Raw genomic sequence first — 542,992 nt, forward strand, 5'->3', positions numbered from 1 at the left:
TCGATCATTTGTAAAACAAGATTAGAAACACTGTTTTACTGGGCAATCCTATATCCACTTACTTGGGAATAAGCCACATTGAACTCAATGGGACTTACTTTTTAGAATTCATTATTACTTTTATACCCTGCCATTTCTGCAAGGAGTTCCAGGTGGCGTACATGGTTCTCTCCCTGCCTCATTTTTATCTTCACAACCCTGTGAGGTTAGTGAAGCTGAGAGGTGACTGGCCCAAAGGAAGCCTCATGACTGAGTGAGGATTTGGACCAAGGTGCCTTCAGTTGTAGCCAAATATGCTGATCACTACACTGGCTCTATACATCGCATATTTTATTATTATTTATTTGATGTATTAGTTACCTGTTACAAAACATCTCTCAGTAATTTACATATTATACATCTATATCTATATCACATCAGTATATGACCAGGATTGTGCTGTAATCTGTTACACCTTAAAGGACCCATAATTCTTTCTGAATATCTAGGATATTTTTTAAAGTTGAATAAGAGCTTCATGGTTGTTTTTTAAAACAACAACAACAATCTTCATTTCCAAAGTATTTTCACAAGCACACCAACAAAAACATTCCTGTCTAATTACAACTTTTTTTAAAAAAAAAGGACCCCTGACAGTTAAGTCCAGTCGCAAACAACTCTGGGGTTGCTGCGCTCATCTCGCTTTACAGGCTGAGGGAGCCAACGTTTGTCCGCAGACAGTTATTCCGGGTCATGTGGCCAGCATGACTAAGCCGCTTCTGGCGAACCAGAGCAGCGCACGGAAACGCCATTTACCTTCCCATCGGTGCAGTAGTTATTTATCTACTTGCACTTTGACGTGCTTTCGAACTGCTAGGTTGGCAGGAGAAGGGACCGAGCAACAGGAGTTCACCCCGTCGCAGGGATTCGAACCGCCGACCTTCCGATCGCAAGCCCTAGGCTCAGTGGTTTAGACCACAGTGCCACCCACATCCCTCTGAATATCTAGGATTCCCTTAATTAGTTTTTAAAGTAGAATCAGAGCTTCATGGTTGTTTTTTAAAACAACAACAATCTTCATTTCCAAAGTATTTTCACAAGCACACCAACAAAAATATTCCTGTCTAATTACAACTTTACCTCTTGATAAAATATTTTTTATAAGCAATTGGGGAGTCCACAATCTCAGCCCAATGCAGGTCTCGGGAGATATAATACGGCCTGCTTCTTCTACACAGAGATGTTCAGGAACATCCCTTCAGGCAATGCGTCCCCCCCCCAACCCATATCTTTGCATCCCCTCCTCCCCTCAACTTCAGCCCTAATTATGGCTAGCAAGGCATCCACACTGGCACTTTTGTTTATCTTTTGCTCAGCAGCAACTGGTGCCTGATGAAATTAGCAGGGCAGAAGGCAGGGAAACCAAAGTTGGTCAGTAGCAAACTAAAGATTGCAACCCTGGCTTTAAAATTGTGATTTGAACTAACTACAGTTGGCAGAAACACTGATGTATGCCTAGTGCTTACCATGGTTAGTTTGGAAATGGTAGAAGAAAGGGAAAGAAGGAGGGCTCATGCTTCCAGGATGCTCTCAATCTCCTAGCCATGGCTACAGTATGTCTGCACTGGGCCACAGAGTTAAACATGCTTAAGTTCCCTGAAAATAAATACAGCAGGGGTTGGAACTTGCAACAAAATGATATTATCTGCAACCCCTAAAGGAGTTCTCCCGTAGAGGTCTCCAGCCAGCTTGGAACAGGAGACATGGAGTGCCTTTCAGGGCTCTTGGTGAACTTCAGTTTAATTCCTTATCCTTTTGAAATATTCACCTGCTGTGCTGTGTTCTGCTGAAGGGCACAGGATCAGGGGCGGCTGCCAGTCTTGAACTTCAGCACTTTTGCTTTATAGCTGAAGGCAGGGAGCTTTTTAACCCCACTTCGTGCATCCCTCCCAACACTGTTTGGAATCATGTAACACTGATCCTTTTTGTGTGTGTGTTGTAGTCCAACACCTGGGGACCCAAGGATGGGAAAGGCTGTGCCCTGAGCATCACAATACCTCCCCTGCCTCTTGTTTCTCCGTGATTCCATCCCAGCTACGAACCTGTCGGCACATACCACCTATCTTTTCCATTAGAGGGAGATATGGTGGTTATTTGCTCCATCGTTTAAAACGGCCTTTTAAAATACGTTGTATTGTTTACATACACACACACACCCAAAGAGAGAGAGAGAGAGAGGTGACAAGCAATGACATAATTAAAAAAAAAAAGTAGTGAGACCACACAGTGATGCTAAAAGACAATCAGCCAGAGAGATAAGGCATGCCCGTTTTCTGAGGCTAATGTTTAGACCTCTATCTAATGATTCAGTTGTAGACCCAGAGCTCTGAGTTGTGGCTTTGCTGTAATATCTAAGGGTTAGGATCTCGTAGCACAGGAGCAGGTCCATGTACAAGTTTAATAAAAGGGTTTTGTTTTCAACCCGTTTTGTTGTCTCTCAGGTGTCTTATATCTTCATTTATGAGAGTATTAATAAAAAAAAAATACTATCTTGGCAGAAAGTGGAGCAACAAAGATTAAGTGCTGTTGGAACTTTCACATCCCCTTGAAATGCTTGATTGCTTTCTTGCAGTGTTTTCATCATTTTTTTATTATTAATTTATGGACTACTCTTCAATTTAAATATCCTCAGGACAGCTCACACAGTAACAATGAAACAGGTATCATAACAAGAACAGCAGATAGAAACTGGCAGCAATCTTTTTAAAAAGAAGAACAATTAAGAGCCTGCGAAAATAAAATAGCTCTTCACCTGGTGAGTCTCTCTGGGGAAAGTGTGTCTATAAATCGGATTGTAGTATCCTGTGGGTTTGGGAAGGGGACTCAACTGTGAGGAAGCCTTGAAGTGGGTCTGCCCTAATAGCAGGAAGCAGCTGCCTCCATCACAGCCAGATAAAGTTCAATAGCAGTATTTATTTGTGAATAACAGGTCAACCATTCAGCATAGCCACCAGGACTTGCTACATAGGTAAGATTAAGGGTGCATTCAGACAAGGGGATCAATACATTGGTTTTCCTGGTTATAATGATAGAGGTTCTGTGCCAAGTTCTAACTTTTCTTTTACACAGTGTTACCTGTTGCGTTGTGGAACTGTGGCTTTTGGATCAACATACTGCCCTGTCATTCACACCAGTGGTTGTGGTTTGGCACAACCGTAGACATCATCTGACACATCGCCACCACTTTTGCACATGCGCACGTCTGTTCCTTCATGATTCGCCCATGAAAATGGCAGGAAAGAACTTTATGCTGGAATACAACCCCAAAATTTGTCCCATAGTGTGATCAATGAAAGTCAGGCACCAAACTCCCATGACTTTCTAAGCTAACAGGGTGGGAAATTGATATATTTTTTTCCTGGAAGCAATTAACATATAAATGAGCACTAAACTTCCACTAGATTCTGCTGGAATTCCAGAAGTGTCACATAAAATGTGGAACTTATCAGGTTAAGGAAATGTTGGGAAAATTGAACAATGTGCTGTCTGAACGCAGCAAAAGATTCCTGCCTTGCAGGGGGTTGGACTAGATGACCCTCACAGTCCCTTCCAACTCTACAATTCTATGATTATAAGGTTCCAGTTAGTTCCCACTGAGCTATAGAGTGCATACCATCCAACTTTTTCAGATAAAAAACCGGGATGCACATCTTCCGGGATGCGCTCCCGGGCAATTCATGTGACCTGCACTGCGCTCTCGCCACCCAAAAAGCATCCGATTGGTGCTTACCCTAATGTAGGTTGTAAGGCTGGCCCCCCAGCAGGGGAAAGGCAATACAAGTGTGTGGGTGTTAGAGAGGGGGGAGAAATTTGATTCAGTTGGCATTGAAAGGTAAACCTACCTCATTTCACTTTCTGAAGCAATACACAAGCTGAACTATAGCCTTTCTCTGAATTTTTGCACACCTCCAATTTTTGCAGTGCAGTTCTTCAGCCAGGCAATGTGATCAAGAACGCAAATGCTCAGCTAACATGTGCATAGAAATGCACAGCTCAGTGGGGGGGGACCTGCAGGAATGCATTTGATTGGGGGGGGGGATATAAATATTTGCAAAAATGTTTATATTAGTAAAAAATGTGTGCTTCGGGACAAATTTGCCCCCAAAATGCTGGTGAATTTTCAAATTTACTTTTTTTTTTTTTTAAGTAAAGTAATAGCAAAGTGATGCATAAATGTGGAGAACTGAACTTAAGACTGAGATAAATTAAAACAGATTCACACATCCCTAGTGTGCGTGTGTAAGTGTGTTGGTGGGAGGGAGGGAAGGAGTACACATGTGTGTGCATGTACAAAAACAGGCATCAGAGGTGCTACTTGGGTCCCTGCAGCTCATAGCAGAAGAGCCCAGATGGCCAACCTCAATTAATCGAGACTATTTTTTTAAAACATGATCAAGCCATTAATCAGCTAATTGTGCCAATTAATCACTTTACACATTCTGTCCTAAAGAGAGCGTGTTAACAGAGCGCATGGCTCCTAGTGAGAGATTCACTGTGACTGTAAGTGCCATGATTCTGCTTATCTGTACAAGAAAAGGGTTGAGGGGGTCAGGCGGTATGGAGACTTTACATTCTAGTTCAGCGTTGTGGAATATTGGCGTGAATTAGATCAGCCGTGATGCTGGCAAGTGCAGCCAATGACTGTTCTTTTGGAAACCACCACCAGTCTGGGTCAGCAATCAATTCTCCCAGAAAGCCACTGTGAGAAAACAGCTAAGAGTGAAGGTGAACCCAGAGTGGTCATAAGGATATTCTGTTTGCACAGGCACCATACAGAGGGATCTGGTTTTTGCAGATTCTTAAATGAAAATTTACCTGACCCACACCTCTTGAACTAGAGCTAGCCAATGCAATGCCCTCCAGATGTTTTTGGACTACAACTTCCGTCATTCCCAGCTAGCATGATCAATGGTCAGGAATGATGAGAGATGGTACCTGGAAGACATCAAGTTGGCTACTTCTACAGCAGTTGTCTGGAGATTAAAGTAGGGTAAGCCTGATTCACTAGAGGTGTCAAGTCAGGAGCACTCCAGGCGATTTCAAGGCTCCAAGGTGAGACCTGGTGATGTCACAGGGGGTGGACTGCAGTTGCTATGAGCATGTCAAATAAAAAGTCTAACACATGAGCAAATATGCCACCAGTTGAAAATTAAGATACTGTATTTTTTGCACCATAACACTCACTTTTTTCCTCCTATAAAGTAAGGGGAAATGTCTGTGCGTGTTATGGAGGGAATGCCTACGGGTGGTGGGGGGGGGGGGATCTGCTGCAGTCGTGAGCAGAGGATCCATGGTTCCCCTTCCTTCCCTCCTCCGTGGTTCGCTTTGAAACAGCAAAGCGGGAGAAGAGCCGCTGAGTGGGGAGGAGAGAGGGACAGATAACCTGCTTCTTTAAAGGAGCAAAGTGGGAGAGAAGAGGTTGGTTCCTTTAAAGCAAGCAGGCTCTCTGTCCCTCTTTCCTCCCCACTCAGCTCGCTAAATAGCAGCAAAGTTTTTCAGCTCGCTAAGCCGAGGATGAGCGGGGAGGAGGGAGAAAAGCAGAGCCTGCTTGGTTTAAAGGAGCAAAGCGGGAGAGGAGAGGAGCCTTCTCCCCTTAAACCCCTCTCCTGCATTATTAGCAGCATCCTTCTCCACACACCCCATGCGTGCTCCTTGTCCCTTGAGTGCTTTTCCTTCCCTCCCCACTTAAAATGTGGTTACAAAGCACGGATCCACATGGATCCTCAGGATTTTTGCACTGGGTCACCCCAAATTCACCATCAGATCACATAGCATGTCCATGGCTACAGCCTGCACCAAAAAAATCACACACCCACTGTTGCCTGGGGCCACAGTGGTGCAAAAACGTGGTTACAAAGCATGGATCCACATGGATCCTCAGGATTTTTGCATTGGGCTACTCCAAACTCACTGTCAGATCACATGTCTGTGGCCACAGCATGAACCACAAAAATCATACACCCACTGTTTCATTTAGAATATTTTTTTTCTTGTTTTTCTCCTCTAAAAATTACGTGCGTGTTATGGTCGGGTGTGTGTTACAGAGCGAAAAATACGGTAGATACCTTAGGAGAGGGCATGGAGACTTCAGGTCAGCCCCGGGGGGGGGGGGTCTGGCAACCCTATGATTTACACTATGAGCTCATTGAACCAGGGCTGGGGAAGCTGATGCTCTCCAGACATTGCTGACACCAACTGCCATCGTTCCTGACCATTGTCCATTCTGGCTGGGGTTGATGGGCTTTGAGTCCCTTCATCTGGAGAGCTATAGGTTCCCTGTGTTATAGAATGAGTGTGATACAAATGTGCTTAATAATAACTCTCTTTGCCATGCTCTCCATCCCTCCAGTGGCTCCACTGACCCTCATTCACTTGGGTCGTTAGGGGAAATTGCTTGAAAGAGCATTAGGAGAAGTATATACTAAGATGTCTAATTTTCATGAGAGTTAAAAAAAAATATTGCAGACTGTTGTGGAAATGTGATGAACTGAATGTAAGCTGGAAAGATGAGAAACTGAGAGACACCGAAATCAACAGATTTGCTTATTCCCAACCAGTGCACTACCACGAAAGCATGGACATCTGACACCATTGTTGCAACAGCATTGTGTGCCTGTTGCAAGCAGATATGGAGACATAAATAGTAGTGTGGAAAAACCTGAATGCCAGTTTAGGATCCAAAATGAGGTGGATGATGAATAGTAAAGATCTTGCACTTGTCCAGTTTTAACACAATAATTTAAATGTTGTGAATGACTGTATACTGAGTTGGAAGAACAAACACCTAGTCTTCTATGACCCAACACTTGCTTGTTAAAGGATTACTTTCAGGGGTTTTGTGTTTTCATGTGTGCAAAGAATAAGGAACAATGTTCCCTAAAGGTAAAGGACCCCTGACAGTTAAGTCCAGTCGCAAACAACTCTGGAGTTGCGGCGCTCATCTCGCTTTACAGGCCGAGGGAACCGGCGTTTGTCCGCAGACAGTTTTTCCAGGTCATGTGGCCAGCATGACTAAGCCACTTCTGGCGCAGCAGAACACCGAAACCAGAGCAGCGCACGGAAACGCCGTTTACCTTCGCACCAGAGCGGTACCTATTTATTTACTTGCAATTTTGGGCGTGCTTTCGAACTACTAGGTTGGCAGTAGCTGGGACCGAGCAACGGGAGCTCACCCCATTGCGGGGATTTGAACCACCGACCTTATGATTGGCAAGCCCAAGAGGCTCAGTGCTTTAGACCACAGCGCCACCCGCAGTCGTGTTGACAGGCAAATGTCATCACACCAAGAGCTGCAGAACAGCATTGCTCTTTAAGGACAGTAAAATATCTCAAATGGGAAGCACAAAGGCTTAGTCAAAATATACATGAGATCAGAATGCGCAAAGGCAAGGGAAATACATCGGAAAGCCCAGGCAAAAGACTCAACTGGATGCCCTCTCGGTCTCTGCAGCACCCACACTTAAAGCCTCTGGACACTTCGCATAAACAGATCATTAGCACCCTACATTTCAATCGAAACAGAGAAGTATGCGAGTAAGAAGCAAGCAAGTGGATGTATCAGGAAACAAAAATGCCCTGAAGAGAATGCACAAATCCTAAGAGAAATCACGTAGGTACTGGCGTTTGGCTGCTTTTTCCCGTTTGAACAAATTTTGGGGTGGGCATTGTAGGGAAGAAGTGTGCCCTGTCTCACATTAGAAGAGACTAACTGCTTTCACAATTGACTCACCTTCCTTCTCCCTCTCCCCAAAATGGTCAGGGCCAGCCCAAACCATTTAGCTGCCTCAAGCAAAGGCCAAAATGGCACCCTCCACTCCACAAATGGCACCCTCCACTCCACACATACAGAAGCTGTCCATATACAGAATCAGCAAGGTCTGACCATCAGTCAGGTTGACTTCTGCATGTGGTATTGGACTAGGGGAATCTGGCCACTTTGGTATATCTCTCTGTTCCCCCCACCACACACACACACACACACACACACACACACACACTATCTCCACTACAATTTGCATTTTTGTGATAATTTCTCCTAACTTACAGTTTTCTATGCAATTTTGTATAATATACACGTTTTTACAAACCAATTTCCCCCTCGTATAATGCATTTTTGCATATTATGTTCACTGATGTACATTTTAATGCACACATTCTCCCCCGATGCAAGCATTTTTGCACATGTTGGAGATTTGCATTGCAAAATTAGGAAAAGTGTGGAATTTGAAAGGTGACTGTGTTTCGGTTCGCACATTGCTTTGGAAAGTGTGAATTAGGTAGGCTTGCCTTCAAATGCATATTGAAATGACTTTCTCCCCTACCCATGGGTGGTAGCGGAGGTGCCCCAGTCAGGAAAACATCTTGGGCTAGCGCTGAACAAGTACTTTGAAAAAATGCAATGTGTGGAGCAGCCTTTACCACCCTTCAGGGAGGCAGACTTCGTTTAAGGAGAGTACACTGAGCTTTAGAGGGAAATGGGCCAGCAAGCCAAGGCAGACACAAGGTAGCTGTGTGTGTGTGTGTGTGTGTGTGTGTGTGTGTGTGTGTGGTGATCATGCCTATGCCACCACCTGCTTCCCAACTGAGCGGGGAACGGGGAAACAGAAACATGAATCAAGTACTGTTCTGCAAAATTAACAGTTTCCACTCACACCTCTTTTCCATGTCTCCTTTCCCTATATAATTAAGCAATAAGACAAGTCATACTGCGAGCTGCCACCGATTAATATACTCCTCAGGTGCACAGTGAGGCACAAGGCAATTGTAAAACCGGTATTTTAGAAGCGGCTATTTTCTTTCTTTCCCTTTTCTTAATGTTAAGATATTTACAGTTACACACATGCTTTTCTAAACGGCAGTAAGTTCGGCAAACCTGTAGTTTGGAGTGGGTGGCATCTGCGTGAGAACATTTGGTCTCTTATGTTCTTTGTCTCGCGGAAAAGCTCCGCACACATTTAATGCAAGGTGGATATATTTGAGCCCATTCAGAGGAATTAGTCTAAATGGCCTGCAGCCTTCATTTTAGAATAGGTTTTCTTAGAATAGGAGCTGAAGAATATTTCCATGACGGCTGGCTAGTCCCAGATTCCCATAAGTGGACAAATGATGGAGGAGATCCATGATTGCATCTCTCGGCCCCCACTTTAAATTTTGTAAAAAGCAGTGGGTGCAAGTATTTATGGGAGAGGAGCCTGGACCAGAAGGGGGACCATGAGTAAAAAGCAGTGGAAGGAGATTATGTCACTGCTTGGGAAGGGTACATGTTAAACTATTGTCACAGGTGTATGCCAGCCAGTAATCACACAGTTCAAAGTTGGAGTTAACTCTTTATCAGCAAAACCACAGACTTGGCTGAGTGTCAGACCTAATGAGCTCATTCCCAGTAGTCTTACTCCATGAAAATCCGTTACCGAGACTGAAAGTCCCCACCTCTTCACGGGCAACTAAATCCCCTCCTCTCCAGGGCTTTCCCCAAGCAATCAGAGACTACGCCTGTGTGCAACCAACCTCTCATCTGCCCTTTTCATGCCTCTTCTAGTGCTGGGTGACAAGGATGGAGGGGAGCTTGTTGCAGCAGGAACAGGAGACAACTGTGACTCTTCAGCAGCTTGAATCATCTCTGCCTCTTGGCCCACTGGCGGAGGAAGAGGAGTGTGGGGGAGTGCACCACCCCCGGCAGCGCGATCCAGGTGGGTGCCATCATGGCTGCACTCTGCCTGTGCTGGGTGTCATGCCCCCACAGATGGCGGGGCGGCATGCCCCCGGGATGCATGCCAGCCCTGCCCCCGCTTGCTCTCCACCCCCCAATGCCAGAGCATGAAGCTCCGTGACTGTCTTGGCCTTCTACTCTCCTGGTTCAGCTTCTGCCTCTGATTCTGCAACTGGGAACTGTAGCTCTGTGAGAGGGTAAGCTGCAAGCTCCCAGGATTGGGGGGTGGAGGCTATATGCTTCAAATGTGCATGTTTGGTGTGGATGTGACCTATGTTCCTACAGTGGTGGTAAGAGGCACCATCGTGCCCTTCACCTCAAACAGGTTCTCATGCTCTCTCTCTTTCTCTCCCACACACTTGCTTTTTACATAAAAAGACGAGAAATCCCAACACACATCTCCATAATCACATCTTATTTGGCCAAATTTCCAGTTTTTTGCTGGACAGAAGCTCTGGACCCTTCACTGCTGTATAGCAAAAAGGAACCAACAGGTGAAAGCAACCCCTATGGCATCATCTTCAAGCTGTTAGTTCCCACGACTCCTGTGGAACTACTTCAGAGTAAGTCATTTGAATGAGGAAACTCACCTCTTTTCAGGGTCATCGTCTGACATCTCCAGTCAACTGGTGAAAGGCAGGCTTGGTGGAAAATCCAGACACGTTGCTGTGCAATTTGTGAAAAAGCCCACACCTATGAGTGGAGATGAAGGAATCTGTCAGTTTTGCTCTCTCTTCTTTTCTTATTTTTCCCTAATCTTAAATTTAGTTCTCCACATTTCCACATCAGTTTGCGATTTATTTATTTTAAAGCTCTCATGAAAATTCATTAGCAGATTTCTCCTAACATATACACAGTTTTGCAGGCACTGTTCACTCATGCAATGCATTTTATATGGTTTTTTTCTACAACTATAATGCATTTATTAAAAGTAAAGGTAAAGGACCTCTGGATGGTTAAGTCCAGTCAAAGCAACTATGGGGTTGTGGCGTTCATCTCACTTTCAGGCCAAGGGAGCTGGCGTTTGTCCACAGACAGCTTTCCGGGTCATGTGGGTAACATGATTAAACCGCTTCTGGTGCAACAGAACAAAAGCCAGAGAGCACAGAAACGCCATTTACCTTCCTGCATCAGTGGTACCTATTTATCTACTTGCACTGGTGTGCTTTCGAACTGCTAGGTTGGCAGGAGCTGGGACAGACCAATGGCAGCTCACACTGTCGCAGGGATTCGAACTGCCAACCTTCTGATCAGCAAGCCCCAAAGGCTCAGTGGTTTAGATTACAATGCCACCCACATCCCTAATGTATTTCTAGGCACATGTTACCCTTGTATATCTGTTTTTGTACACATTACTTGGCTAGAGTACTGCATTGCAAATTTCAGAGAAGTGCGAATTTAGAAGGAGGACTGTTTTTCGGTTCATATATTGTTTCGGGAAAAACAAACTTTTTTTGAAAAGTTGTACCTCGGGTAAGTATTTGATAGCAGCTATCATTTGTGCACTAGGAATCATATGCACAGCAGCTGCCATCATGCAGATTTGCAGATAGCCTCCTCATCTGCTCTGGAGCCCTGTGTGTTAAGAAGCTCTGCTTGCTTCAAGACCTCCAGTCTGCTTTTCATCCCAGATAAGTGCTCCCATTAACTGCAATGCGTGAACAAGCGCTAGACCTGAAAAAGATACTAAAACTGTTCTTCTAAAAGAAGTAGCACAGTTTCTGCACAGAACCATTTCTGTATTTCCACACACACACTTGGCATAAGAGGTTTTCATCCGTTAGCTCTGGATGGAAAAATCTTTTGAGACCACAAAGTGGGCAGGAAGATGGCTTTCCGTTAAATTCCTTGCCAACTGATTATCTTTGGAGTCTGTTCGAGGGTTTTTAAGGAAAACATTGTGAAATGTATTATTTATCTGGGTAACCTTTGAAAGTCTCAATCCAAATATGACCCATTGAGTTTTATCTGAAGGAGGAGAAGATGGTGCAAAAATGACAGGTGCTAGGTGCTGTGTGTGTGTGTGTGTGTGTGTGTGTGTGTGCAAGAGAGAGAATGGGAACAGCTATTAACCATCCATGTATTTCTTATTACAAGTGTGGCACTCCAGGCCAGCAGACCCAGCAAAGATCCAAGAGCTGCAGAGGGCAGGAGGCGTCTTACAGCATCAGGAGCCAAAGGGGAGAAGATCAAACAGCAGGAGCCTTTGCGAAGATGGAAGGCAACAGCAGGAATGGGAGAAATGCTGGAGGGGATAGAGAAGGCAGAACAGTCAGGGCATCCAGGGGGAACAGATAGGGGGCAAGAAGTCCAAAGCAGTGGGAGGGGAGATCAGAAGGAAAAAGGAGGCGAAGAAGAGATGGAGGACAGCAGGATAGGAGGTAGAAGTGCAGAGAAGCAGGGGGTAAGAGAAGGTCAAGGCAGAGCAACAGGAGAAGGAGGCAAAGAGGAGTGGGAAAGAGGTTAGGAATTGGAGGTGGGAGGGAGGGAGAGGCAGAGAGAATGAAACAGGAAAATGCAACCGAAACCAGCAGAAAGAAGCAAAGGAGCTGCAGATGCTAAAAGCCTGAAGGAACAACAGCTGGGGAAGAGAAGCAAACTCAAGTCATCCTGGGGGGGCACCTTCTTGCTCCATGCTAACCAATTCTGCCTGGGGAGTCATGGGTCCAGAAGGGTTCTCTCCCCCCCCCCCTTTTGCAGGTATATTCTATAGCATGTGACTGCCTCAATAATGATGAATTTATACTGGACCATCCATACATCAATCCACTTTACTAGTTGTTCCGCAGTGCTTCCCCAAGGTTATCATATTTTTGCTGTCTGGGGAGGCACTCTTTGTGCTACAGCATAAGAAAAGCAGGGGCAATCAGTGCATGCCCCATAGCTTCCTGCTGAAATACTGTAGCAAAACAAAAAACGCACTTTTATGATAACAAATAATATTCCAAAACAATGTATACAGCATGTATGCATCAAAACAGTATAGCCATTTATAGCAATGCATGATAACATCAAATCTCAAGTGCAAGCAAAGAGAAGGATTTCTAAAAATCATTTTTATACCACACTAATGTTCTGGTTTATTTGTACTGCTTTTGTTGCACTATAACCCAAGAGTGCTCCTCCAGAAAGAACTCTGGAGACTCAAAGAGCAGTACGGGTTGTCTGAATGTCCTTTTGCAATCAGTCTCCCGCTGCTTTTTGAACCTCTGGTTTTTGGCGGTATACGGAGTTGTGCAGCGCTGTTTGCAGACCCTCCCCAAACATCCCAGCACTGTGCTTTAAAAGTCCCCAAAACCAGGACATCAATGTGCAGCATCACCTGCCATCACAGTTACTTCAGGTGACTGACAGGTGGCCACTCACCTTGTCAAATTTGTGGGGAGATAAGGATTTGGCCTGCTGTCCAGTAAAGTTTAGTCACCCCTATTCTATAGACAATATGGATCAATAGACTGACTCTGTGTAAGTCAGGTTTGTGTGCCTGCACAGAATATGGATTTGGAGCAGGAATAGCACCACTCATGCCTTGTAAGAAAAGCTACACCTGTGGAAATCCTCTCTTCTGTAAAGCCAAGAAAGGCATAGGACCCCTATCCTCCTTTCCATCTGCTTACCCTCAGCAGCTGTTCAGAGACCCTTTATGCCCCCCCCTCCCTACAAGCCAGGAAAGGGATTTTGGCAGGTCCCTACAATGTCTGCTTTCTTGCTTTAAGACAATCATTAAAATTCCATTTGGAGAGGCCTGGATTGAATCTCTATTACCTCCACTCTTTTAAAAAAGATTCTCCTGGTTTTAGAGGAAACTTTCTGCATGTAAGAACTCTGAGCCACATGGATAAAACATGAGAGGCAGGCTGAGCAGAAGCCCTAAACCAGGGAGATAGATAATGTACTCCAGGAATGCAGGAGATCTACAGGAATCTGTGATCTACATTAGTTCCTTGCTTAAGGCCACCAAGCGAAGGAGCACAAGGCTAATCCTCCGTAGGCTGAGCGGCAGACAGCACCAGTCAAACAGAAAAACAACACATTGAAGGGATTAAGGGGGGGAAACAACCCACACACCCCACAGACAAAAACCAGCATTACAATTTTTGAAAAAGGGTGGAGGAAAATATGGCAAGCAAATAAAGAGCAAATAACTCCCATATTTGCTGAAACCGGCTCACACCGGGGGTGAGCACAAACATCAGTGTATTATGTATATGTGTGTGGTGGATCACCACCACTGTAGCAATGAGGTCTAACGCAGGAAAAGCTTCCTGTCCTTCTCGCATCATGGTACAAAGGCGATTTTTTTTCCAGGGGGTGCCAATGGCACAAGGGGCCCTAAATATGCCTCTCATGCTCACACACCATTTAAACAGAGCCTTGTATTCTAACCATCTCTCAGACAAGCAGATCTGGCCCTTCTGGCAAAGTGATGCAGATGCCTCCAGCAGTAGGTAACTGGGGGAAACAGAGTGCTTGCAAGGTGTTAGAGGGCATCAGAACATGAGGCCAGCCTGCTGGATCAGGGCTGGTGCAGCCGTTAGATGGGGGTAAGGCTGCCACCTCAGGTAACGAAAGACCCTGAGACGGCACCCCATGGGCACCTTACCACCTCTGCCGGTGGCAGAGAAGTGCCACAAAATCTTGCAGAACGCATGAGATCTCGCTTGAAATCGGCACCAATGCTGGTGCCACTTCTCCACCAGAAGTGGAGGTGGCGGAGCAGGTGGTACAGGCACCAGAGCAGCACTTCCTGTTTCACCTCAAGTGGCAAAACAGGATGTACCGCCCCTGCAACGACCCATCTAGTCCAACATCCTGTTCTCACAGTGCCCATCCAGATGCCCTAATGTTCTGGTCTGCCCTGACCCCGCAGTCAAGTATGGCACATGTCCAATAGCTAAGTCCTTATTGACAAAGAAATACTTACAGCAGCTTCCACGGTGCTCCGAACACACACACTTCTTATCTCTAGGCAGCTGTGCCCTGTGGAGCAGTTGCAGCAACAGGGGGACCATGCCCTTGTTGTAAGCCAAAAATGGCTTATCTCCTGGGTTTATGCCAATAAAAACCCAGAAGCTTGAGGAGTTAGGAGTCCAAGGTTTATTGCAAAGCAATAGGTTACAGTTGAATCGTTCTGCAAAACTGCAACCACGCCCAGTGGTTCTGGCAGTAGAATTTATAAAGTTCCAAACAAAGGATTTCAATTTTCACCAATGATGTACCTCATTACCTCATTTTATGTTTAATACACATGCGCAATAAGCACTGGCAATTTATGCTGATTCAAGTTTGATTCTCACCAATTTCTGTTGGCTAAGCTTTGATTCTCACCTTGTGCTGTTACATTTTGTTAGCATGCATGTTGCGAACCTGTGTTACATGTAGCCATTTGCACCATGTAGCAACTTATGTTCTAGCCTTGAGCTGCAACTTTGTGATTCACATATTAGCTGTATTTCTGCCCCAATTGGGGGGGGGCGACAACTTGCAAAATCATCAGCTTCATAAAGCAACAGTTTACCATAACTTCCCTATTAGAAGTACACATTATCACATTTATTGTGGCCCCTTGGCTTATGTACCCTCGTCTGACGGATGCACACACACAGCCTGAGGCTTGTCCTACACGGAAGTCATCTCTGCCGTTCCTCTTCAAACTCCTCCCGATTCTAGAAGACAGGGGGGAGGAAGATGGCGGGGAGCCTACTGGACCATTCCTTACCTGAACAGTCTCTTGCTCCACCACATCCTGAGCACCTCCCTCCATCTCAGACTGCCCCGCCCCTTCCTCCTCTTGCTGCTGTCCTGACTCCTGCCTTGCAGGGAGCACCAAACCCCATTAATTGCCATCACCCTTCCCTGGGTCATTCCTTTGCCCTCCCCACAACTCTTCAGAACCCTGCCAGTCCCTGACACCTAATAAGAAGCCTGCAAGTTGGACATGAAGCATGACTTGGGCCAGTCACTGTCTCTCAACCTAACCTGCTTTGCAGGGTTGCTGTGAGCTTAGAATGGAAAAGGCGGGGTGGGAGAAGAACCATGAATGTTATCTCGAGCTCCTTGGGAAAGATGGGATCACATGCAGTAATAAATAAATACAGCATGGCCTGTGTTCTAACACAAAGGTTGCAGCGTCATTCAAGCACATTGCTTGGCCCTGCAAATAACCGTTTTGGAGGCAGGTCCTGAGTGTGTGCCTTACAGATGACATTATAGCTCTTCCAACAGCAAAAAAAAAAAAAAAGTTGACGTGACTAAATGGATCAGAGGAGGCAGAACTCATGGTGCAATTATCATTAATAGCCTGTCTTCCGGTTCTTAGCAAGACTCTGGCGCTGCAGTGCTTTACCTGGGTCTCTTATAGATCCTTGAGCTGGGGGAAATCAATGGGACAGGGCTCTCTAATAACAGCAGGCTCTTCTATTATTTATTTATTTATTGCCGCATGAGGATCCAGAGATACTCCCCCCCCCCGCCCTGCTGTACCAAAACAAAGAGGCAGCTAGTTTTAGTCTGCTTGCCTGTTTGATTTGCCAGGATGCAAATAAGAGCGAGTATATGAGGAACCTTTGGCCCTCCAGATATTGCAGAACTTCAGCTCCCACCAAGGATGACGTGCATTGCAAGATGCTATTTGGATTCCTTAAAAGAAATTTCCCGTGGAAGAGGCACTGAATGCACTGGCCTGCGTAAAGTTGGGCTGCAATAATTCATCAGTCTGATTGAGAAACTTTTTATTGACAGTAGTCTGAGCTGTCCACCAGTGAATGAAATAAGTAAAAGAAGCCACCAGCCTCTTAAGGTGGTTCCTGGTTTCACCTAGCCTAAGAAAGGAGTGAGGAGTGTCCCGTTTAGTAAATCAAAGAAGCCATGCCAGTTTATTCTAGCATCTCTTTTCATTCTGGATAGTGATGTATGGTCAACAAAATTTCTAATGAAAAGTAGCCTAGTGGCGACTAAAATAAAATGGTGGTCAGTCTCCTAAAATAGTCACTTAGCCATGTTTTCTGCAATCAAATATGTGTATTTCCCCCTGGCAAGATAAACCCCTCCAAAGAAAGTTTCCTTGGAGTTCTACCAAATTCTTCTAGCACTGTCATTATGCTGAGAAAGAAAAAGATAGATTATGATGTAGTTCAACTTTAATTTCACTTTAGGATGAAACTTAGGGCTCCTTGTAGCCTTACCTGCAACCCCATATTTCAAAGACAAATTTTGTTTTTTGTTTTGCCTGCCCCCAAACAACAAAACAAAACAGCTTGGAGGAAACGCAGGAACTTCTCTGTGTTTTGTCTTGTCTTCAGTTTGTTAAAAAGAAGAATAAAAAGAGGTTCTCCGTGGCTTTCCTAAAGGTACAAATTCCTCAAGGGCATTGAAACTTCCGAGAGAAGCACTGTAGCTCGAAGATGTTACTTGACCTAGCATAGCACTCTGCCCACTGAGGCCGGTAGAAAGATTATGAAATTTTAATTTGTCTGAGAGCAAGATACAAGAATAATTGGAGCCCAAGTGTCTGCGGAAGGCTGAGAACCAAGAAGAGGACGGAATGCCGCAACGCTGAAGCTTTTCTAGGGCCACTCGGCTTCCCTCTGCTATAATATTAAACACAAAAGCCAGGTATTCCTCTTCAAGTTGCTATCTGGGGCGCCTTTGCAGAATTAGGAGAGGCAACCTGTAAGGCTATATACATGAATTCTGCCTCTCTTCAGGCCTGTGTGTCTTTCATTTCTCCACCCTGGTTTGAGGTTATTGGTGCCAACGCAGAAACAGAAAGGCCTTAAAAGAAAACCTGCGCCAGAGCTGAAGCAAGCAGAAAAAAGAAAACTCATCAAGGCCCATAGCTAGAAATCTTGTGCAAACCAGCTTAATGGGACAGGGAATCATCAAGCAGCCAGCATGTTAAGTAACATAGGCTGTATAAATACTATACCTTTAAAGCAAATCCAAAGCATAGTCTTACCCACAGAGAATTCTGGGCACTGTAGTTTGTTAAGGGTTGCTGGGACCTGTGACTCTAAGAGGGGTAAACTACAATGCCCAGAATTCCTTGAGGGATAGAATATGCTCCATTCCATCACCACCCCCAAACAGTAGGTGGAGCCACAGCAAAGGAGAGGCAGAACAGAAGTAATTCTAGTTTTGTCCCTAGCTACCTCTGCTGAGTTTAAAAGGGCAACACCAAGAAGGAGGAAACAGACAACCAGGGCCACCCCCTGGCTGTAAGCAAGAGTGCAGGAAGGTGGGGACTGGGCTGGCTGAGGACAGAATGATGTTGGCTGGGCACTACCCCATTTGCCCAAATGGATCAGCCTCCACAGCCACACCAAAGACAGGGTAAAACTCATGTGTCAAAACTGGAAGCTGTGCCCGACAGGCCCCTCCTAGTATGGCCAGCCAGGAGGGCCAATACAGCTCATTTTACTAAAATAAAAATAAAAATGAGTACCTCTGCAAACGGTCCCCCCCCCCCGCAAGCTTGCTTATACCTCCCTCTTGTGCATAGGTGGTATCATTTTGGCCACATTTAAATATCCACATTTGAAGAATGATTTCTGTATTAGTATACTGAGGTTGTAATTATATTTGCCTTACCTGCTTCTTGTAATTAAGTGGATTTCTTATTGTGACTGTTTAATTTGGGCAAGATTTAATTCTGCTGTATTCTGCTCTGAGATCAGTAATGATGAATGGAGGATTAGAAATAAACAAACAGGGACAAAGCCATAAAGCTGGAGGGAGTCTTGTAAGCCATTTATCACCATCATCTGTCTGATTTCTTGCTCACCCTTTGCCATAATGTTTCAGGGCAGGTTACAACAATATAAAAACACAAAGTTAAAATACATTCTAAAATGCATAATCAAGAATTCTAGCAAAGGCACTCAGGAGGGGAAGGCCCTGCCCACCTCTGCTCCCCTCTCCCAATTAACCTCTGTCTCCAGGACCCACCCTGTAGGTCTCAGGTTTGGGTCCTGAAATCTCAGGATCTGGGATGCTCCTGACTTGGCAACCCAAATTCCTAGTGGATATGAGCCATGCATCTGAGCCATGGGGGGGACCACTAACAATGACACTCCTGGAGACCCCACCAATTGGGCAAGGTTATAAGGGCTCAGGCAGTCCCTGAGGCATCCTGGGCCAAAGTGTTGGGCCAGCCCTGTCTAGAAGCAGGTAAAACACAGGCTCCAAAAAGGAAACTATTATATGGCTGGTTAAGCCAGGTGCTTGCTATTGTAATTACCATTTCCATACACCGTCTGCAGGAGCAGTAAATTAAGCAAGAACTGCTCCCCACAAGAATCCCAGAGGGAGCTGTAACATTCCAGGGCACATACACTGAACCTCCCAGGTGTGTTTTTTTAAGAGAGAGAGAGAGAGAGAGAGAGAGAGAGAGAGAGAAGGCAGACTTAATGAAAGGCAGCTACTCAGATGTAACTGTTCCAACCTCAGGATGGCAAAGCTGTTAATGCAAAAATATATTAGGAACATGGCTTTCCTCTTTCTGGAAACGCCCAGCCTAGAGTGCTTGGAGAGTGCCTGGAACAATAGACAGCATTATCTCCGCCAACCAACATGGAGGCCAGAGCTTTTCCTTTTCTTTTTTTAGGCTCAAGAATTCAATTTTGTTTGGATGATGGTGGTGGGTCTGGTTTGTTTCAGCATCGCAACAGTAAAGTGGGGAAAAAGTAGGAGCTGGAACAGATTCAGCTCTCCTGTGCCAAGGTGAAGTTTTGCTGAAGAGGCCGGCCGTCAGTCGCCTTTGATTTTACAAATGGCCTGTGATAGGAAGCAGGCAAACTTTGAAGGTAGGTAGGGAGATATCAGAGGCAAGATATCAAGCCCGCCCACATTAACCGTGAAGAGGGTTGTTTGTTGTGCTTGTTGACAGCTGGTGTAACACCGCAGCGGCTAATGTTGTGCGAGCTGTAAGGCGGAAAATCCCTGCATTAAAATCTCACCACAGCCACAAACAAACCTGCTACTATGCTTCATCTGTTGTATCTGTGATACGCGGATAACAACACTCAACTGCCTTTGCATCTCGTTGCGCAAATAGCAGAGATAGAATATGAAATACCTTAAACAATCTTAAATTCTAAGGGCAGCTTGAGATGACCTGCTTATTCAGCATTTATCCCAATTTGCCTTCCACAAACATGACATGATGGTTAGACTGTGTCTGGTCTTTGTTGAGCATTTGTGCAGATTTGTTTAAGGGGCTCTTTTAGGACAATAAACACTCATCCTATGTTCATCCTAGCTTGCTTGTGGAATGTCCACACCAGGGTCTGCCAGTCCATTCTCAAAGGCCTTCACTTTTGCCTGGAGCAGATACCTCAGACCCTGAGCTTTCTTTAAAAAATAAATAAGTTTCTAGTCTTCATAAGAATGAAGTTATGGGGCAAAATGCACAGGTACCTTCTAAGCGTGTTCTGTGAAATGAGAGTGAGTGTGTTGTGGCCACCTGGTATATTTTCCCCAGTATAATACTGAGGAATGTTGCCTGTTGCTCTTAGACAATCTCAATCTCTCTCTCTCTCTCTCTCTCTCTCTCTCTCTCTCTCTCTCTCTCTGTGTGTGTGTGTGTGTGTGTGTGTGTGTGTGTGTGTGTGAAATCAAAATTCACCATCAGGACATAGCTGACTTCCCATTGTAAGTATAACATTGTTGTGGATGCCTGTCTGATTTTGTGTCACCATGGCAGCCATTTTGGGTTATGCCATGATCTCCATCAGCCATTTTGTGACTGGTGTCCCCAGCACACACATTTGAAATGTGCCCTCTGATCCAAAAAGGTTGTCGACCTGTCAGTCAGTTTTCCTGTTAACCATTTTTTCATCCCACACTTTTCAATGCATTTCCCCATCACTTTCCAAACTGGGAAAGGTTCTTAAAACAAAAAAAGGTGGATTGTTACACTAGTCCAAATACCGCTTTGAATGTGTGCTTGAATTCATCCTATGAAGTACTTACAATCTGGAGGCATCCTTATTGCAATGATAACAAAACAAAAAGGCTGCAATCCTATGCACACATACTGTGTGTGTCAGTGGCAAATTTATTCAAATCTAGTTTTCCTGGCCAAATGGTGCTGAGAGCAGCTAGCAACATAAAATCTATTCATATCCAGTATACAATAATTTAAGTGACAGTCGTGACAATTACAATGTCTAAAAGTGAGCTATCTCCCTTCCAAATACAATGGTACCTTGGGTTACATACGCTTCAGGTTACATACGCTTCAGGTTAGACTCTGCTAACCCAGAAATAGTACCTCGGGTTAAGAACTTTGCTTCAGGGTGAGAACAGAAATTGTGCTCTGGCGGCGCGGCGGCAGCAGGAGGCCCCATTAGCTAAAGTGGTGCTTCAGGTTAAGAACAGTTTCAGGTTAAGAACGGACCTCCGGAACCAATTAAGTACGTAACCAGAGGTACCACTGTAGAATGAATGAACAAATAGAAATGCCTTCAAATTCTGCCTGAATATGGCCATCAAATGGGGTGGCCTGATCTCCCCCAGAAGAGAGTTCCAGTGGTAGAGTCTCAGTGTTCCCTAGCTATAAAATGGGACTTTGTGCTTAAAAGAGCAGTTTCAGCTTTTCTGTTTCATCCCAGCATATGGCTTATGGAAGTTACTTGAACAGTGCATTGCTTATGGGATCAATGCCCATCCCCTATGTATGACTCGTGGAGGGGTAGCTGGGCACCCCCTCAGCCATCATTTTGTATCTGGATTCACATCTTATGCCATGATTTAAGTCAATTTACCTCAGGGTTTCAGAACCCTACCACCCCCACCCCCAAAGTAGATCCTGAAAACCTAGTGTATTTTATTTATTTATTTATTTATGATCTAGGTTTATATTTCATCCTTCAAATTTATTAATGGGGCCTGCTCTTGATATAATCACCCTACTTATATCTGCTGTGGGAATTCTAAGCTAGGCAATGTGAGAGGAAAAGTCATTTGTACAGGAACAAGACTGGGCATGCGCTGCTGGTGAAGAGGTCAGGGACGGCTCTACCATTAGATAGAGTGAGATATCCACCTCAGAGCAAATAGCTCCTGGCTCCTAGCTGCTCCCTCTGCATCCCCTAGCTAATTCCCATTCACCTGAGCCAGTGCCCCGCTGGCAGCAATGGTTTCTTGTCACTGTTCTGAGGTAACTGAACATGTCAGGTCTAGTCATTTTCTCCTAGCATACCACACTTTTTAAACATGTAAAGTGATGCCCGTTGACACACAGACAAAAAGCATCAATTTCCTATTTGCGTTCCTGGGGTCCGAACTGGAGGTGCGTGAGTGTCTTGAATCCTTGGCCTACCTGGCAGCAAGTTCAGTATGCCAAATCCAAAGTTCAATCCACACGAGCAAAGTCCAGAGGTCAGGAAACAGAGTTCAGAGTCAAACCCGAAGCACTGCCCGTTAGAGGCATCCAAGTCAAGGTCCATCAACATGGACAGTTGAGCAGCTACAGTACCTCAGCTCTGCTTCTCTTTTGTAATTTGCATGCTGATCGCAGCATCTGGGCTTAACGAACCATGTGACCCTCACCTGTCCTAAGCCTGCCTCAGCTGAGGGATGACACGTGGTCCTTGCCTGCCTCAGCCTCCCAGAGCACCCCTCTCACTGCTTCCTACACCTCAGAGCCTGCTGTGTTCGTGGGGACAAGTCCCCTCTGGCTCTGGTGATGGGTCCTGCTGCTCTGGTTCCTGTGCACTGACTTCCATCCCCTGATCATCCTCCATTGCATTGTGAGTACTTCCTTCCCAATCCTTGTACCGTCTTCACCCCTCGCTGAGATTTTCTTCCTCCTCTCCATCGTCCTGCCAGTTCATGACAGTGAGCAAGGATGAGACATTGGAGACCTGACAGATCACTTGACTAAGATGTTGGCTGTCTGGTAGCAGCGGGGGACATAATCTTGTCCTTTGCCTCAGTCAGCAACATGCCTTAGCCCGACCCTGTGAGAAAAGCCACTTCTTTGCATTTTAATTGAACTCAACCAACAAAATAACTTTAGAATAGATTAGGGGGTTTCCAGGCCAGAGAGGCCCACCCCATCCCCAGGTGTTGTGGAGACCAGAAGCCAAAGGTTCATAACCAGGAAAGTGCAAACTGTACCTCCTCATTGATTAATACCATTCCTTGTCCTAAACGAGAAACTCTGAGGAAATCGGAGACGACGGGGATCACTGCTAGGTTTTATCGCTATTATCTTCCATTATTGCCAGTTCCCCCCTCCTCATTATTTTGCTCAGTAAGAAGCATGCTTTGCTTTTCCTTTTTTTTTTTTTAAAAAAAGGAGGGGAATAAAGACAGATTTAAATGAGTGTCTGCAAAACGTGGGTTACGGCGAAGCAATTCAAATAACAAGATTTTTTTTAATTGCAGAAATAAATGCTATTAATACCTCCTTTCTAATTAAATTCCTTCAGAAATAATACAGGGGTATTCTTGTCCTCCTGCTCGTTCTTCTCCCGTCATCTTTTGATTAACTCTCTTCATGCGCAAGGAATTAAGGCATGACCTCTAACTTTGCAAAAGATGTGCTGTTTTTAATATTAACATTGGCCAGCCCTCTTCACTGTACTTCGGAAGGGTGTTGGGAGCAGAAATCTAATTACACACAATGGGGGTATGATTCATACATTACGAGCTGCATTAGAATGATAGGCAGCGAAACATAACAACATAACACCTTGCCTATTGTCCTTTTTAGTGGATTACAGCACCCTTCCGACTCCATTACAAACCGTTCTCTCTCGAGCGGATATGTTGCACAGATCGCACAATATATATTAAAGCTGCCCGGAGATCCTTGGGGAAAGGCGCTCAATACTTTGGGGATCCCTTGTGCAGAAGCTTTCAGGCCATCTAATTTAAACTTACTCTGAAACTATATTTCACCCTGAAGCTCCGTCTGAGGAGCCAGGCTGCAGGATTCCCCACGGTACGCGGGGGGATGCAGGGAGGCAAGGCGCACCGTGACATATTTTCTGATACTTTCCCTGTATTCAATCCTTCTGGAGGGGGTGTGACAGACCAAATATTGCAAATTTCCTCCAGTGTAATCCCAGTGCTCCTATTAGGAGAGAACATTATGCAGTTTGATGTATCTGGGGCATCAAAGGCCCTAGTACATGCGTGACTTTTTTCATTTGGAGGAGCAGACCCCCTTGTCCTGGACATATTCTCTTTTACCAAAATAACATAACTGAGCAGTCTTCAGCTGCCTGGAAAGGTAAATTTAGCTTTAACAGTGAATGCTTTTAGAAAAACAGAAGGGTCTCCTTTTTATAAAAAAAAAAAAAACCACCACCACATACACCTGATACGTAGCCTTCTTCCTTTAGTTTAGACCTGTGTATCTATACGACTTTTGTAGTTGCGTATTAGGATTTCAGGACACAATTTTCACATATTAGCGTAGCAAACTATGATGCTGTTTAATTCAGCCAGTTTTCAGCATAATCTACCCCTAATTCAGGGTAGCCAGCATGGGGTGGCTGTTGGATGTTGTTGGATTTACAGTGCCATCAGCCTCAGCCAGCATGACCAATGGTCAGGGATGATGGGTAGCTGTTCCAACTTACTTAGTGTACTGGGTCAATTATCTGTGGACAGCACCCTCTCTACAATTCTATGATTCACTGCTGGTGGTCCATATTTTTTTTGGGGGGGAAAGGGCACATTAGCCCAATACAGTCTTGTGCTTTTCTACCAGATTTATTGATGCAAACATTATCTGATGCAATATTTTTGCAAAAGGCAATTATGGGCTTTAGTGATTTCTTTTTACACAATCAGTCTACAGGGAGTAACAGCACCAGGCTTAGCAATGCTTCCCAAGGGGTGGCGTCATGTTTGGGTGCTGCTGTGGTTGACTGCAAGCAACTGGGCGAAGTAAGAGCCATTGCCTAAGTTGAAACAACTCTCTAACTCAAGCCCACATAATATAAATGGGATGAACTGCGTCTAGTCCTTGACATCTCACCAGCTGCTTTGAAAGCCTGTTGAAAGCGTGATCTGCTCACATTTTAATATCCCTCTTCAGCAGAGGCTTAATGTACCTTTAGTTCCATGCCCTCGTCCCATTGATGAGAGGTTTAAGGTCAATGCATGGATAAATCCTTTCTGGTTCAGATTCTTAAAATGTGCAAACCAAATCTTTGGCACATCTTCCTTGTCAGAGGTTAGAATGGAGAAATATCAAGGTCTCAGAAACTTTAACATCTTCTGCCCAGGTTTCATCAGCATTCCTTTAGGTGTCATTTCTTGTGGTTTTGACATTTTCCTTTTAAGAGCTTCTAGTTGTTTCTTTTTCTCAATGTATGTGAATGCTATCGGAGCCTTAGTAAAGGAGGTTGCCTAGAAGTGGGTTTTTAGATTTGCTGTTCTGGTTACTGTGAAAAAGCATTATCACGTATCAATTTTATTTAAAGGGACGACTGATCAGAGTCTGAGAGCTGACAAAATAATGTTAATTTTCTTTAATGGATGGTTGATATCTTTTTTTTATGAGAGCTTAATTCTTAGAAGATGCTTCTTAATACAGTGGTACCTCTGGTTACGAACTTAATTAGTTCCGGAGGTCCATTCTTAACCTGAAACAGTTCTTAACCTGAGGTACCACTTTAGCTAATGGGGCCTTCCCCTGCTGCTGCACTGCTGGCACACAATTTCTGTTCTCATCCTGGGGCAAAGTTCTTAACCCAAGGTACTACTTCCGGGTTAGCGGAGTCTGTAACCCAAAGTGTTTGTAACCCAAGGTACCTCTGTTCAGGGATCTCCGGGGTATATTTGAAATGGGAAAGCCTTCAGAGTTGGGGGGAGCTGGATACAGCATACGAAACTAAGTGGGGGGTGCAGAGGAAGAAAACAAAAAAGAGAATTTGGAGACGAGAGAGGTGTACTTAAAGCTAGAAGCATCTCTCTGAGCATCTGATGGATCTGCTGCCTGTTTTAAGTGTGCCCAATGTTTGCATCCATTTATGCTCTACTTCTAAATTTGTGAATGAAGCAAATATTACCAATCAAAATGTACATCCAAAACAGTTACACAGAAACACAAGGGATGGTCACCCCAGCAAGTGAATAGCCAGTGCTATTTTTTCTAGAAAAAGAGGCGCTGGAGCTCACCACAAACTTCTCTCTTGTTCTTAGAATGGCATTGGTGCCCACCTGGGAGGTGCTGGAGCTCAGCTGATGTGAGCTCTGGCTGAAAAAAAACACAATAAATAGAACTTAGTTTTACACACTCCAAAAGCGAACCTTTTCAAGTATAAGGGTGAATCATGTCTCCATTATTAATTAAGGGAAAAAGCTGTACAGGTGACCCTTTGAAAGATAATATCCACAAGGCTCTTATTGACTGCATTTGGATGTGGCAATAAACCATGGCTTGGCATGATGGGAATGAGTCTAACTAAGCCTTAGGCTCGTGCTGCTCTTCTTCTCTGACAGAGCCATGTAGAGGTGTATGGAAGTGCTCCCCCCTTTCCTTTTTTATTAAGTACAGTTTGCTGTTTTGCCTCCCTTAACTATGGTTTGCCTCCAATCGTTTGACTTTACCCCCAATGGCGCACTCTTCCATTGTCTCTTGACACAGATGGATGCCAACATGCTAACATCTGTATATGTCTGTATAGCTGTCAAGGATAACACTTCACGTGTCTGATGAACTGAGCCTTAGTCCATGAAAGACCATGTATGTTGGTCTTTAATGTGCTACAAGACTCTTATTACATTTAAATTTTAACTGTGTAGCATAACAGTTCTGTTAAATGAAATTGGTTGGTGTTTCCTCTTTCCTGTTTAAAGGGGGGAAAGGCAAGGAAGGACCACCTATAAGAAAAAAAGAAGAAAATGTTTTTTAAAAACACTAATAAAGAATTATTTTTTTTAATAATTTCAAGCAGAAAATATATAGGATTTCAATTTTTAAAGCTATTTTCTGCTTGAGGCTATTACAATATTAATTATTCACTTGTGTGGTTTCCAACACTTTCTGTGGTGTTTTTTCCTTTTTTGGAAAAAAAACACCAAAACAGTTGATGCAGAATGGGAACAGGAAATTAAGTTTCCTTCATAAAAATAGGACCGTTTACTCAAGGTAACAGTCCACCTTCACCTCCAGAGCTTAAGGATATCTGATGGGATGAGTTCATTGGCCCTCTCAACTAGGCAATTGACTAGACATAGATCTGTTTTCTTCCCGCTACATGTATAAATATACTATCATGGAAAGCTGAGAAGAAACACCAGTCAGGAAGCCAAGTAAGAACTTGGTTGCCTCTCTTCAGAACAGACAAGTGGCAGAAAAATTCTGACACCACCCAGAGAAAACTAAGTCCAGTGCCACCTAGTGATTAAACGCCATAATGATACTATTCATTCATGCATCTTATGAGGCTTAGTGAGCGGCACTCAACCCTGGCTTCAGGCAAAGTTTATTCTTGGCCTCTTTCTTCCACCTCTCTCATCTTCTCCTGCTATCTCTTTCTAGAATGAGAAGATAAGGTAGACCCACACAATTTAAGGAAATTGAATAAGGGTTGACCTTCTGTTCCTAGGTCCTTTCATCTTTGACCCATTTATCAGTTGAAAAGTAGAAAACGGAATAAGCGACGTATCTACAGGTGGAGGGATTGAGATTGTTAAGAATGCAGAGAAAGGAGGAAGACAATCTGAGGTAGACCTCTTGCCACTTGGGTGAACATAGGTTACTTCCTGCTCATATTTCACAGCCCATGGTTTCTTCCTTCATCTTGACCTTCTCTTTTCCCATCCTGTTAATGTCTCAGTTTCTTACACTATTGGGAGTGGATTGTGTGCGGATCACTGTAACTTCTGGACAGGTCAGCCATCTCAGCCTGAGCGCTAACTACATGGATACCACTAATAAGAAGAAACGAATGCATCAAACGCACGACTCTCTTTATCTTCTCCTACCCCTCTCCATGGCACTCGGCTTTCTTCTGCTCTTGTTGTTCCTGCCCTTTCTTTCTTTGTCCTCTGATTTTTTCTTCCGCCCTTGTATAGATGGTTCTGTAACAAGGTAAGGATGGGAAGTTGACTTTTTCCAGGGCTTCGCCGACACTGCCTGAACAAAGTCTGTCTGTTGCTAGCAATTCAAAAGGGAGGAGAGAGAGAATGGCAAGTGTCAGATAAACAGGCATTCGCATGCACACAGGGTACAAAACTGTTCCCATTCTTTTCCTGCCCTGGCTCCTAGGTCAGTTGAAGGCAATGTGGAGAAATTATAAAGGGATGCACTTGTGGAATTTGAGAATGGCTATCTGAAAGGCGAATGTGAACCCTGAAGGTCCTACTGTGAAACTGAAAGCAATAGATGCAACACCGGCCCTACCATTTGGGAGCATGAAGCAGCTTCCTCAGGCGGCAGGTGCAGAGCAGAGCTGTGTGTACCAATGGTCCATGGCCAATATCACAAGGAGTTCAGGCAAGATACAACATGGCAAGACATGAAGACTAGACTTGGACATTAGAACCCAGAGTTATTGTTGCTTTCAACAACTGGAAGGTTCAAATGCAAGGCCTCATATACTCAGGCCTCCTAAACTACACCCTAACCACAGCTGCTGGCCGTGAAGGAGTACCTTGCTCACGACAGTGATGGGATTGCTTACTCATGAATAGACTGACAGCTCTGGGTTCACGAATGCATACTGTGCCATCACTCATGGGTAGAAGCTTTTCATACCCATGCTCAGAAGGGCTGGGCATGGAGATGCTCCACCTCTTCCTGTGACAGTTCCAGGAATTCTTCATTGATAACAACCTAGAAGGCCCCTCAAAGGGATCCTCAGGATTGGATCCAGGGTGCCCTTTGACCTGTGGAGTATCTGGTTCATCCTGTGAGGACTCTTAAGTCTGGTACCAGGTCAGGGCTGGGCATGACATTTTAATATGAAACTAACTATAGTAGACTTGCAACTTATGTGGTGTTTATGTTCTGGGGATGGCACATAAAGCCAAACTCACGTTTAGTCAAAACTGACCCCACATGAGCAATCTTACCTTCCTCTGCCTTGCCTACTAGGCTCTGGGAGGCTCCCATGAGATCAGAGCCTGGTGAGCTAAGCAGAGAGCTTAAAAGGTCTTTCTGTGCTGGGAAAACCAAGTGCTTAATTTGTACAATGTCAACTGGCCAATCACCAAGCGCATAAAGTTAAAATCACAAAAGTTAAATGCACGTAAGTTGCACGTCAGCTGTAATTCACAATTCATTACACAACATGTGATGTGAAACAGCACTATCCTTTGAAGATTTTGCAGTGCAGTTCTCTAATCAAAAGATGTTTAGGAATGTGTGTGTACTGGAGGAAAATATGCACACAAATGCATATACTAGTGAAAATACCATGCAAAAGTGCATTATCTTAGCAGAAATTGCTATCATAAATATGTGTGTATTAGGCAAAAATTGTGTATGGAAATCCGTATCAGGAGAAATGCACAGAATATACTGATGAATTTTCATGATGACTTTTTTCCCCCAATTAAAGCAAACTGATGAAGAAATGTGCCAAACTCTTCTTAAGACTGGAAAAATGAAAAAATGAAATTGACGGATTTGAGTCCTTGTCATTCCACCAACTGACCTCCCTCAATGAGGGCAAAACAGCACTTGCAGAGTTTTCGAAATCTCTTTAGACAACCTCCTGGGAAGGTTAGTATTGCAGCATCAATCATAGCCCTCTTCAAATTTTCAAACCATTTTTCTAATTATTTTGTTGTCTTATTTTTTTCCCTTTTCCTTTTCCTGTTTCTGAGTTAATTTGATTTCCGCCCTTTTTCCTCTATTATCAGAGCCACGTTTCCCTTAATTAATTTTCTTCTTTCTTTTGTACCCCTACTGTAATGGTTCTAGGGGTTGCTCGTGCGTAAGCCGGTGCAAACACCTGGCTGGATTGCCTGAGTGAACCTTTTCTGTCTGGACAGCCACTCACCTGTGGCTGTCTCAATCGCTGGCAGAATCCGTCAGTGGGCGTTTCTTAAACTTCTTCCAGCAAAGAAGCTCTTTGATGCCTAGTCTCCTCCTACTCTCTCTGCGTGAAAGCCTCCTGCGCAAGGAGGGCGTAGGCAGCGGAGGACCTCTACTCTCCCCGCTGGTCCCCGGCAAGGAGTCATGGGACCGCCTCGCCGCTTCCCCCATCTGCCCCCCTTCTCCACTGGTGCTATGCTGATTCTCTTCCCCAGAAGATGGGCTGCCTCTCCCACTCCCGGGACGCTCTCTGGAATCCCTCTGGATTTTGCTCTCTCCCTCCGGCACTGATGGCAGTTCCCTGACACCTACCTACATGGTATTAAATTTGATAGTGATTTACAAGAGATACAGTTTCAAACTCTAATACAACAAATTAAATATTTACCCAAACAATGAAGATTTAATTGCCTTCAAAGCATGACAGATATATTTATTCATCAGCAAATTAGAAATAAATTTCATATTAAAATACAGGGGCTTATAAGTAGATTTAAAAGCAGTATATATATTAACAAATTGTTCCGGACATTAGAAATGAATAATATTGTTTTTTATCTTAAAGTCCAATTGTTACTAAGTGCCACAACCCTGGCCTAGGCCTTAAACTCAGAAGAGGAACCTAGGAAGATTAAGTCTCCACCTGCACTCTACATTTAAAGCAATACAGTGGTACCTTGGGTTAAGAACTTAATTTGTTCTGGAGGTCCGTTCTTAACCTGAAACTGTTCTTAACCTGAAGCACCACTTTAGCTAATGGGGCTTCCCGCTGCCGCCACACAGCCGCCACATGATTTCTGTTCTCATCCTGAAGTTCTTAACCTGAGGTCCTATTTCTGGGTTAGCGGAGTCTGTAACCTGAAGCGTCTGTAACCTGAAGTGTCTGTAACCCAAGGTACCACTGTTTTATACATCCTTTGTGGGATCCTGGTTATTGCAGTTTATTAAGGGTGCTGAGAGTTGTTAGGAGACCCCTGTTCTCCTCGCAGAGCTACAGTTCTCAGAGTGGTTTAACTATCGATCCCTCAATGCAGGTAACTCTGGAAATTGCAGCTCTGTGAGGAGAATAAGGTAAAGGGTAAAGGGACTCCTGACCATTAGGTGCAGTCGTGGCCGACTCTGGGGTTGCGGTGCTCATCTCGCTTTATTGGCTGAGGGAGCCAGCGTACAGCTTCCAAGTCATGTGGCCAGCATGACTAAACGGCTTCTGGTGAAGCAGAGCAGCACACGGAAACACCGTTTACCTTCCCGCTGGAGCGGTACCTATTTATCTACTTGCACTTTGACGTGCTTTCGAACGGCTAGGTTGGCAGGAGCTGGGACCGAGCAACGGGAGCTCACCCCGTCGCGGGGATTCGAATCGCCAACCTGCTGATCGGCAAGTCCTAGGCTCTGTGGTTTAACACACAGCGCCACCCGCGTCCCATGAGGAGAATAGGGATCTCCTAATAACTCAGCTTCCCTAACAGAGTTATCAGAATTCTTTGGGGTGGGGGGAGCCATAACTATTTAAAGTGATATGATACTGCTTTAAAATGCATAGTGGAGATAGGGCTCAAGTCTGCCATGCTACTGACTGGGGAAATGGACCAGGATCCTGATACTGAACCTAAGGCTGGTGATTGAGACTGTGCAGAACTGGAACCAGGACCATCACAAGCACCTTCCCCTGCACCCAAGAATCTGAGTCCCTCTTGCACTTCTGCTCCTGTCCAAAAGCATCAACACGATTGCACTGGGAGAATGTTAGCTAGAGCCAAAAACCTACAAAAGATAGAGCATTGCCCCCGTGGCCCAACACGGACAGCAACGGAGGTGTTTAGATTTGTTCAGGTTGGGGCAGGTGGCTAGGATTCCTCCTGTGACTTTCTGTCTCAGTAACGGCAAGGCATACACCAGCCTAGTTCACACATAACAGTGAGTCAGTCTCCTACAGTGCAAACAATGCAGTGATCCTTAAGAGCATGTGCCCCCCTTCTCATTATCTTTCGTGTGCCAGAGGAGATTGGAATCTTCCCGGTTCTGTTTTAAACAAGGCACCGCTGCTTGTTACATCTCAGCTCAGGGAATTGTGATTTAGTTAAATTTAGCCCAAAGGTGGGGAATCAGTGGCCCTCCAGATGTTGCTGGACTCCATGCCCTAGCCAGAATGGCTGAGGATTATGAGAGCTGTAATCCAAAAATATCTGAAGGACCACAGGTTAAGCTCTAATTCTCCAGCTGTTGAGGAGCTACAACTCCCATCATCCCTGACCTTTGGCCATGCTCAAAGAGGCTGATGGGAATTGGAGTCCATCATATCTGGAGGGCACCATGTTGTCTAGCTTTGCTGTAGCTGGTGATAGCACATCGGGATCCAGCTCTGGTTCCTGACCATGTTTGCATTCTGGTTTTTTAAAACTAACTTCTGAGTCACAGCTGAGCAGGGATTTGAACTTAAGGGATCTCAGTCTCTTCTCTCACAGGCATAGCAAACCCTAATGACCTTTGATATTCCTTCCCCTCCTACAGTTCATCTGCCATATTTGTCAGCTATATTAATTATGCCAGTCTGGGAGCTTCCTAGCAAATGCTGCCACTTGGACGTCAGTAGTTCAGTAATAATGATGACTGACAGCAACCAGTTCCACTTCACACAGGCGGCCAAGTTCTCGTAAGCTTCATTTGACAAGAAAGCTGTTAAACAAATCAAAGGCCTTTATAACACCCCCCCCCCAATGTTCTAAACATCCACCCACCACACATTTATTAAGAATTCACTGCCATGCCATCATTGGATATTCAGGTGAGAATTTAAGTGAACACCCTGAGAGCCTTGACAGTAATTCAGTATTAGTTAAGCATTATTTGACAGCTGTACAAAGCAAAACCATTATCTGTCATATATTCTGCTGGGACCTCCCTTTAAAAAAACAGACCAAAAACACCTAAGACCAGACTATTGTCATTCTCACCCACTGAACTGCATCCCAGCAGGTGATCCAGGCTAGGAGCTGCCAAGAAAACAATTGGTGTCAATTATTCTAGCGTTGTTCTTTCTTCAGAATTTAGGGGTTCAAACTTCCAGGATAATTGTGGGGGGCGGGGGAGAGAATTGCTTGTGTACATGTTTGTTTCCATTTGCCTCTTGGCTTGAATTGTCCACTCTCTCCTCCTCTCTTGTCATGCACAGTGGTACCTCGGGTTACATACGCTTCAGGTTACAGATGCTTCAGGTTACAGACTCCGCTAACCCAGAAATAGTACCTCAGGTTAAGAACTTTGCTTCAGGTTGAGAACAGAAATTGCACAATGGCAGCAGGAGGCCCCATTAGCTAAAGTGGTGCTTCAGGTTAAGAACAGTTTCAGGTTAAGAACGGACCTCCGGAACGAATTAAGTATTTTTCGCTCTATAAGACACACCAGACCACAAGACGCACCTAGTTTTTGGAAGAGGAAAACAAGAAAAAAATATTCTGAATCTCAGAAGCCAGAACAGCAAGAGGGATCACTGTGCAGTGAAAGCAGCAATCCCTCTTGCTGTTCTGGCTTCTGGGATAGCTGTGCAGCCTGCATTTGCTCCATAAGATGCACACACATTTCCCCTTACTTTTTAGGAGGGAAAAAGTGAGTCTTATAGAGCAAAAAATACGGTACTTAAGCTGAGATACCACTGTATTCATATTTTCAGAATGTAACTCAATCCAGAGCTAAAATACAATCATAAACAAAGTTGTCATGTATTATTGGCTTTAGTAATGCATTATCAGTGGTTTTGTTGTTGTTGTTTCTTCCAGATGGATGTTGTAGAGATAGGTGTATTACATGATCAAAGTCTTAGAACAGTCCACTTACAACCCTAGATTCCAAATCCTTGCTTATGCTCCTTAAACTTCCTCTTTCTTCCTTTCTTCCTTTCTTCCTTACCTCTTTAATACACCACCCTTTCATCAAATGAGCTCAAGAACCCGTACACAATACGCCCCCTCCTCATTTTATCCTCACAACAAACCTGAGAAGCTGGTGAGGCTGAGAGGCAAGTCATCCAGACAGCATCATGGCTGAGTGGGGATTTGAACCACCATCTTCCCCAGGTTCAACACTCTATCCATTAAACCACACTGGCTCACTGGTTGTCGCTTGACTTGCCGGCGTACAAAATAGAGTTGTGCCAGTCCACAGAGAATCTGTATGTTTCTTTCCTTTTAAGAATGCAGTGATTGAGGGAGCTTTTTTGTTAAGTGTGATTTGCCACACTTTGGCACCATCTTGCTTTGTGACTAGGCTACCATGGGTGGAACAGAGTTGCCTGTGCCACTCTAGAAAACAGTAAGGCTGGGAGTGGGCAGTGGTGGTTGGTGCCCTGTGTGTGTGCTTTCTAATATTGCCATTGAAATACGTGTAATAGATTTTCCCATCGCAGTGGAATTTGTGTACTAAAGTAAAACAACACAGCAGCAGCATTAAGAGATTCCTGCATTGCAAAGGGTTGGACTAGATGACCCTCATGGTTCCTTCCAACTCTACAATTCTATGATTCTATGTACGTAATAAATTTATGAAATTCAGCTGCTCCCCACTCAACCCAAAGTTTCTTTACTTTGTGGTGCAGTTTTGGGCACTATACAGAAAGGAAATTTTAGAAATGGGGAAAAAATGCCTTTAATAAACCTTTCTCCAGCTTGCTTGCTCCTTTTTGTTTACTTTTACACACAAACTCAGTGGAACAAGAAAATCAATTAGGCAAAATTAGCTTGCACAGCTAAGCCATAACCGTTTATTGAACGGTTATGCTCAGAGACCTGAGTTCAGGGGATGACCTTGAAATTCCCAGTCTGTTGGCTAGTGGAAAGCCAGATAATTTTGGAGTTTAATGTGTTTGATTTCCAGGAGGATTAAAACACAAAGTATTTTCAGATCATTTCCTAGGAGTGTATAACAGTACTGCATGAATGCAGTTCTTAAAGAGGCCGCAACGCCTTTGGACTAGTTAATACTAGAGATGGTGGGGAAATTCGGTTTGGTTTGGTTTTTAACGTGAACCTACCTAATTCACACTTCCTGAAACAATACACAAACCAAAAACACAGCTATCCTTCAAAATCAGCACTTCTCTGAATTTTGTGATGCAGCTCCCCCCTTTAAAAAATGCACAAAAATATATATTAGAGGAAAATGTACATAAAAATAATTCATAAAATAAACTATATTAATTAAAAGTCATTGCAAAAAATCATATATAGGGCAGAAGTGAATGCAAAAATGTTGCATATTAGGAGAAATATGCACTAAATTGCTGACAAATTTTCAAAAGGACTTAAAAAAAACACAAATTCACAAACTGCTGCAGAAATGTGGAGAACTAAACTCAAGGGTGGAAAAATTATAAACTGGTAGTGTGTCATTGGACTCCGATCATTCCTCTCCCTTGTCTCGATGGAGGCTAGAGAGTGATATGTAGAAACTAGCTTACTGTAGAAAAGTAAAATTTATAAGTGTTGTTTCACCCAGTTTTTCTTCTGCCTCCACCCACTACTGGTATATTGCTCTTGGAAGGTTGCTCAGAAGGAAATGTGGCCCTCCGGCTAAAGTGGTGCCTTTGCCCCTGAGCTAGGCTCTGCTTGTATATTTATGAATAAATAAAATACTGTAAAAGACCGGTGTGTCTCCCATGAAGGAAGCCAACTCCTGCTGAGTGCTGGTTCTAGAATTTGCAGGAAAATGGGAAGACGTAACAGCATATAACTATTATGTAACTGATTGTTTAATTACATTGCTTGATTTGGGACGAGAGAGAAATCTGGTTCCATCTGCATTTTAATGCAAACCTGCTTCATTCGTGCTTCCCAAAACTATATGCGAACTAAATCATAACTTATCCTTCAAATAGCTATAAGTTCTGCAGTATCAGTTACCATCCCTTTCTACATTATGCTCAAAACCCATGCCTGTGAGCTGTGTGTGGCATGAGGAGACTTGAAGCACTGTCTTCAGAAAGGCCTGGCTATTTGTAACAGTGGGGTCTGGACAGGAACTCATTGAGTAGAGGTGCTGCATTGTCCATTGATGTGTTTTGTTGGGAGGAGACATGAGGCCATCCTGGGTGGGGGTATGCCCCTATTATTGTGAGCTCATTGGCTCCCTCCCTCTGTGGATGTTGTTACCACACCACAACAGCCCCTGAAATTTGCCTTGATCTGAATATTGCTTCTCCCATCAATGATTACAAAAAAATGCATATAGCAGGGGGCAGTATGCATAAAAATGAAGGCATTATTGAAAGCAATGTGCAAAAAAATGCATTAAAGGAGGGGGAATTGCTTGCAAAAATATGCACATTAGTAAAACTGCATTCAAAAACGTGTTTGTTAGGAGCAATAATGAATTTCCACAAGGAGTTTATTTAAAAAGAAAAAGGGAAAGGAAATTGCTGCAAAATGTGGATAACTAAATTTAAGACTGGAAAAATAATAAACAGAGAGAACTAAAATGGACATATCGTTCCATCCCTGTTCTGATGGGAGTCAGATGTCCAGCAACAGCTGGCTCTCTCTGCTGGATAGACTTGGGCTGTTGCACTAGTATCATGGTGGCACAATTCTCTCACCCCCTGTAAGATTCTCATCTGCTGGCAGCATTTTTGCCATTGTCAACCATTGGATTAAATTCACCCACAGCCATTCACCCCCCACCCCAAGTTATTGCTCCATGAAATAACAACATCCTCTCACCCTAGAAAGAAGATCTCCGGGAACCACAATTTCCTCCTTACCGCCATAGCTTAGTAATGTTTTCATGTGGCTCAATTTGCAGCTACAAATGGATGAGGAACTTACACTTGGGATGGGTACGAGTTTTTCTTGTACCGAGACACCGTAATCGCTTGCATCCCAGCGATGTCTCAAATTGTCTAAGTGATGGCGTCTCCGCCAGGCAGATGCTTTGAAGCATAGCAGAAGGTGATTCTAGTAAGATCTTAGCAGGCTTTGGTCTAGGAAAGAGAGGTTTCCAAGGGCAGCCTAAGAGGAGACAGAGTAAGTTATAATGAAGGAACTCCTGCTCTGGAGGGAAGGAGTATTCTGGGAGAAGTGATCCCCGCTGAATACAGAAGGAGTTTCAGACAGCTGTGAGTGCTGAACGAGAGAACTGATGGTTGTCTCTTCCATGACCACAGGGTCGTCTCGAAGGAAGATGCCGCTCATGGACAACCCGACTCTAAATGAGGCTCTCTCTGCAACAGCTGCAAGATGCCCCCAAAGAAGGGTTCAACTTCTCAAAACTCAAAAAGTGATATTTTCCATTCCCCTTTTCTCACCCACTCCTGCTTAGATTTTCATTAAAGAGGAAAACAGACAGGAGACAGCTTCTTTTCTCCTTTTTATATATTTTCTCCAGCAGCACTTGCCTATCAGCAGCCCCACCCAGGGTTGGCAAATGCAACTGTGTTTGTGTCTTAACTAGGGACTTCTGATAACTTTTGGCTAGTGATATTCAGTTCGTTAATTAATCCAATGATCGTGTTGCTGTCCTGCAGGCATTAGGAAATGTTTTCATAGGGAAGTCCTAACATTTATTTGTGTCAGCTTTTAAGAGAAACTCAAAATGCTCCTTAAAATAGTGGTCATTTTTAAAAAATAAATAATAATAAGAAGAAGAGTTTGGATTTGATATCCCGCCTCTCACTCCCTTTAAGGAGTCTCAAAGCGGCTAACATTCTCCTTTCCCTTCCTCCCCCACAACAAACACTCTGTGAGGTGAGTGGGGCTGAGAGACTTCAAAGAAGTATGACTGGCCCAAGGTCACCCAGCAGCTGCATGTGGAGGAGCGGAGACGCGAACCCGGTTACCCAGATTACGTGACTACCGCTCTTAACCACTACACCACACTGGCTCTCAAATAAATTGGGTCTTCCATTTGCATTTAGAGTATCACCTGCAAGTTTCCACAGGAACATAGAAATCTGACTTATACTGGGTCAGGCCATTGGTCCATCTAGTTCAGGGGTCAGCAAGGTTTATCTTGCCTGGGCTGGATCGGTCCCGCGTAGATCCCTCCGTGGGCCGTATCACATTCATGTGTGAGCACACATGCCCGCGATTTTCGGTGTCTGCGCATGCCGGTTTAGTGCAGCACGCAAGCAGGCAACTCGGTTCGGGGGTGGCTCGTGGGCCGGTCAAACGACCTCTGTGGGCTGCTTCCGGCCCATGGGCCTTAGGTTGCTGGCCCCTGATTGAGTTTAGTACTGTCCACAAAAACTGGTAGCATCTCTCCAGGGTTACAGCCTGGGGCCTCTCCCAGCCCTACATGAAGATGCTGGAGATTAAACAAGGACCATTGAGCTGTGGTCCATTCCCACAATGACATCACACTAAACCCGGAGGGGGAGCCTGCGGCCCTTCATATCTTGCTGGAGGACAGGTCCTACATGTAGGTTGTGTGGAAGCATCTGACACCAGTCTCTCTTCCCCTCCCTGCATCTACCTGAATTTCCTCAAAAGTTCATACAGTCCCTGTGTATTTTTTTCGAGGTCACCAACCCCCAAACTGTAAACACTTAGGGAACATAAAATCAAGTGAATGTGTGTAGAAGAGAGCTTGCTGCTGACACCCAGGGTCAGGTCACCCATGAAGTGGCCTGAGGCAGCCACCTCAGGTGACAGAATCCCATGGGAGGTGAGATCTCGCAGGAGTTTTGCAAGATCTTTCCAGAACAGCTGCCACGCGACTCTAGTAAGTGAGGGGCAGGGCCGGCACTTTCCTGTTTTGCCTCAGGCGGTGAAATGGGATGGACCAGCCCTGCTGCCAATCCTTCCCACATTTACTCCATGTGTTAAGATTCATGTGAGCAGCATCCCTCAACAGGGCTAAGGGCATCAATTACTTGTCTTAGAATAACCTCATTCCACATGAGCAGTTTCCCAATATGGGCACATAGGGGTAAATCTCCTAAGAGGAAAAAGTCCTATTTTGCCATGGAAGGAGGCAAGTCTACGATGGGAATGGCCAAAGAGTGGCTGGTTCCATCTGAACTGATGAAGATCCCTTGGTGTCTCCTTCTTCTTTGGAAGCGTACAGATGGAACAGCTGCTGATGGTGGCAGTTCTGGGATGGGGGATGTTAAATGGCAGTTGCAGGTGTTTGGTATGGTCAGCATGTTTGCTTGTTCTTTTTGGTATTGCTCCTTTTAAATGTGGTTTTAAGGTTGATATCAGTAAGATTCATACAACTTGCTTGTGCAGTGATCATGTCCATGCAGAACAGCATCATCATAGAATACAGAGGGCGTCCAATTCCAGTTGGCAGTTCCAGGGATGTCCCGCACCACCACTCCACACAAAGTCCCTAACAAACTACAGTAAGCCCAAACAAAAAAAATTCCTTCCAGTAGCACCTTAAAGACCAACTAAGTTAGTTCTTGGTATGAGCTTTCGTGTGCATGCACACTTCTTCAGATACCACTTCTTCAGATACAGTAAGCCCGCAACTTATGAGGAGATTATGTTCTGGGGATCACACCTAAAGCCAATATCGTGTATAGTCAAAACCCATTGAGTTCAATGGCAGATGGGATTGCCATAGTCATTTTTCCTAGAACCTCATCCCCTTTCCACCCATTTTAAGTAGTAGTAGTAGTTGTTGTTGTTCTTGTTGTTGTTTGTTGTTGCTGTTTTGCCAGGTGCATAAAGCTGACTGCACACAAGTTTAAATGAACACAAGTTGCAGCTTTACTGTACTGTAAACCCTTTATTTGTATAAATTCTGTAATATTACACCTGCAATCTACCTGGGAGTAAATTTCATTGAACTCAATGTTTTCTTTTGAGTAAACATGTGTGGAGTATTAATACTGTCAATGTGCTGTTTTTCAAAATTTCAGGCTGGTACTCAAAATGGATTTATTTCCTCCTAACATCTAAATGGATTATTTATGAAATACCTTTTCGGATTGCATATCCGTACACAATAGAAGGGAGGATGGAACCTGCTTTGTCCATTTTTATTCTATCTTCTATTTAAAAACAAAAAACCTCAATATATTGAAGAGATGTGTGCTTGTGAGTTTCAGGGTTAAATTTTGGAACAAATCTGCATCTGAATAGCCTATTTAATTCTCTCTTATGTCCTCATGATGCACACTGAGTCATCCCAAAGCATCCTCCTCCTTCATGTGAGGATTTGTGCAACATATCTAAGACCCCGGGGAAATAAAGCAGTAAGATCAGGGTGAATCTATGACAGGTTCCCAGGAGCAGATGCAATGCAAAACTGCTAAAAGGCTCTGCCTGAGGCCATCTGCAATGCACAACTCCTACAACATCTAAGCCCATTTGGCAGGAAGCAACTGGAAGCCTATAAACAAGTGAGAGTTTTAATTGACCACCATCTGAATGAAGTGAGCTTCTTAAAAATGCACCTTGGCCATAGTTAGGAATGAAGAAAACTGTCTTAGACTGAGTCCTTAAGTAGGATGTGGACAGACTGGAATGTGACCAGGGAAGGATGATGTCACGGACTGGCTGGACACAGAGGAATGGTGGGAGGAACCAGCTGGGGAAGAAGGCTCAGAGCCCAGGGATTGTGGGACGACAATAAGTGGTCAGAGGGAGAAGAGCGAAAAGATCCTGTCAGGTGTCAAACAAAATAAACAACTGACTTTTAGAAGACATCTGAAGGCAGCCCTGTGTAGGGAGGTTTTTAATGTTAGGTGTTTTACTGTGCTTAATGTGTTTAATTTGTTGGAAGCCACTCAGAGTGGCTGAGGCAACCCAGTCAGATGGGAGGCATATAAATAAATCATTGTCATTGGAGGAGGTGTTGGAAGCTGAAGAGGTAACAGGGTTTAGTGAGCAGGGAGAGTCTGTAGCAGACAGAAGTCAAGCATCAGAATCAGAGGCAGCTCAAGAGGCAGAGTTGGCTCAGGCTGGTGAAGAAGCCAGGTCCCCCCCCCCCAATTGTTGCAACAAGCTTCCCTTCCCTCTGGTCTCCCAGAACCAGAAGAGGTATTAAGAGGAAGGAGCAGAGACAGGTGTGTCGGCATAGTTTCACTTTGCTTGGGAAGGAGCCAGGGAGGAAATTTAGGCAGCTGTGGACCTTCAGCCTCCACAACTGCCTCATAAAGGCAAGACCAACCAAGAAGAGTTGCAGTACTCATTAGGCCTGGCACTCCTGAGCCAGCCATGCTTCTTCTAATAAAAAGTTAACTTCACTTACCCTGTGTTGCTGGCTGGCTCCCTGACAGATGACAAATATGGTGAAGGACTGGGAGACCAAGTTCTATGAAGAAAGGTTGAAAGAGTTGGGTATGTTTTGCATGGAGATGAGGTATAGGAGAGGTGATGGTAGGCATATTCAAGTAACCGAAGGATGATGGCCACCTGCTGTGATTTCTTCATGTGCGATTCCTGCATTGCATGGGGTTGGAAAGTACCCTGGGGTGGAGTGGGGTGGGGTGAAGGATCCTGGGCTAAACTGGCTGTTTGGGCAGGTTCCTGCCTTGTCTTCCCAGGTAAAGGACAATACACAGATGAGGACACATTAATAAAAGGAGTTGGAAGAATCTCAAGTAAGCTAGCTCAGTGTAAGGTATAGCTCCCCACAATATTATTCTAGGCCCTAGAACAATTGGAGAGAGGAGCAATTTACAATCTAGGGCAAAGGAAGAGAAAGGTCTTTTACCTGATGACTCTCTTCTGGCCCATCAGCCAGTTTTTCGATAGACTCCTTTCATAGTTGAAAATACTTAAGACAACTGCTTAGAGATTAGCAGAGACTCTATGTGCTGTATAGTTCCACATGTTTATTTCTATTACTTTAGCTTGTGAAGCAGTGAGAAATATGTATTGTTTGTATTTTAAGACCCTTGCAAACCATCTCTCAAGAGTTTTCTGTTGAAAAGCAGTTTATAAATAGCATGAATAAAGGCAGAAAAAGCATAATTGATCAGTTTAAGACACCTGATTTTATATACAAATCCTGTATCTTTGTTGTTACTTGTAAGTGCAAGATTACATATTATTCGTATGATGGTTGCTGGAACAGAAATGTCAGCTTTTCCTCTCATGCCTACTTTGGCAAATTCGGGGGAAATAGTTTTTTTCTTCTTCCAGTTAAAGGATGCCCCCTTCTGGAGAAAAGCAAGTGGTCCAGTAAGCTCAGAAATGCAAGAGGAAGAGAACATACCTTGTTTGTGATTAATCTTCAGGATGATTACTTGTATGAACTACAGCTCTTCTGTCAAACTAAGCTGGAACAGTTTGACAAAGCTGTATTAGACGCAATGGGAGCTGTAAAATACAATGCCAGTGATTCTTTAAAATGGAGATTGGCTGAGCTGTAAGTTCTGTTGGAAGGGAATTTCATGAGGGGAAGTGGGGGGGACGGACAGCCTTCTATTGTTATCATATGTAAAATGTAATCGCAAGTCCCTTTGGGATTTGCCATTTATTAAAATGGAGGGGCAGTGTGGCACCCTCATTCTTAATCTCTTCTAGGCATCAGCAACAGTGATTATGCTAGTCGCCTCCATACATATCACAAACCAGCAAGCCATATGTCAGACTGAATGCATGTACAACAGTAGCAACAATGCAGAACATTAGTGGTGGTAGCTCCCCAGCTCCCCACGGCAACAGATGCGTCTTGTGAGAAGCACTTCCTGCTACACTTCCAGGTATGTAGCTACCATTGCAAGGGGACATGTAGAAGTCCTTTCAAGTGAGGAAGGGTATGTAGCCAACAATCAAGTTTAAAAGCAGCCAGGTGTCAACCTTAATGCCGTGTCTGGTGCCCAACACAGAGAGCACAGAGAGCTCAACAAGACCACTGTCAGTGCAACATCCAGGGGTTATGTTCAGGTTGGAAAGTACTTTATAGGACATTAAAACATCATGATGTATGAAATGCAGTAGGACTGGGAATTAAGTGTGAAACAGAGAAAACTAATAAAGTGTTGACACTTGCAAGTGTCCTGTGAAAATTTACATTTTGAATGGTAGTTACCACCAATAGTAGTGCATCAGGAAAGAAAACTTGAATCAGCAGCCCTCAATTTGTTGAGTAGAGGTTTGGAGCAGTTTTTGTAATTTATTATTTTATTATCTTGTGTTTTTAAGCACTGAATGCATCCTTGAATATTGCAAAAGCAGCCCTAAAGTATTTGTTTGTAACAAACACTGCCTTAAAAAAGAAAAGGGGGGGGGGAAACACTGTTCCAACTGTTACCATTGGCCAAATATGTGATTTGTGTTTAAAGAAGGCAAAATAGCAAGTGGAATTAGAGTATATTATTTCCTGCAATGCTTGAGAGAGCAGTAATGCATGCATATATATTGTAATATAAAGCAAGTTGTGGCAATGTTTAGTTTTGCGACTCTATGGCTAAATGTCTGTGTGACAAGTTATTCCATAGTTTTTCTGAATCTTACAATGCCACATCAGACACAGTGGAAACTAATTTATCTGGATCTCCTGGAAAAGTATAATGAGTGGCCCAAAGGCTAGCAAAGTATTCATAAAGAGTGTTCAGGTCTGGCTAGGAGCTTACATATATAGAGGAACAAGTTTATCACCAGACAAATTATCTAAGTGGAGCTTAAGTCACAAAGAAATCAAATGACAAACTGTGGAAATAAGTCATTTATTATTGGATGATACTGGTTTATTTAAAAAATGTTAGTACTGGGAATCTACAATACTGATAGTTCCACAAACACCTATTTTCACTCTGCCACTTAAGTAAAAAAAAGAAAGAAAATACCCAGGAAAGTGTACAACAGAAAACAATACACATTTAAGCTTGTCTGGTGTACTAACACACATTTGTCAGGTGCTGCTGTCTTGCAAGAGGGATGATACAAGCAGGGACTGCCGTGTACTCCATTTAATCCAGGTGTCCAGTCAAGCTAGGAACTTTGGCTTGGGTACCCAATGATGCTGTGCCTTAGCAACTGTGAAATAAAGAAGAGTTAAGTGGTGAAACACTCTTAGCCTTTAATTTTTATAGAACATGTTTAATGTTCAAAGTGGCCTTCTACATGCGAGAAAACAGCCTCTTGTCTGGACTAAAATACAATGCAAAAAACCCAACCATTCCTTTACTTCAGAACTTATCAGTGCAAACTGGAAAACTGAAACCAGAATAGGACAGCTGTCACTTTCTGCATGCACTTGTTTTTCCTACAAGCCTCTCTTCCACTCTCCCGGAATCCTAAGGGTGCTGAATATTCAATGTATTTTCTCATTTAAATCAGTGTACTTCTCTCATTTATATTAGCTTGGACTCAGAGATAGAAAAACCGGGACAAATGAACAGTTATGGTTCAGTCACACTTGAGAACAGCCTAGATTGTGAAGGCTTGGGATCTCACAAAAGTTGCCAATGTGGACTTAAATTTGCACAATTTACTCCAAAAGTCATTTTGGGGCACTTCACAGAATTTTGAATGGATCTCTTGGAAAATGAGGTAGCATTGGGGAGGGAGGTGCGGATATGCTCCAAGAGCAGCAATTCCCCCATTTGACCTTTTGAACTTTAACAGACACTGCCGTGATATTTCTTGGCAGCCATGACGGCTGCAGGCATGGACTGCACACAGCCCTGGCCCACATCCACAGGACTGTACAGCTTGGTGTTCTCATACGCTACTTGATATGAAACATGAACTGCTGTTAGTGCAGTATAAAGAATATATGCAGGCAAAAAGAACTGGCTCCTAGCTTAGCTCATAAATGAAGTCTGCTTCAGTTGACAATTACTAAGAGTTCAGAGCTTTGCAAAGCTTTTGGACTCAGGAGAATATCTAGAGAAGCAAGAGCCATAACAAGACTGAATAATATTCATCAAGCCAGGGAACTGTATAACTGGATAAAAAGAATACCATAGTGGCCACAGCAATCCTGGTCTTTGAGGCTCCTTATTTTATTAATCTTAGACAAAAGTCATGAACTCTGAAAGAAGTGCCAAAGTGTGAGAAGGATTGCAAACTATTTGTTTAGCACCTCCCTCCACTGAGCTTCAGAATAGAATTTTCTTCCAGCTTCCAAGTGAACACAATTCTCTAGCCTGTAAATTCAAGGATTTACAGCCCTAGCTCAAGATTCCAATCATTATGAGGTAGGCATGAATGGAAAAAGAGAGGTCTACTTTCTCAAGCACTACCTCTCCCCAGTCCCCGGACCATGCAATCATCATCCGAGGCTCTGCTTTGTGTGCCCCTACCATGGGAGGTCCAGAGGGTGGAAATATGAGAATGGGCCTTTTCAGTGGTGGCTCCCCAATTGTGGAATGCCATCCCCAAGCACCACTGTTACATAGCTTAAGTGCCAGACAAAAACCATCTTTCGTCAGGCCTTTGGCTTTTAATTATCTATGGTCCTTTTATATGGATGGAATGTATTAATCTAGTTTTTAAAAACTGACTTGTCTTTTAGATTGTTTTTTAATGCTAGTTTTAATATGTTTGCACTTATATGTTTAAAAGAACTGCAAGTGGTTTCTAGTTGTCTTGGCAAAAAAGTGATCAATAAATTTAATTAATAATACCACTTTGAAAGTAGTACAGAAGTTTGGCTTTAAGGTTTTAAACACATACAAAAATAGTAGAACACCCTCCTTAGTCCCCAACGTGGGCCTCTCCAGATATTGCTGGTCTCTGAACTCCCTTCAACCCCAATCAGTGCACAGAGATTATGGTAATTGTAGTCCAAAACATCTGGAAAGCACCAGAAGACTGTCCTACAGCATCATGTTTGCAGTTGCTGAATTTTGCACACTTAAATTTTGCACGCATCTTCTGCAAAGAAGGTCGCCATTAACCCAGCCAATCTCATAAACATCTAGAAATGAGAAATCTACGTTTGAAGTCAGTTGTTCCAAATCTATTGGGCAAGGATGGGGAAGCTTTTTTGCTCAGATAAAGGGCCAGATCTTTATCAGAATTGCCCTCTCAGTCCAAATATGACAAGTGGGTGTGGCTGCCTACCAGTCAACACCCTTATGGTGTTCCCAAACATGCACCACTGCTGTGTGAAGAGCAAGAAAAAAATCTTTCCAGCGCTTCACATAGCAGCATCAGGCACTTGGGAACCCCACGAGTTTCCTTCTCACCCTTCCATTGGGGAGGGGTGGGGTGACAATGAAGCTTTCTTTCTGTCCTTCAGCTCTGACAAAGGAGGGAAAGCAACCTCTCCACGCCCCCTGCCCCCAAGCAGAAAGGAAAGCAACATAACAAGCTATAACATGTGTATAACATTATGCACCTCGTATAATGGATGGAACACTTTTAATGACTTGTTCACACATAATGCCAAGTTTGACTTGCGATCCTAGCTCTTGGAAAGGAAGTGCCAACTGTGATTTGCCAGTTTTTATGCAACAACATAATAGTTTGCTCCAAGCAGAAAATAGCAAATTGAATCGAAGGGCCAGGGTGGATGAAGAGAAGGGATGCTCAAGGATAAGGCTCCTTCCTGCAGTACCAAATGTGGGTCACCCAGGAGGTATTTGGACCCTTGGTGAAGTTCACCAGGCTGCCCACTACTCCATACCCCATTTCATGAATTGGGGAAATGTTTATTGGAAGTGCAAAATGACCACCTTTCATTCCTGTGCATTCAGCACCAAGCTTACCCAGCTCTCACCTGGTGTTGGCAGCAAGCCCGGTCTGCCACTAAGCAGTGGCCGCTTTGCAGGCAGATGTGGAGATGGAGGTAGGTGGACTGGTCTTTTAGCCGACTTTATCAGAAGTGGCGGAGGGTTGCCCTTTGGACCAGCCAGCCCTGTTTGGAAAGAGGGAAGAAGAAAGCATGGAATGGGGGGAAATGGCCAACATTTCTTTATTAATTGGTTACTGAACCAATACCCTAGAAATTCTTATTTAATTTCACTATGGTTGCTATCCTGCCTTTCCACAAATATGCACCCTATGCTGCTAACATATATCAATGATTAGTATGTAATAATATACCAAGAAGTTGCACAACTAGCAGCTAAGAAGCAGGGTAAGATAGAAACAGCAGCCGAGTATAAAGCACCTACTATTACCTACCACCAGAACATAATCAACTCAACAAGCACTAGGCCTGTCTTAATAAATGTTTTCACTTAATGGTCAGCGGTCAGAGAAGGCACCAACCAAGGTTCTCTAGGAAAGAAGTTCCACAGTGTAGGTGCAACCACTGAAAAGGCCCTCTCTCGTGTGCCTGCCCAACTTGCCTCTGGTGCTAGCAGATGCAGAGAACAGCCTCTGCTGATTAACTACAATATCTGGGCATGCTCATATTGAAGGAGGTAGTTATCTTCCAGTAGGCCTTATCCAAAGGATTTTTTGTTTTTAAAGAAATTGATTCAAAGAGTGATTTTACACTGCATATGTAACATGTATGTATGTACAATGCATATTTTAACATTTCTGGTGGACCAATTAAGTTTCACTGTTAGTTACCCTGGGTTTCTCATCTCACCTCAGGTCTTATCCCAGAGTTAACCATCAACCACACCCACCCTTCTATTTCCATTTCCCCCTGCTTCACTGTAAATCTTTAATAAAACATCAATACAATTAACAGGGTTACCAACCTGGTGTGGGAAGAAGACCTGTCAACGGTCTTTCACCCAACAAAGCTGGCTTAGCTGAAGATACAGATGACTGGCCTAACACAGAATTCCGGCCAGGAGTTGGAAGAAGGGGTGGGGGTTTGCTTAGAGTCTGGGGGAGAGCACTAGTGCTTGGCCGGACACTTGCTGGATACACCGTGTCTTCAGCTGCAACAGCTAAAGGGTCTGTTTCTGCAACAAAGCCTGGTTTAGGAGAACCAAGAGTTAGCAAGCAACACGCAATGATTAGTGAACACCCGATTTATTAAAAGCAAAGACTGTAGTTTGCCTCTGATTTATGGGAATAACACACACTTTAACTACCTAGTTTTTTCCCTCAGGGAAATACCTCAGATCTTTTAAAGACACCTCAAGTTAGATTTACAGACGTAAGTTTTATTTATTTTAAGGACTGAGCTTCTGAACTCTTCAGTTTGCAGAACATAATAAAGGGGTCGGGGGTCTGCCATTGTTTTCGCGAATATTAAGGTTTCACATTTTAATTTAATAACTTGTTATAAGTGTAATGTCTTTTTGCCACGTGAAATGTGATGGTTACCAGAGGGTGGCAACGAACAATGGAAGTGCTTGCTCTTTAAGACTGTTTTTCCACACTGGCCTGGGGCTGTTCCATGGAATACATCTTGCCACCCCATAATGTGGTCGCTGCTCCTTAAGTAGCTTAATTCCTGCCTTCCATCATTAAGAACTTAGCAAGCAACAGTAAAACCCCTGCCACACGATAAAAACACGCCGTTTCCCCCCGCTAGTGTATGAATGGGACTTTTAAAAACTGTCTTCTTGCACAGCAGTAACAACATGCTTTGAAGGCCTAGCTGGAAAAAAGGGTCACTGTGTAAAGAAGAGCTGTGTGGATGCGTGTCGTGTGATGTACATGTGAGAGTCTGGATTCGTTTTAACCACCAACACATACCCAGGCAAGACCTGCTGGAAATATTACCCACAAATACCACATTATAAAACTATGTCTACAAAGCCAAAAAAAGGGCAAGGTAGTTTTAAGAAGTGTTCACATTCCAGTAAGAAGTAAGATTTTATGGCTTGGGGATGGGGTAGGATTAACCTTTACATTCCATATTTTGATTATTTTTAATTAAGTTTTAACCAAGAGCCAGTTTTAAAATAGTGGGATTTATAGGGACATTCTTGGGGAACAGGTGGGAAAGTAATGAATACCTTCAAGCTTATTTCTCCTGGTCTTCAGGAAGTCACTTATTGAGTTCAATTCTTCCATATACAAATGTTTTCCCTCACTTAACAGAAAGAGGAGATGTCTAATGCCTAGAGGCACATGGTAACTGTCATAGAGATCCCGCTCTAGGTAGTCATTCGCCAGATCAGCTGCTTTGTGTGAAATCTCTGTGCGTTCCTGTTGTTCGCGCTCAGGACAAATTTTCTCAAACGCCTTAGCTATCAGAGCCAATGCATCCTCCATGGGCATATTACGGTGTACTATAGAGAAGAGAGATACCTTGCTTTTTAAAAGGTTACATCAAGACAAAACCAAACACAAAACTGCTGTGTTCTTGCACCATTATTCTGAAGTTCAAAGTCAACGTCTGTTTCAATACGAGCAAATTTATATTTTTAACTGAATGTTATATGTTCATGGTTCAACACAAACATGCTCAGTTCTATTAAGTGTAATGTGTACATTTAACTATTGAGATCTCATTTGTGTGTTCATTTAAAGTAAGTTAATTTCATGATTGGAACAATTTTACAAAAACTTTTCTAAATAGAAGAACAGTTCTAAGAAATTAGTGTTGAAGGTGGTTTTGTTTGCTTTTTAAGATCCAGAGAAAATACCCAATCCAATGGTTTACTTTACTGTTTCAGACAGAAGGCAAAATCTGAGAAGTATAAAAAAACACCCTCCAGTAAGATGAAATAAATTTTGCTCAGTGTAGAAAAGGTTTACAACTGTATGAATATTTAATAAATGTAAAAAGTGTTCTTCAGCACATTCAGCAGTTTTGTGAAGCAGTATTAATTTTCAGTTAGAAGTATTATTCCAACTTGTGACATCTTTTAATATTGTATGTGTGTTGAGGAGATCTAGATAGCATATTGTGAATGGGGACCGTTTCTGAATGAATCTAAACTTACTTTTGATAGACTGATGAAGCATGATTACGGTGCAAGAGGAAAGTGTTACGTTAGATGGTTCAACAAGAACACAGAATGGGGAACCATCATTTTTAACTTCTTGTAGGGCACGTGTAAGACCTGATTCAGATGTAAGGTATATCATTTCCACAACAAGGCCATGATCCTGCAACCGATGGCCTATGGCTGTTGAATATTCCCTTGAAGGAAAAAAAGAAGAAGCAGGTTATTTTACAAATAATTCCTCCCCAAATATTAGTGCCAGTGTTCTAGTCGCTGCCATTATGTGTGCACGGCGAAGACTCAAGAGTACCAGACTTGTTATGTCAACAGCAGTCCTTTGGGATTCAGGCAACCCACTGGTACTGGCAAGAGTGAGCATATCTGGTTTGGATGGTAGACTTAAACAATAACTGAGCAGTTGTTTATGCAAATGGAAGCTTCAGTGTGAACAAGGCCTATCCCAACTGGAGGGTATATACAGAGGTTACGGTTGGAAGCTATAATTGAATGTTAAGAGTGTCTGACAACATATTATGATTTTCAATTATACTTTTTAACTATATGCTCTATACTGGCATACACTTGTTGGTGAGGCAATATTCTTCTTTTCATTTAGTTTTCCCTTATGGGAAACACAGATTTCTTTATCATACCAAACTGAATAGCAAAGCCTTTGGTTGCCTGAGGAATCCATGCAAGCAAGGCTGCGTAGAGTCCTGGACTGGGATACATGGGTTCAATTTTCCAGTTACTGTTAAGCTGCAAAACCGCTTGGCGTCAAAGAACATTTGGACAAAATACACTTAAGTGTGGACTCATGAACACCTGTAAAATAGGAATTTGTGGGGTTTGGAAACAGGTGTGTATGGAAATTTGTTTATCACTGTGTGATTAATTGCACCATAATTGATAATGAGTATGTGAAGACATGTCAACTTTATATTCTGTTATTTTAAATGTATTTTTGAATCCAAATTGGTAGGACAGCAAGAATTAAATATCAAAGTAATTAGGAAAATTACCACCTGGTTACGGCATTACATGTATTCTTTGACTTTTACTAGCACTTTATAAACAAAAAACATATTTCGTGTTATGAAATCATGGCAATGCAACTAGGTTCCCAATCTGGGTCATTCCGTGCTAAATATGGACAGGAAATCAATTTCAAAGGCTTTACCGTATTTTTCGCACCATAGGACGCACTTTTTCCCTCCTAAAAAGCAAGGGAAAATGTGTGTGCGTCCTATGGAGCGAATGCAGGCTTTCGCTGAAGCCTGGAGAGTGAGAGGGGTCGGTGCGCACCGACCCCTCTCGCTCTCCAGGCTTCAGGAAGCTATCCGCTAGCCGTGGGAGACCCAGCTCTCCCACGGCTAGCGGACCGCTGCGCTAATCCAGAAGCTTGGGGCGTGCGGAGCACAGCGCGCCCCAAGCTTCTGGGTGCCGGCAAGGTCTCGCTAGCCCTGGGAGAGCCCCGCGACGTTGCGTGGCTCTCCCAGGGCTAGTGAAGCGCCGCGCTAATCCCGAAGCTTGGGGCGCGCGGAGCTCAGCACGCCCCAAGCTTCTGGGTGCCGGCAAGGTCTCGCTAGCCCTGGGAGAGCCCCGCGACGTTGCGTGGCTCTCCCAGGGCTAGCGAAGCGCCGCGCTAATCCCGAAGCTTGGGGCTTCGGGATTAGCGCTCCGCTCAGCTTGCTTCCCGGAGCGCCGGGCGCCCTGAAAGCAGAGCTCCAGGCGCTTCGGGAACACATCCGCAGCATGGGGAGCCTTGCAGGAATTCCCCACAGGGCTCCCCACGCTGCGGATAGCAGCCTGCTGCCTGGCGGGTGGGGCGCCCTGAAGCAGAGCGCCCCTCGCGCCAGGCAGACATCCGCAGAGTGGGGAGCCTTGCAGGAGTTCCCCACAAGGCTCCCCACACTGCGGATAGCAGCCTGCTGCCTGGCGGGTGGGGCGCCCTGAAGCAGAGCGCCCCTCGCGCCAGGCAGACATCCACAGAGTGGGGAGGCTTGCAGGAGTTCCCGACAAGGCTCCCCACGCTGCGGATAGCAGCCTGCTGCCTGGCGGGTGGGGCGCCCTGAAGCAGAGCGCCCCTCACGCCAGGCAGACATCCGCAGAGTGGGGAGGCTTGCAGGAGTTCCCCACAAGGCTCCCCACGCTGCGGATAGCAGCCTGCTGCCTGGCGGGTGGGGCGCCCTGAAGCAGAGCGCCCCTCGCGCCAGGCAGACATCCACAGAGTGGGGAGGCTTGCAGGAGTTCCCGACAAGGCTCCCCACGCTGCGGATAGCAGCCTGCTGCCTGGCGGGTGGGGCGCCCTGAAGCAGAGCGCCCCTCGCGCCAGGCAGACATCCGCAGAGTGGGGAGGCTTGCAGGAGTTCCCGACAAGGCTCCCCACGCTGCGGATAGCAGCCTGCTGCCTGGCGGGTGGGGCGCCCTGAAGCAGAGCGCCCCTCGCGCCAGGCAGACATCCGCAGAGTGGGGAGGCTTGCAGGAGTTCCCCACAAGGCTCCCCACGCTGTGGATAGCAGCCTGCTGCCTGGCGGGTGGGGCGCCCTGAAGCAGAGCGCCCCTCGCGCCAGGCAGACATCCGCAGAGTGGGGAGGCTTGCAGGAGTTCCCCACAAGGCTCCCCACGCTGCGGATAGCAGCCTGCTGCCTGGCGGGTGGGGCGCCCTGAAGCAGAGCGCCCCTCGCGCCAGGCAGACATCCGCAGAGTGGGGAGCCTTGCAGGAGTTCCCCACAAGGCTCCCCACGCTGCGGATAGCAGCCTGCTGCCTGGCGGGTGGGGCGCCCTGAAGCAGAGCGCCCCTCGCGCCAGGCAGACATCCGCAGAGTGGGGAGCCTTGCAGGAGTTCCCCACAAGGCTCCCCACGCTGCGGATAGCAGCCTGCTGCCTGGCGGGTGGGGCGCCCTGAAGCAGAGCGCCCCTCGCGCCAGGCATACATCCGCAGAGTGGGGAACCTTGCAGGAGTTCCCCACAGGGCTCCCCACGCTGCGGATAGCAGCCTGCTGCCTGGCGGGTGGGGCGCCCTGAAGCAGAGCTCCCTGCCCGCCGGACAGACATCGGCCAGCCCCACAAGCTTGGGGGACAGCAGGGAGGCGCAGCGCCACTATCCCGCTGTTCCTCAACCTGGTTCGGTTTCCCTGACCTGCTTTTGGGGGGGAAATAAAGGGGAAAATTTTTTCCTTTATTTCCCCCCAAAAAAACTAGGTGCGTCCTATGGTCCGGTGCGTCCAATCGTGCGAAAAATACGGTAATTTTACAACCAAGATAAAAAGATAAAATCATGTGGGCAAAATACCCAAGTTTATCCAGTTAGATGGCACTGAGTGCCAGCCAGGGTGATATAATGTGATTAACTATGGGTCCCCCAGCCTTTGTAATATACGTTGGTTCACATACCTGGAGCTTCAGCAATATAAAATATAGGTACTATGCACAGAACACGCACTGTGATGTTAAAAGTCTGTGTCCATGAAGTGTAAAATGAATTGCCAATGTTTAAATTAATAGAAAGTACAATATTAGAGAGCTTTAAAGACATGCATTAACCTCAGCTACCTGAGAAAGTATGAACAGTTGCTAACTAACATTTTATTACATTTGGGCAAATGTTTTAGTAAGTGTTACTTTGCAATGACTCTTCTGGATTTAAAAAGGCAGGCGGTCATTCAGCCAGAAAGAAAGGTGCTCGTATTCTGAAGATTGTAGGAAGAGGTCTAACGAGAGACCCAAATGATTGATATCTCCAATATATCCCGCTCTATGGACTCCCGAGATCTGCTAGTGATATTAGGAGCCCAATGGATGAAAGGCAGAAATGTATTCAACATTTCCATGTGCTACTGGATGGGAAATTAGAAGAGGTCATGGAGATAGCTTACTAAAGCAAAGCAAAAAATCTAATACAACCACCCTATATTTTTCTTATTAGTATAATATCCAAGGGAAAGTTAAGAATATTTAAGGCATGCTTAAACATCATCACGCAGATTCAATATACTTTCAGTGAATAAGGTGTTCAAATTATGCTGGTAACTCTTTCAGTGAAAGCCTACAGCTAACTGTGGCACTTTAAAAGAGATGGCCATTACTTTTTTGACTCAATATATGCTTGGCCATTATGTAGAGAATCAGAAAATAGTTTTCAGTGGGGTGGTTTAAGAGCAAATTAAGAAGCTCTTGATAATATTATAACAGACTGAAGAGTCAGGTTGGAATGACAAAGTGAGAAAGACTTGGTTGAAATACCATGGAAATTTCATTGCTTAGAAGCAGAAGCATATTTGTCTTGCACTGATAGACACCCTTTGTATCAGAAAATATTCCGGGCAGGGACCACACCAAAATGTTAAAAACAATGAAAGGTATTAACAAGTAAGTTGACTACAAGACTATAAATATGTATTTTGTTTTAAGAAGAATATAAAAGAAGTAAAAGCTATTTTAAGAAGCAACATAGAATGTTAAATATCAGGTGCTGATATGCTTATTGAAGTTCCTAGCATTCCAAGTCGGCTTACGTAAACACTCAGTACTCAATAACAGTACAATCTAATTGATTAAACAATCTTACAGGCTGCCAGACTACCAACTTTATGAATACCCACAGTCCTGTAAACCTAGAGTATGCTTCGTGAACAAGATTAATTCAGCTTAGTTTGTCATTCAAACGTTAATCTTAAAAAGTGTTGAAATATTGAGAAAGTGTGTTGCTGTTTTTTAAAGTCTAATTACTAGCACTACATTATGGGAAGATCAAATTTATGTTTGGGCAATGAAGGAAAAAGTGGGTTTATAAATGGAAATGTTAAGATTGCAGAATCTCTTAATGTAAGCACTTATAGTAATTAATATACAAAAAAGAGAAACTTATCTTGGTTCATATTGTACATTTAAGATTCAGAGAGGAGTATGGGGTGGGATATACATGGAGAATTGGTTTCAAAATTAATTATTAATTTCATAAAATTTATAGACCGCTTGACTGTAAAAAAAAAAAAAAGCCTCAAAGCGGTTTACAAAAAGATACAAGAAAATCCCGGGGGGGGGGGGGGGATGCATATATGCAAACTGCTAGTTGATGGATAAAGACTGTATTTACCGTGATACAAATTAACAACACTGCAACACTGTTTAAAGCGACCTTCCTGCTAAGTATAAACTGGTAATCAAAAGTAACAGCTTCAAGAAGCACACCAGTTAAGACCCAAACTGCACTGGATCATGGCAGGCCCACATTTTTAAATGCAGGTCTGCCACACTATACAAATCAGGGTTTTTTTGGGGGGGGGTTGTTTAAAGGGCACAAAGAGTGTGGGTGGTAGGAGCTGACCCCCATTACTTTTATCCCCACTGCACATACCACTAAGTGCTTTTCCCAGGGAGGCTCCAATACCAACACAGCTAAGAAGAAAAGAACCTGAGGGAAAGTTCTGGCATGTCCCTTTAATATCTCTCCTTACATGCAAATAAGGCAGGTCCAACTTTAAAGACACACCCCTGCTGCTATCCCATGTAGTACAGGCTTTAGGCTTGCATAACTGTCACAGCTGGTACCATTTCAGGTAAAATTTTGGTATGGAAGCAGAGAAATCCTAAAAAGATTAGCTGTATTTGCTCAAGACCAAATTACACATTAAGATGTTAGTTCACAGCTCAGCTCAAATCCTTAAGTACATCTTTAAAAACAAACTTACGCTTGATCCTTGCTGATGGAAACAATGACACAGTCTGAAGGTCGGTCTTTGTCGTACTCCTTCTTTAACTGCTGGTAAAACTGCAAGTACAGCTTGTCCCGAAGAACGTCCTTTGTGTAGTCATCATCTAAAGAGATACCCAGACAGGCTGAAGTGGAGTTGCTTAAAGCACTGCACCCTCTCCTTGTTAAGACAATTGCAATTTCAGGGTAGGCGAGTCAATACATTTTAATAGCTCCCAAGTAAACAGTCAGAATTTAGGAATACAGTGGTGCCTCGCAAGACGAAATTAATTCGTTCCGCGAGTTTTGTCGTCTTGCGATTTTTGTCGTCTTGCGAAGCACGGTGTCGGGAAAGCTTTGGAAATCACCAAAGTCTTTAAAAACCTCAAAAAAAGGCTACCACACCGCGTTCTATGAGTTGCTCCTCGAAGTCAAGTCGCAACTGTATTAACGGTGTTAAGAAAAAGGAAACAAACTTGCAAGACGTTTCCGTCTTGCGAAGCAAGCCCATAGGGAAAATCGTCTTGCGAAGCAGCTCAAAAAACAAAAAACCCTTTCGTCTAGCGAGTTTTTTGTCTTGCGAGGCATTCGTCTTGCGAGGTACCACTGTACATAACAGGCATCTTGGCCCACAGGACTGAGATACAGAAGCCAACAATATTTGACATGCCTATCACTGATCATCGGTGCAAGCTGCCAGAGAAACACTGTCTTACCTTTTTGAGAATATTGGTATCTCTCATAATTATCTTCATTCCCTGTTGATGGATGATACTGCTGCCCAAAGAGTTCTTCAAAGCTAACAAGACAAGACACAAAAGTGAATCAAGCAGAGTTAAAATAAAGCTTCCTGATATTGAAGAGGACTCTCTCTCTCTCTCTCTCTCCCTTCTCATATTGGGGCGTGTGATTAATGCATAATTATTATTCTTGATGAAGCACACTGTTGGTCACTTAGTGCAATGCTCCTATCAGTGATACAGCTAATTGGGACACCAGAAGACAAGGGCATAGTGGGGTGTCCTGGTAATATTGTTGAGGGAGGCATTTGACTGAACATTTGAATCAATGTTTAATAATACGAAGGTATAAAATAAAGAATAAATAAATCACATGGCATTATATATATATATATATAACATGTGTGCATGTTATGTGTACCTGTGGCTCTTCGGCTGCTGTCCCCCCCCCCCCCATTTGATTCAATTTGTTTAGGAGATTAACTGCTGGTATTTGCTTCAAATTGAATTGTAAATCACCTTCTAAACTTTCTAAGCTGAAATTATATAGTAAATAATTAGGTGCAAATTAAGAGCACAAGAAATTAGCTCATAGCAGGCAAGACTCAGATACTTATTTGTTGGCATCGTCTGATTGGCAGCCACTTTCCAACATCTCAAGACAGCAGTTTTACACACCAACTGCTATCCTTCCTTTTCTAACTGGAGATGTCAGGAAATGCCCCTGTGACCTTGTGCATGATGAGCATGTGCTCTACCACGGAGCTGTGGTCCTCCCAAATTTAGGGTACTCTCATGGCATGAGAAACTATCTTGTCAGTGTGGTGCTGGGCATGCTATGCAAAGGCCACAGCTTCACATGGAATCAGCGCCTGCCTAAAGCCACCATCAACTGTAAGAGCCATATGGGCTGGCTTTAGCAGTTATGCCCAAAGAGAGCTTGAGATCAGCCATTTCTAGCTGTTGGAAATATATGTATTATGGAAATTCAGCCTTTTCTAAAAGCTAAAAATAAAAGTGCATGTATGAACTTTTATATGATGTTATACCCTTAAAGTGAATTCATAAAGAGCCAAGTAAAAAGAAACCATACTTAAATCCTACATTCTAATTGAATACACTGAACTTTCAAAAAACTGTTACGTGCTGAATCCATTGGTCTGTATCTGTTTCAAAATAGTATATAGTCCAGTTTTTTCTGAAATGTCTCAATATATTTGATGAAAAGAAGAAATTTTAGGACATGAGCTTATTTGTTAACATTGGGTTTCACATCTTCTTTGAGCTTTGGGGATGGGGTCAGGTTATTATTCAAATAAGTACTGAGAAAAATCCCTCTAACCTGTTAGCATCTTCATAGTCCTTCGAATAACCCTCCGGAGACGAGTAAGAGCTCTTCTGAAAGGTTTTGTAAGGATTTATGCTGTAAGGCACAAAAATTGTAACATATTTAAGATGCTGGATTGCCATTGTTCACCTCTTCTGGAAAGCTCAGTTCTACTTTTACAATATAGTACAAGATTGCCAGGTTCATCTATGTGCAGTTATTTACCAGAAATCCCACTAGGTGGTTGATTCCTCAGCCAGCTTTGCCTGCTGGCAACTTATGGATACTCATGGAAATACAACCACACTTTGAAAAGAGAAAGTGTGATAGGCTAATGAGCTGCTCCACTGTACTGACTCTTTGCACAACTGGTATTGGCTTCCTATGCTTATTTTTCTACCCAAAAATGTGACTGCCAGAGAAATTGTGTACTCTTTCCCATCAAAACAGAACCACAAAGTTAAACTGACCTAGGATAACAAATGCTAGTAGGGTGAATCAGAGAAGAAGCTAATTCAAAAGAACAACAACAGCACAAGCAATGCCTCCTTTTTATATTTAAATGTAAAAAGACAACATAACCATCAAACTATTTGAAGGTTTTTTTAAAAAAGTATTTTAAATGATTAAAACATTGAGGATTACTTACTCTAGAAGTCGTGGAATCCATCCAGGTCTATGCCTAGACCCAAAGTGGAAAAAAATAGGTTAACTTATGCAGAAGATATGCTGCAAACATCTGTCATTAATTACATCACTGTAGAAGTAAAAGGTGCAAATTGTCTTAGAATATGAAGACCTTATAAATCCCAAATGCTTTAAGACAGAATGATAAGCTGAAAGGATAAAATATGAAATTATGTATTTTTAAAAATGGCTGTAGATCAGAAGCCAGTGTTGCCTGTATTAATATTCTTTTTTATTTTTACCTACCCTTCACCCTAAAAACACAATATTAAAAACATTTCTAAAAAACTTAAAATCAGAAAAATAAGGTGCATGACTCACATACACATAGAAGTTATAGAGCAACTCAAACATAATAGACTTTCAACAGTGTAAAGAAGAAACTATTTAACATCATAAAGATTAAGAGAAGAAAAATAATAAGAGATATGATGATTTAAGGAAGCTGCAGCATGCTACTCATGTCAATGAATTATGTCAATGATTCCCTTGAACCACTACAATGTAGTATTATATTTTAAGTCTAGAAGCCATATCACGGGGAAAGACACAAATAGTGCAACCACCCTTTCCTGCCCCCTTCCAGATGAACTCAGCGATCCAGCTGTGCTACACATATTTGTTTAAGCTGCTGGATTTGAAGTCTGCACAGGTTGGGTAGAGAACCCCATCCAAAAGAAAAAAGGACAACAGATGTATAGTCTGGAAAGTTATGTCAAGTATCAGAGACAGCATAAGGATGACAGCTGCTTGGTCTTGCCTCATTTGCTGTTAACTATAGCTAAAGGACAGATAAAAACAAATTCAGTTCTGATGAAGAAACTAGCTTAACTTTGAACATAAGCATCGTTCTGAACCCTTTACGCAAAGCTTCCATCTAAATACACAAACATATAAAGCCCAAGAGGCCAAGAAACTCGCGTGTTCATTATACTGCCCAACAATGTAATGGTACTAAATATAGCACACAACTCCAATCTCTTACTCCAAGTAAAGTTACTCTTCAAGTAATCCTTGTTGGTACAGAAGTGTCCCTCTGTGCAAGACATTTATTTGGCATGCGCTAGTTGATGTACTGAAGCAACTAGAAAACAAGGTGGGATAAACCCCCCAGGACAAGCAGTGTTGCCAAGGAATATGTGATAATAACAGCCATTTGCTGGTGCAAAGCAGCAACAGAGAGCTGCTTTTTCATGTAAGAAATATACTTGAGGAAACTACTTATGAGGTTCCATCTTAAAATGTCAAGGTTATCTCATCAGCGCACCAGTTGCTAGCAACGAGCTGAGAAAACTATTATTAGCTTCTAAAACAGAAGGGAAATGGTAGTATTATTCAGTAAACCCAGTACGGCAAATGCTTTTTCTTCTCACCAATAATTTATTTCAACTGCCTCAAATGTTTCTTACTAAGGAAAGAGTCTCATTTTTTAAAATTCCACTTGCTTTCCTCATCTCACTCAATTCTAGAAGAGGGAGTAGTTGCAGAAGGCCAAACACTGTTTGGTGGTTGTTTATAACCTCACTGTGTGGTTACCAGTAATCATGGCAACTGATCATGCTGTGAGATAAAGGCTTCAAGTGGAAGCCCTTTAAGTGAATCTGGCCTGTAGTTTCTAAAGGTTTTATAATTGTACTCACATTTACGTGCAGATTTCTGAATGACATCAACGGGATTATCTCTTGTATTATTAAATGTCAACTTCAAAGTATTTAGCAGAGCACTTAGAAACATATACTGTGTTGCTTTTAAAAGGAAATGATCATTAAATTGGGAGTAAAGCAGGGGTAGGGAAGTTCTGCCCCTCCAGATGTTGCTAGACCAGCTGTCATCATCCCTGAATATTACTCATGCAGGTTGGGGCTAATGGAAGTTGGCATCCAATAACATCTGGAGTGCCACAGATTTCCCACCCTTCGACTAAATAATTAAGAGCATTTTACTAACTCTGAAGTAGAAGTAGTAGTAAAACAATTTAACTACAGCTTCTGGGATTATTAAATTCCAACCAATCATTTTTAACTGTAGAAAAACAAACAGATAATGCAATTTTATTTTACCTCTTTTCTGGAACAGGTGTTTGTGCTTGATCCGTAGTTACTTTGACCCACGAAGACATTTCAGTTTCTATATGAGGAGAAAAAACTATTATTTTCATCAGGGTGAATTATTTCCAAAATAAAAATATTTCACAGACCTTCTCTTCACATGACAACCATTACACCAATAAAGACACAGTTAACCACATGTTTCCTTCAGACTATCACTTTATTCCTGAAATGAAACAAAGGCCAAATGTTCAAGACATTTTCTTACTCCAAATTAACTTGTTCATTAACTATATACACCTCTTCACTCACAAAAGAGTGAAGGAACTACAAAAAATATTACCAGGATACTGGGTCAAGTAGACTTGCTTTCTAATGTCATTTATTTTGAGGGAGTCTCCAGGTTCACATTCAAAGTCTATTGATATTTAGTATTTGAAATGTCTTTTCCCAAGTCAGGTTAACTGAAAGGTTTATGAATTTAGAAATTCCCCCATGGTATGTGACCTTCTTGAAACTATATTTTTATGTGTTTATGTACCACGATAGTCTAGCTTACATGGGATATTCTTTGGGGGTGGGTAGATCCCACCTAAATGAAGAGACAGGTTGTGGACTGAATTTTCTGTTCTTTTCCACTCCAAAAAAAAAAATTGCTTCTCCAATAAGGAATGATGCCTTATGTTTTTCCATCACAAGAGCGCAGAAAAAACACACTCTTACCCTCTCTGGGGAACTTCAGTCCATAAAATGCTGCATATAATTACAGGCTACCAGTTCAAACACGATTACATACATTGTGCAAAAAACACACAAAGCAGCGCAAATATAGATTAAGATAGCAGGGAGGGATTTGGAGATTCTTTGATTAAGCAGAGGAAGAGGACATGTAATACAAATTCTGCCAAATATATAAATATTGTTACAAAAGCCGGATGCCTGCCTCCCTCTCTCTGCCAATGGGTGGCAAGAGCCCATGGCTCACACCTGGGGCAAGAAGCTCTATTATATTTTAATGTCCTCTATTGTTCTCTTGATAGCCTTAGCTTAGCCAGGTAGGTTTGCATAAGCCAGCCCAGGAATTTGCTGTTAACAACTGTAATTAGTCCTACAGGAAAAAGCAAGGGATAGTATGCAGATGATCAGCATATGTAATGAGACAGAAATCTAATGTCTATATTGAGACCAGCTCTCCCCATAGTTTTCAGTTTAGGGGTAAGTTGACATTCATCAACTTCTCTTTCAAGTCTGTTTCTGAAATTCTTTTGTAATAAGACAGCTGCTTTGAGATCCTGTATTGAATGTCCTGGGAGATTGATGTATTCTTCTACTGGCTTCTCTGTCTTGTGATTCCTGATGTCAGATTTATGTCCATTTATCCTTGGATTCCTGTTCACTCGTTAACAGTCGTCAACAGGTTTACCATACCCATTGTCAATCACCCATCTCCTACTACGCTCCTGAGAAAAACCCCACCCCCTCACTATATATCAGGGTCTGGTGACTTCTGTTTCAGTGTATCTGAAGAAGTGTGCATGCACACAAAAGCTTATACCAAGAACAAACTTAGCTGGTCTCTAAGGTGCTACTGGACAATTTTTTTTTATTTTTTATATATATTTTGACTGTGTCAGACCAACATGGCTACCTACCTGAATCTAATACCTAGAAAAGGCAGCTTAAAATAAAAGTAGCAATGGGTGGGTGTTGGGAGGGAGAGTAGGAGTGGAGCGCTTCCCACTCTAAAGCCACAAGGGTCTTTTTGCCAAAATATTTTTTATTTTTTAGCCAAATAATTTCAGTATGGGTGTGGAGGAGAGGAATAGGAAATGGTTCACGTTGAGTTTCTTCAAAGGCTCATCATTGGGAAAGATTTGCAAGAGTCTCATTCTGTTTTGCATTTTTTAATTGTAGAGTATCTTAACAGTTTTGCTGTGGATTGTGTGTTTGTGTGCCTCCCCAATACCAAATGTTATTGAAAGCCAGCATGATGTAGTGGTTATAGCACTGGACCTGGGAAACCAAGATTTTAATCCTCACTGGGTGACCTCGGCCAGTCACTCCCTTTCAGCCTAACCTACCTAACCTACTTCATGGGGGGGGGGGAGTAAAAAGGGAAGGAAGAGGAGGCCTAGGTACACCATTTTGAGCTCCTTAGAGGAAAGCTTGGATATAAAGACTAAAACAAACAAATAATGAGCCGATGCACCGCTGCAGTTAAGCATGTGAGACTAGGAACAAGAAGACCCAGCTTCAAATCCCTACTCAAACCCATCGCCCCAAAAGCAAAAGCTCTCTGGGTGAGCTTGAGCCTGTCGCATTCAACTACCTCGCAGGACTGTTGTGAGAATAACATGGTAGCGAGGAAGGGAGGAGGAGGAGGACCATGTTATACCACCCCGAGTTCCTGGCATAAAGGACGGATGAAGAAAAACACAATGGTGATTATAAACAACCCGGGGAGTAATGCGGAACAAATATGCAATCCACTTCCCCGCCTCGAATCGCCGTCTTGCTACCCTCTTCCCAGTCGAGCCCCCACCCCCGTCCCAACTCACACGTTCAAGGCTTCACGAATCTTCTTCTTCCGCCGCCGCCGCCCCCCGCAACGGCCTCAACCTTTTCTCTCCCTTCCCGCAGATGAAACACAGTCAGGAGGAAACTGGGAGGGAGCGCGGCCGGGGCGGCAACAACAGCGGTGGCAACAACAGCGGCAGCGGCGGCGTGAATCAAAGGCAAACACGCTACCGCCCATCCCCGGCTCCTCCTCTTCCGCGGGGCGGAGCATCCTTCGTGCGCCTGCCATCCCGAGGGCCGAAAGCGAAGGGCGGCCTTTACACGCGCACAGCGCCTCCGGCGCCGCGGCTGAGCTAGGCCCAGGCCTGCTTGGTTTCCATGGCAACGGCACGGCAGTCTGCGGCGACTCCCCGGCCTCAAAACACATCCCTATGCACGCTTAGCTGGCTTGTTGATTCGAAATGTTCCTCAGCCGCCGTTCTTCCAGTGGGGCTTACAAAGGACAGGAACGTCATTCAGTCAAGAGTGCGAATACAGTACAATAACAACAAAGGATCTAATCCTGCCGCTTCTTCCCAGTCCTAGTCCAAAACAGTGTTAAGAAACTTACATATGAAAACTAGGAGCTAAATGGCACCTTAAACTTAGGTTGTGGGCGCAACAACGGAATGTCTAGGAGTGCTTTTTTCATAACAAGAATGGAAAGCTGAAAATGAATGAACTGCAGCTAAAATATTATGTTCATTTTTCACATGGTCTCTAGTCCTTCCCCTGCTCAGCCCCCTAATATTCTTAAGAGGGTATCTTCTCCAGTCTTCAGAGTAGCTGGAAGTGGGGAGGCAGAAAAAGGTCCCCCTTTCCTTCCACTCTGCAGTTTTAATCTGAAATCTTAGGCGCAGTACTGCGCCCAGAACTCAGAAGCTGCTCCCGCTAATGAAATTCCCTGTCGCAAAATGCCCCTAGAACAATGGGAGTTTCAAACACTGGTCCAAAATTATAAGCAACTAGAGGACATGGTTGCATGGCTCCAATCCTGTTTTTGCTTCATCCTGGGGCTATAAGTTCCAGTGAGGTTTATTTCTGAGTTAGAAGTAACTCAGTGTTGGTTTAGCCTGAGTTAGAACTTACTTTAGCATTAGTTTCTTTTTTAAAAAATTAAATTAAGATAAATAACAATTAAGCTATCAAACAATTCAGCATGACACAGCAAACCTCACAAAGGTCAAATCAGAGATCCCTTATTTTATAGTGAAGGCATTTAGTGCTTTTAGTGAAGACTGGCAAGGACTGTCTTAAATTCTTAATTTTTAAATAGTGCCTGGGTTTTTCTTTAACACTGTGGGATAAACAACGGCAGCAAATAATGTGCAGCACCAAGAAATCCAAGCATTGTTCCGGCTGTCTCTTACAGTAGTAGACCTGGCTAATAAGCATAGTAGTGGTGCTGATAGTGGTAATAATACCTTATAGAAGTTTAATGTGATCTTTTAGAATTTGTTTGCACTATTTTGTGAACCACCCTGGAAGTGCAAATATATAACGTTCATCGGCCAATTAACTGTCAGTGAAACCTCTGCAAAGACACAGCAGGAGCATAAGGATCTTTTGCAACACCTTTTAACAAATTCTAGGGACCAGACGCTGGGTGGTCGACGGCACAAAGGCTACTGACCGTTACGCATGCGTATTCTTCTTTGCCCTTTCCCTTCACCTCCCTTCTTCAGCCTCTTGCCCATACGTAGCCTGTCCAATGAAGACGAGGTTTGTTGGACGGCGGGCGCTTGAGGGGGAAGCTGCCCAATAGAAAGAAGCGACGCTTTCGTTGATTTGAAGTAAGTTCGAGAGCTTACGGCGCTACATGGAAGGGAGGAGGAGGAGGAAGAAGAGGAAGGAAACCATAGACTTTGCGTCTGTGAATGGTGTTAGTCTGCGAGTTCTCCTTCTTCCCTGCCCCTCACAATGAACTCCCTGGAACAAGCGGAAGGTAATTCGGGGTTCCCCTGAGGCGGGGCGGGGGGCGTCATAAAGGCACCAGCCTCCCTCCAGGGAAAGGACATTTTGCCTGTCCTGTATCCTCCTCTTCTTCCTCTCAGTGTCCCCAAACGAGTTTCTGAGGCAGTGAGCCGCCGCGGAGGAGAAAGAAAGCGGCTGGACTTGCCAAACTTAGTCTTCCCGATTAAATTGTCCTCCCGCTGCAGGGCTGACAACTATCCAACTGGCCCATGTGGTTGTGCCTTGAAACAGCAGACTGGTCCTTGAGAGACGAGTCGTACCGTGACAGTCTTGTTGGCATTGGGTAAGGATTAACAGATGTTGTTGCTGTGGCATAAGCTTTTGTGAAGTGGATTCAGGTCTGCGGAAGCTTACACCATAATAACATTTTGTTAGTGCTGTACCCATCAAAGCCAGTTTACCTGTGAGAGCGCCTCACCCCCATATATGCCCACTTGACCAGTCTGTGGTACTGGCACCGTTGCAGGTGCCACATAATACCCGTTCTTTCATTTATAAGATCTTTTTAGTGTAGCAGCACCTACACTTTGGAACTCCCTGCCTATGGATATAAGGCAGGCACCTTTCCCTATCCAGGCATGTAGAATGCTGATGTATGTTTTAATCTGTTTTTAGTTTATTTGCTTATTTTATTTTGGAATATTTTGCATAGTTGTTTTTAACTGTTTCTACTGATAATTTTATTTATTGTTTTATTCTAAACTGATTTGATTTTTTAAAAAATAAATAAGGTATAAATTTTGTGAAATAAATAAAATAAATAATATCTGTTTGGCACCAATTCATGATCTTCCCTTTCCAACAAGCCTCTTGAATTGAGGGTTTTGTTGTTGTTTTTAAATCCCAATCTGTATCCGTAGTGGAATTTAAATTGTTTTTAAATATAATTCCAATGTTAAATGACTTCCGGAGGTTTCATGGAAAATGATACATAGATAACATAAATAAGTGCTACAAAACACTTTCCTTTTTAGACATCAGTATAAGACAGTATTTTTTTTCTTATCTCCATGCCTTCAAGTTGCTCCTCAGTTGTTTTCTGCAAATCGTGGTTGTTAAAAGGAACACAAGCAAATCTGTAGAGTTTTTTTGAAGCCACTAGTAACTGAACTTTTGCCAAAAAGAACAAAATTACTGAAGGCAGGGTTTAGGGGATATTTCACAGATGGTGCAATATGACCTTATTTTAGACCTATTATTGGTACAGTTTATTGTTTTTATAGAGGTAACTATGCTGAGTGTTTTGAAAGCCGCCTCTTAATGTCTGCAAAATGTGCATGATGGGGGTAGTCAAACCTTTTTTCAATTGTGTGCTGCATTCCCTTTGGGTAAACTGTGGAGAGCTGTATGCTGGTGGTCAAACCTAGTGAATGTGTTGTTGATTAACTAATCTGGAATAAAGTCTGCCCTACTTCATATTTTTCACTAGTGTAAAGTAAATTTAAAACAGTCTAACACCACAATCCAATACTTGTCTACTCAAAAGTAAGCCCCATTTTGTTCAATGATGCTTACTTCCAGTAAGTATAGTATTTCAGCATAAGTCTAATTAGATGGTTGCCTTTCTTTCTTTCAGATCTCAAGGCTTTTGAAAGAAGGCTTACTGAATATATAGCTTGTTTACAACCAGCTACTGGACGCTGGAGAAGTAAGTCAAGCTCTCTAAGAGCAGTACAAATTTGTCTATAAATGCTTCGATCAAATTGTATCTACATAGTGTAGTATTAACATTTCAGTAGCTTTTATGATATATTTGTGATGCAAAATTCTGCAAAAGAAAAGAAAATATATGATAAATAATACTGTCTTACTGCCAAAGAGAACTATAGTACAGTGGTGTCCTGAACTTCTGAAAGCAATTATTTTTGGAACTAAGATGAGGACAGCAACTTTTTTTTTTAAGCATACCAACAATCCTATAAAGTAGGTTAGGCTTAGAGATACTTCCTCAAGATCCTTGTGATTCCTTTACAGCTGAGCAGGGTTTTATCCTCATTTCCCACATGAAAGATCTCTATTTATCTGCCTATGCATCTACTATGTGTTCACTGTGCGTTTGAACACCTCTTAAGATATTGCCACCAAAATTTGCATGATGATTCCTGAGATGAAGGAGCAAACATCTATATTTGAATACAATTGGATTCTATTTTGAACCAAGATGGCAGACTGAACCTTTCAAAACTGAACTGATTTTTTTATTTATTGGAATTCCACGTACAAGCCTGCTAGTTAATGAATACAGTCATGCTAATTCTAGAAAAACAGAAGTCCTCTTCAGACATTACTTGCGTGAAGAGGGGCAAACTGTTTCAGGGTGTAACTTCTGTAGCGGAGAGTCTGCTCTTTGAATGGAGGCATGCTTCTGTCTGTGGAGCAGCACTCAGTGGCAGAAACTGTGCCCCAACACATTAGGGATGGGGCTAAATGCACAACACTGCAGCCCCCTTTACTGTGCTTCTATTTTTCATGTGAGGAATGCCTGAATAGTGCTATAGTTAATGGATGCCTATGGAAGAGAGGTTACTTCTGCTCTGAATACCCATGTGTTGGAGAAGTATTTATTGAACTTGGAAATTTGCAACACATTTAAATTACTAGCTAACCTAATAAAAGGCAGTTCTTCTGACTTTTTGTGCCTATTGGAAATTGCATAGAATTACCTATTGATGGCTGTTCCTGTGCAGATTTTTTTGAAGGATGAATGAGGTACAGGAAGTGCTGTTCAATGAACTGCAGGTTCCACTTATTTTAGTGGAACATAAATCACCCAATTTAGTATGACTGTCATGTTCTTTAAGAATAACTAAGACCTTTTTTAGAAGTTATCCCTTATATGTTGTGCAAATATATTGCTTCTAACATTTTCCTTTTCCATTAGTAATACTTATAGTCGTATCAGTCTGTACAGCAACTGGTGCCTGGAACTGGTTAATAGATCCTGAAACGCAGAAGGTGGGTAGTAGCATTCTCAAATGTCTTGCTACTGTGTTGCTTTCCTATTTAATCTACTTGAATTTGTGGCATAAATTCATGCATAATGCTATGCATATATTAACAGGTTTTATAGACTGCTGGAAAGTTCCGCATGGTATCCTATAGCCGAACCTAGACATCGTGTTTAGTGTCAGTGCAGTATTTCTATCCTTCAGGGTGGACTAGAACAATGTTTGTGTCACAACCAGGGATCTGGGATTACATCATGATTTTTGGCTTGTTAGGTTATAGCTTAACCTAGTAGCTAGAATGTTCTTAAGATCATATCTATGTGCCTATTATTTGGGACACTGCCAGCCTTCATAATTGCAAAGGTAGGAAATTGGGACCTTTATGTCAGTCAGAGCTTATGAAGAGCCCTGCTGGATCAGACCAAAGATCTGCCTTGTCCAGCATCCTGATTTCACAGTGGTGAATGAGAGGGAAATCAAATCTGTTACTTTATATATTAATTTCTAAATTAATAATTTATTCCCCCCTTATATTAGTGTTAAAATTAGTAATTTGTTTGCCCCTCATTCTCGACTGTACAATATGCTTCTTTTAAAATCAAAACAACTTCTGTAGGTTGAAGCAGACTTGTGGACAGATGCCTTAGAGGTTAGCAGTGGTGATTCTTTAGCTGAGTATTGTGCTCTCCAATGAAGATTTAAATGTTTTAATTGTATTAATTTCAAGCTAATCATGTATTTATAAAGCGTTGTTTGGTTTTCTCCTAGGTTTCTTTCTTCACATCTCTATGGAATCATCCATTCTTCACAGTTAGCTGTATTACTCTTATAGGTTTGTTTTTTGCTGGAATACATAAGAGAGTGGTGGCACCCTCAATGTATCCTTTATTCAGTACCTGGCATATGTTTAACCATTATCACACTGGCAATAATTTCAATTGAATAAACTTGTAGCTACTGTTCTATTCTCTCTGAGAACAGAGTCAAAGAACAGAGAGAGTTTGAACAGTTTTCTTGAAAGGGGAATATGGACCTAAGCTCCTGTACTCCCTCTTTGTGGTGACATGTGAATAAGGTCATCTTCTCTCAGGGTGGCGCTTTTCACAACATTATGTGTGACCCTACAGCCACTCTGCAAAACAACTCTATGGTAATTGTTCCCAGGATATAGCTGGAGTGCAAGGATAGCCACAGAACTTTGCTACCTATTACTTTACTGATTAAAAAAATACAGAGCATACAACTTGGGTGGGGAATCACCACCCAAGGGCTGAATGCAGCCCGAGACCTCCCCTCTGACCTTCAGTGCCCCTTCTCTCTAGTGCAATCACTTTGCTTTGCTTTGCCCTGACTCTAGAGACTGGTATGTTTCTTTGATGTTTTCTGTTCAGCATAGCAGCGCGATGTCGAACAGTCCTGGCAGAATACAACATGTCCTGTGATGATGTAAGTGGCTTTGGTTTCCCTGGCTGAATGTGTCTCCTACCCTACTAATCTTCCGATACACATTGTCTTACAGCCTCTATTGTCTTTAAGTTCCCAGTTTACTCTATGTGCTTCTAGTTTCTTCCTCCCATCAGTGGGCTCGAGGTGGTCTATTCTGCATGGGACTAAGACATTAAGGATCTTTTTGCCCTATATCCTTCTATAAGAAGTGGCATAAATATTCCTTATAATGTTGCTAGTAGACAAACCTGAGTGCCCTCCTTATCTGACATGAAATCCTTAAATTATTAAGAAATGAAAGATCAATCAGGGTGAATATTGTGCTATCTTTGGTCTGTAGCATGCAAAAAAAATTAATTCTATAAATTCTGTAGATTCATTGCACAGGGGACTGGGAACCTATGATTGTAGTTTGCATATAAAAAAGAAAAGAATTATTCTACTAATAACTGACCAATTAGATTCATAATCCTTACAAACAAATTCTGTTCTCAGTTTCCACTCTTTAAGCTAGATCAGCCTTTGTTAACTTGGCTCTCTCCAGATGGCCATGCTGACTGGGGCTGATGGGAGTTGTAGTTCATAACATCTGGACAGCAAGTTGGCGTAGGCTTAGCAAGACGATGGAGAAGTACAGTGGTACCTCGCAAGACGAATGCCTCGCAAGACAAAAAACTCGCTAGACGAAAGGGTTTTTTGTTTTTTGAGCTGCTTCGTAAGACGATTTTCCCTATGGGCTTGCTTCGCAAGACGGAAACGTCTTGCAAGTTTGTTTCCTTTTTCTTAACACCGTTAATACAGTTGCGACTTGACTTCGAGGAGCAACTCATAGAACGCGGTGTGGTAGCCTTTTTTGAGGTTTTTAAAGACTTTGGTGATTTTTGAAGCTTTTCCAAAATTTTCCCGACACCGTGCTTCGCAAGACGAAAAAAATCGCAAGACGGCAAAACTCGCGGAACAAATTAATTTCGTCTTGCGAGGCACCACTGTAATCCCAACATAGCAGGAGTGTCTGTAATGTGAAAGTGATTTATTTCTTCCCCAGACTGGAAAACTAATATTGAAACCCCGGCTTCACGTCCAGTAACCCACCATCTCCCTTCAACTTTACTCGCTGCTGTGGAAATGTAAGAAAAGAACTTTGTTTGAGAGAGTGAGGCCAAATAGGATTGTGGGGTGTTGAGTTGACAGCAAAAGCGTGAAAACATCTGGTTTATTTATTCATAATTTCCTTGCATTTTCTTGTCTGTTTTATGCTTTCAATTCCTTCTCTGGCAGCAGTAAGCTGTAGCCTTCCAAATGCTGGGGGACTGCGACTCCCATCAGCCCCAGCAAACACAGTCATGGGTAAGGGATAATGGGAGCTGTAGTCCAATAGCATCTGGAGGGACACAGGTTCTCCAACCCTGCCAGACAGTATTAAGTATGTCTCTGGGGTATCATCATCAGCAAGGTGGGAACCTCTATTTAGAAAAGGACTCAATGGGTTTTATGATGTGCAAATCACTGTAAATAGAAAACCAGTATTTGAAGAGATACTTAAACCTGCCATTCACACAGCGTTTTACCATTAGATTTGTTCATTAATCATGGCTATCTCCCTCCCCACCCAACGCTGCATTTTATATATAAAAATTATTCTGGCAGAACTCTTCTTGGTGCGTATTACTTTGAATTTTGTCACAAAAGCTCCTGTTCTTCAGTTCCTTGCATTAGCAGTAGCCTATTTTCAGCAAATTCTATGTTTAGGCTTTTAATATTTTAAAACCTCTGTGTGTTTGGGGCATACAGTAATGATGTATTGTATCTGAAATTTACACTGTGGTAGTTTTGCCACGAAACTAGTATTGCTCAACTTCAGATTACTTGATAAAAAGAAAGTGCCACAAATGTAACAAAGCTCAAGGTAGATTCAGACTTTCCTTTGGGCCCAGTCTGGCATAATGCTGCCTGATTCCTTAGGCATCATTAGGCAACCTGCAGACCGTGTGCTTTTCCCTCTCAGCTGAAACTTCTTTTCAGTTTCTGAGCTAGCGAAAGTTACTACTTCCTTGGTGCCAGTGTTTTTGCTAACCACATTTGGTGCCAAGCCAGTTTGCAAGTCTGCTTCGAATCACTGCTGCAAACTGTGGTTTGACATTAGCTAGGGTTGGCAGAAATGTTAGCATAATGCATTAATTCACTATGCAGTGGAGCATAAGCTGCATTATTGATATTGCAAGAGAGGGTTAGATGCCCGGAGGAGGAGGAGTATGCGAAGCTGTAGCACGCTATCTGATTATATGAGCAGGCAGCATGACACTTAATGCAGGACCATCTATTTCCCTCCCTTTGCCCAGTTGGATCATCCTAATCAGGCATGACAAATGCATAGTAGCCACTGAGTCAAATTCTCTATCCTTAAATGCCTGTGGAACTTGGTGGGTAGGGGATGACAATTGAAATATCTTTGTGAAGAAGCAAAATCAGCCATCTGAATCTACCTTTATTACAGAAAAGTGTTAAAACTTAAAAGTGGCTGTTACGCATAGTATGACTTTGAAATACTGACACAAAGCAATTTAATTTTAAATCCTTCCTGTGCCTTTTTACAAGACCTGTTTCAAGCTATTTTAAGAAGAGTATAAAACTTTAAGAGCACAAAGCAACTGGCAGTGTAGGAAATGCTGCATCACAAGGAAGATTTTGTACATACAGGAAACCAAAACTACACTTGTGTCAATGTTTAATTCTCCTTTGAATGCTGCAATTAAATCCTGTGCTCTCGAAGTCTTCTCTGCATTTCTTGCTCCACCTGTGTTTTTAAGTGCTGTAAATTTTTGTAGGAAATGTGTACAAAATAAACATTTTATTTATAATGATATGTTTGCTGGCTTTTGTATTTGAAATTGCAAGTATATAAATGTTAGGAGTGCTGAAATCTATTAATTTCACATTTAATGCATCTCATGTTACCAACTTTTGAAAATTCAGTTTTTTAAAAAACTGCTTCAGATATATAGGGTAGGTCAGCTTCTGCAATTCTGCATCTACAGGACAGGTGTGGAATTTCATACAGTACTGTAGTTGTATTCCTGCAAAATTTCAGACAAGATCCAGAACAGCCATGACAGTCTTTAGCAGTCTGGGGCAACTTAGAGATGGATCACTTAATTGGATGAGAACTTTATCTAAATATAGTCATATGAGTTTTGTCATTAATGGTATTCAGTAATACCTTGGGCTTATTAGAACAAGTATTTGGTTCTAAATGCTGACCCACTGACATAACAAGTAAGAGAACAAACCAGAAAGTCTCCCGTTAACCATAGTTTCCTGTGGCTTCTGAAACATGAAACACTGGCTAAGGGGTTCAGAACAAGCCACTGTGGTTTGAAGTTGGTTTAATGTCTTGTCTTGTTCTGAAGCCATTACTAAGCAGTTTCCCAGTTTGGTGTAATTGGTAAGCTATAAATGTTAAGGGAAAACTTTCTGGTTTGTTTGCCATGCATGCAACCCCTTCATACAAGAAAACAATCACCTAAATTGGCAGTTATTAGATGCTTTGATACTGAAGCAACTAAAGGAGGACTTGATGCTTAGTATTACAGTACTAAAAATCTTTTTAATATCTAAATTACAGATCATGTGAAGATGTAAGACCTTTGAACATTGCATAAATCTCAATTTTTGTTTTTCTAGATCATGATAGGTTCTGTTTTTATTTAGTTTTAAGTCTATACAGCAATGTTATGTATTTGGGTTCATGTTGCCACCAGCTTGATTCCAAAAAATCTGCAGTCTGGCTTTCCTAAGTTGCAGAAACTTTCAAGCTGCAGAAATCCAAACCACAGCTGCCCTCCACAAACCTCTCCCCCCCCCCCCATTGATTAGGGCAGTCAGTATGAGTCTAAGGGATCCCCCTGGTTTAATTACTCAGCTTGACCACAGTAGTTCAGATATTGGCAACTTCAATGTTTGATTACTGCAATGTACTCTATGTGGGGCTTCCCTTGTACTTGTACTTGATCTGGAAATGGTACTTAATGTAGAATGCTGCAAGACAATTGCTGATGGGTGAGACCCTATCAATCATTTAGTATATCAGCACCTACTCTTTGGAACTCCCTGCCTGTTGACATCAGACAGAAGCCTTCACTGTACTCTTTGGCACCTGCTTAAAACATTTTTGGTTATGCAAGTCTATCCAGAAATGTAGAATGCTAACATGCATTTAATCTTTTCATGCTTACTGTTGATTTTTGAATGTTTTTAAATAGCTGTTTTTAATAGTCTTTTGTTGATAATTTTACTGTTTTGATTTTATCTTTCACAAACCTCATAGAAGTTTTATTACAATCAAACACCACATCAATATTGTGAAATAATAAACTTCTGAAGTCTTGGTGGGGGGCAGAATGTAACATTTGATGTATTAATACCAAATTATTAGCTTTACAAAGTGTTTATTCTTGTTTGAATTTTACGCTGTTATGATATAATGATTTTCATCAGAATCAGGTCCATGCGACCCCAGGGGCTAGTCTGGACATGTCTAACTTTCCGTAAGCATGTAAATGAACACTCCCCCTCCCCTTCTGGATAACTGAAACCGCCAGTCTTCCCCAGCCTTTGCTGCAGTCTTAGATTTTGAACTGAGACAATTAATGGAAGAGGAAACTTCACAGCAGGTAATACGTGGGAAAGATTCTCATCAAGACAAATATACTGGAGAACTTGGGGTATCATTTCTCCCCCTTCTGCGCAACGAAGCAATTTCCTGACAATTCCATCGATTTTCCCAAGACTGACACTGGCAGATCACCTAATATGTGGTATGAGAGACCTTTCACTTTCTAATTATTTTCTGTGGGGAACAGCTTGCATTTATTATTTAGGTGTTCGCTTTGCCGTACTGCATAAATAGAAACTAATGCTTCACTCCTGGGCTCGATTTCCTAGGAGTAAGTCCCAGTGAACTTGCTTCCGAGGAAATGTGCATAGCACTGTGCTGTAAGATATGCTTGAGGGGAACACGTGTTGTTTCACGGGCTTCTAAAACCTTAATAATGTGAATGTTTTTATTCAGTTTTAAGGTTATGCAATAGTGTTCTGCATTTGGGTTCATGTTGCCACCAGCTTGATTCTGAAAAACTTTGCAGTCTGGCTTCCCTAAGCTGCAAAAACTTTCAAACTGAGGAAAGCTAAACTATGGCTGCTGTCCACAAACCTCTCTTTTTTCTTTCCATTGCTTAGGACAGTCAGTATGAATCTAAGTTTTTAATGTGTGACATTTTAATGTATTTTTAATCTTTGTTGGAAGCTGCCCAGGGTGGCTGGGGAGACCCAGCCAGATGGACGGGGTACAAATAATAAATTATTATAAGGCAGTGGTTTTCAACTAATGTGCTGGGGCACCCCACGGTGCCTTGAATGATGGTCAAGGGTGCTGTTTGGCAACACTGGCCTCTGTCCCTCTTTCCTTCCCTCACATCTCTGAAGCCCTCACATCTCTGCCTTGCAAAGGCTTGCACAGCAGCTCCCCGGGCGAATGGTGCCTCTAGGGCTGACCAGAGGGTGCTTCCCAGGCCCTTGTAGGGCAGTGGAAGGAGGCATCTCTCTTTGGGGTAGGGTGGGCCCTGGGTTGCCTTCCAACTTTGCCAATCTAGGATCCTGTGATTAAGGCGCCAGGCAAAAACGCTTCTCTTCAACCAGGCATTGAGCTCAGGGTTATTGCTTTGGTTTTTGTTATGTATTTTGTGTTCTCGTTTTTATGTTGTGATCTTCAGGCGAAGGACAGTATACAAACTTAATTATTAATTAATTAAAGTCATTAAGTAACAGTAACAAATAATAATAATAATAATAATAATAATAATAATAATAATAATAATAATAATAATGCCACTTTGAACTGTGACATAATATTCCAAGACCCCTGAAATGATTACGTAGAAGCGGCTGGTGCTGTCTATTTGCAAGTCTGTGCATACAGTACAGTACTTACTTGGGAGCAAGCCCCTCTCAACTCCAACCAGCGTGCTGCGGAGCTAAGCACACAGCTGGATGAGCTGGGGGGAAAGGCTTTCCCCAGCTTATTCTAGCTAAGATGCTTCTCCCTCCGTCTCCCAGCCGCTTCAGGCTGCAGCCCGGCCCCCAGTGCAAGCGCATCCGGGGCGGACGTTTCCCGGGGAAGCAGCAGCAGCGGCGCCTGCGCCGGAGCCGCACACGTGGGGGTGAAGGCCAGGCCAACACGCCCCGTTTCCTCTCCTTGCTTTCCTTGCCGTGGAAGCGTCCAGGGTTTGCAAAGATCATGGGCAAAAGCAAGACCAAGCGGTTCCGCCACGAGCCGTTTTCTCCAGCGGGGACCCTGAGCGTGCAAGACGGGGAGGCCGGAGAAGGATCCCCGGCCGCGGAGTTGCTGGAAAAAGTAAGAGCGGGGCGGGGAGGGAGGAGGGAGAAACCGGATTCCGCCTCCTTCCCTCTCCGAGCCCGAGAGCGAAAGCAAACCGCCTGCATGCATAATCGCCCGCCAAGGGGTTTCAACTCGGGTTGCCAACTTACCAGGAAGGACCCGACCTGGTCTGCTCCTGCGCGCGCTCTAAGGTAGCCTGAATGGAGGTTGCCAACTGACCTGGCCTGTTCCTTCCTCCCCCCCCCCCCACCCCAGAAATCAGCGAGTGAAGCTTCTGATAAAGGGCGTGAGGCTGAAATGTGATCGCTTGCTCCTGCCCTATAAGAGAGCAAGCTCTTGATAAAGGCAGATACAGTACAGGGTTCAACTACGAACCACGAGGAACAAGACAGATCAGTCTCCCACCTACCTTTTCTTAGGGTGCTTGTTGCTGCTGCAAAGAATAAGTGCTTTATTCTGTTGCCTATGGTCTGGTAACCTCTAGGTTATGTTATTGTTGTTGTTTAGTTGTGTCTGACTCTTTGTGACCCCATGGACCAGAGCAGGCCAGGCACTCCTGTCTTCCACTGCCTCCCGCAGTTTGGTCAAACTCATGTTAGGCTGTCCAACCATCTCGTCCTCTTTCGTCCCCTTCTCCTTGTGCCCTCAATCTTTCCCAGCACCAGGGTCTTTTTCAGGGAGTCTTTTCTTCTCACGAGGTTATATTACTGCAAAGCATTATAGGCAGAGCTGCCTCTAAAGATGGTTCGGCTGGTGTAGAATTCAACAGCCAGGTTGCTCACCAGAGCAAGATGGTTTAAGCATATAACACCAATCCTGGCCCGACTGCACAGACTGTCAATAAGTTTCCAGACCTGATTCAAATTGCTGATTTAGACCTATGAAGCCTTAAACACCTCAGGGCTGCAATTCGTCAAAGTCCACCTCTTCTCATGAACTGACCCAGACCCTGCGATCCTCATCTGAGGCCCTTCTTCATGTGCCTCCTCCATGATAGGTCTGGAGGGCAGCAACATGAGAACGGGCCTTTTCTGCGGTGGCTCCCCATTTGTGGAACGCTCTCCCCAGGGAGGCTCGCCTGGTGCCTTCCTTCCATATCCTTAGGCACCAGGCAAAAACATTCCTCTTCTCCCAGGCCTTTGGATAATCAAATAATTCATGGCTTTTTAAACACTCTGTGTGTGGGGTTATTGTTTTTGTTTGTCACTATGGTGTGTATTTTTGAGCTTTTATATTGTAAACTGCCCTGGGATCCTTGAATGAAGGGCAGTATAGAAAATAAATAAATAAAATCTGTCGGCGTCTCCCACCCTGTAGTGTTCTAACCTCCCTCTGTGTGCCTCTTTCTAGCTTCAACACCCCAGCGCTGACATGCGAGAATTTGCCTGTGCCAGCATCTCCAAACTATTGCAGCAGAAACAAACAATCCCAGCTTTTCTGCAGAGGGATGTTGTCCGGTGTTTGGGTCCCATGCTGCTTGATCAGAGTTTGGCAGTTCGAGAGACAGCGGCAGGAGCTCTTCGGTGAGTTACAAATGGTGGCAAGCTGGAAGAGCAGACCACGAAGAAAGCAGTGTTTTGAAGCATGCTCAGGAGGGCATGTGGGTGGTGGGCTCTGAGAATTCATGAGCATCTTGTGTGCTGTTCCCCCCCCCCACACACACACTTAAATGCATAAGACCATGTCTTGTTCAGTCACACCATAGAGCCATCCAGATGCTACAGAAGGCAACCAAATCAGGGAATGGAGATAATGAGCCTTTCCCTGCTGTTGTCCTCAGCACATGGTATTTTGAGATATACTATCCCTGAACAACGAGGCTCCATTTAGTGATGGCTGTTAGCGGTTGATGAATCTGTATAATCCTTTTTTTAAAAAAGCCATCTAAGTGGCGATACATTTCATAGGCGAATCACACCAAGTGTAAAGAGTACACCCCTTAGGAACATAGAAAATTGCCTTCTACTGAATCAGACCATTGGTCCGTCAAGCTCAGTATTGCTTGCACTGATTGGTCTGGTTATACCAATATGTCCCCCGGACAGAAACCATTGTAGCCTGTGGTAGATAAGAGTATTAGATCACAGCAGTTGCTTTAAGGCAAATAGTCTCCATGCCCAGTGACAAGCACATAAGCCCATCCTTTCCCCATCTCGCTTCCCTTTTATACGCAATCTTGTTCCTTATCCTCCCCTGTTTATCATCATTCTGTTTCAAAAGTACAGGCTGCAAGCACTGTAACTAAAAGAGTAGCATTCATGGATAAAGGGGAGGTGCAAGCAATGTAGGAGAATTTTTGTAGAAGAGCAAAATAAACTTTTTGGGGGGAGAACCTCAGAAAAAACTTCCCAAAATGACCCAGTGAGACTGAGTGCAGTGTGGACAGACCGCCGACAATATGGGGGGCAGGGATGTAATGGAGGGGCAGGTACCCTGAATAAACATTAGACATTGCAGTATTTTGTTGCAGATCCCACTTGCCTGATAGCGAGAACCAGATTTTCTGTTACTTTGCAGAGGCCCAAGAGACTAACAGCAGCAGGATAGTTTGCCAAAGTTTAATTATTAGAATACTATTTTATTTCCAAATGTTTTGTACCACCCAAGTGACAATGTATGCATCTGTTGTTCAAAACTTTTGGTTCTTGTTTTAGTTGAAATTTCTCTGATTATGTATTGTTGTTGCTACAGATGATGATGATGATGATGATAAACCTTAATCCGTTATAACTTATTTTAACAAGAATCTGAACCCAAAGTTTTTTGCTATGTTACAGAAATCTCAGTGCTTGTGGAGGATTCGACGTCTGCGACGACATGGTCACTAAAGATATCATGACTCCTCTTGTAGCTCTGTTGAAAGAGGTATGTAGCCAGGATGGTGGTGAAAGAACTGAGCAGTGAGCCAGGAAGCTGCCATTTCAAATCCTACCTCCGCCATCAACTCACTAGGCAGCCTTAGGCTGCTTTCATACGGCACTGACCAAGCAGTGCCCATCTAGTCCAGCATCCAGTTTAGCACAGCAGGCAACTCGATTCAGGCGCCGCTCATGGGCCGGTCAAATGACCCGTGGGCCTTAGGTTGCTGACCCCTGATTTAAAACAACTTAAAATCAAAACATTATATATCTAAAATTATATACACCATGTGCTATGATACTATTTTAAACAGTCAAGGCTTTCCCCAAAGTATTCTGGGAGCTGGAGTTTGTTACCGGTGCTGAGAGTTGTTAGGAAGCCCCTATTCCCCTCCCAGAGCTATACTTTCCAGGGTGCCCAGGATTGGCTGTTAAACTACCTCAGGAATGTGGTACTATAGTGCTTTTAAATGTGTGGTGTGAACATGGCTCTAATGCCTTCTTGCCACTAGGTGTTTGCTCTGATTTCTTCTGCTTTTACACTCCCCTTTTTGTAACCCATCTTGGCCCACGCAGTGTCGAGCAGGACTTGAGGAGAGCAACGGCTCTCTGAAGGAAATCAAAGATACACACAAGAACTGTATGGAAGATATTGCCAACGAGGCTGTGAACCTCCTCTGGAATGTCTGGTGAGCGCCATCTTGAAATACTTGGTGTTGGAGCTGGGTCCAATTCTGACGGTCCCACTAGCTGTGGTCGCTGCTGTTCACTGAGATTGGTGCAGTGGAAAGCAAGGAGACCCACAGTAGGCAGAGCCAGAACCAGTGAGAGGCAGAGGCAGCTAATTCTAGTTTTGTATCCATCCTTGTCCCCTGCTGAGTACTACAAAGGTGCAACGCCAAGACCAAGGATAAACTGACAGGCAGGGCCACCCGCTGCACTCTTTGTAAATAAGAAGGCAGGTGGAAGGTTGGTTGGTGGGGGGCAGACTGCGCATGGTGGTTGAGCTATGGAACTCCTTCAGGAAGCAGTGATGGCCACCTATCTACATGGCTTTAAAAGAGGTCATGAGGTGAAGAGGGAGCGTACACACTGGTATTTCCTTGCAATGCTAAAATGTGGTTTAGCCTTACATTGCTTCCTTTGTTCCAGGACCAAAGAAACATATTTTTTTTAAATTAAGTTTTCAATGTGCTTGCCAAGCTGGTTTGCTAAATATCCTTTTGTGTCCTTGTTAGCGAATGTAACAGTACTGCAGTCTCTATATTCAACAAACAAGGTTGCTTGGATGTTGTGCTCCAGTATCTGAAGAGATTTCGCAAAAATGTGGACTTGGCTATCGCAGTGGGTGAGTAAAGGGACATGTTTATGGGAGGATTTCAGCTGCAGAGAGCCTCTGTCAGGTGTCTCTTACAGATATGAAACTCTCTCAGGTCCACTGGTTCTGGGGTTTCTGGGTAAACACATCCTCCAGAGCCTCTCAGCAAGCTAGTACAGTGGTACCTTGGGTTACAAACACCAGGTTACAAACACTTTGGGTTACAGACTCTGCTAGCCCAGTAGTAGTACCTCGGGTTAAGAACTTTACCTCAGGATGAGAACAGAAATTGCATGGCGGTGGCAGGAGGCCCCATTAGCTAAAGTGGTAACTCAGGTTAAGAACTGTTTCAGATTAAGAACGGACCTCCAGAGCGAATTAAGTTCGTAACCAGAGGTACCACTGTATTGAATCTCTGGAAGCAGCTTCGAGTGTCACAGGTAGAGCTGTGGTTGGCAGAAACCTGTTGCAGCTGAAGAAACTTACACTGTTTTATTTATTCTTTAGCAGCATTTGTATACTGCTTAATTGTTACAAACCTTTAAGCAGTATACATGAAATATAAAATACAAATATTAAAATTACTGATGGAACTCGAAAAGTAAAAACAAGTTAGGCTAATTCCCCCCAATATAAATAAAATCAACAGCTTAAATATATACATTATGAAATAATATGGTATATTAAAATACATGTAAGTCTCGCCTAAACAGACAAACAAACAAACAAAATATTTTAGGATGCTCCAGAAACAGTACAAAGAAAGCAGCTGCCTTATGTCATTGGGCAGGAAGTTCCAGAGTGTAGCTGCTGCCTCACTGAAGGATCAATTTCTTTACAGAATTCTTTGCAGAAAGAATGCTGTATGGCACTTGTAAAAGTGACAGTTCCACAGATTGAATTGGTTGAGTGGGCATATATGGGTAAGATTATTTTGACGCATGTGTTTTAATGAGTGACATCTTGGAATTGCAGTCTCAGTTTAAATGCTTTCTTCTATCTCCACAGCATCATGTTTACAGGCTGTGACAGAAGATAATCCAGACCTGCTGTCGTCCTTTGATTCTTCTGCACACCAAGTTCTGGAAATGATCTTATTATCATCAGAGAAAGGCATGGAGGATATTCTTTTACGGACTCTGGTGGCAGGTAGGTTTCAACTGGGTAATGAGTACTGTGTTGTGGCAGTAGCGTAATGGGAAATTCAGAAGTGCAGGGTCCCTTCATGATAGTCACATCTACTCTCCCTTCTCCTGAATGCCATTAAAGAGGAGGACTGCCTGATTTTCCCTGGGAGTTCCATAGCTGGGGTCCCACCACAAAGAAGGCCCTGTCTTGGCTCCCTTTTCTTGGAGCCATTCCTACCAATGAGATCACAAGCAGGGCCTCTCATCCCAGATTTCAGGTCGTAAGGTATGGGTGGAGGCACTTTCAAGGACTTGGGTTCCAGTTCACCTAAGGGCAAATACAATATTTGTACCTCATCTTTATCTTTCCTGATCTGCATATTCAGCAGAATGATGTGATAGCAGCTGTTCTTGGACTTGATTGCGTTCTGGCAGGTGGGGAAATTCCAAGTGTTTAGTATGTTCTCCAATGTGGGCACTCCCTGCATCAAGAAAATTAGAATGTCAGGGAGATAGCTAGCCTAGAACTCTTCTCCTGGGTGATTTTCTATATTCAAGGAGTTGTTTTTCATGGAGGAGCGCTTGCACTTTATTTGCTCCGCAGATACTATAACCAGGGTTTATGGCCTTTATCTATGTTAATCTCTTTCTTGTTTAAGGTGTCACTTGGAATATAAGGAACACTCTGCCATCTGGTAGCCAGGCGAGCACCATGAATGCCATCCTGAAGATTTTCTCAGAGTGCTTAGCCATTGATGCTGGTGAGATGATTATTCAGATGAAGGAAGCAGAAGTGGAAAGGTTGAAAAGCTCAGCTGAACCAGAGGCTGAGGGAAATCTGGACGATGGGGACATCTCAATACTTAATAATGATGAGGAGATGGAGGAAACTCCTAAGGGAGCCACCAAACAAGAAAGTGACATTTCAGATCTACTTCCGGTAAGTGTGACTGATCTTAGCCCTAGATGTTGCAAGCCAGACTTTCTCTGCTGGAAAAAAACACATACAAAACCAGTACTCTTTACATGATTTGGGTGCTGGGGGTGGGGGTGTTTCACTTTTCTAAAGGAGCTGAGTGTAGGGTGAAGGATGGTAATAATTTTTTTTTAAGCATCATCAACCTTGGCCAATTTGGTGATTTTATTAAGTGCTTTTTTGGGTAATATTACATGCTTTGTGGGTAATATTTCTGAATGATGATGGTGATTGGTAGTACAGTTTGCTGCTGAATGTGGGATTTGTATTGTGTTTCTTATATTGATTCTTTTTTGGGGGGGTAGAATTTGTAAACTGCTTAAGGATTTCTATTGAAATATGAAGGAGCACATAAAATAAATAAGTAAATCAGCCATACTGCCTGGGGCTGATGGGAGTTGTAATCCAACTGCATCTGGTAGGCCCCATGTTGGCTATGCTTGGAGGTAGGTAACTCAGTGCCAGATAGGGCCACTGTCTCTGTGACATATGAGTTGGTGGCACTGTGTTGCACTGGCATCGCTCCTTCCTATGGGTCCAGGTTCTAAGATTAGGGCCACATTCACACCATACATTTAAAGTGCCATGATACCACTTTAAACAGTCATGGCTTCCTCCAAATAATTATGGGAGATGTAGTTTGGTACGAGTGTTGAGAATTGTTGGGTGGCCTCTACTCCCCTTCAAGAGCTGCAATTCGTGGAGTTGTTTAACAGTCAGTCCCTCTTCACAGGGAACTCTGGGAATTGTAGAACTGGGGTGGAAATGGGATGGGTCCCATTAAACTACAGCTCCCAGAATTCTTTGAAGGGAAGCTATGACTGTTTAAAGTGGTATCATGACACTTTAAATGTGTGGTGTGGCCTCGCATTGAGGGAATTATGTGTCTACCCCATGGCAGTCGTACTGTGGAGTCCTGCAGGGCATTATTCTATGCTGAATGCTGTTATTTATATGCACATACACATGCTGTTATTTATATACACATACACAAAGCCACTGGAAGCAACCATCTGGCGATTTGAGGCTCTTATTTCTCCGTTACCTCTGAATCAGGCTGTTTTATTTGTTTTTATGCTATTTTTATTGGTTTTAGGTGGCATTTTTGTGCTAATGGATATTGTTTTTATACTGTACACAGCGTACACCATGTAGAGATTTATTAATTTTTTTACAGAAAGTTGTTTAGAAATGCCTTTAAATAAATAAAACAAATGGACAAATAGCATGACCTGGTATATCAAATATTTATTATGTTATTTGCTTTGTAGGGCAGTAAGCAGGAGGTGAAGCAGGTGGCAGCTTTACTCTTAGCTCAGCAGACAGCCCTGGAAATCATTGTTAACATGTGCTGCAATGAAGGTATTTCTGTTGCCCTCTTGCTCAGGTGGTATTTGGGCTTCTGTTTCCTTCCTCTTGTAAAAAAACAACAACAAAAACCCTCTCTTTCTGGCCCTGTCTGCACTATACATTTAAAGCAGTATCATGCCACTTTGAACAAATGATCCCGTTGAGATTTTTTTTAATGCCAGAACTGCATGTTTTCAGACCCCTCCGATGACGAATGGGAAGAGTTATCCAGTAGCGATGAAAGCGATGCCTTTATGGACAACTACAACGAAGGTGGGAAGCTTCTGTCACCCCTGTGCCTTTCGGCTGAGCTGCACACAGCACTCCGGAACCACCTTGTTCCCAAGAAGGTAGAGTCCTCCTCTTCCCTCCCCACCCCACCTGTGTGCCAGGGTCCAGATGATCATGCGACCAGTTAAGTTCTGTGGAGTTGCATTTCTGGAAAAGTGCTTTTGTGAAACTGGGATGTGGAGTTGTGGTTCACTTTTCATAGAAAGACGTCTACCTATGTATCTTTTGGTAAACTAGGTATTAGGAAGACAAAATCCCTTTTGGGGTGGGACTTCCCGCCTCCAGAAAAAGAAAACCCCAACAGTGGCTACAAAATGTTGGCTGGCTGTTGGAGGGGAAATGTAAGGAAGTATCTTGGATTGGAGGCAAGGAAGTATCCTGGATTGGAGGTTTTCTGCTGTTCCAGAGGGTAATGCCCAGACCAAAGAATTCAAATTACAAGGAAGGAGATTCTGACTAAACATGAGGAAGAACTTTCTGGTGGTAAAGCTCACCTTCATTCGTGTACTTTTCACTGGAGGTTTTTAAGCAGAGGTTGGCTGGTCATCTGTCAGGCATTCTTTAGTTTTGATTCCTGCAATGCGGGGGGTTGGACTAGATGACAGTTGGGGGTCCCTTCCCACTACAATTATATGATTGTAGTCCATCATCTTGTTCGCACAGTGGCCAGCCAGATACCTGTGGGAAACCTACAAACAGGATATGAGCACAAGAGCACTCTCTCCTCTGGTGGTTTCCAGCAACTGGTGTTCAGAAGCATTACTGCTTCCATCTGTAGAGGCAGAGCATAGCCTTTTCCTCCATGAATTTGCCTTTTAGAGCTATCAAAATTGGTAGACATTACTGCTTCCTGCAGGTGTTCCATTGTTTAACTATGTGCTGTGCAAAAAAGAACTTTCTTTCCCCTGTCCTGAATATTCCTTCCTGAAGTCAAGGATGCTAACATAACTGATGTGAAGATTATCAAGGCTTTGTGCAGTAAAGCCCTGAAATTCTGCATCAAAGCAAGAAATGCTCAATTCCACAACCTGTATGAATTACAAATTATGCAAAGCATAAAAATTTGCATATTTTGCATAATTTATCCTGCTATTAAAACTGTTGCCCAGGCACTTCTTTGCAGCCATAAGGACTGGAAACATCTTTTGTTTTTTAAGGAAAGCTGGTGTGCTTAGGAATTTGAATTTTGTACTTGGTGGTGGTGAAGCATAACAGCTTTTTTCTTTTCCTAGATACTTGAAAAAACTGGGTTTCCCAACAGTGTTGCTATTGATGTCTGCATGCGCAGTCCAGCTTGGAAGCCACTTATTAAAAAGTAGGAGTTAATTCACTTTTGTTATGTTTCCAGTCATATTATTAGGAAAGCAATGTGTCTCCTCATTTGTGGGGTTTCCAATGTGATCCAGGCTCACTGCTATTGAAAAAAAGAACTGGGACTAGACGGGCTTTATTCTTTTCTATTAAGACAAGAGCACTTTTGTTATTTAAGAACTGTCACTTGAACATCTGAGCACTTGCCTATTTCATGGTCGTCACTTTTTTATATATACAAGCAGTCTATTTCAGTGACCTGTATTGCTGCACTTCAGTTAATTTTTCCTTCCCCCCGCCCCACAACGCTTTGAAAACACTTGAGGTGGGGTGTGTTTTTTTTTGGGGGGGGGGAGATTCTTGAAATTTAGAAAAAGCATTTATGTATAACTTAATTATTCACTTTTCTATGTAGGGTACATAAAAACAATCCACAAAAATGGGACAATGAAAATTTATCATAAAACCAAGCACTACTTTAGCATGCCTGCTGGAACAAGCAAGTCTTAGTTATGTTCGGCAAGAAAGGTGCCTGTATAATCTCAATTGGGATGGAGTTCCACAGGCTTGGTTCCACTGCACAGAATGCAGGACATTGGCAATATATAAGGGGCTGCTCTTTTGCTCATTTCTTATTTGCACTGTCTCGCCCTTTCCTACTTTGAACGCATCCCTTTAAGCATGCCCACATTTCAGTGGAGGCCGGGGTTGGGCACCCTTCCTCCCATCTGTTCTGAATAGAGGAGGGGTTTCCAGAGCCCCCTGTGATTGAGTACAGCATTGTCCCTGAAGGGACAGACATCTCTCTCTCTTTTTCTTCTATTTTAGATGTGGCAACCATTATGCCATACCTCAATGGCAGCCATTTTGTGTTAGGACATGGCTCCCCCCAGCAGCCATTTTGTCGTTTCCCATACCTCCACAGGAACCATTTTGTGGCTAACACCCACAAAATTCCACTGGCTCAAAAAGGCTGGCAATCCATGATGGAGCACATAGCCATATGACCCCTAGGAAAATGGGGGTTGGAAGATCCATTCTTTTGATTGGGGGTTGTACTGTTGGTGTTCCTCTTCTCTGCTTTATGGCTCTTGATTAGGGGCTGTGCTGAATGTTCCATTTTCTTACAGGTTGAACATGGTCCAGTATAGAGCGCTGACCTGTCTCCACAGCATTTTGTTGGTGTCTGATGTGGAATGTCTTGGGGGTGCTTCAGTGCTTCAGTCGCTCTCCCAGCACCTGTCCCAGTTAATATTTTCTCAGCCAGGTGTGTTTCATGTGCTACGGTCATGGCTACCTCAGCAAATCTCTGCCCTTTCCCTTCATATTTCTCTCCTTTTGCTTCTCCTTCCCCCACCCCACATCCCTCTGCTGTTCACAGTTGCTACCAGCATCCCACTTTTATTGTATTTCCTTACATCGTGCTGGTTTACACATGGGCAGTATAGGGTTTTATTTATTTATTGACAGCAGGGTTTCTCAAACTGTGGTTTGTGAAGCTTCATTCTAGCAGTCCATGATGTATCTGTGAAGAACACTTAAAACTGGAATTCAAATGGCCGTACAATAAAATGAATATGAGAAGTGAAAGAAGCAAGAAAAGTAAAATTAAGAATCATAGACACACACCCTAAAAACAGCATAACACAGCAGGCAAACAATTCTGGAGGAAAACTGAGAGCAAGAACATACTGGATGGCAGCCAGATCAGAGTCCTGTTGAAGTCTGGACACTATCAAGGAGGAAGCCACACAGATGTCCTGGGGCAGGGAATTACGCAACCTGGGGACAACAGAACAGAAGAAGACCCCTACAAGAGAAGTCCAAAGGCCCAACTCTTGTTGGAAGGCAGGCCCCCATAGCCAATGTTGGTTAGGCATAGTTTTCTTGAAGACCTTGGCAAATGGTCGTCCTTTGAATATTTAAGTAGAGCTGGTGGGTAATTTGGGGACAAGATTGCGATGAGGTGGGGATGGCAAAAGTGTGTAGACAAATGCTGAACCTCTGTAATGTGGGGCGCTACTCAAAATAATTAAAGAGTGTTGAGAATCACCAACATTTCCCCAGATACCATATGTGTTTATCTCAATGAAATTTGCCTCCATGTAAGCGTGTGAAACTTCTTGGGTTTCAAGCCCTGAACAACTTCATTGGGATTTTTTCCTTTTGTGCAGAATTTTCAAAGGAAATGGAGTTCCTGGAAGCTGTAACCAGCGCCTTGCGAGCCCTTTTGCAAACGCTGGCGTCTAATAATATATCTCAGGTGAGGCTGCTTTTTTCCCAGGGGTGGAGGTGCCAGAAGGGGGATGAACTGAGAAAACTGGGTGAAGGAGAAGTATGGAAAGGCTGTTCTCCTAACATGCAGCCAGTGTCTCCAAACATGTACAGAGTGCTTTTTTTGTCTGTATCCGTTGCTTCTGTTCAACCTGTTTGTAAGTAGCTTGAGGTGCTAGCCCTCCACTTTTATATGTTTGATCCCTTAAACACTTGAATTAAAAAATGTTCTTTGGCATTTGCTTTTAAACAACTTGGAGGCTGAGTGTTTTATCTCTTCCCCTCACCAGTCCCAATTTTTATTCTTTTAAACAGAGCATGTCTCCTGAGCAGCTGATGACTTTATGTGAAGCCGGTATTCAGAATACCAATGTTAGCGTCCGAGTAAATGTGGTTAGCATTCTAGGAATTGCTGGCAGTGTGCTGGCCAAGGTGGAAGACACAGCAGAAACACTAAAGGTAAAACTTCTGTATGGAAATACCTATCTCTCACTTCTGGCAATGACATTACTGCTTGTAAGATCTGTAGTGATTTTTGGGGTACCTGTTTCTGTGTCATTTCAGATGATTGGGAAATTCCTCCTTGACGTTGCAACGAAGGATCCTTCCCTTGTGGTGGTGGGGGAGGCTCTGGATGCCCTCTTTGATGTGTTCGCTGACGGTAAAGAAGCCGAAAAGGCAGGAGAGCAAATAAAGTTGTTATATGCACTTAAGGAATTCCAGCCAGTTTTCAAATCGCGGGTAAGCCTATTTTATTCACTGTGAGAGGGAAGTACTTGAAACACTAATATGGTCTGTGACTTCACTAATGCCACCAGTTGGGAGAACTTGTCTTTCCAGCAGTTGCATCGAAGATTCATATTGAATACCTAAAAAAAAAATCTTGTTGAGGGGGAAAAAAAAGGGAGAGCAAGTTTCTAGTCCTCATTGGTTCAATAATATCTCTCCAAAGATGGAGGCAAGTCAATGTTGTGAAGGCAATAGAAGTCTTAGAATGCTAGCGGTGAGGAAGGAAGGTGTTTGGTTCCCCCCCCCTTTTTTTTTTTTGTTGAGCCCCGTCTGTCGTCATAGACCTGACCCAGCTCCTTGTCGGCATCTCATGAGAGCCGTTCTTTGGGTCTGTCCTTCTTCAGTGTCATGTTGCTCTAAGCCAAACTTGCCTAGCTTTGCTCAGATAATCAGTGTGTGCTTCTGTCACAGCTGAACAGAGATTATTAAAGATGATCAGGTGGTTTTCATTAGGTCAGGCCAGTGCTAGCTGTTTGGAATCTTGGAGAATTTGGCTTTTTGTGGGGATTAAATTTTAGGTTTTGAGGGGTTAATGCAAAGGCATCGGCTGAGAAATAATTGCAGTGCTGTACCTGCCAGCCCCAGAGAACATGTTGCTCTGGAACACAAGGAAGGAGCTTGTCTGCCAGCCTGGGAGACAGATGCTGCTTAGTCATTTCCTAGTCTGCCGAGTCAAAGTGTACTAGTGTGGGTTCTCCAAGGAGGAGAAAGGACTAAGGGGTTGAGTGTGCACCTATGTGTTCATCACTGAGGCGGGGGGAGTCACTTCTAAATACTAGTTGCTGGGAGCAACAGGAGGGGAAAGTATTCTTGTGCTGGGGTCCTGCTGGCAAGTTATCCTTAGGCATCTGGGTGGCCATTGTGAGATCAGAACTCTGGACCAGATGAGCCATTGGCCTGATCCAGCAGGCTCTTCTTATGTTCTTAAGGTCAAGTAAAGACTTGTGCATGTGTGAATGAGCTAGCACACATCAGCCAGCACTTCCAGACCTTTCCTATCAATTGACACCGGCATAATCAGTGGTGGGAGTTCACACATTCAGTTCACATCTAAACCATCTATTCAAAGCAGCAACATACCAATTCAAACCATCAGCCCCCACAAAGATTCCTGGAAATTGTAGCTTGTTTAAGGGTATGGAGAGTTGCTAGGAGACCCTGACCAAACTACAGTTCCCAGGGTTCTTTGAGGGAAACCATGACTGTTTAAAGTGGTATAAGAGTGGCTTTTGAATGGATGGTGTGGTTGAGGCTTTGGTTGCAAGTTATCTATGACAAAAGTAGCAAACAAGCCCTAGGATCAGCACATGGCAGCTGTTGAGGCCTCAGCATCCCTGTAGACACAACTCTGGTGCCTGTCCTGAGCCCTTCTTGAAACAAACAAACAAACAAACCCCGCCCACAATTGGCTACTGTAATCAGCAGAGACCAGCTTGGTTTAAAAGCTGTCGTTTTAATTTCCCATAATGCCTACACTAGGGCATTATGGAAAAAATTTAAAAGGCGGCTTTCAGCTGCCCAGTGCTGTCTGCTGCTGATGACATCAGATGATTCCACTAAGACTCACCTACACAGAAGAGCTCCATTGATTAGGAGGGGACCCAACAGAGGGCCTTCTACTATGGGCCTCCTCAAACCTGGAGCTGGTCCTGATATTTGAGCATTGTACACGTGTGAGTCTGCCGCTTGGGTTGTAGCCTCCTAAGAGGTACTGAGATTTGACCAACTTCAACTAATGAAAGTAAATCATGTGTGTTAACTTCAGTAGGTCTGCACTGAGTAGGACTAGCATTGGATACCACCTAAAGTGTTGAATTATCAGAGAGAGGGAGTGCTCACCAGGATTGTGATTATTATTTATTCCATGGTTTTATAGCCCACCTTGATCACTGAGATCATTTGACCATAACAAGAAACCAAGCCTTTAGTGCAGATCTTGCTAAATTGTGTGTCATGACACATTAGTGTGTTGGCTGCAGTGTGTTGGCGCGTCACACAAATGCTCCCTGCGCTCCTCCCGGGGCTGGAAAAGGGTTGATTTAACCTCTGGTTTGCTAGTAAAACTGAATTACTGTCTTGTGAAATGATACACATCTAGAAAGTGTATCACCAACGTGGAAAGTTTGGAAAGCTCTGCTTTAGTGTCATCAGCCCAGTCCTGTGGAACCCTTTGTCACTAGAGATTCAGCAGGCGCCTTCTCTTCCGACTTCTAAATGCCTGCTGCAAACGTTTCTGTTCTGTCGGATTTATACAGGCAATTGAGAATACATCTTTCCATAATAGCTGCTTTCTGATTTTTAACTTTTTGCTGCATGGTTCTATGTATAATTGTTGTAAACTGCTCTGATTTTTTTAAATGAATAGCTGAATAGAAATATTTTTAATAAATAACTATATCCCTGATGGTGGAGCACTGCCCATTTTAAGCTTGTGACCCGTAAACTACTATGATATCTGAGTGAAGATAATTTAGTTATTCTTCCAACTTGTTACTTTGGGCAAGAGACATCAATGCCCTGGTTTTGAAAGGACTGCATACAGCATCTCCTTTTGCAGAGGAGGACTGTGGGTTTTTGTTTGTTTGCTTGTTTGTTTTTGGATGGTTTAGGATTCCTCTCTTGTAGAATTTCAACATAATACATCTGTCTTTTCCCCCCTTTTGAATTGCAGATGCGGAAAGAAGGGAAAGGACAGTACAGCTCAGATCAATTATGTGTGCTTGACAATGTGAAACTGAACTTAAGAAGATTCATTGCCTATCAAGAGAAATTGGAGAGAAAATAATAATTTTTGAATAGGAAAAAAAGACTGTAAAGCTATATTTTTATTATTGTTTGTTAAATACTTTAGCTTGGGATTTTTCTATAGCACCTGGCAGTGATTGGTGGCAGGAGGAGAGTTAAGAAATTGTGGAGTCACGGAGCTGTTAAAATTGGATTCAGCATCTGTAAGTGCCGCACCATTTGATTTTGATTCAGTGTTGACAGTAGCCAGAATGTGCCCTAAAATACTGGGAAAAAGTATATGTCACCCATCAGTTTCTCAAGAACCAGTATCAGATTTTAGGAGTAAGCTCTGCTGAAGGCCTAATGTAATATTCCTAGTCTTCCAGCCATCATTAGAAGATTGGGAAGATCTTGCATTCCTTCCACTCTCCCTATTTCATCTGCACATGGCGTTCCTCCCTGCCCCACTTTTCAGAGATAATTGGAGGGTAGTGTTGGGCCATGGTTAGCTCAAACCAGAGTTTACACACCAACTTCTAACCATGGCTGCCAGCTCTGATTTGATATAATCATGGTTAATGTTAACACTGGTGCAGACATTAAAAGGGAAGTGAGGGAGCATGCAAGCCTGTGGAGTACTCATACTCTCTTAACCAAGGTTAAAAAATCTAGACTATTACATCAGTACTGGCTTGAAATCTCTGGATTTTATTTTCATTGTGTGGAAATATACATGCCTTCCATGTAGAAAAGCATTGTTCTGCAAAGGAAATGTGAATTTAATTTATGCTGGAAGACTATTAAAAAGGTATGCTTTTGTAGACTGCTCTGAGGGTATAATTCCCTGAAAAACCAATATTTGCTTTTAAGTTGATCTACTTTAATACACTTAATATTCTTGTGGATTAGACCCAAGTGGCTTTATCCTAGGGGTGGCTTTGTGCCAACTACATATTAGCTAACTGCACTGCAAAAACATACCAAGATTCTTTCAACCTGAAATATACTCTTTGCCATATGTATTAGGCTCAGACTAGCAGGTGGGGGAGCCCTCCCTAAGTACCAGTTTTGATCCTATAGGTGCCAGCTGTACGCAAGGTTGGAAAAATATTTCCAGCATCTCCTTTTCTAGCCAGCGCCTTGCTTGGGATTTTTCCAGCCTGGGCTATATAAATGATAGATTGCTATCGACTGCTACTGTTGAGCAGCTACAACAGGTGTGACTGTTGTCACTCTGCAAAGTCACCCACACCTGTCACCTTGAAATGTGTTTGCTGAACAGTTGGGGAAATATAGATAGCGCAAAACCAGCTCGAGATTTCCTTCGAGTCGATTAAGTGGATTGAAAGCAGGCATCAACAGAAAGCAGCAGGTTAGGCATGTTGAGCAACAGAGTCGTGCGGCACCTTTTGTTACCATAAATACGTGTATGTAGAATGTCGGCTTTCGTAGGCAAGTGACTACTTCCAGCAGCATCAGATGAAAAAGGGTATTTCCTTCAGAAGCTCATACAACAATATATTAGTTGGAGTATAATTCAGGCCTCCGTTTGTGGACGGGAGGGCATGGAAGCTCCAGGAAAGAGAATATGCTGTGCTGGCATTCTTCCTGCCTTACCCAGCTCACAGGGTGTCCAGCTTTAAAGCTGCCTCTTCTACCAAGGCATCAACTAGCACAGGTCTCATTCTGTGACGCAGTTCTGCTGGCTCCTGACAGGTGTGCAGCATGCATGTGTGAACATCCAAAGAGCCCTGCTGGGTCAGACCAAAGGCCCATCTGCTCCAGAATCCTGTTCCTACAATGTCCAACCAGGTTCCATGGGGATGTCTGCAAGCTGGATGCCACATGTGGTCAGGTGAATTAAGGTTTTGAGTGGCCATGCCCTGGTGTATCAGTCACCTAGATCCTCTGCACTGCACCCTCCATACAGCAAAGGATTGTACACATAGGTCTTCTAAGGTGTCAACTTGCAGAAGGCTTCCTGAGCAACACAGCTGAAGAATCCTCAGCATATTATTCTTTTACCATTTGTAGCATAGACTGTTGTCATATCACCTTGAAACTGTTATATACCGTATTTTTCCGTCTATAAGATGCCCCCATGTATAAGACACCCCCTATTTTGGGGGACTCCGATTTAAGAAAATGGGGGGAGATGGCCCCCGTGTATAAGACACCCCCAAATTTTGGACATTATTTTTTAGGGGGAGGACCTAGTCTTATACATGGGAAAATACGGTATACTAGGGTAATATACAGAAGCCAAGAAAATACACTATATTTTGTTTCTTAATATCCCCCTGCCCAAAAATCTATGAGGGTTTTTCTTTTTAAAAAATTGTGTATTGTTGGATAGAGAAAAAAGGCTATTTGATAGGCTACTTGCATAGAATAGGCAATCTGGTGATGTTTCAAATGGGTGGGTAAATGAGCCACGTCATAGTGGCTCACACATAGTTTAGTGTTTTTGCACTAAACTTGGATGCATATAAATAAATATTTTTAAAGTATTTGCAGTTCTACTAAAATATATATGTTGTGGAGATTACAAGTTGGAAAGTTGGAATGGTTCTGTTTAGTAAACCAAGTTTTAACTGAATAGTATTTTATTTGAAAAGTGATTCAGAACCGCTAAGTATTTGTCTTTAAGTTGTGGGGGGTGGAGGGGCATGGCATGAATTGCAATCACACAAAATACGTAAAATATTGGAAAGGCTGAAGCCCTGTAATAATGGGGGATTTCTGATTTGTGTTTCTATCCCTGGCTGACAATAATCACACGACTCCAGATCTAGGAAATAAACTATACCTCTAAAGACATGATAAACTGACCACCTTAGCCCCACTTTCATAGGGACATTTTCTCTCCGCAAACACATTGCTAGTTCTGCATGAGGGTGGCAGGAATCAGAGAGAAAATTCTTGGCGGTGATTGTTAAGGGTTTGCTTTCTCTGCTTTCCTTCTCTTAAACCTTTTGGGTTTTGCCATGGTATGGTGAGAAAGGAGTAGAAGTTGCAAGCGGTGTCTGTTGACAATATCAGACAAAGCTGTAGGTAGTGTGAAGGTGCCACCTGGAACTTGTTGCTCTGAAAATCTCAGCATCAACTTTTCTGGGATAAGAGAATCTCATGCTGAGGATTTACAGAGGCCATGCCTCTGTCTCTTCATATTGTTCTGGCTGATAGCACTTTCATGTTGCTAAATACAAACCACAATATAAACAGTACCTGCTGCTGGCTAATTTCCTGCATTGTTTTGGTGGGAGGTGTGACACATTTAGAAATCAAGCTTCCACTTAGTACATTTTTACACACCATCTGCTCAAAGCAATTTTAATCATGCATTCAGAGATGGAAAATCTCTGTGAGCCTTTGGTAAGCGAAACAATTAAAACCTTTTTTTATATACAATTAGAATGAGGAAACTCGAATGAAAACAAAGCAATCTCCCTTACCCAGTTAATTGAGACCTGTGTTTATTGCTTCACTACCTTTTGCCCGTTTGCCCTCCGACGAAGAAATGACCAGTCCATAATTTTAATGGTAGGTTTATTGTAGCTGTGAGAGACAGAATAACAACAAATTGCTTTGAAGCAATTTGATGTTATTGTTGGGGCAGGTTCCCTGGGAATCTCCATAGGACTGTACTTCAGCTTCCTTTTTATTCAGCGAAGTGTGTATGTATGAGAGAGAGAGAAAATGTTATAGTATCCAAATAATAATAACTCGCATCTCAGATTCTTATTTTGATCAGACTAGTTGCTGAGTGAAGGGTTTAGATGCTCATTTTGGGCAAGACGAAAAAGGTCAGTGCTTCTAGTGGAATATATTTGTCTTTTGCTACTGAGCAACACTAATGCCTTGGGGTGTGGGATTCACCTTACAATTGTCATGTGATGTCTTTGGCAATAAGTGTTTCCCCACCCCCCATTTGTAAAACAAATTCCCAAGATTTGGGTGTTCAACCATTCTTTATAGGTGCAGTTTTCTTCATAGCTATCTACAATTTCTGCAAATGCCAGATTAGATTGCTGCCAGGCAGGCCACTGTAGGTGGTATGGTCTAGCTCAGGCTTGCTCAACCTCTGCCCTCCAAATGTTCTGAGACTACAATTCCCATCATCCCTGACCACTGGTCCTGCTAGCTAGGGATCATGGGAGTTGTAGGCCAAAAACATCTGGGGGGCTGAGGTTGAGGAAGCCTGGTCTAGCTCAGTGAAGGGGAGTGTGGCCTTCTATATGTTGTTGAACTAAAGTTCCCATCATCCCTGACCATTGGCCATGCTGGCTGGAGTTGATGGGAGTTCGAGTCTAGCAACATCTAGAGGGCCACAGGTTCCCCATCCCTGTCAAGTGCAGAATACATTTGAGTGATAGAGGGACACAAGCTACAAGTAAATAACGTAACATTTTTTTGTTACTCCTTCAGATCTTTTCAACTTGACAAACTACTTTGTTTATGTGGCTTCATAGTGGTTAAGATTCTGTGAATTATTTTTGCTAATGGTTTTGATGAACTTTTGTTTGTGGAGGAAGGGGTAGCAAGGTGTTCTCCAGAAAAAGGACACTCACATATTTAGCATTTAGTATGCTTTTTAAGGCCTGAAATTGCTGACCTGCAGAAACTAGTTCAGGCCCTGAATACTATGTTGAACATTATTCTTATTCTTAATTTTTTATTGAATTTATATACTGCCCTGTACCCGGAGGTCTCAAACAAATGTGTTCTGAAACACATTACAGTGGTACCTCAGGTTAAGTACTTAATTCGTTCCGGAGGTCCGTTCTTAACCTGAAACTGTTCTTAACCTGAAGCACCACTTTAGTTAATGGGGCCTCCTGCTGCTGCTGCGCCGCTGGAGAACCATTTCTGTTCTCATCCTGAAGCAAAGTTCTTAACCTGAAGCACTATTTCTGGGTTAGCGGAGTCTGTAACCTGAAGCGTATGTAACCTGAAGCGTATGTAACCTGAGGTACCACTGTAAATCTCATCAGTTCTGGATCAACTGCAGTATTTTCCTGACTGTTTCAAAGTGCTGGTTTTAATATTTAAACCCCTGTACACTGCACAATATACAGGTACTATTTCTGGGTTAGCGGAGTCTGTAACCTGAAGCGTATGTAACCGAGGTACCACTGTAGCAACTATAGAAGTTTGCACTTGAACAAGGACTATCCCTTTAGTCAACCAGACAGTTTATCTGGTTATCTAATACATCTACCAGTTTTCTAATACATCTACCAACACTGTCTTCACTTACTTGCATGCTGTATTGCTGACCTCAGCTCTTTGGCTGCCCCCTCCCAGCATTTAATAAGTGTGTGTGTGTTTATATAACACACATTTCTCATGTTGATAATAATGGTTCAAAAAAAAGGGACCCGCAGAAGTCCCTTTTTTGAACCTGACCTTGTGATAGTGGAAAAAGGGTGCCCATTTATCATTTAAAAGATATTTGTGGGGGTGGTGTGGGGACAAAGAAGTAACCTCAATGGATGTTCCCATAGTAAGTCTCATTCTTTCACTGCCATCTAGTCTGGGCTATACACTTCTTTCACTTTTGTGAATAATAGCAAACATTTTTTAAACTACAAAATATGTGAACATGATTAATAAATCTGGGAGGAAAACTCATGGATAAGAGCAGAAAGGGAAGATAACCAAAGCACAACATGAAGAAACAATCAAGTATCTGAAAAAGGAAGGATCACTCTAATGGCAGTGAGTTTGAGGATGACCATATTCTATAAAGTGAATTAAAAAGCAAAAAAAGGTGGAGAAAGTCGGAGCCACTGCGTAAGTCAGAAAAAGGCCTAATGGTTATAAGCCAATCTACGGATTGAAAGAAGCTGGGGGAAGGTGGGAATCGGAAGATAAAGCTGGAAAGTAAAAGGTGCTGTGGTCTGCATTTCTGGAAGCAATGTTGTAAGACAAGCCTGCAGTGTGGTTGACCCACGCTGAATATAGCCTGTTAGTCCAATACTACAGACAGAAAGAGTTCAATAAAGCTTGCTTTCCTTACCTGCTTGGGATCGTAAAAATGAGACTAAAGGGGGAAATGGTGCACTTTTATCACAAATTAGTCTCATTTTATTGAATTTTGCAAAATTAGCCTCTTATTACCAGAGGCAAATCATTGTTTCCAGATGGAAGATAGAAAGTGGCTTTATATTGGTCCATGCCGCTCAGTATTGTCTACACTGATGGCAGCTCTCCAGGATTTCAAATGAATGTTTCCCAGCCCTACCTGAAGATGCTGGGCATTGAAGCTGGGATGCTTTGCTACTGAGCTGCAGCTGTAATATTACTTCCCATTTAATTAAATTATTTTGTCAGGCTTGGTTATTGTTCTGTCTTGACCAAGTCCTTAAATTTAAAACAAAATTGGGGGAGCTGTCAGGACCTGGGAATGTGAATTTGGCAAACTGTTATCTAATCCTATATGTGTTGGAGAAGCGTAGCATTAGCAGGTAAGTAGAGAGCTGAACAATGCGCTCTACTCATTGTCAAAGTGACTATCTTTAGTATTACGGTACTTCACAAGTTCCACAGAGGAGGCATGGTATGAAAAACCAATTGGTATGGTGGATAGAATGCAGGCAAACCTAAAGGAGAGATGAAGGAGAGTGTGTGTTGTTGTCTTCCCAGCAAAAGGTTTGCGTGCATGGAGGTATGTGAGAGGAGTAGGTTGTGAGGATAATGTACAAAGCCTCTTACAATGTAAAGTGACATAAATGAACTATTAGAGCAGGATGGTCTAACATGCAATCAGAGGGCCACATGAAGCCCTCAGTGCCTTTTTTGGCAGCCCTTGGAAACATTTGACACCCTCCCCACAGCTCTTGCACTGCCTTCCCAAAGCCGGGAAAACAAGATTATGGGCTTTGGGGAAAAGGTCATAGGGGCCTCTAGCCTAAGGTTACCAGACATCCCCGTTTCCTGGGGACAGTCCCCAGATTTACAAGTCCCCGCATTCATTGAAAAAGATCTGGTAACCTTACTCTAGCCTCCTTTCCAAAGCCTAGTTAAGGGAGCTAGTGTGGTGTAGTGGTTAAGAGCGGTAGTCTCGTAATCTGGTGAACCGGGTTCACATCTCTGCTCCTCCACATGCAGCTGCTGGGTGACCTTGGGCCAGTCACACTTCTTTGAAGTCTCTCAGCCCCACTCATCTCACAGAGTGTTTGTTGTGGGGGAGGAAGGGAGGGGAGAATGTTAACCGCTTTGAGACTCCTTCGGGTAGTGATAAAGCGGGATATCAAATCCAAACTCTTCTTCTCTTCTTCTTTCCCAGCTTTGGGAAGAACATGGGAGAGCTCTAGGACCCTGCCTGACCCTTGTGCCTCCTTTTCAAAGCTTAGTGCCTCACTTATCCCTTTGGGAAGGCAGCATGGTGGTCTGGTGGGGCGTCAATTTTTGGCCTCACCACCTCGCCCTCTGCACAACAAGGCAGTGTGCGGTTTGCAGGTTCCATGTTGAAGTACTATTGTGGTCTACTTGGTATGAGAAGTTAGACTGCCCTGTATTAAAACAATCATAGGGATGGTTGGGGTGACAGATTTGGGGTTGGGGTAGCATGAAGAAATAGCAGTTTGTCAACAAATCAATTTATTATTGTGTCATTGCAGGCAACTTCCCTATGAAGAAAGGTTGCGATGTCTTGGATATTTTAGTTTAGAGAAAAGATGAGAAAGAGGTGTCACGATCAGGGTCATAGCTAGGGGTGGTGAGGTGGGCCTCCGCCAGGGGCGCAAGCGATGGGTGTGTGCGTGTGCAAAAATATGTCCATAAATATAAATATTGATTATTGCCTCATAAGAAATGGTTTTCAATACAGAGTGAACTGAATGGGGGGGGGGTGGAGAGTTGGAAAGAAGAGCTAATTTGTCCATGGCTAGGGGGTGCAATCTGGACGGTTCTGCCAGGGGCGCAAGATTACCTAGCTATGGCTCTGGTTATGATAGAAGTTTATAAAAGTATACATGGCATGGAGAAAGCAGATAGAGAAAAGTTGTTTTTCCACTCTTGTAATAGTACAATTTGTGGACATCCAGTGAAGCTGAACAGTGGGAGATGTAGGACAGATAAAAGGAAGAACTTGTTCATGCAGCACATAGTTAAACTATGACACTTGCTCACATACACGAGGCAGTGATGATAGCCACAGACCTAGATAGCTCTAAAAGATTAGACAAATTCATAGAAGTTGGAGGCAGCAATGCTTCTGAATACCAGTTGCTGAAAACCACAGGAGGGGAGAGGGCTCTTGCGCCCGAATCCTACTTGCAACAGGATTCCCACAGGCATTTGGATGAACAACAGGATGCAGGAATAGTTGGGTCATAAATCTGATTCAACCGGAGCTTCTTTTGTTCTTACAGGAGTACTGTTGCTAGGATTTTTAATGTTCAAAGCACCAGCTAGTTATGGTGAAGCTTAGGCTGAACAGCCGAAGCACGCCGCTGGAGTAGCTCCCTGAAAGTTTCTGCAGCATTAAGTGAAGCAGTCCTTTTAAGGTGCCACAAGACTACATTTTGTGTTACACATATTTGAAATGCCTCGTGTGTGTGTGTGTGTGTGTGTGTGTGTGTGTGTGTGTGTGTTCTGATAAAATGGCCTCTAGTCCACAGAAGCCCATGCCGCAATAAAAATCAGTTTCAGCGCAACCCTGCGCCTGCCCCGCTCAGGAGTGAAGTCCTTTCCCGTTCAAATGGGACTCGCTCCCAGTTCAGCGCGTATACACAGGATGGCAGCCCAAGCCCTCGAAGGCGCCGAGAGGTCTCGATTTTGGCGCTGCCGTAACCAGGACTTAACATGGCTGCACCTCTGGACTCTTGCCATGATGGGAGTTGCGTGATGGCCCCTTTCACGCGGCGGAAAGAAATGGGACGCGGGGGTGGGGGTAGGACGACACGACCAGCCCCATGATCCCGGGTTAGCCCTTTTAAGGGCTCCCCCTTCTGTGACCCCAGAAACGCGCCTTCCCCTCCTCCGGAAGAACGCGGGAGCTTCTTGGCTGTGTCTGTGTGTCCCCCCACCCCATCCCAAGTGAAAGAACGACGTAAGAGCTATTGTTATATCACGAAATAACGATGGTGATGGTAACAGTAATAATCTCGAAAGGAGAAAAGAAGCGTGCGTGCTTAGTGTACAGCGCGGCCCGTCGCCACGGTGCGACTGCCATGGTGGAGGATGTAACTCCATGGACTGGAGCGCGCCTGAGGGGGAGAAGGACGACGACGACGAAGGCAGAGGCAGGCTGAGCCAGGCCGGGCCTAGCCGAGCCCTGAACCGCGCACGCTTTCGGCTGCCCGGCCACAGCGCGGTTCTCCCTTCGTCGTCGCCGCCTGCTCCTCCTCCTCCTCCGTCTTCCTCCCACGCCTTTATTACGCGCGGCCCGTGCGGCGGCCACCTCTTCGCCAGGGCCCCGCCTCGCTCGCCGAGAGGGGCGGGGGTTGCTGTGTGCTGGAGGCGGCGGCGAAGGAGCAGCGATAGTGGGAGCAGCCCAAGCAAGGAGGAAGCCACTCAGCGCCCGGCCGACCTCTCTCGCCCCGGACCGCCAGTCATTTCACTGGGCAGAGGAGGAGGGCGCCGCCGACACAGCGCAGCGGAGGAGAGTCTCCCTTTTCTCTCTCCATTGCTCGCCGCCGCCGCCGCCGCCGCCTTCGTCCGCCCGCCATTAGCGCTGCGAGCCGGTGGGCGCCGCCGCGCTCTCGGCCGGCTGGGCTGGGCCGGGCCGGGCCAGGCGGGGGAGGAGTAGCCGCCGCCGCCGCCCAGTCTCTCGAGGGCCGGGTCCCCGTTTGATGGATCCCCGGATCGCCTGGTTCCAGCCAGAGCAGCTCGGCCCCTCGAACCGCCTGTGGATGCAGATCTGGGAGACCACGCAAGGGGTCCGCAATCTCTACTTCCAGCAGCAGCAGCAGCACGAGCAGCAGCGCGCCCAGCAGCAGCAACAGCAGCAGCCTGCCTCGGCCGCCTCCAGCAGCAGCAGCAGCAGCAACACCGCCGCCGCCGCCAACCCCGGGGTCGGCCCGGCCTCGCCGCCCGGCATGTCCCGCGGCCCCCGCTGCGACCCTCAGCCCGACTTCCTGCCGCTCGAGAGCGCCAACTACCAGCAGCACAACCACCTCCACCGGCGGCAGGCCTCCTCGCCGCAGCCGCCGGCCGCCACCGCCTGGGCAGGCAGGCCCGGCGCCCGGGCAGCGGCTGCAGCCCCAGCGCCTCCTGTCGCGGCCGTCTCTTCCTCCTCCTCGTCTTCTTCTATTTCTTCTTCCACCGCCGCCGCCTCTTCTCCTTCTCCGGCCGCCGCCGCCGCCTCTTCGGCAGCTGGCCCTTCTTCGTCTTCCACTTCATCGCCGCCCGCCGGCTCGGGTTCTTCGGCCGCCAGCAACAAGAGGAAGCGCGACAACAAGGCCAGCACCTTCGGGCTCAATTACACCCTCCTGCTCGGGCCCGCCGGGGAAAGCGGGGTCCCGGCGCCGGGGGACGGGCCCCTGGGGAGGCCGCAAGCTGGCCCGGACGAGCCCGCCTACACCGGCACCCCGTGGAAGAAGGCGAACTACAGCCAAGGAGTGGTGGGGTGAGGAAACCAACATGGGGGTTAGGCTGGCGCTTCTTTCTCCCTCTCTCCCAACCCCCAGTATCTCTTTTTTCCACCGTGGAGAGAGGCCTCGGGAAGGGGATCACATCGGGGAGGGGGAAGTGGGGTTAGGGTAGGGAAAATAAAAGGGGCGGGTAGTGTGACTAGGCCCTAGTCAAGGTTATAAAACGGTGGAGCAGTTGCTTCCCGGCAATGTGTACTTAATGTATCGATTGGTAAGAGCAAGTATTCCAGGCAAAGGTTCATTCGTTCACTTTTCCTTTTACCTCCTTTTTTCTTTTTAAGTGTTTCTATACCTTTGGACCTAGAGGTAGGTCCCACAGGTCGAGTCCCAGGTGCCTAGGGTGTCAGAAGTTACTCAGTGGCCAGGCTGTGCTATTCCACATGTGCTGGCAGATTCTTCCTTCTTTTTTAAGGATCCTTTCACATTGAGGTTTCCATAGCTGTGCTCCAGTGCTGTTTGAGGGGCCCCCCATTGCTCGTAGGCTAGCATTGAGAAATACTGGACAGAAGTAGAAACTTGGCCCAAAACTCACACCTACATGCTGGGGTGAAGAACTTGGGGCAGTGATACCAATGTCAGGAAGGTGGTTGGGATGCTAGCTAGGTTAGGCTGGGAAATATATGGCGGAGTAGGTTTGTTGAAGGATTGTTCTTGGGGGCTAGTCTGGATTACATGATTGCCACTCTCAAGGCAATGCTGTTGTGCCCTTACTTTTTGGCATTGGGGCAGGGGACAGAGTTGTCTTGCTGCAGAGGTCTGAAAGGGCCTGGAGTGTGTTTGGGGATTGGCCAGATTTGTCAGCTGCTCAGGTTTGAATTTGACAGAATTTGGGGTGCAGTTAGCATAATGGCCATTGGGTGGGTGCATAGGGGAGAACATGTGGCCACCAAGACCCCTGTATTACTGTTTTATTTTTTAATCTGGAGATCCACAATAACTCATGAGTTGCGTATGTGAGATTCTTGTAGCATTTTTCATTTTATTCTGCAGCAAATGATGTGCTTTAATAGGGGGTGGTCTCTTTAAAATGCTGTCTGGCAATCTTGGCCCAGGAGCACATGGCGTGGGAAGCAAGAATGTGTTCCTGTTCCTATCTGAGATGCAAGTCAGTCTCTCTCTTTCTCTCTTCCTTCTCTCAAATTGGGATGTAGTGCACCCCTTTCTTTGTTTCCTTTGAATATGGGAATTCCTCTACCATTGTGTGCTATGTGCATCCAAGTTGAAATGCAGGAAGGTGGGGGGGAGCTTTCACATCTCCTGTTACGCAGATTATATATTTTTGCTGTGGTGTGCTATTTGGTCATTGTACATGTAAAAGGGTGGAGAAGCACTCGGGTGCATATTTTTTTCTATGGAGGGAAGAAAATTAGTAAATGCATGCTACTCATGTTCTTGAGTAGCACAGCAATAGGTGCACATGTGCACGGTATCAAAGGACACGCTGAGGATTGAGTCTTTCTGTGCTGTCGCAGCATGTGTTCCAATGCATGGTAGTGCGCGGGCCAGGAAGCCTACTACACACAGAGAAAAAGAGCATGGCATTCAGGGGCTATACATTTGGGTTTTTACCAGGGACTGTGTGTTCAACACATCAGGGAGGGGATGTTACCTCATCTATCGGCCTGTGCAAAGACTTGATTTTCTGTACAATCCACATTTTCTAAAGAGAATCTTTGTCACTCATAATGTTACATTATGCAAGGTCCCAGGAGATAGGTGCCTTTCTGAATACAAATGTTTTGCCTGTGTGCAGTACAAAGAGGGCGTGGAAGAAAGTCATCTGCGCAGTTGATGCACAACTCCTCCATGGCATGTTACACACACATTTGGTAAATTAAATGTAAGGTATTTCAATGTGTCTTAAAATGCCCCACCTGTGCACAAAGCCCCATTCTTGTGCCTCCATCTTATCCTGTCTGCTCTTTTTGCTTTTATTTTTCGACATTGCAAGCATTTTAAAGTTCTCTAGGAAGTAGCCATGCTGCCTGTTTCTTCTGTGCTTGGGAATTTTTTTAAAAACTGTAGTAGCATTCCACGTTCACTGTGTTTTAGTACACTTCAAATGATTTTTACAGCGATATGTAACATCTGTCAACAATGTGTTAGTGATGCCCATTTAGTTTAGGGGGTCTGCTCTGGGTAGAACTAACATTAGTTGAGTTTCAAGGTAGTTTGCAGCTTTTACTTGTTTGATTTGTGTATCTTTAATCGTAATAATCTTGTGTATATATGGATTTTTACCTCGACTTCCCATTACTTTCTAATTTTACAAATGCTGGTGCCATTGCAGAGTCAGCATTATTGTTTTTCATTGCAGGGTGGACACATTGTCCCATAATCACAGAAGGTTAGAATGTGTAGAAGAGAGAATATTTTAGCTGCATATTTATTGCTGGCATTGCATGTGGATTTATTCAGGTAGCTGTATATGTCTCTCTTAGAACCTGCTTCAAGGCACGTGGGCCCCATATGAACCTTTGCAGTAAATGTAATGTTACCTCTGGAGTGCAAAGTGTTTGCTTAAACTGAAGGAAAGAGTTCCAGTTAGAATTCCCAAACTTTCTGTTGACAAATCTTGTTTCAAAGAATGGAACTCCTTGTAAGTTTCTCCTGCAAAGCAGATTATGAAAAATCATTCCATCTTGCAGACAGGTGTAGAAGTCTTACTTTGCATTTTTATAATATAATATCAATTACTACTGTAGAAATTTGTAGTTTAATGGACAAACCTTTTCTTCATGTGCATTGTTTTCTGGGGAATCCTGTAATTTTGAGATAGGCTTGTACTGTACTTGAAAGTGGCTGAGGCTTGATTGTCTGTTAGATGTTGTTTTTGAGCATTTCTTTAAGTACTGTCCCCTGTTTTAGTGTGGGTATTAAATTCAGTAGTTTGATGCTCTGCGATAAACATAGTTTAGATCCCAAGCCATAGTTTGTGCTTCCAAACATGTAACCAAATCATGGTTTAGAGCTGTGTGTCTACTGTCATTTAGGACCATAGGAAACTGCCTTCTATTGAGTCAGACTGTAGGCCCTTCTAGTACAGTATTGGCTATACAGACTGGCAGCCATTCTCCAGGACTTCAGACCAGGAGTCTTTCCTATCCCTGGCTGAACAGGATTTTACCTGGGACATTCTGTATGCAAAGCAAATGCTCTTAACATGAAGCTACAGCCCTTTCTATCAGCTCATCGCTACTGTCTCTAGGCATAGCAGCCCCCAGATGCCAAGATGTAACTATAGTCTGTCCATTCATACATCACATCATATCATAGTTCAGCTCTTTTTCTGGGGTGGATGCAAGGAGGATATTGGAAGTTTTGCTTAGTTAACTGTGTTCTATTATTTATTTTATGTATTCAGGGGTATTTATACCCCACCTGCTAACCAAAGTTCTTGAGGTGCCTAAGCTCAGAATGTGGTTTGTTTCAACTGTGGTTGGGAAACAAGCCAGGATCATAAACCACATTTTGAATTTGGCTTGTTTCCCAAATAATTCCCTTCAGACTAACCATGTAAATGGAAATGAAAGCTTTTGGTCATGCCAGAGGGTAGAGCTAACAAGCCCAAGGGTCATGCACATAACTCTAAGCCATAGTTGAACATTACGTCCAAATGCAACCACAGTTGGGCATTGGGTGTTGAGAAAGCATAGGAAATAGTGTGTGCTACTCAGATGCATTGACTTGTGAGGTAAACTACGGTAATATTGTGCTCTGTAGTCACAGTCAGAATAAGGCTGCATAAAAAAAGCAACCTCAAGATAATCATCACCTCAGATTAGTAATCATTGCTCAAAGCAGATCTCATGATCTTTCATTTTGGCAACTCCTGTGTTGACCTAAGTGTTATAATGATGATCATTTAAAATGTCATCCTAACAAAAATATGATTATATTTATAATTTTATTCTTTGTTAATACACACTACATCTTCAAACCTTTGCGGATAGCTTTTGGATCTCAGAAAACTGGTCAGTATAATACTTGTGGACAAAATCTTCTGATGTTTTTGTTATGGTTGTAGAGAGCCTTGTAGGCCATCTATTCAAACTCCCTGTTCATTGCAGGAAATCAGAGCTTGAACATCCTGTATGGCAGAACCCACCATTCTCTCATGCGCTTCAGTGTTGAAATGTTCCAACTGTTGTGTATGTCCTAAACTCTAGTTTATCACATATTTATTATTACAGCACCTTCTTTCCCTAATAACTTGTCTATTTTGCAAAAATAAATTTCTTTCATGGTGTAGCATTATAGATACATGATTACCCACTGCTCTGGCCAGCACTCTGATCCCATTACAGTTAAAGATGCTTCAGGTTACAGACTCCACTAACCCAGAAATAGTACCTCGGGTTAAGAACTTTGCTTCAGGATGAGAAAAGAAATTGTGTGGTGGCGGCACGGTGACATTAGCTTCAGGTTAAGAACGGACCTCCAGAACGAATTAAGTTCTTAACCCGAGGTACCACTGTATATCTTTCCTGACTGCAGTGTTACAAGATGCTAGCAGTGCTGGCTACTTAACGTTTTAGCTTGCTCTGAGTAGTATTAGTATCTTCTGCTAGTGGTGCTCATCCAGTTTCAAGCTTTGGTTAAAGAACAGTCTTACATTGGGTCAGGCCATTGATCCATCTAGTCAAATGCTGCATTCCTTGACAGCAGTAGATCTCCAGCATTATGGGTATAGATTTATTCTGTGAACCACCCTGAGACCCCCAGGTATAGGGCGGTATATGAATTTGATTAATAATAATAATAATAATAATAATAAGAAGAAGAAGAAGTTTTGCTCTGCTATCTCAGATCCTTTTAAGTAGCAAGATCAGATATGGAAATTTGGACTTCACACATGTGAAGCATGTTGTACCCCCTCCCATTAAATCAAAACCATTTCCTACTGTACTGTTTCTCAAGCTGATCAGCACTACCGCTTGCAGTGGTACCTCGGGTTAAGTACTTAATTCGTTCTGGAGGTCCATACTTAACCTGAAACTGTTCTTAACCTGAAGCACCACTTTAGCTAATGGGGCCTCCTACTGCTGCCATGCCACCGGAGCACGATTTCTGTTCTCATCCTGAAGCAAAGTTCTTAACCTGAAGCACTATTTCTGGGTTAGCGGAGTCTGTAACCTGAAGCGTATGTAACCCGAGGTACCACTGTACTAACAGTCCTCCTCCAGCACTGGAATTTCAGTGAACTCAAGCAAGCTTAGCTTCCTTCATGGTCACCCATCAAGCTACAGGGTCTGATTTAGACATATGAAAGACATGTTGAGTTTAAAATAATAAATTGTAGGATTGGAAGGCCCCAGCCTTCAAAGCAGGGTCATCTCTTTGCCAAAATGCAGCTGAATTTACTGGCCACCGTTACCTGTACTTCATGGAGAATATAATCTTGCAGTACTTTTTTGCCCATAAAAGTATTGTACTATGTTATTTCACACCACCCATTTTAATAATTTTCATTTTAAAAATAGTTTTTCATTATGCTTTGAATTTATTATTGAAGGTTCAGAAATAAAATACATGAGACAGTAGCTGGTTTAGCAAGGTGCATCAACAAAATGCATGTCTTAAAATAATGTGTACATACCACAGAGCAGTTGAACCCATTCTGTATCGCTGACTAATGGAACAGCTGTAGACAAGGCGATAAAGTTCTTATACAGGGATATCCAGAGAGGCTCCTGAGTAATGTTATCCATTAGTTGTCTACCAGTAAATTGAAAGGTAAGACAGTCCATTTGAATCTTTGCACAATAATCCAGTATCAGTTTTCCTCACCTGTCTAATTGTATGCTTCTTTTCCACAAAATTGTTCCTCAAGCGGCTCACCACATATCAAATTAACAATAAGTATAACAATTCAAAAACATATTGGAAATGGTCATAATGTCAATAAGTAAACAAAAAAATCCATACAGCACTGTATAAAACAAGACAAGCTGAAAACTAAACAGAGAATGATGCCTAGCAGAGAGAAAATGTGTGTTGGGCGGGGAGGGGGAGAATCACCATTCCAAAAGGGTGTTTGTTCCACAGAGGTTCATTGTAACGAAATTGCATGCATTGGATGGGAACCACACTCTCATGTGTGGCAGTCGGTTCCTTCCCTGCTCTCATGTGCCTCTCCTCCCCTCTCTGAACATCCCCATCTTTCATTTAGGAAGGTAAAGATTGCAGCTGCTCCTTCAAGCTCCACATGCAGTCATAGTTTTAATACTGCTCACATTCTCCTACATCATACATTGCTTTCCAGGCACTTAAGAAGCCACAAGCCAAATTTGACCACCTAGACTTTTGCCTGATAGCGTGTTGCCCAAGGAAGCCCTCCTCCTCTTTGCCCTGCACTTCATACCAGCCTTGAAACTTTCCCTTAACAGCAACAGCAAAGAAAAGACAGTGTGGACAGGGATTCCCTATAACCATGTTATCCAGTAGTTGAGATCCAAATTTTCCAAACATCCTGGGGACCCAGCAGCATCTCTCATCTGGGATGATGCAGATGTTCTAGCTCTCACCCGGAGGGCCCTTATGCCTCCTCTTTTTGTAGGCTCTCACACCACATGGTGGCCAATAACTTTCACATTTGCTCATCAATTCAGGAGGCGGGTAGGGCTCTCGTGGTAGTCTTTGAAGTGGCAACACCACTTCCCTTAATTCCAAAAATACCTTCTAATCTAAATAGCTGCCTTAGTAATCAGCATTTATATTTTATACAAATTAGTGACAAAAATAATAATGATCTCACTTTATTATGGCCTGTTTCTGACATTCTATATGCAGAAATCTAGCAACATGGAATCAGCTGTCATGCTACTACATTTTGAAAACCCTTTGGGTCAACTGTATATATTTCATTATTCTCCAGAATGGTACGAGTAGCTATTAGGGTGATTTTTTTTGGTAGATTGGCAATATATGAAAAAGTTCACAGACCCATCCATTGATATTGCCTTGAGATTTATGGGTATAGGATGGTGTACAAATTTAATAATAATAATAATAATAATAATAATAATAATACCCGTAACCATTTTTTACCCAAATTAAATCACATTGAACATATTACTGCCCTACTCATTGTTTGATGACAGAGTACTTCAGCGTATTTCCCCAAATATATTTATTTCTTATTGTTAATTCTACCAAAGCACATCACCTTACTTTCTCTAAATGTAATAAAATTAATTTGCAATAACCATGCATTTTTTCCCCATCCAGAGTTCATTGGTGGAAATGAGCTAATTTTCCAGTATTGTAGTGCAAGTAAACATGAAGTTGCTATAATAGATTGGAGACAAATTCATCTTTCCTTCCTGTAGCATAGTTCAGCAAAAAAATCAGTCCACTTTGGGGAAATGAGATGGTAACAGTCTGAAATCTCTTTAATTTCCTCATTTTAAGGCCAAACACGTAAACTATATGAATATTTTGCTGTTTTTATTATTTGATCTCCAGTACCATTGGTATTAAACTTTTTTTTCAGCACTGAAAGAGGGAGACAACACTATGTGATAATAGCTTAGTATTCAGTAATATGAACGTGACTGTGAACAGTGTCAGAAACTGGGATAGGAAAGCTAGGAGCCAAACGTCTTCTGAAACCTGGATTGTGAGCGCCAAAACAGAATGTCTAATCACCATGGGGTGGGTGTGTCAGCAACACTTTTTATTTATTATTTTGATCAAAATGAATTAATACGCAATTCACTTAAGTGACACATTGTTAATATCACATTTTTAGCAGAAATTGTTAATACATGTTTAATTTGGTGTTTACAGTAAGAATATCAGTACCATACTTCAGTTTTCAAAACACTCTACTCTTTACTGTTAAACTCCTTAACATATTGTCTATCCTTAACATATACTTTGAGGCTTCAAAGAAAATACATTTCAGTAATTCTTGAGTGTTAGCCAGGTGCAAAAAATGGCACCCAGACTTTTGGAGGTACTCACAAATGGAGAATGTTTAGGCGCAAAATGCACCTGGCACCCTGCTAATTTCAAACCCTGCCTGTGAATAATCAAGAGGAGTAAATGATAGGGAAATCATTTCTCCTCTTTTAATGTGCGATAGGGCCCAGGCATAGAACTAGGACATCTGTGTCTGAATCTTCCACTGGAGTGTGTGCAATGGGTTCTCTCCCACTAAGCTATGAAGTCTCCCCTAAAATGCATACCTGAAGGTGCGCAGACTCTTTAATTCCTGCCCCTTCCAGAATACTTCAAACTGCTGAATGGGCGTGCCCCATCCACAGCTTAACTAGTCCTTTTAAGGGTTGATCTGTTTTAAGGGAACCCTTTATCTTTCCAATCCCTCTGTACACTTTTAAAGGAATCTTGAGCTGGAGGGTATTGTGGTCATGATGTACCCCATCAGTGTTAGGCTCCAGCTGCCATTATAAATAGTCTTGTGTTGTTCCTGCACTCTGCTGTCATGCTTTCAAAAGTTACAGGGCAGCTTTTGTCAGCCTTCCTTCCCTTTATCCTTCCACACCTCCTCATAGGTCTCTTGAAACCTACGTGTACACACATACACAACTTTTTCTGCATACCTGGAGTGCCTCTTGTGTTTGCAGGAACCTTTCTCTCTTGGAGGCTGAGTTTTGCTGTTGTACTGGTAGGCAGGGGCTGCCAACTTCACAATTAGAAGAAATGATGTTGAGGTTTTTCATCATTTCCCATATATATTCTCAATCTGAAGGGCTTTTGAATTAGCTACACTATTAACAGGGGTCAGCAGCCTAGGGCCCATGGGCCGGAAGTGGCCCACGGAGGTCATTTGACTGGCCCATGAGCTACCCCCGAACTGAGCTGCCCATTCATGCGCTGTGCTAAACCAGCATAGCACAGGGACTCGCTTCCGCAGTGTCATAAATCACGTCTGCGCATGTGTAGATGCTGAAAATCACAGGGGTACGTGCGCAATCCGGCCCACAGAGGGACCTCCGCGGGACCGATCCGGCCCAGGCAAGATAAACCTTGCTGACCCCTGACTATTAATTTTGCCTTTCTCCAATCCTGTTAACGTGTGGCAGATTTCTAGCACTGGCTAATCCATTATTGCTATCAATCTGTTGGTGCCAAAAAGTACTTTGCAGACTTTCACCTTCAAGCTAGCTAATTACCAGCAAATCTGATAATGCCACATGTCCCAAGCTAGCAGTGCTTTTCTTACTGCGTTTCCCATATAGAGTAACTTAAAGCCTTCAGATTGTCCCATTTTGAGTGTAAGCTTTTCCATAACTTTTATAGCAGTTACCTTACTCTTTCTGTGCCAGCTATGTATTTATATTCAAAGCTATACGTGTACCAGCCTTTCAAATAATTTTAAAGGCGTTATATATATTAATGAGATGTAAAACCATGAGAAATCCAATAGAAATAGTTTTTTTAAAAACCGAACACCATAAATGACACAGCAGTTGATAAAGTTGAAGCCAGAATTCAAATGTGAGCAGCAATAAAAGTTCTAATGATTGAAGGCCTGGGCAAATAAAAAAGTTTATATGACAACTAAAGGTCATGAAAACGGGTACCAGGTGAGCCATCCTGGGCGGGGGAGAAGCATTCTATAGCTGGGATACCAGCACCAAAGAAGCTCTCTCCCCAATACCCACTTGCCTCGGATCATTATAATTGTCATTCAGGTTCATGTGGTAGCAGATTCTGTATTCCAGGGGTCAGTAACCTTGATGGGCACATTTGGAATTTTGAGAAAGTGTCACAAAATGGATGCTATGGGGGTGTGGCATAATACAAAATGGCAGCCACATCTAAAGAAGCAGAAAAAGACAAATCATGTGAGTATTTCCTGCCCACCAGCACCCTTCCTTAACAATGGAAAAAAGGCAGCTATATCAGCCACCACTGCACTTGTTCACATGGAGAAGTTCTTTATACCTCTCCTCTGTTCAGAGTGGTATGGCAGGTGGATGAACAAACCTGGCATCCAGAGAAAAATTCAGGCATGTTTAAGAGTGTGTGGTCCATGTAGGAGAGGGCAAGCCAGTGCAAGGAGGAACTGAGCAGAAAGAGTAAACACTTTCTGGTGCATTGTTGATTTTTTGGGGGGTTATATTTACGTGACCCGGAAGTGTCTCTGGACAGCGCTGGCCCCCGGCCTCTTAAGTGAGATGGGCGCACAACCCTAGAGTCGGACACGACTGGCCCGTACGGGCAGGGGTACCTTTACCTTTACCTATTTACAGAGACCTTTTGCAGGTACCATAGGCGGTACTGACTTTGGTGCCTGCAGGTTCCATCTTGGGGACCCCGCTGTATATTATGCAGTGTACAGGGGTTTAAATATTAAAACCAGCGCTTTGAAATAGTCAGGAAAATACTGCAGTTGATCCAGAACTGGTGAGATTTATTTATTTTTAAAAAAATAAGATTTTATTGAAGTGTTTTCATAATACAGTGGTACCTCAGGTTACATACACTTTAGGTTACATATGCTTCAGGTTACAGACTCTGCTAACCCAGAAATAGTACCTCGGGTTAAGAACTTTGCTTCAGGATGAGAACAGAAATCGTGCTCCAGTGGCGCGGCGGCAGCGGGAGGCCCCATTAGCTAAAGCGGTGCTTCAGGTTAAGAACAGTTTCAGGTTAAGAACGAACCTCTGGAACGAATTAAGTTCTTAATCCGAGGTACCACTGTACAATAAGATAAAAGAAACCAATCTAAATAAAAACAAAAATACAGAGAAAAAGGAAACAGAAAATGCAGAGTCCTCTCTTAACACGTGTCTCACCCTGAAAGTGATAGACCCCCGCAGCTCTTACCTGGGAGCTTTCCTTTGCTTCTCCTAGTCTCTCATCCTGGAAGGTCTTCCCTTCCCTGCCTCTCATTCAGGGTCCTTCCACCAACCATCCACCGCCTTCATGTGTGTGTAATCCTTAGACCCCAAAAACGGCCCAGAGCAGGGGACACAAAAGGAAAACCTAAGAAGAAAATAAAAAGGACTTCTGATTTTCTGTCTGTCAGTTACATGCAAGAAATTATTCAAAATATCCACTTTACAATGACATCCAACTGATCTACTTTCTGTTAGGCAATATTTCCTCAATCCTCTGACCCAAATGTCTTGGATTATTTCCTTTTCTTTTTCACACAAATGTCAGCAATGGTTTTTCTCTTCTCAAACCTATCTGCTTTGTCTCCAATAACCTCGACAACCATTCCTCCATATTAAACAATAAGTCTTTCCATCTTTGTCCACACAAAAGTCTCTCTGCTGTAATCATATATTGAGATAATGTTCGATAGTTCTTTTCTTGTTATATAGTCTTTAATTGACACCCAAGAACTGGTGAGATGTGTTCCGACTGGCCAGTTACATGTTCTGAATCAACTGTAGTAGCCTAGTCTTCAAAGGTATGTACAACATCCATTAAATATGACTTGGATGTTTTAGCGTTATGGGTCACAATGACCAGCCGGGGTTTATCCAAAAGGGGCTGCAACTTGTGCTGCGACCTTAGCTGCTGAAAGGCCTTTTGTACCAGAGATGCTACTCAGACATTTTTGAAGATACTTTTGAAGCCTCTGGGCTAGTGTAGTGCATGCCACAGGCTCATAATGTCTTCCTTTGTCTACATAGGAAGGGGGAGTTGAGCCTGGGATCTCACAAGGAATCATGGGAGTGGCTCATCCCAATAGCTACCATTGAGGTGATGCTTTTGTGGCCAGTTACGTAACCTGATTTAGTTGTCCTATTTCACTTGACGGGCAATACTTTCTCCTGAAACGGGCATCTGTGCTGACAAGTATAGCCCTTTCGACAGAGAGCTCCAAAAAGGGAGTGATGAGGTACAGCTATCACATAAAATCAATGGTGTGATAATTATGGATTTTATGGTTTAGATTTCGTTAGTTTTTACCTGCTGATAGAATACTCACAGCAGAAAACTGCCTGTGCTGCACAGTTGTCATTGACTTGTCATAGTGTGGTTCCAGTTATAGAATGCATTATGCTCCTCTGTGACTTCTGCCATGTAAGCTACTACACTTGGATGCCAATCTGTCTGTTTGTCTGTCTCTTTGACTGTCTGTCCCATTCAGGCAGTAACTAGTCTCCTTTATTACGGTTTATTTTTGTGACTCTATTATTGTGAGTCCTCTTCCAAAAAAATGGGAGCTCATAATGTGAATGCAGTTGTACTTTTACACAGGAGCAAATTAAAAACAATTATAATGAAAGTCTGGCTACTTGTACATTGCTTTTTCAACAGATAGTGTGAATTATTCCTACAGATCCTGCTTCAGGAGATGGTTACTGCACCGGGGAAATGAAATTAACATTGCCTTATGTTCTAATAGGCTACAGGCCATGCCAGTCTTCGTTTGATTGTTTCCCTTTGCTGATAAGGAAATATTTATCAAAATCTTGATACTTTTGCATGTGTACATGGAGCAGGGCAGTTAATATTTGAATATTTTTCTTTATAGTAGCCTATGCTTTTGAAATCCACATCATGGCATGCTTTTGAAGACTGGATTCCTATTGAGCAAGTGGATTTTGCTCAAATGATAGCTGATAGCTGCTGAATATTGAATGCATGTGCCCTGGTGCAAAGATATTTGGTCAGTTGGCAACCCATATTTCTTATATGGTTGGTAGTATGAGGCCAGTCAACAGTGGTCTTCAGAAAGAAGGGCTTTTCCTTAGCTGTGAGGAAAACCCAGTTATTGTTGGCCTTGAAAGAGAGTAGTATTCTTCTGGGATACATTGTAATTGTCGTTTGAAATGTGCAACCATCTAGGTCATTTGTGCTGGCTGGTTGTGCAGTCATGGATACTGAGAAATATGTGTTGATTTTAGTTTCCAGATCCTAAATCAAGGGTAGGAAAAGGTTGGCCCTTCAGAAGTTTCTGAACTTCAGTTCCCATCAGTCTTAACCCGCATGGGCAATCAGGGATGATGGGAGTTGTTATCCAGAAGCACTTGTGGGCACGGCAGCAGAGGTTTTCCAGCCCTGTCTAAATGAAAGAAGTGGATTGCTGTCTAGGAAAAATGTGCATAAAGACTGATTTTATTTTTATTTTTTAAAAAAAGATGTATTAGATGTAAATCGATAAATCAGCTACTATGCCTGTGAACAAAAATACTCACCTGATTGCCTGTGGTGTAGAAATATTCCGGTGACTATGGTTGTCCCTAGTTTCTGACTGCACTTTCTGCTGCTCTTTAGGGCTGGGGGTGGTGGTGACAGCAGACAGGGAGAGAGAGCATGAGCACTGCAAACCCTGCTCTGTTTGTCCACCTGAGCAAACACAGTAGGATATCTTGGCTGCACTTTCTCTTCTCCACTGTTGCTCCAAGTATAGATGGACACAGAAAGTCCACTCCATGTTCATTCATAACAAGGAGGGCTAGCTCCTTCCAGCCTTTGAGTCTATAACCATAAGTTTGAAAGGGTGGAAAAGCAATTGTTGTTAGCCATGAAAACAATGTAGTACAAATGGTAGCTGTTGTCCTCGGACACCCCCTTGTTTATTTAGCTAGTCCTACTGATTAATGTCAATTAATTTCCTTGATTCTACTCTGAGTAGACGAAGCATTAGCTACCACCCTTTATTTTTACAAGGCAAGTTTTCTAATTTTCAAAGTACTTTATAGTCTTCATATTTGTACCTGTAGAAGTAGGGCTATTGTTTCCATTTTACAGATGGCAAATGTATATCATGGCAGAGACAGGAGTCAATCTCAGGTCTACCAGATTCAGATTTGCAATACTATCCACCCACTCATGTTTGTTTTCACTGTCCATTTGGCCTTTGACATTTTATTTCATGTTCAACTTGAAATTTGTGCCCTACAATGACCTTCAGGGCAAATTCCAATGTTGCAAAGTTACATAACTTTACAAGTGTGCAACTGCTGTTTTTGGGGTGTGCACATATGTACAGGGTTGCAAACGGAACGAAAAATTTGTGATCTTTTGACAAGTTACTCATGGAGATTTTAATTGCATTCTTAGATGCCCAGAGGAGAGATGAATAGCTCAAAAGTAATGCATACTACTCTCCATCATGTTTCTGCAAGTGGAAATATTTTCAAGCAATTGGCAAGGCATGGTTATAGAAACTTGGCCTTCCTATATTTGGCAGTACTCCTATCTTTGTTTATTACTAGAACTATATGGCTACTTATCAACACATGTTCCCTGGGTAGCATACGGGGCAGAGAATAAAATCAAGATAATAATTACAAGCATCAAGAAAGATAATAAAATGCAGCATAGAGCTTTTTAAATAGCTCAGTAAAATAAAACACACTTACACAATGAGAGCCCAGAATTTGCAAGTTTAAAATGCTAGGTGTTTAAAAGGCCTGGATGGCTATGAAGATCTTCACCTGCTGCCCAAGAAACAATAAAGTAGGTACTAGGAGGGCCTCTATTTGGAGGTTATTCTAAAGCAAGTGTTCTACAACCAAGAAGGCCGTCTTCCTAATAGTCACTTGTATCACTTTACAGGGGCACACAGACTCCAGTTCCATCAGCCAGCATGGCTAGTGGTCAAGGACGATGAAAGTAGGAACCCAACTCCATCTGGAGGGCCTCATTTTCCCAACTCCTGCTTTAAAGTTTCAAAACACCACTTTAAATTCAGCCCAGAAACTAGTGAAGCTGATAAAACACTGGCATAATGTAATTGAAATGGCCAGCTCCAGTTAATAATCTTATGGTCCTATTTTGAACCAACTACAGTTTCTAGATAATCGTTTAAAGGCATTGCAGTAGTTGGAGATTACCAGTGTGTCTGTAACCGTGGCCAAGCTATCCCCATCCTCATATGGTCATAACTGGTGTATCAGATGAAGGTGATTAAAGTTGTTTTGAACCACATAAGCTCCTTGTGCTTCTAGTGACAATGTTTGATTCCCAAACACTCCAGAATGGCAAACACTCTGATCCTTTGTGGGGAGTGCAGCCCCTTTCAGAACAGTTTGAACACCAACCATCAAGAAACACCCACCAGCAATACCTCCTTGTCTGAACTGAATATCAGTTTAACCCCTATCCAGTCCTTTACTGTACCTTAGCACTGCTTCTAGAAGTGATAAGTCAGTGTATGTTCTATGAATCAAGTGTTCACCAAGATTTCTACCCTGAACCATTCAAAGTCCTGCAGTTGCATATGACAACTCACTCCTTGGCTAAAAGCTATTCCAGACGAAATTTATTGACAGGCAGTATGTAGCTTGTTGATAATACATGGTTTAGTTTAGAAGGTTTCAGCAGTGCTTTGTCTTACTCATTTTTGATGATTTTTCTGCAAATTGAACATCTTTCTTAATCCTTCTCCTTTCCCAAGGAACTTGGCATTGTAAGAATGAAAAACTCAGCTGACTTATCCCGCTGGGCAACACACTGAGCTATGTAACCTTCCAGTTCTTACATTCCCAGGGATGAAATTCCTAAATGACCTTGTTAATTCTTTGAAATGAAACTTGATTACAATCTGAGCTTTGGTGTAGTATTAAAAGGCTTACTAGACTGTTTCAACATCAAATATCAGTTGATCAAGATTGCCCAAACATTTCTTTAAACTCTGCTTTTAATAATAACACAGTAAAGAAACATAGTTCAAAATAGCCAAAATAAGTTGAGTCTGTCGCCACAACCAAATATCATGGCTTAAAAGGACAAAATTGAGGTGCAAATCATGATTTTTTGCTTCTTTTGGCCATACAATTGCATTTAAATGCAACTAGGGATAATTGCAAATCATGTGGTCATTCTTTCTCTCTGGTAGTTCAGTATTAGTACAGGGGAATCCCTGCTTCCACAGGGGTTCCTGGCTGCCACACGTGCCAGTGGAATGGGTGCAAATCCAGTCCATCCCTCTCTGCTGCGTTCTGCTCCCACCCTGTTCCCTTTGAGTGCTGAACACGGCATGTGTGTCAGCAGTCATGCACATGCTGATCGCACGCACAGGGGGGAAGGTGCCTGTATTACTTAGGAGGCATGGCAAGAAATATTTTAAATCCTGTTATACCAGCATCAAATGTATAGGTGACAAGCTTACTACACAGAGATGATGACATTCATAAGCTTCAGTTCCAGGGATTTTTCCAGCTCTGTTGTTACAATACCAGTGCTATCTACTTCTGGTGTTAAAATTGAACATTGGTTGATCGTATCTATACTTTTGTCAGGAGTATGTACTGCTAATAACCATTAATTATACAAGGCCAGATTTTTTAAAAACTATTATTGAAGTTGCGTGTAAAAAAGATGCATTTAAAGATATGACTGTTGACTCAGTATAGAATTTATGGGGAAATCTGCTTTTAAAGTGGTGGCATTTATTTAAGCATTTCCCTTGAGTCTAGCTTTAATAAAGAAAAGATCATTCAAATGGAAATATTTTGTGAGGTAAGACGGTAAAGGTTAGAGTGTCGGACTAGGACCTGGGAAACCAGGGTTCAAATCTCCACTTTGTCAGGAAGCTCCCTGGGTGACCTTGAGCCAGTCATTGCCTCCCAGCCTAACTACGCCACTTTGAAGGTGTTGAAGAAAAAGGTGGGATACAAATGCAATGAATGAATGAACAGCATGATAAGAAAAACTATGCAAATAGCTTACATAGCAACTCTTGAAAATTATGTTTTGTTGTTGTTTTTTTGCTTAAGTTATATTAGAATTAATGCTGTAAATACTGTATTGGAATTGTCCTTCAGGTCGCTGATATGTCGATTTATCTGTTCTCCCATTGGTGAAAGTAATATTTAGAGAGCTGATTCTTGTCTGCTGAGACAAAAAAAAATTGACCCTTCTCTAGCTAAACTTAGTTGTGACTAAGGCCCAAAACAAATGTAATGGACCAGCCATGTTTGCATTCATGTGTGTCCCCTAGTCACACTTAAAGCAAATGTGTGTGTCTTTTCACCCCTTTCTTTATTATTTTTTGCATGAAATACAGTGTGTGGGCATGGGGAGCAAAATCACGCACCCCACCTGTCCTCATCTATTCAAGCAGCATTTTCACCAGCTTGACTCACTTTTCTTAATTACCGGTATGCGATGGGTTGAGAGAAAAGCACTTGAAGCATCAGAGCAAAGTAAAATATGGTGGACTAAACACATGGCTAAGCTTCATCCCCCCCCTTAGTTCCATTTCATGTGGATAAGGCACCCCGCTTTATACGTGAATAAAATTATTGCATTTGTCTGGTGGCATGCAATTTAGCCCCAAGTTCCATTGAAACCAGTGGAAAACCTTAGTTGCCACTATCCCATTATTTTTTGTAGGACTTTTCATTGGATTTGGGCTTTTAAGTTCAAGGTGTGTTAAAATGTGCTCCTGAGTTTGCAAAGGCGTAATACAAAAATAGAGTGCACAGCAAATTCTCAAGATGAGCTGTGAGTCTGGCTTCCTCCCAAACAGACATGAATACTGACAAATTGAATGCTGGCATAGCTGTCAGTCTTGATTCTTGCATGCTTTGAGTAAGCTATCTATATATTTTTTAGTGTAAAACTGCTTCAGGCACTGGCGGGGAAGGGGGACAGAGTTTCTTGGTGTCACTATAGGGATCAGGCAGTTGATGCAGTGTGTAGCCAGTTGCTGTGTTAAACTTCCATGACTGCTTTTTTTTTTAGAGCCTGACCCCAGTAACCGATAGGTGTGTTTGTATTAAACAAAAGCAATTATTTTCTAAAAATATCACACAGGTCTTTTCACTAAAAGTAAGAGATGCTTCTTTGTGAACGACAAATCTCATGGCCTTCAGTGAGTCTTTCATGTAATGATAATAGCTAGCTAAAGGCTTTGTAAGAAACTCTTACAGATTGCTCCAGAATTCATTTATATTCGGTATTCTTTAAACCCAGCATTGCCTTCAAAATGACTTGCAGGCCGCTTACTTTTCTACAGCTGTCTTTTTTGAGTTTGAAATAATACATTTATTGTGCAAACTGCACTAAGGGCAGCTTGGGGAACCTTTTTTGAAGTTGAAATAAATAAAAAAATTGTCCAGTAGCAGTTGGTCTCTAAGGTGCTAAAGGTAAAGGTAAAGGGACCCCTGACCATTAGGTCCAGTCGTGGCCGACTCTGGGGTTGTGGCGCTCATCTCGCTTTATTGGCCGAGGGAACCGGCGTACAGCTTCCAGGTCAGGTGGCCAGCATGACTAAGCCGCTTCTGGCGAACCAGAGCAGTGCACGGAAACGCCATTTACCTTCCCGCCAGAGTGGTACCTATTTATCTAATTGCACTTTGAAGTGCTTTCGAACTGCTAGGTTGGCAGGAGCAGGGACCGAGCAATGGGAGCTCACCCCATCGTGGGGATTCAAACCACTGACCTTCTGATCGGCAAGTCCTAGGCTCTGTGGTTTAACCTACAGCGCCACCCACATCCCCTCTAAGGTGCTACTGGACAATTTTTTATTTTTATTATTTATTTTGACTGCGTCAGAACAACACGGCTATATACCTCAATCTTTTATGAAGTAATACTGAAAGTATTCTAGAACACTTGTGTTTGAACTTCTATCATCTTGGAATTATATTAATTATGTAAGTTTCTTTCTTTTTTAAAAAGGGAAACCTTAAATTATAATGAATTATTATTAGTGAGGTAGCGGAAATAGTTGGGGTTGGTGCAAATGACCCTACAAGCAGGGCTCCACAGCTGCTGGCTGAGCTCAGAGCTCTCAACATCTCCTTGTTGGTTGGAGCTGCTGTGCAGCTGTTATAATTACTTTATTATTTATTGAATTTTTATACTGCCCTATACCCGGAGGTCTCGTGGTTGCCTCCTGTCTGCTTGCCTTTCTGTTGCAGGAAAGGCAACCAGATACCTTGCTGATTTGGCTACTGTGCAGCTGGAGAAGCTTCCTGCCTCCCTTTCTTGAGGAAAAAGAGGCATAACAGTTGCTACCTTGGCCATTCAACCATGCAATGGTTCAACCAAGTGCTGCCCTTTCCTGCTGGGTGATTGGGGAGAGGGTTTGTTTCTACATTGCCAGTGCACTCCAGGTGCCTCACCAATGCACCATCCAAAAAGACCCCGGCCTTCTTCCCAAGCATGGAGCTTGGGAGGGGGCTGGATATCTCCATGCACCTGTTGGGGCTGAAATTACGCAGCTCTACAGTTCAGGAGAAAAGCTGGGGGCTCACCATTCTTGCCAGACGTTTACAGCACACTTACCATGGTGAGGGAAGATGTGGAAGCACGATTGCTATGTTGTCCTTATCAAAAAGGCTCAATCCTTCTGATGAATTTTAATTTTGTTGAAATTAATCTTGAGAATTAAGACAATGTGCCACTCTTCCGTTTTCTCTACGATTCCAGTCCATGCAATACTGGCGGCACTGTTCTTGTTGAATGGGTGCCTCTGTGGCAGACATCTCTGACCAGGAAAAGGAACACAAGTAGCCATCCGTGTCAGAGATTGTTGCCTAGGACAAGCACTGCTGTCTCCATAGCCCAGCTACCCTTCATATTGAGATATATCGCTGGGTTTTTTGTTTTTGTTTTTAAAAAGTAAATTAAGAGGTGGCTGACTCCAGTGTTTCAAAAAAAGCAACAGCAGCGGCAGCAAAGGAAAGAACTGTTTGGTGAATTCTCCAAATTTACATAAACCTTAGATAACATTGTTCAGTTATAATATTGCATTAATTACATTTTAAAAATACATTGTTTCACAATAAAGGTTCACTAGTTCGTGTCTGTATCTAGGAGATGTAGCAGATCTGCTGATAATGTATCTTTTTTGTTCTAGCAAGAGGTAATGCTTTCAAAATACTTGATCAACATGTTAGGATGTTTATCTTTGGTAAGTTTTAAAAGCAAGACTGAGGGAGTTTTTTAAAAAACAACAACAACACACCAAACATTTTGATGTTCTGATTGAGGAAATAAAACACCCTAATCCTCAAGATTCCCTTCAGTCCTAGCCAGCATGACCAGTAGTCAGGAGTGAAGGGCAATGTAATCTTTGAGAGCATCTGCCTGGGTAGTGGTGCCTGCAACAAAAGTGAGGTGGAGGCTGAATCCAGCAACTTATCTGTAATTGATGAAGCTCATCATCATGGGTTATACAGCACTGCCTTGTGTTGAGGCAGAATACAGTAGTACCTCTGGTTGCGAACGGGATCCATTCCGTAGGCCTGTTCTCAACATGAAAAGAGTGCAACCTGCAGCGGCGCATCTGCGCACGCACGGGTTGCGATTCGCCGCTTCTGCGCATGCGTGTGGCATCATTTTGTGCTTCTGTGCATGCACAAGCGGCGAAACCTGGAAGTAACCCTTTCCTGTACTTCTGGGTCGCCACGGGACATAACCTGAAAGAACGTAACATGAAGCAGACGTAACATGAGGTATGACTGTAGTGTCCAATAGTAAACTAGTTTGCTCCCCAGAGGAAGTTCATTTTTCTGCCTTTGTGGGTGGTGTGCAGCAACATCTGGAGAACCACAGGTTCCCCACCCCTGCCATAATCCAGCCAAGTTTGACATTTTTGAAGGAATGTATACCATGCTAAATGACTGTCAGTTTATTGTATTTTATGCTGTCTTTTTAAAATACACATGTCCCCATTATGAGCTGTGCTAGAATTAGCATTTCTGTGTTCAACTTTGGATATAAAGATGTACTTTGGAAACTATAAGTGGCACCCAGTGCTAGTCCTACTTAGAGTAGACCCATTGAAATGAACAGACATGGGTAATAGGCCATCTGCATTTTGAGAAGATGACTTTCAGTCAGTAAACTTGCTGCCAGTGCAATCTCCATACTCCATGTCTATTATGGAATAAATTACTGTATTTTCCTCTCTATAAGACGCACCAGACCACAAGACGCACCTAGTTTTTGGAGGAGGAAAAAGAAAGAAAGAAAATATTCTGAATCTCAAAAGCCAGAACAGCAAGAGGGATCACTGTGCAGTGAAAGCAGCCATCCCTCTTGCTGTTCTGGCTTCTGGGATAGCTGCGCAGCCTGCATTCGCTCCATAAGACGCACACACATTTCCCCTTACTTTTTAGGAGGGAAAAAGTGAGTCTTATAGAGCAAAAAATACGGTATTTAAAGATAGGAACCTATCTGCCAGAATTAGGAGAGAAGCAAAATCACAAGATGTGGCTTTCTACTAACATGCATTCTTGGGCTGAAATAAGTTTAATGAGTAGCAACTTGAACTTTAATCAGTTGGGAGAAACTGAATGCTGAAAGAATAATCTTCTTACTGCTGTTGTGTATTGACATGTTTGAAAATCATATGTTTCTGGCTATTTCAGATTAACTATTAGTGCTGCTATGCAGGATTCTTGCAAGGTTTTGTTTGTTTGTTTGTTTGTTTGTTTTGTTCAAATACAGTTTGTGTTCATAGGTAGTAAAAAACCTAAAAGCTTTAAGATTTAAAAAATTCAGATTCATAGGCATCACCATCATATTTTTAGGCACCTGCAAAATATTTAGTCCACACCTTAAGACGTTTGACTAAAACCTACAAATTATAGAGGAGACCCAGTGGTTATAGCAAAAGCTATAAATGCATTTGAAAAATACACATCCAGGCATTTTGGCCAGTTGTGAATCCTGTGTGTTTGCCAACATTTCTTTTGTTAGTATTAACTTTCAATGCCAACCTTGTGTGGATGTGGTGAATCTTTATAGCTGAGCAGAGTGTGACTCTCAGGCATTTTGTATGTTCTTCAGGGTACTGGAATTCAGAGAAAAATTTACTGATTTTTGGCAGATACCCTAGAAAATGCTAGTTATTTCTGACCAGCACTGTTCAGCAAGGTTTCCTGAATTAAGAGTTGTACTTACTATACTTGAAAGAACCGTTTATATCAGTGGCTGCTAGTTTTGTACTCAGAAGTATTAAGTGGAAGTTGAAAAGAGAAGGGGGGGGGACTTGATTGAAACTGCTAATTGGATCTCCATTCCTCCATGTATCAATCCAAGTATTTATGACTGAACTAGGATATAGTTGTTTGTCCTACAGATTGTGGGTTCTGAATGTTGAAGGATGACAGAAGACCCAACTGACTTGTTATAGATGGTCACTTTAGGGCTTCCTTGGAGAGAGAAAGACTTACTCTATTGTTGGGAACACACTTCTACACTCTTCTTCTGCTGTTGCTAGTAGAAATAGGTTTTGACCCTTTGTGGTTGGTTTTCACCATAAATGCTTGCTGAAATCCATAATAACTCTTGTTTGGAATATGTGATTGCATTTGATGCCCTATTGTCTTTTGAAACATGAAGATGATTGAACTACTTTAACTTAGGAAAGCCAGTTAATTATCTAACCAGCTTTCCTGAGTTTAAAAAGGTAGTTAAATCCAGGTTGTCTACCCCAGACTAGAGCAATGAAATTTACAGTTTGGGGGAACTTAACACATATATTACAGCAGTTCCTAAAGAGGTAATCTTTTGTAAGTATCAGATCTCACATTGAACTGCTTTAATATTGACAAATGTCCCCCAAACTGCAGATTTCATTGCTCTAAGCAAGGAGCAAACAACCTGGTGCCCTCCAAATGTGCTGGACTACAACTTCCATTATCCTGGACCATTGTAGCCCTCATCTTCCCAGCTGTGACCCGCCCCCCAAGTCCCCCATGCTTATAGGGTGCAATATAGGGTGGAGGAGTAGGGTGAAGTGGGGAGCCTGGGCCCATGCTTAGTGCAGATGCTTAGTTGGCAACTCATACACTTGACAGTTGGAGCACCTTTAATAAAACAATTGCTCAAGTAAACTCTAAACGGTTTGGTTTTTTTTGGCTTAGTTCCATATCTTGATAATTCCCATTGTTTGTGTATCATGGTGACTTGTAACATTTTCAAAAAATAGAATACTTGTCTTATAAGCTTCTCTTTTTATTTGCATTTTTTCTTGATTCTGAAACTTTTGGAAAGCTTTGCATGTTTTCACTTATGGTGAAGTGGACCACATAGTGAAAAGGAAGAAAATTTGTTTTCTGAACAATGTGATACGTAACCTGTGTGGTTTTTTAAATTAACTCGGGAAAAGGACTCCTAGAAGAACATTGTAGACATTCCATAAATATGGCTAGTTAACTCAAGAGAAGTCTGCTTTTTCATCAAAAGGAAAGCAGTTAGATGCACTAGTTCTTGCTTGAGAAAGGGAGAATTGTGGGTTCTTGTGGAGTAGACAAGAAACAACCAACACTAACTTGGCCAGAATTTTTTGCATTCTGTATCCTGTGACTACAGCATCTCTGGATGTGTGTGTGTGTGGCTAACCATTTATATTTATCCCAGAGCCTGATGTGGGTGACTTCCATGCTCTTTACGCTCAACTTCTCCATAATTTTTAATGCTAATAATCGGGTATAGACTAAACCAGGGATGGGGAACCTCTTACCCTCCAAATGTTGGATTCCAGCTCCCATTAGCCCCAGCTTGTATAGCCAATGGCCAGGTAGGATGGAGCTGTGGTCCAGCAAACATTTTGAGGGTTCAACTGATGTTACACTGGCACAAAATTTATAGTAGGTCCCATTCCCTCTCCTTCAATCCTTTCATCACACCCTTTCCAGGAAAGTGTTCCTGCAGACATGCAATAGGTGTAAAAGCTGGCATATATTTATTTAACTTATTTCTAAACTACAGTTTGTATAATTACCTGGAACATAGTCAAGCTTTGAGTTACTGCTCAGAAATGTGATATAAAAAATGGCTATTCACCTGTTGTCGATAGCAGAGCTTTCCTCATAGGGATGACACTTCTTACTGGAAGAATCAGGCAGGGTCCTCAAAAGCCATTCGCCTAAGAAATGGCTGCCTTGGTCTGAACAGTCATAAAGGTTGGATAGTTGGTATGGGGTTGCCCGTATACTCTGAAACTCTGAATTGATACCTGGGGTGACACCTTTGCGGGTGGCGCTGTGGGTAAAAGCCTCAGTGCCTAGGACTTGCTGATCGCATGGTCGGTGGTTCGAATCCCTGCGGCGGGGTGCGCTCCCGTCGTTCGGTCCCAGCGCCTGCCAACCTAGCAGTTCGAAAGCACCCCCGGGTGCAAGTAGATAAATAGGGACCGCTTACTGGCGGGAAGGTGAACGGCGTTCCGTGTGCTGCGCTGGCTCGCCAGATGCAGCTTGTCACGCTGGCCACGTGACCCGGAAGTGTCTGCGGACAGCGCTGGCTCCCGGCCTATAGAGTGAGATGAGCGCACAACCCTAGAGTCTGGCAAGACTGGCCCGTACGGGCAGGGGTACCTTAACCTTTACCTTAAAAGCTTTTACTTTTTGGGGGGTGGGGAGTAGATCAGCTTATTTTTACAATTTTTATTTGTATTTTTAATGTGTGGTATGTTTTATGTAAACTGCTTAGATGTTTTGATGATTTAGTGGCACGCAAATCTGGTTAAATAAAAAAATCAGAAGGAAGTCCTGTTGAAATCTGTGGGACCAAAGACACAACTACACTTACCCAGCAAAGATAGGTTTCCAAGTGTGAATGTCTGGATGAGGGGCAGTTGTGGGTTACCTGTTAACCCCAGGATTGCCTCCTTTCAACCCACACCTCCTGCACGGCCTGCTTTTTATCTCAGAGCTTGAAAAAAATAAGATGAACATTGTCCAGTGGAAGGAGTTGCAGAGATGAATCTTAGGGTGACAAAAGTATTAAAAGAGCCCCTCCTGCCTGCCAGTATATCTCTGCAAATACTTCGCCTCAGCAGAGCATTTTGAGGCAAACACTAGTTTGTACATTTCCTTTTCACTTTATGAGTTGTAGGTCTGCTCTTATAAGTGATTTTAAATTGGTTGAGACTGTTATCCTTACCAGACTTGGGCTGTAATCCAAAGCACACGTAATGTGGATGCAAGTCCCATTGAACACAGTTGGACTTACTTTCAAGTATGCATGTACAGGATTGGTGTTAAAGATTACAACTGAGACACTGTTCTTATTTTAGTCATATTACTGTGTAATTAGTCTAACTCATCTCTCTCTTCTTTTTCAGTCTTCATGAAGAAATCATTGATTTCTACAAGTACATGTCACCCAGACCTGAAGAAGAAAGAATGCGAATGGAGGTGGTGAATAGGATAGAAAACGTTATAAAGGGTCTATGGCCCAATGCTGATGTAAGGTTAACAAAATTCTGTTGTACTTTACTATTTTAAATATTTCTATGTCTGCTTGATGATTGGGATGTTCCTCCCCCCAAAAAAACAATCCACAATTCCACAACTAGAAAATGTAAGCCCTAGAATGAAAAATATGTAAATGAGGCAAATATGAACAATTTCAACCTCAGTTGATATTAAGGTTATGATTTGTTGTGCACTTATTCTCAGACTCAGTGTGTTAGGAGCATATTAGAAGAAAGAACAAATTCCTGTACTGAATGGAATATCACTAGAGATTGGAAGCTCCAGCAGCCAAAGTTTAGCAGCAAGACTGATGCCTGGTGTTTTTGTGTACTAGGGGTTGTGGGTCCGCCAATCACCCCTTACATTCCATTTCACCACTTGCATGCCTTCAACTGCGTAGAAGGAAAGGGAGCAAAGGTAAAGGGAAGAGAGATAGATATGCCCCCAAATAATTGTAAAACAAACAAGCTGCTGAATTTTGGCTATGATGAGCTTTGGGTTTTATTCTGTAGCTGCATATATTCTGTGACTTAAGTGATTTGCAAAAGAGTAACATGTAAGCAAAACTTGGGGGACTGTTTAATATGTCCTTTACATAAGGTAGTGAAAGCATGCTCTGAAAGCTGGTTGAGAAATTCATTTAGTTGCTTACTGGCTTAACAGACAAGCCATCTTCGCTGGCAGGAAGAGCACCTGTACAAAACCTGCCTGCCCCTTCCCTCTACTCATTCCTAAATCCATACTTTTCCTGTTAACTTGATCCAGTCATACTTGCCGTCCACATCTGGACTGAAATGAAAACACTGCAGTCTTATATTCCATAGAAATATTTCCTGTGCCTGCACAATTCATAGAAAGCTCTTGAACCCTGCCTCCTTTTTAGGGAAGAGGATTCCTTTCTTTCTTTCAGGAGTTTGCGTACACTCGGTGTGTTTAAGAAAAAAGATAAAACAGGATCGATGGCATTAAGCAAGCATTTATTAAAACTATGCCTTTATTTATAGAAGCCAGCAATTGTGTCATTTGCTCTATTGCTCCAGGGAATGTGCTTAGACGGAAACATTCCTAGTAAGTGAGAACTGTTCTTGGCATCAGCTGGGCTCCACCATAAGAGTGGCTGAGAGAGGCTTTAATTATCCTGGGGTTGGGACGACAGCACAGCTGACATGAAGAGGAAACATGTTAGATTGGTTTTGAAAAAGAAAGTAAACCTTGTTAAAAAGAACAAACAGTACACCATCGCATTTTAAAACTCTAAATGGTCCTTAGCATGACGCCATGCAGTTTCCTGCATAGGAAGCCTGGCGCATGCTTACAAACACTGTTATTAAATGTGGGGTGGCTAGGAGGGTGTGCACATGCCAAGAATCTTTCGGCACCTATCACAGTGACTCTCCCATGTCCACCAAGGAGCCTTGGATCAGGAGCGCAGCTAGAGTTATGCCTGGATTTGCATCACAGAGTCCTCATAACTTAAAGGGATTTCTAATCTCTGCACACTAGTATTTACACTAAGTCCAGGATCAGTCTTATCACTGATCGTTTCTATATAGCTGGTTCCATTGAAAGAGAGTTTCAATTATAAGGTGACCCAGGGTCCTCAAAGCTGAGCAGAATTAGCTCTCTCAGATAAAACCATGTGTTGTTTTGACCACATTGACTTCACATTGTGTATTGCGTAATTACGATAAGAGTGTGTGAAAGTTCAGCACAGGAAAACCTGCTGGGTGAAAGAGTTTGGCCTCTGAAAACTGACTGGAGGAGCCATAGCTCAGTGGTTCAGGTCATGTTTTGCATGGAGGAGGCCTGTGGTTCAGTCCTTGATGCCTCCAGTAGCAAGAATCTGGTAGAAGGTAAAATATTTCTCATTGCCTAAAATCCAAGAGAGCCACTGCCAATCAGAATAGACAATCTGGGGGCGTTGTGCAAGATGGATGGATCCTGGCTTGCTTTGTTTCAGTAGAAGGAAGCTTCATAAATTGATTTGGCAAATACTGTGCTCCTTAAAAACAAAGGTTGAATACGCTTTACAACTCTTGCGGGAAAGGGGTGGGACATACGACTGGCTATTTGGATCCCGAAAAGCACTGGGTTCAGAATAATCCTGAAGGTCAATTCAGGTTCTGGGGAAAAACTTGTGTGCTGCTGTGGCCTTCCCCAAAGAGCACATCTTGTCAATCTAAATTGTAGTTTGGAGAACCTGCAGTTACTGTGATTTGTTTGTGCTGGAGCTGTTTTCACACACTGTGTGTGTGTGTGTGTGTGTGTGTGTGTGGTGACTGTGTTTTCTCTGTTCTGCACAGCTCAGCATAATGATGACACAAAATGTCTAGCTAGCCAATCTGTTTGAAGAGAGCTTCTAAATTATGGCACGTGAAGGATATAATTGAAATTCAGAATTTTCTTACAAATAGATGGCAGTAGGTACATTGTAGAAGGCTGGCATAACCTGGTCAGACTATTTGCCTACCTCAGTTTTGTCAATTGTAGGTGGCACCAGGTGCCAGCTCTCAGGCACCTGATATTTTTATTTATTTGAACCTGGAACCTCCTTCATGCAAAGCAGGTGCTCTCACTGAGCTTTGGCTTCTTACCATTTGTCCAGTCTGAGGGGAATGGATAAAGCTATACTCATCTCATTTTCCAAGTGTGGTCGAGAGCTCACTTTTTCTTAATATGGGCCCCATCTATGCTATCTAAAGCAGTATCATACCAGTTTAAACCAAATAATCCTAGGAAATGTAGTTTGATAAGGGCACTGAGAAGTGTCAGGAGACACTTTCACCTTCCAAAAGTCCCAGTTCTCAGAGTGATTTAACAACCAGTGACTTTTCCCAAGGAACTTGAGGGAATTGGAGCTCTAACAGCTCGTGGCACCTTCACCCAACCACAGTTCCAAGGATTGTGAGGCAAGCAATGACTGTTTAAAGTGGTATGACGCTGCTTTAAATGTATAGTGCAGATGGGGCCATAAACAGAAACTAGGTTTTGAGTTGTAAAGGCACAAAGAGGAGCGGTTTATTTCCCCCTCCACTTTGAATTATTTTTGTAAGGGTTTGTAAGTTTTAAAAATTGAGTATAGTGTTACTGTTCTCAATCATTACAATTCACATGGTATTTGGAATATAACAGTTATCTAATTTTGAAATAATTTTGTTAAAGTGCCTACTTAATAACATTACTTTTTAGAATTGGCAATTAGCTGCTATGGTGTTGAATATTCAGAGTTCAAATTCATGTCCTATATTATTCTTCAAGCTTTTCCAAAGTCTGCCAGTTGAGGGCAGCCACATTCAATGTTAATATTTTTTCCATATGTTTTTGGTGAAGGATTTTAACCTCCTACTTTCATGTTTTCCCCCCAGGTACAGATATTTGGAAGTTTTAAGACTGGTTTATATTTACCTACTAGGTTAGTAGTCTTTACTTGCCCCTTATTCTTACACTGAATATCACATTTTTCCTTCCCTGCTTATATTTAACTTGTAAGTCATACTGAAATTGCATAACAGCTGTTTTGATGTTATGGAGATGAAAAGTTATATAATTTCACCGGAAAGCAAATTTGAAGTTCAAGGGAGTCAAAGTCGCTGTCAACATCACTCTCCCTTTACCGACCTGGCTGTTGACAGAAGATAGTCCTGCACATTTATAAATTATTGTTTCTAATCATGTATTTCCAACCTTTACCAATGGAAATCTGGCCAATGTGACTTGCAAGTACAGTCAGAATACAATAATAAAACCGCAGTAAGATTTATTGAAGCTCATCAGAATCCAGGAGAAGAGAGTCTAGCTGGAGCAGACACCCGGTTTATCTTTTGTCTAGTTCCCTCAATCTCCTGTTCGTTTCAGCAGGACATTTTGTGATCCTGTGGAGAGGAGAAGGGGCAGTCTACTTGGAGTAGGCATTGGTTGGTATATTACTGTCTCTCACTCCTTTCCTCAGGGCAGCTTGTGTCAGGCAATGCCCTGAGTAGACACTTCAGAGACAGCTGCTTGAACTGTCATTTAGTATTTGACCTAGATGATGCCGTGCAATAAAATACCTACCTGCTTACCTACCTGGCCACCTACTGTGTTCTAACACCGGGCTGGTGATGCATTTAAGCTGGAGGATTAACTGATTTATAGATGCTTCTAACCCACATTTCAATCGTAAAACTCCTCGGGGCGGTTTAAAGTTAAAAATCACAATAATAATAAATTCCAAAAACAAACAATGACAGCGGTGTCAGAAAAGAATAAACACAGAGTAGAAGTAGCAAAATGAAACCATTAAAAGCCATGGATGTGAGTTAAAAGCTCAGGTAGGTAGGATGTCCTCAGCCTGGTATTTTAATGGTAACAGTGAAGGCTCCAGGCAAAGCTCCCGTGGAGGTAATTCCAAAGATGGGAACCTGCCATAGAAAGGGCCCTTTCCTGCAGTTGATACTCGCTTTATATCTGAAGACAGGGGAATTTGGAGAATGACCCCAGAAGGTTCACTTGGGTAATGATGGTATTTCAGGTACTTGGTCCCAGATTCTGTAGGACGGCACAGGGGGTGGGATATCTATGTTGGAGCTATTTGTGTCATCCTGTACCTTTGCTGTGGTTATGATTTTGTACATTCCCCTGCGCATTTAGTTGTATCGCCTCTGTGGCTGTGGTTCAGGGAGTCATAGTGTGTTTCCCGCCCCACCCTATCTTGGATCTTGCAGCTGAGAAACACTCTGTTTCTACAGATTTCCTCATAACCTGTGAGCTGCGAGTTATTTGTCTGAGAGACTTGGGGACTTCAGAGCCACAAGCCACCAAACTGCCAGGGATATTAGTTTGTATATTAGGAGGTGGCCATAGAGTGCCGTTTCTCGAACTCTCACAGCCAAGAAAAGTGTTTTGAGTCACTTCTGTTCACTTCAAAAATACATGGCATGAACAGGATTTTAGATCCCTGCCCTAGAAAAGCTTTGTGTCAAATTTAATCACAGTTCTGTGATTAAAAAGAAAGGTCTTTCTGAATTTACTTCATAGAGAATCGTCTATTAATTTGCTGCCTCTTAATTTCAGTGATATAGACTTAGTTGTGTTTGGGAAATGGGAGACGTTGCCGCTTTGGACCCTGGAAGAGGCTCTCAGGAAACACAACGTGGCAGATGAAGGTTCAGTAAAGGTTTTGGACAAAGCAACTGTAAGTTTTCTCTCTCTCTCTCTCTCTCTCTCTCTCTCTCTCTCTCTCTCTGCTTTACTAAAATTGGGTATTCTTTAACAAATAGAAAAAGAAAAAAGAAATACACTAAAGGAACTTTGTACTGTACAGCTGCCCTTGATCTCTGAAAGTTGCAAGCCGAATCAGTAAATTATTGTTGATTGCTGTTGCTTTTTAAATTCTCTGTATCTGTTAGAAGTGGGTCCTCACACATGCAAATAAGGCCAGAAGATTGAGGAAGGGGCAATAGAGTAAGAATGGGCTTGGTAAGGAAGGTTCTCATCCTCAGCAAAACAACTATGGGGGAGGCTGAAGAACACAAACCATGAATCTTTTTTCGTGGGCACACAGTTACTGCAAATGTTGCCAGTGGGACAATTTGCAGCATCCTTTTAAAAGAAGCCTTCCTTGCTTTATTGCTGTTCTTGCGCCAGAATCCAGAGAACCACACAACTGGTTGTGCATGCCCAAAGGAGCTTTGGGTTTGCATTTCCCAACAAACACATTATTCTGCACAGCAAAAGGACTGCCAAAACCAGTTTGGGAACACCGCATTGGGGGTTGTTGTCATTGGTGGTCTGCAGTCTGGTTTCAAAGGGCATCCTCAAGCCTCTGGTCACAAGTGTTGTTGCATTCTGGTCTCAGTAAACAGTTAGCCAAATAATCTAGACTTGTAAAAAATTTTAGAGACCAATTTCAAATCCTTGATGTACTTTAGCACTATGGATTTGAGTCTAGTTGCTATTGCTTTTTTCAATGATATTTCCTCAAATCCTTACATGTGAATTCAGCTCCTGATGATAAAGCCACATTTTCTTTCTGAAGTAACATGAGAAGCACCTCTGGGATGTGAATGGCTTGCTTCTTATGTCAGGCCTTATGTGAAGAATAGCTTTATTCTGTGGCCTCCTATCTCCCCCTGCTGCCTGTTCATGACTGAAAAGCAACTGCTTTGTGACTGGAGTACTATTGCATCCCCCCATGGTTGTATAAAGGACCTCTTGTATGTAGCAAAAGGCTGAGCTCTGTGAAGATTGTTTTGTTTTAATTTTAAGTGTGTGCTGTCCTTGTCTAACACTAAGCGTATAGGAGAAAGAGAGTTCACTCTTGGAGATAAATGTGTTGTTTTGCTTTTTCCTCAGGTCCCTATAATTAAACTGACTGATTCCTTCACTGAAGTAAAGGTTGATATCAGTTTTAATGTACAGAATGGGGTAAAAGCTGCTCTTCTCATCAGAGATTTTATCAAGGTTAGTTGATACATGGAAACATCAAAGAAGCATTTCAGTAAAACACATTGCAAACTTTGTATGAGAAATTGGGTGAGCAAAAACAGAACTCCACAGTGCCTTCTGGCATAAACAACACATATAAAGTGCCTTTTCTTTGCCTGTGTAGCTGAGGCCATGGCTAAGCTTCAAGAGGTGTAGGCAACAGGAGATTTGAGGCATGTTCTTGAAAATTCATGTTGTTTCTCCTCTCTCCGTTTCTTAAAAAAATACATTGTATTTCTGATGGTCTCCATATGTTGTCGGACTCCTTTTCCCCCATCAGCCTCAGCAAGCCTGGCCAGTGGTTGGCATAGATGAAACTGTGCAGTCCAATAAAATCTGGAGAGCATCAGGTTGGAGAAGGAGGCTGCTAGAAAACCTCAACCCAACCGTGTTTAAAAGAGTGAAAACAATGAAAAAAATGAGAGGGCCAAAGCATTTATATAGGGTATCTGCAATGGTAGATTACTCTAGTAGAAACTCTTGCAATCTGCCTGCCTTTCTTCAGGCCTTCCTACATCATGTTGTCTCCCAAAAGCTTCTCCTGATTGTTTGAGAGCTCTCTGGTACAGTGTGATCTGTATTCTGGTGAAAAAGAAGCCTTAAAATGGCAAATGGACTTAATCAGCCTGTGAGAAGTTGTATGGAAGGGATGGTGGTTCTGGGGTCAGACCTGGCCTACCCATGAGGCGGGGTGAAGCAGCCACCTCAGGCTGCGAAAGCTTAAGCAGTTGCACCCCATCCACCTCAGCCTTTTTGCTGCCACCGGAACACACACACCCCCGGCACAGTTTTGGGAAGAGGGAGGCGTCCTGGTGCATGACATTGCTGCTTGTCTTCCCCACCCTGGGAAACACCCCGTCATCTCAATGAGTTTTGGTAAGAGGGGGGCATTCTGACATCAGAAGAAGTGGGCGGAGTGGCAGCAGCAGGGGGCAGGAGGTGGCACATTTCTGTTTCACCTCAGGTGGCGAAACAGGATGGGCAGTCCTGCAACTACAACCAAGTTGAGCCTGCCTGCATGCCAAGGCTATTCACAAAAGAATAGAAATGGAAGTGTTAGCTTTTTGTTTGCCAAAGTGGTCCTTAGCACTCTGGGGCCAGTAAGAAGGGTAGTAGAGTCCTACGAGAGGGGCAGGTGGGGCTTGTCAGCCTGCGAAGGTAGCCCATCTAGGAGAAGGACAGCTCTGATCCTAAACCTCCACTGCCTTGTGGGATATCTTCAGGAGAAGAAAATGCCAAGGAGTAGACCCTACACAAATCTGGAGTAGAGTCCCTAAGACGTTTGAATGGCGCCTTGTACACCTCCTTCCAGCAACACATGCAGCTAAACTGGTGCCAAATGTATTGCTCTGCTTTCATTTGGACCACATCAGCGAGGCTGAGAGGGGCTTCTTATCATCTGGGCTGCCTAGCACCTCCTTACGCACTGCTCAAGCTTGCGTCCTGGGGAGGTCACTCCGGTGCTGCTAACGCAGCGGTTTGACTTCAACCCCGGAGGCACACTCCATTGTCTCTCAAGACAGAACACCTGAGCCTGAATGGTGTTGCTCCTTGTTTTTAATTATTATATCACTAGATGGCACCAGAGGATATGTGTGGATCTGTCTGTGTCTCTTCCCCAGTTAAAGTAGACTTTTTGAGCAGTCTTCCAGGTTATATTATTATTTATTACCAGATTTGATTGTACAATTAATGCAAGCGTTTGGTATCTCATTCTATTTCCAGTATAGAAAGCTTTTATACCTTTAGCGTTGGATGAGTTTCCAGAGGAGTTTTGTTTGTTATTAGACAGACAACCAACAGGTTGTACCTTTTATGGTGTGTCTGAGAGTGCCTGTAAGGTGGCTTAGGGCAATAAGTATGAAGGCTGATTTCACATTTTGTTAGCAAACTGGAAGTTAAAGTTCAGTGTGAGAAGGAATCTAGAAAAGGAACCATACAGGCTTGTCCACTGGTCCTGCTAGTCCATTATCTGTTGTTTCAGCAAGTAGCAAATCAGCAAATAAATTGGCAGGCCCTTTTTCTCTTGCAAGGTATCAATACTTTGAACACCACTGAGTGACAGTTCACCTATTAAGCTGTCAATATCTGCTGAGATCACACACCCATATTCTTTGTGGAATACAGTGGTAACTCGGGTTAAGAACTTAATTCGTTCCGGAGGTCCGTTCTTAACCTGAGGTACCACTTTAGCTAATGGGGCCTCCTGCTGCTGCCGCGCAGCCGGAGCACGATTTCTGTTCTCATCCTGAAGCAAAGTTCTTAACCTGAGGTACTATTTCTGGGTTAGCGGAGTCTGTAACCTGAAGCGCATGTAACCTGAGGTACCACTGTAAATGGAAGTCTAATTCCCATCTCCTTTTTCTCCCACAGAAATATCCTGTATTGCCATATCTAGTTTTAGTATTGAAACAGTTCTTGTTGCAGAGGGACCTGAATGAAGTGTTTACAGGTGGAATTGGATCTTATAGTCTTTTTTTAATGGCCGTCAGTTTTCTCCAGGTAAGTTGGGAGGAATTATTATGTGCTAGGTCATGAATGGCCTTTCCCTTCTTATATCACTTTAGGGTACACAACATTGTAGTCCACCCATTGGCTGTAATAAAATAATTACTATAAAAATTGCATCTAATGAAACTTAGTATGCTAACTAGTCCCGCAGTTAAAAAGTTTTGGGGTAGCAGAATAGCTCTGAAGTGGAACGAGCACTGATTTAATAATAGCAGTTCTAAAACATTCACTTGTTTAAACTAATTATTTGCTTTGAATTATTTTGTACCATTTCTGCCAGATGTTTTGGGGATATTTTTATCTGCAAACTAAAAAGGCAAAGACACATAAAGGAAAGGGTGTGGAGGGAAGAAGACAGAGGAGGGAGATCAGTGTGATAACATCAGAACAATGTGGTGAGGTAGCCTCACCCCAGATACGCCCATTCAGCTGCTTTGATCTGCTGAACTGCCACTGTTACGGGTGCTACATAATTCTTGTTCCGCATTTTGTAAGAAATTGATATTTTATTGTGGCAACACTTAACAATTTGGAACTCCCTTCCTATTGACATCCGGCAGGTGTCTTCACTGCACTCCTTTCAGCATGCCTGCTTGTTTTTGTTTAGGCAAGCCTGTCCAGATATGTAGAATATTGACACGTGTTTTAGTCTGGTTTTGCATATCCCAGGTCCCAACTTCAGCTCACTCACTATACATTGTGCTTCACTCACAATCTGGTTAGGTCTTTTTCGTGTGTTAAATGTGTATGTTGCAACTTTCCTTTTCATTCCTCCTTCAGAAGAATCCTGTGAAGGTTGATCATTTATTTTCTATTTTATAGATTTGGGGCAGGGGGCAGAGTAAGGTAATGACTTGCCCAGACACCCACAGAGTCTGAGTGGAAGGCTTGGGGCATTTTGCATTGGAAATAATTGAGTGATGGGATATGTGCAAATCTTTTTGTGTTTTGTTCCCTGAGCCAGCTTATTAAATTGGTTGATTCTTTAATTTCACTATTGATTTTAGTGTTTACATGGATTGTAAAGGAATCTGGAGATTTTTTGTAAATCGTTTTTTGTTCTTGTTTCCCCCCCAATAGCTACATCCCAGAGAAGATGCTTGTACCCCCAACGCCAACTACGGTGTCCTTTTAATAGAATTTTTTGAATTATATGGGCGTCATTTCAACTACCTGAAAACAGGAATCCGAATAAAGGACGGTGGCTCATATGTTGCTAAGGATGAAGTGCAAAAGAATATGCTAGATGGCTATAGACCATCAATGTTGTATATTGAAGACCCACTGCAACCAGGTATTTGGGCTTTTCACTAGGCCATAGGAAAGTAAACAATTTCTATGGAGACTTTTAACCCAAGGATGCAACAAAGCAGCAGCAGTTCCTGAATTGCGTACAATCTAGTTTCAGGTGATTCCCAACAAATTGGGGGTCTAAATGGTACAAAATGTAGTAATATAAAACTGGTATTAAAAAAATGATTTTATATCTCTCTCTCTCTCTCTCTCTCTCTCTCTCTCTCTCTCTCTCTCACACACACACACACACACACACACACACACACACATATATATATATATATGCAGGTTTTGGTGTCCTCGGGTATCTTCCCGTGTAAAAGTTGGGGTGTCTAGGCGACGTTTCGACGAGGTCTCACTCGTCATCTTCAGGCTGGTGCTTTCGGCTTCTTGTTACTGGAACAAGCTTCTTGTTCCAGTAACAAGAAGCCGAAAGCACCAGCCTGAAGATGACGAGTGAGACCTCGTCGAAACGTCGCCTAGACACCCCAACTTTTACACGGGAAGATACCCGAGGACACCAAAACCTGCATTCCTGTACCCGTGAAAATCTACGAAAGCATATATATATATATATATATATATATATATATATATATATATCTCACAGATGACCCACGAGGATGACTCTAAGACCAAAATGTGTCTGAGTTTATTTTAGAGTTGAGTAATTTCAGGTTATGTTTGTTTGGAATTGTTTATATTATATAGAGTTTTAGAGTTGAGTAATATATATACATAAGCCAAAAGTGATAGCACATATGTCTAAAAGTGACCCACCTTATATACACATGCTCACATATTTGTATACATACATACACACATACTCTCTCTATGTGTATAATGTGTGAAATTTGTAAATATCTATATTGTGTGTTTTAATATATTGCCATTCCATAGCTGCAGCTTGTACGGTAGAAGCTGGAAAGCAAAAAGCTGATGAATTATCTCTATGTATATGTATAGGTATAGGTATAGGTATATCCCTCACCTTAAGGATCACTGAGGAAGACCATAAAGTCAAAAAGCATTTGGGATTATTTTATTGAGTTGAATAGTTTCAGGTTATATTTTTAACTGTTTTTATATTTGTGATATAAAAGTGCAATATTTGTGTAATAAAATTGCTTATTACTTCATTTTGTATTATTGGGATATTTAGATCCCAGTTGATTGGTAAATTACCTTGTTTTGTTTTGTTGGGACTAATTTCCTTTTTGCAGTGTAAAATCATATTATATTCAGAGAAAATGTTTTCCCGTTACAATCACCCTAATGGATGTTTTCTTTTTTTAAGGTAATGATGTTGGCAGGAGTTCTTATGGTGCCATGCAAGTGAAACAGGCCTTTGATTATGCATATGTTGTTCTGAGCCATGCAGTATCGCCAATAGCTAAATATTATCCCAACAATGAAAGTGAAAGGTAAACATTATATGTCCCAAGTTGGATCCATTAGTGATGTCACTCTCCCCCCCATCCTTTAAAAATCCAGTTAACCTTTCCTTTCTCTTAAAATGTTCACAGTATATTAGGAAGAATTATCAGAGTAACACAAGAAGTCGCAACATACAGAGACTGGATATCAAAGCAATGGGGAATGCAGAATAGCACAGAGACGTCATGCAATGGTAAGATTTTCCTATATGTAGGCTTGCAAAACCCTTGCAGCCAAAAGTTCACTTTAGATCCTGGCAGGGAGGCCTGCAATATAGGTATAAAAGCTTCTTCCTATTCAAGAAAGTTTGATTTGCATTATGGACAGCGGCATAAAAAGCTTCAGGCATAATGGAGCTTGCTTCTTAGTAAACATATATAAGATTGCATGAACAGATACAGAAAAGCAGAGGCAAGAAGCCTGCAAGCATAGGTTCATGATCAAGAGAGAAAAAGTCGACTTGATAACTGACTACTTTGGTAGAAAGAACACAGGGAGTAATAAATAGTGACATTCTCAAATAGAATAGAATATAGGCTGTGGAAGTTCCATAAGCAGTATAAGATACTTTGGGTTGTATCTGGCAGATTTTTTTCTCAAGAGTAGGCTTGCTGAAGTCAGTGGATGTGATTTAAGTCCATTAGTTTGAGTGGGTCTACTTGAGTATGACATGCTGTAGTTGGGAGTTCTCATTTTAAAACAAGTTGTTAACCCTCATGAGTTGCAGACTGAAATGTTGACAGCAGAATCTGCTGAAGGCTTGATCTGGCAGTAGTCCCTTCTGTTGTCATAACAAGTCAAAAAGAAAACCAAAGCTGCATAAACTTAAATTGGCCACTCACTAAATCAAGGCCTGCTATTCCCAGATATTCTGAACAGCATAAAGCCTGTATGGAAGCATGCAGACTCTGATGATCCAGACTACGATATATTGAAAGCAGAGAACAGGAGGTAGAGGAGAAACTACAGTGTCAAAGATAGCTGAAGGAGGGCAGTTGACCATTCTTTTCAAACCACCTGTGGCTGATACCCTGTGCCCGTTTACTTAAAAGTAAGCCCCATTGAACACAGGAGTTGCTTCTAAGAAAACATGTTGGGTTGCACTGGAGGGGTGAAAGAACTGTTGCAGGCAATTTACTAAATACTCCTATTCAGCAAAGGTTGATTTGTTTTATTGATATAGACCTAGGTCCCAATTCTAAACACACTTACTAGATATAATGGAGTTTGCTTCTGAATAAATGTGCGTAAGATTGCACTGATGGACACAGAGAAGCAGGGTGGAGAAGCCTGCAAGGAAAAGAAAAATCATGGTTCAGAGAGACCAGAAAGGTTATTTGATAGCTGACTATTTCAATGTAAAGAACTGAGGAATAAAAATAAAAATGAATTGAGATAAATGATCATATCTATACCTTGACAGAGAGTCTCTGTTCTATACAGCATGTGTCAAAACATGAGTCTCTGAGGAGTGTGTGTTTCTGGTTACAGAGATAATGCCTTTCTCCCAGGAGTAGCATGTGTTATAGAGAACCACTCTGCCAAAGAGTTGTTTGTGCAAATCATGGATTTTAACAGAAGTTTTAGCAAATTCTTTTGACGTAGCATTAACTGAAAAGTTCCATGTCTGTAATAGACACTTGGAGCACTGTGTCTCTGACAGCAATCTTTGTTACGTCATTTATTAGTACCCATAAATACTTTATGCAACTTTCCCAAAAGCTCAAAAGTAGTGTACAACCAACAAAAATGCTCCCAAGTTTTAAAGTTTAAAACGACAACATTTCACTTAGCTTTCCATCATGTCATCCTCTTTCGGTTATGCTATGCCAGCCTTGGTGTGTCTTTAATGTAGCAAATCTTATTAATCTGTCCTGCCTTGCACAAGCTCTGTCAGGATGAAGCAAAGTTAGATCAGACCAATGCTTGGATAATTACCTATAATCTTTTAGAGAAACTTAACTGGATTCAACTAAATACCCCCCAATCCAGCTAAAGTTAGTAATGAAGAAATCCCTTGGGGAGTAACAGATCTACATTAGTTGTGTTCATTGTGTTAACACCGGTTTCAGTAGTACATAGACATGACAGAGTTATTTGGTTAAAAGCCACGGTCTCAGATATGACTGGATTGCTGCCCTGAATGCCATTTAACACCTATTGTCATTCAGGGCTTTGAAACAAATTAAACCCGTCTTGCATTTCATTTTTGCACTAAATGCATCTCAGCTGCAAGCATGATGCAAAAGTGGAAACTGATTTTCTTTACAACCCACTGTTGGTCTGAGAACGGAGCACAGTGTGTGTTCATCTAAACACAGGGGTGGGGAACTTGTGGCCCTCCTAATACTGCTGGTGTACATTTTCCCCAGACTATTCTCCATGCTGGGTGGGGCTGGACCACATATTCCCCCGAATCCAAAACTCTCTATACTGTTGTGAGCAACTTGGTTGTTGTGAAAGAATGCTTATGTGCTCACTATTCTGTACTTTTTAACAGGTAATGGGGTGACCTTGATAGACAACCAGCAGTTGGACAAATGCAACAATAATCTTTCCGAAGGGAATGAATCACTAGGAAAACCTAGAAGTAAAACAGAGACACCAAGCAAACACTCATCAAATTCTTCATCAGGCCCTTTATCATCGTCATCTTCTACACTCTCCAGCTCCAGCGACGTAGTAAGTATCATGCCCTGGTCACTATCCCATTGGATTATTGTAATGCACGCTAGCTTCCCTTGAAGCAGTGTAGTTACCCCACCCAGCTGGCCCAGAATATAGCAGCCAAACTTTTCTCTGGAGCTATATGGAAGGCCATATTATGCAATTCTTATGTTGTCTTCATTGGCCACTGTTACCCGGCTCAGTTTGAAGTGCTGTGGCTCTGGTCTTTTAAAATAAAAACCTACGTTGTCAGGGAACATGGTATCTTGGGAATTGCCTTGTCCCATATGAACCCATTCAGAAACATTGCTCGTTTTCTGAGGCCCCCCTTGTGGTACCACCACTGGCAGTTCAATTAATGGGAGCAAGAAAAATGACCTTTTGAAATTGTGGCATCCAGGTTATGCAATGGCTTCCCCATAGAAATGTGCCCACCCCTCCAGGAACACCAGCTTTTAAAAGGGCAGCCCTGGTTGAAGGGACATTTTAGTTAAAGATTTCAGACTTGGATAAGTTATTCCTTTTGTCTGTTTTGTATTGTTCTAATAGTCTTTTTTATAGTAGTATTCCCCCCCCCCCTTTGCTGCTTTGTCTTCATGCAGAGAAAGGCAGAATCAAACTGCTTTGCTCAGGAAAACTCCCTCCCACCACCACAAAGTTGTTTTGTGTATTTAGGGATGGGCAGCTTTGAATTTTCCTTGCCTCAAACAATATCCTTATAGCAAACAGTTTAAAAATGAAACAAAATTGTGAAGAGTTGCAAAAGCATATTTGTTTGCACTCAGTTATAAACTCATTCTTATCTTTTAGCTCCTAAAGGCTGTGCTTACATTATCAATTAAAACAAGACATAATAAAAAAATGAGATACAAACCTGTGAGAGGGGCAAAAAAGCATAGGACAGTTCAAAAGTTTGGCAAAACAGAAAAGCATGTAGCGAATTAATAAAAAGCCAAGGCAAAGGCTAGTAGTCTGCCTTCTTCAGAAGAAGTTCTGAAATCTGGATGCCATAGTCAAAAACGCCATTCTGCCAGTCCCAGCCACCTAAACCTCCAAGGCAGTGGGAGATGGAACATGGCAGTCCTCTGAGAAGAGTGCAGAGGGTGGTTAGTGACGCCGGGGTTTATATGAGTCTGATCTTCAAGGAACATGAGTTTTAAAATGAAACAAAACCATACAGAGCAAGCACCTTTAAGCATACTTTAAAGCAGCACTTTTGTTCATGCAGCCCAGCGATTATGGCAATATCTGCTTTTCTATTTTATGTTCTTAGAAACTATATATGTTAGTTTCAGTGGATGCCCTAAAATTTGGTGAGCATTGATTGCTCACATGGGAATTCCAAAAACCACAAGATGGAAGTTTAAAATGTCCAGAAAGGGATATACTTTCCCCTACTACTCATACAGTAGTGAATGCTCGCAATAATTAGGCAATTGTCAGGATTCCCTGGTGTACCCTTGCACACACTTAGCATCTCCCGGACTGTGATGCTTGTACTTCTCAATCTGGTTTCAATATGATGCTTTTGCTTCCTGTCTTTTGGGTTTGATATAAGCAGCATGTGCTTGTACAGCTGCACTTGTAACTGGCAAGGCATATAGCTCACCAGCCGTGTATGGTGGCCCAACAGAGACTAGGTGATTCTCCAGCTTTCACTGCCTGGGACAAAAAACCAACCCAATGGATGCTGAAGCTCCCAGCAGCCCTTAGTACATTGCTGGTGGGTCAGTAGTTGTGCAGGCCTAGCCTTCTAGATCTGGGTTTCCTGGAAAGTGTATTGGCATCTGCAGGATATGAAAGAAATTTGTGTTTGTATAGGACCTGCCTCCTTAGGCATTCCTGGTGCCAGACATGAGCCAAAATGATCAGGACAGCAAATATTTGCCAGACTTGCATTAGCCTCTGAGATAATTAAAAAGAGGGTAAACGGTGTATGAGTTGGGATTGTCTTAAAGAGCTCTCTCTCCTCTAGCCTCATGGCTTCCATAGAAGCAGATTATCCAGAAAATGCAAAAAGAGCTAATTCCTTAGGCCTCTCTAACATGATAAAAGCTAGTTACATAAAGAAAAGGCGGGGAAGTGTTGCATTTTATGCAGCTGTTGGTGGGTCCAAAATAATTAGATGGATGCTTGCATCAATCCAGCATTTTAAAAGCTCATTTTTGTGGAGAATATTTGCATAGTACATACATGAAATGTGATTTGGGAACATTCCCTTGGTACACATGTGATTCTCATAGGTCACTGGATCTGGGAGCAATAAAGGACCCTTATCGCGTCTTATTTTTAAGAGCAGTAGTCCCTTACCTGGTTGTAGTTTTGAAGGTGCTGACCATCTGAAAGAACTGGCCTCTCCTGTCTTTCCCCTTAACTGACATGTTCCTGCTGATGCCTGTTTCCCAACAGGAGTCTGATGGAACACCATGCAAAACCTCTAAACAGCTGGGCTGCCGCCAAACTACAGCAAACAGAATGGCTACTCAGGACATATCACTGGGATCCACGCAGTTGAGTGGGAAAATACCAAGTGGCCAAACAGTGAATGCATCCAGTGTTGTAAACAAGTCCCAGGTTGGTAGGGCATTGGGCTCAATCACCTTGGTCCCCTTCCTTCTTCCACTGCCAGCATTACTATCCTTAAGTGGCATCCCCACCCCGCCCAGGATTTCAGTACAGCATTTTGTTGCTTGCAGAAATTCTGTAACCTCAGGCTTACACAAGCTAGCATATTTTCCCATGAGGTTGAAATCTGGAGGGATGGGGTCTCTTCCCTCTGCCCCTGCCTCTTCAGAGATTGATGGTAATGAGGAGGCTACTAAAATAAGACTTCTCCAGCAATAGGAAAGGGATCTATAAAAGGGGTTTCAGTGGTCACAGAAGAAATGTAGAGAAGTACATTTTTAGGCCATCGTTCTGAGCAAATGTCTGTCCAGAGCGACGTACAATTGAAACCTAAGATAAAAAATAGTGCAGAATTTAAAACTCTAAAAGCTCAGCTATTGTAAGTCATCAGCACCTGACACAGAATGTTCTGCGTATATGCTTTGAATCGTTATGATGTGTTCACACACATTTTATGGGGTACCTGTGTAACATCCTAAAACGGTTGCCTTATTTGCTTCTTCAGTTTTTTCTAGGCCACAGAGAATCAAACGTATTTTGGGATCAATGGAACAGTAACACAGTCTCCGCAGGTGTAGATCTCCTTAGGGCTGTTGCGTATTTTTATTTAGAGGCGTTGTTTTGACAAGTGCAGTGGTGCATTAGGGTGAGGCTATTGTCATTCACCTATACCACAGCATCCCTTCATTGAGATTCCTGCATTGCAGGGCGTTGAACTAGATGACCCCTAGGGGGTCTCTTCCAACTCTGTGATTCTTTGATTATCTTTCCAGTGAACATCGTTATAGCTGTGTATTTTTTTCCAATCAAGTAGCTATTTTAATTACTACTTATTCGCCTATATTTTTTTTAAATATTTGATGGCGCAATAGCACAGAAATGAAAATGCATTTTCTAGAAATTATTTTAAAGGGATTAAAAAAACACTGCCTTTTGCATCTTTCCTGTCAGTGCCATGCCATTTTATCTTTAAAATGTGGATGTGCTTTTGCTCTTCCTCCTCCTCTTTTTATCATGATTGGAGTAGTTGCACAATAGTGCTGAGATTTTGAAAACTCCAAGCCAAAATTTTAGACATCACTTAATTGGTCAGTAGTTCAAAAAATGGCATTTGCCCACTAGCTTGGATAGCAAGTAATTGAGGTGTATTCAAAGAGATTCTATATATCCCCGAAGGGTGAGAAGTCTGTTGAGATTCCATATGTAGCTTATAATGCAAGATTAATTATAAAGCTGCTAGTAGCTGCTAGTTTGGAGTAGCCCTGGAAACTTCACATAAACCTTCCTGATCTGTATGTGACTTCATTCCTTGTGTGGAAGCACCATGGGCTGCTTGCCTCTCCGCTCATGTAACTGTGGCTCATGTGTTGCGAGAGCAAACGACCTGTACGTAGCAAGGATGCTCACACTGGCTTTCTCGTCTTCTTTGCAGCACGGATCCACGAGGTTATTCCGCACTTCTTCCAACAAAGGCTTCCAGGGTCCAGCAAATTCAAGCCATGGCACCTCGGTCATGAACAAACAGCACCAAGGCAGCAAATCACACCAGTTTTTCCACGGCAAAAAGAGGAAACACAAGAGGGACGTGGTCCTTCCAGACCTTTGTAGATAGTTCTCCTATCTGACAATTTTGACTGTTCTTCTGTGTGCAATGATCTCTCTCATGCTACAAGAGTAAGTTGGGACAGTGAATCCCCAGACCTCATCTGGAGTCTCAAAAGACTATGGGAACGTTGATTAGCAACGCATTTTAGTTTTTATTTTTTCCAGCTCGCCACGGAACAGATCATGAAGACTGATAACGGCAAAAGGGGGGGGAGGGAGGAGGGAGCAGCAAAAGGCCACTTATGTGGCGAGTTATATGCTACCACAGGGTTGTTTAGGATATAAAAGCTTGAATGTAAAATAAATATTTCCCATCAGCTTTTATGCTGACCTGTAGGGGGGTAGTATTCAGTGTGTTTAAGGGGTTGGTAATGAACTAAAATAAAAGGATAAAAAAGTGAAAAAAAATACTATATTTTGAGGGAAGCCCAAAGTTCAAAGGAGAGTAAATTCACGCATGATAATTTTTAAATTATTTTTGCATATATTTACCATTTTATTGTGTATCTCTAGACGACCATATAGGAAAACTGACATTTGTAATAGTGGATTTGTTAATACTTTTTACATAACATTGCCATTTAAACTGTAGAAACATCCCCCTCCTTTTCCCTCAGGACTAGCTTAAAAATAATAATAACCTGAACTGTCAGCTGAACATCGGACAACGTAGTGAGTTATATGGCTCAGAAATTGTGGTGTGCTTCCCCCACCCTCCTTAGCATTGAAATGATTTAATAGCACATTTATGTGTCTGTACATGTTACTTCTCTGAAGGAAAAAAGGCAGATAAGATGCAGGGGCGCAAAGACTTGTTTATAAAGTGTAAAAATGCATCATGTGTCAACTTGGAGCTTGTATTTCCTCTCGCACGAGTGGAAAATGAACTCTTCACCTTCTTTCTGATGTGCCATCTTCTCAGGCAAAAAGGGTTATTCCAGGTTAGTTTTCATCAGAAACCTTAGGGTTTTTTTTAATTATTTGATAGGAAACCAAGCTACTTGGGGGGGGGGCAGGGAAGGAAGCACTTTGCTACATGAAGGAAAACATCTCAAGTTCATTGGTGATGTCTACATTTTGGGACCTCCTCTAAACCTTATGTCTTTTTTTGTGCCTTCATCCCCATTTTTTTCTCTCCTTTACCTTGCAACTTTGTATCTTTTTCTTAAAAAAAAAACAAAAACTTGAGAAATGGAACTGTTAAGGCAGTTGGAAAAAAAAATTCCCTTGTTATCTCATTCCTTTTTCGGTATATTTTTAAATCCACTCAAAGAATTAAACGGTCTTCAATAATGGAAATAAATTTGTATTGCTGTCTAAAGAGCTGAAACCTTTTTCATATCCAAGTACTTCTTTGTCAAAAAATCTCCCACCCCCACCTTTTAAAAACATTTGAACATTTCCTAAGCTCAGCCATGCTGTGGGTTTTAAGACTGACAAGAAGTTCATGCGATGAATGCAAAATGGGACATGTAGGTTTGTAGTCACTTGCATTGTTTGCAAAAAGGATTTGGAGCACTTTAATTGATAGAATGTAAAGTGACTTTTACTGTAACATTTTTCTTTGAAGAGGAAAGTGTGTTTGCGTGAGTGAGTGAGTGAGTGAGTGAGTGTGTGTATTCAGTATGTAAGACTGTGTTCAGTGTATCCAGTCTGGAGAATGATGATGATCCTTTTATGAGGAATAATATTAGCTTTTAGATGTTTTCTTTTATAATTGCAGACCAACTTGACCTTTAATAAGCACTGATCTAGTGCAAAAGCTTTTTAAGTAAAATAATGCAAAACGACCAAAAACTGTCATCACTGAAAACTTAATAAAACACACACTCTTGATGGTAAAGCATTTATTTAACTTCCAAGGAAATGGAGGAGGGAAACACAACCTAGCCCACCCTAATGCTCAAAAACACTAAGCTTAAAGGAAAAAGAATGTTAACCTGTCAATGTTTTCAATTTTAGATCCATATTCTGTTCTGATCAGTTTTTATCAACAATATTTTTGTTACTATAATTTGCTGCAAGTACATTATGCATTATTGAAAAGTATTTATTTTGAATTTTAAAAATGTTTTATAACTGTGTAGGCCTACCTTCACTGCTTTGGGAACAAATTCTAAATTATAGTAATCCAGTATTACTAGCTGCTGTTATCAAACGCTGTTACAAATGTGTAATACATCGATCTGTATTACTTAACCACACTGAAGGGTTGTTGTTATTATTTTTATCATTATTTAATTTTTCTTCTTCAAAGAATCACCCTCATTGTTGGAAACAAATGTTCTGTCGGGATGCAGAGTTTGGTGTTCCAATAAGCATGTGATTATTTTAATGTGGTGGTAGCGGGAAGATAATCTTGATTCCGTTGGGAATCTTAGGTTTGCCTCAATTTATGGTTTTCATAAATTTTAATGGAAAATTAGCTTTTCCTGGACTGCTCGAGTTTCATTTTGTAAACAGTATATTTCTTAACAGAAGACAACATCGAAGAAAAAAAAGCATGAAGGAGAAATTGAGGTATTTACTTTGCCTCAGATTACCAGCATTGTATTCATGAAACACTGTATGTCTAAGCAAAACTTTTATTTAAACTGGACAGTTGAACTGTTCGCCTTTTTCAATCTGAAGTAAAAAGAAAATAGCTTCGAGTTTTGCCTGCTCATTTATCTTGTACATTTCATCTCTGTATTCAACTCAAGGCTAATTCCTTTTTTGAGTTTGAATACTTTTTTGTGAACATTTCGTGGAAATATATATAGATATAAAATAAATGTTTAAACACCCACATTTTAAAAAATCATTCGTGACATCCATTTTCTTTTGAAAGGCATGCGATTCCACTCCCACCCCCACCCCATATCCACATGCGCACAATCTCCAGCCACCCACTGCAAACTCCAAATGGCCAGACTACATAGGAGCATAGGAACACTGAACGAGACTCGGCTGGCCTGTATAGCTCAGCGTTGCCCACAGTGACTAGCAGCCCTACCTGGAGATGGCACCTTCTGCATGCAGAGCCGATGCACCGCCACTGAGCTATGGACCTTGCCCTAAAGACTACACAATAGTGGTGGTAAAGTTGGGGCTGAGGGATGGCATGGAACAATCCCAGGAGTTGAGTGGCAGCCGATCCCCTGGGCGTGAGTCCTGAGACTGTGCGACACGGCACATACCTGCATTTACCCCTGTTCACTCCTCTGCTTGCATGAACAGCAAAACAATTGCAGCTTCCTGGTTTAACACAAGCTTTCCATTATGTACAAACTGGAAGATAACAGTTAATGGAGGCAGGGTTTGGAAGCAAGCTTTAAACCACGGTTGGATCCTGGGTTTTTTGTCTCCCAAAATAGTTCTTGCTTCTCAGGAAACAGGAAGCTTGTTTGTGTGATTGCTCTGGTGCTCGTGAAAGGGGAAGAGTGAAGGAGCTGATGCTCCTGGGCTGATTGAGCCAGGATTTGATCTCTGAAACATGGCTGCTGTGCAAATCATCTACTGTAGCATATGTGACGTTTCATTTTGAATTTACTGAGACTGGCAACAGCACAGTACAAGAATGGCAGGTAGGTGTGTAGATCTTTTTATTATAGGGAAGCCCACATGCTTTTGACTTAGCTGTATCCACAAAAGCTACAGCAACCCCACGGCCTTCAAGTTGCCTGCTTATTGTATAGTACATTTTATTTCCCACTCCATCTCCTACAAGGGCCTTTATATCTGTTGACAACCTACTTTGAGTGCAGTAATTGCAGAAAAGGGTCTATAAATAGACCTGATTTTATTTGTGCCTGAATCCAAGAGGCCAGGGAACATTTCATAGCCAAACTGTCTCCTTCAGCCTTGCAGTTAATGGGTTGGCAAGGAAAGCAATTTTTGTGCATGTGTCACGCATGTGGCCCTGGTACAGCAGTTCCTTGTTGAACTCTACTGTGTGCACAGGGCCACCTATTAAGTGTATTTTTGCTGCTTTTTTGATGAAAAGGTGCATCTCTCTATGCAAGGAGAAGCCTCACCATAGGCAAGGAGGACTCTGTAAGCAGCGATATGTATATGGAGCAATAGACCGTGGTGGGGGTGGGGGCACTGTGTGTGATCAGAGAATCACCTGCAGAAACAAGTAAGTCGCATTATAGTTTGTGTTACGCTAGTTCTGTTTTTAACTATGGGTTATGCAAGGAAACAATTCTTTCTAGCTCAAGACTGAGTGCACACTATGTCTTTAAAGCACATTCAAAGCACATTTCCCCCCTCTAAAGAATTCTGGGCGCACTAGTTTCAAGGTGAGTGGGAGTTGCAGCACTGTCGGGGGGAAACTACAATGCCCAGAATTCTTTGAAGGGGGGGAAATGTGCTTCAAATGTGTTTTAAAGGTGTAGTGTGTACAGAGCCCAAATAGTTCATTAGGTTTCCACAGAAGGAAAATGATTTGTCTTTTACATGGAAGATGAGAGCTTGTTTTCGCTCTTCATTGTCTCTTACAAAATGCTAAAACAGTAAGAGAGAAATAAAAAACATGTAAATGACAAGAGCTAAACAACATGTGCATTAAAAATAGTCTCCTCTGGTCTACGGTGGCTTGTGGGCAGACTTACAGTTTGCTAAATCCTGGAAGTAAGTTGAAGAAAACATTGCATGAGGAGGTTGAGAGAGTGCATGAATCCCATGTTTGTTTTTCTACACTACAACATAATACCAGACCATGGGTTTGGAATCATCTAAATCATACCACAGACAAGTAGAGGCAAGAAGCTTGCAGATATACATTTGTGGTGTATTATAGAGTTTATAATAGATTCATAGGAGTTGGGAGGCACCCCAAGGGTCATCTAGTCCAACCCTCTGTAATGCAGGAATCACAGTTAAGTAATTCCTGACAGATGACTATCCAACCTCCGTTAAATCTCCAGTGGAGAGGCCACCACCTTCAGAGGTAGTCCATTCCACCATTGAGCAGCTTTTGATGTCAGAAAGTCATTCTTAATGTTTAATCAGAATCTCCTATCTTGTAATCTGAATCCATTGGTTCAGGTCCTACCCTCTGGAGCAGTAGAAAATAGGCTTTAGATATTTGAAGATCGCTATCATGCCCCCTCTTAACCTTCTCTTCTCCAGGCTGCATATACCCAGTTCCCTCAACCAGTGTTCAAAACTCGCATTGTTCTAGGCGCATTTTGTGACAGGGAATTTCACTAGCGGGAGCAGCTTCTGAGCTTTGGGCTCAGTTCTGCACCTAAGATTTCAGATTAAAACTGCAGAGTGGAAGGAAAGGAGGACCTTTTTCTGCCTCCCCACTTCCAGCTACTCTCTGAAGACTGGAGAAGAGACCCTCTTAAGAATATAAGGGGGCTGAGCAGGGGAAGGATTAGACCATGTGAAAAATGAATATAAGATTTTAGCTGCAGTTCATTTTCAGCCTTGCATTCTTTTTATTTAAAAAGCGTGCCTAGACATTCCGTTGTTGCACCCCTAACCTAGGTTTAAGGTGCCATTTAGCTCCTAGCTTTCATATGTAAGTTTCTTAACACTGCCCTCAACCCATCCTTCATAAGGCTTGGTTTCTAGACCCTTGATCATCTTGGTCCGCCCCGTCCCCCGTCCCCCGCACACATTCATTAAACCGGGGGCCAGGGTGAGAACTGGGCACATTACTCCAGGTGGAAATATTCTCTGAGGGTTGTCATTCTCACAAGGAACTGAGAAGTTATATAGGGATGGTAACAGTCTCAACACATGGTTATGTAAATGTTCATATCTAAGTGACTGTGGTGAGCCACGGAGGTGTTTCTGGTTAAAGAGATAAGTCCCTCTTCCTAGGAGCAGATCCCCTGCTTTACACTCATCTGAGTGTGCATACCATGATTAACAGAAGTTTTGGGAAATTCGCTTGACCTGGCATGAACAGAAGGTAGCTGTTTTGCCTCTGCATTGGGCACTTCGCCTGCTGCTACTTCTTAGATTAAGGGGGGGGGGGGAGTCTGTGTGTGTAAGCAGAACACAAGTGCGACATCAGTTCATGCTTTTAGTTACTTGCTCTGGCTCAGGATGCTGCGCCTGTATACATTGGTACCTCGGGTTACAGACACTTCATACGCTTCAGGGTACAGACTCCGCTAACCCAGAAATAGTATCTCGGGTTAAGAACTTTGCTTCAGGATGAGAACAGAAATTGTGCTCCGGCGCCGTGGCAGCAGCAGGAGGCCCCATTAGCTAAAGTGGTGCTTCAGGTCAAGAACAGTTTCAGGTTAAGAACGGACCTCCGGAACGAATTAAGTACTTAACCCGAGGTGCCACTGTATTGCCTTCTGAATCAAGTACAGTATTTATTTTACGTTCCCTGTAGTGGGGAGCCTGTGGCCCTCCATCTGCTGTTGGACTTTGACTCCCATCAGCGCCAGCACTTACAGCTAATGCCCACAGATGATGGAAGCTGTAGTCCAGCAACATCTGGAGGGCTGCAGGTTCCCTGCCCCTGTTTTACACATCACATCCATCCTAGATTAGCCTCCAAAACAGCTTGCAATTAAAATCCATACAAAAGAATCAACATAATATGCATACATGGTAGCATTTTTTGCTATCTTCTGTGGGCCACCAGGGCCGAAACAATGCAGGTGTGGATAACAAGCCGAGAGGAGAAAAGCTGTTGGAAGCAAGGCTTCCTTCAGAAAATGGGTGTCTCGTTCAAATTAAAACAAAGGACGAAGGCATTTGCAAAACTGCAAGCAGACAATAAGGGATGTAAAAGAGAGAATCTGAGGCATGTAGTAAGTTTTTAGCTTAGTATAAAATGGTTTGCTGTTCTGGTCACCTTGCCCCGAAAGAATACTGTACAGCTGGAAAAGGTTCAGAAAAGAGCATTGGAAAGGATCAAGGGGGTGGAGCAATTCACCTATAAGGAAAGGTTCCAACATGTTGGCAGAGACCCTGAGGGTCACCTAGTCCAGTGTTTCCCAACCTTGTGCCTCCAGCTGTTTTTGAACTACAACTCCCATCATCCCTGACTAGCAAGACCAGTGGCAAGGGATGATGGGAATTGTAGTCCAAAAACAGCTGGAGGCACAAGGTTGGGAAACACTGATCCTAGTCCAACCCCTTGCAATGCAGGAATCTCAACTAATGCGTCCAAGACAGATTATCATCCAAGCTCTGTTTAAAAATCTCCAAACAAGGAGAGTCTACCACCTCTCATGGGAATCCATTCTACTGTTGAATAGCTCTTACTGTCTGAAAGTTCTTCAGAACGTTTAGTCAGAATTTCCTTTCTTGCAACTTGAATCCATTGGTTTGGGTTCTAGCCTCTGGAGGAGAATGCAAGCTTACTCCATCCTCCATGTGACAGCCCTTTAGATATTTGAAGGTGGCTATCATATCTCCTCTCAGTCTCCACTTTACTAGGCTAAACATACCCAAACGTTCCTCATAAAGCTCAGTTTCCAGACCCTCGATCGTCTTGGCTGCCCTCCTCTGTAGACATTGCAGCTTGTCAATATCGTCCTTAAACTGTGGTGCCCAGAACTGGACACAGTATTCCAGGAGTGGTCTGACCGAGGCAGAGTAGAGCAGGACTATTACTTGCCTTGATTGAGACACTATATTTCTGTTGATGCAGCCTAGAATAGCATTAACTTTCCCCCACCCCGCTGCATCACACTGTTGACTCATGTTAAGGTGTGGATCCTTTTCACTTGTACTATGGGCAGTCCAGGTGTCCCCCATCTTATATTTGTGCAACTGGTTCTTTCTGCCTAAGTGCAGAACCTTAGATTTGTCCCTACTGAAATTCATTTTATTCGTTTCTGCCTAGCTCTCCAACCTGTTAAGGTCATCTTGAATCCCAAATCCAGAAGTGGCTTTTACATCATGTGAAAGCTCAAATATAATGTGGAAATTAACCATTCGGAAAATAAAATTAACTCCTTTGTGAATGCAGCTTTTGTTATTTGGGTAGAAAACATAAGTTTCTACAAAAAAACCTCCCACTCAGTGTCCTTTGGTTCTAAGAATTTTATTTGTGGTAAATGTAGTCTTCCTATTCTGCACGAACTCCACTTGCGACCCTAACAGCCTCTCAGTATTCACCAAACCCACCCCAATTTCCTGTGCTTTGTAATCTAATTTAGCCTAGTTCAAGTTTCGGGGGGGGGGGGGCTTCTAAAGGTTTTTTTGGGGCAGGGGTAACTTCCTGGATTTCTTCCTTCCTTCCTCCCTCGCAGTCAGAATATAAGCAGGTGTTTTTTGTTCTTAGTAAAAGAGTGACACTTTGTGCTTAAATTGCTTTTTTCTTTTTCACTAATCTAAACAAGCTTCATATGAATAAGTGCTTTGTTGCTACACAGCCATGTCTTTATCACGGTAATTGCACTGGGAAACTGCAGCTGAGCTGGCACCAGAAAAACCCAGTGTGAAGATAAGAACCATAGTTTCTTGTGTCTCCACCTTTCTTTGTAATTTTCTTGTTTTTGCATGCATGCATGCCCTCCGTGAACACTATATATCGCAACCCTTTCAGTGCTTCGTGTTACTTTGCCATTGTTTCACCCAGTGAATCCTGGGAACTGTAGTTTGAGAAGTGCATGGAAGCATAGAATTGCAGAGCTGTATGATTCAAGACCACTGGAGCAGGAGCGGCAAATGGCTGACCTGTGAGTGAAGTCTGGTCCCCAAAGTATTTTTATTTATTTTTTTGGCCCCCAGCAGTTTCTGCCTCTGTGCTGGTGATTTTAAAAACAAAAACACAGCACCAGCTGTATGTATGCAGCACTCTTGCCAAAAGCTTATTGTCTGCTGTGGCTGCCCAGATGGGGAAGCCAGATAGCTCAGTGGTACAGCATCTGCTCTGAATGCGAAAGGTCCTAGATTCAATTATTGGCATGTTCAGATAGGTTACATTTCTTGCCCTATGAGAAACCTTGAAGAGCTACTGCCGAAGGTCATCAGATCCACATAAGAACGTCACCCCAGGAATTTATTGGAGAAAAGAAGTACACCTAACAATAGGTTTTTTAAAATACTGCTCTTATAACACTCAAATATACTTATTAATACTTGCATTTAAATAAACTAAAAAGGCCCAAATGCTGTGACCTTTCTTCACTGGGTGGGGGGGTCGCTCCATCCCCCTGATCATTTTGGTTGCCCTTAACTTGATAACATCATCCCCAGCAAAGGGAGAGGAGAAGGCAAGCAACTTTTCAGGAGTACTATATTACAATAGCGCTTTACACTTAGCTGTGATTCTCAACAGCTGGTGTTCAGAGGCATACTGCCTCCAACAGGGTGGACATTACTGAGCTTATTGGACCAATGGTCTGACTTGGAAGAAAGCAGCTCCCAGTGTTCCTACAGATTTCTTAGCTAGATCACCAGAAGAGGGATGCTCTCCAAGCACTCTGGAAGCAGGAATTAGTGCTTTGATCTGCTCTCCGCCAGCACTTGGGAAACAGTGGAACAGTTTCATGAGCACTCCAATTTGCTCTGATCTCGCATCTCTGATCCGCTCTGCTCTGTTAAATGACTTGGGAATACAGCAGTGAGCTGGTCTCCTGAAAATGAAAGGCATGGTCTGGAAGTGGAGGTTGTATGTAGTCAAAGACTGTCAGAAGTCGCTGTTGCTCATCTTATCTGGGAAAGGAGGGAGGGGGCTTGATCCAATTTTTATTGGTACCTCTTGCCTTCCCAATGTAGAACTGCTGTCTCTTGCTTGATTGGTTTTTAAAAACCAATGCCTGTTTGTGCATGCACACACACTGCCAGAGCATGGGTGACCATGCCCAGTTTTTGGAAATCAAGAGCATCCTGTCCACCCTTCACAAAACTACAATAGCTTCCTAGGGTTCTCTGGGCAAAAGAAATGGCCGCTAAGCTGCTTATGCCTTGCCCAAACACAGACGGAAGTTGGCAAAAGGTCAGAGTCACAAGAGGGGGTGACGATGGTCACTAGCTTAGTTGGCATTATAGGGGGAAACAGACAAATCCATGAAGGATAGATCTATCAAAACTATTGCCTGTGAAAAGTTGAACATAACTGAGTTTCAGAGGCACTTTAACTCTGAACACCAGTTGCCAGGGAGTGACAACACAGGCGCTGCTGTTACCTTCAAACTGCTTGTGGGTTTCTGGAGGAATCTGGTTAGGCACTGTGGGAAGCTGCAGGCCAGACTAAAGAGACCTTTGGTCTGACACAGCAGGACTTGTCTTATGTGTGGCTATCAATACCACCTGCCTTCCTACTAAAGGGCACCTCAGGCAGGAGCAGTAGGGCTCAAAGGCAGTTTTTGTCTTTTTGCTTGGAGAACAGCTGATGAATGTTCTTTGTATTCCTGCTTGTATTAATGAAATTCAGAAGGCACTCTAGAGAAGATGATGTGTCACCGGTATCCGGCAACCCAGCTGACTGCCACATGTCCAGTGGGTGTCATTCTAAGGTCACGATCACACCAAACATTTAGCGCAGCAGTATGATATCTCTTTGAACAGTCATGGCTTCTGTCAAATTATCCTGGGTGCTAAAGTTTGTTATGGATGCTGAGATTTGCTAAGAGACCCTATTCCCAGCCCCCAGAGCTACCAGTTCCAGAGTTCCCTGGGAAGAGGGACTGATTATTAAACTACTCTGTGGATTGAACTCTTTGAAGGGGAAAGGGGGTCTCCAAGCAGCCCTCAGCACTCTTAATAAACTACAGCTCCCAGAATTCTTTGGGGGAAGCCACGAGCATTTAAAGTGGTATCACTGTACTGTACAGTGGTACCTCAGGTTACATATGCTTCAGGTTACAGACTCCGCTAACCCAGAAATGGTACCTTGGGTTAAGAACTTTGCTTCAGGATGAGAACAGAAATCGTGCTCTGGCGGCGTGGCGGCAGCAGGAGGCCCCATTAGCTAAAGTGGTGCTTTAGGTTAAGAACAGTTTCAGGTTAAGAATGGACCTCCAGAATGAATTAAGTTCTTAACCTGAGGTACAACTGTACTTTAAATATATGGTGTGGATGTGGCCTAATCTAGGAGACCAGGGTCAGGGCTGGCTCGAGATGTTTTGTCATTGTAGGCAAATTGCTCCAATGTCCCCAGCCGCCACATATCAGTGTCCTTGCCCCCTCCCTGCCCATTCTGTTGTGCCTGTGCCAACCCTGTCACAGCAACTGTATCCTCACCTGTGGTTGTGCCTGCACTGCTGCCACAATACAGCAGCAGTGGAGAGGGTAACAGCACTGTATCGGTGGTGTGGGAGGGGGGGTGCTGGGGGCTGGCGGTGGTGCAACAGAAGGGGCCTGAAGCCATGTCCTGAAGCAAATGGTTTCACCTTGCCACACCTCCTTGAAATAGGACGCTCAATAAGTCATCCCTGCCTACCTCTCCTGCCACACAGAAGAGTTCTGGCTTGAGAGATAAGGGAGGCATATGACCAGGTTCTCCAGAGAGCTGGGCTCTATTGATATATTGAGCAAGAAAATTTCAGAGCAAGATATTGGTTGGGTGTTTTTCTGTTTTGGGGTTTTTTGTTTTTTAAAAATGAAGCTGATCATGACTGGTTATCCTTTTCTGGGCATGGGAATGAATGTCTGCTACAGAAATAAGAGCTCAATCAGGTTGTGAAGGCCAGCAGATAAAAGGATTCTTTGTTAAATAGACACCAGCATTCAGTGGGACGAGGTTAACCTGGGGATGATATGAGCAGCTGGGTGTTTCTACTTGGATGCATTTTCAGAGGAAACGAAACCAAGTCACAAAAGGCCTGTAAGGCCTGGACTTAAATAAGTAATAATTATATGTTTTGCAGGGTTGGACAAGATTATTTAGAGGAGGTTTCACCAACCGGGTGCCCTTCAGATGTTTTGGACTACAATTTCATATAAATTGGCCAGAGATGATCTTAGGCAACGCACTGCAGGTGCTGAGTACCAGTATGATCTAGGCTTAACCTCAAATGACATGCTAGGACAGATGCAGAGGAGGGTGACTAAGATGATCAAAGGTCTGGAAACCAAGCCTTGTGAGGAAAGGTTGAGGAAGTTGGGTATGTTTAGCCTGGAGAAGGCAGCGAAGTGATAGGATAGGATACCTGTCTTGAAATACCTGAAGGGCTGTCACATGGAAGATGGAGCAAGCTTGTTTTCTGCTGCTCAAACCAATGCATTCTGGTTACAATGAAGGAGTAAACATTAGGAAGAACTTTCTGAAGGCAAGAGCTGTTGGACAATGTAAGGGACTACCTCAGAAAGTGGTCGACTATCCTTCAAGAGGTTTTTTTTATATAAAAAACAGAGGTTGGGTGGCCATCGATCAGGGATTCTTTCCTTGTGATTTCTCTGCTGCAGGGGTTTGGAGTAGAGGTGCCTTGGGGTCCCTTCCAACGATGGGCGTAGACAGGATTTTTGTTAGGTGGGGGTCAGACCGTCAGTTTGCTATGTATTTTTATTGATTTTTTAATTGGGGGCAGCTGCCCCTCCCTGGCTACGCCCATGCTTAAACTCTACATTTCCAAGCTCTCTAGAGACCCGCTGCGCCCCGACCCTCGTGCTCCCCCACCTCATTCTGCAGCTCCACGTGGGCTTATAGAAAGGGGAAGGAACGGGCTGCCAATCGCCAGGCGCGCAACGCGCAACTAGAGGCGGGGTTTCCCCAGGCCCCGCCTCTGAAGCACCTGCCTCGGTTCCCACCACGGAGGCAGGCGAAGCGCGCCTTCCCTCCGCTCTGGCCCCGCTGCAGTCGGGCTTGGCGAGGCGGGAGTGCGGCCGCGCCGCCGGGGGAGCCGACGCCACTAGAGGGCAGGGGCGGCACCCGCACGTCGGGCAGGCAGCGCCTTTCCGCTTTTGACTCACCCCTTCGGCTTGGGCTCTCCTCTATTTCTCGCACACCCACCTACGCACGCAGGCAAAACCCCGAGCCGAGGACAGCGACGAAGCCCTGGCCGGATAAGCAGCGGCGGCAGAGGTGAGTTTAGGGGCTGTTGGCTCCGTGCGCCCTGAGCGCGGCGGGCCCGGTACCTCAGACGCTTCGGACAAGTGCCCTTAACTCTCTCAGCGTCAAAAAGGCGGGGGGGGGGGCGCGCGAGGGCTTTGCGCACGCGCCGACGCCCCCTCCCAACTTTTGCGCGCGGACCTTCCTCCTCCGCAGGACCCCCCAGATATCTGGCCAGGTCGCTTGTTTGGTGGGTGTTCTTGCGCTCGGGGAAGAAAAAGAGGTTGCGCTGCGCTAATTGGCTGGTTGGGGCTTCCAGGGCAAAAGAATAAGGGGCTTAGGGAAAGGTAGCGTTGTCCCTTCCTCTTCCCCCATCTCTTTTTTTTAAGTCAAGGATCTGAAGACAGAAAACAAGTGTGCCTCTGAGCATGCACGGTCTGCAGACACCTCTAGCCCTCGCTTTGTCCACGTCTCCTCACAAAACTCTGCAGAGTAGGGGAGGAAGGCTTTGATCCTTGCATCTTTTAGTAGCCCAGGTGGATCTGCTTGGCAGCTGATGGAATGTAGCTGGGGAGATTTTTCTTTTCTTTTGTGAACTGTGGAAGATGAGGGGCATCCTTTCAAAACGTTTCGGACGTGTTGAGATTGTTTGTGTTATGAAATACACACAGAGACATATATGCATGTCTATGTGTTTATATATATATATGTGTGTTTATATATACACACACACAAATGTATAACACCCAGTAGAGTCCTATGCAACACTCAGGAGAAAGGATCCCTGTGTCTTCAATGGAGCTTACAGCCAGCAAGCTGAGCATTAAGATTGCGATGAAATTTGTCTCCATACTAAATTCTGAATCTTGGCCATTATCTGATGCTATTATGGTAATTGCTCAAATCAAAGAAACATTAAGGTTGTTGGTTGAGTTTAAGAACTTGTTTGATGAAATCTGCATGCTCTTGCATAGGAGCAGAAGAACGGCCCTGGTCCTTCCGTAAGGGGGGGGGGGGGAGAACATTCTTGGTTGGTTCTTCCATGGTGCATTTGAGGCATTCTCTCCTGCGTGAGAATGAAAGCAGAACCACCTCTCCTAAGATGGCACTGACTCTTCTTATAATTCACATTGAAAAATAATGTCTCTTTAAATAATGTGCTAACAAAGTCTCTTTTTAATTGACTTTAAAAAGAAGTTTTCAGTCAAACCAACTGATTAAAAATTTATAGCACTTATGATGTTTCTTTGCCTCTGAGCATATCCAGAGTGTTCTTCCTCTCTAATGAGCAACCACCAAAGAATCCTGGGAACTGTAGTTTAATCATTACAGAGCTACAAAAGTCAGGACCCTTAACAAACTACAGTTCCCAGGGTGTGGGTGTGCACTTTAAATGTATGGTGGGTACAGCAGAAGCTCTGTTGGGAAGATATAGGGTAGGTTTCAGGCAGTCTTCAATCCTGGCATCTTCCCTGTTCAATCTCTCCTCTGGGTCAATTGTATATGTAAACGTCCCTTATTTCAGAGTGCTTTATTTAAACAAAGATTTAGTCGATTGATCAAATGTTTGCATAAATAACTTTGAAGAAAAAAGCATGAAGTCTTCTTTTTAGATTTATGCCTTCAAATGTTTTGCATGTCAGCACTTCTTTTTAACTGGTCAAAACTAAACAGTACAGTTGTATGCAGTAGGGTGGCTACTGCATACATCTGTGGCCCACCAGATGTTGTTGGACTCCAGCTCCCATCAGCCCCAGCAGGTGGCAGAGATGATGGGAGTTGTAGTGCAGCAACATCTTGAAAGCTGCAACTTCCCCATCCGTGCTATACAGCATATTCAGAAGTCCCACTGTGTTGAGTAAGACTTACTTCCCAGTAAGGAAGGGTGCTAAGGTTATAGCCTACATCAACTGGGCATGTAACAGGTATCAAACATTGCAGGCATCCTACTCTGATTATTAGTACAGACATTGATCATATAGAGAGGGGGAGGGTTGAATCCAACTAAATTCTGCTTGACCTACTGAAATTAATAGATCTGTGGTTGAATTAGGTCTTCACCAAGTACATATAATGTTGAATACAACTCAGAGATGTTGTAGCTGAAAACCCTTAATCTCAGTGGTGCAGAAGATGCCAGTGGTTATTTAAGAGATATGCACTCTGCACACACTCAGAGGCACAGCTCAGCATTGTTTCCTGTGGTTAAATTGTTTCCTGGACTGTCAATAAATCATGGGTGAGGGGAGGGACACTATGACTTCCTTTGCTTGCACTTGGTCTCAGGTTCAATCATTGGCATCGCCAGTTTTTTAAAAGAGCCTGGTGGCAAATGATAAGAAAGTCCTCTGCCTCAGATGAGATTAGACTAGAGAGTTTCTGGCAATATTAGGCAAGAAAGGCAAGCAGCCTCACCTGCATTAAGGCAGCATCCGACATTATGCTATATCCATGAAAATCCTGGCATTACTTTTGGGTGTTAGTGAATCGCTTCTTCTTGCCTCTGGGTTGATGTCCAGAACCTTCAGGAAACTGTCGTTTATTAAGCAATGGGGCTTTGCAAATGCATTAACAGATGAGCAGCTCATCGTTACCATTTCAGCGGCAACCCTGAGATACAGGTGCTTCCCATTATTGGCAGCAGGGGAGGGCGGGGAAACCCCAAATGGTCACCGTGAAGCATATTCCATAATTCACAATTGTTATGCCCTCTTGCTCTCTGTTTACATTTGGTTTTTCTAGGAGTGAAAGGGAGTGACTGTTCTGACGGGCTGCATCTGTTGACCAATCTGTGCTGTAATCTGTTCAATATGGCACTGTTCATTTCCCTTTTTAAACTTCATTTCCTTTCGGTGTTGCAGTCTCTGCGTTTCGTAAGCCTACAGATATTGAGCGTGTCTCTAAACTACAGCGGAGAAAGGGTTTTTAATTTTTTTTTTTTTGTAATGCTTTTGTTAAGAGAAGGTGGGAAATTAGCCAACTGCAGCCAAAGTGTTCATTTTCAGAATAAAGAACAGCGTTTCATGGAGGCTGCTGATTGTCTGAACAAAATGTGCTCCTAGCCTTTCAAGACCATAGTTCTTATTGCTGAAAACAAGTCTTTCTTTCCTGAATGGAAATGATTTCCAAGAGCTATTTCAAGTTTGACAATTTTTCTCTCTCCACTGCTGGCATTGATTTATAAGGCTGTCACCCACTGGAAACAACAAGAATCGAAGAATCATGGAATTGGAAGGGACTACGAGGGTCATCTAGTCCAACCCCTTGCAATGCAGAAATGCATGATTAAGAGTCTCATGCTTTTACCGACTGAGAGTCTTGTATCACCTTTAAAGACTAACAGACTTGCTATGCCATAAGCACTGGAGGACTACAGTCCACTTCATCGGGTGCATGAAGTGGCAACCTGTGTTCCATGCAGATTTCTATTTGTACTTGTCCCCATTCAACAAACCTTCTAGAACAGTGGTTCTCAATTAGCTAAGTACTGCTGGGGGTTTTCGGAGTTCATCATTTGCTCTGTTCCAAGAAATCTTCATTACGAGCCTGTTTGGATCATAGAATTGGAGTTAGAAGAGGCCACAAGGGTCCTCTAGTCAAATCCCCTGAAATGCAGGAATCTCAACTAAAACATGCATGATAGATGGCCATCTGACCTCTGCTTAAATCCTCCAAGGAAGGAGAGTCCACAATCTCCCGGGGGAGTCTGTTGCACTGTCAAACAGCTCTTGCTGTCAGAAAGTTCTTCCTGGTGTTTAGTGGGAATCTCCTTTTTTGTAACTTGAAGCCATTGGTTCGAGTCCTACCCAACCTTTCATGTGACAGCCCTTGAGATATTTGAAGATGGCTACCATATCTCCTCTCAGTCTCCTCTTTTCTAGGCTTAACATATGGTTTCATCAGTCCATGCAACCTGTACAGTCAATAAAAGTGGTGCAGGTTCTCAGTGTTCTGAGATGAACTGCCTCATTTGAGTTTGTGCAGGCAAACCACATCTTTGCATATGTAGATTACACATGTGTTCATTTTGGAATTGTAGTTGTACAAACTTCATGTGATTCACAATCTATTTCATACACATTTCATCTATGCAGGAAGAACTAGGTTTAAGCTTCCTCTTATAGCAATTGCTTTCTCCGAGGGTACTAACAAGAACCCTTCAGTGTCAAATGTGTCCTTTTAAAGAATTTGTAGCTTTTACAGTAAACCAGATGGACAGGTGGTGAGTGATTCACGATGATGTATAAGCTTGTGAGGGTTCATGACAAATAACAGAACAAACTTCACCCAGGAAATCAGCATGGAGAGGATGTAATACTTGCTAGAACCTGTTTCCAAACGCAAGACTTGACCTCATGTTAGCCAATGTTAACGCAGTGGTTTGTGACTGGGGGCAAAAACTGGCCAAAGCTGTCTTGAGTTCATTGTGGTTCTGATGGTGATATGTTGCTCCCAAGAAACCTGAGATAGAGAATAAGATAGAGATGATAACTGTCTGAGTCAATTCCAGGTTGGTTTGCAAGGTGTTTACAGCAGCCATTGTGAGACTGGTAGATGAAATCCACCCACCCTCCCACTCACACCTACCTTCACCATCATAGTCTACAAAAAGGATCACATTCCACATCCCTCAGGTCATAGCAGCAGCTTCTGCTACTTCCCAATACCTTTTAAAGGTGGATTAAGTTGCAAGCTGGACATGTGCTGAAGGATGAGGATGTACCAGGAGACCCTAGGGATTGAACCTGTGACCTTCTGCATGCAAAGCAGATGTTCCGACCATTGAGCCTGTACTATAAAGTGGCTCTTCCCACCAAGCTGAAGGACCTGCAGCAACAGCTGTTAGAAGACCAGACCAACACTAAGTTTCTCTAATTTAAACCAGCCCTTTGATTGTGGTTAAGTTGCATCAGTTCACAGTCAAAGGATGGAAGTGGTTTATCATTGGGTGTGCAGTATCTAGGCACAGTAGATACCCATCAGTATCTATGGAGGTGGGGGGAGGCCCCCACCCATGTGCTTAAACACATCTTGCTGGAGTCTGCAGAGTTCTGAAGTGCACAGTTGTTGGCCTTTCTTCATGCCCACTTCAATATAAGATGATCCAAATTCTTGGGGAAACGTTGCAGGCAGAAAAGAACATGCCCTGTCCTTGTAGCAAGAACTCGCTTGTGGTGCAATATGGCCTTGTTGTCATTGTGCCATGCAGTATAGTTTAGGGTTAAAGATGCACTCCAGGTGTGTTAAGGTTGACTATGACGGTACTACATGTTATTGAGGAAATGTAGGCTGGTGCTAGCCATGCATGCTCGTAATGTCTGGTTGGACACAATGAGATGAGACTAGTCCATAACTAGTCACTAGATTCTAGTGTGAAATATCCTATTGGAGTGTGTTTGGTGTGCACAATGTAGAGATAATTGGGCAAAACGGCTTCTTCCCTGTTTTAGTATCCCTTCTTCAAATTTTAAATACCTCTCTTTTTAAAAAGCTGTAGTGTAATACGCAAGGTGATTAGAAACCCTTTTATAAAAGCTGAAGCAGGATTAATCATTAAACCAGCTTTTTTTAAAGTGTTTTTTTTAAAAAAAGAAAAGCAATTGCACAGCACAGTGTCACCTTGACAGCATCCTATTCAGTGTAGGATGGAGAATATGCAGATCTGGTTACAAAACTGCGTGCTTCATACTTGTGGGATAAGTTCCGTAATTACCGGTACTACTTCTTCTTTCTTTCTTTTTTTAAAAAAGCAGAATAATATAAATCGGTGTTGGAATGTGATAGGGAGTATGTTTTCTTCCATCATGCTCTAATTCATAAGCCTATTTCTATTATGCTAAGGTGGCTCTTCAATTCTCATTTTACTGAGTTAGGTTTGCAGTGGTAATATGGTGGTTAAGAAGAGCCTCTGCTTCAAGACAGGAAATTCTAAATAGAAATTTGCTGCCACTGTGAGCCACTGCAGTGGTTAGAGTGTCAGCCTGGGACATGAGAGACCAGGGTTCAGATACCCACTTGGCCATGAAGCTCACTGAGTGACCTTGGGCCAGCCACTGCCTCTTAACCTACCTCACAGGGTTGTTGAGGAGATTAGATGAGGAGGGGGAGGATACTGCCTTCAGCTGCCAAGTATCCTGCCTTGAGCTCCTTGGAGAAAAAAGTGGGATACAGATGAAATAAGTAACTAGCTAGCAAGGGGAGGTTTGGGAGAGTTGCCATGGGACCAAAAGTAAATGTTAAGTAATAAAAGTCACGTTCCACCTTATTCCAAGAGCTTAAGATGGCATAAATGGTTAAGTCTCTCCCCACCCCACCCCCAATTTATTGTAGTAGCCCTAAGGTGGGTTTGCCTGAGGCAGAGTAACTGGCTCAGTGTCACTGGGTAGGCTTCAAGGCTGAGTGGGGATATGAACTTGGGTTTCTATAGTGAGATACAGATTCCCCAGTCTGCAGAAGAATTGCGTAAGGTCCCAAGATGGTAATCCATATTCAGTAAATAGCACCACCCCCGGCAGCCCCTCTCCACAAAAATTCCCAGTTTGCAGGTTATAATTCTACAGTGAGGAACCTCTGGGGGCAGCAATAGGAGGGAGAAGAGGAGACACATTTTTTGAGTTAAAGGATTGTGTCTCCCCTTCCAAAGTTTCCTGCTGCTGTCTGCCTCCAGCTCTTCTCCCTTTGATGGAGGTGGTGAAACATGAGCTACTACTAGTGCGGAAACTCTGAGAAGAATCTGTGAATAATGTGTTTTGTGTTGCTGTGTGTGTGATTGTGTTTTCCCGCCCCCCAAGAGCCAGGATGCAATTCTGCAATTACATGGATTTTAGGGTGTGCATGGGACCAGGGTCAACTGAAGTTGAGTGGATCCTCAAGCTGATAATGTTCAGGAATTCAGTTTAAAATGCTATAGCGTCATTGCTCCACTCTTATCCTAAATGAGGGCTAGTTCTCACACAGCAGTGTTCTTGATGCAATAAGTTGCTTTATTCGAAAAAGGCTCTTGCAGATCAGATAAGCCCATCAGTGGGAGCACTGTAGCAACATCTGAAAGGAGGTGCCTGTGTCCCATCAATCCTATTTGGGACTATAATCCAATGTGTCCTTTTCTGGGTTAGGCTATTTTGCAACCTTTCTCTCTCTCTCAATTGACATGTTAATCAGCTTTGACTCTGATATGACATCTTGAATCTTCAGATTGATGGTGACAACATTTGCCATTGTTTCTGTGTTCCTAGTTGTGTTTCCACCTCCCCCCCTTTTTTTAAAGTAATGCTTTACCTCGCTCCCTGATTACTTGGTTTCTTCAGTAGCTAATTGTGAGGAGTTTGTCAAAGGCCCATTGAAAGCCTGAATAAATTACTCCAGCTGGTTCTCCTTTATCCTCTACTTCAACTGGCATTTTAGCAGCCTGAGATACTGTTTATCCTTTGTGCAAGTCTCACAATGGGAACCTTAAGGGGATTTTTCATCTGTGCGTGTTCACACAGAAGTGAGTCCCTCTGAATTCAGTGCGTTTTACTCCCAAATGAGGGTCTAGAGGGTTGCAGCTGGACAAATTTAATGTGTGACTTTTTCCTCTCTCCTTTGAGAGTGTTATGGCCTTAATCCAGGTGGGGATTGGCGAGAGCCAAAACACCCCTTTCTCTTCCAAATTCTGCCATGCAATGATCACGAACGAGTAGGACAGCTTTGTTGAAGGCCTTGTTCAATTAACCCGCTGTTGAGGATTCAAAGATGGCGAGGAAGAAGGAAGAGTTGGGGCAGGTAGAACCTCGTTGATCCTCGTGGGAAGAAGCAGAAAAGTTTAAATAATGTTGTCTAAGGCTGTGTACTCACTATCCCTTTCGAGTACATTCAAAGCACGTGCTTTCCCTCAAAGAATTCTGGGCTCCGTACTTTGCCTCTGACAGAGTTACTGTTCCCAGCAACCCATTAGAAATTACAGTACCCATAATCCTTTGAGGGAACGAAGGTCCTTCAGATGTGCTTTGAAAGGATAGTCTGCTTGCAGCCATAGCGGAGTCACTGTCTGCTGCCTTTTCCATGGATGCTGAGCCTTTCATGGAATGTGCCCTTCCATTGTTAGCTCTGACAGTTCCAGACAGATGGGTTCGAATCCTTTTCTTTTAAAAAAAGCCACCTTAAAGAGCTTCCAGAAAGGTAAGCATGTTTACAACACCAGAGAGCCTCGTGGCACATTAATACTACTGTTTACTATAGCCTGAGATGCAAAAGGGTTGAACACACTCAGAGAGAGAGAGAGAGAGAGCGTGCAAAGGGCTGGGGAGGCTAAGGCTGCTTCCCACCTCCTTGCCAGAAATATTGGTGAGCTGCAGTTTTAGTTCGTCTACTGATTTGGAGCTTGCTCTTTCTTTCTTTCCTTCCTTCCTTCCTTCCTTCCTTCCTTCCTTCTTTCCTTCTTTCCTTCTTTCCTTCTTTCCTTCCATTTCAAAGTCTTCCAAAACTTGAAGGAACCAACTGATTAGATATTTCCTTTCCAGCTAGGTTGTGGTGGTCAGAGTACAGTAAAATTTGTTACTTGCACAGTGCTTTTTTCATTGATGGGTAATATGGTGGACAGAATAAGGCAGGGCACACTGTAATAAAGTGGCCTGACTCATGGTCAGGAATTGGATTTTCTGGAGGAAAAACCCGAGCAAGTGGTGGTGGGTGGGCTTCAGGTTCAACTTTCTTGTTGCCTCTCATGGCTCTGACTTGGAAACTAACAAGGACAGAATCCCACAGGGGTTAAATTTGGCCCAGAGGTTTCCACTTCCCAATTCCTACTATAATGCAGTCATGACACCAAAGATACCTGCTTCCAGCATTTTTCACATACTAACTATGCCACAGTTATTTCAACAATGTCTAGACACTTAAAACCATCAACATGCCTTACAACCAGGAGAAGATTTGGTGAACTTCAGCAGTTGACCCCCCCCCCTTGGTTTGCATAGATTTCTGAGTATGCCAGGGAAGAAAAGAGTAATGGAGTACCTAGCACATTTTGCACAAATTCCAAAGAAACGTCTGAACCACAATGTCATGTTTTCAGAACCATTCATTGAGTTTCCCCATTACTGCAGACTCAAATCATTGAAAGAATTGCTAGGAAATTGGTGGGGGTTATAACCGTGGTTTCGTGTCTGTTAAATGTGGCGTATGGAAGCCTTATGGCATGGAGTCATTCATTATATGTTGGTTTATTTTGACATCCTGGAAAATTGTATCTGATTTTTTGCCTTATTAGAATAAACCTGAAAGCATGAACTGTCTTATAAACTTGTTTTTCTTAGAGAGGTAAAACGTTGTACAGCGGGTTAAGAACTTAATTTGTTCTGGAGGTCTGTTCTTAACCTGAAACTGTTCTTAACCTGAGGTACCACTTTAGCTAATGGGCCTCCCGCTGCCACTGTGCCACTGCCGCACGACTTCTGTTCTCATCCTGAAGCAAAGTTCTTAACCCGAGGTACTATTTCTGGGTTAGCGAAGTCTGTAACCTGAAGCGTCTGTAACCTGAAGCATCTGTAACCCGAGGTACCACTGTAGTAGCAACTCACTAAAATCAATGGAAGTATTGCTGCAGATTAAATGCACTGCAGGTTGTAACCATGCAGTCCCAAACTTTGCATACTTATTTGAGTTCAGTTATGTTTAATCTCAAGTAAGAGTGTCTAACATTGTAGCCATTTCCCTTCCAGTTTTGATTATGGAGAATGCATTGTGTACAAGGTCAACTTCTAAAGGAGATGTATAACTGCAATGTTTAAGTGTTCCTTAGAAATAACCAAAACAATTAGTTATGGAGGATGAAGGCAACAGGAACTATGGAAAGTGTGTTTATTCTTTTAATACACACCCACCCACCCACACCCACACAGTTCTTTGTTACTCACCTTGGGTTTATTTCTAAACAAGGAGAAATGGAAACAAAAATATCAATTAAAAAAAATACAGTAAAACAACCAAAGCAAAACAGTGGTCTTGTTTGCCCATCATTGTAAATCATAGTTAATGGTTTACTATGAATGTGGAGATAGTTTCTACTTTGTTTCTCCCCTAGCATAAGGGGGAAACCCCATGATCCCCAGCTTAATGTTATGTCCACGCCCTGGGATCATGGTTTGTTTCACTCCAAACAAACCACAGTTGGTAAGCCAATAGCGAAACGTGGCTTAACAATGTGGTTTGTTTGGAGTGAAACAAATCACACTGCCATCATAATGGTCGAAACAGATGGGAAATAAGAAGAGTCACCCAGCATCACAGAACGGCAACAGATGTCTTCATAACAATCACAGCTAGTTCCTAAAAGCATAGGCCCCAAATATCTGAAATATAGCCTCCTTCCCTACAGACCCTTTTGGGTGTTAAGATCAACCGAAGGGGGATCGATTTAGTAGTTCTACCTCAGGATATTTGTGTGTGTGGTGTGTGCACACACCCCTGAATAATCCTGACCCCATAGGGCACACCATGTTTTTCCCCCTCAGAGGGGTAGCCATGTTAATCTCTTGCAGCAAAAATAACCAAAGTGCCTTGTGGCACCTGAAGGACTAGCAAGCTTATTGCATGTGCTGTAGGGCGGACTTCCTTTTTATTTGCCTTGAATCTTCCAACATTCAGTTTCATTGGACGTCCTTGAGTTCTAGTGTTACAAGAGAGGGAGAAAAAACTCCTCTGTTCACTGCATAATTTTATAAACTTCTATCATGTCACTTCATACTCTCCTTTTCTTTAAATAAAAAGTCCCAAATGCTGCAACTATTTTTCATAGTGCTACACAGTTTTCAAACCATCTCCAGCTTGTCTCCCAGCTTTGGAGCTGGATTAATGGCAGGGGTTGCCATGAAGGAGCTGGGATAATGGTTGCTCTCAGCAGCTTCAAAGTTGGGGCAAAGGCTAGTTTGCTCATCATCCTTACCAGAGGTCAGCATCATAATGAAGTATAATTTATACTTAGGAAGACTAAGAAAACATCAAAATGAATGTGCAGTGAAATGTGCATTGTTTAATTTATTTCCTCCAACAATTAGGTTCTTTAAGCTTAAAGCCCCAAAGAGTCTAAAGCATTAAAAATTAAGAAGAAGAAGAAGAGAATGATCTTGAAGAACTAGAAAACCTTCAGAGTTTTACCCCAAAACGAACTGAATTCAAGTTCAGTTCAGCCAGCCGATATGCCTGGGAACCATTTACAGGAGTTGTTTGAACTAATTTGGTGAACTTTGTTAAACTGAACTAGTTTGTTCCAAGCACTGTATCTGCACAGTAACCCTGCGAGGCTGGTTAGGAGGAGAGTAACTGGCCCAAGGTCATAGCTGAGTGGGGATTTGAACCCTGGTCGCTCAGGTCCTAGTCCAGCACTCTGACCACTACACCACAGTGGCTGATTGGTAGAAAGAAAAGCTTCTTTTCCCTCTAGTGCCAGTTTTTCAAGCTTTTGGGAGTAATGGAAGGAAGAGAAAACAAAAGACAGTATCAAATTCCAGGCAGGTCAACTTTATGCTAACCTTGCCTTCCTTTGCCACAGATTGTGCCTATAAACCAAATTTAAACAAAGTCCAAAGGTGGTTGAAGCTAAACAGCTTTATCTAACTAGCACCAAGCATTTCTTTTTAAACATAGGATTAAACCTATCTTGGCTGCCATCCATGTAGGTTAGGCAAACGTATTTTATAAGACGATTCTGCTGTTTGGCAACAAAAGATAAAAGCTTTTGCCAAGGTTACAGAAAAGATAAAAGATTTGCCAAGACCTATCTCGGCAAGAGGAGAAAACGGAAACTACATTGCTTTTTATTTATTTAGCTGTTAACTAAATTTCTTCACCACTCACTTGGTAATGCACTCAGGGTGTTGTATGATCCAAAATAATTAGTTTAACAGTCCTGTTGACATGATGCAAAAGGGAAGAGATATGAGGAAGGCAGAGGAAAACTGACAAATGCAGGTACCAACCCTGACAATGTAAAAATCAAAATGAAATGAAATATTAGCCATGCTTGGGCTGGCATCTGTTTTGCATGCAGAAGGCCCCGGGGACAATCCCCAGGATCTCCATGTAGCATTGGGAAAGATTCCCTGCCCAACATCATGAAGAGCTGCTGCCAGTCAGTGTTGATAATACTGATCTAATTGGACCAAGGATCTGACTCAGTACAGGGAAAGTTCCTAAGTTTCTTCGCAGTATGCAACCTTTTCATTGATTTTATTGGGCCTGTTTCGAGTATGACTTAATCGGATATCACCCTTACACTTCTATTTTGCAAAGAAGGCTTAATTTGTGTGCTATTGGCGGTCATGTCTTCCTTTTGATCAATTTGATTTCTCCCAACACCATGTTCTGAGAGTTCAGGTGGGGTGGCCACAAACCTCCTATTTAGTGGCAAACTCTTGTGTTGCTTCTTAAACATTTTCATAACTGCACACAATATAAACAGCAATAAAAACCCTAATCTCTTATGTGCAAACATACAGTTTTCCCCAAGAGCAAACAGGAAATAAATGACATGTCCGTACTGAGGCAGAGCCCGTTTCTCCCAATTGGCTTCACGTGCAGAGTGAAGGCACAGAACAGGTGTGGGGAATCTGTGGCCCTCCAGAAGTTCCCAAACTACAACTCCCATCAGCCATGCTCGCTAAGGCTGATGGGAGTTGTAGTTCAGGGACATCTGGAGGGCCACAGATTCCCAACACCTGGCATAGACCATGAGAGGAGCCTGCTGGATCAGTCCAAAGGCCCATCTAGTCCAGCATCCTGTTCTCGCAGTGGCCAACCAGATGCAAGCAGGATACGAGAGCAAGAGCACTTTCGCCTCCTGTGGTTTCCAGCAACTGGCATTTTGGGACTGCAGGTGAGGTGGAAAGAAAAAAAGACAGGGCACGCTGAGACACAATTCTTGATGCTTTGCTGTGGAGTGTGTGTTCCAGTTCAGGTCTGAGTGAGACCACCCCTGCCTCCCTTTCGGCTAAGAACCTGCTGTCTGGGACTGTGCTGGGTGGTTAAGCCCCTTTCCCAAAGACTCTGTGTCGGCTGGTGTCTGGCTAGTAGTCAGCAGCTGTTTCTGATACATTGCTTTCAAACTATTATGTGTTTGCCTTGAACGGCATGGATTGTTCATTGAGTTGTTTGGCTTTGCCTTACTTATATGCTGTTGTATGTTTCGATGTGGTTATATTGATTTAAAGGCTATTTGTTAATTTTTGATGCTTTTGTGATAAGTGTGAGTCGCTTTGAGGTCAGTGTTGTTGTAAAAGCATCACACGCAGGGTCAGGCCGCACATTAGCCTCAGTGAGGCAGTTGCCTAAAGCGGCAGGCTGGGCACAGCTAGGAGGGGTACCAGATCGAGGGCCCTGAGGAGCGTGCCTGCCACTGCTTGCTCCTCTCTGGACACCTTATTTCTCTTCCACCACCTTCAGCATACCGGGGCTTCCTTGGGCAGCCTCCAGTCACCTCAGGTGGGGGCAAAGGAGGAGGAGTTGAGGGGCAAAAGTGCACCATTTTGTTTTGCCTCAAGTGGCAAATGTCTTGGGCCGGCCGTGGCCTTATGCATAGCAAATCAGATTTAGATATGCCAAATCACAAAACACCCCCTTTGATCCTCTTTCATCGTGTCAGAACAACCCCACCCCATGGAGTCTTTCCTTCACTGCCTGGGTCTGGATTAGGCCGTCATGGCTGCCACAGAGGTGTCAGGCAGATGTCAGGACCCAAGGCCTACAAAATATATCTTACGCAGGCCCTGAGAGAACATGTTATCTCTGGTACGTGCTAGTTTGCATCTTAACAATGGCATCTGAACTGTGTTGACAACATGCATTGTATCATGCATGGAGATCTCTGGATGGCGGGGGTGGAATAATTATCTTCCATGCCTTATGACAGATGGTGACAAAAGGTGGCTTTGCTTCTTCGCTCACTTAAGAAGGACCGCTCAGATCTATTTTTGGTATGCAATATCTGGCTGATCTTTTGAGATTTAATTTATAGGAACGTGTAAGTTGCTGCCTCATACTGAGTCAGGTAAAGGTAAAGGGACACCCAGTCGTGAACGACTCTGGGGTTGCAGCGCTCATCTCGCTTTACTGGCTGAGGGAGCCGGCGTTTGTCCGCAGACAGCTTCCGGGTCATGTGGCCAGCATGACTAAGCCACTTCTGGTGAACCAGAGCAGCGCACAGAAACGCCGTTTACCTTCCCGCCGCAGCGGTACCTATTTATCTACTTGCACTTTGTTTTGTTTTTTAAAATAATTTTTATTCATTTTCCAAACAAGTTTTATACAGTCAACAAATTATTTTACACTCATGCTTCAATTTTTTACTTCCCTCAGTTTCTCTGTCAATCTTTCGAAAAATTTCTATTTATTGACGCATTTCTAAACATAATATTGCCTTTCCCCACTCCTTTTCCTCTTACTCTCTTTTTTGCAGTATTTCTTACTATTTCACAGAGTCTCTTCAAAACCAACAAGCGTTGTCTGTGCATCACATATATTTTTCAGATATTCTGTAAATTTTCCCCAGTCCTCGATAAACTTTTGGTCTTTCTGGTATCGAATCTTCCCAGTCAATTTGTCCAATTCTGCATATTCGGTCAATTTCCTTCTCCATTCTTCCACTGTTGGAATTTCTTCCTGTTTCCATCTTTGGGCCAGAAGTAACCTTGCGGCAATCACTGCATATTGAAACAGTTTACAGTCTCTCTTATTGATTTCGTTTCCTACCATTCCTAATAGAAAGGCTTCTGGTTTTTTAACGAACGTATATTCTACTTGCACTTTGACATGCTTTCGAACTGCTAGGTTGGCAGGAACAGGGACCAAGCAACGGGAGCTCACCCCGTTGCAGGGATTCGAACCGCTGACCTTCCGATCGCAAGCCCTAGGCTCAGTGGTTTAGACCACAGCACCACCAGTGTCAGACCATTAATCTATCTAGTTTAGTATTGTCTACACTGACTGGTAGTGGCTCCTCAAGCTTTTAGATGAGAATCTTTCCTATCACTGCCATCTTAACCAGCAAGCTATGATTTCTATTTGCTCGCCTTACCAGAATTGCAAACCAGGATCCAATTCTGGCCAGGGTCATGGCAAAACGAAATGCAAACCCCTGTGACTTCTTGTTATCTCCACCCCACCCCCTTTAAAAGCAACTTGAGTGTGTACATAAGCAGTCCAATATGCACTGCCTGGACTGTAATGATCAAACCTTAAAAGCCTGGGTGTTCAATTGCTACCCCCCCCCCGGCATTCATTCTTTCCAAGCATGACAACAGATATTCAATAGTAAGTCTAGCTAGGAATGTGGTTGTACTTGTTTCTGTGCAATGAGTTAAACAAATTTGAGTTGTTGCATGTTGCAGATGCAGGGCTCTTCTGCCCTTCCTCAGGAGGAACAGCTCCAAATTAGTTTTAAGGGAAGTAGGATGGGTGATGATTGTCACCATGTTAATTTTACCTGCTTCTCGGGAATTGGTTAGAGCAGGGGTAGGCAACCTAAGGCCTGGGGGCCAGATGCGGCCCAATCACCTTCTCAATCCAGCCCGCGGACAGTCCAGGAATCAGCGTGTTTTTACATGCGTAGAATGTGTCCTTTTATTTAAAATGCATCTCTGGGTTATTTGTGGGGCATAGGAATTCATTCATTCCCCCCCCCCCCCAAAAAAAAATATAGTCTGGCCCACCACATGGTCTGAGGGAAGGTAGATCGGCTCACGGCTGAAAAAAGGTTGCTTACCCCTGGGTTAGAGAGACCCTCATAGTCAGAAGAACCACTTGATTGCAGAAGAGGACTCCTTCAGGAGTAGGGCCCTCTTCTGTCGAAACTTTTAATAGAATACAGGTGGGCCTGTGTTAGGGGGAGGGCAGATGGCTGTTGCTTATGAGCTACGAGAGCCGTTGGAACAACATCTTATTAATTTATTTTTAAAAATTCTTGTTCATAAAGAAATATCAAAACGGTTCACAACAACTGTGCATAAAACTGTACAATAAAAAAAAAAACCATAAAGAGTTGAAACTAGAAATCATGATAACCAAAGATGTATTATTGATTGCCTGCATAAGCCTGGTGAAACAAAAAAGTTTTCAGCAGGTGTTTAAAAGTTGGCACTGAAGACGCCCGCTTCTTCTCTATTGGCCCATTGTTCCACAGGGCTGGGCCAGTCACAGTAAAGGCTTGGTTTCTTGTTGTCAAATGAGCCTCAGTAAGGACCAAAGATGCTCCTGCAGATGATCTCAGTGATTGAGCTGGGATATGAGGTTTCAGGCTGTCCCTGTGGTACCCTGGATCTAAGTTGTTCAGGGCTTTGTAAATTAATACAAGGAGCTTAAACCTGGCTGCCAGCTATTACGTTTTGTACCTGATCTTGGTTGTCCGCTGACCTGGACCTCAGACTGCCCCTTGCTTAAGCCTTTGCTGGGACCTCTGCTTGCGTGGAATTGAACCTTGAACTGGCTTTGGATGTTGCTGCTGTCTGTGTCCACGATATCTTTCATTAAGTGAAAAATTTGCTGCAACCTGGGACACATCTAGGACAAGACAGGGCATTTCTTATACTCTGCAGACAAACTGTAGCTTGGAAACTTGTCTTAATGTTAAGTTTGGATCTCCTGGGTGCAACCTGGCCATTGTGTCCCTATCACCATGGAAGCAGACAAATTGCCCTCTGCAATATTCATTTCAGCCCAAGAGTATATTATTTTCTTGCAACAGGAAGCAGCCCTGAGCAACTTCCTTGTAATGGTTCCTCTTTTCTTAACATGTGCCTCTCTTAATTCAGACCAAGCAGTTTGGTAGCTATGGTTCTTTGGAGAAAATTATGTCTAGATGCCCGTGGGCTCTTGGGTGTTTCCTCTTTCGATGTGTGCTGAATGGAAAGTTTGTACTTAATTTCCTACCTTATCACTGAATCAACATCCATTTGTAACAGCTGGCACGGCTTCTGCCAATACGTCACAGTTAACGGAGGGGACAAGAAGAAAAGAAATAACCTTTCTGCATTTGCTTAAGCGACCTAATTGCTCTTTAGAAAAGCAATGAATTAGTGTTGCAATTCACAAGGAGGTGTGGTGGGAGAGAGCAGATCTCTACATAGATCTAGTAGTGGCTTCTGTTTTGAAAGGAAGCACTTTGAATTACACTTCCTCCTGTCACTTGGATGCAACCTCTCTTGCACTTTTTGTTAAGCAACAATTGTCTGTGCTTGCAATTGCAGAAAGGAAGGAAATGCTGCTATCTTTTTAATATACAAAATGAACTTTGACAGAATGCTGGTTACTCCATATTCTCCCCCCCTCTCCTTGTGTCAAGTATTATTTCTCTGGATATTTGTATGCCAACTTTCAGAGCTATACAACCCCCCCCCCCTGTTTGTATCATTAATTTTGTTTCGGTTCTAGATTTGTCATATGTTAAAAAGGGTCTTGCAGCACTACTCGTGTGTGTGTTTCGAGTGACATTGTGTTGTCACATCGGGCCAATCCAAAAGGTTCCTTCCTTCCGCCAGAGGAAGAAGCCTTAAGTTGGGGGACGGGAACTTTTAGACCAATATACTGCTTTGAAGATCTGCAAAAGCTGGTATAAAAACTTCAAGTTGTAACCAACTAAGGTATACTCAGAGGAGTTGTTGCTGTTGGCAAAAAGATAGAAGTCCACAGACACTGAAATAGGTCTATAGGTCTATTCTCCTTCTCCCTTTCTTCCAACTTCTTCTGTGATGCTGGCACAGCAACAAAGAGACGTGTGCCAGGTAGCCTGGGGGCAGGATTGAGCTACTCATGTGTGGTCATGGATGTATGCCAAGTGCTATTATTTTCAGTTTGCCCTTAAAATGCAACATTTTTAAAAGTGAATATGTGTATAAATATATATAGAAAAAGGGAGAGAGAGTCCTAGTCCAATTCTTTGGATAGTTTCTCAAGCTCCTAATTTATGTTGGCTATCCTTTGGCAGGTTTGTATTAATTAATCTGTTGATAAATCTTACCATCAGGGCATGACACTTGAGTAGGAAGCAAGAGGAACCTGAGACTGTGAAGGAGGGAATGCTGGTTGAAATAAGAGAAATTCCCACTCTTGCTGGTTCAAATCATACATAAGAACTTAAGAGGAGATGGCTGGATCAGGCCAATGGCCCATTTGCAGACTTCAGGATCTGCTCTCAACATCTACAGCTGAGCATTTGCCACAGAACCCCCCTGCTTTACATGTGTTCCTGGGTATATCTTCCACTGGCTAGACATACACTTGTTTACTCAGAGCACTAGACAAGTTTATTTAGGCTTCAGTAGGTAAACGGAAACCTTGTCATAAAACACTCCCAACACTACTCCGCAGCTAGCTGCTCATTGGAGGAGCAGGCATTAGCTCTGTGGGTGGAACACATGTCTGGGATGCAGAAGGCCCCAGTTTTAATCCCTGGCATCTCTAGGTAGTGATGGGGAAGACTCTTGGCTCTGAAACCCGGGAGAGCTGCTGCCAAGCAGTGTAGGGAATATTAAGCTAGATCAGAGTTTCCCAGGCTTGGGTCTCCAGCTGTTTTTGAACTCCAGTTCCCATCATACCTGACCGCTGGCCTTGCTAGCTGGGGATGATGGGAGTTGTAGTCCAAAACAGCTGGAGACCCAAGTTTGGGAAACTCTGATCTAGATCAATAAATAGCTGCCTTATACAAGTATACAAGGCCAATCTTCCTATTGTTAGGTGCTCAAAAATAGCACTTTCTTGCTTTCTCCATCCTTCCAGTTGCTGTCCTGCAACCTGCTTGTGTTACTTTTGGTTGTTTGTTTCTTTAGATTGCGTCATCCAAAGGGGGCATATCTTCGTCTCAGCTGCCTCAGTTCAGAAAACACAAGGAGCTTTATTTTCAGCTATTTCCTGGCTGTTCTGAGCAATTTGCCATCAATTTTCCTAATGGAAGAGTTAAATTAACTTTTATCACATTATTGCTTAGACCACAGCAGCACAAAGCAAAGTTACAAAATTTAAACCAGATGGCAGCAATTACAAGGACGTGCCTTAAAAAACAGAACAATACTCGCTATTTAAAGTTGATAATTAGCGAAACCGTTCATTGGATTTAATAAAATTAAAAGCATATATTAAAGCATTTTAAAACACATTCTTAAAATAACAGGCATTACTTATGCAGTGCAAAACATTATAAACTTGTATCAAGGTGCATTTCTCAGGTTTTCAAATCTCCAGGGCAATTTGCAGCAGTAGTACCATAGCCACATATTTTCCTCTACATATAGCAGGTTTCCTGCAAAGGTTGCAACGGTTTGTTCCACATACCTATTAGTTTTCCGGTAACGCTTTTAGCACCCCAAAATTTGCTTTCCAGTGAAAGAGTCTTGACTACACTGGCTGGTTGGCTTGACCAATAAGGAACTTTGAGCAATTCTTCCCTTAATTCCTTTCTACCCAAGCACCAAACTCCTTAGTTGCAATCAGATAACAAGCATATAAAACTTAATGCTTCTAATGACAGGGAAGTTGATATCAAGCAAGCTTGGCAATGCCTACTTTCTGAGGAAACCTCATTCAGCTTCCAAGGCAACCAGGTGATTCCAAGAACACCTGTTTGAAAGCCACAGGACAGGAGATTCATTACAGATTAATTTTATGTAGACAACCAGAGGAGTGGGTAAAAAAACCCTTCATTTTATCGAAAGCTGTATTAAATGGACATATGGAAAGGTGAAAGGTAAACCAGGGGCCTATTATAAACTCCCAACCCCCACCCCTTATTCGGCCAAGTTTTAATGTGAAATCTCATCTTTTGCATATTTACCTGGAGGTTAGTTACATTATGTTTAATAGAATGTACTCTCAGGTAATTCTGCACAGGATTGCAGCATTAATAAAAATGAATGCATTTTTGTGCCTGGCTGTTCCTAGTGTGCATATACGCATTATCTAATTTTGGCAGAATGTGAGCGCCATCAGTTCTCTGTAAATGGTTTTGGTGAGTATGGAAAAAACCAACCTCTGGCTGTAGCAGCTAGTGGGTGTGGGCCTTTGTCGTGAGACTTGTCAACTGTTCTCCAGTCAGAATGAAATTGGCTGGGTAAACTGTTGCCACGGAAATAGATGCCTGTGGTTATTGCTGTGTGCAGGAGGGGTTGGTGTGCTTTTTGAAGTCAGAAAGTTGCTTTGAAAGCATGGGCCCTTTTTATATTGCTTCCCCACCCCTAACTCCCTTACAGTACTTGCAATCAGCAAGGGGCAGAGCATTAGCAAATTGGCTTTTCCTGCAAATGACACTTTGCTGTTACGGAACGCAGCTTCTACCACAGTGCGTTGGTACCATTTATAGCTGCTACCTTTTTCAGCTGCACAACATTTTGATTCTGCAAAACACTTTGGATCCTTATCATTTGAGGGGAGGGGAATTAAAGCAATCTGGTAAAAGAGATTACTGCTGTCCCCATTTTACAGCTAGGGAAAGAAGGCTAACACATAGTGGGGCTGTGGCAGGGACTGTCAGGAGTGTTATCATTTATGTTGCATTCATACTCCATCCAAGGAGCTCAGAGTGGTGTACATGGTCATGCCCTGCCTTATTTAATCCCCACAGCAACCCTGTGAGGTTGGCTGAGAGGCAGTTACTAGTCAGCAAGTGAGCTTCATGGCTGAGTGGAGATTTGAACTCTGGAATCCCAGGTCCTAGTCCAACCACTCTTAACCACTACACTAAACTGTGTGGGGCAACACAGGCTCAAATGCCCACAACCATGATATTCACTGGGTGATGTGTCTCTTGGCCTGACCTCGTTGTGAGGGGCGGGGTGGGAGAGGAACTGTGTCCGCTGCCCTGATGGAGTAAGGGTGGAATAAACAATGTCATAAATATATTATGCGGGATAGTGGAATTTAACTTGCAGGGCAAGTGTTGGGCATACAGACTTGCTGGCGATAGTACTTTCAGGGAGAAATGTTTCTTGTGAGGGTGGGGTAATGGGACAGAGGAGCACCCTGTCAGCAAGCATCAAACTGCTTGCTGTTTCTGTTTTGCTTGAGTTCACAGAAACTTCCACATCTCTTTCAGCTATGTCTAAAAAGGGGAGGCTTTCTAAACTTCTGTTCCGTAAAAGGAGTCCTCAGATCTCTTATCCGTCATCCATATTAAGGTAGATCTGCTATAAATGCCCCCAGATGCTAGTGTTTAAAGCAAATAAGCCAGTGTTTGCTGAACATTCAGCAAGTATTGACCTGGTGTCAGCTAACAGATATAATCTTATAGAAAGAAGTCAATCTTAAGTCATTTTAGCACCCAGGGCAGAATGTGCAAAAGGTTCCTCCTCACAATAGCATGCTGGTTAAAGTGAGGAACCTCAGAGGCAGTGTCGGGAGGGTGTTTATGTACTGTGGAAGCCTGGCCCCTTTCAGACCCCCCCCCCCCGAGTTAAAGTCCTCTTTCTCATAGATGGGCAAGGAAAAGCATGTAAGCAATACTCTTATTTCAGGGGGTGCTAGCTATTATTATTATTATTATTATTATTATTATTATTATTATTATTATTAATTTATATGCCTCTTAACTGGCTTGACACCAGTTTGTGTAATTTCCTTACGTTATATTTCTCTGTGTTGCAGATTACTGGGGAAAAATTACATCCCTCAGGATTGGCATTCCCTAATGTAGCCCCGTGCAGCTGCCTGACATGTCTCTTGCCTGTGTTATTAAACATCTTGATTCAGGGGCTAATTTTCAGGGGGCAACTTTTCTCCATCATCGTACAATAAGCTTTTTGGTATCCTTATATGCTTCCTGTATTCTAGAATATGAGAGGTAATGAAAGGCTACCTCACTTTTGAGGACACTGTTTGCAAAGAAGTAGAATTTTAAAATAGGTCACTGGAAACTTAAAAAGGATAATTGGGGTTATTGATTTAAACAGTTGTTAAGATCAGTTGCAAGTTAGCTTTGGCTGGAGAAAAAAAAATCTATCCATGGGGCATAATGAGGAACCTGGTGATCATGAACAAATTGTGTATCTTAAGCTTGGAAAGGCACAAATTATATTTGACTCCCACACTGGTCCGATAGCCTTCAGTGCACCCTGGAGCTAGCTTGCTTATGAAAATCGTTGTTATGAAAGTAATGTTCTTGCCTGGAACAAATTGTGAAGTTACTAGGTTGAACAGTTTTCCGTTTGAGGTGCGAAGCTTACGTCCAACAACCTTGGCTGCGTGTAGATCGATAGAACCTTGATAGTTTGGTTTTTGATGGGGTACTCCCCGGGTCATTGCAGGCCAACAATGGCCAGTGATCACAAGAATCATGAGAAGAGCCCTGCTGGATCAGGCCAAAGGCCCATCTAGTCTAGCATCCTGTTCTCACAGTGGCCAAACAGATGCCTGTGGGAAGCCTACAAGCAGGACATGAATGCAACAGCGCTCTAACTTCCTGCAATTCCCAGCAACGGGTGTTCAGAAGCATGCTACTTTGGAGATAGAATGGTTCCTGGGCCATTTCAACCTGGGGCATCCTGCTATGAGCTGCACTCTGCCACAACACTGATGGATACTGCCTATTCCTGCTTCCTCCATGCTTGGGTGTCTTGACAGCAATAAGCTGAATGAGTCAAACCCAATCAAAAAGCCAGGAGGATGGCTGCTTATGAAATATACAACACATTTAATTGTGTGCTCTCTATTTTTTTTGTGTATGTGTGTGTGCTTGCTTTTTTGTGTGGAAATATATCTCCAATTTGTAATATATCTCTAATGGACCATAAAGAAGGTTGATCGCTGAAGAATTAATGCTTTTGAATTATGGTGCTGGAGGAGACTCTTGAGAGTCCCATGGACTGCAAGAAGAACAAACCAATCCATTCTTAAGGAAATCAGCCCTGAGTGCTCACTGGAAGGACAGATTGTGAAGCTGAGGCTCCAATACTTTGGCCACCTCATGAGAAGAGAAGACTCCCTGGAAAAGACCCTAATGTTGGGAAAGATGGAGGGCACAAGGAGAAGGGGACGACAGAGGACGAGATGGTTGGATAGTGTTCTTGAAGCTACTAGCATGAGTTTGACAAAACTGCGGGAGGCAGTGGAAGACAGAAGTGCCTGGCGTGCTCTGGTCCATGGGGTCACGATGAGTCAGACACGACTAAACGACTAAACAACAACAACAACAACAACATATCTCTAATTTGTAGTTACGTGTGTGATTATGAATTCCCAAAGTTACTGGTTACTAATAAAGTGGCAGACAATGTGAAATGTTGCATGGAGAATCATCATCTCGGGTTAATTTTTCTGTAGTAGTTACACATCTTTTCCTCCCCCTGTCCCACCTGGGAATGCGGGTGGGGATCCCCAATCATTAAAACAAAACACAACCCTTTATGGTGATATAATGCTGAGGTCCATGCACAAAACAAATCCATGGTTTTAAACCATGGCTTGGTGTTATTTGTGAATCCTGCCCATCAGTTTAACTATGGGTTGTTTACTGCTTACAAACCTTGGTTTTCTTTAGCTATGGTTTTGCGTTACATACAAACCCAGCACCCATCTTCAACCATGGCTTGCTTAGCCATCCCACACCAGACATTCACAGAGCTGAAAAGGTTCCAGGTAACCAGTAGTTGAAAAATGAACTAGATATTTTGGAGAAACAAGCCATGGTTTGTTTGTGGCGTAACCCATGGCTTGTTTAACAAACCATGGATTAGCTTTAGAGTGAGCTCGACCAGTATTTAATTTCTGAGATTTTCAGCTGATTGAACAAAAAGGATATTTTATACAAATACGTACATACATTCTTCACAGTAAATTTAACGGCTAGCCAAAAAACTGAAGGAAGATCATGTATTTGTGGACATCTCTTAATTTGACTGATGTGTTTCCTTTTGATCTCTTCTTATAAGAATTTTTTGGTCAGCATTAACCTTTGCCTATGAACAAGTAGAACCGCTGCTTTGCCAGTCCTGTGAAAACCAACATCGCATTTGAAGAATACAAAAAGGCATAAAGTGTGATGACCTGCTGTCTGCTCCATAGACTGCAAAGATGAGCTGTTAGCTGCTTTTCTGAGAACGATTAAACTTAGCAAAGTACAATTCCTTTTCTTTGTTTTACTTTCAGTTAAATTTGGATGGGCTTTTCTCTGCTACTGTGTCTGCACCAACACTTCATTTATTTATTAGTCCTCAACATCCCATAGCAATCTTGGCATATTTCCTGTATGTGCCCATTGTGTAAACGAAAATCTGTTTCTTCATTCAGTGCTTCCTTATTGGATCAGGAGAGATTCTGTGTGGGTTTTTTTTGTGGGTTCCAGAGCCTTGCAGTCAAAAGCCAGCTGTGCCTAAAGCAATCATTGGGCACTTGCAAAGGGAAAAGTTCTTCTCCAAGACCCTGATGAGGTCCCGTAGTTAAACTGTGGAACTCACTCCCACAAGAGGTAGTGATGGCCACCAACTTGGATGGAGGATAAGGCTGACAGTGGCTTCTAGCCACAATAGCTGTGTTCAACCTCCACTATCGGAAGCATTGTGCCTCTGAATACCAGTTGCTGGGAATCATAGTGGGGAGAGCATTGTTGCTTGTGAGCTTCCCATTGGGGCATCTGCTTGGCCTCTGTGAGAATAGAATGCTGGACTAGATGGGCTTTTGGTCTGATGCTGCAGAGCTCATCTTGTGTCCTTATGTGCCTTGTGTTTTAAACTGAGTCAAAGTTTTTTCCCCTGGTGTTGAAGATACAGGTTCTGTGTGTGACAAACAGGTGATTCCGCAAGGGGGCACTCTGCAAGGGTTATGTAAGAGGGCCACAGAGGGTCAAATTCAGCGTGAGTCATGTAGAAGCTGGTTATGTCGATCGGGGAAAATATTTGGTGTGATAAATGGATTCAAATGTGGGCTGGAAATCAAATTAAAACTTGTGGAGTATTGTATTTTGTCTGACAAATATACGAGGCATGTGGGGGCGAATTGTCTTGAGAAGGCCAGTGGCCTACTGAAATATGACAGCTCCCTGTGGTGCAAGAATAGTTGTATATTTAATTGCAAGAAAATCGATTGATTGGTTTTACTGAGGGTTTTGTCCCCTGGGTTAAGAAAAAGTACAACCCTGAGTCCAAGGTTTGTTCTTTCTTTCTGGTCATGGCTCATTAGGGAGAAACTCAAAGCCACAGCCTTGGTTCAGGTGTTACACTAAGCCAATCTTCATGGCAGCCTGCTCCTTCTTCACTTTATTTATTATTTGTTTACTGCGTTTACAGCTCACGTCTTCTCCAGTAAGCTCAAGGTAGTGCATGTGCTCCTTCCGTTTTCCATCTTACCCTCACACAGCTGCCTTGTGATGCAGCTTAGGCTGAGAGATGAACAGCCCCAGGTTACCCAGTGGGCTTCATGGCTGAGTGGGGACTTGAACCCTGGGCTCCCAGGTCCTAGTCCAGTGCTCTCAACCGCTACACCCACCTCACTGGTTCTCATTGTAAGCTTACTAATCATGGTTTACTGTAATGTGTGAACTCCGCCTCTGAGACTTCCCTTGAGAAGCTCAGCTGATGGGTAGGAGTTCAATCCTGCTTGGTCACTGTCTCCCCCTGCACCCAACTGGCCAACTGTGACAGATGGGTGGGACCAACCACTTGTCAGATAAAGATCTCTCCCACCAGGGCCCAAAAAAGGTTCCCCACCCCTATTTTCAAGTATGAAATCAGTCTGCTTAATTATCTGTCCTTGCCTATTGTAGGACTGCTTATTTGAGTGCCCAGGTGCAGGAGTCAAGAGTGAAGAGGGTCGGAGGAGGCTTTTCCCAGAGACGGAGGCAAAGGAGGCCTCTTACTTTCATCTTTTCAATTTAGTGTTGATAAATGAGCCTTTGGGTAACTAAAAACAAGGCATTGTAAGAAGATCAAGGCTTTTTTTTATTGCTGAAGGTCAGTAAGGCTTTGCTTTAATCAAATGTCAAAACATTTCACCAAGTCGGGTAACTCCCTCCCTGTACAGTCTGCTTCATCCTTGCTTATAAATAGCTGTTGTGTGGGCTCCTATAGTCTGAGGTCAAGAAGCTCCGAATGGCAGGAAGTGCTTCTGCCTGCAACAGCTTCATTTGTTTCAGAGGAGGAAGTAGACGCATGCATGTGTGGGACTCCTCTCTCCAGACATGCCAGGATTAATGCCGAGACCCCACACACATCCAGGGTGTATGGCCACATCCACACCATCCCACTTTGAAAAGCGCTATGATACTGCTTTAGGCAGTCATGGCTTCCTCCAAAGAAGCTGTAGTCTACTAAGGGTCCTGAGAGTTTTTAAGGGACCCTTATTGCCTTCACAGATCTACAGTTCTCAGAGTTCCCTGTGAAGGAGGGATGGATTGTTAAACCATTCTGGGAGGGGGAACAGGGCTCCCATCACACACCATTGACCATTCTAGGTAGGGGCGATGAGAGTTGAAATCCAGCCACATCTGAAGGGCACTCCTGGATGAGAGTTCATTATTCAGAGAGGAAGAGGGAGCCAAAACCCCCACTGTCCAAATCTTTGTGTGCACATAGACTAGGTTTCTGGGTCCTGACCAAGATCTTTTGTTTTCAGTTAAACCTCAAAACAATTGGTTCAGCCTTTAGGACTTGCCCTGTTGGGTACCATTGCTAACATCAGCAGGACTCATTGTGTACTCCTGCATATTTTAAGTAACCATTTTATCACTGGCAGATAACTGGCCTACATCTGGTTTTGCTTACCCGTTTTCTTCTGGGGCTCTCTTCCTATTGAATTGGAGCCAAGGGGTGCCATGGAGATGGATGTTTTGTACCAAAGCAGCTGCAGTTACAATACCAAGTCCTCAAGTCCTTCCCAAGCCATGCTTAGCCCTCTTTTTTCACTTGCCCCCTCCCTATAGATCACTTACTTCCTATAGGAAATCTTTCCTGATACTGGATTTCATATATTGACCCACTTTTGAAAGCCATTGGTTATTACTAGAGAACCGTAATTTGTTCATTGTCCATTGTTCATGTAATGCTGCTGTTGCCATGGAAGTAATTTTGCTCCCAGTGTTTGCATCCGTCAGCTTCAGGTTTTATATTTTGGGTTTTTTTAAGTCTGGCTATTCATGTCTGGTACAGCTGTGTTGGGGGGGGAACCCCACCCATCTTGGTTTTAGGCTTGTGAGTCAACTGCACATGTATGTTAATTCTGGAGAGAATACTGTTAGTGGACTAGGAACTGGGTTCAATATTTTAATGTGCTGTAGACTACAATCCTGTGCATGCTTTCTTGGGAGTAAGACCCAGTGGGACCAGCCTCTCTCTTTTGCGTACCGGGATGGTTGTTATAAACTGTGGGGTAACTTTAGGAAAACCTCAGTTCGCTCACTATGTAAATGGAAAGAATACTAGAAATATCCTCTCAGATGTCTCATTATTATTACTATTAATTACCCAGCCTTTTACTCTAAGGTTCCAGGGTTGATTACACCAATTAAAACGCAATGTTAGAAACAGTTTAAATCAACCTGCAATCACATAAATGAGGTGGGTCCTAAATATCTCGCATGTATCCCTGTATTGGGAAGTTTTTAATGTTTGATGTTTGATTATGTTTTTATATGTGTTGGAAGCCATCCAGAGTAGCTGGGGCAGCTCAGCCAGATGGACGGGGTATAAATAATAAAATTATTATTATTATTATTATTTCAAAAGCCAGGGTCAAGAAGTGTGTTTTCAGTATTCGCTGAAATTTGTATAATGAAGGTACCAGACCAGCCTCTGTGAGGAGAGAATTCCACAACTTTGGGGCCACCGGAGAATGCCCCCTCCCAGGCTGCCATTATCTGACCTCTGAGGGTAGAGGAACTAGCAAGAGGGCACCCTCTACCAGTCTTAGCACCTGAGGACGTCTGTAGGGAAGGAGGTGGTTTTTCAAGTATTCGCAGCCTGATTCATTTAGGGCTATAAACACTAACATGGGTGCTTTGAATTGGGCCCTAGAACTAAATGCTAATCCCATAGAAGAGAGTCTGTCTATCCCCTAAATTTCTAGCCCAGACTGGATAGTTAAAGTATGAAATTGTGAACTGTTGTGAGGACACAGTTGGCTGGACAGTATAGAAATGTCAGAACAAAATAGATGTAGGGCTTCAACGGTTATTTAAGTTTAGTTTAATCAATGCATTTTAGTTTTCTCTACCAAATACTAATACTTAAAAACAGCACACTAGAAAAGCTGCAGATGGAAAGCCCCATCTCAGAAGAGGCATCCTCCCTTCTCTTGAACACAGGATAAATCCCTTTTTGTTGATTATGTCTGCTATGAAACACCATCCAAAATAGTTATTTCATTGATTCGAAACTATTGTTTCAACACACAGAGAGACATTAATGGATAGACTTAAAACCACATGATTCATCAGTCAAAATTTCTTTAACCAGGTGACATCTCTAATACAGCCTTGGAACTCACCACAAAGTTTTTCCCCTTCTTCATTTTGGCTTCAGAGGAAGAAAAGAAGCATGTTTCACAGCTAGCATGGGCATGCAGGCTACAAGCTTCTTAAGTCGGCTAGTGAAAATATTTGCCTTCAGTCAAGCAAATTGGTGGAGGGCATTCCTCTTCCACCAGTTTGCTTGTCATAGTTGATCCTTCCTCCTTGGCCAGCATGGTCACCAAGTGGAGGAGGGATGGAATGATCAGTTTCTTCCTCCACTTACCTACTTACCTACTTGCCTTGGTCCAACTTTCCTCTGAATACCAGTTGCTGGAAACCACAGGAGGGGAGAGGCCTCTTGTGCTCGGGTCCTGCTTACGGGTTTCCCATGGGCATCTGGTTGGCCACTGTGAGAACAGGATTCTGGACTAGATGGGCCACTGGCCTGATCCAGTTGGGCTCTTCTTGTGTCCTTAATCCCTTGCCTGCATGGAATTGCTGGTTGCCTGTGACTACTGGGTGACTTGTTAAATACAAGGCTGCTCTAATATTTCCCACGAACCTTTTAACAATGTACTTGGAGCGGGTGGGGGTGGATAATGGCAGGATGAATGAAAAGGACTACAATACTGAATATTGCAGGAGAAAAACGGTTGAGTAATAATCATCATGCTGACAACAATGTTACAGTATTTTGTTACCATAAGACGAGCATCATGTTTAAAGGGATCGTTGTTGTGACTCACTCATCCTGAGAGGAGAAAAGGTGTGTGTATTTCGCCCTTGTTGTTAAATAATATTTACTTTATTGGGGCTGAGGAACATGCACTCTTCTTAGACAAAGACGCACCTGCTATACTTGAAACATTTTTTAAAATGCACAAAACCCTATCTCTCTCTGTCTTTCCTCTGCAGTTTGCCCCACAAAGCAGTAATCTGAGGGAATAACTGACAGCTTGTGCAAGATGTTTGAATGAACACGGCGAAATAGAAGCAGCCTCCCATCCGCAACACAAATAGCAATCAAGTCTGGAAGAAGAAGGGGGGGTGGACACCATGTGTGGAACTGTTGATGAGTAGCACATGGCTTGGGAGCGGAGGAGGAGGAGGGTGCTTCTCTTCCAATTTATGCTGAGATCTGGAGGACTTAATGCTTATAAGAAGAGATGCGAGCGCAGAGCGCGAGTCTGCTGATGTGGCCAAACAAGGCAGACCCAGCAGCTACTTGACCGGAGGTGGCTACTTGGAGCAGCGCAGACCTGCCCTGCCTATCGCGAGGGGGAGAGGCACCACCGTGGCCCAGCCAGAATTAAGATGCCAGCGAAAGGCAAATACTTCTTCAACGAGAATGAAGGCTGCAAGATAACAGACCCTTTGTACGAGAAGTACCGCTACTCAAGCCAACAGCATCCCCTCCTCTTCTTCCTGCTCTTCATCGTCATTGCCTATTGTGCGACCCTCATCGTCGTTCTCCTCACCCAGCATGTGAGTAGATATAGATGCCTCTCTTCTTGCTCTTCGGGCTCTGGAATGAAGTCCCGAAGTAATTTGCTCTAGGTTATAAAAGGGATCTGTAGCAAGAGGGGCACCAGATGCTTCATTTTCTAGTTGCGCTAGTTCAGGTCAGTGTGTCTTCATTCGTAGCAGCCAAAAACACCTAGAAAAACTGAGATCAGTACACAGGGGGAGAGGGAGGATTTGCTAAGGTGCTGCACATTTCTAAGGCACTTTAGAGTCCAATACCGGGCTTAAATCTAATTGTTACCAGAATACAATACTATCAGCGGGGATTGCTTGTGAATACCAAGTTGTGAATGCTTGAAGTATTTATACAATGTGAGGTTTTGTTGCTGCAGTAGGAGTTATACTTTTATCCTGGCAGTGGGGGATAGGTTCTCAGCTGCACTAACAGAGCCAGTGGGATTTCCAGTTTAAAAGTTGCAAAGCAGAAATGGAAGGATCTCCCAGTTTCTCATTTTTTCAATAGTCAATTCAGTTCTCCACATTTTGAAGCAATTTGCAATTTTTCAATTAAAAAAAAAATCCATATGAAAATTCAACAGCATCTAAATGTGTACTATTCCCTAATAGACACATATTTATATGCAATTTTGACTAAAGTGCACATTTTTAAAAGCAATTTTCTATAAAATAGTGCAGTTTTGTACGTTATTTGCACTGATATCTTCATTTTCTCATGCTTTCCCATTGTATATGCATATATTTGTAAACACTAGTTGGCTGGATAACTGCATCACAGAATTTGGATAAGTATGGATTTCGGAGGGTAACTATGTTTTGGTTCACATATTGTTTTGGAAAGTTCAAATTTCATAGTCTCGAACTGAAACGAATTCCTTCCCTTGTGACCAGGAATGATGGGAATTGTAGTCCCAACAACATACAGAGAGGGTTCTCTGCTTCTAGGGTAGATGATCAGATATACCAGGTCAGACAAAGGGAGCTTCTTGTGTTGCTAGTGTGCTTTAGTTTATGAATTTCTGATGCCTTTAAAAGTTTAGATTGTTGGGAGATTGTGCTATGGAAGAATGAGAACATGCATACAGTCTGTGGTGTGTGTTTTGGTGACTTTTGTTTTATTTTTTATCAGCCACCGGGAGATCATCTTGCCTACCTTATTACAGTCGGCACAGCACTCATAATTTTCATAGTCATGTATTTTCTGGTTTACTTCGAATACTTCTTTTGGTGTCGGCTGAAATTGTTTGCTGTTGTGATTTGGATCTGCTTGCTGGCCATAGGATATGTCTCCGTTTTTGCCGCAGGGAAGACTCCTCAACTTGCTGCATGGGAACAGGTATTTTAATTTTTATCTATTGATCTGTCATCTGCTCCTTCCTCCAGGCTGCTCATGGCATTGAATAGGGTTCCTTATCAGTCTTCCTCCAAAATCTTGGGCTGCATGCACCCCATATCTTTAAAGCACATTCCCCCCAAAGAGTCCTGGAAACTGTAGTTCGTTAAGGGTGTTGAGAAATGTAACTCTGTGAAGGGGGTACATTACAGTTCCCAGGATTCAGGGGACTGTATGTTGAATGTGCTTTTTAAAGATATGACATGTCTTTATCTAACCTCTCCCATGAGCCATTGATGAAAGGTCACCCAGTGAGCCTCATGGGTGAGCAGGGATTGCAACCTGGGTTTCTCTAGCCCAAGTCCAAATATTCTGCCCACTGGCTCTGGGAAGGGATGTGTTTCTGCTGTGTTTCTATACACTCATTTAAAAATGCATGCTTTAAAACAAAACACAACTGCCTTCAAATCTGGAGCTGTCTGAATATCCCCAGACACTACTCATTATGCAAATGGGCATGGCTAATCACCTGCAGTGGGGGGGGGGGGAATCATTTAATTATGACATCAATTTGCAAAATTAATGCTGCTTTGATTATGAGCAATTAGGGGCACCATTGAGAGTTACAGATGTGGGTGTGCCTTGGAGAAATGTTTCATCAAACTGGAGATAGAAAGGGAGGGAAAAGAGCAGGCAGGAAGATTTGATTGGTTGACTGCAAAGGGCATATACAAAACATTCCTGTATATGCCTGGGTGTGGTAAAAGGAGACATCTCTCTGGATCTTTGGAGAGCAGATGGGAGGGTGGGGTAAGAGAGGAGGCAGGCCCCCATCCCCCCGCCACGTGCAGTGAGATACTTTGGCCTATAATACACTGCCCATTAGATCAGAAGAATAACTGGATGGAATGCAACCCTATCCAGAATGCTAACTCCTCAGATAGATGAAGTACCCTTCATCTGTACCTCTGTCTTGCTGGGGTTGTGTCCCAGTTTATTGATTGTTGTCCTGTACGCGGGTGGCGCTGTGGTCTAAACCACTGAGCCTAGGGCTTGCTGATCAGAAGGTCGCAGTTCGAATCCCCGTGACGGGGTGAGCTCCCGTTGCTCGGTCCCTGCTCCTGCCAACCTAGCAGTTCAAAAGCACGTCAAAGTGCAAGTAGATAAATAGGTACCGCTCCAGTGGGAAGGTAAACGGCGTTTCTGTGCGCTGCTCTGGTTCGCCAGAAGTGGCTTAGTCATGCTGGCCACATGACCCTGATGCTGTACGCCGGCTCCCTCAGCCAATAAAGCGAGATGAGCGCCACAACCCCAGAGTCGGTCACGACTGGACCTAATGGTCAGGGGTCCCTTTACCTTTTTTACCTGCCTTTTACCTAGGTTTCTGATTAACACAGTGGTTTCCCTAACCCATTTATAGAAGTGGAAGTTGTGCTGTTCTTACCCAGTTCCCTGAAAGCGTTTTTGAGTACTGGTTCCTTCACAGCTTCCGTTGTTCTTTCGAAACCTATCATTTGTTCCGTAATTTTTGACAGGTGCTTGGAAAACATCAAGGATCTCGTTTCTTTTTAACAGGTGCCATTCTTTCTGTTCATCATCTTCACGGCTTATACCATGTTTCCCTTGGGAATGAGAGATGCTGTGATTGTCAGCAGCGTTTCAGCGCTCTCCCATATTGTAGTCCTGAGCATCGCTGTAGCGCAAAACAAGCAGGACTACCCGACTCTTCCACGGCAGGTAAGGCAAAGGTTTGTATATGTGATTGCAACATGTGCATTTTGATCAGGCAGACGCCGGGGACACCCAGTGGAGCTCAACACTGGAAGATTCAAGACAGGGAAACTAAAGTATACTTATCCATGCAACGCATAGTTAAACTATGGAACTCACTTCCGCAGGCGGCAGTGATGGCCACCAACCCTGATGACTTTAAAAGAGGATTAGAGAAATTCATGGAGAGGGCTCTTGATTCCCTTAATGGCTACTAGCCATGATGGCTATGCTTTGCCTCCACAGTTGGGAGGCAGCAATACTGCTGAATGTCAATTGCTGGAAGCCACAGGAAGGCTGTGCTGCTCTTTCCCTGCTTGTGCCTTTCCCTCTGGCATCTAGTGGTGCACCGTGAGAACAGGATGCTGGATTAGATGTTAACAAATGCTACAGCTGGCTGAAAAGTCATTGTGGTCCATTACCCGTGTGGTGGAATGATTAGAATGCTGTACTAGGACCTGGGAGACCCACTCAGCCTTGAAGCTCACTGGGTGACCTTGGGCCAATCGCTCCCTCTCAACCTAACCTACCTCAAAGTGTTTCTTTGAGGATTAAATGAGAAGGGAGAGAGAACCATTGAGCTCCTTGAAGGATGTAAATAGGATAAATACAATTGCTGAGGCTCTCAGCAATTTTCAGGTGGTCCATAGGGGTTAAAACTTTGATTTAGCTAAACGTATGGAGAAAACACAAAATTTCAGAAGCTAGAAGAATACTTTGTTATCAATGCACATGTGTGTCATAGCCCATATAATGCTCGAAGAGGTTTCATAAGGACTTCTCCAGTTTTTTTAAGTCGATCAAAATGTTTTTAGTCGGTCTAGTTAAGCAGTTAAAATACAACTTTATATTCACATTTGGTCTTATATGTTAGAAGAATAAGTGGTAGTTGGAAATAGCTGTGTTGTGCTTTTCTGTTGTCTTGGGATATAGTGTGTTGTTTTCTGGGTGTATATTTATTCTTTGTTGTTCTTCCATGTGGATATTGGCTGTTGCCCATTTGTTGGCTTCATAAAGCTGGTGGCATTCTTCCCAGGAGCCAGAAAGAATCTTGGACAAATTTATCAAGCAGTAAAACCAATATCAGTCTAGGAAGTCAGGCTGTAAAACTCTTTTTTTTTCTTCTCCTTCTGGTGTGTGTGTGTCTGTCAGAGTTACAGAATTTGGACACAGAGTACAGAAAGTTTAATCATGCACCTGCTGAATTGAATCACACCCACTGAATTTTTTTACCTGAAGTGACAATAAAATTGTTTTGGGAAGCAGATTGTGAAGTGTAGAAAGAGTGCACAAGTCCTGCATTTGTTTCTCGTTTTTTTTTAATTATTATTTTTCAGTTAAAGCAAAATGTTTCCTGCTGGGCAATCCAGAATCCTCTTCACAATGTTATAATTCATGATAAATACCAAGAGGGAATGTTTGGCTTTTCATGAAGAGGGTTGGGTGTGTTCCTAAATTACTTGGAAAAGGGAAAGAGAAATTCTCATGGCTTTGTAACACTGGTCTGTGCGCCAGTTGCACCCTTCCAGTGAATTTTCACAATTGCTTGGCAAGCACCAGGGGTCTAGTCATGAAGCTTTTGAAATCTGATAAACAGCTCGGTGTAAAGGGGCAAAGCCTCTCTGATTCAGGATCCACATAGTTGAGGTGTGTGCGTCATGTCTCGAAGGGTGAGGTAACCCATTTCCTTCCCCAAATGATTGCTACTTAGTGGAATGATGCAAGCCCTTCTTTTTAACACTTTGCTCTCCTTTCTTCTTTTTGACAAATCTCTTAACAATTTTTTTCGGGAACAATTTTCCTTTGAATTTTGATTACTTGCACATTTTGAGGCATCTCCTTTATATTAAATGCTCATTAGACACCCTGAATCACACTTGATTGACTTCAGTCTTTCGAAGAAATGGGTTCTAACAACAATTTCCTCCTCATTTCAAGATATTTGTTCCTCAGAGATCCATTCAGCAGGGGGGGCAGGGTGTGTGTGTGTGTGTGTGTGTGTGTGTGTGTCAGAATTCCAGGGAGATACACTGGGGGCTGATATTTGGAGAATGTTGGGGCTAAGTTGCACATTATGTAAGAGTTCTAAGATGGGATCTCCTGCCACATTCTGTTTTCCTTTCCTTATTTAATTTTTGCTTCAGTGCATGTGTACAGTGTTTGCCCTCCAGATTTGGCCAGGCATGTGAGGAGGAGGCTGAGGGTGTGTATAGTTCATTTAAGCATCCTGTCTTGATCTGAAACTTGTAGCAGATCCAAACCATACATTTAAAGCAGATGGCTTCCTCCAGAGAATTGTGGAAACTGGAGTTTGCTAAGGTTGCTGGAAATTGTAGCTCTGGGGAGGGGAGGTATACTACAGTTCCCATGATTATTGGAGGGAAGCTGTGTGCTTTAAATGTATAATGTGGACCCATGGTTGTTGATTAAGATGCCATGAGAAGCTATGGTACATTGAATTCTTCTGCATTGTATTCAGGCACATCATGTAGGGCAGGTATGGGGGACATTTGGCCCTTGAGGTGTTGCTGAACTGTAACTTCCACCACCCCTGGTCATCAACTATGTCTACTAGCACTGATGGAGAGTTTTAGTTCAGCATAGTCTGGAGGGCCAAAGGTTCCCCACTCCTAACGTAGGGAGAAAGTGCTTGCATGAGTGACCAAAAAGCTCATTCATACCTCTTCTTGTTTGCTTGTCTTAACTGGGCCAGTGCATGGCTATTTATAAGCCTTGGGTGGGTTTATTGTGTTGAATGCCTGCATATATTCCACTAGAGAGTGGAATGTGGTAGGAAGAACTGGTTACCGCTACCTGTATCCATATGTGAGAAATTCACGTATTGCTTAATGTGGCCTGGATCGGCAACTGTGGACTATTTAGCTTTGAATGCTTTCTATAAGCTTTCTTTAAGTTCCCTGGTCGTAGTTTTGGCTGGATTTCAAACCTGGAGAATGATGTGATTTTTCTTCTAAAACCAAATACATCATCGAACCACTAAATGCATGTACTCATTTGTTTAAAAGTTTTCTCCAGCCCATTCATTGTATAGTCATTCCGGGATTTAGAGGAAACATAACATCAAATAAAATAAAACATTTTCCTTTATAGTTGTTAGTAACCACAAATTGACTCAGTCTTAAGTCTACCAACATCACCCCTGCAGAGTTAAAGGGGCAGAAAGCACTTAGAATAAGCCGACATCTGAATGGCTGTAAGAATTGTTTAACTGTTAAAATGTTGTGGTTACAAAGTGGAGTGGGATTTTTGCTTGACTACACTAATATAGTGATCCTTCTTGTTTTGCTATCAGAGTTGCCTCTTTGATTTGCTAACAACAAGCCAGAGCCAGTCATGCTGGTTTTCCAGGGGGGGGGGGGGGAAGGAAAGTATTCCTTTGAAAATTTGGGTAATTTGCACAGAGCAATTCACAACATAGGGTGATCTAATTCAACATGTTTATTTTAGTAAGCAAAGTAACAAAATTTTGAAACTGACAAGCTTACCAAATTTTGTATTTGCCATTGTCATCCATTCATTGTTACTGTTGATCTTAAGCAATGGAACACTTTCCATGGTAAAAACAAAGCACGGGGGGGGGGGGGTTCCACCCCACACCAATGGCCAGATCTTGTATAGTCTTCTGCTCTCGATTGGTTCAGAAATCATGACAAGCCATAGTTAAGGACATTAAACTATGGATTGCAGTGATGTCAGAATTGCCAAACCATGCCCTTCAGTTGGCTAACAAGAATTGGAATCCATGGCTGACTAACCAACTAAGTTTTGGCATGATGTGTGGATTGACAAACCATGGTTGTGACCACCACTCTGCCTTCAGAGGCTACCGAAGGCACAGTAAACTTGTGAAGAGTAAACAAGTGAAGTAGAGTGCTGAGAGAAAGAGGAAACCAAGCAAGCAGTTTTAAATGTATTTATCTACTGAAGATTTCTCACTGGACCTTCATCACAAGTGATCCCAGCGACAACAGGGTACAATCAATATAATCACAGTAAAACAAAGGGCAGGTAAAGCAAGCCAATTGATCAACACTGCCAAACTACAACTTAGCACTCAGTCTAGATGCTAATATCCTGTAAATGCCTATGTAAAGAACCATGTTTTCAGCTCCTGTTGAAAAGCAAAAAGAGATGGCACCAGCTGTAACTACATAAATTGGGGGCAGGGGCGGCACCACAGATGAGCTTCCAAAAGCGTAGTTTCCAAAGGTTTAAGGGGGGGAAATCCACAGGGGAAGCTATACATTGCTACTCATCATGATGGCTATATGCCTCCTTCAGCATCAGAGGCAGCGTGTATCTGAACCGCATTTGCTGGGCAACACCAGTGGGAGAGAGTTATTCCCCTCATTGTCTGGTACTTGGCTTTTCAAAGGCACCTGACTTGTTGCTGTCAAAAGCAGGATGCTGGACTAAATTAGCCTTTGGCTTGATCCAGAAGGGTTATTTTTAAACCATGTTTTGAACTTCGCAGCACTATTCGTGCAAACCATGGTTGGACATGATGTTTGAACTGAGCCAAAGTGACAGTAATGGAAATGCTTGGGTTTCAAAAAATGCTTTTAGGGGATTTAAAATTAGCCCCACCGTAGTTCTATAAACTGGAGAGGAAGAGGAGAATTAAAACCTGTAGCATGTTCTCCCTACGAAACTGTAAATCACAAATGATGAATGTTATTTGACAACTTAATCTATTATCTAGATTAATAACAATTGGCACATGTTGCTAATTCCTGCCTGCTTGAGTGCTACAAGTCAACTCCCTGTTGCCAACTCTTTGACTGAAGGCAGGAACTGTCCGTTTCACAGCCCCTCCAGTCAACCTACGTGAATTAGGCAACGTGTACCACCAGCAAAGAAGGCAGGTTCAAACCAGAAAGTTTAGGATGACTTGTGAAAGAGAGCCAAGACTCATGCGCATACACACACACACACACACTCTCTTAAAACAACAACAGAACCAACCCTCCACTTGAGTTGCTAGCCAGTTTGACTTGCCTGGAGGAAAATTCATTCCTGGTCTCATAATTAGTTACCGGGTGCTAGCAAAACCCATAAATGAGAAGTCCTATGTGTACCTCTGTCATCCTTCCCCCTAGCTATTCTAGGGGATATTTTGAAGCCTTTGCATTCAAAATTCTGTAGCTACCATTGCTGAGCAACCTGCCGTCTGGATATACAGAATGGGCCCAGCTATTAGTAGCCTGCCCTCCTCCTTTATGCCAAGGACGCTTTTACAGTTTATGGTTTCTTCTGGGTTGCAAAAAGAGAAAAAGTTGTTCAACAGATGGAACAAGGAGGCAATGGTGGCCACCATCTTGGATGACTTTGAAAGAGGATTAGACAAATTGGAGGATAAAGCTATTGATGGCTACTGACCACAATGGCTCTGCTCTGCTCACGCAGTTGGAGGCAGCAATGCTACCAACTGCTGGAAACTGCAGGAGGGGAGAGGGCTGTTGTGTTCTGCTTTTGCTTGTGGATTTCTACAGGCATCTGGTTGGCCACTGCAAGAACAAGATGCTGGACTAGATAGGCCATTGGCCAGATCCAGCAGGCTCTTCTTAGGTTATTAAACCTTCCTTTGTAACATTTGCTATGTCATTTGTTTCTTTGTTGGTTAATTTCCCCCTTTGCTAACAGCATAAAAAGAGGGTGGGAAGAGAACCTGCCTAAGTTATTAAAATATGTAATTTCCTTTTTGTCTCAGTTACAGTGTATATATTGGAGCTTCATCAGAATACCGTAGTAGATGATTTAATTTCCTTAGGCTTGGATGTTGCTTCAGTTTGCTAATGTTGGCTATTAAATCATGGTCCTTCTCAAAGCAATGTTCTTGCTGCCTGACTGTTCACCATCACAAGTGCTTGCCTATATACACTCATTAATTTTCTCCCCAATTACCTTTCAACTGAACAAGCACAATCTCTTTCACAATTTCTAAATGAGTGTTGCGTTCGTACCTGAGTTCGAGAGGAAGCACACCTTTTCTACAAAGGGCTTGTTAAAAGGAAATAAACTTTGCCTATTATAGCCAGTCAAGGAAGAGAGTAGAAGTTTTTTTTTTTTTGTTTCAGGTTCAAATGGGGTGAAAAAATTACATCGCCCTACAGATATTGAAAGATTAAGGTTTGGCACATGGAGCAGATAGTTCTGATTGCAATATATCACAGAAGTAAGACAGAAAAACCCTAAAATGCAAAATTGTGGAGAGACAGTCCTGATATTTTTTTGCAGGCCTACTTGTTGGAATATTATATGTCACTATCCACACTCAAAACTTTTCAGGATCTTTGTTTGATGGGTAGCGGCATTATTGAGTCCATTGATCTTCCCTGATTCCTTCATATTCCAAGATCAATGCCTCTCCTGTGTGTCAAAACAAAAAAATTCCTTCCAGTAGCACCTTAAAGACCAACTAAGTTAGTTCTTGGTATGAGCTTTCGTGTGCATGCATACGAAAGCTCATACCAAGAACTAACTTAGTTGGTCTTTAAGGTGCTACTGGAAGGAATTTTTTTGTTTTGACTATGGCAGACCAACACGGCTACCTATCTGTCGTGTGTGTGTGTGTGTGTGTGTGTGTGTGTGTGTGTTTGTAGCGGGGGAGGCTTATCTAGGAAGCAACTCATGAAGTTTCTTTATATCAGATCAGACCTAGCCAGTATTGTCTACTCTGCTTGGCAGCAGCTCTCCAGCGTCTTAGGCAAAGGGTCTTTTTTCTCCATCACATGCTACCTCTTCTTCCTCTCAGCACTGCTCCTTGGACCTGTGAAAACCAGAGGCTTCAAAGAGCAGCTCAGGAATGTTTGCAAAAGGGTTTTTAAACAGCTCATGCTACATTTTGAAGTCCCGGCAATGGGACTTCAAAGTGCAGCATTGCCTGATTACACAGTAATATCGGATGAGGGACGGTTCCACCCACCTGTTAGATTTGGCCCAGCTGTGGTGGGGACGTAAGGATCTGGCTTGCTAGCAAGAAAAGGGTCCCCACCCCTGATTTTGAAGGATCACTTCCACTTCCTTTATGAACCAGCTTTTCATATGGTACCAGTTTATCTGAATAGCGGCCTGCACCAGTATTAGCCTGCTCGAACATTGAGATCAGCATTTGAGGCCATGTTCTCTGGTCCACTGAAGCAAACCATGACTGGTAAACAGAGATCAAACCTTGACTTTACATCATAGTTTGTTTGGAACAAAATGAATCATGATTCCTGGTTAGGACATACCACCAAGCCAGGAACCATGGTTTGTTGCTTCCCCTTGTGCAAGGGAAGGAGCGAAGCTAGAGCCCTTAAGGAGACTCACAGTTCACTATTAGCACCACATAGCACCACGTAGATACATCCAAGTAAAACAAAATAACCCCATGATATCTAGCTAACTTTGGGGGAAACAGCAGCTGGTGCAGTTGTATTGACTGGGTAATGAAACTTGGGCCAGGAGTCTATTGTCAAGTGCTGAGCAAGAGAACAGAAAATGAGCTCATTTAGCCTTAATAAAGTTCACAGATAATTTCGCTTATAAAATTTTGAGTTTTGTGATGTTGGGGCATTTATTTATTTCCTCAGGTGCTTGCCAATGCTTTCATTTTTCTCTGTGGTAACCTGATGGGTGCGTTCCACAAGCATCAGATGCAGGATGCCTCGTGGGATCTGTACAGATATACTTTAAAGTGCATCCAAGTCCAAATGAAGCTGAAGATTGAAAAGAGGCAGCAAGTGAGTGAATCGATGCTTTAAATACCTACACACTTTCTAGCTCTTTTAAAGTCATCATTCAGCCATACCAGGAGATCATCACTTTGTCAGCAAGTTCTGTAATGGGTCGTACTTAGAAGTATTCAGTTGTTCATACTCACCAAAGGACACCCATACATGTGCAAAAGGAGTTCGCAAAACGGCTGGAGTAAAACCACTGTAATTGAACTCATTCCAAAACTTCTATTGTAACAGAACATTGGACCATGTTTTTGGCTGAATTAATGAGCACCTTTCCGGCACAGCAATTTATTCTTTCCATTTCTATGACCCTCACCACCACTAACGCTGACGTTTTTAGTTTTAGTTTTTTTTAAAAAAAATTACTGTTACTTTGCATTTCTCAGAACTTTATGAGGTAGGCAATGTTTTTGTGGCGTTTGACTGCAGACCTTGACTCTCTGTCATTCTGATTCCTCCTTTTTTAAATGGAATTGTAAGGTGGGCATATTGTAAGGAGCCCCTTAAGTGGGCATAACATTTATAAACCACTTGATTCTTAAAAAGCAACAATCCTGTAAGCAGTTTACAAAAATAATAATAATAAAACAATGAAATTATCAGTAAAAGCAACTATTTAAAACACTTTTTTAAAAAATTAAATAAAAAAAAAGCTAAAACCAGATTAAAACTCGTGTCACCATTCTGCACGTGACTTTAAGAAAAAGTGTTTTTAGCAGGCGCTGAAAAGAGTACAGTGTCTGATGTCAATAGGCAGGGAGTTCCAAAGTGTGGGTGCAGCCACACTAAGATATCATTTTCTTACAAGTACTTGTAACACTGCTAGCTGCACAGATGGAAGTGCTTTAGAGGATGTATATAAGACAAGGCGCTCTTGCAGGTATTTACTCTTAAAGGGTGTGGCATAAGTGCTAATAAGGCAAAATGAATAAGACCTGCTCTTCCCTCTTAGGAAAGCTTGCTTTTATCGATACTGCCGGCTCATATCTCTATGGGAATGAAACTAGCCATCATAGAACGCCTGAAGGAAACCAATGACAGGAAGAAGCACGACAACAACTTCCACAGCCTGTATGTGAAACGGCACCAGAATGTTAGGTGAGCTGTGTAACTCGTCCTGGTTCTCTTCATAGTTCTTTCTGTTGCCCCAGCATACTAGAGACACAATCCGGTTCTTGCCATTTATTTGTTTGGCAACAAATTCTGTGCCACCGGCATTAAGCAAAACATGGCAGAGAACAGGATAAAATCGATAAAATTTCATGCATAAAACAAATGGAAAATATAATGCCAAAGTTATATTTGGGCCAAAGTTGTAAAATTCTTTTTTTTGGGGGGGGGGGGGAATTGTTGAGCTTTTTCTTTTTTGCAAAATATATATATAAAAAGAAGTTTTAAACCTATATTTTTAAGGAAAATTGCAAAAATCAACAACAAACCAACCAACCAACCACCACTTCTGATATGGGCTGCCATATACCCAGGTTTTCCCGGACATTTTTGCCGCTTTCCAAAAAATCCGTCCAGATGCTATTTTTGACATGAATCCTGGCTGTGTCCAGGATACTCCAGACATATGGCAGCCCTATATTGGATCAACACACTTAGATCACCCCTCATGGGAAAGCCTGAGTGAACAGGTGAGCTTCAGTACCATAGGTGCCTGCCTGATGTCTATTAGAGGAACATTCCAGTGGGCAGATGCTGCCACACTAAAAGCCCTAGTCTTAGTGGAATATGTGAAACTTCGGAGCATATATCACTCTTAAAGGCTGTATATCCCAACAATCAAAATGATGGACAGTTGATCTTGCGGGGGGGGGGGGGGGAGAGAGCAAGTGAGTTTTGCATGTGAATCAATTGCTGTCAGAAACCAGGGGAGCCATTTCCGTGAGGAGCAGAGTAGATGATTAAAGGGTTGTAGTCAATGTTGGTTTTGCCTAAGTTGGTCATCCATTAATTTCAATGGGCCTACTCTTGAGTGGAACTAACATTGGATGTAACCCATAGTTTGGTGCATATGTGTGCAGTTCTTAGCTAATGTCCACGAAGTTTAAATATCTACATCGCTGATGTAAAAAATGAAAAACAATTTAATTGATTTTGGCTTCCTTGCATAGCATCTTGTATGCAGACATTGTAGGATTCACTCGTCTGGCAAGTGACTGCTCTCCCAAAGAGCTCGTGGTGATGTTGAATGAACTCTTTGGCAAATTCGATCAAATAGCAAAGGTAAGCAACTTCTTGATAGATAGAGAAGCTTCTTGTCATTTTAAATATTATTATGTTTTCAATACCATATTTACTTGAATCTTAATGTGCCATCGAATCTGATGTGCACTTTAATTTTTGCAACATAATTTGGCCAAAAAAGGTGAGCATTAGATTTGAGTAAATACAGTAATTATAGATAAATCCTTCCAACTATTATTACACTAATAAGGTGTAGTAACAGTCACTGGTGAAGGAAGAGGAGTGCGGGGGGAGCGCACTGCCCCCGGCAGCGTGATCCCCAGGGTGCCATTGCGGCTGACACCCCCCCACACACACACTGGGTGCCCCACCCCCGCAGACAGCCCCCTGCGGGCGGCGTGCCCCGCCCCTCCTGCTCTCCGTGGTGCGAGAGCGTGAAGCTCCACCACTGGTAACGGTGCGATGGTCTGTTTCACATGTAAGCTAAATTGTGGTTGGGTTGGGGCAAACCACTGGCTGTATTTGGATGTCACACTGAACTATGGTTTAGCACCATGGGGAAGCTACAGGGAGCCTTGAGCTTGCATGCTCCTCCTCCTCCTCCCTCTCCTTCTCCTGTATGGCCAAGAGGACTTCATAAGATTCTCCTTCATGTTAACAGCAGCTTCCTTCATTATCCAAACCAGGAACTTTAGCTAACCATTGCTAATGTTATTTTCAACTAGCCAGTTTCAAAAGTTGAAGTTGACATATATGAAAATAACTTCAGTTAATGTTAAGCATTAACCCCAGTTTGTTAGTCTGGATAAAGTACAAGCTATAGTTAAAAGTGAAAGCGAAAGTTCCCAAACCCAACTTTCCTTGCTGCACAGGCAGAGGAAGGGGGCATACAAGCTCACGCCTGCGTGTGCTGAATCATGGTTTAACAGAATGTGTGGACACAGCCATTATTTGCTATTTGCACCCAGATTCACAAACTATGGTTTTCTCCAAATCTGACTGGTAAACTGATTTTATCCATTGGTTCCAATTCTGGTTCGGAGGACAAATGCAGAACTTAAGCTTGACAGTTTTGATTCCGTGGCAATGATGCAACCTTGGTTTGGCTGTTTCATCTGAAGCTTGTGTAAATTACTACTTATTCTGTTCTGTATTTTGCAAATGAAGAGAAATTATATTTAACAAGTTTTAAATCTCCCAAACTCTTACATTTATAAGAGTTAATAGCAGTTGATAGGTTGAACATTCCATTTTAGCACAAAGGAGTTTTCTGTGTCTGCAGAATCTCTGGCCTCAATCTTTATTATATTATATTCTTATTATATTATATTATATTTTATATTATATTACTTAGTAATGTTCACTGTACTGAGCGTGTGGGATTTATGGGTATGAGCATCTGTCTCTATTTATGGAAGGTTCTATTTCCAACCATTTCCAACCTATTAATATTATAAATGCTCATGATTAGGGAGTTATGGTCTAAAAGTGTTCTGTCGCTGAACTATCTCTCATTAAAGGCAAAGAAGCAATTGGGATGTTAACTTAATTAAGCCTTAATGGATGTGGTAGAATTGAATCACTAAACGTACTGAAACAACTTGTGTGCTAAAATGGCATAAATGCATAATTAAGATGTTTAAAGTTCTGTCTTCCTTTTTCAATTTTTTTCTTGTTTCTGATACAATTCCTTGCATGTTGGTTGTTAAACGTTTGCGGAGACTGGAGAAGGATGAGGAGGTGGCCTTGCTAAACTTCTGAAAAGATTTATATTGAGGCTAACCATTATGGGGAGGGATGTAAGGAGTCCTCATTTTCCATTCTGCCTTGTGTTCATCACACGCAGCGTTGCTTATGTTATCAGTATTTGTGGTTGCTGCTGCTTTCAGTCTGCGAACAATACAGGTGTCTTCCCATGTACACACGTGATCAACTTGTGCACAACCGTGTACATGCGTGGCGCCTGGAAATAAATAAATCGATTCTAAACTGTGAAAGCCGCGAAAACTGCAAATATAGCTTTTTAAAAAGCAAGAAAACGACTAAAGCAACCCCAGGACCCTTTGCAACTGCAATCTCATGGGGTTTTCAAGGGTTTCCAGGGGTTTAGAGGGTATTTATAGGCTTTTTAGGTGGTGTTTTCCTCTATACTTGATTTCACGTATACGTGCTACCCAGGAACATAACCCCCATGTAAGTGGGGAGATGCCTGTAATTAAGTGATTGTGTTTTCCCACTTGATCTGTCTTTCTTTTGCAGTGAAATGGGTAGAGTTAAATAACAAGGTGACAACATAATTTATATAATTTGTTCGTTGCAGCAGCTAGCGAGACAGATAATGTTAGTTTTGGCAGAAGACGAACTGCAGCAGAATATTCAGATTTGTTTCCCTTCCAGACATGGGCCTAATAAGCACACATTGGCAATTTCCACTGCCATTTCTGTTTTTGCTGGAATTCTCCAACATCCCTAATTATGTGTTGATTTTCAAGACCCATTTCCGTATGCACAACAGGACTTCCTTCTGGCTGAGCTTTGTAGGGGAAAACTGGTGATGGTTGACAACTTACATTTCAAAGAAGCTTGCCCACCATTACTGATTAGCTGTGATTCCTGCATTGCTGAGGGTTAGACTACATGGCTATTTGGGACCCTTCCAACTCTGTAATTTTATGATTTCTCATAGTCCCTGGAAAAAAAAACTCCTGAGGAGCCCCAGAGTTCCTCAGAACAGAGATAGTAAAACAGCAGCTCCAGATAAGGTCAGATTTGTTTGTTCTGCAAAGTAAAGCCTATAATTTGTGTTCCTTAAGATAGATACTTGCTAATTCATATTTGCAGCGTTTCTGATGACTCGCATGTTGTTGTTTTGCAGGAAAATGAATGCATGAGGATAAAAATTCTGGGAGACTGTTATTACTGTGTCTCGGGATTACCTGTTTCCTTGCCAGTACATGCCAAGAACTGTGTGAAAATGGGCCTCGACATGTGCGAAGCTATAAAGTATGTACTTAAAAAAAATGAGTTTAAATAATATTTGGAAACATTAACAATGAGAATAGGTTACATAGTAGTGTGCAAAGTATATTTCCCCAACATGGGGACAGAAAAAAGTGTTGCTGTCAACCGCCTGTTTTGTACATCACACTAAGCCAAACCATGGCTTAGCATTAATGGACAAGTGTGGGCTCTGGGAAAGGAGATTGTGCCCTCTTTATTCCTCTTCTCCAGTAGTTTTGCTGCTCCATCATAGTTTTGTTAAGCACAGCATCCAAACTGGGCTCATGGTTTACCTGTGCTGACAAAGCACAAGCTGTAAACCACAAGACAAACCTAGGTTACAGCTCATAGCTAGTCTGTAGAGAATGAGGCCATAGTAATTGGCCCAAAGTTGGGGAGGGTCCATAGCTTAGTGGTGAAGCATATGGTTTGAATGGAGAACGTATTGAGTTCATTCTCTGTTATCTCCATGCATAGCTGGTAAATGCTTTTGCCTGAAACTCTGAAGAGCCTCTAACAGTGAATGTAGACAGCACCGAGCTAGATGGATCAATGGTCTGGCTCAACATAAAGCAGTTTCCTGCATTCCTAAAATGACAATGGGCAAGCAGTTCTAAAGCATTATTTGAATCTGTGTTTAGAAGTTCAAACTATGGCTTGGGTTCTAAATGATTGTTATCTGCAAACCATTGAGCCACTGCATTTAATGTGTATGATAAAACAAGGGCATGTATTTAAAGAAACATGTGAAAGCATCAGAGATGATGGTTCGTTTCTCTCTGTATTCAATGCTCCTCTACTCATGAGCACAGACTAAATTGGCTGATGGTCTGGTTCAGTATAAGTCATTTCCCTATATTCCACTGTCCTCCATTGCTTGTATAGATGAAGGTTACTCCAATTCGTTTAAAACACTCGATCCATCCCACTTCTTCTCTCATTTTGGCTGTTGACTTGAGCACAGGGTGGACCACATCCCTAAATTTCACATTGGTGTTTGCAGTAATTAAGAGAGAATTAAAGCGCCAGCATAAATTTGTAGGCATTAAGATGGGGGAAGAGTAGGCACCTCTTCTAATCCTCTTCTGATCTGTTTTGCAGACAAGTGAGAGAAGCCACAGGAGTGGACATCAATATGCGAGTCGGCATTCACTCTGGGAACGTGCTCTGCGGTGTAATAGGGCTTCGGAAATGGCAGTACGACGTTTGGTCTCACGATGTCTCCTTAGCTAACCGAATGGAATCTGCGGGAGTTCCTGGGTAAGGATTCCCCAACCTGAAGGTGTAATTCACTTGGGAAAGAAGCCTGGTGAAATTATGCCCTTTTTGTCATGGTGCTGGAGACGTGTGGAATCTTCACAACGCTATGAGCAAAACTTGAGTAATGTGCATTGTACCACGCTATTCAGAAGAAGAGCTGTTTATTGCCTCTAAAATCTATGGATGTTCTTTGCTGGTTGATTTTCTTCCTTTAATGCATTTATCATTTGATGTCTTGTCGTGGTTGCTCGCCATATAAGCCACAAAGGCCACATCCAGACCATACATGTAAAGCACATGGCATGGATTTGACCATGCTTTTGATAGTTTGCATGGTTCCATACCATGTCTACCCAATCCATCATTGAAATGGCTCAGAACCATCCAGCCAGTGTGGTGTAGTGGCTAAAAGCGTGGACTCGTAATCTGGTGAACCGGGTTCACGTCTCCACTCCTCCACGTGCAGCTGCTGGATGACCTTGGGCTAGTCACACTTCTCTGAAGTCTCTCAGCCTCACTCACCTCACAGAGTGTTTGTTGTGGGGGAGGAAGGGAAAGGAGAATGTTAGCCGCTTTGAGACTCCTTTGGGTAGTGATAAAGCGGGATATCAAATCCAAACTCCTCCTCTTCTTCTTCTTCTTCTTCTTCTTCTTCTTCTTCTTTTATATATGAACATAGATGCTCTTCTGTCAGTGGATAATCCCCTGCCCCTCCCTGCCCCCAGATCCTGAGTGTTGGCATTGCTGAAGCTTTTCCCAGTGCATAAATAATAACAATTAACTGGCTGGAAGCTAGCAAGCAAATGAAACAGTTTAAGTAAACAAATGATCACATTAAGCAGTATAAGATGTTGATTTACATAATTAAAACAGTGTTGGCAACTCCCCCCGCGCTGAAGCTCAACTCTGCCCATGGACAAATTTATTAAAGAGTTTTATCAATCGCTTGATCAAAGAGCTCTCCAAGTGGTGTCCAAATAAGACCTGTAGGTAAAGCACAGGTCAAATCCACCAACCAATTAAAAAACACACACACAAATGCATATAAAACTGTTGTAATTAAAACACAGATAAAAATCAATACAGCTTTTGAAAACAAATATAGCTTGCTGATTATATATCTGGGTAGCTGGTTCCCTTTTGGAGAACAACTCTAACGATAGGAATGTGCAGGGAAGAAACTATTTAACCGAAAGAAGGTGTGTGTATATGTATTTGAAGCTTAGTGCATTACAGCTTGGATTGTTTCAGAACACTGCCTGAGAAACTGTGACGCTAGCCAGCTGAGTAAACTCTTGGATGGTTCTGCGTTGTGTAATATATCTAGATGTTGCCCTCGAGAGCTTCCAGCCCTTTTTGAGAGCCATTCAGCAACTTGTTCAGAGAGGGGTGGTGAAGGGAAGAGTGTTTTTTGGTAGAAATTTGAATTAATGTTGATGGCCTCCCCAAGCACACGCTAGCTGTCCTTGAAAATGAGAGTAGCAGTTTGCACAAGTATTGAGAGTGTGTATATTTTATAATGATCCCTAGGGCTACAGCTAATCCATGTGTGAGTCACTGTGCATATAATTAACGTTTGCTTGCATTAAATTCATGTGCGGTACTGAATGCTCCTGCATGATGGCATCTATTAATAATAATAGTAATCATATCGCCATGAATATACATAGTGCTTTGCAGACAAACACAAGGGAGGGGGAGACAGATCGGTGCCTTAAGAGGTTTACAGCCTAAATTTTGCTTGCCTCATTTTCCACACTGCTGAAAGAAAGGGTGCTACATAACGTTTGTTCCACACTTGCAAGGAAGCATTCCTGCCGCATGGCAACACCTGCACTTTGGTACTCCCTGCCCACTGGTACTAGGTAGGTGCTTTCTCTGTACAGTACTATACTGCTGAAACCTTTTTGTTGTCATTGCTGAAGGAAGCCTATCCAGACATGCAAATTGGGACATGCATTTTAATGTGCAACTTTTATTTTATAATGTGTGCTTTGAAAACTGCTCGTTTGTTTTGAAAATTTTAGGTTAACTTGCTTTTAATGTCTGATATTATCGGTGTTTTTAATGCATAATTTATTTAAACCACTTGGAGGTTTTGACAATTAAGCAGTAGATAAATCCTATATACCTTCCTTAATAACAGAAAATAAAACTGAAGGCACTGCACAAAGCCCAGTGAGAAATGCATGAACAATTGTGCTATGATGGATTGCAAATAAGCAAAGCTGTTAAACAGCAATGCTGCCAGGATCCTGGATTTGGCTTCCAAGGCGTGAAGCTGTTGAGAAGCTCAGGCTTGTCAACAGCAGCCATTGATATGGAAATGAATAACTTACAGTGACCTTTCTGCAAATGTTTCAAGTCTTTTGTGCTCCTGTCTCTTTCCTCTCTCCAGCCGTGTACACATCACAGAAGCAACCCTCAGTCACCTAGGCAAAGCTTATGAAGTGGAAGATGGGAATGGACACCTCAGAGACCCTTACCTTGAAGCCATGAATATCAAAACTTACTTGGTGATAGACCCGAGGGTAGGTGTGCTTTTACCCTAAGATACACGTGCATATCGCTTACAAGAGTGTGCACACATTTGTCTGCCTGGCTTATTATTATTTTTAGCAAGTTATAAACGGAATGTTGCCTGGGATCTCCCTCCCCATTGGCTGAACTGCTGTGACGTCATCACGTTCTCTGATTGTTTGGGAAATAGATGCCCGTGGTAAAATGTTTGCAAACGATGCTGCATCTGTGAATGAAGTGGAATTTATTTATTTATTTATTTAAAAGTTTGGCTATGAAGAACTTCATACTGGAATTGAGGGTATGATAACTGTGAGCTGGTTTTTTTTTCCCCCAGGAAGGAAGGAGGGGCAGATATAGAAATCCTGGGCAGACAAGGATAGCAAATGGAATGCAGGTGGTGGCAAAGCTAGATTGGGCAACCCGGAAGCAGAGTGGTTGAGGAAGCCCATGGGTGTGGGAGACTAAAGGACGGAGTAGTGGTGGGGGAGGGGAGAGGGGCTGGGGAGAACCTTGCATAGGGCAGGGATAGCCAATGTGGAGGCTTCTAGATGGTCTTGGCTACATCTCCCAGGGTTAATGGGAGCTGTTGCCAGTGAACATGGGGCACTACATTGGCTTATCCCTGGGGAGAAAAGGGATGGAAAATAAGAGCGAGACTCAGAACTGGGGACCAGTGAACCGTGCAGAGTGTTGATATGAGGGAGCCTGAATTTTCACATTGATTTGAACAAGCCCAATCTGCCTGCAGGTTTCTGGGGCACAATTGGGTTTCTGTGTGCATGTGAGCCTGCACATAATATACATCTGACAATTTTTTCTTGTGTGTGAGGGGGAGTCAAATAATTCGCTTTTTAGTTCTGCAGTCTGCAAAAAACAAAACCCCACACCTTGCATTTTTTAGCTGAAATAAGTTGAGCAAGTCTGCATGCTTAATCTTGGTCAAGCAACCCCTCAATTTATTTTGCATGGCTGTGCTTAGGTTTGTTAGTTGTCGTTGTTTTGCTTTAAGTTTCTCAAGCTAGGGAAAGGAGTTGTGGGGGGGTGTAGGGGGGGTGGGAATTGGGACACCGAAGGCAATAAACCACAAAGAAAGATAGCGACCGTGGACTGAGAACTGGGAGCACAGACTGTGGGGAGGCAGGGCTGCAATTGCATAACGAGGCTGAAATAAGTATTAGACATTCAGTTGCCAGGGTCCATGGATCCATGAAACAATGGCTTATAGAGTTCGGTCTCCAAGGAACACTTCAAGTATCCAGAAAAGGCTGCTCTTTAACTGTGTGTAATTAAAAGAATACGCTTCAAGCCTCCCACGTTCTTCCTTTAAGTGCAGCTCCACTGGCATTCTGAGAGAAAGCGATGAGAAAATAAAAGGTACTCCAGGGTGATCCAGTTTGTTCTGCTCAGCTCACAAATGAAACTGTGTGCTGGTTCCCAAGATTAAACGTGTGTTGAGTATATAGCGTGGATGTGGCATGAGACCTGTTGGACACACTCATCAGCTACCTCTGGATTGGGAGGAAAGGTCATAGCTCAGTGTGTAGATCAACGGTCTCCAGAGTGGGCTGTCCTGTCCCCTAGGGGGCACTGGGGTTACCTAGGGTGGCTCTAAGAGGCAAGCGGCTGATGGGGAGGGGGGGTGCTGGAGGTGTAAATGAGTATCAGTGGCATCAATGGCTCAAGTTAATCAAATCTGTTGAATCAGTTAAACTAAATGGTTTAAATTGGATTTTGAATAAACGCGCAATTAATTGTTGCTGTTTAGAATTTCATTGCGTTGGTAGCTGAATTGTCGTTATGTAGAGTTGGAAGGAACCACAAGGATCATTTAGTCCCACCTCCTTCAATGCAGGAATCCTGAGATTTAGGAGCTTCATGCTCTACCAACTGAGCTATCCCTCAGTGGATTGTGCAAATCACTATTCTGAAGAATGCTTTCCATGGAGTAAGGCACAGGGCACTGGGGTGAAGTTAATGGAACTGAGGGGGAGATGGCCTGAAAATGTTTGGGAACCATGGGTGTAGAGCATACACGCTGCATGCAGAAGTTTCCCCTATTCATTCACCTACATCTCCAGATGAAAGAGTCAAGTGATAAATGATGGGACAGTCCCCTGGCTGCCATAAGGCACTAGAGAGGCCTTGCAAGTCAGAGCAGGCAAAAGCTGTCTGAAGTCAGCGTTGGCTAACCTGTTGCCCTCCCAGATGTTCACGGACTCCAGCTCCCTTCAGCCTCCGCGTCAGCCAACATGGCCAATAGCCAGGGATGACAGGAGTTGCAGTCATAGGAAGAACCCAGCTGGGTTGGACTGAAGGCTGACCTCCAGCGTCCTCCTGTTTTCTCAGTGGCCAAGCTGACCCATGAGCAAGGTCTGAGTCCAGCAACATATGGAGGGACCACAGGCTCCCCATCTCTGGGTTGGGTAGTCCTAGGTTATAAGGTTATAAGGCTTCCTGTATCATTTCCTGTATAATTTCGTTTCACCATGTTTATTGTACCTGGCACCTGTTAAGACTTTTCCATAAGACTGTTCAGATGTGTAATCTTAACATATAAGTTTGTTTTAATGTGTATATTTCTTCAATAACTTCTGATTTTACTGATAAATTACACTGTTCACTTGCTTTTAACGTTCAGTTTTTAACCAGTATTTTTTAACAAATGTCTCATGTTTTATGGTCACCGCTTAGAACAGCCTGCACCAACCTGGCACCCTCCAGATGTTTCAAAACTCATTTTGGCTGAAGCTGGTGGAAGTTGTAGGTTTGAACATCTTAAGTATGATAGAATCCTACCGAGGATCATTGAGTTCAACCCTCTACTGCAATGCAGGAATATTCATTCAGCTGTCCTTTACGGGCATCAAACCGGCATCCTTGGCGTTATCAGCAGCACTCTCCAGCCAACTGAGCCATCTAGCTATCCAAACTGGAGAGTGCCAGTTTGGCTTAGAGGTTACGGATGAGACAGCAGTATATAAATTCTGTCAAATAAATAATTTCATTTGTTCGTTATATCCAGTTTTCTAAAATGTACGCTTGACTGTCTTGTTTCTCCCCGGGTTCAGTCTAAGCAGCGTGCTTCCAACAACCACCTCCCACAAACCACCAGAGTGCACGATGGCTTGAAGATGAGGGCCTCTGTCCGGATGTCGAGGTTCTTGGAGACCTGGGGGGCCGCCCGGCCTTTTGCTCACCTAAACCACAGAGAGAGTGTGAGCAGCGAGACAACTGCACCAAACAGAAGGCATAGGAGGGTGAGGCTCCATTTCTATTTCTTTCCAAAATCCTCAGTTTGGACTTGGTTGGCTTTTGGTTGTTGTTGCTGCTGCAAGGAGCCAGAAGTAAATATTGGAAACAAAGGGTAGAAAAAGGGAGGGAAGTCCTGTCCCTTTGCATCCCCCCCACACTTTACTTATGGGAAGCGGAGTTTGTGGCCCAGTGTGGCTATGGGGTGGGCGGGTACAGTCATTTCCCAGCTTCAGCATGGCAGTGGAAGGTGTTTTCCTGCATGGCTAGCTGGGAAATCCCATGAGACATTGGGGGCCAGTCTGATGGGCGGGATGTCAGAACGGACCTGGGTGAAGACTTCACCGACCCAGGTCCTCTCTGAGGTGATTTAAAGGGCTGGGGTCATATGTATTACATACATATCAGTTCTCCTTTTGACACCAGTCTCAGTCATAGGGTGTACAGATGGTCAACAAAAAGTAAAAATAATAATAATCCGGAAGCACAGTCCTTTTTTAACACCTTTCCACTTGTGTCTTATTTATTTTATTTTATTACGTTTTATTTTATTTATTTTATTGCAACAAAATCCTGTGTTAAGATGTTAAGGATGTTAAGAGAAAATATCACAGCGAAGAGCAGCATAAGAGCAACCATAAAATTACATTTAGAAAGCAAATATAAAATAGATATTTTCGAAGCAAAAGTGAATAAAGCTATAAATGTCAGGTCACGTAGGGCATCTGCTTCCTTACCAAGGCAGTCTTGCAAATGACATGAATCTTAGGTTTCTTCCCCCATCATGCCACTTCCTGAGAGGAAGTCAGCCCCTTACGTTACAGATGCAGAAATTTAGCCAACTGTTTAAAATATACTTATGGGAAACTCAGGGACGCGGGTGGCGCTGTGGGTTAAAGCCTCAGCGCCTAGGACTTGCCTATCGAAAGGTTGGCGGTTCGAATCCCCGCGGCGGGGTGTGCTCCCGTCGTTCGGTCCCAGCGCCTGCCAACCTAGCAGTTCGAAAGCACCCCCGGGTGCAAGTAGATAAATAGGGACCGCTTACTGGCGGGAAGGTAAACGGCGTTTCCGTGTGCGGCTCTGGCTCGCCAGAGCAGCGATGTCACGCTGGCCACGTGACCCGGAAGTGTCTCCGGACAGCGCTGGTCCCCGGCCTCTAGAGTGAGATGAGCGCACAACCCTAGAATCTGTCAAGACTGGCCCGTACGGGCAGGGGTACCTTTTATGGGAAACTCACAGGTCAGGGGCTCTTCTGTGCAGCACTGAACATATTTTGCTTGTTGAATTCATTAAATTATATTTACATTTGTTAAGAGGGAGGGTTGGGAAAGCATTAATCCCCTACCTTTTCTCTCTTGCTTAGGAGATAGCTCTGCAGTTGGTGAGCCGTCAGAGGACTACAGAGAGGCAAGTCATGCATGGTTATAACACATGTTAGATCCTTCTGTGTTGTGATGTCGGGTGTGTGTGTACAGTGTGTGTACAGACACACACACACATATATATACCCCACCTTCTAGAACTGTGATTAATAAGGCAGCTAGAAAGTTACTACTACTACTATTACTAAGCCAGAACAACCAACATAATATAAGATGTTTACAGTAAGAAAAGGCTCTGGGACCTCCCTGGAAGAGAAGCCCTTTTGCTAAGCATCTGAAAGGTCAGTGAAGATGGAGTTGTACAACTTTGGTGCCCCTGTCAAGAAGGCCCTGTCTTGTGTAGCACATAAATTGGTTTGCAGATCTTACTGAAGGCTCAGTAACTCCACTGCATGTGGTCTCTGAATCATTTTCTTTGGAATGTTCTTCTTATTCTGCGCAATATTCCTCTGTGACTTTAGCAGAAGTAGGCTGCATATTATTGTCTTGATTTTTGTATTAGATTTGGCTGATTCTTCTCTCTGCACTGTTTGACTTCAGATTTACTATTTTTAGCAGAGGAGTGCCCTCGTGAAGGTTTTCATGCGAGAAAATTATTATTTTTTAAAAATCACCCCATACTAGGGTTGCCACCTTTAGGATTTCCTCCCTAGACATTATCCTCCAAAATAAAACAAAGTTGTCAGGCGGAGAGTGAGCGGCTTAGAGGGAAAGGAGTTAACAGTGAGTTGTGGAGGGGTTAAGCACACCTCTCCTTAGCTGATTCTCCACTGAAAATCCACCCCGCTCCTAAAATAGCAAGCAATCAGTGTTTACTTCAATTACATTGCATAGTTAGGCTCAGAGATGGCTTTTAAAATGGTTAGAAAAATTCCTGGAAGATGAGGTCTATCCAATTTAGCTCTAATAGCTAAATGGAACCAAGCCCAAAGGCAGTATAACCCTGAAAATCCGGTGCTGTTAACAGGCAACAGGGGAGCGCACACAAGTCTGCATTTACCTGGCAAACTGTGGCAAACAAACTGCTGGACTAAATGTTATGTGCAGCTAGCTCTGGCAGAAGCAGGCAAATGTGTCTGAGGAAGTGAGCAAATGGACTTGGGCGGTGTTTTCCTCCTGTGCTCTTTCTTTTGCAAGCTGCACCCTTCTTTTCCATCTCTATTTCTATTTCTATTTCTATATTTCTATTTCTATATTTCTATTTCTATTATTTCTATTTCTATTATTTCTATTTCTATTATTTCCATTTCCATTTCCATTTCCATTTCCATTTCCATTTCCATTTCCATTTCTATTTCTATTTCTATTTCTATTTCTATTTCTATTTCTATTTCTATTTCTATTTCTATTTCTATTTCTATTTCTATTTCTATTTCTATTTCTATTTCTATTTCTATTTCTATCTCATACTCTAGACTCCTCAGCAGAGCCAGGCAGCAGAAGCATGAGTAAGGATGGAATTTTCTGAAAATCTCTACAGCTTATCTGCACAGATTTTTTTCTAATCACATCTTTCTCATTCATTTTGATTGGAAGCCTTCCCTCTCCCCCCCTCCCCCCGAGCATCAGCTATAAATCTTAACAGTGCTCATACACATTATTGTATATATACTATTATATGTGCATGTACTCCAGGTTTCCTGAAATAACTGGCACATAGACAAGTACATGCAAAAATGTGTATGTGTTAGGCAACATATTTGTAAAATTATGCAGGAGCCTTGACTTTTATGTAATATTTGTATTTTGTTTATATAGCTTCACATATATTTTGGGTTTGGGGGGGCAATGCCCCCAATATCGCAGAAATGGCTCTGATAACTACTGGCTCAATACAAGAGGCAATTTTATGTGAGCAAAGCTCAATCAGGCTGGAACCACCAAGTTCTGCGTATAAATTGGTTTAAAATGGATTCCTCCCTTCATCCCGTAGCATGAAATTATCTGTGAACGAATCAAGTGACATCAGACAAGGGCTGGGCAAAGAGGGGAAAACAGTGTCCTAGATCCTTCAGCTTTTTCTCCCAGCCATTCCTAGATCACGCACTACCTCAGGGTCAAAGGTTGCTCTGCAACATCAGATGTAGGTAGAGCTTCCAACTGCTGTATCATCTCAGGTGAGAAACAGACAGGTTTACTCCATGCTCATTAGTTACCTTGTTCACAACAAACAAATCAAATTTTTGCTTTAAAAACACGCTCTTGCACATTACTTTAGGACTCCACACTTTTTCAGGACGCAACACAGAGATTTCCCCCCCAAAAAAACAAACTTGAGATGTTTGCTTTTATTTTGTCCACCTTATGAAGACAGGCTGCTATAACATTAGTCTTTGCATAGGTGATTAATCTGATCATTTCTAATCAATGCATGACATCAAATTTCTCTCTCCTTTCTCTTTCCCTGTGTTTGTGTGTGTGTGTTAGTCTGGATAGGTCTAGACAAGAACCACTGTGTCCTCCTTCAGTTGTAAGCTATAAGTGAGTTTCTCTTTCTTTCTTCTGCTTTCTGTGTATGCCTTGTGCCATAGAACAACTGGATACTCCCTTGCTACTTTCTCCTCTCTCTGCACTATATCTATATCTAAGCAATACTTGAGATACCTTGGGGCCCCTTTATTTAAAATTGGCCAGCATGCATTTTCAGCTTTTGCTTCTGCAAAACGTAATTAAAAGGTATGTAATGATTACTCAGTGCACCTGTTCTCCTGCATTTTGGGGAAACGTTTCATCTGGACGATGTTTCTCTGCCTGTCCTTAGGAATACCTCTCAGAAAGGAAGGATGGAAGAAGAAATTAACGACAAAATGATGTCAACCATCGAAGGCCTCAGTTCAGCCAAGTAAAGGCACCACTCTTTTCTTCCTGTCCTTGAGAGAATTGCCTCATCTGCAGAAGGGGAGGGGCAGAGAAGACCGGGGATTTTCCCCATGCTTATTTTCAGTAGTATGGGAGTGCAGGCCTACTTAGAAATATCGCCCCTTCGTCATAAATGCGTGTGGAGAAAACAGATTGTGTTTTCTTCAGTGATAAGCAAACACACTCCTCTGCTGCTGCCTTTTCAGTGAACTGTAACATGGAAAACAGGTTATGGGGTTAAGCGTAAAGAACGCTGCACTTCTGCATAGGTTTCAGGTTCCCAGAATTGTAGTCCAAAAACACGGGTTTAAATAATCAGAATTACCCTGTGTTGAAAACACAGCTCACAGCTGTCTGACTGCTACAAAACTCTCGGTTGGCTCAGTTTTGAGAAGAACAAAAAAGTAGAAAACCAGAAGTGGGCTTGACAAAACAGGAAATTGAGAAATGTCCTCTTATGACATGACTATTAATTAGGAGGTTTATTACTCCGGCTCCTTAAGAGCACTTGTGAAATCAGGAAGCTTTTTGAGTTCAGAGTAAGAGTCTTCAGGTTAACACAATACAGATGTTAAGGGATTCATATGACACCCTGCTGCTTATTATCTCTGGCAATACTAGGTAATCCTAAGAAATGCAGCTTTTTGAAAAATTGCACAGTACAAACTTCAGATCAGAAGTACACAAATGGAATTCCAGAGTTCTCTGAAATATCTGCAAGGTCTCCTCCCACCTCTGCAGCCCTGGCCTGAATTCAGGGTTCTTCTGTGAGTTCAAGGGGTGCAAAGACCCTCACTTTTAGCAGGGATTGGCTCCAGTCGAGAACTCCTGAGTAGAGCCAATCCTAGCAGGACTTGCTTTTGGTGCCAAATTAGGTACATGCTGAAGGCAAACTCCACTTGCAGAGGAACAACCGGCAGCCCTTTTTAGGGCTCTCAGTTGTTTCTCCACAGATGTGTGTGGCCAGGGGTAACGATGCAGAAAATCACATTGAGGGCCAAATTAGGAGGCTGGAGGTTCCCCATCCCTGACTTAGAAAAACAGTGGTCTTAGAGCGCTGGTCTTCCACTGAAGAATTGGGGCCCACTACTGGGTCACAGCCACGCAGATGTATGCCAGGAGATTAAGAAATGGTCCCCGGATGTATGTTTGGCTTAAAAGTGGGTCCTGGGTTTGTAAAGCTGGAAGATAGCTACTCTAGGGTATTCATAGTGCTTTAGTTATTTTCACAACAATAATCTTGTAAGATAGTCCGTATAGCATAGATGTGGGGTGAGTCTTCATCTGGAATGGGGACCACGTCCCTAAGGCTGCTTACTGAGTTGATGGCAGTGTTGAGATCTTATTTATGGGTCTTCTCAGTTGTTTGTGCTTTGGGGAGTCCAAGTTCCCTCCCCACACGTACCTTTTTGCGGTTCCATCTTGCTCTGCATCGTTTTATCCTGCTCCCGTGCATATGTTTTCAACAAGCATTTCTTCTTCAATGCAGGCCGTGGTGTGGTAAAAAAGACGACTTCCGTGGGCTGTGTGGGTTCTTGCTGTGTTTTGTAGAAATGGAGCTTGAGAAAGAGGTTAGTAAACTAAGCTTTGTGGCCTTCCTGTTTGTAGAATCTCGGGGGTGGAAGGTGGCCGAGCCCCCATTGAGGCAGGAACTTCCATGCATCCATCCTCCATTGGCACCACAGAGAAGCAACCTGATTCTTCCTTGGGGTATCACCTTGTTACTCGAATCGTCGGGTCCTCCTCATCTTACCCTTTGAAAGGTTGAGCACCACCATAAACTCCTTTTGGGAAGTCTGAAGAACTACTTTTCTGATAAGGCTGCTCAGAGGATATGATTGCTAACTTTAAATATCTGAAGGTCTGTCACCTGGAAGAGGGAGCAAGCTTGTTTTCTGCTGCTCCAGAGGGTAGTTCCAGAACAAATGGACTCAAATTGCAAGAAAGGAGATTCCAGCTAAACATTAGGAAGACCTTACTAACAGTAAGAACTATTTACTGATGGAACGAACTCCCTCAGAAGGTGGTGGACTTCCTTCATTGGAGATTTTTAAACAGAGCTTGGGTGGCCCAGGGATCCTTTAGCTGTGGTTTTTGCAAATATAAAAAACCTACCTATAAAATGTGGTTGGACTAGAATGGTGATCCCAAGGGATCCCTTCCAGCTCTTCAGTTCTTTGATTCTGGATTGAGGAAAAACTACATTTTTTGTGTACTATAAACAGGCTAGTGTGTACACAGCCAAACTCCCAGCCTTGACCTAGGGAGGACTTAATTCATCAGAGAGGCCAAAGTGTTCACAATGCATACTCTCTGGCTCAATAAATCTGTCCTTTCTTACGCTCTGTAATCTCCCCAGAAAGCAAAGCTCACTTAGGTCTTCGTCATTTCTTGCAACTTCCACTCTTCACTGCCTCTGCCCCACTCCCGCACCCACTTGACTTTCCCGTCTTTCTTGTTCAAGTACCCGTTGTGTCTTGGGTGCACTGCTTGTCCCTGGTGTCACACCAACACCAATGCTCGTTTCTGAAATGCTGAGATGGTAAGACAACACTGGAACTTCGTCCTCCTACCCAAACCCTCACAGGGATAGTACAACAAACTGGGAGACAACATAGATTTTATTTTTGATCTTCCTCCTTTCTCTTCCTCACCATTCCTTTAAGAGAGGAGGAATAAGAACTATTCATTTAATTTGCCTTTTTTAAGTTGTCAGGTTCTAACATTCGTGTCTTCTTGTGGCTGTAACAAAGAACTTGTTTGATATTAGGCTCTTTTTGTCTAGAAGTTGCATACAGCACCCAAGAAACCTAGTCCTTATGAGCTGACCAAAATTATGTAAATCCAAATTAACGTCTTTGTTTTGTTTCCCCATCTCCAGTATCGCACAATCCCGATCCCCAAACTGAGGGGCTATTTTGCCTGCGCCAGCATTGTGTTGCTGTGTATGTTCCTTGTACAGATCTCCATAATGCAAGGGTAAGTCATCCCCCCCCCTTTCCTTTTTAAATACGTTGCATACAAATCTGCTACAGGGGAAGTTTAATGTAATACAAAGATTGAAGTAGTTAATGCTGCCCCCTGGCCCCAGACTGCAGAATTGGCACTGTTACGGCTGCTACGTAATAGACGTCCTCCATTTGTAAGAACTTGGATCATATAGTGAGGCAGCACCCACAGCTTTGGAACTCCCCGCCTATTGATATCAGCCAGGCTCCTCCACTGTATTCTTTTCAGCCCCTGCTAAAAACATGCAGGCAAGCCGAGGCAGTTGTTCCATATGCTCCAAAGCTAAGCATGTAGGAACACTGAAGATGCCAGGTGCTTCGGTTTCAAGAGACCGGTGTGCAAGTTCTGTTCCATACAGCGGAACTTCAAGGAAAACACAACTAAAATTCACTCCGACAGAAGGTACTCCAGATGGTTTGCTCATGTACGTGCACAGAAAATAGATCTAGCTGAAAGGAGATTTACATTGATCGCTGCAATGCATCCCTATTGATTGTTATTGCATTTTTAAACCATATTTTATTGATTTTCAGATATACCAGGACCAAGGAAACAACAATAATATTATTATTGTATAAGCTTGGAAGGTTGCATGATGTTAGAAGGGTGTGTGGCTTTGGGGGGGCATGGCTGTGAGAATCATGAAGAGACCCTGTGCTTGTGATTATTATTATTTTTATTTAATGAAAATTGTACACTGCTTCATTGTTAAAAAAAACCCCACACCCTCAAAGCAGTTTACAAAAAGATAAAAACCCTACCTTTAAAAGATAACAAAAGTTAAAATACTAAAACGGATTAAAATCAACTCAACTTTTTAAACAGCTAAACAGTAACGTGTTTAGCAGGCATCGAAAAGGGTATCGCAAAAGTGCTTGCTTGATCTCAACAGGCAGTGAGTTCCAAAGTGCAAATCCTGCTTCACTATATGATTGAGTTCTTACAAAGGTGGGACAGGTAATGGGGGGGGGGGGCCTCCTGCAGTAGTTCCACTTCTGCCAATTGAAGCAGTCGAGTGGGCCCAGGCCACTGCGTTACACTACTGTTTGCCACTGCACTGCTGTTACTGATTCAGTGCTGCCTCCTCTGGCCAGCAGTTGGCTCTTGAAGGTTTCAGACAGAGGTCCTTTTATATCACTTCCACCTGAGAGATCCTTTTAACAGCAGCCGCAAGGGATTGAACCTGGCATCGTCTGCTTGCAAAGCATGTACTGTTCCACCAGATTATGGTTCTCTGCCCAAGATGGGAGTCCAGATGGCCCCGATTAGCAGCCCATGTTCCCACTCTAGATGACAGGAATGAATAGAAAGATGGTATGTAACTGGAGATGCAGAACCAAGGAAATTTGCCTCCTTGTCTTTTTGGTGCTAGGCTGTTATTGCCTTGGGTAATATCCTGAACCACCAGCCTTGCTAATTGCAGGCAAATGTAATGCTTTAAACAGAGAGTGTTGGAGAGATTCTAACATTTCAGGTTGGGGGGGGGAGTGCTGCTCAATTAGCTTTGAAAGTCAGAAACAAAACCTGCAAGCAACTTGGCTATCAAAGGGATTATATATTCCCCCAGGAACTCACGACTATCGAAGCATGAATAACGTTTTTCTTTAGCTCTGCATCATCTGTTTCCACCCACCCCTTCCTCTCTTTCAGAACGTCAAAATTAGGGATTCCATTTGGGGTCGTAGCTATCATAATGGGGCTAATTTTGTGTGTGTGCTTCGCTGATGACTGTTGGGTAAGTAAAAAAGAAATAGAAAATAAAATGCCCAAAGCATTAAAAGAAAAGAAAAGAAAATTGTACTGCAAGATAGTATGTGTTTGCCTTAAATGCATTTGCATTGAAATTTGTTTATCCACTGGGGTAAATGTAATACCAGCTGTGCTTATAAAAATCTCCACGTATTATTTTTACCGGGGCTGTTGATCTGGATCCTAAGAACTGCTTAGTCTATGGTTGTGGAACTTGCTTTTTTTAACATGAGGGCCACATTTACAGATACTAATTTCAAGGTTGCCATAAAAAGGTAAAGGTACCCCTGCCCGTACGGGCCAGTCTTGACAGACTCTAGGGTTGTGCGCCCATCTCACTTAAGAGGCCAGGGGCCAGCGCTGTCCGGAGACACTTCCGGGTCACGTGGCCAGCGTGACAAAGCTGCATCTGGTGAGCCAGCGCAGCACACGGAAACGCCGTTTACCTTCCCGCCAGTAAGCGGTCCCTATTTATCTACTTGCACCTGGGGGTGCTTTCGAACTGCTAGGTTGGCAGGCGCTGGGACCGAGCAACGGGAGCGCACTCCGCCGCGGGGATTCGAACTGCCAACCTTTCGATCGGCAAGCCCTAGGCGCTGAGGCTTTTACCCACAGCGCCACCCGCGTCCCTAAGGTTGCCATAGCCAATATCTATCAGCCATTGTCTGCCCGGCTTAAGCGGGAATGTGTTTAGATTTCTCCTGAACATCAGTAGTGGGGGAGGCAGGCACACCTCACCAGGTAAGGCATTCCACAAACAGGGAGGCACCACCGAAAAGGCCCTGCAGTTGGGCAGCTGCTGGAGGAGACACCACCACCAAGAGGGCATGCCCTGCCTGCCAATCACAGGGCCCATTGTGGTTGGTATTGGGGAAGTTGCTCCTTAGGGGAAAGGACCTGCCTTCCCATTCATCTTGCACTGGAAAGCCACATGACCCCCTTCTGCTATACAAAACCACGTTGCTAGTAAACAATGACCTTGCGGCATTGGCAGCTGCTGGAGGGAGAGAAGTATGGCCATTTTAAGAACTGTGTGTAAGGAATCGCCTCCTGTAAACAACAGAAAATGTCAAACATTTGTTGCTGTAGCATGGTTATAGGGAAGGAGGTAAGAGCTGGTACGTTTATGTGTCATGCTGTGCCTCTGTCGTCTGTTTGCAGAGACCCTGTTCAAAGCAGTGGCCCCCAGCCCGCTATCTCCGCACGCTTTCAGAGAAAATGGAGACGATGCCAGCCGTGAGGCTCCCACTAGCCACTATTGCAATCGGCTCTCTGTTAATCCTAGCTGTTTCTAACTTGGTAATTCCTTTCACTGGTCTTTTTTTTCTTTATTATTTCATAAAATTTATACACCGCTTGACTCTAAAGGCAAAAGCAACCCCTGCCAAAAAAGCAGTTTGCAAAGAGAATTAAAAAAATGAATAGACTTCCTCAGCATTCTCTGCCTGCTAGCAGAAGGTCTCTTGCACTAGCAGACAGGTGAGTTTTAATATTACGCAACAGAGGAATTGCACAATCTGTTGTGCAGCAGAGCTACCAGCAACCTGCCTATGCATTCTCTTGCACAACAATGTTCTGCTTCTGCAGAATTTTAAACTATGCAGCACATAATTAAACTGTGGAACTCAGTCCCACAGAAGGCAGTGATGATCATCAACCTAGAAGGCTTAAGAGAGCCTTAGACAAATTCCTGGAGGAAAGGGCTCTCAGCAGCTACTAACCATGATGTCTGTTCTCTGCTTCCACGGTTGGAGGCAGTAATGCTCTTGAAAAGCAGTTTCTGGAAAGGAAGAGGGGTTGGCCACTGATCCAGCAAGCTCTTATGTTCTTAACGTTTCAAGTAAGACTAAGGAACTAAGTGATTTCAAGAGCTTAATTCATTGCCACAAGCTGTGATAATGACTAGTAGCTTCAACAACCTTAAATGTGAATTATACAAAAGGTGGGTAGATCTATCAACTGGCCTCAGCCAGTTCATTTGTCCACCATAAAGGGTGGAATTGCAGATTGTTTTAGCTAAGACTCTTACCCATCGGGTTGTGTCCTAAGTAGCACTAACTTGTCCCATCAGTGCAAGGATTTATAGTAGTGCAATATAATTCCCCCCTTCCTCTCCCAACGTGCCACCTAAATCTTTCTAGGCATTTTCGCAGTTCTCCAAAGCAGATTTGGGGAAGGATACGGGGCACACATGGCAGGAGGAGAGGGGGGAGGAGAAGTCCCACGGCACAAGTGGAAATCCTTTCACTGACTGGACGCGTTGGTGATAACTGCCATTGTTTTGTAATAAAGCTACGTATTTGAATTCCTAACTATCTTCTAATTTTTTAATTAGCACACAGACCAGACTATTGGAAACTGTACTACACCAAACCTGGTGAGTTTTAAAAAGCAAGTTTTGTTTGCTATATTAATAACCTTTGGTTAGTAGTCCAAGATTGGAGATCTATTTCTTATTTAAAATGCAAACTTTTTAAAAATTACTAGTGCTCTAACCATCTAGCTTTTCTATGACCTTTCTCTTTGCATTTCACTGTTACATTTTATTTCTCCTTTCATGTGTACAACAAAACAAAACGAGGTTTTTTTTAAAAAAATTACCCTAATGATTTATTCAGCTTCTAAATTGCTCATGTTCCTCGTGCAGAACCCTTGGCCCCCCAAAAAGTGTGGTGGTGTCAGCGGTCAAAAATAAATGAATGAAATTGACACTTGAGAGAGAGAGCCCACCTCACAATCAAGGCATGGAGAAGGGCCATTGCTTAGTCAGTGGTTCTCAACCTGTGGGTCCCCAGATGTTGTTGGACTACAACTCCCAGCATCCCTGAGCTCTGGCCTTGCTAGCTAGGGATGATGGGAGTTGTAATCCAACAACATCTGGGGACCCACAGGTTGAGAAAGGCTGGCTTAGATGGAAAGCATCTGCTTTGCATGCAGAAGGGCCCAGGTTCAATCCCTGGCGTCTCCAGGTAGGGAGAGACCCCTGCCTGAAACCATGGAGAGCTGCTGCTCATCAGTGTAGGCAGTACTGAAGAAGACGGACCAATGGTTCGACTCAGTATAAGGTAGCTTCCCATGTCCCTATGTTCATCCTTGAGCTGCTCCATTCTGAAATATGCATTATGGTTCAAGTCACAACAGCTCCATGTTTTCTTTAGCTAACCACCAGACAGTCTTGTCGATTAATCATTTTGCTCTGCATGTTGATGGATCCTGGCCTGCCATAGAAACAAACAATTGTCTCTCTCTCTCTTTCTCTTTCTCTCCTGCTCTAACAAAGCAGCAGGTGGGCAACAGTTCTTCTGAAAACAGCGACATGCTGAGAATTGAAGCTGAGACCTACTCAGTGAGTAAATTTGAACTTAAAATATGGGTTTAGATACATGCTGGAGAGAATTGCTCAAAAAAATACCAACACTTGTGCAAAAGCAGGCTGCTGGCTCTCTCTGCTTGGCTTCTGGCCACCGCAGAAAAGTGAGATTGCCTCGCTTTTCCAATGCCAACATTCCATTGTGCTCCAGCACGATCAAGAAACAACTCAAGTTTGGGCAGTGCAGAGAATGGGCTGGCTTGATTTCTAATGGATGTGGCCACTGGGTAGGGGTGGGGTGGGGGAGAAAATTTCATGTAAATATGTATGAATTTTCATGAGGACTTTGCAATTTTTAAAAAAAACAGATATGAAAATGTGGAGAGCAGAATTTAGGATTGGAGAAATGAGAAACTGATAGAAGCCAAAATTGACAAATTTGCCCTTACCTAGGACATGACTACATAGGCAATCAGTGTGCCATGATATTATTTATACACACACACACACACACACACACACACACACACATATATATATATATATATATATATATGTTTTTTTTTAAAGCCACTCCTCTTCTGTTCCAGTATTATACCTACTGCTGCCTTCTGGGTTTCATCGCCTGCTCTGTGTTCCTTCGAATGAGCTTTGAACTGAAGCTTATCCTTTTGTCAGGAGCCGTCGTTGGGTATTTCATTGTATTTAATAGCAACCTGCTTTTGTGCTCCAGCCGCAGCAATGTCAGTGACTCCACCACAAGGTACGGTATCTTGCTTCTCAATGGTAACAGCACTCTGTAAGCTGATGGTGAGCTTAGTGGAATTGCAAACTGCTGCTCCAGGAAGTGATCTCAGAGATTACAGTTTCTTAAGAAGCTGGGAACAGACTCAAAGTATGCTGCAGCATGGTGACATTAGCTGCATTAGGAACCCAGTGAAAAAGTTGAGTTATTGGGTATTGTGCGGATAATGATTACGCTAGTGTCGCAGTGCATTTGCTGTCACTGCAACATGTCGCACAAGACCTTCTTCCTCCTACCTGAAGCATTTTCAGATGTTTAAACCACTCTGCCATTTTCATGCAAACACAGGAAATTGCCTTGTGCCAAGTCAGACTAGAGCAGACACTAAATGGCCTCCTTACTTATCATTGTGTTCATCGGTGATGAACTTGGGAGGTCACCTCGTTGCTTTTCTCTCTTGGCCCACCTGCACCATACAGTTAAAGTGCTACAATATGACTTTAAATAGCCATGGCTTCCTGCAAGGAATCCTGGGTGCTCAGAGCATTAGGAGACCCCTATTCCCTCTCACAGAGCTACAATTTACAGAGTAGTTTAACAACCAATTCCTCTTTACAGGGAGCTCTGGGAATTGTAGTACTGTGAGGGTAATGGGGAATCCACTATTTTATGTTTACCAACTTATTCTCTCTCTGACATCCGTTCAAGATGGTGCATAATGTGGAATTTGCCCAATCAAATCTCAAACTGGAAAAAAAGCCCCATCAAATAATTTTTGTTTCATGGGCTGGAAATGCTGCAAGCCTGTCTTCCATTTTGACCTCTTGCCCTTGAGAGTAGTATTTATCCGAGTATCAAACTCAGAAGTGGATGGCAGTGGCGTTTACTTAACCCAACAAACTCAGGGGTGTTCCCCCCCCCCCCCCCTTGCAGGAGACAATATTTGACAGTAATTTATTTATTTTTTCTACCGTGGATGGGTGTCTTTGTGTCTTGTGAATGGTTCCAACGTGCAATCTGGCAAACTCTTGTTTGTAGTCCTCTGTATCGCTTGAAACTTTGAACGTTTTAGAGATGCATTTCCAAACATTTAAACATGGGTGTTTCACACATAGTTCCAAACCCTTTTAAAATGAATGTTTTTGTTTTGTTTGCTTTTTGCTTTAGGTTTTTTATGAAAGAACCAAGAATAATGACAAATTTATACCTGGCTCTGTTTTACATAACTTTGGTTCTACTGTCAAAACAGGTAGGCAACCCAGTCCTCGTAGGTGTGTGATTTGCCCAGAGCTTTCTGTCCTCAGTTTATTTGTGATGTGACATTCCGAACCTTTTTTCCTTCTTACTGTGGTATGTGGAAAGATTGATTGAATAAATAAGAAAAAGATTGAATAAATAAATAGTTCTCATGTGGTAGAATGGATGGTACCGTTTTAGTCTGCAGCTGGGGGGAATTTGTGTTGTTGTTTTTAAAAAATACTTCACTATGGGTATCCCTGCAAAATTACTTTGCGGTGTTTTCCGGATCTGCTGCATTTTGTAACAAATCAGACACGATAGGATTTGTTCTGAAGTGCCCACAGTCTCTCTATGCCTGTGAGTTGTGCTTCCTCCGTTTGGCAGTTGGTTTTGAACGGTGGAAAGTCCCACTTGCACGAAGATCAAATCTGTGAGCCTATTACTAGTGATGATGATGTCTTAACGACAGCTGAGGCAGGTCTGGGAAACACAGCACAATGATTTGGGATAAATAATTAGGTACGATTTAAAATAGAAACATGGCTTGTGGGAGCATGTTAGACAGTTAATGAATGCTGCACGTATACAGGAATATGGGCATTTGTTTGTGGCTTAGTACACTTGGCTTGCATGGGGAAGAAAATGTGTGGGGTGCAATTTGGGGCATCAGGGGTTAAATGCTTGGCTTATTGGTCAAGTCTCTCATTTTAAAAGATTTCAAGCTTTGGAAGGAGGAACAGTTGATTTCATGGACATTAAAAATGTCATGGGGCCCCTGAACCCACAAGGCATTAAACAAGTTTGCTGCAAGTACACAAAGCTTTTTTCTAGTATTTTCAGCTTGCTGATATTAAGGCTGAGTTCCATAATTCCTTGGTTTATTTGTTTTTTGCAGATAGACTATTACTGTCGTCTGGACTGCCTACAAAAGAATAAATTTAAACAGGAACACGAGTCGTTTGAAACCATGGAAAACGTAAACCGGCTGCTGCTGGAGAATGTGCTCCCAGCTCACGTTGCTGCCCATTTTATCGGGGACAAATTAAACGAGGTATAGAGCAATAAGATTCACATTGCTCCATGTGCTTTCGTTCACTCCTCTGCTAATCTTTAAGAGATCGCATGTTGAAAACAGCACGAGGACAAAGCAGTAGAAGCTCCATGGTCTAAAAAGCAAAATAAATCTTGGGTATCATTCACAATATACACCTGTAGTGCTCAACCACTTTAAAGTCATGGCTTACCCCAAAGACTTCTGGAAGCTGTTGTTTGTTAAGAGTGTCGTTAAGAGCGACAAATTTCCGTCACAAAGCTACAATTCTCAAAATTCCCTGGGAAGAAGGAGTGGTTGCTAAACCACTCTGGAAATTGTAGATCTGAGATTTCTGACACCTAGCGTACACTTACTTCTTTGAATTTACATGTGCTTAGACAGTGTTGCTTTAGTTGTATGGGGAGATGGGAGCGACTGGTAGCGAACAATGATATTGTTGAAACTGTTGTTGCATTTCCTGCAGGATTGGTACCATCAATCCTATGACTGTGTCTGTGTCATGTTTGCCTCAGTACCCGACTTCAAGGTGTTCTACACAGAATGTGATGTCAACAAGGAAGGGCTGGAGTGCCTTCGACTCCTCAATGAAATAATTGCCGATTTTGACGAGGTACCTCTTGAGGCTTGTGTGGACCTCTTGGTGTTGGGATTGGTTCTCTCTCTGCCCGCCCTGCCCCCCTGCCCCATGTTAAATAACCAGAAATGAGTATTCTCCTCCCCTCAAGACTTCAGTGTAGTGAAGAGAGATCTTCTTCTCCACAGAGGAGAGAATTGGCTTCTTGTGTCATGTGAGGAAGGTCCTTGGAGCCTGCTTGGCAGCACTTAAAAAATGTGACTGGTTGGATATGCAGCAGAAAGGTGTATCATAATTCAGTGAGAGAACACATGCTTTGAATGCAGAAGGTTCCTGGTTCAGTCCTTGGCATCTCCAGGTATGGATGGGAATCCCTTCTGAAACCCTGGAGAGCCAGTCAGCATGGACGAATATTGAGCAAAATGGACCCAATGTTCTGCTTCTGTAGGAAACAGCTTCCTATGTTTCAGGGATGGGGGAAACTGTGGTCCTCCCATCTCCCATCAGCTCCAGCCACCATGTTCAGTGGACAGAGAGAATGGGATTTGTGGTCCACCAGCAACTGTAGAAGGCCACAAGTTCCTGACCCCTGAGTAAGAAGGATCTCCAAGAACCTTGGAGAGTCGTTGCCAGTCAGAGAACACAACACTGAGAGTTCTTACATACTGAGCCTGAGAGTTCTTACATACTGAGAGCCCTGCTGGATCAGACCATCAGTCCAACTAGCCCCGCATTCCCTTCCCCACAGGGTCCAATCAGGGAAGCTCACATTCAGGACAGGAGGACAGCAGCCCTCCTTCACTCTTGTTCCCCAACAAGAGGCATGCTGGTTCTGATCCTGGATCTGATACTTCATAGTCATCCTGACTAGCAGCTATTGAGAGCCTTGTTTTCCTTCCAATTGACCTGGGTATAAGGCAGCTTCCTATGTTCCAGGGGGTTGGGTGGAGTGTGTCATATGAAGAAAAGTATCCTTGAACCAGAGAACCATGGTTTGATTTGCATGTTTGAGCAGGGTGACGCACCTACTTCTACAACCTTATCTTGAAAGGGTTGCCATCAAGGGTCAAAACACGATGAAAGGGGTGTGGGTGGGTGTCTTCATGCAGGCATATTAATCAACCTATTGGGGAAGTCAGAAACACACAACCAAATCTTAAAACCCACACATCCTTCCCATGTATTTTGTACTTGGTGATCGGTATGAAGTAAAAAAAAAATGTAGCAGGAAAACCAGCCCTATCTTGAGCAGTATAGCCTCTTCCCCTTGTCTAGCTTATTCCACTGGAAACTCTGGTCTGTGAGAAGACTGTAACAGGAAAAAGAATCATCCAGGTCCTGGATTTTAATTGTTTTCTCATTTTTTTCCCCAAACAGCTGTTGCTGAAACCTAAATTCAGTGGTGTTGAAAAAATCAAAACTATTGGAAGTACATACATGGCAGCATCAGGACTCTGTGTTACCCCAGGCCAAGAGAATAATCTGGTAAGTCACCTGCTGAAATACAAGCCACTTTGATAGCGTGGGGGAGGGGGGAGAGAGAGAGAGAAAGAGAGAGAGAAATCAGGGTTCTAATCCCCACTCAACCATGAAGCTCCCTGGGTGACCTTGAGCCAGTCACTGCCTCCCAGCTTGGCCTACCTCACAGGGTTGTTGTGAGGATTAAAGAAGGAGGGGGGAGAACCATGTGTGCCCCCTTGAACTCATTGGAGAAAAAGGTGGGATTTAAATGCAATAAAGAAAATAAAATAAATAAATAAATGTGAGTTTTGTTACCAGCTACTTTAAGCAGAAAAGGGACGCAGGTGGCGCTGTGGTCTAAATCACAGAGCCTAGGGCTTGCTGATCAGAAGGTCAGTGGTTCGAATCCCCGCGACAGGGTGAGCTCCCGTTGCTCGGTCCCTGCTCCTGCCAACCTAGCAGTTCGAAAGCATGTCAAAGTGCAAGCAGATAAATAGGTACCACTCCAGCGGGAAGGTAAATGGCGTTTCCGTATGCTGCTCTGGTTCTCCAGAAGCGGCTTAGTGTTGCTGGCCACATGACCCAGAAGCTGTACGCCGGCTCCCTCGGCCAATAAAGCGAGATGAGCACCGCAACCCCAGAGTCGTCTGTGACTGGACCTAATGATCAGGGGTCCCTTTACCTTACTTTAAGCAGAAAGAGGAATGTAGGTGTCCACTGACTTTACCTGCAGTTCTAGGATACGCCTATAATATATCTGCACTCCATTAGTGGGGGGTAGCTACCTCTGGCCATCAAGATGTCATTGGACTAAAAACCCCATTCTGGCTGGGGCTGATGGGAGTTTTGAGTGCCAAAACAACCTGGAGGGCCACAGGTTCCCTACCCCTGCACTAATAACTTAAAGCAAAGATCCTCTTAACACTCTCCCCCCTGCCCCAAAATATTGTTTAGGACCAAGAAAGACAGCATGCTCAAATTGGCATCATGGTGGAATTTGCGATGGCTTTGATGACTAAGCTGGATGGCATCAACAGGCACTCATTCAACAATTTCCGTCTCAGAGTTGGTAAGTTCAATCCACTCCCCCCACCAAAAAGCGGTGGGGCAGGCTGAATTATCTTGGGGGACACCACTGTATTTCTTCCATATTCAGTGATTTTTAAAATCACTACATCTTAGAAGAACATCTAATCCAGAATTCTGTTCTGATAGCAGCAAACCAAATATCTGTGGGAAGCCTGCAAGAAAGATCTGAGCACAAGGGTGCTCACCTTTCCGTTGTTTTTCGGCAAGTGGTATTTGGAAACATTACTACCTCCAGAGCTAGTGTGATTTACACTGTTGCTTAGGAACCACAACCAAAGAACATAAAAAGAGAATTGCTGGATCAGACCCAAGGGTCCATCTGGTCCAGAATCCTGTTTCCCACACTAGTTGATGCTTGTAGGAGGCCCACAAGCAGGGTACAGAAACATGAGGCGCTATGTTGTTCTCATTCAGACCACTGGTCCACGTAGCTGGTCCACCTAGCCACAACTGACCAGCTGGGTTTCAGGCAGGAGTCTCTCCCAGCTGGGAGTGGTTGGACTCCAGTTTCTTACAGCCTCAACCAGCATGACCATTGCTCTGAGTATTCACTACTGACTGACTCTCCAGGGTTTCAGGCAAGAGTCTTTCCCAATTTTACCTGGAGATTCCAGGGACTGAACCTGGGACGACCTCCACCTCCCAGTAAGCTAATGGAACCCAGATAGTGTTGCCATGACCAGATATTGATCAGCTTATGATAACATAGAGGTGGACTTCTTCACGGGGTAGTAGCAGTGTTCCCTGCTGAGATACAAGAAGCCCTATCAGTGTTGGCATCCCACCGGCTTCTGAAGACATACCTTTGTTTAGGCACACATTCCCTTGAATTGAACTTGTGATTTTATTTGCCCATGCTGGCATACAACACCTTCCTCTTCTTGTGGCAAGAAGCCACAGGAGCGGAAAGCAAAATTTCATCTTAACCTTCCCTTTCCTGTTCTTGCAGGAATAAACCATGGCCCTGTGGTAGCTGGTGTGATTGGTGCTCGCAAACCGCAGTATGACATCTGGGGAAACACAGTCAACGTTGCCAGTAGAATGGAGAGTACAGGAGAACTTGGGAAAATCCAGGTAAAAAAAAAAGTGGGCAGAGGGGTGAAGGAAACCTGTACAATGATTAGAACATAAGGAGAGTCCCTCTTCAAACCCAGAACTAAGGAGGTCATTGTGACTGTTTCCATTGCCTTTTAATCTCATCTCACCTACCCTGCCTGCTTCTTGAGTCCCTTCTCCCCAGGAGCAGCCCAGATCTTTCACTGTCCAGCGGGAAAGAGGTTGGGGGAAAGCTGTATAGTTTATTCCTGTTCTGGAGGTTTCCTTGTTCCTCTTTCTGATGTTTGTGGTTATTTGTTTATTTATTTTGCATGCTCTTAGCAGGAGTAGTAGCTGGGCCTGAAAGGGATGAAATGCTCACTTTGAATTGTGAATGGACTCATGTGTTTTCTGTGCACAGGTTACAGAAGAGACTTGCAAAATACTGGAGAACCTGGGGTATGCCTGCGAATGCCGAGGACTTATTAACGTCAAGGGGAAAGGAGAACTGGTGACTTACTTTGTGTGCACGGATACAGCCAAATCCCAAGCGCTTTGATTCGAGCAAGAAACTGCTGAGAAGTTCGGTCAAAATTTGTGTCTTGATGGGCTTGGTTGTTTTTAAAACAACTTCCCTTCCGGAAAGCCTGGAAACTCTGCCTCCTTATAGAAAGGAGCTTATGACAAAAACGAGTGCGGACTAGAAGTGTTAGTACTTGTATCTCAAGAGAAAGGATTGTGGAAAAGCTCTTTACAGCTGTGCCTGTCAAAAGAGTTTGCAGGTGTCTATGTTGCAGATTATTCTCTCCTTTCCCTGCCATGCAGCCACAGGACAGAGCTCCACTTCTGCACCTTTTTCATGGATTCACAGTTGAACGAATTGCCTCGTTAAAACTTTCCACTGCCTCATTCTTTCAGACCTGGTTTTAACAGTATTGCACTTGTCCATGGACACAGCACCGCCTTGAGTTTGCAGCAGTCTTATTACATAAGACAATGGGACCGAAGACTCCTCTGCCTGAGAACTTTTTAACTGGAGATGTCAGGGGTTGACTCTGGGATCAACTGTACACAAACTTGTGCTCTTATCATTTGGTTGTGCTTCCCCCACCCTCCCACCTGACTTTGAGCTGCAGCTCTGCTCTAGAACTGGATTTCAGTACCAGGAACTGTTGCACTGCCAGTATTCTTCTCTACAACCACAACCTGGTCCTTAGAAACATTTCTGTGGTGGTAATCCTGTTCTGCTGCTAAACCATACCCGGATATATCATACACATCTGTTTTGCTTATGCCTGTGCTATTCTCTACTGGAGCAGAAGACAAGTGATGTGAGGAACTTGCTAATTTTTTGCTCACATGGCTTATTTTTTTCTGGATTCTGTTACCTGGGTCTGGAAACATTCTTGGCCTTGGTTCTTGAATGTGCTTTCCACTCTGGGTGGAAATGTGTGGGTGGCTTCTCCTCGTACACCTTTTGCTTGTGTTGTAATGTTTTTTGCACTTCACCAGGTGCTTTTTGTTTCAGCAGCTATTAGTGCCCCACAGCAACATGCTTAACATCAGCAGTGTGAGTGTGCGTGTAAAAATCCAGATTCTTGCACTTGGTAACCCTGCTCCTATAATTGTGAGTAGCTTCAAATAGTTTTCACTGCTGGCATGCCAGTGCTGTATGGCAGGCAGAATTGGGTGATACACACTCTTAAAATATGGCACAGAGAAACTTCCAGTGTCTTCCTTAATTCGTCTGATAAAAAGAAGTATAGTTTCTGGGGATACAGATCTCTCTTGTGGGCGTAACAAACCATAGGGCAGCACATTGGCAGCTACAGTGCAAATTTTGTACAGTTAGTGAACCCCTCCCTCCCTCCCAAACTATTGTATTGCTAGATTTCATCATTGGCAAGAGGCTGCCACCTGTTTCCACATTTTTATGATAAAAATGAACAGAGGGGGCACAACCAAATACAATGTCCACCCTGAGCCAGACTTGAACTTCGTATGTCTACCACCTTTTGCTATGCCATGGGTTTTTGCTCCAGTCCCATTAGACAATTTGAGAGGGGGGAACCTATTTGTTAATATTCTTTCTCCTGTTGTCTGTAGAGTATTCATTTCTTTCTAGCTTCAGTGATATTTAGCGCAAACTAAGTCAGCATAAGGCAACTCCAAAATTGACCCCTGAATACCAACCTATATAACTAACTAGGTGAAGGAGAAATACTATGGGTTTCAGAACTCATTTTGGAAACACCTCACAGCAGTGTGTTGTTACCAGCCACCATGCAAGATCTGTGTGAGGCATGCTAATTGGGAGTAGGGAAAGCACAGAAAGCTGGCTTCTGAACAAAATAATTTTTCAGGTAGAACTCATTTAGTCTGCTTAAATGATATGGGATTGGATCCAAAGATGCAGAAGGTACAGGTTTCATTAGAGCCTTGTACAAGAAGAAACTAAATTGCAAAAGATGGAGATCTGCTTTTCCAGCTTGTTGCAGGAGCTTAAGAATGGCTCTAGAATCTACCTGTTTTATTAATGGGTAAACTCCTGAGTTGTTTGCAAATCAGGGCCATCAGCTTATGCTCAATATTTTTTGGGATCCATTCCACTGTACCTGCCATTAGGTGTATTCCCAGGGGCTAGCCTTGAAACTTTTTTATCTTATGAAAATTACTTCTGTCTGACAGGCTTTTCACAGGAGAACCAGAAACAAACCACTAAGTCTTACAGGCAAGGGGAAAAGGTGTAAATTGTTTACAATGTGAAAAGAAGAGAGAGTTGTTTATGTGCCCCATGGGGGGGGGGAAATGCTTAGCAGCACAGTGCTATGCATGTGTACTCAGAAGTAAGTCATACTGGGGCAGTGGGTTTACTCTCAGGTAAGTGCACATCTTGCAGTCGGACTTTATGTGGAGCACAACTGAACTGTGTTGACTAGTACCTGGGCATATCCTAGGAAAGCAAAATGAATGGCTTTGCATTGAAGTGTTCTATAAATTTAAATGTGAATACCATGAAACATTTTGAAATTGTATGTTTTTCCCTGTGATTGAGATTCTGTAGAATGCCTTTGGCTCTGCTCCAATTTGCAAGTCACTCTCTGGAGTAGCTTAACTGAAATCCAGTTGAAGTTTATGGAAATCATTCCAAGACTTGAGGACTGTGACTCTAGTATTTTTAAAAAAGTTTTCAGAGTAGAATGTGACTAACTGTGCAAAGATTTCTGGCATTCTTTGCCCTGGATGCAGCCCTGTTGTGTTCATTATAATTACTGTGTAATTAACTTATGCGGAGGTTGAAGTGCCTATGTTTCATGACAGGAACAAAACTCTTCTAGTCAAGTCCTACTGTGGCTTTTAGGACTTTTGGAAAGTCTTAGCTGCCTAGAGTAGGTCACACTGGAAAGTAGCAAGATAGGGTAGTCCTAGGTAGGATAAAAAGGAAACTTACGCGATTGTATTTTGTTATAGCAGCAAGTTAATGTGAAATATGATAACACTGCTTTCAGTTCTTACTTTAGTGTGCATTTGTTAGAATGCTTTAGTTCAAAGGATCCACCTTTAATCTTTGCAACTATTTGTCATCGTTTGGCATCAGTTATCAAACGTCATATGCCAACAGCAGAAACTCAAGTGTGAAATGCAAGTATTAATGTTTAATTGTTTCTGTTCACATTCTACTGCAAGTCAAGGTAACTTGTCTACCTTCTGTTTTAATTCTAAATTTCCCAGATTAAAAATTTAGGATGCGTTTGTTGCCTAATTGCTCTTCTTTTGTATCGTTTCAAATTCTTTAAGAAATGCGTTTCATAAAAGTAAATCTTTCATTCTTGCTTTGTGTGATCACTTTCCCCAGGCTGTTATAATGAAAGAGCAGTGTTACATGAAGCACCTTGCCCTCCATTTGACTGTCAACAAAGGAAAGACATTGTGCTGCCTGAGGGGGAAAAACAAACCCCAAAGCAGGCCTCTTTGCTAGTTTCTTTTCTTATGTTGCCAGTTGCTTTTGGAGTATGTTCAAGGGAAAGCAGTCAACTGTTCAAGTCTAAGGCTGCTGCCCTGTGTACATCTCTAGGTGGATTCTGCTGAATGTGAGTAAACTCAATAAGGCACTGTTATGTCTGATGTGATGTGAAAACTTGTCTAGGGTGACTCAATTTAAATTGAACTTTGTTGCCCACAGCAGCCATTTCCAGTGGCCATGATAAGCTTTCCTTTTGCTTCGTCATGTGACTTCCTGTAATAATAAATGCACCATTTTAAATGTCAAATTTAAGGCTTTCTAGCCCATTGTTACCTCAGTCCTATATGACTCAAATAATGCCTGCAGAATAGAGGCAGCATCTAATGTAACAAGATTTGTGTGAATGTAAAACTCTGCAACTTGCTTCATTCTGCACTGCATTCAAGAAGCATCTCTTAGATCTGTCAGGAAAATAGAACTGGTTTGGTTTTAAAGTTTTTATTAAGAATTCAAATATAACACAAGTATACAAAGTGCCCCTGCATGCACTGGGACAAATCTTTAAAAAAGGAAAGACTTAAAAACATTTATGTTTTTAACATATGAAGCATCATGTACCACCAACTGGTTCACATTCATTTCCAATGAGAACAGGAGCCTTTGGAGGTTCCTCTGCTTCTGGGGAGGAAAAAGCATTAACAGCCTATTACTTTGCTTGTTTTGGCTAAGGAAACAGGTGGAGGTATATTAGCTTCTCTCTGTTTAGACAGACAATGGTGTGAATCTGCTTCAGAATTAACAAGCAGCTCTCACTGCAGGGAGGGGAAATGTCAAGCCAAAAATGTGCCAAAGTCAGATTTAGGCACATCTTCCAGCTCTAACTAGTCCAACATGATAGGGTCAACACAGAAGTCAGACTTTCTCACTGTTTATTTCTTCTGTGGGTTAAGTACCTCTTAAGTGCTAGTTTACAGAATATGGTTACTGTAGTTACTCCATGTGGTGAGCAACTCATGAACCACATCCAGGACAACTGATCTATGGGGGACCTGCTGAAATGCACTGTGGTTACTCACCATCTGTTAAGTCAACAAAGCTGTCCATGGCATCTGGTAAAGGAACTGAAATCCCCATCGCTTTACGGATGCCATATGTGCTCACAATATCTCCTGGAGCCACTTGTTGTGCAAGCTCTTTTAGATTACTTGTCACTCTCTCCGCTGGAAAAGTTAACAGTAAAACATTGATATGACTTTATAAGGTTTATCTAAAGTCTGTTAATTGCCCCCCCAACTGCCTAAAAATGCAGGGTTTTGTCATATAAAACTAGTTGGCACACATTGGTTTTCCATGACATGTAAAGTGGGGCAGAGTTAATGATTTATGATGAATCACTCACCTATCTGGGCCATTTTCTCTACTGAGGCATGGGAACAAACCATGGTCACTGGCTTAGTACTATATCCTAGTCAAAGGTCATCATCATAATTTTTTATATGCCACCCATATGACTGGGTTGCCCCAGCCACTCTGGGTGGCTCCCAACAAAATATTAAAAACACAATAAAACATCAACCATTAAAAGGTTCCCTGAAGAGGGTTGGCATCAGATGGGAGAGCGTTCTACTGAGAAGGTCCTAATTTGCTTCACTCCATACAAACCACAATCCCTGGTTTTGACATATCACTAAGCCCCCAGGAATTGTGGTTAGGGGGCCAGTGCTCTAGCACAGAGGAGCAAAGCAAGCAAAATCACCTCATGCACAGTAAGCCATGCAGCCCTCCAGACGGTATAACAATAGGAACAATAAGGAAGTGAAATGCACTACCTTGTTTCCCATTGCTGCATTTCTAAAAACGCAGTGCAAGATGTATTTTATGTTGTGGCTACCGTATCTAACCTGCTCTGTGCACTAGCTGCAGAGTCTTTGCTGGCCCTGCCCTGTCCATCATGACTTCAGATAGTGGGGGCAAGGGAAGATTACTTTCATCTAGCTTTCCAGGCTTGGCCCCTCTGCCTGCAGCAGCCAGCCAGGCACAAAGGAATCCCCTTCAGCTTGCAGTAACTAGCATTTCAATCCCCGCCAGCAACCACACATCTTCCACTCTTCTATGACATCCAGGAAGGTGATGTCCCTATATTGTCGTGGCAATGCTGCTCCATTTGATAAATGTGGTTACCAAGACAACCAGCATCCATTTTAAAGAAGTTAGTAGCAGGGCAGAGGTTAGACTAAAGAACCAGGACGTGTCTAAAATTTAAAGGTTTCACGTGCCAGCAGCACCACACTCACCCAAGTGCATCTCTTTGTAAGATGGGCCCAAAAGGCAGATCATGTTCGGAGGTGGCTTCGTACTTAGTCGTTCATTCTGAGCGTCTTGAAGCTCCCGAAGCAATTTTGTGGTTTCGTCAAGTTTTTTCTGGAAGACCTCCGCTTCTGTTCAATTGAAAGTGAAGTTTGGGGCAGACATCAGCTGGGCTGGAATGTGCCAAGAGGCCTTGCAAAGCAACAAGTGCCCAGCTCATGCCACTCACCTTCTGAGTCAAACTCCTCCACAGGCATTCCAAAATTGGTTACTGCTCTCAGTGCTGTCAGCCTCTCCTTACTGAGAGAGGAGTCAAACCTACTTGGTTGAGCTGTTTCCAGAATCTGTAGATGGCAAACAAATGCAGGTTCTTAAAAATCAAGCAAAACCCAAATTTATACAAAATATTTGAACCAAGCAGTGCATTTGTGGTGACTCTCAACCTTTTCTTCAGATCAAAAATAGGCATTAAGAATGGGGAATGTGTGGCCCTCCAGCTGTCCATTGGGCATGCTGGCTGGGGCTGTTGTGGCCCAACAGCTGGAGGACCACATATTCCCCATCCCTGCTATATACTAAGTGGGATGGTTTAAGCCACTATAATTGGTTTTCTATTACCTCAAGCGCAGACTTAGAACTACTCCAATATCAGCTGGTCAACTATCATATCTGGGACTATGTTCCAGCTTCAACATTTACAACAAAAGCGAGGCAATTATACCATTCTGCAGAATCTCATCCATTTGCCAATGAGTCAGATGAGGATACCTTAGTAATACATTTATACCTGAACACCTCCTTCATCAAATGTCTCCTGTTTACAACAGTTATGTTGAACAGGCAGCAGCAACTATCTTGCACAACAGCATGAAGTTGTGAGGGCTTAGCTTTCAAAGTAAGAAGGATTTAAAACAGGTTTCTTTATATAGTACAAGCTGTGGCTGGAGAATACAGTGGTGCCCCGCAAGACGAAATTAATTCGTTCCGCAAGTTTTGTCGTCTAGCGAATTTTTCGTCTGGCGAATTATTATTTAGACAAAGGAAACAAAGTCGCGAGACGTTTTCGTCTTGCGAAGCAAGCCCATAGGGAAATTCGTCTTGCGAGGCAACTCGCAAACGGAAAAACCTTTCGTCTAGCGAGTTTTTTGTCTTGCGAGGCATTCGTCTTGCGAGGTACCACTGTACAGATGACTGCAATTAAAATCTGACCGTGGCACAACAATAAGGTGAACTTTACATAACTTGATTTTAATGCTATGAATGAAAGGTTGCAACACAGAGCTGGAAGTTTATCTCCAATGCTGCACAGTAAAGAGCAAGTCAGCTGTTCCGGTTTTATGTAGAAGTACATAAATATGGAAGTGAGAGCTGGACCATAAAGAAGGCTGATCGCCGAAGAATTGATGCTTTTGAATTATGGTGCTGGAGGAGACTCTTGAGAGTCCCATGGACTGCAAGAGGATCAAACGCATCCATTCTTAAGGAAATCAGACCTGAGTGCTCACTGGAAGGACAGATCGTGAAGTTGAGGCTCCAATACTTTGGCCACCTCATGAGAAGAGAAGACTCCCTGGAAAAGACCCTGATGTTGGGAAAGATGGAGGGCACAAGGAGAAGGGGACGACAGAGGATGAGATGGTTGGATAGTGTTCTCGAAGCTACAAACATGAGCCTGACCAAACTGCGGCAGGCGGTGGAAGACAGGAGTGCCTGGCGTGCTCTGGTCCATGGGGGTCACGAAGAGTCGGACACGACTAAACGACTAAACAACAACAACAACATAAAATTTGGCACTTGAAACAAATTATTCTAACTGGCTTGCATGAGAACCTTTCACTGCCTCAATCAAATTCAGAAGAGTATCACCTCCACATCCTTGCTTGTAGCAGACTTTTCACACAGACATTCAGCTTCTTCTGCTGGCTGCGACTGGAAAAGAAGGATAAAGCTTTCAAGCTGCTCAACCCCTTCAACTGGTTACCTCTGATTTAAAACACTCCAGGGTGAGTGCCTTCCAGATGTTGGTTATATTTGCTTGAGGTGGACAGTGAGGGCTTCTCCTATGTAATCCCGGGCTTTTCATATTACCACAGTGATACAGGAAGGAGTAATACTGCTGTGGGTCCCATGACACTGAAGGGACATAAGAATCTGACCTAAAGCTGATGGGTTTTAAGCAGCCTGTGCACATAATTGCAGGCTTAGTTATAACACACACACATCTTATCAAGCTAGTTTTCTGCTAATTAACCCCATTACAGGGAATAAATTTCTCAATGAAAACTTCAAAGTGGGGTCCAGGTGAGTTAAATACTCTTACATAAAAACATAGTTTGAAATATTTCTAAAGGTATGCCTTTCCTCCAACATGCTTTCTCAAGGACAACCAGTACCTGGTCTCAGAAGTAATATCTGTCATGTAGATTCTTTTACAGTCCAGGGTAATTGTCCCCATGTCTATGGACTCCTTAATGCCATGATTTCCATTCCACCATTTACACTTTGGGAGTAGCCAAAGTGTAGTTAAACAATATTGGGAGGGCAACTCCCATCAGCCTCAGCTTGTAGGGTGAACAGTTAAGGATAATGAGAGAGCATCTGATACAGATGCTCACACACAAGCAGTCTCACCTTTTCAAGTTCTCTGAGTGAGAGAGAATGCCTTCCTTGGGTCAAAACATCCAACAAACTGTCCGCCATTACATATGGGTAGTCTTGAGATTTTGCCAGGAACTCACTGATGCTGAAGATAAAAGCAACAAAATTGCATGCCAATTAGTTTACAATAAACAATCTTACAAATAAAAATAAAATCACAACTTACCTTTGAGGTTTTGTTTTGTTCTCTCTTTAAAAAAAAGTTTTATAATATCAGAAGCACTAGGGATGTTAACTGGTGATTTCTCTTAAGTTTATAGATTTTCCCTTTCTTGGATATGTTTTTAAATTCACATCTGTACTGGGATGCAGACATGCATTATTATCCACAGGCTCGTAACTTGTGTAAATTTGCAGTGCTAGTTATCACTGACATTTCCTAGAAATAGTAAAAACTGGAGCTATGTATGTTCAATGCAAAAGGTGGTATTCTAATCAGTCTGTGTAACCTGCGCTTCATTTGGTGGGTGCAGGAGGGAAGCTGATAGCAAAGGGATTTGTATGTGCGGTGGTGGGGGAGAGGAGCACATTATACCCTAATGTATGCCAACTTGAATTTGTCTTGGAAAAGCCAAGGTGCAACCAGGATAAAGTAACACTAAGCAAGCATTCTACAAATATGGGGTTCAGGGGTGCCAACTTGAATAAAATATTGGGGGAGGGCCAGGTAAGCCCCGCCCCACATAATTGATCACATGATGTTGTGCAGACACACCAGTTGAATGGCAATGCCCATAAACTTTGGGGCCGCCTCAAATATTTCATTGAGGGGGGGAGCAAAGCCCCTTTGGCCCTTAGGAGTTGGTTCCTATGACGTGGTTACACATAACATGCCAAATACCACTCCAGCAGGTGCCCAACCCCAGTGCTCATTCCTCCATCTCTCACAAAATTTTAGGCTGATGGCGGCAACCTGGAGAACTCAGTTGGTAGAGAATGAAAGTGATGATGCCATGCTTGCAGGTTTGATCCCTGTATGGGACAGCTGCATATTCCTGCATTGCATGGGGTTGGACTAGATGATCCTCAGGGTCCCTTCCAACTCTATGAATCTATGAACCAGTCAGGAAAGCTGAGACACAAGAAGAGATCCATCCAACTGAGACCCTCAAGGGAAACTTATGTGTGTAGAAAAAGCATCTCTCAGAATCATACCACAATTTAGATTTTTATTTGTATTAGGACAAAGGTTGTAATGGATGGGATGTAAAAATCGAAATACTAAGAACTCACTAGCTTCCCTGTTGAGTTAGTGTTATTCCAGGAAAACCCCTGCATTAACTAGTCAAAAATAAAGAATACAAAAGCTGCAGTCAAGTTCCATTCTCTTGCTAGTGCCAATGCCAGTAGCAGGAAAAGAAGCACCCCCCCCCCACCTGCCAATATGTGAACATTTCTAAAAGAGGTTTTTATTTCAAAGTCATCACGATAAAGACAAAAATAAGCCTACTTACTTAAAATTCCCTTGATTAGAATCTTCCCCATAGGTGGAATAGATTAAATCAGAATCATCCTTGCTGATATTTGCAAATGTGGAGTCATAAGCTGGAGCATAAGAGCTAAAGGGCCCGTAGTTCAAGTACATCACTAATGAAAAATAAAAGCCAGAATTAATATTCTCACATGGGTTAGACTGAATGTCCCTTTTAACAACAGATTTGCTCTTCACAGGTGTTTACTGTTTGTTGGAAGAAGAGGTACAGCTTCTCGATTTAAAGCTAACAGCACTTTAAATCTATTGCACCTGGTCTGGCCAGAGTAAAGAAAGCCTCTTTGGGCTCCGAGAACCCAGTTCCACGAGTGCCAAGAAATTACTGTTGCTTCAGTTACACCTGTCCTAGTGCCAGGCAACCAGAGATGTTATACTTGGGGTGGGGGGTGCCTCCTCTCCCCACTGCCAGTCACCATTTCTTCTAACAGAAAATTGTAAATGTTGGGGAAACACGGAAGCAACTGTCATTAAATATTTCTTTCGGAATGAATGAAATGCTTTTTCAGAGGTGGTTTTATTCACTCAAAGGCCATGTTCACAATGATTTTGACTTAATAAATTATACTGTGCAAGAGATGGGCTGGCAGAATTGCTGCTTCATTCCCACCTTTACGCAAGTTCCTAATCAAACCAGGAAGGGGATAGTTTCACATGGCAACTGAATCTGAGACAATATTTTATTCTCACTAGCCAGCCTTAAGCCAGAGTTTGCTGTTTGCTTATTAAACCTGGTTTGTTAGGGAGAAGCAAAGCCCTAACAAACACAACAAACTAAGAGAACAGAATGCATAATTCAGGGGTAGCCAATTAGATGTCCTCCAGATACTACAACTCCTACCAGCCCCAGTCAACATGTTCAGAGATGATGGGATCTGTAGTCCAACAGTATCGTGACATGGGTAAAGATTGTGCCTAGTATTGCCACAATTCTGACCAATCCCCTCCACCTAGGTTGTGCAAGTCTTGTGTCTGAACCTATCCACTTTTACCTTGCACGACTAGGTTGCTGAATTCATACCACACCAGAGCTACATTCCATAACCACTGGTTTATTAAAACTGGCATTTCTATTAATTGCTTGTCAACCCAGATTCAACCAGCATGCATGCCCATAGAAAACTGCTTTTGCAAATCCAAATTGGTTTAACAGGTACATATGTGGCTATATGCAGTGCCCCAATATTGAAATAAGAGTGTGAAAATATTATTATGCCACACAGTGTAGATATCTTAAAAGCCTCAAGTCATATGTTTCAACTCTTGAATGAATCAAGTGATGTGAATTTCTGTGATTCAGTTTGTGTTTTGCCTCAAGAATGAATACATCAGCAAAGAGAAAAGACTGTGGATACAGAGCGAGATCCAACATCGCATCAGCAGATGTGAGGGGACTTCCCCTTCCTCTCCACCCCATGCAGCTCCCCATCTTGCTCCAGAAGGTCCCCCAACATCCTGCAAATCCCTGATTTGCAGGGAGTTGCAAAGGGGAGGAGAGAGCTGCATTTGGACAAGTGGGATACCGCAACTGGGTATCACCCAGATTCAGCTTTGATCTATGTTAGCTGATCAGATTAGCTGAGTTTTAAGGACTAAACTAATAATGTGTAAAGCTTTTAATTGTTCTGATGATGGATACAAATCCCATATATTTTCAGGGATCAAACAGTCTAGTGCATATACTGTTAAAAGCTTTTGAGCTTTTCTAGCAGCTGCCAAAGCATATGATGTGATCGTTCAACAAAACTTCTGTTTCGGCAAGCTAGCAACAATTCAGTTTTCTGCTGACTGGACCAACAACTCTTGCCAAGTAGCAAATGAGCAAAATATTTAGCTCTAATCTCTTTTGTTTTTTATAGCCCAAGTCATACAATAGATTCTCCTCTACTTATTTCCCACATATGCAAAATCTCCTTTTTATATGGGGTTTTTAGTACATCAACCACAAACCACTGCAGAAGGCACTAGGTGATATAAAGAGATCTGATATATAGCTTTCAATATTTATGAGAGGAAAAACCACCAGAAGCTAAGTTCACATTGGTTGTCTCTTACACAAATCATGTTGCACAATTACGCTGTTTAAATAGCTCAACAACTTTGACATGAACCCCTAAAAAATGGGGCTTTCCTCCTCCCTAACAAAAAGCTGAATAACTTTGACCTGAACCCCCCAAAAGGGGGTAGATCACTGCCAGTCCTTGGGAGTTGGCCACCCCTGCAGTACAGGAACGAGACTGCTAAAATTGCTCAGGCTGCCAATGCCATAAATTCTGCTTCGAATCTCTTAGGCAGCCTGGTATCCTCTACAGACCAAATTACAACAACAAAAACTAATAATTGTTAAAAGCATAAACCTGTTCTTAGTTATCCCATAGAATTGAAACAATCTGTAGTTTAAACGAGGGCCTTCTATTTTAGGACTAGGTTGTACTATATGTGACTATACTTGCAAACATGTTGGGATGTAATATTATTTATTCCTTTCATAAAATTTATACACTGCCTGATTTTAAAAGAAACCTCGAGGCAGTTTGCAAAAAGATAAAATAAAATTAAGAAAATCACAACCATACTTAAAAACATCCAAAAGCTAAAATGCTAAAACAGATTAAATTTACCTCAACTTTCGAAGCATCTAGGTAGGCTTGTCTGAACAATAACATTTTAAGCAGGAGCAAAAAAAGAGCACAGTACAGGCGCCTGCTTGATTACAAGAGGCAGGGAGTTCCAAAGGGCAGGTGCTGTCACACTAAATGTAAGAGTTCTTACAAATGTGGAACGGGTATTATGTGGCACCTGTAGTAATTGGGCCACCTTTTAGAAAAATTCTCAAAAGGCTGTTTACAATAGTGCACAGTTAAGCAAACCTCTAACTTTCATACTTTATTTCAACTTTAATTCCCAGTGCTCTTTTCCTCTAGGAAAGAAGAAGGGTGTGCCTGGGCAGAGGCAGCTGCAGCCTGTTGAGGAGAGTGCTGGCTGTTTCCACCTGTGGCTACTCAAAGAGGTTATCTGTCTGCTCCACCCCTCCAGATAACATATAAGTACATGCCTAGACATAGTTAAACGTAGCAAGGGCTACAGGGCACTCAGTCAGTGGTTCATAGCTGACCCGAGTACCGTATTTTTCGCTCTATAACATGCACCTGACCATAACACGCACATCGTTTTTAGAGGAGGAAAACGGGGGGGGGGGGGAATTCTGAATGAAACAGTGGATGTATCATTTTTGTGCCTCATGCTGTGGCCACAGACATGTGATCTGATGGTGAGTTTGGGGTAGCCCAATGCAAAAATCCTGAGAATCCCTGTGGATCTGTGCTTTGTAACCACGTTTTTGCACCATTGTGGCCCCAGGCAACAGTGGGTGCGTGATTTTTTTGGTGCAGGCTGTAGCCATGGACATGTAATGTGATCTGATGGTGAATTTGGGGTGACCCAATGCAAACATCCTGAGGATCCATGTGGATCCGTGCTTTGTAACCACGTTTTAAGTGGGGAGGGAAGGAAAAACACAGAAGGGAGAATGAGCACGAGAGGGGTGTGCAGAGAAGCAGCTGGCTAAGAATGCAGGAGAGGGATTTAACGGGAGGGAGGAAAGGAAGGCAAAAGTTCCCCCCCACACACACCCAAGCCAGCCCTCTCTCTCTCTCTCTCCCACACCTGCATGTTTTCCGGCTACTTGCGAGTCCCTAAAATGCTTCCCTAGATGCAGCAGCACCGGAGCACGGAGATCCTTTCCTTTCCCCTCTGCTTGCCTGGAGGGGAGGGGATTTGCCTGCTCTTTGTTCCGTTTGAGCAAACAGCAACCGAAACAGAAGAGGGTGGGCAGTAAGACCCTTGAGGCAGAATGCAGGAAAGCAACAGCTTCCTCTCTCACGGAGCTCCCTTCTCCCTGACGCGGGCGATTGGATTTTTGCCTGATTTTTGCCTCTGCGCTCAGGAGGGTCAGCTCCAGGGACCACACATTCGCTCAATAACACGCACAGACATTTCCCCTTACCTTTTAGGAGAAAAAATCTGTGTGTTATAGAGAGAAAAGTACAGTAATTTCTGCCAGCCTTGTTGCATTCAAGGGCACCACTAAGCATAAATTATAAGTCACACTTACCAGGAGTAACTTTATTTCTTTTGTCTTCTTTGAACCCTTGTAACGTATTTACACCTGACTGCAGTCTTCCAGCTGTGACACCCAACTTTGCAGAGCCATGTCCGAGTTCTACCACTCAAGAGATGAACAAAAAGAAAGTTATAGGACTTAAGTTAGCCACATGCACACAACATCTCTCTTCTGAGTATTTACTAGGTTTTTCTAAAGCCTTTGTGAGCATAAACACTGAAACATAGTCCCTTAAAAACACCTTTGTCCTGGATTCAACTATAAGTCATAAAAATGCACTAAGGAAGAAAAAGGTAGTTGTAATAACGACCCTAAAAGGCAGGGAACTGAATTTGGGACCTTATGCATAGAAATTATTAAGCTATATTGCAAGGATGGGTAACCTGAGACTCTCCAGATGGCTCAGGACTACAACTCCATTCATCCCTGAGCTCTGGGCATACTGGATGGGAAGTCAAGCAACATCTGGGCAGGCACAGGTCCCCCATCTTTGCTAGATAAGGAATCATGCTTCTGGAAGGCATTTGTTTAAAAATGCCATGGAATATTCCAAGATGTTAGGTCGTTATTCCCTAAATCAAATAGCATTCTCATGAAGGACATCCCATTCTGACTGTCTCTGGGCTAACTGTTCAAACAGGGACCATTTAAACAGGGACCAGAAGCAGCCAGATGCTCAGTGGGAATTCTAAGGAAAGCTAGCACGGGAGGAATGTGGGACAGCCTCAAGAGACTTCCTCTGCACCTCTACTAAGTGTAGAAGTCCATCAGTAATACACACCACCAAGGGGAAAGGTTGTTAAAATTACTCAGTGCAAGCATTACCCCCTGTGTTATTTTCTGCTGGATTAAGAAGTCCCAGGGTGGTTGTGCCATCAGGTTTTCTTCTTTCAAACTCACACTGAAATAAAGATCAAGCCATTAAAATGTGTCTTTTGTGCACAGCCTACAAAGCTAGGATGACAGAGTCATACATAATTTAGCAGGCTGTTTTGTTTATTGCTTCAATGAATGGATATTATGAGACTTTAGATTTGTAATCACATCAATCATTGAAACATCAAATGAAAGGGTCTGAAACGTATTTAACTTATGTTATGGTGTTCTAGATAATGAGCATCATCCATATCCTTTTCTCCGTTTACCTGAGCATTAGCAGGTCTTTTTGTTAACTTTCCTCCTGATTCTCTGATGATATGTTCAATCAGTTCTTGTTCCCTCTCTAAATTACTATTCCTTATTTTTTCTTCAAGTAGCTCTTTCTCTTTCCTAGAAAACAAACATACATTAAAGAGACAAAAAACCCCATAACTATATACATTACTGTACCCCTTCATAGTATATAAGATAGCAAAAAAAGGGTTTAATACCACCAAGTCTAAAACTTTGTTTTAGAATATGTGCAGTCAATAACTGGTAAATTCCAAGAAGCTCTTCATCAGTTTAAAATAAAGTGGCACATTTGGCAGTGAAGGTGGAATTCATTTGCCAGTAATTTGCTTCCTTCGTTGTGCATGCCATCATCCTTGAGTTTGAAAGTGTGATTTCAAGCAGAAGGGACTGTATCCAATGTTGTTTGTTCTCTGAATACTCCCACTGAACTTACAGGATATGACTAATATAGGTCCATTAATTTCAATGGCTTTGTTTTGAGTAAAACTTAGCTGGATACAACCCAATGTTTCTGAAATTTGTCTTATACAACAGGACAACATAATTTGAACCTGAAGTTTTAGTACCAAAAAAGAAGAAGAGAGAAGTCAATTCTGTAATAGGATAGTTTTCATTATATTAAATTGTATCTCGCTATTGTGTTTACTATTGTAATTTCTACTATAAATGTTGCCCACTGGCAGTTCTAGCAAACACTTGCTGCCTCTCCAGCTCCAGGATTGGCTGAGGATTGATTGGCAGTTGTGTGGCAAAGGCACCCAAGCACGGTCAATCTAGCAACTAGTACCAACTGGCCTTTTCCCTGCTCTGAAGCTGGAAAGGCAAGTGGGTGAGTGCCAATGCCAGAAGATTCTGTGCACCTTCTCCATGACCTTTCCCTCAGAAAAAAATGTGGGTGGTGGTGGAATAGGACTGATGACTATGATCTTTGGCTAAGGCTACCCAAAAATGGTAGATCCCTATAGATGCCTCTGTACAGAGGTGTTCCATGTAGCCATCATGGCTAAGTTCTGCTGACAGACCAGTCTTCTTCCATGTACAGTGGTGCCCCGCAAGACGAAATTAATTCGTTCCGCAAGTTTTGTCGTCTAGCGAATTTTTTGTCTTGCGAATTATTATTTAGACAAAGGAAACAAAGTCGCGAGACGTTTTCGTCTTGCGAAGCAAGCCCATAGGGAAATTCGTCTTGCGAGGCAACTCGCAAACGGAAAAACCTTTCGTCTAGCAAGTTTTTTGTCTTGCGAGGCATTCGTCTTGCGAGGTACCACTGTATTTGTTTAATCCCTATTCAGAGCTACTGGAGATAGTTGCTTTCAATGCAGCCTGGGGCTGCTTGCTCCTAATTTTGCTGAAATGAAAGAAATATGTAAGCCCTTTGCAGAGTAATTACTTCTTGAATTCTTTGCTAGGTGTTTTAAAGGCTCTGAGGTCTATGTCCATGGAGTCTGCATCTTTCCCAAAGCCATCATCATCTTCACCTGACTGGAGACCTGTTTTATCTTTATGCTTCCTGCTCTTCTGAAGGTCTGCCATGAAGTCAATGCTTTGTTTCAAGCTCTGGATTCTTTCCTAAGGAAACAAACCATGCAGGTTTAAAACTTCATACTGTTTGTGAGTCCCCCATTTTAAAACTGCCTAATTATTAAGTGCTTTTCTTTCAGTTACAAGGGGTCTTCAGAGGGTGGAAGAAGGCTGCAAAGCTGTCACAGAACCCTTGCAGAGCCTGCAGTCTTTTCCCCCAAACTGAAGGTCCACATTCTGCGCTAATAAAATATTGTAAAAGCAGTTGTACTAGCAGTGCTTTTTCCCCCAGGGAGAACTCACAGGAACTCAGTTCCAGCACCTCTCAGGTGGGCACCATTGCCATTCTAAAAGAATGAAGGAGGTGTTCATGGTGAGTTCTGGCATCTCTTTTTCTAGAATAGCAGCACTGTGTGCTAGCAATGGAAGGAGATGGGGAGAAAAGCCTACCACAAGCTATCAGTTCAGATTCCTGTTGAGTGTGCTCTGTGCGTCCCCCATCTGCCCACTGGGTAGGTAAGAGGTGGAGAGAAAAAATGGGGTGTAGGGAAGTAAGTCCCACTGAGTTCAATAGACTTAGTCCCTAATACATGTGTTTAGGATTGCAGCCGTAGTGATCCTTGGAAGAAAGATCAAGCAAGTAGGTAGGGTTCCATTACAAATAACTTGCAAACAATCTAATTTTAAGTTATAACTATTCTTGGAGAGATAAAGAAGAAAGAACTACTTATTGAATTAACCCAATGACTTAGCCTTTAGCTAGAAAAGAATGGCTCCTTCTCTATTAAACACAAATGGAAATATGATGAAACCGTACACAAGCCAACAAAACTCCAATACCTCTTGAATTATTTCCTTAATTCAGTTACCTGGCTGAGTATTTTCATTCCTGAATGCAAGAGTTTTTTAGCAGCTTTGTAATAAATGGTCTCTGGTTTGTTATAGACCATGGCGTTAGTACACATCAGTTTGAAGTTCTCCTGTATCAACAGAAGAAGTAAGACACATAAGTAGGAACTTACAGGAATGTTTCCTAGAAAATATATCTGCCCCTTTACGTATGGAAATTTGTACTGTTGACAAGATGGCAGGTGCTGTTTGTTCTGCCTGGCTAAAAAAAAGTATCCTCATAATATGGAGGATAAAGGAATAATGCATTATAATACAGGTGCAAGTTAGTCTATATAGTTTATTAGTAAGATTTCCAAGTTCCAACCTAGCAACAACGCTTGTGTGCACACACATGCGTAGACAGCACTGCTGTGTGCACACATGCAGATAGGAAGCATTGCTACTTCATGGTTCTAGCTTACTCCACTGTTCTAATAGTCTCTCTCCTGACCCACCTCTAACTACAGTACTACTGCAGATAGAAGAAAAGGGCAGGCTAAGAAATCATTGCACTAGCTGGCAGAAGAGGCACCAGGCCTGCATTCTCTGCCGCCTCGAAGCTCTTAAGTGTGACAGGCTGAGTCTCTGGTTGGGATTTGGTATCCTTTTACTTAGATATTAGTTTGCAAAACACTAGGCCAGCAGTTGATGTGTGTTAAAGATGACAGATTTGATCTGAGACCAAAGATGCTTATGACAGACATCTGACTTTACACTTTTCATATTAATGTGCTGATAAAGGCAATGCTCAATGCAGACAGTACTCCCAAGAGATCAGAGGGCTCTTTTTGTCAGGATGACAACAGCAATAAGGGAATCACACGTGTTTTTCTTTAAAATGTGCAAATAAAAGGATAAAAGGTTGGGGCAGGCATTTTAAAATATAGTGCTATATAAGGCAGGAAAGAGGCAAGTTGCATTTTTAAAAATTTCCTAAACTTTTTTTTTTTGGGGGGGGGGGGGAATGAGAGTCAATATACACAATATTTGTTTCAGTAATGCAATTGTATTACATTCTGGAAGAACGCAAGGGATTCTTATTACTGTCCTGTGTGCTAAAGCTTCTTTCCTACATTTCTCAAGAAAACAACAACACAAACATATTTACATGCTTCTGTGATTTAAGTAGTTCTCTTAAACACAGAAAAACCTCAACCTTATTAGTACAATGGTGAAGAGTCACTTAATTATGGCTATAAGTATTTACTACTCTGATGCACTAATGACCAGGTTCATTTCACATCCTTGTTTTAAAAGATCAAGTACTTCTGCTGTTCAGTCTTTTCTCCTTGACACACACACACACACAATTTCCAACACCCTGGAACATGAAAAATGTCTCTTGAAAACATTCACAAAGACTTTCTCTAAAGAAAGCAAATGAACAACTCTGAAAGCCAGATGCGCCAATTTTTTATTCTGTGTGTTCATAAACTATGAAAGTGCAGCCCCAAAATGAATAAAATATTGAAAAAACCTGCACAATGCAATTGCTAGTACCAGCAAGTGTCAACGTCTAATCCCCCCTCTGCAGTTAAAATATAAATTAAAAGCACCTTTAGTTCTTCTATGGACTGGTAACCATTGTTCTTGATCTTCTCTTTCATGGTACTAAAATCCATTGGGCGTTTAATGATCATGGAGTAGCCAGGAGCAATAAAGTCAGTCACAGGAAATGAAAAGAAAGCATTTGGATCCTTTCTGTTAAGAAATGAAAAGAAGAGCCCTTTATGTTTCATTTCTATAACAAAGAACAGACAGAGCTTAGTATTAAATAGGAGAGAAGACTCCAACTTGAAAGAAACCACAGAACTGAACTGAAACAAGAGAGCTTTTGCCCTAATAATACAATCTTGCAATTCTTTAAAGTTGTAGAGGTGCTGCCTGGAAGCAGTCTCACCCTCCCTTTTTATTTTATTTTATTTTTTTACTTTTGATGGGATTTTATTTTTAAAGCATGTTTGACATTTCTAAACCAAACCACAGGTGCCACATTCTGTCTCTCCTTAGAACACCAAAATGGATTATAATATCAATGGCAGGGAAAGCAATTCTATTTTACAAGGCCGTTGAATGCTTGCAAAATCTTACTCTCACCTTCAATTGAAGGGTCCTGTTTAAGACTGGCAGCATTCCCCAAACCCCAAGCAGTGTTAATACATAGAGCAAAGCCTTCAAACATCAATAGTCCAAGCCTCACCAAGTGTAACTTAAAACTAAGAAAGAAACCATCAAATCCTCATTCTGGTCCACATAGGTATGCAACATACCTAAAAGCTATGAAAGATGAGTTGTCCAAGCCGGTCACGAATCATACATATAACTCAACTGCACTGACTGAGAAGATTGCCACTAGCTTTTGGCCAAATCCACAAGCAAGAATAGGCCTGGAATCGTCAAAATTAATTTGACTTTCCTCTAGTAACTACTGCTTACTTCCACCCTTTCCCTGATAAACTCCTTTTAAAAAAAGAAAGTATGTTTTTGCCCTAATGGAGCAATGCTTCATATAATCTGTAGTCAAGTTACATGAACAATTCCCTATGAGGCTAGAAAAGTTCACATGGGTTAAGCAAGAGTATATGTCAGACAGATTTCTCCTATTAGGAGAACCTAATGCCCTCTGAACGCAGGTGGCGCTGTGGGTTAAACCACAGAGCCTAGGACTTGCCTATCAGAAGGTCAGCGGTTCGAATCCCTGTGACAGGGTGAGCTCCTGTTCCTCGGTCCCAGCTCCTGCCAACCTAGCAGTTCAAAAGCACGTCAAAGTGCAAGTAGATAAATAGGAACCGCTCCGGTGGGAAGGTAAACAGCGTTTCCATGTGCTGCTCTGGTTCGCCAGAAGCGGCTTAGTCATGCTAGCCACATGACCCGGAAGCTGTTCCCTCGGCCAATAAAGTGAGATGAGCGCCGCAACCCCAGAGTCGGTCACGACTGGACCTAATGGTCAGGGGTCCCTTTACCCTTTACCTTTAATGCCCTCTGGAGAAAGATAAACTTAGACCACTAATCAAAATCCCATAAAAGCTACAAGATATTCCATAACTACTACAGAGTAAGCAATTTTTGAAACACAACCCATTTATCAGTAACTTTCTAGAACCACTTCAATAAAGATTTAACGATTAAAAGTGAAAACTATTATTAAAGGAAGATGATGCAGGAACTTGGGTTCAACATGCATTAGCTTGGCAGATTTTACAGTTGCTGATAGTAATAGCAACACAAACGCATGTAGAAAGAAAGATCCAGCTCAGAAAAATTAACACATTGATTAGACAGCATTTTCTAGTCTTTAGCAATTTCTACTAGCAGTATCAGAAATGCTCAGAGTCTGAGAAGAACTCACCTTTGCAGTTGCCTCACAAGTTGGTTCAATGCTTCTTGAAGTGGCGTCTGTTCCACTTCTAGGACAAAAAGATGAAAGAAAAATATTAACTAGAGTGCATGCGTGCGCGCGCGCACACCCACACACCCACACAACACCTAAGAAATGCTAAATAGAAAATGCTATATTTTCAAATGAAGTACTGCTGTGCAAGGTAATAAACACATCAAGAGTTGCTTTCTCCTGTTAACAACACTTTTTCTGTGCATGAGGTTCTATAAGCTGGTTAGCTCTCTCAATTGCTCTGACAGGAAGGACTATGCACACTACAAAGAAATTAGACCTTTTCCATAGGTGGTGGTGCGCTCCCCAATTCTAATTCTGCCTATGCCGTAGCAAGGGGGTTGTTTCACAGCTGCTGCTTCAATCCCTTTGGAACTTCTGCCTTTCTCCCTTCTTCAGCTTAGCTAACTGAGATGGAAAGTGAGCCAGTCTTTTTAACTCTGGCCATACCTGCTCAGCAGGGAGGCTCAATGGCCAAAGACAGGTGTGTGCCTCACTATCACCCTGTCATCAAGAGAATAAGACCACAGAAGTGTCCCATCCAGCCATGGGATGCACTTGCCATAACTCTTTGGACCATGTTTGTGGGGTATTCCTGACTGTTTCAAGTTTTTCATATCACAGTTTCAAACATACATTTATTTTAATTTTAGAAACAGTGGCGCATGAAGCATTTCAGCCTATTAAGAAACCGCCCACAATTTGAAAGCAAACTTCAGTTTTTCAGATTTTGGCCAATTACATGTTAGTAACGGGGAGAACTAATAGCTACAGTGTTGCTGCTATTTCAGCCTTATTTTGAGACTGATCTTATTTTTTAAAAAAACTTTCAGGATTCATATTCCAGCTTTCCTCTTCAACAACAAAGCACTTAAGGTGGCCAACATCATAAATTGAGAAGCAAGGCAGAACAAATCAACTTACTTAACAGCTCAAAAAGAAACAACAAAACAGCTTTTTCTTACCTTCCTGTTTTGCCAAACTGCTTGCCAATGGTTTTTCAGGTAGCAAGTCTAGCCTTAGAGGAGTCTGACATTTCAGTTCTCTTTCTCCTTCACTTTCACCCCGGTCCCTATCTCGCTTCTTTTTATCATCCTGTGGACATAAAATATAAGCAAAACTGTTGAGAGAAGTATCCATACCAGTGGCTGGAAATCTGATTACAATTTGTTTACTCAGTGAGGAAATTCATTGTAAGTATACTAAAGGTACACAAGGAACATTACAAATATGTTCTTTATGTGCTGTCTCCACCTACTGGAAGACACACTAAGTCAGGACAAGCTTATTAATATTTAAAGGATGTGTTCCATAGGAAGCTGCCTTATACCAGATCAGTCTGTTGCCCATATAGCTTGACCAGCAGTAGTACTCCAGGGTCTTAGGCATACAGTCTTTCCCATTACCTGGTCCTTTTAAAATTGAATACTGAACAAGGGGCCTTCTGCATGCAAAGGAGGTGATTTAACTTTGAGGTATGGGCTAAATTTGCACAAGTGGAAAGCTGCACATGCAATTCTGCTTGTGCAAGGTGCCTTTACCCATTGTTTTAATTCCACAGTCCCAACTCAGCCCTTTATGCTGCATCCCAAGTCTTTCCAAAGGATTGAGGACTATCCTGAAGACCAACCTTCACCAACCTGGTGCCCACCATAAGTTTTGGACTACAACTCCCATCAGCTCCAGCCCAAACATTTGAAGGACCCCAGGTTGGAGAAGCCTGCCAAAGACAATCTATCACAAGGAAAAGATTTAAGTTAAAAAACCAAAACAACTGCTCTGAAAGCTACCTTTCCTTTTCTCTTTCTTTTTTCCTTTTCTTCTCCAGGAACTTGCTTTTCTGCTTTTTTCCTCTTCTTCCTTTTCTTGTCTTTGTGTTTTTCATGGTCATTTTTGTCTTCATATAGGGCTGAATCATGTACTGAGCTCTGAGTGGAAAGTTCCGTGACTTCATTTCCTCCCACCTTTAAAACCAGCTTTAAGGGCTTTTCTACATATTCTAGGAAAAGCACAGGAAATAGACTTGGTTTAAATATTACAAATAAACTTGCACTACATACCCTAATAGGCTAGCCAACTTCAGGTTACAAAAGTTTTTAACAATTAAACTGATGAATATGTAGCCAATAATATATAGCTAAGATATATATATAGAACCCAAAATATTGACCTAAGGCTTATTTTTTATGGTGTCAGTTACTAGAAAAAAATGTATCTTTCTTTGTATAGCCAGCCAATCTACATGCAACCACTGAGTTTCATGTAGACCTTAGCTCCATTAATATCTGAATGCCACAGAGCAGCTTTGTACTTGGTTTTTGCAATGCTACAATGAACGAACTAGTCAGAGACAGAAAGGTTAAAACATAGCATTTAAGAAGATACTGTAGTGCTAAGTCTTGAAGCTTTTGTTCAGCATTCATACAGAACACAGATGAGAACCTTTGGGCCCCCCAATGTTATTCGGACTCCAAGCGCCCATCAGCTCTAGATGATGGGAGATTTAATCTAGAAAAATTTGGAAGGCTGCAGGTTCCTCATCCCTGATACAAAGTATTTCAAGTGCTCAAATCACTTCACAAAACAATGGTCCAGTTCACATATAAAAAGGTAAAGGTACTCCTGACCGTTAGGTCCAGTTGTGGATAGAATTGTTATAACAACATTTTTAGTAGGCATCAAGGAGTGTAGCAAGGGTGCCTGCTCAATGTTAATAGGCAATACATTTCAAAGCACAGGTGCTGTTGTGCTGAAACACAAACTCCTATCAGATGGAGAACAATTATTATATGGCACTTGTAGAAGTGCAAGCTCTGCAGATTGAAGCAGTCAAGTAAGCACATATGGGGCAAGGTGATCCTTCAAGTTAAATGGACCATTAACTATAGCTAGTTTAAAACAAGACAACTTCAAAAGGTTTCTGGAGCTGGCTTAAATATATATATATCCATAGTTAATTGTAAGTGCAGTTCCCAGTTCAACTGACAGATGAGCTAGGGCAGTCTGCCATTTTCTATGGGTGGCCAGGATTAACAGCTATCTTTGAGAGAAGGTATTGCACCTTTTCACTGTCTTTGTATTTTAGATATCCTGCTGGTTGCTCCTCCCTTTTTATGCTGTCACTGTTAAGAATTATATAATAAATACAGATTCTGATAAGTTTTATAACTGTATTTATAGAATCACTTCAATTTTAATATTGCATAAATATTATATTATGTACTGTGTCATAAGCTCAAAACCAGATCGAAATGCACAGTCAACATTCTACATATCCGGGTAGGCCGAATGTTTTTTCCTTTTCTTTTTCCCATTCATAAAAATTATGCACCGCTTGATTGCAAAAACAACAAGCCAACCCTCCAAGCCGTTTACAAAGAAAGGTGCGCCGAAAGGGATACAGTCAAGTCACCGCTTGACGTCAACAGGCAGGGAGTTCCAATGGGTAGGGCACAACCCACACTTGAAAGTATTTATTTCCTACAAGTGGGACATTATGTGGCACCGGCAGTGGCACCAGACCCACAGATCGAAATGGTGGGAGTGGGCGTATGTTGGGGCAAAATTAATTCAATTAACTGTTTAATTAATTAATGCTTGCAGGAACAGGGTGCGGGGGACCCTCAGGTGCCCTGTGAGAGTCTCCACAGCTCATACCATTCTTCTACCTGACCTACCTCACAGGGTTGTTGTGTGGCTTTAATGAGGAAGGCGAGAGAACCGTGTATATGCTTGAACCTTGAGCTCATGGGAAGGGGAGATACAAATGCAATAAAATAGATATAGATATCCCACACCCACCCACAGGAGGAGGAGGCCCCTTCCCCCTAAAAACCCCCCTCAGAATCCGGTTCCCTCACAGAACGACTCCCGCCCCGATCCACGGCTTCGATGTGGACGGTGGAGGACCACAAACACACCAGGCGCTCTCTCACACACATATACACACCACACAACAGCACCACACAACCCACCGCCCCCTCATTATCAACCTATTTAGCAGCCCCGGGAGGAAGGAGAGGGCGGCACCTTCATACGGGTACTTCTCCCCCCTGTGCTTCTTGTGCTTCTTGCCCATGGCCCGAATGCAGACGCCGCCGCCGCAGAGACGCTCCTTCCCTCTTTCCGCCAAGTCTCGCCCTCCTCCCGCCGCGCTTCGTTTATTCTCGTGAGAGGAAGGCCCGAGCACAAAGCGGAGGGAGAGGGGAGCACAGATATAGAAATAAACAGAAGAGCGGCCTAACGCCTTGTCCGGATGAGCAGCTTCCGCGCTCGCGTTGGCAGCCGTCTCTCTCCTCCCCGCACCCCGACCCCTGCGGAGGAAGGGATAGGAAGCGAACGGATAAAACGAGGGTTTGGGCGGAGCTCCGTTTAAAAAGCCGCATGTCCCTGCCTCGCTCTTCCCTTTATCCGCCACCCCACCTCCCCCGCGCAACGGTAGCAGTAGCCAGCTCTCGTCCTACTCACAGTATCTCCGCTGAAGTTAAGGGGCATGACTTAGTCCATTAATTTCAGTGGCTCTGCTCAAAGTTCCCACAGAGACCAGTTGCGCTTTGACAACGTGACATACAGTATAACAGTTTAGATAAAGCCAAAGGGGAAAAAAGTAACAGAACTCGGAAGCCGAAGTTGTGTGCCCTTCTATAATTCTAGCTCATGGGCCCGAATCTAAGGGGAAGGGGAGAGGAGGAAGAAAAAAGGACAAGGAAGAGACTGGGGCAGAGAGCGACACTAGTAAAGTGCCTGGGAAGATGAATGGTGTCCCCTGGCGGCTCCAGGGCGCCACTACAGCGGCGCAGTCGCCGTTTGAGCCTTGTTCTTCCCCGCTTCCCTGTTCAAAGGTGAGACTCAATTATATAAAAGATAGATGGCTAAAATTATATTTATATAACATATACAATTATATATAATCATTTATCTTGCATGGATATGTGCCTATCCATATTGACAAGAGCTTTAATTTGTTAGGGTTGCCATATTTCAAGGAGGGTCTTTTAATGGTATATTAAAATCTTATTTTCTGAATTCTAGGTTATGATCATATCAGACTGCAACTGAAAGGAAGCTTGGTTTGGGGATAGGAGTTAAGTTCTAGGGTTTCCAAAAGGGGGTGTGGGGACACACAGTAAGCGATTTATATGGTGCATTCGTGTTTTCATTCATTTACTTCAAATTTATAAAAGGTAAATTTTATTTTATAATTTTTAATTTTATAATTTTATAAATTTTATAAAAGGTAAATACAAACTTAATTTGTATGCCCTTTGATTGTAATAAAACTTCTAAGTGGCTTATGAGCGGTTTTCTTGAATTAAGTGCATTGTAAATTTCTTTGAGAATTCTTTTTTAAGTGTAAAGCAATATACAAGTATTACCAAATCAATTCTGTGGGAAATAGATAAGATTTCTGGGTGAGTTTTTGCTTGCTTGCTCTTTCGTCTGGATCTGTTCGTCTGGATAAGAACAGATTATTTTAAAGTTTTTAGGTTAAAGTCTTCAAATCATAAGTCGTCTTGGAGGCTCTTTTTGAGCCAATATGCAACTCATAGATACTTTTATAAATTGAACCTAGTGTACAGTTTACTTTTCATGAACTTTCTGCATCCCACCCCCCTTTAAGCCCATTCATCCTTGCTCACCTGTGTTCCTTTGTTATATATCTTTAGGCACCTGGCAAAAGCATTCCTCTTCTCCCAAGCCTTTGGCTAACTAAGCAATCTATGTTCTTTTAAACTATGGGGAGCAGGTTGTTTTTGTTTGTTTGTTAGTATGTCATGTATTTTTATATTGTAAACCACTCTATAATCTTGGGGTGAAGGGCGGTATAGAAATTTAATTAATATTAATCATACCACATTGCCCCAGAATTTTGGTAACTATCATACTGAGTTCCTTGGCGCATACCCAGAAGTGCCTTGTGATGAAAAAAGGCTGATGTCTCAGGGGTAGTGCAGATAGTCTGCATGCAGAAGACTCAAGGCTCGCGGTGCCAACTTGAATAAAATATTGGGGGGTGGGGCTGCCCTGCATAATCGATCACATGACATGGTGCATGCCGACCATTTGAATGGCAGTGCAATATTTTATTGGGGGAAGGCGAAGCCCCCTCGGTCCCTAGGAATTGGCTCCTATGCCCTAGGCTCAATCTCTGGCAACTCCACATAAAATGTTCCAAGCTAGTAGAGCAGGTGGGAGACCCCATATCTGCTTAAAGCAGGGGTAGAGAACCTTTGGACTTCCAATGGGTTTTATTCAGTGTAAGGCAGTTTCCTATGTTCCCCATTGCATGTTATGGAGAAGAGCATCTGCCTTGCATGCGAAAAGTCCCTAGTTCAATCCTGGCATCTTCTGGTATGGCTGGGAAAGACTCCCTCTATGAAACCCTGGAGAACCTTTGCTGGGCCATGTAGGCAATGCTGAGCTAGATGGACCAGTGGTCTGACTCACTATCAGGCAGCTTCCTATTTTCCCAGGAAGGCACTGTTGCTGGCTGAAACCTTAAGCAGAAGCTCTTCACGCTGCAACGTTGCAGACCCAACCTGTCTGCTTGGCAGCAACAGCAAAAGAGGAATATTGCCTCCACGATCTGCTTCTAGACTTCCTGAAGGCATCTGATTGGCCACTGTTGGAAACAAAATACACTGGGCTAGATGGACTTTTGGTTTGATCCACCAGGGCTCCACGTCTTCCCCCCCATCTTCACTGGTCTACTTGAACACAATGCATTAAGTAATGCCACAGATGTAAACATGAGAAAGCTGGAATACTTACCCTGACCGAAATCCCCTTTCCCCTCCTTTTTGTATACAGTGGTTTCCTTTCAACAGCAACAAAACCTGAATCCACTGTAGCAGAAATCTATACATTTTAAATACCTGTAGGTGACAACTAGCATAATGCCTTCCAGGTTTTGGATTTCATCAGACGGCAGCATAACAAGACATTGTGTGCTGAAAAGCGGGAGCGCTCTCTCTCTCTCGCTCTCGCTCTCTCTCTCTCTCATCCCTCCCCCTTTTGTCAAACTTAGCTTTACGCGAGAGGTAGCTAAGATCACACATTGATTTTTATTTAGAACAAGGACTTACTGATCTGTACAGGACTTGTAATGAAACTGGCAAATCTCTGAGCAACTAAAGGTTCTTCAAGGCACACGATAAACGCTTGGTGGTCCTGTTTTGTCGCAGATGTGACATGCATTTGATGAAGACTGTCATTGCCTGTGACAGCTTATGCCACAATGAACTGGATAGACACTTGCAGAGTGATGTGTTCAGGTGGCAGGGAGGAGCAGACTGCACACACAGCTAGAGGTTTGTGACATTTCTATAGGAGATGCCTACATAGCTAAGCAGGCAAGTTGCTTTTCAGCTCTGCAGGCCTGGGTGGGTGCACTGTGTAAAGTACAGTTACGACCTGAATCAGGAATGGCGGAGAAATTAGATTAAGTTTGCATTTAAAGGAGAAGCTACCTCTTTCACATTTCTCAACACAATGCATGAACTGAAAAGTAGCTGTCCTTCAACATTTGCACCTCTCCAAATTTTGCAATGCTTTTCTGCATTCAAGTGATGTGTACAAAAAAATGTATATACCAGGGTAAAGTGTTCATAAAGATGTGTATATTAGTGAAAATATCAAAGAAAAGTGCATTGTTTTTGGAGATATCACTTTGCAAAAAAAAAAGTGTATATTAGGCAACATTACACACAAAAATGTGTTTATTAGGATAAATTCACACTGAAATAGTGATGAGGATTTTTCTGCCAAGTGGAAACTGATACGGGAATGTGGGGAACTGGAGACTGGAAAAATGAGAAACTGAGTGAAACCAAAGTTGACACGTTCTTCCACCCGTAGGCCTGATACATTCCTACGTCATGCAGATGACATGTAAATAGTGAGTGAACATAGTGTGGCTGTTGGACAATAAATGCCCAGTGCTGAAGCACCTGTAGCATTTGGAAATGTATTCTTAGCCATCCGTTCTGAAGGTGTTCTGCAGGTGCGCATTTTTAACTACGGATGTTGGGGAAACTCTTTTCTAATAATACTATTAAGCGTACCTAGCAAAGCACAGGCAGGTTTGTTTCCACCACCGGCTGCTGTGTGTGTGTGAGAGGCTTCCTTTTTCCATACACTTCTTCTCCAGCGTTTCCCCCCATCCTCATTGTTCGCATTTTAGGTTGGAGTACTATGGAGCTTCAAATCCCATTTGCAAACAAACGGCGAGTCATTAGCCATGAAGAAACGGAGATTATTGTGACGGGTGGGAGAGGTGGGGTGCGTGGAATGTAATCCTGCTTCATTCTCTCGCAGCCATGAATAACCGATACACATGTCTTTCCACCGTGGAAGTTATGCGATTAACGGAAGCCATTCTGTCGGTTGAGTTGCCACTTTCAGTGGATGCTTACCATCAATCTGCATCTTGTATAATCGACTTCCTTTTTTTTGCAAAAAGAAGAGAATCAAAATCAGAGCTTGCCTTAGGAATTAGGGTCTCCTGAATTGGGCCCATAGAGTCACAATGTTAGTGGGACCTCGAAGATCAGCTAATCCAGTAACCCAACCAGTACAGGAGATCTGCTGATCTAGCACACCTCCCATCAGCCCTAGCAAGCATGGCCAGTGGCCACAGATGATGGGAGTTGTAGTTCAGCAAAATCTGGAAGGCCAAAGGTCCCCCAATACCTGCTTTGTATTAAGACCCTGTTTGGAAACAGAGGAAGGAAACCCATATGAAGCATTATATTCACGACTGGCGAGATGTTATGAGATGGCCAACCAAACATATGTTGTGCCTCAGTGGGAGTCTTGTTTATCTTTATTTTTTAAGAATCCACCTTCCTCACTGTACAGCTCCTCTGTCTCATTCGTGTCTCTAGAGGATGCCGGTGAATGGCCTTCTATCTCCTTATTCTTCCATCCACTTGGTGGTGTAATATGCAAAGGAAAAATGGACCCGTCGCATTCAGCATTTCCGCATTAATGAAATGTGGATTTCTATTTCAGATAATGTAACTTGCTGGATTATTTAATAACCCTGGAACTTGTTAAGAGCTCGGCTAAGCTGCTGAGTTATTAAAGTGGGAAGAAATAGTCTTTCAAACAGTTGTTTTATGAGGAGTCTCTGTAGTCGTTGGCTTTGAGTTTATCCAGTGATAAAGCTATTTGCTAAGGTTGCCGTTTTACTTAATTATGGCAAAATCACTTATTTGGGAAATAATGGAGAAATCAAAACTTTTTTATATTAAAAAGTTAGAGGAGATTAAAAAAAAACCCCACATTTTGCCTATTTATTTCTCGGCGTTCATAAGCTGTGCTAAGAGGAGAGGGTTTGAGATTCAAAGGTGGAAGCCACACCTTCTGCTCAGGAAACTCTAAACCAGTTCAGAGGTGTACCTAGGCTCCCTGGGACCCCTGGCAAGGAGCAGTATCTGCATCCCAATCCCTTGCGCCCTTGGCAATCACCAGCTTGTCCTTCACAATTTTTGTGCCCTCTTGGACCTGCATCCTTGGCGGGGACCAACCTGACCAACCCCTGGGTGCATCCCTGCCAGTTGCACAGGTAGTTCAGGTGGTCAGGGCATGATGCTAATAACCTCAACGTGGCAGGCTCAATCTCCAAGTTGGTAGGAATGTGCAGGCTCTCCTTCCAAGGGAGGCAGAGGAATAGAGGAGGCTACATAACGCCATCAAACCATTGGTCCATCTTGCTTAGTATTGTCTCCATCAGGGGTAGCCAACATTGCACCCTCCAGATGTTGTTGGACACCAACTCCCAGCATCTCCAATTGATATTACCAAGGGACAGGGATGGTGGTAGTTGGAGTCCAACAGCAACTGGAGGGCACCCTGGTCTACACCTACGGGCAATGGCTTTCCAGGATCTCAGACAAGGGTCTTTCCCAGTCCCACCTGGGGAGGACAGAAATTAAACCTAGAACCTTCTTCATGGAAAGAATGTGCTATGAACTGAGAATCTTCTCCAGAGAGGCATAGTTCAGTGGTGGATAACACTGCCAGATTCAAAAACAGAACAGCTTTACACCTTTTACTCTTTAGGTCAGTGGAATATTTTTTCATGCCCAGAGCAGTTTTCTTTTTTAAGTTCTAATATGGGGAAACATTCAGACATGTGGTCCCTCAACTGCAGTCTCAAATGTAAAACTCAGCAAAAGCTAAGCTTGATCACCAGCAAGACAACCTCTTCTGGTCACTCTCAGAAACAATGACCTGTCATGTGCAGCTGCTCCACATTTTGTGCAAATTAATTTATTGAGTTATTTGACAGCTATTTGAAATCTTTCCTGGAAATTGGACTACACTCTTACTCCATTTAACAACAACAGCAACAGCATATCAGACACTAGTATGGTTATCATCTCTCTCTCTCTCTCTCTCTCTCTCTCTCTCTCTCTCTCTCTCTCTGTCTCTCTCTCTCTCTCTCTCTCACACACACACACACAGGGCAAAGCTGCTTGGCACCCCTAAAAAAACTCACACCTGTGTGCCTGGTAAAAACATAATGCTAAACCATTGTTTATGGGTTATTAAACCATGGCTTAGCATTCTGTGTGAACTTTGCAGTACACTATGGTTTGTTTACTGGTGACAATGTATTGTTGTTGGTTTGTGCACTTTGGTTTGTTTTAACTATAGCTTGATGTTATGTGTGAACCCAGCATGCTTCCTTAACCATGGTTTGTTTGACCACCCACTCCCAGACTCTCACCAAATCACAGTCTTCATAAGGCAAGAACAGCTGCAAAACAAGACAAACTTTGGAGAAACAAGCCATAGTTCTTAAACAAACCATAGCTTACACAACAGCTAAGCCTCGTGGTCTGGATATTGTACACAGGTCCCACTATCAGAGCACTTGTTATGTGAAATTTCAGTTATCCATGCACAAATAATTATTCCCAAACCTTTCTACACGAATGGCTGATTCAGATATTCGAACAGCTGGAGTTTGCCCACTTCCTTACTTGCTGTGCTGGTCAATGGCAGCCATTTCAGGCAGAAACCAGGGAGGGAGGGAGATCAGACAAATCAGGGAATAGGAGAAATAGGAGAAATTGGGCAAATTGGTTTTTCCTTTGTTTGTCTTTTGCCAGTTGGCTACAGCAATTTGGGGCAGAAACCATGCAGGCAGGGAGGGAAAAATCAGGCAAATCACAGATTAGGAATGTTTCGATAGGAAATAATAGAAATTGTCAGCTCACTTAATGAATGATTTTCTGGGAATACATTGTACAGTGGTACCTCGGGTTAAGTACTTAACTCGTTCCGGAGGTCCGTTCTTAACCTGAAACTGTTCTTAACCTGAAGCACCACTTTAGCTAATGGGGCCTCCCGCTGCCGCGCCGCCGGAGCACGATATCTGTTCTCATCCTGAAGCAAAGTTCTTAACCGGAGGTACTATTTCTGGGTTAGCGGAGTCTGTAACCTGAAGTGTATGTAACCTGAAGCCTATGTACGGTAATCCGAGGTACCACTGTATTGAGAAAGCAGGACCTGTGTTTACTATAAATTTTCAATGGGGGCCTGGCAGACTTTTGCATGCAGGCTAAAATAGGGTTAAACATACATTCACTAATGGTATGTAGAAGCCCAAAGAGATAATCTGTCAAAAACTTAGACGCATCATCATTGCACTAGTGTGGAAGACAGTCATGCAGTCTTTGGTTGGTTTACATACCAGAAAGCAGCGAAGAATCTGAGCTTTGGAAATTCATAGTTGACATTGTAACATGTGTAAGACTTCACCGCAGTGTGAATTCCTTTGAGCGTCAGTTTCTTTTAGAGGGGATTAATTGCCACAGATGCTCCAGGCCCTGGAAATAGCTCTGAACACACCACACAGATTAATTTCAACTATTGACTCTGTGTGTGTGTGCGTGTGTGTGTGTGAGAGAGAGAGAGTGGAGACCCATGCAGTTTCATGGAGGGCGTTGTTTTGTCTGAAATACCTTCTTTGCTGTACAGTACTGTTATTTCTTTTGTTTATGCAGCATGATGAAATTGCATGACACTCTTCCAAAGTAAAGGAAAACAGGTCTCTGCCCCAAAGGACTTACAATCTGGGATGGGACACATGTGAGGAAGGATTGTGGGTCAGTGGTAGAGCACACACTTCGCATGCAGAAGGTTCGATCCCTAGGAAGGGGTGGGAGAGATGGGTGCTGAAATCCCGGAGTGCTGCTGCCAGTCAGTGTAGACTATACTGAGCTAGATGGTGCCATGGTCTCACTGAGTGTTCTTGGGTCTTGCATGCAACTCTGCCCCCCCCCCCCCATTTCAGCCATTTGGTTGGCATGTTTGGGTCGTTCTGCAGCACGTTCCCCACTGCACGGGTGTATCTGCTGTTCTGCCTATGCAATGGGGCAGAATCCTAAAGCCCCTCAGCTGGCAGATCTTCATTCCAGGATTACATAGGAAGCTACCTTGCACCAATTCAGAGCATTGGTCCATCTAAGCCCAGTACTCTTTGCACTGACTAGCAATGGCTCTCTAGGGCAGGGGTAGGCAACCTAAGGCCCGGGGGCCAGATGCAGCCCAATCACCTTCTCAGTCCGGCCCACAGATGGTCCGGGAATCAGCGTGTTTTTACATGAATAGAATGTGTGCTTTTATTTAAAGTGCATCTCTGGGTTATTTGTGGGGCATAGGAATTCGTTCACATCTTTTTTTCAAAATATAGTCTGGTCCACCACATGGTCTGAGGGACGGTGGACCGGCCCACAGCTGAAAAAGGTTGCTGACCCCTGCTCTAGAGTTTGAGCCAGGCGTCTCTCAGAGCCTGGCCTGGAGATGGAAATTGGGACCTTCTGCTTGCAAAGCAGATACTCCCCTTTCCCAATGACACCCTGGATCCTCTATAAATTCTACAAGCAATCTCTGCAATCTGCCCAGAAATCTCTTCTTCTCTGTTCCTATTTGTTACCCTTCCTCATTGTTTGTAGATCCACAAATAATTGTTAACCTTTTGGGGCTTTAAGTTTGTTACTTATCATGACCCTTAAGCCATTTTTGAAATAATTATTTTCAGGGATGAAGCTCCTCTTCACCATAGGAATGCCATGCATCTATTTACCCCCTGACACATACAACCTGGAACCGAGCTTTTAAAATGGCTCGCAGGGTGATTTCACCTTCTTAACCATCTCAGATAGCACTCTGTCACCATGCAGCTTCCCATCTTGGTATAGAGTTTATTTTATATACAGTGGATGGCCATTTCTGTTTCCAGCCCCTGTATGTGTTGGTGGAGCGCTTATAAGCGTTCCCCACCTTGTTACGCCCTTTTAGTGATGTGTTGATTTATCGTTTCAGGTCATTTCTGAGTTTGCGCCATGAGTGTGTGCGCAGTCTCACACCTTTCAGGCACACATTAATCGGTTGTTGCCTGTAATACCAATATACAATGCACAACTGCGATGTATTTACAAATATTTGCAATGCATATTTAGAACAGAGGTGCCCTATTTTCCATTCACCGGAAGCTTTCTGATACCTGGATCTTTCTGACCTCACATCAGGGAGTTGCCTATAAAGAGGGATTAAGCGTTAAACCTCTCTGGGAATTGTAGCTCTGTGAGAGGAGGGTCTCGTAACAACTCTCAGCAACCTTAACAAACTACAGTTCCCAGGATTCTTTGCGGGGAGCCATGACTGCTTAAGGTGGCATAATGCCGCTTTAAGCATGTGGTGTGAATGTGGCCTTACTCTGACTCTTGACTTGACTCTTCAGCTCTCCTCCCTAGAGCAACTTCTGGATCCCAGCAGTCCCCCAGCAGCTGCAGTTGGCAGGCATGTTAGCCCAAGTTGCCCAGCATGGAACTGGGCACACATAACACAGCACAGTAAGCTGTGATAAACAGACTGTGCATTGCGGCTATTTTGCAAGAAGGAAGTACGGGGCAATGGCTGTTGTTGTTTTTAAGAAGAATCTGCTTTCCTCCCTCAAGTTGCCTCTTTTGATCAGCTTCTGCTGTGCCTATTTCCATGCCCACCAGAGAGACAGAAGGCAGTTTCTCCAGTTTTCATGACAAAGGTCTTGCTATAACAAGGTATTTTGCAGTCTGGGGAGGGCGGGTGGCGGAGGTGGAGGAAGGATGGGTAAGAGCACTGCTCTCTAGCAAAGGACTCTCTGACAATCTCTCAGCTTAGTTGTGTTGATTTGCAGGACTAGGAGGGCAGTCCAGAGCAGGAAAGGGCAGGGAGAGAGGCGGCTTTGCTAGCGATATCAAGATCAGAGGAGTGCAAGGAATGAAAGCAACGGGGAGAGAGGAAATGAGAGAGGAAACCTCTCCAGCACCTCATCATAATGATCGCAACTCCACGCTTAATATTTCTCCCCTCGCTTTGACACGGAAAGCGACAGAACATTTTCTCCCCTCCTCCCTTAGCGCATTGCAACTGTGTTCTGTTGTAGGAGGGGAAAGGTTCAAACTAAAGATTTCTCACCCACAGAATTATATTATCGCCGTTACGTGGCAAGTCCTAACCATGTCCTTTATTATTTATTTGAAAGTATTTCTGGACTTTTTTATATTTCAAAAATCTCAGAGTGGCGTACACTATGTACAATATGAAAACAAGATCCAGTGAAGCAAAAATATAAGCTGAAGCCAATACAGTGGACATTCAGGTTGCAAACGTGATCCGTATGGGATGCACGTTCGCAACCTGCAGCATTCGCAACCCACGTCTGTGCACGCGTGGGTTGCGATTTGGCACTTCTGCGCATGCACAAAGCGCGATTTAGCGCTTCTGCGCATGTGTGACCGCCGAAACCCAGAAGTAACCCATTCCAGTAACTCCGGGTTTTGGCAGTCTGTAACCTGAAAAAACGCAACCTGAAGTGTCTGTAACCCGAGGTATGACTGTAATAAACAGTATAAAACAACAGTATAAAAGCATATAAAAGCATGGAAAGGCAAATAAAAGAGATCAAGGGGATTCATGCACCAAAAAATGGGTCTGATCTCTTGGGTCAAAAAAACAAAAACAAAAAAACCACAAGTCTTTACAAGATGTAAGGTTTATTGCCTTTTACTAGGTGCAGTTTGGAGTCCCATGAAATTTCATACATCAGTGTAGCTATTTGTCATGAGCCCCATGGAAACCTCTTGGCAAGATTGGTCAGAGGAGGTGGAGAATTGGGATGAGACTACTGAGACTGTCGAGCAACATCCTGACCACAACACAGCCTGACCTCCCAATGGTGGAGAGAATTGATGGAGTTAGCACCAGCTCTGCCCACTGAGGGTGTGGTAGACCTGACAACTGAGGAGGCATGCAAGCTTGAGTTGGCCAGTGAATCGGGCTGGCAGACGTAATCCCCAAGGATGCTCCAGCAGACCTGCCGGTGTGAGTAACCTCAGTCTATTCGCAGGAGTGCCCACTTTCTTGCCCAGTACCATTGCTTTGGACTAGAACTGCACCAATAATTTTGTCCACCATGCCTTCCAAAAAGAGAGCCAAGAGGGCACGTTAGGCGTTGAGGCAATTGCCACATTCACACCATACATTTAAAGCACTATGATACCATTTGAAACAGGCATGGCTTCCCCCAACGAATTCTGGGAGCTGAAATTTATTAAAGGTGCTGAGAGTTGTTAGGAAACCCCCATTCGCCTCACAGAGCTACCATTCCCAGAGTTCCCCAGAGGGATTGATTGCTAAACCCAGGTGCTTAGGGAGAGTCTTCACACTGAAGATGAGCTGTTAGTTTTCAGAATCAAGCTTTGAGGCTTAATGGGGTGGATGGCACCACTGGCCTAGAAAGACCTCAGCATAATGCAGCTCCCTAACTTCCTATCTGGACAGAGTGGTCTGTCTCTCCCCTGGCAGGTTTTTGGGTGGGAAAGAAGAGGACCACAGAGATATAAAGGGAGTGGCAGAATGAGAGGGGGGCAGTGATGGCCTCCTTAGGTATAGACAAGAAACTAGATTCAGTTTGCATTTGAAGGCAAAGCCGATACTATACGAAAAGGACACCGGGTGGTATGCCGTTTTACTCAGAGTAGACCCACTGAAATTAACAATTTAACTTTCTCATGCTCATTATTTTTAAGGGGACTACTCTGAGTAAATCTTAACTGCACACCGCCCAATATACTAAAGTATGCAGATAAGTGCAGATGCTAGTGAAAATAACATACACGACTTAGGGGAATTTGCTTTGCAAAAATGTGTATATTAGGAGAAATTCGCACTAAAATACTGGCGGATTTTCATGAGGACTTTTTTTAAAAAAAGCAAACTGATGTGGAAATGTGGAGACGTGAATTTAAGACTGGAGAAATAAGAAACCGAAATCGACAGATTCAGCCATCGCTGGGCCTCTCCTGCCACTCCAAAAGGTGACCTCAGGAGCACAGCAAAATGGTTACACCTGTTTTAAACTCTTCATCGTATAGATTACTATAGCAGCCATGGCCAGGATTACTGGGGTAGTTGGGTGAATGGGTTGGCGTTTGTTTTTCCTGGCTTCGTAAGACTGCAGTTTTGGAGATTTGCAAGAGTTCAGGGAAGCTTCCACTGCAAGCCACATCTGATCTGGTGGAAATCCGGCTGAGTTCAACTGTCCTCCCAAACCTGCCATCTCCGTGGTGCTTCCCCAGTGGGCTAGACACGCCTCGTTTACATCTCTCATTCCCTGTTACTAGCGCATTAGAGCCCAGTAACAAAGATTGACAGTATCAATAATATGTAAATTCGTCTTTTTAATATCTTTTCTCTCCCTAGGAATGTTTGACATCACCCAGGGAAAAACAACAAACGCGTTTCATGTAGTCGCAGATCAGAGCATCTCTCCCTCTCTCCCCCTCTCCCTCCTTTCTTCTCCTTCTTCTTTAGACGTATCAATCATTGTATTCTGACATTGCGAGGAAATGTTCTGATTGGAGATATTTATGTCGCCAGTTATTAAAACGAGACAATTGCAATTAGGCGCACAGTGACGGCTTCTTATCTTCCAAATCATTTTGTCCTCAGATGAAACAACTTCCCTTTCTGCCCCCCTGTACATGTCCCCCCTTCCTCTCTGTGTGTGTGTGTGTGTGTATGCGCGCGCGCCAGCTTAAGCTGTCAAAACCGGATTCGGTAAATAGGAAGTGCTGTTCTTCCCTGCAAAAGCTTTAGAAATTCCAAATGAAGTGTTTAATTATATAATTACCAAACAGACCGCCTCAGGTTAAATTCATTAGTGTTTCACCGGATTGCTTTCAGTGACTTCCCCGAGTACCCTCTTTTGCTTCTGGTAATAGAAACTTGTGGAAGCAGATTGCACCAATCGTTTCTCTCTGTCTCTCTCTCTCTCTCTCTGCGATTGCCTAGGTGTTCTTGCAACTTTTTTTTTTTTTTTTTTTTTTTTTGAGGGTGACACATAAAAGACAAAAAAAAACCCAAATCAACAAACCTGCCAGCCGGCCATTGTCGCTTTGAAGAAACTGTTTCAATCACTTTGCGTCGTCTTTATGTCAGTTTGCCAGATGGCTTGGGTCTTTCTGAGGTCCTGTACCAACGGGGCTTACAGAGTGCTGTTAAAGCTTCAAAGCCGCTTTTTAATCTTCCCGAACATCACAGGGGCTGCGAAAGTGACTTGGGCTCCCTGAAGTCTCTCCTACAAAAGAGGCCAAGCGAGCCTGGAAATGAAAGCCAGATAAAGGGATTGCGGGAATAAGAAACAGAGGGAAAAGAGCAGTGGTTAGTCTTTCTTGTAGCGTTTCAAAAGGAATTCTAAGACAAATTATGGCTCTGGGTGTTTCCAGCCCCCACTCTTCTCCCCCCCATCCCCACCCCACCCCAGAAAGAAAAAGGACTGATGCAGTGAAGAGATGCTGAGGCAGAATATTTTGACCCAAAGAACCCTTAACCTTGTATGAAGCGAAAAACAATGAAAGCACCTCTTTTTAAAATCATCTTAAGACAGTGTCCCTTGCATAATTACCAGTGTGCATGTAAAGGAAAGAAGGAAGAGGTTGTGTTCTCCACTCACCTTGCCAGCGGCAATGTTAATAATGAGGTCTTGGCTTTGATTTTAGGGGTTGTTATGGGCTGTTTTGGGTTGTTGTTGTTTTTGTTTTTTTAAGAACCTCTTTCCTTAGTCTGCCTGCATTGCCACACTGAATGATGTTGTCCTCAGATGTTCATGACATTTGACGACAGTTGTGTTTATTCGATGTGGCACTCGATCTGAAGAAGTACACCTTTCTTCTACAGATAAAGGGCTGGCTGATATTGCGGTTGTTTTGGGGTTTTTGCCTCCTTAAAATGCTTAAGTTCATCCTCCTTGCACAAATAAATACTTGCAATGTGTTTTGAGCAGTGAACACGAGCTGAAATGAGAAACTGGAGACTGGTTGACCTTTAGAACTGCATTTAATGGCACACTGAATACTGGTTGCCCCCATGTGAGCTTAACATTTTGGTTGTGGCTGGTTGAGCTAAGAGCTTGATGGCTGTTTGGAAGCTTCCGGAACCCAGCAGCCCATTGTGGGCATTCAGGAGTACAAGATGCCAGTTGTCCTGGTGCCTGCAATGGTCCTCTTCACTTGACTTAGGGTTGGCAGAGGAAGCTGTCATCTCTTCAAGGGGTGCAGCGTTGGAAGGGACCCTAAGGGTCATCCGGTCCAACTCCCCACCATGCAGTAACCACAGCTAAATAATCCCTGACAGATGGCCACCCAAACTCCAACGAAGGAGAGTCTACCACCTTCTGAGGGAGTCTGTTCCACTGCCAAACAGCTCTTACCATCAGATAGTTCTTCCTCATGTTTAGTTGGAATATCCTTCCTTGTTCCATTGGTTCAGCTCCTACCTCTGGTGCAGCAGAATACAAGCTTGCTCCATCTTCAATAGGCCAGCCCTTCAGATATTTGAAGTCAGCCAAGATCCAGGACCAGCATCAGGAACTGGCAGGGTCAGGAATGTGCTGAGGGGGCCGCAACCCTCCAGGGGGCCCGTTGACAGGAGCCCCTGCTCTTCAGTGTTGTACCCTGCTTGCTTGACTCTCATTCTGGTCCAGGGCAACAGTTCTGGAGAGATGGAGGAGGCACAATAGATGCCACTGCTTGCTTGTTCATTGAGTGTCTGCCTGGCAAGGGAGCAGATGGAAACAGTGAGGAAAATGAGGATGGTAATTATGGTGGTGAGGAAGCAAATTCCTCAAGAGAGCATGATCAGGCCATGGGTAGGCAAACTAAGGCCCGGGGGCTGGATCCGGCCCAATTGCCTTCTAAATCCGGCCTGCGGATGGAGGGACAGTGGACCGGCCCACTGCTGAAAAAGTTTGCTGACCCCTGGGTCAGGCTGTGTGACTTCTCAGAGCCCCCCCCCCCCAAAAAAAAACCCTGGACCTGGCACTGTATGGCTATTAAGATGCTTTGCTCTGGTGATAACAAAAGGCCATGATAAATAATCTTTGGAATGTTCATCTTCTATTTTGAATCCTTTTCATATCGCTGGGGGAGGGGGAGAGAATGTATCTTTATGCAAATGTCTTTGGCTGCAGGAGATAACTGACTGACTGACTATAGCAGGAGCCATAGTGATTCCATTGCAATCTGCAAGATCGGTTTGGGGTATGGGGCAGAGCAGGGGCAGCTCCTCTGATGGGTGCTGAATGGCTGCCATTTTAAATTTCCCACAGTGCCCTGGAGCAGCTAACATAGTGTGCTTTCCACACCTCAGCCTAGAGTCCCAGGGTAGGCATCAGCATCATTGGGCTCTGTTGGACTGCGCAGGTCCTGTCGCCTTCCCTGCTGCCTGCTCTTCAGGATCTGAAGGGGAGGCTATCCTTCACTTCCTGATAGAAACACAATTGGGGAAAGGTTGTGTCTCAGTGGTAGAGCATCCCAGGTTCAATCCCAATCCCAGGCGTCTCCATATAAGGCTGGGAGAGACCTTATGGGGTGGCACAAAGCATGGCTGGGGAGGGGCATGGCCTGGGAAATAGGGATGTGAAACAAGGAGATTCCCTAGGGTCAAATAGAAAGGCCCCATTTGACCCTCAGGCCTGAGGTTCCCTACCTTTGTAGTATGGGGTAGCATAGTAAGTATCTTTCTGGAGCTGCTTTTAAAATTCTCTCTGTTCCTAGGTGGAACACATGGATAAGTGTGCTGGATCTTGGAATGGGTAGGATGTTCTGTCCTTCCAGTTGTGCAGGATGAGGTGACTGGCAGCCAGTTTTGCACAAAGAAGCCATTTCCCGTATCCCAGGGCTATATCCTGGAAATGGCTAGCACATTGCCAAGGTTCAGCCAGAGGCCAGGAGTTCAGCCAGGGCGTTGGAGCTGACAAAATGGAGCCAGATCCTGGTTGTAAAGGCCACCCCTCCCCCCAACAGAGTCTTCTGAGACAAAGGATGACAATGCAACATCCTTGATCCAGAGAAGAACTCATCTTGTAGACATACTTCTGGGGCTGGTCCTGAATTCACCTCTTCTCCTGACTCCTCAGTCTCATCTCCTGGAGAAGACAAATATGAGCCTAGGGTCATGGCAGGTCTGAGCCACCAACAACAGTCACTCCAGCACTGTGGTGACAAGTTAATTGTGTTGTATATAAAAATGAAGGGTTTTCTGCATTTTAATTCATAGGTATGCTTCAGCTACCAAGAAGTTGGGACAAAAACATGTACTGGCACTGTCTTTGGGCAAGGACCACGTAAACCAGTGTCACTGGTTCCTGGAACAAATCAATTAAGCCCTTATTGGTAAATTTACTTGGAAACTCTGTTATCTTTCATCTCAAGTATCTCCTTGAAGATAAAATAAATAAATAACCCTAGCCATGGCAAAATTTTCTCTTGGAGGTAGTAAGAATTAAAAATCCACATGTCTTGCATAAAACACAGTGACTGCCTAGTAATGTCTTTTCCGTATTCTGTACTTTGCTTTTGAAATTGTTTTTTCGGGTCCTGGGACCTTAATAAAGGATGTGTGTAGTGTCACTGGAGCTCACTTAAAAATAATCATTAACATCCAAACTGAGCCATTATGGATAAATCACCAAACCATGGTTTGACCAAAAGGAGCAGGTCTTGGGCTCACACAGTCTCCTTCCCTTGCATGCTACAACAGTCTATCTATCAGACCTGGTTCACAGCAAACCATAGGGTTTTCTAACACCCAGTTTGGGGGGAAATATTGTTTGCTACAAAGTAGAATTGGTCTGTGCTTCACAGTTCTCACCTTCAAACAAACAATAGCTTGCCTGAGAAACATAGCGTTCTCAGCTGAGATGTAATGCCAAACTATTGCTCTACCCAGGCACTTGTCTTTTGTGTCAAATCAACATGCTGGGAGAGAGGGAATATGGACAAACCTGCTTCCTCTACTGTCCCATCGAGCTGGGACAGTTGACATTCATGAACTGGAGGTCAACTTTCTACAACTCTCTGTATTTGTGTTGACCAGCCTTCCTCAAACTGAAGCCCTCCATCTGTCTTGGACAATACAACTCCCATCATCCCTGACCAGTGGCCAGGCTACCTCATACTGCTATGAGCTTGCTTCTCTAAGGCAAAACATCTGTCACAGCAGCTTACAAAATCAGTTGTAGGCCAAAACATCTGCAGGGCAACATTGAGAAAAGCCGGTGTAGGCTCTCTGTGGCAATATAAGGATGTCCATGGCTGCTAGCCACAATGACAATGTTCTACCTGCATTGTTGGAGGCAGTATGCTTCTGAATACCAGTTGCTGGAAACCACAGGAGAGGAGAGGGCTCTTGTGCTTGGGTCCTGTTTGCTCCCTACTGTGTTGGCCACGGTGAGAACAGGACGCTGGGCTAGATGGGCCTTTGTTGTGGCCCAGCAGGGCTCTTCATAAGTTCCACAGGGCGCCAAGATGGTTGAAGGGTGGGAGCTAACATGCTCCTCTCCCCTGCCTCAAGCGTTAGCACAGAGGACACAGAGGAGAAATGCCTGAAGAGGGCTTATGGTTTGTTGCAAACCAGGATGTCAGGAGCAGGTCAGCAATAAAACACCCATTGCTTCTGTGAAGTCAACTCTTTATTCAAAGAAAACAAAATAGTGCAGGCTTAGCGATCACAGCAATTCTTCCCAATAGATCTTGCATCAGTGAAGGAGTTTCAAGGACTGGAGGTCCCTGCCTCCTCGCTGCTCTCTAAGGCTCCTCCTGCTGTTCCTTACCTAAGAAAGCCTAAGGCTGCTTCATTTTCTCTCTCTCTACTCCGCCCTCTTCATTTCTCTCTGTGTTCTGGGAGACCAAGGGGTAGGGGAGCTAGTCACAGCAAGAGGTTCCCCAGCCTCCCACCAGTCTTCTGCATCCAGGCAACCCATGACACAGGAAGTCCAGGGAACTGTCAGAACACCCTTGGAAGGAGAGAGAGGGAGGTTTGAGAATGGGAGCATGAGGGAAGGACCCAGGTGGTCAAACGATGGTTTGGCTTCCCATTGCTTCAGCAGTATGTTTCAGGGGGAAAGGATGGGCTATGGACTTCTACATTTCGGAACATATACTCCCCTGTTCTCTTTTTTCTCTCTTTTTTTTAATCATCTCATTTTCCATAAGGATGTAATTTGCAGCCCTCATTTTCTCTTTTTAACAATTAGCACCTTCCCAGACCGCCCCCCAGCCCCCCCCCAGTTATTTTACCCACAAAAGAAGCCAGCGTCTCTTGGCTTCCATGCACAGATCCCAAATGTAGGTCATACAATCTAATAACTTTCAGCCCCTCGCTGACAAAGTTTCATGCGAAAGAAAAGAGAAGAGAAGAAGAAGAAGTAGGGGGGGGAAACCTGGAAAAAGAAACACACAATAACTTGGCTTTGACCTTGCACTCTTCAAAAAGGAAGTTACTTCTGAGCCACAAACATCAAAAAGAATAAATAATTGTTTTTCTTTTTTGTTGTTATGATATGGATCATCTGAGCAGTTAGTGGTAAGCAAGCCGCCTTTGATATGGTTTAGATGCCCTGGTGCTCAGCCCTCTATTTATGTCAGCGTGTTCCTGTTCCCACACCAGGAAAGTAGAATCCCTTGATTAAATTCATATTTGTTTTAATCTTTCCCTGTGTCTGATCTCAAGCTCAAAGATTCTAATGAAAAAGTAACACGTCCTGCTGGGTTTAGTGCTGATGTCAGGCATTCATGTGTTTGTCCTGTTCTAACCTGATAATGCCAGAAAAAGCTCAGAACCCCAAACGGCTCAAAACTCCAGCCGGTTCGAAAGACAAAAGGTATTTGGGTATTTCATGTGGGGTGTTTCCCCCACCTCCATACAAGCCACAGGCCTCTTTTTGGTGGTGGTCTCTCTTTTTATAGATATAAAAAAAATGTTTTGTTTGTAGAAGTAGCAAGAAAGGAGGAAGAAAGAGAACCCCGATAAACAACAATTTATAAAATATCAACTGGCCACAACAGGGAGTTTAATTAATCTGACCCAGGATGTAATTTTGTATGCAGGGGACATTCATGTGTAATCTGTAGGAGTAAGAAGAAAAGAAAATCGATGGGCATAAGAAGGAATGATAAGGAAGAGAGAGGTTGTTTAATTAGGCTGGCCCTCTTTTGGAATATTTATGTAAATGTTTGAGACTTTTCCAGGAGCGTTTGAGCTGCTGGAGTACTCAGTTTTGTTGCTCTTTGCAATTACCAAACCAACTTACGCAACTTAGGCCACATTCACACCATCAATTTAAAGTACTACGATACTACTCTGAACCGTCATGGCTTCCCCCAAAGAATTCTGGGAGATGTCATTCATCGAGGGTACTGAGAGTTGCTAGGTGTCTCTGAGCAACCCTCAGAACCCTTAAAAAACTACAGCTCCCAGAATTCTTTGGAGGATGCCATAACTGTTCAAAGTGGTAGCATAGCGCTTTAAATAGATGGTGTGAATGTGGCTGGGGTCTCTCCAACCCCTACCTGAAGACATTGAGAAATTGAACCTGGGACTTTTGGCAGGCAAAGCGGATGCTCTACCAATGAGCTACAGCCCTTCCGGTCTCATACTGAACCAAAACATGCACAGGAAGCTTTACCATGTCATTAATTCTGCAGACTATAATCACGTGCTGCTTTTTGTAGGATTGCCTGTTTCCTTTTTATAACCTTTTTGTTTACTCTTTCTTCTTTTGATTCCTTTTACTCCGTTGTTGCTTTTGTTCTGGGACCCACAAGATCCAAGGGTGGGTTATGGATATATTAAAAGTGCAATATTCAAATCATTTTTAAACAAATGCAATCAAAGGAATGGGGTGAGCTGCTTAAAGCTGTTCATTTAACTATTATGAGATTCTGTAAAGATTTAAAGGGCGCAGTGTTCGACTACAGCTATGAGAGAGTCTGGAGGGTACCTTGAGTGGAAAAAACTTAAATATAAATTGAAAGTAATTAGGGAGCAAGCAAAGAATGACTACTTTGTAGTAGAGTGGGATGATTTTATCTCCTTTGTTAATGATAAAACTAATGACCTATCTCCACATTATATGAGGCCTTGGACGTTTTAAAGTAAACGACTCTTTTGACAGACTTAATATATTTTCGTATGTATTATGTTTTGCATTTAAGCTGCTCTTGCTTTGCTACAGTTACCTGCTGAGGCATAATGGGACATTCTCATTCTTAACGACACTTGGAACCAAAGAGTCATTTGGTTGAGGGGGGGGGGGGAGGATTTAGTTTTGCTTGAATTAATTTATTTGTCACGGTGGTTCTGCCTATGATGTTTGTTTGCTGAGTGAGGGAAGTGTAATGCAATTGTTTCGACATACGTTATTGAAGAGATAACTTCTTTGGCTAATGTGTTTACTTATTGAAAACACAATAAAATAATTTCAAAAGAAATGGGGGGGGGGGGAGCGAGCTCTAATGTAGAGAGAGCGGGAGAGAGTCAAAGGCCAGGGTAAAGAGGTGCGTCTTCAGCATGCAACGGATACTTCATAATAAAGGTCTCATGGGCACCTCTTTGTGGGGAGGGAAAACTACCATTTAGGGTTTGCCACAAAGAAAGTGCTCTCCAGCATGGCCACTCCTCAAACTTCTGAGGCCAGTGAAGCTACCAAGAAGGTACTCTCTGCTGGTCTTAACACCTGAAATGATCTGTAGGGAAGGAGGCACTGTTTCAGATAATTGGGTCCCAAATCTTAAATGCTGATGTGAGCACCTTGAGTTGGGGCTGAGGGGAGGGGGGACAACTGGCAACCAACCCAGCTGCTTTTAAAACAAGGGTAATACAAGTTCTAAATGGAACATCAAGTAATTTAGCTGCTTCATTGGTTGTTCCTGCCACTGTCCTTGGGGAGGTGACCATTTTGAGAGCAGTGAGAAAGAACTGCAGCTATTAAAGAAGTTTCCTTAAACGATTTTCCAGACGTCCTCACACGGAGACACACATTCGCTTTAGAAATCAGACCGGGATATGTAGGAGTAGCTTGTCTCTTGACAAGCAGAACTACCCAGCAGACCCAAACATAATCCTGCCAGGGAAGAGAGGAGGAGAAAGCGGTGGCAGGGAACTGAAACACAGGCCTCTAATGTTTTTGGCAGACGTGTCTGCTCCTACAAGTGGGCGCGTAGGCAAGTTGAGATTACGGCCTGTGTTTCCAAAGACGTGTGCGGTGGGGGTGATGCTGAGCGCGCCTGATAGCAAATAATAGGATTTATACTTGTATCTCTTACTCGCCGCTTTGAAAATGCATCTCTGCAAGCGGGAAAATGCTGAGCTGTACAGAATTTAATCGGATGATGCCAACATAAACTGCTTCTCCTCATCCCCCACGTTAAGATGGAGGTCAGAGCAGTCATTTCTGCTACTTTGACACCACCAAAAAAATTCATACACAAGGTGTTTTGCTTCCAGAACTGGCCAGTACAGTCATACCTCGGGTTAGAGCTGCTTCAGGTTGTGTTTTTTCGGGTTACGGACCGCTGAAACCCAGAAGTACCGGAACGGGTTACTTCCAGGTTTCAGCGGTCACGCATGCGCAGAAGCGCCGAATTGCAACCCACGCATGTGCAGACGCGGGTTGCATCCCACACGGATCACGTTCATAACCCGAGCGTCCACTGTACTCAATAGGGCTAGGGACAGGAGGGAAGAATTTGATTCAGTTCACACTGAAAGGTGAACCAACCCAGTTGCCATTAGGTTTGGGTGAATATGTCAATTTTGGGTTCTCATTTTTTCAGCCCTAAGTTCAGTTTTGTATGTTTCCACATCAGCTTGAGATTTATTTATTTTTAGTATTCAGAAGCATTTTTGTGTGAATTTCTTCTAATACACACATTTTTAATGCAGTTTTGCCCAGTGCATACATTTTTGCAAAGCAATTTTCCCTAATGTAATGCATTTCGTATGTTATTTTCACCAATAAATGCATTTATATGCACATTTTATCCTACTACATAGATGTTTAAGGGGAGTCACATTGAAAAGTACAATTGACATTTTGTGGAACTTATGTGACCCATACGTTCAGATTCAGAGTCAGATTCCTCCACCTGCTTCTCAACAACCAGTGTTGATCCTGCCTGCATCTCCTAGGTCTCAGACACACCAGCACAAATCCACCTTGCAAGCTCAACCCACCCTGAGAATTGCCCAGTCTCATGACTACAGCCATTTGCTATGCTAAGTGTTGTGCCTGTCCTGTCTTTTGAAGCAAGGTGCAGAGGACATGTTGCTTGTTGGACTAGCGCCTTAGCTTGCACCTAGCTATGTATCTCATCCTCTTGCACACCTGCTGTACCTTGTAACTGTGCCTTGCCTATGCACCACTCTTATTTAAGCATTAAAGTATTTGGCAGAAGCTGAGCTTGGGAGCTGGAGTTCTTCTTCTGGCAGTGAAGGCCAGGGCACTTGGAAACCCATTTGCTGACATGTACTAAGCAAGGCAGAAGAAATTAATATGTGCACCAATTTCAGCAAGTGGTTATGTGTACCATATGTCCATAGAGCTCAAAAATCTTTGCCAGTCTCCTGCCTGTTATTGGTGCGATCCTACTGAAACTACCATCATCATTTGGAACTGTTTATCTGTCTCAGGGATGAAAGCCAGTGTTGAAAGTTTGCTGCAAGCAAAGATTTTACAATGCTCCATCGCCAATGGGCATCACCAGCAGTAAACCTGAAAGCTTGAAAGGAAACCACACTGTCCTTCTTGGCAAAGCTTGTTAGTTACAAAGCATGCAGGGCAAAGGGATGGAGCCTTATTGCATATGAGTGACTACAGGCTACATCTCTCTATCTCTCTCCTGATACATTCTCCAGATGAGCAGCTTGGGATAACATCACTAGAGTTATAAGATCATAAGAACGCTGCTGGATCATGCCAAAGGACTGTCTAATCATAAGAACATAGGAAGTTGCATTATACAAATTCAGACCATTGGCCCATCTAGCTCAGTATTGTCTCCTCTGGCAGTGGAGGACATACACCCTTGCACAAATTAATTGAAACAAAGCATGTTTTCTATCTTACTCATAATCCTGTACTCAAAACAAACACAAAAAGTCAGTTGATCATTATGGTGTCGGAAGCCTGCAGCCAATAGAAAGAATGATGCGCTCGCCACAATATATTGAGGTTCTACGAAAGTGAGTTATTCCAGAGTTGGAAAAGAGGTATTCTGATGGTACTGGGATATTGCAGCAGGACCTAGCCCCCTGTCACACATCGAAAGTGGTGAAGAAATTCATGACAGAGCAGCAAATACAGGTACTTGATTGGCCAGGGAATTCCCTGGATGTAAATCCCATTGAGAATTTGTGGGCTATATGCAATAGTCACCTCTGTGCTGTAGACTGTATGGCTATGGAGAAGCTCATTCAGGCGCTGATTCAAGTGTGGTACAGGGATCCGAAAATCAACAGTGACTGTTCGAAACTACTAGACTCCATGCCAAACCGTGTTCAAATGCTGCTTAAAAATAGCGGAGGTCATATCCATTACTAATGTATATGTGAGTTTTGTACAATAAACTACATTGTTTGTTTCAATTAATTTGCACAAGGGTGTAGTCATCTTGGCTAGTAATCACTGATATCCTGACCCTCTATGGGTGGCATCGTGGCAGCAGACTTTGTCTCCTATCTATGCATATTCCTTAAAACATTTGTAGAGAGTCCCTGCCCTTATAGCTGGAGGGCCTTCTCCATATGATTGAGAACCAAACCTGCATACTTTGGTGGTAGAGCCTTCTACTGCAGTGCCATGCTTATGGTACCCTGTTGAATGTGTTTAAGAGGATAATAGTCATTCAGTGTGTGTGTGTGTGTGTGTGTGTGATCTGGCCAGACTGTGTGTGTGTCCCTGAGAAATAAACATACAATTTCTGAAACTCAGAAAATGGGTATGGAGACAAACGCAACCATATTCCTCGAAACTGGATTAATAAGAATTGAGGCCAGAGTGTGGCTTGCCACTCTTAATTATTGGCTGAGACTAGCCTTCCTTCCGAGCGGCCTTGTTTCCCTGACTATTATAGACAAATTTCAGTCTACATGGAAACGAGCAGTGGAAAATATAATAGCAACTTTAGGATTCAGTCCACAGATCCTACTCAACATGTTGCATGAACAAGCAAAAAACAATATTAAACAGCGTGTGGTAGATATAGAATGACAGGTAGACCTAGCCAGGTCCCCCAAATTTTTAATTAGCGAAACTAGAAGATATTTGACTTCCCAAATGCCATACATAGCTAATCTCGAAATACCAAAAAAAGAAGGGCTTTCACTTTGGCCCGTTGTCAGGCCCTCCCTTCAGCAATTCAGGAAGGCCGTTATAGGAAGATACCTTACGAGGAGAGGAAATGCTCAGGTGCCTCTGGGCTGCAGGAAACAAAGGAGCATGCCCTTCTTCATTGCCAGTAGACATTCGAACTAGGCTTATCCAGCCCATTTTATATAAGTTTCCTGGGCGTTCAGAACAACATACATCTCCCTATTACTACAGGATGAGAGCCCAGAAGTCCCATATTCAGTCGCCAGATTTTGTGCTGCCATGATAGATATTCAACGAAGAATGGTCTATGCTACAATTCAATCCTAAACTGAAGGCCCATATTGTTAGATCTGCACTTCTGAAACCCACCCCATATAGCTGTGTTAACCAATTTTTAATTTTTTCTTATAAAATGTTACATTGTCGATGCTTAATTAAGTATTCAATGTATATGTTTAAATCTACGTTTGGTTCTTGCTCCTATTTATTTAATAATTATTCGCTTAGATTCATACTGTTATGCTATTTATTTAGATGTTTTGCTTATGCTGGTCTATGACCGTAATAAAGTACTTGACTTGACTTGACTGGGTATGGAGACTATTCTCCTTCCGAAACAGTGCCCTGGCCCTATATCTTGCCAAGGCTTCTGACTCAGTCCCGATTCTAAGAACGCAACCCTTTTGATCCTAATTTGGCCAATCCTGCCCATACCCTGGTATCTGTCAGTATGATACTCCAAGCATATAGCTCTTCGCTTCAAGAGTTTTGTATGTTATCAAGTATTTCTGGACTTTGGACCAGACACAATTAATGCTTGTGTTGTTCAATAAATCTGTTGATCTTAAGCATCAAGAGCATATGTCACACATAAAAAGATCCAGCTGCTGGCACACAATTGGATAGATTTATGGTGCACTGCAGATAGCTCTCTCCTCTGCTTTCTCTTTGCCCAAGACTTTGAGCATGCTTTCCCATTTTATACGCACATAAAAGTTTGTTCTTTAAAAAAGAAATCTGCCTTTAAAATCTTTTCAAAGTGTGTGTAGATATATACATGCACGCGAAATCTTGCAAAATCTTGAAAGTTGGTTTCTAAAACCAGATCAAATAGTTCTGACATTTGCTATCTAGCCTTTAAAAGATGTACTATAGATGGCGGTAGTTTCTTCCCCTGGTTGATTTGCTGTAGATAAAGAGCTAACCTGCACCTGTCGCTATAAACACAAGGAGACCAGATTGTGGGAGCCAATGTCCCGGAGAGAAACACATTCCTTTAAATGTTAATCCATTTGGCTTAACTTTTTGTGACTCTTTATTCTTTTAGGAAACCGGGACCTGGCATAAATTGAATTCCTCTGCCACAATCTTTGGAGAGGGAAGGGAAGAGAAACATGCATGTTCCTGGCCTGATCTCTTTACTCAGGCGTTTGTCGTGGTATTCTAGCCAGAGAAGAGGCCTGTAGCCGAATATCTGACTAGATGTTTGAAATCAACATGTCAACATCAGCCCCCCATGAGTGCCAGCACATTGGATGTCCATACCCACATCTAAGCCCAGGGAGTGGGTCCATGAGGTCATTATTTTCATCTGGAACAAATGAAACAAGAAAGTTGTCACAGTTCCCAGAGTTCCCTGTGAATAGCAATTAATTTCTAAACCACCCTTAAATATCATAGCACTTGTTTTATTTTATCTGCTTATTTTATTCATTTCATAAAATCCATCCACTGCTTGATTGTAAAACAGGAAGAAAAAACGCAGTCTACAAAAACTGTGAGGGGAAACAACTCTCAGCAGGCAGCACCTTTAACAAACTACAGCACCCATAATTATTTGGGGGAAGCCATGACTGTTTAAAGCGGTATCATAGTGCTTTAAATGTCTGGTGTGGATGTGGCCTTAAAATCCTCACTGGAGTTAGAAGTCTGCTGTGAAGCCAGAGGCAGGATGGAGGGATGGCCACTAATTTAGATGGCTAAACGAACCACTAGACTTAAGAGGCCGTATGTCACTCAATACCAGATGCTTGTTGGAAGTTCGGTAAATATATTGCAATGGTGTGAAGAAATAAAATTGACTGGTAAGCCTGCTGGTTGAAGGGATAAAGAAAACTTTTATTACTCATGCCAAACAAAGAGAACCTTAAGTATAGGTTTTTGTTGTTTGGTCGTTTAGTCGTGTCCGACTCTTCGTGACCCCATGGACCAGAGCACGCCAGGCACTCCTGTCTTCCACTGCCTCCCGCAGTTTGGTCAGACTCATGCTGGTAGCTTCGAGAACACTGTCCAACCATCTTGTCCTCTGTCGTCCCCTTCTCCTTGTGCCTTCAATCTTTCCCAACACCAGGGTCTTTTCCAGGGAGTCTTCTCTTCTCATGAGGTGGCCAAAGTATTGGAGCCTCAGCTTCACAATCTGTCCTTCCAGTGAGCACTCAGGGCTGATTTCCTTCAGAATGGATAGTTTGGATCTTCTTGCAGTCTATGGGACTCTCAAGAGTCTCCTCCAGCATCATAATTCAAAAACATCAATTCTTCGGCGATCAGCCTTCTTTATGGTCCAGCTCTCACTTCCATACATCACTACTGGGAAAACCATAGCTTTAACTATACGGACCTTGCCAAGTATAGGTTTTACAGGTGGCCAAAATAGAGTCAATACACACACACATGCTTGCTCATACTGATGTTGACTGAACTTGGAGAAGAAGCAGGAAGGAAGTAAAGCCTAAGAGGAAGCCTAACTAGTACAGTGGTACCGCGGGTTAAGAACTTAATTCGTTCTAGAGGTCTGTTCTTAACCTGAAACTGTTCTTAACGTGAAGCACCACTTTAGCTAATGGGGCCTCCTGCTGCCGCTGCACTGCCGCTGCACGATTTCTGTTCTCATCCTGAAGCAAAGTTCTTAACCCGAGGTAATATTTCTGGGTTAGCGGAGTCTGTAACCTTAAGCGTATGTAAGCTGAAGCGTAAGTAACCCGAGGTACCACTGTAGTTGCTAAAAGAGAAGTGAGGGGGGAGAACAGATTAGCTTTCTGTCTGCCACACCCCACTGGTTCAGGTAGTTTATTGCAAGTGTCGTCATTTCAGTCCCAGTGTTGCTGAGGAGTAATATTGCCTTCATTCCCAGCTAATGAACTTCCTTCCTAGAGGCATTCGGTTGGCTACTATGGAAAACAGGATACCACACTAGGCTTCCAAGGAACCACAAGGTTGTCCCCAACACATAGTTCTTCTACCCCCAGAAAAACTCACCCTGTACCACAGTCTATGCCTGCGAAAGGGAAGGTTTTTTTGACTGTGACGGTCTTGACTCCTTGTGCCAAAGCAACCCAGTGGAAGCTCCCCACCCCCCACCCCTACTTTTTTATTGTCCTGGAGATGAACATGATGAAGAGTTAACCACATGTGAGACAGGGATGGCTTGAAAGGGCAGGTAATTAATATAATCTGTCGCAACCTTCTTATCTTGATGGACTGATGTTTAGAGTCGTGACCTGAGGACTAGCGGGAGGCGTGACCCCCACCCCTATAAAACCAAAGGAAGGCCACTGACTCTTGAGCTTCACAAGACAGCTTTGCTCCTTCTGTTGTCACACAAAACAGCTTGATTTGTGCGTGAGCATGAGAGTGAATGATGTTTTGCACCTCCATCTGCTCCAACATTAAGTTCCTTTCAAGTTTCTTTCGGCAAATGGGGTGGGAGAAAATGTTTGTGGCACATTTCGTGTCTTAGACTTAGAGGCTTTATTGTCCTAAAAAAATAATAATATTCCTGTCAGGTGATAGAGATTTTTTTGGGAGGGCGGTCCTCACAAACATACCATTGATTCCAAATAGCTCCCCCCCCCCCCCACGTTTAATTAGTCCTGACATTTTGCCCATCATGTTGTAATGAGCTTCTTCAGAGGAAATTAAAACAGCTTGTCCCTTTGAAAGCGGAGACGGAGCTATTTTTCTGTGTCTTTGTTATCACAACACAAGCTGGTTCCCCACGCCGCCCCCCCCTTCCTCAAAGCATACCTTGCTGTACAATGGAAGCAACATCAAGAATTTGGTTAGACAGCATCAATCTCACATTAAAAGAAGTATCTCTTTAAACACATTTGTTCATTTTTAGAGAGAGAAAAAAGCAGGAGATGTGGAAGTTTTAAGGATTTAGAAATCTTCACCCACCCCACCCCCCATTCTCCAACACCCGTGAGGGTCTGTTTTTGAGCGCAGATGTGATGGTGAGGAACTGAACTGCAGATTTTAAGATAATGGCCTAATTGTGAACAAGGAGGCTTGAATTAACTCAATTCATTTGGGAGGTCTTTTGATAATTCCCTATATTAGCTGGGTCTCAAGCATTCTATGGTCCCCTGCTCATTTCAAAATATGTATCCGCCTTTGATCGTTCGACGATGTTAAGGATAAATCACAGATTAATTACTGGCTGCTTTGAGAGGCTCTTTATATAAGTCTAAGGCGGTTTTCTGGGAGCAGTAGTAGAATTTATATTTTAAGTCTGAGCAAATAAAGCCATTTTTAGTTTCAGTGATTATCATAATATCCCTAAACATGGCAGGATGAGAGATCTGGCTGTGTAAGGATACAGGGCGAGGAGCTGGGCAGTTCATTCACTACTGCTTCTATTAAAGACTTGTTGAGATGACCCCCATCAAGAGAACTCAAAGGGTTGGTTTTGCAATATACCACTAACCCAGAAGTAGAGGGGAGAGAGCTACCACTAAAAAGTGAGGAATTATCAAAGAGCCCTCTGGTTTCTGCTGGTTCCCAGAGCCGATCTAGATGTTTACATATTCTGTACTATAAGTTCCTGCAATGTGTTTGTGTGTGTTTAAATGAAGGCAATCTTTGGTGGCTGCAGTCAGGAGTGGGAAAGGAGCAATTGGGAAGGAGGTGCTTAGCTTTTTCCTTGACCACAGTTTTTCCTCTCTGAATTTTTGGCACTCCCCCCACCCTGCGCTCGGGAGCTCCTTTCCCCCAATCTGTCCCCCGAGGGGGGTGATTATGAGAGAGGGGAGCAATGACCAGCATGTAAAGGGTTAAGAATCCCTTCCCACCAGCAATTTCCTATCCCTAGATTGCAGACTCCAGGGGCTGCATGAAAAATGCTACGATCAGCGTGCCAGACACATTTTGACCTGTCTATCGGGCACTTGCAACCAAGTAAAAATGCCCAGGACCTGAGGTCTCCACCATCTGGAGGTGCATGCCTGGTGATCCTTGGATCTTGACTGTTTTCACACACTAGCAACGCATCCTGTAGAATTCTATCCACTATATTTTATCTGCACCATCAGAATAAATTTCAGGAACGCAAAAGTTGTATTGAAAAATAGAACTTTCTGTCTGCCTGGCCCCAAAAATGGCAAGTAGGCATTCCGTTTTGATGACTCTACCCTGGTTTAAGGAACCATTTTGCACCTAGCTTTTATATCTGATTTTCTGTTGTTTGCTTTGATCTCTTTCTACTCTTGGAAGCAATGTGTGTCTGAATAGGAATTGCAGGGAGAGTGTTGTTGTGCTCAGATTCTGCTTGCATGTTTCTCACAGGCATCTGTTTAGTCACTTTGAGAACAGGGTGCCGGACTAGATGGGCCTTGAGCCTGATCCAGCAGGCTTTTGCTTTCACTGGAACACTGCTACTGTCGCCGCCAGTGAATTTCAAGAGCTTAATGGGGAGGGAGTGTAAGAGGAGCCCACCAGAGGGCACTATGCTGAGGGCCTGCTAAAACATGGAGCTAATCCTGCCATTGCAGCTTTACAGGAAGAGGTGTATGTAGGATGGCTAACATGGTGCCCTTCTGATGGAGATGGAGGTTAATTGGGAGAAAGGGGCAAAGGAGGGCAGATCTCCCAGAGCGTCTGTGCTATAATTTGCAGTCAACTCCTGCTGGGCTGAAGCTTGCAAACGCACTCTCTCTCTCAAATTAAAGGCACTCTTGCTCACCTGGAGATTCAAGCCTGCCACCTGCCACCTGGAGGGGGCCAGTCAACCTGGAGACTTTGGGTCAGAACTGGAGGTCTGGCAACCCTAAGTGGTGCTTATTCTTTAAGTGCTATTGTCCTTTTCCTGGAGACTTCTCATCAGCTTTTAAACTGAATGACCCTGTACTGTTGGGGCTGAAGAGCCCAGCTCCTCCTTACCTCTCCTGAACAAAATAGCTTTCTTTTCACTTGAAGTGACCAATGTGTTGACAAAAGAGCCTACTTATCTCAGGGTGGCCTAGATAATTTGAGTGTTTGCTAAATCAGCTTGGGCATTCCAACCCCCCCCCCTTTGTGTTTGATTGTTTGTTTGTTTTGCGTAAAACCGCATGAATTGAACAAATTTGAGCTCCACTCCACATTGTGCATATGCATTGTGGTTCACCAGAGGCATTGTGAAAAGCGTTTGTAGTTAATATCTTTACAGAAAGCATCTATTGAATCGGAGGGCAATTTGCAAACAAAAATGTAAACCTCATTTGTGTGGGATTTGGGAGTTGCTTATTCAGTGAAATGCTATGCGAATTACCTTACTGCATCTCGAGAAATCATCCTTGCCAGAAAGCATGAGTATGGGGCATCTCAGTCAGCGCTGCACGAGGGAGCAATGGCTAAAAGGCTAGCAACTAAGGGTGGAAGATAAATTTGGCCTAATTCACACTGCTCCGAAGCAATATGCAAACTTTGATGCAGCTGTCATTCAAAATACTAATTTTATTTCAGTTTTGCTGTGCTTCCCCCCCCCCACAAATGTACAAAAATGCATATATTTAGGAGCAAGTGTGCATAAATATGGATCACTGAAAATAACACTTGTATTGGGCAAAATTGCTTGTGACAATGTGTATATTATGAGAAATGCACAGTAAAAATGCCAATGAATTTTTGTGCGGGTGTTTTTTCCACACAAACCTTTGGAGAAATGTGGAAAACTGATCTTCAGTAGAAAAAAAAGAGATACCAAAATCATTTATTAATTAATATGTTTGTTTGTTTATTTATTTATTGAATCTATATCCTCCCTCTTCCCTCCAAGGAGCTCAATATTATGGCTTATACACATTTCTCCCTATCCTCATTCAATCCTCACAACAACCCTGTGAAGTAGGTTAGGTTGAGAGACAGTGTCTGGCCCAAGGTCACCCAGGGAAACTCATGACTTGATGGGCACTAGAATCCTGCTTTCCACCCAGTTCCTAGTCCGATACTCTAACCACTACACCACACTCTCTTGCTAAAAAGAGGGAGAGGTGGGGAAAATATGATAGATATGTAGATAGGAATATAGGAAGCTGCCTTCTGCTCAGTCATACCATTGGTCCATTTAGTTCAGTAATGTCCACACTGACCATGATTTCAGAGAGGGTTTTCTCCCAGCCCTAGCTGGAGATGCCAGGGACAAACAGATGCTGTACCATGGAGCTTTGCAAGTCTGTGAGCTCTCTGAGTCAAGGGCGCCTTCTTTCAAGCCTAAATTCAGCTGGAAGAGAAGGTACTGTGGTGTTCAGGGAAAGACTTTTTGGGTGAATGTGTGCCCATGGGCATTGTGTTAATGACTCCGGCTGTACAAATAAGAAGCCAAGAATATAATAAAAACACAGTAAACAGCAACAGAAAATATCTATAAATCAATACAAGTCAAGTACAGAGACAGAGACATCTTGAACCTTCGTTTGAAGATACCAACTATTGGCACAGGCTCAGTGTCACCTGGAAGGAAGTTCTGTTGCAAAGGATCACTACCCAAATCCATGGGTTTGAAATAGGTGGCTTTAGGATTATTACTGGCCCTTGCTAATTCCAAGAGGACAACTCCCCACCCCGAACCTGCGAAAGTCTTGTAAAGGAGCTAAGTTAATTTTATCTTGTATAAGCATCGCAAGCTGTAAAATGCAAGCTATCCACAACTAAAAATAGAAAACAGCTGGTGATTGTGAAAGGGTCTGTAAGCACCAAGACAGCTGTAATTACACACAGACACCCACCCACACCCACACACCCAACTCTTCACCAGTAAGTGTGGAGAATGTGTATGCCTTTTGCCACCATTTTTATCTGTTTATACAAGACTTTGCAATATGTACTGAGGCCAAGGTATGAAACTATAGCAGTAGAGCTTTTAAAAAGGATGCCTTTTCACACAATTTACTAATAAGCCAGATCATGTCTTTTACTAGATGGAGCTATTTCCCCCCACACTTCCAAGATGAAACTTGGAGCATCTTTGTGGATAAAGAAGCTGCAAACAGAAAAATAAATAAAAATAAAGCAATTGTAAGATGTACACTGGGACTTTATAGGCTCAGATTCCCCAATGCTGCTTCCCCTATCCCCAGAGGGCCACTCACAATGGCTCTGGCACAGTAGCTGCATACACACCATACGTTCAAAGTGCTTGACTTCTCCCAAAGAATCCTGGGAACTGTAGAGCTAGCACCCTAAACAAACTGCAGTTTGCAGCCAAACACACTCCAATAGACGCACACCAGTAACACTCCATTTTTTATAGCTAGGATGACTGCCCAGAGCCTCCACCCTTTTCTCTGTTACACACTGCTGATCGGTTTTTAAAAACTAAAGAGTAGGGGGTCTCCCACCAGTGCTGACCAGATCCAGCTTCTGTGGTGTGCGTTTTGCACTCACTGGCCTCCTCTGCTGTGCACTTCGCATCACCTGGTGGCTGGGGGGCAGCAGGCAACTGGGGGGGAGGTGCACAGAGGAGGAGAGGCCACTTTCTGCTTTGCCTCTACAGTGGTACCTCGGTTTACGAACTTAATCCGTTCCAGAAGTCAGCTCTTAAACCGAAACCATTCTTAAACCGAGGCGCGCTTTCCCTAATGAGGCCTCCCACCGCCGGTGCCCTTCCACCGTTAGGATTCCTTTCTTTTACTGAGGTAAAGTTCGCAAACTGGGACACTACTTCCGGTTTTGCGGAATTCGTAAATCAAATCGTTCGTAAACAGGGTTGTTCTTAAACCGAGGTACCATTGTATTGGCAAAATGTCCTGGGTCGGTCCTGGTTTCCACCCCACCCCACCAAATCTACACTGAGATCCTGGTGGGTAGGGGAGGAGGGCTTTAACCCTTTGGCCTCACTGATTCCAGTCCAGAATATGGAGGGCCTCCCCTACCACTAGATAAATAACCAGTCATACGTGCATGAATGATGGTCACCTAGTTTGGCCCTGAGTGATTCTATTTAGAATCGAGAGCATCTTAGGCTTCCTCTGTACTGTGCATTTAAAGCAATATCAGGGCGCCATCTCTAGGGAGCCCTAGGAGCTCAAGGGCCCCCGACACAACTTCCAGTGCTTCGCAGAGTACTGGAAGTCACGTCCGAGGCACTGCAAAGTCAGGTTCTGAGGCTGCAGGGTGCATGACATCATGGCATGCACGCCGGGCACCCATAACCTGGGGCCCAAGTCAAGGCCTCTGAGCCGTATCAAACAGTTGTAAATTGGGAATTCTAGTTTGTTAAGGATGCTGAGAGTTGTTACAAGATCCGCATTCCCCTCTGAGAGCTGCAATTCCCAGAGTGGTTTAACAATCAGTTATGATCCTGCCCACGGGGCCCTAATGAGGAAATCAACTGGGCAGCGTACAGAGTGGGCTTGACGGGCGTTATTGATTGATTCTTGTTTCTTGTCCAGCCAGTGACATGTTTTGGCCAGAGACTGTTTTCGTGGGTTTGTGTGGTGCCTCCAGTAGAAAAACCGCCTTGGAATTTAGGTCTCTGCCGTTTCTCTGTCTGGTTCGCGTTCCCCCAGTGTTGAATTCCTAATCCCCACAAAAGTAAAGCTGCTGCCTGCTGTAGCTTTCCTTCTCCTCTGTTTTTGTTTCCTAGGGTTACTTTATTATTATTATTAAATGTCATTACTTTTCAAATACATTCATGCTTCTTAAATCACTTCACAGAGGAGCCTTTAAAAAATACAAAAAGAAGGAAAGCAAAGGAACTAGTTGTCTGCTGACACATTTTTCTTTGCTATTAATGCTGGCTTTTGGGGGGATCCAAATCCTCTGACACAAGGACTTTTTCCAGAACATGGCATTAAAATATGAAGCCAGCAGTTCATGCGCACACCTACATGTGTGTGTGCATGTGCGTGTACACACTCACAGAGTCTAAAAAAGGCTAAAGCTACATTATTTATTAGCAGAACCAAGAAACACTGTAAAGCATTCCCTGTGTTCAGCAAATTGCATCGACTAATGCCATATCCAGTTACCTGCGTGCTGGAGGTACGTCTTGTTGCATTGCCAAGAAAAGCAACCAGTAATACTTCTTAGAATTTTAACTGTAGGATATAAAATCTGCGGTGTGCGCTTGTTCTTGGCACTGACATGAGAGGGAAAACCAGATATAAAGTAAATAGAGGGAGCTTATTCTGTGGACACGGCTGTTGTCGTTCACCACAGGCCGGCCATTGTTTTTCGCTGTGATGAAAGTTGAAAAGCAGCATCATTAAGTAACAAGGCGTTGCATAATGATTCTGTACGCTGTTTACCCAAAAGGAAGATAGAAGGCCAAATCTTACGCAGCGAAGTTTTGAACTGTTGCATGGGGAGGCCTGTGCTACTTCGGTGTGTAAAATCAGACCCCTGAAAAGTGTGTTTGTAATAACAGAAGGACCTGAGTGGAGGGGAGAAGGCTGGATGAGTTGGGTGAAGGTCCTCTCCATGCTGCCTCTAATCTCAGCTTCCTTTGTTCCTAAATAGGCCAGTGATCTGGTGGAATGTGGTATGCCACTTTTGTCACCTCCCCCTACTCTACATTATTTTTGGACTAGATTTAAGCTTCTTAGCAGGTCCCATTTAGAATTCAGAATGAAAAAACATACCTTCCAACATTTCTCCGATGAAAATAGGGATGTCCCATTCCACAACAACAGCAACAACAACAACTGTTGTTATTGTTGATATTATTGTACGATTTACACCTCATCCACAGCCACACTGGGCAGCTTCCGACATATATAAAAACATAATAAAACATTAAACATTACAACACCTCCCTTTACAAGGCTTCCTTCAGATGGCTCGGGGGTTGGATAACTCCATACCTTCCAACATTTCTCTGATGAAAATAGGGATGTCCTAAGGAGAAGTGGGATATCCCAGGATCAAATCAGAAACTGAGACTGCTTCTGTAAATCCGAGACTATCCCTGGAAAATAGGGACACGGAGAGTCTGAAAAACCCCCAGTTAAAACAGAATACTGTACAGTCATGGGAACAGGGTGGACCTGAAAACACACCTCTCAGGTGTCAAAGGCTGCAGTAAAATGGCGCATCTTCAGCATTTACCAAAAGTGCACCTCTGTGGGGTGGGAGTTCCTCAACTTTGGGGCTGCCACAGACAGTGCCCTTTCCCAAGACCCCAAGACACACCCACCCCAAACTTTGGAGGTGGGGTGGCGGTAAGAGCTACCAAGAGGGCCCCCTCTCCTGATCTTAATGTTCATGGGGCTCTATAGAGAAGGAGGTCTCTTTCAGATATTTGGGGCCTAAGTCATTTAGAGCTTTCAGCACTAATGTGAGCACCTTGAATTGAGCCCTGAAGCGAGCTGGCAGGCAATGTCTTTGCTCATGACCTGCCTTCCGAGCTTCCCACAGGCATCTGACTGACCATTGTGAGGAACAGGATACTAGACAACTTTCGTCGAATCTAGCAGGGCTCTCCTTCAGGATAGGTGGTGAACCCTGTGGAAACCCTGCCTTCTCCTTGCGTCAAACGTCACATGGCATCCCTGTTTTTCCAATCCATGTCTGCCCCAGGGGAAAGGGGGCTGATGACTCAGCATTTGTCAAAATGTCTGGTATGAGAGTTTGTTTTATTAACGCGGGTGAAATAATGCTAATGCAGAGGAAAGGCAAAGATGCTTGCCGAAAGGCCCGAAAGTGTCTGTGAGGCTAAGCAAGCGTTCGCCGGGTGAAGAAACGCCGCTAGCTGCTTATGAAAGCAAACTGTTCTTTTGATTTTAAACCTTTCACCTTGCGCCTTTCTTTGAATGATGCCATTCAGAGAATGAAACCTAATCCTCACATAGTTTATCCACGCTCAGTTGCCTGCCAACAAGGCTGCTAACAAAGAGGAAACTACTTCTATATTTGCAGACTCTCACCATCCAGCACATTCACATCTCTCTCTCTTTCTCTCTCTCCTTTGCAATATGGGTTTTGTCATCATTCCACAGGTGAATCCCTGTAGCCCAGGGGACAACAATCCCACCAGCCAGCTCTGAATTATCAATTTACAAAATGAAGAGCAAGGCCTGATGCTGGAAGACAGTATTAACTTGGGGTTCTTCCAAATGACCAGTTTCTCCAGCATTCAACCCAATTTTGTGTGTGTGTGTCTGTATGTGTGTGCGGTGCTCGCACAAAATTTGTGTGAAAGATATGCAATGTCAGGGATGAATAAAGAACCTTTAGAGGCCCTACGCACTGAAAGGGTGATGGCGTTCCCCAAATCTAATTCCAAACAAAACACCACTAAACCATAAAATCATCATTTAAAAATAATGGAAAACATATATTTATTGCAACACATGACAGTATCTGATTTCCTCAAACTATTTTGATCTATGATAGTAGGATCCTCCATCACTGGTTTAGGCAGTTCGAAAGCACGTCAAAGTGCAAGTAGATAAATAGGGACCGCTTACTAGCGGGAAGGTAAACGGCGTTTCCGTGTGCGGCTCTGGCTTGCCAGAGCAGCGATGTCACGCTGGCCACGTGACCCGGAAGTGTCTCTGGACAGCACTGGCCTCCGGCCTCTTGAGTGAGATGGGCGCACAACCCTAGAGTCTGTCAAGACTGGCCCGTACGGGCAGGGGTACCTTTACCTTTTTTAAGTAATAAAAACAGAACAGAAAAATGTGGCAACAGGGTGAAGTGAAGGAAGTTTAACCAAGTTATGATTTGCCCCCCACAATGATTGCTTTGGTGCTTATTTAAAAATACATCAAATGTAAAATTCTTTTTTAAAAAATAAAATAAAAATCTTTTTCTTTCTTTCTGCTGCCCCTGCTTTGCTGGTGCCCTAAGTATGTGCTTAATGATACTAATAATTTTATTATTTTTATGCCACCCGTCTGACTGGGTCACACCAGCCACTCTGCACAGCTTCTAGTCTGCTGATTGGGTAATCCAGCGCTGGTCACTGACTGTTCATTGGCCATTCTATGGCCCAGTTTGAATGTCACAGCAAGCCAGTGTATGGATTTACTGTGTCAAAACTAGTTCCCAGAGAGGGTAAACCTTGGGTACAGATGCCAGGGGCTGAACCTGCGACTTGGCTCCCAAACCCCTTCCGTAAACAGAAAGTGCTTAGATCCAGTGGAGGTTTCCATGAACGGAAGTGAGGAGGAGACCATTCTGAACCATTCACTCTTCTCCCTGCAAACCTGCACCCCACCATGCCACTTGAATATCATAAAGACAAGTAAAACCTGCAACAAAATGTTGCAGTACATTCTTGCCTCCTAAAGGGACTTCTCCTCCTAGCCAGTCATTCTTTAACAAACAGGGAATTCCACTCCCCCTCTGATATGTCAGCATTGTGTTTGCGCTCTTAATTCTTATTATTAAAAAAAAACCCTTTTGTTCCCCCTGCGCATACTGATAGCTCCTGCTTGCTTCTCGTTTGATCCGTTTTCACTACAGTTCAAGCGACACTCACTACCTGAGTTTTCTGTGAGAAGGAATGATGCTCCTTTAACATCCTCCAACCTCGATTCTTGCACCCAGTCACAACAGCTCATCTTCAGGAGTGCAGGTGGTTGGCCTAGCCTGACTTTTGAAGCAGCAGTCAGCATTTATGTGACCTTTTTAGGCTTGTGGAAACATAGGGGGAGTTTTAGCCAGGCTGTCCAATAAATGTGACAGCCATGAACCCTAAAGGTCATGTGAAAGTGGAATGAAACACAAGCTGGGTTTTTAAAAAGAAAGAAAAGGTGTTTAAACATGTTGTGAAGGAATTTGTTTATCTGTGGCTACTGACCAAGCAGCTAAGAACGGAGCCTTTGACTAGGGTTTCCATATTTCAAAAAGTGAAAATCTGAAATCTGGGCACAAGAGTTGTTGAGCTCTTTTTGTAATTTCTAAAAAGAAGAAGTTTTTGAGCTATTTTTAAGGAAATTCGTCAAAATCTAGACATGGGTTGCCATAGGTCTGGATTTTCCAAAACATTTCCACCTGGACACTGCTTCCAACTGCTGTGTCCGGGAAATTCTGGACTTATGGCAACCCTACATTTAAAGAACATGGCATTCCCCCAAAGCATCCTGGGAACTGTAGTTTGGCCATCACAGAGCTACAATTCCTAACCCCCTTAACAGACTACAGTTTCCAGGGTTCCTTAGGGGAAAGCCATGAGCTTTAAATACATGGTGTAAAAATGACAGCTTTCTTGGGGTATCTGCTTAGCTGTTGTCAGAGACAGATAACTAACTAGATGGGCCCCTGAAGTGATCCATCAATACATATTACACGTTTTTATGGTGGTCCAAAATGCACCAGTGTACATTCCCATATAAATCTTCACGTTCATCTTAATTTTCCTCCTGTGTTTTGCAGCCCTCCTAAAGCAATGAAGAATTGCTAAGGATGGGCAAATTCCTGATGCGTGTCAGGATCTAACAATACCTTTGGGACTCCAGAAGCAAGCTTGTGGCTTTGGTAATGTGATATACGAGATTACGATGGCAATTAAGCCCCCTCCTATTACTGCAGACTCTAGAGTTTTTCCTTTTGGTTCCCATGATGAGGCCATAAACGTTGCTCATATCCCGCTAGTCAAGCCCTCCCTTTTAATACCTGTTGCTGTTTAAATTTTGCACGTCAAGTGTATTGTACGACACAACTGAAACACACATAAATAATTAAGAAGCGCACCAGCTTGAAAAAAAGAACGGCGAAACCTACACCGTTTATTCTCCCAATTGCTTGAGCTCATTTGATCATGAGGGACAGAGAGGGAGAGACCAGGCTGCTCTAAAAGATCTCACATTTTCTATCAGCTGAACCAAATCCTCCTTTGATCTGTTAATCCCAAATTTATAAGGTTAGGAGATAAGCAAGCGTAACCAAATTCCTTTTTCTTTTTTGTATACCTAATAGTCTATGAATCAAGGCAAACATAATAAGCTTCTTTGCTATGTTCCCCACCCCCCTTTTAACCTCTTCTTGCTGAATAATTCAAGGTCTGCATTTCAGGGTCTTTTTTTTTTTTTACTAAAAAAAGAAAGAAACTCCAACTGTACATGCAAGCGCTTTTCCATGTGAGGAGCTTTTTCTCTCCCTCCCCCAACTTTTTTTTTTTTTTTTTTTTTTTGCATTCCTTAAATTTGCATTCATAATATTTTGATTTTGTATTTCTGACACAGTGGCTGACTAGCTTACTCTCCTTTGTGGGGGGGAGAGCAGGAGTTCCCTAGTTTCTTTGAAGTCCTGTGGAGGAGAAGGCCTCTTTTGTCCAGGAAAGCCTCAAGGCAGATCTTAGGTTAGTGAGGAAGCCAGAGGTTTGAGGCTAGTTAAATGTTACCCAAATGGCTCTCTTTATGTATTGAAATATCAGTCTTCTCCTCTTAGAGGAAAATGAATCGCATTACCACTGAAGGAGGCATGTCTTTGTTGGAGGAGACTGCTTGTCTACTGCTTAACAAGAAGCTTTTAATTCTCCCTCCACACACACTTTTATAGGTTTCTGGTCAACCCAACCGTGGTTGCGCCATGTTAGAACTTCAAGACAAGAGTGTTGTTTGGGTGAGGTAACAGAGCACAGACTCATAGCATTGTAGAGTTGGAAGGAACTACAAGGGTCATCTAGTCCAACCCCATGCAATGCAGGAATCCTTTGCCCAAGGTGGAGTTTGAACCCATGGCCCTGAGATTAAGAATCTCATGCTCTTAGCTGAGCTAAGAAGAACCAGGCGTTAGCTATTGGGATTGTTCCCAGACCATCTATTTATTGGGTATTCATCCTGAGCATTTGCAGAACATTTGCAGGGAGGTTAGATGGTGTTAGCTATGTATTGATTGTTCCTTCTGATTCTGTGTGTGGAGGTTATATGACCGTTGCATCAAGCAGTCATTATCCCACAATTTGCAGTGCATTTCTCCTTCACTGCAAAATGTCCAGTTCTTGTTTTCTCATTTGGAGCAGGGGTTCTCAAACAGGGAGGTACGGCCCTCCCAAGGAAATTGCGTAGCAATTTTAACCTCCCCCACCCCCAAAAATAAATAAATCTCGAAGCCACATGCTTTCCTATTGCACACACATCTTGTACTTGGTTTAACTCAGAGAACATTTCTGTCTATGCTTCTCTGGCCATAGAGGTTTCTGCAGCACTCGGCCAATCCTAATCCAAAAGTATTGCTATGGCAAAGAGCCCCGCTCCTCCTGTGTGTCTCTAATCAGAAAATACATTTGAACGATCAGACTGCCTGAAAGACAGCCCTACTATGAAGGCTTCTACTACATCTCTTGTTATGAGGCTAACCAGCAGCCCCAGTATTGACCTAATAGGGCTGCCTTGAAGGGGCAATCTGAGCATGCTCTGAGCTGTTTCCTACAGCCCTACCTCCAAGTATGTTCTTTGTAGCTCAGCAGGAGAAGCTGTGCTGACAGCATGTGATATCTTTGCTGAAACATCTGCACTGGCTGCCCATATGCCACCAGGCCAAATTCAAGGCTCTTCTGTTAACACACAAAGCCCTGAACAATTTCAGTCCAGGGTATCTTCAGGAAGGGCCTGAGCCATTCCATCCCTGCTCAGTCACAGAGGTTATCCAGAGGAGCGTTGTTAGTTGTCCCCTGTGTCACAGAGGCCCAACTGGCCTCAACTAGACATCAGTCACTGATTGTTGCCAGCCCCATGCTGTGAGACTTCTGGCAGAGATTCTGCAGGCACCCTCACCTTTGACTTTCATCTGTCTCTCAAAGACCTCTTCATGCCAACAGGCCTATGCAACCATTTAAATTTCCCCGATTAGCCAGTTATTTTAATGATTACTTGGTATTTTATGTTTCATTGTACTTGTATACATTGTCGTATACCGCCATGGCTTTTTTTCAGCCAGAACTCGCCAGAACCCAGTTCCAGAACCTCTCAGGTCGGCGCTGTTGTCATTATAAGAGAACAAGGGAGGCGTACATGGTGAGTTCTCTAGAAAAATAACGCTGTATACCTTGATATTTATGTGAGTTGGTCGCACGTACATATTTTTTTTATAAATAAATAAAACTATTTTTCCCTATGAAATATACTCAGAGTCGCAAAGTGATTTCATGCTCTTTATTCAGCTCATAGTGGTGAGGAGGAATGAATGAAAGTCCCCTCAAAGTATCTGCTTTATATACATTATTTACACAATGGGCTGCACATGATTGGCTAGTTCCGGAATTCTACTGTAAGCCAATCAGGTTGTGGATTCACTTCTATCTGGAGCATGATTGGGTAGTTCCTGCCAACCAATCATACTGCTGCATTGTTCTAGGACCAATCAGACTGCTGCATTCTGAATCCTATTGTTCTAGGACCAATCAGACTGCTGCCTTTTGGATCCTATTGTTCTAGGACCAATCAGACTGCTGCAGTTTGGATCCTATTCAACTCAGTACATAACACCCCTCCCCTCTAAGTTCCAGTCCTGCCCGGGAGGTCGCATTCATAGTCCTTGAGGTACGCCGGCGGCCTACGTGTGCGTTGCGGCCTGGGGTGTTCCCTGGTCCGAGGTTCAGGTTCTGGCTCGTGTTCCAAGGATGCTGGCTGTGATGGGGCTGTCTGGTCTGGCGCAACCGGCTCGCTCAGTCGTGGTTCTGGTTCCGGTGTCCTTTCGGCCTCACAGGTCCTCTCTGTATTGACTGATTCTGCCTCTCCTGCTGGCCCCTCGTGCTCTATGGGCCTCACTGCCCCTCTGTTCCCTTGGGACTCCTCTGCCCTTTCCTCCTCCTGGTTTTCTCCCGGGAATCGTCGCCGTATCTGGTCGCAGTGGCGGCGCCAGCATTGCCCCCCATCTGTTAGCACCTCGTACGACACGGGGCCAGTGACCCTGGTGACTGTGGCAGGTACCCATGCTGGGCCTGCCCCAAAATTCTTTGCGTACACTGGGTCCTGGGCCTCGAAGGTCCGGGGGTTCCTGTCTTCCCCCACCACTACCTCATCCTGAGCTCTATCGGGGTGAAGGCGGTCCAATCTGATTGCAAGGCGCCGACCCATTAGTAGTTCAGCGGGGCTCCGGCCAGTCGTTGAGCTGGGGGTGCTGTGCTGTGCTAGAAGGAATGTGGCAAGGCGGTACTCCCAATCCCCTTGCATCATGCGGCGAAGGGTGTCCTTGGTGGTCCGCACCATGCGTTCTGCTTGGCCATTGGTGGCAGGGTGGAATGGCGCCGAACGGATGTGGCGGATGGCGTTCTGTGCTGTGAAGGTTTGGAATTCTCCTGACGTAAATGCAGTCCCGTTGTCTGAGACGAGAGTGTCAGGGAGCCCGTGGGTTGCAAACAGCCTGCGTAGTACCCGGATGGCTGCGGACGTAGAAGTGGACGGTACCAGTGCGACTTCCAGCCATTTGGTGTAGGAGTCCACCACTATGAAGAATGTTTTCCCCTGAAAGGGGCCCGCAAAATCCACATGCAGGCGTGACCATGGTGCTCGGGCGGACTCCCAGGACTGGACTGGGGCCCTTGGGGGATCTGGGCGGGATTCTTGGCAGGCCTGGCAGTGTTTGACCCAGGCCTCTATCTCTCCGTCGATCCCCGGCCACCACACATAACTCCTGGCAAGGGCCTTCATTCTTACTACCCCTGGGTGTGTCTCGTGTAGGGCTGTGAGGACCCTTTTGCGGAGGGGCTGGGGAACAACGACCCTGCTTCCCCATAACAGGCACCCCTTGTGGGCCGACAGTTCATGCTTGCGGGTTGTGTAGCTGGCGAATTCTGGCCCGGGGCTGCTGCTGGGCCATCCCCTCCACACCCAGTCCAGGACCCGGGGGATGACCCTATCTTTCTTGGAATGGTGTGCAACTTCTTGTGCCTGAATGGGGCGGTCGGGAAGCAGCTCCAGGCTCATAACCTCTTGTGCAGGTGCTGGGTCGGGGCCTGTTTCTGGTAGTGGTAGCCTGCTGAGGGCATCCGCATGGCCCATTGCCTTCCCAGGACGGTAAATCAGTGCATACTGGTAGCTGGCAAGGAAAATTGACCACCTGAGGACGCGAGGAGACAGCACTTGGGGGGTCTGCTTTTCAGGGGCAAACAAGCCAAGCAACGGCTTGTGGTCAGTCACCACGGTGAAGGGCCGCCCGTACAAGAAATCATGGAATTTTTTTACTCCCTTCACGATTGCCAGACCCTCCTTGTCGATTTGCGAGTAGTTCCGCTCGGTTGCGTTGAGTGTCTGGGAAAAGTATGCCACTGGTACCTCTCTTCCATCCGGGAGTTGGTGTCCCAGGACAGCGCCGATTCCATAGGGCGAGGCGTCGCATGCTAGCACCACCGGCAGCCTCTCGTCGAAGTGTGCCAAGACCGAGTTTGAGACAAGCAAGTCCTTGACTGCCTGGAATGCGGCCTCCTGGCGCTGGCCCCACACCCAAGGGGCCCGCTTGTCCAGGAGTCTGTGTAGGGGCTCCGCTACCGCCGCCTTGTGGGGAAGGAAGGAATGGTAAAAGTTCAATAGTCCCAAGAAGGCCTGAAGTTCAGTCTTGTTCTTGGGCGCTGGGGCATCACAAATGGCCCGTACCTTGTCCCCAGTCGGGTGGACCCCTTCTGCGTCCACCATAAATCCCAGAAAGTCCACCTGAGGCACTCCTAGTAGACATTTTTCCCGCTTCACCTTGAGACCCGCCGTCTGGAAACGGTGCAGAACGGTGCGGAGGCGGTCCTCAAACTCCTCTGGTGTGGGCCCGGCAATCAACACATCATCGAAGAAGGGGGTGACGCCAGGAATCCCTTTAAGGAGAGAGTCCATTAGATTCTGGAATATGCCTGGTGCCACGCTGACACCGAATTGCAGCCGCTTTACCCTGAATGCTCCTCTGTGCGTCACAATCGTCTGTGCCTCTGCTGTAGCCTCATCTACTGGCAGCTGTTGATATGCTTGGGCCAAGTCCAGCTTGCCAAAAATTTTCGACCCAGCCAGGGTGGCAAGAACATGGCTGACCACTGGCACTGGGTATGCATGGGCCGTGAGGGCCTTGTTTATGGTACATTTGTAGTCTGCGCAGATGCGGACCGAACCATTAGGCTTGACGGGTGTGACAATTGGGGTTTCCCAGGGGGCATTAGGCACCGGCTCCAGCACCCCTTGCTCCACAAGCCGGTCCAATTCCTCGTCTATACGGGGTTTCAGGGCGAACGGGACCCGGCGGGCCTTGAGCCTGACCGGTCGTACTGCGGGGTCAAGCTGTAGAGCAATGGGGGGGCCCGTATACTGTCCCAATTTCCCATCGAAAACCCCCGGAAATTCCTTGCATATGGCGTCCACGTCTACTTGTAAGCTAGTGTGGTTCACCCCGGTGACGGCTAGCCCCAGTGGTCCAAACCATGCCAATCCCAGTAAGCTAATGTAGGGGCCCTTGACCACAAGCAAGTCCAGTTGCCGCGTCCGCCCTCGGTATTGCACCCTGAAGGTCCCCACCCCCATTGTGGGGACCTTACGTTTCTGGAAGTCCCGGAGGGTGAATGGGGCCGGCCTGAGTTTGGGACCCCCCGTAGGACACAGTTTTCTTAAGGTCTTTGCCGAGATTATGGATAGAGTTGAACCCGTGTCAAGCTCCATGCGGCATGGGGCCCCCTCTATCTGTACCTCGACATAAATTTTCTCTACGTTGGGGTGGGGCAACTGGTATACCTGGAAGTCCGTGAGCTCCGTCGAGTTGCCTTGGTGTGTTGGGCCCCGGGACCTGGGACTCTTGGATTGGTCATCTGATGCCTGGCGTCGGGTGGGCCGAGCCCGACACACCCGGGCGATGTGTCCCAATTTTCTGCACTGTCTGCACTCTGCGTTGCGGAAACGGCAGGTCCTCCTCTCGTGACTTTCTCCACAGCTTGCGCAGTTCCCTCCTTCTCGTCGAGGCAGCTGTGGTATGTGGGCTGCTTGAGTGCGCTGCTGTACTCGGTGCACCTCCTCCCTGTCGGATCCTGAGTCGTCGGTGAGGTCTTCGTGGTGGACCCTCGGTTGGGATGACAGGCTCGGCCGTGCCTCTTGCGTCGACCTCTCGGCAGCTTCCGTTGCCAGGGCCTCCTCCAGAGCGACCTGGAACGTTAGGTCCTTCTTAGCGTAGAGGCGTCGTTGCAGCTTCTCATCCTTCAGGCCACCGACGAGGCGGTCACGAAGCATGTTCTCCAGCTCTGAGAAGTTGCAGAACCGGGCGGCTTGGCAGAGAGAGGTCACAAACCCATTTATGGTTTCCCCAGGGGCTTGCCGCTTTGCGTAGAAGGCATTTCGACGAGCCACCACTGAGGGCTGTGGCGAAAAGTGCCCCTTCAGCTGTTCCATTATTGTTTTGTATGGAACAGTAGCGACGTCTTCAGGCGCAAGGAGAGCCCGGGCGATTTCAAACGTCTCCTCTCCGCAGACGCTGAAGAATATCGCCCTCTTCTTGGCGTCTTCTTCGTCGGTGACCCCTTTGGCTTCTAGGAGGAAGGTGAAACGGGAGGCGTACGCTTCCCAGTCTCCAGATGCTGGGTTGAACGGCGAGAAGCTGTTGTCGGTTGCCATTCTGAGTTCCTTGTGTCCCGGAGCTGAAGCCTGGATACACGGTGCGAGGCAGCGGTGCGGCAGGTGGCGGTGCTGCGGTGCTGTGTGTGGCAGTCAGCTCAGCGGGATCCCATCCTCGTCGCCAGTGAAATATACTCAGAGTCGCAAAGTGATTTCATGCTCTTTATTCAGCTCATAGTGGTGAGGAGGAATGAATGAAAGTCCCCTCAAAGTATCTGCTTTATATACATTATTTACACAATGGGCTGCACATGATTGGCTAGTTCCGGAATTCTACTGTAAGCCAATCAGGTTGTGGATTCACTTCTATCTGGAGCATGATTGGGTAGTTCCTGCCAACCAATCATACTGCTGCATTGTTCTAGGACCAATCAGACTGCTGCATTCTGAATCCTATTGTTCTAGGACCAATCAGACTGCTGCCTTTTGGATCCTATTGTTCTAGGACCAATCAGACTGCTGCAGTTTGGATCCTATTCAACTCAGTACATAACACCCTAGTTGCATTAGCCTGCCCTGTTACATGTGATGCTAAAGGTTTGGACTCCTTGGCAGAAGGATGGTATAAAATGTAATAAATTACTAGTTAATCAAGAAGCAAATTAATTAAAGCAGCAGAAGCAAACTGTCCAGACAAACCAAAACTGTTTTAATGGGCAGAGACAGGACGATGTCATCTCCCCTTGAAACAGGATGATGATCTTCCCTTTGCTCTTAGAAGGGACATTTTCAATGTGATCTTATACACGCCTGTACTCAGATCACACCCATACGGTACATCTAAAACACATTTAAAGCTTCCTGGAAATTGTGGTTTGTTTAGGGTTCCAGGAACTGTATCTCTGTGAGAGGTAAACTATAGTTCCCGTGTGCTATAAATGTGCTTTTAAATGGTGTGGATGTGACTTCAGAAGTAAGTCCCATTGAATTCAGTGGGGCTCATTCACAGGGAAGTGGAAATAGGATTGCAGTGTTATATGTAAATCAACCTCCCCGCCTTTTCCTCTGAGGCACCTTGGCATGAGGAGAATCATGTGCCATTATGGGATACCAGTTCTAGGGTCTTTGTTATTCGTATGAAAAACAAAATATTTGATTTGAAGTAGAAAGTGAAATCTCAGAAGGGGGGGGGGTGTAGCTTTGATGGTGTCCCTTTAATTGTGTGCTGGAGAATATGAAGGCAAAGCTAAGGTAGCCTTCTGTTGGTCAATCAATAACAGGGGTAATATAATAGAAAACAAAAATACTTTTATCTCTAGAAACCAGCTTCAAATCTATTCTGGATCAAAGTAACAAGAGTATCTAGTGTCTGTTAAAATGTCCCAAGAAAGAACAGTCAGGCAGCTTCTTTCTTTGGTTTTTTGCATATCACACAAATCTATTCTTGGCATGCTTTAATTCCATAGAAAATACACATGCCTTAGTTAACAGTCAGGCCACCAAGAAAAGAAAGGAAAAGACTCTAACATTGTCACATGTCTTTGCTTTATGCTGGGCTCAAAAGCTTTTAAAGAGCAATTTTAGAACAGCACACACAGTGTATGGAATAAATTTGCTTTTGCTCTCATTAGAAGTTAAATTTATCCTCCAAGAAACTGGCCTTTGTGCTGGGTGCAGATGACAGCTGGTGGGGTGGGAGCTTCCTTCAAGCTAGACACATAAGGAAATTTGAACAAGAATGAGAAGACTAATTGTCCTACTTAGCCAGAATCAGCATTTGTCATTGAGAGAGCCTTTGCAGAACACCAGTGTTTCAAAAGTACCACATCCTCCTCTGTGAACCTGTCCCACCAGTTGACATCTAAATCCCTGAACAATTGGCCTTCAAAGCCATGTGTGGTGTGTGGTCAGGAGATCAGAGGGGCAGCTTCTACCCATCTAAGCCAGCTGAGAGTCAGCCCTACCATTAGACTGTCATGATCCACAGGGATTTCCACCACTGAGGAAGGGTGATGGCCCAAGCAAAGGGAGGTCAGTAGTTCCTGATTCTCAGGGCAAGACAAGGCAAGAGTCAGCACCTGGGAAGGAGATTAAAACTGTGCTCCTGCACCAAGGCAAAACATCCAAGGTGTCTCAGCAAGTTCTTGGAGAAACTGGCTGAGTTTTATGGCAGGGCTAGGTAGTTCTTGAGAACACAAGAGTCCTGCTTCATCAGGCCAAAGGTCCATCTAGTCCAGCATTCTGTTCCCACAGTGGCCAGTCAGATATCTAGGGCACACCCACAAGTGGGACATGAGCACAATAGTCATCTCTCACTCATGAATCCTAAGCAACAGGTATTCAGAGGCACACGACTTCTGATAATGGAGGCAATATATTGACCAGTAGCCACTGGCTACTGGTTTGCTTCAAGCTTTGTTTCGAGAGAAGGAATGGTTGTTTGTGAAGGGAGAAATGAGCATGTGAACGCAAGGTCCTTTGTCCCTCATTTATGTAAAGGAAAAGCATGGTTTGACATAACATCTAAACTGCTCCACTGTGTTGATCCAGGAAAATAGGCTGTGTAGACATTACTGCTTTCTCTGGCTCCAGCGCACTTCCTACCACTGGTGTTTAAAGTCAAGTACACATGACATTAGTCGCAATCCATTTGTATCCTGAGCTACTCCCCTATAAGGAAAGGTTACAGCGTTTGGGACTTTTTCGTTTAGAGAAAAGGCAAGCAAGAGGTGACACGATAGGAGTTTATAAAATTATGCATGGCATAGAAAGAGTAGAGAGAGAAATTCTCCACCACCCCATAATACTAGAACTCATAGACATCCAAAGAAGTTGAATGTTGGGAGATTCAGGGGAGATGAAAGAAAGGACTTCTTCCCACCCACTGCCCCAGGACGCAGTGTTGACTTTAAAAGGATTAGACAAATTGATAGACAGTTGGAGGCAGCAATGCTTCTGAATACTAGTTGCTAGAAACTACAAGAGAGAAAAGTGCTCTTGTGCTCAGGTCCTGCTCACTGGTTTCTCACAGGCATCTGGTTGACCAATGGGAGAACAGGATGCTGGACTAGATGGGCCATTGGTCTGATCCAACAGGCTCTTCTTATGTCCTTATGGTGCGAAAAACACCCTAGTCATTGTCATGGACCACCTGAAAGAAACTTGCAGACCCTGTGGAAAGCAGTCCATTAGGGCAAGTGGGACACTGCCTCACCATCCTCAGTCTTGGTTCCTCCAAGCCCAGCTGCCTTCTTATTTACAACAAGTCCAATGAGGTGGCACTGCCTGTCAACTTCCTCCTCCATAGTTTCTGCCTCGCTCCTGCAGAGCTCAACAAGGAGGAGGAGGATGGGACAAAAGTAGAATTAGATGGCTCCACCAGTCATTGACTCTCTGGCTCCACCTACTGTTGGCCTCTGCGCCTTCTGCCCCACCAGTTCCAATGGGCACCAGCCACCACTGCCAGCTGACCATACTTGGGGAATCTCTGGTCTATGGTTTTCCCCACTGTCTTGTTCCTAACCTTTTAACTGGATAAGCTGCATTTGAAGCTGGAGGGAGATCTGCTGTTTGCAAAACCTCCTACGTATCCTAGGTATTCTTTGCCTGTGAGTGCCTAGTGAATAAGGGTATAGACTAAGGTTGCCAGATTTTTTTTCAATGAATCTGGGGACACTTTTCAACTTCAGTAGGAATGATAGGATTTTGTATGGGGACTGATTTGTAAATCCGGGGACTGTCCCCGGGAAATGGGGACTTCTGGTAACCTATGGGAGAAAATCACTTCCATACCACTTTACTGAAGTGTTATTTGGATTCAGGAAGGGCTTGCTGAAAGATAAGTCGCCCTTTGGTATGTAGCAATGTATTGCTCCCCCCCCCCATTTGCTGACTATTTCCCCCGCGTTTGCATTATGCAAATTGTCCCTGTCCCCCTCTTCTTCTCCCACACAGCGTGAGATAGGATTGGTTCTCTCTATTCAACAAAAGTGGCTGGGAATAGATGCTTCTATCTATATCGGATGCCTGTGCCTTGGCACTCAAACGCAGAAAGAAAACAATATCGGTCTGCCCGTAGGAGGCTGAATTTGTAAATATACATTAGTTTGGAAGTAGAATGAGAGATGATAAAATATTCAGAAAGTAGCTTGCACAGCCAGGGAGCAGATTAATGATTCTGCACAGGGGATATAAGTATATGTGATACGCACCATAAAATATAGATTTGGAACTGGTAACTGGGAAGACGCGGCACTGAAAGGCTGATCGGCTGCTGTCTGTAAAACACACACACGACTTTCTGTGAGGTTTGTGAGCAGCAGATTTTCCCCTCCCCCTGATGATGCAAACTTAAGAGCCACAGCTGCATGGGGGACAGGTGGTCCAAGGTTCAATCTGTGGCTTTTCCAGGTAGGTTGGAAATATTCCTTGTCTGAAACCCTGGACAGCTGCTGGCAGTAAGTGTAGACCAGGGTGGTGTACCCAGTGTGGTGCCCTCCAGATGTTATTGGATGCCAACTTCCATCAGCCCAAGCCACCATGGCCAATGGTCAGGGTTAATGGGAGCGATAGCACAGTGACATCTGGAGGATGCTGCATTGTCTACCCCTGAGATACAAACTTCTGAGTTAGATGGACCAATGGTCTTACCCAGGAGAAGACAACTTCCTGTGTGTGTGTTTGTTTGTTTGTTTGTTTGTTTGCTTGCTTGCTTGCTTGCTTTTTATACTGCATGGGCAGGTGCGCCCCTTGATCAGAATGTTATTATACAATTGCACTGAAATGTAATGTTCAACATCTATTAAAATGTTTTAAAATGTGGGGGAGAGCACATGATTAAATACTGAACCATATCAATATTATTTTCATTATGCTGCTGAACCTTCAGTATTGGGAATATGCAGCAGAAATTTAACCGAGACCTTGTAAGCATTTGACATCAGTAATGAAATGTCATGTATTTCTCTTAAGATAACTAAATAAAAAGTGAGTCCCCCCCCCCAAATTTTGAGGTGTTCAGTTTTAAGCACTTTTGCTCTCTATATTCTGTGATTTTGCTGTGAAAGAATGTTGTTGTTGTTTAGTCGTTTAGTCGTGTCCAACTCTTCGTGACCCCATGGACCAGAGCACGCCAGGCACTCCTGTCTTCCACTGCCTCCTGCAGTTTGGTAAACTCATGCTGGTATCTTCGAGAACACTGTCCAACCATCTTGTCCTCTGTCATCCCCTTCTCCTTTTGCCCTCAATCTTTCCCAACATCAGGGTCTTTTCCAGGGAGTCTTCTCTTCTCATGAAGTGGCCAAAGTATTGGAGCCTCAGTTTCAGGATCTGTCCTTCCAGTGAGCACTCAGGGCTGATTTCCTTAAGAATGGATAGGTTTGATCTTATTGCAGTCCATGGGACTCACAAGAGTCTCCAGTGGAGACTACTAATTACCGTAGATCCAGAATTAGGCATTGTGTTGGTTTTATTATCATTTTCCTTTTCTCGTTTTTTTTTAAAAAATGTGTTTCTAATACTAGTACTCAGGCTCATAGATAATAGCTTAGAAACTTGGAGGTAGAATTTGATTCGGAAAACATAGGGTAGTTAAGATTGTGTTCAAAATGAGCCTTGATTGCTCCAAAAGTTCTTTCGGAAGAAAATAAATGCAAATTAATTTAATTTGCCCAGTTTATCCCCTGTGTATAGATAATGGCTGAATGTCTCCCTGCTATGTACAAGGCCTGAAGAAAGAAAGAGAAAACTTCCCTATGCCTTTCTCCTCAAATTATACACTGTTTTTGTTCAGCTTTCCTCAATAAAGCATTATCAGGTTTTCTTTGCTCTCTGAACTCCATCTGCATAATTTAAGTCACTTTGCTAACAACACTGACACAGATCATTGGTATCTTAATGATCTGTTGGTATCCTATGTATAATCATGCATTATCATGGTAGCCATGATAATATGACAGTAACAATCGCAGAAAACAATGGTTCTCAAAGTGAACCATTCACAGTGGGATCAAGTGTTAAACAGGGTTGTGTTATTGCCCCAACTCTATTCATTATTTTCATTGCCATGATCCTACACTTGGTTGAAGGGAAACTCCCCACCGGAGTAGAAATCATATATCGAACAGATGGAAAGCTCTTCAATCTGAGCAGGCTGAAAGCAAAGAGTAAGGTTACTGTAACTTCCGTCATAGAGCTTCAGTATGTTGATGACAAAGTTGTGTGCGCATGCTCAGAGGATGACCTCCAAACCATCCTATATATCTTTGCAGAAACTTACGAAAAGCTTGGACTATCACTCAACCTCCAAAAAACCAAAGTGCTGCACCAACAAGTACAAAATAACCCCTCTGCAGCACCACAAATCCAACTCAATGGTGTAACGTTGGAAAATGTTGATCACTTCTCCTACCTAGGCAGTTATCGTTCCACAAGGACCAACATGGATGCCGAAATCCAGCATTGCCTGACCTCTGCAAGTGCGGCTTTCTCCTGACTGAAGTGCAGAGTGTTTGAGGACCGGGACATTCGCAGGGAAACCAAAATGCTTGTTTACAAAGCTGTTGTACTACCAACCTTACTATATGCTTGTGAAACATGGACCACTTATAAACGCCACCTCCAACTCCTCGAAAGATTCCATCAACAGTGTCTCTGAAAAATTTTACACATCACTTGGGAAGATAGGCGAACTAATATCCGTGTACTGGAAGAAGCAAAGATCACCAGTGTTGAAGCAATGATTCTTCAGCATCAACTTTGTTGGACTGGTCATGTTGTGCAGATGCCTGATGATCGTCTTCCAAAGCAACTACTCTATTCCGAACTTTAAAATGGAAAGTGTAATGCTGGTGGTCAACAAAAGAGGTTTAAAGACTGTCTCAAGGCAAATCTAAAAAAACGTAGTATAAACACTGACAACTGGGAAACACTGGCCTGAGTGCTCCAGTTGGAGAACAGCCTTTACCAAAGGCGTCATGGGCTTTGAAGACACTCAAACTCAGGACGCAAGGGAGAAACGTGCTAAGAGGAAGGCACTCTTGGCAAATCCACACCGTGATCAGCTCCTGCCCGGAAACCAATGTCCCCACTATGGAAGGACATGTGGATCCAGAATTGGCCTCCACAGTCACTTACAGACTCATTGTTAAAACCGTGTTTATGGAAGACAATCTTACTTGGCTACGAGTGATCGCCAAAGAAGAAGAAGATGTAGGAAGTGATCAGGAAGAGCAACTTTCTATATGTGATGGCCTGGGACTCGGGCTCGGACTCGGAACCAGAGGAGTCTCAGTCTGCACCAGTCTGTCTCAGGCATCATCGGAACCAAGTCTGGGGCTTGATCCTGAAGAGTCCCAGTCTGCACAGGTTCCCCTGCAACAAACACCAGCTGGGCCGAGTCAGGGGCCTGAGCCTGCCCTGGTTTCAGATTACCTTGTTGCCTTCAGCTGGGCAATCACTTACAGCTGCTCCACTACCAGTTGGGTCAGGGGAGGCTGAGGCGGCCCCTGGGTCTAGTAACCCACCAATGTCTCCTGAGCTGCAGAGACTAAGGTCTGAGAGAAGGAGATACCTGAGTACTCGCAGGATGAGTGCTTGCCTTCAGGCAAAACAGGGAGGTGAGTCGCCGGGGGATCAAGACCGGCCATTACCCCGACAAAGATAAAAGGCTGACAGACCCCGCCCCAGGTTGCGGGAGCAACATTGCTGTATGCCAGATCCTGCCTAAGATCCTGTACCTGTCCTTGCCTGGTTTCCTGCCTCGTATCCTGCCTTGGCCCTGTCGGACTGACTCCTAGCAGAACCTCCGAATTCTGGACTGGTCCTGGACTGTGTTTCAAGGGTTACCCCTGGGCCCAGCACACTATATTGTTGATTGAGTTCTATGAATTTAGTTCTGCTAGCTCTTTCGCTGCCATAAATTTATGCTGGTAAGGGAGGGGAGAAATAAACTGGTTACCAAATTGATGCTCCCGCGCCAGACCCCCAGAATTGCACAATTGTCATCATCCCCCCCCCCACCAGTGCTGCCTTAGCTAAAACAGCCTAAGAGTTTTCACTTCCCCAAAGATATGTGATCGTAACTTCCTTCCAGCAGAATAACTTGGGAGTTAATGGTGGTATAAGGGGTTTAGTAGCATTTCTAACTTCATCCAGCTGGCGTAACACAAAGACAGGGCGGCGTTGTAAATCTGATTTCAAAGCTATTCTTTCTCCACTAAGAATTTTAGGAGCTGCAGTTCTTTGGGAGGAAGCTAGGGATTTATAACAGAGAAATCTCAGCTCCCTTCAAAATGGAAATATTACGGAAATACCATGATAGTTACCGTAAATTGGATACAAGCCCCTGAGGGTTTGCAGTGTAGGGATGCCCTGGGTTTGGTGGTGGTGGGGATAAGAAACTACATGACCCAAATTCCCCATATGTGTTTGCAGATGGCAACATTGCCTTGAAACGCATCACCAGCTTTTCTCTTTCTCGCTGCTCTCTTTGAGATTTGAGCGCTCCACTTCTCCAAAGCCAGAACATAGCTCAGTGGTAGAGCACATACGTACTTTGAGTGCAGATGGACCCAGGTTCAATCCCAAGCAGCATCTCCATGTGAGGAGAGGGGCAGACAATCCTTTGAAACCCTGGAGGCTGTGGACAGCCCTCAGGTACATGGACCAGGAATCTGACTCAGTAGAAAGAAGGCAGTTTTCTATGTGGGCCACCCTCTCCCCACCCAAAATAATCCATGCAAATCTGAATTACTGGATTTACACTAAGTAAGGGACAGTGTTCTGTTAGAAGGAGGAGAAATCAAATTTCCAAGAATATTAGATGTTCCCAAATAAAAGCCCTGCTGAGTAACATACACATTTTTAATGGCTTCTTATCAATCTCCTTCATTCCGTATACAAACAGCAAAAAAGAAGACAGGATTAAAAGATTAGATTTGTCAAGTTGTGTGTTTTTTTTAATGTCTTTCAGCTTCTGCGTTATTAAACCCAAGCCACTGACCACATAGCTGGGCTTCTCTTCATTTGACAAGAAAGGAGGATTTCTTCATGCCTGCAATTGATTTCCACACTTCAAATCAAAGATTATTCAATCTTCCTCTAGAAATCTGATGTATGTTTTACAGGCTTTTCTTTTTCTTTAAAAAAGAAAAAGTCCTTTACCCTAATTATACCATTGCATGTCACAATTATCACTTGACTTCAGCAAAACCCTTGGGCAGGGGGAGTATATTGAGGCCCAAAGGCCAAATATAAACATTTTAATAAGGAAAGAAATAAGAATGTGAGGGGTGGTAATTATAAATTAGTGTTTTTAAGGGGGGGCAGGCTTAGCACTTTTTAAAACAAAACAAAAAAACTATGCTGATGCACATGTAAGAAAAGGGGGGGGGGGACTCCATGTACCAAGATTATAAAGTTCAGTGCAAGCTTCTTAATAGCACATGATTTTATGATTTTCTCTTTCCTAGTCCCAGGTTAGTTAACATCTTCACATTTTTTTCTCTTTCTTTAACTCTCCCCATGTCAGATAGTGCAAAACAAATTTCTCTTTCACTCCACCTTTCTTTGTCTCCTGTATTTTTTAAGATGACGAGTCTGTGGTGGGAATGGGCAAACACAACATTTTCACTTTTTCTCGGTTTTTCATTTTGCCAACCTTAAATGAAATTCTCTATATTTCGACATCGGTCTGTGATTAAAAAACAAACAAACTAATGAAAGGTCATCATCATTTTACCACACGTCTCCTAATATACACATATGTACTATATGCAGTTTTGTCTAAAACACACATGACATGTTTGAAAAACAACTTTCCCAAACATAATACATTATTTTCACATTTATATGCACACTCCTCCCCAATACACTTTTTTTTTGTACACATCACTTGGCTGGGGAACTGCATTGCAAAATGTTTCGGTTCATATATTGCTTTGGAAAATATGAATTAAGTGATTTAACGTTTAAATGTGAACTGAATCAAATTTCTCCTCCCATCCCTAGCCTGTTGGCCGTGATTCCCCCTCCCCTCTTACTTTCTGTTTCCTTCTGGTTCCTGGTCTACTGTTAGCCTCTTTTATACACAATCATTGTTGACTATTTAATTTTTTTAAAAAAGTATTGACGTTCAGACATATTCAGACACTTATTTATGGATCTAATTTCGCTCCTTTCTAAATGCCAGGATAGCGGACTCCCTTGTGGTCTTAAGGCAGTGTTGGCATTAATGACACCGTCTGCAGCCGCCCATTTCTCCTTCATTCCATCATCTCTTGTGTCTGTTTCAACAAAGTCATCCTTTCCCCCGCACCCCCAGTCTCAGTAGGAAACACTAGAAACTGATACCTCAAACGACCCATTTGAATTTATGCTCTAAAAGCTTCCCAGACTTTGACGTGCAGATGCCATCAAAGGCGATTCTTATCAGCATCCTGAATGCTCAGGTACGATGTCTGTTGGCGGCTTAGCTGGGGGTATTTTAGCAGTGATGGCAAAAACGGCATTTCATTCTCCCACATCTGAGGCTTGGGAATGACTTTGCAAAGTTTCGTTAATTAAGCCTGGCAGCCCCCTTGTGAGTCAGACAAGGAATATCTAAACGTGCGACATTATCCGCAACTCTAATGCAGCCACCTGTGGGATGGAGCGTGACAGTCCTCCTACAAGGCAAGCCCACACAGCTTGCACCCTAATTAAGCAATTAGGAGCCGTGGAAGGCTTTATTCAAAGAGCATGTAATTCCAGGCAATGCGCAGGTCGAGAAATGCATCTGTATCTGTAACCTGCATTCGTTGACTTCACCGGTGAGTTTTGAGTGGCGTAAGTTAAATTGCCACGCTGCGTCCCAGCAGCAGCAGCAACAACGGGCTTTGGTAATATGGCACCCTGGACGAGGACAAAAGTTGGCGCCCCCTGTATAATTCTTGTTTTCACAATAGTTCATTTTTTTTATTACTTTGCACCCCCCTTGGCTCGGTGCCCTGTGCAGGGGAACCGCCCGCACCACCCTAAATCCGGCATTGGTCATAGCAAAGCTTTGTCTAGCTTAATACTCTGTCTATGACAGTGACCGACTCTGCAGTGGAGACTGGGAAGTGGGCCTTTTTGAAAACTAAGTGCCGTGTGGTTGCATGACAGCAACACTATTAGATGGATTTCCTTTGGATGAGGAGCTTAACAGTATCTTTCTGTGTGCAAGGGATACAGGGATGGTCTGAAGATAAATCTACTGATAGCTGATTTGCAGCAGATCTGCAAGGGTTTCTGATTCTGAATTGTTTAAACAATATCAACGACAAAAGGATGCCTCTTCAGCCTTCCAAATTAAGTCGTTTGAATCCCTGAACAACTCAAGGTTCACACTTATGTTTATTTGTTACGTTTATATCCCATCTCTCCCCAAGGAGCTCAGTGTGGCATACATGGTTTCCCCTCTCCTCATTTTCCCCTCACAAAAACCCTGTGAGGTAGGTTAGGCTGAGAGACCGTGGCAGGCCCAAGGTCACCCAGTGATCTTCATGACGTAGTGGAGACTAGAACCCCAGTCTCCCAGGTCTTAGTCCATTACTCTAACTACTCCACTACATTGGCTGTTACTGGGATTCACATTGGTGTATGACTCATGAGGTGTTGTTGGGGCTCTCCTTTCTGAGCCACCATTTTGCACCCGGTTCCACCCATCTCCCATCTACTATTTTGTATCTAGCTCCATTTGGTGGACCTCAGGGCTTTTGTAACCCTGAAGGGCCATAACTCAGTGGTAGAGCATCTGCTTTGCAAGCAGGAGGTCACAGGTTCAATCCCTGGCATCTCTAGGGTTAAAGGTAAAGGGACCCCTGACCATTAGGTCCAGTCGCGGACGACTCTGGGGTTGCGATGCTCATCTCGCTTTATTGGCCGAGGGAGCCAGCGTACAGCTTCCTGGTCAGGTGGCCAGCATGGGTTAGGAATGGACTAATGGCAGCTTTTTATGTTCCTTAAAAAACCCTCTTAAGTAGATTCTGATGTGAATGAAATTTAGAGCAACGTGTCAGAATCTTGATCAAAAAGCCTCAGCTTCATAATGCAACAGGTATTGCAGTGTGAGAGGAAGATTAGAAAAGTGCCAGAATTCTAATCAGGAAATCTAATGCAATCTTCTCCGCATCTGAATGCACCCTGAGGTTGGTGGGGCAGCACCCTATTCACCCTAACGGGCCAGACTCAGTTTCACAAGGCCAACCTTATGTCATGAACCTAAACAAAATTGTTGGTAGGGATGGCGCATTAGAAAATCAGTGCCTGCATTTTCCCTGCCCACAAGGACAATGACATAATGATTGCCTTCTTATGTTACTATTCTCGTAGCCATTGTAGGCTTTCTGCCTTCAGAATGTGAAGGAATTGTTTTCACCCGCTGCCAATGGGGAAAAGGCTGCTATAGTTATAAAACTATACTGTAGTCTCTGTTCTGGGGGGGGGGGGGGGGGAAGGAGATTGGAATCACATCCTAATTTTTCATGACTGAGATGCTCCATTTTACAATGCAGAATTGGTGTGGGGTTTTTTTTTTTTTTAAGGTGCTTAAATTAGCACGGAAGAGATTCAGATCGGCTTCTGGCATGGATACAGATAGGAGGTGCTCCATTCTATTTTTAATTATCCTGGTAATGGCTTGCTTTTCTATATGTTGGCCACATATAAGATAAGCATAATGCCACACTGACATGTGAATAGCTTATTCATTACGAGAGCCTGCTAAGAATCCACATCCGGCATTCCTCTAACGAAATGCAGCTGGAGCTTTCGGATACAGGACTAAGCATCTCTTGAACAGCTTGTATTCTGCAAGGTTCAATCGGCTATTATCTGTTGCATTGTGGATTATCTTCTCCTCTACTGTGAATAGGAACCTCGCCCTGCAACATTAACCATGCTGCTGCAAATGCTGGAATTTACATAATGGAATTGCATTAGGGTGAGGACAGATGTGAAAATATTGAGAGCAGCTGGGCCATTTTTAAAACATCTGCATACCTGAATTCATAAAAAATGCATCTCTCTCTCCCCCTCCCCCAGCCCCCGCACTTCTGGGGCAAACTCAGAAAACCCTGTGGTATATTAGGTTTAGCCTCAAGGGTCCATCATTACAGTTTTGCCACATAAGATAAGTAGCATTATCCTCCATAAATTTGTTGAATCCCCTTTTAAAGCCATCTAAGTTGGTGGTCATCATTGGCTCCTCTGGGAGCAACCATAGTTTAACCATTCATTCATTCATTCATTCATTCATTCATTCATTCATTCAGCCTTTATTGGCATAATATAGTTTAACTATGTGCCGCATGAAGAAGTACTTCATTTTGTCTGTCCTGAATCTTCCAACATTCAGCATACTTGGATGTCCAGAAATTCCAGCATTATGAGAAATGGTGGGTGATCTTTTTCTGCACTTCCTCCTTGCTGCTCACCATGTGTCAGGGTTCAGCCCTGTTCAGATGATGAGCAATGAGAACAGGACCCACCATCAAATCTCCCCCTAGTCTCTGCTGATTGTCTGATTCTCTTTTAAAGCCATCCTGCTGTTCAATCCAGCCCCCCCCTCCCAAAACCAGCTTCAATCTGACTAGAAGACTCGGCCAGATTCACTTTGTACTTAAGGTAAAAGTAAAGGACCCCTGACAGTTACGGTAAGTCCAGTCGTGAATGACTCTGGGGTTGCAACGCTCATCTCGCTTTACAAGCCGAGGGAGCTGGTGTTTGTCCGCAGACAGTTTTTCCGGGTCATGTGCCAGCATGACTAAACCGCTTCTGGTGCAACGGAACACCGAAACCACAGCAGCGCACAGAAACGCCGTTTACCTTCCCACCAGAGTGGTACCTATTTATCTACTTGCACTTTTTGGGGGCATGCTTTCGAACTGCTAGGTTGGCAGGAGCCAGGACTGAGCAACAAGAGCTCACCCCGTCACGGGGATTCGAACCATCAACCTTCTGATCGGCAAGCCCAAGAGGCTCAGTGGTTTAGACCACAGCACCACCCGGATCCCTTGTACTTACGCTAGGTGTGGACATTTGAGACAACCATTTCACTTGAGTAGATGAACATGCATGTGGAGATAACAACTTTGTGTACATGCATTCTGGTCATGGGGTGTGTATGTTGCATGGGCAGGGAAACCGAAAAGGTAATGTATGTTGGGTGAAGATATCCCCACCTCCTCTCTGATGTGTACAACACTAATTGATTGCAGCCAAATTGATTTGCAGATCTGGCATGGTTACAGGTGCCACATAATACTCGTTCTGCATTTGTAATAAATCAATATTTTGATGTGGCAGCACCTACACTTTGGAACTTCCTGCCTATTGACATTAGGCAGGCACTTTCACTATACTCTTTTTGGCGCCTGCTAAGAAACATTTTTGTTTAGTCCTGAGAACATAAGAACCTGCTGAATCAGACCCAAGGCAAACCTACCCAGGTATGTACAATGTTCACATGTGTTTTAATCTGTTTTTAGTCCATTACTGATTTTAGTTATTATTTGAATGTTTTAAACTATTTTAAACTATTCTAACTGATAATTTTATTGTTTTGTTCTTTTTGTAAACTGCTTTCAGGGTGTGTGTGTGAAATAAATAATATCCAAAGTCATGGTGTCAGGGAACTGCCATCGGAGGAACAGGTGGTGGAGGGGCTCAGGGAGGCTGGGAGAGACTCAACAGCTGAAGCAGGAACCAGCCGGGGGAGGAGTGGATCTCTGAGGGAATGCGAGCAGGAGGGAGGGCTCAGAGACGCTTCCAGTGAGAACAGTGGGGAGGTATCTGAAGCTCCCATAGGGAGACCCACGCCTCGCCGGAAACTGTCACGCCGTGAGTCCAGAAGACGTGTTTCCGTTAAGGAGCTTTTATGCTGGAAACGATTCCAAAAGCAACCACTGTCGGAATCTGCAAGTGACTAGAGCAGCCATGTCTGAGGGGCTCCGTCACAGACAGAGGTTTGTGAACGTGCACAGACTCTGAGGGACTACGCTTTTACGCACAAGCAGCTCATCATCCCATCACACATGGTTTCATAAATCATGGTTTATCATTATGTGTGAACTAGGCCAATACGTTTTCTTTAATATCCCTCCCCACCCACCTATTATTAAACCAAATGTTTGTAGACAAAAACTGATTGTGAAGCCACCTGTTCAGAATGCTGGAGCAGCTATTTTGTTGCAGCTGATTCCTCATATGTTAATGCTTTAATGTATTTTTTTTTCTATAAAAAAATAATCCTCAGAAGTTCTCTTATTCAATCAGATCAAGGCCAATGGCCTGAGCAATATCATAATGGGAATTAAAATGATTATTTTTGTATAGTTATACTTTAAAAAAGAAAGAAAGAAGAAAAACCAATTCTCTCTCATTGATATCTGAAAGTAAAAAGGGTCCTTTTTAGGTTTTTATTTTCTCCAGCCAAAGATCCAGCCTTTATTGTCATTCCTGAACATTAGCCTCAAGGTTTAATTCAAGTTGAATGTAGGAGAATACTTTTGTAGTCCTTCATTTACATGTATGCCAACAAGCTTAAATGCACTGCAACCTTGGAAGACTTTCAAAGGAAGTAATAATTCCTCTGAAATAGGTCTTTTGAAAGCGTTATCTTGTTCCTTCTCTTTCTGTTAATCTTGGGAACCCCTTAGCATGTCAAAGCAATTTTTCTAATGTCACATCGTCTCAACATTACCATGAAAGTGCTTTAAAAAGATGATTTGAGAAAGAATAAATGTTGAATGAGCATTTACTAAAGGGCCATTTATGCCCCATTTGCATTTTGACTATGTTTTTTGAAACGTTTGAAAAGCCAGCTAATTTGAAAGTCAATCTCCTCTCCAAACAAACTTCGGGACACAAGTGTGTTTACACCAATCTCCTTCCTTTGTGCCTTCATTAAAAATAAAATCATTAGGTTGAAGCTGGTTTTTCTTTTTTTAAACAGGGCTGAGAATAGACATGTAAGAACTAATGCTGAAATGGTATTCTGTTCATGGATGTTAGCTGTGAAGAAATGCTTCCCCTCTGCTATTTGAAAGAATATAAGGGCATCTCCAGCTAGACCACAGTGATGGAAGGGCTGAGGTGGTGTTCACCACTCACTGTATGGTGAAGATGTGGGTGGAGTCTACCTCCTCACTGCCATCACCACCAGCTTCTGCCATTTCCCCACAACATTGGTACTCTCTGCTTGATTGCCTGTGATTACCCAATGAGCAACTGGGTAGTGACATCTATTTCTCCTCATCTTCTTTCAACTTACAACTGTCAGGTTTGATGCCTCAACGCCTTCCACATGCGCTGCATCAGAACGATTTTGGGTATCACACGACAGGACAGAATTCCAAACAAATATGTGCTCTCCAAAGCCCACATTCCCAGCATGTTTGCACTCCTGTCTCGGTGACGTCTACACTGGCTTGGTCATGTCCAGAGAAGGAAAAATGGCAGGAGCCTTAGGGGCATGCTCTATGGGGATTCTGGCACCAGGCCAATTGGCAGATCAACTCTGCGTTACAAAGATGTCTGCAAATGTGACATGAAGACTGGCAACATCGTGTATCCACAGAAGTGATTCTCCAGGGTTTTGGACTGGGAAGATTCCCAGCCAGTAGCGGCTTGGGACTGGCAGGGCAGGAGGCCAACAGTAGATGGCGCCAAAGAGCCAATCACAGGCAGAGCCAACAAATTCTAGTTTTGTCCCCATCCTCCTCCTCCTGTCTGAATTCTACAAGAGGCAGCACTAAGATTTAAGAAAAGGAAGTAGGCAGATTGTGCCTCCCTCTGGGCTGGTTGCATAAGGAAGGAAGTTGGGGACTGACTGAGGGTGGAGTGAAGTTGGTGGAGCAGTGCTCAACTCACCCAAATGGACTAGCCTCCACTGTTCCCATCCTTACCTGGAGATTGAACCCGGGACCTTCTGCACACAGAGTAGATCCCTTTCCCCAAACTTCGTGATAAAGTTCAACTGAGGCAATTCCTAACTGAGCCAAGCACAGGCATCCACCATTGGAGAAACTATTTCCATGAAAGCAGGACGTTTTAAAAGACACAGCGTTTACAGGCCTAATTGTGGCAAATGCCCTTAAGTCCAGGTCCAGATGTTAAAAGCTGAGCGAGTTAAGAGGAAGTAGTACGCCAGAGGTTATTCACCCGGTATTTGATTATAGAAACATTTTCCATCTTTTGAGTAGGTACTTCCTGACCTTTCCAGTATTGTGATCATATCCAAGTTCCTGAACAGGAGTCTGAATAAGGAGTTGCTTACAAGGGATGGTGTATTTGGTTCATAACAAGGCAACTCTCTGTTCAGATCATCCTTTACGCACTTCTGACACTATTGGTCAGGCAGAGCAACACTTCAAGAATAAATGGAAAATTTTTACTCATAGATCTCCCTTTGTGAACTTTTGGCACTATGACAAAAGAGGATTTTCAAAATGTAACAGCTGAAAATGTCTCAAGAATGCAACTTTTATACAGATTCCCTCTATCTGCCTTTTCTTCTTCTTTCTGGTATGAATAAAAGTTCAGCCTTTAACCTTAGCTCACTCTAGGGCAGTTGGTTTGCATGCAGAAATCCCAGGTTCAATCCCTGGCATCTCCAGGTGGAGCTGGAAATGTCCCCTGCCTTAAATCCCTGCTGCCAGTCAGTGTACAGTGGTACCTCTGGATGTGAACGGGATCCATTTTGGAGCCCCGTTCGCATCCTGAGCAGAACGCAACCCACGTCTGCGTGTGCGTGGGTCGCCGCTTCTGCGCGTGACATCATTTTGAGCGCCTGCGCTTGCATGAGCGACAAAACCCGGAAGTAACGCGTTCCGCGGAACGCAACCTGAAAACACTCAACCTGAAGCATATTTAACCCGAGATATGACTGTATGCAAAATGGAGCTAGATAGACCCATGGACTGGCTTCATTTAAGGCAGCTTTGTTTAAGAATACATTCCTATTCTTCCGAGCAGATTTTTGCATGTAAAATGTATTTTTCTATCTTTTGGGGTTTCTTTTAAAATACTGACAGATGATTATGTTAAGAGCAAAAGGCTCTCTTTCCTAATATGCCAGATTTCAGCATCTGTCAAATCATATTAAATGCACAATTAAAGCACATTATATCCCCAAAGAATCCTGAGGAGTATAGTTTCCTCTCACAGAGCTACAATTCCCAGTGCCCTTAGCAAACGATAGTTCCCATGACTCATTGGAGGAAGTCATGTGTTGTGTGGACCTGCCCATAGTTAAAAGGTTGTTCTCAGTGGTAGATAAGAAAAGCAACTTTGTTGTGTTCCTTCAGATGTTCTTCCGGTGGACCAGGGATGGGGAATCTGAGGCACTCCAGATGTTTAGGACTCCTGTCTCCCGTCAGTTCCAGCTGAGATGGCCAGTGGTCAGGAATGCTGGGAGATATAATCTAACAACATCTGGAGGGCCGTAGGTCCCCCAGCCCTGCAGTTGGCAGTTCTGGAACCCATTTTGAACAAGGCATGACAATGTGTTTTTAAATCTTGCCAATATGCAGGAGACTTTTTGCAGTTTGTTTTTGGTTGGGAACCTTTGCAGCCATTAATACCTTGAATTGGGTTGATTCAGTGCAGGAACAAAGGAAGCTGCCTTACACTGAGTTGAATCATCATAGCTCAATACTGTCCACAAGGAATGATCCTTGCTCTCTGGGATTTCAGACTAGGGGGGAGGTCTCTCCCAGACCTTCCTAGAGATGCTGGGGATTGAAGCCAAGGCCTTCTGCAGATGCTCTACAACTGACCTATGGTGTTGCACTGGTGTCCAGTTTCCAGGCTTCCCACAGGCATCTGGTTGGCCACTGTGAGAACAGGATGCTGGACTAGATGGACCATGGGCTTGATCTTAGCAGACTCATCTTAGTTCTTATGAACAGGCAGCCTGACTAGGTCTGAGGCAGCTTCCTAAGGCTACACCTTCTTCATCACCTACTTAAAGCCCTCTTGCACAACCTTAGCAGTTGTGGAGTATCCTGGGAACTTTAGTATGTTAAAGGTTGCTGGGAACTGCCGCAACCCCAGAGTCGTCCACGACTGGACCCAACGGTCAGGGGTCCCTTTATCTTTACCTTTATGGCTGTTAAAGTGGTATGAGTGTGCTTTAAATGTCTGGTGTGGATGCGACCTATGTACCAAACAAGGAGGAGGGACATTCTCAAGAATTCTCTCATTCAGAACTGAAGATATGCTTCTTATTTTCCTTTCTCAGCTCTGGAACAGGAGTCTTTCCCTGCTTGTTTTTGTGGAGACTATTGGGAGGCCAGAGCCAAAGCCAGCCTTGAAGGAGGTGTGTGTGTGTGTGTGTGTGTGTTTGCACTTGACTAAAGATCCCCAGCTTGCCTGTAGGGACCCTATGAAAGTGGGTAAAGTTACATAGCCCTCTTCTCTTACCCCAAGTTTCTTTCTAATGCAAGACTATTGGCGACCCCAAACTCTGTTCCCTAAAGCCTTATTGAATTTTTGACCTTGGAAACCCCAAATCTTTCTCCCTCGAACAGATGGGAGGCACTGCTTAAGCGAACGCTTCCGTTCCTTTGTGGATATGAAATCGCACTGCCTCCCTGTGAAATAAGTAACGCACATTCCACAAATCATGGAGTGTTAGCAATCTTATACATTACAAGTTCCTCGGGGGCAGAAAAGGCTTGTGTTTTATATACTTGTAAATGGCTGTGTTCACTTAAAGGAACTAGGGAACAAAAATAATTAATGGAGGGAAAACCATTATTTATAGAGTACCATAAATATACAGCATAACACGTAACATTCCTGCCCTGAAGAGCTTGCAGTGTAAAAAAAATATAAATCCTTTCAGTTGCAGGATTCCAAGCGAGATGACGATGACACAACCGCTCCAGATGTGTCTGTGGCTTTTAGGTGTGGGAGCGAGGCCAAGGGAAGTACCACTTTGGATTTCTTTCAGCAGCAAATCTTTTAAGAAATCCCCAGACCTCTGGTAAGTGGTATTTCTTTTCTAGTGTTCGGCAGAATCACATGACACAGAGCTTTCCCCAGGCTGTACGACCTCAGGCTTCCAGCAGGAAAGCACAGTTTAGGATACCGGTACTTCTCCACATAGCAATCTCTGGGCACATCCACACCATATATTGAAAGCACTATGATACCATTTTAAGAGACATAGTTTCCCTCGCCAAAGTATCCTGGGAACTGTAGTTTGTTAAGGGTGCTAAGAGTTCTTAGGAGACTCCCTGTTTCCTTCACAGACCCACAATTCCCAGAGCAGTTTAACAGCCAACCCCTCTTCCCAGGGAACTCTGGGAATTGTAGCTCTACGGCAGTAATAGGGGGACTTAACGTTGGGATAAATGACTCCAGTTTAAGTTACATCGGTTGAGCTGGGAAAGCCCAAGATCTTCTGAATTCAAGCTCTCTCATCCCTGTGGATCTTGGGTTCAGATAAGGCTGCAATCCTAACTACTTCTACTCAGAAGTAAGTCCCAATGAATTAGATTGAGCTTACTCCCTGGTAAGTGGGGTCAGGATTCCAGGCTAACTTGATTCAGGTTGGCAGCCCTGATAAAAATAAAATAATTTTGGACATTTATGCTACATGAATGACTTTATATCAGGTCAACTTCAATGCCAGGGAAACAATTATTTGGTATCTTTTTAATCTATTCATTTCCTCTACCTGGCATCTCGGTGCCTTTTAGATTAGTTCTCTGTAGATCGTCCCCTTTGTTTCTGTGCAGGCATTCAGTGTTTCCAATTTCATGTTACTGTACTGAATTCTCTTTTCATAGCAAAGCGTCTTTCAATATGCTTGTATTTGGGATAATGAAGTTCGTCGCCTCCGTGTGTTAAATAATTCACTTCCTTTTTCCGCCTCTGTGAAGTTCTCTTATTGTGGCGTGGCTTCCAAAACATTTTCACACACACACACGCACAAAAAGCGTAATCCATAAAATATGAAGAACTAACAATGAACACTGACATTTTAATTCTTCACTTACGAGCACAAAAGGGATGACAATTGGAAATTGCTGTTGTTGCCATAATAAAGAGAGATTTGCATTCCTCTGAAATTGATAGTTTAGTATTTGAGCATAATGTCAGTAACGGCAAATAACAATGCCTAGGTTCTGCGGATTATAAGTAATAGCTGTTTTCCGTTGCACCCTGTTGAACAGCGCCATTTCCCCCACCCCTTGCTGTAAACAAATGAGAGGTTGCTGGCAGTAATAATGCAGGTTTGCACAGAATCAGAATTATTTCTGAATAAGCAGATAACAGCTTTGAGATGTAATGACTATGTGGGGTGGGGAACCTTTCTCAGCCGGAGACATAAGGCAACCGCCATCATTTATGTTAAGCTCAACGCGCAGTCCTGTATGTGAACAAACATGGCCTGGATTATCTTTCCCTTCTCCTTTGAGGCAGAAGCTCCTGTATCTGACAAGTCAGGCGAATGCTCATATGAGAACTAGAGGAATATAGGAAGATGCCTTATAACATTTCAGGTCATTGGTCCATTTAGCTCAATAGTGTCCACAGTGGCCACTTTCACACCGTACATTTTCATTCCACTTTAAGCAGTTCTGGCTTCCTCCAAAGAATTCTGGAAGCTGTAGTTTGTTAGTGGTGCTGAGAGCTGTTACAAGGCCCTTATTCAACTCAGAGCTACAATACTCAGCGTGGTCAACAGTGAATCCCTGTTCACAGGGAACTCTGAGAATTGTATCTCTTGGAGAGGAATAGTAAAGGTAAAGGGACCCCTGACCATTAGGTCCAGTCGTGGCCGACTCTGGGGTTGCGGCGCTCATCTCGCTTTATTGGCCGAGGGAGCCGGCGTACAGCTTCCAGGTCATGTGGCCAGCATGACTAAGCTGCTTCTGGTGAACCAGAGCAGCGCACGGAAGCGCGGGAACGCTGGAGCGGTACCTATTTATCTACTTGCACTTTGACGTGCTTTCGAACTGCTAGGTTGGCAGGAGCTGGGACTGAGCAACGGGAGCTCACCCCGTCGCAGGGATTCGAACTGCCAACCTTCTGATTGGCAAGTCCTAGGCTCTGTGGTTTAACCCACAGCGCCACCCGTGTCCCTTTTGGAGAGGAATAGGGGCTTCCTAATAACTCTCAGCACCCTTTGCAAATCACAGTTCCCAGAATTCTTTGGGGAAAGCCCTACCCATTTAAAGCCGTATCAGGGAGTTTTGCCTGTACACTTTGAATGTAGCCAACGACTGGCAGCAGATCTCCAAGGATTGAACCTGGGACCTTCTGAGTGCACCGTGAATTATCTACCACTGAGCAATGACCCTTCCACAACTGCCACGTGGAGTGTCTGGGTCACATGTTCTCTTGTACACATGTTTGCTCTTTTACCTTGACTGGGTGAAAAATTCCAGAGGGGTAGCCCTATTAGTCAGTTGCAGTCAATCGGTGAAAGGTCCTGTGGCACCTTAAAGACTACCAGATCTTGTGAAGGGCGTGGACTGAAGTGAACTCCAGCTATGGGGCATTTGTGGTCCTCTAGATGTTGCTGGAGCCTAGATTACCCTCCACAAGAAACAGGCCTTTCTTTCCTGTAGCCCCCTAACCTTGGAACAGCTTTTCTTGGGAGACTGAGATGGCCCTCTTGTGGCTTTTCTCCCAAAGCCAAATTAACACTTCTCTTTAATGTTTTACCAGTTGATTTCTTTGGCCCCTCTTTTTGTTTGTTGGCTTCTAGTGGAGGCATGTGGTTACATTCATTCCCCCACCCTTAAACTGTAGTATTTTTTATCTGAAAAAGTTCATTTAAAAAAATGGCTAGTAGCCATGGTGGCTATGTTCCACTTCCGCTGTCGGGGGAAATATGCCTCTGAATACCAGTTTTTTGGGGGGTGGGGATCACAGGTGGGCAGAGTGCTGTTCCACTCATGTACTGTTTGCAGGCTTCTTGTAGGCATCTGACTGGCCAATGTGAGAACAGGACGCTGGACTAGATGTGCCATTGCCCTCATTTAGCAGGCCATTTGCTTCACTCAGTTGAGAAAGCACTCCTTACTTCTCTGAGTGGTGAGAAGTTCTATGGACAGCAGTACCAGCTGAAGTTTCCTTCCTATGAAATAAAATGCAGCCTTACACTGCCTTTGTGATACTTGCTTTGTTGAAAGTTATGAAGGCAAACAGAAACCCCTGTGAGGCAGACCTGCCTGACAGCAACTTGGACAGTGCCCCCCCCCCCGACTGCCACCATGACTGCACCTCCCAGGCCCAGGTAAGTCCAACTAGAAACTCTACTCTCTTTCCTTCTGCCTAATTTCTGTTTCTCTGCCCCCTTCCCTCAGCTAGAGTTGGGTTACCTTATTCCAAAACACAAACTCTGATGGGTATCTTATTCCAAAACACAGAGAGATTCCTAAATATCAAGAGATGGTTTCTTATCTGTTGGCTCTTGTTGATGAGGCATCGACCAACTGTCTTGGACTATTAGCAATCTGCCTGACAAAGGGCTGGTCAGTTAGCAGCCGGAACAATATAGTAGTCAACATTGAGTGATATCTAAAGCACAATTCTTGGATATATATATGTGTGTGTGTGTGTGTGTGTGTGTGTGTGTGTGTGTGTGTGGAGGGGAGAGAGCAAGAAAATTTCCACCAGGGCAATGGAACATATTCCTTAACAATTGCCAGGCTACTAAAGTCAAAGGTTCACTCTCACACCGTACCTGCCAAGATCAAGGTGACTTTGGGGTCTCTCTTTGTGGGAAGCTCATTCGGCAAGAGCTAGTCATCAGAAGACTCTTTCCAATTAAGTAATTAGACAAGGTGCTAAATATAAAGGAGGACTGGTAATGATCCTGTTATTACAGCATTATAATATTTTGTAGCTTAAGAGCATTAAGAAGGCCTCACTGGCGATTTGAAATTAGGATCCTCTTTTTTTTTTTTAAAGCCCATCAAATAAAAGAGAGAGAGGAAAGAAGAAGAGAACTTCAAAGCTGCTTTTTTCCCACTTGGAAACCTGCCTGTGTTAGGATGAAATGAATAGAAAAAAGAGCAAGGTTTGCCTTCTAATAAAGCATCTGTTGCCCACTTTGAACATTTCTTACTTCTTTGTGAGCATGTCTCTCCAGTTATGGGGACTACTGACAATGAAGAACAGAGGCCTTGAAATAGACAATACCTGTTATCTACCCAATATTTCTGATTTTCATGTCACTTTGAACTGGATCTTCATTTGACCGCATGCTGAGTCCAAAAAGAATTTCTTTGTCGGCTGATCCAAAGATGCCAGAAGATGCTCGGAAAAAAAGTAAACTGCGGGAATCTGCTCAATAAAGGCAAGATGAAAAACAAGCCTTTGCCATTCACTCCACGCACGGACAGTGCTTTTAACTTCTGCCTATTTTGGTGCTGCAAAGAAGCCCCCTAAATGCAAATTTTGTGTGTGTGTGTGTGTGTGTGTGTTGTTCCAAGGCTAGATTATAGCTTTCACTGTGCATAAAATAACAAAAAACAAGCATAAGCCCCGACAAGAATGGTGAGTATGGAGAAGTAGCCAGATTACTTAAAGTAGACCCCTGGCTTTCGGAAGCCCAATGCAAGGAGACTTTTGCTGCTACTGAGCCACTGCTGCTCTTGAGCAAATGTCAAGAGGCCTATTCCCAACAAAAGATTGGCAGCCTTTCACTGGGAGTTGGGGGGGGGGGCAGTCAGATTTGGCAGCTCTGCTTAGCAGAGTGATTCAGCTAAAATTTGGCCAGGCTTCAGTAAGCTTTTGTTTGTTTGTTTGTGTGTGTGTGTGTGTGTGTGTGTGTGTGTGCATGTGTGGTTGTTGAATGCTAGAAAACTCCTGGCCAGAACAGGCAGAGAGACAGGATTCCAAGGCACATTTTCATCTCCATCCAGCAGGCTCTCGTCCTGATTGGGCAAGGATAAAGCTGGGCCCAGTGAATTGATCAATGAAGAATGTTCAATGGAAACCAGCCAACGAAATCATCAAAAAGAGCCGGGACTGGATGGCTCAGAATGATCTGTGATGGTGGGAGGGGGAGAGAAAAAACAAAAGCGGGGGGGGGGGGAGAGAAAAACCTCCTTTGACTTAAATGGGGATGAATTAGACTAGCCTTGCCTGATTAAAAGAAGGAGTTTGAGCCAACAGAACTTTTTTGGGTGTGTTCTATTAATGGCATACATAGTTCCAGAATTGCTGGATACCTTAGGTGGGAAACTCTTTTCTGGCTGAGGGCCACATTCCCTTCTGGGGGCTGGTGATAGAAGTGGACAGAGCAATATATGTAAAATATTTACATTGTTCGCTAGACGGGTTTCTGCACACACCCCTGTTTGTGTTCCATCCAGGGAAGAAAGTGGCATGATCAGAATTCAAGGACAGATTTCAGCCAGGTAAAGAAAAAGGCCAGATGAATTGAAAGCATGCGGTTTCCCTCAATCCTGGGAATGGCCATTTACCACTCCCTGTGCTACAGTTCCCGACACCCCCAATGAACTACAGTTCCCAGAGTGGCTTAACCATCAATCCCTCTTCACAAGGAACTTTGGGAGCTGTAACTCTGTGAGGGGAATAGGGGTCTCCTAACGATTCTCAGGCTGCTTAACAAACTACACCTACTAGAATACTTTGAGGAAAGTCACGAGTGTTTAAAGTGGTGTGATAGTGCTTTAAATGTTCTGTGTGAATAGTAGTGGGATTTCTGAGGAAGGATGCATGGAGCCCAGCTGCAATTGGGGACCAATAGGCCCCCTGCTTTTCCCTCTTAGTGACCAGGCGGAGGCCAGTTGCAATTACTCTTGCCCCACTAATTCCCTCTCCGTCCCACAGCCACCTGCTCGCCCTCCCTCCGCAGCCGTACTTTGTAGTGCACATTCTTTCTACCAAGTCATCAGTAACGTCAGCTGGAGCAGATGTCTGTTCTGTAATTGATTAGGTATCTTTCTGCGGCAAAACCGTTTTGAGTTGTGATCAAATGAGCAGTTGGTAGGGCCCAGGCTCTGAGCATCAGAATCTGATTATGTCCTCAGAAAAAACACAGCCTTTGAAGTGGGCCAGAGAACACTTGGGTAATTCCAGTTTATCTGTCTTCTGCAAAATTCATCTCGAAGGGAGGGATTTTTGCCCAGGTGTGTGTGTGTGGGGGGGGGGGAGGCAACGAGCTTGTTTCCATTATGACCCATCTGTTGACTTCAAAGTTCAGACATTGGCAAGAGATTGATTTAAAAACCTGGCAAGCTGGTTTTGCTTGCTTCTATATACTTGGGGCAACTGTATATAGATTCAGACAACCAGTGTTCTTCCCCCTTCCCAGTCCTATCCCAATTTATTTTTTCCCTAATTTTTATTTACTTTTGAAGTCATCAGGTGTGGGGGATCATGTGCTTAAGAAGGCTGAAGGAGTCTCCGAAGAATTCAGCACTGTTGAGGGACCTCCAGAAATGATCTGGGTCAATGATTTTTGAACTGTAAGTCTGTTGTGTTTAAAAAATATATATAAATAAATTGCTTTACAATACAGTGGTACCTCAGGTTATATACGCTTCAGGTTACAGACTCTCCTAACCCAGAAATGGTGCTTCAGGTTAAGAACTTTGCTTCAGGATAAGAACAGAAATCGGGCTCCGGTGGCGCGGCGGCAGCAGGAGGCCCCATTAGCTAAAGTGGTGCTTCAGGTTAAAAACAGTTTCAGGTTAAGAACGGACCTCCGGAACGAATTAAGTACTTAACCCGAGGTACCACTGTACTGTTGTAGGGGGACAGCAGATATACTGCCTCCTTCCGTACTACGAACCTTCTTGGATGCTAAGATCAGCAAAAAGGCACTCTTGGTAGTTGCTCCACCCGAGAGGGGTTTCCTCTGTGGCAGCCCCTAAGTAGTGAGACTCCCTCCCCACGGAGGTGTGTCTGTCACCTTCGTTGTATAGCTTTTGTCAAATACTGAAGACACACCTCCTTACCCTGGCTTTCGACAATTGAGACATATCTTTTTAGGATCCACCTTATTTCTATGATTGTAAGTTGTTTTGAACTTTTTTTTTTTAAGTGCATTAACAGTTGTAACCTGTTCTGGGACCCTGGGGCAAAGGGCAAGTAAATTGTGACAACAACAACAACAGGATTTCCTGAGGGTGGGGGATCATAAAACCATAGAATCAGAGTTGGAAGGGACCCCCCAAGGGTCATCTAGTCCAACCCTCTGAGCAGTAGCCTATGAGATGACCACAAAGAGAATAATCTCAAACCAGAAGAGTCTTGACTATAAGCACCTATATTAGTATGCATGTAAGAGCAGCAGATGTCAAATTTGTGCTCTGTGGAGCCCTGTCATATTTACTTAGAACAGGGTTAGGGAACGTCAGAGCCAGGGACCAAATGTAGCCCTCCAGGGACTCTTCCCAGGCTACACTTCCTCTTCAGTCACGCCCCCTGTCCCTAGGCCACGCCCCTCATTGAGCCTTCCTTGCACCCTCCAGTGTTCAAACCCAGCATTCTGTTTGGCAGAGCAGAGCAAGTACACTCGTTGTACGTCAGGCAGGATTAAGGCATTGTACTATGGCACCGAGTAAGCCAGATAAGGTATCTGCTTCCATGAGGTCCGGTGGTTTGCCTGCTTAAATAATATTTAAAAGTTTGAACTTGCAACATTTCAGCTTTCTTATATTCCAGAAAGCACTTCTCCAACATCTCACTTTCCAAGCTTAAAATCAATACAAGCACAGCTGCACTAGTCATTTCCTAAGGAAAACATTTTTCAGTGTTTCGCCCTCCGCAGTTCCTGAACTGGAAGGATGTTCAAGGAGTCAGCTTTTTACCAAAGTTGAGTGTGGGGGAGCAGCTAGGCACCCAGATAGGCATGGCAGCATCAGCCACCCACAAACGAGTAGCAGCCATTAGATGAAAATCTACAGCAAACAGCTCACTTGCAAGCTTTGTAATAAACCTGATGCAATGCCTATTATGAAACCAGTACAGGTGTGGTGAAGTGATGGGGAGATTTCAGCTCTATATCCCCATACCACACAACATACTTCCTGTCCCCATAATCCTGTGTCTTCTTCCGTTCCATAAGAACGGAAAGGCCAGCAAAACATCTTGACTCTTATTTGAAAGGAGCCTGGATGGCAGTGGATATTTTGAGAACAGGAACTAGTTTGAAGTGCCCATCCAGTTAAGGCTGCCAACTCAGGAGCACCCCAGATCCTGAAATTTCAAGACCGAAACCTGAGAGCGACCCCTGTTGATTCTTCTTCTGCTTTCCCTGCTACCACTGAGCCCTGGAGATGGAGGTTAATTGGGAGAGGAGGGAGCAAAGGAAGGCAGCCCCCCTCCCCCTGCCGAGAGCCTATGTAATAATTCACAGACAGATCCTGTGGAGCTGAAGCTTACACACATAGTCTTAATTTAGTTTTAATACAAAACAATGCACTCTCACCCACCTGGAGGGGACCAGGCAAACGTGGAGACTTCAGGTCAGCCTGGAGGTCCGGCAACCCTATCCCTAACATTTTACATGGGAATTTCCGTTCTCTGCAAGAAGGAACGCAGATCAACATAGGCCCAGGATCTCTAGTCAGAGTTAATTCTGTGTGAGTAATAAAATGGCTTCCAAGCCTGGATGTGTTTTTGGCACAACTGTTTTCCTTTTGTGTGTGTTTCCCCATTACTGGGACCTCCCAGAATGTAGGAAGGCTTTTTACTGGCAGCTGGAAATTCTAATGAATCCTTCTAGCTTGACAAGAAAGCCACGAGGCCTACATGCACGCACACACACACACACACACACACACACACACAGCGGCTTCAAATCATACACATGACAGTAATTATCTCCTTTGCTGATGTCGAAAAAAAGCCAAAGTTTGCATCATGCTGGATACCTCCAATAATCATTTGCATGGAGATGTGGCGTCTGTGGCATCAGGACATCCCAGCGCCAGCACTGGGGCACATGCTGGCACAAAGGCTCAATTAACAGCAACGAAGCTGCAAGAGAACAGCTCAGGTGACGGAACGAAATCAGAATCTGAGTGTCAGGAAATGAGATGGCACACTAGCCTGTGTTCTGGGATGGTTGTTTTGTTTCTGTTTTCATGGATCGAGTGCTGAGGGAAATTACATCCATACTTGGTAAAGATTCCTGGGAACTGAGGCTGCTGCTAGTTGTTAGGAGGCCTCTATTGCCCTCACAGAGCTACAGTTCCCTGTGAAGAGGGATTGATTGTTAACCCACTCTGGGAATTGTAGCTCTGTGAGGGGACAAGAACACGTTTAGGAAACCTTACTTGGGTTCAGAAGTACCCAAACAAGCAAAATAAGCCCATGTCCACATACTGATCTATGTAAGCAGCTTTCATGCTATGTTCCAGAAACTCTGAGGCTCCTCAGGTAGATCGTTGTTTATTAGAGGATTGGCAATAGCAGCTGTCAAGGCCCCAGCCCCAACCTCTCTGTGGTATAGTGGTTAGAGTGCTGGACTAAGACCTGGGAGACCAGAGTTCAAATCCCCACTCAGCTATGAAGCTTGGGCCAATCACTGTCTCTTTAAGTACCCTACCTCAAAGGGTTGTTTTCAAGATAAAAAAAAGGGGGGAAGAGAGAACTGCACACACCACCTTGATTTCCATGGTGAAAAGGTGGGATAGAAACGTTCAAATAAATAAAAAGGGGGGTTCGGTCTTGGGGCCACTATTTAAATTTCCCACAAATCCCCTGGAGTGATGTTTTGGGGAGCATTGTGGAAATTAAAATGGCAACTACCAGCCGTGCAGGGCTGATCCAGAGTGCTGCTTCTTCCACCACTGTTGCTGCTACTACTAGGTAAGCGGGCATGTATGGGCCTGAGCCTTAAACCCAGTGGCTAAACTTACCCAGAATCCTTTGCACCATGCAAGGGTTCTGTGGCAAACAGCCAGCGTGGAAAGGGGCTCCATAAAGGTGCAGGGGGAGGGGAGGAGGAATTGATTTAGCTAATCCATTTCGAACACTTTATAAAGAAATGAATGCATGCATGCTTTTCTGAGAGCAAAATCTGGGTTTCTCTTTGGCCCAAAAACTTGCACTTTTGTGTGAGCTGCAAAGTATGAGGAGCCACTGAGTCTCCTTTCATTCTCCTGAATTCCTTTTCTTCAATTCTTGACAATACCAAGGGGAGCTCTGTGGAATTCCGCCACCAGGGTGTGTTGGTAATGAAAGAGGAAAGACCAATATGTTGTGGCAATGTGATGTCTTGTCTGGACTCAAGTGGAAGGGGGAGCAAGGAGGAACAACATGTCACTTTTGATCCTGATTCTTCTGAGGAGGGACAGGATCAGGACCTCAAACTTACTTCTGAGAGCAAAAGGGAGGGAAACCGGCCCAGACAGTTTTACAGAGGGAACCTTTTCTCGAGAAGAGACAAAACTAACAAGACACCTTAAACTTGTGTGGCAGCCTTTGAAAAAAATAGAGAGTTCAAAAGGATGAAGCTTTCTAAATTCACAAGAAAGATGAAAAAGGAGCTGGAAGGCAAAGAACAAGAGGTACCCCTCCTCCGCCAACCTTGCTCTGGCCATGCTGAATAAGCTGCATGGTCTTATAACAGATGGAAGGAAGATGCTTGAATTGTGCAGCTATAGGTGGGGGGGGGGGTATGATTCTGTTTGCTTTTAAAGCCAAAAGTATCAGCTTTGCACTTTCTAAAACAATATGTGAACCAAATCGCAGCTATCCTTCAAAATCTGCAGTTATCTGACTTTTGCAATGCAGTTCTCCAACCAAACAGTATTTACTACTGTTGTTGTTGTTGTAAACCCTGTTTTCCTCCCAGAGCTACAGTTTCCACAGTGGTTTAACAATCAGTCCTTCTTCACAGGAACTGATACACAACTGGAATTTGTAGCCCTGTGTGGGGAATAGGGGTCTTCTAACAACTATCAGAAACCTTAACAAACCACTGCTCCCAGAATTTTATGGGGGAAGCCATGACAGTTTAAGTGGTATCATAGTGCTCTAAATGGATGGTGTGAATTTGGCCTAAGTGTGGTGAAAGTGGTTTTGAAACAGATTCTCTGCCATCAAAGCAAATGCTGCAGGATGCAATTCTAATTCACTTCAACTGTGCTCTCGTTAGCAGCAAATTCTACATATGCCCTCATCACCCATTGCATGTTGAGTGGCACCCATCGGTCAGAATCAGGCTTGCCAGGTGCCAACAAAGACAACCCAGATACCACCCTTTAACCCAGAGATTTTGGCAGTTGAGAAAAGCAGCCTAAATTCCAGGTTTTATATTCCATTCTGTTCTGAAGGAGAGCTGTGTTTTGGTTCATGTTAAAATGAAAACCAAACTTAATTTCTTCCCCACCCATAGCCTTAATCCTTGATTAATTCCTATCTTTCCTCTCCTTCAGCAAATCATCAGCTATTTCCTCAGCCATTCCCCCCCCCCTTTAATTGTATTGTTATTTTAAAACAAAAACGGGGAGGGGGCAATTACAGGCAATTGCAAGGGTAAGAACGTTGCTGGGAAGGAGCATGCTACATCATAAATTCATCTGGGATGTACGGTAAATCAGTGGCCAGATGTCTCTCCACATGTGACCATGTGTCTTGATTTTTTTCTTAGGCTAAGAGACATTTTGAGGGCACATCTAGATTTGTGTGTGGAAGGTGTGTGTATAAAAAATGAGCCTCTGCTTTTAGGTGGGGCTGGGCATCTGAATTCATTTATTCATGGTCTCAGGGCATATGGCACACAGGTCTGCAGAGATGTAAGCCCCAAAGCATATTGCCCCATTTTGCCATCAGACCCTTTAGAATGTTTGTAGAATGAGAAACATTACGAAATATGTTCCCTGGTAGTCTCTAGGGTTGGCCAAAGTGATTCATGCTTTCTCAAACAGGCTTAATGGTCCACATGTGTTTAGACTTCTTGAAACTGCTGTTTGGGGGCAGGGGGAAGGCTTAGCTGGATGGGTTTAACAGCAAGACCAAATCTTGTCAAAAACAACAACCTAACTTCCAGTTCAGATTGGGAATTTAACATCCTCTTTTTATGTATTTTTATTATTTTCTCAAAGGCTTCCCATTTTAATTACAAAACTGATTTGAAACTTCTTTTTTATTGTGCCACAGCTGCCTCTGAGATTCTTCACTGGATACTGAATTACAACTGATGATCTTTTAGTGCAATCCTATGTAGATTTACCCAGAAGTAAGTGCCTGACGTGGAAGAGGGAAAGGGATGGGGGGTGTTAGGCCCACTGTGGCCGATCAGAGAATCATAGAGTTGTAGAGTTGGAAGGTACCCTGAGGGTCACCTGGTCTAAACTCCTGCAATGCAAGAATCTCAACTAGATCATACGTGACAGATAACCATCCAACCTCTGCTTAAACATGAAGGGAAGAGGTATCCCATCCCATCTCACCTCACTTTGAACATTTCACTGAGTTTATTAATGCTTAGTCCCAGATAAAAGTTCATAGGATCGTAGCCATAAAAAGCTTTGCAGGAATTCTCTTTTCACAGTCACCTGGCATTCAGAGGCATGCTTCCTCTCACAGTGAAGGTAGACTATAGCTGTCATGGATAGTAGCAACTGATAGATTTACCCTCTGTGAAATAGACCCTTGATAAGGGTCTTGGTGCCCTACTCAAGACTTAAGGAAGCTGTGGTGGACTTTGGGCTCTCAAATTCCAGCAGCAGCCTATGTGATGGCAAATTTCGGCACCCTCTGCCGCTCCATTCTACATCATTGTTGCAGCCCTGGCACCCAGTGCAGCCCAACTGACCATGCTACCCTAAAACCACCTCTGAAGGAAAGACGTCAGCTCAGTGGTGGAGCATCTGCTTTAATGCAGAAGGTCTCAGGTTCAATTCTTGGGGTCTCCAGGTAAGACTGTGAATGTTCCCTCTCTGAAACCTTGCTGCCAGTCCGTGTAGAGAATATTGAGCTGAATGTCCTAACTCAATAAGGCACTAGGCAGTTTCTTACATTACTGTAAGATGAGGGGGAGATGTCTTGTGGTATTACTAAGCAGCACCTTTTTTCGTCTCCTCTCTTTTTCTTCTGTCAATGGCGTTTGGCTTCAGAGAGTTTTTTCCCTTTCTGGGTTGCATCAAAGCACGTCCTGCCTCGTCGCACCTTAGAGCATCCTCAGAGCGCAGTGACATGATCTGTGCCAGCCCACCTGGAAACACAACCGTTACAAAGCAGCAGCATCACCGATTCTCTTTCTACTTCTGCCATCAATGAACTGGAGAAAACAAGAGGCAGGAGCAGGCCAAACAGTGGGGATGCAGGCAGGGTAAGAATCGCTTTCTTTGTAAGGATAGAGGATGTAAGCCAAAATTCACCCCCCTGTCTTGTCAGCGAAGTTCCAGGCATCAGCAGAGGATGCTGGCTGAACTTTGCCACTTTCTTCATAACATACTACATCTCACGTGGCAGAGCCCTCATCTTACCCCCATGATAGAGGTGACATGATAAAAGTTTATAAAACCATGCACGGCATGGAGAAAGTGGAGAGAGAAAAACTTTTCTCTCTCATAACACTAGAACTCATGGACATCCAATGAAGCTGAACGTCGGAAGATTCAGGACAGAGAAAATAAAGTACTTATTCATGCAGTGTGCAGATCAACGATCGAACTCGCTTCCAGAGGAGGCAGCTATGGCCACCAACTTAGACGGCTGTAAAATGACAAATTCGTGCAGGAGAGGGCTATCAGTAGCTGCTAGCCATGATGGCTATGCTCTGTCTCCATGTTTGGAGACAGTATCTTTGAGTACCAGTTGCTGGAAACCACAGGCGGGGAGAGAGAGGGCTCTTGCGCTTGGATCCTGCTTGCCTGTTTCCCACAGGCATGTGGTTGGCCACTGTAAGAACAGGATGCTGGACCAGATGGGCCATTGGCCTGATCCAGCAGGTTCTTATATGTTCTTCTGATTGCTGCATTCTCGCCTTGGTATCCAGAGACGTTCATAGGAGCTTCCTCAGGCCAGGTCAGAATCTTTTATTTTGCTCACAGCAGCAGTTGATTTAATCCCGTATTTCATATTTTGTGTTCTCTTTTAATATGTGTTATTGTAGGCAACCAATTAATCACTGTTTCTTTTATTAGTTTGCCAGATTGCATCACTGCAGTTAGATTCATTATTTCCAATTGTTCCCAAAAGTTCCTAACTGTTTCCAATTTCTTTGGCTCTCTTTGCTCTTTCCATGCTTTGGCGTAGAGTGTCCTGGCTATGGCCATTATATACAAAATCCGTTCTTGATTTTGTTTTATACTGTCTTGGCCTTGTTTGGCCTTGGCATGCTTAAGATTCTTTTTTCCAAGAAATACTTGGGTCCAAACTAGACACAGTGGGAGCTCCATCAGGATGCAGATCCAAGAGACCCATGGCTGAGGCTGGGCTAAGCAGGTGTAACTCCTCAGCTCAGATATGGGACCCAGCTGCCTGAGCCAAGCCTAGCAGATTGTAAACCCTAAAAAGGGGGTGTTCTGGCAGCAGGACCAGAGACAGGGGTCTTAGGTGGGATTCTAAGATCGTTTAGCTTAACCTATGACAACCTGTCATAGGTTAAGCCAGCAAAAAGGATGATATAACTCAAATACTATTTTAAGGGCTTGTTTTTCCTCTGCCAGGCTTAGGCCTGCTCAGCCAGCAGCAGCCTTGCTCCTAAACAAATTTTGGAACTGGGCGCCCCTATTTTTATCAAAGAAACGTTGGAGGGTATGGAGTTATGTGACCCCCAAGCCGAGGAGATAAGTACTGTAACTATACAACCTTAGAAGACACCTGAAAGCAGCCCTGTATAGGGATGTTTTAAAATGTTTAATGTTTTTTGTGGTTTTATATATGTTGGAAAGCTGCCCAGAGTGGCTGGGGCAACCCAGTCAGGTGGGTGGGGTATAAATAATAAATTTATTATTATTATAGAATAGGACGTCCCTATTTTTATTGGAGAAATTTTGGAAGGCGTGGTGAATTGTTTGTCTGCTGGGTGTTGTTCCTTCTCAGGTCTAGCTCATGAAGAAGCTTGTTTACTGGCAATGCAGCAGCGTAGATTTATGTTTGCACCGTTTACAATCACACCGTGCTCACATTTGTTCTTGTCAGTCAAGTAGTGATCTATTAATCAAACAGGACGCCTGGGGTGTTCATTACAAAAAAAAAAAAAGATATGAAGACTGAATATGAATGGTAATTTTAGTGCTTTTGACAAACAAGGGTTGTTAAGCCCCCCTGCCCCCATGCACTATCAATTCATTATTAAGGGCTTGCTTGTAGTTAAGTGACAAGAACCCCAAATCTCTTATTCAGTCACTGACATGGCAGTTTATTCCTGCTCACCCCACCCAGCCCCAGTTCTGTTCATTCAGTGCCTAAGAATCCCCGCTGCTCTTCCCAGCATGCACTGCTGTGTGACCCTTGACCTCTGGCAGTGATTAATTGTCTTAGTGTCATAGCAATCACCTTGCTCTCTCTGATCCGCGCTCACTTTGTTCTCTCTGATCCTCGCTCACTTTTTCTCGCCAGATCTCTCCCCCCCCCCCCATTTTTAAAAAATCTCACCAGTATCCTGGTTACTGTAAAACAAATTAAGAGAAATGGCCTGTTGCTGGACACCAAATCTCTTAATTCTTGGTTCTGAGGCAGCTTTCTGCTCATGTTCTTTTTTTCTTTTTTCTTTTACCTTGGATCTGATGAACTTGGAGGAGGTGATCTGCATTTGTGTCTGGACTCTAGCATACCCTCCAAGTGTCCTGATTTTCCAGGGACAGTCCCAGAACTATGAAAGTCATCCCAGCTTCTGATTTGATATCGGAATGTCCCTATTTCCCCTGCCAGGGCCGCCAGAACTGAGCTCACGGAGGAGGAGGAGACTGTGCTTCTCCCGAGCTGCAGCGGAAGCTGCGAGAGAGCACCCGGCCTCCCCATGCCCGCTGCTGCCAGGCTCCTCCATTGGACAGTTCGTGGCGGCGCCTGGCGAGTAGTCAAGGAGGAGAGGCTGCGGCTGCTGCAGCAGGAAAGGGGGAGGAAAGCAGAGCAAAAGGAGTCTTGGTTTTTTAAAAAATGTGCTTTATGTGTCCGCATCTAATCTTGCCCCTTTCTAAAATTTATTTATTGATGTGTGCTTTACTTTTTGTAAATCTACCAAATAATAAAATAAAATTGGGATTAAAGGGTTTTCTCTGGATGGTGGAAGGTGTGTGTCCCTTGGTGAAGTGGCGGTGGCACTTGCCCTACTTCTGATAGGAAATGCTGTGGGGGGAGGGATGGAGACAAAAATGGGGTCTGTTTGAGGAGGGTCAGTTTGGGGTGTGGGGAATGTCCCTATTTTCATCTGAGGAATGTTGGAGGGTATGCTCTAGGCTGGGCAGAAAGGCAGGTCTGTGGCAAGACTCCTGCCTGGCACCCTGCAGATTTGCTGCCAGCCGGTGTAGTCAGTATTGAGCAAGATTGGACAATGATCTGCTTCCAGACTTGCCGCTGTTTTCAAGGTTCAATTAATAAGGGAGGTCTTGCGCAATGAACTCATTTCCCTTAAAGAACAAACTTTCTGCGAGAAGGAAAGTGGTGGGGGAAATCCGCTAGAAAGTGTGGACGAACATTTGCTTTGGCACACAATGGCCACATCTACAGTATACATGTAAAGCACACAGCTGTCCTAAAATTAAAATAAAAAATCATGGGAGCTGTAGTTTACCTCTCAAAGAGCTACAATTCCCAATACCCATAATGTGCTTTACATGATGGTGTGGATGTAGCCGAGGACATCTAACCCCCATGCAAACAAATTGGAATGAACTCCCATTAAATGTCCAGCATGACTAATCTCCTTGAAAACAAACAGGGTGACTGGTCAATAAACAGCCCACCAGAAAGCACCCAAAGGCAGCCTCAAATGCTCTCTTCTCTTTGGCTAGAGCAAAAGGGAGACCCAAGGCTCTCTCCACAAGCCAATGCTCACTGTTCATCTGTGCCCGTTGTGTCTGCGTTGAACAAGAGCTTGTTATCTCTGGTGACATAAGGGTGAAAAGACAGATAAATATTCACCTCTTAGGCTCACTCAAATCGCACAAGGAACCTTTTGCCTGTGAGTGAAGGTTGCTGTGTTTAGGACTTTTTAGTTTAGAGAAAAGATGAGCAAAAGGTGGCAAGTTTATAAAATTATTCATGGCATGGAGAAAGTGGATAGAGAGAAGGCCCTCCCCCCTCTTATAACACTCAAACTCATGGACATCCAATGAAGATTCAGGACAGATAAAAGAAAGAACTTCTTCAGGCAGCACTGAGTTAAACTATGGAACCGGTTTAGATGCCTTTTGAAGAGGATTAGACAAATTAATGGAGGAGAAGGCTATGGATGGCCACTAGCCATGATGACTGTGTTCAGCCCACATAGCCAGAGACAGCAATGTTTCTGAATATCAGTTGCTGGAAACCACATTTATTTCTGCCAAATCCTGCTAAAACAGAATTGGCAGAAACAATATCAATCTACTTTGGGGTTGTTGTTTTTTATAAAAAAAACCAGAAGTGAGGGAAAACACTTAGCAGTTTTACATTCTTGATTCTGCTACTGAGGATAGATGCGTTAGCTGTGTGGTATCTTTGTGACACTTGTTCAAGCGTGGTGTGATTGTTAATTATTTCCCTCCAACGCTTTAATGTTGATTTGACAGGTTGTCAGGTTGTTTCTCTCTCTCCCCCTCCCCCAGAGTTGCCTTGTCTATTTTGCAAAAGTATTGCACACGGTTGTGGTTGAAGAAATGTAAGCATATGCCTGTGTGTGTGTGTGTGTGTTTAAATCGTGCAATGAAATTAAATGGTGTATGACAAGAATATTCTTTAAATAAGCCTTTAATGTGTGTGACACCTTTTGGAGGAAATAATGGAAGCTGGTTTTGTATTTACAGCTGCAGTTTCTACAACCAGTCCTGTATTGATTCTGCAAACCCCTTATTAACACCTGGCTGCGCTTTTGCAGTTTGCTGTTTGCCTGTGAGATTAACCCGGACAATTGCTTAAGTGAGTACAACTGCTCCCATGGTCCCGAGGTGATAGGAACCCTCCCCCCCATCTGCAGTCTATCTGAAGGAGATAATAAGTTTCAAAAGAAGGCTGTGTAGTGGTGCTGTATCTTTGGAACTCTCTCCTAGCTTTTAAGTGTACCTTGAAAATGTATTTGTCTGAAACAGCAATCAATTAAATGGCTTTAAAATGTTTTTAAGTGCTTTGACTTGGCTTTTAAACGGCTTTAGACCTGTTTTAGGTTTTGTGATTAGATTGTCTCCTTGGTATTTTAAAGATTGTTTTATGGAGTTAATTATCTTCTGTAAGATGCCTAAGAAGCGCAAATCCCTGAAAAATGGCATACATTTTTAAACAAAATAGTTTGTGGATCATGACTACTGGTGGAATTCCAAAGGTGTGCCACTTGATTGTTTCTGCAGATATTCTGCTCCAGTCTTCTCTGAGCACCTAGAAGTGCTGCTCTTCCATAGAGCTATGCCTAACCTCTCTGCATTACTCATTGCTGTGGATGTGTTTCCTTTTAATTACGCCCCATCTGCACTAAACATTAAAGTGGCATGATACAGCCATAGCTTCCCCTGTAGAGCTTTAAACAGTCATAGATTTCACCCCAGGGAATCCTAGGAACTGTAGTTTGTTAAAGGTGCTGAGAGTTGTTAGGAGATTCCTATTCGCCTCCCAGAGCTATGTTGCTTTGCCATTTGAACTTAATGGCCCCAGATTCCTCCAGGCAGATCTTCCTCGGCAAAGTCATGTTAAATGCGCAGAACTGGAAATTTCCCAAGCAGCGGTGCATTGATAAAATTTGGGAGATCTGAATTACGTACCAACTCACTCTACAAGTGCAGTGAGCAGCAGTCCAATTTTTAAAAAGATGTTATGACTGCCGTGGCTTCCGTTTTATCTCCTTGGTGGAAGCTCTTCAAGATTCTGACCACATTCCAATCAAATGCAGATGTAGGTATATATTTTTTCTGACTGCGATTCCATTATATAACTTATGTGCTGAAGCTCTCTTAGCGCAGATGAACGCATCTAGTTGTGCTGATGCAGGTGTACCATGACGTTTTTTTCTTCCTGAGCTCCTCCCAGTGGGCATCAGTCTCCCGTTAGATCTTGCATTTTTCAAAAATTCTGTTTTCAATGCCATGTGTATTTTCACACACACTTTATCCCATTATGTGCATTTTTGTACGCATTGCTCAGCTGGAGAACTGCATTGCAAAATCTGGAGTAGTATAGATTACAAAGGATGGCTGCATTTCAGTTTGCACGTTGTTTTGAAAGTTGGTAAGGTTCCCCTTTCCAAGTGAACTGAACCTAATTTCTGCCCCTGCCAACCCTATCAAACTCTATGGGACCTAAGTTAGCCATGGCTCAAGTCTCATTGATTTCAATGGGAGCTCAATCCAGCTACCTGAAGCTTGGATCCAACCTGTTGTCTTGACAGATGATTGACAGAGGTGCAGTATATCCTGTGGCTTCTTTGGACTAGGCAAGTCATCTTAGATTTCTTTGACATGTTAGAGAGTTGAGAAGCTGCTCCATTTCAAAGCACACAGATAGGATGTCGGTATGTGCCCGCGCACCGACATCTTCAGATGTTTGCTAAGGTTGGATACATGATCTTGTTTGGCTTAACAAGCAAACAGTACGATCGCCTTGTCCCTTGGCATTCTTAGAAACCAGGGTGAATCATTGAGGAAAATCCCCCCCCCCTTTACGTTCCTTCCATGCGAGCAAAGAGAAACCTCCCTCCCTCTCCTCTCTCCCTTCTCTTTGGCTGGAGTTCCTTGTGTACTTGGAACACTCTGCTGAGCTCGTGAGCTCTTGACAAGTGCGTGAGGATCAGAGACACCGAATACCTGGGCTGCGGCCGCAACAATTATATTTTCCAAACGTTTTAGGGTGTTTAACAGCTAGGAATGCTAATTCCGTGCACTTTTACCGCTTGGTGGCTACTGGTAGCTTGTCAACATGTGGAGCTGCTTTGCCTCAGCTTCTCTCTAGGCTTGCATGCTGTGGAGTGCAAGTAATATGTTTAGCGTGCGGTTATTGCAAACGAAAGGAAAGCCAGTGTGGCTTAGTGGTCAGTGTTGAACTAGGAACAGGAAGATTCCCGTTCAAGTCCTCCTCACTTGCCCACAAAGCTTATTGAGTGAATTTTCGGCCAATTATTCTCTCTTACCATGTCCCCCCTCCTAGGGTTGTTGTGAGGATAAAAAGGCTGGGGGAGATGAACTTTCCTGTGATGCAAATAGCGGGTTGTATCCAATGTTAGGCCTACTCAGAGTAGGCAAATTGAAATTAATAGGGATTGCTAGCTTAGGTCCATAAATATGGTTGGGTCTGAGTAAAACTTGGTTGATTGCAGCCAAGGGTTGTTAACAGACCAGAGAAAAATTGGCTTGATGGGAGTGGAGGGAGCAGTTTTCATCTCCTCCTTCAACCTTTTTTTAAAAAAAAAAATTTAAAAAGGAAGAAGTTGTGTCTCTTTGCTACATAGACAGCTTTTAGTTTGTCTGTGCCCAGGACCCACAGCCAATAGCTGGTTCCGCCCCTACTCTCTGTTCTTAGACTCATTCTGGGTTCCACCCCTTGGAGTTGGTGACCTTAAACATAAATAGTTGAGAGACAGCATTGCCCTGTGGTTAGAGTGCTGGGCTAAGACCCAGGCTGCAAATCTTACTAGGTGACATTGGTAAGTCGCTAACACTCAGCTTGACTATCTTCCAACTTTGCAGGGTTGTTGTGATGATAAAATGAAGTTGGGGTGTGGGGATTGTGCTCCCATAACAAGGAGTAGCTGGATTAAAATGCAATGAGTAAATTAATTAGGTCCATGTCCAGGCCTAAGATACATATTTCTCTCTGTGTGTGTTTTGGGGGCCAGAAAGAGAAGAGCTACGTCTCACTTTTCACACATTGCAGCCTTGCTCCAAATTATAAGGATATATGAGGAGGGCCCTGCTGGATAGGAGCAAAGGCTTAGCTTAGCCTCCTGGGGTGCAACAAGATAAGGGTTTAATACTGTAAACAAGTGGTGGTGGTGGTTATTATTATTATTAATTACCTGCCCTTCAGCCTAAAGTCCCAGGGCAGATTGCAGCATTTAAAACACATTATTAAAAGCCATTTAAAACAACTTAAAACCACAGGACTAAGGTGGGACTTAAAAATATGCCTCTGCATTGTCAAAAGCCAAGGTAAAGTAGGCTGTATAATGAAAGTGCCAGACTCACCCATGTGGGGAGGGAGTTCCACAACAGTGTTTAAATTTATCAGACCTTATCTGGGAAGCAGCAATCAAGAGTAAATGTGGAATGCTGGGGGGAGATATTTGGGCTGTCATTCGGATGCCAGCAATGCAATGTAGGCATTAGGGATTTAATGGCAAATATACCTAATCTGTACTTTCCAAAACAATCCTGGAACCAAAATGCAGCCATTCACAAGCCATTCACTCCAAAATTTGCAGTTCAGTTCCCCTGCTGGGTAATGTCTATGAAAAACTGCACATACCAAAGCATGCATACAACAAATGTATTTGTTATTAAGCATAACATACAAAAATGCATTACATTGGAGAAAACTGGCTTTGCAGAAATGTGTGGGACCTCTCTGTACAAAAACAAGCCCTTCATCCCATTGTAGTCAGGAGGTGTTATCTACTGTGGAGCTATCTTCATGCATAAGAACAAAGGACAATGATGGTTGAAGGGGACATTCTCTTGCTTGGTGGCTTGTGAGTCATAGCCAATGTCTGACATGGGAAAAATAACTTGAGACAAGTTTTACTGGGTGACCTTGGAGGGATGTGTGGTCTGTTGGCTCCCAAGGTTATGGCTCTTTGGAGATGAGAGGCAGGTTTTGTTGTCCTGGGATCGGCAAGTATTTGAATGTAATAATAAATACTTCAGGAATGATAGTTTTCAAGGGAACAGATAAAGTTAAGTAGGAAGAAAGGACACATACCATGATGTTTATAACCACTGTGTTATCTTGCCAGTCAGCAAGAATAAAAACGGTGGAGTCCTAAAGAGATTGGGGGGGGGGGCAGAAATCCCATAGCGATGAGTCCATCTGCATGCCTTAATCTTAAGCAATCCATCCTTTATTCTCTCTTTTTTTTAGTCTCACTAGGCATTCAATAACAATGTTAGAGCCTGGGATGGCAGCAGCTGCTGCCTGGAGGACTCCCAAGGAGAGGGAGAGGAAGCTGAGGGACCACTCCACAAGGGAAGGTGTTTGAAAAAGGGTGAGATGCTGTCAGCTCTGCAGACAAAGGGTGATATAACTGGGCTCCTGAGTCCCACAGGGGTGCTGCGGAAAGAATATAGTTGGTCAAGGGAGCTGTGGACTCAAAAAGGTTGAAAACCTCTGTTCTAGGGAGTTTCAGACACTTACCCAGGGTCTGTGTGTCTTTTTGGAAAATAAGGCACAGCGGTTAAAAAGCAGAGACATCACCTTGCTAACAAATGCCCGTATAGTTAAAGCTATGGTTTTCCCAGTAATGATGTATGGAAGTGAAAGCTGGACCATAAAGAAGGCTGATTGCCGAAGAATTGATGCTTTTGAATTATGGTGCTGGAGGAGACTCTTGAGAGTCCCATGGACTGCAAGAAGATCAAACCTATCCATTCTTAAGGAAATCAGCCCTGAGTGCTCACTGGAAGGACAGATCCTGAAGCTGAGGCTCCAATACTTTGGGCCACCTCATGAGAAGAGAAGACTCCCTGGAAAAGACCCTGATGCTGGGAAAGATGGAGGGCACAAGGAGAAGGGGATGACAGAGGATGAGATGGTTGGACAGTGTTCTCGAAGGTATCAGCATGAGTTTGACCAAACTGCGGGAGGCAGTGGAAGACAGGAGTGCCTTGTGCCCTCTGGTCCATGGGGTCATGAAGAGTTGGACATGACTAAACAACTAAACAACAACACAACCTGAGCCTATGATGGAGGGGTCCCCAGTATTACACTCAAAGAGCGCCTTGCCTCTTCCAGAAGCGCAGCATTGGGTTCAGACATCAGCTATTTTTCTCTGCCTCTTGCTCTCTGCTTGTCACATAACATCTTCCTCCCAGCTTCTAAACCACAGTTGCTTTTCCTGAGGTGTGAAAGGAGTCCCACCCCATAGTTGCCTCACAGAGATTCCTGGTGATCCATTGTTGTGCTAATGGCTCATTGCCCCACAGGCTAACACTTCCAAGGAAATTAGTCTGAGTTATTCCATGGGATTTGTTAGGTGTTGAAATACACAGTTTAGGAAGTTTGCCTAGCTAAATTAATTCTTTCACATATGTTAATTCCAGAGAATTAAAAGTATCCAACACACATCTTAACACACATGGGTCTGGCAACAGACTGGCCTTAATTAAATTCTAACACTAACTTGATCTGGAATTTAGGGTGACTTGCACCCACAGATTCATAACAATACAAAGCAAAGGAGCTTTCCAAGCAATTCAGATAATATGCAGGATTGTATCTTGTTTTTTGCTTCTTCAGAATCAAATTGGATAATTCTTAATAGATGGCAGTCATTATTCCCCCTTATCAACTCAAAATTTCTTTCAGGAATATGTTGTTCCTGTTGATCTTATTTTTAAAAATATAATATACTGCCTCCCGTTTGATAATGTTAGAATATAGGAGTGAAGCCGCAATATATGTATTAATTGTCACTTAGGAAGATATTCAGCTACATTTTATGCAGAGAAGGTCAATTGTAATTAGTGGAGCTAACTTAGGGCCCACCCAGATTTGTGTTTATCCAGCACCTAGAAAAGGGATGCGGGTGGCGCTGTGGGTAAAAGCCTCAGTGCCTAGGGCTTGCCGATCGAAAGGTCGGCGGTTCGAATCCCCGCAGCGGGGTGCGCTCCCGTTGTTTGGTCCCAGCGCCTGCCAACCTAGCAGTTCGAAAGCACCCCCGGGTGCAAGTAGATAAATAGGGACCGCTTACTAGCGGGAAGGTAAACAGCGTTTCCGTGTGCGGCTCTGGCTCGCCAGAGCAGTGATGTCACGCTGGCCACGTGACCCGGAAGTGTCTCCGGACAGCGCTGGCCCCCGGCCTCTTGAGTGAGATGGGTGCACAACCCCAGAGTCTGTCAAGACTGGCCCGTACGGGCAGGGGTACCTTTACCTTTACCTTTAGCACCTAGAAAGCATGGATCCAAGCAATTTTCCATTTGTCTTGAAATTTCTTGGCACAGGTCTGAGTGTGCCCTTGCCCCCACTGCTTTTATTAGTGATAAATTGGAGCAAACATCAATCTGGAGAAAACCCAATTTCTCTTCTTTGCCTCCAAATTTCACTTTGATCTAAATTGGCTGTATAAACAAAAATTGGGCAGTTAAGATTCCATAGGCCAGTTTTAAAAATAATATAAAATCCAAACTACCGTGTGTGTGTGTGTGTGTGTGTGTCTGTGTGTGTGTGTGTGTTTAGGGGGGGAGTGTTTTCCATTCCAAATAAGAGCATTTGCCTAGAATGGAACCAGAGATCTTATTCTGAGGAGCGCAAAACAATTTTAATGCCAACAATATTTTACACAGTAGAATACTTCCCTTACCCGCTGACTCTTCCATATAGGAGCAAGCCCAAAGGAACATTTCATGTGGAATTATTTAATTTTGATTAACAGAATGCTACTTTTAGCTGGGAAAAATGTTCCCATAGACTGGTAGGCAACAGAAAGGCTGTATAAAGCCAGATTACATCACTTCTTTCTCAGAGCAACAAAAGACCAATGGCATCCCCTCTTGCTGAGAGTAAATTAGCAGCAACTTTGGATCCAGGGCAAATACTTCAGAAATTAGGGGGTTACTGGCTCCTTCTAGGACCTGACACCTATTTTGCAAAGCACATCCAGAATTTCCTTTTGGTTCTTAAGTCCATTTCCGTACTTTTAAATATTTTTACTATACCAACCTGTAGGTTTCTGAACGGAAAACTTCTAATGAGTGCAACTGGGAATGCAAAATGGTCAGTTTAAATTTGAGAAACAGTGACTGGGAAATTTGGAAGATGAGAGAAGCCAAAATGGATAGATTTGGCCATTTCTAATTGCCAGATTCCATTTCTGAATTAAATATAGGAAGTGAAAAAATAATTATATATGGTTAAGGAGGAGGAGTATAGTCACATCCACAGCATACATCCAAAGCACACAACTTCCCCCAAACACACCCTGAGAACTGCCGTTTCCCCCTCACACAGAGCTATGATTCCCAGCACCCTTAATAAACTACAGGTGCAGATTTGATCTATGTATTTATGTGTGTATGAAGGACTTTGGGGGAAAATTCCCCACGAGGTGGGGAAAGAGGGGAAATATTTCGCTTCTGGTTTTTGTAAAGCTTGTTCAGGATTTAATGTCTGGCTGTAAGATCATTCACCTTTCTGTCTTCAAAGCAACCTGAAGAAAGAAGGGAACGGGGGACGTCAAAGATGTTCATAAATCACCGAAAAGGAGAAGAAGCCGCAGACCATCAAATGTGCAACAGAGCAAGGCATTTTACGGGTATATCTGAAGGAAAGGGGTAGGAGTGGGAATCTGTTCTGGGTTTTCGGTTTCCAAGTGCGTAATGCTGTCCTGCTAGCCAAGTATCTCAGGAGTGGAAGACTCTTCAGCACACAGTTGGTATGTGACTCTTGCAGCACCTGAGAAAATATACAGGCAGTGTGCCGGCCACAGGAATTTCATCCAGAATACGTGCTGCTGTTACAACCAGCAAACTCCACACATCATGTGCAGATGTTCATAGGAAGCTGCCCTATATAAAAGCAGGCTATTGGCCCATCTAGCTCGGTATTGTGACTTAGGCCTCCTCCAGATGACCGATTTATTGAGCTTTGCTTGCACAAAGCTTATGTGAGGTTAGACCGGTGGTTTCCAAACTTAAGTCACCCCCCCCTTTTGTTCCATAAACTTATTCTCAGTGCCTCCACCCTATAAAAAGCTCTACTCAGAATAGCAGTTTGCATGGCCAACTGAGGAATATAACAACACAATAAAATTCAAAACAGTAGCAATTAATTGTTCATTTATCCAAAATACAATTTAAACTATTTAGTTTAATTAATTCAACAAAATCATAGAGTTGGAAGGGACCCAAGGGTCATCTAGTCCAACCCCCCACAATGCAGGCATCTCAGCTAAAGCATCCATGACAGATGGCCACCCAACCTCTGCTTAAAAACCAAGGAAGGAGAGTTCACAACCTCCCGAGGGAGACTTCCACGGTCAAGCAGCTCTTCCTAATATTTAGTTGGAATCTGCTTTCTTGTAACTTGAAGCCATTGGTTCAAATCCTACCCTCCAGAGCAGGAGAAAACAAGCTTGTTCCCTCTTCCATGTGACAGCCCTTGAGATATTTGAAGATGGCTAAAATGGATGAGCTTGATCCAGTGATACCAGCTTTTCAAATTATGATAGACATTTACACTTCCAGCAATCCCTTGCCACCCCCACTTGCCTCTTAACACCCCCCCCCATGGTAATCCCACTGCCCGCAGTGGGTGGTACCACCCACCTTGGAAACCACTGGGTTAAACTATAGCCTGAGCACACACTATGCATTTCAAGCACAATGACTTCCCCCGAAGAATTCTGGGCACTGTAGTTTGTTAAGGGCGCTGGGAATTACAGCTCCAGGAGGGTTAGACTGCAGTTCCCAGGATTCTTTGGGTGAAAATGTATGCATTAAATATATGGCGTGTTTACAGTTTCTGTTCAGAATCTATTAAGCAGCCAGCTTTTTTATTTGCAGGGCGGTTAAACGACAATAAGCATTTGTCCTTGTTAGCTTGTGGTGAGTTTATATGTCTGCTCATTCATCATTTGCAGGTTAGTATTAAAGGTGTTCAACAGGTAAAAATTCCCCTGGTCAATCCTTTAAAAGCTGGCATTCATGGTTTAATTCCTTTTCTTGCTGTGATGACTCTGCTGCAGCAGAAGACATCTGTAGGGAAGGGCAGTATCTCAGTGGTGGATCATCTGCTTTGCATGCAGAAGGTCCCCAGTTCAATTCCTGGTATCTCCAGGTGGCACTAGGAGAGAACCCTGCCTGAAACCCTGGAGAGCTCCTGCCAGTCTGTGTAGGCAATACTGAGCTAGGTTAGACTCTGTCAGAGGCAACTTCCTATGTTCCTATTGGCCACTGTGAGAAAAGGATGCTGGACTAGGTGGGCTTTGGCTTGATCCAATAGGGCTCTTCTTATCTTCTTCTGCAGCACAACTTAGAGCAGAGGTAGCCAATGTGGTGTCCACCAAACATTGTGGACTACAGGTCCCATCATCCACGACCCTGCTAGCTAGGGCTGATGGGAGTTGAACAACATCTGAAGGGCACAACATTGCATACCCCAGTCAGAACCAGTGCCAAATAATCTGCAGGTGAGGCAGCAATACACAAACCACAAAGTGCATCTCATTCAGGATAATTAAATGAAGTCAGAGCGGCCTCAAAATAGGCCAGGGGACCTACAAGCAAACATAGGGTAGTATTCAACACTAGTGCTACTCAGAGTAGACCCACTAAACTATCATAGGTTCTTTAATTTCAGCGGGTCTACTCTGAGTAGGACTTGGATGAATGCCACCCATAATTAAGGCTTTATATGAAATCTACATGGGGAATTTATAATCTGCTGAGGAACATTAACACGATGTGTTAAAATCTCTTTTTAAATGCACATCTTTGCTAATCCTTAAATGCGCTTTGTTTTCAGCTATGTTCATCCTGAACATTTTAGTTCAGTTGCTGTTATTATTTTAATCCTGTACGTTTTATGAAATTGGCTGGTCCTCTTAGCAGTTGAAGACTTCAATCCTAAACACACCTACTAAGAAACACATCCCATGGAACTGTGTAAACCGCCATAAGATTGCCCTGTGAGCAAACGTTCAAGTTTTGTACATTTAGAATATTGTTGTTGTCATCTTCATTATTCTTTATCTTTATTTTAAGCATGTATGTGTTACGAAATTGCCTGGTCTCCTTGGCAGCGGACGATTATAATCCTAAATACGACTACTAAGAAATAATCCCATGGTGGAGCGGAGTATTCCACTGTTGTACATACAGAATAAAAGTTGTGCCTATATAAGGTATACAACAAGCAACTCCTTCCCTCCCTATACAGCATTAGCAGGAATGCCTCAAAGGACAAAATCATGACCAGACCCTGGCAGAAGAATGCACATATGGTTAAAGGTAGGAGACAACCACATATGCACACAGCAAGCTCTGCTCACATCTGTTGTTTGTTTAACCAGCCTTTTCCTTCTTCATAGTTGTTGAAGGAAAGAGGGGAGGGTATGTTTGGAAGGGGGGAATGATCAGAGAGGCTTTGTTTTCTAAAAGAGAGGGAGAGAGGGGGGAAAAGTGGTACAACTCAAACACAGATCAGTTTTGTACTGCTTTAACCATAATGGTTTTCTCTCTCCAGGCCAAGAATCCTGGGAATTATAGTTTGGCAACATGCAAAAAATTATCTGTGTAAGTTGCTTAAGCCCCCCTCCCCCTAAGTAAGCACACAGCTAGAGTTCCCAGGGGAGAGGAAATTACATTTAAACCAGTAAGGCCATAGTGTAGGTTTTTCTCCCACAATAAAAAAGTTCAATTTTAGCAGGGAACGAGGTTAGCAAATGCCTTGTAAGACAGTAAAAGGCTTTTTGATTTCGCCTCTCCAGTCATTTTCGGTTTTATTTAGAAGGAATGTATTAAAGGAGGTGAAAGTATCTGATTATTGCTCCATCTACTTTGCTCCAGTCCCAGTGTTGTTCATGGTTGCTGTTGTTGTTTTTTAAAAAAGATACACAAGTCTGAGGATTGGCTTGCCTGTGGGAGCAGACAAAGCTACTGTCTAGTGAGTCAGGCTGTGTCCATCATAGGCACACCCTGGCAGGGACAAAAGCAAAGCCCTGATGCCTGTCCTGGACCATCCTTTAAAAAAGTGAATAAATTCTGAACAACAGAACCTGGAAGCCAGTTTTAAACCCATGCAATGATGCCAATGTTGCAGTGTTCCAGGGCTTCGTAAGGAATCCAAACGGCATTTCCCAGCTGCCTGCCACAGTAGCCAACTAAGTCTTACTCAGAGTAGATCCATTGAAATTAAAGAACTGAAGTCTGTCGTGATCATTTACTTTAATGGGTCTACCCTGAACAGGACTAGTGTTGAATACCACCCATAGTAAAGGGCTCTCAAAATGAGCCTGCTCAGAGTTAGATCACTGGTCCGTCTAGTTCAGTACTATCTAATCCAGTGGCCTTCCAAAGTCTTGGGCAGGGGTCTTTCCCATCATTCGCTATCAGATCCTTTTAACTCAAGATTGCTCTAAACAGGCTCGAAATAAAGAAATAAAAATGAGCAAAGCTCTTTCATGTACATTTTTTTGTTGTCATCTGTGAGCGACCTTGCAAGGTAGGTCAAGATTATTATCCCCATGTTGCAAGTAGAGTTCTGGCGCCCTGAGCTGAATTTTGAATGTTCTCCCCAGAGACCTTTGCCTGGCACTGAATATGATGTCCTTTCAGCACTAGATGAAAACCCTTTCCTTTGCCCCAAGCATATTAGATTTAAGTTTTTATTCATTTTAATTAGGCTTGTACAATGTGTGTCCCCCTGCACTGCTCCTGTTTATATTATATTTTTATTTGAGTGCTGTTTCTATTGTGTTATCGGTGCATTTTATTGTTTTAGCTGCTCTGAGAGCTCTTGCTGGAAAATTTCTAAACAAATTTTCAAAACAAACAAACAATAGCATCTGCCTTGCAGAGATGAAATTAACTACAACGCCACAGCAGTTCCTGTTGCTTTCAGTTCCATTTCTGGTCACACTAGGTCATGACAAAGAAACAGCAGTTGGCATGTAGGTTTTAGATAGCAAAATGCCCACCAAATTTGGTGTGCAAGGGAGGAGCGATGGAGAGCTCCAGCCCCTTCCTAAACACACACCCCTCCCCGGTTTGGCATTGCAAAATATTTACTTAAAAAATAACCAAATAAATACATATAGGTAACATTTCACCAGAAAGAGGTTACAACCTGAAAATCTCTTATACAATATTTCTTATCTCTTGGTGGACTCCTTGATATAACTTAATTCTGTTCCAACATAAGACAAAAGGTCTCCAAACTTCCATGAGTATGATTGCTCCATTTCCCCATCACTGACGTTTGCCAACTGTTTTGGAATCAATCGTCAAGCCTTGCTAGATTTTCGCCCCACCCCCAGGAAGACAGGAAACTGCCTTGTACTGAGTGAGACCATTGGTCCACCTGGTTCAGCATTGCCTACACTGACTGGCAGAGGCTCTCCAGCACTTCAGACCAGATGTCTCTCTCAGCACAACCTGCAGATGCCAGTGATTGAAACCTGGGTTCTTTTGCATGCAAAGCAGATGCTCTACCACAGAGCTATGACCACCCCCATAAAGTGTTTAGCAACTAAATTATGAGTTGCAATCTACGTATTGTTTACTTAGGCATTTGTATTCTGTTTTCATAGATTGTCCAAACAGTGCAAGAACAAAATTTCAGGTTTTAGAGACATCATTTCCTCTCCAGTCTCTTTGATAGTTCTTATGATAAGTTTCCTGAAGTTTATTACATACTTACAGGACCACCACATTTGCCTGAAGCCTGTGTTTTGTTCCATACGCTGCCAGCAACATGAATTAGCTAAGCCAAGTACAGCTGCCACCAGCCCTGCACACTTGCCACGCTGGCTGAAATTGTTGGGATTTGTAATCCAACATCTGGTGTTTGCCACCCTGAGCTAAACCATATAGGTGACAATACCCATCATTAGTCATACTAGGGAGACCCACTGAGTTATGTTCAGTGCAGTTCTACTTAGAATAGACCCACTGAAATTGAAGTACTCAAGTGAGTCATGCCCATGAATTTCAGTGGGTAAACTCTAAATAGAACTAATATTAGCTACAATCCATTGAACTCCATGGGTTTAATGCCATGAATTTCAGTGGGTCTACTCAATTTTGTTGGCCTCGTATTTCTTGCAAGTATGGGGAATCTGACACCACATGCAGATCATTTTAATGACAATTTCTTTAGATCTAGTAGCTGCTTTCTTCTTTCTTCTCTGCTTTATGCCCTCTTAATGTAGTTTCAGAATTAGGGTTTTCATCCCATTATTCAACCCAAGATGTGAAAAGAATCTGCAACCCTTTTTTTTTTTTTTTTTTTTGTGGTGGTGGAACAGTGTCCCTGATAGTAACAGCCAATTGAAATACCAGAGCGAGTAGATGCATAACACAAAACAGCTGTCAGGGTTTCCCCCCACCTCCTCTTGGCAAATATAAGCTTTCAGATCTATAGTTCAACCCACCGTTTGAGTGGAAGTCAGAGAAGCCATCCCTGAAACATCTGTGGTAAGGACTGTAAGGCTTTTAAGAAATGGAGAAGAGGAAGTAAAGCAACACTAAGGGCATATTCACACCACACATTTAAAGCACTGTTATACCACTTTAAACAGTCGTGGCTTTCCCCAGAGAATTATGGGAGCTGTAGTTTGTTAAGGGTGCCAAGAGCTGTTTGGAGAACCCTGTCCCCCTCACAGAGCTACAATTCCAGGAGTGGTTTATCAATCAACTCCTCTTCACAAGGACCTATCGAAATCGTAGTGCTGTGAGAGGAATAGGGGTTTCCTAACGGCTCTCCATACCCTTAAACTACTGCTCCCAGAATTCTTCGGCACAATCCTATACTTGTCTACTTGGAAAGAAGTCCCATTTCACTGCTCGCTGGGTTAGAGGGGGCAAGGGCAAAGGCCAGAAGCGGCTCACTAGGTGAGATGGATCCACTATGCTTGTGTCCTTCAGTGACCCACCTGCTGGGAAGCTGGCAGAGCAACTCTGCCCCACCCAAAAAAGATGTTTCTGGCAAGAATTGTGAGGAGGAGCACCAGGAGGCTCTGGGGATGAGCCAGGGGTGCCATTTGGGGGAGCCGAGCAGCTGAGGGCTCCCCTTAAATCTTCAAGCAGGGGGCCAGCTAGGCTCCTTCAATATTCCACAGCCTGAAATGGGCCTTGCTGGGCCCCCCCCCCCCCACAGCTGTGATGGGCCCCGTTGGGCCTTCCCATGGCTGCAGCAGGCCTCGCAGCCTCCTCCTGCCACGTGACATCACATGGGCACATGATGCATGTGACATCATACCCCCCCCCAAGTAGGGCAGAACCCACTGGGATGGGCAGCCCGATGGTGCTGACCTCAGGCGTTAACCCTGTAACTTCTTGCTGGCTGTGTGTATCCAGGTTTTGACATCAGTTATCCATGATGAAACCTTGTTGGGTTACAAAACCCCCTTAATCACTACTGCGAGGAAGCAAATTGTATGCGGATGGGCTTTTCTTGGGTCGTCAAAGAAGTGTGGTAAAAAAACACCACTAGCTGAAGAATAGGCCGTTTCCTTTTTGCCTTTGCAAAAGGAAACAAAAAAGCCAAAAGTGAATTGGCTCTTAATCTCCAAAGGAAGCTGATATGAGATGGATTTCTCCCTTCATCTCTCCCTGGACTGTTTTTTTCTTCCTGCTGTGAGAAAACTATGGTCACAGCACACCTGTGTTTCACAGGAATATAAAGGTTTTTGCAGCAGAAACCTCTGAAGCCCCCAGGAATTCCTTTGACGCTGGGATATGAGCAGCAGCTGTGGGTCTTAATAGCTGCAGTCTCCTTTTGGGGGGACTTTAATAAACATCCCTTTCCTTGAAAAGAAGCTCCAGTTAAAAAAATACATTCTCAAGTTGTGTATTGCACTGTTAAATAAATAAATTCGTTAGCCTTAAAGGTGCTTTCTGCAGGATTCTTCACTGTTGTTAACGCGGAGATGGTGACCCTAAAGAACAGTGTCACAAATGATCTGGACAGCCTTCTCTGTTAAAGGTTCTGTCTCTCCATTTGGCTGCATGCACACTAACCCATTTCTAGATGTAGAAAATGTAGTTTTTCTCAATCTGGAATTGTTGATACTTATCCTCAACATTAAGGGACGCGGGTGGCACTGAGGGTTAAACTACAGAGCCTAGGATTTGCCAATCAGAAGGTTGGCGGTTCGAATCCCCGCGACGGGGTGAGCTCCCATTGCTTGGTCCCTGCTCCTGCCAACCTAGCAGTTCGAAAGCACGTCAAAGTGCAAGTAGATAAATAGGTACCACTCCGACGGGAAGTTAACGGCATTTCCGTGCGCTGTTCTGGTTCGCCAGAAGCGGCTTAGTCATGCTGGCATGTATGCCGGCTCCCTCGGCCAATAAAGCAAGATGAGCACTGCAACCCCAGAGTCGGCCACGACTGGACCTAATGGTCAGGGGTCCCTTTACCTTTACCTTTATCAACATAAGGGTTGCCATATTTCAAAAAGTAAAAACCAGGACACCCTGAAAATTTCAACAGGCCTTTCCGAAATTTCCCGGACGTATGGCAGCCCTACTGAACACACCACTTTCAATCTAGATTGATCCTAGGTCCTGCCATCCATAAGCGGGGGTCTGTTTACTTTTGAAAATTTGAAAATACATTTGAAAACATTTTCCTTTACATTATTCACACCTTTTCCTTCCCTGCACATACCCCAAGTGAATGAAGAAGGAAGTAGTGATCCCACCCACAGCATCATTGGGCAGCTATGGATCTCCCACCAGCAGCCAGTACCCCCCCCCCCGAAACGAAACTGGTTTCTCAAGAGGCGCTTCTTAGGGGCAACAAATTTGCACTATATTTCCATTGTGTGCAGACTACATAGAAAAGACAAGTACTCAGCCTCCATAGATTCTAGAAATGTGTGCATACAGCCTTTATTTCCATCACTGAATAAGGTTTATTCTGTTCCCACCATCTTTCATTGGTACCAACACTCAGTCTGACAGCTTCCTGGTGCTTTTTGTCATCCTCTGTAATGAAGAAACCCAATTTGTATTGTGTTTTGTTTTTGTTTTCAGGTGGGGTTTTTTTAATTCAAAAATTATCCTTGTTAGAATACTACTTTAAGGGACTTCGAAGGAAGGGAGTTTTTTTTGTTCCTTTTTTGTTCTGTTTTATTTTAAGATATAATGAGAACTTTGTGTGAGCCGCCTGCAGCATCCCTGTTAAAACTGTGATTAATGTCACTGTATAATTCTGACAAGCTGAAGCTCTCTCATGGCATCCATTCATCTCAAGAGTTCCTCTCTAGATCTTATTTATTTATTGAACAACATGTAAGCACCGTTCCCTTTTTTTTGTCTAAATGTATCAGTGTTTCAGCACAGAGACTTCAAGGTTTCAGTCTTGTTGACAATAATGAGATCATTCAGACAATTACCGCTGTTCCCCCCTCGTATGTTTTTTATTTCTTTTTTAAAAAAACCTCCACTAGTGAAGAAGATTAAAGAAAAGTTAAGGAGCTTTGTCTGTTTCCTGTTATCCATTTGCTAAGCTGGAGGGGGAAAGCAGTGTTTTTGTGTGTATGTGCGTTCCAATTGTATAAAATCAGGGTAAAGACAGCTGTAATGTTTGCAGATCACTAGGGCTTCTTTGGAAGTCCTGCACCATCATCCTGCACCAACATACCCTTTGCTATCCAGGGTCAAACTCTGGAGGTGGGAATAGTTCCAGAAAAACCCAGCTGTGGGTGGCACTGATTGGCTAGCTCTAATGCCATCACCAAGATACCTCCCACTCCCCATATCGCCGAGGCATTTTCCTGTTGTTTTACAACTTATCTTACTCTGTGCACTTGTACTTTTGTACTTTTCATTTTTCAATAAAGAACATAAAATTTAAAAAACCTTGATTTGAAAACAAGACAAGGGATAAATGTAGAAAGTGCTAGGTATACATGTGCTTGCAGTTTTGTTCTAAAGTGGGCAGACCACATAAAGCAAGGGCCCAGACGGATCAGATTGTTTGGGATAATGCAGAGTTGTCACTGATGTCTGTGCCTGAAACCTTAAGATCTCCCTCATACAGCTTGCAAGTTGACTTTGTTTTCTTCAAGTCACTTCATTAGTCTAGGATTCTGTTTCAAACTTTAGCTGACCTGAAGCACCTCAGACTCATTGCCCAGCCCTGACATCAGATCATCACCCACCTAAACCCATCACCCAACTCCTGAAGACTTTCCCTCAAATTTTCTGGGGATTTTTGCCCATGGTAAGATGGGCCTGAGGTTGTCTAACAGCTCGTAAGGACAGAAATTTGCTGGGAAGCCAGCAACATTAAGCCAAGGCACCCTGTCACAGCATTTGCTTGCTCAGTTATACTTGTAGCAGAAACAAATCTCATTAGGAGCCTGTGACTGTCCTGCTAATAACAACTGCTTTATTCATGCAAAAGAAGAAGAAAAGAGAGGGGTGGAAGAAGAAACCCTCAATGTACAAATGGGAACAGGGCAGTGGGGTGACAGAGAAGAAAAGTCCCGTCAAAACTAGATTAAAATAACATCAAAGAATGAAAATAAGTGAATTCAGAGTTTAACTATGAAACTCTCTTTCCTGCTGTGTATCTAGATACTGCAGGAGCCTCAAAGCCATGATTAGCTTAGACACCAAAGGCCGAACGGTACAGTAGATCAGCTCACACAGTTATAGATGACATCAAAGCAAATTCCACATGAAGGACAAGGGCAGGTGGTACACAGCGCTACATGCGCCTCAATCAACATGGTCAATGGGGTGTCCTAGGAGCTGTTGCTAAACACACACACACACACACACACACACACACACACACACACAATATCCACAGTACTTGCTTAAGTTTTCAGGATCTGCACTATCCTGCCAAGCCTTGGGATGCTGCTCAGATTTGCCGCTGATAAGAACAGCCCTGCTGGATCAGGCCAATCTAGTCCAGCATCCTGTCCTCACAGTGGCCACCAGATACCAATGGGAACCCGTAGTAAGCAGCACCCGAATACAAGAGCACTCTGCCTCCCCTCCTGTCATAGCCACGCAATACATTTAAAGCAGGTGGCTCCTCCCAATCCTGGAAATTGTAATCTGACCCTCACCGAGCTACAATTCCCATGATTCTTTTAGAGGAAGCCATGCACTTTAGATGGTTCTCTTCCCTATTTCTACACCAATAGCCCACTGTCCATATGCTATCTTCCCCAGTTAAAACACAGAGGTTTTGTTGAGAACTTAACCCAAAGCCTTCACTCTGGTCAGGGACTCACTGCTTATTGTGGGCAGCTACTAAACAGTTGTCACTCTGGCTTCAGCTCTTCTGGAGTACTGCTGCAGGAGTTTTGCTCTTTGCAGACCTTCTTTAGATGTTCTTCCTTTATCTGTAAGCCGCCTTGAGTCCCTGTCAGGGGGGGGGAAAGGCGAGGTGTAAATAAATATTATAATAATTCAGCCTTCTGAGATACCAGTTTGGTGGCCTAACATCTTCCTCTTTGGACAGCTGCTGCTTCCTGCTGCTAGGACCTCTCAGCCCTAGTGTGGGTTCTTCTGTGTCCTTGTCTTGGTGCAGCCTCTTAATCAATAACCAATCAAATGTTGCACTCTGTCAACCCATCCATTCAAGGGCCAATGAGTACAAATGGAATGCCCACTAAAAATCTATCTCAGTCTGAGCTTTTTTATTCTACTGTCTTATATAAAAGCTGGTCTTTAATGTCAACAGACATAATAGAAAACTTCACAAGGTACAAAGTCACTGCATTGGCCTAGCTGGTCCTTGACAGGATGCCATCTGAAGACCTAGTCATTTTATCTCCCAGGCCTCCATTAGAAACAAACTGTCAATCTTTGCCCTTCAGTTAACTATCCACAAAACTTTTTTTAAAAAAATTATAGAACAGCATTCATACATATAGATTTATATATCACTTATGTAACTTTAACTTCATAATATTGCTGTATGTCCGCAGGACCTAAAACCAGAAATGTTGTGGCAAGAGGTCCTAAGGGGTTGTAGCTTCCCATCTGTGGAATGCTCTCTCAAGCAAGGTCTGCCAGGCACCTTCATTGACATATTTTCTGCACTAGGTAAAGACTTAAGCTCCCCCTACCAGGCTTTTGACAGACTAAGATGATGTTACTTTGTTACTAGTGTGTTGCCAAAGCTTCTTGTGGCTTTTATGGGGTTTGTTGTGTTCTGCTTCAATATATTCATATTTATATTTTAAATGTGTTGCAAATTGCTTGGAGGCCTTCAGGTAACAAAAGGCTTAAAAGTCTAAACAACAACAACAGCACCAATAATAATTGTGTTAATGAGCAGTTAGGTAAAATACTGACTGCCCACTTTTTATTGCATTGTCCACAAAAACAAGGAAGAAGAACTCTTTTCATATATACAAAAGCTGATCGTTCCAGTAAGAGCCTGTAATATCTCCAATGGGAAGATAACCATTCCCAGTCCAGGCTGGAGCAGAGCTTGTGACAGACTGCCATGGAGTCTAGCATAAGACAAAGGCATGTGAATTAGAGGCATAGCCATGAACAAAGGTCAGCGACCAATCAACCATACAGGAGGCCAGAGGCAGGAAAGGCTATAGACCACATACCCAACTGACAAATCCAGATTGCTATTCACTGTAAGAAGTTGCTCAGGCTAGTGTAGAAGGAAGGTTCTATATGGCCTTGCCTGTCTCCATTGGGTGGAGAGGTCAGCTGATCACCTTCAGATTCCAGGGTCAGCTGAAAGCACTCAAACCAGTACTGCATCCTAGAGGGAGCCCTAGCCCAGAGTACTGGTGACTCAAAGAAGGTAAGGCTCTGAATACTGGCTTCTGGAGGTCCCAGCTTGAGACCTCCCTTCCACCCCTGGTAAAACATGAGTATTTTTTTTAGCAAACCAACATATTCTGTGGCCTATCAGACTCAATGCAGCCTGGGCATACCAGGTGTTCTGACAAACCCCTGGCTTTGCATTCCATAATAGCCAAAAAACAAACAATTAAATGAGCCCCTGGTGGGTCACCATATGTGGTTGGTGGGCTGCATTACCTTGGTTTGGTCACCAGTTGTTCAGATCTGTTGCCTGACCTCAGCAGGGTAACTGGATGGTATTGATCAAGGATATTGCAAGTGCAAAGGAAAGGAAAACCACACAGTTATCTGACTGAATGACCAGTTTTAGCAGGAGCAACAATGAGAAAAATTAGCAGCTGGGATGATTTTTTCCCCCCAGCCGGCAGGGAGGTTGGAGAGTGATGTACTGAAAACAAATTTCTGAAGCATCAGAAACTAAAGAGGAAATCATTTTCCAGGTGGTCGATGCAGACTTTGGAATGTTCATAAAATGAGATCTAGCTGAAAATAACACCTGTTTTTCATTTGGCAAAGCATCCCAAATGAAGTAAGCGTTCACCCCACACCCATTATCCCTCCAGTGCTTATTGTCCATGATCATTCACTTCATCTTTCTCAAGAGGCACATGTAATAACGAGAGAACCTGTACATATTTTTTAAATGTCCCACAACCCCTGATCTATAGTGGTATGATAAGTCAGCTGTGCCTTTCTTTGGAACCCACCTGGCTGTAGAAACAGGACTTGCTTTGCCTGCATTTTAGAACAAACTGAACCACTTCACAGCTCCTGAACTGAGTTGTAGGTAATAATCAAAATTTGGCAATTTTGGTTCAAAGTGTCCAAAAATGTGCATTGACATACCTATTTTAAGGAAATTTAATTAGATTTTTGTGTTCGTTTCACTGGCATGTGCTATTTTACTATTTACACTGCTTACCTAACCTTTAAAGGAAAATATTTTAGAGCATAGACCCAAAGGCAGGCTACAAATTAATAAAGCAGTTTTTGACGCTCTTAATATGCTTTGATCTGTTTCCAGGCACTCTTTGAGATGCTGACTTTCATCTGTAAAACGGCACATCACTTGCAACCCAGTTCTTCAAGGCCGAAGTGGAGAAGGGTTCCATGTGAACAGCAGTTGAACATGGGTCAGTTGTTCCTAAGAGGTAGGGGAGCACCATTCCGAAAGGGCAGGCAGTGATCTCTGTTGCCCTTGGCCAATCAAACAGGAGTTGGGTTCAGATCCCTGAATCTGGAGTGGCAGAAACGGGCGCCAAGATGTGTCCAGGGCTGTAACGCAACTGATCCTGGAGAAGCTGGCGGGAGCCCTAGGGAGAGTTCTCTTTTATTTGTGAAGGCCAGGTTTGCCTTGAGAGAAGGGCCTGAGCCTTGGAAAGCATTGGAGTTCCAGCAGTGATTATGAATAAACACCGGGAAGAACTTTCTGACGGTAAGAGCTATTTGACCGTGGAACAGACTCCCACAAGAGGTGGTGGGAGATGGCTGGCCATCTGTCATAGATGCTCCGGTTGAAATTCCTGCATTGCAGGAGGTTGGACTAGATGACCCTTGTGATCCCTTCCAACTCTACAATTCTATGGTTTAGTGATTCTATGAGCTTCCAAAGACCTCAAGGACTCCCAGCAGGTGAGATCCTGGGATCCATGAGCCTTGTGTTTAGAAGCTGGTAATCAAGATTGTGAGTTATTTTTGCTTCAGCAGAGTGTTTAGGGCAGCCTTTCTCAACCATGGATCCCCAGATATTCTTGGACTACAGCTCCCATCATAACTAACCATTGATCATGCTGGCTAAGAATGATGGGATTTGTAGTCCAACGGTCTAGGGACCCACAGTTGAGAAAGGCTGGGTTAGAGTTTTGGACCAGGGTTCAAATCCCCACTTGACTATGAAACTCATTGAGTGAACTTGGGTCAGTCATTGCCTCTCAGCCTAACCTACCTTACAGGTTTGTTGCGGGGATTAAACAATGAGGAGGACAACTTTGAATTCCTTAGAGAAAAGGGTGGGATATAAATGAATTAACAACAACAAAACCTGTGGCCCTCCAAAAGTTGCTGGGCTCCAGTTCCCATCATCCCTGACCACTAACCACTCTTCCTGGGGTAGTTGGGTGTCGGAATCCAACAACATCTGGAAGGTTGAAGGCTCTACAGTAGTCACATTTGGTCCAAAATATGGGAGGAGGGAACTGTACTCCTGAAACAGTACTGCTGCATAGGTTTTAAAAGAATCCCTGTACCTGATCTTCACCTTTTATTTTTGAGCATATAATTCTGGACTTCCTACACAAACACAGAGTTGCAACAGACAACCAGACAGGATGAGAGATGTGTGCAAAACGTTCTTGCGCTCGCCTCCAAACCCAATGCTCAAAGGCCAGTGTGGACTTTGTATTATTCCTTTTGTACGGAGATTAATCTGCAGTGTAGAATTTTTCTCTATGAACGCCAAGCCAAGCCATTTCCTTCCCAGAACATGCTTTTGGCAATGCCGGCTGCTTGCTATTCACTGGACTTGACTGCAGGCCAAACCTTAACATCTTTACATATTTCTGACTCAGGCAAACCTCCAATAGCGATTGATGGAAGTTTTGCCTGAGCAAACACACCAGAATTAGTCCAAAATGTGTAGATCAGACTCTGCAAGGGTACGCACACGCACACACCTATGGCTGTGTAAACACCATGCATTTAAAGTGCACGGCTTCCCCCAAAGAACCATGGGAACTGTAGTTTACCTCCATAGAACTATGGTTCCCAGGACCCTTAACAAATCACAGTCTACAGGATTCTTTGGAGGAATCAATGTGCTTTAAATGCAGGCCTGTCTTAAGCATATGTGGCGCCGCGGTGCAAAGATCTGCCCAGGGCCCCACCCCCAGGTTGCCCAGTCCCAGGCACGCAGGAGGGCAGAGCCAGCCAGCCACCTCAGCTTCTCACTGGCTCAGTCGCCCCAGAACTCGCAGCACAGAGCCACCCGCAGCAGAAGAGCCCGCTGCGGTGCTCCAACCAAAGGGTGGGCTCTTCCCTGGAGACAACTCTCGGGCCCGGACTCTCAGCCTGGCGCCCCTGAAAGCCCGGCGCCCAGGTGCCCCGCACCCCTAGCACCTATGGGTAAGATGGCCATGTTTAAATGTATGGTTTGTACACAGCCCTAGTTCTGGACCTGAAAATTAGAGCCCCTTCACATGTCACTACTGACACCCACTATAAGACCAACCCTCACGCCATTGAGGCTCTACTAGGTTGGGTCACTGAGCGTGCATTACAGTATATTTCTAATATCTACACTGGCTTTCTTTCATTGGGCTCATCCACACTGTCATTTTAATGCGGACAATAAGCTTCCTGTTACCTGTACCTCCATTTATTCTCCATTGCCCATATGACGTTTTCCTCCTAATCACTGCCTTCCTACACTGTCCCCTCCTGCAATCCAGATTTTCTCAAAGTGTCCCCTTTCCGGAGTATCTGTGGCATAAGAAAATCCTGACTGAGAGAGGGGGGAAATGTGGGAAGGCTGTGATTTGGAGGAAAACATCATACAACAACAACAACAACAACAACAACAACAATTTATTTATACCCCGCCTATCTGGCTGGGTTAGCCCAGCCATTCTGGAGACAGACAATGGAGAATTAATGAAGTTACAGAAAGTTTACTATCCACATTAAACAACATTATGGATGAGAGGCCCATTGTTCTCTTGGCACAGTTTAAGGCACCCATTTTGACCCATATTCTCTTAAACTACTTTCCACTAAAGGACCGCATTCCCTTATGAGCAAGCTTCCTAGGAACATATATCCCAGAGGTGGGTGGGGCCAGAGGCAAAAGTGGGTGGGACAATGGGTGTCAGTTATCCCTTTGCACAGTAGGCTAGTTTCTATGTACACTCACACATCCCTCTTCATCATTCATCCATGAAAGCAAGAGGCACAGCTGTACTGGGCTGGGGCTGATGGAAGTTGTAGTCCCAAAACATCTGGAGGGCACCAGATTGGCAAAGGCAGCTCCATGCAATGTAAGATAATGGTGGTGGTGCTGGGTCCTTTGATGCTCTTGGGAGGGGGGCTCCTCCTGCTAGCCCTGTACAAAGAAGTGGCTTGTAGAATGGGGGAATGTGACCCGAACCAACACTGGTGATAAAATGACGTTCACCGTAGCCACTCAGAATAGAAATCAAGGCAAAGCGAATTCCGAATAGGTCCTTCTGTCTCTGTTTGTGTTTTGTCTGGCACTCATATCGCCGCCCAAGCTCAAATAATAATGCAAAACATTCATGTTCTCTTCTGAATCTCAGCCAAAGGGGAAATCGTATCCAGGCAAACTTTACACAAAATCCAATCATCAGGCGTAATGGGAATCAAATGAACAGGATGATTGGATGCTTAAAAAACAAAAACAAAAAGACACACAGAGAGAGAAGCAAAGAAAGAAAGAAAGCAATGGAAAGAGGGAACGGCCAAACAGAGAGAAGAAAAAGGTCTGTTCTTGAATGGAACTTGACCAATAAGGATCAGCCAAATCATCTGGAAAACATACATTGGATTTGCTGTGCTAAGTTGACGATTAGGCTGGCAAGGTATAAGAAACATCTTAATGGAATCCTGATTACTCAAGGTGTTGCCATTCTGATTGTGTTGATAGTTTAAATGCTTATTTGCGATGGAATCAGGGTTGTGGCATTCTGGGTGAATGTTGTTTCTCTTTCTTTCTTTCTTTCTTTCTTTCTTTCTTTCTTTCTTTCTTTCTTTCTTTCTTTCTTTCTGGTTAAAAAAAACATTTTGGGCTCATGTACAAGCTGGGTGGTTTTCAAACTACAGGAAGATGCTCATGAAGGATCCCAGTGATTCCATACATGTAGGAGTGAGATGAACGGACTTCTCCAAATCTGGGTTGCCAAGCAGTCCTTGTGTGACAAGGCCTTCCTACCACAAACCAACACAGAAGTAACCACTGGAGGGATATGTGGCCCTCCATACCCTCCTCTCTGGCCCTTGGAATTCTCCCAGGTCACATCCTTTACTGACTGTGCTTCACGCCCCAAGTGTTTTCTCCTTGACTGGATGGTATCCGTGGACCCTGGATTGCCTGGGTGGGCAATTCAGAGGGGCATGTGTAGAAATTACTAGCCTACTGTACAAAGGTGAAATTTGCATTCATTGCTCCTCCCACATTTGCCTCTGGCCCCACCTACCACTGCCATGTGGTCCCTGAAAGGGTGTCCAGAAGGAAATGCTTCATGCTAATATCTTAAATCTGTGCAGGACCATCGTCTAACAGATTCTGCAATATTACACAGCATTTCCTTCTATTTGCCCTCTATTTCAAGCACAATTTAAAATTCCAAAAAACCTTGGGATGTTAAAGTTGAATAACCATGGGTGATCCCAAACTATAAATGCATCTGAAATCCAAAAAAGGAGGGAGGTTTCCTTATTACTCTAGCATACACATAATATAAGCTCATTATAGAGGCATTTGGCTTTAAAGGCACATGTAATTTAAATGTAATCTAAAGTTCAGAGCTTTCTTTATTGCACCCACAGCTCAGCTTGCCTTTTTGAGCTTCATTTAAACATCTGAGCAAACTCTAGTTCATCATGTTTTTGTTCCCCTGTGCCATTGATCTCAAAAAAGCCCACGGTCGCCTTGTGCATTATCCATCTTTAACTTTTTACATCTGTTTTGGTTCCTCTTCCTCCTCCCACCCCATCCCACAAGTTTCTGGTTGATTTAATACTTTACCAGATGAGCAATTGATCCTTTTGTCTCATCTTTTCAGCCATCCCCCCACCAAGTGAAAAGCATTGGCCCTAATACTGTCCCACCCCCACCCCATGTTTCAAGAGGCAGACTTCAAGGAACCTCATGCCTGCTCCTTGCATCTCTCTCCACCCTGAGGCTTATTAGTGTTGGCCTTGACCAGGAAATCGTTTCGTAAACACACATCTAGCTTTCTGAGATGATACTGGTGTGTGATGTTTGGGACTGGAGCTGAGGTTGTTGGGATCCCCCTCTACCCCAAACCTCTCCCCCCCCCCACACCTCTGACAGCTGCACCTCACTCTTAATTTCCCTTTTTCCCTGCCATTGTTTCTACACATCAGCCATGAGTGATTTATTTTTCTTTAGTGGAGGGAATGAGAAGGCAGTGAGATAATGACATGAAAACGGCTCACGTGCTATTTATATAGGGTGTTTTTTTTTTATCTCCCTCCATCAGTTCACACAGGGAGAACTTGAAGCTTGATATGTTCTTGCTCTTTTCTCTCCCTCCTTCCACCCTTCTTGCTTGTACAATTGCGAAAGGCGCAAGGAGGGCTTTTGATTTGAAGTGCCTCTTCCGCATATCTAATTATTTCTCTATGATATTCATCTTGAGGTTTCGAGAGGAAGGTTAAAATTGCAACCTTGTTTTATGGCTGGTTTTATAGTTACTCCGCTCCTTTCCTTTTTTCTTTTTTTTTTTAATCGACCTTCCCTGTGAAGCTATTTCTGAGCTGCTCCACTATAATATCAGCAAGGAGGCCAAGCTGTAATTTCTCCCCCCCCCCACTCTCTCCTTTTTCTGATCTCCTTGCCAGAGAACTCTAGAATTTCTACCTTTCTCCCCCTCCATTTTGTTCCCTTTTGAAATATGACACGTAGAAGAGACTCCATGGTTGCTGGCTGAAGAAAGGATTGGGAGCCTGGCCATTGGCTAAGGCTTACATCCCGGGTCTAGTTTAGGTCAGCACGGACATTACTTAGTAGGGATCTAAAGAATGATTCTGACATTTCCTTAGCAATGATGAAGTCCATGGGTGGTTTATTTTGGGGGGAGGGAGGAGATTATGTGTTTCTTTTCATGCATATCAAGACTGCATGGTCTTGCATGCCTAAAACCACCCTGCATAATTATCATGGTTCCATAGCCAAATGGAGATTGGTGTCTGGAGAAACGGTTTGTAGCACGTTTCTGGATTGTGACATATTCATTCCAGGAGTGTCGCCAGTAGTCCTGAGCACCACGTTTGCTTTTGTTTTGCTACTGGAAAGATTTTTACTCCTCCCGCCACCTCGCCCTTTCCATCAAATTGAAGTTTGAGGCAGTTTGCATAATTTTAAAAAGGATAGTTTGTTTTGTAAAATGCATTATAGACACATATCAAAAATGGTAGCGTTAGATGACTGATGGAGAACCTGTTGTTGGACTGCAACTCCCATCATTCCTGCTCAATAACCACCCTGTCTGAGGCTGATGGGAGCTGGAGTCCAGCATCATTGGGTGTGGGTGGGTGTGGATACAGGTTCCCCATCTCTACACTGGGTAAATGGCCCACTGTCTACTCAGAAATGTTCCCTTAAGTTCAATCAGATCTACTCCTAGGTGTGTTAAACCAGCAGCAGCCCATCATTAAACCCCACCAAAGCATATAATAAATAAAGCAGCTTTCACCTGGCATCTAAAAAGATATCAGATAAAGTGACAGGCAAATCAGGGTGAGTACCTGTAGTCAGGGAGCTACAATGGAAAATACCTAGCAGCTACCAACTTAATATCTAATGATGGAGCATCTGGATCAAAGTCTCAGAAGTTACAGGCTTGGGCATTCTATACTTTATTCATTCATTCATTTAATGTATTATGTGCCCTTCACCCTAAGGTCCAAGTGCAGGTTACAACATTAAAACACAACAGCACAATATTAAAAACAGTTTAAATCAAGTTGCCCAACTAAAAAAATTTCCATGACCTAAATTCATTTCTTAATTTTTTGAAAAGCTGGTCATAATTTCTATGGACAGCTGATTAATTTCAGCAGTAACTATTAAACCTAAGTATTTAAACTCACCACACAATAACTTGAAGCCTGAATACAGCCAAACACACTCCTGATGTGGGACAATATAACCAATTTATTGTAATTTATTTTCAAGCCTGCTATTTTTGAAAAGGAATTTAAACCCTTGCATTCTGAAGCATTAAAAATATATCATCTGCAAAAAGATTTAGTTGGTGCTCTTTCAACCATAATATCCTCAATACCTTTTGAGACCTCAAATTTATTGCTAGAACCGCTATTGCCACTGCAAAAAGCAGCGATAGAAGGCAGCCCTGTTTAGTTCCTCTACTAATAACAATACTATCTGCACACTCTCCTTTAATTGTTATTCTTGTTGATGATGGTTAAATTAGATTTATCAGATGGAGGAATTTATCACTGAAATGCATCTTAGTCAGAAGTTTTTGGAGGTACCTCCATTCCACACTGTCAAATGCTTTAAAAGCAGCCAAAGAAAGTAACATAACAGGTGAATTAGTATGATGGGCAATAGATTATATTAAGAACTCTACATGCTGTCATTGGCTATGTTTCTGTTAGGGATAAACTCTGTCTGATGTGGGGCTATATAATTGCCTATATAAGTACAGCCTTGCCTTGGAAGCCGAACGCCTTGCGAGTCGAACATTTTGGTTCTTGAACACTGCAAACCTGGAAGTGAGTGTTCCAGTTTGCGAATGCTCTTTAGAAGCCAAACGTCCGACTTGGCTTCCACAGCTTCCGATTGGCTGCAAGTCTCTGAATCATTACCAAGGAAAGTAATTTAGCATCTACATTAATGAGACCTATAGGGCAGTATGACCCAACCTCCATCAAATCAGAATTAGGTTTTCGCAGTAGCACAGTTCTTGAAGATTTCCCCAACCAGAATATTGTTAAATACAGGCGACTCCCCACTTACATAGGGGTTACATTCCAGGCCTCTGTGCACATAAGTGAAATCATGTGAAGTAAGGAGCGCCCTCTCTGCCACTCTCTCTTCAATCCATATAAAAAGTACTGTATCCAAAAATATCTACAGCTAGAACTGAAGCTCTGGGGCCACCAGGAGTCTGGAAGACACACAAGAAGGCAGCTCTTGCTGCTGCGCTACCCCACACATCCGCTGTTGGGTGGGAAGGCTGAGCATCATAAGCAAATCCCTGATGTGCCTCTGATCTCTTCGAAGCTTTGTCTGCCCTCACTGACATGCCCTTCAGGTTCTGGGGGAGGGTGTCCTCGTAAGCCACAAGGACTCTCCAGCTCTCTCCCATTTCCGGGTTTGAATTGAATTATTTCCTGGTGCCGCACATATACATGGTAGCCCACAAATAGAATGTGCATAAGGGGAGCGATGCTTGTAGTAAAGTCAATTAGGGTAGTAAATAATCACAAAAGGCCTTATAAAAATCCACAGAAAACCCATGGCCCTGGAGAGTTACCCTTTTAAAGTCTGTTGATAGCATTGCACACTTCCTCCTCAGAGACAGCCCTGTTCAAAAAGTTCTTCCATTGAGATTAGAAGAGCAGTCTGAGTAAGATATGAGTCGATGGCCTCTGCAGATGATGAATTAGAGGAATATAGTTGTTTGAAAAGTTATATAAATTATTTGCTTATTGAAGGATTACTGTATAACAAAACACCTTGAGATGATTGAATACAATGAATTAAATTCATGGATCTCCGTTTCTTCAAGGAATGACCTAGCAATCCAGATGCCTTATTGCCAGACACATAGTATAAACTTATTGTTTAAATCACTAGAAACGAAAAGATAGTCCAAATGATCCAGATATGCAAATAAGTATGAATGAAAAGAATATTGCCTAGTAGTAGGATGGCAAAGGTGCCAGGTGTCATACAGACTGAAGTCATTAATAAGTTGTGAAACAGTATGATTGGAGTGTTTATATCTTTTTGTATAGTTATTTCGATCTAGATGAGGATTCATTTAGGTCTCCTCCTAATATAATGCTTCCTTCCTGAAATGCCTGTAAGGTTTACAGTAAAACATTAAAAAAACCAAAAACGTTTTTAATTGGAATTAGGAGCAAAAAATATGCTAATTGTAAGTTTTTACAGTGAATTCTTCTTGAGCTGTGATTGTTGCATTGCAGGGGATTGTACCAGATGAACCCTGGGGTTCCTTCAAACTCAATGATGATGATGATTTACCCACCATTTACCATAAGTTCCCAGGGCAGGTATCAGCAATTTAAAAATACAATATAAAAATCAATTTTAAAAAATCAAAGTCAAGAGAATAGAATGAGTTCCTAGATTGATCGATCAATCACATTGAAAGAATCAAACAGCACTTCAGACACGTTTGTGCTGGTTCCTAGTAGGATATAGTTCGTCACTAAAACTATTTATTATAGTGACTAACAAAATAGAAATTTCAGATTCTTTAAAATAGATATAAATAGATAGATGATGATGATAGATAGATAGATAGATAGATAGATAGATAGATAGATGTGCTCGTGCAGATTAGTGATCAACTCACATCATTCTTTTTTTTAATCAGATGAATGTCCAGATGACTAATATATATAAAAAATTCTTTAGCTGTTTTTGTTTTGTTTTGTTTTGTTTTCTCCAAAGGCAGAGTGCAATGGCCCCAGGGAACAAAACCTTGCTTTCCCCCCTAAATAACTATACGGAATACTCCTTGTACACCTGACTCCTCCAGCAGGCATTTTCAGCCTTTCCTCCACCATTGTAAAAAGGCTGAAGTCCTCCGGATCCTGGAGGGGGATCCAGCTGACATGTGGTGTGGGATGTGTGCAGAATATCACTTAGCACGAGGGTCTTTTGATTTACCGTGCGGCTTTGTCTGCTGCCCATAGCTACTTCTCCCTGTGTTAATATTATCTTTACAGTCCTAAGAAGAGATTAGCTGTTCTGACCCTCGAGCGGATCATTAGAAAGATAGATCTTCTTAACAGCTATTATGTGGTTTGAAAAAAGAAGAAGAAGCAAGCCTGCTTTCTATTTTATGTTAACATTAGGATTATTTTCTGTGTACAAACAGCCTTGATGCCTGAGAGCATTAAGGAGCGAAAGAAGTCAGACAGGGTGTGGGTGTGTGAAAAACACAAACAGCACAATTAAAAACAGAGAAACGTGGTTCAAAGTGGAGTCAGGAAATATTGGGAAATAATCGCCCACAAGGCTTTCTTTCCTTAATAGTGTTACTCTTCGTTCTTACCTGCATTCGTTTGGAACTCTGCTATTTATATTTTTAAGCAGATAGATAACTCTATATAAATACATAATTTCCAGATTCCAAAGAAACACAAGGCTGCATACACAATCCAAAAGGACAATAAAATGTTTTCTTTAAATTATCATCCTGTCCTTCCCATAGGAGCCCAGGATGGCTAACTGTAAATTTAAAAACCCAGTGCAACAGGCAGCAAGCAGTACTTGCACCATTTACTTTTGCTCCAGCTACATATCAAAGGCCTGAACAGATAAATATGTTTTACGTTGTTGCCTAAGTGACATCAGCTAGGAGACAAATGGATCCCCACAAGGAGGGATTTCCACAACTAAGGTGTCACCACCGAGAAGGCCCTGCCCCACGGGTCATATACTTTGGAGGGACCACAAGCAGAGCTTTCTCCACCATTTAATGCATGAGCTGCTGGGAACTGGGGAGGCAATCCTTTAAGTCCTTGGGTCCCAAGCAGTTCAGGGCTTTGTACCCTAGCACCAACACTGTGAACTGAGCCCAGTAGCTCACAGGCAGCCAATGTGGTGTTTTAAGGGTTGATAACAAATGATGCCATCTTGCTTCTTCACATAACAATCCGGCGGCAGCATTCTGCACCACTTGCAGCATTTGCTGGACTGCTGGGCCCCTCCCTAGGATCCAATTCTGCACTCTCATCCTATTCCCCCTCTCCCTCTGACTAGCCTTATCAAACCTCCATAGGGCTCATGGCAGGGAGGAGAGGAGTTCCATTGCACAAGTGTACATTCTTGCACTGATGGAAGAGTTAGGGCTCATCCACATGTATCTTTTGACCTGCATTTTCTAGGCACAGAACTATGCTCTTGAAGCACCATGTCTGGGTGCCCCCCCCCTTTTCCTCAGGAAAACCCTCTCCTTAAAGCTGTATTGGAACAAACGGCAATTTGGGTCTTCTGTGGATTGCTGTTTGCTCTGGTTCAGCAGTAAAGAGCGGGGCATGCAGGGAAAGCGCCAGGTGCTGGCTTTTTCAAACATTGGGAGCTAGAGGTTTTGGCGGGTTCTGCAATTCCCACGTGGCAGGAATTTCTCTGAGGGAAAAGTTTCCCTGAGGGAACTTCCCTCGTAGATCTCCTCTTATTCCTGTGGCGAAGGGGGAAGAGGACAGAGCACTGAGGCTTTTTGGCTGGGCTCCCATAATACTCATCAAATGGGAGCCACGCTCCCTCTTTCTCCCTCGCTGCATTTGGTGCAACCGCCATGTTTGGTCTGTCAGATCGTGGTTATCTGAACACCGAGCGTGTTCCTTCTCCGTTGAGCGGCCTCAAAATGATTCCCTCAGACCTTCAGTTTACCTGTGTCAGTTCCCTCTGAGACTTAAGGGACTTAAGGAGTAAGGTGGCTGGTGAAGAATGCATCAAGTTACAGGGTCATTTCTTTGAAGAGATTCGACACTTCTCCTCAGAACAGACAAGGATGTGAGTAAACCAATGGTGGTGCTGGAATTTCAGGGTGAAAATGTTCCTCTTTGGAGAGCTGTCTCTTTCTCTCTCACCAAGGCCTGGAAAGTCAGGGGAGCATTTCCAAGGCAACAGCCTCAGAAGGCCACAGTCAAATAAATGTATAATAATAATAATAATAATAATAATAATAATAATAATAATTTTTTATTATTTATACCCCGCCCATCTGGGCGGCTTCCATAAAAAACAAAAATACAGTAAAATATCACACGTTAAAAACTTCCCTGAATTAGTATAAATACTAATACCCCCACCAATGAGGAATCAAAAACAGGTTCTTCCCTGCAACCCCCCCCCATACACACACCAGGGGTAACTTATTTATTTAATATTATTTATATACACTTGCTTGATAAGGGGGGAAAAACCTCAAAGCGGTTTATAAAACCAAGTGTAGGCTTGTATACATAGGCGCCGACTCCATGGGGCCTGAGGGGGCCCGAGCCCCCTCAAAAATTCGTTTGGGGGGGCTCTGCCCCCCCAATAATTTAAGAAAATTATTAGGCACCTTGCCAAAAACCGCGCAGGGGACTCCGGCGCGCGCCTCCCAAAGTGACCGGGAGCTCCTGAGAAGGGGCGGGCAGGTCGGTCAGTCAGAGGAAGACCCCCAGCGGCGGGACTTTAGAAAGGAATGGAGCCACGGGGCCGAGGAACGGCGTATTCGTCGCCGGCAAGGGACCGGGGTGAGGGGAGAATGGAGGGGACGGGAGTTCCCGCCGCCGGAGCGGGGCTTTTTTTCTGGGTTCGGCTAAGGTGACGTTGGTAGGAAATAACAGTCGCAAATAAAATAAGAGCGACCCCAAGTATTAGGGGATTAAGAATTGGAGAGAAAGAGTATAAACTAAAGGCCTACGCTGATGACTTGGTCCTTTGTTTAGAGAATCCAATTGAAAGTACCAGCAGAGCGGTAGAACTTTTGGAAGAGTTCGGCAAACTATCTGGATTCAAGTTAAATAGGGGGAAAACCAAAATACTAACAAAGAATTTGACAGTACAGGAGAGGTCACAGTTGGAACAACAGATGGATATTAAAATAGTAAACAAAGTGAAGTATTTGGGAATTTGGTTATCTCCAAAGAATATTAATTTAGTAGAGGATAATTATAATAAACTGTGGAAAGAAATTAAGAAAGATATGGACACTTGGCGTAGACTGAACTTATCTTGGACCGGGAGGATGGCATCGATCAAGATGTGTATCCTCCCGAGATTATTATTCTTGTTCCAGAATTTACCAGTTATAAAAGGTACCGCCTGCTTTAAAAACTGGCAAAGGATCCTGACCAAATACATTTGGCAGGAGAAGAAACCTAGGGTGAAATTTAAATATTTGACGGACCCCAGGGACAGAGGGGGCTTTGGAGTACCAAATTTAAGGCTTTACTATGAGGCGGCATGTCTACTTTGGATTAAAGAATGGGTCACCCTGAAAGATACTGACTTACTAGATTTAGAAGGATTTGACTTAAGATTTGGGTGGCATGCTTACCTCTGGCAGGAGAAAGATAAAGTTCATAGAGGTTTCTATAATCATATTGTCAGAGGGTCACTCTTAGAAGTGTGGAAAAGGAAGAAAAGTGTGATTGAACAAAGTACCCCTTGGTGGCTCTCACCTGTGGATATTATTAAAATAAAGAAATTAAACATGACAGGTAGAAGGTGGACATACGAGGACCTCTTAATCAAATCAGAAGAAGGGTGGAAACTAAGACAGCAGGATGAACTGAAAGAGAAAATTTCGGATTGGTTCCATCAACATCAAATTAATACACTATGGAGGGAACATAAGAGAATAGGTATGGGAGAAAACAAATCTAGATTTCAAGTAGAGATTATTGAGGGCAATGACAAATTATTGTCTAAAATGTATAGGCAACTGCTGGAAAGTGAAAACAAGGAAGAGTTGATTAAAGGGGTGATGATTAAATGGAACAAAGACCTAGGATACGAAATAGGATATGAGAAATGGCAAATTTTGTGGAAGAAAGGCATGAGATTTACTGCGTGCGCTGACTTAAGGGAGAATCTATACAAGATGATGTATCGTTGGTATCTGACCCCGGCCAGATTGGGGAGAATGTATAGAACAGTAGATAACACCTGCTGGAGGTGTAAAGACAAGGTGGGGACCTTTATTCATATTTGGTGGACCTGTGAGGGGGTGAAAGGCTTCTGGGGACAAATTCACGAGGAGTTAAAGAAAATTTTGAAGTATAATTTACCCAGGAAACCCGAAGCTTTCCTCTTAGGGATGATTGGGGAGGAAATCAAAAAGACGGATCAGATTTTCTTCCAGTATGCTACCACTGCTGCAAGGATATTAATAGCAAAGAAATGGAAATCCCCTGAAATACCAACAATGAGAGAGTGGGGGGTGAAAGTGTACCAATATTTGGAATTGGCAAGACTTACACAATATACCAGGCGGGATAATCCCGTCAAAAAGATAGAGGACTGGTCCAAATTTTTAACTTACCTTGAGACTAACTTGGGAATTAACAATTTAACAGTAGACGATGTTTAACTCCTACGACGTGGAGAGAAAAAGGAAAACAATTGCAGATGATATATGTAAAATAGTTAACCCAAAGCTGAGGTTATTGGAAGTCAAATGTGTGTAAGGGTGTGATTGGTTTTTTCTTCTTTTTTTGTCTTTTTATCACTTTTTTTCTTTTAGCTGTATGTGTCTGATTTTATTCGTATATAATTCTTTTTCTCATTGTATGTGCAAGTTTATGTGTTTGTAATAAAGTTTGTAAAAAAAAAAAAAAAAAAAAAAAAGAAAGGAATGGAGCCACGGGGCCGAGGAACGGCGTATTCGTCGCCGGCAAGGGACCGGGGTGAGGGGAGAATGGAGGGGACGGGAGTTCCCGCCGCCGGAGCGGGGCTTTTTTTCTGGGTTCGGCTAAGGTGACGTTGGTAGGAGGGGGTGGCCGCCTCCCGGCGCGAAGCCTGGGGAGGGCAGGCCGGTTCTTGCATGCAAAAGCACCACTGCCATCCTGCCGCCAGTATGGACCCCGGTATGGGCCCCCCCAATATTTTTTATAAGTCGGCGCCCCTGCTTGTATATGTGGTGACATTTACAAGAGCAGTTAGTCCTTCTAAATAGCTATAGTTTGAAAGAAAACATTAATTACCTCATGAGTCCGTGAGGAGTTTTAGGGTTTCGCCAGAGGATGGATTGGAATTACCCTGCTGGATGAAACCACAAGATGGACTCCTCCTTTTACCTCTAGCAGATGCTTGTCTGCAACATTTTGTTGATGTCTCAATCACCGAGGTGCTAATGCAGCATTTCTAGGGTCTTCACTTTGACTTTTGCCACCTTGTAAAGATCCCACTTCATCTTTGACATGCTGAAAATGCCCCTGAGATGCGCTGAGATTCAGGATTCGTCCAAATGTGATGCACATCCCTACTGCCTACATGTGACAAAATAATTTACACAGGCACATGGGGAGCTGGGGAGCATGTGGTATAGTCCTCCTGAGAATGTGTCACTAAAGTCTCTATGGGGGATGATGGTGCTGAATACTTTTCCACGCCAAAAATTCCCTGTGTGTAGAAAACTAACACTTCTAGCTAGGTTAGTTTTTTTATTTATTTTGACATGCTACCTTGCCATAGTCAGGGATTTTAATTTTTATTCTTTGACATGGGAAGAAAATCAGATATACACCATCTAGACTGAGAAATGGTGCAGTCCTGAAAGGGCAGTACAGTATAGCTTGCTAATTCATAAACCACCCTGGAAATCTGCTTGGAGTAAAAACACCTATGATCAACAACGATAACAAATACAAATATGGTTCAGCTCTGAACATCTCCTGAAAGCAGTGCAAAATATTTTCAAAACCCAATTTGGCTTTGGGCGTCTCAGGACAGTACTGTACAAGGTCCTAGCTTTCATCTTTGTGAAGGCTCATTATATTTAACATGTTGCTACCTTATCCCCAAGTTGTTAAGGAATCAAACTATGTTTCTTCATGGCTTGATGATGAACCTTTGTGATGCCTTCTTTTTACACTGATTCAGACCCTTGGCCCATCTGTATTGTCTACACTCACTGGCAGAAACTTTCTAGGGTTTCAGATGGGGGTCTTTTTCAGCCTACCTGGAGGGAAATCGTTGATCCTTTTCATGCAAAAGTGTGCACTCTGTTCTTGAGTTCCTCTCTGAGCTCAGCCAAAATATCATAGTCCTCTTCCATAGCCCTTGCATTTCCTCATTCGTCACAAGAGCCAGCTGTCTAGAACAAACGATGCCTCAGCAAGGAGGATCCTTGGTGCCCCTCACCCTCTTTTTTGTTCAGCTTCTGAACACCTTATTTGTATGGCATTGGTTGCCCATGTTACTACTTGGATGTGCAATGGACTAACGCTGCCTTGTGAGATGACAGATTTGCATACTAGGATCTGTAAGTCTGCGTATATATTCACGCAGTACAGGATGTTCATATCATTTGAGTTGAGTATATAGTGCAGTATGGGCACCCCAGAAAACCCGTAAAATATACAGGAATGGGAACTAGGCCTTGTACCATCCTGTCTCTAGATACCAAAAAACCCCACACCTCAATCCAGGCCCCAGCAAGATCACCAGCAGACCCTATCTTTCATCACCTCACCTTGATGCAAACGATCTTCTGGTTTTGAAAGGAGAAGCGTGGTGCAAACAGGGCAGCTTGCAAGGTTGAGTGTGCATTTTGGAACGTCTTGGAGGCCTACCAAAAGTTTTTTTCTCTACCCTCGCTCTGTGTGTGTGTGCGTGCATTAACTGGCTAAGGAATAATACCCTCAGCTGCCAGTTGAAATGTGCTGCTCATGTAACAGGAAGAGTTTGTCAACTGTTCCCCTGCTTTTCATTAGAGCCGTGAGGTTTACGCAAGGCAGTTCTCAGGGGAGGGGTGTGCAAGTTCTTTGAAGTCCTTTGTGGTGGCTGTCTAATCTGGGGGAAGAGGATTACTTTCTTTCTGCCAGGAGCACATGACAGTTTGGTAATTAATGAGCATCATAAAATTCTCTTTTACCATTAGATACCCATTAGAAAACCTGGGACGGTTGTCATCTCAGACAAAACCATGCAGATTCTCAATTTATCCCGACATCAAAGGGAATCTCCTACTGTCTTATCCTGAATGCTCTAATTGTGTTTGCATTCGGTGTGGCTGGTGTTGAATGTGACTGAGACAAGTCTTGGTGTAAGGCGCAGGTCCCCTGATTCGATACACAGCCTGAGCCCTTGCAGATCTGGAAGGGGGGCAGGGAAGCAGCACCCTAAATGTGGGGTAGGGCATCTGCATTACTCTTAAGAACCCCCGCTTTTCTTCTTACGCCTGCTGACTGTTTATAGTATTCATTTTCTGGTTTGAGAGCCTGGGAATTAATTCCACCTCCTATACAGTGTTGCGAAATGAAAGAAATAAAACATTATATATGCTTTTCCTTTATTACAAGCATATTGTGTTCTGGGTTTCAATTCGTTGTTCAGCTCAGAGAGCCTCTTGGGTCATCTTTGCTACATTATTCTGAAAGGACAGCATCATCTCCTGCTTTCTAATATGGTTTGCGTATGAATGTGTGTGTGTTTATGTGTTTGTTCCTGCTGAGAAGGTTGAAAAGTATGAATCTGAAGACTTCCTTTCTGGCTTTTTCTGTGTGTATGTATATTTGGAAATGCCATTTCTTTCTGGAAAAGAACCCATAGACTTGTTCTTGAACCAAATTAGATCTCTCTTAGAAACAAGAAGAATAGACAAGTCATCCATTTTGTATACTCTAAATGTAAGGCTCATTCACCCACCCCTTTGGAAGGTCAGATATTCAGCCTATGCTTGAAATCTACACTGAATTCAGAGGAGAAGTCAAGGCAACATAAGCCTCTTTTCTCTAAGAGAGGCTGGTTGCAGCAAGTGCTGTTGTAATGAAAAAAAATATGCTTTCAAAGCAGTTTTGCTCTTACAAAGCAAGAAGAGACCAGCCGAGTCAGGGTTGCCAGCTGCTTTCAGGGAACTTTCTCTATCCTTAGAAGTTTTGATGATTAAGCGGTATATAAATCCTGTTAAATAAAATAAATGGTGTAGAACATCATATGAGAATGCTAATTCTCGTGCAAGTATAGCATGAGGAAATAAGGTTGTTCTTTAAAGCACATTTGAAGCATATTCTTTCCCACAAAGAATTCTGGGCCCTGGGCATAGAGTTACAATTCCTAGCAACCCTAAACAAACTATAGTGCCCAGAATTCTTTGCAGGAGGGGAAATGTATATTGAATGTGCTTTGAAGGTATAGTGTGCATGCATGTCTGCAGGTTTGTGGTTGAAGATGGGAGATGGTGCAGCCATCATATTAAAAATTCCTATTTTTTAATTGTGTTTTTATTTTATTACTTAATGTTGTATGGAATACAAACTGTAATACAACAAAATACAGTGGTGCCCCGCAAGACGAATGCCTCGCAAGACGGAAAACCTGCTAGACGAAAGGGTTTTCCGTTTGTGATGCGCTTCGCAAGACGAATTTCCCTATGGGCTTGCTTCGCAAGACGAAAATGTCTTGCGAGTCTCGCCATTCCCCCCCCGCTTCCCCCCCTTTTCTAAGCCGCTAAGCCGCTAATAGCCTTTTAGCAGCTAAGCCGCTAAGCCTTTAATAGCCGCTTAGCCGCTAATGGGGTTGCTTTGCAAGACAAAAAACCGCTAGACGAAGAGAATCGCGGAACGGATTCTTTTCGTCTTGCGAGGCACCACTGTACAATATATGAGAATTAACTATATAATTGCAGTACAATAAAATGCAATATATAAAAAAGAAACAATAAAAATAAACTCAACAATGATGCAGCATCTAGTGTAGCACAATACAATTGCCACAACAAGTGGAAAAAAATTGTTTCACCAAGATGCTTAGATATTTTAAAGTTTTCCAGATGTTTTGGATATGTGTGAGACCATTGGCCCTGCTGGCTGGGCTGATGGGAGCTGGCATCCAACAACATAGGGCACTATGTTGGGGAAGGCTCATATCTCTCTCTAATCGCCTGAAACAGGGATGGGGAGTCTGTGACCTTCCAGATGTTGCTGGACTACAACTCCCATCACCCCGACCATTGGCCATGCTGGCTGGGGCTGATGGGAGCTGGTGTTCTCCTACAATATGTGGAAAGCCACAGGTGAAAGAAAGAGAGTGAAAAGAACATCTGATAATAATAAAACATGGTGTATTCAAGATGAAGACTCCACTGGGGTGCTGCATTTTAAAATTTAAAGCACTTGACCTGATGTGCTTATTGTTCTTCAGTCCATTTCAGCATCTGGTGAAGCAGAATATGAACTACAGAAGCATAATATAAGTTACCAAGTGTAGCCAATGTGGTGCCTTCCAAATGTTGCTGGATTACAACATATGGAGGGCTCTACATTGGCTATTCCTGATTTAGCCCTTTAAGGTGTTACAGAGATGTGCAGTGAAATCTGGTGCATGTTTACTCATACATAAATAGTAGAGCTCACTTCCAAAAACGTGTACCTAAGAATGCCACCCAAGTTTCTACCCCTCCACGAAAAGTTAGGCATGGATTACAAGCTCATCCACATTTCCCCTTGTTCTGCGCCTAGACAACATGAGTGAGTGAGCCAGTGTGGTGTAGTGGTTAAGAGCGGTGGACTCGTAATCTGGTGAACCGGGTTAAATTCCCCGCTCCTCCACATGCAGCTGCTGGGTGACCTTGGGCTAGTCACACTTCTCTGAAGTCTCTCAGCCTCACTCACATCACAGAGTGTTTGTTGTGGGGGAGGAAGGGAAAGGAGAATGTTAGCCGCTTTGAGACTCCTTCAGGTAGTGATAAAGCGGGATATCAAATCCAGACTCTTCTCTCTTCTTCTTCTCTCCCCCTTGCCCCGCTCCTTTCTCAGGAAAAACCCACTTTTTAGTGCTAAATTGGAGAAAACCTCTGGAGAAAACCTGAATTGTTGTTTGCTCCAACTAAGTGCTAAAGAGTGGTTTTCCACGGGGGAAACCAGCAGGACAGGAGGAAGTGTGGATGAGTCCTACAACAACTTTGGACTTCAGGGTTAGCTGGGTAAATCCCTGGAGGCAGGAATGGGGAATCCCCCCCTATGAGTGTATTCATTAATCAATTTGTATCCCACCCTTCCTCCCCAAGGAACCCAGGGGAGCAAACATCAAAACATATATCTTAAAATGAAATAAAAACACATTTAAAACATAAAAAACAGAACATCTAAAAACATTTACAAAGCAATATCATACCATCAAGTAGCCAGCCTCTCTCAGCTATCAAATGCCTACGTAAACAAGAATGCCTTTAAATTTATCCTGCAAATTGGCAATGAGGGAAGTGGATGCATGTCACCAGGGAGGGCATTCCACAAACAGGAACTACCACCCATCATGAGGCATAGACAACCATGCCGCAGCCCGTGGTAGGCAGAGACAGATCTCATGGCAGGGGGAGTCAGTGCCAGAAGCTGGCTCACTTTTCAGAATTGCACAGCTTTTTCACTCTCTGTACCACCCTGTGTGGGAGTCGTCGTCCCCAGCCCCATGTGGAAGAGGAAGCAGTTCCTGGAGGGGTCACAGAGCAAGAGTGGGTCCACAACACTTGGATAGATGAAGGATGACATTACAGTGGCCTGTCTAGTCCAGCATCCTGTTCTCACAGTGGCCGACCACCAGACGCCTGTGCAAAATCTGCAAGTGGGACCCGAGCTCAAGAATACTTTCCCATCTTGCAGTTCCAGCAACTAGTATTTCCTTCATCATGGCTTGTAACCATTGAGAGTCTTGTCCCCATGAATTTGTCCATTCTCTTTTAAAGCCATCCAAGTTGGTGGCCATCACTGCCTCCTGTGGGTGCAAGCTCCACAGTTCAGCTGTGCGCTGTGTGATGAAGTACTTTCTTTTAGTTACCTGAATTTTCCAACATTCAGTTTCATTGGATGTCCATGAGTTCTATTTTATGAGAGAGGGAGAAAAACCTTTCTCTATCCACTCTTTCCATTCCATGCATAATTTTATAAACTTCTATCATGTTGCCGCTTTCTCGCCTTTTCTCTAAACTAAGAAATGCTGCGATCTTCATAGTTGAGTCGCTTTATCCTCAGGATCATTTTGGTTGCCTTGTCCTCCTTGCCAACCTCACTTTTCTCAGCCTGGGCCATCCATTCCTACCTGTTAGTGTGTTTTTACCCCCCAGGCAGTAGGTGACAGACCTCTGCAGAGGCCAGCTGGCTTCTTGTCCGTCATACTTTTTTGCTTTTTGCTCTTTGCTAGCAGCAGTCTCTCCTCAGCCCTTCCTGGAAATGCCAGAGATTGAACCTGGGACCTTCAGCATGGAAATCAGGTGCTCTAACCACTGAGCCCCAGTCCGTTCCCTGAAATCTGCAGTGCTTGGATTTGCCAGGGCTCATTTCCGAAGTTCCTCACCACTGGATCTGGAGCCACTCAGACGGGACACACGTGAACTGATCCCACATCTGCTGTCAGTCTGAAGATGCTTTTCTGCAGACACTAAAGCAATTATTAGCATTTACAGTCTCTTGTTCACGCGCTTTCATTTGTATTAAAAATAACAACAACCCACTTTTGCCTGGCTAAAATTAAATGTTTAACTCTTGCCCTGTGATGAAAACCCTTTCCTTTCAGTGGTGGCAGAGGCAACAAGCAAACAGTTCACTAGAGAAGGGGGGGGGGGGAAGAAACACCCTCTGAGCATTGTTTTTGGACACAAACATACACAAGTTATTAGAACATAAGATCAAAGGAGATGTCCTACTGTGTTTCTTTCAATGCTTCCTTTGTGCTTGTATACTGAAGCCTGGTAGAGAGTTAGAACAGGAGGAGAGGGAGGGAGAGGAAACCCTTTGTACAAAGATACTTGTCTCGGAGAGAAGCTCATAAAAGGTGATGTGAGAAAAGACGCCAGGTGGAGTATAAACCACCCTTATTGTTAAGAAATGCAAATAAAAAAGCCTCATCTATATTAAAACTTCCTCCCTTGTCATTTCTTTAGATGCTAAAGGATTATTGAAGTCCTGGAACTGCTAGTTCCAAACCCCCCACCCCCCCATTCCCCAACTCCCAATTTTTCTTTTGTTTTCATCGTAATATACCATGCATGATTGCTGGTGAAAGTTAAGTTTTCTACTTTCTCAGCAAATAACAGTAAGTTAAGGGAGGAAACCTCATTTCAGCAAAAATACTTGCAGGAAGCGGGGAGAAAACAAGACTTGAATTGGAACATTTTGTTTTAAATAAATAAATAATCCTAGTGTTTCTGGATGGTGTTTTTCCCCCCTATGAATGAGATTATCCGATGTTCCATATAGCTTAAAGAAAGACTGGTCTGTTGGCTGATGCCTTAGAGTTGTTTTGTGGGGGGGGGGGTGTCTGGAAGCTGTAGTTTGTTAAGGGTGCTAAGAGTTGTTTAGAGACTCCTTGTTCCCCACACTGAGCTACAATTCTCAGACTTCCCTGTGAAGAGGGGATGGTTGACTCTGGGAACTGCACCCATGGTGTGTGTGTGTGTGTGTGTGTGTGTGTGTGTGTGTGTGTGTCCGTCCTAACAACTCTTGGCACCGTTAACAAACTACAGCTCCCAGAATTCTTTGGGGGAAAACCATGAGTGTTTAAAGTGGTGCCATCGTGCTTTAAATGTATGGTGTGAACGTGGCCTATATAGTGTGGCACTGGGGCATCGTCGTGTTGAGTACGTGGTCCCTGATTGGGTGGGATCACTCATACCATTACAGTGGTACCTCGGGTTACATACACTTCAGGTTACATACGCTTCAGGTTACATACGCTTCAGGTTACAGACTCCGCTAACCCAAAAATATTGCCTCATCCTGAACTTTGCTTCAGGATGAGAACAGAAATTGTGCTGCGGCAGCGGGAGGCCCCATTAGCTAAAGTGGTACCTCAGGTTAATAACAGTTTCAGGTTAAGAATGGACCTCCAGAATGAATTAAGTACTTAACCCGAGGTACCACTGTACTTCAGGAAAGAGGAAAACATAGCAGCAGCCAGGGGTGTGTGGGGATGTCAGAGAAGCAGGAACCAGAATAAGCAAAGGAGCTGCACTTGCATTAATGTGGATTGAAATAAAAGCAAAATGAATGAGAAAGATAACTTAAGAAGAAAACGGAAGGTGCACCATCACTGTCAGCTCAGCTACTTAACGTTTCCGGAAAGGGCTGCTGCCACAGTTTCTGTTTCCTGAGGAATATCTAAATTTTCACCATCACAACATATTACACCAAGAATTAACTTTCTGCAGAGAATGGGTCACTAATGTAGCACTACAAAGTGAGTTTTTACTACTCATTTCCCTTTTTGCTCTGTGAGCTTCTGGAGAGGTTCACTTGCAAAGCATCCAAGTACTGTACTAAGTCTTCATTAAAATTCTCTGGTTCTCTGGTTGCTCTCCTTCCTCCTGTAATGTGAAAAGAGCAGCTGTCTCAGGACAGCACCTTTCTCTTTCTCTCTCTCTCTCTCTCATCGGAGCCTGATATTGTTTTAGGATAAAATGCGGATCCCTTTGATTACAGTGAAATGTTTTTGCCTGATCTGTCTGCCGTACATAAAAGTGTGGTTATATCATCACCTTAGTAGTACCTCTTTGACCCCATGTATTTGATGACAGATTGTCACCTGGTTTCAACAAAGGAACCTACAGGGCTGGTTAGTCAAAGGAACTTTCTGCTTTTCCTCCCATATTTATTTCATATTCTTGTTGCTATGAGTCTTCAGCAAGCCACTACTTATAGGTAGAATATGACATATCCTTCAGTCTATTAACAAATGAGCTGGGAGCAAGCTACATGCTAAGCTCGAGTACATATTATACATTTAAAGCACATGGCTGGGGAGGGCGGGGTATAAATAAAAAATTATATTATTATTATTATTTCCTCCCTCAGATAATTCTGGGTACTGTAAGACCCTTTTGGAGGATCTCTAGCATCACAATTTTACTGTCAGTTTCTGGGAATGTAATATAATTGTTGAAATCCTTCCAATTGCTTCCAACAGACTGTCAAATATTTGTTTAATCAGGAGACAGCACTACTAATTATTAATACCACATTTCTCGCTTTTGGCTGGGTCAGGAGGCAGAATACATAATGTCCTCCCCATATTCCAATCAATGTGTGCCTACTCATTGTATTACTAGAAGGTGATAGTGATAAATTATATTTCTTGGGGTTCCCTCCCTTGAAGCAAAATGAAACTCCATCTCTGTTCCGTTGTTCTTTGGGTGATGAGAAGCAAACCCAGGACACTGAATCACCTTTGTTTTGTGTTCATTCTAGTTCATTTCCATTATGAAGTTTAGAGGGTCCGTGTTTTCTTTGACTTTAGTTCTATAGCCCCAAGGAATGGTGTGAAGGCACATAATGCAGCATCATTTCTGAAGCTAAGCACGTTGGGGTCTGGTCAGCATCTGGATGGGAGACCACCTGGGAACCCTGAGCTCCATGGAAAAAAGACACAATGCAAATGTAATAAATAAGCAAGCATGGACTTCGCTCCATTGTAAGTTCAGTCTCACCCCTGCAGAGCACAGTGTAACATCACAGGAGCACAATGTAGCTTAGAGTGGGATTCCATAGACATACGTTTGGTTTTCTAGCACTGCAGCAGTGTTTAGGGAATTGACATTTGGCCAGTTATGCCTAACTAATGCTACAATAATGGATCTCCTATCTTGCCTTGTATGGGGGAAAGTGCATACCATATATATGATCTAAGGAGCTGCATCTGAGGTATAATTAGGGCTGCCATACATCCAGATTTTCCCAGACGTTACCGGGATTTCAAAAGTGGAATTGACGTCCCGGGGGAATTTCTGAAAGGCAGTGCTTTGTCCTGGATCTTAGGCAAGTCAATAAAAAAATTGTGGGGTTTTTTGTGTGTTTTTGTAACAACTTTTGGGGTGTCCTGGTTTTTCCTTTTTGAGTATAATCAGCTGGAAAATCTTAATACAGTAGTACATATTTATGTTATGTCTATGAGTCTTTGTATTTTGTATATTTTGTATATTTTAATAAATGGTGGAGAGGGATTGGGCCATTGTAAGAACTGCCTTGTTGGAATAAAGCATGGTCCTTTCATTAATCTAGAAATATGTTCTAAAGATAGGCCAGGTCAGTGACAGATTTACCCAGAAGGTCTGTAGCTCAGTGATAGAGCATCTGCTTCATAGAAAATCCCAGGTTCTGTTCCTCAATATCTGAGAGAGACTCCTGCCTGGAACCCAAGAAAGCCACTGTCCATCACTGTAGACATTAATGAGCTACATGGACCAATGGACCCATTTAAGACAGTTTCTTATGTTTTCAGCTTTTAAATGACTTAGGTGACATGGGCCTTTGTTTTTTAAATCTCTTATTCATTTTCAGGGTGCAGCAAGTTCTATGTCTTTACTTCCCATCTTACTGGTTTTCTATTTCACTTTTTGTAGGTGGGATACCTCAGATAGCAAAGCATGAGACTCTTAACCTCAGGGTTTGAGCCCCACCTGGGGCAGAAGATTCCTGCACTGCAAGGGGTTGGACTAGATGACCCTTGGGTTCCCTCCCAACTCCACAATTCTATGATTCTAAGTGTTTTTCACATAGTTATTATACACCACTCAGATAACTTTATGTTATGGGGAGGCAGCATACAAATGCCATAAATAATTCCACACATGGCAAAGCCTGGTATTCAAAAGGTCTACTGATTCTGAACACTGAACTGCATCAGTCCATAGATCCATGGGAAATTTTCATAGATCTGTAGAATGGGGCATTGCATTTTATGTATATTTAAATGGTGGGTGGTCACCACCGATGGGAGCCAAACCTGGCTCTCATTCAAAAGTGGCACCTTGTCCTGCTGCCCCCAGTTTAAACGGCCAGCCAGGGACTCAGCAAGCTGGCATAGCTGGAGCAAGCTAACCTGGGGCCCTTCAGAGCAAATGGGGCCCTTGACGTCCAGTTGGTGCTGGATAGGCCAATTTTTAAAATCAGATGGCAGCTTTTCAAACAATCAAACCATAGAACGGTCACCCCCAGTGCAGACAATAGCAAACTCATGCTGCCTGTGTGTGTGTGTGTTTTGTACAGCTTCCTTCCTCTTTCTCAGCTCTCCTTTCTTTCCAGAGCAGCAAGAAAGCAATTTCCTTTCTTCCAAACATTATTTATACATTTATTTCCCCCCTCCAAATCTACACGCATACGTTTTCTACTACAAATAATCTCTCTCTCTCTTTTAATGAGCATGTAAAAGTTCAAGAGTGCGATCTTTTTGCGTTGTTTTAACTCTGGCACAAATTTAATTTCCCATCATCAGATGGGAACATGTTTATATTGCATGAGGGGTTCAAAAGGGCTTTCTTTCAGCGTCAGCCCCTTTGCAAGAGTTTTTGCGCGCTCTGCACTAATGAAAGGGCATTGGGGGGAAAAACAACAGCCACCCCTCCGTCTGCGTCACAGATTTCAACCCTTCGAAAAAATTCCACTGCGGTCACAGGGTTACATGAGAGGCCCCTTTAATCATTATTACAGTTTTATGAATGGTGTGCTTTACTCTGATATTTTACTACACATCACTTCTTAACATGCTCCATTGAAATTGGGGGGTGGGGGGAGAGGAGAAGAAGAAGAAGAAGAAGAAGAGAGAGAAACAAAAGACTTTGTGTATTTGAAAGACCCTGTGGTTACGAAACGTCATTGTAATTATACTGTGACACCCCCCCCACAGCTCCTCCAATCCTCAGAGCCCGCTTGGTTTTTGACATCCTTTGGTCCGAATTCCATTGAAGCCGGAAGATGCCTGAACAAATACAGAGTTAAGGCCTCAGGATTTTACTGTATGTGAGGAATTGTTTTCACTGATACGCTTAGGCTGCGACCCTCCAGCAGGGGAGGGAGGGGGAAAGAACCAAAGGCAGTTGAAATGCCCCATCCAACGCCCTTCTGAGCCCATGCCGGCAAGGCGGATGTAAGGACAGAACAGCGCTTTTGCACATCCCATCTCTTTATCTCTTTTGTGTTCTAACAATTTCCCTCCAATTGGAAACAATGGCAGGAAAACACACTGCCGCAGCTCCAGAGCTGTATTAGTCCACAACTGCAAGAAATCAATCTTTTAGTGTAGCGGCACCCATTATCAATATCAGACAGGCACCTTCACTTTGTATTCTTTTTAGCACTTTTGAAAAACATTATTGTTTAGACAAGCCTACCTAGTACTCTAGGATGCTGGCGTGTTCTTAGTTTATTGCTGGTTTTTAGTTTTCTGAGTGTTTTGATTGTTTTGATTGAAAATGCCATTGTCTTATTATCTTTGTCAACTGCTTTGAGGCTTTTTTTTACAATCAAAAGGGTATAGAAATTTTATGAAATAAATAAAGAGATCATCATCATGGTGCCAGTAGCAATGAAAATAGATTTATACCCCATATTTCCTCCAAGGAGTAAAGTGATGCACATGGTTCTCTCTCCCCCACCCCCCCACCCCAAACTTATCCTTAAAACAAACCTGTGAGTTAGGTTAGGCTGAGAGAAAGTGATTTGCCCAAAGTCATCCAGTGAATGTCATGGCTATGTGGGAATTTGAATCCTAGTCTCCTAGTTTGACACTATGATCACTGCACCCCACTGGCTCTCTCAACTGGCTGTTTCTTTTCCTATTTCCTTTTCTTTTTTCAGTGGTAGGGTACATGCTCTGCATGCCAAAGTCCTAGATTCAATACCCAGCAGTTCCAGGTAGGGCTGGGAGAGATCTTTACCTGAAACAATGGAGAGCCACTGTCAGTCATCTTTTCTGACCTGGTATGTGGCAACTTTCTATGAACATTTCTGAATACAGAGGTGGGAATGCAGCAATCATGGGATAAGGGTGGGAGCTCAGCCAGAAAAGAGTCCCACCTACTCCAGACAAACCTTGCCGCCATGAAGGTGTGCTATGAAGAAATATGACCCAATTCATCCAATATGTTACAGGGTTCTGAGAGGATTCATGGCCCTGGACCAAACGTGAGGTCACCTGCCACCAGATCGAATGTTTTCAGCTGACATCCACATACTCCCATCACCCCCCTTTCTTGGCAACCCAGGGTGTGAAATAGTTGTAGCCTTTGCCAAGAGGCAGGGGGGAAAGAGGATTTGTGTGATGCAAAATGTCTGGGGAATCTCTGAGGACAGGATCACATTATCTCTTGTTAAAATATTATGGAAATCAAACATCATTGTTCATTAGGGTCATCTGTGTTTTATTTATTGGCTCAGGGCTGACTACAAGCTGTGAAAGGATTTTTAAAATAAAATAAAAATCGAAGCATTTGGCTATTTCATAATCTCTTTTCTCTGCTTTCTCCAGGTGAGCTCCAGATCCAACCACTTTGAAACTTTCATAGAATTTTTGAAAATGAACAGACAGGAATGTTTTAGGCTGGGCCTGTTTCCAGATTTCTTTTGCATAGCGTGAGTTGATGGCTTGGAAGGTACTGAAACCTCCCTCTTCTTTTTCTTTTCTTCTCTCCTTCCTTTCAAAAAGAATTGAACTCATAAGCATTTTGCTTCTCTTTTATCTCTCTTACTCAAATCCCACCCACCCCCACCCCGCAAGGAAACACAATTTTCATAAAACGGGAAGTAATTACCAGCTACAAGGTTGTTGTTTAAAAAAGAAAAGATGGATAATTCTCCTGTATAACATATTGTATCTGTAGCTGTAGGGCACAGTTTCTGACCTAGCCTATCCTCACACAACCAGTTCCTACGTACACAAGAAGAGCCCTACTAGATCAAGCCAAGGGCCTATCTAGTCCAGCATCCTGTTCTCACAGGATGGCCAACTCAAAGGTGCTATGAGGACCCAAGTGCAACAGTGCTATCCTTAGTTGTGATTCCTAGCAGCTGGTACTCAGAGGCATAGTGCTTAGCCAGCATGGTGTAGTGGTTAAGAGCGGTGGACTTGTAATCTGGTGAATTGGGTTCGCTTCCCTGCTCCTCCACATGCAGCTGCTGGGTGACCTTGGGCCAGTCACACTTCTCTGAAGTCTCTCAGCCTCACTCACCTCACAGTGTTTGTTGTGGGGGAGGAAGTGAAAGGAGATTGTTAGCTGCTTTGAGACTTAGGGTAGTGATAAAGCGGGATATCAAATCCAAACTCTTCTTCTTCTTCCATATGTGGAGGCGGAATGCAGCTAGTGTTGTATCTCATGGCCACTGACAGCCTTATCCTCCATTAATTTGTCTAATCCTCTTTTAAAGCCAGCCAAGTTGCTGGACCTAGATGTCTCGACTCCATCTTGTGAGAGCAAACTCAGCTATGCACTATGTGAAGAAGTACTTTTCTTGGTCTGTCCTGGGTCTTCCAACATTCCATTCCATGGAATAATTCCTAGTTCCAGTATTTGGGGGGGGGGGGGAGAAAGAGAGTGAGAAATGTCTACCCCAGTAGTAGCTGGTGAGGTGGTGCACCATTACACTCCCAGCTTCCCAACATAGTGGGCTGCTGGTGCTTACCAAGGCTGAGGGGGAGTTATGCGGTGCGGGGAGCTTGGCATGGTGGCAACATCGGATTGGCTCCACTGCGCCGCTCCACACAAGTTCCCTGTGTCCTGTCCCTCATATCTCCCTCTCAATAAGCACCAGCAACCCACTGTGTTGGGAATCTGGAAGAACAATAGTGCCCAATCTGTGCCACCTCACCTACTAGCTCTTTCCACTTTCTCCATATCATGTATAATATTATACACCTCTATCATGTCTCCTCTTACATGCCTTTTCTCTAAGCTGAAAAGCCTCAAACATTTTAACTGTCCCTCAGAGGGGAGTTTCTCCAACCCCTTGATCATTTTTGTGGCCCTTTTCCTTTGGCTTAGGCCTATGCAACTTGTGAAATGGCAGAAGGGGAAGCCTCGAACCTGCTCTGGGAATGAGTTGCCAATTTGCATCTTTCTTTCTTTCTTTCTTTCTTTCTTTCTTTCTTTCTTTCTTTCTTTCTTTCTTTTTTTAAAAATATATATCCTGCTTTTATTTATAAGCTCAAAGGGTTGTGAGGTAGGGGGGCTTACTAAAAAGTTCACATAAATCACAGTCAAAACAGTCCAAATGACAAAAATTGGTTTCATACGATAAAACCAATAGCAGAATAAAATGAAGTTCAGTGTAACAGAGGGAGATAACTAAGCCAGCTGTGTTAAAGGCTTTAGCATCTTATCTGATGCTTACAAGTGAGGGAGCCAAGCCAACCCCTCTGGGGAATTTACACTTCCACTCCCCAGCCACTGCAATAGAAAAGTTTAGTAAATCTTTGAAGAATTAACCAGGATTGGCTTCTGGTTTGAAGGCACCACTGCCAAAGCACCTTCAGGTGGATCCTCTCTTACCTCCGGTGCCACTACCCTTGCCCTACCATGGCTTTACTAGATTAAGGTGGCAGACAGCAGCAACGGCTCCCAATGGAGCCACCACTGAAATTTCACACAGGGCCTCCTAACACCCCCCACCCACCCCGTGTTGACATTATTGAGCAAAATGGACCCAAGGGCTGACTCAGTAGAAGACAGCTTCCTATGTAGTCCTGAACTTCTTGTTTGTTAACCTGTTGCCATACTAAGCATTGCTCCATTCCTTCAAAGGGTGAGTCTGGGTGAAGACAGGTAGCCGTTTTGCAAAGTGGTAATTTGCCACTGTGTGCATGCAAACTGCTTAATAAACTGGTTGTTTGTTTACACAAGAGATGAAAAGACTCTTGCCACTCCCTTCTTCCCTAGTTTTCTCATTAAGCTAAAGAGCTTGGTCAGGTAGATGGATACCTGTAAGTCTTCCCTTGATTTGAGGAAATGCTTCTGCTTGAACCAAACCCCCAATTTCAGCCTGATTTTCATGTCAGGTGGAATTGGGAGTGGAGGGGCCTTCACTGAGTACCAACCTTCCACTGGAGCACCTCTGAAAACATCTAGTTTTGTGTTAAAATGTTGATCTGAAAATTGGACTGTTAACTCTGGAGCTAATCCTTAAGTACATCAACAACTGTATGCCCAGGCCCAGGGAGAGAATAAATTTATTTACTGGAGCTTGGTTTGATTTCTAAACGCCACATATGCGCTCATGGCCAAACTTGGAAAACATGGAGGCAAATTAAAATGAAGAATAAGCTACTTCTTGAGAATGCACAATAGTGGTCTTTCCTAGCTCACTGCTATTATTTTGTGTTTTCCAAGTTGATTTACTGAAGAATTCTCTGAGCTGGTTTACTCTGAGGTGGTTTACATTGTTATGTACTGTAAAATAGGTTTAGTATTTTACCCCTCAGTGACCCATTTTCTGCCAGTCACATCAAATTTGATTATTTATGTGTGTACCGTTTTGTAACAGAAAAATAAAACAAAAGTGGTTTTTCCTGCGAAATACAGGAAGGTGCATTATAGACTATAGGTCCAGCTAGCACAGTATTTTTGACACAATAGTTTGTGAGGAATTCTAAGCCAAACTATGGCTAAGTATGGCTAACTATGGCTAAGTGTGAATGCATAGGCGTAACCAAGTGGGACAGTTACCCTCCCTAGATCAAGTAAAACAATAGAAATACTTAACTGTCCAATCACGTCGGTTATGCCCCCCAACAAAGTCCTCCCCCCCCAAAAAAATCCTGGCTACGCCCATGTGTGAATGCACAGTAAAATATACCTGCTTCACACCTACTCTGAAGGCTTAGCCTTATATGTGAACCCGGGTTTGTGGTTTGTCTCACCCTAGACAAACCACAAGATGCCCCCAAGGTTCCCATTGTCTGGGGAAGACAAACCACAAGCTCAGATTCACATGTAACATTGGCCAAAGCATGGCTCAGCTCCAGGTAGAACAGAAACAGAAGGATGAAGAATGAAGCAAATGCAATTTTTACCATGTGTACTGACCCACACATAGGCACATTCATACACACAGCCATGGTTTAGCTGGGTGCTATTTATTTATTTATTTATTTATTTATTTAAAACATTTATAAACCACACTTTTGTATAAAACATAAAAAGGGGAAAACAATGGCATTACAATGAAAATGTCAAACAAATCTGTAAGATGCGTGAATCAGGCCAGGAGAGGCTTTAGACTGTTTTAAATGGGAGTCTTAGCTGACCTAGGAAGAAGAAGAAGAAGAAGAAGAAGAAGAAGAAGAAGAAGAAGAAGAAGAAGAAGAGTTTGGATTTGATATCCCGCCTTTCACTCCCCTTCAGGAGTCTCAAAGCGGCTAACAATCTCCTTTCCCTTCCTCCCCCACAACAAACACTCTGTGAGGTGAGTGGGGCTGAGAGACTTCAAAGAAGTGTGACTGGCCCAAGGTCACCCAGCAGCTGCATGTGGAGGAGCGGAGACGCGAACCCGGTTCCCCAGATTACGAGACTACCGCTCTTAACCACTACACCGAGATGCTCTAGCACTAAGCTAGGATCTTTGCAGCTGGGGATCTGTAGTTGAGTGCCTCCCACATACCTTGGGATAGAGGGCTTCCACAGCAGATATTTAAGTACTATGTATATGTTTGTTTGTGTGTGTGTGTGTGTGTGTGTGTGTGCGCGCGCGCCTATATACACACCTTTAATTTATGCTCTGTAAGTGTGTGGTTTTGTACTCACTGTGCCTTTCTCTTTCAACAGGTTTTTCGTGTGTGATAGTTAATTATGCTTCTCAGATTTTAGAATCATTTTAAAATGTTGTGGTCTCAAGTTACAGCGATGGTTTTAACTTGCAGTTGTTTACACTGTGTTACACAGTGCAGTCCTAGTTCTGTGGGGCATACACTCAAGCAAGTGTGAGATTGCCATATTATCCTGATTTTTATGTCCATTGCAGTGTAAGATGCCCTGTTTACGAATGTAGAAAAATGTGATAAGCTACATACCCTACAACCAGGGTTTCCCACTTGAGTGCTTTGTTTTTGACCATTGTTTTCTCCTTATATTAGATTGTGCTTCTTAACATGTACCTTTAATAATAAACTTGCAAAATATCTTTTTTTTTAAAAAAAGGTGGCACGCCTTCTCCAAGACACTACCAGCAACCCTCATTTTTGTGTAAGTACCATTATGAAAAATAATTTAAAAACATAGACCAATGTATTATTATGTAACAGTTCCTCAAAACGAGTTATTTATTTAAATAACTATAATTGTGCACGTGTTTCCGCATTTCCTCAGCTGCATTTGTGCGCATTTTGCGTTTCTTGAAATATATTGTAAGCAGCATTGGGGGGGGGGGCGTGCAGGGAAGGTGCAATAATAGTAATAATAGCTTTAAAAATAAAATAAAATCCACCCTTCCTTGACACCCCCTTCCTGCCCTGTGCGCGTCGACTCAGAAACCAATCCTTATTCCCAAGTAAGCGGGAACAAAGACTAAAGTCTGCAAGCCTACATCCACTTACTCGAGAGCAATGCCCTTTGAATCGAGTTGAACTTACTTCCGAGTAGGCGCGCCCAGAATTGCTCTTTGAGTGGCCTCCCCAAAAAAGTTGCAGGGGGCTGATGGATCATGGGGAAGCGGGGTGGGGGACTTAGTCAAACCCCAAAGCAACGCACAAAAAACGTACAGAGAGAGAAAGAAAGTAGTGAGGAGGGAGAGAGAGAGAAAAAGAGAGAGACATCTCTGGAATGGGGCCTCCCTCTATGGCTCTGAGCTCTGCTGCCTGCGCCTGGCTGGAAATGAAACACACCAAAGGAGCCGCCGCCGCCGCCGCCGCTCCTTTTATTTTTTTGGAGACTCCAAAAGGATCCTTCTTCCCTTTCATGTGCCGCCCCGCTCCAATCGGAATCCAGAGGCTGCCTGCAAGTGGTCTAATCTCAATGAGGTGTCAATCATGTTCCCCGGTGGGTGAAGTAAGGTCTTTTGTAACCGCCTCTGTTACAAGCGAGACTTGAGTCGAGAGGGAGAGGAGAGGAGAGGAGAGGAGAGGAGAGGAGAGAGACGCAGCCAGGGCGCTGAGTTCAGAGCTGCTTTTGCTGCTGCTGCTGCTGCTGCAAGTGTGCATCTATCTATCTATAGATCTGCTCCTCTGTGCATTCCCCCCCCCCCGCCCATCTCTCTTTTCCATCGTTGCTTTAATCAAGGAAAGGGGACGGTCGGAGCACATGGATTTCTAAAAAGAAGAAGGGAAAGGGACCCTCTTGGAATTGAGAGATTGTTGTTGTTGTTGAAGAGAGCCAACAAGCAGGCAGTGATGCCCCCAGCTCAGCCCTGAAGCCCACTCCCGATGCCCTCGGGTTTGCAGATCCATGCCGAGAGATGGGGAAACTTCACTCAAAACATGGTAAGTTCTTTTGCACGGTTTACAGGGCGCGGGGAGGGAGAGGAGCCTAGATCTTGGTTAGAATTCACTAGATATCTGTGTATATGCAAGACTCTGCTCTAACCATCTTCTCGTTTTTATTTTCTCTCTCTCCCCCCAACCCTGGATTTTCCTAGCTGCTGTTTGTAAACCTCGAGAAAGCCCAGAAGGTATGTTGTTTTTATAATTATTATTATTCCTGTTCATAAGAACTTCCATCCTTTTTTGCTTTCTCCCCCCCCCCAACTTTTTGCCCCTGTTAAAAAAAAGAAAGGAATGGGAGAAAAAGTTTGTGCTTTGGTGATTTTGGGGTGGATGCTCAGAGAAGTTCTCTGCTCTCAGGAGCGGTTCTGTTCTCTGAGTCTTTTGCTCCCTGCTCCCCTTCCCCTTCTCTCTCGTTTTGTTGTGGTTGGGGCAGGTAGTTTGGGGGCAAGAAAAGAAGTATGTGTGGTGGTGATGGAGGGCTTGAATGGGTCCCTTCCAGGGTCGTGACTGTGCCTGACTTGAGGCTTTCCTTTTCCTTCCCCAGGTGATAGTTTTGCTGTGAATGCCTCGCTGGCTCGGAAAGGGCTAGAGGACTGGATGGTGAAGCAGAAATACTCTGGCAGTGGAAGCAGCAGCGGAGGCAGCAGCCTAGGACTTCAGCAAGGCTGCCAGCACCGGGCTCTTTGCAGGCTGTCTGGTTCCAGGGTGAGTTCCCGATTCCTCCTTCCACCCAGCTTGCCTTCCCTCCTCTCCCTCCTTACCATCAAGGCAGAAACTAGCTTGAACCTCTTCCAGACTAGGCTCTCTTTGAGTTGGAGCTCTTTGGGATGAAAACTTATCTTCCCCCTCCGCCCCCGCTCCACTTTCAGTTATTGCGCCTTTGGGAGTAGCCTTCTGAGTTGATTCGGTGCGCCCACCCTTTGAAGGAGTTGCAAGTTTGCAGGGCAGAAGCAGGCTCTGGAAAGGCGGCTGCCTTGCTTCCCAGTGTTGAAAAGAACATGGCTCTTCAGGAATGGGATGGGCAGATGGACAATCTCTCTCTCTCTCTCCAGTGTCCATTTTAGAAGTCCTCAGAAACCAAAACAGATGAGGAGAATCCTGGTGTGTGAGAGAGATAGGAATAGAGAGGTGGCTTAATTTATTGTCTGGCATTTTGTCATTTTGCTTCCCAAAGCCAACTTTTTCAGTGCCTGCAACCCCGCTACAGTTCTTAGCCGGATGGGATACTTTCTCATAAGGCTTTGCTGAGTGTCCCAATTTGTTCTTTTGGTTGCTTAAACATCTGCAATCTATCTTTTCCTTTTTTAAAAAAATGCTGTTTATATGCTTTGCACGCTGCTTTGCCTTGAGAGTGCTCTTAGATATGAGGGGATTGTGTTGCTTCAGACTGCACACTTAAATGGGCAGGAACCCCACTGAACGCAGTCGGGCTTACTCATAAGTAAGCCTGCTTCCTTGCTCAGCCAGATTGGTACTTGCTGGTCGCAAATGTACTTTAAGAGTTTTTGTTTTGTTATTTAAAAAAGCTTTTCCTGAACATCTGGATTTTGCTTTTTCTTCTCTTTCAAAACAGACCTGGGGAAGAGCCTTTCATAGTTAGCAGGGGGAGGTCTTAGAAAGTTGTGTGTGTGCATGTTTGTGTGTTTATTGGTCTCTAAGGTAAACCTGTGAATTGAAGCTTCCCAGATCTAATGGTGCTTTCCCCCCCATTGTGTCAAAACTTAGTTCTGTCTTAAGATTGTACTCTGATAATAAAAAATAAGAGAAGGGTTTCATTTGTTTGTTTGTTTCATATTGCTGGAATGATCTGGGCAATACTGTAAAAAGTCTTTGGTAATAACAGATATTTGTCCTGGTCCCAAACAGATAATGACTCAGTGACAATCTATATGATGATTTATTTCTTACACTTTAATGTCTGTCCTTATACTTTGTTTGGTTTGCACTCTGGAGCTGTTGGCATTTGCACACTGCTGAGTCATTAGAAAAGATAGCACTTTGTTTGCACCCTGCTGATTGGATGAGATTATTTTACCTTGTGTTTCTGGTTGAAGCAAGCAAGTTCCTTTGTGGTGGGTGTGGGTGGGATGAGTGTTTAATTGAACCACCATTTGTGAAAGCAGCCTTGTAAACACGTCCAGATAAGTTTGTAGTCCACATTCATTTTAGTGAACCTGTATTCATCAGTTGTGGCTGGCATTAAAAAGAGCCATCTTTTGCAAACTTTATGTGCCATGTCATCTGGAGGTAGTGTTTACTCGCCATAGGTAACCTGGTGAGAGGCTATTTTCAAAGTGTATGTGACCAAGTTTAATGTACTTGCTACTTTCTTCTGAGCAAAATATGCAGCCCCTGATCAGGACTCTTATTAGGTGAAAGGAAAGTTGCTGTCCAGTCTTTTAGTAGTGCGTGAGTATTATTGCTTGCATAAATTGGAGGTGGGGGAAACTGCTCTATATTGAATGTTCCTGCTCTGATAGCTTTAGGAGTCACTGTATATTTTGGAAACCCGTCACTTAAAATTGAGCCAGCATAGGAGTCTGATTCTTAGCCAAATAACTCATTTTTAGGTTGTATGCATGTATTTCCCCTACCTCTAGCTATTTGAGTCATACTATTTATTTATTTATTTATCCCCCCCTCCGATCTGGCTGGGTTTCCTCAGCCACTCTGGGTGGCTTCCAACACAATATTAAAAATACAATAATTCAGGTATGTGTAATTAATATACTCTACTAACTCTACTAACCATCTTTATGGAAAGGAAATCCAAAGTATCTTGGTAGGAGAGCAGTTGTATTTTAAACACCAGGGATAACCATAGACTAATTGCATATGTGCATCCTGATGTTAATTTGAAATACTTAAATATTTATTTCAAAGTCAAATGTGCTTTCCAATCTCCATACATTTTTGCTACCTCACAAGATGAATGTGCTCAGCTGTACTCTTCCAGAGCGTATGGGTTGGGTTCCTCTATTGCAAAGCAACAAAGAGTTGGGTGGCACTTTAAAGGCTAACATGTTTTTGTTATGGCCAAAGCTTTTGCAGCCTACAGTCTGCTCCCAGTGCAATACTGTTCATCTCAACTTGGAAGGAAGTCCCATTGAGTGCAGTGGAATCTGCTCTACCTAAGTGTGAATAGGGTTCATCACCAGACTAGCTCTTGTTCTGAATCCAACCCATTTTGTGGTTTAATGAAATAAGAAGGGAGGGGATATTATTTTCTAAACTCTCCATTTGATGCCCTTGGGATCCGTGCATGTATTTGTGTTAGAGCACATGCTTAGTTTCAGAAAATCCCAGGTGTAAAAAGCCATTTCTGTGGTGGGATGTGGAATCCAGTGTCCATGGCCTCATAATTCACTGCCTTAATTTCTCCCATTTAACTCAGTAATTGTAATAAGTAACTAAGATCTGTGTTTACTTCCTAATGCTCCAGCTGAATTGAGCAAGTTCCTGTATGCGTTTGCACTAAAGTTCCAAAGTGTCTCAAAGATCTTGGTTGTAGGTTTTGGTCTGCATTCAAAGTTGCTGGAAATGGAACTTTGTTCATTGCTTTTTTGGTAGACAGTTCAAGCAGATGGAATGAAAAAAGATGCCAAAAACATATTGCCTTTGGAGAAATATTATCCCCTTGAGTTTTATTTAATAGGGACAGGGAAGTGTTAAAGGGAGGGAAATGCTTAAGGGTGTCTAAGTAATTAGACACTTAGCTTCCCAGGAATTTCATAAGAATAACCTTCTATTAGAGTGGAAGATTTGACGCAAATGATGGAATCGAGAGGCTTGGTGGTTCTTTGGTGACATTTTAAAGCATCTGCATGCAGTTTTGCTCCAGATTAGAAGAAAGGGATGATTTATTAAATAGTAGAGAAAGCAAGAACGGCATCAGTTAAAGTTATGCAGAGCTTTGGCTCCAGAACAAGGATGCTTCTGCTGTTGGCAGTGGAATGACTTGTCATCTAGAGGCACAGACACCACATTGTGTTGTAATTTTAATGTCTTTTGCTTTAAAACAACATGCAAAGAATAAGGCTGAGTTCATGTGGAAGGACTCCATAAATGGAGTAAGGATTGTACTTTAATCACCTGGTTTGGGGAAGGGAGGTTTGGCACATAGTTAAATGAGGGAACGTGCTCCCAAAGGAGGCAGTGATGGTCACTCACTTTGAATAATAGAAAATAAGCTTGCTTCGTCCTCCATGGGACAGACCTTTAGATGTTTGAAGATGGCTATCATATCTCCTCTTTACCAGGCTAAACATTCCGAATTCCTTCATACAGCTTTGCTTCCAGACCCTTGATCGTCTTGGTCTCCCTCCTCTACACACGTTCTAGCCTGTCCTTAAAGGTAAAGGTAAAGGTACCCCTGCCCGTATGGGCCAGTCTTGACAGACTCTGGGGTTGTGCGCCCATCTCACTCAAGAGGCCGGGGGCCAGCGCTGTCCTTACTTTCCTTAAAAAATTATGCTTGGATGGCTTCAAAAGAGCATTAGACAAATTCATGGAGGGCAAGGCTATCAATGCCTACTAGCCATGCTGGCTATGTTCCACCTCCACTGTCAGAGGCATTGTGCCTCTGAACAATCCTTGCTGGAAGCAGCAGGAGAGAAGTGCTGTTGCGCTCACATCCAGCTTGTAGGCTTCCCACTGGGGCATCTGGTCAGCCACTGTGAGAACAGGATGCTGAGAACTAGGCAGTCCGTTGGCCTGATCCAGCAGGTTCCTCTTACATTCTTTCGAAGTTCTGTTCTTCTCATGACAACATTGTAATTTCTTCTGTAGGTATGCAGGTTCAAATATTTCCTGGTTGGAATAAGTTTTGATCCCCCCCCCTTGTAATTGCCTAAATAATAATAAATGATACTGAGTGACCACATTATTGTGTTTAGATATGGCTACCCATGACCACATCCAGTCTCCCCCTGCTCCTTAGCACCTGAGCTATCTTTTGACTTGGTTGAGCTAGGGATCTTTTACACCAGGTGTGGGCAACCTGTGACCCTAAGGGGGAAAGAGAGAGAAGTAGGTGGTCCAACTGCTGTTGGATCAGGCCCTAACCACTTTTGACTCCAAATCTACCCAACACTGGCATGTGACTCCCAACAGATCAGTCCTAATGCAGTGTCACCCTTGACGGAATAAATTTCATTGCCTCTGCATACTTGCAGAACATAGGATGCTGCCTTATACAGGATCAGGGCACCAGTGTATCTAGCTCAGTGTTGTCTTCCTTGAGTGGCAGCAACTCTCCAGGGCTTCAGATGGGACACTCTCAGCTCTACCTGGAGATGCCAGGGATTAAACTTGGGACATTCTGCATGCAAAGCCGGTGCTCTTCTAATGTACTCCACTAACATTGATGTCACACCTCCCCTATGCTTGGTGTCCTTAACGTCTGGAGTGTGGCGTCCAATTCTGAACACCTTGCTCTGAACACCATGTTCTAAGAAGGTTCTAAGAAGGTTATTAACAAATTATGTTCTAAGAAAGTTATTAGACAAACTTGATTGTAGCAATCTTTGGCTCTGGAACACAACATACTGGTAACCTCTTTTGCGTGTGAGGAGTGTATTTGCTGTGTTTGGTAAATTTTTTAGTAAATTGGAGAGCGTATGTTTTGGTACCTATATATGGTGGTACCCATGACCATTTGTGTCTGTCAATTACTTCACCCCCACCTGCCTCATTCTGATTTCCTATGTGTAAACATTTTCTAGGGCTGAAGTTCACATAGACTTTTAGAACAATATTTGTCTGCTATTTTTACAAACGAGTCTGCATCTAAAGCAAACTGAGGAGAAGTTCCTGCCATTGTGCATGGATTATCTTTTCTTTATTCAGCTGTTTATTTTTACTTCTACTTCTTCTTCTTCTTTTGCAAAGCTACATTATTTGTAAATGCTTTCTTCCCCCTACCCTGAGTGTTGGGCTCAGTGCCAGGGAGAACTTTTAAATAATACATTTGCTTAATTCAATTTTCTTTTTTCTTCAAAGCCATAACAAATGTTCCTAGGTTTCTTTCTTGTGTGTTGCTGTCCTATTGGTGTCTTTTGGGGAAGTGCGTTCCCCCTCCCCCATTTTAATTTGGCTGCTGTATGGGAAATGGTGTGTGTCTGTCTTTGGGTGGCCTTTGCAATTCTCTGCCGTATACAATCCTCCACCGTATACCGTACTTAAGTCCTCATTCACATATAGGCCAGGTTCAAGCGTAACGTAAATCATTGTTTAATTTGATTTTCTGAACTGGCTCAGCATTTTAGTCAAAGTTTATGAACTGTGAACAAAACCATGGTTTATTGTTGGTTTTATAAACCTATGTTTGTATTAACCATGGCTTAGCATTACATGTGGCCTAGGCCATTGTGGAAGCCAAGAACAGATTGCAAAAATTTCCTCTACCATTCCACCGTAGACATGTATCTTGTGTCAGATGCTGTCTTGGGAAGTAGGGTATGGGGGGCGAAAGTGGAATAGTGTGTTTCTCAGTTCTTCTAATGCTGCAGAAACTTTCTGTAGGAATTGCAGAGTTTTGCTGGAACAGTGTCATGGCTTTTGCAACACTGCTTTCCCTTAACTTTCCACCCCAATTTGCATTGCCACATTTGGGGAACAGGTCCAAGCAGAGCAAAGTTGGAAATGCTTTCTGTTTAGGAGTGGTTTTCAGACTTTTTTTTAACCTTCAGGGAAGCCTTTCCACCTAGATTCCCCAGGAAGAAACTGTAGCACAGTGCCAAAGCACATGGCTCGGCAGGCAATCCAATCACCGGCATCTCTAGTTTTTGTGAAAAAAGTTTAGATAGAAGTTGATGTGAAATACCTCTGCCTGCAACTCTGATAGAGATGTTGCCTGGTGGAAAACCATTGGCCAGATTGGAGATGGTTGGTTGGACTTGTGGTCCCAAAGCATCAGGAGGGGACCACAGTAGTTACCCTTGTTCATGCTGGGCTATTGTGAGACTTGCGTGGCATGTTCTCCAGGTGGTTCCAAGGGAAGGGCCGTAGCTCAGTGCTAGAGCAATCTGCTTTGCAGCATCTCCAGATAAGGCTTGGAGAGACCCCACCAGAAACCCTGAAGGACTGCTGCTGATTAGTGTAGACCATAGATGGACCAATGGACTGACTTGATCTCAGGCAGGTTCCTATGCTCCTGTGCACTGATGTCCTTTTTCAGTTTGCCAAGTATATCATAGGAAAACATCCTGGCCTCAATATGGGAAAGGGTTATAGCTCTGTTGCTTCCAATACAGATTCTAGGTTCCATCCCTGGCATCTCCAGATGGGGCTGGGAAAAGACCCCTGCCTGAAACCCTGGAGAAATTGAGCCCCCGCTGGTCAATGGGAAGGTGCTGGAGGAGATGGACCCAGTAGTCAAACTGCTGAAGAGATCAGCATAGAAAGAGATGCTGAATATGTATCTTTGCTTTGCAAATAACAAATGGTTGCTTTGTAATTAACTGATCCTGTAGATATAATCTTGCTGAAGTTAAGGGATGCCTTGATGGATCAAACCAAGGCCCACCTAGGTCAGCATCTTTTTGGCAAGAATCGTATCCACTAGTGAACACTAAGTGGTCCAAGAGAAATCAGTGATCCACTGTTTCTCTTTTGTTTTATCAAAGAGACAGAAGGTAGACTAGGATCTACTGGTATATCTCGGGTGATTTGCAGGAGATTGGCAAAAAAATCTGGCTTCCAATTATTTAATAATAGCAGCATGCCCCTCCACCCCCCAAAATCTTTGGCAAGCCCTGAGCATCCTACAAGGTTATCTGCTGCAAGTGAGCCATTCTGGGTTACCAGCATCACTTCATGCTTCATCTGATAAGATCCCCACCCACCAAGAGTCATGTTTCCCAGTTGGCCAAGTTTCTCTCTAAGCACTTGCTCCACTCTTACATTTTGTACATGTGAATGGGATCCCCCCCCCAACAAGCAGAAGATAGAAGCGCCAGCTAAAGTGTCCAAAGGACAACGGTTCATCAGCATGCATCCTTTATAAAATCGTAGGCAATGCTCTTCAGCAAAGCACATTGCTGCTGGCCCCAACTTCACTATATACATTCTCCTATTCCACACACAGAGCTATAATTCTCAGAGTGCTTTAACCATCACTCCTTCTTCCCAGGGGGCTCTGGGGAGAGGACTTCATTTGACCTGTGGGCCAGAGGTCCCTGACTCCTGACCTATTTGGTTTAGGATCCAGGTCTTCTCAGAAACTGCTGCTCCCATAAGTTCCTGTCTGAGGTCAGCCTTGGAGGCCAGTGCTGTCTGTTCTGTCCAGACATTGAAACCCGGCAAGCAAGGTGTAGGATGTTTTCATTGGTGGGGCTGCAAATGTGGAACTCCTTTCCAGTGGAGTTCCACCTCATTACCTGTCTTTCTGTTTGGACTGTTGGCACTTTTTTGTTTTTTTAAATCAAATCTAGTTTTAACTTGGCTGTTTTTATGGAAGCTTACCACACCCTGACTTTTTGTTTTTGTTTTTAATGGATGTGTATTATTTTAATAGCAATGTAGAACACAAGTAATAAAACTAACTAGCAGTGAGGTCCTGTAGACCCAGGAGAGCAGAGAGTGTGCTCTAGGATATGTCTCCAGAATCCTTTGCAACATGCAGTCGTTTAGTGGCGAATGCCGGTGGTTACCTTGGCTGTTTAGTTAATGTGGAAAGGAGTCCCTGAAGTCAGAAACTTTGAAAACCACTGGGAGAAAGCAAGGTAGACACTCCTCAGTAAATAAAAGAGCCTTGGTGTATTTCACAGTGTAGTGAGGCACATTTCTGCTTGCTGCAAGTGTTGTGCACTTAAAATAATGTACTGCACAGTCATGTATCTGTATTTAGCATTGAGCCAAAAATGCTGTCCTTCTTTTATGACCATCTCTCCCCACAAGCCACCAAATTGGGACAGTATTTTTGGCTTTCAGGGGGCAGGAGGGGAGAGATCCTTTAAATAAAAGCATGGGGTGAGAGTGCTTAACTGTAATAATTGTTGGTTGCAGCAGCAGTGTTTCTTTTTTTGGGGGTGTGATCTTTCAAGCGGTGATGTAGCTGCAATTGGCAGCCTCATGATACCCATCTGCAGGGTCCCTGTTTGAAAGATGCAACGTCAGGATAATCCTGGAAGGAATGTTGGGAAAGTTTTGCAACCCTGTTCACTAGGGGCTGCCATCTCTCCCCCCCCCCTCACCCTATGCAACTATGCATTTTGCAACAACATGGTGGAGCAATTAGTTAAAGAAAGAACACAGCAAAGCTGCTGCCATTGCTCAACATGGTAATCCCACCCAGGGTGGAAAACAACCCCTCTTTTTTTCAAAATAAAAAACTGTCTCGAGAACTTTGGCTCCGCTCTAGTCTGTATGTTCTAAATAAAATAAAGTAGACATGGAGAAATACCGGTGGAACAGGCCAATGTGTCAGGTTTTTTTTTGCTATTTATACAGAGTGAATCATGTCTCCTTGTTGCATATACACCCAAGTGTGGTTGCAAATTTCCCCAAACTTTTGCATGATCAAAGGACGGGGAGACTAACAGCCTAATGAAATTTGGCTGCCGTAAAGAGATAATTTAATTAGAGAAAGCGCACAGGCTATGTTGATATCTCTGGTTTGGGAAGGATGCCGTGTGGATGCTCACCATCAAAGAGTCTCCGAAAGTATTAGGAGTGCCGTGGTGATGAGATTAGTGAATTGGCCAATAATCTAGCAGAAAGCTTGATTCCAAGGTAATTATCCTAGAGTGATACCATTTGGTACAATTAAAAGCCACTGTGCCATTGCCATATGGAAAATGTTAGGCACCCTTGCACTATTTCAAAAGCTTTGTGCTGGAGGTTAAATTGACATATGAGGGGAAGCATAAATTCAGATGTTTTTGTGTTGCAAAATTTACTAAAGTTGAGTTCGGGGAGCCATCTGGCAAGGCTGGTTGGGTTGAGATGAGATGATCTGTGTTTATCTGTGTGCATTTTCCAGATAGTTCAGACTTGACATGGCACATGGCTAATTTGGATGTTGGCAAAGAAGCCAAAATGATGCTTGAACTTCCTTGAGGGTTAGAGAGCAAGAGAGAGCAGGAGAGAGAGAGCTTGTAAGAACATGTTGTAAACAAGATGTGAACAATGGTAATAATACTGGGGGTGTTAAGAGCTAAGGTCTTTGGCAATCCTGTTTCTGGGCTGTAGGCAGCCAAGGATGTTGGGAACTGATATGAGAGTTCTAGCAGGATTGGAAGGAGAGTTGGTGGAAGCACTGGAGTAGATCTCTAGAGGGTTACTTATAGTTTCCTCCTCCAAACCTTGCCTGTGCATTAATGCTTCCAGGTCAGGTAATACCATAGGTTTGAAAACAGGTAGGAAGGAAGGGGATGTCCCTCCATTGCAGGAGGTTGGACTAGAACTAGATGACCCCTGGAGCCTCTTCCAACCCCACGATTCTATGATTCTTGATAGAGTTGCCTGGAGCAAGACTAGAGAATCTTATAAGCAAGGCCAGAATTCTTCTGAAAATTCAGAAAAGTTCCAGGTGTGACCAGGAGTTACAACCCTGGGTATAGGTGGTATATAAATTCAATTTAAAAAAAATATCTATGGAATTTCAAATTCAATACAATAAATGCAATCAAAATAATAATTTTAAAAAATGGTCCAGTAGCACCTTATAGACCAACTAAGTTTGTTCTGGTATAAGCTTTTGGGTGCATGCACACTTCTTCAGATATTTTGTTTTTATTTCCACTGCATCAGACCAACACGGCTACCTACCTGAAATAAAATGCAATGTATAAGAAATGAAGGAAGCATTAAAAATACAATTGAAAATTGCACAGCACATTAAAGTTGCTACAAATCATTAAGTGGTCCACCAAGACTCACATTTGAGGAGAAAAATATAAATGTTACATTGGTTTTCATTAGGGTAACCATCTGTCCTACTCTAGAAAACAATACTCTCTCTTCCATGGAGTTCTGTATTTGAAGGGCTGTCTAGTTCAAGCCTGATTTTTAAAGGTAACTAATCCTAAAAAGAGAGAGCAGGGCTCAACGTTGTCCATCAGCAGTTAGCACCTGGATGCAGACAAAGCAGACTTGCAGGCCACCTGATTGCAGTCTTCCCCATTTTATATCTGTTGCAATGAAGTATTTCTGAATTTGCATCTGCATTTGTACATATAAATAAGCATATGCAAATCTGTGTCATTATTTTTATTTTTTGGATGATGCATAAGTGGCCACCCTAATTAAGATGAAAGGTAGCAATAAATGCCTTCATTTCCTCAAATGGCTTAAAGCCTCATCCAGAAACCTTGCCTCGCCAGGAAATAAATGCTGAGGATGAGAAAAAATGTGTTGCATGCTCTTGCGGACATATGGAAATGTCCTTTGCACCAAGAGTTCATTAAAGGAAGGTTTTCTTTATAAGCTTTTGTGCAATTCTGTAATAAGACCCAGGAGGGGCAAAATAAGTGGTATTTTTATAGCCTTGCTCTGTCCATTCCAGAATATGTTAGGATGACTTTTTATGGTTCTCTTTGAACTGGCTTCGCAACAGAGGGGGGAGTTAGAAGAAGCCACTAGAGTATTGAAACTTTGTAAGGGCTGATGCTTTCTTCAGAAGAAGAAAAATATCATTCAGTGATGATCTTTTAAAACAAAACAGAACGTTTGCTCGGCACACCTCCCGCCAGTCCAGCTGTTGGCCTTTAAAGAGATTCTTGAAAGGCCATGGGTTAGGGTTCCTGCATGCTAACTTCAAAACCTGGTTGAAAAGTAAACTGCAGATGTTGAAGCATTTTGAAGAGGGGTTTGGTGGTGTGGTTTTTTTTAGTCTGTGGCTATGTACACATTACCATTTGCTTCGCATGTAGTGTGCTCCCACTGTTGGATATTCAAAGTTGTGTGTGTACGCCATTGGGCACAATCCTTCTCTATCCTGTGGCCCCATTCACACCATACATTTTAAGCACTATGATTCCAGTCATGGCTTCCCCAAAGAATCCTGTGAGCTCTGGCTTGTTAAGGGTGCTGAGAGTTGTGAGGAGACCCCCATTTCCCACAGAGTTCCCTGGGAATTGTAGCTCTGTGAGGGAAATAGCGGTCTCCTCACAACTCTCAGCACCCTTATCAAGCCAGAGCTCCCAGAATTCTTTGAGGGAAGCCATGACTGTTTGAAGTGGTATCACAAACCACATTCGCACCACAGTGTTAGAAACTGGGATAGAAAAGCTAAGAGCCAAATGGCTTCTGGGACCTGGATTGTGGGTGCCAAAACTGAATGCCTCCACTGGGGGGGTGGGTCAGCAACACTTTTTATTTATTATTTTGATAAGCATGAACTAATATGCAGTTCACATAAGTGACACATTGCTAATATCAGATTTTTAGCAGAAATTGTTAATACATGTTTAATTTTGTGTTTCCCATAAAAATATTGGTACCATACTTCAGTTTTCAAAACACTCTACTTTTTATTGTTAAACTCCTTAACATATTGCCTATCCTTAACGTATACTTCGAGGCTTCAAAGCACATACATTTCAGTAATCCTGGAGTGACAGCCAGGAAAAAATGGCACCCAGATTTTTTGAGGTGCTCGCAAATGGAGAATATTTAGGTGCAAAATGCGCAAAATCCTGTCACACCATACATTTTACGTGCTTGTATATATTTATTACTCTATTACTTATTCCTGATATAAATTTTGAAGTTGTAACTAGTGGGAAGCAACATATGAATTTAGTAAACTTAAACCTAATTGTTGTTGATATTATATGCTTGTTTCATGACTTAGTCCAGCGGTGCCCAAACTGTGACCTCCAGTGGTCCATGAGCTTCCTTCAGGTGGTTTGTGGCATCCCTTTAAAAATGCAAGTAAAGCCACACAGGATCTAGCTACAACAGGCAGAAAAATCATGATGTGGTCCATCAAGACCCTCAATAATTTTCAAGAGAAAATCAGAACCACTGATTCAAATCCCTTTTTTCCATCACCATATCCTGTGTGAAATAATACCTTGAGCCAATCACACGTGTGAAGAAGTACATACTTCCCCTTCTGGCTGTCCTGTTCCCCCTTCCTGAGTTGAGTACTGTGAGGTAAGGCAAGAAATGTCTCCCACTGCTCATTTCATGAAATTAATTCATAATTTTGCCATTCATAAATAAATTGTAAAGCAATACTAGAAATCAGGGCCATCCAATGAAGCATTATATGTTGGAAGATTCATGGCAGGCAGAAGAAAGTGCTTCTTTACCCAGTGCATTGCTTAACTTGCTACCACAATATGTTGCAATAGGTGCCAACTTTGACAGCTTTAAAGGTGATTTAGACAAATTCATGGAGAATAAGGCTATCGTGGATACTAGCTATTGTGGCTTAGTACCACTTAGTACCATTCTTCACGTAGCCCATTGCCTTGATGGGTTTATAAATTTTCCTGGGTCATCAGAGCAGTTGTCCATTGAATGGGAAGGGAGGACCACCCCTGTCTCAGCTGGTTAGCATGAATCAGCTGATGTGGGCAGTGTGTCGACGCACACTCACTGCTGGCATGAAGGCTCCCCCCTCCCTGCATTGGCTGTGGGTGAGTTTAGCCACCCCAATATAGGTGCTGAAAAAGAAAAATCAGTGACAAATGGATGCAAGCAACCTTGTGGAGCTCCATGGATCAGTTTGCGGAGTCCCTGAAGAGCCTAACCATATTATCTCTTAATTAAGCCATTAATGAAACTTCCTCTGTCGAGGCTGATGGTTTAGCTCAGCTCTAAAGCCCTCTCCCTTTTAAAGTCTAGAATCTTTTAATGTAAAGACCACTCATGATTTTAATGGACACACATGACATGGTTCACCTGTTCTAATTTCTCCCTCCGCATGTAAAGTGCAGGAAGCAGCACGGTGAAATGGGCCCCATTTTAAAACTGGGAGTAGTGATGCTGATGAACAAGGTCAACAGGGTTACAGGCGCAGTGTGCAATGCATGCTGTATAGCAGGGGTCAGCAACCTTTTTCAGCCACCATCCCTCAGACCATGTGGTAGGCCGGACTATATTTTTTTTGGGGGGGGGGGGGAGGAATGATCAAATTCCTATGCCCCACAAATAACCCAGAGATGCATTTTAAATAAAAGCACACATTCTACTCATGTATAAACACGCTGATTCCCACACCGTCCATGGACTGGATTTAGAAGGCCCCCGGGCCTTAGGTTGCCTACCCCTGCTATATAGGCTTCGTTTTAAAGCAGAAATAAGCTCCTAACCCTCATGGTTGCAAGAAAAAATAAAAAGCAAAGCTGGTGTGTTTCAAAAGTCTTAGGGTCTACAAGGCACAACGTAATTTCCCTGTTAGTTTCATGTTGCCTGCTGCTACTAAAGTTGTCAATAGTGACTTTTTTTGTTGTTGCTGTTGCTAATAATGTGTTGGAAACAACTGCATTTCAAGTTCAGGGAAAAGAGTGTGTGTCACTTTTCTTTTCTAAGAAAACAAAAACAAATGTCATTAGTGAGATCATCAAACTCATTTTGGGATTGTAATTGGCTTTACCTGCTGGAGGTGTTATCTTCTGTGACACTTAGCTTTCTGTGTGTGAATGTGTGCAAGAGTCCCCCCCCCAAAAAAAGAAAAGACTGGGAGCCTCGATTCTTGAGGAGCAGCGAAACTTTGCCGCAAGCTGCTGGATTTTCTGCTGAGCAACTTTGGCTTTCGATCTACCCCTTTGACATCTGTAACTGTGTTAGATCCTAGATAGATTGACATGTCGTCTGGACCATTTCTGAGAAAAAAATATATACTTTTTTTTTTTTTTGCTTTTGTGATTATGGCAGAGTTTAATGTATTTCTGAGCATTACTGTGCCAGCTTTAGAGGATTAGGCATATTGAGGTTCCCATTAAAGTCTAACTCTGTGATTTTCAAGATCTGTGGAAGGAAAATCATGCATGGATGTTTGATCTTGGGGTGCAGCTGTGCATGCTGTGAGGTATGAAATAAGGGGAAGTTCGCAGTGGGGAAGTGACAGTACAAAGTGCCGTCTTGCAGGAGGAATGGGATTTGGGAGCAGATTTGGATCTTTTGATCTGCCGTGTGATGTGTGATACAGAGGCAAGCCTCTCTCTTTTTGGTCTTTGGGGAGGGAGGAGGGCGTGTCGCGCTGCCCTTGGAGGTAACTTGCGTGTCAAACTCCTTCAGTGGGCTACGGTGGTGTTAACCAAGGATGTGGCTTCTTCCCGTTGCTTGTGCAGGAGAAACAGCAGACTTAAAGAGCACCGAGAGAACTCGCTACGCCGGGAATAGAAGTTTGCATTGGCTATTTGTTGGAAATTGTGGAGGGTGGGGAGAGCGATGGCTGCACAGTCATGTCTTATGCAAAGGTGCGGTAAGGTTGTGCCTAAGTGTCCAGTGGAGAAGTGTATGGAATATGGAACTGTAAGAGATGAACAGAACTGTATGCATTTCATACCTTTTTGAGGGGGGACGTGTATGGTGTGTGTGTGTGTGTGTGTGTGTGTGTGTGTGTGTATGTATAAGTCCCTCTCGCCAGTCCATGTGATGTGTACATAGGAGTAGGACTAGCGCCTTTGTCTTGGCCCTCGTTGCTGGATGAAAAAGTCAAACTCAAATTTCTGTTTCTGCCATGAATCTGAGCGAGGCAAGGCATAGCAGGTGAATTGCATGGCTGAGCATGAACTAAAGGCCCTGATCTTTGCGGACATGAGGTGCCTGACAAGAACCTATGGTAGTATTAAGTGGGGGGAATAGGGCCCTAGCACGGTGGTGATGGTGGTATTATTATTGTTATTATTATTATTAGCAAGAGGGCTTGTGTGTGCAGGGCACCAGAGGGGAGATTGCTTTGCTCCTCTCAGGTCATTCCTCTGCTAAATATAATGGATTGCACTTGCCTTCCTCTGAAATGGGAGCTGAGAACAGAAACGTTTACTGGGATTTAAACGCCAGCTGCTGCACACTGCCCTGGTGACACAGTTTTTCCGAAATGTTACTTCCTACTTGCTCAGAGAAAACTGTTCAATCCTAGGATCCTTTCCGTCCGGTTAGGCACCCGGTTGAGCACGCTATAGTATGCTGTATCGGGTTTAATGCAGTTGCTCTTCCAGGCCAGAAGCTTAGCAGCTTGATCGTTCTGTTCTCGCTTGTGTTTTGGGGTCTGTCTGACTGTTCAGCATTACTTGTCTGCTGCAACGCAGAGGCACCCCTTTCTCACTTAAGAGCAAGAGCATCTCAGCCTAGTAACCAGAATAGCTGTATTTTTTAGCTGACTAAGGTCTATTGCAACAAACCCAAAATATCCTGGATGAAGCGCAAAAAGACCCAGAAGAAATCAATCTCCTTATCCTAAAGCAAAGCCTTTGATGTAATCCTGGTAAGTTTATACTGGGAACCTGCCTGTTTCTTTATGGTCAACTTCAGACATTTTGCAGGAAAAATAGATCACGTGGTCCACTTTTGGTAGTTTTCTGAAAGTTGTGCTCCTGCCTGAGGCTTTAACATAGGACCAGGTAGATAGTGAAAGGCTTTTCAAAACAAGTACAGTGGTACCTCGGGTTAAGTACTTAATTCATTCCGGAGGGCCGTTCTTAACCTGAAACTGTTCTTAACTTGAAGCACCACTTTAGCTAATGGGGCCTCGCGCTGCCGGAGCACGATTTCTGTTCTCATCCTGAAGCACTATTTCTGGGTTAGCGGAGTCTGTAACCTGAAGCGTCTGTAACCCGAGGTACCACGGTACTTACAGCAAAATAAATAACACTGATATTTTTTCTCAAGGAAATGAGGGGGGGGGGGAGCTGCACTCCATATGCACAAGTGAAAGGTTTAATTTTGTTATGAGGGTAAATGAGAACAGGGTATGGTAATCAAAACTTTTTAAATGGTTCATAAAGACAACTCATAAGATTCTGTGAAGGTTCTTTTTTTTTTAATTGAGCCATGGAGGAATTATTCTTTGCAGCTTTCAATTTTCTTAAATCTTGGTCTATGTGTTGCTTGTTAAAGAATTCCATCAAGTGTCTCTTGCTATGCTTCAGAACCTGATTAATCTATTATTAATAGTTATTCAATGTATTAGTCACTCAAGACAAAACATCTCTAAGTGACTTAAGTACACAATTAAAATCACCCATCAAGTTTAAGAATAAAACATTACTCCCCTCACCCCCAAGTCTGAGGGAGGGAAGGAGGGAGGGAGGAAGGAAGGAAGGAAAATCATAATCCTCAAAAGCTTGGGAGAAGAAGTGTCTTAACCTGGTGCCAAAAGGATGTTCATGTCTGTTGGGGAGGCCACCACCAGAAAGACCCTTTCACTTACCTCCACCTCTGAACCTTTCTCAAAGTGGGCACCTGCAGGAAGGCTGCAGGTGATGAATGTGGAGTCCAGGTATGCTCAAGGTAGGACAGGTGTTCTGTTTAAATCTAATACCTGCAAACAGAGGATTAACATAACACAGAGCACACTGTGATGCTCACCTCTCTACCCTCTGGCTGAGTCACTGCTGCTTATTGGGTTGGAGATTGGGAGTGCTGTGGCGGCGAAGCTTGCGTGGTGAAAATATCTGCATGCCATGCACACACCCCTGGTGCTCCTGCTGCTGTGTTTGCACTGCACCAACCTCACTTCTGCCTTGCCCCTCCCCTTCTCTACCCTAATACACAACAGTGATTCAGCAGGAAGGAGATCAGGCGAATGATGGAGCCCACCATGCTGTCTGCTGTTGCCTGATTCGAACACATACAACAGACCTACATTTGAGTTCACAGGAGATTTTTATGTTATACAGCCGCATCAGATTGTACGTGCCTTTAACCTGTATGATTTCAACCATATGCACTCAGCAACATCTCCATTCCAGACTTTTTCTTCTGCCTATATCTCTCTCTGATTCTCCCGTCCACCTTCACCTCCTCCTTCCTCCCTTCTGCTGGTCACTTGCATGTGGGAGGAGTAAGGGGAGGCTGTGGAGACAAAGGGGAAGCCTCCCCATGGAATTTCCCCCATCTCGAGGAAAATTGGCTGTACACAATTTCTGCACATAACACACCTATACATATGATGCAATGCAACTGTAACGATGCTGTTCTCAGTAAGGCTCGCTTGACACCTTTGCTGACATTTTTTGGGAGCTAGGTAAAGACTTGCAACTTTCCCCCAGATGTTTGGTGGTCTCAGCTGATTTTGTCCTGATGGTGGTGTGCTGCCCAAACTTCCTGTGGCTGTTATGGGGGAATTTGTGTTTGTGTGGGTAAAAGAGAGAGAGAGAATTGTTGGCACTATTATGAGAATGTTAATATTTTTCATGAATTGTTAATGGTATAGTGTAGTGTATTTATGTTTACATTTTTAAATGTCAGTTGCTTGGAGACCTTTTATTTATTATTAGTAACAAGTAATTAATTGTCTAATTAATAATAATAATTGACTTTTTCTTGGCATACTAGCAGCTCTCTTGTGACGTGTTTGTATGCTTTGGCATGCAGTTTGGGAATTATCTATCAGTCTATGGGGCTAAAAAGGATAATCACATTAATGCAGCTCTATCCGTAGTAGGTTTTGAACGCGGCTTTCTGCAAGATGCAAGAGGCAAAATGGACAATGTTAGTGCTACGATCAAGTTGAGTCACCACATCTTCCTTTGATGTAGTTTGCTCATGTGATCCCTTCCAAGCACAGCTGTATTGGGCTCATCAAACGGAATGTTCCATCTAAAGCTTTTTGATGCTTTGAAAATGCTTCGGACCCCCGAGCTTACAAACAGCTTGGCATGGGAGGATGTTCATAATTCTTAAAAAGTTATCTGATCCCATAGTACTTTTGTCCCCGGGATTTTGTCTGCAAATCTTTTGCTTTTTCCAACTTCCTGTGCATCCCTATTTTCTCTAGATTCTGTTTGAAGAATAGCACCTCTTTTGTGGGCATGGCTGGCAGCAGTGATGGTTCCCTGGTGAATGGAACATCCATTGACTAACCTGCTTTTATTCCTATAAGGCTTTGTGGTGTCTTGGGTGATGACTGATACTTTAAGAGAGCATTTTGAGTCCATATTCTTGCCATCATTGTTACTGGATCTTTACCTAAAGCATTGGTTCTAGTTTTCATCCTTCTGCATTTGATGAGATTATAACGGTTTCTAGAATAGTACAGTTTAAATGGATCAGATGAAGTTTGGTCTGAACTGTGGCTGAGCCACGTGCTACAAGGGAAGGCATCTTCTACTCTACTGGGTAACAAGGAGGAAGTTCACTCTTGCCTCAAAGTATAGCAGCTGGTTTGCAACTACACGCAAGCAAACATTTTCTTGATCCAAGACCGCTTTGGTGTATGAAGTTGCATACCATCTGATTGGTATAAAACTCTGTGCCATCCAGTGCAGCCACAAGAATTTTGATTTGCACCTCTATGTGACATTTTATTACATTTATTTCTCTTCCCCCACCCCCACCCCAAGGGTAAGAAAGAGAGGGCAAGAAAGGGAGCAATTTATTTTTATAATTCAGAATTGCATTAACCATACCTGTTTGGGAGGTGGGAATATCTTAAGATCAAATATTTTGTTCAGATCAAACCTGTACGTTGAGTGGATAACATTGGAGAATACAGATCTATTGGATTGGTTATGATAACAGATTTGGGTGGCATTCATATTTGTGGTATGATAAAGTAAAAGTGCATAAAGGATTTCTAAACCACATGATAAGAAAATCAATCTGTGAAGTATGGGACAGATATAAAAATCTGTTGAACGGAAAACACCTTGGTGGCTATCTCCAATAGAAGCATTGACTGTTTAAAAATTAAATATGGAAGGGAAATGGGCCACCTATGGTGAGATGTTGATGGAAACAGAGAAAGGGTGGAAACTCAAACCATATGAACAAATAGGGGAAATGTTTACCGGCTGGTTGCAATATCATCAAATAAATGACATATTTAGTGTATAGACAAAAGAAATTTTGGATTTGAAAGTAAGAAACCTAGATTCCAAACCAAATTGCGAGAAGGTAAAGTTAAATTGTTGTCAAAGATGTATAACTTTCTCTTAGAATGGTATACTAAAGATGAAGAGGTTAAAGAAGTAATGACGAAATGGGCTATGGATTCTGGGCATAATATTCAGAATGAATCTTGGTCAAAATTATGGAATCAGAATTTAAAATTTACAGCATGTATGGCCTTAAAAGAAAATGAAATGAAAATAATGTACAAGTGGTATTTGACCCCAGTGAAATTGGCCGAAATGTATAGGATGAAAAATAAATTATGTTGGAAGTGTAATGGAAAAAGACGGAGATTTTTAGCATGTGGTGGACTTGTGATAAGGTAAAAACATTTTGGGAATTGATCTACAATGAACTAAAAAAGATGCTAAAATATACCTCCCCCCCCCCCCCCAAAACCAGAAGCATTTTTACTTGGGTTGATCGGAGAAGAAATTGCAAAAGTAGATCAAAGACTATTTATGTATGCTACCACTGCAGCAAGAACTTTGTTAGCCCATAGGTGGAAATTACAAGAATTACCAACGATTGAGGAGTGGCAGATGAAGATGATGGACTATGTGGAGTTGGCCAACCTTATTGTAAGGATCCGGAACCAAGGCGACCAGAAATTCCAAAGAGATCGGAGTAAATTTATTGAGTACTTGGAAGATCATTGTAAAAACGTGAAGACACTAGCAGGATTGATATGAATCCTGCAACATAACGTAAAAATAATATCTGACCGTGGATAATAAAAGGACTTGATATGTATTGAAGGACATAAACTGGCAGCTGAAATGTGCATACAATTCATTAGGAAATGGGAAACCAGTTGGAGGGAGGGAGGGAAGTCATGACCTCGGCGGAGCAAATGCAATTGATTTGTTATTGTAATGTTGTTATATTTTATGTTTTCTTGTTAAAGAAAAGAAACCTGTATGTTGCACTAACACATGGCTGAAAATGGCTGAGATTCTTGTGTATTTCCATTGCTGTTAACATTCATTTTTAGCTACCACCACAAATATGCCATGGCATGTCTAGAAGGTGGCAGCAGGTTGCAAAAAAGCAATGGATATATTTGGGGAGAACACCAACCTAGTAAAGACTATGCTGAGGAATGTCAAGGAGGTGGAATGTGTTGACCCAGTCTGGAATTGGAAGGAGCTGGATCCGGGGTGACCTGATTCCTGTTTTGTTATGCTTTTTTTAAAAAAGAACTCTGTGGGACCTTTTGATTTGTTCTCTCGACTAAATGACTTTCTTGGTTTTGGTTTGTTTCTTTCATCTCTCTGAAATCTGATACTGGAGAAAGTCTGGGGCTAATGCCAAGCACGGGGCAAATTTATATTGTCATCCATCCTTTGAACTTGTTGAAAGCTCGGATGCTGCCACCCAACATTATATACAAAAAACTTGAGTAATTATGGGTGGTTCAGGAACTTTGCCAGGGCTTGGTCTTCCTACACTTAGCAAGCAGCTTGTGCTGAAGTTGTGCCTCAGCCATTATACAGGTCTTAACTGGTTGCTTGTGTGTTTGGTGGTTCTAATCTGGAATTGTTAAGGAAAAATACTGGGTAATAGTAACAGTTGATAAGATCTGATTGCATGGAAAATGGTATCAGATAAAATGGAAAGGGCAGTTTAAGTGGTAGAGCTTCTACCTTGCACAAAGAAGGCCCAAGGTTGAATCCATGGCAGCTCCATGTAGGACTGGGAATTCCCCTGCCTGAAACCCTGAAGAGCTTCTGCCAGTCAGTGTGGACAATACTGAGCTAGATAGACAAATGGTCTGACTTGGTACAAGAATGCTTCCTATGTTCCTATCAAATCAATAAGGTTTAAACATATGAACTCTCCAACAGTTGTTAAAGCCCACTTTGTCTTGCGCACTACATAATGTATCTAGCATGAGATCACACAAATGCAGCAAAACTGAAGAACCGGTGGCCCTTCATAAGTTGTTGGACCCCAACTTCCATTAGCCCCAGCCAGCGCGGTAAGCATGATGGGAGTTGCAGTTGATCATGCAATATGTATGTGCCCATAATGAAATGGCAGCAAATGTAACTCTAGAAGCCAAATAGAGGTTATTCCGTGTGTCTACTAACAAGGAATGGATTTATGCATTTTTGTGTATAGTCTCAAAGGTTAAAATTAATAGTGCATTTGCACGAAGGTTAATAAGAGAAGCGGAAATTTAAACAGCTCGCTTTCCGTTCTGCTATTTGTGCAAAGTAAACCGCATAATATGGACAGCAACAGGATATATGAGGAATTGATCTAGAACAGGGGTCAGCAAACTTTTTCAGCAGGGGGCGGGTCGACTTTCCCTCAGACCTTGTGTGGGGCCGAACTATATTGGGGGGGTGTGGATGAATGAATTCCTATGCCCCACAAATAACCCAGAGAGGCATTTTAAATAAAAACACACATTCTACTCATGTAAAAAAAAAAAAGCTGATTCTTGGACCGTCTGCAGGCCGGATTTAGAAGGCGATTGGGCCGAATCCAGCCCCCGGGCCTTAGTTTGCCTACCCATGATCTAGAAGGATTTTGATGCGTTTTTATGGTGTTATGGTAGACTGGTTATAAAGAAATCATGATAAATATTGTAATAATTGGGTTGTATTTGACCAAGTCCTGCTCAAAGCAGAGCCATTCAAATTAATAAACCTAAGTTAGTTGTATCCATTACCTTCAGTGGGTCTATTCTAAGTTGAACCAACATTGAATACCACCTATTATCTTCATAATCATCTGAGGAAGAGTTTTGCAGAACTAAAATAACCTGGTCACTATTTTGTGACTTTCATTTAATCATAATAAAGCAACAACTGCTTGCTTTGGATGTCCACCCCCAACTGGAACAGCTTTTTATTTTTTAATGTTGTGCCCTATTTTTTATTTTCCTAAGGATGTCGTCATGCTGGAGTTTGCTTAGCCACAGATAGGTGGCACTACAGCGTGACAACAGCTTACCAGTCACCCCCTGGTGGTGGAGGGCGAGGAAGAATGAAAGCAGTGGCCCAGGACACATTGAGGGCAGGGCAGGGCAGCTCCTCAGCGACTAATCTCCAGTCCTGCCTTGCCACCAGCATCACCACCTCTGGTTCCCTTCTCCTTGCCCTAGGACACTGAAGCGTTTTTTCCTTTTAATTATGGGGGGAGCTGTACAGTAGCGGCCGCCGGCCGATTATATAAAAGAAGCAAAGCACAGATGTGAATGGCTTGATGATTAGAAGGCTGGCTGTATCTTTCTCTTTTGACAAATGGGTGTGGCTGTCTGCCAATCACCCAAGTGCAGCACTGCCTCCTGTTTGCTGTTTTTACGTGTTATGAAATTGGATCTAGGACCCCACGCTGTGCTGGCTCTGGGCCAGTTGCTTTACATAAGAAAGCGAACATAACCTCTGCTGGCAGGGTAAGAACTTTCCTTTCAACCTCTCCCCAGCCTGCATCTGAACATAGGAAGCTGCCTTAGACTGAGTCGGGCTTATTGGTCCACCTGGCTCAGTATTGTCAACACGGGACTGGCAGCAGCACTTCAGGGTTTCAGGCAGGCGTCTCTCCCAGCCCTGGAACCTTCTGCACAGAAAGCAGGTGCTCTGCTACCTAGCAAAGGCCCATCCCCAAAGGATGCCCATGTGAGGGGCTTCAGTGTCAGCAAGTGCATCTTCAGGGTTTCTCCCCCTCCTTACCCTGCCACACACTCCAAACCTGAGATCTCTGTGTGGCTCCCATGCTATAGGTCACAGGGCCTGAATAGACATTTCTGCACTTGCATCCCCCTCTGCATGCTGCAGGACCCAGGGAAGACACCTCCAACCAACCATCTCAACGACAGCAAGTTTTGTGGTTTTATTTGCTGCTTTCTTTCTTTTCCCCCCAATTCGTATTGGTTTTTATTAAATCTGCATACAGAACATTAATGCCAGCATACAGATACAGAATTCAGATATGAAAATTCTCGATCCTCTTCCACTGCCCAGAAGTTTCCAGTAAGTCAGGATGTATCCATTGTTTGCACAGTCTCATCTGCCACTTCAAGATGTAACTTCAAGGGTGTAACTTTCGTATAGAGCACACCTGTAGTTCCCCTCTCACAGCTGTATCGCCCTTGCCTTTTCCCTTTTTTGTTGGCCGTATCATAAGGACGGAGAAAGTCCAGCTTGTTCTTACTGAGGACGCAAAGATCAATGTTACTGCTAGAGCCCAGATCATTGTATATGCCAGCTGCTATGGCATCTCTCACAAGCTGGCTTCTTCCTCCTCCGTGTCAGGCTTGAATTTGTCTTCAAAAACTGCCATAGCTGCCAATGAACCTGAACCTATTGTGATGTAAGGCAATTTGTCTGTAGATCCATGGGGTTAGATGCTGTAAAGATGGGCCCCAGTGACATCTACCCCACCCAGAACCAGGGCTGCACCAATGTAACCTTGATACCTGAAGAGCATCTGCTTGAGCATCCAGTTGGCTGTGACCACCCTTGGAAGCTGTCCAGTTGAGAGCTAGTGGAGTTCCATGTTAGAAGAGATCAACTGAGTTGTCATTTCTGTGTCTGCAGCCATTCCAGCACCGCAAACATTAAATGTTTGGAGATATATGGTGTATTTTTGAACAGTTCTTGTCAGCAACAACCAGTGGCTCTTGTATCTGCTCCAAGTACTATCCCATCCTTAAACACTACCCCAGCAATGGTGGTGCCAGTCTTGCGGGCTGTGGGAAGATGCAGGCCCTTCTTGGTCCCCTCTGCTTCAAGCTGAGAATTCTGGGTGCAGTTGTGGAAGTTGAATCATCCGGCAGCGGCAGCCTGCGAGGCTGCAAGACGGAGAGTGTCGCCATCTTGCTCGGACTTGATGGGTTTTCCCTCAGGCAGCGGCGGCAGCGGCCTTCTATTTGCTGCTTTCTTGAGCAGAGATTTATTTATTTCATAAAATTCATATACTGCTTGATTGCAAGCAAGCAGCAAACAAACAAACAAACCCTCAAAGTGGTTTGCAACAAGAATAAAACTATAAAACTATCAATAAAAAAAGTTGTTTGAAATGTTTTTTTTAAAAAATAAAACCAATGGTATGCTAAAAACAGATTAAAACACATGCCAGCATTCTACATAATCTAGATAGGCTTGCCTTAAAAAATGCTTTTAGCAGGTGCACCAAAAATAGTACAGTGAAGTAACCTGCCTGGTGTTAGTAGGCAGGGAGTCCCAAAGTTAGGGAGCCACCACACTAAAAGATCCATTTCTGACAAAAAATTTGTGGCACCTGCAACACTGCAGGTCCACAAATTGAAGTGGTCAAGTGGGAATATATGAGGTAAGGTGATCTCGCAAATAAGCTGCTCTCAAGTTCTTAAGGGCTTTATATGTGAATAGTAATACCTTGACATTCCATGGACTTTTTTTTGGGTGGAGGCACTGTTTGTTGCTTGCACTGCATGCATTTATATATATATACTTGACCACCTAGCAGAGTTTCCAGAGTGGTGGTTTATTGCATATTCCGCTTGATAGGTTTGTGCAGAAGTTATATGACATGACCAGTTTAGTGGCTCTTTTCCTTCACTTTCCAGTGTGGTTTTCCATTGCTTTTTAATTACCAAGCTCTTTGTGGTCAGAAAAGTGCACCAGAAATTGCAGGATAACAACCAAATAGCTTGTCTGGAAGCACCCCAAGTTTTACCTTCCAAGGTTCACCTTGCTTCAATCTCTCAATGTCGTGCATTGTAATCGTGCCAGCCAACAATTTTAACTCCTCTGCAGACCAGTAAATGCTATTAAATGCTATGAAATCTTGATGCAATATGCTCTGACCATTTGCTTCCTTGAAGAGATCCTTCTTTCTCCATGCGTCATGACTCTTGGGTCTACACAGCATTTGCACAGACTTTGCAGACTTCTGCGTGGATATTTTCTTTTCCTAGGGAGCTAAAGAATGTAATTTGTCCGGGGTAAGGTTCTCTCTTCACTTGTGTTGCATATGGAGGCAGTGATTTCTTTTTCTTTCTTTTTTTGGTGGGGTTGGGGGGGAAGAGCCTAAGGGGTTATGTTGTTGCAGTTCCACAGGCGCCAGCGCACTGGCACGCCACAGGTGATATCGGAGCGAATGTTGTTTAAAGCGTCCGTCCCACGGCTTCACAAATGTGCTCTGACCAGAGGATGTTTTTTTAAACTTCAAAGGGCTTTTCAGGCTGGCTCCGAGCCTCCCAGACTGAGTCCGCAGTTGTTGGGGATTTTTTTCTTCTTCTCAGCTCTCTCAGTGTGTTGAATCGGGTGCGATTTTTGGGTGTGTGGGGGGTGTGTGTGTGGTGTTTTTTGTTCAATCAGCCTTGACCATCGCTACCCCACCCCACCCCAGTCAGATGAATTTGTAAACACAAACAGTATATCACAGGGACATGGTTTATATACCACTTTAATTTTGTTCTGAAACTTTCCCTTAAAATATATATATATATATATATATACACACATTAAAAGGAAGAGCAATTTGCAAATAAAATAAATGAGGAGAGGAAGGCCGGGGGCTGGGGGAGAGAAGTACAGAAGAGCCTTTTCACTTGCCACCATATTAAGAGTTCTTTTCTGAAGCTGGAGATCAAGCGGGAGAGTTCTATGCCAGGTATCGCAGGAGGAAATTGGGATATTCCTGCTTTAGCCATGTTAACGTTTTGATTTAGATCCTTTCGTCAGAATTTAATCTCCAAATGGATGGTGTGCCAGATTCAAACCTACTGGCAGGTAGTAAGATGAGAAAGCAGTTTTGTTGTTCCCTACTCTCTTTCCTGGATCTCCCTAAAACAATTGCATCTGTGTATGGGATTGTTGCCTCCAATATTAGTCCCACCCAAGACCAGTCCAACTGAAATTGGTGGACATGACAAACATGGGCCCACCAATTTCAGTAGATCTACACTGATTAGAACTTGGTTGGCTACAGTTGCTTCAATACCACTTGCTGGAAACCACAGGGGTGATGGGAAGAGTGCTCTTGTACATAGCTTGGGGATGCTGTACTTCGTTGTCACTTGAGGCTCAGGGAGCCTCAGTGACACAGAGTGCCTACCATCAGCTTTGGCTGGTGGCCCAGCTGTACCCCCTAGCTGGACAGGGACAGCCTAATTCCTGTCGTCTATGCTCTAAAAACCTCCAGGTGGTATATGTGGGGCTGCCTCTGAAGACAGTTTGGAAATATCAGCCAGGTTGCTTATTGGCGCAAGATGGTTTGAGCATATTATACTGATTCTGGCCCAACTGCACTGGCTGCCAATTAGTTTCCAAGCCCAGTTCAAAGTGCTGGTTTTGACCTATAAAGCCTTAAACGGCTTAGGACTGCAATACCTCAAGATTTGCCTCTCCCCGTATGAACTGACCCAGACCTTGCAACAATCATCTGAGGGCCTTTTTCGTGTGCCTCCTCCACATGAGATCTGTCAGGTGGCAACACGGCCCTTTCTGTGGTGGCTCCCCATTTGTGGTATGCTCTTCCCAGGGGGGGCTTGCCTGGCACCTTCATTATACATCTTTAGGCACCAGACAAAAACATTCCTCTTCAACTTGATCTTTGGCTGATCAACATTCTGTGTCCTTTTAAATGTGTTTGTGGAAGCGGGGGTGGGCTTATAGGTTTGTTTTGTTCTTGTTTTTATCATGTACTTTTTGTTTTTATGCTGTGACGGATGAAGGGTGGTATATTAAATAATTAATCACTATACCCTATGTGCTTCTGTTCCCCCATGATTCCCCCATGGAAACAGCAGGAAAGAACTGTATGCTGGTATTTTGTCCCATGATTTTCCAGGTTAAGGGGACTGCAAACAGATTTCCTCTGGAATCAAATAACAAAGAAATGCATGTTAAACGTGTGCTATATTCCATTAGTTTCCCAGAAACGGCTTTTATGTCACATGAAGGCTCAATTATAATGTGGAAATTAACAGTTAGGGAAATGGAATACACTGAACTGTGGGGGAACCAAATTTACTGACAAAGAATTCTCACACGTAATGTCTGTGTAACACTTGAAAACCACTTTAAGAAATTTGAAAGTTGCCACAGTATTGAGACAAGTTGATGAAGAAGCCATATAGGCCTGTGAAAGTGAAGTCAATTAGTGAGACTGAGTGGACATTATTCCATCATGCTTAATAGTGCTATGATTAAGTAGCAGGAAATATTCCATCATTAGTCTTCATTTCCTCCTCTTGAATCCCCCCCCCCCAAATACTTTTTCAAGAAGGAGCTCCTTTGTAGGGATTTTCTTTTTTTCATGGTGTCAGCGAAGTGGTGCATTTTTGTTGTTGAAAGTTTAAAGAGAATTTGTGAAGGAGTTTCAGAGTGAATTGAGAATGTGGGGAGAAGGGAAAGACAGGATTTCCCCCCTCTGCTTCAGAGATCCCCCCCCTCTGCTTCTTGCTACCATATTTTATATTATAATGAATTCTGGCTTTTTATATTTCTGTTATAATGAACTTTGCCTTTTTATATATTTCTAATATTGTGTGTGTTTGGGCATGCACACATGTTTCTGCATTCTTATTTTCTGGATGCCATCTCATAATTTTGGTCCCCTTCCACTGAAGTATTGGTCTGGTACTTTGCTTTTCTGATGAGAAATCAGGGTTCGATCACTTTGATCTGTAGAACTTTCGCTTCTACAAGTTCCAGGCGATGTCCATTCTGTGTTTTCTAAGGGGCCATTACACTAGTGTGGAGGCGCCTGCATTTTGGACCTCACAGCCTGTTGACGTTAGGCAGGCACCATCACTTTACTCTTCTGCGTACATGCTCAGAACTACCGTGTACAGTTCTGGTCAAGGTAAAGGTAAAGGGACCCCTGATCATTAGGTCCAGTCGTGACCGACTCTGGGGTTGCGGTGCTCATCTCGCTTTATTGGCCGAGGGAGCTGGCGTACAGCTTCCGGGTCATGTGGCCAGCATGACTAAGCCGCTTCTGGCGAAACCAGAGCAGCACACGGAAACGCCGTTTACCTTCCCACTGGAGCGGTACCTATTTATCTACTTGGTCTAGAGAAAAGGCGACTAAGAGGCAACATGACAGACCGTTATAACATTGTGCATGGCATGGAAAAAGTGGATAGAGAAAAGTTCATTTCCCCCTCTCGTAACTCCAGAACCCATGTACATCCCGTGAAGCTGAATGCTGGAAGATTCAGGGCAGACCTAAGAGAGTACTCCTTCAAACAGTGCATAGTATACCCTGTATACCTGAAGGAACACCTCTACCCTGTCATTCAACCCAGACACTGAGCTGGAGCTCAGAGGGCCTTCTGGCTGTTCCTCACTGCGAGAAGTGGAACTTTAGGGAACCAAACAGAAGGCCTTTTTGGTAGTCACCCCCCCCGCCCCCCGTGGAATGTCCTCCTGCCAGATGTCAAAGAGTTAATCTGTATAATTTTTTCATAGACATCTGTTTCGAGAAGCTTTTACTGTTTGACATTGTTGTTGTTTGTTATAGTTAAACTATAGAACTCACTCCGACAGGAAGCAGGAACGGCCACCAACTTGGATGGCTCTAAAAGGAGGTTAGACAAATTCATGGTGGGAGAGGGTTATTGGTGGCTACTAGCAATGATAAAAGCTATGCTCTGTCTCCACGGCTGAAGGCAGTGATGCTTCTGAATGCCAGTTCCTGGAAACCACAGGAGGAGAAAGTGATCTAGTGCTCACATCCTGCTCTCTGGTTTCCCACAGGCCACTGTGGGAGCAGGATGCTGGTCTGGACTAGATGGGCCACTGTGTATGCTGAATGGCAGCAGCTCTCTGGGATTTGCCAACCCTTTGTGGAGACGCTGAGGCCTGAACCCAAGCAGTGGCCCTTTGAGGATTTCCTCTGCAGTAGCCAGACAGCTGAGATGTGCCAGTGGAAGAGCCACCTATTTTTGTGGTGTGGATAAGCTTTAAAGGGCACCCTTTTAAAATAAATAAATAAATCTGCCAAATGACCTTCTTCAGAAGTCTATTCTTGGGAGTGGCAGGCATATCTCTGTGTGTGCCTTAAGTGAAATGCATGTCAAAATGTTTACAAAAGAATTCAAGTGGAGGCTTTTGGGGGGAGTTGGGAATGTTAGCCTTTTGTCAAGATGGGCTTTGTGATGGAAAGCCTTTCTCTAATGAGAGCGAATTTAATGCCTCCTGTGTGGGCAGGGGCCTCTTTGCATTGTCCAAAGCTTCAGAAGTGAAGGAGAGGTTTTCAGCTTAATGAGCATCTTAACTCTGGCCTTCTCCAAGGCACGCAAAATGTCACCCTGGTGAGTGAGCCTGAGAGGCGGAAGTGGCTATCAGGAAAGCCTGTGATGGACATGGGCAAACTCTTGGGTCTGCTGCCCCCTTTTCATTTCCTGCTCAGAAAAGGGCGCTGCAGCAGCAGTTGATAATTAGTTGAAGTGAGCAATGAAGAGGAGTTGTGTTGTGTTGGCTGATCGGCTGTGTTGTCAGCCTGTTTGGGTTTTGTACCTCTATTTATGATTATTTATTTTTACATGTGGCATTATAAAGCCTTATAAGGATCTGGTATGTCAAGGACTGTCTCTCCCCACATGAACCAAACCAGACCTTTGTTTATCATGTGAGGTTCTTCCCCATGTACCCCTTTCTGAGGGAGGCACAGAAACTGGTGACCCAAGAATGAGCCTTTTCAGTGGTGGCTCCCCATTTCCGAAAAGCTCTCCACAGAGAAGCTTTTCTCTGGTGCTGTCACTGCCTGTTTTTAGGCATTGGGCAGCACCATTTTTATTCAGTCAGACATTTGGACCTTATCTTTTTAGTGGGGTGGGGCTGAGTTGGATCTGCTCTTGTAGACGTATTGGTGAACATTTGTTGTTTTTAATAGTTGTTTTGGGAAGCCACTTTGAGTCCATCTTTCTGAAAAAAGCAGCACCTCCCACTTTTTCGTTACAACAACTCTGTGAGGTTAGGCTGAGAGACAGTGACCAGCTCAAGGTCACCCAGTGAGCTGCATGGCTTGGGTGGGCATTTGAACCCTGGCCTCTTCCAGTTCCTTGTCCGGCTCCCTAACCATTGCACCATCATGCTGGCGCTCTCCCTTGCCATCTGCTTTCCTCTTCAACTTTGAAAGCCTATTCCTCCCTTCTCTCCTTTTTGCATCCTCTGTATTATTTAAAGCTTAAGAGAATTAAGACAATTTCCTTCTGTCTGTAAAGGAGTTAATAGCATCTTTAGGCACTTTAAAATACATTAATAAAGACAACTTCTCTGATGAATATTGGATTATAGGGATGGGTTTATTCCAAGCGCTGTGTGGTTTTCAAAGGGCTCAGCCAATCTGGCTACAATAATCGTAGCTGTTGGTCTTTGCGTGTCGTCTGCTTCTCCTCCCCCTCCCAAGTTTTCCCCCTCCCCGTGAAGATTAAGACAGATCTCTTTGCTTCACCCTGCCAGGAAATTCTCCCCCATCCCCAGGCCCAGCTCTGTATATTTTGGCAGATTTGGATGCCTTCCCTCTTTAACATGAGCATCTTGAGCTATGAGCCTGCCGTATGCAACTTGCTGCTAATCCAAGCCCGGTGTTGACCAGGGGTGGTGAACTATTGGACTTCAAGAAGCTGCTGGACTCTTGCTCCCATCAGCCCCATCCAGTAAGGCCAACAGTCTGGGATGATGGGAGTTGCAGTCCAACAGCCACTGGAGGGCCACAGGCTCCCCACCCCTGATGCAAAGAGACTGTGGGCATGATTTTTCATAACAATTATTTCCAGTTGGGGAAATGTTGCAGAGCATCTGCTTTGCATGCAAGAGGTTCCAGCAGCTCCAGGCAGACCTGAGAAAGAATCAGCTCTGGGGTTTTTTCCCCACTAGGGAAGGAAAATAGTCCAGGTGTGGTGGAAGTATGACATTGCTGTTTTGCAAACAACTATAAAATACACACACATCTGCCTCGTCATTTGTGGAGGGGCTGTTGCTCACAGGCAGAACATTTGACTTGCATGCAGAAATTTCCCAGGTTCAGTTCCTGGCATCTCCAGGTAGAGATTATTGCCTGAAACCCAGGAGAGCTGCTGCCAATCAGTGTAGACAATACTGAATCAGATGGCTCAATGGTCTGATTCCGTATAATGCAGTTTCCTGTGTTCCTATGATAAGCTAAGGCTTAGGGTGGAAGCACAGAGCAGAAATTAGTTTCCTTTGACTAATGGCACACAGTTTAGTGGAGGGAGAGAGAGAAAAAGAGTGTGTGTCTCTGTTGGTTCTTAAATGTTTTAAGTATGTGCATCCTCAAGCCAGGAAATTTTGAGTCTTGCATTGTCAAATGCTATTTGGCTTCCATTTCCCTGTGTGTGTGTGCACGCACACACGTTAAAAAAAAGAGGACTTTTAAAGTGCGGAAATTAGAGATGACATAGAAGGGATGGGGCCTTTGTCCTGCCCAGACCCTTTATTTTTGACAGTTTTGCCCAAAAGTTCCTTTAGTTGTATGGAACAAGCAGTTGCTTTGCCCCTGAGAGAGTGACCCCCCCCCGTCTCTTTTTCACAAAGGGTTTGCAGCACAGCTGCCCAAATGTTTTGTGTTATTGCTTATTAGTGAAATTTTCCCCCAATAAGAGCAAATTATTATTGCTCCCTTGTTACTTGAGATGTAATATCCTTTTCATGTTGTTTTGGCACAGGGACTTTTGAGATATTTATCAGGTGTGTGTATCCATATTGCTGCTGTTGTTGTTTTCGTCGCGGTTATGTAAAAGGTGGTTTTAGTCTTGTTCCCCCTGATAAGTATAGAATTAGTTCTCTCTTTTGAATTGCATCCAAGTTTTATAAAGTGAGCCTGAAGACTAGGGCTTTCTGGTAAATATCCTCATCCCCTCCTCCTGCTAAAGTTGGATCTGACTTTTGTTATCATTACAGTTGGTGCATTTGGCAGCATGCATTTTTAATAATTAAGAGATAAAACTTGTCTTTTTCTTTGGCATCCAGTATGTCTGGTTTTGTTTGCTGGAGTTTCCTTTTCATTCTTTTTCCAACAGAGAGCTTGTGCAATGCACTTTTCACAACGAAGGGTTGGCCAATTTCACTCATCACTCTTTTTCTTTTTTGAGACCTGGAATAGAATTCAGATATTTTAGTCCTTTACTCCCTCTCCCCACCTCATGATGTTGCAGTCGCCTCCTAGGTTATTTTGAGATAATTCAGTTATTTGGGGGGGTTGACATTAGGTGCTATAACAGCAACACAACATTTTCTGTTTACTTGTGGCTTTTGTGGAGCTGAAGCAATTTTATATTTGAAAGTTTTTCTCCAACATGCTTTGGATGTCAAAGCTCTCTAGGGAATCTTTTCAGATGGCTGATAACAGATAAACTTCACGTTCAGAGTTGAACAACTGCAAGAGAAAGTGTTTGGTTGCTTTTTAAAAAAATATTCACAATGCCTTTAATTTGTTTGGACTCTGGTGTGTTTGTTTGTTTGTTTGTGTGTGTGTGTCTGTGTGCGTGTGTGTGTGTGTGTGTGTGAGAGAGAGAGAGAGAGAGAGAGAGAGAGAGAGAGAGAGTGAGAGAGTGCAACAGAGCCATGTTTGCTTGACTTCTGCCTCTGGCTTGACTGCAAGGGTAGGAAAAAAATTTCCCGCCTGAGGGATGCATTTTCTTATGAGAAATGGGCCAGAAGCAGAAGTAGGAGGAGCAGTAGACATGACACTTAACCTCTGCACAATTGTCTGCACATGCTCAGTTTCTTCTTGCAGGCTTTCCGTGAGTCACTGAGAGGACAGAGTGCAGGTGTTATTGCAGGTGTATTCTGCATTGTGGTTAACACAATGGCTTCAATCACACAGCAGTTCATCCAGTTTTCCTAACTGTTCATTTCCGCATTATATTTGAGCTTTTAAATGACATAAAAGCCACTTCTGGAAATATAGCTGAATATAGCACAAATTTAGTTTTCATTTCTGTGTTATTTGCAAATGCTTCCCCCCTCCCCCAGAATCCAGTAACATTGAAGTGACCAATTTTAGTTACTTTGTATTGTATTTCACTGAAGGATGCTGTAGTGCCCCAATGAATTTTTTATTGTGTACTTTAATTGTGTGCGTTTTTAATAGCTGTAAGCAGCTTAGAAGCTATTTTGGCATGTAAGTGGTTAATAATAATAATAATTAATAATAACAATAGAAACTGCAATCAAAGGCTTTGCCGCGTGGAAACCATTTTAAGTGCACTTTGTACAGCAAGTCATCTTGACGAACGCGTTCCTTTGCAACGCTGACAAATTCTTCCACCGAGGCGTCTGCTTTTCAGTGTTAAACACACTTATTCCCCCTGGTCTGTGTATGTGTATGTCACTTTTTATGTAAAGTTTTAAAACATTATTTATGCAAAATGAATTGTGAGCCAGGTTTTCGCATGCTATAAATACCTTAAGTTCAGAGTCATGCCGTGTTCAGCGTGATCAGCAACAGAATGTCCTGAGGAAAAGTTAAACAATTTGACAAAGACAGAGTCCCCTGTTCCCAGAGAATAGGGTAGATTTTCTGGGAAGAGCAGAACCCCAGGAGCACAATTGCACAACCGTTAATAAGTAGCTTTCGTTTGTCTGAATTACTCCCTTGGCTATGGGGAAATTGTTCCCTGGCTCAGTGGTAGAGCATGCAGCATGCCGACGGTCCCATGTTCAATCCCGAGCATCTCCTGGTAAGGCTAGAGTGTCCCCTGCCTGAAACCCTAGAGAGCCATTGCCAGTGTAGTGACCTTGAAGGACCAATATTCTGACTCCCTATAAGGCAGCTTCTTTTGTTCTTGTGCTTCAGTGGTACATCTCATAATAGTAAGGATTTCTGCTGCAAGTCAAGAAAGCTTGCTGAACCAACTTTGTGATTGCTAAGTCATATATGGGAAATCACATGCCCACTTTCCCCAAAAAGTCCAGAAGAAATGGGGGGGGGGGGGAATAGCCAACCCTAGTGGTTTTACATGGATGCCGATTTGCAACCAGCACTACGCACAATGCAAATGCATTGAAAGGATGCAAAAATGCCAGACTTGTGGTGCTCTTTCTGCTGCTCAGAGCAAGGGGCATTGTGAGAAATTAAAATGGTGGCTCAGACCCAACTACCTGGTGCTGATGGCAAGATTGGTTACCTCCAAGTAAGCCTGGAGGTAGGGGGCATCACCTGCACAGGGTGGGATCCCGTTACTACAGAGGCCAAACAGATGCTTGTGAGAAGCCCAGACACAGGACCTGAGCACAACAGCTTCACTTTTCCCACACTGCCTCTAAGGTTGGAGACTATACATGGCTATTGTGACTAGCGACCCTTGGAAGCCTTGTCCTCCACCTGCTCAAGATCTTTGCCTAAGATTGGCAAATGTGGCCAGTAATTACTTGGATAGTGTTTTCGAGGTTACCAGCATGAGTTTGACCAAACTGCGGGAGGTAGTGGAGGACAGAGGTGCCTGGCGTGCTCTGGTCCATGGGGTCACGAAGAGTCGGACATGACTAAACGAGTAAACAACAACAACAACAATTACTTAGATTTTCTGAATCCGGGGAAGGTTTCTTGAGGAGTGGTTTTACCACTGCCTCCTTCAAGCAAAACTTTTTGCAAAAGTTGAATTCTAAAGTGGCCCAGGTTAGTGCCATCAACACGTCTTCTGGTGTGCTTTTAACCAAAGGGAGAAACGGAGTCCGTGCATTATACAGTTTGGCCCTAAAATATACATGTGCTAAAAGCCATACGAGTGGTCCAAAGCACACTATTAATGCCACCACTCTTGCTGATGTGTCAGTGATTAAAAGTGTGCTTAAGGAATCTGGCTGTGATCCGAAGCTCCACAAGGCTTCTGACGCACACACGGCCCGTCAGCTGCCCCCGTCGCTCCAGATGGAGAAAATCGGAAAGCATCTCCTTGTAAGAAGTTCCTGATGTGCACTGGAGCCCTCGCATGAATGCAGAAACCGCTGGATTATGGCAACCGAGAGTATGTGCAAACAGGGAGAGGGAGAGAAATTTCTGGCTCCCAGATCAAAAACTCTTGCTCCGTTCGAGAAATAGGCTATAAGAGTTTTGGTCCTCATTAAGCTTACATAGAAATATGTAACGCATATTTCAGACATGGCAAAAATAGAACACCCCCCCCCCCCGCCTTTTGGTAGAGTACTAAAGATTTTAATATGTTTAAGCCTTTACTATTCAAGCAAGCGGTTTCCATGTGGAATGTAACTTAAGAACACCCAAGTTTTAAACTTCCTCTTCTCAGAATTTATGGAAGCCTCAGAAACTCCCCCACTTTTTCTTCTATACATGTCAAGATCTGTTTCAAGCTTTATTTCTTTTTTTAAAGCAAATTTAAAAGCATATCCCCAGTACTTTTCACAGCTTGATTTAATGTAGCTACCATGTGTCTTGAATACAATTCTAACTTCTGAAACCAATATTTCTTCAGAGAGCAGTAAAGTTGTTTCTTCATGACACCAATATGTAGCTTTCTTGCCAAGAGGTATATTCTAGGATTTATTAGACTCTCCACTGCCCTCCTGCTTCCAGCTCTCCCCTCCCCACCCCCGTCCAAACAACCTAGATTTTAGCTGCTAGTAAAGTAAACATGTTCAAAAACTGCATTTAGCTTCATGCAGGGCAGATACAAAATAAAATCCTCCAAGGGTGTGTTGCAGCTAAAAGATTCACAACTCTTTCCGGGGTTTTTATTTTTAAAGTAGGCATTTCTCATGTATTTGTTGCATAAACCATTAAATGCTTCAGGCTTGGGTTTGTGGGTTTATATCTGTCTATCTATCATACAGTAGCAAATGTATTTCTGTGAAAAAAATAATATCCTTTCTCTGTAGGATTTTTGTGTGCTTGCCTTTAGTATGGTATGAGGGAACATGTTCGTGCCTTTCTTTGCATTCCCCTTCACTGTTTTTGTGTGGGAGGGGGAAGTGCTGTGATGATGGCTTCTTCCTTTTTCTTTTCTTTAATATATATATATTTATAACAGCACATAGTGCAAGATTTCCTTGGCCATTGAAAGATTTAGTTGAAAACCACCCATAGGCTCGCTTTTGCATTCATCTAGCGACAAATGCCTATTTAAATAAATAACTAATGTGTCCTACAGATGTTATTGTCAGGGTTGCACCTTGAATTTGCACAGCCCTACTTCCTTTTGGGCACCCCAGTCCTCCTTTCACTTCCTAACTTGCAAGAACGGAGGTTTTCTACATTGTCAGAACCAGGCAAACTGTGGTTTCAGCAAACTATGGGTTTCCTCCAGACAAGTTTCAGAAACCATGGGTGGTGCTTGACTAAGCCATACCTGGAGCAGACCCACTGAAACCAATGAATCTATAGCTTGGACTTGGTTTCCAGTTCTGATTTGAAACCAGACCATGGTATGCAGTTCCTACAGTTTGCCCAGCTTGTACATGGCAAACTATGGTTACGGGTGGCCACTTAACCCTGGTTGTAGCTCCGTGAGGGGAATAGGAGTCTCCTAACACTGCTTGACACCTTTAACAAACTGCAACTCCCAGAATTCGTTGAGGGAAGCCATGGCTGTTTAAAGTGGTACGATTGAAGGTAAAGTGGGGCCTTGGTGATTAATTGCTTGGAGGTTTTTTGGGTGGTGTGTGAGTGGCTACTCTATGGGGCTCCAGGTGATAGAGCCTGGGGTTTAAGGAAAAACCAAAGGAGGTCCCAAACTCTGAAGCCTACCGCGGGTACCCAGGGTTTTCGTTGCAGTTCCATCTTAATTAAATATTTCTGGTACTTTTTTTAAAAAAAGAAAGCAAGGCAAAGCAAGATCAGTCCCTATATGCCGCAGCAAACTTTCAAGAAGTGGAGAAAATATGCTGGAACATATTTGATATTCATATGATCAGACTTAAAGGACCAATACAAAATACTGAGAGAAGCAGATGATCACGGGGGAAAATGACATCCCAGCCCTTGCAAATCCTTTATTCTCTCCTATATCTGAGCCTCTCTCTTGAAGAGGGGAAGAGTCTTTGTGCCCAAGAGAAAACGTTCTCCCAAAAAAGGAAGGTGCTGAAATTGCAGTCTTTCGCACGGCAGAAAATTTGTGAGTGAATTTTAAGGGCTTCTGAGATGTTCAAGGACAGTAAGTTTGTTGGCCTGCATGAACTGGAGAGAGAGTAGCATTTTTGGATTATTGAGCAATGCTGCCTAGCTAATTTCACTGTATCAATCGGTGGAGGCTGGTCCATTTGGGCAAGTGGGTCTGCCCTCAACCAGCTACTACCTGTAGGCCTTCTTACTTGCATCTAGTCCAAGGGATGCTCAGTTTAGTTGGTGGCTTCTTTGGCATCAGTGTTGCCCTTGTAGTCTCAACAAGGAAGATGGGGACAAAACTATTATTATTATTAGGAATGAATTATTATTTGTTCCCACCAATGACTTGGAGTGTGTGGTGTTGGGGGTGGAGCTGTTTGCTGCTCTGACCCACTCCCCGCATGCCTATTCAGTTTAACACTGAATTAATACAATGCCTGAATATGGCTGTGTTGCAAACTCTTTATATTACCCTTCTGTCATCTTGCGAAATCTCTTTGTACATGTTCTGGTGCTAACCCAGATTCTCAGCTCAATGCCTTATTTTCTACAGGCCCTTTTCACCACCGCATTGGCGAGCCCATTGTGAAAAGCAAAATGGTAAAAATAATTGCTTGTCATTGGCCGTGACCTGTATGGTATCTGATATCACAATGGATCAAAACGCTTTTCTCTTTTTTTACATAAGGAGGTCTCTTGACTGGTCTGTCTTCACTCAGGGCACCAGCACCTACAAACTTCTGCCTGGGTTCAAACTTCATGCGCGTCTGAATCTCTTTACCTAGAGTTGGAAAGTAAAGGACGTTTGTTTTCAATAAATGTTATCACTAACTGTAGAAACTTTTGCAATTGTTGAAATACTTTTGCCCTAACGTCTGTATCTAAGTCACAATGCTAGTTTAGAATGCTATTTCATGTTTCTTTTCTTACATGCTTGAATTTATGCTCTGCCTTTCCATAAATAAATCTTTTATTTAGCATTTCTCCTTCCCACCTCCCCTGGGAGCGTTCAGAAACGCTGACACCAAAAGCCTCCTGCCACTCGGCTGTGTGTTACTTTTGATTTGATACAGCGAAGGATTAAGCAGTAGTTTGGGGAACCACCTGGAGTACCGAAGGAGGGTATACCCTACAGCAGTATCAGTTTTACTCCTGTCAGATCCGTAGGAATCTTTGGTTGCATTGTAGTAAGGAGAGGTAAGCTTGCATCAGATAGCCTGGTGTCTGCTAATCTGTCAGTGTGATGTAGTGCCTGGAGTGTTTGACTAAGACCTGGGAGACCAGGGTTCAAATCCCCACATAGCCATGAAGCTCATGAGCTGTGAAGATTTGGGGCCACTCACAGTCTTTCACCCTAACCTACTTCACAGGGTTGTTGTGAGGATGAAGTGGAGAGGGGATGAGAGAACCATTTCTGCCACCTTGAGCTCCTTGAAGGAAATACGGGATACAAATGCAATGCATATAATAAGTAAATAACTTGCATGTGAAACCTAGCTAACCCCCCTTTCCATTCAGGCTCTGGACATAATACTTATATACATACATAATTTTATTTGTATGTCTCCTTTCCACAGTTCAAACCATGCTCAAGGCGGCTTACAACAGAAAAATAATAAATACATAACCACAACATAACAAAGGTAGTCATAAACAATAAAAAACATTTTAAAAATATATAACCAAACAGAACAATTTTCATGTAAATCACAAGATCTAAAATAAAGATACAAAAAACCCCACTAACACCCCTAAGAAATACCCCAGTGCAATAATTTTTTCAGCAACCTCAGCTTTTGAAGCTGGAGTCAGTCTAGGCCCCACCCTCCCAGCTGTGGTGGAAAAAGCCTTGCAAGGCAGGGAACAGGTCTTCCAGGACTTACAGCCAAGATGGTTTGTATCAGTGCAAGTTATACTCGGAGTAGGTCCACTGAAACTAATAAGTATGGCTAACTTAGGCCCATCAATTTCAGTAGGTCTAGTTTGAGTGCAACTTGTGAGTACATGTGGCTTAACAATCAAAACTCTCTTCACCAGGAGTTCTGGGAATTGTAGATATGTGATGAAAATAGATGGCTTTCAACATTTCTTAGCACCCTTAACAAACTGCAGTTCCCAGAATTCTTTGGGGGAAGCCAAGACTGTTTAAAGTGGTCTTATGCTGCTTTAAAGGTATGGTGTGAATGTGACCTTAGTTTCCCAACTTCAGCTTACCAAAGCAGGGAGGGCTCATGTTAAAGTGTGCCACTTCCAACTCAGGTGCAGATGAGAGTATCCATGCAGCAGAATCCAGACCATTAATTCAGGCCCTGGTAATGTTGAGATTAATCCATGTCTGATTGGCTGAGATTCCGAAGTAGGGAAGGATTTGATTGGTTCCAAAATAGATTACAGGGATGAGGCAGAATGTTCACTTTCCAGTGTCTAGTTACCTCCCCAAGTTTGGTCATTGCCCCATCATGGGTAATTGGTGATTGCAAGCTTTTTCCCTTTAGGGAACCTTTACAGCAGGTGTGGGGAACCTTTGGCCTCCAAATGTTGTTGAACTACAACTCCCATCAGCCTCAGCAAGCACGCCCAGTGGCCAGGGTTGATGGGAATTATTCAGCAATGTCTGGAGGGCTAAAGGTTCCCCACACCTGAAGTAGTGGGTGCCTTCAAGTAGAGGACGGCCTCTGCAAAGTAGGATGTGCGGGCACCCTGCTTGTGGATAAAACGTGAAGTTAAAAGTGGCCCATGTATCCGAATTTATACCTGTTTTGGAAGTCAATTCCATTCATTGCTTGTTCTGAAATAAGTGCTGCGTTGCAGTCTTGAATTGGACCTGGAAGCCAACCACTTCCCCAGGCATGAAAGGAGAAGAGCTCTCCGAAAGTTCAGAGTGGGAATCCTCTCGAGATCTAGAGTTCTTCCTTCTTTCTCTTTGCTTCTTCTCACCGTCTTTAAAAGTCTACTCCTAAGAGAGCAAATCTGTCTTAATTATGGATTCATGCTCTTCCCTGCGCTGCTTCTTTCAAACCTTTCCTTACCCTTGTTCACAAAAGTACGTGGGATTTGAGCCGGTGCCATCCAGGTTGCTATAATTGCTTAATCTAGCTGTCAAGATAGCATGCTTGAATTTGTGTGCAGAATTAATATTATGATTAGGCCCTTGCTTTACAAAGCAGAAAATCTGTCCCTTTCATCGGCCATTATGTTTGAGAGGGAGCTATTGTTCCTTGCGGAGGCAGCTTGGCTGTTGCACTAGAAGATAATCCATTTAGCAGATCACTTTTTAAACAGCTCAACCTCAGGACTCATGTTGTACCTTTCAGCTCCACTTGGGGAGTTCATTAATTTGCTTGCTTTAGAAGCCGGTCTTTCCATAAATTCTGTATAGATTTTTGTAACAGTTGCAGGTCCTCCTCTTATGCTGGGCGAGTGCTGCTTCCTTCGTGCCCAGATCAATTCTTGTATATGGCGCTCTTAAAACTGTCTCCATTTGAAACTTAATTCTTCCACCTTTCCAGTTTGCAGCTTGTTTCATGTTTGTAGCTGGAGAGATAGACATTCCTTGTTCTTGTTCTTGTCTAACTGCAAAATGCAGAAAATTGAACCTGGGACTTTCGGGTGTGCAAAGCCTTGTGTCCTGCCACTGAGCTATGACCTCCGTCCATCCTCTCATCTTTTATATGCCTGTCTTAAGGCAAGGGCTCTTCCATGGACCAGGGATGGGCCACCTGTAGTCCTCCACATGGGTTCCAGCCCCCATCCGTCCTGATCAATGGCTTTGTGGATTGGGGTTGATAGGAGTTGGAGCTCGACTGTGTGTGGCGGGCTACAGGTTCCTCATCCCATTTGAGGCTCAACGTGGTGGTGATGAACTCATGCTCACATTCTCTGTTGGAGGATGCTATGCAGATTGCTTCCCACGTTGGTGTTGCTCCTTTGCGTGCACTGGGTAGAATTACCAGGCTTTTGTGTCAGTCTTATCTTTTCCGCAGCCATGTGAGTTGGGGTGGGATAGAGGATGAAAGGATCCCAGAGGCATCAATTCTTGCGGCTTTAGAGTCCCTGGCCCCAGAGTTTGTTTGTTCTCCCCTCCTCCTAGTTCCTGTGACTCCACCAGTCCTCCTTTCCTTCCCCCCCAGATATTTGAAATTGAAAATGTAACTTGAAACTTGAAGAAGAAGAAAAAGATCAAGAGTCTCTCTCCCTCTCTCTTTTTTTAAGCTTCTTATTGGATCAGCAGTTAGAAACTTATCCTGGGCTTGAACTCTTTCTCTCGGTTTAATGGAAGTTGTGCTGCTCAGGAGCAAACATCACAACTCTGTATCCTCCAGGGAAAAGCTTGCTGCTTTTCACATACAAGCAGAACTAAATACTGGACTTTGATGTACTTCATCTGTGTGAGAATATATATATATATATATATATATATATATATATATATATATCCTTCCTACTACTTTCAACCTGTTGGTGGGAGGTAGTTTTATGCTACTTAAGTTAGACTTTCTCATGTTGATCTTCTGTACATTATGAGTGTGTTCAAGAGTGCAGGCAGGCAGAAGGTGGATTGGGATCTACTGGCACCTAGGAAACTGTCTGATACTGAGTCAGATTATTGGTCCATCTGGCTCAGTATGGTCTACACTGACTGGCAGCAGCTTTCCAGGATTTCAGACAGCATTATCTTCCAGCCCTGAGATGACAGGGATTGTACCTGGGGCCTTCTACAGCCAAAGCAAGGGCTCAGCCACTTAGCTATGTCCCTCCCCTCAATCTTTTAATAATTTGCATGTTATCCACAAGGATTCCTAACTCCCAGTTTTACACTTGCAACACCAGAAACCGTCTCCCTGTTTTCTAATTTATACTGCTGAAATGAAGAAATCAGTGGATTTAAATCTGTTTTTAGTAGCATAAAATTCTGTATTTTGTCTTGTTGTTATTTTGGACTTTTAGTGTTTTCCACCTCAGCACTATTTGTCAACATTGTCGGGAAAATCCTGAGATAGAGAACCTGAATCAAGTCTGACTTGGCTTGAGTTGGTTATGAGCTGACACACCTCTTGCTTTTGCAAGTGCTGTTTCCGTGCTTAAAACCAGGTTAAAGATAACAAGGGACGAACGTGAAAACCTGCTGGTTGTGCAACGCTGCCACACATCCGAATGGCGACATCAGTGCTGCTGCCTCAGACTCCTTGCCCCATCCCCTCCACCAAGGCCCTTTATAAACTGCACTCCGTTCAGCTTGAAAGGCTGTCTTATCTAATTAGCACATTAGAAGTGGATGGGCTGCCTCTTGCAAGTTCAGAGCTTCGGCTAATTATGTGTTGAATGTAATTTTAGTTAATGTATTAAAGCTTTGTCCCTGGGCTGTTCTCATTAAGGGAAATCCTAGCTTCTCTTGATTTGTGTGTGTGTGTGTGTGTGTGTGTGTGTGTGGAGGATTTCCTTGCAGACAAGCCCACAATATGTCTGCTCTTCAGTGCCACTATCAGGACAAGACTTAAGGGCAGACGTCCATGGCCTCACTCAGCAGAATGAGTAAGAGGGCCGTCAAATGCACCAGAGTCAACTTGCCACATTTTGAGGTAAGTGAAGTAATACGTGTCACCATCTAAAGAGGAGGGCTGCATAAGGCCATTAAGTCCAAAATCTAAAATTGCTGGCGGCAGGCAGAAAAAAACCACAGCCCAGAACTTTTATTTTAGGAATACAGTTACCATCTTGCTTAAGTAGGCCCAAGGTCCTTATAATCCAGCATCGTTCTTGCCAGCAGCAGCTGGCCAGATGTTTCTGAGTACTAAGAACCTGGTTGTTGAAGATGGTGGACCTTCCCCTGTGGTTTATGGTATTGAGAGGTGGTTGTTGTTTAAATGTATATGCTGCCCTTCATCCGAAGATCTCAGGGCGGTTCACAAGATAAAAACAAAGGATGAAAGCACAAAATAAACGTGGGGTCTCTACTTTGCCACCATACTTAATAGCTACTGTAGTCTCAAACCAGTTAGGAGTTAAAAAGTTAAAGCCAGCACTTTGAGACTCAAAACTAAGAGTAGCCAGAAACGTAACTGTAAGACTCAAGGGGTTGTGAACTGAGCAGTTAAGCAGATGGACTGAGGCAACTCACACTTCACTAGAAGAGGTTGCTTGTTGCCTTGAGATCAGCTGTGCTCTGTGACACCACCACTGAAGGTGGCCAGAGGGCAGAACTGCAGCTAGCCACCCAGAATAAGAACATGAGAAGAGCTTGCTGGAGCAGACCAATGGCCCATCTACAGTATTCCAGTGTCTTGTTTTCACAGCAGCCAAGCAGGTGCCTGTGAGAAGCCCATTGGAAAAATAAATATTGAACATAATAGCACTTTCTTCTGAGGTTTCCAGCAACCGGTATTCAGAAGCATTGCTGCCTCCCAACTGTGAAGGCAGAGCCTTGCCATCATGGCTAGTAGCCATTGACTGTCTTTCCCTCCATGAATTTGTCTAATGTTCTTTAAAAGCTGTCCAAGTTGGTGGCCGTCACTGCCTTCTGTAGAAGCGAGTCCCACAGTTTAACTATGTGCTGTGTGAAAAAGTCCTTTATTTTATTTGGCCTGAAACTCCCAGCATTCAGCTTCATTGAGTGCTCATGAGTTTTCTAGCATTACAAGAGACGGAGAAGAACTTTTCTCTGTCCACTTGCCTCTCACTTGCCTTTTCTGTTAACTAAACATTCCCAGATGCTTGAACCTTTCCTCACCAGGGAGTTACTCCATCCCCTCTATGCTCAGGTAATGCAAGAGAGCCACTAGGTTTCTACATGGCTCTATAAAGTTCCTGACTGGCCTGAATCCTTGGTCTGAGTAACTTGGTTCTCGGGCACAGTCGGAACTGCTTGTGGGCTGCCCATCCTTGACTCCCTGCACACCATCAGACCAGACACCTGGAAAAGAGGCCTTATTGTGTTGCCTGTGGACAGTTTGCCGTCACCTTATTCCAGCCTTGGGTGTTCTTGCCACCTTCACTTTCTCTGTTTCTTTTCTCTTCCTGATTCTTTTTCTAATGTTGTCTTGACAAACATGAGGCTTTGCAGCCGCGGTTCCTCGCCTTTATTTGTTCTTAATAGGCATTTCTGAAAGTATTGTAGCTGCCCCTGTATTTAATGCAAAGGAATATGCTGTTTGTTGTGAGTCCGGGTTCTGCAATAACAGACTGTGACGGCTCCTGCAGCGCTGTAAGATGAATAGTTTTGCTTTTGGAAAGGGCCGGATGACAAATGCAGGCAGTAATGCCTAGGAACAGAAGCAGAAGGCCTGGATAATGTCTGGGTGAATTAACAACAGGGGAGAAGAAATAATGACTACAGTTCTCCAGGTGTTGTATTGATTGTGCTAGCTAGCTTGGGATGCTGGGCGGGGGGAGTGGCAGTGAGTGTGAGGGCAGGGGTTCCAGAAGAAAAGAGGTGGGTGGAGAAGGGTTAAGCACTCCTTCCTACCTGCTGATTTTCCCTTGTAAATTCTATCCTTTCCCTCCCACACCAAAAGGCGGGAAGGGGGTGAAGCATACTTTCCTGCCTGCTGGCTCTCCCTTGCAAATGCCACCCTCCTACCACACCCCTTAGCTGGCTTTAGTATGGGAGAAATAATAAGTAGGAAGGAGTGCTTAACCCTTTTCCACCTGCCTCTTTCTGTTCGCAGTCCCTGCCCTCTCTCATGTAGTGTCCTTAGTTTGCTAGTGCAGTCAGCAGTGTTATAAGCTAGCTTTTGTGTTAGCAGCCAACTGGAAGTTGGAAATTCTGTGTTTGTTGATGAACTTGTTGCTCCCTTCAAAATTCTTTCAGTGCTGTTACTTAATTTTAAACATTCTTACTGGAAAAAAGTTTGATAACGTAACCACTGGTGGTGCTATATTTTTGAATGAGGGATGTAGAATACTAGTTTACATGTTCTATCCTACCTGGGGAGCCCCTCATAAATTTGAGGCCAGTGGATCCGCCCAGTGTTGGCTCTAGGCTTTGGACAATTGGGGAAGGCAATTCATTGGACCCTCTCCCTTCCCACTGGCTGCTCCTCCTTGTCATCATTGCCACTTTCTGCTTGCTTGCCATACACAGAGCCAATGGTGTGGCAGGTAGTGGCATCTACTGCTCCACCTACATCAGCACTGTTGTCAAGGGTGTAGTGACAGGCAGGGGGAAAGCAGGTTGCAGTGGTGATGGGGGCTCTTGTCCAGGGGTGTATGGTAAGGTTACCAGATTTTTTTCAATGAATCCGGGGACACTTTTCAACTACAATGGATTTTGTATGGGGACTGATTTGTAAATCTGGGGACTGTCCCCGGGAAACGGGGACGTCTGGTAACCTTAGTTGTATGGAGCAGGTCCAGGGCACTCTTGTTAGTGGGGGGGGGGGGTGTGTGTCATTCAGACTCCTGCTAGGGTCTGGGCTCTTGGAAGATGCCCAACAGTGCCAGTCCTGGTGCTGTCCTGGGTCTGTTGCATACTTTGCTTTGTGCTCTGAATGGTGTGGGTGGGGGGTGGAGCAGCTGAGTGAGCTAGACTTGCAGCAGTGGGGTCAGTTAAGTGAAGGAGTGGTGCAGATGAACTGTGGAAGTTTGATGAGTAAGGGAGGGGGCTTTGGCAAGGAGTAAGGCTTTAAGGAGGGAAGCTGGCAAGCGAAGCCAGCAAGGGGGGGGGGTGGTCAGCTATTAATTGCTCAATATTTTTTCCTGTCTTTCTTAGCGGCAACGTCAAAGTACAATACTTATTTTTCTGTTTTAATCTAATCTATCTCAGATTCCCACCCTATCCATTGATGTGAAATCAGAATGCTTGCAAACATGTTAACATCTCAGAGGGAGCCGGTTAGCAATAAAATGTTGGCAGGCACCTATGCGCATAAACTGGCACATGCAACTATTATTTAAATATGTATTCTTTTTTATTTTTCATTATTTTGGTGATACATATTCTTTTGTTTGCCCATGTGAGAGAGACCACTCTAAAGATGGCAGAAGTGCAAAGGAAACACAAGGAGGGTCCCTAGAGGAAGAAGAGCCAAGGGACATAGAACCCAGAACTGTTGCTGGATTCTTCTCCTGCCTGTTGAGTTACAGTTGGTTTTCTTCAGCAGTGGTGTTTCAAGAGCGAAACAGGGCTTACTAGTTTTAGCAGAAATTTTGGAGGCTGCCGTAGGGGATGATGGCTTTGTTGTTGTTGCATGCACTTTGTGTTTCTTCTGTGATCCTTTTGGGCTACTATACCACACCCTGTATAAGTTACCATAAGCTCAGAAACCTCCAGAAGACTGTAGCCGCTTCTGCGTCCAATAGCTACAGGTCCTTGCATATAGTCCTCCTTTCAATACTGTCACCCAGTGCTGCTTGCTCATTTATCTTCCAGCAGCGCTGGCTTCTTCTGGTAGAAGAAAGGAATAAGGAAGTCACTGGAACTTTATTTCTCTAATGTTTGTAGATCCCAGGCCCTATAACAGAATGCGTAAGTGAGCAGAGGTGGCAGGCAGTGGCACTCAGCAAGTTGAAAGAAGGCACTCACTACAGTTACCTATTCATGTTGATTCTGACAACTGCCACTGCAGTCACCAGGATTCTTCCAAATGGGCGGTGGAGAGTTCACACTGCTACATGAACCAGATCTAGGGTTCTTAATGTTATGGATTATAATAAAATCATTTTTGTTTTATTTATGTTTGCTGTTTGATTGGGATCTGCCTTAATTCTGAAGAGAGAGTACAAAAATGCATGGTATTGAGTGCGTACATAATTGCACTTTGGAGAAAATAATTACAATTACAGTATTGCGGTAGTCTCTTCCTCCCACCCCCCAATTGAAAATATTTGCCTATTCAATGCATGCTTATTTACCTGGGGGTAAGTCCCTCTGTACTCCGTAGAACTTGCTTCTGAGTAAATGCGAGTAAGATTGGACTGCAAACCTTTTAAAAGCATTAGCTAACTGAATAGCCACAGGGACATCATGTTTATTTAACACTGTTAATTGTTCTTCTGCTTTAATAGTTAATTATAGAATTAATTGTCTAAGGCCGTGGTATCACTGACTGATCTAACCCCTATGGAATTTGATAGGAAATGTAATCATCCTTAACTATGAATTAGAATCTTCCCTTTCTGGCTTCGGCCTCTCACCCTGTTTCCCCTTTTTAATATTCTGAATCTAGCCAGTGCCTGATTTACAGCTGGGTCTTCGACTCTTTGCCTCAAACAAGGGAAGCCTGTTCAAACTTTCTGTGGGTGGGGAGTAGCCTTTTCTTTTGGTCTTGTTACAGCAAACACAGACATCTCCTGGCAGCAGTCTCTGCATCAGGTTGCAGCAGGGGAGAAGGGTTGCAGGGCCAAAAAGAGACAACTTTCTGGTACCTCATTTTCTTGAACTTTTCTACCCTTCCCCAGCTGGTTAGTAGAAGAATTTGCAGCTAAGACCTTGAACCTGAGTTTGCGTGTTTCCTCCTCCATTCCAGTGCATTTTCCTTTTGTGCTGTGTTCTTTTTAGATTACAAGCCCAAGAGCAAGGACTTTCTTTCTTTTTTTGCTAGTAAGTTACTCTCAGATACTTTTATTGTGCCTTGATGACTAACCAGTTTATTCCATTTTGTTTTTACCAACACAATATGGAAATTTACCACCATGTACTGTTGGAAACCATTTGGATACTTCTGAAATACCAGTTCCTGGAAACCACAGGAAGGGGGAGAGAGTGCTGTTGTGCTTGGGTCTTGCTTGTGAGTTTCCCACAGGCATCCGGTTGGCCACTGTGGGGACAGGATGCTGGACTAGAGGGACCATTGGCCCGACACAGCCAGGCTCTTGCATTCTTATGTTAAACTGTCTGGAGGGACTTTAAAGGATGTGTTTGTTTTATATTAAAGACAAAGCCCAAGTCTTACAATGGGAGAGTTTTTTCTCCTGTGCCAACTTCTGTTCTTGAGGGACCTGCATAGTGTGTGTTTCTGCTGTGCCAGGGCAGTAACTTCTTTGCAGCTGAATGGAGCTCCCTCAACCTCTTCTGCTGTTTCGCTTGGGAGGGGGGGGGAAGAGTCTAGGCTTGCAAACAGCACTGGCATGCCCATAACACCTGCCAGATTTGCATATCATCCTCTCTTGGCTCAAGCCTGCAGTGTGGAGTTGGCACAGGAACTGTGGAGAAGCAGGGTTAGTGTTTTGATTGCACGCCAGAGCTAGATACTGAAATAGGCAGCGGGACCGGATCCAGTAATTGTTGGCCTCGGATCAATGAAAACTGTCGTTAGGCCAGTAAATCGTGTGGTATGTAGGCTTAGTTCTATATATCATCTTCAGGCTGGTGTCACCCTGACTCCAGTACGAGAACATTATCAACATATCATCAAGTCTGCCAGGAGCTCTTTTCTTACTTTTTGCCTCTTTGATTTGCATCCGCTCTCTTCTTAAATTTCACATAGGTCAGTTTTGACAGCTCGCTGGAGGAGCAGCATTCCAGGGGGACGGGGGTGGGGAGTGGACTGCTTCCCTCTCCTTCCCTCTTAGGTTTGAAACAGATCCATCTGGGGCAAGAGGAGGAGACTTAATTTAGCACCAAACGGCCATGTTTGAACTTGAGGGGCCATAGTGTCAGGACTCCAAAGAGTGTGGGCTGGAGGCAGGGTTTCAGGAGAGTCACCCAGGAGAGGGGACCACTGATTTATGGGGTTTGCAGGGCAGGAGCCAGGGAAAAGGGAAGAGGTAGGGCAGTCCGAGATAGAAGAAGGTATTCCAGGTGTAGCAGAAGAAGAGGGGGGCTGTTCAGCCGACAGATGGGTCAATAGACTCCCCACCTGCTGTCTCCTAGAACCAGGAGGGGATTCAAGCAGGAAGAGCAGCAACAACTACTATGCAGGAGAAGTCTCAGGTTATGGGTGAACCTATATCAGAAGAGGGGATATAAGCCTACAGTGGGGTCTCCCCATTGCTGCAATTGCTTCATAGCTCCTAGACCTTTGGGCAGTTGCCTAGAGGCTAGAAGTGTGTGTGTGTTTATCCAGAGCACTGTGGAAGCTGCTGTAAGCGCTTTTCTTGTCAATAAGGAGTTAACTATCAGAAATGTGCCTTTCTTGGATAGGGAGGGCCAGGAAAACATAGTTAATTCATATGTTCTGGCATCTACTGAGACTTGCTGTGTGGCATGACATCATTGCACGGTACATTTTTCCACTCATGGCTTATGTCACTGGCTGCCACAGGCTTGGACAAGGGGACTCAAAGGTCATGCCATGCCATGCAACAGAGAGAATCAGTGTGGTATAATGGTTAGAGTTAGGACCTTGGAGACCACTCTGCCATGAATCCCACTGGGTGATCTTAGGCCTTTCTCTGTCTCCCTGTCTCTTTGTTTCTGTCTAACCTACCTCACTGGGCTGTTGTGAAGATAAAATGGAGAGGGGGGAGAAGTGTGTATGCTGCCTTGAGCTCTTGAGAAAAGGTGGACTATAAACAAACATTTTTTGCTGTTGTCCAGGGACAGCCAAACTGATGCTCTCCAGAGAGACATGGTCCATAGGGATTCCTACCACCCAGGAGGGGTGACAGCCCAAGCAAGGTGAGGCCAAGTTACCTAGGATGGCAGGGCTGGAGTCAGCACCTAAAAAGGAGATCAAGGTATAATAAGTTCAGGACCATGGATAGTGCAGTGAGGTCAAATGCCCAAGGTGTCTCATTGAGGGCCTGGAGCCTCTGCCTGAGGTTTATAGCAGGGCTTGATAGTCCTTGACTGGATGCTTCACCCCCTGAGTGCTGCCTCCTGGTCTGTTAAAGGGCCAGTAGCTTTTCCTGCAGCCATTGACTCCTTTGTAGTTATTGGGTTCTCAGCTGTGGGTATCTCTCCTCAACGTATTCTCAGTCTCACTTAATTTATGAATCTCTTCCTACAAAGCATCTCAAACTGATATTCCATGCAGATGTTGAATGCCAACGAGGACAGGAAAATAGTGTCCATCCCATAGATCCTGTTCAAGAAGGGTACTGTGGTCAATGGTATCAACATCTGCTGAGAGATCAAGTAAGAAAACAGAGTCTCACCCCCCCACCCCGGTCCTCTCCTGAGTTCTTGTGCAGACTGTGGACTCACCATCTGAAACTGGTGTCAGAGATGTCTTCTTAGGGAAGTGGGCTCTGCTACCCACAGACCCACATGGAGAGGACCACAGAGTAGATCCATCCTATTAGAGCTGTGGCTGCTGAAGGACTCCATGGTCCAGGTCTGGGACCATGGCACCAATGTTGTTGAACTCCCAACTCCCATCAACCCAAGCCAGCATGGCCAAAGGTCAGGGATGAAGGAAGCTGTAGTTGGTGGACATTGTGTGCCTCTATGCAAGACAACATGAGGGGAAACTGGGCAAGCAGCTGCCATTTCCAGTGCCTCCCATCACATCTGGCCCTTCCTGACAACCTCTGGTGTGTTCTGAAGCAAAGTCTACCAGCAGTTAAAGCCTTTTACTACAGAGGTTTTGCTACAGAGAGGCAAAAGTTTCTGGTCAATGCTAACGTTTTTAAAAACAAACTCAACCCTCTCCAAAATGTAGGCTTCTGTGGAGATCCCTCACTTGCCAAATCCCCATGTTTTAAATAAAAGCTTGTATTGCAGTTACATGACCGCAGAAAGCATTTCAAACCAGTAAACCACTTAATCAGATTGGAACTGTGTGAACTGCAAAAACAGACAAGCCAGCATGAGGTGGGTTGTTTGTTCCTTTTAAAACACACACACACACACACACACACACACACACACACATTATTATTATTATTGTTGTTGTTGTTGTTGTTGTTGTTTTGTTGTTGTTGTTGTTGTTGTTATTAATAGCACAATCCTCGTGATCCGTTTTCTGCTTGAGCCCAACCTACCACAAGCCTACTCAAGTTGGTGAGAGTAGGCCCTAAACCGGGGAAGAGGGTGGTGGGAAACCTCAGGCTGAGGGCCAAATGCGACCCTCTGATCATCTTTGTCTGGCTCTCTGGACTTTGCTCAGGCTGCACTCCTCACTGGCCCTGCTTTGCACCACAAATGTTTTCAGCTGGCTGGACTGTTTATTTGAACTGAAAGACCGCCCCTTGCTTGCCTGCATGCAGGATAGAGAGGTGTGTGTGCGCGCAAAAAACAGCTGTACAGATGTAAAATTTATGCTTTTGTCTCTGGCCCCAGCCACCACTAGCATGCAGCCCTTGAAAAGATAGCCAGAGGGAAATGTGGCCCTTGGAGTAAAATATTGTCTTCTACGTTGGGCATAGTCTGTTGTGTTCCTCCCCTGAGCTGAAGGCCAGCCGCCATGTTGAGTTCAGTGGAGGAGGATGGCTGAACTGAAGAGGTGGATGAAGGACAGGTCAAAGGGCACCAAGTAAGGGCCCATGATGCAGGAACCTTGCTTAAATCTTGACAGATGGTCTACGCTTAAAAACCTCCAGCAGAGAGAGGGGAGCGGAAAGAGGGAGACCGCCACCCCATGAAGCAGTCAAGCAGCTTCCGCCATTAGGAAGGTTTCTCTTAAAAGTTTGGCTGAAATCTGCTTCCTTGCAATTTCCGCCCATTAGTTCTAGGCCAATCTTCTGGAGCCGAAGAGAAACAAGTCTCCTCCATATAAAGAATAAGATTCCCCATTGGCTCATCCCTTGGAAGGAATGTTTGGTAACTTTATAGTAGTAGTGGGACAAAAGAAGGAATCTTCCTTGTACACTACTGCAGTGTCCCAGATTATAGTGCTTACTTCTAAAGGATGTCTCATTCATATTTGCTTTGAAGTCATACCTACATCTTGTTGTCTGTGCCTCTTTGACTGTAGACTGATGACTCCAGTTCACCTAAATTTCTCACTCACTCACTCACTCACTCACTCTAAAATGGAAAGTTCCCAACACTCTCTTTTGGCCGTGAGACAAAGTACAGGTCCCCAAAGCAGAAACAAGGAGAGAAAACACTTGACATTCTCTGGACTCGTAGACGGAGGGCAAAGTGAGTGCTTGTCCAATCTGTTGAGCGCTTAATGACGTTCATTAGCCTAATACACAGCAGGCAGAAGTGCCCTCGTGCCTTTGATCACTCAAGTGGTCCTTCCAGTAAAGACTTTGGGAGCCAAAAACAGGCTCTTTCATCATAGGGGCTTTCCCCTGGCTTCTGTACTGATCAGAGGCGCAGATGCTCATCCCAGTGGAGAGATAGAAAAGGAAGGGGATGTTCTGGTCTATGAGTTGTTTTAACCAACTGAGCTTATATAGGTGGTTGATTCAGGACAATGATTTTCAATCCACATCTCCATCCCTGCCCCCCCATCATTAGGTGTAGGTATAATTTTATTTTTATTAAAATGTTTCCATCCTCATGGTGCAAAAACCACCAGGGCATCTTGCACTGTTTAAAATAACAATATAATAAAAGCAGTGCAAAACAGTCAACCAAGGATGCCCAGGATCACCAGCGAAAGCCTAATATAATGTATTTTCTGCCACACACGGGAAAAGCTAGCAGAAATAAGCATTCAAGATATTTGCCAGAGTTTCCCAGCTCACTGTCTGAAGGTGTATCTTCGGTATAATTTATGGAGATAATTTGTTCTGGATTAGTATACTCCTTATGCTCTTCAACAACCCTACTTGCAGTTTTTGGGTGCCGTGAGCACGCTGTGACTTTTTAGCAGCTATTCATAGGGAATGAGTGGAAAATACAAAATTTTGGGTTGATAGTGTTATTGTATGGTTTAGTCACCAGGTGGCACTGAACTTAATCGTATGTGGGTAGAGTCAGACGCAAACCCCTCCCAATAAGCCCTTTTCTAACAATGCTATATTGTAACGTTGTGTCGTTTTGCAGGTTGGGAGGGTGAAACAACGGCCGCCATGAGAAGCTCCACAAGTGGGGTGGCAAAATGAGAGGCACAGGTTTAGGTTAGCTGTAGTTTCACGGCAGGTTCCAGAATTTTTGGGACACAGATTTGCGTAAAGCTTGCATTTGCTAATTTATATGTACAAATGCAAATTTAGAAATCATTGCTACAGTTTACACAGGACCTGACAGCCCTTTGAAGAGTGAGTGCCTTCAAAGAGAGGGCTGTTCTTTGTAAAATAGGACACATAACCACTCTAGAGGATGGGAAGGTTGGACATTTGTTAAGGCTCCAAGACTAGCAGAGGCCCTGCCAGCCTAACATGGTTGTCATTTCCATGTTTGCAACCTAAGAATTCTCAGCCTGTTCCAGGTCAGGATCCCCCACCGAAAGTGCTGTGCCCAAGAGCCCACCTTAAAAGCCAGGACTGCATAGTTGTTCAGAGTCAGCCTTTACACACCAGGTGCCTTCCAGAAGTTTCGGACTACAATTCCTATTGGCCCCAGCCAGCTTCCTTGGGACATCTGGTTGGCCACTATGAGAACAGGATCCTGCACTAGCTGGGCCATTGGCCTGGTCCAGAAAGGCTCTTCTTACATTTTATGGGAACTGCATTCTAAAAAATATGGAGCCAGGGGTAATCAACATAGCATCTTCCAGATGTTGTTGGACTCCAATCCCTATCATCCTTGGCCAGGGCAGCACAATGGAAAGGGATGGTAGGCGTTTTAGTCCAACAGCATCAGGAGGGTACCACACTGGCTTCTCATCATGATCTGCAAGGGCTGTAGCTCAGGTGTAGAGCCATCTACCTTGCATGCAGAAGGTACCATGTTCAATCCCTAGCCTCTCTAGGTAGATCTGGGAGAGTTCCCTGCTTAAAACCAGGGAGAGCTGTTGCCAGTTGGTATAGACAATACTGAGATAGATAGACCAGTGGTCTAACTCAGATAGCTGCCTTATATTAAGTCCTTATGGATGTTGCCAGGTTGGCAAAAGCTGTTCTAAGCATTGATCGCATCCATCTTCCAATTCTGGTTGATCCTTTCCAGGTTTCATATCCAAGGAAATTAGTTTTCCTTTCTTTCCACTTTGCGCCCTACTTATTTTGTTTTACTTTTTGTGGCTGTCCTCCTCCCTCCCACCTCCTTTCAGCAACTTGATTGATCCTCTCCCCTTCTCCTGCCCCCCCCTCCAAGCCCCTCCTCAATTCTGCACATTGCTGGCTGCATATAGAACCCCCTGCTTAGCTTTAGCTGAGAGAAAATCAACTGCTCACAATTTCCCTCTGACAGCTCATACGAGAGCAAACATTTCCGAAGAGCTGAGAGTGTAGAAATTCAATCAGCGGCAGGAGAAGAAGACGAAGAAGAGGGGGGGAAAACCCTACTGTGTTGCTCAGCTTTGCTTAGCGCTACAGCTCCCTGCTGGGCAGCAAAGCAATCCAGTTACAATAAATCCTTAAGAGCGAAGTCATTTGGGTAAAAGGAAAAACAAAAGCTGGTTTATACAAACTGATTGAAGTCAGGCCCTACCCCCCCTTTCCCCAACTTCCCAATGAAAAAGGGAGTCAAGGCGCCGACTTCCTTGATAATTTAAAGAGGAGATTGGCTCCTTTCATCTTCCTTTAAGGGCGGGGCTCTTAATGTTGTGTTTGTTCAGGAACGTGAAGACTTTTCAAGTGAAGTTAAATGTCGCCACTTTGATGTCGGGAAGTGTTGTTGGCGCTGGCTCGCATTTAGGGAATCGATGAGTAGGAACAGCGTTTCTCAAACTTCATGAAATTTGCACTGCGGCCCCTAAAGCTTTCCTCCCATTGTCTCCTTCTGTGCTATCCTAAGTGGAAGAATCTCATTGGCTATACCTGTTTGGCTCCTCCAGTTGCTTCTCTTCTTGTCCTGCTGCCTCCAGTGCACCAGCCTCTTTCCATGCTTAGCATCCTCATTATCTTTTGGCTTTTTGCTGTGCTGCCGCCATCGAGAGCATTGGCTACGTAGCAATGCCCATAGCTCAGTGGCAGGGCATTTGCTTTGCATTCAGAGGGTCCCATGTTCCATTCCCAGCATCTCCCAACTAGGCTTAGGAATACCCCTCCCTGAAACCCTGGAGCACCATTGTCTGTCAGCATAGGCCAGCCTTCCCCAATCAGGTGGACCTCTAGATGCTTTAGGCCAGGCATAGGCAACCTCAGCGCTCCAGATGTTTTGGGACTACAACTCCCATGATCCCTAGCTAACAGGACCAGTGGTCAGGGATGATACTGATCAGGGATGATGGGAAGTGTAGTCCCAAAACATCTGGAAGGCCGAGGTTGCCTATGCCTGCTTTAGGCCATTGCTGTCCAAAGGGTAGAGGGGTGGCTCCTTATATATGAAACCCAGCAAATTTGAAAAGCAATCCTTATGTTCGGTTGTATCATTAAGCGGTAAACTACCTGAGCTGGCTCATTGGTTCCTCCTAACCCCTCCCCCCCCCGCCTACATGCTGAAAAGGCGTCAATGATGCAAACAGAGATGAGAGCAAGGACCATGTGTTGTGGTGCTTGAAAGATTTTAAATCGCCTGAAGGAAAGTCCGTTTTTTTTATTCTTCTCATCCTCAGTTCTGAGAAACAACACTGCATCTTCAGCTCTTCTGAGGAGAGGAGAGTTTCTGATGTACGTTCCTCAACAAAAGTGACACTTTATAATTAAAGGATTTTTAGTCACTTTGTTAACTGATCAATTGAATTTGAATAAAATATGCATGGACATGGCCTGACCTTTTTATTTTTAGAGCTTTTTGAGGAGGTACTGAAAGAAATCTATCCTGACTTGGAATTGAATACAGTGGTATCTCGGGTTAAGTACTTAATTTGTTCCGGAGGTCCGTTCTTAACCTGAAACTGTTCTGAACCTGAAGTACCACTTTAGCTAATGGGGCCTCCTGCTGCTGCCGCGCCGCCGGAGCACGATTTATGTTCTCATCCTGAAGCAAAGTTCTTAACCCGAGGTACTATTTCTGGGTTAGCGGAGTCTGTAACCTGAAGCGTATGTAACTCGAGGTACCACTGTAAATAAAAGTGGCTGTTCTTTGGTAGAAAGAATGGGTGCTTTTTCGCAGCATGGCCCTTATGTATAATTGCAAGGGGGGGCGGGAGCTGGAAAAGCAAAATAGAGAGACAAGCATGTCCTCAACTCACTTCCTCACTGATAAAAGCTGGTATCCACCAATTAATCAACTGTAGCTTTAGTTGATTAATCTGTTCAACCAGCTAAAGCTTGAAGCCCTTTGAGACATGCACACAAATTCAGCAAAAAGAACAGGAGAACTCGGTATGGATACTTGCTGGATGGTTGGTGTAATGAATATATATCGTCACATAACAGTTTCCCTTTTTATAATTGTGATTGCAACTGGTTGACAGTTTCCAGTCACAGGATTACTTCCAAAGTGAGCCCCACTCAAAAAACAAGCAATAAATTGTCCACTCAAAGAACAAGCACTTTAAAAAAAGCCTTTGCAACCTGAGAAAAGAGAGAATGCATGTACTTTTGTAAACTAAGAGAATCCTTAATTAAAAAATAAAAATAAAAAGCAAGCACTAAATAGCAAAATGCTATTTCTGAAAGGATTATATTCCACATTCAGAAACGCTATGGTACTTGATGTCAACCTTTTATGAAAATGGATGTCCTGATGTCACATGAGAAGAAAGCACTTTGTCACTTAAGACAATTTTATTTGTTGTGGTTGTTAAATTGATTACCTGCCCTTCACCAGCAGGCCTCAGGGCATGTTCCCACAATTTAAAATTCAATATTAAAACAAATATTGACAAAAAAATTAAAAATACACAGGAATATGTGGAACATCCTGAAAAAATGTCAAGATAATGCTTCCCTCTTAGGCAAGGAGCAAACTCATCAAAGGGAAGAAAATCCAGAAAGAGGTTTGTTTATCACCACACTTTGGGGAGCATTGATCTAAAGAAAGGATTTTGAACTTTGTAGCCTCTTTGATGTTGCTGGACCACAACTCCCATTATCTACCACACCATTGACCATGCTGACTGGGGCTGATGAGAGTTAAGTATCTGATTGGCCGCGAATTTTCCTATCTCATACCTAATGTATCAAATAACGCACCATATTTCCATAATCGGACCATAAATTTCCAAGCAGTGGTTCGTGGTGGTGGTGTAGTAGTATGAGATTATTCCTGCTTTTTGATGCTCCTATGTCATTCTTCACTCAAAACGACAGATGAAACAGTCATCAACAAGAGTGGAGAACTGGCTCTGTTACCGCTTAGATGAACTTTACTTATAGACTTGGCAGTTGTTGTTGATGTGGTCTCTTATTAGATACTTTGAAATTTCTGTGACATTTCTTGTAAAAAATAAGGAAAAAAGAAAGCACCGAATGCATTTTGATGTCTCAAATTTCAACCCAGGAAGCTTGTTCCGCCTCCTCAACTTTAAACAGGAGTATTTGTGGATTGGCCAGAGAGAAAAAGGGTTGGTACAGCTGCTACGAGTTGGTGAGATATTAAGATCCGTTGATAGACAGTTTATATGGAATAGCCTTTAGATGCCTTTTGCCCACATGTTCCTTTGACCACCACTCTTCCTGCTATGGCCTTAATGGCTAAGATGGATGCTTTGTGATTGTGGAGAGGCATCAGTGGGGCAGAGCTTGGGCTGTAATTAGTTTTCTCTCTTTCCTGCCTCCCCCAACACTTTTATTTGGGTCTTTTATATCTGTACAAATATAGGACAGGCGCCAAGTCTGAAGGATGCTGCTGATCGAGGTGGTGTGAGATGCAGAACCCTACTGTTTCAAACTCTGTGATCAGAGATGTCTTGATCTTGCAGACCTCGCACAGGCAAGCCTCCCACCGATTTCAAGGGCAGATTGGCCAGCGTCTGAACAGGAAGAAAAGGATGAAAGTTCTGCCCGGCCATGCAGTTTGATACCCCCCACTGGGAAACTGATGTAATCTTTATTTTTCTTCTCCCTACCCCCTAAAGCCCTGTCAGCAGCTCTTGGTGATTTCTGGGACTGGTTTTGGACCAAACAGAAAAGCAGACTGCTGCTGTCCATTTTTTAAAAAGCACCAGCATTCTCTGCAAGTCTTACTGTAGTTCTATTTTATTTTATTTTTACTAGGGTTAGCAGCCCCACAAGTTTTAGCTGTTGTTGGCCTTTGTTTGGGGCTGCAGTCATCCTGACATTTCCTGTCTTCTTTGGCCACATGCAGAGGTCTTAAAAAAGTGGATTGGACCAGGGCTGGGAGATGCTCAGAAGTGGCAAGAACCGTTCTTCCAAGTGCCTCAAAACTCTCTACAAGAACAATTCACAGAGTTGGAGTGAGTATTGCAGGCCATTGACTCCAACAGTAGGAAGTGTCATGACATAGTGACAGAGCATCAGCCTTGCATTCAGGAGGCTGCAGGTTCAATCCCTGGCATCTGGGAGAATTGTTTTGCCTGAAATGCTGGAGAGTGACTGCCAGCCAGTGTACACAGTGCTGAGTTAGATAGGCCAATGGTCTGACTCAATATAAAGTGGCTCTCTGTGTCTGAATGCACCTTTTGATATGCAATCCTTTGTGCATTTACTCAGAAGTGAGTCCCATTGTGTTCAGTGTGGTTTACTCCCAGTTAAGTAACAGAACAAAAGTGAACCTTTAAATGGCGTAATTAAATTACTGAGGGGGTGAAGAGAGAGATTTTGAGAACTGCGTTGTGCGAGGCACATACTTAACCTATCTTAACACAGATTACTTTCTTCTCAACAGTCTTTAACCACTGTTAGTCAGTGAGGATTTTGTCAACTCTCAGGCAATTTGAGTCTTTGTCAGCGGATCGCAAGTATGGAACCCGAGTGCAATAGTTTTAATTACAGGTTAAATAACTTGGAATATGAGTGGTAGCATTGTGTGTGTGTGTGTGTGTGTGTGTGTGTGGTGCAGAGCTTTACATGGATGGCAGGGCGGGCCCAGGGTGGGCAAGGTGAGGTGGGAAGGTCCACAGGGGCAGCAGATCCAGCCTCCAGTGAATCCAGCCTCACCCTCTTCTGCTTCCATGGTGGTGGCAGCAACTGTGGTGTGCTCCTTGGAGACTGGATCTGCCGCCTCCTCGGCAGCTCCCACTCAATGTCACCTCTGCAGCAGCCTCTTGGCAAATAGGAGGCATTGCTGGTCTCCTCCCTCCCTTGTTCCCAGTATAAGACTTTACTCACCCATTCTTCCCTGACGGAGGGGGGGGGGAGCCTTTTGTGGTACTGCTCAGGTGCTGGCCCTGATGGATGGTGTGAAAGTAGCCAGACTCCAACAATATATGGAGGGCCACTGGTTCCCCACCCTGATGGTAAGGGTAAAGCATATGCATCTATTTACTTACAGGGGTTATATTCTGTGCAAACATTTGGCCTTTCTCCCCGCGCTCCACCCCAGTACCTCACATGTTCCCTGAACTACATAAATTCTTGGAATATATTAGTTGTAATGAGTTATGTGGGCATGGTTTCCCCCCTCCCCTTCTTCTTTGAAACTTCATGGCATTAACATCTGTTAGCTTTTAAGAGAGCAGAGATGCAGAAAACAGGGCTGATGGTGGAGGGGGAACCGGGGTGGAGAGCAGGAGCAAAGATATTAAATTCTCTAGTAGGAAGTCTTGGTTTCAAAGTCTGAGGGTGGGGAGTTGGGATCGACTAAACTTTTTTGTGTTTTAATGTGGTTCCTTTTAAGAAAATGCAGATAGCAGACCAGTCCTTGTATTGAAAAGCTCTCTCTCTCTCTCTCTCTCTCTCTCTCTCTCTCTCTCTCTCTCTGTGTGTGTGTGTGTGTGTGTGTGTGTGTACTGAATTGCTGGCTTGAAAGAACTTTGGAGAATCTTTTAAGAGGAAGCCTGACACAATGCAGTTGCTCCAGGAATGCTCTAGCAGAAATAAGAGTTCCTTAATTTTGAAGGGGGCCAGCTGAAATGGGTCGTTTCAAACAAGAGAGCTTCTATAGCACACTCTATGTTGTTTAGGCATTCATACACGGAAGTTTTAACCCAACTGAACATCTTGACCAGGGCTGCCTCCAAGTCTGCTGGAGCCCTCTGTGTCCCTCCAGTGGGCCATCATGCTGGAATTTCACTGTTGGTCTTCTCCTCCTCCTCCTCCTGGTAGCCATGGTCTGTCTTGGCAGACATTTCCATTGGCTTTTCTCCTCTGACTGGCATTGGACAGCTGCCATTTTAATTTCCACACAGTTACTCTGGTGAAGCTGAATGCTGGAAGATTCAGGACAGATAAAAGAAAGTACTTACTCATTCAGGGCATAGTTAAACCCTGGAACTCACTTTCACAGGAGGCAATGATGGCTGCCAACTTGGATGGCTTTAGAAGAGGACTGGGCAAAATCATGGAAGAGAGGGCTATCAACGGCTACTAGAGCCACAATGCTTGCTGTATGTTCAGCCTCCACAGTCAGAGGCAGTAATGCTTCTTAATACCATTTGCTAGAAATTGCAGGAGGGGAGAGTGCTCTTTTGCTCAGGTCCTGCTTGCAGGCTTTAAATTAAAGTGTCTGGTTGGCCATTGTGAGAACAGGATGCTGGACCAGAGGAGCCATTGGAATGATCCAGCAGGCTCTTCTTTTGTTCTTATGTAGTGTCTCTGGGACACATCATAATTTCCCAGAAAGGTGGCCAGCTTTAGGTGATCCAGATTTAATTTGTGTAAAGATGGGGAATAGGGAAATATCAGTAGCAACCCTTGGCACTGGAGCACCTGCCTGGGAATGCCTGGGCCCGACAAGGGACCCACGGGATAGCCTTTGGATCTGTGTGCAGCTGCCCTTCATTGTAAGTCACTGGATTTCAGGTTGAGGCATTGCCCTTCAAACTCTTTTCTGACCCCACCCGTCCAGGCTGGCCATTGGATCTTTCAGGGCAGGAAGAATTATGAAAGAGCTTCCTGGTTCACTTAAGTTTTCCTGGGCATTGAGGAACCTGTGGCTTTCCAGAGAACGTTGGCATAGCCACTTTGTTGAGGATGCTGGGAGTTATAGTCTGGCAATATCTGGAAGGTACTAGATTCCTCATCCCTTCCATATCTTTTGGTCTAGACTTGTAAGCTTGCTCCCGGATCCTGCATCTTGCTTTGCCCTTTGCCCTTGATTCCTGGCACTAATTGTCTGACACCATCCCTGTCTCGTCTCAGATTGTTGCCTCTGGCTCAGCTCTGCTGTAACATTTGTCCCAGTAATGCACGCTTGTTGTAACTAGAAAAAGAGGGTTCACAACTTGTCAAAAAACCTGTGATCTCCTTTCAATATCTCCTGGTGGAATGATTCATTCCACCCAAGGGCTGTAGCTAATGGGTAGAGCATCTGCTTTGCATGAAAAAATGTCCCAGAATGCCCTGGGGTCTCCAGTTAGAGTTGAGAGAAAACCCTGTCAGAAATGCCGGAGAGATGCTGGGAGTTGGTGTAAACAATACTGAGCTAAGCGGACTATCTAGGTACAAGGTAGCTTACTATGCAATTATTTACGTGGTTTCTATCCCACTTGCCTTCCGTGAAACTCATGGTACCCTGATCAGACATTGACCCGGACCCATTGCTGCAACTTTCACATTTAGAAGTTATAAAAGAGGGCTTCAAACGTTTGTGGCAGGTGTTTCGAGGCAGTCAGGGCAAAACAGATAAGGCTGCGCCTCCACTGCCCCCCATCTCCTCCTTCACCCCCTGCTGCCACCCCACCACCACCTAAGGCAGTCCAGGGAAGCCCCGGCACACTGAAGGGGGCGGGGGGTGGGCAGTGGAGGAGAAGGAAGAGGTAGGTCACAAGTGTGGGAGGTGGTAAGAAGTATAATCCTGCCCCCCATCTACTGCCCCTCCCAGCTGATATTCAGAGAACATGTCAGCGGGACATGTGGGCCAGTGGCTCTCCAAAGCTTCAGACCAGATGTCTTTCCCAGCCCTACCCTGGGGATGCCAGGGATTAAACCTGGGACTTTCTGCATGCAAAGCTGATACTCTGGCCCTGAGCTGCGGCCCTTCCTCAATGGTGTCTTGTCTGTAAAAAAACAAAACAAAACACCATAGTAGTGAAATCTGGAATTCAAGCGTGGCTGTTTAGCTCCTTTCAAGCTTATGTGCCAGTATAGCTTTTGTCTTCTCCATCCTTTTCGTCTCAGCTTTCTCTCCCACCGGCTCAGGGCAGCTGCCTTGCATATTTCTGAACGTAGGAGAGGAGGGGTAGGAGAGGGGGGAAATACTCTATGTCTTTTCAAGTTATTGATGTTCCTATTTCATGCTGGGATCACTCTTGGTCTGGATGGGTCGAACAAGCTGATGATGTCAAGATTTTTGTGTGTGGAGGGGGTTATATTCCCTCCTTCTCTACTCCCCCCCCCCCACACTCCCTGTGCAGCTTCCTGTCCCATTGAAATCCTGAGCTGCTCTGGAAAGGAGGGTGTTGACATACCTGGGCTTGCAGATTGGGGACAGGAACTCCAGGAGTGGGAGAAAGGGAGGGCGGATATTGCTGCCTGTGGAATGCAAAGCCATCTGTTCAACCAGCACCCTCTGCTGACAGATTTATGGAGCAATGTTATCCTGCCCCATGGAGGTTGCACACCTGTGTTTCGTTGCAAGGGAGGGGGGAACCAGGGCTAAACAGCATTTGCAAAGGGCTTGTCCCCTTAGAGGGGCAAAGGGAACAGGATATATCCTTGCAGCCTACCAACAGTATGATGTGAGAATAGATCGCACCTGCCGGGTCTGACCAAGATTAGAACTAACGTGTGCTGCACATTGTGGCCAGTCACTTAATGCTACCAAGAGAAGCCTGGTTGTGTTATCCTCTCAAGTTCTACTGTTGCTCTACCCACCCAGTCTCCACTTCATCTGTTTCCCCACCCCACTCCTGGTCTGGCAAATCTGCAAATGCTACTAGTCTTCACTTGGGCAATAGCCAAATATTGACCTTCTCTGTGTGACTCTCCAGGTGTGATTCCTTCCAGGCAGGTACCTGTACTACCCAGTTGTTTTGGACTCCCCTCCAGTCTCGCTGGCCTGACTTCCATTCCTTGGCCAGGCCTCTTGCCACTAGCATTTCAGCTCTGGCTCCATTCCACTAGGGCTCTTTGATCAATGCCAGCACTGTTTGCTTCTGGCTGCGTCCAGTGTAGGCAGAACATCTCTCTCTTGCCCTCTTACTGTTCCCCCTCTTCTGCTAGCTTGCTGTAAACAGGTGGGGCGACCTGGAAGCCTGCCCCAATCCTCTCGGTCCCTTTCGCCCTCCCAGCTCAGTGGAGAGAGGGGCCTGATTCCTGTTTTTGATGATCTTATGTGAAAAATCACATTGAGACGGTGGTTTAGTTGGCAATTAATAAATCAAGGGTAATAATCATAATATAGTCTTCTTTTTAAAAGGCTGAGGACAGGTGGGTTGTGCAGAAATTACTTTGTTGTTTATTTCAGAATGTTGCAGAATAGTGTTGTGGGTGGCAGCTTCCTACTGTTGCCTAGGGGCCCTGATTCAGGGAAATTTAAGTTTGGCAGTGTAACCTAATACATGTCTATTTGGAAGTAAATCAGCGAGTTCACAGGGGCTTATCATTCCCAGGCGAATATCACTGCAGCCTAAGCCCCATTAGTTTTGATGGAACCTTAGTGCAACTTGTTTCCCTCTGGATCCGGGCCTTGGTGCATCTTCATAAAGAGGGAGCCGGGTTAATTTATCAATGGCAGCATATGGGCCCATGCAGCTTCCTCCTCCATTAATAAATAAACATTTCCGCCTTATGGTTCTTAGCATAATAGTAGCATATATTGTCTGGCTGCCCGCACAGCCCTATTAAATAAATGTCTGTCTATCAGAGATAATGCATGCCATAATCAGACTGGCATGAAGGAGCAAATTTAATTGACAGCTGATGACTTCTAGCTGTCTAGCTGTGTCACTGAAATTTACAAAGGCTGCCACGGTCTTTTTAGGGGGGAGCGTATTCAGTTAGTGGGCCACTAATATACAGGCATTGCTGCTCTTGCAAAGTCAGTCAAACCACTGCTTGGAAGTTGTGGTTATAAAAAATCATCTGAGGATGGGGGGGGGGGAAGGGTGGAAATAAATAAATACGAAAAGTCTGAATTGTCAATAATTATGAGCTTGCTACCTACGTGAACTTAAAGCAATGCAAAAAGTGATAAGTAAGAGCTCTGTGGTTTTGTTTTTTAAAAAAGTACATAAAACCATGTGATGGTTAAAAACATATTACTTATATTGGCATATTAGTTGTATGGAGAAGTGCAGATGGGCTGTTTGCATTATTATTACTATTTCGAATGGAGTCTTATAATAGTATACTATAAACAGTGGTTTTAATTAGCATGGTTCTTCATGCTGGGTGTGTTGGTAGAAATTCAGAGTGTGAAGTAATGAGACCACATCTGCACTATGCATTTAAAGCTGTATCTTACCACTTTAAACAGTTAATTGCTTTCCCCAAATCATGGGAAGTGCAGTTTGATAAGTGTGGTTTAACAATAAATCTTCCCAGGATTGGGCCAGATCCGACCCCCGGGCCTTATTTTGCCTCCCAATGTGCTAGAATGCTTGGCTTTGGAGAGGGAATTCCACAACCTTGTGTGTGTGTGGCATTGTCATTTTAAACCATGTGTTTGGTTTTATAAATTTATAAATGCATTTTTAAAAACTGTTATTATACATGGAGCTGTTTTATATATGTTTTTATTGTAAATTGCTTTGGGGTGCCTTATTGAAAGTGATTCATAAATGAAATTATTATTATTGTTATTAATAATAACAGTTGCACAAAAAATGCCATGTTTGTTATAGGCCTTTAGGATGACATCTATGCAAGTCAGTCAAGGGCCTGGAATGACATGGCTGACATCTGGTGTTTATGGGTAACATGCATTATCTGGGGTCACATCTGTTCCATACATCTAAAGCATATTTGAAGCATCCTGCTACCCCCCCCAAAGGATCCTAGGAACTGTAGTTTACTTCTCACAGAACTACAATTCCCAGCACCCTTAACAAACTACAGTTCCCAGGATTGTCTGGTGGGAAGCCATGTATGGTGCAGTTTTGACTGGACTCAGGACCAGTTGGTGAACTGCAGAGCAGTTTCCAGAATTGTACTGAGCTGGATGTGTGCTCCATCTGCTCAGATGCAATTTTGGCACGTATTTCCAGATTAATGTAATCTAGAAAAATTGTTGTGCAACTTAAAAGAATAGCCGTCTTGCATATTCGTACATCTGCTAATAGCTCCCCTTTGTTGTTTTATTTACTTTTTGTACAGGATGCAGCTGGTGAAGTTTACAGGGAGGCAATTGAAAATGAACACTTTCACCTGGAAGGTACCTTTTTTAAATATATAAATTACTATGATTACATTTTAAGAAAAAGCAAAGTAGACTTGTTCTGTGCATGTTCAAGAGATGTGTGTATAGGCATGTATCTGTAAAGGCAGGTGGGTAAACAAAACATCCTCCTGAAGTTTCCTTGGTCAGCCAGTGAAAGGTTTGTGTGGCCTTAATTGCACAGAGTCCCTTCAAGAGTCTGAGGCCTGGAGTTTTTGCTTCTTGTAAGAACCACTGGTATATGTCTGATCAAAGATGTAGGTCACATCCGCTACCATAAGTCTAACGCACTGTTATAAAACTTTAATGGTCGTGGCTTCTCCCAAAGAATTCTGGGAGCTGTAGTCTATTAAGGGCATTGAGAGTTGTTAGGAGGCCCCAATTTGCCTCTCAGAGCAACAGCCCTAAGAGTGATATAACATAAGGTTGCCAGACGTCCCCGTTTCCCGGGGACAGTCCCCGGATTTACAAACCAGTCCCCATACAAAATCCATTTTGTATCCATCCAAGTTGAAAAGTGTCCCTGGATTCGTTGAAAAAAAAATCTGGTAACCTTAATTTAACAGCCAGTCCCTTTTGTCAGGGAACTCTGGAAACTGGAGCTCTGTGAGGAGAATAAGAGTGTCCTACCAACTCTCAGCAACCTTAACAGACTACAGTTCCCAGGGTCCTTTGGAGGGATGCCATGACTATTAAAATAGTATCATAGTGCTTTAAATATATGGTGCAGATGTGTCTATATTCAACAGTAAGAACAAATTGTAACAACAACAAAAATGTTGCTGAGTATCTTCCTCAGAAGGATTTTTCCAGGTCAAGGTTCCAGCAGTCATTTTATCCTATCAGGGAATTTTTCTATTTTCTCCCCTATTTTGTAAAACAAAAAACAAAAACAAAAAACCACACCCTAAAGAGAAACATCCCAGTGTACCTTTAGTGGTGGTTGAGCATGCAGATGGTTTGACACACTTTTTGGCAGGGTTTCTTTCTTTCTTTCTTTCTTTCTTTCTTTCTTTCTTTCTTTCTTTCTTTCTTTGGTTTTTAAAACGTGTTGTGGTTTTTTGGGGGTTTTTTTGCACTTCCTGCAATCCTAAAGCTTCTCCTGAACGTTTGGGCTAAAAAGCTGTCAGCACTCAGCACCTGAGTTTGCTATAAGAGGGGGTGATTACAAGCAGAAAGAAGCCTGTTAAAAGGGGTATGTGGAACAACACTGCGGTGCAAATTTCCATGCACCTTTATGGTATGAAACACCAGCCTTGAATATCTAAATCACTGTATGGCCTTGGGCAGTGGCATTATAGAAGGCGCAGTGAAAAACCCCCTTAAGTCTAACTTAATACGCAACACCCGATATCCTCAAACTAGGTTGGCAGCAATCTTCTCTGTTAGGCAATGGAACACCTTTTCTTGGTATTGCTTATGTACAAGAAGTCTGACGGACATTGTTGAACGCTGTGGCCTTTTCATGTGGAGAAGTGTTTTCCCTCGCTGGATTCCCTTGCAGTTGCAAGGCAAGTAGATGGTTCCTTTCTTGTGGCTTCCTTGTTCTTTCTGTTTGAATTGGTTCCTCTATGAAGTAGTGCTTTGATGTTCCACAAGCCCACCCACAGTTATTCCAGCAAGGAATAATCTACCAGCATCACTCCCACAAGAGGAAAGGGTTACCAACTTCGATGGCATTAGAAGAGAATTAGACAAATTCACAGAGGATAAGGCTAGCTCTACCTCCACTGTTGGAGGCAGAAATGCTTCTGAATACCAGTTGATGGAAGCCACAGAAGGAGAGGGTGCTCTTGTGCTCAGGTTGTGCTTGCAGGCTTCCATAGGCAACTGGTTGGCTGCTGGGAGAACAAGATGCTGGACTAGATGGGTCATTGGCCTGATCCAGCAGGCTCTTCTTGTGTTGTTATGGCTGATGGGAGGTTACAACATTTGAGTCTTTTTAGTTTGGAGAAGAGGTGATGGAGGGGTATAAAACTGTGCAGGGGTGTGGAGGAACTGGAAAAGAGGAAAGTTTCCCCCTAATCTCACATAACGCTGGAACTTATGGGCTTTCAATGAAGCTGAATGTTGGAAGATTCAGGACAGACAAAAGGAAGTGCTTCACACAGCACATAGTTAAATTGTGGAGTTTGCTGCCACAAGTTGTAGTGATGGCCAACAACTTAGATGGCTTTAAAAGAGGTTTGACTTACCTGTGCATCTGTCCCAGTGCTCTATGCAACAACGCCTGTTCTATTCCTTCTGGGACTCAGATTTCAGCTTCCTGCAGCTGGTGCCTAGTCCCGTATCAAGGATGAGCTTTTAGTCACAGCCCCCCAGGTCCATTACTTTCCTTCTCTTCACTTTCCTTCTTCTTGCGAACCAATGGTCTGTGATGCTTTCCTGGTAGCACTGTGGCACATTTCAGAAGAATAGTACCGTGTAGCCTTTTGTTGGTCTGATGTCACTGATCTGTGCCAAAGCCCCAACACTCATACTAAAACAAATAGCAGTTGATTGAATTTGCAGCTCCCCAGCTTTGGGAACCTTCATAGCATTGATTGTACCAAAGTTGCGACCAAAAGGCAAAGCAATAAACAGGGAAATAATTGAATCCCTTGCTTTTGTTTCCACATTGTCAGTGTCATTACCACCCCTCCCTTCACCCCTTTGTTATTAACAAGGCATCTGAGCAGCAAAGATGAAAAGAGCCGTCTGATCCGGTCCAAAAAAGAAGCTGGATTTGACTTCTGGGTTGTTATGTAAAGCTTGATCAAATCCTTTTCTTCTTAACAGACTTAACTGGTCAACAGCAAAAGGCTCTGGATTCTTGGATTAAGATAGTATTTGGTAAGAGGACTGGTGCATTAGTGCTTTTCTTTTGAACTGTGGAAAGAACAAAGTAAACATCAAAAGCCTTAAGCCACAAGAGCGGGTTGTTGACTCAGTGTTGATGCTTGACAAGAGGCTAGGACACAACTGGAGCGCTTCTGTTTACCAAGCGGCAGGCAGGCAGGCAGAAACTGTTGACCAATGTTGCCCATTTCAGCCTGTGCCTGCCTTTGATTTATTGGCTTCCCAAGTCCCTCTAAATCTGGGACAAATGAATTTTTCACACAGGGCGTGCTGAAGTTAAGCAAAAAATAAAAATAAATAAAAACCAGAGATTAATATTGGCCACTGGTGGATACAGTTGACCATCTTGCTCTTCTTCAAAAGTAAATAAATCTCTTTTGGCAGCTGCTCAGAATGGGAAGCTGTAAATGCAAAGGACATTTCAGCTGGTGTGGCAGCTTATACATGCTGAAATCCTCCTGTGCACAGTGACCCAGTCTCTGCAGCATGTAGCCTGAGAACAGCCCCAGACTTGCACCAAGATGGAACCCCTTCCTGGCACCTGGAAGTGACATCATCCATGGGTGGCTGTGGGATCTCCTGGGAAATAGGAAGATGGCCTGAGATGGCCAGATGCAGGAGTAGAAAGCCAGGAGGATGTAGCCGGAGAAGAATGGAATGAAATGGGAGACAGAGGACAATTGTGAAGGGGAGCAGTAGGAAGGCAGGAGAGAGGGACAAAGCGAGAGAGAAATGGAAAAGCCTGGGAAAAGAGGACTCTCGATTAATAGATAGGGATAGAGGGAGTTGCCTTATACTGAACCATTGGTCCATCTAGATCAGTATTGTCTGCACCAGCCATTCCCAACCTTGGGTCCCCAGATCTTGTTGGGCTACAACTCCCATCATCCCTAGCTAGCAGGAACAGTGGCCAGGGATGATGGGAGTTGTAGTCCAACAACATATGGAGACCCAAGGTTGAGAAAGGCTGATCTACACAGACTAGCAGCAGCTCTCCAGGGCTTATAAAAACCATCCTATCCAAGTCAGCTTTTCAGCAAATCGTCTCACTGAGCAGCCGGTCAGATCCCTGTGCCTCGCCTCTTCTGGGCTCTCACCACCAGCCTACTGGCAGGAGCCCTGAAAACCTTTTCCTGCTTCCAACAGGGCCACATCCCCTCACCTGCAGCCTCTTGTAGGCCTACCCCTGCATAATGCATTGTGCGTATGTGCCCTCTGATGCATATCCTCACTTTGCTGTATGTGCCACCTTTCCTCTGCTGGCATCTGTTTTTGGAAGTCGCACAGAGCAACTTCACGGAAGCAAGTTGTTCTGTGGAAGCAAGTTGTTCTTTCTCACACGTTGCCTTGGCCTCTGGCTGGAATCCCCCTTCATCCTGGGCCTGCCAGCCTCCTGTGGAACCCCAAACTTGGCTGATGCAGCCCACAGAGATTGGGCTTGAGGCCAGATGAGTTCAAGCCAGATTTCCAGGGGCCATTGATTGGGGGGTGGGGACTGCGGGGAGCCAGATGAAAAAGCAGAGACTGCTTTTTTGGGCATGTGGGCCTAAGGTTCCCCTAAACCCAAGTGATGTTTTATACATGCCAAAAGGACCCAAGCGCCACCTGAGCTGGAAACTGATAAGCTGGCAAATGGGAAAGGTCCCATGAAACAACGGGTTGGCCAGGAGTGGACTTCTGCTGCTGCTGCTGCTGCTGGAGCTACAGCTGGGTGCCAAGTTGAAACTGTTTAGCTTGGCTAGCAGGATGAAAATCGCCAAAGAAACACGAGACTGGTAGGGCTTAGCAGATGGTTTCCTGCGGTTGTACAACGATCCAGGAAATTGTAAGAAGCAGGTTGGTTGTTCACCAGCAGATGAGAGGAAAGTCTTGTGTTGTCGTGCGCTCTTCGGGGTGGGAGTGGCAAGGGAGGTATGCCCTTGTGTGTATAAGAGAGTTCGAACCATTCCCTTGACAAGGACTGGTAATTTAAATCTCCCAAGCTGCTGCTTCAAAATGATTTGGCCTGCTGGATTTCCCCCCCTCCTTCTTCAAAAAATGTCAGGCTGAAAGTGTTTCACCGCCATCTGACAGTGACTCAGGCCACTTCTGCATCATGCATTTGGAGCATTATCATGCCACTTTAAACAGTCATGCCTTCCTCCAAATAATCCTAGGAACTGTAGTTTGTCAAAGGTGCTGAGAGTTGAAAGGGGTTCCCTATTCCCCTCAAAGAGCGACAACTCCCAGAGTTCCTTGGGAAGGGGAATTGCCTCTGCAGGGCCATCCCATAATTGATAGTTGATGTTTTCCAATTTTAATATTTTTATGTGGGTTTTTATTGTTTTTATTCTGAAATAGAATGATATAGCTGCATATAGGTATCACACACACACACACACACACACACACACACACACACACACACTTACACACTTAGCATTTGAGAAGTCCCTGTGTCAATCTCTGGCATCCTTACTTGATAGGATCAGGAAGTGAGTGGGTGGAGAAGACACGTCTCCGCTTGGGATCCTGGAGAGCCACTGCCAGTCAGAGTAGGCAGTTGTTGGGCAATTGGACAAACTGTCTGAATTGGTAAAGAAGGCTGCCTATTGCTGAATGTGTTGAGCCAAGAGAGAGAGAGAGACTAACTCTGCTCAAGGTCAACCACAGCGGGTGAACAGTGACTACAGCAAGGGCTCAAGACAGTGAAGTGTTTTGAACCCAGCCTCTTTGGAAACAAGGCGAATGTCAGTGGTTTAATTCATTCTGCTTGAGGAACAAAGATCCCCTGTAATGATTATTACTTGATCCTCCTCCCTGCGCACCCTGTGGCGTTTAGAAGGGTCTTGTTTATAACTGATATTGTGCAAAGTGGATCAAAATTCTAGCCTGCGCTGTTGAAAGCGGTACCCATTTTTGAGTCATGGTCAAGAAAGTGTGATTTTTGTTATGAACGGTTTATAACAAAGTTGCTACGGTTTTGGTTATGGATGTCTTCTCTCTCCTGCTGCCCTTTCTCCCAGAACATCGTGCTATCCCAACAGAGTTTAAGCCAGAAGTGGGGGCTTCAACCAGTGTTGTTGGACTAAAACACCCATAAAAAAAAGGTAAAGGACCCCTGACAGTTAAGTCCAGTTGCAGACAATTCTGGGGTTGCGGTGCTCATCTCGCTTTACAGGCCGAGGGAGCCGGTGTTTGTTGCAGACAGTTTTTTTCTGGGTCATGTGGCCAGCATGACTAAGCCGCTTCTGGCGCAACGGAACACCAAAACCAGAGCAGCGCACGGAAATGCCGTTTACCTTCCCGCCGGAGCGGTACCTATTTATGTACTTGCACTTTTTGGGGGCGTGCTTTCGAACTGCTAGGTTGGCAGGAGCTGGGACTGAGCAACAGCAGCTCACACCGTCGCGGGGATTCGAACCACCGACCTTCTGATCGGCAAGCCCAAGAGGCTTAGTGGTTTAGACCACAGCGCCACCTACCACCCATACTCCCTGATAAACGACTGGGTGTTGGGAGGACCACAGAATCCCCACAAAAGATCCTCCCACCCACCCCTTCTCTCAAACCCCTACAAAGAAAGAGAGCAGGGGAAAAAGAGGGGAGCAATAATGAAAAAATGGAAAGTATGTCAGTTGGGGCCATAGCTCAGAGGTAGAGCACATGCATTGCGTGCCAGAGCTCCTGGGTTCAATCCCTGGTGTTGCCAGGTAGGGATGAGAAAAGACAGCTGCCCGAAACCACAGAAAGCAGCTGCCAGTCAGTGTCAACAGTGCTGAGATGCACCCGTGGTCTGACTCAGTGTAAGGCAGTTTCCTCTGTTCCTAGCTGTTCATTTAGTAAGCGAAATCCGAACTCGAGTTCACATGGAGAGTTGTGTGGTAGCATAGAATGCTTCAGGGACTCCAGACGCTGGCTTGGTTGATCCTCCTTGCTTTGCCAAAAAAAACTTCGCGAGCTTTTCATCTTGCATTGTTTAATATGGAAGGTTCTCAAGGACTGAACACAATATTAGTAAGAATAATAACAACAGAAAGAAAGTAAGTAATGAAGTGATGTGGATGGTGACTGGGGAGAGTGCAATCTCTGTTGCGGCATCCTTTTTGTGGAATGCTATCCCCAGGAAGACTCACAGTTCACAATGGATATTGGCCAGGGATGTTGATCTTAATCATGTTGCCCTGGATAAACTGACTGCACGCTGGAATGTAGGGATGTCTGAGAAATTCGATTCGGTTCACATTTAAAAGCAAACCTACCTAATTCGTCCTTTCTGAAGCAACACAACCAAACAACAACACAACACAAACACAACCACACATTCACATTCACATTTCCCCAGCTTTTGCAGTGCAGTTCTCCAGCCAAGTAACTTGTCCAGTAATGCATATTCTATGGTGAAGTGTACATTGAAATGCATGAATTAGTGATGATGACTTACAAATGCGCCTTATATTTTAAGGGGAAATTGCTTTGTGAAAGATGTGTATATTGAGAGAAATCTGCACTAAAATGCTGATGAGGATTGTTTCTTAAGAATATATATACGTATATCGCAAACTGATGTGGAAATGGGGGCTGAACTTGAAGTAGGAACAATGAGAAACTGGGAGAAGCCAAAATGGGTTGCTGAATCTTTTGATATGGAATGTGCCCAATAAGCCTGTAGTTCTGCATTGTGATGGAAAGACAAGCAGCAGTAGACAGGCTGTCCTTCTGGGAAGGCATGGCTAATGTTTTTCATGGTAGAACCTCTTGTAGCCTCCTGAGAAACTTCAAGTTTCTTCAAAAAATGTCCAAAAACCATGGTTCTGATTCCACAGCCTTTCAGCTCCAGAGAGCACAAATAGGATGCCCCTTGATTCTGAATGCAGTTCATGAATGTCTTCACAAAGGTGCAGTTATCGACCCCACAACCCACTGATTTTTCTTTGAAAGTTCAGGGGCAATGGTACTGTATGTCTGAGCCAAGCCGCGCCCCCCCCTCCCAGTGTTGTGTGTAGAACTAACAGTCCCTCCCTTCTCTCTTCTGGCTCGAAAGCAAGTATCCCAGTTAGGGAGAATCACCCGAGGAAATGGAATTTCCAAGCTATCTTTTCATAAAGTTTGTTAAATTCTGGAAGCCCCTTGGGGCGGGGTGGGGGCGGGGAGATGGACGGACGAATGTTTTCAGACACAACAACCCCATTGTCTTGGCAAATCAAACACCCAAGCACAGACATAGGCAGCAGCAATTGCAGGAGGAAGCGAAGGGAGAGAGAGAAAAATGGGGGGAGGACCTTGCTTTGGTCAGCTTGCTGTCCCAGATTGAAAGTGCGAGAGCAGCCAGGGGCCTATTGTGTGCTTTCGGCTCGACTTCTGCTTGGAATAGCCGCAGAAACCCAAAGTTTTTGCTCCACAGGCAGAACAAGTGGCCTTTGTTACCTAGACAGATTACAGCCTTCCCCCCCACCCTCTCCTAAAGTCTGCTCTTCATAAAAGCCCAGCGTGAACAGTGGAATTTCTGACTTGCCTCAGATTCTGAGGCGACTTTTATAGTTTTCAAGTAGCTTCGGGGTTATATTTTAAAAGTTGAATTTCATCACATGTTTTAAGTTTGCTGAGGAGGAGGGGGGAAAGATGTATTTTTAGTGGGGGGAGGCAAGTTTTTGCTTCTCTTCACATTCTCCCCCCCCCCCACTTTAACAGATGTTTCATCTCAATCATATCCAGACCTCAAAGCATGAACACCAGTCAACTCTTTTTTTCCCCTCTCCTGTGGAAGGAAAAGAGAAAAATGTCATTTATTTGGAGGAGAGTCAATCTCCCCTTCACAGTGGGTTTTTTTTCATTTCATTTTATGGAACCACAATTAGTCTGTGAGTTAAAAGCAAATAATAATAATAATAAAAACCATGAAGGCTGCTGAAAATTAACCTGGAGCAGCACCTCTCCCGTATAGATGACCTGGAGACCAGCTGTTCCATTTTACGTGGAAACTTTTCCTTCCCACTCCATCCTGCTTTGGAAAAAATAATAATATATATATATATATATATATTTAAGGTCTGCAAGTGTTCAGGTTTTTCTTGTTCTGTAAGTCAGATCTTGGAATGCAGCTAGTCCTATAGCCAATGAAAAGGTCTTAGTGTACCCACAGTGCATATCATTGCACTAAGAAAGGTTTTGTATCTATATCTAATCCATATCTATCAGTCTATACATGCGTATATGCATGTAGACTGAATGATGCTTTTAATTTCTACAAGTTGAAGACGCATTGCTAATGGAGGACTTTCATGGATTTCCATTATATGTGTTGGGAACCTTTTTTAAAACCAAGGGCCACATTCCATTCCGGCAAATGTTCCGGGGGCCGCGTACCAATGATGGGTGGGGCCAGAAGCAAGGATGGGCGGGGCTGCTAATGTAAATTTTACCTTTGTACAGTAGTTTCTACATATGCTCTCACGCACCTCTCTGTCCTTCATCCAGACAAGCAAGAGGCATGGGCACATTCTATTCTTTGCTTTTGATGTTTCAGTCATTCAATAGCAAAGGTGCCTTTTGTCTAGACAGCTTGGGGTGCTAGAGGAATGGGCTCTGGCCCTGAGGTGAAGGATATGATCTAGCCAAAGTAGTTCCACATAAATCAATGGGAGAAAGTGGCACCTCTAGAGACTTGGAAGACTTGGGTCATAGGCCCAGAGACATGAACGTGCACATACTAACCTAAGTGCAAAGATGTAAATTTAGAATTTTAAATCAAGCCAGCCAATTTTGCATCCTGAGAAATTCCTCAGTTAGTTTGCAGGACACCTTATATCAGTTTATCTTTAATTAAACTACCCCCAATTAAATTCCCATCAGATTCTGCTCCAAACCACTTAAGTGTATTATTTATTTTATTTGTTGCAATCAGTCCTCCTTCCCAGGGAACTGTAGCTCTGTGAGGGGACTAGGGGCCTCCTAACAACTCTCAGGATCCTTAGGAAACTACAGCTCTGGGGCAAACCCATAACTGTTTAAAGAGATGTCACAGGCCACATTCACACCATGCATTTACAGTGCTATGTGGAGGCAGAGCCAACAACAAGCAGAGCCATCTCATTCTAGTTTTGTCACATCTTCCTCCTTGCTGAGTTCTGTAAGGACAAGGAAGTTGATGGGCCCTCTGGACTGGCGGTGAAAAAGAAGGCAGGCTGGATACTGCCCCACTTACCCTAACAGATCAACCTCTTCTGTTCTGGGAGTCACCAGCCTCCCTCATGCAGTGGGTACCCAAAGGCAGTTACAGGTAGCTAGCTACATGTAGCAATGGGGGTACGCTTTCACAGTGCTCCAACTCAAAGTCACCATGGGGCTTTGTGGTATGGTAAAAACATCAGCTTCCCCCGCCCTTCCACTTGGTATACCCAAATCCAGGAGATGGGTAGGTGAGCTGGAGGGCAGGTGACAGCACTGAGCTCTGCTGGGATTTTGTGCCCTTGGTAGCTGCCCAAGGATGCTGGTGTCTGCCAGCAGCCCTGTGAGTCCCTTGGTTTTATACAATGGATTAAAAAATGTTCCTAAACCTGCCCATGACAGCAGGAGCATCAGTTGCATGCTTGGTTCATAGCACGCCAAAGAACGTTCAAGATCGGTCTCTGCAGCGTTCTGTCTTTGCGATGAGCTGCGCGAGGGTCATAGTGACAGCTTTCCCCATGGGAAGCAATTTTGATGAAAAGGTTGATATGCTTATTCTATCGTCCTGGTAAGCTTCAGAACTCTTGTTATCATTGCCAATGTGGCAGAAACCCAGTTTTCTCCTTGAACATCTAAGTTAGACAAGAGACTGGTCGGAAATCAAAGCCTGCATTATTAATGGCATTACCTACGCGCACAGCCTTCATTTAAATAGTGTTGCGTAGGCTTTTCCTTAAGACTTTAAAAGTAAAATAAAACAAAACCCTAAAGGGACCACACCAAAAAAAAAAGACGAAATGAAAAGGCAAAAGAGAGAGAGAGAGAGACTGTGGAAACATAAATATGTAAAATTTGGGTTGTGCAAGAGGAGTGCTGTGTTGCTGCATCTGTAAATTGCAGTTGCCAACCAAAATAAGCAACCTTGGAAACGAGAGAAATTTGGTGTGTATTATTCTGGGTGGGTCTATCTAGAATTTGCCTTCCCTCCCCTGCCTCTTGCCCCCTTGGTTCAGAGTAGGGCTATTAACCAGAGTAGGGCTATTAAGGAATTTTGGTGGGTGAAGCAGAACATCTGGTCCGCACGCAGAAAGTTGGCTATGATAAAAACAGGATGCTGGACTAGATGACCCACTGGCCTGATCCAGCAAGCTCTTATGTTTGTACGTGAGTTGAAATCCAAAAAAATCTGGAGCAGGGATAACCATCATGGCATTTTCCACATGTAGTTGGGCCCCCAACTCCCGTCAACCTCAGCCAAAATGGCCAATGGTGGTGGGAGATGTGGTTCAACAGCATCTGGAGGGCACCACATTGGAAGGCTGTAGTTTAGGCATAGAACATCTTCCTTGCATTCAGAAGATTCCAAGTACTTTTTGCAGGTAGTGTTGGAGAGCTGCTGCCAGTAATCATAGACTATACTCAGCTTGATGGAGTGATTCTACTAGAAGGCAGTTATTCCTATGCTGTTGCTATTGTTTTCAGTTCTTACCCACCTCTCACCAGTGAGAGCCAGTGTGGTGTAGTGGTTAAGAGCGGTAGTCTCCTAATCTGGGGAACCGGGTTCGCGTCTCCGCTCCGCCACATGCAGCTGCTGGGTGACCTTGGGCCAGTCACGCTTCTTTGAAGTCTCTCAGCCCCACTCACCTCACAGAGTGTTTGTTGTGGGGGAGGAAGGGAAAGGAGAATGTTAGCCGCTTTGAGACTCCTGAAGGGGAGTGAAAGGCGGGATATCAAATCCAAACTCTTCTTCTACTCTTCTTCATAAGGGCCCAGAGCGGGTTACAGCAACTTAAAAAAAACACCCCACATTAAAAACAGTTCAGAACAAATTATAGCTACAAGAAAAAGGTGGACCCTTAAATACATGTGCCTCAGTTGTCAAAAGCCCAGGTAAAAAAGGAAGCTGTACAATTTGGCCCAGCAAGACAAGCACAGCTGGATGTGTGGCAGTTCCCTATTTTTGCCATCCCGGCAAGCCACAAGTTTAGCCTCTGCTAGACCATCATTCATAGCTGGAGGAAGATTTTCCAGCAGGGTAGCTGTGCTAAGTCTCCTTGCAGTAAAAGCGAGTCCTGTGGCACCTTAAAGATTAACAGACTTATTACAGCATGAAGCCTTTGTAAGTGTGATCCTGAAGTGTAAATACACATAGTTGGGGTGGGATTGTGTAGTCCACAAAAGCTTGTGAATAACTATGTTCAATACTGTTTGTGCCTGCAAACATTTTGGGGTAGTCATACTGCTTCATTTCCTATCCATGCACATCCCAAAACTCCCTGATGAGATCCTACAACTTTCTGTCCTGTCTTTGTTGCACTGCATTGCAAAAGAGTGCCCCCCCAGTTAACAATAATGTGATAACATTGAGAAAGCGTACCAGGAAAAAAGAAATTAATAAAGCAGAATGATAAATGCCCACTAATGCACTATCATTGCACCAGTGACATGTTGGAGAATACACCTGCACACAAACACTCCAGTCTGGAGGGGCTGTGAGTCTTTAAGGTGTTGAAAGACATTTTGTTTTTTGAAGAAGACTGCTCCGCTTTGAGGCTTACATGTTGCAGAGGCTGGACTTACACATCTCTCAGTCAGTTAATTGATGAAGTCAGTGTGCATGTTGTAAAGCATGGGTAGGCAAACTAAGGCCCAGGGGCCGGATCCGGCCCATTCGCCTTCTCAATCGGGCCCGGAATCAGCGTGTTTTTACATGAGTAGAATGTGTCCTTTTATTTAAAATGCATCTCTGGGTTATTTGTGGGGCATAGGAATTCGTTCATCCCATAGATAGATAGATAGATAGATAGATAGATAGATAGATAGATAGATAGATAGATAGATAGATGATAGATAGATAGATAGATAGATAGTCTGGCCCCACACAAGGTCTGAGAGACAGTGGACCAGCCCCCTGCCGAAAAAGTTTGCTGACCCCTGTTGTAAAGTCTCAAATTGGAGGAGCTTAGTACAGACTCCTTTGGGAAGGGGGGAAGCACTGTCCCTATATGATTGAAATAAATAGTTTTATATACTTATCTTCATTTCTGACACGAAGAAGAAATAGCTATATTTACATTCCTTGTCACTGAATTCCCTAAGGCCAGTAATAATTATAACTTAAACACCTCAGTGCAGTTAAGCTGGTATGGTTGGCCCTAAACATTTGCACTGAAGAATCTGTATCAGTGCAACATTGGAAGTTTATGGTGCTGCAACTGGCCGTAAGAACAGGTGAAAATCTGTGGGCATACCTAGCATTAATTTGGAACCTTGCCTTTTAAAACAACCACCACCACGCTTTTGATACTTAGCAGTATAATATTTCATCATTAGTTCATTCTAGCCCAAACTTGCTAATTTTTGAGAGAAGGGGTGTGTGTGTGCGTGTAAAGGGAGGCGGGGGGGTGTAGAGAAAGAAATCATTCTTCTTTGATCTCTGCAGAGATGGGAAAGGGCTGTTCTGTTGAGGCTTTTGGCTAACACAACAAACAGTGTTTAAAATTTAACTTTGCTTAATTAATTAGTAATTCTGTTTAATGCCGTCTGATCTTCATCCAAAAGGTATTCTGAAGCTTGAAAAAAGTGAACATCAAAGTAGGTTGGGTGAAGATGGTCAAGTAAGGCATTTAATCTGGCAGTTGCTGTTGATGAAACATACCAGCCAGGCCACTAATTGGGAAGAGAAAGGACTGTCTGGTATAAATTCATCAAACAATTTAGTGTGAGGAATTGAAGTTTGGTGCCTGAGCTTGTACTGAAGTGATATAATTGCTAACTAATAGCAGTTTAGAACTGCCATATGTTTTGGCAGCGTCTGTCAAAAAATTTTTTTTAAAAAAGAAAGGAGAAAGTGTATCTCTCTCTCTCTCCCTCTCTCTCTCTCTCTCTCTCTCTCTCTCTCTGTGTGTGTGTGTGTGTGTGTGTGTGTGAGAGAGAGAGAGAGAGAGAGAGAGAGAGAGAGAGAGAGAGAGAGCCTTCTAAATGCAACAAATGAGATGTCCCTTACCAACAAACAGCCACTGCAAACAGAGATCAAGCCACTGGAATCTGTCTGCCAAAGTTATTGTAAATGCAAATACATTTTGGGCTCACTTCCCATGGCACTGCCATGAGAACGCTAAGCAGGTTGGTATCAGTTGACACCTACTCTCCAAAATTTTGTAGCCCTTGCCAACCCAAAGTGCCTAGTATTGCTGTTAAGATGGAATTGTGTGTCCCACTGGGTTTTAGAAACTCATTGGTCTAAACCACAGTTGGTACACATACTTGCGGAGGAAGGGCATGCTGTGGGTGTGGTCCGCCCCAGATGTCATCCCTGAGGGCGGGTGACATCACCATGCCACCCCTTGGGACACTCACCGCAAGTGGCGCCCCCATGTTTGTCACCCTGCCCCTGTGGGACACTCGCTCCGCCCCCGGGTATACAGCACATGCGCCGCTCCTGGTGCCGGAGCAGCTAGCTCCTCCTCTGGGTACACAGTGCAGCAGCTGCAGAATGCTTGTGAGTACCAGGTGTTCAGATCATATCACACTTATTCCACACTGGCTACACTGGCCAGCTGTTATTCATTTATTTTCCCAATTCAAGATTCTGGCTTTGTTCTTTGATTCTCTAAACCAGGGGTCAGCAAACTTTTTCAGCAGGGGGCCGGTCCACTGTCCCTCAGACCTTGTGGGGGGCCGGACTACATTTTGGGGTAAAAAATGAACAAATTCCTGTGCCCCACAAATGCACCAGAGATGCATTTTAAATAAAAGGACACATTCTACTCATGTAAAAACACCAGGCAGGGCCCACAAATAACCCAGAGATGCATTTTAAATAAAAGGACACATTCTACTCATGTAAAAACATGCTGATTCCTGGACCATCAGTGGACTGACTGGATTTAGAAGGCAATTGGGCCGGATCTGGCCCCAGGCCTTAGTTTGCCTACCCATGCTCTAAACCTGTGGTACCCAACCTGTTACACTCCAGATGTTGTTTAACCCCCATCATCCCTGACCGTTGGTTATGCTGGTTGGGGCTGTTGGGAGTTGGACTCTAACAACATCTGTTGGGTGCCATAAGCCTACTCCTGCACTTAATGTTTATCTGAAGGGCATTTGCACCCTTGTGGGCCTGCCTATGTGTGGTCCACTGCAGGGGCGGGGGGGGGGGACTAAGTTACATCCCAGAAGAGGCCAGAGGGGGCAGGTGTGTAGTCAAAACCTGGTTGGGGTCAAGATCCATTGGAGGAACTTAGAGTCCTGTTACAAGTGGCTCAGAGTGAGGGGTGAGCTCTGAGACTAAGGCCTGGTGGACAGAGATTGACTCTTGGGGTTCAGCTGGTAGAATGCTCAGGAGGGCTGGTATTGCAGCCCAGATTGTGCCCTTCAGGGCAAAAAGTTCCATCTGCCAAACTTGCAGTGGAAATAGCGTTGGTGGAGCAGGTAGCCCTACTTTAAGCCGCCAGCTATAAGTGCTTAGTCTCCATCCATTGATTCCTTCTTACAAATGCCCCGTGTTTGTGTTACCTTGGGGAAAATGGGCTTGCCAAGGTAATGTTTAGTCCTGGGCAGAACAGAGCATTCACCATTTGTCTCTAACCTACACCAGGCCCGCTCATTTGGTTTTGCTAATGGAGGCTGATTTCTGTTTGGCTTGGGTGATTTCTACCTCCTTTTCCCGGTTGGGGGGGGGGGGTTAGCAGAAGATAAGCATCTTGGGGGAATATGTTTCAATCAGTGCAACCATGTGCTTAGCAGGGGGTGATGATACTTTTTCATTCATGTCTTAGAATTAAAACTTGAAAGTGAAATTTGAATTTGAAGATAATTGCCTGGTTACAGGACTCCTTTAATTTGGACTCTGAAAACTAGTTGTTTCTTATGATCAGGGCTGTACAGCTCACATGGAATTTGTCTGCCTTATTTGTCCAGCTAGCCCAGAGGTTGAAGAAGAAACTATAATCCTGCATTCTGTTTTGTGCAGACATAATACCTAACCATGGTTCTTTCCTTAACCTATATTTGAGTACGCGCAGCAACAGCTGTAGGTGCTGTATGTGTGTGACTGCAAAAACAGAAGTTACTGGACTCCTATAACCCCTAAACATTCACCAGGCTGGCTGGAATTGAACATCTGGAGGGCCTCAGGTTTCCCATCCCTAACCTGTATCGTGGTTCTGTGAACCAGGATGTGGCACAGTGTTTTGAAGTGGATTTGCAAACTATATACCTGGATTAATCAAAGCTAAGATAGTGAGCAAAACATGGTCTGTAAGTTGCCCTGACAATTAGATCTTGCTAGTATCTCAATGCTGGTGTCTCCTTATACAAGTGATCTAGGGACAGAGTTTATGTCAGCAAGCCAAACCATGGTTTTAAGTGTGGAAAGCAAGAAACCATGGTTGGTGCTGGCCATGTCAAATCCTTGGTCTGCCGAAGTTAATTGAGGTTCTCTTTTGCTTTCTATCTTGCCCTGAAAATTTTGATTTGAATTCTTTTCATTCCTGGCTCTTCAAATGCTTAATTAGTGATTGTGCCAATTCTCCAAGTGAACGTTTTCTTTCCGATGGCACAAAATCAAGACCCTGCTGGTAAACCACAAATGAGTCTGTGTAATGCTACCTGACAACATTCTTTATTTATTTATCTAAATTAGTCTTTCTTCCTCTCTCTCTCTCCCCACCACCCTTACCGCAAATCTCTAAAGTTTGGAGAGAATAATAACTCTTGAACCCATAAAATGCTTCTTTCTTTCTTTTTTAACTTGATTATATAAAAGATGATAGACTCACCCCACTGTTGCTTAATTCCAAAATGTTTAAATCCAGGCCATTCAAGAAAAATCTGACTGTTCTTCTGGAAAACATGTCTGTTTCGACTTTGATGTGTCTCCAGGAGAAAAGACTTCCAAGTTTGCTGGACAGCCACCAAGAAAGCCTTTATATCTTATTTTTTTCTGTTCAAAATCGCCACCTGGATAGTATCGGCAAAGGGCTTGTTCCTGGTTGATCTTAAAAGCTATGATATAGCAGGAAATGATTTTCAAGGCATGTATGGATAAGCTTTTCAGGACTTTGTAGAGCGGAGTATTTATTATTCCTTTTCTCCCAGGCCTTTGGCTAATTAAACAATCCATGGCCTTTTAAACTGTGGGGGTGGAATTGTTTTTGTTTGTTACTATGTTGTGTATTTTTGTGTTTTTATGTTGTAAACGGCCTTGTGATCCTCGACTGAAGGGCAGCATAGAATAATAATAATAATAATAATAATAATAATAATAATTGTTTCATTGCTAAATGCATTAATCAGCAGTTAATTCAGCGTGGAGCATCTCATGGTGGATTAAGTGTGCACCCTGTTTGATTTAGTTACAGGGCATCATTGTGTCTGTGGTCTTGAGAATGCAAAAAGCAAAAATAAAGTTGGTTCATGCGCATGCATATTTTGTTTGAGAGAATGGCAGTGGTTTGGTGCAAAGCGTCATGAGCCCTGCGAAAATGTCTTGGTAAGGCTGGTATGATGGGTAGGAGAAATGGGATGAGGTTATGGAAATGGATCTTGAAGAGTTCCCGTGTTTTGAGAGTTGCTGGTTTGGATGCTGGGGAGGGGCCAAGTAAACTGTCAGGGGGAAGTCCTTCCCTTTGGATATCTCAAGAGTAGAGGAGGAGCTACCTGACGTGACTCCTACTCTTCCTCCCATCTTCAGATGGCTTCCCACTTCTAGGGAGGCGCCCATGGCAATATTGGACAATGAGTTGACCAGCATGGGGACGCCTGCCTTGCTCTTCAAAAGGAGAGCTTGGGGGCATGTCAAGTGTTGGGAATAACATCTTATCTGCTTAGCCATGTTCCTCAGTGCTCTGATAGAACCACTGACTTGCATACCTTGTAACCTGATCTGTGTTTGGTCTGTGTAGTGAATTCTGAAATAAAGCCTTTGGCAATAATTGAGCTGAGAGTGCGAGCATCCACGACTGGGGGCCAGGGCACAAAAGGAGTTAAAGTATCGTGAGAATGCAGAAAGTGTGATGCAAAGAGTTTAAAATCTTACAAGAACGCATACTATTTCTTCATGAACATGTAGTTCATGGTGCATGGGTAGAAAGCACAGTGGATTTTTGGAATTTTCAGATTGCCGAATATTCAGATTGAGGTTCAGAAGTGACAAGGCTGCAATATTCAAACCAACTATCGTTCTCTCCCTGCACCCACTTCCAAGCATTTTGTCAGAAATCCCCGTTGGCATGGAATTCTTAAAGAGCCGGTAGTATTATTGCCTGCCTTTATTGGTTAAACTCAGCAACAGCCTGAACACAGACTGCAGATTGACAGTAATGGATTCAGCACCCTTACACATATGCTTTTTGTTCTCTCTTGTTCTTTCTCACAAATAGATGTTATTAATTAACTGTCCTCGGCAAAAAGACATCTGTAAGTATACTTGTGCCAATTAGCTTTCTTTAATGCAGGAATAGTATTTCACAACGTTTGAAATGTAATAGTTTCCTCGCTTTGTTGTATTTCCAGTTTCAAATAGAAAAGGAACATTGTAGTGTGGCGTTCAAGGCACATATTTCCCAATTAATAGCAAAAAGTCGGAGAAAAGGGACACTGTGAAGAAACAAATGCAATGTTTTTCAGAGACGCACTAATAATTTTGAATAAAAATGAGAAGAAAGGGCCCTGTTTGGCAGTATTGGGGGGCAGTGGGAGGGGGGAGAGGACGCTCAACTCAGGAGTTTCCTCTTACCTGTAGAGGTGGGAAACCTCAGGCCTGGGGGCTGAATGGTGCCCTCCATGCATATCTATCTGGCCCCTGGAACTCTCCTCAGGGCTCACATCCCACTGGCCCTTTCTTTGTACCCTAAGTGTTTTTGCCTGGCTTGAAAATGCTTTTAAACCCTGATAATGCCTCTTGCTCGTATGATGATGGTTGTGTAGGAGAGAGCCTATGGTACAAAGGTAAAATTTGCATGTTTTGCCCCACCCACTTTTGCCTCTGATTCTGCCCACCACTGTCATAAGTCTTTTGGCACATTGCCCAGAAGGAAATGAAGCCCTTGTACTGCAAAAACGTTCCCCTCTGCTGTCTTTGCTTGCATAGGCTTTGATAACTTCAAGGGGCCCCAGTAGACATCCTAAGCAGTGACTGGTGGAGGAGAGGTGCATGCCAATGGAGTTCCTCATAAGCTCAGATGACTTACGCAAGCGGGTGCCAAATTCTTTGTTTGAACACTTCCCTTTCAATTTGGCCATGGTGTAACTAAAGGTCAACTTCACAATCCAAGGCTAGTTGCACAGGTTTATGCGCCTTGGGGTCTTGAGGTGTCTGTGGGCCCTTCAGAGCCTGCTGGTTCCATGTTAGATTCCTTAGCTCCAACACACAGGCATCTTTTAAAACATTCTACGTGGTAATTAATCTCCATTAAGTCACCTTGAGAGACTTCTTGAAGCCCCCAGGAGATGACAAGGATTATTTTACATAAAACTCACTGCTGCTGTTGGAGACTCAACACTCCATTGGGTAAGCTGGGCTTGGACTGTCTGTCCATGCCAGAACTGACATTTTCATGTCCTAGGAAATGCAGGACGAGGCAGCGCTGGCTCAGAGCTAGACTTGTTAACCAACGCCTCCTCTTCAGGTGCAAGATCACTGACAGGAGGCGGAGGTGGTGCCTGCATGGAAGAGGGCTGGTCAGAAGCATCAGGTGACACAAGAACAGGCCCCTTCCCTGACAACTCTATGCCCAGCATACTTCCTCTAGCAACTCTTGAGGGTTCCCGGGGACAGAATGAGGTCCTGTCCTAACCCACTAGGACCATCTCCTATTAAGAAAGGTTGGTCTCATATAAAGAAAGTGTTTGGGACTTTTTAGTTTAGAGGAAAGACAAGTAAGATAGAAGACAGAAGTTTATACATGATAGAAGTTTCTAAAACAAAACATGGCATGGAGAAAGTGGATAGAGAAAAGTTTCTCGCCCTTTCTCATAGCACTAGAACTCGTGGACATCCAGTGAAGCTGAATGTTAGAAGATTTAAGACAGATAAAAGAAAGGACTTCTTCATGCAGTGCATAGTTAAACTGTTGAACTCACTTCCACAGGAGGTAGAGATGGCCCCCAACTTGGATGGCTTTAAAAGAGGATTTGAGAAATTTGTGGAGGATATTGATGGCCACTTGCCATGACGACTGTGCTCAGCCTTCAGAGTCAGAGGCAGTAAATACTTCTGAATGCTGGTTGCTGGAAGCACTTGTGCTTGGGTACCTCTTGCCCATTTCTCACCGGCATCTAGTTGGCCTCTGTGAGAATAGGATGCTGAACTAGATGGGGCATTGGCCTGATCCAGGAAGCTCTTATGTTCTGGTGTTGTCCCTGAGATCATTGGACTCTAGACCTCTTGACGTCTCTGCAGGGCTCAAGACATATACAAATAAAGCTGGAAAAGCCTACTAACTACTCTTCCATGCTTCCTCACTTTAAAGTAGCTTGTGCCTCCCCTAGCAACTTTAAGGGAGACCATCTCAATGGTCTCTTCAAGTTGGGACCTGGCCTTGAGTTTGTGTCTCTGTAGCACCAGTCTCCAATGTCACAAAGTAGATGACTGTTGAAAATAGGATCTTTGGATTCTGCCTGCCGTTATTCCCATAAGGAGCAAACTATGGCTTTCCGTAACTGCAAGGCCAAGGTCTTATGACCAACAGTGTGCCTCTTGGGGTGGGGTGGGGAGTTGGCATCTGAAGAGGAAGTCAATGGATATTTTTCAAGTAATGATACTGTCCATGGATCTTTTTCCAACGTCTCAGACACTGGAAACAGGAGCCTTTTAATGCTTTCCTCTTATTTAAGATAGCAGTCTAGTCTGGACAGATTTAATATTGTTGGCAAGATTCTTGGTGGAAGTTCTCATTGTGTGTAGCTGAACTCTGGCATGTAGCTCAACGGTGTTTCTCAGTTTATAGTTTTAACTCTCCCAGACAAGTATCCACATTTTATTTAATAGCTGCTTTCAGTACATTTTTGTTCCGTTTAGTGATCGGGGTTTCTGTCCAATTCGGTTTGTCTCAGTTTCACATTTTTCCATTCTTAAGTTCAGTTCTCCACATGTCCACATTGGTTTGTGATATTTTGTGATGTCCTCATGAAAATTCATCAGTGAATTTCATCTGACGTACACATTTTTGTATGCCATTTTCCCTAATAGGCAAAGTTTTGCAAAGCAATTTCCCCATTTATAATGCATTTTGGAATGTAATTTTCACTAGCATATGTGCACACATGCACACACACACAATTTATGCTAATATATGAATTTTTGTACACATTATGTGTCTGAAGAGCAGCATTACAAAATTAGGGGAAGTGCACATTTCAAAGGTAAACTCCAGTAATAAAACATGAACTCTCATATCTACAATTTCCAGTACACTGACTCTGACCACACCTAACTGGTGCCTGAACAAGAAACTGCCCAATTGTATACATTGTGGAAATAGAATGTGGTAATATCGCACCCCGACCCTAATAAACAACTATGAATCCAACAGCTGTCCATGCTTATTGTATTCCCTTCTAGACAAAGAGTGCCACAAGCTCAGAGCAGCAATTCATGTAATCAGCAACGCCCAGGTAGTTTTGTGGCTTCCGGTTCCTTCAGCTTTCTTTGGAACAGGACCGAGGGGGCTTGCCATGCTGCTCCCCCCAATCCCAAGTACAGTGGTACCTCGGGTTACAAACACCTCGGGTTACAGACTTCGCTTAACCAGAAATAGTACCTCGGGTTAAGAACTTTACCTCAGGATGAGAACAGAAATCGCACGGCAGCGCTGGCAGCGGGAGGCCCCATCAGCTAAAGTGGTACCTCAGGTTAAGAATGGTTTCAGGTTAAGAACGGACCTCCGGAACGAATTAAGTTCATAACCAGAGATACCACTGTATATTAATTTGCACAGCAATCAGGTCAAGTCTCTGCTCGCTGATCCAGTGTGCCCTTTTGTTAAGGCCTTTGGACTCTTTCATGTCCTATTTCTGCACGGGCAGGGGGGGACCAATGAGGCACATGGACACCAGCCCTTTTTCTGGCTTTTGACTCTTAAGGTGTATATTTTTAGAACCCAATTTATTTTTTTGTTAGTAAGTTGTTCAAGCTGTTCTTAATATTGTGTGTTTTAATGTAGCCAACCCTGAGACCTTAGGCTGAATGGCAGGAAATAAATAAATAAATAAATAAATAATAAAGTTATACACGGATATTTATGTGATTTTGTTTAAAACAAGATAGAAAGAGAGCGACTCTCCAATTGAAATTGGAGTGCTCAGTATGTTGAAATACAAAGGAGAGTTTTAAAGGCAACAGTCCCCTAGCAACCCGATCTCAGGTAAAATGAGCAGAAAATTCAGTATTCAGCCTGCATTCAGTATTTTTAAAAAAGTATTTCCAAGTCATTTATATGGCATGTTTTCCCTTCTGCATCCTCCCTCCATATCTGCTCTCCACCCCGATTCTAATTCATCCTGGGACAGTTTTCACCTGCTAGGAAATGTTAAAGGTAAAGGTACCCCTGCCCGTACGGGCCAGTCGTGTCCGACTCTAGGGTTGTGCGCCCATCTCACTTAAGAGGCCGGGGGCCAGCACTGTCTGAGGACACTTCCGGGTCACGTGGCCAGCGTGACGAAGCTGCTCTGGCGAGCCTGCACCAGCGCAGCACACGGAAACACCGTTTACCTTCCCGCTAGAAAGCGGTACCTATTTATCTACTTGCACTTAAGGGTGCTTTCGAATTGCTAGGTGGGCAGGAGCTGGGACCGAACGACGGGAGCTCACCCCGCCGCAGGGATTCGAACCCCCAACCATACGATCGGCAAGTCCTAGGCGCTGAGGTTTTACCCACAGCGCCACCCGCGTCCCTACTAGGAATTGTTACTTCAATGTTTAATTTAAACTTTCCAAATATGCCGAAAGATTAAACTGTGATGTTTAAGAAACTGGGAGTATTTATGCTCCATCGGGTTTGTTCTCTGTGCCTGAATGAAGAATCTTATTTTAAGATTGGCAGAAGAGCAAAATTTTGGCATCAGTCTGGTTGTTGATGTTGTTTTAAAAATCCATTATAGGCTTGACAAATACTGTTGTACGAGTGAATTAATATTTTGCAATGTCATAAAAGTTAATACTTTATAGCAAATTTGAAAAAAAAGTGAAAAGTGCAAATTCCACCTTTCCATTTTCAGACTTAGCCATGGCACAGTATTACACAATGGTTCAGATTTAAAACTAACTACAGTGTGCAACCATAGTTAGAATCAGGTATATGATCTGTGGTTTGCACTATACTTAGTTAGTATGATATCAGTGCTGATGTAACATGAAAAAGGAATGGAGAGCAAATATTGTCCTGCCAGAATGTTGTTCTGATCTAGAAGATGCTGAACAAGATGCTGCACAGTTTTCTTTCTTTCTTTCTTTCTTTCTTTCTTTCTTTCTTTCTTTCTTTCTTTCTTTCTCTCTCTCTCTCTCTCTCTCTCTCTCTCTCTCAAAATGTACATACAACTTGTTTTTAAAAAAACTATAAACCTCAAAGCGGTTTACAAAAGGAAGGGATATCTCGGTTCTTAAGACTTCATTTCTCCTTAATTAATCTGCTGTATTTTCATTTTCTTTTTTTGTTGGGTGTGTAAGTTCTTTAGTTCCTGCTTCATTGCCTAGAGGGCATTTTAATCGAAGATGATGCTGTACTGGTGGTGTATTTTGTTAGCATTCAAATAGAATTTTCAGACATTAAACCAATGACTCTGTAGACTCGACCTTTCAGTAGAACTTCACATAAAACAATTACTCCACATATTTGTGTACAAAATTAGTTGAGAACCCAGTTTTGAGTTGAAATCGCAGAATAATGAGGTGTCTTGATGTGACAAGTGACTAAAGGCAGCCTTCTGAATTTCTCTCTTCTCCCACCTCCCCCAGTGGCATTGCCTCCAGAGAAGACAGATGGAGTTTGCAGTGGCGATGAAAAGAAAGTGGAGAAGGAAACTGATACACGTACCAATGTCAAGAAGCAGCTAAAATTTGAGGTAAGGACATTATTCTTTCTCTCCCTAGGCACACTTATCACTGCAATGCCCTGAGATAAATAATGTCCATGACTAAAGCCTCTCCCTCTATCTTTTGATCAATCGTGATGGCAAGAAGTGAAGGAAGGTGATGGTGGCAATAGCATATGGAGGCCCAAGGTTCTGGAAGGTAAAGCAACGTCAGGACCTTGGAGGAGGATGAAAATGATGGTGCAGGACCACAATTGGTGGTCTTGCAGCTGAGGATGAAGATAAAGTTGTTTCAGTGATGTCTTGGGGCCAGTATAGCCTGGACTAAGAAGTCAAGATGGAAGCCCCACCCATTGTATGTGGCACCTGACCATTTCAATGGCATGCATTGTTGGGAGGGAGACTCCCAACGGGCTGGCATAACATAACACTGTATCCATTGTTGGTTCTACTCACAGTTTACCCACTGAGGTTACTGGACATGACTGAATTAGGTCCATCAGTTTCAGTGGGCTCATACTGAGAAGAACTTGGCTAGATACAACACTGGGAAAGCCCCTCCAGCTCCAATTGTACTCCTCAACCATCAACTCTGGCTGCATTGGCAAGCTTCAGTATGTGTTATTGCTGGCCACTCTGAGCACCATTTCATGGAAAAGTGACTTCCAAATTTAACAAACAAGTGAAATTGTAGCATGCTCGCCATAAACAGAATTAAAAAGTACCACACTCACATTGCTCCTCTCTTCAGTTAAGAACATGAGAAAGGAGTCACTGGGGCAACCCAGCCAGGTGGGCATTATTATTATTTATTATTAGCCAGCTGGACCAGCTCAGTGGCTCATCTACTCCAGCATCCTGTTCTTACAGGGGCTAACCAGATGCCCGTGGGAAATGGGTGAGCAGGATCCAAGCACAATAGCTCTCTCCCATCCTGTGATTTCCCCCAGCTGGTATTCTGAAACATTACTGCCCCCAACTGTGGAGGTAGAGCATAGCCTTCATGGCTATTAGCCATTGATACGTTTATCCTCCATGAATTTGTCTAGTCCTCTTTTAAAGCCATACAAGTTGATGGTCGTCACTGCCTCCTGTGGGAGCAGGTTCCATAGTTTGAGCACTGCATGAAAAAGTGCTTTCTTTTGCCTGTCACGAACCTTCCAACATGCAGCTTCATTGGAAGTCCATGAGTCCCAGTGTTATAAGCGAAGGAGAAATCTTTTTCTCTACCCACTCTCTCCATGCCATGCATAATTTTATAAATTTCTTATCACTTTTCCTCCAAACTAAAAAGTCCCCAATACTGCAGCCTTTCCTCATAGGGGAGTTTCTTGTTCACTCATATCTTGTTCACTCTGCTGCTTTCCTGGCCATCAGTTTTGGAGCAAAAGCCAGAGCCCCATCGCTGCCACCTTTGCTTGGAAAAGGCAGCCTGTACATTGGAAGATGAGATAAATAACATCAGTAGTGTTCCGTGTTGCTTATACGCATGAGAGTAATGCAGCTCTCCTACTTCAGCTAAGTAGGCTAACAATGAGTTCACAGAAGGTGGCTGAAGGCACCTGAAAATAGTTTCTCACATTGTAAGATAATGGGTTTCAGTCTCTGTTTCCTAATGCTTGTAGATTGCTCCTTAAGATATGGCTATTCCATCAAATAGTGACATAGCCTTAGACGGGATAAGAAATATGTGCTGTTTTACTGAAGTTTTGTTTACCTCTTGCCCTGCTTCTAAGTGTCCAAGACCTGGTCTGCTTCATGTTAAATCAAATTATACTTCCTGAGACTGTTTAATCAAATTATACTTCCTGAGACTGTTCACATACCTGGGAATAAGCAGCACTGAACTTGGTGGCATTTACTCCTGAATAGACATGTATAGTTGTAGGCCAGGGGTCAGCAACCTAAGGCCCATGGGCACAAGCAGCCCACGGGGGTCGTTTAACCAGCCCACGAGCCGCCCGCTCGGTGAGCCCCTGCGCACTGTGCTAAACTGGCACAGCGCAGCGCGGGAACTCACTTCCGCGGCGCCGGAAATTGCATATGCGCTTACACAGATGCCGACGCTGGAAATTGCGCGTGTGTGCTAAGGCCCGCGAAGGGATCTCCACCAGAGTGAACCAGCCCAGGTGAGGTAAACCTTGCCGACCCCTGTTGTAGGCCATTAATTAAGTTTGCCGTATCCAAAGAACATTTTGTCTTTATCAACAACCCTGTGAGGCAGATAATTGGTTGTTGTTGTTGTTAATTATTGAAATATTCTCAGCCTAGCCTACTTCACATGGTTGTTGTAGGGATTAAAAGAGAAGGGGGAGACCTGTGCACACCACCTTGTGCACCTTGGAGAAAATAGGTAGGATATAAATGCAATAAATATTTATCTACATATAAGGGTGGAGCTTTAAACTCTTGGTGGTAATGGGGCAGTGTTGGCTCCAGGTTTCAGAGGGATCTTTGACAAGAACCCTTCATGGAGCCTCCCCACCACTCCCTCAGCAAATGTTATTTCCACACTACCATTATCCCCAGCTGCTCCATCTGTTTGTTCTTCTTCTTCGTCCTTATTTCTACCTCCTGCTCCCTAGCGAGTCTTGAGGGCCAAAGAGCAAACAGTGACGTGACATCTCCTCCTGTTCCTCTTCCTCCACACCACTATTCTGGGCCAGAGTGAGAGGCAAGTGAGCAAGCAGAGGAGAAGGAGGTCCATGGAGGGGGTGGCCAGCGAGCCCCTTGTTGGGGTGTGCACCCTAGGCATGTGCCCAACCATACTGCCCATTGCCGCTGGCCCTTAAGTAGGGTGCAGGAAGGAAAATCTGTTACAATTGGAAGGTCAGTGGGATAAGCCATAAGGGCTAAGGAAGCTTTGGAGCAGCCCAAGAGCTTGAGGATGTGCTGGGAGATGAGGAATGTTGACACCTACCCCCAGGGATCAGAATGTGTGCCAGGACAACCCCACATATTGTGAACCATTTATCCTAAACACTTAATGCTTCCTTCCTTCCTTTCATGTGCTATTTTGCTGTTCCTCTACCGGCCTGATTGCGTTTCTGTGCTGTATGTGGGCTCTTTTCTTTTTTCTTTTTAATTTTGTTTTCCTTTGTAGTCTACTATCTTCTGTCCCTCTCTCTCTTTTGTTATACACTTCCTAGTGGAAAAAAAACTTGCAAAAAGTCTTTCATCTCTGGGCCCCTAGGGTGATCCAACCTTGACCTAGCTGCACTGGAAATCCATCTGATTAAGACAGGCGGTGAGGAGGAAAAGGTCTTGCCAGGAATGAGTCTGATGGCCTATTTCCTTGTAGACTTACAAGCAACATAAAACTGCCAGACATTGTTCGCCATTGGCAAGCTTTGCTCATGAAGAAAGGGATTTAATAAACAGGAGCACCCAGATATGCCGTCATCCAGACTAAAAGGCTGCCAGTCTCCATAGAGACAGTATACAGATTAAAATAATAATAATAGAGAATCATGCACCTCAATGTTGTTGAAACAGCACGTGTGTTATCTCCAGGTTGATGGTGAACTGAGCATCATCAGTTTGTCAATAAATTCATTCTTATGATCATAATTTATAGGTGCTCTGGGTAGTCTCCAGTTTTTGATTTTTATTTTTAGAGAGCAGCTAGCAAATTTCAGTAGGACACAAATTCTTCTAGGGAAGTTTTTTAGATGGAGCAAATGCTTGACTTCTGAAAAAAAAACAACCATCCTATTTGGCACCCTTGTTGCCTCTGGGCCTGGTTACTGCTTCTTCAGTGTGATTTCTACCAACCCCCTAATCCCCGGCTGCTGCTTTCACCTTCTTCCTTGAAGAGTTACTTAGGTGATCCCAACTAATCAAGAATTGTGCAGTGAGTAGGATGATGTCATATTGTGTGGCCAGTCAGTTATGGCTGTGTGATGACATTGCTAAGCACAAGTGAGGATAACATAAAAGTAGGAGAGAGAAAAGTAGGAGATGATGATGATGATGATGATGATTGGCATGGCTAAATGTGTCCCTGGAAAAATTGAGTAGTTTCAGCTCAGGTATATATAGAATTACTCATTTATTTTTAATGGCCATCTTGAACTTTTTGAGTACCAATGTGGAAGACCCCGGCTGGAACACCATCAGTTCAGAGGGTCAGATATATAGTCCAGCTCAAGCAGATGCCCTGGTTCCAAATCAGAAGCTCTTTCTGACAATTTTCTCCAATTCTGACCAAGCAGAAACAACAGTTACACAATTTCAGGCAGGCTCCTATTGGCTCCCCAGATCTCCTGGTCTGGCTGGGTGGACAAGTTGCAGCACCTTGGTGGTGCTGTAGAGCAGGAAAGTTCAGGGCCAACACCTTTCTCTTCCAGGAGGTGTGGGGAGTAAAGTTCTTGGACATTGCAGCCAGAGTCCCTGATTTGAATTCTGTGGTGCCTTATACTCCCATATGAACGAGGTAATGCCAGAAGATTGTCCAGAACCAACAATTTTGCTATCTGGAACTCTGCTTTAGCCACAGGCACCCTGCAAAGCCAAGCGATCGCCACAAACCCCTGTTATTTAACAAAGGAAATAAGTTGCCTGTTTCAGCTGTTAACGCGGAGTGGCACGTCCTCACACACGCACAAAGGAAAGCTTGTGAGTTTTAGGCAGTGCAGGACAGAGAGAGCTGTTCTTACGTGGCAGAGGCCCAGGCACTGAGATATTCACAGGCACGTATCCACTTGTATTCCAAATCAAAGCTTCCGAATCGTGTAAGCTAAGGGGCTAAGAGGATGGTAAACGTTTTTTCGTTTCATGACCGGGTACAAAAGAATCTGAAATGTGACTGTCGAGAAGGGAGAGGTCTAAATCTGAGGTGGTGGATGTGCCTTGGCTTTTAAAGGTTCCTGGGAATGTTTGTGTAATACGAAACTCAGTTTCCACTGTCAAGTTTGCAGGCGGGGGGGGGGGGGGTACATTGGCAGCTTTCAGCCGGGGCTTGTTACAGCTAAGAGAAGACTGCCTTTGAACTCAGCGGGGGACGGGGGGCTTTACCGTTAACTGCTGTAGGGAATTGGTTTCAAGTCAGCAGATCAAGCAGGTATTTCTGAGCTCCCATCATGCCAGAGCTATTTGGAGCTGTTTATTTTACTTGCGTGCAACGACTTTTCTTTTAATTGCCCCCATGGCTTGTGTTGCAACTCTTGCTGACTCTGATCGCGGGAGCCTTGAAAGAAGGAAGGCGAGCATCTTACAGAAATTTGGGGAGGGGGGCTGTAAGCCAGCCAGACTAATTTGCTCAATGTCCCCCTCCCCACCCCGCCGCCGACCAGGAAGCCTGTGAACTGCGACGACCCTGTTTTAAATCTAACCTGGCAAAGTGGACTTTGGCAAGTCACTATCAGTCAGCCTTTGGGTTCCTGAGGGCAATCTCTGAGGTAAACGCAATTTGGCAGTGGATGCTGGGCCATTGAGAACTTAAGAAGAACCTGAAGGATCAGGTCAGTGGCCTGCCTAAGTCTAGCATCCTGTTCTCACAGTGGCCAACCAGAGGCCTCTGTGAAAGTGGCAAATTGGATCCAAGCACAAGAGCACATCCTCTTCCTGTGGCTTCTATCAGAAGGTATTCAGAGGCATTACTCCGTGGAGGAAGAACATAGCCATTGTGGCTAGTAGCCATCAATAGCTTTATCCTCCATGATAAGGGAGTGGGTGGTCCTGTGGTCAAAACCACTGAACCTCTTGGGCTTGCTGATCGGAAGGTCGGCGGTTCGAATCCATGCAATGGGGTGAGATCCTGTTTCTCTGTCCCAGCTTCTGCCAACCTAACCATTTGAAAGCATACCCGTGTGAGTAGATAAACAGGTACTGCTGTGGTGGGAAGATAAACGGTGCTTCCGTGGCACTCATCACAGTGTCCTGTCACGCCAGAAGTGGTTTAGCCACATGACCCGGAAAAGCTGTCTGCAGACAAACACCGGCTCCCTCAGCTTGAAGCAAGATGAGCACCGCAACCCCAGAGTCTCCTTTGACTGGACTTAACCGTCCAGGGGTCCTTTACCTTTTTACCTATCCTCCATGAATTGCTTGGTCCTCTTTTAAAGCAATCCAGGTTCATGGACATGGACTGCCTCCTGTGGGATGGAGTTCCATAGTTTAACTGGGCACTGAATGAAGGAAGTACTCTATTTTGCCTGACCTGAACCTTTCAACATTCAGTTTCCTTGGATGTCCACACGTTCCAGAATTATGGGGGAGGAACCTTTTCTCCTTTTTGCAATGCACAATTTTATAAATTAACATTGTGTTACTTCTTACTCACCTTCTCTCTAAACTAAAAAGTCTCAAATGCTGCAACCTTTCCTCAGGGGAGTTTCTTATCGCTTGCTCTTGCTGCTGCTTTCCTGGTCATCAGTTATGGACACAGAGCCACATCCTCCATGAATACACATCTAATTTGTTTAAGCTGGTTTGTCTGTTGTGGAGAAAAAACGTTGGTACCCTGATTCTTGCTGATTACAGGATCAGAACTAATTTTTAAGGAGCATCGTTCTGACAGAAAGCATTTGTTGGGTTTAAAAGCACTCTTTAAAAATATTTGCTGTATGTCCTTTACCCCAAACCCAGCTGCAGTTGTTGGCACGTAAAAATCTAATTAGCTGCTGCAGAAAATTTTCATTGTTTCCTATTGACAGTTTGCAGAGATTATGTTTGAATAACAACCTTGATTTTAGAGGCTCTGGATTGGACCCTTAGTATGTAACCACCTTGCTGTGTGCTCTAATTGTCTTTTAACGTTTTCACCATAAGCCAGCTCTCAAACGATTGCGTAAAGTAGCTGTGGTTGGCAAGAATTTTTCACCCCCCTTTATTAATTCCAAATTGGGTTCTACTTCAACAGATGTAATGCTTTAATGAGTTATAAGGGAGAGCCGGAATTAATACTACATTGAAAAATCTGTGTTGCGAAAGGGGTTTTTCTGAAATGGGTTTATGCCACGGGTCTATTTTCTATTAATGGTCACTTCTGTTTCAACTTTATCCTGCCTCATGCTGAGAGTGTCTCACTTTTCCTCCTTGAATTAAGGAGAGGTTTTTCTTCTCACTGTTCCCTCTCTCTCTTTTAAATTGGAGGATCTCGCATTATATTTTCAGGCATTTTAGTAAGTAGCTTTCACATAGTTTCGTCTTCTTGCTCAATGAAACCAAAAAAATGTTTCAAATTCTCTGAGAGTCTTAGCCCAAGGGAAATAGACAAGGAGCACTATTGAATGCCTTTCCTCTCCTGCTCAGCAGAATATACGGGAAATGGGGTCTCAATATTGTTACCATTAAGGTTGCTAACCAACTAGGGGGAGAGGATCAAGACTGACCCATTGGGGCTTTCCCCCACCCCTATTCACCTGTGTGCCACTTTCCAGAATTTTAAAAAGTGCATGTTTCAATTAGTACTGAGCCAAATACCACCCTAGTTGCAGGTGGTGGAAATGGAAGGTCTGTTTTTCAATTCAGGGGTGTGTGCATGGTCTGCAGGTGGAAACAAAAAATGGGAAGAGGGGAGAGTCATTTTGGGGGAAATCCATCCCCCTTAAGCCTCCCATACAGTTTCAGGCACCCCTTTTGCCCCACAGAAAATTCAAGCTGAAAGTTCAGGTCCTTGAGCTTTTGGCTCAGTGCAAGTTTCAACTGTTTAGCTCAGCCTTCCCCAACTTGGTGCCCTCTGAATAATGTGGGGCTGCAGTTCGCAGCAGCCCTGACCACCAGACTTGCCAGATGTGGGGCTGGTGGTATTTGTAGGCCAACAAGATCTGGCGGGCACCAACTTCAAGGTGAAGGGCCTTTTCACTGGTGGCACCTCTGTGGAACACCATCCTTCAAAAGGCCTGCTGGACTCAACTCTTTCAGGCTTCTAGAAACGGAGCAGTTATTCAGAAGGCCTTCTCAGAAGGACATTTTGTGTATTGCTTTGATTTTTTAATGCTGCTGCCAATTTCTGAACTTTGAATTGACTGATGAAATGGTTCTCTGGAAAGAACTGCTAGCCACTGCTTCTGCGCAGTCAATGAGAGGAATGGTCTTCCTTACCAGATCCCAGGTGGTGATGGTAGAAGCAAGGGAACCTCAGCCTGTGTCACCCAAAGACATTATTGCTGATGGGCTCGCCACCCTTGCTGATACTCATGTGCTTGCATGGCTGCTGATTGGCTAGCTACCATAAGTGTGTTTGTGTGGTAGCCAATCAGCAGTCATACACTTGCATGGCACTTAGGAACTTCCTTTCTACACCAACATCTCCTTGTTCTCCTGTTTTTATTGCTATGGTTGGACTGTTTCTATTCTTCTTACAGGGAGCTGTCTAGAGGGGCCAGGTTGTTGGGTGGGCATGGGGGAGAAATATTTTTTTTAAAAAAGAAGAAGAAAAAAACCAACTGTTGTCTGAATTTATTTTTAAAATCTATTTTAAAGAGGAAGTTAGCCTCCTCTGCAAATAGGACTTTTGCTTTAGGTAATCAGCTACTCTTTGCATGTTCCTTAGGAATTGCAATGTGATGTGTCCGTTGAGGAAGACAACAGGCAAGAGTGGACCTTCACGCTTTATGACTTCGACAACAATGGCAGAGTCACACGTGAGGTGAGCGAAGTTTAGCTTCCTGATACATGTGTGGTGCTTGCTAACAAGGGGAGTGGTTTGTACCATAATGCTCTGGGGCAAGGATGCCTCTGGTACTAACTGGCTGAGCTAGTGTGATATTGTGGTACGTTCTCAGGGGATTGGGGTATGTGTGTGAGAAAGCAGGGTATAAATGAAACTTTATACCACTTGAGATCAGGAAAGGCTTTCCTTGTCAGGGTATGTGTGTGAAGTGCGGGGAGATTGCCCAAGAAAACTGGTGGATGAGGAAACCTTGACAAAGTAGGAACGGAAAAGCCAGAACTGTAGAAGAACAAAATGACTAGTTGAAGAAATGGATCTGGCCCCAGTTATACATGCATTGCCTACTTCTAGACTTGATTGCTCCTGCACACTCGTGGGGCTGCCCTTGAAGGGCACCAGGATCAGTCTGAGAAAGGGCCTTCTCTCTGGTAGCCCCCAGGTTACGGAGCTCCACTTGGCTCCTACATGTTTCATCACTACTTCCAGCTGGCCTACGGCCCAGTTCATTTTTAGTCTGCCCTTCTCTTGTTCTCCTTTGCTTATTTGGGCTGCCTTATTGCTATTTTATTTTAAAATTTAATTCTAGTTGACTGTTTAAGGTGGTATAATAGTACCTTAAATGTGTAGTACAGTTGGGGCCCTTAGCAGCAGGCTTCCTTCACCCATTGCTGTAATTCCATGTCTGGTTGCTGAATGCGTGCGCTGGGACCATGAGGAAAGTGTTATGCTTTCAAGGGCTCTGTGGCTTTACGTGATCTGTGCCAGGCCATTTGTATATGTTCAGTCGTCGCTTGATTTCGCAGCCACGCCACGCCTGCACGTGAAGCAGCTTTGAAATCTCCTGCTTTTGGAATACCCTGCGCTATTTTGTTTTGTTAAGCATGTCGTCGTTTTGATGCCGGGGATTAGCCATTTAAAAACAAAGGCGTTTTAAAGGGGCTTGTTTTTGAAGGGATAAAAATCTCAAACAAATGATACTTTAAACGGAGTGTCAAAACAAACCCTTGCAAACATATGCTCCTTTTGGCTCCCCTCCTGCCTTTATAGCTGAGCTATTGAAATAGCAAGGGCCCCTTTTGAAATTATTTCCAGGGAGATTAACGACGTCAGTCAACCATATTTATAGGTATGGAACAGAGGTCCAGGCTGCCATCTCTGTCAAATCTCAGGCTGCCCACCATCAGATTTAATTGCAAAGCAGCAAAATATAGCTGGTGCCTTTCCATAAATCAGATGAAGACAGCGTAGGGTGTCTTGGGGCATGCAAGCCCCTCAGGAAACTTATGCACAGATCAGGGCCGTGGAACCCTTTTCATCCCCATCTGGGCAACTTTCCAGGAGCCACCTACTAGTTTTGGGTAAGGCCAAAAGTGGGCAAAGCAATGAAAGTAGATTTTGCTTTTGTATATTAGACTAGTTTCTGTGCACACACACCTCTGTCCTTCATTTCCCACCCCTGGCACAGACTGTAGAACTGTGTTAGAAAACTCTGCTTCTCCTTGGATTTTGGTGTTCCAAATTACAAAGTGTGACGGTGGAAATCTTCTTTTTTCCAGAATTTTGCATTAGAGCGTCAGGCATGCTCACATTGCCACAGCTCTTAATTCCGTCGTGCCTTCTCCCCACTTTGCTTTAGCAGTATGTGCCTGTGCATCAACCTGATACATAAGCCGACAAAATTTGATTGGCATCTGTCTGTCTCGGGAGACCATGGAAGAGTGTGCCTTTGGGGGTGAAGTCAAACCATTGGAGTGTTGCAGCGCCTGCTTTGGCTGTAGAGACTGATTTGGGAAAGTCGTGTTTCGTTCCAGCTGGGGCAGATGAAGGCATCCGGTTGTGCGGCTGCGGGTGTAACATTGCGTTTCTTCTTTCTGTGCTCCTCCCAGCGGTCAACAACATTTACTAGCCTGTAATGGTGATGACGATAATAAAATATAATGTAGCCTGTGTTTCCATGCTGACCATGGAACAGAGGTTTCTAACCTCTTGGCAGCCTAGTAAAAAGAAGCAGAAAGAGACTTCTGCCAAGCAAACTGGAGAAGGAGGGGACAGATTGGTTCATGGGCATAGCAGCTACACCTGGTGGGTGTGGTAGCTGCCCACGTTGAAATGGGGCTAGCCCAATTGGCCTAGCACTCCCCCACTCCCATGTGTTCTTTTAATGAGTTGAGTTGTGACCCTCTCTACTGTTAGGCATTCTGGACTGTTGATTGCCACTTTTTCTTTAGAGCCTTAGGGAGGGAAAGGCTCTTTGTGTATCCAAATCACTAACTGGAACATAAGACAGAGTACAATTTATGGATGGGGCAAAATGTCATCTGTACTCTGAAATGACCAAAAAATCATAAAGGAAAAGAGTGTGCACTCCCCCCCCCCCCCCCCCCGCTTTTAACTCAAGCACTTGCTTTTGTAATAACAAATTCCCCATGAAAAGTACTCAAATCTCCATCTTAGAAGGAAACTCTTTGGAGATCGGCAGTCCTCTGTTTAAGATCCTTCTAAACGTAATGCTACTTTGATGGTTTTCTTGAGATACCTCTTTTGTGGTGTTTTGGGTCTCCCGCCCCCCCGCCCCTTCATTTTTTCTTTTTTCACTTCCAAGTTCAGATCTTCAACAGGCTTCTTTTGAAATGATTGTGGCGTGTACTCGGGAGCATAATTAATGTGATGGCAAATTATAAAATTAGCATCCAGCCGCTGTACTTGAAACAGTGTCATTAATGTCCAGGGTGAGAAGACTGAGAAGAAGGAAAAAATGCCATTTATGGTCTTTTTGGCGTGAGAGGGAGATAACTTTCCACACTGTAATGTGGATATAACTGCAAAACTTGGCTAATATTACTTCCCAGCATTCCTTGTGCCATGCAGAAATGAACTCGTTATATATCACGAGAGGCTTTTAGGGAGCTTGACAGCTGCCTTGTAATTAGCTTCATATGGTTGTTAATAATTGGACTTCAGACTTGGAATAGAGCATACAGAGTTTGCCAGCCTTGAGGCTTCAACTTACCAGGTCTCTCTCTCTCTCTCTCTCTCTCTCTCTCTCTCTCTCTCTCTCTCTCTCTCTCTCCCTCCCTCCCCTCCCTCCCTCCCTCTCCCTCTCCCCTTCCATCTTTTCCTATCTCACATCCCCTCACTGCTTTCTTCCTGATCTACCTTAGGCCTGATTCCAACATTTGCCAAAGGTGGGGTTGTTATTGATTTGAGCCTAACGTTTTTACGCTAACCACCATTCCACACTGGGTCTCTTAGACCAGATTCTGTTAGGGATGGAAGAGCCTGTCAGTCTTGGTTTCTCTCATTTTTGTGTGTGAGAGCCAATGTGTGATGGTTGGAATATCAGACTAGGACCCGGGAGACCAGGGTTCACCGTGTGACTTTGGGGCATTACCTGCCCCTCAGCGTAACCAAGCTCACAGAGTTGCGGGGATTAAATGAGAGGGAGAACCATGTGCACCAACTTGAGCTCCTTGGAGAAAAGGGCGGGATATACATGCAATGAATACAATACAATAAACAAACAAACAAACACGTTTCTCCTTTTTTCAGTTTTAGCTTCTTTTATTGAAGAAGATCCGCACAAAACTTCATACACATTTGTGCATTTCTCCTAATATGTACATGATTTCTCTTAAAATAATGCATTTCAGGGTGCTATTTCTATGGATTTTAAAAGTTATTTGCTGAAGGTACTGCTACACTGCCACAGAACGATTGCCTAAGACTGCAATCATATATGCACTTACTTGGGAGTGTGTCCCATTGAAGTCAATAGGACATGCTTCTAAGTACATAGAATTTGTAAGAAAAATACATTTAATCTCAGCCCAATCTTAAAACTGTTTAATAATCATCATAATTTTATTATTTATACCCTACCCATCTGGCTAGGTTTCCCCAGCCACTCTAGGCTGCTTCCAGCAGAATATAAAAGCATAATAAAACGACAAATGTTAAAAAAGTTAAAAACGACAAACGTTAAAAATCTGCCTACAGATGTCTTCTAAAAGTTGTGTAGTTCTTAATCTCCTTGACATCTGATGGGAGGACATTCCATTACTTGGAAGTAAGCCTCACTGAGTTCATTAGGACTTTCATCCAGGTAAATAAGGATAAGAATGTAGACCTAATGGTCTTGAGTAGCTTTTTTGGCTAAGCAAGGTTGGCAGGATTTCTATGCTACATCTGACCTTGGTGTGAAAATTACATGAGTGTAACGTAATTATTATATGTGTTGCAAGATTAGGGAAATCCTTGTAAACATTGTGCAGTTAGGTCAGAGAGCGGTTTTCTCCATAAAATATAATGAGGTGAAAAATGCACAGCAGTTAATGCGTTCTCACCTTGAAACTAGGCTGAAGCATTTGTGAATCTAATTATGGTCAGAGAACTGCACACAGCATCTTTACAATGGGCCACTCCTAACAAATGTACCTCCTTATGCATTACGGGGGGTGGGGGTGGAACAACAGATCATAGTCTACCCCATCTACCACCAGTGTGAGTATTTAATGTGTTTCTACAGGACTTACGTGTTGAAAGAAAACACCTCACATGCATAAACCCAAATTTTGCGACCGAGACATCAACTTTAGGTGGAATCCTGGTTTTGTGGTTCAGCATGTTGGTTTTTAATATGATTATGGTGAAGACATTGGATGGCTTTGGAAAAGGATTGGATAAGTTCATGGAGGATAGGGCTATCTATCAGTGGCCACCAGGCATGATGGATATACTATGCCACCACAGTTGAAGGCAGGGATGCTTCTGAATAACAGTGGCTGGAAACGGGAAGGGAGGGGACTCTTGTACTGGGGTCCTGCTTGCAGGCTTCCCACAGGCATCTGGGCGGCCGCTGTGAGAACAGAATGCTGGACTAAGTGGGCCACTGGCCTGATCCAGCAGGCACTTCTTATGTTCTTAACAGGGCCGTAGTGCGATGCTATTCCACCCCACCACCCATGGCTATATAATAATTTGGCCAGTGAAAGCCAAATTCACACATTCAGTCTTTGTCAAGGATGGGGAACCTGTGGCCCTTCAGTTGCTGGGCTCCAATGCCTATCAGCTCCAGTCAGCATGGCTGATGGTCAGGAATGATGGGAGTTGTAGTCCAACAACACCTGAAGGGCCATAAGCCATCCATCCTTGATGTAGATCTTCAGCCTAGTGAGGAGTTTTCCTCCCTTTTCAGTGGTCTTTCAGTTTACTAATGGGTTGCTCAGGAATGTGGAACCAGTTATCCAGTTGTTGGACTCTCGGTTCCCATCAGTCCCAGCCAGCAGGGCCAGTGGTTTGAAAACAAGTCAGACTGTTGGTCCATGTAGCCTAGTATTGCCCACACTGACTTGGAGTGGCGTTGCAGGCAGGGGGAATTGCCTGCCCTACCAGGACCTACTTAAGATTAAACCTGAGACCTTCTGCATGCAAGGCAGTTGCTGTACCACTGAGGTATCCCCATTCTACAGAGAACTTCAATTTCATAGCAGATTACATGATGAGTGTATGTGTGTCTTGGAGGTACAGAAGATTAGGCAAGAACTCAATGACACAATCAGAATGCAGGACAGCTGTTGATTGAGTTGGACCTTCCGGCAGTGGAGACTACCTATGGCTGAAGAGCAGCAAAGTAATTTGCAACCATCCAAACCTTCTCAGCTTAGCCATGTGTGAAGTGCTGAACTTTTTGACCTGATGTGTTAGAAAACAGATTGGGGTTTCAAAGAGAGGTGTGTTGCCCGTGTGTGCTGTCACTGTTCCTCAATGAAATTCCTTGTAAGCAGTGTAGTGGGTTTGCCTCTTATCTGTGGAGCCTTGTTTCTAGAGGTGCTGGGTTTGTTAATGGAGTTTCTGATAGGTGAGAATGCTCAGATGGCCATCTGTCTCCTACCAAACACCTAGCTGACATTTTGGATATGTTGTCAAAAGGATGGATCTAAGCTGTCAGAAGATTTTGAATGATATTGCTTGCTTGTGTGTGTGTGTGTGTGTGTGTGTGTGTACCTGCTTGTGACCAGAGACTTAACTCACCCAGTGTGTTCAGAGCTGAGACTGAAGGAAGAGTTCTGTGGGATAGATGGACACTGGCATACTATATATTAAGTTAGAACCAGTGTATATATGGAGTCATTCTGTTAACTTCAGTTATAACTCACAGTAGAGATTGAACCTTTTTGGCTTTTAATTAACCTGCCTTTCTGGGCTCGAAGGCTCAAGGTCTTATCTCCTTTAAAGCCATTTGCTCCGGTGGTTCAATGCCTTCTGGCATGTCATGCAAAAAAAAAAGTAGCTAAAACTTCTGCAGGCAAAGCACTGGACAGCTATAATTTTACCATTCTTTCCTAAAACTTGTCAGATTCTCTTGGGAAAATAAACACACACATTTTGGGGAGCTCATTCAGATGTAACATTTAGTACTCATGGAATTCCCTTCTATAACAACACCTCCAATAAAAGGTGGTTGCAATGAATTGATACAGGCACCTCATCAAGGGATGAATCTCTGAGTAGCAACCAGATCTTTGTTGAATGTCGTTGGCAGGATCATTCCTGCAAAAGTTTAGAGGATATCTTGTTGTAACATACCTTTTCCATTTCTCTGAGCTCATGTGATTATTTATTTACTTCCTGCATCTGTACGCTGCCTTCCTGCCAGCGCACCTTTATGTACATGATGGTTTTAAAATATTTGTTTGGGGTTTAACAGACATGAGGAGAGGATTAGCCAGGTGGTAGTTCCCTCCTGTCTTACGTTGCCACTGGTGAATGTCTCACCTCCTTCTACTGCACTCAGAGGAAAGGATGCGAATGGAGGTAGTTGGGCAAAGCTGAGCCAATAGAGTGGACCCTGCCACCTTGCAGGAAGCTCAGATTGAGCCAGATGGAATGGCTGGCCATGGAGGGAGTTCAGAGAGGGAGGAACCAAGAGATTATTGTTACCTCGCAAGCCTATGGAGTCTCACTTGCAGTCTCACTTCTTCCTCTGATACAACCAGATGAGTTTTTGGTTTTTAATTGGCATGGATGATGCTTCAGGGTCAGCATGTGAAAGTCTGACTTTGCACTGAAGCAAGCTCTCGACTGGCAGGCCCTCCAATACTTGCACAAAGTAGGGCATCAATATCTCATTGGCTTCAAGTACCCGGAATTAGTCCAGGGACACAGAAGAGACACAGAGAACTGATAAGTGAATGGGTATGGTTGGTGTCAATGAGGAGGCAAGCTGATATTTGTGTCATTAATACAGTTCATTAATTGAAGAGCCATCGTGTAAGTTAAAACAGTTTGGACATAACTTTTGCTAACTGTAACAAAAAGAAACCCCCAAATTGCTCAATAACAGCATTTGAAACAGACATCTTACGTCCGTAAATCACAAAACTGGCCGTCGTCTTCTTTCCTAGACACTCTGTCATTGATTGAGCTGCTGTGATGTCACAGAATGTAAACACATTGTTGTGGAATTGTCAATAGTAACAAGTGATTTTTTTTGAGCGGGGAAAAAGCACCTCATTCTTTATTTCTGTTCTTAACGCATTTGTCTCCCTCTGCTTGTTTCATCTTTGATTCCAGGACATCACCAGCTTGCTTCATACCATCTATGAAGTAGTTGATGCTTCAGTAAACCACTCTCCCAGCTCCAGTAAAACCTTGCGGGTGAAGCTCACCGTAGCTCCAGATGGGAGTCAGAAGAAGAAAAGTATCCTACTGAACCATGCTGGTAAGAGTTTGATTCTGAATTTCTGATGGCGGATTTGTCAACTCATTATGCAGAAGCATATAAAACTGACTTACCAGGTTGGTTGTCTGTCCATCTAAACCAGTTTTGCCATCTGTGATGGGCAGCTTTTCATATCACCTACTGCCTGATCCTTTTAACTGGAGAATCTTTTTGGGATCCTGATCCCCAGTCTCCTTTAAATCCCTTTTGTCATTTTACTCCCAAACATTTCTCCCCCTCCACATAACACAAAACTAGAGAATGCTTCTGTGGATGCTGGATCTTCCACTCCCTCCATGTGTGGTCATGGAGAAGATGATGTTCCCCTGCTCAGTTCATTTAAATGGTAGATGGCCCCCATTTGTTAAGCCGTGTAAGAATGTCAATAATAAGAGGGAAATGGCAAGATATAGCACTCTTGATGAGGGAAGATGTTTGTTGTATGTTCATTCTGAAAACAATGGGGGGAAATGGTTAAAATGATAACAATAGGAAAATGAACATGGTTTTGTGTGTATGTGTTGTGGGGGCAGATCTTCAGAGCTCGAGGCACCGAACGGAAAGCAAGGCCAATGAAGAACTGAGGAGTTGTGAGAAGAAGCAGAGGGGCTCCCTCAGGTGAGCTGGAGCAATTCTTCATTTGTCTCATGATTAGGGATCTTTAAGATCAGCCCTGAGAGGCTTAGGATTTAAAATTTGTTTTTTAGGCAAGCCTACTCAGACCTGTCATTTTATTATGCATATTTGATTTTTAAAGCTCTGCTGGTTTTATCCAAATGCTATGTCTCCTTGTTGTTTTGATCTTCATATGCATGTTTTATTTTATTTATTTCTTTTTGAAACCATTTAGAAGTTTTTGTTCATTAAGCGGTGTATAATTCTTTGCTAAAGAAAAAGAAGTTGGGCTCACGTCAAATGCTGCTGTGTCAGCTTGCTCCTGTGTTGCCATAATGATGCATAGAATCTTGGGACAACATGGGTGGAGCCTATCAGACATGGCCTTGCCACCTGATTCACCCAGCCAGGAGATAACCTGGTGAGAAGGCCCCATCTGATTGGCTGCGCCCCTGTAGTTAGACTTCCAAGCATTACAGGCTTAACAGCATGCTCCATTTCAGTAATGAGGTGTCCAGCTTTCTCCAGACCTTGCTTCAGAGGCTGCCTTGCCAGCTGCTGCCAAATCCTCACTTCACTCATGAAAAGCTTATTGATAAGGAAATACCTACGTTTCAACCACTCTTTAAAGCCACCATCAATCTTTCTTTGCTTGCGCTGCTCTCTTGTAGGTATTGCCCATCTTAAGATATTTGCCAGCTACAAGTAAACACATGTAACTTACCTTCATGCTACATACAGGACTCATAATTGTATGCATCAAGGCAGCTTCAACTGGGAAAACCGCCTGGAGGAAAGGGTTAACCTCCTTCCCACCCCCACTGCTAAGGTCCAGATCCAAACCAGAGCCCTCTCACCTCCTGGCAACTGCATTTCACAATAAAGGGGGTATCCATAGTTGATCTTTTGCAGCAAAACTGACAAAGACCCCTTTGGAACCTGAAAGGCTAACAGATTTATAGCAGCATGAGTTTCTGCTGGCAGGCAACAACAATGTACAGTATGAAGATCGGAAGCAAGATTTCTTGTGAACCATTTAAGGAAAATGATGATCTGTGCTTTAAAAAGAATTTTGAGAAATGCCCTTCAGAGAATAATAAAAAAGTGTGTGTGTGTGTGTGTGTGTGTGTGTGTGTGTGTGTGTGTTATTTTTCTGGTGTGACTCAGGGTGCATCAGTTTCCAGCAAAGCAGAGAGACAGTGGTCTCTTTCATGCACAGCTGCAGGTATACTTGCAGCCTTGAAAAGATTAGATAAAACAGGATTTATTTGAAGTTGTATCTCCCTGAAGGAATGCACAATATTGTTTTGGATGCCAGTCTGGGAAGAGACCTTGTTTCCCTGAAAAACATCTTGTCATGTTGTTGGCAACGATTAGCAAAGAGAAGCATTTGGCTAAGATTTGCCCCAATATCATGCCTTTTCATCAGTTTTATTCATGTATTTTTGATGTCTATCCCACCTTGTCCTCGGGGCACTGTGCAGGTAGCAACACATTTAAAATGCAGCACAGTGAAAGTGCCGAGTTGAATGCCCGCTTGCCATCTAAAAAACCATCGTAGAACAGATTAAAACAATCCTACATCTTCTTTGCCTGCTTCTTTGTTTTTTTACATGCACTATTATAGAACAACAACAGCGTCTGCAGATATTCTCAGAAATGGGCTTTGGTGACTTTGCACAGTTATGGGCAACTGTTGAGACCCTCTCTCTATGTCTGCTACGGCTCTTTGAACCAGGGTGCTGTAGTGGTTAGAGTGTGTCACACTAGTACCTGGGAAACCAGGGTTCTAGTTTGGGTGACCTTGGGCCAGTAACTTCTCAGCCTAACTTACCACCCAGGGTTGTTGTGGGGATTAAATGAGGAGAGGGAGAACCATGTTTACTGCCTTGAGTAACTTGGAGAAAAAGGTGGGCTATAAATGCAATAATTGGAATGTGACTGGTATCAGGAGCCAATGGTGTGTCATGAATAGGGATCTAAAGCTTGCCCCAGGCTTGAAGGGGAGCCCTTGACATATTATCCTCTATGGGCCCATTCCTGCACCCCAGACCCACTCTATGGGCTTATCTGGTAGCAGCATTGATCTTTCAATTGCTGCTGGGTAGCCACCATTTTATATCTCCCACAGTGGCCCCCAAGATGACGTTGCTCCACAGCAATGTAGGAAGTTTAACATGGTGCCTTGTAGCCGCTTATTAAGGGTGGACCTCCCTCACCATTGGACCCTGCCAGGCCTCTGATTCCCCAGCAGTTGCCTGAAGATGCCAGTTGCTAATGTTGGTCCTGAATCATAGTATAGTCCAACCTTGGACGAAAATAATCAAGACAACAGTCAGATAGCATTTTTACAGAAACTTGGCATGATGCTCCTAGCCAGGAATTGAGAGATCTCTTGATTAGGATTGGCCCACTATGTTTCCTGCCAGAGTGGATCAGCAAATGATGCCCCCTATACAAGTCAAAGAGCGTAGTACTCAAGGTAGCCAGGTTCTTATTCTTACACCTGAAAACATTCTACAAATGCCTCTTCCACGTCCTGGCTGTAAAAATACAGTGGAACCTTGGGTTGCGGATTTAATCTGTGATGGAGGCACGTCCGTAACCCGCAGTGTTGTGTTGGCACACGCATGTGACGTGATTTGGTGCTTCTGCGCATGTGCAAGCGGTGAAACCCAGAAGTAACCCTGAAAACACATAACCCGAAGCATTTGTAACCTGAGGTACCACTGTACAGTAATAAATTCAGTGGCTACCAATTTGCTATTGAGAGGGGTATGTGCAAAGAAAGTCATCTCTGTTGCATTTTGTTGTTGTTCTTTAGTCCATTAGTCATGTCAGACTCTTTGTGACCCCATGGACCAGAGCACTCCAGGCACTCCTGTCTTCCACTGCCTCCTGCAGTTTGGTCAAACTCATGTTAGTAGCTTCAAGAACACTCTGTTGTCCCCTACTCTTTGTGCCCTCCATCTTTCTCAACATCAGGGTCTCTTCCAGGGAGTCTTCTCTTCTCATGAGGTGGCCAAAGTATTGGAGCCTCAGCTTCACGATCTGTCCTTCCAGTGAGCACTCAGGGCTGATTTCCTTCAGAATGGATAGGTTTGATCTTCTTGCAGTCCATGGGACTCTCAAGAGTCTCCTCCAGCACCATAATTCAAAAGCATCAATTCTTCGGCGATCAGCCTTCTTTATGGTCCAGCTCTCACTTCCATACATCACTACTTGGAAAACCAGAGTTTTAACTATAGGGACCTTTGTCAGGAAGGTAATGTCTCTGCTTTTTAAGATGCTGTCTAGGTTTTCTCCCAAGAAGCAGGTGTCTTTTAATTTCATGACTGCTGTCACCATCTGCAGTGATCATGGAGCCCAAGAAAGTAAAACCTCTCACTGCCTCCATTTCTTCCCCTTCTATTTGCCAGGAGGTGATGGGACCAGTGGCCATGATCTTCGTTTTTTTGATGTTGAGCTTCAGACCATATTTTGCGCTCTTTCACCCTCATTAAGAGGTTCTTTAATTCCTTCTCACTTTCTGCCATCAAAAGTTGTGTCATCTGCATATCTGAGGCTGTTCTGTTGCATTTTAGCAGTTACACAAATCTCCATGAAAGGGTCTGGCTTTGTGTCTTTTTTTTTTAAAAAAATGACTTGTCTGTTTTTTTTCTTTTAAATAAATTGTTTACATATGTAGACGTCGTTCTGTTGGGACATGGTGCATTTTATTGTGCCACATTCTTGGCCTCATCGTTGTTAAAGCTAAGATTCTTCCCATTTTTCCTTTCCTTGTTTGGCTCATAAATGACTGGTATTTCAGAAATTCATTCTCAGGAAATAGCTCTGCTATATATGAAATGGTAGTTGCTTGAACAGGAAAGAGAGATGGACTTATTCAGCCAACAGTTGATCCGGCTTTATTAAAACTATTTCCCCCTCCAATCAGGAGTGTGTTCTTTATCTCCTGGAGTTTTTACCTGCAGTCTCCCCTTTGCCAAATACATTAGGATTGCGAGGGGTACCCCATGGCCAACTATTATTATTTTAAGTATTTATATCCTGCCTTTTCCCCAATCTGGGATTGAAGGGATCTTACAACATTTTAAAACACCATTGTAAAATACAAAGTAATAAAAGCAAACTTGTTAAAAACAGTAAAATACTTAAAATTGTTTTGAAGCATTGGTCTGCCTAGCTCTGTCTGCCCACCCTCCGAGGTCTGTTCCCAGCTTCCTGTGGGTGCTGGGGCCCCAGCAACATTACATGTGTGCTACTATTGAATGTGGCATTGCAAGGAATTCCAAGGGTGAATTTTGTAGGAGCATTGCTCCCAGAAGCACTGACCGTCTGTTACTTCAAAACAAAGCTTATCATTTCAGTGTGTGCTCACTGATCTGGATATAATAATATGTGCATTGCAATTTCCCTTCCTTCTCACAGGTACCACCATGGTGAAGCCAAAACTGAACAGAATGGATGCTATCGTCATTGTGTTGATGAAAATATTGAAAGGAGAAACCACTATTTGGATCTTGCAGGAATAGAAAACTATACGTCAAAATTTGGGCCAGGTATATTATGCATTTTCTATAATTTAGCTGCTCCCTAGAGAAGCTATTGTAATGATCTATATGTTTAATATCTCATTCTCTCTCTCTCTCTCTCTCTCTCTCTCTCTCTCTCTCACACACACACACACACACACACACACACACACACACTTTTAATATTTATTTATTTATTATTGGATTTTTCCTTCTTTTTTTAGTTGTTTCTGTTTTAGCTGTAAGCCACCTTGAGTCCCTGTCAGGGAAAAAGTGGGATATAAATGCAATAATAATAAGAATAAGAATTTAGATCTCATCTATTCCAACCGTCCTTTTTATTGTTGTTAAAATTGGATCTTTAAACTTGTAGGTGCTCAAGTAACTGGAACCCAGTGAGAACTTGAGAACTAAACTAAAATTTTCAACTCTATTAACCAAGTGTAAAAATGATCATTAATACAGCTGCTAGGGAGCTGCTTTTAAACAAACAAACAAACAAACATTATTATTATTAATATTATTATTATTATTATTATTATTATTATTATTTATTTATTTAGCTCATCCTCTGTTTGGTACATTGGTTTATTTTACTTCAGCTGCTTCCTGCTTTTGTTGTCATATCAGTACTTAGAGCCTTAAAATGACCAAGTGCTCTACTTCTTGTTTCTCAGGATCACCACCAGCGGCTCAAAAACACGACCCTCCCATCCGAGTCGCAAACCAAACAAGGTCCCGTTCCCACGAGCCAGAAATCTTCCATGCCCACCAGCGCAGATCGCCAGCAGCGGACCCCGGCCACGTCAGTTTGATGGAAGCCTCCTACGCAAAGCTTGCAGAGATACAGCAGAGGCTGCGGAGCCAAGATGCGAGCAGGCATTTTGCCAAGTCTCCCAAAGCTCAGGGCAGAAATGCCTCTTCCGCCAACGCGGGGAGGGCCGTAAGGAGTAAGCCTGCCCAAGGGGCCTCCGTGCCGATGGCTTCCCCCACCACGCGGCTGGGCCCGAACCTCCCTTATCTCCCCATGCAGCCTCAGCCGGCTTACAAGAAACACAAGCAGAGGGCCAAAGAGACTCACCAAGTCTGCAAAACCTTCCAGCCCCCCGGGACGGTTTTCGAAAAAGAGCACGTGAGAGACCTGCCCGCTGTCATCTTGTACGAAGGCCAAGTGGGGCAGATGATTCAGAGACATGAGCACCACCACCACCACGAGCACCACCACCACTATCACCACTTCTACCAGACATGAAATGGACCCCCTGCTGCCGTCCGTTAGCGAACCATCCCAATATGAAGGAGGCCTTTTTAGCTGCCACACTCTGGAAGAAAAGTGTTCTTCTTATTAACCTTGTTGCTACTCCATTAATATTCTGCTAGCACCCATCTTAGGAGTTATATGAAAACACTAAGATTAATAACAATAATAATAATAACCTAACACTATTTATATTATGTGGGACTGTGTAGCTTACTTTATTAATTTGTGGATTTAAAGTTTGGCTTGTACAAGAACGCCCGTGCACAAGAGCAAACAGCCATAGCTATCATCACGAGCAGTGCTTGAACGCAGGTTGTCAATGCACTTCTGGCAAGGATCCCTTCCTCCGCGGTAACTGGAAGAGATGCTGCAAAACAATAAGGCTATGACACCCAGCTTGTCCCATTCGTTGCCTCATTGCACACAAGCCCATCATCAGGGGAGCAATGTTCGAAGGTTCTGGACTCCGGGAATATAAACAGCTGCTACCTCTCGTATAATTCAGAATTTCTTAATGATTGTATTGTGCTATGTCGGGGTGGGGCTGGGGGGGTTGTTTTTATTTGATTGCATTCATGTAGCCTGTATATGTTTTACTCCTCACCTCCTTGCAAGCTATATCTTAATATTAATTATGTGGAAATAACTAACTATATTTGTCAACAGAGCTACGTTTTTCAACTTATTTCCCCACCCCCTTTTTTACCATTTTCTTTTTAAACAGACACCTTTACGGTCTGCTTTATATATTGGGTACTATTTAAACATATATTTTCTCTTTCTTATCGGCTGTTGTGTGTTGGAAAGCCATCATGAAGGAGCGTGTTCCATTGCAGTCTGGATAGGGGCTCTTCAGAGGATCTGTGGGGTCCTGGCATCATTAGAGTGAAATAGGCCTCAGAGGCAAGGGGGCGTTGGTAGACTGCACCCATTTATCCCTGTTCACAGTCACCACTCTGAGGTTTGCACTCGTTTGTAGCATTCCTCTCTTTCTCACTGTTGCAAAGGCTGCTTCTGTAACCCTCAGTGAATTGGATTTTCCCTTCTTGGGTGTCACCCTGTGATGACATCACAAGTTGGCTTGTTGCTGGCTTCAGCCAATCTCCTGTGGGTCTTCCTTCATCAAACACACACACACACCACTCTGCATATCATATGCCTTCTTCTAAATTTGCTTTGGGCGCCATCTTGACAACAAAGGCATATAAGACAGCAATATTGTTACTCAGCTGGGGCATTGCTAACCTTCACTTTTCAGCTTATAGTTTTCCTACACGCCCCCCCCCCCCCGTGTGTGTGTGTGTGTGTGTGTATGCATTTAATTTTGCAGGTTGCGGATTTCTTCTTCTTTTGCTTGGTTCTCCTGCTCCTTCATTTCCCACATTGTTCTTTTAGAGAGAGAGAGTTGTGGACAGAATATTGCTTTTCTCACCTTTTAAACGTTGGCAAATATATATAAATATAAATATATATAAATATGAATATATATGAATATACACACTCTCAGGTACATTTTTTGTGTTTTATACAAATCTGTGGGTTGTTGTTTTTAAAAAAATATATTAACATTTTAATCTTAAAGCAGCGACTCTTTGGACATGCTCTTTGAACATACAAGTATGTGTGTTCCTTCACCCCACCCCAATCTCCCAGCTGCTTCTTGATTTTTAGTTCTGCAGCATCTACTACTTCTGCCTATTTCTTTAAAAACAAACAAAAATCATCTGCTTCTAGTCTCCCCCTCCACATTCCTATCATATGACCTCCACCCCATAAAGCAGGTTAAGTCATGATGTAAAAGGTCACGACTGTCTGTCAAAGGAGCAAGCATGGCCAAAGAGTTGTTAAGCTTGATTCCCTGCCCCCGCCCCCGCCCCCCTCGGGACCAGCAGCTAGAGAACACTGGGCCAAATTGGTTAGACCATGGTGCTGAGAATGCAAATGTTGCAAGTTCGATCCCTGTATGGGACAGCTGCATATTCTTGCATTGCAGGGGGTTGGAATAGATTGTCCTCAGGGTATCTTCCAACTCTACAATTGTATGATTCTATAAAATCCTAAGAACAGAAGAGCCTGCTGGATCAGACTAGTGCTCTGTCCAGTCCAGCAACTTGTTCTCACAGTGGCCACCTAGATTGCTGTAGGAAGCCAGCAAGCAAGACCAGAGCCCAATAGCACTCTGAGGCGTATCACCTATGACAGTGAAGGCAGAAAATATACATTGTGGCTAGTAGCCATGGAGAACCTTATCCTCCATGAATTTTTCTGATCCTCTTTGAAAGCCATCAAAGTTGGCCGCCATCACTAAAAACTGTGTCCTGAATCTTCCAACATTTAGCTTCATTTGATAAAAATCCAGCTACCCAAGGCAAGAAGGCTACATGTAGAGGGGGGCATTATGAAGACAACCAGACTTGCTGTCTGCCTGGTGGCCCTTGGCTCACCACCCTCTACCCCTTCTCATTAACCCACTAGCATTCTTAAGCCTTCATCTCTCTTCTTCTACAGCAGCCTTCCCCAACCTAGTTCTTGCCTACTGTTATTGAACTACAGCTCCCATCACACCTGACCATTAGCCATGCTGGCTGGGGCCGATGGGAGTTATAGTCCAGAATATTTGGAGGAGGCTGTGGTACAGGAACTACGATCAGACCAGAGTTTCCCATCTGGCTCCGCCAGCAGACAGCTCTCTCGTCTTTTCTGCATAGCACCCACTGCCCCCCACACAAATGAAGAGCTCCTTACTGTAAGCAGCAACAGTAAACCCTCCCTGCCTCTCATGTGGGAACCAAAACACACAGTGGTGCATTTCAAAAGGAGGGACTCTGCCAAGACTTCTATTGCTGTTCCCACTGCAGGTAAGGAATAAAATTAAAGAGCTCCTTTGCCTGTGGCCTTGACTCTCACTGGAGTAGGTAAGGAGGTGAAGGCAATGCTGCTGGCCCTTCAGCACTTGGCCATCCCATTAAAAATAAGTTGTCAAACAGAGCAGCAAAGGGAGGAGACCCTTTTAGGCTTCCTGCTCTAATCAGGTGGCAATTTGGTGTTTACAAGAGAGCGAAGGATTTTGAAGAAGGGGGTGCACAGTTTGGTGTGTGCCTTTTGCAGAAGCTACCAAAAGGAAGATCTTGGGGAGGGGTTGTTCTAGGGCTGCACGTCCCCTCTGGCCACAGTCCTTGGCCCCTTTACCAGTCAACAAGCTAGTAAGCCAGGACCCCTTTGTTGCATTTGCAAGTTAAAAGGAAGTCTCTGACCACACACACACAAACAAACAAACAAATAAAACTGTGGATTTTTTTTTAAGCATTTACTTTTGCTTTTATCTTCTTTCAGTATTTGTGATTGTTGTTGTTTACAATATTGTGAGATGTTCTTCCATTTTAAAAAATACTGGGGAGCCCCAGCTCAAATTTTGATCAGTTCAGAATGGGATGTTCTGTTTGAAGAAGGAAGCGTGATGTGTACAGTGACGCCAAATACATTGAAGAGTCTGACCTGGTTGTGGCTGGTGATCAGAATTAACACTTGTTCATTAGTTCTACAACTCTTGTCTCAAAAGGAAAATCTAAGCAATGCTTTACTCTTCCTTTTAAAACAAAACCAGCCATGTTTTACATGAGTGTTATTTTCCTTCTGTCAACATTTGGTCCAGTTATGTCTGGCGATATCTTTTAAAGTGTGTTAATCTGCGTGACAGCTAGCCCATTTGGTTTATCCTTTGAATTTCTAAAGTTTAAAAAAAAAAAAGATTATTTATATGCTGAATTTTTTTTGTATAGAAAACTGGGGAGGGGAAAGTTGGTTAGAACAGTCTTTACTTAACCACTGAGTTGTTCTAGTCTATTTTGCTGCTTGTGTTATCAAACCCTTCCTTTCCTCCAATGTATATATAATTATGGACTACAAAAAAGAAAAAAAGGCATATCACATGCCTAGTAGAAGGAATAAGCTTATTTATATGATAGTGTTAAACAAAGTCTGATGTATTCAAGTGATTTTTGTTATACTGCATGCAACCCCACGAGTGTAACACATTCCATTGGAGAAAAGATGCCATGTCTTTAGGTTCTTAAGAAAGTGGTGTTTGTCGTTTCCTTTCCTGTTTTCTTCCTATCTGTTGTATGTTTCCCACATACAATCAGGCAACTCCAACAATGCAGAAGAGCATATCTCTCTTTGACTCAGAAAGAGGTAAAGAAATTGCATTAGCAATGGTTGTAGGAGTCTTTAAGGGGACATGGGTGGCGCTGTGGTCTAAACCACAGAGCCTAGGGCTTGCCGATCGGAAGGTTGGCGGGTCAAATCCCCGCGACAGGGTGAGCTCCCGTTGTTCGGTCCCAGCTCCTGTCCACCTAGCAGTTCGAAAGCACATCAAAGTGCAAGTAGATAAATAGGTACCAATCTGGCGGGAAGGTAAACGGCATTTTGTGCGTTGCTCTGGTTCGCCAGAAGCGGCTTAGTCATGCTGGCCACATGGCCCGGAAGCTGTCTGTGGACAAACACCAGCTTCCTTGGCCTATAGAGCTAGATGAGCGCACAACCCCAGAGTCGTCAGCGACTGGACCTAACGGTCAGGGGTACCTTTACCTTTATCTTTAAGCAACACTCCTCCCAATACCCCCTCCCTTCGACAATCCGTTTTGTTCAGGAGAGAGTCATGGATGTGTTGGCTACAATATTTTGTTGGGTTAGTCCAAGCATTGGCAGTGTGTTTTGGGGTGGTCTTAATCTAACCTTTAAGATTATTTTTTTCCTGGATAAGCACCTTTTAAATCATTTTATAGGGGATTATATGTATGTTGTTAGGGGTAAAGGATAGAAATCAACTCAAGGTTGTGCAAGGAGAATGCCTCTCAAGGCTGGTTTTATGTAGGTGCAAAATGGCAGTGGCGTGATGTGAATGGTTAAATTTGCTCTTGACCAAAAGTAGCCAACACACAGGACAGTTGCCTAGTTCTCATTGTGGTGGCAGTGAGCTTGCTTTTGAGGTGCATTGTTTTATATTGCCAGTTGGAGGTTCAAATGCCTGAAAGCTCTTCCATAAGATAAAAAAAAAATCCCTTGAACCTTGGCAGGTAGCATGCTGGGGAAAAGAAGACTATGCTGGAACCATAAAGTTGCCAGAAGAGCCCTGCTGAGTCAGCCCTGCCAGTCTAGTCCTACATTCCATTTCCCATTGTGACACCTGCCTCCCCTAATTGCCTTTGATAAGTCCACAAGCAGGGCAGCTATGCACCATCTAGGGAAAAAAAAACCACATTACAAAAAGATCACAAGGTGTCCTGAACCCCTGGCCTGCAAGTCAGTATGTCAAATCCCCAGTCCAGTTTTAATCCACATGCCCAGTGTCCCACGGAGATCCTGGCGCCATCAACATGGGTAGTTGATCTGGAACCTCAGTTCTGCCCTTTTTCTCTTTGCCTGCTGATTGCAGCATCTGGGCTTGATGAGCCATGTGACCCTCACCTGTTCCAAGCCTACTCCAGCTGAGGAATCACAAATCTAAAACTAGTTAGCCTCACCTGGCCAGCTAAGGAGCTGGGCTGTTGGCCCTTGCCTGCCTCAGCTTCCTGGAACACATCACCCACTGCTCCCTACACTTCAAAGCCCACCATGTTCATGGAGACAGGGGTCACTCTGGCTCTGTTGATGAGTCCTGCTGCTCTGGTTCCTGTGCACTGACCCCCATCCCTTCATCATCCTCCATTACCCTGTGAGTACTTTCTACACCAATCTTCTCCTTCCCCATTCCCAGCTTGCCCCAGTGTGTCCCAGTCGCGGCTACACCCCTCGCCAGGATCCCCTTCCTCCTCCCTGTTGACTTGCTTGTTTATGACACGAGGGTGCAGATTTGCACAAAATGTGCATATGTCACATGTCCAAATGCAAATATCGAAAAAATTCAAATAGAAATGAAATGGTAGAAAGACTGGCCAGGTGATATGTATTCTCTCTAGGGATGGAGGTAGAGATTTGTTTTGGTTCACATTTAAAGGCAAAGTGAAATGCAGACATCCTTCGAAATGCAAACTCCTCTGATTTTGCTTTGCAGTTTTCCACCCACATAATGTGTACAAAAAATGCACATGCTTGGATAAAGTGTGTGTATGTGTGTTAATAAGAATTACATACAAAAATGCATTATATTGGGGGAAATTGTTTTGCACAATTGTGCACATTAGGGGAAACTGCATACAATAATGTGTATGTTAGGGGAAATTCATTTTAAGTCCATGAGGACTTAAAAAAAAATCCGGTATGGAAATATGGAGAAATGGACTTAAGAACTGAAAAATGGGAAATTGAAATGGGCAGATTCACCCATACCTAGTGCCTGCTCAGACTGCAGTCCAGGTGTTGATTAGCAGCTTCAAGGCCCCTGTACTCAGTGATTTATCTTTACCCAGGACTTTGACCAGAAGACTCTTCAAATACATGACAGTTTCAAACAGAGAACTGCTCTCTATAAAGGAGGACACACAACCATCCTAGTAATATCCCCATTGTACAAGCGCCAAGCAACTAATATTCAATGGCCTATTTCCTGGGGGTTACATAGAGTTATTGGTGTCACCACTGTGGGCTTCCTGATTCCATGATAGGGCCTTTTCAGTGGAATGCCCTCCTGAGTGACATGCGTCTGTCTCCCTCACTGCTGACTTTCAGGAGAAATCTAAAAACATTCCTTTTTGCCCAAGCATTTGATAGCAGACACTGTTCCTGACCGCCCCAAGATCACTGGTTGCTAATGTTCTTTAACTATTTAGAATGTTTTTAATGCTTTATCACTGCTGTGTTTGTCACCGTGGGTTCCTTCAAGAGGAAGGGCAGAATATAAACCAATAAATTATTATTAATATTTTAAAACCTCAATTTACGCTGTTAGTCACCTTTCTGCTAAACTAAAACGTAACAAACAAGAGCCTGCTGGGTCAGGCCATTGGCTTATCTAGTCCAGCACCCTGTTCTCACAGTGGCCTGTGGGAAACTCACAAGTGGGACCCCTACAGTGATTTCCAGCAACTGGTATTCAGAAGCATTGCTGCATCTAACAATGGAGGTAAAAACACCTACAAATTGTCACTTTGTAGGGTGCACTTTGTAGGCAATTGCTCCACCCCCCTGACCATTTCGGGTGACTTTTCCCACAGTCGGGGGTCTCCCTGACCTGCTAATATGTTCATGTGTCTAAAGGGACTTTTTTGTATGTGAGCCTCCACCTGTGGATTGAAGTGGTACATCCCAGACCAGCAATTGTAGTTAGGTAATTTTAAGACTGGATTTAATGATCTGACCAGGGGAGTGGGGATGAAACTGTGTATTGCATCACTTACTTAAACCAACCCTGCTGCATTTGAGGGTCATGCAGAGTGGGGCCCCCAAATACCAATCCTCATGACACCACTGGTTCAGACACAGGTTTTACCACCCAACTGGGAACTAAAGCTTTCCTTCTTTTGGATCAACTGAGTCAGGACATTGAACCTGCAAGCTTCCAATGGCACTGTAAGTTTTTCTGTCAGAAAAGATGGCAGCAAAATGGCTCCCAGGAACGGAGGGAGGGGGAGAAGGTTCACCATTTTTCCAATCAATGGGTGTTTTGTTCTTGATCTCTGTAGAGCTAATCTTTCAAAGAATTTAAGGTGAATACTGAAGGAAATTAAACAGGGTGTCTTATGTGGGGGTTGGCTGGTTGAGATGTTTTGTTCACTTTCCAAAATGCAAACTATATCATGCTGAGATTTTGTGAAATGCAAATGAACTTTAGTAACATGGCATCAATGTGCTTTTTTAAACAAACAAACAAAAACAAACTTATATCAGTTATGTAGAAACATACAGTATTTAAATACTGTCTTGCATTTGTATTAATGTGCATTAATTGTGAATAACTGAACATGTCATGTAGCACAGTTTATGTTTTGGGTTATTTTTTATTCACAGAACTCTTAAGCCTCCATAACATTTTTGTAAAAAAGGAAAAAGGAAAAAAAGTTTGCTTTTCAGTATTTTGTATAGTTAATATAGATGGTTTTGACTAAATGCTTTATTTATTTAATAGCAAAACTGTGCCAAGAGAAACCCCTGTTAATTAAAAATTTTACTAGTTCAGACGTTTTCTCCCCTTTATTTTGTTAAGTTCAGCGTCATCATTCCTCCAGTTCTCATTTCATTTTCATTCATTTGTATTCTAGACTTTTTTTAAAAAAAAAGTAGAAGAATTGTTTTGGTCACATGGTTGAGGACCTTCACTAATGCTGTGGCAGACTCTTCTTATATTGTGGTTGTTGCATTATTATTGGAGATTTGTTGGGAATGTAGGGTTTGCCAAAAAATCCAAAATGCATTGTGGGGCGGGGGAGGGGGGTAGAGACTAAAGGCTGTTCAGGTCTGTATAAAATTTACAAGTGCCACTTTAGATATACAGGTGCAAATTTAGAAAGTTGCTTTACTTTAATTAGAAATAGACTGCATCTCACTACAGTGGGGGATACTTTGCCCACTTAGCCAGGTGCTAATAATAGGCAACATGTGCTTTCCTTTCATGGGAACTATCCATGCTATACATTTAAAGCAGTAACATAACCACTTAAACAGACTTTCCCTAAATAATCATGTGGAATGTAGTTTCTTAAAGTTGCTGAGAGTTGTTAGAGGATCCTTATTCCCTTCACAGAACTAAAGTTCCCAGGGTGGTTTAACTATCAATTTTTCTTCTCAGGGAAATCTGTGAGGGGAATAGGGTTTCCTAAGCAACTTTCAGCACCCTTAGCAAGCTACACTTCCCAACTTTCTTTGTGGGGGCTTTGTGTGACTGTTCAAAGTGATAATCATAGTGTTTTGGTGCTGTTTACCTTTAAACCAGGCTTGGACTTGTCAGCCCATAAAATGGTGGGAGCAATGCAAAACCTGATTTCAGTTTTCAAAAAAGCCTGAGGCCTAGTCATGAACACCTTGAGAAGCAACCTGCCTCTTGAGTAGATGGAATCTTGATTTGATAACAGATTTCCCCAGACGGGGACAAACTTTTGATCGACCTAAAGTTCGGCCTTTTGGCATGATGGTTAGAAATATTCTAAGCCAGGCCATGTTTATCAAGAGCAACCAAGGGAGGAGTCCCCCCACTCCCCAATTGCAGGCCCCTGGGCCGAACTTAACATTTTAGATCTCTGTTTTCTAAAAAGCAAGTGTTTTTGTCTCCATGAAAACACCACCTCCATTACTAATTCAGTTTCTGTATTGCTGCCCTGAGGGCACGACGAGCATTTGGCTGTGTTTTTCCTTGTTTCTTTGTCTCAGACCCTGAAGCAATAGTTTCCAAATTAGAGTGAATGTTAATTAGTTTCTTCAAATGACTGTGTGCAGTATCTACAATGCAATGGTGACTGTTGGCAAGGAAATTCTGGCCAGTGATCGAAATTGACTGTCAAGTTGGCTGGAAACGCTCCTGGGTTGAAAAATAACTTAGCGGGGGTGAGGCTGGGCTTTGCTGCTGGGTTTCATTCTTTTGAGTGGTCCTGCCTTTCCCTGGATACAACCTTGACGGTTGGCAGAAATGTTGCAGAGTTGTTAGAAGGCCCTGATGAAACCCTGGAGTATTTAATGTATGGATTAGATATTATTGGTCATTCTACCACACGTTTCACCAAACACCTGCTCCCTCCCTGCCTCCCTGCCTCCTGCAAGGAGGATACAGACAACCAACCAGTGGAACATCCCCATTTTGGGCCATCTATATGGGCTCTTGCTTCCGTCTTTTTTTTTCCTTGGGAAACCATCAGTCTAAAAACATCCAGCATGAGGGCTAATCTGCACATACAGCAGAATCCCGACTGAACTGCTCTAAACTGAGAATTACATTTTAAAAATATCTGTGAAAACACTGCATTATATTTTGATCCTTATATATATTGGTGTGCTTTTTAATTGTTTTTATGATTATTTTATCTTACATATGTTAGTTGCCCTGAGATTCCTACAGAAGGAAGGGTGGGATATAAGCACAGGGATAATAATAATAATAATAATAATAATAATAATAATAATAATGTGGAGTAGCATTCAAAAACAGAACCCCTAGCTGCAGCCTACCAACCGGTCCAGGGTTCTAATGCCTCATTCCGCTTATGTAAACACCAGTGGTAAAGTCTATTCCTCAGATCTTTTCTGTAATCTTCTGTGCCTTCAAAACCTGCTTTTAAACAAAAGACTGCAATTATATTTTGAAATCTAAAATCTGGGTTCAAAGAAGCTTCCAGCAATAAAACAAAAAAAAAGTACAATAAAAACCATAAAAAGTTAAAAATTAATTGCTTGCAAGTTTCAACTTGCACCTGGAACTGTCGCATCAAATAAATATGCAGTTGGCTGCTGCCCCTTTATCAGCTCATTCTAATATAGTGTAAGTATCACCTGATTGTGGCATTTGAAAATGTTTTATTTTGTGCAAGCACATCTTCTATCCTTTTAAAATCACATTTTGGGGTGCTTCCCAGTCCCCCACCAACATCAACTAAATGCATCTGCTGGATCAACAGCAACAAAAGCCATTTTCAAAAACAGAACAGAGTGAAGGATTCCTTCCTCCCACCAATAGAAGCTTTGTACACATTCTTGTTTATTCTGCATCCAATGCACTCCCACTGCTGGTTTCAGAAGCGGTGCACTCTGGACATTTGGTCACAATCCATACCTTTCCTGGCATTTCTTACAAAATATGGCCAGCTTCAATCCAAACTCAGGAAAATAATGGCCTAGATGCATTGTAAGCTGTCAAGGAGTACGCAGCTAGAGTTAAGGTGTATACCTGCGTCTTCATGCACATACGCACACCCAGTTCTGATGTGAAATGTAGCTGCAACATTGGCAGAAGCAATTTAAGGGAGCTTGCAGATTTTGGGGAGGAGGAGGGGGATATGACAAGGAGGTTGGGGGGGGCAGGGGAGGGGGGGGAGATAAACCTTATTATGTTTCTTTGCCAAAGGAGAAAAGAAACGATATTGACTTAAATGTGGGGAATTTAAAAGGGGCCATATGTTCTCACTTTGTGCTTTGTTTCTAATAGATAGACAGAAATCTTTTGAAGTGTGGATTGGCTCAGTGGGGTGCAGGCTTCTGTAGAGAAAAGATGCTAAAAGGGAGGATGTGAGAGGGCATATGAAACTCTATTAGCCATGCAACAGCAGAGAGAGAAAGGCAAATCCAATGATAATGTACATCTGTTTCAGGGAGTTTATAAGCTTTGAACATTTTTTATGTGCTGATAAGTGGATCCTTTTCTTACCATAACTTAGAACTTCAAAGGAGATTGTGTGGATAATGCAAATTGCTGAAATATGAGATTTTCCTACAAAGAGGTTTTCCAAAAAAAGAAAAAAGAGAGAGAGAGGAAAGAATTAAGGCTAATTGATGCCACAGTCTTTTATGTGCAGTGTAAAAACTCGACAAAAATTGATTTTTTAATATTTTTTTAAAGGGCATTGACGGAAAATATATCGGAGGCTGTTTCCCCCCCCCTCTCTCCACCCCCACCCTTTGTGGGCATGGTCTTTGGCTTGAAAGAGAGAGGCTTCTGTAAGTTGAACATTTGTCTTCCAATATCAGCGAAGCAATAATAATGTAGCATAAATTAAGAGACATAGCCTAGCTGTTAATGCTATCAAAGTCTGTCATGTCAGGGGAATGTTAAGAAACCACAAGTGGAAAGCAGCACGGAGTATGGAACGATCTTATCTGCTTCAGTCAACTGCCAATTTCATCTCCATAACAAGCCGCAGGATCACAGTATATTGCCATTGCTATTATCACCTGTCTGCTCCATCTGGATGCTGAACAGGAACAATTAACCTATGGAACTCACTGGCACAAGATGCTACGAAACCTCAGGTGTGAGTGGCTCATTGGTGATTTTTGTTTTAAAGATGAGTGGATTTACCTCTCCAAAACAAACCATTCCCCAATCTTTGGGGGCAAAGTGCCACCAAAACAGCACCACCCACACAAGAGGGAGCTATTTGCAGGTTTGCAAAAAAAAATCCTTAAAGAGGCAACTCCCTGACACAGTTCAGTGAGAGCTGAACTTGCTCAGTGGCGATGGAATGCTGACTGTTGTGAGGAGTGGAAATGGAGTGCCTGGAATTGTGAACAGAGAACACAACCCACACTAAAAATGTTTTGTTGCAGGCCCCATTATCCAAAGCTAATAGCCATTACATCTGGCAATGAAATACCATGTTCAAGGACAGCAAAAATTTCAATTATTCATTACTGGCAGTGGGGCAGAAAGACCGGACTTGAAGAAACAGGGGCAATTTTTAAGCATCAGAGAGCCACACGGCATGACTTCTTGTCCCTTGGTTGGGACTTTGACTGCTTTGGATAGTCTTCCCTGGGGCTTTCTTGTTAGTTCTGACTAGCAGTGACTAGGTGAGATCTCTGTGTGACTTTCACAGGCCTGCTACCTTAGATGCTTTCCAAATGGAACTGTCCAGGAGCAAACCCAGGACTTTTTCCAGGTGCATCTGGTCACTATGGAAAGGGGAGAATGTCAAGGACTGTATTTAGGTAGGGCTTTCTTCCGTTTCACCAACACTTCCTTTCCTGACAATTTCAACGTTTTAAGGGATCTTATTGAAAGTTTAGTGATCATTTCCACCAGGGCTAGGTTTTTCCCCAGAAAAACCTGGAAGATTGTGGGAGTGTTGCATTATAATGCAACATGAGAAAAATCCCGTAATTTAAAATTTAGCATGACATGTTGCTATATCCATCAAACCGCAGTTCCATAATGCAACAGGTGATGCAATGAAAAAGGAACTTTAGAAGTTGAGACAGAAGTGCTGGGATTATAACCAGGAAAATGTAGCGCAACAGACTCCATGTCTGAATGAAGCTCTGCAGGCTTCCACTGATTTGTTTTCTAGTGGGAAGGAAGGTACCATAACTCAGTGGAAGAGAATCTGCCTTGAATCCAGAAAGGCTGTAGATGAGTCCTTGCCATTATGGCAAAACTGGGTTAGGTGGATTGATAAGACTATGAAACTAAGTCAGTTTCATAGAGTTGAGAAATCTGTCATTGGAAATTCAGAATCAAACTCCTACCAGCATGGTTCAGTAGGATACTCTTCTTCTTCTGACTCCCATCTGGAGCTACGGTAAGCTTCACCCGCAAGGTTTTGCTGGAACTGGGAGAGTGGTTTACTGAAGCATCAATTACTTCATAGATGGTGTGAAGCAAGCTGGTGATGTCCAAGAATCAAGGATGAAGCAAGAAGATGGACACAAATGTGTTAAGAACAGAAATAATGAGGTGCTTTTCCCCCGCTCAGAGAAAATCACCTCTTACTTCATTCACAGAAAATTTCTCTTGTTAGCCATTGACAACTCCACAACAATGCATTAACTTTCTGTGACATTATGCAATAATTCCCATATCTGAATGCACCCAAGATGAATCAGGGTGCTCCACTGGGAAAGTGTTATATAGTAGTAGTAGTAATTCATTTATTTATGCCCCGCCTTTTCGCCTGACAGGCCTCAAGGCAATTTACACATCATGTCTGTGGCTGCATAGATGCCATACATTTACAGCACATGGCTTCCCCCAAATTATCCTAGGAACTGTAGATTAAGGGTGCTGGAAATTGCAGTTCTGCGAGAGGTAAACTATAGTTCCATTGTGCCTTCAATGTATAGTATGTACACAGCCTCTATGTGCATCTATCCACACCGGTAACTGATGACAGGCCCTTTTCATCTCGGCTGGAACGTGGAGATGGGATGTGAAACCAATGTACGAAGCAGAGCACTAAAGCGTTCTTCTTGCTGAAATGACGATGTCATCAGGCTAAAGAGAGAGAGAGAAGCGGAGAATCATGCCGGCTAATTAGATTCCCAAATGGCAGCTCATGCAGACTGGAAATAGCAGGCCCTTCTGTTTATTTGATTTCCTCAGTTCCACAGACATTGCTTTGATCAAAATAATGAGCGGAGTAGTTTATCTGAGGGGCTGCCAGAGGCATGTAGCACACCTTGGGATGCCACACATTGGCAACTGCCACCTGTCAATGCCACCTGAGTGGTGCTGAAGAAGGCCTGGTGTGAAAGCCCTTCCATGCGTCTGCTTTCTTCACGTGCCAGTTCACATGTTAATGTTGGCATGCCAGTGACTGATGGCCCAGGTGGGTCCACAGCTGAAGTGGTGCGACTACATGTGATTGGGCCATTGTGCATGGTAAGCACATGCAAGTGTATGAAGAACTTTGCCAACATAAGGACTTCCTGTGTGGACTTTGTCCTGTATATATCAGACCCGTGAGACATATTTGCATAGGCTAATTTTTATATATAGGCACAAATTTAAGGAGACTTTCAGAGGGCTTTAGAAAAGCAAAACCTGGTCTTGCTCTCAAGACCTATGATTAACTATGAAATGCTAAGACAGAGGTGTAGTGGTCCAGGGTGGTGGAAGACCTGTTAGTATTTCTGCAGTAGGGTCCCTGTCTCCAGTGCCCCAGAGCTGCCCAGTCAGCATGAACGGAGAGCTTTTTAGCCACTGAGAAGTCTTCTCTGCACTGATTGGAGCCAAGCAGAGTGAAAGGAGGTGAGTCAGTCACTGGTTTGGCTCCTAGGGTCACTCTGTCAAGGGTACATGGGAAAAACCCTGAGGAGTTGTTATTCTGTATGCTCCAAAGCAAAGCATTTAGCAACACTGCAAACACAAGGAACTTCAGGGTCAAGAGAATGGTGTGCAAGTTCTGTTGCATACAATGGAGCTTCCTGGTAAACACAATTTAAGTCACTCCAAAAGAATATATTGGAGTGCTCCCAACCATTTGCCCATGTACGTGCGCAGAAAATAGTAGATCGGCATTGATTGTTGCAATGCATCCCTAATTATTATTATTGAGGGTTATAAATTTATTGTTTAATCTTAGAAAGTTGAATAATCTTAGAAGGATGTGTGGCTGTAACTATCATGAAAGAACCCTGCAATTCTGAAATTGCTGTTACACTGCAATCCATCCATCTATCCTTCCATCCATCTAGTATTTTGGACCAACACCTTTGCTTTTCAAACTGATACAGGCCATTCCACTGCTACATGACTCATCTGTTCCAGGTGTGCACAAGGCATCGGCTTTGTGACTACTTAAGTCCCACTCATTCCAAGAGGACTTAAATTGCAATTAGCTTTTGCTGGATGGTGCCCCAGATGTTCTATATCCTCGGGCGAATTGCAGCAGGGGTGGCTGGGGACAGACCCCACCACCTCCTTCTGATCCTCCTTTGAAAAATAAGAAAAACAAAAAGTGGAATTGCATCTGGGAAGCCAGAGTCCACTGGAAGCTGGACAGCAACTGGGAAGCAGATGTCTTGCTAGACTCATTGCAGTTGAGTGGGGAGATGAAGGAGCTGGGAGGAGGGGAAGAAGCGGGCCTTTGTGAGCCAACTGCTTTGATCTTTGCAACCTAAGTCTGGCCAGCTTTACAAACACAGAACAAAAATCAATTACAGCACTCCATCCAGCAGTGTTTATAACTCATGGCACAAGCTTGGATGGCTTTATACTCCTCCAATTCAGAAGGGACACTGTCCAGGTTTCAAAGAGAATTCCTCCCTCCCTCCATAGAATCAACACATTTCAAATAGTATTTGAAAGGCTTTCACCATGTATCAAAAAGTTTGATATAGAACTTTTATAATGTAAATAATGCAAGGCACTTCTATCCCTCAATTTGGAGGTTGGCTGAGGAGGATGGGAGACAGCCAAACCACACATAGAGCTCCCCCATCCACAAAAGCTTCTCCAAGAAGCTTTCTTGCATTTAAGTCCATTGCTGCACATCCTGCAAGCCTCTCCACTGAAGTGAATGGGGAAGGCATGCACATGCATAAGAACCTAAGAAAATCCTGCTAGATTAGGCCAACGGCCCATGATCTGGTCCAGCGTCCTGTTTTCACAGTGACCAGCCAAACATCTGTGGGAAACCCACAAGCAGGAATTTAGCACAAGAACACACACCCCTCCTATGGTTTCCAGCAACTAGTATTCAGAAGCATTACTGCCTCCAACTTTTATTTATTTATTTATTGAATCTATATACTACCCTATACCTGGAAGTCTCATGGCAGTTCACAGAATAAAATCAAAATATAAAAACACAAAATGCATAATCAAAACAAAAACAACCCCCCCCAAAACCCCACATTTTAAAAGGGCATAGGATGGCGGCAGAGCATAGCCATTTTGGCTAGTAGCCATCGATAGCACACTCCTCCATGAATCTGTCTAATCTTCTTTTAAAGCCATCTAAGTTGGTGACCATCACTATGCACTGCATGAAGACATACTTCTTTCTTTCTTTCTTTCTTTCTTTCTTTCTTTCTTTCTTTCTTTCTTTCTTTCTTTCACCTGTCCTGAATCTTCCAACATTCAGCTTCGCTGAATGCTCACAAGTTCTAGTGTTATGAGAGATGGAGAAAAACATTTCTCTATCCACTCTCTCCATGACTTGCACAAAATATTGTGACATTGGCTGGCCTACCAAGAGGCAGATAGTGCAGGATGGGAAGTAGACAGAGTTTTATGTGGCACATGGCTGACCTGTGCCCCCTAAGATTGCCTAAGATTCAGAGGCCAACCCACTTGGCTTTTGTACATGGAGTGCAGGGGGAGGCACCATATTGCACTTTCCCTCAGGCAGCAAAATGTTTATTGCTGCTTCCAGTTATGATTTTTTCCCAAAGGGCATTTGCCAGTTGTGTTCACCGAAGCCTGCTTTTTATACTGCACTTCCTTGCAGGTGATGGACCATTTCTCAGAAGGGTGTGAGAAACGGCCCTGCTCATCTGCTCTGGTTGCATGCCTGAACAATTTGAGAACTAGTATGCCAGCCTTCTCTATTATAACTTGTGCTCTGTCAGTACTTCTTGCCCTCTTCTTTCTGGGAAATTTGACGGCTGTGCTGTTCCTGTCAAGGAAAGACAGAATTACATGTGCATTTAAGCATGGTGGCAGTAAGACTTGAATGACTGAGGATTGATGGATAGACCCAGTTGAGTCTTGCCAGTGTATATTTGACTAATATTCTAACAGTAAGTCCTGCCAGTCTGGGGGGTGAAAGGAGGGAGGGTTGCAGTTTTTCTTCCCTACCCCACTTTCCTCCTTAATTCCTAACCTAGTCCAGGAGGGAATTTACCAATTCTGCCTGTGCTAAACTTTTCCTTCATCTGGCTGTAGCAAAAAAGCAATTTGGGGGAAAAAGCAGGGTGGGGAAGGAGAATTACCAGTTTAGAAGTGGAGCAAGCTGATATGTCATTGGGCTTTCAACATGAAAGTTACAAATTACAGTGTGCATAGTAAGTGACGTGTTTTGCCATGAAACACAAGTTGTGATGGCCAGGCATTTGAAGGCTCTTGCTTACAAACATTTGTGACTGTGCTGTCTTTGACAATGTAAAGTTGCATTGGTGAGGTGGTATTTAAAGTGGAAAATCTATGAAGCAGGGAGGGGGGAGGTTGCTTAACTCTTGCAGAGCAGATGCTCTACCACTGAGCCACGTCCTGTCCTTCATGCTTGTGGGCTCCAGAGGGAAACAGAGTCGGCATACTACATTCAAGTGGACAAACAAGTATTTTTAATCTCTATAGGTACTCTGAGTTAGTAATTTTCCCATGCTGGGAAAACTGAATAGAACCAGCAGTTTGCTTCACTTGTAGTACACGAAAGCACAGAGCAGGCAAAACAAGAGCAGAAACTCTATGGAGGAGCTGAATGTGGAGGGCAACAGTGACAAGAAGATATGAACACCAAGAGGCTCCAAGACACTCAAAAGTCTGAGTCATCCGTGCACATTTTCCTGAAATTGAAAAAAAAGGCACTATGGGGAGGGGGGACCTGCCAACCCTGTCAAAGATATCTGAACTTGAACAATAGTCTTCCAACCACTGTCATCCTTTTCAAAAATCCATATGAAGAGAGAGAAAGAGAGAGATGGCAATTTCCACGACACTTGAAATACCTGCCAAAACCCCAATCTTGTTAAAATGATTGTGATTTCCAGTGGAGGGAAAGAGGACACCCAAGGCTTTGCCTTTCAAGCAGTGTTTTATTCTAAGAAGTGGGAGTGGAGGGGTGCGGAAGGAGTCGAAGAAGCTGCACATAAGGACGTCGAGGGTCTAAGAGAAGAGAACTGGTTAGCACAGTGGTAGTGTTTGCAGTACCGTATAGGGTGCGCTCCCGTCGTTCGGTCCCAGCGCCTGCCAACCTAGCAGTTCGAAAGCACCTCCGGGTGCAAGTAGATAAATAGGGACCGCTTACCAGCGGGAAGGTAAACGGTGTTCTGTGTGCTGCGCTGGCTCGCCAGATGCAGCTTGTCATGCTGGCCATGTGACCCGGAAGTGTCTGCGGACAGCGCTGGCCTATAGAGTGAGATGAGCGCACAACCCTAGAGTCTGTCAAGACTGGCCCGAATGGGCAGGGGGTACCTTTATAGGAAAAGCTGCCATTGCATTCACCTTCCAGATGTAAGTTCTGGAAAATGACAGCAGAGATGCACGTTTGCAGCAGGTTGCAGCACTGATTGGCTGGTATCTGTAATGTCACCAAGAAACTACCCACCCCACCCTGCCTCCAATCACCAAAGCAGTTTTGCACACACAACTCTCTTCATTTGGTAAATGTAGATTTATTTAATGTGTTTGTTAGATTTATACCCTGCACCAGGGCTGGCTCAGGACATTTTGCTGCTTGAGGCAAACCAGAAAATGGCATTATCCAGCCTCCTTCTCCATCTCCTCCACTTCTGCCCCCTCCTCAGCTGCCTGAAGCAACTGGACATGGCCTGAGGAAGCCCCAGTGTGCTGAAAACAGCAGGGGGAGAAAAAAGAGGCTGGAGAGGAGCGGGGGGGGGGGGGCAGAGGAGGTGGAGGAAGTGGGGGGAGTGGGTGACAAGTGCAGGGGTGAGCGGTGCCAGGATCTGCCACCCCTTCCAGCTGTCCCCAGCCTGCCACCTGTGGCAACTGCCTGCACCTCATGGATGGGCCTCCCTGCCCCACTCCTTCCTACAAAGGAGCCCAGGGTGGTATGTAACATGTCGTGATGTTTTAAAAATAAAGGTGTGTGTGCTTTGATGTACAGCCTGACAGGTGGTGGTGGTAATGGGGAGGGACAAGCTTAAATCAGCACTCAATTTTATTGGCCTACACAGCTGTCATTCAAAGTGCAGAGCTGTGCGGAACCAGGGCCCAAACCGTGGCCGAAGCTCCAATGGAGCACCCTCCTCTCTCTTTCAAATACAATTTCCATCTTCACCCTTTAGTAGTTTCCACTACTGTTGATAGAATCATGGAGCTGGAAGCGATATCAAAGGCCTGGACCGCCTTGCTCTTTCCTAACCCACTCAATGTGGTTGGACAGGATTCCCTAGACAGAAATTGTCCCTGACAGATGTTTATCTGAACTTTTGGTCTCCAACTGTTTCCAGCATTGTGTTTTTTACATTCCTGGGATGGCTTTTGGGAATGATTCCTATGGATGCTTGTGAGTAAAAATGCTTTGGCACATCTTTTCCCCATGGGCCAAATAGATTTAGCTCAAGTAATTGTCTCTGAATGAGTTTTGCAGATGATGCCCAGAGAGTGGTCCAAGGGTACGTGACTTTTAAAGCTAAGTGGTTATCAGCCTAGTTGGTACACAGATCCCCATTTAAATAAAGCCTTCCAAATCTATTTTTACATGCATGTACCCAAGATTCCTTTCAAACTGTCACTCTTCTTTGGGAGGGATACTGGCAAATTTAGTGTCTGACAATTAAAGTAAATTAAAGTGGTTTAGCATCAGTCCCCTCTTCCCAGGGAACTATGGGAATTGTAGTTCTGTGAAGGGGATAGGGTTATCCTAGCAACACTAAACACCCTTATAACACACTACAGCAGTGGTTCCTAATTAGTGGACCCCTTGTTTTTCAATAGCCAAGTTATGGACAAGCTACTTTTGAAAATTTTGATATTTCTATGGTTGTCTTTGTTATGCTTTCACTCAATATAGTTGTGTGTATTTCTGCTGGAGTCCTGCTGCCTGCTGTTGCCATTAGGGAAGCTTGCGCGTTACCAAAGGCCCTCTCAGATCTGGAGCTGGTTATGTTAGGGGTCCAGCCCAAACCTAAAATCTTCCACAGAGCAGCAGGTGCACTTAATTAGCAACTCATAAGACGCACCCTTGCAGGACAGGTTGGCAGCAAAGTGGAGTCGATAGGCGCATTAATCAGTTGCAAACCTTACATCACCTTCAGAGGCAAAGGTGACACTGGGCTAAATCACCATGGATATAGATGATCACTTTTCTAGCCCATGTAGCAGTAAGAGCATTAACAGGCAGTTTTATCAGCAACCACATGCTTCCACACATTGCTTGCGACAAATCTGAACATATTGGAAGGGGTTGAGAAATTAGCTGTGGCTGTTTTTTTATATATATAAAAACTTGTGATCCTCTCAGGGGATTCGATTCCTAGTCAGGTACCTCTTTTCCTTCTCCCAGGCCTGCAAGTGGAGTTCTTAGGTTTTTTTGTGCCCAGTTTGTGTGCAGCATTATATACCATCCCAGAGAAGGAACACAGGAAGCTGCTTATACTGAGTCAGTCCATTGATCCATCTTGTTAAGTTTCTTGCATTCTCATTTTCCCAGTCTTCACTTAAGTTCTCCACACTTCTGTGGAAGGAAAATTAAATATATGAATTCCCGTGGACCCACATGTGTGGGTGGACAACAAAAGAATCAGCTGTGTGCATAAATTCAAAACGTAGGACTTGCACACACAGATCCCCAGTAGCAGGTTTGAAACCCCAAAAAGTTAAGCAACAGTATAGTGTTAGGAATACAGGTTGTTTTAATTCTGTTCAGCTGCACACAGCAGCTGACCTCTTTCTACCCCTCTTGTGATAAGCAAACCACAGACAGTTAAGTAATTTTAAAATACTTTACTTACAGACTCAAGGTCTCAGTCATGCATTGTTCCATGCAACAGCAAGGCAAAATAATCTCAGGTAGAAAATACAGCAAAGTAGCTTCAAACATAGGGACGCGGGTGGCGCTGTGGGTTAAAGCCTCAGCACCTAGGACTTGCCGATCAAAAGGTTGGCGGTTCGAATCCCCACGGCGGGGTGCGCTCCCGTCGTTCGGTCCCAGCGCCTGCCAACCTAGCAGTTCGAAAGCAGCCCCGGGTGCAAGTAGATAAATAGGGACCGCTTACTGGCGGGAAGGTAAACGGCGTTTCCGTGTGCTGCGCTGGCTCACCAGATGCAGCTTGTCACGCTGGCCATGTGACCCGGAAGTGTCTTCGGACAGCACTGGCTCCCGGCCTTTAGAGCGAGATGAGCGCACAACCCTAGAGTCGGACACGACTGGCCCGTACGGGCAGGGGTACCTTTACCTTTACCTTTTTAGCTTCAAACATATGGTCTGTGCTTGGGAACAAGCACAGACATGTCCTCCTTTTGGCTTACATGATGCACAGAGAGGAAGTAGAAATGCTTCATTTCCTCTCCAGAGCAGAGGGTGTGTGACCTAGCTGAGTATCTGCAATACATCTCTGTGGTCCTTTTACCCTTCATGCAACAACTAGCCCTATGCTTGCTAGTTGTATCTGACTGCAACCTTCCACATTTTCCACATCATGCTTTTTTTAAAAGTCCAAATGAAAATCCACCCACATTTTAGTGAAAAATTCTAATATGTACTTTTTTGCCTGCAATTCTGCCTAATAGATACATTTTTGCAAAGCAGTTTCCTTTAACACAGTGTGTTTTTGTATGTTATTTTCACTAATACATGCATTTATATGCATACTTTAATAAATGCATTTTTGTACTCACCACTGGGCTGGAGAAGTGCATTGCAAAATTTGGAGAAATATAAATTTCAAAGTATGGCTGTGTTTCAATTTGCATATTGTTTCAGCAAGTGCAAATTAGGTAGATTTTCCTTTAATTGCAAACAATCTAAATTCTCCCCATCCCAAGCTGAGGTAAGCGGCCTCACCCTGCCTCATGGTTGTTCGGCAAAGGAGCAGCTCATTTGCACAAGGCGTTTCCCCTCATGACATTTGCCTTTCATCAGACATGCTTCTGGGAAGTAATAGCAAGAGTTACATTTCAAGTCCTTTCTTCTCTCTGCTTTTGGTCCTATCCTGTGACGTCCTCTGGTTTTTAATTAAAAAGAGACAGCCCAAGCAAAATTAGCGTTTAAGCACTTTCCAAGAAATAATAAAGATGATGATGAACACATCTGACAGAACTTGTTCAACACATAGCAAATTTACTCTCTATTTTGGCAAGGAAACCACAAGCCTGAGTTTGGTGAAAGATCTCCCTCTCTCTCTCCATGCATCTGATGAACTGCACCCTGGTCCATGAAAGCTTATGCCACCATAATTTTTTTCAGTTTTTCAGGTAGCACAAGTTTCTTGACTGGCTTTACGACATGAAAGGTGACCCTTCTAGAAACTATACCTATTGAAACTCCTACAAGCAGGGACTTCTGAAACTGTCCAGTTTGCAAAGAGGCAACTCCCGAAGCAGGAGCCTTCAAATTCCACCCTCCATGGTTTGCTTTAGGCAACTCTCATTTTATCCTCCTATCTGGTGGTGGTTCTGCTCCTGAGGTAACCATGGTGGAAGTTGAAGCAGGCCCTTCTTTAGTCTGGATTAGCTAATCCAGGACACTTTTATCCCTTGGCCCTTGATAGATTGCTTATGAAGGAATGAGACCCTTAACTGAGAAAAGGATTGTCCACCCTGGTTTGTGTTTCAGCTGGGAAGCAACATTTGGGTAAATTGGGCGAACAATAGGAAAAGATTTTTCACATGTCTGTAGGGAAGTTGGATCTCCCCCCACCTTTAAGGTGGAGGAGAGAGAGAGAGAAAGAGAGAGAGCGCAAACTAGAAGTTCCCCTGGTCTTGGCAAATCATGAGGCGTTTTTCATTTTGTAACATCAAAGCCAGCTCCATTTCTTTGATGTCTTTGCATGCTGTTTAAGGTAAAGCATGAATGAAGAAATGTCAATCTGCAAGGTGTCCATGTAGTTTATGCTGAACACTGAAGAGGACTTGTAGATAAAAGACGAACACGAGGGTTGATAATGAATGTCCAACGAGGAGGTGTGCATATCTAAAAGGAAAGGACTCAGCTGGAGAACAGCTCTGCAAACCTTAAAACTCTACTTAGTCCAAGTTTAAGAGATTAAAAAAAAGTTTTTTTTATTGAAGCAAGTACAAAACTAAGCAAGGAGTGCTATGCAATACATCATTGTTTCCTATTCCATATTGTTTTTAAAAAAACAATTCTAAACACATTTTCCAATTGATTTCTTTTAGGAACATAGGAAACTGCCTTATATTGAGTCAGGTCATTGGCACCAAACATTGTAAGAACATAATAATATACTGCTGGATCAGGCCAATGGCCCATTAGTACAGCATCCTGATCTCGCAGTGGCCAACTAGATAGATACCTGTCGGAAACCCTCAAACAGGATCCTAGCAACTTTCCCCACTTGAGATTCCCAGCAACCAGTGTTCAGAAGTATACTGCCTCTGTGACAGTGGAGTTAGAAGATAAGAAGAGCCCTACTGGATCAGGCCAAAGTCCCATTGAATCTAACTTTGCCCCACCATGGCAGCAGGATGTTCTGTCTCAGACACCAAATACATTTTTTAATGATATGGCATACATTATATCCTTTCCTCCAATTAGTTCAAGGCAGCATAGCTTGATTTTCTGCTCTCACTATCTTCACAACAGTCATGTGAGGTAGGTTAGACTGAGAGGCTGTGAATGGCCCAAGTTCACCCTTGTGTTGTATAGCTGTCTTAGAGAACAATGTTTAATGCCACTTTTATTTTTATCTTGTATTGCATTGCATTTTTAATTTTGCTGTTTGTTTTTTTTATTTTTTTAACTTTTTTGTGAGCAGCCCAGAGAATAAATGTTATTGGTCTGCCAGCAAATACAGTAAACTAGTAGCCTCATATCACAATTCTTGGGAATCTAAATAATCAGTCCAATTTTGAGATCAGTAATTAAAATAATATTTTATTTTCTTAGGTTTTTTAATATAAACAAATTGTATATTAGATAGCTAGATAAATTGAAAAGGAAGGTTCAGTCCGCCATCTTGATTTAAAATAGTATTCCAAAGTATCCAAACATGTCTGTAATGTTACCTCTTATTGTTTCATTACTTACTGAAAAGGCGTGTCCAAGGTCCCACTGTGATTGTTGAGTGCAAAATTCAGTTCAACCTGAAGGACCCTTTGTTTCCTATAGTTCTGCACAATCTTCTTCCCATGGTGACAAGACCATCCACTACAGTTGCCAGACCTCTAGGTCTGACCGGAAGTCTCCAGGTTTCCCTTGCCTCCTCCAAGTACCTTTAAGAGTACCTTTAATAATTATTGGGGGGGGGGGACATTACAAAGACTGTGCATGTAGCTTGCAGGCCTCAGCCCAGCAGGAGCTGGATGCAAATTAAAGCATAGACACTCGGTGGAGTCTGCCCTCCTCCGCTCCCCTCTCCTAATTAATCTCTGTCCCCGCATTCCACTCCCATGAGATCACCTAGGCCCGCCCTACGTTTGGGGCCTGAAATCTCAGGGACTGGGATGCTCCCAGCCTGGGAACCCTGGCATGCATGCTGACCACCCACTTCTGCCACTAAAGACATGGCAAAGTATCACATTGCAGTCCAAGGGGAGCAAGCCCTGAGAGATCAACCCTTTGTGGAACTGTAAATTGCTATCCACAATGAGACTAATAGAGATTCAAACCTGAGGCTTTTGGGGGCTATTATTTTTGCAGCTTTGTCCATTCTCTTCACAAATCATCACCGACAGAGGTTTCACCTCTGTTTAATAACTTCAGAATAATGGGGGACTGTGCATCTTCCCGTGGCAAATTTGTTCAATTGCCCAATTATTCTGATAGTTAGGAAATTCTTCCTGATGTTTAACCTAAATCAAGTCCTTCTGAGTTCAAAGGACTGTGAGGTGGATAAGAGCTAAGATGAAGGTGTGTAACAGCTTTATGGATTGCTCGCCTGGCAAGGAGATGATACTAGAGAAGAAAAGGCTGTACTTTCAAGAATCTCTTCTTGGAAACTTCAGATGCTGAGTCACGGAAGAAAGACGTTCAGTCCCAATGCAAAGGAACATCGGTTTCATTTCTTCTTTGCTTTTCATACTTAGATGTGAGACCTGTTCTGTGAATTGATAAAAATAAAACTGTAGAGGATGCCTCCATTCTGTCCAGAAAGCCATTTATGTCTTTAAAGAGCCCATCTTTTATATTATCTCTCTTCTGACCCCAGAATTGGGGGTGCAGGGAAACACGCCAAAGTAATACAAATCCTGGAAAAATAAGATGAGAGCTACTTGCTTTCATTTAGGTTCTGGGGAAGGTAGCCAGAGAGAAATAAGCCATCTTCAGGTTCTCATGCAGAAAAGAGTCTTTCTCCATCACCTGCCTACTTGCTACAGTTGCATATAAGCCACTTTTCATGCCTCCAGTCAGCAGAGCACAGGGTTGAGACTTACAGATAAATCAGGGAAAATACACTTTGTGGTTTTCCACAAAAACCCTAAGTTCTGCCCCTAACTCTTGCGTTCCCTCCCTCCCTCCCTCCCTCCCTCCCTCCATGAGGCAGCCATGAAACTTGCTCCAGCCATGTAGGCTTAAAATCTGAAGCCATCCGTGTAAATATGAAGAAACAAAAAGCTAATACCCGCCCCCCCGCCACTTTACCAATGGGACCTCAGTGTGTTTTACGTACTCCTTTTATGCAATGCTCATAATGTGTGAATGAGAATGGATAATAGTGGGACTGGATAACTCCAGCTTCCTAGTTGTTGTTGTTTTTTAACTCTGCTATAAACTATAAAACCAAATTTATTTTATTTTTTAACCCAAGAGGGACATGGTCCTTTTGATTGGGGATTCCAACAATTGGCACTTGGGATCTTTACTTATGGACCCTTCTCTGAGAGCCCAAATAGCAAATACCTTGTTTGAAATTAACATCCCTTCCCAAACTCTTTGATCTGGGATTTATGCAGAGCCAAAACCTTCTCCTTCTTGGTATTTCAAACCAATACTTTTTCCTTAGTTTTCTTAGCTGATTCCCCCCACCCCCTTTTTTCTGTCTACAGTAGGAGAATGTCTTCCGTGCATGTCAAGCTCGCTTCAGTTCATTCCTCTGAAATCCATTTGCCAGCCTAATTAGTTACTTTAATTTTTTGATCATCCTTCACATTGTTGCTTTAAAAAAATAATAAGAGGGTGGGGAGGAAAGGGGGCAGCCATAGATTCTTTACTTGTCTAATAGGTTTCCAAATATTTGCTGGAAAATATAACCATTGAATAAGATCAGCTTTCAAAAAGGGAGTCTTTGGAATGTCAGCTCAGTGAATGCTCCTGACAGGGAGAGTAGGTGGAGAGTTAGTATCGTCTGACAAGGATATTCGCAGGAAGCAACATCAAAATGTAACAGAGAAGCCAAAAAAAAAAAAAAAAAAGGAGGAGGCGGAGGGGGAGAAAAACCAGCCTTCTTTGGAGATTTTGAAAGCAGGAAACTTTTACACTTCCAGAGCTTGCTCTGGAAGAGTTTAACTGTCCAAGTAAAGGCATTTACTGTGGTTTCTCCTCTGATGTCTAAGCTCCGTCAGATGAAGATACCATTTTCGGCTAAAAGGTTATTAGCAAATGGACCTCATTTGAATGGTTAAGATAATTAATGGATTAATTTGCCACTGCTCCTGATGTAGCAGTGGTTTAGGGCCAACCACAACGAGCACCGTGTCTAGGGTTCTCAAGGGGATTCCATTCTGCTGTGAAAACACCAGACATTCTCAACAGAGAATGGTGTGGAGCAGCAGGGGGAGTGGCCCATGTAGGAATCTGTCACTTTTTGGCCAATGCTTCAGGAATGTGCTTTGCAAAAGGGTGTTTTGCAGGCTTGTGCACAATGTCACAACATCTTGACTATTACAGTTACCACTGATTTATTTTTGAATGTATACCCTGTTGTTGTTGTTTTTGAAAAAAGCAAATTCAAGACACCCAAACAAAATCAGCTGTTTGAGGCATCTACCTAGCTCTACCTTATAGTAGGGTGAGACCTATCTCAGGGCCAGAGGTGCCAACTTCTGAGGGAAAAGGGATGACATCGCACACATGATGTCAGGACGTTGGGAGGAGCCAGGGGTGGAGCTAAATGTAGTAGCAGCATGGCTTCAATGGCCGGCACTCCTGCTTCCCTTCTCCTTCCTCTTCATGGCAGGAGGAGGAAAAGGAGCATGCCACTGAAGCTGCCCTCACCTCCTCAACCTCCTTTGAACATTGGGGGCCCCTAGCCACTCCCAAAGAATATTGGGGGGCAAAAGGGCTCAGCCCCTGGGAGTTGGCTCAGGGGCCACAACCACACCCATACTTTTAAAGCACTGCTATGGGATGCGGGTGGCGCTGTGGGTTAAACCACAGAGACTAGGACTTGCCGATCAGAAGGTCGGCGGTTCGAATCCCCGTGACGGGGTGAGCTCCTGTTGTTCGGTCCCAGCTCCTGCCAACCTAGCAGTTCGAAAGCACGTCAAAGTGCAAGTAGATAAATAGATACCGCTCTGGCGGGAAGGTAAACGGCGTTTCCGTGCGCTGCTCTGGTTCACCAGAAGTGGCTTAGTCATGCTGGCCACATGACCCGGAAGCTGTCTGTGGACAAACACCGGCTCTTTCGGCTAATAAAGCGAGATGAGCGCCGCAACCCCAGAGTTGGTCATGACTGGACCTAATGGTCCATCTTGTTAAGAGTTGGTCATGACTTTACCTTTACCTTTATACCACATTAAACATCTTCCTCCAAAGAATTATGGGAACTGTAATTTGTAAAGGGTGATGGGAGTTTTTAGGAGAACCTTACTCCCCTCGCAGAGCTACAATCAACCAAGAGGTTTAACAAGCAATCCCTCTTCCCAGGGAACTCTGGGGATTGGGACTCTGTGACAACAAATCTCTCCTATTCTGAGAGTGAACTGTATGCGTTTGAACAGAGATGGGGAGCCTGTGACCCTCGAGATACAGCTGGACTCCAACTCCTATCAGCCCCAGCCAACATGGGCAATGGTCAGGAATTACAGGAGTTGTAGTCCAACAGCATCCAAAGAGCCATAGGGTCCCCACTCCTCCTTTAGAGTATAAAAGTACTTTGGTATGTGGAGAGCACGATCCAAGAATCCCAGCAACCAGCCAGTGGTAGATGTTAACACTGGCGGATGACCATTTTCCTTCTGTTCCCTGCACTAAACCACATAAAGCTTGCACTAGCTGCTATACACTACTGGGTCGATTCAAGGTTCTTGTGCTCATCTACAACAGGAGTCAACAAACTAAGGCCCATGGGCCGGAAGCAGCTCGCGGAGGTCATTTGACTGGCCCACAAGCCGCCCCCAAACTGAGTCACCCACTTGCATGCTGCACTAAACCGGTTCAGCGCGGTGCAGGGACTCGCTTCTGTCGTGCCGGAAATCACGTCTGAGCAGATGCAGATGCTGAAAATCACAGGCACACGTGCTCATGCACACCCACAATCTGGCCCACGGAGGGATCGCCACAGGACTGAGCCAGCCCAGGCAAGATAAACCTTGCTGACCCTTGATCTACAAGGCCCTTAGCAACTTGGATCCAGGATACCTCAGGATACCCCATGACCTGCTCCCTGATCACTCAGGTCTTAGACAGAATCACTGTTAGTGGTCCCCCACGGCTTGGATGCATGGCTCATATCCACATTCATTCAGCATTGTGGGCCCAATTTTATGAACACTCCCTTTCAGTTGAGGTCAGACAGGACCTCTGGTACTTACTGAAGTCTATTTTGCTCCAGCATGCATTTTAATTGAATTCTGAGTTTAGAGTTTTAACTTATTTTTAGTTGAGTCTCCAGTACACTGCTTGGAGGCAACTGTAATTACCGTAAGTGGCATATAAATTATCAAAATAAAATTATAATAATCATATGCATGAGAAATTTAACAACACATTTCTGGACCTTCTCCGAGGATGCCCCTAACTCACTAAGCAACGGTTATTTTGAAAGTGAGAGTTTATTAATCTCACCCCTGCATTTATAATGATTTAGAATCCCATAGAATGTGAGCTTATGAATTACTTTCAACTTGCCTTGCCTATTCATGCTGGCTGGCATTTCTCCTCACCCCAGACAAACCTCATGATAACACTGAAGTTTCATCAGTGACAATCAAGTCCTGACTCTTTGTAGATCCAATTTCACCATTGAGCTGGGGGCAGAGGGAGCATTCCTTTGAGCACTGCTTGGTTAAAAACAACCGAGATTGCATTAGGCTGCCTTTTGAAACTGGGGAGCGGGTGGGAGGCTGTGGTTCACATCTAATGTTCTGCAAGAGAATGAGAAATGGCTGCTTTTTAAAAAAAAATAAACCCCTTTGCTACAAACAGCATGCATGGCATCAGAAGAAGCCTGGCATGTAGAAGTGGGGGGGGGGGAGTCTTTAGATGTAGGGGATTATGAAAGAGTGAATACAATTTGCAGATAAAATAGAAGTGATTAAGTTAATGAAGGATAATTTTGCCAGTTTGAAAACTATAATTAATAGGAATTAATTGTTTATTTAGAAATTTATCATAGCTCTGCTAAAAGAAAAACACACACACCCAACATCAAACATAATGCCATTGGAAGCCCATATAATGAAGAAAATGGTCCAGATGTTCATAAAAGCTTATAAAGCTTAAAAAAAAAAAGAGTGAGCGCCTGCATGAAGAACTCTAATGATAAAAAGATGCCACTTGCTGTTCTGCTCTCCTTTTAAATACATCCTTTCTGAAATAATGATTATCATTTGCACTTTCATCTTAAGTTAAATAGCATATGGCTTTGGCTGATTAAAGCCCCCTCCTGGTATTAATCAGCATCTTAGTATCATGTTTCTAATGGAGGCTGCCGTGGCCCTGCTGATACTGTAAGCTTTTTAACAACATCTGAGTCTGTGGTTCAGGGCTGCTGGCGAGGAAGAGCTTTTGAGAGAGGGAAGAGCCTGCAAAGATGTCCCTCGCAGGTGTGCAGTTCATGGGCAACTTTGACAGTGTTGGAAAATTTACTTAATACTTCCGGCTTGAACAAATAACTGGATTTTCTCACCTCGCTTACTTTGGCTGGTGCGGGGGGGGGGGGGCACACATTCAAAACCTAACAGCCTTTTTAGAAACAAGAATTGCACTTCAAGACATTTCCAGCACCTTCTCCAAGGTCTCCTCTAGGAACTGAATTGCGGTGTGTGCGTGTTTTCAGGGGGGGTGAGGACTGACAAGGGCCTGGGCTCTCTTCTGGGGAATGTTCCAGGAGCGGGTGGAGCAATGGAAGGCAATTTCAGCTTCGTACAGTAGATCCATTTCTACACACACACACACACACACACACACACACACACACACACAACGCTCTCTTCTCCATCCAGGCAACTGAGAGGCATTATCAGTGTTCCAAGGTCACAGTCCATCCATGCCAAAACACTCATGGAAGTTGGGCTGGTGAGAGGTGTGGCCTGAAGGAAAGGGGTGTGGCTAGGGCTTTTCTTTGGCCGGAACTCACCTTAACCCAGTTCCAGAACCTCTCAGGTGGGCGCCATTATCATTATAAGAGAATACAAGCGGGCATTCATGGTGAATTCCGGCACCTCTTTTTCTAGAAAAATAGCCCTGGGTGTGCCCCAGGTGTCATAAGGGTAAATAGAGACTCTGGGGAGGGGGGGGGGCGCTGCTGCTCCTTGGGCCTGAGATTCCCCATTCCTGGAATAACTGCAGATTATCTTAGTAGTATAATTAGTAATCATGTTGTTGGATTTTAAAATTAAATAGCAGGACCTCAGTGGGCTGTGGGGGTGATGGTGAGCAATACTACAAGGTATGGGGAAGGAGGTATAAGCCGGGAATAGGCTATCCCTGGGCACTGGAAGAGCCCTGCTGGATCAAACCTAAGAGCTATCTTGTCCAGCATTATGTTATCACACTGGCCACGCAGATGTGGGAATTAGACACTGGTTCCCATTTGCTAGGGAATGTGGAAGACAGCCCTGGGTTGTTTGCCCCTTAATTACCGTAGTTCTCTTTTCCACTCCTATAAAAACTATGCAAGGCAACATAGTTGTCATGGCTAGTAACCGCTGAGAGTCTTATTCTCTGTACCTTTGTCCAGTTCCCCTTTTAAAGTTGGCCACATAGGCAGCCATTGCTACATCATATGATAATAAATTCCATAGTTGGCTGTGCACTGCATGAGGAAATACTTCCTTTTGACCTTTCTGAATCGCCAACATTCAGCTTGATTGATTGATTGATTATTGATTATTGTATTTATATACCACATTTCCTCCAAGGAGATCCAAGTGGCATACACACTTTCCCCCATCTCCATTTTATCCTCACAGCAACTCTGTGAGGTAGGTTAAGCTGAGAGACATTTTGGGGTTTATTCAACCCAACACATACACCTGGGAACTACTATTCATGGAGCGGTCATCTGCGCATGCTCAGCCATCTCAAATGTATACAATATTCTTAAGTATGAAGTGAATGCAGCTTATGTTTTCAAGTTGAATTGAAGCTGGTTTGAGGGGTGGGGGTGGGGAAATGCATCAAACAGCAGTGTTTGTCAAGAAACAACGTGATAGGTATGGATTGTGCATATTTGTCAACTGCCCCAGGAAAAAAAAGGGACATCCCATTTTTTCTCATAAGAGGACAGCAGCCGAAATGGCCGCTGCGATCTTGCATGATTTCAGGTGTACCCATAAAGCACTTTTTACGGGGCTGGAATTTCGCACAAATAATGTGACTTGCACAGGAGTGCATCATGTTGGAAGGTATAGATTGTGTCTAACATTGTGTGATTGCAGCTTGAAAAACTAGCAGTGGGAAGTGCACTGGATGTTGAGTAAGTGGTAATATGAATGTATATACTGTACAGTGGTACCTCGGGTTAAGTACTTAATTCGTTCCAGAGGTCCGTTCTTAACCTGAAACTGTTCTTAACCTGAAGCACCACTTTAGTTAATGGGGGCTCCTGCTGCCGCCGTGCTGCTGGAGCACGATTTCTGTTCTCATCCTGAAGCAAAGTTCTTAACCTGAAGCACTATTTCTGGGTTAGCAGAGTCTGTAACCTGAAGTGTATGTAACCTGAGGTACCACTGTACTCTTGTTTGACAAACATGTTGTAGCTAGCCATGCTAGCTCAGGAAGCAAAATATCATTAAAGAAATTTCATCTGTTTGAGAATGCTTTTTGGAGTGGCTGAATCTTTGGAGGCCATTAGCTCTTTCAGAGTTTGAGGTCGTTTGGATTCTTTTCACATAAGGAGAATTAAGCCTCTCGAAAACGGAATTCCTCCCCTTTTAAATAAATAAATGTACGGTTCTTTTTGTGAAACTGGGTGGTTCTTAATAAGATACATGATTTCCCCAGAGATGTTACTTGGGCACCCGTATAGGACTTTCTCCATTAAAGGCCATGGGGCATTTTCTCCTTCTCCTTTTTTCTTTCCTAATTTAGTGTGACAGTTGCTAATGCCTAGCATGCATCAGAGCAGTGGTTCCAGCAGGAGAAGATGAAATACACAGAGGGACTATAAACAAAAATAAAACAAAGAATGGAGCAGCTTTCCCATAGGGGGGCAAGGGCTGCTCTTCCAAATCTGCATCCATTTCAACAACAAATCTTTGAATCAAAATTAACCTTTCTAGAAAACTCAATTGAGTTTTCTAAATTGAGTGTTTTCAAATCCTGGAAGATTGGACAAAAATGAACCAATGGGGGAGAATTCTCAGGTCCTGCTTGCATGTTCACACCAGCATCTAGCTGGCCACAGTGATAACAGGTTGCTGGAGAAATGGACCACATTTAGGCCACATTCAAATCATACCTTAAAATGCTCTGATATTACTTTAAACAGACATGGCTTTCCCCAAAGAATTCTGGGAACCCTAGTTTGTTAAGGGTGCTGAGAGTTGTTAGGAGACCCCTAAGAGGCTTTGTGACTGTTAAAGATGTATTGTAAAAAAACAAAACTGAGATGATAAGTTAGTATTAACTGGCAATATAAGAAATGGAAAATGCGTAATGAATAGAAAATATGGATGATTGGTGGAGGAGCTGGTGGAAGTACAAAAACTGGAAATTTGAGAACAGGATTGTGTTGATTAATTTGTAAAAGAAAATTTAATAAAAATTTATTTTTTTTAAAAAAAGAGAGAGTTGTTAGGAGACCCCTATTTCCCTCACAGAGCTATGATGCCCAGAATTCCCTGTGAACAGGAATTGACTGTTAAACTGCCGCTGCAACAGATGTACCAAAATCCAAAATAAATCAGGATGTGGCAGGTGCTTGGAATACATTGTGACAATTTTAGGGCATTGCCGAATGAAATGAAGCCTCCTGCACCTTTCTGTATGCTTCTGCTGCTTGCAAGTTTGTGCCTGCAGCCATCTGGCTCATTGTTCTCCTTCCCTTTCCTCCTTTTCTTTCTTTGTTTCTTTAAAAAAAAAAAAAAAGAGCCAGTGAAACATGTAAGAATCACATGCACAGTTTGGGGTGCTGCACAAAAGGATGAGACAGTTAAGGTGCAGCTAGCAACCATCTCCTGAAGGAGGTATCTCTTGGCAGCCGGCCAAGCAAAATGCAATTGTAGCATTTTAATTTTTTCCCCCCTTTCTCCTCCTCCTCCCCAAACTCGCTCTTTATTTCAAACATCTGAGGAGAAGCTGCAAATAGACTGATTAACATTTGGGACGTTTTCCGTCCTTCCCTTTGGAATCTTGGGGCTTTGATTCTGCAGAAAGCAAAATGCCTCCAAATGTTAATCAATCTGTTTTCTGTGGGCCCCTTCTCTCTGATGTACAAATAAAAGCATTTGGAGTTTTGCAAGGGGTGGGGGAAGAAAGAGAGTCTCCTTTCGAAGAACTGGGCCGCAAATGCCTTTTTTATTAAGTGGAGAACAGGGATGGGTAGGGCTGCAACCAGTCTATGTTTCAAGGTGGGGAATACTCCATTTCCAAGTGGCATGTCAGAGAGGATTCCATGCCGGCCCTTCAGAGATGGTAGCTTACCCCTGTGTGCATGGCACATAGGCAAAACTTGGAAATAGGCACTGTTGGCACAACTGTGGGGCTATAGGGACTTGTTGGCACCTCTACCTCTGGTCTGCCAGGACTGCAGAAATCAAAACAAAATGAACACATATAATTTATTTGTTTTTACTTTTGTGTAGTCTAGTTTCTATACACACTTGCACACCCCTCTCTATTCTTTGTCCAGGCAAACAAGATAGAGGCAAGCAATATTTATATCAGCAGCTGGAAACCACAGGAAGGGTGAGTGCTCTTGTGCTCAGGTCCTTTTCAAGCCCCCCCCCCCCCAAGTGTCCCTATTTTTCAGGGACATCCATGATTTAGAGAAGCCGTCCTGGTTTCTGATTTGATCCTGGAATGTCCCACTTTTCCTTAGGATGTCCCTATTTTCATTGGACAAATGTTGGAGGGTATGCTGCTTGCAGGCTTCCCATTGAGGCATCAGGTTGGCCACTGGGAGAACAGGATAATGGACTACATGGGACATTGGCCTGATCTAGCAGGGCTCTCCTTACATTCACAGGCATTAGCAGAGTTCAGTTATGCATTGGAGAGTTCTGAGGGCCAGGTAAAGATGCCCAGAGGGCCACATCTGATCCCTGGGGCTTTATCTTGGCCACCCTTGTTTTGGGTCATGGAAGAAATGCTGGAATTCTTCCACAAACTCTGCTTGTAACAGTGTTCCGCCCCCCCCCCCCCCAACACTGGATGTCCAGTTGCACATCTGAAGTGCTTCATGTTGATTCTTCTGTGACTGAAGACACGTGTCCTGCCCCCCTCCCTGTTTTGTTCTGTTGTAATCCTAGTTTTCTAACCAGTGTAGGGATTGTAGCACAATGTGCAGGGGGGGAATGGATGGGATATATCCAAGGGCTGCTTGTAATTTGAGAATAATGGCCTTTGCAGAGAGAAGCTTGGATTCCAGGGAGCTCACTGGGACATAAACTGTTGAAAAAGATCCCCCTTAAATTATTGTTCTTTTTTTTCTTTAAGAGAGAGAGGGTGGGGAGGGGAGCTATAAACCATGTTGTATGTTTATTGTGACCTGGAAGCAAGCCCTGGGATGTAAGGACAGCGTCATTATTAAAACAGAGGAGGATTGTTTTGGAGGAAGTGTGGTTTCAGATACACATCTAGATCTTGCAGGCTTGTTGATGTGAAAACTGACCTCTCTGAAAGTCCAATCCTCCCCCCCCCTTATTCTCCCCCCCCTCCTTTTAAGAGTGAGCAAGCTGGA

The 542,992-nt window shown here is 43.6% G+C and overlaps 7 protein-coding genes, 3 long non-coding RNA genes and 1 pseudogene across 29 annotated transcripts; 7 read left to right on the plus strand and 4 right to left on the minus strand.

Moving 5' to 3' along the window:
* Positions 1–43,352: 43,352 nt before the first annotated feature.
* LOC114602235 (uncharacterized) lies at positions 43,353–62,790 on the minus strand. Of its 5 annotated transcripts, none has more exons than XM_077931525.1 (11): positions 62,517–62,776; positions 59,971–60,037; positions 57,873–57,905; positions 57,239–57,319; positions 55,873–55,955; positions 55,155–55,302; positions 49,459–49,658; positions 48,526–48,801; positions 47,311–47,532; positions 46,363–46,511; positions 43,353–43,681 (listed from the first exon to the last, which is right to left on the minus strand). In XM_077931525.1, the coding sequence occupies exons 2-11, from the start codon at positions 60,027–60,029 to the stop codon at positions 43,637–43,639; spliced, it is 1,296 nt and encodes a 431-aa protein (XP_077787651.1). In that variant the 5' UTR covers positions 60,030–60,037; positions 62,517–62,776; the 3' UTR covers positions 43,353–43,636. The 5 variants fall into 5 exon arrangements, with proteins under 5 accessions (XP_077787651.1, XP_077787652.1, XP_077787653.1 ...); XM_077931526.1 differs by having other exon boundaries at positions 46,374–46,511; positions 62,517–62,767; XM_077931527.1 differs by having other exon boundaries at positions 55,155–55,281; positions 62,517–62,764.
* A 1,502-nt stretch (positions 62,791–64,292) lies between these two features.
* CNEP1R1 (CTD nuclear envelope phosphatase 1 regulatory subunit 1) lies at positions 64,293–71,743 on the plus strand. 2 transcript variants are annotated; one of them, XM_077931530.1, is made up of 6 exons: positions 64,298–64,459; positions 66,065–66,136; positions 67,370–67,443; positions 68,205–68,314; positions 68,828–68,882; positions 69,928–71,743. In XM_077931530.1, the coding sequence occupies exons 1-6, from the start codon at positions 64,435–64,437 to the stop codon at positions 69,967–69,969; spliced, it is 378 nt and encodes a 125-aa protein (XP_077787656.1). In that variant the 5' UTR covers positions 64,298–64,434; the 3' UTR covers positions 69,970–71,743. The 2 variants fall into 2 exon arrangements, with proteins under 2 accessions (XP_077787657.1, XP_077787656.1); XM_077931531.1 differs by lacking the exon at positions 68,828–68,882 and having other exon boundaries at positions 64,293–64,459; positions 68,205–68,268.
* Positions 71,744–75,052: 3,309 nt separating this feature from the next.
* HEATR3 (HEAT repeat containing 3) lies at positions 75,053–91,118 on the plus strand. The gene is made up of 15 exons (XM_028740203.2): positions 75,053–75,291; positions 76,627–76,799; positions 78,054–78,141; positions 78,711–78,823; positions 79,373–79,482; positions 80,461–80,601; positions 81,239–81,519; positions 82,827–82,917; positions 83,104–83,255; positions 84,429–84,511; positions 85,638–85,774; positions 86,682–86,770; positions 87,097–87,240; positions 87,346–87,522; positions 90,242–91,118. Exons 1-15 carry the CDS (start codon positions 75,175–75,177, stop codon positions 90,353–90,355), a joined length of 2,010 nt encoding a protein of 669 aa, XP_028596036.2. The 5' UTR covers positions 75,053–75,174; the 3' UTR covers positions 90,356–91,118.
* Positions 91,119–99,687: 8,569 nt separating this feature from the next.
* TENT4B (terminal nucleotidyltransferase 4B) lies at positions 99,688–147,255 on the plus strand. Of its 2 annotated transcripts, XM_028740201.2 has the most exons (12): positions 99,697–100,873; positions 125,866–125,989; positions 129,364–129,410; positions 131,051–131,171; positions 132,332–132,439; positions 134,837–134,965; positions 136,055–136,268; positions 137,568–137,694; positions 137,797–137,900; positions 140,208–140,389; positions 142,784–142,948; positions 144,432–147,255. In XM_028740201.2, the coding sequence occupies exons 1-12, from the start codon at positions 100,098–100,100 to the stop codon at positions 144,609–144,611; spliced, it is 2,277 nt and encodes a 758-aa protein (XP_028596034.1). In that variant the 5' UTR covers positions 99,697–100,097; the 3' UTR covers positions 144,612–147,255. The 2 variants fall into 2 exon arrangements, with proteins under 2 accessions (XP_028596035.1, XP_028596034.1); XM_028740202.2 differs by lacking the exon at positions 142,784–142,948 and having other exon boundaries at positions 99,688–100,873.
* Positions 147,256–157,259: 10,004 nt separating this feature from the next.
* ADCY7 (adenylate cyclase 7) lies at positions 157,260–233,708 on the plus strand. 5 transcript variants are annotated; one of them, XM_028740188.2, is made up of 28 exons: positions 157,263–157,538; positions 186,814–187,383; positions 188,510–188,716; positions 190,289–190,450; positions 198,079–198,228; positions 199,181–199,326; positions 200,349–200,460; positions 203,297–203,424; positions 204,523–204,681; positions 207,080–207,212; positions 210,273–210,461; positions 211,817–211,860; positions 214,263–214,316; positions 214,597–214,677; positions 216,184–216,265; positions 217,576–217,673; positions 219,354–219,438; positions 220,614–220,751; positions 221,788–221,829; positions 222,733–222,798; positions 223,353–223,525; positions 224,675–224,756; positions 225,642–225,797; positions 226,264–226,410; positions 227,752–227,859; positions 228,790–228,904; positions 229,874–229,998; positions 230,381–233,708. In XM_028740188.2, exons 2-28 carry the CDS (start codon positions 187,213–187,215, stop codon positions 230,516–230,518), a joined length of 3,291 nt encoding a protein of 1,096 aa, XP_028596021.2. In that variant the 5' UTR covers positions 157,263–157,538; positions 186,814–187,212; the 3' UTR covers positions 230,519–233,708. The 5 variants fall into 5 exon arrangements, with proteins under 5 accessions (XP_028596024.2, XP_028596021.2, XP_028596022.2 ...); XM_028740189.2 differs by having other exon boundaries at positions 222,736–222,798; XM_028740190.2 differs by lacking the exon at positions 214,263–214,316 and having other exon boundaries at positions 157,264–157,538.
* A 697-nt stretch (positions 233,709–234,405) lies between these two features.
* BRD7 (bromodomain containing 7) lies at positions 234,406–255,639 on the minus strand. Of its 5 annotated transcripts, none has more exons than XM_028740193.2 (17): positions 255,506–255,639; positions 253,267–253,475; positions 252,442–252,571; positions 251,435–251,492; positions 249,642–249,786; positions 248,064–248,174; positions 247,064–247,242; positions 245,646–245,769; positions 245,326–245,401; positions 244,492–244,599; positions 240,343–240,475; positions 238,862–238,973; positions 238,097–238,159; positions 236,460–236,574; positions 236,218–236,361; positions 235,000–235,143; positions 234,406–234,598 (listed from the first exon to the last, which is right to left on the minus strand). In XM_028740193.2, exons 1-17 carry the CDS (start codon positions 255,552–255,554, stop codon positions 234,534–234,536), a joined length of 1,965 nt encoding a protein of 654 aa, XP_028596026.2. In that variant the 5' UTR covers positions 255,555–255,639; the 3' UTR covers positions 234,406–234,533. The 5 variants fall into 5 exon arrangements, with proteins under 5 accessions (XP_028596026.2, XP_028596028.2, XP_028596025.2 ...); XM_028740195.2 differs by having other exon boundaries at positions 234,406–234,601; XM_028740192.2 differs by having other exon boundaries at positions 244,492–244,605.
* Positions 255,640–256,188: 549 nt separating this feature from the next.
* On the plus strand, positions 256,189–322,263 carry LOC144328404 (uncharacterized). Its single transcript, XR_013393615.1, has 4 exons — positions 256,189–256,317; positions 297,263–297,343; positions 310,812–310,952; positions 321,708–322,263. It is a non-coding gene; the product is annotated as an uncharacterized LOC144328404 (long non-coding RNA).
* LOC144328598 (uncharacterized) lies at positions 259,177–269,221 on the minus strand. The gene is made up of 2 exons (XR_013393824.1): positions 268,908–269,221; positions 259,177–259,920 (listed from the first exon to the last, which is right to left on the minus strand). It is a non-coding gene; the product is annotated as an uncharacterized LOC144328598 (long non-coding RNA).
* A 4,998-nt stretch (positions 322,264–327,261) lies between the features above and the next one.
* On the plus strand, positions 327,262–361,308 carry LOC114602230 (uncharacterized). 4 transcript variants are annotated; one of them, XR_013393618.1, is made up of 9 exons: positions 327,262–328,320; positions 333,968–334,046; positions 334,927–335,141; positions 339,763–339,874; positions 344,015–344,138; positions 347,294–347,402; positions 348,652–350,097; positions 350,333–350,382; positions 360,692–361,308. It is a non-coding gene; the product is annotated as an uncharacterized LOC114602230 (long non-coding RNA). The 4 variants fall into 4 exon arrangements; XR_013393617.1 differs by lacking the exon at positions 360,692–361,308 and having other exon boundaries at positions 348,652–348,728; positions 350,027–355,555; XR_013393616.1 differs by lacking the exon at positions 360,692–361,308 and having other exon boundaries at positions 348,652–355,555.
* Positions 361,309–393,746: 32,438 nt separating this feature from the next.
* NKD1 (NKD inhibitor of Wnt signaling pathway 1) lies at positions 393,747–508,328 on the plus strand. Of its 3 annotated transcripts, XM_028740198.2 has the most exons (10): positions 393,747–394,531; positions 394,687–394,719; positions 395,079–395,239; positions 460,721–460,778; positions 484,723–484,829; positions 493,297–493,392; positions 500,989–501,136; positions 501,670–501,754; positions 506,183–506,313; positions 506,964–508,328. In XM_028740198.2, exons 1-10 carry the CDS (start codon positions 394,507–394,509, stop codon positions 507,536–507,538), a joined length of 1,419 nt encoding a protein of 472 aa, XP_028596031.1. In that variant the 5' UTR covers positions 393,747–394,506; the 3' UTR covers positions 507,539–508,328. The 3 variants fall into 3 exon arrangements, with proteins under 3 accessions (XP_028596031.1, XP_028596032.1, XP_028596033.1); XM_028740199.2 differs by lacking the exon at positions 493,297–493,392 and having other exon boundaries at positions 393,748–394,531; XM_028740200.2 differs by lacking the exons at positions 393,747–394,531; positions 394,687–394,719 and adding an exon at positions 453,165–453,385 and having other exon boundaries at positions 395,120–395,239.
* Positions 418,437–419,375, minus strand: LOC114601848 (proteasome subunit beta type-7 pseudogene; annotated as a pseudogene).
* Positions 508,329–542,992: the final 34,664 nt, after the last annotated feature.

This window comes from Podarcis muralis, chromosome 7 (genome assembly GCF_964188315.1).
Source record: "Podarcis muralis chromosome 7, rPodMur119.hap1.1, whole genome shotgun sequence".
Classification (NCBI taxonomy): Eukaryota; Metazoa; Chordata; class Lepidosauria; order Squamata; family Lacertidae; genus Podarcis; species Podarcis muralis.

Bases quoted from the DNA above. Each gene is read 5' to 3' on its own strand.
- LOC114602235 (XM_077931525.1), bottom strand. From the start codon at position 60,029: ATGTCTTCGTGGGTCAAAGTAACTACGGATCAAGCACAAACACCTGTT. The intron at 49,659-55,154 runs GTAAGTTTGTTT...TTTTCCTTCAAG, and splicing joins TCCATCAGCAAGGATCAAGC to GGAATATTCAACAGCCATAG. The intron at 43,682-46,362 runs GTAAGCTTGGTG...TTTATTTCACAG, and splicing joins CAACACCAGGTGAGAGCTGG to TTGCTAAGGCACAGCATCAT.
- CNEP1R1 (XM_077931530.1), top strand. From the start codon at position 64,435: ATGAACTCCCTGGAACAAGCGGAAG. The intron at 64,460-66,064 runs GTAATTCGGGGT...TCTTTCTTTCAG, and splicing joins CTCCCTGGAACAAGCGGAAG to ATCTCAAGGCTTTTGAAAGA. The intron at 68,883-69,927 runs GTAAGTGGCTTT...TTTCTTCCCCAG, and splicing joins ACAACATGTCCTGTGATGAT to ACTGGAAAACTAATATTGAA.
- HEATR3 (XM_028740203.2), top strand. From the start codon at position 75,175: ATGGGCAAAAGCAAGACCAAGCGGTTCCGCCACGAGCCGTTTTCTCCA. The intron at 79,483-80,460 runs GTGAGTAAAGGG...CTATCTCCACAG, and splicing joins GGACTTGGCTATCGCAGTGG to CATCATGTTTACAGGCTGTG. The intron at 87,523-90,241 runs GTAAGCCTATTT...TTTGAATTGCAG, and splicing joins AGCCAGTTTTCAAATCGCGG to ATGCGGAAAGAAGGGAAAGG.
- TENT4B (XM_028740201.2), top strand. From the start codon at position 100,098: ATGGATCCCCGGATCGCCTGGTTCCAGCCAGAGCAGCTCGGCCCCTCG. The intron at 129,411-131,050 runs GTTAGTAGTCTT...TCTTAATTTCAG, and splicing joins GGTTTATATTTACCTACTAG to TGATATAGACTTAGTTGTGT. The intron at 137,901-140,207 runs GTAAGATTTTCC...ACTTTTTAACAG, and splicing joins CACAGAGACGTCATGCAATG to GTAATGGGGTGACCTTGATA.
- ADCY7 (XM_028740188.2), top strand. From the start codon at position 187,213: ATGCCAGCGAAAGGCAAATACTTCTTCAACGAGAATGAAGGCTGCAAG. The intron at 188,717-190,288 runs GTATTTTAATTT...TCTTTTTAACAG, and splicing joins AACTTGCTGCATGGGAACAG to GTGCCATTCTTTCTGTTCAT. The intron at 203,425-204,522 runs GTATGTACTTAA...TCTGTTTTGCAG, and splicing joins GACATGTGCGAAGCTATAAA to ACAAGTGAGAGAAGCCACAG.
- BRD7 (XM_028740194.2), bottom strand. From the start codon at position 255,554: ATGGGCAAGAAGCACAAGAAGCACAGGGGGGAGAAGTACCCGTATGAA. The intron at 248,175-249,641 runs GTGCTTTTAATT...CTGTTGATACAG, and splicing joins AGTCCATAGAAGAACTAAAG to GAGAACTTCAAACTGATGTG. The intron at 238,974-240,342 runs GTAAGTAGGCTT...TTTTATCTTCAG, and splicing joins TCTAATCAAGGGAATTTTAA to CATCAGTGAGTTCCTGGCAA.
- NKD1 (XM_028740198.2), top strand. From the start codon at position 394,507: ATGGGGAAACTTCACTCAAAACATG. The intron at 395,240-460,720 runs GTGAGTTCCCGA...CTTTTTGTACAG, and splicing joins GCAGGCTGTCTGGTTCCAGG to GATGCAGCTGGTGAAGTTTA. The intron at 460,779-484,722 runs GTACCTTTTTTA...CACCTCCCCCAG, and splicing joins TGAACACTTTCACCTGGAAG to TGGCATTGCCTCCAGAGAAG.